A 576,716-nucleotide genomic window follows, 5' to 3' on the forward strand; every position below is an offset into this window, starting at 1 on the left:
TGCTGCCACCGGTTCAGCTCATTCCCCTCCATCACTACCACTTTTCTAGAATGGTCACATACCACCTGCCAGGTGCCAACGTACCACAGGTGGTACCCGTACCACTGGTTGAAAAGTCCTGTCCTAGATACAGGCCTGGTGCTCCATCTGTTACTTTCTTTTCATCCTCCCCCCAAATAATGATACAATGAACTGAGTCTGTCATTTGATTCTTGAGAAGATGCAATCTTCTTTTTAGTTTCAAGGTAACCTGTATAGAAGGAGTCTTTTTAGGAAATTAATGAACACTTTTCTGTCATGCTCAAACAATGAAACAGCAACCAGCTTTGATGAGCATTTTAATAAATCATTGCCTCAAGATAATCAGTTCACTTATTCCTTAATGCTACCTTGCAATATTGCAGTTTATAGAACTAGTTCCATTTCTTCAATTAGTAGTCTAAGCTTTATTACTGCAAGTCAACATTTACCGTAGAATGTAGAGTACAGGACTTTGGAGATGAGGCAGTTTGCTTGAAATAACAAAACTCTAGAAACTTCCACTGAAAGTACGTTTAGGTATGAATGCCCAAGCATAAGCAGTTTAAACTAGCAATGATGCAGGGATATGAGGGTGCAGCAAGCAGAACTGTTCAGTGAGGCTTCAGCAGCTCACAGTCCAAATTAAACATCTTGCCAATACTGCTGCTCAAGTGTACAATCTAGGAATTTATGGGCCAGAAGAAGCTCAATGCTGTGATATAGAATTGCCATCAACTCAGTGGCTCAGTGGGTTAGGACGCTGAGCTTGTTGATCAGAAGGTCGGCAGTTTGGCGGGTCGAATCCCGAGTGCCACGTAACAGAGTGAGCGCCTGTTACTCGTCCCAGCTTCTGCCAACCTAGCAGTTCGAAAGCACGTAAAAATGCAAGTAGAAAAATAGGGACCACTACGGTGGGAAGGTAACAGCGTTCCGTGCGCCTTTGGTGTCTAGTCATGCCAGCCACATGACCACGGAGATGTCCTCGGACAAGCGCTGGCTCTTCAGCTTTGAAATGGAGATGAGCACCGGCCCCTAGAGTCGGAAACGACTAGCACGCATGTGCAGGGGAACCTTTACCTTTAATACTAGACTAGCCAACATTGAGATTGCTCTTCGGCTTTGAAACGGAGATGAGCACTGGGCCCTAGAGTTGGAAACGACTAGCACGCATGTGCGGGGGAACCTTTACCTTTACCTTATAATACTTCCAGGTCACAGTAGCTGCCAAATAATGAAATTATTTAAAAAAATTGGAATACGGTACATAGGAGCTGTATTTGTATTGAACAAGTCTAATTCCGTTAGAACCTACCAGTAGTATCTCATGTAACTCTTAAGATTATTCTTCTGGGGACTTTTGAATTCAATGTAACTTTTTTTTCAAGGAAACATGAAGTGTTTTGAGCAATCTATTTGAAAACCTTTCAAAGATTTCCCAGAGCTGTTTAACTTACTTTTCTTTTTCCCCACTTTTCTTTTTATCTCAAATAACTTCCCCTCATCCTCCTTCGGGCAGATTGTGTATCTGCCAACTGACGCTAAAATTTCATGCATCTGGTAAAGTGGCTTAATTCAATCCACTGATGCTTGTTTCATATTAAGGATCCTAGGCACGCTTCCTGGAGTCCACTTCCCATTTGATTCAACGGAGTTTTTTTTTTTTTTAATTAAGCGTACTCCGCTGGAAAGCCCGGACACAAATATCTACCACCTTCAGGCCATTTTGTCATCCAAAGGTAAACGGACACCGTCGGTGCTTTCCTATTGGTTGGCGATGATGTAATGCAGCAGAACATACGGGTCTCTCTCCCCCCCCCCCCCAATTCCAGATAAGTACTTGAGAGAAGGCCGCTCCAGTGTTTAGCCAATCAAAAAAAAGAGTCCATTATGGCCTTGGGGACTGGAGTAGGGAGGACAACTAGTTCGATTGCTTTCCAAACACCGCCTCTTTCTCGTTCTCCTCCTCCCCGCCTCATTTGCAGCCCTTACCCAATCAGGGTGCAATATTGACACTCTCCTCTTCGGCTATTTGAGAAGCTCTATTAAAGGACGCGGAAGCTACGTAAGATGGACATCTTTCTTAGCCAATTGAATGACGGAAAAAATAAAGGCGGGCGGGGGGGGGTGAAAATCAGTATATGTTTTTGTAAGAGAAAGAAGTAGTAGGAAATGGGCGGGGTGAATAAGTCAATTGGCACTTGTGTGGCACCAATGAAGCTTCATTCTACAGAACCATGTAGCTTTCTAGAAGCACGTAGATGAAGGCGGGAACCTGACCTATCGACCAATTGATGTGAAGCTGAGAAAGACTTATACCCAACGGGCGTTGTTTTATAAATGGCAAATGAATTAGCCAATCGGTATTTAGAATCAGAGATTTGACAGGTGAAAGATCCAATGGAAATGTGGGCGGGGACCAGAGCGTTTGAGTGACCGTCATTGCGACCAGTAAAGGTAAACCTTTTTTTAAAAAAAAAATACCGGTTCGACTCTCACTCCCCCTCCCCCCCGGTCTCTCTGTCTCTCTCTGTCTGTCTCTCTCTCTCCGAGGCTCTGGTAAGGGAGGGGGCTCTTGTCCCCTCCTCCCACCCGGTGCATTCTGACGTTGCGCGGCAGGGAAGGAGGGAGGGCCTAGTAGCGGCCGCTGGGATACAGGCTTCCAACATGTCTGCGCTGCTGCTGACTGCGCTTGGATTGCGAGGGCAGAGGCCGACGAAAGGAGAGGCCGCCGCGTGAGGAGGAGAAAGTAGAAGAAGGCGAAGGCGTTCTGTTAAGACCTGTAGCCTGACCCGACCCGAAGCCTAAAGTGGGGGAGACTGAGGCTCTTTCCGCGGGCGGGCGCGGAGTTTCTAGGCAAGCCAAGAGGCTGCGGCGCCAGGTACAGGCCCGGGCCGGCTCTTTCGGAGGGAAAGATTGCGGGGCGGGGAGTGGGCGATGGCTGACGGGGAGAACGAGGCCTTGTCAGGCGGGAGACGTTGAAGCGCGCAGCAAAAAACGACGCAGAGTGGAAGGGAAAGAGGACGGCCTCGGCCTCCGCTGGCGTTCGCGGGCGGCGGCAACCGCGGGGGCTTCTTGTGTAAACGCGGAGAAAGCGCAGCGGCTGAATTTGTATCCGCACTGTAAGGCCAGGGGTGGGGGTGGCGGGGAAAGCGATAAAAGTGGTCCTCGGTCGGAACAACGGGATGGCAACGGGCGGGCTGTGGGGGGGGGGTTTCTGATCCTAGGCCTCTCGTGGCCGATTGCGGGGGTGGGGGCCTCCGTGCGGAAGGCGCAGTTTGGGATTGAAGGGAGCGTTTGATGGGGCCAGAAGCTGGGATGTGGGGCTTGGAGGAGCGCGATCTCGCGGTTCCCTGCCTTGGATGGGAAGGAGAGGCCTGGGCGGACGGAGGAGCTTTTTCTCCAATACAGATTAAGGCTGCGTTATTTGGATAATCGACTACAGGGTGGAATTTTATAGTTAGTCCGTTTAAAAAAAAAAGGCTCAGTAGGGTCTGGCCTCCCCGATTTGCTGATTTTGATAGGATACGCGAACGTCTGAAATGTAGATTCTCTGCAGGGGCGGTGCTGGAATTAATAATGCAGGTTGGAACGAATGTTGCCAAAAGGGACAACTCTCTCTCCGTGCTAACCCTGAAGGACATAGCCCCACATTGCTTGTAGGTTTTGGTGATGGACAGACTACTAGTGAAATCTATACCTTTTGGCGGTTGGCTGGAATTCAGATCTTGACGGCTGCTTATGTATTTGCTGACTAATTTACTTTTATTGGTATACATTACAAAGTGATGTTAAACTTTACTTCCATAGAAAACATGTATAATGTAAACTATTTTTTATAAATTTATTTGAAAATATTCCGGTCTCATAAGTGATCCTCTGTAGTTTTGTATTGCTTTCTATGCCCTCATTTTAAGGGAGTACAAATGGAAGACAATTCTGATTTCGCATAATGATTGGAAAACCGAAGATGGTGACTAGAAAGTTGAAGAATAGATTGAAATTAACTCGCAATTGCTTTAGAAAACTTCTTGATATTTCATGAGAAAGTACTAATATAAAGTTGGAGTTGTAAATTTGAAGTTATTTGTACCTTGTATTTGTTCAGTGGATGTGTAATTAGTCAAAGGATTTAGCATTGTTAAAGGGAGATGCTATTTGTAGGCTGAATTATTAGATCAATAATAATTGAGAATTTTTATTCAAGTCATATATGGAATAATGAAATTTACGAGGTATGATTTTTAGCACAAGACAGTGATATACAGAAAAAAGGTATTTGCAAAGATGACTCTTACATAGCCATGTGCACTTAGAGATGCTGTTATCCACATACATATATTAAACTAGTGAAATTAATCTGAGTACAATGTGTTCAATGTGGATTTACTACAAGACTGAGCTAAGTAAAAAAAGTGGGATTAAAAGTATTAAAATTTACAGAAATGGGTCCCCCTTGACATTCTGTTACTGTAGTTTCTTACACCAAATAATTTAGCTTATTTAAAAAGCATCACTATAGTGAAAACCAATTACTTTCTATATCATTTATGTAGAACTTGCCTCCTGTATAGTGGTAGTGTTTTGCTTTTTTGCTGAAGATCTAAACTTGAATACAGTAATAGGATTGTTTTTTTCTCTAACATAATTTCTTGAAACTTAGGTCCTTAAAAGTTAAGATTAGAATCTCTTGCCATCCATAAAATAAACATTGTGATTTATCACAGCTGATTAGACAGGAGTTTTCTGCCTCCAGTAGGCGTTTTTTTTCTATCACATTATGTTCTTTTCTGCAGCTCCTAAGATCGTGTTTTCTGCTGGTTAGAGTTGTGAGGACTGTACAGTAGGTCTCATTATAACACAGTGGAGGGAATGGAGACATTGCCTGGGGAAAATGATTAGTTTGCATGCCACAACTTATCAACCAAATTGTAAGCTGCTCTGTCCATTTATCAAGTATGAAATACACAAAGTGTTACACGACCATTTCTGCAATATCACTTTATAATGGCATCTGATTATTGTAATATGAAGCCTATCTCAAATTAGTAATATTGCCACAACAGTAGCTACATAATGTTACAAACCAAAGGTGGGGAATGATGGCCCTTTTATGATTGTGGACTTCAATTCCCAGAATTCCTGAGCCAGCCATGCTGGTTCAGGAATTCTGGGAGTTGAAGTCCACAAAGAGGTCATCATTCCCCACCTGCTATAAACTGTTGATGTGGAAATTCTGATACCTTCAAATAATCTATATACAGCAAAATTTGGATAGGGAACGAAGGTTCTTTGTTGCCCTGTACTACAAAGATGATTGGAAATGTTGAATACAAGATAGATTGATTTTGCATATGTTAAAGATAGCTTGGACAATGTTTCAATAAGTTTGGATGGTGCTGCAGGCAATATGGCAATATATACCGTTCGTAGAGTTAATATGGCCTTTTAATTAGAATTAGTCTTCTAAAATCTCATCTTCAGCAGCTTAATGTAGGTTTGGTATACTTTTAAAATCAATACAATAGAACAATATTTGGTTTTCCTATGCATTTTATTGTTGTGTACTGCAGGAAGCAGGTTTTAAGTTTATCAACTATAATAGAAATAGCATTTAGGCTTATATATTGCCTCATAGCGCTTTATAGATTTACAAGGTAGCAACTGTTTACAAGGTAGCAACATTATTTGCATATTGCCCAGTTATAATTTTCTAATAACAAATTAAATAAGAGAAATGGTAGCTCGCTAAGCTTACCTGTATTACCTTGCTGCCAGCTGTTGATCTTAGTTTCCTAATAGTGCTACAGATTTCTAGCTTTAAATGGACAGAAAAGACAATTTAAGAAACAGACGTGTAAAAATATTCTAATATTTAATGGTAGTAGAGCATTGTTGAGTTGCTCAGGTGGTCTTAATCAGCAACTTACTGGTTATGTTTATGTGTATGCTATCTTATTTTTTATTACATAAATTTCTTTATTGTTTAAAATTTATCAGTGTATAATCACAAAAGTACTGTACTTAACTGAGGACTTTGGCTATTTAAATGGCAATAGTAGTGCAATACTGCTAGAATTTATTAACAAAATAGCAATTGGGATAAATAAAGCAATCCTGTAAGTTCCTTGAAACTTTAGGAAAGAAGGATTGCAACTTATGACTCCAAGGGCTGGTCCTTACTATGAAATCCTGAATTACTGTTAGACCCTACACTAAAGGTACTTAAGCAAATAAAACATTATACAAACTCACAAGAATGTCCAAAGCATGTCAGAGGCATGTTTTTCAGTGGCTGCTTTATAACAATAGAACTTCACTTCTCTGGAGTTCTGCCAAAAACCAAATAGTAGCTTGACCATTTAAAGCAGATATGTCAAACTCACAATGTCACATGACGTTGAACAATGTATTGGAGCCTTTTCGCCATTGCCAGCAATGGGGTGGTGCGGCTTCTGGATGACGCGTCCGGCCCGCGGGACAGCAGTTTGACACCCCTGATTTAAAGCATATGAATTGTTTAATGTTTGGAACGAACTGAAATAGCCAGGAAGCCTGTTGTCTTGGCACCAGCTGAATTCTTCCTTAATATTCTCTTATTCCTTAGCTGTGGATTCTACCATATAGTCTCATTGCCCCTCCCCCATTTTTTTCCCTTTAGTATCCAATGTTAAAGGTGAAGCTATTTTTAGTTCTTTTTCTAATAAGTGGTATGGTTTATCTGAATATCCAAAAAAAGGTACTGCAAATTTTCCAGTGGACACAACTCATTATACTTTATTATGACTTAAATCATTGAAACTTAATGAAAGCAGTGACTGTATTGCATTCATACCTTGTTCCTTTGACTTGCCAGTTTTTTTAATTAGAAGTGAAATTGCAAAGTACCTTAATACCTAATGTTTCTTGCATTATTAATATAAAAAAGTACAATGCAAGAGTACAATAAGGAGGTTCAGAGTATGAATCTCTAAGGAAAAGTTGCTATATAATAAACATCAAATTTGGTTATGAGTACCTTTCACCATTAGTTTCACTAGATTTCACTAGATTCCAATAACAATAACCGGTAATCCCTGCAATTACCGGTACATGAGAACATTTCAGGTCTTGAAATCAATGTATTTGTGATCTGCTTATCTCATCTTCCAATTTTAAATTCTCTCTTCTGGAGAAACTGCACACTAATTTTTCATGGAATTGAAGATTATGGTTCTATAACAAGTTTTGTAATGAGATGTTAGAATAAATCAGTAGTAAGACCACTATATAGTGTATGCCAGAAATGACAAACTTAGTGAAAAAGTAGGATAGAAAAGTTTAGTTGGTGTGAAAGAAGAGTAAAAAAAGGAATATAATCTGATTTCCTTTCATTCAGGAAGAATCAGGCTACATACCAGTTTTTTTTCTAAATCATAAATATTTAGATAGAAAATATTTAGATAGCAGAAATGAATAGCTTTCACTAGATGTTTCATTTGCTACTCGGTTAAGGTTACCAAATAATTCAGTAATGGATACTGTTTTAAAGATTCTTGCTAACTCAGTACAGATGTTACTGCAGTAACATCTGCAGTATACTTGCAGTATACTTGCAAATATATGGAAGTATGACTATAGGAATAACTAAATCTTTGTAAGCAGCTTTTAAAATATATGGATAATTTTCCAGCATCTGAGAGTTCAGAAATAATAGCATTTTAAAAAATTGTGTATCTTTTGTAATTTTTGAGCCCAGTTGAAATGTACAATGGGAATGAAGGTAGAAATCTGCAGAAATTAAATCTCATTCTGTTCTTTGCAAAAATAACCACTTTCCTTGAGTATTGGGCTCTCTTGAACCTGGAGTATTTGTTATAGGAATTGTTGAGCCTTCCATTTACAAAGGCCCAAAATGATACTTTCTATCATTACTATTAACTAGTTTGCAGTATTAGTTTTGATGTATAATAGACATTTCTTTAGCAACTGATTTTATTGGGTGATTTCCTGAATTTCTTAATAACATACATGATATACCATATATTGTTTCACATATAATAGCTAATAGTATTTTTTCCATATGCATTTTGGGTTTTTCCCCCAGCATATTTATTTCTGCCTCACAACTCCTCAACCTTATGCAAAATGTTGATTTCATTTTTTTAAAAAAATGAATCTAATACATATTCAGAATTAAATATCAGAACCTAAGTTGCTGATTTTCTATCTACTAATAAACACTTTATATTTAAATAATTTTACACATAATATTTAATAAGCAAGAATTCTAACTTAAATTGTTAAGAACTTTTCAGAGCTGAGCGTAGTGAATTGGTTTTCAGGCCATTTTGTATAACTTTGACTTTGAGTTATAAAACTAACAAGTCTTAAGTTCATAGAATTTTTGCATTTGTTGTTATGTTCTGCCTATTAAAAAAAACATAAGTGGCCCCATTCTTGCAGCATACTAAGCAGTATTTTACTGTGTTGTGGAGAGAAACCATTCAGTTGTGATTCATTTACTACATATGGCTTAGTGCATTGTGTCAGGCCCTATGATATACAAGATATACAGTTGACCTATTTTATCAGAATGGAAAGTACTCTGACAGATTAAAAAAGTGAAGAAATCCATCTATATACAATTTAAACATGTTTCATTACAGAAAGACAGAAATGGGAATATCTGTAGAAAATATGTGTGCACAAATGGGAATTTATAGAATTGGAGATTTATAGAAATGGAGAGATGAATGTATACACTGCGGAAGATAGGTGTGCAGTGCACAGAAAGAAAATCTGAATCCAGGAGAGGCATAGAGAAATGCAGAAACAGAAGGACTAGAAGTAACAGTTTTGAAACAGAAACTTATACTTGCTCTTATATGAAAAAAAACGTAACTAAATCTAAAAATAATGAGTCTTTGTTGGAAACAATAACATGTATTTTCAGTGTATACACTATTAATAGTGATCCATTGAGTTGGATCTTTGTATACAAAAGTGTGCGTTTCCATACTCTGAAGGAAATTATTAGATACTAAAAGAAGTGAGGGTTGGTAAGGGGAATCTTGGGATGGAGTGGAGAATCATCAGAAGAAAAGAATGAGCAAGCTTCAGTTTGCTTAGTGATCATGGAATGCTTGGGATGGATAGAAATGGGATATTGTACAGAAAGGAGTTGCCCATTTCTAGAATGGTTGATACACATTCCCTTTAGAGACATTTTTATTACAGCTCTGTTGTAAAAGTTGTGTATTGTGTTTAAAAAGTAAATAGTAATAGAGCATGTGCTTTCATAGCCTCCTGTGTACAAACTTTCAAATACTGGTAATCCTTAACTTATGACTAATGGATCCTTGGAATTTCCATTGTAAGGCATTACAGTCGTATGTTGAGGCATCCGTGTGGCCGGACCTGATTTTTCAACTTTTTTGCAGTGGTCATTGTGAACATTACGGTTGTTATGCAAATCAGAGTAATCCTATGAGTGGTTTTTGCTGAAAACCAACTGAAAAGATCAGAAACTGGCAGAAATAATAATAATAATAATAATAATAATAATAATAATAATAATAATAATAATAATAATAATAATAGTAACCATGGATGCTTAAACCGGATGTAAAAGTGAACTGGTTGCCAAGTGCCCACAATGCTGTCATGTGTCCATGGGCATCTGTGCAGCTGTTGGAATTCCAGAACCAGATCATAAGTAGCTTTTGGTGGGTATATTCAAGTTCCAAGTTGCTAAACCTGAGTAATGTACTGTATTTACCTGAAAATAATGTATAAGACATTACCCTCTTCTCTGAAGAAAATACTCTTGTAATTAACATATTTACGTTTAATATAGAAACATAGAAAACTGATGGCGGAAAAAACCCATTGGTCCATTGAATCTGCCTTTAAGGTTTTGTTTGTTTTTGTTTTGTTTTTAATTTATTATTTTAATCATTTTTATTTTATTTTATTTTTATTTTATTTAATTTTTTACTTATTTTTAATTTTTGTCATGATATACATGGGTTCATCCCAAGCATATTTAAACTCAGTTACTGATGACCCATTACCTCCACTAGAAGTTGGTTCCAAGTTTTCACTATTTCTGTGAAGTAATAGTATGTAACACTATTTTTTAACTTCCCTCCTGCCAGTTTGAGGTTATGCCCCCATGTTCTTGATTTTTGTTAAATATTGTAAAGACTGCCTTCTAGAACCTTATTGACACCCTTAATATATTTGAAGGTTTCAGTCATGTATGTCCCTCTTTCCCTTCTGAGTTCCAAGTTATAGATATTCAGTTCATCTAGCCTGATATGTTTTGTCCCTCGAGGTCTCCAGAACTGGACACTGTATTCCAAATGTGCATCTGTAATGTGCATCGTTTAGGGATTAGGGCCTCCTTTTTCTTGCTGTTGATCCTCTAGCGATGCATCCCAGAATTTTGTTTGCCTTCACAGATGCCTGATCACACACTGTTTCTCATTTTGCAATCATCTGGTATGAGCACACTTAAATCCTTTTCTTTGTTGTTCTGTCTGACATTGTACCTCCATTACTGTACTCTGCCAGAGGATTCTTTTTCCCCAGATGCATGATCTTACATGTAAAAACACTGAACTGCAGTTTCCACATTTTTGATCAATTTTCCAGCAATGCCAAATCAACTCCCATCACACATTTTTGTGTAATCAGCAGAAAGACAAACCTTAGCTATCCTTCTGTTATGTCACTTACAAGCACATTGAACAAAATAGGTTCTAGGACTAAGCCTTATGGCACATCGCTTATGACTGGTCTCTGTTCAGACAGTGCCTCACTAATAATCACACTCTGGAGTCTATACCTGAGCCAACTTCCTATGCACTGAACCACCCAGTGGTTAGGCCCTAGCCTGTACAACTTTTTAATGAGCTCATTATGTGAAACTGTACCAAATGTTTTGCTAAAATCCAGATAGGCTATATCCAGAGTACCACTTTCGTTCAAAACATTTGTGACCTCGTAAAAAAAATATCAGATTAGTTTGACATGATCTGCCTTCAGTAAAGCCATGCTGCTTTGGGGTCCATGAAGTTGTGCGGTTTTAAATGTTAATCCTTTTTTCCAGGAGTGATTCCATTAACTTTACTACTACAGATGTTTAGTTCACCGGCCTATAGTTTCCAGCTTTTTTCCTTGCCCCTTTCCTGTAGATTGGTACAAAATTAGTTGTTTGCCAGTCCTGGGCAACTTCACCCATTAGGAGAGACTGGTTAAACAGATCAGTTAATGGTCCAGTGAGCCCACCTGGAAGTTCTCTCAGAACACTGGGATGAATACCATCTGGACCCATCTGCTACCTCCACCTCTAAAAACTTGGAAAAGAACCTATATGGTCCTCCAATTTGTTTTTGTTATTGGCATCTACTTTTGAGCAGAAGAATTTGATTGGATGGTTTGGTACAGCCAGGTCTCGCTTAATCTGAGAATTGTTTAAATCTTTGATTTTAGTGATTACACAGTTTTTTTTTCACCTTTTGTTGCTAATGTAACTAAAAAGGTTTTGTTCACCCCGCCCTTTTAAATAGATTTAGTCAGTTCTTCTTTCTGCACTTTTTAGTTGCACTAATAACTTATTTGACTTCCCTCTGTAGCTCCTTATATACCTCTCAATCAGCTACATTTCTGTTGTTTTCATTTTTGTATCTCTGCTGATATATCTGATATATCTCTCCTTTACTATTTATTCTATGTACATCTGCTGTAAACCAGAGTGGGTTTGTCTTTTGTTTTCACTAATGAGCCTCAGGTAGAGAGACTAGTTGTACCCAGGATGGCAGATTTTATCAGCGTACACTGAGCACTGACTCCTATCACTTTATACCACCCTTTAAATTTATGTTTTAGATAATCTCCCATTTTGGTAAAAGTTGTCCGCTTTAGGTCTATAGAACTTTAGTTGTAGTGTATGCTGTATTACTTTTAATGTTAAACCAAAGGCATTGGTGATCACTAGAACCTAATTTTTCTCCCAATTCAGCTTCTGGTAACCAATCCCTATTTTGTCAAAACTAGTTCTAGAATTTGCCTCTTGTTGGGCATTTTACTAATTGTTTTAGAGAAGCACCTTTTAATGTCTCTAACATATTCCTGCTCCTGCTTTTAAGTGCATTTGAAAGATTCCACTTAACATCTGGCATGTTGATTAAAATCTCTCCTTTCATTGCCATCTGGGTTCTCTCCTCAACCAGAATGCTATCATAATCCTTTGAATGTCCTGGGGGCCTGTATGTGACACCATTTCATGTTTTAATTATCTCAAGTTGTCTTGTGAGGGCTGCACATTATAATGTGATCTAAAAATGTTTGACTAAATAAAATAAAATTTTCTCAGAGGAAAAAGAAAACTTCCCCCAAAGAAGAGTAAATAGAAAAGGTTTAGAAACACAGAAAAAAATCATGTGTACATGTAGTCCTCGATTTATCACCATTCATTTAATGACTTTTCAAAAGTATGCCTCTTTGGAGAAAGTGAATCTGTCTCAACAGATGTCTGCTATGTCTGCTTAGGACAGAAATTTTGGTCCCAATCGTGACTGTAAATCCTTGATTTATGACTAATTGAGCTCAGAATTATAGTCATAAGTTGTTGCAGTTGTAAATTGAGCATTATGTGATTAGATTTGAAATTTCGATCATTTTTAACAATGATTGTTAAGCGAACACTGCAGTTGTTAGTTGAATGCCACTTTAAGCAAATCCATTTTCCTCAATGGATGTTTTTTTGCTGGAAATTGTGGTCATGTGACTCAGACACTAGAAACAGCAATAAAGGTGAGCTGTTGCAAGCACCCAGAATGTGATCACATGATTGCAGTAGTGTGTGTGGCCATCATAACTCTGAAAACAGGTTGTAAATAGTTCTGGGGACATCCATCATAACTTTAAATGGCCATTAAGTAATAAGTCGAGAACTAAGTGTAATACTAAAGTAGTTAAATTCAAAATTGCCAGTTTCAGCTGAAAACAATAGAGATGCCCTACTGTCCATCTGTGCAGGTGACCACTTAGTAATATGCATACATAATGTGTGCAAATGTTTACCTTAAAAATATGACTTGGCAATATACAAATTGTTAAATACTTATGATATAGTTCAATAATAATACAAATAGTTAAAATCAACAGTAATAGTTGAAGTGGTGCAATATATAAAAACCCCTTTGTTAGTATCTATATCCTAATTAGTTAAAAAAAACCTTGTAAGATAACTTCTCTTAACCACTTTCGGAAGCAACTGTGTCTTGATAGTGAGGAATTGCATGCATTCTCCCCCCCCCCCTCTGTCCTAGTTGGAAAAGGCCAATGGCATCTTGATACTTTGGCAGATAGGACTTTAAAAACTAATGCTAACACTTTAAAATGCACCTGGAAGTTTACTAGTGGCCGTCAGAAGATTTGATCACAAATGTAATGTGCTTGTGACATCTAAGTGCTAGTTAACACACACAGTCTGCAGCAAAAACAGCAAGAAACATGGAAAGGAAGGAGAAATGCACTGAGAAAAAAAAAGGAAAATGGGAATAAAAGTGGATGGAAATAGATGAGGAAAAAAGTTAAATGAATTGGGAGGAAAGAGAAAAGCCTTGTTTAAATATTACCAAGAGTTAAAATCATTTGGCAAACTCTCTCAAGCAGCTATATATTTTCAAAGGTACAAATCTAAAAGCAGAGAGAATTGCAAATTTTATTAGCATTTTATTTTCAGCAAATGATCCCACATAGACACACTAATATTTGCTAAGAGAACATAGTCTTTTTATTGAGTAAATTAGGAGCACCTAATTTCTCTAGACTAGAAAGTTTTAACTGGCATGTTTTTATTTTTTTTATTTCTGTATAGCGATACTTTCTTCCTCATGAAATCTTTTATTTTACTCTGAATCCTTACATCTCTTCCCTTTGGTCTGTATTTCTGATGGATAAGCTAACTATGTAAATTCATTATTTTAAGTCCCTGTATTACATTTACAAGTCAATTTACAGTGATACTCCTTGCTTCTTAAAATTCCATTATAAAGAATGTGCTGTCTTAATTAAAAATTCCTGGTTGTTTATCTTGGCACTATAGTGTCACATTTTGAATATCTGTTAGTGCCATTATTATGTTAGTGCCATTTTATCTTAAAATGTTAGTTTCTGCAGATCTGATGCTCCCTTCATGTCCTAGTAGTGTAACTGTGTGGAATTATCGACCTCAAGAGCTAATAAACTAGGAGCTGTTTTTATTATCATGATCAGTTAATGGTATTTGATCCTGGATGGATTGGAGACAATGTGGTAGTGAGTTTATGAGAGAATGGAAGCTGCTTGTGGACTTTCTGTGAGTTAAATACAATAATAATTGTTAACAGAGCTCTCTGAGGTTTAGCTTCATGGTTGGACTGCCTGTTAGCTTTTTTTATAGGAGATACATGGTTGATTGGTAATATATTTCTATAATTGTGATATTTTTTAATGTTATATAACAATTTTGCAAATACAGATGCAAACATTTATGAATTAGTGACCTGTTTTGCAAGGGGGAATGGGAATAATTCTTCTTGCTTAAATATATTTTATCGTTCAACCAGAGGGGACATTTTGTCTCTAAGCTTGATATTTTGTTTTATACAGTTGTTTGTTTTTCTGTTTTTGTATTGTAATTCTTTTTTTTATTCTGTATTTTAACTTTGAAAATAAATAAAAAAATATAGAACAAAGCTGGATTCTATATACGGTAATCCTGTTGATAGCGGCTTTAATATGTAGTGTTGTACTATAGCTGTAAGGGACGCGGTGGCTCAGTGGGTTAGGACGCTGAGCTTGTCGATCAGAAGGTCGGCAGTTTGGCAGGTCGAATCCCGAGTGCCGCATAACAGAGTGAGCGCCTGTTACTCGTCCCAGCTTCTGCCAACCTAGCAGTTCGAAAGCACGTAAAAATGCAAGTAGAAAAATAGGGACCACTACGGTGGGAAGGTAACAGCGTTCTGTGCGCCTTTGGCGTCTAGTCATGCCGGCCACATGACCACGGAGTTGTTCTCGGACAAGCCCTGGCTCTTCGGCTTTGAAACGGAGATGAGCACCGGCCCCTAGAGTCAGAAACGACTAGCACGTATGTGCGGGGGAACCTTTACCTTTACCTTACATAGCTGTACAAATGATAACATGAAGCAGAAAGCATCTTTAAAATTAAATTCAGGAAAAGTGTGAGAACAGGGAAATGAAGACTTATCAAGAATGCAGCTATCTTAAAGCAAACATACCTGGTTAATTTTCTGGAACTCAGCTCAATAAAATGGTGTGATTACTGTGAAGTGAGAAAGGATTATTATTTTGGATAAATCATGTCCTTAAATAAAAGGTAAAAATCTCTCAGGGTAGAAATTAAATATTTACTCATAACATTTTAGTTTTCTTCCCCCCTCCCTTTTTGGTAGGTGTATCTTTACACAATTCAATTATGGAAATATTGGCATTTAACTCAGATTAAAAAACATCTCTGAGGGAAATGGGTGATTTAGAAAATGGATGGATGGATTCTTTAAAATCCTTTTTGATTTTGTTAAAATTAAAAATGTATTCTATTTTTTATGTTAATTCCTCTAATATATTATGCACTAATTGTATAACTTTGGTTACTTCTTTACTTGTAAGTAGTACTGATCTTTCTTGAAAAAAAAATACCTCAAGCCAAACCCAAATCTTATGATAGTGTAAATATTACTGTATCATTTTCTTTGGATTAGTATGGAAGTGATTTACTTTTTTGCACATATTTGTTTTTTTATCAGTCTAACTTGAGGAACTTTCCTAGGTTTGCTAAGAGCATATAACTAAAATTTAATAAATGATAAAAGGCATTCTCCCATAGAAATGAGATTTTGCCTTCTTCTTTGAGCTGACAAAGGTTGTTTAGATGCATCCTTGTTGAGACAACTATACAGGTAATCCTTGATTTAACCACAGTTCGTTTAGTGACTGAAATTATCAGGGCACTGCAAAAAGTGACTTGTGACTGTTTTTCACACGGACAATTGTTGTGGAATCCCCATGGTCACGTGATCAAAATTCAGACGCTTGGTAACTGACTCATATTTATGATGGTTGCAGTGTCCTGAGGTCATGTGATTACCTTTTGCAACCCTTTGACCAGCAAAGTCAATGGGGAAGCCAGATTCACTTAAGTGAGTTACTAACTTAACAACTGCAGTCATTCACTTAACTGTGGCAAGAAAGGTAGTAAAATGAGGCAAAACTCAACAAGTGTCTCACTTAGCAACAGAAATTTTGGGCTCAATTGTGGTCTTAAGTCATGGACTACTTGTACAGTATTTCGCAACACTGCCATGGGAAAAAGTCTGAGAATTGTAGTAATAATTCCTTCCTATGTAATTTTTCTGTTTTGGACTAGAAATAGATGATTAACATATTGGCTGAGGTGTACAAAAAAAGCATGTATAGATTTAATTTAAGCTCTTGAAATTGTTCTCCAGCTGCTCAGAGTTAAAAGTTTGCTAATAGTGTTTTTAGAGATTGTTTTCAGGAGAACGAATTAAAAAATCTAAAGAAAGTATTATTAATATTAAAAGTAGCATGCTTATATTAAATCTCTTGTCCTGTCATAAGAATGTATAATCTGATCCATTGAGGATTGTCTGGATACCTTTTCCTGCAGGGTATTCTCGGATCTGTTTGGATCAAGGTTGCACTCAAACTGGATTAAGTGCCAGAGGACTTTAGGACTTAAATGACTATGAAATGAATGGTAACAGCCATTAACATTAATAGAGCAATCAGCGCTAGGCGTGGGAAAGCAGATTAAAAGGGCTGGAGTGATATATACAAAATATCTCAAGACATTCAGGACAGAGCTTCCATTAGCTTAGTTTTAAAATGTAATACTTGCATCTCAGCTAAGTGGGTAGAATCATAAATTTTAATATTACCGTAGTTTCCAGCGTATAAGACGACTTTTTAACCCATCTAAATCTTCTCAAAAGTTTCAGCCGGGTGCTGAAACTTTAGGGACAGGGCTGGCTGGAAAACCTGGAGCGGATCTCCCATTTAGTCTGCGCAGGGAAAGCGGGACCAATTGGAGAAGAAGCTGCACTCTGTGATTTTTTACAGGCTGGGTTCTGGGCATCTTTCCTTCTAAAGTTGAAGAGCAGCTGTAGGCAGGTGGGGAATGCAAGAGCAACTTGAAAGGCAGGTGGGGAATGCCAGAGCAGCTGCTTAGCTCTAAGGACACATTTGACTCAGGAACTGGGCGGGCTGGCTGGAAAACCTGGAGCGGATCTCCCATTTGGTCTTTTTTTAAAAAAATCCCATTTATATCCCGCCCTTCTCTGAAGACTCAGGGCGGCTTACAATTTAAAGCACAAATCAATGTGCTTAGCAATAGCCTTCATTTTATGTATATGCCTGCTTATTAGGGCTTTCGCCCCCCCCCCCAAGCGGCATTATTACAAAGTCAGCTTATTGCTCCCAACAATCTGAGTCCTCATTTTACCTACCTCGGAAGGATGGAAGGCTGACTCAACCTTGCGCCTGGTGGGATGAGAACCTGCACTAATTGCAGGCAGCTGGTGTTACTTAAGGCTCTGCGCAGGGAAAGCTTTAGAGTGAATTAGGAAAAGTGAAAAAGTGAATTAGGAAAATAGGAAATGGTTGCTGGAATTGGGTATGTGTAGTTTAACGAAGAGAAGGGTGAGGGGTGACATGATAGCAGTGATCCAATATCTCAGGGGCTGCCACAAAGAAGAGGGAGCCAAGCTATTCTCCAAAGCACCTGAAAGCAGGACAAGAAGCAATGGATGGAAACTAGTCAAGGAGAGAAGCAACCTAGAACTAAGGAGAAACTTCCTGACAGTTAGAACAATTAACCAGTGGAACAACCTGCCTCCAGAAGAGGTGAATGCTCCAACACTGGAAGTTTTTAAGAAGAGACTGGACAGCCATTTGTCTGAAATGGTATAGGGTTTCCTGCCTTAGCAGGGGGTTGGACTAGATGACCTCCAAGGTCCCTTCCAACTTATTATTATTATTATTATTATTATTATTATTATTATTATTATTATTATTATTAAGTTTAATCCACTTGCACTGTTTTATGTTTACATGTTTGATGACAAACAGCCTTATGTTTATAAGTGACAGTTTTCCTACTAAGTACCTGCATGTCATAAGCATTTGAATTAAAATTACCATATTAAAATCAAATCTGATGTTTTTTAATTTTTATTTGGTGTGCGTTGGAAGAGGGGTAGTCTTATACGGCGAGTATAGCCCAAACCCTATAATTTAACAGGAAATGTAGGGGGTCGTCTTATACGCCCAGTCGTCTTATACGCCGGAAAATACGGTATCTACTTAGATTATCTTCTTAATTTTATTAGGGATCTAAGTTCTTTCCTGTGTATGTGCGTGCCCCCCCCCCAACAAATTAAGTGCGTTCTCATTTGCATGACTAAAATGTCAAGAACCCATTTTTTTCATTCACCAACTCATAAATTAGTCATAAGTTGTTAATCCAACACATATGCAGATGAGCTTTCCCCAGGTTCAAATAGAAAGTTTTTATTCATATACTTTTAATTTTAAATTGTACTTGCCATCAGAATGCTTCTAAACTACCTGAGGTGTTATTCAACTCAAGCATTGCTGATTATAGATTTCAGCTGACCTTGGATGTGTCATGTGTTCTGCAATAAAGTTATGATGCTAGAGTAATTTCTCATCAGAGAAAAGTGGTCTTGCTTTTTTAAAAAAAATATTGCAAGAGTTCTATATTATAATTATTATATTGGCTCAAAATTTGATGAAGTGGAAATGTCAGCATCACTAATTTTCAGAATTCAGCTCAGCCTAGAAATTTTTATTGTATACATAGTGGAGTCCTTGCTGTTCTCTGAGCTTGATTGTTTGTTCACCACCCAACTAGGTAGCACCATCATTCTCTTCTATTGGAACATTGAATAGCTCTCTGTTCACTCAAAGAGCTTTATCTTAAACAGCAGCCACTTGTATCTTTGGGAAGTTCTGCATAACATCTTCATTCTAAATCCTTTTGCAGCATATTTCATTAGAGAGTTATGACAAATGTTTAATACTAAGGCTAACTGAATATTCACTTTTCTTTTGTAGTTTAAACTGATACAAGAGTTCAGAATTCTGGTATAATTTACTGAAGCCTCTTTACATTTTTAAAATATGAAAATAAATTTGATGATGATTTAAGTCTGCTTTCACCTATTATTTTCTAACTAGTAGATATCATATGATTGAAGATGAGTTCAGTAACCATCTAGTTAAAAAGTTTTAAACAGAAAAATATATTGCTAAATGTAACAGAAGTGACTTTCCTATGTCAAAGTAAGTTTGGAATTAGAAATAGATTTGCAGTTGGAAAAGTAAATGTTACTGCTCCTGTCAATTCTGTATGTATTGATATTTAGAATTCTTTAAATTTAGGAGATGGTAAACATATTTGATATTTATCATAATCATAATAGTAAAGTTGGAAGGGACCTTGGAGGTCATCTAGTCCAACCCCCTGCTCAGGCAGGAAACCCTATACCATTTCAGACAGATGGCTGTCCAGTCTCTTTTTAAAAACCTCCAGTGTTGGAGCATTCACAGCTTCTGGAGGCAGATTGTTCCACTGATTAATTGTTCTCACTGTCAGGAAATATGCTTAAATATACTTAAATGCTTTTTATACTTTCTAAGAGCTACTAGAATCCAGATCCTAGGTAACCCTGGTAACAGAAGCTAGCCAGAGTAATGCCTTACGACACTGGCCAACTTAAATGTGCAATAAAATACAGGGTAGTTCTTTCTCCCTCAAGTTTCTATTTTGGACTTTTGAGTTGGAAAAAGAGTTGGGAGTAAAAGAACAGAAGACAATCTTTCTGGCAAACTTATTTCTCTCTTTCTAATTCTACTTCAGTGTGCTTTTGTTAATTATTACAGTTGCCTATCAGTACATAGAAGCAAATGACATAAATACTGTGTACTGCTGTTCATACTAAGTATTAAAGATCTCATGGTGAGGTGCCTTCATTTCTGACCCCCCCCCACTTATATTTCTCCCCAAATACAACACAAAAACAGTGCAAAATCAAAGATCATTTAGCAAAGCTTTTCGGCTGTTAATATTTCCCAAAATGTTCAGCATGACTCCTACTTCAAAGGTTCTCCCAGGTGTCTTCTACATCCACATGAACACATAGACAACCTTCCTTGGTTTTTTTGAGGGGAGGAATAGATTTCATTACTTTCCTAATTTCTTTCATAATGCTGAAATATATGCTGATTTATTTTCCAGGAAACCTTGTAGTGAACGTAGTCTCATAGAGCTGGAAGAGACCTTGGAGGTCTCCTAGTCCAGTGCCAGGATGGACAAATGGTTGTCCACTCTTTTCTTGAAAAGCTGCAACAATGAAACACCTACAACTCTGGGAGGCAAGGCGTTCTATTGAGTACAGGTGGTCCTTGACTTACGACAATTGAGCCAAAAATTTCTGTTCCTAAGCAAGACAATTGTTAAATGAGATTTTACACATTTTACAACCTTCCTTGCCTCATTTATTAAGTGCATTACTGGAGTTGTTAAGTTAATAACATGGTTGTTAAATGAATCTGGCTTCCCCACTGAATTTACTTATCAAAAGATCTCAAAAGGGGATTACATGACCCTGGGACACTGCAATGATCACAAATATATGCCAGCTGCCAAGCATCTGAATTTTGATCACCTGACCATAGGGATGTTGCAACAATATTAAGGGTAAAAATCATCATGTCACTTTTTTCAATGCCATTGTAACTTTGAATGGTCACTGAATGGTGAGTATACTGTATACACATCTGCCTATTTCCACCCTATTGTGAATTAAAAGATTCCCCAACATGTACAAACTAAAACACTAACAGCTATTTCTGTTATAGGGACTTATTTGCCCTTTTCTCAAGGGGATGTTTGAAAATGCAGTTGTTCTTAGTGGGGAACAGTCCATCCACATAGGGACTTTTGTGCTTTCAAAACTACTATTGACATTATGCACCACTGTCTAATGCTGATTAAATCTGTCAGGTTAGGACAGAACCCATGGTTAAGGGAAGTAATCAATGCTTTTGTGAATATAAAGCAGGGGTGTAAAACTGCCGGCCCGTGGGCCAGATACGTCATGTGGAAGTCGCGCCCACCCCATTGCCGGCAATGGCAAAACCGTCCCAATACGTTGCACGGCGTCACATGACATCGCGAGTTTGACATGTCTGATATAAAGTATATCCTCTTTGCTTAAAGGAGTCAGGCTCCCTTCCCCTTGTCACAAAAGAGCTCTAATTATAAGTTACGGTAGTCTTTTTAAAAATGGTGGCCCCACAATTCTAGATGCATCTAGGTGAAATTGATTGTCTGGACTCACTTCAACTGGAATTTTGCCCAGGTTATAGTACTGAAACTGCTTTGATTACTTTGGCTGGATGACTTTCATTACAATGGGTGGGGTGAGGCTAGGATGTTGTGTCTTTTAAAATTATAATCTCCTTAATTGTTTACACAAACTAAAATATGAAATACATGTTCAATACTAAATAGTAAATTATGTGCATTTCAATACATTTAATTCCTGCTTCAATGAACCAACTTCTATAGAATTTGCAAAGAGAAGACAGGGCCAGAATTCAAGTCTTTCACATTAAGATTTAATGCTACTATCTTAATCGTACAAATGCTATCATTAATATAATAACAGAAGATGCTAACCATTAAAATTACTCCTTGCACTGATGCTCTTGGATTTCAAAGTTTATTATAGGGAACATTATCATTCTCAAACAACATTCTACTGATCTGAAACAAAAATATATTGGATTTAGTTTGTATAATCTTAACAGAAAAGTACTTGACTCACTGCCTACCTTTTTTGACTGGGAAATTTTGAACTCAAAAAAGACTGTTTAGAATTTAAAGCACTTTTTCACAAATTCAGTGTGGTATTTTGTTGTATTTTGGTTGCTAGTGCCTAAAGGTCTATTTTATACAGTTGTAAGAAATGTGCCTAGTTTTTAATATTGTTTATTTGCCAATTGCATGTGCATTTAAATCAGAATGTTTTAAATGCTCTGAATTATTTATTGATATTACACTGACAGATCCTCTGTCACCTGGAATGGATTTCATTTAGTAACTGGTGAAAGAAAAAAAAAGAGCTTTATGGGCTATATCTAGCTCACAAATAGGAAGTCAGGGTTGGAGAGAAAAACTCCTATGATATCCCTTACAATGGCATTGAAAAAGTGACATGATGATTTTTACCCTTAATATTGTTGCAACATCCCCAAGGTCATGTGATCAAAATTCAGATGCTTGGCAACTGGCATATATTTGTGAGAATTGCAGTGTCCCAGGGTCATGTAATCCCCTTTTGAGATCTTTTGATAAGTAATTCAGTGGGGAAGCCAGATTCATTTAATAACCCCTTTTGCAACTCAAAGTCCAGAATAGAAACTTGAGGGAGAAGGAACTACCTTGTATTTTACTGCACATTTAAGTTGGCCAGTGCCGTAAGGCATTACTCTGGCTAGCTTCTGTTACCTGGGTTACCTAGGATCTGGTTTCTAGTAGCTCTTAGAAAGTATAAAAAGGGAGTTGTTTAATCTGGAAGCATCACTAAGCAGAGAGCTTAGAAAAAAATTAAGCTTTTCTGGTGAGTGAATTGCAGACTGGAATACCAATCCTTAGTTTGCCCTTCCATTCTTAAAGAGGAGACTGGATTGAGATCTCTCTTCCATTCAGGCATTTTAAACAGTGAATAAATTAGAATGTAGATATAAGGTAGAAAGATGATCACCCTTATCCTCCAGATTTGGATAATGGAATAGAGAATGACACACTTTTTCTCTTTAGACAATTATGTGTCTTTGCACATTTGGATAAATTACAATTTTAGTTGTGCATTGTTTCATTTCTTGCTCAAATTGTAATGAGCCAGATCTAAATATTGAAATGGCTGACTCCATCTTGTCATTACTAAACAACTGTACTAGTGCAGCACCATAATTGAGATTCTATAGCACTATGTAGCAGTTGTATTCATGGAATCTCTGATCTTTAATTCTTTTAATCTAGAATGAAATAGATTTTATCCAGATATTCTTACATACTTTATAAATATCTTGCTCAGTAGTTCCATGTAGATATTAAACAGGGAGAGCAAGAGGCATCTCATGATCTCTCTCATTCATCTCTATCTCTGCTCTGCCCAAGCTCAATAACAAGTATAATGAAGTTTATACTATTGACTGTCCCAAAGGTTCTTTCAAAAGGCAACTGGACTTTCTTTAAAGTGAACTGAAGAAGCTTCTTGGATGAGCAGTGAAATGTCTTCAAAGAAAAAACAAAGTCCAGTTGCTTTTTGAAAAGCACCTGTGGGACAACCATGACCATGTAATTACTTCTCCGCCCTCATCGCGTCCGCAGATAATCGCCCGGCCGCCCTGTTCAGGGTGACTCGCTCCCTCCTTAATCAGGAGGTGAGGGAGGATCCCTTGCAGGGTCGCGCCGAGGAGTTTGGTCAACATCTGTCGGATAAAATCGCTCGGATTCGGACCGGTTTGGACTCCAGCTGGGCAGAGTCTGACGATCAGGACATGGGCGGTCTTGTCAATGTTATCGGGGAGGAGTTTGATTCTGTGACCCCTGATGAAGTGGACAGGATTATGGGGAGGTTGAGCTCCACCACATGTTTATTGGATCCGTGCCCTTCCTGGCTGGTTTATGCAGCTAGGGAGAGGACATGAGGCTGGTTCCAGGCGGTTATATCTGCTTCTTTGAGTGAGGGTAATTTCCCCACCGTCTTGAAGGAGGCGGTGGTGAGACCCCTCCTCAAGAAGCCTGCCTTGGACCCAGCTGTGTTGAACAACTTTCGTCCAGTCTCCAACCTTCGCTTTCTTGCGAAGGTTGAGAGTGTGGTGGCGCATCAGCTCCCTCTGGTCCTGGATGAAGCGGATTATCTGGATCCGTACCAATCGGGTTTCAGGCCCGGGTACAGCACGGAGACGGCATTGGTCGCTCTGGTGAATGATCTCTGGAGGGCCCGGGACAGGGGATATTCCTCTGTCCTAGTCCTATTAGACCTCTCGGCGGCTTTCGATACCATCGACCATGGTATCCTGCTGCGGCGTCTCAGGGGATTGGGAGTGGGAGGCACGGTTCTTCGGTGGTTCTCCTCCTATCTCCTGGGACGTTCGCAGTCGGTGTTGGCAGGGGGGCAGAGATTGGCCCCTAGGTCTCTCGTTTGTGGAGTTCCTCAGGGGTCGGTTCTCTCGCCTCTCCTGTTCAACATCTACATGAAACCGCTGGGTGAGATCATTCGTGGTTTTGGAGTTGGGTATCATCAATATGCTGATGATACCCAACTTTTTATTTTGACCCCAAACCACCCCAGTGATGCCCTCGCTGTGATGTCCCGTTGCCTGGAGGCGGTTCGGGTCTGGATGGGGAGGAACAGACTTCAACTCAACCCTGACAAGACTGAGTGGCTGTACATTCCGGCATCCCGGGACATTCAAAATGTTCCATCGCTTTTTATGGGGGGTGAGTCTTTACCCCCCGTGGATAGGGCGCGCAACTTGGGAGTCCTCCTAGATTCACGGCTTACCTTAGAAGATCATATAGTAGCCGTGACTAGGGGGGCTTTCGCTCAGGTTCGCCTGGTGCGTCAGTTGCGGCCCTATCTAGACCGGGATGCCCTGTGTACGGTCACTCATGCGCTCGTGACCTCTCGTCTTGACTATTGCAATGCTCTCTACATGGGGCTTCCCTTGAAGACCACTCGGAGGCTCCAACTGGTACAGAATGCGGCTGCGAGAGTTGTCTTGGGAGTTTCCCGGTACTCCCATGTTACACCTTTGCTCCGCGAGCTGCATTGGTTACCAGTTGTCTTCCGGGTGAGGTTCAAGGTCTTAGTGATGGTTTTTAAGTCCTTACATGGCATGGGTCCGGAATACCTCAGGGACCACCTGCTGCCGGCGTCGACTCCCCTCCGCCCTGTGCGTTCCCACAGAGAGGGCCTCCTCAGGGTGCCTCCGGTCAGAGAATGCCGGCTGGTGGCCCCCAGGGGGAGGGCCTTCTCTGTGGGCGCCCCGGCTCTGTGGAATCAACTGCCGGTTGAGCTCCGGATGGCACCGGATCTCCGCTCCTTCCGGCGCGGGTTAAAGACCCACTTATTCGAACAAGCTGGCCTGGCCTGATGGGGAGTCAATTTAGGGTTTTAATTATTTGTATATTCTTATTGTTTTATTTTGGGCATTAATTTAATTCTTTTTTAACTTTTGTATTTTTGTATTTTTATTATATGCCCTGTTCACCGCCCTGAGTCCTTCGGGAGAAGGGCGGTATAAAAATTTAATAAAACTAAACTAAAACTAAAACTAAACCTGGATGACTGAGAATCTCCATAGACAACTATACTATGACTGTTCTGAAACCAGACTGAAATGGGTCAGATGATCTACTTCTCCCAAGACCTTAAAATTTTGCAATCCAATCATCTCAAAACATTTCCCTAAAGAGGACAAAAAGAGGGGGTGCTGTGTGATGTTCACACAGTTGTTAATTGACTGGTCCATAAGTCCAGGACTAACCTGTAGATTGGGAAAATGCTGTGCAAAAAGCTTTAAAGCATTTTGACAAATATCCTATGACGTTCTATACTCTAAATAAGTAAATTGGATAGCAAGACTATTTTAGTGGACAGATTACTAGTTTATTATTTTTACATTTAATTTTTAATTAAATTTAAATTTATTCAGTTATTGGGTAGAGTATCATAAAAATGGAATGTTTATTTAAAAGTATACTCATTTGAGTGAGAAATGCTTCTAAAGTAATATTTTATAAAGACAAAATTTAAAACGATTTTGAGAGATTGAAGGAATGGTTTGGAAATAACAAAATGAAATTTCATAAACACAGAAAATTCCAAAGTACAGATAATAGGACAGCTTGGTATCGGTGAAAAAAGTCATGTGAACTGATATATGAAGTTAGACTTGAGAAGATGATGGAGGATATGATAGCACACTTCAAATAGCTGAAAAGTTGTTGTAATGAAAAGTATCAGGATCTATTTTGTGCTATTCCAGATTGCAGGACATAGAATAGATTTAAATCATAGAATGGCAGATCCTGATGAAATCTTAGGGTCAAAAAGACTTCCTAACTGTGAAAAGAGTTTTACAATGGACACAATTACCCAGAAACAACGTTGGACTCCTGTTCACTGAATGTATTTGTGTGAGGCTAAACAGGCATTTCTCATGGATGCTTTACTTTGGATTCCTTCAGTCAGTAGGGAGTTAGATGTTAATAGCTAAAATGATCTTTCCAACAGACAGATTTCTGATATTTTTTTTAGACAAACTGGAATTTCTATTTTGTTGTATATTGATTGTGTCAGAAATAGGCTTCATACTATGCTAAATATGGTTTTACTATTTTTGTAATTTTAAATTGCTCTTAAATTTTATAGACAAAATAGGGAAAAAAGCAGGAAAGAAATGTATGCATTATGCTCTATATAACAAGGCATTGTTTTGATTTATAATGCATTTTGCAAAAAATGCAGAAACTTACAGAAATTTATATTGAATATACAGTATATTTGCAGATCATCAGTTTATGAAAATATTCTGAAACTATCTTTTTAGATTAGAAAGCACCATATTTTTCAGTGTCAAGAATTGTACTTTGCCTTCAAGTAGTATCTTGGGTCCCCTATAAAAACAGGAATTTAAGTTAAATCTTTAAATTAAAATAAATGAAACCAAATTTGAGTTAGATTAATTAGATATAGGCAGTACAATTTAGAGAGAGAGAGAGAGAGAGAGATAAAATATTTAATAGTCTTGTTGAATATATTAATGTTTATTTTTTACCACATATTAAAGGGTCTATCCCGTTCTCAGTAAAATCCATAGATCTCTTACTTTCTTCCATTCAGCATCATACGGAATTAATTTCTGTCAGCCCCAGTTTCTTCAGAATGCTGATAAATCTTCAATTACCCATTCAGGGGCCAGGAGGTTGGAATAAGAGGGAAGGGTTATTTATGTGGAAAATAAAATTAAAGGAAAGAGGAATTCAGTTTTTTCTTAATAGCAAATTGTTGAGGGTGTGTATGAAGTCTTAGTCATGCTACAGAAATTAACTGGCAAATTATTAGTGTTAAGTCGTAGAGTAAAAAGCAGCTGCAGTGGATAGCGGTGTCAGTAAGCAAAAAAAGGGAGGAATAATCTGTAGTCTCAGAAAGCAGCAGTAGTACATGAGAAAATGTTTTTTGCACAGCCTGCTGATCTTATTTTCCTATTCCGTTACTTTAGTAGCATATCTTCATATAGCCAAAAATTATCAGCAGCCTATAGAGATTGGAGTATATCTGTGTTGCTTAAATCAGGATGAATACTAGATGGCAGCAAACAAGTACCAAAACTTTTTTTTATCATCTGGATTTTTGCAGCTCAGTGCTGTATCCTAATGGGTTATTCACCTGTTTTATTTTACACAGGTTGTATAAGTTAGCATTTCTGTTATGAAATACCTTTTCTCACTGGAAAGGATAGGAAATAATTCCACATCTCTTTGAAGCCTTCCTACATCTGCTTTGAGAGGGACTTTTTTTTCTTTCAGATATAATATTTATTCTGATTAATACAGTATCTAATTATAGAACATTTTCCCTGTTTGAATTCAGTAATGTTGCCACAATGAAGCATCCCTTTGGGTTATTTATTATTTGCAAATCATCTAAAGCTACTGTCCTAAATATTTTAAAGCTAGCAATATATTTTGACTTAGATCGATCCTTTAGTTCATTGAATTGTTTTAAGGGTATTTTAGCCTATCATGAGCTTAAATGGACTCCAGAAGATGGTAGAGGACAGGAAGGCCTGGAGGAATGTTGTCCATAGGGTCGCGATGGGTCGGACACGACTTCGCAGCTAACAACAACAAGCCTATCATAGAAGGGAACTGTACCACGAATAGTCTATTTTTACAGAGACAGGGACCTTCCTGTTTAAATGTATTTGAAAGTTTTGGTGTAATGTTAATAATGACTTATGGAAATTTTAACATTGTATTGTCTGAAACTATAAGGCTAGCAAAATGAAATATTTATTACATTCCTAAATTGCAAATTCATTCTGCGATATTATATTCTAATTAATATTATCTCTTCTCCTAGGAAATTCCAAGTTACAGCAAGTATTGCATTCTGCATGATTTGAAGGCTTTCAAGTTTAATCTGTTCTATGCCTGTTGGCTGAAGGAATGTAAACCATAAGTTTTTAAAACTGAACAAAAATTGGCAGAAGTACAGTTAACAGGTAAATATTTCTTGATAGTTAATTCAATGTAATAGAGTACATAACTGATCTCTAGCTGTTGGAACTTAATATATTAATAGACTATGTTTGGAACAGGCATACTCCAAAGATGTTCTGTTTTCTTACTCTCTGCAATATTTATTATGATTTTTCAGTTTCAGCATCATTTTTTATTGAAGTCCATTAGCTTCATATTTACAAAAATATAGCTAGTCCTCAATTTACAACTACAATTGGGACCAGAATTTCTGCTGCTAAGCAAGGCAGTTAAGTGAATCACACCCAATTTTATGATCTTTTTCCGATGGTGGTTAATCAAATCAATGAAGTTAAATGATTCATGGGTTGTTAAGCAAATCCAGCTTCTCTCATTGACTTCGCTTGTCTGAAGCTGGCTGGGAAGATTGCATATAGCAATCGCCTAACCTTGGGACATTGCAACTGTTGCAAATACATGCTGGTTGCCAATTACCCAAATTTTGATCATGTGACCATAGGGATGTGATGGTTTTGACTGATCACAAGTCATTGTTGTCAGTGCTGTTGTAACTTTGGTCACCAAATGAATGGCTACCTGTATAACAGCAGTTTGTAATGTCTGATAGTTAGACAGGCGGATAGACAGGGGGCCGTATCGTTACCGGGAGGGCCGTCCCCGCTATTTGCAAGCGGTGAGGCGCTCCGACCCTCTGCTTCTTCCCCGAGGTTCCGGGAGCGAGGATGTGCAGCCTCCTGAGCTCCGGCTGGTGTACCTGAATGCCAGGTCCGTGGTTAATAAAGCTCCCCTCGTTAGGGATTTAGTTGAGGGTGAGCAGGCGGACCTGGCTTGCATCACGGAGACTTGGTTGGGCCCAGAGGGTGGGGTCCCTTTGGTTGACCTCTGCCCACCAGGCTTCCGGGTGCTGCACTGGCCAAGAGCTCAAGGTAGGGGTGGGGGAGTGGCGGTTATTATTAGGGAGACCTTATGTCCGCGGGAGACCACCGTTTCTCAGATAGTCGGGTGTGAGTCTCTCTTTGTGAGATTTGGTTCGGGGGCGCAGTTGGGTTTGCTGCTGACGTACATTTCGCCTAGTCGTGCAGCGGCAGCCCTGCCCGAGCTGCTTGATATCCTCTCAGGGTTGGTGGTTGAGTTTCCCAAACTTATAGTTTTGGGAGACTTCAATCTACCATCCCTGGGAGGCTCATCTGAGCTAGCTCGGGAGTTCATGGCTTCCATGACGGCCATGGACCTGACGCAAGTAATTTCTGAACCAACTCATGAGGGAGGCCACACTCTTGACCTGATTTTTTTATCTAGACGGTGGTTGGATGATCTTGGTGGGGGCTCTCCATTTATTATGCCCCTGTCATGGACCGATCATCATCTCCTGCGGATGGTCTTCCGTTTTGCCACCCCCCGCCGTGGGGATACGGAACCAATTAGATGGTACCGCCCCAGACGCTTAATGGATCCTGATAGATTCCAAGCGGCGCTGGGGTCCCCACCTGCCTCCATTGCTCACAGCTCGGCGGATGCCTTAGTGGAAACCTGGGAAAGGGCAGCCACTGAGGCACTTGACCGGGTTGTACCCTTGCGGCCCCTGACCCGGCGCAGATCCCAGCGAGCTCCATGGTTCTCCGCGGAGCTCCGGGAGATGAAGCGTCGGAAACGGGGCCTAGAGAGCTGTTGGAGGTCGAGCCGATCCGAACCCGACCGGTTGCGGTTAAGAACCTATATTAGGTCTTATCTCGCAGCGATGAGGGTGGCGAGGTGTAATTACTTCTCTACCCTCATTGCGTCCGCAGATAATCGCCCGGCCGCCCTGTTTAGGGTGACTCGCTCGCTCCTTAATCAGGAGGTGAGGGAGGATCCCTTGCAGGGTCGTGCTGAGGAATTTAGTCAACATCTGTCGGATAAAATCGCTCGGATTCGGACCGGTTTGGACTCCAGCTGGGCAGAGTCAGGCGATCAGGACACGGACGGTCTTGTCAATGTTATCTGGGAAGAGTTTGATTCTGTGACCCCTGATGAAGTGGACAGGATTATGGGGAGGCTGAGCTCCTCCACATGTTTGTTGGATCCGTGCCCTTCCTGGCTGGTTTATGCAGCTAGGGAGAGGACACGAGGCTGGCTCCAGGCGGTTATATCTGCTTCTTTGAGTGAGGGTTATTTCCCCACCGTCTTGAAGGAGGCGGTGGTGAGACCTCTCCTCAAGAAGCCTGCCTTGGACCCAGCTGTATTGAACAACTTTCGTCCAGTCTCCAACCTTCGCTTTCTTGCGAAGGTTGTTGAGAGTGTGGTGGCGCATCAGCTCCCTCTGGTCCTGGATGAAGCGGATTATCTGGACCCCTACCAATCGGGTTTCAGGCCCGGGTACAGCACGGAGACGGCATTGGTCGCTCTGGTGAATGATCTCTGGAGGGCTCGGGACAGGGGATATTCCTCTGTCCTAGTCCTATTAGACCTCTCGGCGGCTTTCGATACCATCGACCATGGGATCTTGCTGCGGCGTCTCAGGGGATTGGGAGTGGGAGGCACGGTTCTTCGGTGGTTCTCCTCCTATCTCCTGGGACGTTCGCAGTCGGTGTTGGCAGGGGGGCAGAGATCGGCCCCTAGGTCTCTCGTTTGTGGAGTTCCTCAGGGGTCGGTTCTCTCGCCTCTCCTGTTCAACATCTACATGAAACCGCTGGGTGAGATCATTCGTGGTTTTGGAGTTGGGTATCATCAATATGCCGATGATACCCAACTTTTCTTTTCGACCCCAAACCACCCCAGTGATGCCCTCGCTGTGATGTCCCGTTGCCTGGAGGCGGTTCGGGTCTGGATGGGGAGGAACAGACTTCAGCTCAACCCTGACAAGACTGAGTGGCTGTGCATTCCGGCATCCCGGGACATTCAAAATGTTCCATCTCTTTCTATGGGGGGGTGAGCTCTTACCCCCCGTGGATAGGGCTCGCAACTTGGGAGTCCTCCTAGATTCACGGCTTACCCTAGAAGATCATGTAGTGGCCGTGACTAGGGGGGCTTTTGCCCAGGTTCGCCTGGTGCGCCAGTTGCGGCCCTATCTGCACCGGGATGCCCTGTGCACGGTCACTCATGCGCTCGTGACCTCTCGCCTTGACTACTGTAATGCTCTCTACATGGGGCTTCCCTTGAAGACCACTCGGAGGCTCCAACTGGTACAGAATGCGGCCGCGAGAGTTGTCTTGGGAGTTTCCCGGTACTCCCATGTTACACCTTTGCTCCGCGAGCTGCATTGGTTACCAGTTGTCTTCCGGGTGAGGTTCAAGGTCTTGGTTATGATCTTTAAGTCCCTACATGGCATGGGTCCGGGGTACCTCGGGGACCACCTGCTGCCGGCTTCAACTCCCCTCCGCCCTGTGCGTTCCCACAGAGAGGGCCTCCTCAGGGTGCCTCCGGTCAGGGAATGCCGACTGGCGGCCCCCAGGGGGAGAGCCTTCTCTGTGGGTGCCCCGGCTTTGTGGAACCAACTGCCGGTGGAGCTCCGGACGGCATCGGACCTCCGAACTTTCCGTCGTGGTCTGAAGACCCATTTGTTTGAATTGGCCGGTCTGGCCTGATGGGGGAGCTGGGTTTTAAATTGTTATTTTAGATCGTATTATTGTTTTTTAATTGGGCATTGATTTAATCTCTGTTTTAACTTTTGTATAGTATTGTATTTTTATTTATATGCCCTGTGAACCGCCCTGAGTCCTTCGGGAGAAGGGCGGTATATAAATTAAATAAAACGTAAACGTAAACGTAAACTATATTACCTTGTGCACCATATTCATTAACCAAGTTTTAGATATTTTTTTTGTCAATCAGGAACAATACTATCTATTATGTAACTCAGTATATGTAAGTAAGCTGATACTGTGAGGAGGGTCATTTGGGACTGATCTCTGATTTCTAAACACCATTGATTCATAGAATATTGTAGATGCCATCTAGTTTATACTATTGATTTGAAAAAAATAATGATGTTAACTATATCCTTCAGAGTTGTCTGATCTATAGATTCTTTTTAAATATGTTGGCTTTGGAGGAAAATATGTACTGTTTTCAGGAATTGTAGACAATATTTGAAAGAAGTACTGTATTTCGCAAAATGTATTGATGTGAGAGAAGCAGTTCTCTTCAGAGCATTAAAGCAGCCAAAAACCTTGTACATATTTCCAGAGGCACTTGGGGACAGCTTTTGAAGCAGCAGCATAGGCCTTATAAAAGTTGCAACTGTTTTCATTTTTGGAATATAGCTTTGTGATGCTAACATGTTTTACAAAGCACCTGTTTCCAATGCTTTGAAGAGCCTATAGTTAAGTTGTTGCAAGATATGTCTTCCTCCCCTGCCCTTTTTTTTAAACTGTACTATAAATAGGAAATTGTCTCAACTTTATATCTAGATGTTGGTCTACTAAATACTATTTTAGATTACCACGAGTACTATTTTAATCTTTATTCTTGCGTATGGATTCACATGCTTGTGTTCTGTTCGTAACTCAATTGAATGTTTTAATGCAGTTTGCCTGTTAAGATGACACTGATGACATAAACTTTCTCTATATAACTATTACTGACTATAGCTCGGAAATATGTATATGTATGTGCTACTTCATACTTCAAGTAGGAGAACAAGTAAAAGAAATATACATATTAAAACTAGTTACTAATTTACAAATTTACAGATAATGATATGCAAATGCAAGATGGGATTTGTGATTTGTACATTTTTTATTATTTCATAACAAAAAGATCATTACTACATATTTCAAGGTTTGGACTTATTTATTTTGTCCATTGGACACTCTCTAGTCAGTGAAAACAAACATTTTACATTCCTTTTGCAAAGCTAAAACTAATGTTAATTAAGAAAGCCTGGCTGAAAGGCATTTGTTTCCTTAAAGTGGAATGGGTAAGGACTGAATACAAGTCTTTGAGTGCATTCTATAAAAAAGGTTGTATTTTCAAAGTAGTCTGAAATAATTATCATAATTTGACTGTTCTGAAGACAGACTTTGCATAGCTGAACAGGTATCTTTTCCTTGTTTTGTGCTGTGTTATGATACTCAGGATCACATTTTCTTTTGCAGATATCTTTGTAAATTAGGAAACATGGGTGCATTTTTGGATAAACCAAAAACTGAGAAACACAATGCTCACGGGGCAGGAAATGGCCTGCGTTATGGCCTCAGCAGTATGCAAGGCTGGAGAGTTGAAATGGAAGATGCTCACACAGCTGTTGTAGGAATTCCTCATGGTTTGGAGGACTGGTCTTTCTTTGCTGTTTATGATGGTCACGCAGGATCTCGTGTGGCAAATTACTGCTCAAACCACTTATTAGAACATATCACTAGCAATGAAGACTTCAGGGGAACAGAACAGCCTGGCTGTGCTCTTGAACCTTCAGTAGAAAATGTTAAGAGTGGAATCAGAACTGGCTTTTTGAAAATTGATGAATATATGCGCAATTTTTCAGACCTCAGAAATGGCATGGACAGGAGTGGCTCAACAGCAGTGGGAGTTATGATTTCACCTGAGCACATTTATTTTATCAACTGTGGAGATTCACGTGCTGTTCTATATAGGAATGGACAGGTCTGTTTTTCAACACAAGATCACAAGCCTTGCAATCCAAGAGAGAAGGAGAGAATTCAGAATGCAGGCGGGAGTGTCATGATTCAGCGTGTTAATGGCTCATTAGCAGTGTCTCGTGCTCTGGGGGACTATGACTACAAATGTGTTGATGGCAAAGGTCCTACAGAACAACTTGTTTCTCCAGAACCAGAGGTTTATGAAATTGTAAGAGCTGAAGAGGATGAATTTATTGTTTTGGCTTGTGATGGAATCTGGGATGTAATAAGCAACGAGGAGCTCTGTGAATTTGTTAAATCTAGGCTTGAAGTATCAGATGATCTGGAAAAAGTGTGCAATTGGGTAGTGGATACCTGTTTACACAAGGTATGTAAACCTTTTAGACTAAAGATTATTTTGGATGTTCCTTTTACTATTAAAACTGAACAAAAATTAATTTTAAAAATAGCATAGATTTATTGATGAGGCCAGCTTCATATGATGCCGTCTTACTAAGCATTTACCTGCTATTTGTTTGGGCTTGGCAATGTATTTTATACAACCCAAATAATAGCACTTTAAAATTTTTCACAACCTACTTTATATTTACTCATAAAAGTAAATGTTTATGAAGGGAAATATTTAAAACACTCCAAAGCTAGATTCTTTTCATGAAGCAAAGGCAATATTGTTTCTTAAGGAAAAAAATGCTCTGCTTTTCAGTGTTTAAACTCTTCTCCACTCTGACCAGTATTATTAGCATTGATTTTTTCCAGGGTTTGCATTTGATAATAATGAAATGTCACATTACTATTTAAAGCACATATATATAGCCGTTATTGTAAAGCTTTAAAATTTCCAGAATTAATGATACAGAAATTTATATATGTTCAGATTGGTCATTATTTGTAAACAAATAATATCCAGCCTTCAATTTTGTAAAAATGTTAGTTTAAGTAGGATGTAGTGCAGATGTTTTATATTTTATATTTTTTAAAGCAGAACCTGATTTTCAAAATGTTAACTCAAATATTTCAAGTATCTAAAATTATTTAAATGAATTTCAGTCTTTCATATATTACAAAATTAAGACTTGAAGAATCATAAAATGTGTAAGGGCTCCTATAAATGAATCTAATCCATTTCCTGCTAGTGAGAAAATACACTAAATCACCCCAATTATTAGCTATTTAGCTTCCAGTTGAAAACTTCAATTGACGGGGAGTTTGTCACTAGAGGTAATCCTCAACTTACAACCACAATTGGGATTTTATGTTGCTAGACGATGAAGCCATTATAGCAATCACATGACCAAACCTGATTTTATGGTCATTTTTTTATTGCAGTCGTTAAACAAATCCAGCTTACCAAATTAATTTTGCTTGTTGGATGGAAACCAGCTGGGTGGGCCACAAACTGCTATCACGTGAGCCTAGGTCACTACAGCTGTTGTAAATGCAAGCCCTTAACAAGCACCTGATTTATGATCGTATAAACTCATGGATGGTGTGATTGCCATAACTTTCAAGATAGGTCATGAGGCCCTTTTTCCAAAGCTATCATAACTTTGAATTCTCATTAAACAAGTTGTAAGTCAAGGATTACCTGTCACAGTTTTCTTTGCTTAACATTTATCACTGGGAAAGTGCTATATTCAGCTGTCACCCTATTCTTTTAATTTCAACTTGTTGATTCTTGTTAACGATGTGCAAACTCCCTGGTACTGGAGGAGTCAAACTGTATATGGATAGATTTTTATGATTGTAAACTGCCCAGAGTTACAAATACATTCCAAGTTTCCTTCCTCTTGCATGTGACAGATAGACAGATACTTTGTAGATCCCTGCCATATTTTCTTCCCTTTGCAGGTTAAATCTGCCTGCTGTCTTAATAATTCTTCATAGGGCTTGGTTTCAAGATCCCTTATTCTAGCAAGTATCCCGTGAATCCACCCCAGGTTGTCCATGTCTCTTTTAAAGTGTGTTACCTCTTCTCTTTTACTATACCTATTCTTTGGAACAACATTCCCCTCTGAATTCCACATGGCCCCATTTCCTGTTCTCTCCATAGCCACTGAGCTAGGATAATATCTGTACCTGCTATTCTTGATGTAATTTAGTAATTGAGAATGTGTTTGCCATCCCAGTGTTGTTGTTTTCCTTTAAAAAAATTATTAACTGTTCTTAAACTAATATATGCTGTCCAGAATCACTGATGAGAATGTGGCCTTAAATATTGAAATTATAAATAAATATGAATTAACAAACTGGGCACAGTCCCAAGTGTAATCAGTCCAGTGCAGAGGAGATGGACACTCTTTTAGCACCTGACATCTACACACAGAACTTTTATGAATGCAGTCCCAGACTACACCAGCCTTCTACCTGTTGCATCTTATTTCATGCTGATATTCAGGTGGTGGTTGGCTAGTTCTGTAAACCCTTTTATAAGACTGCTGCCAATCCCGATCTCTACAGTCTTATATTGATGTACTGTATCTGCAACTTCCTACTCAGATGTAAACCTTTCCAGTTGTCACTGCTGAACCTCATTCTGGAGTTTGGCAAGGGCTTAGTCTTAACTAAGTATATATTAAATTATGGTTTTAGCTTATGACGTATTAGCTAGTTGCCTTCATGCAAATTTGTTAAGCATTCCTTTTCCTCTAAATCGGGTTCCCAATCAGGAATGCAAGACGATATTCCAGGGGGTGCAAAAACCTGGGTTCTCAAAATTATAGTGTATATGTATAATTCGTTGCTGTTATTTCGAACTATGTTAGGGATGTGAGAATATATCAGAAGCGTTCTAGGGGTGCGAGGTATAGCAGAGGTTAAGAGCCGCTGCTCTAAATCATTTATAAAGAGTAACACTGGACTGAGAATGGTGCTCTGTAACCCTGCTTGAACTTTTGTTAAGGCTCAACTATGAGCATTATTTCGATATGATTGTGCAGTCAGTGATAAATCCACAAGATTACAGTATCCTCTAGCTCAGGGGTCAGCAACCTGAAAAAGGAAAAGAGCCACTGGGAACCGGTTCCATCACACACACAAAAAAGTGGGAGCTGCGTGCATGCATCCATGCACGTGCATGTGCAAAAAACACTTTGCACATGCGCAAAATGTTTTTTCTTGCGCATGCACGGATGTGCACAGTTGCCATTTTTTTAAATGTATGATGGAACCGGTTGCGCGACGGTGACGGCCCGTTTACAGAGCTGCCGCCTTCGGCAGCCTGCAAACTTGCCGCGACAGCTTTCCCAGAGTGGCGCTGCTGTCCGTTTGCACGGAGGTGCGCATGCACCTCCGCTCGTTCGGAGAGGTGCGCGCGCACCTCTCGGAACGGGCAGCGGCGCCGCTTGTTGGGAAAGCTGCAGCGGTCCGTTTGCAGAGCTGCCGCCTTCGGCAGCCTGCAAATGTGCCGCGGCAGCTTTCCAAGAGCGGCGCCGTCGCACAGAGGTGCGCGCACACCTCTCCAAAGGTTTGGAGAGGTGCACGCGCACCTCCGCTCTTTTGGAGAGGTGCGCGCACACCTCTCGAAACGGGCAGCGGCGCCGCTTGTTGGGAAAGCTGCCGCGGTCCGTTCGCAGAGCTGCCGCCTTCGGCAGCCTGCAAACGTGCCACGGCAGCTTTCCCAGAGCGGCGCCGCTGCCCGTTCGCGCGGAGGTGCGCGCGCACCTCTCCAAAGGTTTGGAGAGGTGCGCACGCACCACTGCCCGTTCGAAGAGGTGCGCGACCCGTGCTCTAGCTCATATGTATCCATCTTGTCCACGGTTGATAACATTTTGTTTAATTATAGTTATATAGATTGTCACTTGCTCCTTGATTTCCTTTTGTAAAATGATGCAGCTATTCAGACCAAAGTAGAAATGGTGCTTCATGATCATTCTGTGTAGCTGAACATTGCTAGAAAATGATACATTATATGAGATGTTCTGAATTCATTTATGTGTGGGATAAATCTAAGCACTAAGTTATTTCAGAAAAATTGGGTGACCAGGTCTACCTAGTCAGTTGGACTTTTGTTCAGCCCTGCAGGTCTAACTCTCTCAAGTTCCCTGTCCTCCAGAGAAGATTTTGAAGGCATGCAGACAAGAAATGGAAATAGTTTGTCTTTATTTTATTTTTTTTATTAAAAACTGTTTAGTCAATTGAACAATTTAATGGGAGTTTACCTAATTAAATTTGGAAATTAAAAATGAATCTGACAAACAATTACAGAAAGTTTTTAAAATATTTTAACTGAATAAACATGTAGTCTAAGGTTGTGAAAAGGATAAGCATTCATATCAATTATGTATTTTTTTTTCCTCCCCAAATATAGGGAAGTCGTGATAACATGAGTATTGTTCTAGTTTGCTTTTCAAATGCTCCTAAGGTCTCAGATGAAGCAATGAAAAGAGATGCAGATTTGGATAAGCATTTGGAATCACGAGTGGAAGGTAAGAAGTTGATTTTTGTATTAGCTTTTTTCCCCTCTTAGATTATTTTCTTAGAATAATTGAGGCAGCTTGAAACATAAATGGATTTGAGCATAGGAAGGGAACAGGAAACAGAATGCCATGAAGGTGCTCCTGGATCACATGACTCAGAGCAACCTAGAGTAGAAGCTGGTGCAGCACTTTGTCTAAGAGCTTGCTGTTTGTTCAGCAGAACAAAATTTCTTATCTTGCAAAATTTTAAACTTATTTAAGTTATATTTGTTAATTCATTGCTGATGGGAATGGTTTCTTATATAATAGCAGAGAAAACTTATTTCTGAAGAGCAGGAAATGTGAATAGTTAGCTGACATACAAGAAACATTTGTTAAAATCTAATAATATCAGCTGCGGAATGTGATAAGTTATAGAAATACTGTGTATCTTCTAAACCTGAAGTCAACTTTGGAAATGTCAGTTGTTTGGGGAGAATTTTCAGGTTAATAATGATGTTTTATGATCCTAATAACTGCATGGAGATCACTTTGAAGTTTCTTGCTAATAGCCAGAAGTGGTTGGCAGTTTGGTTCTGGAATTCTCTGTGTCCATCCCCCCACTGCAGAGAGGTATTTAATTGGCCCATCCTTGGCAATTGATGGACCTGTTTAAATTCAAGAAGGAGCTTGGGGATTTTCCAGAAGCTCTGGATCAGAATTTGGTCAATTGTGGTCTAAGCTTGGGATGAGCGTATAATGAGGGCCTTGGAATTGGATTGCCCCTGTTTGAACTCTCTGATTGTGAATCCCAGAGAGCAAGCACCTTGGCTTACCAAAGAGTTGTGGGAGATCAAACAACACAAGGGACACTTAGAGACTTGTTGGCAAAAGATGAAGAGCAAGGTCACAGGTGAGAGCCTTTATTAGGACTTACCTTGTGGCAATAAGAGCAATGAAGTGAGTTTACTTCTCTGCTCTTATTGTATCTGCAGATAATCAGTTGATGATTCTTGTTATGATGACCAATATCTTCTGGGTAAGAAGGGACTGGGGGAGCCCAAGTTTGGCTGCTTTGAAGAATGTTCTTGGCATCTGTCAAATAAAGGTACTCAAGTTTGCATAGAGTTGGCTATTGGCTGGGAAGTCCTATGGAAGTGATGTTGGCATGTCTGAGCTCTACTATATGGGAAGAGTCTGAGCTGGTTACTCCTAAGGAAATGGATAGAATCATCCTGGTTGGTTAAGGGCCCCTGGAAATAGTATGTAGTTGGGTTCATGCGATTAAAGCCTCATTGCCGGAGTGGGGGCACCTTCCTTGAAGGAGGCAGTGGTCACACACTTTTTAAGAGGTCTTGGATTCAATTCTGTTAAGACAGCTTTTGCCCAATTTCCAACCTATCCTTTTAGGGAAGGTTGTTAAAAAGATAGTGGATGCACAGCTTTAGAGGCCATAAATTATCTGAAGTAGCAGAACCTTTTCCAGCTAGGCTCAGGCGAGGTTACGGCACTGAGACAGCATTGGTCATGCAAGTGGTTTGTCTCTGGAAGGCTTGGGATGGTGGCAATGCATCCTTCTTGGCCGTCCTGGATCTCTCAGCAGCATTCAATATCACTGATCTTGGTATCTTTCTGGACTGTCTGGGAATTGAAAGGGGCTTGTTTTGCAGTGCTTATCCTTCTGTGGCAGGTTCATGTTAGTGTTAGCAGTGGTAGGAGATGGCAAGCCACAGCTTGCTCCTCCTCCCTCATCTGCCCAGAGGGTCTGTCTCCGGAGGGGGATGATGACCAACCTTATCTTCCCAGGGCTGAGCAGGAGGAGATGGTTTCCTTTACCCAGGGACCAGGTATCCGACTGACGCCTCCAGTCCCAAGAGCAATGCAGTCCAGGCCCGAGGCCACCTTTACGCCCACAGCAGCCAGTCTTCGGCCCTCATAGGCGCAGGGAGTGTGGTCGCCGGAGCAGTTTCAGGCTCTGATCTCCCAGGCGGTCGCCCAGGGATTGGCATTACAATGTCAGCAAAGGTATGCACCCGAATCTGTTGCCTCAGTGACCCCGCCTTATCTCCCCCAGTTGGGAGCACCAGAATATTCTGACCCTATTTCTCCCGCCCGGTCTCCTCGCAGCGGAGTATCTTTTTCTGAGGAGTATGACCCAATGGAAATGCTGCTCTTGGAGGATGAGGATCTTACTCTGGACCCTCCTCCCTTTGTTGGTCTATTAAATCCAGCGCTCTTTAAATCTCTGCTTCATAAGGCCAGCAGTACTGCTAAGATTGGTCCTGACGAGGTTCCCCATCCTGGTTTGTGCACCAACCAAGACGTGAGGTCGGTATTTTAAGAGCATGTGGTCACTGAGCATCACATCCCCTGTCCCCCTCTCTTCCTCAACATGGTACAGAAGCAATGGGGAACACCTGGCACTTTTCCCTCTCCAGGGCAGATGGACAAGAAGCTCTTTAATGTTGACCCGGCCTTGTTGGAAGTGCTAGAGGTTCCTTCTGTGGATGAACCTCTAACTCCACTATTCTCCACGGTGTTCGGTGATATGGCTGAGACCTTGAAGGTGGAGGACAGGAGATCTGAACTTTCCTTCTGCAGGACCCACCAGGCCTCAGCATGGGCGGTGAGGGCGGCCACATCCACCTCTTTCTTTGCCAGAACCTCCCTTCTCTGGCTCTGCCAACTTCAGGCCAGAGTACCCCCGGAGGAAGTCTGAATGCACCAGGACTTAGCCAAGTTAGTGGCTGCTTCGGAGTACATGGCGGACACATCTTTACATGCCGCCGGGTTCTCTTCTAGAGCCATAGCCTCCAGTGTTACCACTTGCAGGCTCCTGTGGCTCAAACACTGGCGAGCAGATGTTAAATCCAAGTGGTGCTTGGTGGCTGCCCCTTACTGTGGTGCTCAGCTTTTTGGGGAGGCCTTGACACCTTATTTGGTGGAGAACAAGGACAAGCGTAAAGTGATGTCTCCTCTTCTTAGACGGGAAGATAGACGGCCTACTCCGTACATCTGCAGACAATTTTTCTGGTCAGTATCAGGATCAAAGTTTGCTCAGCCCTCCCGTTACTTCCCTCCCAGGTCTGACCGTCAATTCGACAGACTGGGGACCAGAGACAGACCCAGGTTGCAATTTCAAGCAAAGTGGCCCTTTTGAGGCACAGGGGGCCGTCCCTTCAGAAAGTCTAATTGACTTCAGGGTGGTCTCCCCAATTGGTGGCAGACTGACATTGTTCAAAAATGGGAGACCACCACCACAGACGCTTGGGTCCTCAACACTATCAGGAGCGGTCTGTCCCTAGAATTCATGTCCATCCCCCCAGAGTGCTTCATTCCTTCTCTGCTGTCAAAAAATGTGGTCAGGAAGGCTCTCATGTCAGAGGCTATTCAGCACCTCTTAGAAATAAGGGCCATAGAACCAGTCCCAGAAGGGGGCTTTATTCCATCCTCTTTGTCATTCCGAAGACATCTGGAGGATGGAGGGCAATACTCGATCTAAAGGGGCTGAACGCTCATCTCGCATACAAGAAGTTCAAGATGCAAACACTACAGTCCATCTTGGCCAGCAGCAGGAGGGGAGACTTCCTGATGTCCATCGACCTCACGGAAGCACCTTCACATTCCCATCCTTCCCGCCCACTGGAGGTTCCTCAGGTTTTGCTACAAGACTCACCATTTCCAGTACAGAGCCTTACTGTTCGGCCTTTCGTTGGCCCCAAGAGTGTTTACTAAGATCTTGGCGCTGACCGCGCATTTGAGGTCTGTCCCCGTACGCATCCAGTGCTATCTGGACGACATTCTCATCCAGTCCCTATTGGTCCAGGTGGCTCAATCAGACCTGGCTTTGTCTATCAAGACTCTCCAGGACCACGGGTTCTTGGTGAACTTTCAAAAGCCAGAGAGTTCCGTCAACCTGCCTTCTTCATTTGGGTGCGGTCATAGACACCGAACTATGCAGGGTCTATTTATCTAAGGAATGTCAGGACAGCATCAGAGCCCTGGTCCTTCTGGTCCAGAGGGAACTTGTAATCACCCTGGCCGTTCTTTCCCAACTGTTAGGTTTCCTGCATGTGAATAGTCCCATGGGCCAGACTACATTCCATGGACCTGCAATGGTTCTTGCTCCTGTTTCAGATCACCCTGACTACGGACACCAGCCTGTTTGGTTGTGGGGCGCATCTAGGGTCTCAGTTGGCTCAGGGCCGGTGGTCCCGGTCTGACCTACAGCACTGCATAAATTGGTTGGAGCTCAGCGCCATACATCTGGCCCTATGCCACTTCTGCAACAGGGTGGCGAGACAACATGTCCTGGTCTTCATGGACAACGTGGCGGCAAAAGCCCATATGAACTGGCAAGGGGGTACCCGATCCAGGTCCCCTATGGCCAAGGCCCAACTGTTGGGATCTTGGGCAGAGACCAACCTCTCATCACTCCAGGTCGAGCACATCTCGGGGAAGGCAAATCAGCAGGCGGACTTTCTCAGCAGGTCGACAGTGGATCATTCCGAGTGGTGCATGCATCCTGTTCTCTTCGAGGAGATAACGGAGAGGTTCAGTCGGGCAGTACTGGATCTTTTCGCTTCTCCGGCAAATTCCCAGCTTCTGATGTTTTTCTCCCGGTTCTCCACTCTGGGGGCAGAGGGATGCCCTCCGCAGCCCTTGGCCCGGGGGCTTGCTGTATGCCTTTCCGCCTCTCCCTCTGATCCCGGCAGTCATCTGCAAGTTACTTCAAGAGCGGGCAGAGGTGATACTTGTTGCACCACACTGGCCAAGACAGCCGTGGTTTGCCGACCTCATGAGTCTGTCAATCTCTCCCCCATGGAGGATTCCTCCAGATCGCGTTTCAGCCAGGGAACTCTGCATCATCCAGAACCGTAGTGGCTCCAGTTGACCACCTGGCACTTGAGCAGCGGCTCCTGACACATGAGTCTTATTTATCGGAGGTAATTACAATGATTCAGGCCTCCAGATGGCCTACAACAAACAAGATCTATGACTCCACTTGGAACAGTTTCTGTAGTTGGTGTGCAAATAACCAGTTAGATCTTTCAGCTGTTAATATCCCGAGGATCTTGAACTGTTTATTGTAGGGCTCAACAAGGGCTTGGCGCTCAATACCATCTGCCGATAAGTAGCAGCTCTCTCCACCGTATTTACATGGGGCAATTCAGAGGCATTGGCTCAACATCCTATGGTACGCTCATTTCTCAAAGGAGCAACCAACACCAAGCCTTCAGTGGTTCACTGGTATCCCTCTTGGGATTTGTCACGGGTCTTGCAGGCCCTTACCTCTCCTCCATTTGAACCCATCATGACCTGTACTCTGCGGTTCTTGACAATTAAGGTGGCCTTCTTGATAGCCGTCACGTCGGCTAGACGCATTTCTGAATTGGCAGCTCTCTCTGTCAGACAGGACATATGTGTTTTTCATGCTGACAGGGTGGTCCTTCGATTGGATCCCTCCTTTATTCCTAAGGTCAATAGCTTGTTTCATAGAGCGCAGGAAGTCATTTTGCCGAATTTTTGTCCTCATCCATCTCGTGCCTTGGAACGGCAATGGCACACTCTGGACGTCTGCAGGGCTTTACGCCACTATATTAAGCGGACAGCGTCTTTTCGCAAGTCGGAAGTCCTCTTCATTTCCTTTCAACCCTCTACTATTTGGACGGTTTCTGCCTCCTCTGCAAGTGGATCAGGGCTTGTATTGCAGGGGCATACCAATCTCATTCCATGTCAGTTCCCAGGCATATCACTGCTCAGTCCACTTGTAGTGCTGCAACTTCTGCGGCTTGGGCGACACAGGCATCCATTGAGGACATTTGTAGAGCGGCGACATGGTCCTCGCCTTCCCCTTTCGTGAGGCATTATAAACTGAATAGGTTTGCCTCTGCAGATGCCTCATTTGGCCGGAGAGTGCTGCAACAGGTAGTGCCACAGGGTGGGACACAGGCCCAGACTGATTCCCTTCCATAGGGACAGAGCAGCTTTGGTATGTCCCATTCGTGATTCTCCATCTATCATGCTGGAGAAGGGGCGTTGTCTTACTGAACGCCTTTTCTCAGCATGATGATGGAGAATCCACACCCGCCCCTTAGTGTCTGTCAGGTCCTGTGTCAGGGGTATGGGAGCCAACACGTCGGGCTGTTGTCATTTGCTTTGCCTTCGTCATGACTGGGAGGTGTCCTGGCCCAGGAGAGGCGTGGCAAGTTTGACTGACTGTCTAATTGGGCAGGAAGACAGAGTTAACCCATTCGTGGATTCTCCATTATCATGCTGAGAAAAGGCATTCAGGTAAGACAACGCCCCATTTAACATGCTGTTCAGTTTCCTTTATTGTATCATCTTCCATTGAGATCCATTGGCCAATGTATATATAGTGGTCTACTTTATCTAGTTCTTTTCCAGATATAACTTTTTTCTTTCTTTAGTGAATTTATTAAACATAACCTGACTTTTTCAGGTTTATTTTTAAGCCAAATGGTTCTCCTTCTTCATGAAGCTCTAGTATGTGTCTTTGTAGTTCTTCTGGGTCTTGTGAGAAGAGAACAAATCTGCATCTATATAAGTGATTTAAATAGGCATCATTGATTTTTATTCCATCTTTTGCCCAGCGTTGTTTGCGAAATACTTCTTCAAGACAGGCTGAGAAAAGGATAGCTTCTATGTTGGTTTCCACTTTAAGTTCATTAAGGGAAATTGTCACCTTTGTTTTTTCATATATTGATTGTAGTACGTTTATGTAAGCAGTGTCTATGCCTTGGTTCAGCAATGCATTAATTATTGCTTGCTGGAATACTGAGTCAAAACGCCTTTTCGTAGACAATGAAAGCCATGCACAAAGGCATGGTGTATTTGTTGTGCTTTTCAGTGACTTGGTGAACAACCTGGATGTGATCCATTGTGCTGTAGCCACTTCTGAGCCCTTCTTGCTTCTTTGGCTATGCATTATTTAATGTTCTCAATATTCTTTTTGCTATTATCTTGGTGAAAACCTTGTAGATGATTGAAAGAAGGCTTATTACATGATACCGTATTTTCCGGCGTATAAGACGACTTTTTAACCCATGAAAATCTTCTCAAAAGTTGGGGGGGTCGTCTTATACGCCGGGTCATCTTATACGCCGGGAAAAAAAATAAATCAGTCGAGCGTCCCCGTTCTTGCAAAGCTGGGCCACCCCGCGCAACCGAGCTATCTGCGGCGCGGCTCCGGGACACGGCTGGGCGGGAGTGTTGGGCGGCTCTCCCCACTTGAAGGCGGCACTGCCCGTCGGCCCTTGGCCCGAGGGGAGGGCCTCGCACCCGCCGGACTCACCTGTCACCAGCACCGCTCTCCCCCCTGCGGGGATGCGCTTCCGCCGGGCGGTGCTGACCGAGACAAGCCAGCAGGCAGCCGCCATGAGCGCAGCGCTGAGGGGCAGCGGCAGGACGGCCTGGCCCAGCGCCTGCAGGACGGCCAGCAGCCCCACGCGCAGCAGCAGCCGCCGGCTCAGCAACAGGTCCGAGCGCAGGAGCCGCACCGCCAGGCTGCCCAGGAAAAGCAGCCACACTGAGAGGTTGCACGCCCAGTCCAGCTCCATGAGGGGCAGGGCGGGAAGCCGGCCGGGAAGAGGGACCGGGAGCCCGGGCTGAGCACGCCTCGGCCGACAGTGAGAGGGAAGCGGCACGAGTTCTAAAAAAGAGACTGCGGGCGGAGCTGCCCCGCCCTGCGCCCAATGGGAGAAGTTCAAGGCCTAGGGGGGGAAGCAGGAGGGGCGCCGGCCGTGGCGGGGTGGCGGCTGCCCTCCGGCGCTGCCTGCCGCCCAGGAAACGCTGCACCTCGGGGGCCGGCAGAAGCGTGGGAGCAGCGGGAGGGCCGGCAAGGCCAGTCGGGCCTTCGCCTCCTCTGCGACGGACAGGGAGGGCAGGGCATGTATTTTCCGGCGTATAAGATGAAAAACCTTGAAAATCTTCTTAATAGTTTGGGGGTCGTCTTATACGCCGGGTCGTCTTATATGCCAGAAAATACGGTAGTTCTTTAAATCATCCTTCTTGTGTATAAGAATCACTTCAGCATTTTTCAATGCATCGGGTATTTTTTCTGAGGCATCTTGAGTAAAGTTTTGCTAGTATCTTGTGTAAACTGTGACCACCAGCTTTCAGCATTTCAACCATAACACAGTCATTTCCTGAAGCTTTGCCATTTTTCATTGATTTTTTGGAACTTGATACTTCCTCCTAGGATACCTGGCATTTTCTCTTTTGTGGATTTTGTTACTTTTTTAATCCATATTTTATTCATTTTCTAATTTTACAATCATGAGTACTTAATAAACAGCATATTGTCTGGGTCCATTGTTAATTCAGTGGTACATATTAACTTTCTCAGTCTAGTTCCAAGACTACACCATCCAGTGCTTTCTTGATCCTCTCTTTTTCCGGTGGTATGCATTTTTCCACACTGGGCAAATACAATTCTTGTTACTGTTATATATACAATTAAATATAGACATCTTCATCACATTTTTCTGGTATTATACATAATATTGATAGTGTCAGTTTATAGCAGACATGTCAAACACAAGGCCCGGGGGCCGGATCCGGCCCGCAAAGTGGTTTCATGCGGCCCGCAAAGCCATCCTGGAAACAGTAAAGGAATGGCCCCCATTGCCTTGGCCCTGGCCCAGAGACCCTCCTTCTGCCAGAGACCCTCAGATCTGTCCCACTCCTGCCCAGGCCCCCATAGGCACCCTTGATGCGAATGATGTAGAGCTGGCCACGCCCACCCAGTAGGCCATATGCACTCTAGCCACACCCACCCAGTAGGCCATGCCCACCTGGCCCCTTGAGGGCAACCGCAATGCTAATGCGGCCCTCAATGAAATTTTTATTGAGTTTGACACCCCTGGTTTATAATATCTTTTCTAGCCAGAACATATCTCAACTGCATTTGCATTTAAAATCCATTTGTCCAATCAGTATCCTGTTTTTCCTGCTTTTTAAATTTTTTTAATTTCCCATCAATGTTCAAAATATCTGTCGCTTATAATTTTCTCATAATAAATTATATACTGCTCAAAAAATAAAGGGAACACAAAATAAGACATCCTACTATTAAATACAGTACATTGTGTTGTTTAAGTGTTCCCTTTATTTTTTTGAGCAGCATATTTGGGTAACCAAAAGATTCCCTTATTCAAACCCTTTTAGAATTTTCATATTTCCCATCTCATAACAAAGTATAATATTCTAGTTACAAATCCTATTCTTCTAATTAAAATAATACTTTTATTTCTAACAGTTCTAACAGTTATCTATTTTCTTAGCCATATTCAAACATCTGTTTAATAGTATAATATCCCATCTAATAGGTCAAAATCTCTATTTTCTTCAATCTTACTCAAGCTTTCTTCTTTTGCCAAATAACTTTCCAAGTCAGTGCATTTCAATCATCAAGTAATTCTTCCTCTGTTTTTGTATAAATTGTTTGGAATGAGGAAGAAAATTTGATTGAAGTATTTTTGGAAGAATGCTCAATCCATTTATATTCATTAAACAGCCTCCATCCTTCTTCAGTTTTTCTTTTCATTTCTTGTTTGGCAATATTCAGCATTTCTCCTAACAGCTTTATCATCCGTTGTATCAGCTCTTCTCCCTTATCCTCAAATGTGTTCTGAGATCTTGACAAGTAAGATATCTTTCCCATTTCCAATGTTATCACTGCATCTTTTTATCACTGAATGATCTCTGGCGGGCTCGGGACGGGTTGTTCCTCTGTCCTGGTCCTATTAGACCTCTCAGCGGCTTTTGATACCATCAACCATGGTATCCTACTGCGGCATCTCAGAGGGTTGGGAGTGGGGGGCACTGTTTTACAGTGGTTCTCCTACCTTCTGGGCCGTTCGCAGTCGGTGTTGATGGGAGGGCAGAGATCCACCCCGAGGCCTCTCTCTTTGTGGAGTTCCTCAGGGGTCGGTTCTCTCTCCCCTCTTGTTCAACATCTATATGAAGCCACTTGGTGAGATCATTCGTGGTTTCGGGGTGGGGTATCATCAGTACGCTGATGATACCCAGCCTTTTCTTTCCACCCCGAACCAACCTAGTGATGCCCTCGACGTGATGTCCCATTGCCTGGAGGCGGTCCGGGTTTGGATGGGGAGGAACAGGCTTCTACTCAATTCCGCCAAGACTGAGTGGCTGTGCATACCGGCATCTCAGGAGAACCAGTTTTGTCCATTGTTAACTATGGGGGGGTGAGGTGTTACCCCCTGTTGATAGGGCTCGCAACTTGGGCATCCTCCTGGATTCACGGCTCAGTTTAGAAGACCACATAGGAGTCATGACCAGGGGGGCTTTTGCCCAGGTTCGTCTGGTGCGCCAGTTGCGGCCCTATCTGGACCGAGATGCCCTACGCACAGTCACTCATGCGCTCGTGACCTCTCGGTTAGACTACTGCAACACTCTCTACATGGGGCTGCCCTTGAGGACCACTCGGAGGCTTCAGCTGGTGCAGAATGCAGCCGCGCGAGTTGTGATGGGAGTCTCCCGATACTCCCGTGTAACGCCTCTTCTTCGTGAGCTGCATTGGCTTCCAGTTGCCCTCCGGGTGAGATTCAAGGTGCTGGTGATGACCTGTAAAGCCCTATATGGCATGGGTCCGAATTATCTTAGGGAGCACCTGCTGCCAGCATCAACTTCCCATTGTCCTGTGCACTCCCATAGAGAGGCCCTCCTTAGGGTGCCGCCGATAAGGGAGTGCCGGTGGGTGATCCCCAGAGGGAGGGCATTCTCTGTGGGTGCGCCTGCCCTTTGGAATGATTTACCTGTGGAACTCCGGACCGCCGCCGATCTGTGTTCATTTCGCCGGGACCTGAAAACCTGGCTTTTAGATTTATCAGGCCTGGACTGAAGGGGTTTTAGCTTTTTAAATATTGTTTTAATTGTTGGACTTATTTAATTTAATTTATTTTAATTTTATATTATCTTTTATATTGTATTTTATGCTGCCCTGTAAACCGCCCTGAGTCCTTCGGGAATAGGGCGGTATAGAAATCTAATTAAATAAATAAATAAAATAAAATAAATCTTCTAATTTTTCATTTGTCTGTATCTCTGTGTTAATTCCTTCCTTTAGGTCCTCCATTTTCTAATTTTCCTTTGTTTTCTGGGTTACTAGTTCCTCCTTTGTAGTCATTGTCTGAATTTGTAAGTTTAGGTTAGAAAATTGTTCTTTTATCTCATTGCATTATTTTTAGTCTCATCATGAAATAAAACTTGTCTCTTGGACTGATTTCAACATTGAAAGAATTTCTTTCTGAGATTCATTAACATTTTCTTGTTGGTATATCAAGCTGGGGGCTTCGGAGATAAGTGTTAAAGATGGTTTTTGACCATTTGAGGCTAAGTATGAAACACCCATTTTGTTTTTGTATGTAGTCTTTATAGTCCAGTAGGGTCCCAACACAGATAAGCAGCCCAAGAGTGTTTTTCCCTTTTCCCATATATCTGTACTAATTCCAAATTGATCTTGTAATTTTCTCTTATTTTCCCCCAAAGCAATTAATTTGCCGCTTTTCTTTTCCTGAGGGAGTGGGGCAAAAACTTCTCTTCCATCTCTCATCAGGGAGGATTCTTTTGCTTTGGGCAGTAGTATTAAGGTCATAAAAAGAGGATAAAGTCTCATCCAGTTCCATTCACATTGCTCAAAAATTGCTAATTAGTGCTTATCTTCGGTTGTCAGCAGCTTCTGACTGGCCACATGAATGTAGCCAGTCTTTCCCCTTTTGGAGGGCTTCCTCAGATCCAGCAGAAGGGCTGCCACCCCTCCGCGATTAAGGGTCCCCTCCTTTGTCACCTCTCCAGTGTGACTTTTGACCTTTTTTAGGGTCCCCAGCCGGGCCAAATCGAATGTGGAAGATGGAGCCTTGTCTTCCTGCACTCGTCATGCTGTGACGCCTAACTGAAAGTCCTGGATGCTGTTACTTTTGAGTGATCTTGATCTTTGTATAGCTCTGAACAGAATTTTCCAATTATTTCTAACATTTCCTGTCTTGTTCTACACACAGAGCCATCTTCATGTTTTAATACAGAAACCTTCTTTTCTATATTTATAAGCTTGCATTTTTCTCTATTAATCCCTTTGTTTTCTTCAGTTGCCATTATCACAAGCTTTATGTTAAACAGATGTGTTTCTTCTTGGCTTCATTTTCTTATGATTGTGCAAAGTTCAATGTATTCCAGTTTATTAGTAAAAGTTCTGGTATTCTTCATTGTCTGTCATTTTTTCATTAAATCAATAGTTTCATCAGAGATTTTTGACTGTACCAAGAGTTTTCCTGGCAGTGCTATAGATGTAGCAGATTCAAGGATGTTTTTGACTGTTCATTTTGGTCCGTAATGTTAATCTCTTCCAAATCTTGTAATAGAGCAAAGTGATTTGACAGATTAATCTCAAAATCGCTGTTCTCCTTTAAAAGCCTATAACTCTTTATTTTTGTTTTCTTGACGTCTTTATCATTTTCATAGGTTCTTTTTGACAGTCTATCTTCACTTTAGCTCATACCATTCGATTGGTCACTTCCAATGTGGGTTGGCATCTGTGATCGGTGTTAGTCTGCGGTATCCATTGTGACCTGTTCAATTTGAGAGAACCTTCTGGACATAAACCTGTCTAATGATTTAGCCCTCAATTTCATTTATTTATGTCATCAATGCCCTGAACATAGAATATGAGTCCTTTGGGAGAAGGGCGGTATAGAAATTTAATTTGTTGTTGTTAGTCCAACTTTCACTGCCATACATTGCAACTGGGAAGACCATAGCCTTGACTATACGCACTTTTGTTGACAGGGTGATATCTGCTTTTTAGTGTGCTGTCTAGATTTGCCATGGCTTTCCTCCCAAGGAACAAGTGTCTTTTAATTTCTTGGCTACAGTCCCCATCTGCAGTGATCTTGGAGCCCAGGAAAATAAAATCTGTCACTACCTCCATTTCTTCCCCATCTATTTGCCAGGAATTGAGAGGGCCAGATGCCATGATCTTGGTTTTCTTAATGTTTAGTTTCAACCCAAGTTTTGCACTCTCCTTCTTCACTCGCAACAAGAGGCTCTTTAGTTCCTCTTCACTTTCTGCCATTAGAGTGGTATCATCTGCATATCTTAGGTTGTTGATGTTTCTTCCGGCAATCTTAATTCCAACTTTTGATTCATTTAGCCCTGCCTTTCTCATGATGTGCTCTGCGTATAAGTTAAATAGGCAAGGCGACAGTATACAGTCTTGCCGGACTCCTTTCCCAATTTTGAACCAATCAGTGGTTCCGTGTCCAGTTCTCACTGTTGCTTCTTGGCCTGCATATAGGTTTCTCAAGAGACAAATAAGATGGTCTGGTACGCCCATCTCTTTAAGGACTTGCCACAGTTTGTTATGATCCACACAATCAAAGGCTTTAGCATAGTCAATGAAGCAGAAGTAGATGTTTTTCTGGAACTCTCTAGCTTTCTCCATGATCCAGCGTATGTTAGCAATTTGATCTCTAGTTCCTCTGCCTCTTCGAAATCCTTCTGGTAGTTCTCGATCCACATACTGCTGGAGTCTAGCTTGTAGGATTTTAAGCATAACTTTACTAGTGTGAGAAATGAGTGCAATGGTGCGATAGTTTGAACATTCTTTGGCACTGCCTTTCTTTGGAATTGGAATGTAAACTGATCTTTTCCAATCCTGTGGCCACTGTTGAGTTTTCCAAATTTGCTGGCAAATTGAGTGTAGCACTTTTACTGCATCGTCTTTTAAGATTTTGAATAGCTCAGCTGGAATACAGTCACCACCATTAGCTTTGTTGTTGCTCAACTTTTCTAAGGCCCACTTCACTTCACATTCTAGGATGTCTGGCTCAGGGTCAGTGACCACCTCATTGTGATTATCAGGGATGTTAAGCTCATTCTTGCATAGTTCTTCTGTGTAATTTTGCCACCTCTTCTTAATCTCTTCTTCCTCTGTTAGGTCCCTGCCATTTTGGTCCTTTATCATGCCCATTTTTGCATGAAACGTTCCTTTCATCTCTCCAATTTTCCTGAAAAGATCTCTAGTCCTCCCTATTCTATTGTTTTCTTCTGTTTCTTTGCATTGTTCATTTAAGAAGGCATTCTTATCTCTTCTAGCTATTCTTTGGAATTCTGCATTTAATTGGGCATATCTTTCTTTTTCTCCCTTGCCTTTCGCTTCCCTCCTTTCCTCAGCTATTTGCAAAGCTTCCTCAGACAGCCATTTTGCTTTCTTGCATTTCTTTTTCTTTGGGATGGTTTTGGTTGCTACCTGTTGTACAATGTTGCGAACCTCTGTCCATAGTTCTTCAGGCACTCTGTTTATCAGATCTAATTCCTTAAATCTATTTGTCACCTCTACTGTATATTGAACAGGGATATGATTTAATTCATACCTGACTGGCCTAGCGCTTTTCCCTACTTTCTTTAATTTAAGCCTAAACTTTGCAACAAGAAGCTCATGGTCTGAGCCACAGTCAGCTCCTGGTCTTGTTTTTACTGTCTGTATAGAGCTTCTCCATCTTTGGCTGCAGAGCATATAGTCAATCTGATTTCTGTGTTTACTGTCTGGTGATGTCCATGTGTAAAGCCGTCTCTTGGGTTGTTGGAAAAGAGTGTTTGCTATGACCAAAGTATTCTCTTGACAAAATTCTATCAGCCTGTGCCCTGCTTCATTTTGTACTCCAAGGCCAAACTTGCCTGTTATTCCGGTTATCTTTTGGCTTCCTAATTTAGCATTCCAATCCCCCATGATGATAAGAACATCATTTTTTGGTGTTAGTTCTATAAGGTGCTGTAGGGCTTCATAGAACTGATTAATTTCATCCTCTTCAGCACCGGTGGTTGGGGCATAGACTTGGACTACTGTGATATTGAATGGTTTGCCTTGGATTCGAACTGAGATCATTCTGTCATTTTGAGGATTGTATCCCAGTATTGCTTTTCCTACTCTTTTATTGACTATGAAGGCTACTCCATTTCTTCTGAGGGATTCTTGCCTGCAGTAGTATACCTGATGGTCATCTGAATTAAATTCACCCATTCCTGTCCATTTTAGTTCACTGATACCTAAGATGTCAATGTTTAGTCTTGTCATCTCTTGTTTGACCATGTCCAGATTTCCTTGATTCATGGATCTTACATTCCAGGTTCCTATGGAGAAAAAAATCTTTACAGCATGGGACTTTCCTTTCACCACCAGACACATCCACAGCTAAGCGTCCTTTCGGCTTTGGCCCAGTCGCTTCATTCTTTCTGGCGCTACTAGTACTAGCCCTCTGCTCTTCCCCAGTAGCATATTGGACGCCTTCCGACCTGAGGGGCTCATCTTCCAGCGTCATATCGTTTTGCCTTTTGGAACTGTCCATAGGGTTTTCATGGCAAAGATACTGGAGTGGGTTGCCATTTCCTTCTCCAGTGGATCACGTTTTGTCAGAACTCTCTTCTATGACCTGTCTGTCTTGTGTGGCCCTGCACGGCATAGCTCATAGTTTCATTGAATTACGCAAGCCCCTTCACCACGACAAGGCAGTAATCCATGAAGGGGAGAAATTTAATAAATAATAATAAATAATATATGTATATAACTACTGTATGTGTCTATGTGTGTATGTAATATATATGTGCATAAACACACACACATATACACACAGTTGCTGTTCATTTTTGGAGATGAATTTTTAGAGATGACATGTTTTCCTATCATGTGTTTCAGCACATATGATAGGAAAATAATTATACTGATAATTGCATACTGATAATTATTATCAGTAAGCTGACTGTACTGTTTTTAGTGACATATGAGGGCAATTTGGAAATAAGCCTCCATTTGGTTATCAATGGCAGACACTCGCAGATACAGAACATTTATTAAACACATTAGAAAACTACAACATTACATTACTTTTCGACATAATCGCCATTCAAATTGAAGTACTTGTACGTCTTACAAGGTTTGAAATTCCTTTGTAGTAGTTGTTCAGTGCCAAATCTGGGCTATGTGGGCTGATCAAAAACATCCCAACGAAACTGCTTCAAAAGTTCTTGGGTGCGTCTAGTGGTGTGGGGGTGAGCATTATCGTGAACCAACACCACACCAGAAATCAGCATGCTCCGACACTTCTTATGGATGGCTCGTCTGAGTTTTCATAATGTTTCACAGTAGACTTCTGAATTGATGGTTGAACCATACTCCATGAACTTCACACTAGCAGTACTCCTTTGGCATCTTCACATTTGGTAGGATTTTCAATGGCAGAGTTCATTTTCAATTGCTCTAGCAGACGAGTCAACTGCAACGCAACCTTCTCCTTTCACTCCTCACTGCCTGCTTAACTACTGGGCACGGCGCCATGGGACAGGCATCGCTATCCCTGCCTATTTTGCACACATGCTCAAACAGGTTTATTTCTGAATTGCCCTTGTACATGGTTGATTCTCCTAAAGTTTTAGCTGGATAAATATAATACTAGCAGTGATGTGGCTAAAAAAAATGAAAGTAATTTTGAATATTTGACACAGTGTGTGAATTAGCAGAATGTACACAGAAACTTGGAGGAATCCATCATTCTGAAACTTATTTTTTAATTTAAGAAAACATAATATGTTTTAGATTTTGTTTATAATGTTGGCCTGTAACTGTTATGACAGTATGAGTTTCCATAAAAGTTTATCTGAGGTAAACTTCTGAACGGAGTTTGCAAAAAAGATAATCCCATAATCCTAGCCAGTACCACATTCTGCCCCCATAGTATCTATAGTGATTATGTTTTCTGCATGCTGTGTTTTGAAATGTTATAGGTTACCTTCTAAAAAAAAGAATTGCTAATGCATACTGGTGGCAGGTAGAATGGTAAGTTGGTGTTATAGTAATTATTATTTTCAACTGAGGATATTTGCCTATTGATATGAGCGTTTTAATTCAGAGAGAACTAAAATTAGAACTCTGAGGGAGGTGGGCAGTTCAAAAATGTGAAAAGTATAATAATAAACAGACTTTTGCAATTATTTGTTCAGAATGAAATTTAATTTAATTTTTAATTTAAAGAAAACTATTAAAATAACATTAAAGTAACAAAACTACTGGTAAAACAGCAATTGCTTAGAATATAAACAGAATACTACAGAATAAACAGCAGGTGTAATCTTAAAAGTAACAATTTTTCTGTTTTCGCACACAAAATAATTACTGATGTATAAAATGATAAGCTAATAAGGATGCAATTATTAAAAAATATCAGATCTTTCATCTCATATATTTGTTGTCTGGGTGGGGAATATAAGATTAGTTTTTCAAATACCAAGCCAGTTGTTACATATCTGCTGGTGAACAGCATAGATTGATGTGTCATTATTAGGAAGGTTTTGGTTTACAGAAGAAGAAAAATATTAATGACAGGATATGTTTTAGTTATAGTCTGGGTTATCAAGCATATTTTAATGCTGCACTTTTCAGAGCTAATGGTGTGGTTCTTAATCACAAACTTCACATATCATTAAGTAACTCTTTTCATATTCTCTAAGCCTAAGGCAAGTGCTGAAAGAATAGGAGATGTTTAAGGAGTCAAACTTTATTTTTCTTCTGTTGAACCAGTTATTACATTGTATGTTAAAATTATTATGTTTAAAGATTTGGTCTATTTAAGTGTTTTATTTAAATGTTCTAATGTTTCAATGTTTCCCTTGCAATGTCCTTGGCATTGTCTGAGTAAATGGTCTATTGTAAACTCTGTTTTATTAGCTTGTGGAGTTTATTTTCCAAATTCTCATTCAGAAGAAAATAATGCGTGTTATCTTCATGTGTTATTTTTAGTACTGTGGCACAAAGGTTTTTTTTCCTTATAAGAGAAATTAATAAAGTTATTATGGAATTTTTTTCCCAAGGTATTATTTCTTTTTTAGTTAATTTAGTTAATTGGGAGATTCCTGGTGGCATTAGAACTGTATATATACAACTTAAACTAAGGAATTTTGCTGTTACATTTGTCTCTGAAACATGTTTTTGAAGAGAATATTACATTCATCTCCAGGCAAAAAATATTATTAATAAGTCATGCTATTAGTAAAACAACAATTTCATGTTTATACTGTATATAGAAAGATGCTGGAATTGTAAACTAGTTCATATTATAAACAATAGCTCAACCCTTTTTAGTAGATATTAACTTTTTAAAAATAGTATTTTGTGCTGCTTTTTAATTTCTGTAGACAATTTTTATTAAATTTGCAGTACAAATGCAGTGAAAAAGTAATTTAACTTTTAAGATTTTTTATTTGTAATGTAATTTTCTAGTGGTATGGAATACTACTACTCTTCCAAATGGGGAAGCATTCTCTAAAAGAAGCTTGTAGAAATATGAATTTCCAATTTAAACTCCAGAGTAATACCACATTGAAATTGCACTCACTTCTTTTATTTTCTTTGCAACATTGTCAATTTCCATAGCAAATGATGTAGGGAAAGAACTATAATTGAGATTCAAGAGAATCCATATATTGGGGTTCATCCTTATTTGAGAAATTCACAGTTGGGAAATTAAGCAAATTGGCAGCACTTGACACTCACTGAATGATTTAACAGTGTCATATCTCTTTGTTACATATTTTTTTTACTTTAAAGTTTTAATTTCATTGAATTAATGTGTTTAGTTATATCTGTTAGGAAAACATTTTATTAAAAAATGAAAAAGTAAAAAATTTGCAAGACGAAGGCCCCACTTGTTTCTTATTAGAAGTAGCCAGTGTCCTCTTTTAGGCAGAGTTCAGTGTATTTTGCAGATTCAGCCATTTAACTTGAGATGTTCGCCATACTTGCTGTTCCTACTTGCTAGAAGAGAAGTAAACTGATCTGTTATTCAGTCCTTGCACATCAATAAAATTAATAGTTGGTATGTCTAGGATGCAAAGAAGAGTGGATGGCATTTCTGGAAGAGATCCTACGAGTAATGTCCTGTGCCTCATTTCTCCCTGCTCCCCTTTCATATTCTTATTTCTCCTTCTCCCTGCTCCTGGACTCCAGGAAGTTGGCTTGGCAGCAATGTGGCTTTTAGGATAAAGAAAAAGAACAGTGAATGCAGGAAAGAAAGAGAGCAGAAGTTTTGATCCATTCTGCAAGGTTATGCCAGACTGCCCAGGTTACTTGTGTCTCCAGGATGAGAAAGGAAGCAAGAGCCATCCCTCAAATACAAATGCATATTTTATTATTTATTTATATCTACCCATCTCATATACTCAACAGTCAAGCAGCTAATAATTAAACAGAATAAAACATTGTAAAAAAAGAAGTTTTAAAACAGCAAAAAGAATTTTCTTGGCTGCTATGTTATTTTAACACAATATCAAAAAATGGGCTTACATTCTGTATGCTGTTAGGTCCCCAAGCTTTCCCCAGGGCAAAGCCAAGTTTTCCTGCCTTGCAAAAGAGGAGCAGTTGGGGCAATCTCTGGGAGAATGATGTTCCAGAGGATAGGCACCACTGTAGGAAATAGTCTCTGGGTTCCACCAGCTAGCACTGTCTCATGGACAGAATCTGGAACATGCCTCTCCTGCCAGATCTCAAAGGACAAGTAGACACCACTAGGGAGAGATGGTCCAATAGGTAATCTGGCCCATGAAGAATTTTAAAGGCAACCACCAATATCTTAAATTGCACCTGGAACCATGCCAGAAGCCATGCAGCTCATGGAGCAGAAGTCTCATATGTGCCAAGTGTGTTTGCACCCATAATTGCTCAGGTTGCTGCATTTTGCACTAGCTGAAACTTTTGAATACTTTTCAGGGGCAGCCCCATGTAGAACACATAGTAAATCAAACAGGAGGTGACTAATGCTTGCGAGAGAATGAGCAAGTCCTCCTGGTCCAAGAACAACAAAACCCCTCATAGCCAAGACTGCTACTTATTCTTTGGGCAGGAGCCCAAATTACACACAGAATCTATTTGGTATAGTGCAACCCCCATCTAGAACAAGAGATGAAGCTTCTTCAGAACCAGGGATATCCCAAAGCCTCTTGGCCTTTCTAGGGTTGTGCTGAAACCTCTTGTTCCCCATCCAGACCTCCACAGCCTCCACACACAAAATACGACCTTCATGGCAGCACTTTAACAAATCAGAGTGGAGCTATAGAGCAGAATATCATCAGCATATTCACAATAATTCCCTGAACTGATGGATGACTTCATCTAGTTGTTTCATGTAGATGTTAAAACAGAAGAGGAGAGAGCACAAAACAGCGACCCACATAATGAGCTGTGAGCTGAACCTCTCCTTTATTAACACTGATTGGAACCAACCCTGAAGAAAGGAGGTGAATCAACATAATACTATGCTATCCTTCTTAACCCCAAAGCCGATCCAGAGGGATACCATAATCCTTATTGAAAAATGCTGAGAAGTCAAGAATAGCAAGGAGGGATGTATCATCCCTGCCTTGCTCTTGCTAGACATCATCCAATAATGCAGTCAATGATGTTTTGGTCCCACCAGGCCTGAACTCCGACTGTAAAGTGTCAATATAATCCACAATTAATGCTGATGGTGACTTGTAGCTGTGTTTCAGCAAGAGTTTCTCTCCTTGTCTACTTGAAATAATACTGTGATATGAGAATGCATTCCCTTACTTCTCTGGTGAAGGTACATATAAAAATCCCACTTCTTCCACATATGCCCCAATCATTTTTATCAATAATCTAATCCTGCTTCCTGTACTTAATTGCAGTGGCTTAAATCTTTTGAGGCATCCCAGAATTCATGCCACAGTTTAGGGAGCTCTGATGTGGATGGGGAGAATGTGAGCACAAGAATGGAGGTGGCATGCAGGTGACATGAGCCCCACCCTTCGGAAAGTTCTGACTTACTTAGAAGGCTACATGTGGTTCTTTGCCACAACTTTGATCATTTTGATACAGATGAAGGCGGGGGTTTTGGGATCATAGCTTCTTTTGAACAGATCATTGTGTTCAGTATATAAATGTCAGGATGGGAACAGAAACATAGTCTGTTATGCTTATAGAAACTTCTTTGTACTATTGATGTACAAAGAGAGCAAAAAGTGGTCATACCAGTGGAGATTGGTACAAGACAGGACAGATTCTTATAAGATTCAATCACTATTTGGTGTTTTATATATTCTACAGCATTTCTAGGCTTCCTCTCACTCAACAGACTGGTGTGATATTGCAGCTCTTTGTTTTCATTCCATATTGCATTTCACTTACTTTTAATTCATGCTCATTGTAAAGCTTTTCTTAAGCATAGCCTATTCCCTTCTACTTTTCTGTCTGCCATCTCATTTTTTTAGTTTAAGTGGATGCTTGTTATCTTCTCGGTTCTGCCCTTTTTGTTTACCTTCATCTCACTTGACTAATTCCCAGTGTAATATTTCATCCTTCATGGGCAAGAAGATTAATGGCTAGAGAGCTCTGTCTTTAATTTTCCCCATAGTATGGGGTATTTGAGACTTAAACAAGCTCTTATCTAACTTAATGTCCTTCAGGAGTGTTGGACTACAACTATCTACCACTGGCACTACTAGTTAGAGATGGTGAGTGCTATAGTATAGTATACTTGAGGACATCAGGGCCTGCCATAGAAACTGTTCTCCATATGAATTGATCTTTCACACATACTATATTAGGGAGACAGTGTGCCTGTTTAGGTGTTCATTAATTTCACTTAATCATGACTCTACTTCTTACATGTAACTTATATTAGCAATTTAACTTGTAACAGTTGTTTTAATTTAAAATGAGGAATGCTGTGGAAGGAAATAATTAACTGCTTCTCAGCTTTGGATATAATTAAAAAACATATATATATTAGTGGAATCTCATTTGAATGTTTTTGAGTCCTCTCAAAAATTATCCGGAGTACCTTAGGGAACACCTGCTGCTGGCATCAACTTCCCTCTGCCCTGTGCGTTCCCACAGAGAGGGCCTCCTCAGGGTGCCACCGATCAGAGAATGTCGGCTGGTGGCCCCCAGGGGGAGGTCCTTCTCTGTGGGCGCCCCGGAGCTATGGAATCGGTTACCGGTTGAGCTCCAGATGGCGCCCGACCTTCGCTCCTTCCGCCGCGATCTAAAGACATTCTTATTTGAACAAGCCGGCCTGGCCTGATGGGGGATGGGTGGGGTTTTTTATTGTTATTTTAATATTTGTATTCACTGTTTTTAGTTGGGCATATGTTTAATTTCTTTTAACTTTTGTATTTTTGTATTTTTTATATATTTGCCCTGTCCACCGCCCTGAGTCCTCCGGGAGAAGGGCGGTATATAAATAAAATTAATAATTAATTAATAATAATTAATTCTCAAACTGCTTTTTAATTTACTATATTCAAGCATATACAGATAGTCCTCAGTTAACAATGGCAATTGGGACCAGAATTTCCATCACTAAGCAATGTGTTCGTAAAGCATAACATCTCAACACCATGTTGCTTAGTGGTGGCACTTCTGGCACTTCCTTGTTGCTATCATTAAACAAATTGCCATGAGTCATTAAGCAAGGACATTGCATAGCTACCATTTGTGACCTGCAGGCTTTCCCGTTGACTTTGCTTGAAGGAAGCTGACAAAGCTGCAAATGGAAATCATGTGACTATGGGATGCTACAACGTTGTAATCATAAGCTGGAAGCCTAGATTATATTCATGTGATACTTGGAAGTTCATTTGATCACAATACATATAGTTCTCCATATCAACTTCCCTGTTTAGCAACCATTCAAAGTTAAGACAGTGCTAAAAAGGTAACTTTACCACTGGCCCTTGACCATTGCAGCATCCTCATTCAGGTGCTTTGTAACTTGTATCTACTGTGGTTCCCCGAAAGTAAGACCCGGTCTTATATTATTTTTGCCTCCAAAAGAGGCATTAGGTCTTATTTTCGGGCGGTGTCTTATATTTTTCATGTCACCTGCCTTGCGGCGGCAGCACCAACAGCCCCATCCAGCAGGAGCCCACATGGCTGCTGGCCCACTTCAGCCACTCGCAGCACGACGCGAAGCAGGTGGGGGAGAGGGTGGAGTTCCCCCATGTGCCCCACACCCGCTTCCTTCAGGACCCCCCCCAAGCCAGGCGATTTCTTGCTCCCTTTCACTCCCTTCCTGAGCCAGACTGCCATGATAATCTAAGGAGGATGGGCGGGGTAGGCCTGGTCCCCCTCTGCCGTTTTGGAGCTGGGGGGGAGTGATGGCGAAAGGTTCTGCTGCTGAAACGGAGTTCATGGGAGTAAAAAAAGTTCACTCAGACCTTCCAACCTCTCGCAAGATCTTTTTTTCTTGCAAAGTTGGAAGGCCTGACTGAACATTTTTTAATCCCATGAACTCCATTTCCTTGCAGCAAGAGAGAAACATCCTGAGCTGGAAAGCAAGTTAGTGTTGAATTTTTTTGCTTTCAGGAGGAGAAGCGGCAGGAAACGGGACTACCATTTTGAGAACGGAGAAGGGATGTGGGGTGATGCAGGGCAGAAAGCAAGTGCTCTTCTCTGCCCTGCATCACTGCACAGAGCTGCTCTGCTTCCCATTCTCCATTCTCTCCATTGGCGGTGACAGAGGGAGGCAGCAGGGGATGCTTGTGCTGCATGGTCACAGCGCAAGCCACAGGAGAGTTGAAGGAGGTGGCTGCTGCCGCTGGACAGGCAGTCTGTGGGGTGGAAACGTGAAGTAAGCCCCTCCAGTGGCGCACAGTGGCAGCGGAGCCTTTCACCCTCACACCCCCCTGGCTCCAAAACAGTAGAGGGCGACTAGGCCTACCCCGCCCATCCTCCATACGGTAGCATGGCAGTCCAGCATGGGAGGGGAGTGAAAGGAAGCAAGGAAAGGCCTGGTGGGGGGGGCTGAAGGAAGCGGGTGCGGAGTGCATGGGGCAGCTCCACCTCCTCCTCCACCTGCTTCGCGTTGTGGCAGCAGCGGCAAAATGTACCGCGTGGCCTTCTGCCCCATTGCAGCACCAGGTGGGACGGAGTGGGCGGGGTCCTAATTAGGGCTTATTTTTGGAGTAGGGCTTATATTAGGCCCACCCCCGAAAATCAGGGCAGGTCTTTTTTTTGGGGTGGGGTTTATTTTCGAGGAAACATGGTATTTATAATTGTAGTATGCTGGAGTCACATGATCACCATTTGTAAGCTTCACAGTTGGCTTCAGCAAAGTCAATAAAGAAGCCTGTGAAATTGGAGATCATGATCACATGATGTCTTACCTAACCTCTGTGGGTGTCTTAAAGCTACAACAAAACTGATGTTAGTCTGGCATAGTTACATGTTTGATTTAGCAACTGCATCACTTAGCCACAGAATTGCCGATCCCAATTGTGGTTAAGTGAAAACTACCTGCACTTTATCAGTTTGTTTGTTTATTATACTCTACCTTCCTGCCATAAAATACTGAAGGTGCATTTTACCACTTTACAGCATTGTGTGTGTCCATATGCACACATGCATGCGCGCGCACACAAATACACGCCTCTAAATTACAACTTGAATAATTGATATATTGGTCTGGTTGGATTGAGTCTACCATAATGTGCTGTATGTAATCTTGATTTTGATAAATTAAAAATGTAAATAAAATAAATCTTTTATCTGTTGAACTAAATTGTTGATTGTTTGAAATTGTCCACCAAAACAATTCAGGTTTCATTAAACCAGGCTTGGACAGATAACATGCTCATGTTTCTGTGACTTCCTTCTGCAATCCTGGCTCCTACATTGACTGTGGACTGAGTCTTACTTCCACTAATAAAGCAGGTTAGAGGTTGGGAATCCTTCTGAACTCACAACTTATGCTTGATCAGCAGATGGAAGCTATTGCCCATTTCTAGCTATTGCATCAGGGTCTAGGACAATTTGCTGCAGCTGACTCACCTTGGATGACTTGCCCTGGACAACTTGCCATGGGACAATTCAAAGTGGGATAACTCAAGAGAGGGACAAATGAATTCTAGTAGGTCTTGTCTTGCTTTAGCTTTGAATCTTCTCAAGTTAGAAGTCCTCAAGGCTGGGATGGGCTGCAATTTTACTTGTCCCTCTCTTGAGTTATCCCTCATTGAATTGTCCTGCGGCGAGTTGTCCCATTCTAATTGCCTCTTGGCAACCCCTTCTGAAGAGGGAATGAATGGTGACGCATTCTTTAGGATAGACTACTGTGTTTCCCTGAAAGTAAGACCTACCCCAAAAATAAGCCATAGTTTTGAGACAAGGTACATGCCTAAAAATCAAGCTAGGGTAGGGGTGGGGAGATGGAGCTGCTCCACATGCCTCACACCTGCTTACTATTGCAGCCAGGCCTCCCATGAATCGACACCTGCCTCGCCTCACCGGCCCACTTCTTCTGCACCAAAGGAAATGCCTCTGCAGCTGCGAATGGAGCTCTGGCTTTCCAGAGGCCTTCTGGAAAGGCGTCTGACGGCAAAATGCAGGCCGGGGCTCCATTCTCAGCTGCAAAGGCATTTCCTTTGGCCGCAGAAGAATTGTACCAGCTGAGGGGCTGTCGGTGCCGTGAGGTGAGACCATGGAATACCCCCCCCCAAAAAAAGACCTGATGCCTCATTTGCAGGCAAAAAATTTAAATAAGACTGGATCTTATTTTAGGGGAAACTCAGTATGTACTCAACTTGAGTGTGTTTGGAAACCACCATTGGTACTGAATGTAACTGGCTATCTGAGTAGGTGAGAACTATTGTAAAAAAAATGAACATCTTATAGGCATATTTCATTGGATTCCACTAGGTTTCTATGTCTAATAGAAATTTACCTATAAAGCCCTTCAAATAGAAGCCACTTATTTCTGTTTGATCCACTAGGAAGAGGTTACTTTCAATTTCCTTTGCAGGTGAAATTAAGAGGGTGGGAGCCCAGAGGCAGTTCTTATCTGTTGTGAAGCCTTTTGCCCCTCAATCATATTGGCCCCTTGCCTGCTGTTCTAGGTTTTAGACAAGTCAAGTCAATTCATTAAAGGTTAGCAGAGTTATTCTGGTTGGCTATTGATCTGTTTTTCTTTTCTTTTTTTGTTAACATTTACAGTACTTGTTTTTAATCTAGTATTAGCCACTCAGATTTGTGACTGCAGGTCGGGTGGACATACAAATTGATTAAAATAAATATAAATAAATAAGAAATATGCATTTGGTGAAATGACTTTATTTGTGCAACTTTTCTGTCCCTGTGAGATAGGTCATTTTTTCTAATATTACTTGTATACAGAGATTCTAAGTTGTTCAGATCATTTTTGCATTGGAAAACTATTTACAAGCAGCATTATTTTATAATAACTATAGATTTCCCTACCCCCCAAAAAAGGTATTTTCAGGTATTCTCAACTTTGGAAAGAATGAAACTCCACAGTGACCCATTTAACATATGCCACATATATCAGCTGAGTGTTTTCACTATAAATTCTTTACTTAACAGCTTTATTGAAGTTATGATTATTATAAAACAATTGTAGGCTTGATTTATGTGACATGGTACACTGAGTAGCTAAATTTGACAGTGGAACTGGTTATATTACTTATATGTCACGTTTTTCATAAACTTAGTTAAAAAGAAGATAAATAGAACTAAGTAAAATTTCACTTTCTGTAGTTATCATTTTCTGTATCTTGTGTGTTAAGAAATTGAAGCCTCGATAACATGCTCAAGATTATTTGCATGAAAGTCCTATGCATTAAACCATTATAATAAAGAAGCATACATTTTATCAAGCAAGCCAGCCTGGAGACTGTTTTTTCCCGTTTAGTGGCAATGGGGAACTATTGTTTCTGATATTAATCCATTTGAGTACAGGAGCTTCTATTGTAAGACCAAGATTTATTATTTGAAGGGTATTGCCTAGGATAAACTCTTGTTCTTCTATTCTGCTTGTGGCACCTGAATTTTTTGTAGCCTGTAGTTTTTTTTTTAAATCACAAGTACACCCTCTTGAATACTAAGTAACTGAATGTAATGTTGGAGTTCATTAGGTAGTCATATGCCTAACCTTAGTCTTTGAGTGACATATCAAAAATTGCTCTCCAAAATGGAGTTCTGGCCCTGATAATAGTTAAATTTACTTTAATTTAATTTAAATTGACTTCAATTATAATAAGATTACTGCAAGTATATTTAATAAAATACTTTTCTGTTACATTGAGCACTGCAGATGCAACAACTTTAGAGAGACACTGGAGATGCTATAGACATTTGGGGAGCTGGAAGCTGTGCATTTGTGTACTACACTAGTGAACTTTCCTAGAGAAACCACTTTCATGACCCCTCAGTGCCAGTTTAGATGGATTTATTCCATTGGGCTCAAAACAATAAATTGTTTAAAGATTTCACAAGATTTAAATGTTGCAAATGCTGTGTTAGAATCAGAAGTTTTTGTCTTAGGAACTTAACAGAACCTGTAATGTTAATTTAAAAAGATTGCTTAGGTATTTCAATAAATATTCATTTGACCCTTTGGGGTTTTTTTATCTTGAAATAAACTCTAGTAATTTTAAGAGATAGGGTGTTCAAAATATACCCAGAATTATATGCAGTAACTAATAAAAAACAAATTCTGTATGCAGTTTCATGAATAAAGTTAAGCCAAAGTATTCAACAAAATAAGTTACCCATCTTTTTTTTCAAAACTATGTGTGCTGCTTTTGATTTTTTTCCCCACAGGAATTGCCCAAGTCATTCAATGTCCTGTACGTTGGATGAACTGTAACAACTTTAAGTGACTTATACTTGACAAGAAATGAGAGTTAGAATATTGAAGGAATATTTATTTCAAGAATAGAAGAATATAAAGAAAACTGAAGAAAATACAGAAGAACACAAGTCTTATTTTTCCTTTCTCCTTTCTTTCATTTTCACTTTTCTCCTGATTATAATAAATATCCAAACACTGCCCTTTGACAAAGTCTGTGGTTTTCTTAATTATGCAACTTAAAATTTGATTAAATGAAGTGGCACCTTGCCATTTTACATCAGCTATGGAGCATTAGAAATAAAATTATGGAGTATTATCTAAACCTTTTTGTGAAACATAATAATCAAAAATGTATTTCCATTAGTAAATTTGCAAAGTTGATTTCTGAACATTAGAACATATTTTATGAGTTTTTGTACAATTGTACACTTAAACCAGATGAAAGAACAAAGAAAATATTCCTTTATTTTGCCCTGAAAATAAATACTTGTTTTCAAGAACAAGCAAAAATATTTCTTTTTGGTTGTGGAAGTTTCCCTATCTGATCCACTTTTAACTTAAGGTTTATGTATTATTTTCATGCTATAAATTTAATTTAATTTTAATTTATTAATATTTCTATACCGCCCTTCTTAAAGTTTTCTTTACCTGGTTTTTAAATTGGAGGATGAGAATGACAGAGTGATTAAAGAAAACAACATTTGCTTTTGTCTTAAAAAAACAAAATTGGCTTTTTGATAAAGTTTTTTCTGGTTATCTTTGTTTCCAGTGTGTGAGGCTTTCTAAGGTTCATATAGTTGAGATGGATTGGTAATGGGATGTCATGTTACCTTTAGAAAGACCAGAAGCCTTCTGGTATGACATAAATTGGAAAAAAATCTTCAAAGCACATATACAATAAAAAAATCTCCAAAAACTTAGAAACCATTTTCTTTTTCCATTTAATATTCTTTCAACCCCTGGCCATCTAACTTAGTTATACGCAAGATTCTATTAATTTATCTTAAAAGAAGTTTGTGCAAAGGTAATAAAGATACTCTTTGGGAAGGTGGGAAGGTAGAAAGGGATCATGGAGATATAAAGGAGAATTGTAAAGTATACATCTGTTAATATAACTTGACTTTGTCCTTGTCCTTCAATTCTCTGTACTGCCCTGGACGAGAGTTCTCCTGAACATATATCCTAAATGTATGAGGGCTTGTAGATGGGAAGAGAATTCTGAGGGTCGCATTTGGTTAGTGGAAATTGCTGCCTAACTCTACTCCTTACTGGCAGAGCTGGGTACCTTAAGACAGACAGGAGGAAGGAAGGAAGGAGAAATGTTGAAGAATGTTTGAAGGGAAAAGGGAGAAGAAATTCATTATCAAAAGGACTGGAAATTGTATTATTTTATTTATTTTATTTTATTACATTTATATACTGCCCTTTCCCGAAGGACTCAGGGCGGTTTACAGGGTGATTAAAAACAAAGATACAAAAGTTAAAAACAGATTAAAAAAATTATATTCGTCCCTGCATAAGTAAAACCCCAGTTAAAATTAAAATTAAAATTAAAATTAGTTTTGTTTGTTAAGAGCAGCATTTTTATATAAAATGCACTTTTGTTTTAGATATAAAATTTGATATATCAAAAATCCAGGCATGATAGCATTTGCAAAAAAATACCTAGCCCTGAAGGTGTAGGATAAGTCATCTATTACAGGCTACTGATAAAAGCAAAAACTGGAACTTAAAAATTTAAAGACTAAGTATTTGAAAACAATTCCGTATAGCTTCTTTTTAGGATCATAGATTGGAGCAGCAGCTTTCATAGTTGAAGTAAGCGCTGCTGAACAGTAGGATTTGCTTCTGAGTAGTTGTGTATGAATATTAGTCCAATAGTAGTTTTCTGTTTGGAGACTAAATAATAAAGTTAAATCAAAATAATCAAAATGGTATCTGACTTCTATCATTTTATTTTTCAAAAACAAAATCTCAATGTACATTAAAACAATTTTTCCCCACTGCATATATTTTATTGCTACAGTTGTGAAAAATATCATGATTCCATTGTAATCAAACGTATTTCATCGTAATTGAATTTGGGTGAAGCATAAGATTTGAGAAAATCCTGACATTCATTTCAGATAATTCAGATTGTGGAAACAGGCCTTTTTCAGTCTTGAAAAATTATATGGACTTTTTTTCCTAGTGTAAACCATGAAATAGTAATATATATATTAAAAGAGGAAAGCTGGATTAGTCTATGGTAGCAAAAAAAACTAGGACTCTGATAACTTTTCTGTCTAACCAATTTTTTATTAAAAGGCTTAAGGTTTTTAATACTCTTCCTGGGGATTAGCAGAAGTTTAGCAGTCATTTTATTCTTTTTTTATTTTGAGTTGCTCTGGGATAAATTCATATCTTTATTAAATGTACCAGAAATTGGTTCCAAGTAGTATAACAAAAACAAATACTATCTCACTTTAGAGAAAATATATTGGAGTCATCTTGTGATCTCTATAGTTTGGTTCAAAATCAACATTACAGAGACTGATGCTGACATTTAAAAAAACACTCTGTTGTTTTTGCTTTTTATTTTTTAAATTTATATATATATGTGTGTGTGTATGTATATGCTGGATATTTTTATGATCAAAATGTGGGATTTATTGGACATGCTTTTTGTTTCAATAATCTAAGAATTTTCTTTTAACTAGAAATTATGGAGAAGTCGGGTGAAGAAGGAATGCCTGACCTTGCCCAAGTTATGCGCATTTTGTCTGCAGAGAATATCCCAAACTTGCCACCAGGAGGTGGTCTAGCTGGCAAGTAAGTAAAAATACACAAAACTCTTGAGTATATAGAACAGAAATAAATTTGTGGGTTTTTTGCAGGCATATATATTTATTGAGTTTAAATATTAGTATGATCATTATAACTTGCTGTAGATTTAAATGTATTCTTTCATGCCTCCGTTACTGTTTACAATTAACAAATATTTTTCTCTGATCTTTTCTCCAAGACCACCATCATTTTTCATTAGTTCTGCAGCTCAGTGAAATAATCTACTAAACTACCCAGACACCTTCAGGATAGATCTGGTCATTCAATAGAAATAACTGAAATTCTACGAATTTTATTTCAGAATGACAAATGTGTAACTACATTACTGAATGTTCTCCCTGTGATTTTGCATATAATATTGGGAACAAGATGACAAGAGCTGTTAACTTTATGTAAAGTTTTGCTGTCTGGAACTGTTCAGTTTTAACCATTTTTTCAGTTGCATCCTAAAATGTTTCAGGCTAGATAATTCTGTGAATTTGCTTTAGAGATAGTGCTAGCCTAATGATAATTTGTTTGGTCGTTCAAAGTTTCAGCAGCATCAAATGAATGGCACTTAATGCCCAGTCCCCCAAGTTATGGCCATTATAGTGCCCTGCAGTTGCATGATAAAAATTTGGGTGCTTGGCAGCCCACCTACTTAACAATTCTCCTACCTGCCTGTGTCCCTCCCTCTCTCTGCCCTTTTGGTTGCCTCAGACGGCAGGACTTGGCACCTGCAGCAGCATGGGGGCTGACATAGAAGCCCAAGGTCTTCTGTCTCAGCCAACTGCGCCTGGGCCCCTATTTCAGTCCCAGCACCACTGCCACTGAGGAGTGCTACCACAAGCCCTGCACCATGGCCAGCCCCAGTTGTGCCATATTAGAAAGCACCAATAATCCCCACTGCCCTGGTACATCTAGCTGACCATCGCCATCTTCCTCCTGCTGCTGATGCACACCCAACTCAGCCCTATGTAAGGCAGCTGCTGGCTGAACCAGGCCTTATTCCTGAGGCTGTTTCTGTCATTCTCCAAAATAGCATGTATTTTCTTCAAGTAGCGAATGCCATTCTTGTGATGCTTCAGAAGACTTCTGAGGCCTTCTGAAACTGCACAAGAAGTTCATATCCATTGTCCTCCAAATTGCATGCCTTCTTTTGTAATGCTTTGGAAGATCTCAGAAGCTTTCCGAAAGCTTTCCAAAGCATTATGAGCACAGCGTGTGCTATGTGGAGAATGATGCATTTGGCCTGTGGAAGAAGGCCTCCAACAACCAACAGCTGCCTGGCATAAGGCCAGGCCAGGTGCACCTTCTAAGCAGCAGGACAAAAATGACAAAAGTCAACTGGGCATGGCAGAGCCTGCAGATTGCAGGGTGGTGGGAGTGGCTCGTGCTTTGTGTTGGGATGACTGGCCAGAATGTCCGGCTTGAGGTGGCACTCAGTGATGGGTAGCACCAGGGCTGAAGTACCATCTTTCTGTTTCAACCCCAGAGCTGCCACTGTCACTGAAGAGTACCTCTGTACAGGATGACCAAAAGAGCAGAGATTGGAGGTGGGGGTGGAAATAGGCAGGTTGAGGGGAGTTGAAGAGGAAAGTAGTACCTTACCTTACTGAGGCTCAGAGCTAGGAGAAACCAAGCTGGAATGGCTTGGATCAGGATGGATCCTCGCCTAACAACTAGTGGGATTCGGTTAATGGTAACATTGCTAAGTAATACAATTATATGATGTCATGCTTTATGATCACAGTGCTTAGTAACAGAAATTGTGGTCCCAATTATTGTCATAACTGGAGGAGTACTTGCATTTTAATGTATTTTCATAGCGTACTTAACACTTGAAGAGTCTTTGGAGACTAAAAATATAGGAAAACACTGAAATATGATAAAGATATAAGTTAAGATTTAATTCAAAAATGCTATTCCTGCTTTAGTAATAATGTTTGACTCTGGACAGAATGGCTGGTGAATAATTTGTTTAATTTTTGCAGGGGTTTTTTTGTTTGTTCACCGTTCATGTATTATAGCTTGAATTTTTATTCACTTGGTTTGGTCAGTGCCAACTTTTTGAATGTGTTAAAATATAATCTCAACAGGACTTTCACCATTAACTGTTATTTTTATGTAAGTAGATACAAAATAGTTTAGGTTTTTTTAAAAAAATTAACAAATTGCATACTCTAAAAAAGTGGTGGCCTGAGTAAATTACCTTTACTTTGGGTGGAGTTGATGCAGTCCAGTTCTGCATTATCTCAATTTTCTAACAAAATTTTGCTAGGATGCACTTTAGTATACAGAAGACTTTGATGTAAATTGTACTTTTTTATTTAATACAAAACCTTTGCACAAGGATTGAAATCCAAGGTATTTTTCGTTTGTCCATGATGCTTGCCAGAATAACATATTGCACATTTTTTCAGTGATACAAATTTAGTAACTAATGCTTCTGCCAAAATGTCTCATTCATTTTTATTTCTTTAGTCTTCATAAACTATATAAAAGAGCTGACTATTTTCAGAATGTTATTGCCTTGGTCATATCAGATGTGAAGATTAGCGCTAAAATAAGAGTGCATAGTATCTATATACTCTTTGTAATATAGTTATTTAAGCATTAACATGAGTAAATAAGTACATCTCCAGTCTACCATCTAACATACCATTTAAGGGTATCTCTTATGCCCACATAACACCTCTACTCCACAAGCTACACTGACTCTCAATAGGCTTCTTGGTGCAATTCATTATGCTGGTTATCCTCTATGAAGCCCTACACTGCTTTGATACAGGAATGGATTATTTATGGGGCTGTCTGCTCTCAAGAATGTTTGCCCATCCCATAAGTTCTAACAAAAAAGGTACACTCCAGATCCCTTCATTGAAAAAATACCATTACATGAGACCCAGGAGGTTTGTCTTCTCGGGCGACCTCTGCTGTTTGGAGTGATCATCCCCAGGACATACGATTGCCCCCAACCTTACAGGCTTCTAGGAAGGTGGGTAAAGTCCTGGCTGTTCCTCCAGGCTTTGGGGTCAGGTTGAGCAGAGTCACAGTGGTGAGTTGTTGAAGTTTTTAATTCTATTTATTACGTTATTGTTTATTATGTTTTAATGCATTATGGCATTTTAATGTGTGATGCTTCCTTTGTCTATTGTGTGCTGCCTGGAGTCTCATAGTTTGAATTAAATAGCCATGCCTAAGTAAAGTAAAATAAAATAAAATAAAATACCAAGATCTGTAAAAGAATAGTCTGCTTCCTGCTGTGGTAACCAAGATATTGTTGGGGATCCTGCAAGGAGGGGCATGCTTGCAATAGCACTCCTGCTGTTGCTGTTCATCATCTGATACTATAGGACGTACTTCCTCTGAATTGTGGGGGTTTCATACAGTCACGGAGCCAACTTGTTTGTTAAGAAAACATTTGTTTTATGTAAATGATTCAAGGTGCTGGTAATGACCTATAAAGCCCTAAATGGCTTGGGTCCAGGATATCTGAGGGAACACCTGCTGCCAGCATCAAGTTCCCTTCGTCCAGTGCGCTCCCACAGGGAGGGTCTTCTCAGGGTGCCACCGGTAAAAGATTGCCGGCGGGTAACACCCAGGGGGAGGGCCTTCTTAGTGGGTGCACCTGCCCTCTGGAACCAGCTGCCCGTGGAGCTGAGGACTGCCCCCGACCTCTGTTCATTCCGCCGGGACCTGAAGACCTGGCTCTTTGAGCTCTCTGGCCCAGGCTGAGAATTTTAATTCTAATTTTAATTGGTTTTTTTTTTACTTTTTCAGGGACTGTTATAATCTTTTTAATTGTTTTTAATTTTTGTATTTCTTGTTTTAATTACCCTGTTAACCGCCCTGAGTCCTTCGGGAAAGGGCGGTATACAAATCCAAATAAATAAATAAATAAATTAAATAAAATTAACTTTAAAATGTTGTCTTTGTATAGGAGAAATATTATTGAAGCTGTTTATAACAGGCTGAACCCACACAGAGAGAATGAGGGGGTAAGTACTTCATCTTTGATTGCTAGATTTTCCTGATGCAGTTAAACTGTAATTTTCTTTATAGGAAATGTTTTATATTTGAGTTTACAAGTACTTCAATATGCTAATGAAATTCCTTAAAGGTAAAAGTTGGCCATAAATGCTTTGTACATCAGATATTTTAATATAAATATTGTAGCATCATTCAAACCACAAGACAGCCATATAACATTTCTTTAGGACTTTATTTCATTTTTGCAATGTATTTGTGATACATATAATATAACCCTAATGTTAAGGGCTACTTTGCTAAATAAGTATTTAATCTTCTTTGTCTTCATGCTAGATGCTGATTTATTTTTCCAATGAGAGTGGGGGGGTGAGGATAATTATTGAGGGCACATTTATTCAACTGTGAAACTCTGGTTTCTGTTTAGGAATAATGAGGGAATGCAGACAAGGCTTGATACTGTGCTTGATCTGTAAACATTAACTAGATCATTCAGTCTTGGATGATTTGTTTATCTTTCAAACCTAACTAGCCTCTGCTAAGTAGAATCAACTACAACTGTTATGACTTAAGTTCAAAATAATCCTTCTGAATGTTCTGGATAGTATAGCTATAGTCCCATCTTTAGTGAGATATAAATTATATGCTGTACCGCAAAGGTAGAGGTTTACATTAAAATTATAGCATCAGTATGGATCTAGCAGAAACCGTCTGGGCTCTATTGTTGCTTATAGTGTCTTGCAGTATTGCAGACCTTTAATCTTGAGATTCTGTATATAATTTGTTCTGAACATTTGAATTTCTTGCTTCAGGTTTGGGCCCAGTCAGTCTCCATTCATAACTCCTTTCAAAGTTCAGCAAGCTCCCCTTATATTGGTCACTTATTTAATATTTAACATTTCTAACTGATAGGGAGTTTTCTTTTGAGACATTTGATGTTTAAAGCTTCAGCAAAATAGTCTGAACCCAAAGACAACTTGGGAGTGTTACGTATTTATGTGTGATTGTGGTTGCTAGCATCAGCCTTTTCTGTAGATACTGTTTTCTAGCAGTGAGAACTTCAGGTGTGTGGATTTCCAGTGACCAGAATTCCCAGCTAGTGCCATCGTTATTGAGAATTTTGGAAATTGAAGACTACATGTTTAGAAGTTGCCAGAATTGGAGATATTGCTAAATACTCTGCTAAATCCTTACATTCAACAAAATATTATATCTAGATTTGAAATCATTTAATAAGTAGATTACTAAAGTGGTAAAACAGCATAGTGAAGTTTATATTTTTTAAAATCTTGTAAAAAGCTATTAGACTGAACAGCTTAATTAAAATGAGCCATGAGTGAAGTGTTGTTGTTGAACTCAGCAAAATTAAAATGTAAAAGGTTTTTTTAACATTCAATCAGTCATTTGTTATATAAGTGGAACAACATCCTAAGAGAATGTGTTTAGGATGTCTACTTTATGTAGAAATGTGCAAAGGCTTTTTTTCTTCTCTATAGCACACCAGAACAAATGGTAGGTTCACACATCACAATAACCTATAAATATAAGTTATTTAGTTCTATTTAGTATAACATATGAAGCCAACTATAGCATTATATGAGTCAAACCATTGTGGCTTGAGCTACGTACTTTAAATCAATCTAGTAGAATGTGTAAATCAAAACTATATGTACTGTTTCATATATCTGATACTTGAAATGCACATGAATATATAGGTTACATTAGTATATCTAGTACAGATTTTGTCTATATTAATTAGCAATGACTCATCAAGGTTATAGGTAGACTTGTTAGTGGTGCTTGAAATTGAATCTGAAACTTGTTTTCTCCCTTAAGTTTAAAAATCAGCAATAGAGATTTCTTTCTTGTAATTTAACTTCTCATCTATATGATATTATTTTGGGCTAATTTGATAGTTTCTGAATCTGCTTTTATGTGTTGTCAAACAGTAGTGGTTTGGAGAAAAGCCTTTCAAATTTTTCTGTGTTCTGTTTCTTGTAAATTGCCACAGTTGAAGAAGTAGTTCTGAACCAATAAAAATTGGAAAGAACTGCAGGTTTCTCAGTTTAATATAAAGTCTTTAAAATCTACTCTCTGTGTGCATTTTAACCTACACTTAAATAATATAGTGTCCCTATCTAAAATTGCTTTCTTGAGTATTAAAAGTTTTGCCTTTGTTGCTAAATTGACCTACAGTTTACCTTCATTTCAGTGTAGAATGAAGATTTGTATCAAATCTATAACGCAAGCATTTTATAAATATTTCTATATTACTAAATATTCCCCCACAACAGTTAATATATTTTCTCTAATAATACCAAGTCAAGTCCTCAAATTGTGTTTTATTCAGTTATTCTAATTGATACAAAATAGTACGCATATCTTAGAAATCTTGTTTTTGTTAGCTTGTTTCTATGAATTCTAATTCTCCTAAGTTGCTGCTATATATCAGTATTGTGCAACTTTGTGAAATTTTGGGGCTTATATTACAGGTGAATATTGCAATACTAAACATCACATCAGATGTAAAATACAAATTGTCCATATCCTGAAGAACAGCCTGGGACTTGGTAATTGTGGTGCCGGTATTGCATGTAAGAAGAAAACGGGTCCGCTTTAATTAGTTCAGTTTTAATGAAAGAAGATTGGCCTTCTATTTTTACTTAATTTTACATATAATGTTTTTCAGTTTATTTCATTTTTCTAACAGGGATCATAGGCTCCACCTTTATATCAAATCTGGTAATTGACTGCATCTTTCCTAGTATTACCTGGACTTTCCATGAATTGAATCTGAGACTTGTAACGGCACAGTTTTTCTAATGCTGCTTAGAATCAGTATCAAGTGGACGCTTTGAAATAAGTATTAAAAAAATTGGTACAGACATTCATGTATTGAAATACAATAAACTAGATGGCAGGAAGGAAAATAGTAGAAATAAGATCAGTTGTAACATTGCATGGTAGCATCAGTGTGGGATAACAGTAAAAGTCTTTATGAATTGAGAGTAAAATAATAACATCCTAGACATACCTTTCTAGGGAGTACTTTTCAGTTGAAAACCACCACTGAGAAAACCTGAACCTTGTCACTCATGGTACTGTTTGATTTTGTGGGGCCACCATAGCTGTGATCTCTCTTCTGGTGGGTCTTGGCTATCCTAGGCAAAAGTAGCTTCAGTCACATTAAATATGTCCATCAAATGTGCCTTCTGCAATTATACACTTATATTTTAATGTTCAAAATTTACTGGTACTTCAATACTGAGTGCTTTTGAAGTTTGGTGTTAATGGCATTATTTAGAGTCGGAATGTGAAATGATGCAGTTGACATGCTGGAGAAGGTTGGCTGCTCCAGATAGGTACTGTAAATAAGAGGATTGTGTAGGCAAGAACTGCAAACTTTCTTCCTAGTTTTTCTTATAAACTTTTTCTAGTCAGTACCTGTCAGGTATAAAAGAGTATTTCATTAAGCTTGGTAGAAACTCTAGGATGAGGCTGGGTAGCAGGAAGTTCTGTATTCCTTAGGAATACTTCTTTTTTTGCTTTTAAAATAGTCCTTGTTCTTTGTATATGATTTATGATACTTCCATTTTTATACAATAAAAACTAATGCTACAGTGTCTTGCTTGGTTAGAATCTGAGTATAACTTAAGTAAAGATGACAGAATGAATTTCAAGGAAAAAAAATCATTTATATCCCAGTACCTAAACTATCACCAGTTTCTCAGGACTGGGCAAATTTGAAGAACCTGCTTTAAAAGGAGGATATAGTAATACAGAAACGCAGCTTATTACAACACCCTTTTTACATAATTCACTTGGGATTTCTTTTATTCCTTTAAAGTTTCTTACAAGATAAATTTGCTTTCTGTTGTATGTATTAACACATATTCTTGATAATCTGCAAAAGGACCTTTGATTAGGACAAAAGTACATCGATATGCTCTTTTGCATGCAACTATATGTCTTTGGGAATTGACAAGTAGGACACGAGGGAAGCAGTCCTCTCTAACTATTTCTCCCCCCCCCCCCAATATCTGATATATAAAGACATAATGCTTTTGATTGTTTGATTTGAATAAGAAGTTGGCTAGACTGGTGGTTCTCAACCTGTGGTCTGCGGGGGGGGGGGGCATGCCATCACAGGGGGTCCGTGAAGGCTTAAGAAATGTTACGATTTAAATCTTGGTAGTGTGTGGCCATGGTCCATGGCCATAAAAGGTACTTAAACAGGGCCTATGATAAACACTGGACTAGACTCTTTGAAAAGTTATCTTAGATTACATTAGTATACCACATGACATAATTCCCTATTTTATGTGTTTTGTGAAGACTTGGTGGGTATTGGAGGTGCGGGCTAGCCCTAAATTATCTGTACCTAATTGTATTGGAGAAAGGTGAGTTAACATTGTGAGAGAAAACTCAGACCATGCTTGGAACTACTTAGGATTTTTCTTTTATTTTTCTTTTATATTTGGCTCTTGAATTTGTTTGGAGATAAGCCCATTTGCTCATGCCTTTGGTATGAGTTTGCTTAGAATATACTTAGAAAGTAGTACATAATATTTTAATCAGTATAGGTGGCAGCAATCTTTCCATTGGCAGTTTTAAGTCGATTGGCGAAAACTTAAAAGGTAATTCATTTTACTTAAGCTGTTCACAAATTGTTGTATACTTATATGTCTTAAAACATAATATATAACTTAAGTATTATAAGTATTTATATATTACCTATATATAGAACAATAAAAATATACATTATACATTAATGCCTTTATTTTGAACATCTAAATTATAAATTATGTCCAGTCATCTAATTTCATATCTATTGGTGAACTTAATATGAAAATACTTTTTTAAAATCCTAACTCTCAAACCACTTTTTTGCAAAGGAAGAATAAGTTGGCTTGAAAGTTGGCTTACTAGAAACCAGCACTTATAATTTTTAATAGTTTGTCAAATGTATTAAAGATTTTAGAAATATCCTAGTTTAACTACTGATTCTGGGGTATTCAATCTTAAATAAGGACCATGGCAAAGCTGCAGAAGGTGAATCACAGGGAAAATTGGCAGAAGCTCTCAGGCAAGTGAGAATTACTCATAGGGGAAACTACCGCCACCTTCTGGAAGATGTGCTCATTAGTTACAGGCTAGCTAAAATTCAGAGAGAAGAATGTTCTGCTGAATCAGCTACAACCTCAACTTCAGATGGATCAAATAATCAAGAGACAGACTCTAAAGCAAAATGTGAGCACCAGCTTGCTGAAACGCACAGCCCTAATGAAGATTCAGAAATGAGTGATGAATAATATGATGAAATGATACAATGCCTTCATTTTCCTCACAGTTGCTGATTGTTTAGTTCTTATAATGTCTTGCTCTCTCCATATTTGTTACGTCTTAGAAAGTTAGATTTTTAAACTTTTGTATGTACTGGCTACATGCATAAGAGGCATTCTGTGTATGTAGGGTATTCTTTCTGGGAACTTTAGCTATTATAAAATAATAGTTTTAATAGCACTGTCACTGCTTGCCTTCTGCCTACATGGAAAAGAGCACATCTGTGTTCTTAGTTTAATGGTCAAGAGATTTGATGAATTTAAATATCAGTGGTGTTGGATTAGAGTTTGATATCTAAAAGGAATGTCTCCTTGGCCATTATGCTAGGAGATCTTACTTAAAATTTTGAAGAAGCCTAAAATTGCTATATTTAGCCATCATTTATAGTTTGTTGATTATAATTCACTTTCCGTGACTGACAATGATATAGATATTGCACGTTTGTATTTGACTTGTGGATAATTCATGTCAAAGACACATTTGCCTATTTAAGTTAAGGCATGTTAATTTTAGTCATTTAAGTTGTCCTGTGTTATGCTAGACTGTAGTATGGACATTATAATTGTACCCAGTTTTCTTAATGTATTCAGGATGCACTTAATAGCACTATGTATCTAATGCCTAAAATGTACTGATAATTAGTGTTTATTAGTTATTGTTTACAATCAAATAAAAACATGTGGAATAATCTGAATGCATATTGACTTTCTTTAAGTAATCAAGGTAGTTTAATAGCCTTTATTGCTATTCTGTCCTAATATAGTAAATTCTATAAATAGAATCAATAAACAATTTTTTCCACAAGTTTAGTGAATACTTTCTGCCTTAGATTTTTTCTTATTTCCTTATATTATGTATACGCACTGAAAAATATAGAAATGATAATTACCAAAATGTGAATTGATCTTTTAATTAACTTTATGAATGTAATCCTACCTTCATTGTCATTTTTAAAATGTTCATTTGTGGTAAAACAATTTAACCCTTCTGCAGTTTATTTTAACTACCAAGCTAGCAGAAAACTCAGACAAACTTGATTGGTCATAAGGATTACAGTGCTTTAGGTTTTTTCTTTGACAATATTATCTTTTGATCCTGCCATTAAAATTACAAGCCTGGGAGAGTACAAAAATAATGATTGAGTCTCTGAAGATAGAATCTAGTATGACTTATTTGCTCATCTGTGCATGCTTTCTCTATGTAATAATTCAGAATAATATGGATGTTAGTTTTTTTAAGGTCAATATAGCACTAACAGTTTTCCTCTTCTTTTCCTGTAGGGTGCTGGCGATCTAGAAAATCCGTGGTAGCCTTACAGATCTACTAAAATGCTTTTGAATCTGAAAAAGGGGGAAAAACTTTTGATCAGTTTTCTTCAATACAAGGGAAAAATTCTGGTGAATTTCCAACACTTTGTGAAATGGGCAGAAAGAAATTATTAGGATTTTCCATCATTTGTTCATATTTGTGTTTTCTGATATTGCCACTCTTAGCATTGCCTATACTACAGTATTTTTACCAGCCTTGGGCATATTGGTTACATCAATATGGAGCCAGAGCCCTAAAAACCAAGGAATAATGCTTGGAGCACTTCACTAAATGTACATAAAGTACCATGGGATTTTAGTTGTACCCTGAAGACACTATGTTTAACAAAACTTACAATACCTGCACACCTGAGTGCAAATAATTGTAACAAGACACTTATTTCACCTTACCAAGATGGAAATCTTTTACAGCTCTGGGCTTTGGAAGTCATTCAGTTGGGCAATATGCTATAGGATGTGTATTTTTTTTTAATTTTTCCAGTTTTACCTGTATTACCAGACTGTTAGGATTTCCCTACAGTGTCCAAATTGTGATATGTTGCCTATTGCTTGCTTGAGATAAAGTGTATTTGGCAATAATATAAGGAGATTTTAGGCATCTAAACAAATACAAATTTTACGCATGTGTATAACACATCTTTAAACTCTTGCTACATCTTTTTAAACCAAACAACTTAATTTATGGTTAGTTGTAATTTGCTTTGACATCTCACTCATTGCTGCGAGTTTTTTTAAATGCTGAATATTTGCCTTTATTATAATGTAAATTGTGATTTTGTTCTAAATGTGGTTTTCTATAGTTTTTTTCCCTTTGATTTCTCAGCTTAAAAGAGAGCTCTTGTGTAATATGGGTATAATTTTTAATTGTTTGCATTATTTACAAAGTTCAAATTATCACTTTTGAGATTACTATAAATACAGCTAAAATTATCTATTTTAAATCTAAGAAAATATTAGAGATATTTTCATGGGTTCAGTGACCTTTCATTTTATAAGCAATGGGCATGGTACAGAGTGGCCGTCATGTAAGGTACTTGAAGATTCTTAGTTTAATTCTATTTTTGCAATAACCTTATTTTTTTCCTTAATTCTTTTGAGTTGTGCATGTATTGAGTCCAGTTAATGCTGAAAGTGGAGAAGAGTATTTATCTAAAAATAAATAAATAAAAGCTATTGGGGAGGGGAAATAATGAATGTATCCATCTGTACATGACTTACATGCTGTGGATGCCTTGTAAACATTTTCCTATTTGTTTAAACTGTGTTTCAAACAAGGATGTAATTGCCCTTGTGTGTAGTTTAAGCTAATGACAGTCATCAACTGGTTTTGTGTGAAATAAAATTCATGGTATTTTTCTGTAACCCTCCTCCCCCTCCCCTTACCTAGACTTGAGTGTAAATCCTTGTACACTCTTATAACCTGGTGTCTATGGCCAGGTTCCCCAAACATTTGGTTATGTTTTTATTTTGTTTTATTAAGTTTTTTTGGCTGTGGGGTGGTCTAGAAAGGATTATTGCCACAATATATTTTATTTATTCATTAGATTTTAGTCTCGTAAGTTAAAAGGTGTTTTAAATGATGATGTTAACAGGTATTTGTCCCTATTGTTTTTTTGTTTCATTTTCCTTTGGGGTTGTTAAAAGCTAGGGAACGAAGAATGCAACATGGTTTATTGTTCAGACTGTCTGCTCTGGTCTAATCCTGTACTGATAGTACCTTCCCAGTATGATATTGTGATGTTTCATACAATACAGTGAACATAACCAACTTGTTATCTTCAATAAAGGATTGCTAAAATGGTGAGAGGCCCTATTTTGTGGGAAAATAAAGAAAAAAAATATTCAGTTCTGTAATAGGAAATTCCATATTGTACGTGTATTGTGAGCATAATCTATAAGAAGTAATGAACTTGGGCCTTTATTGCAATGCTTGGGTTCAAATAGCAATCATGCATCAGTAATGTACAGGTTGATCAACAAGGTCAGTAATGTGCAAATAGATGTAGTCCACAAATTAAAATCTGTACATTTCATTGAATTGAAAACAGTGCAAAAGAATTTAATATAGATTGAATGTTCAGAAGATAACAGGGCTTTATAACACATTGATGGAATAACTCAAACTCATACTAATAACAATTCTGTGCAGTTCTCAAAAATGTGGTATTCAAATTATTGAGTTAACCATATTTCTAATAATAATAGGTCTGAAGAGTTTCTAATAGTGAAACAATGAATAGAGAACTAAATTATCATTATTTCAGTGCATTACCCTTAGAAGCGGTATGGTTGACCAGATACTATTAACTAAGCTAGATCCATTTTCATTTTCATCAACATGCAGCTTAAGATTTTGTATTGCATGTCAAAACCAGTCTTTTTATACCTATTGAATATCATAGAAACCAGAGTTTACACTGCCATATCTGAGAATGTAAACTTATTCCTTTTCCAGTTAAAATTTTCAAAAGTATAGAATAGTATAGTATAGATTGTTATACTGAAGGAAATATGGTTGTATTTATCAGTTTTCCTCTCCTTGATTCTGCTCCCATTTTTGAGGGGTCAGGTAATGCTTCAAAATATAAAGGGATATAATGCCAAGGGCTCTAAGAAGTGGGAATTGGGAACCTTCCCCCTCTCCAGTAGGAATTTTTACTAAATCTAGTCATTTCCATGAGTGGGAAGAGCCTTTCCATTCACTAAAGAAATGCTACAAATCCAAACCAGTAGATATAGACGGGTGATGCCACTACAGTAATCTATTCACTAAGATGTCCTACTTCAAATAGTCACTCTTTTGTAAGCTTTATTGCCAGAATCTTGTAGATCAAGTCAATGAGGAAATGTGTAAGATGAAGTGCAACCAAAACTATTCAGTAAAAGCAGTTACTAGAACAATAATTTGATGCTGTTTGCAATTTAATGTAGGAATTAAATCTGTCAAATATATTTATAATAGACTCATTGCCCTGAAAACCCATATGGCAACACTGTTTAAATTAATAGCTACTTTGCTATTTCCTGTAAAGTACTGGATTACTTGAAACATGTGCTACAAGAGGCTTTGACTGAAGTTTGATGCATTAGATGTATAAAGCTGGGCTTTATTTTATGGCAGTAGTCCCAGCTAACCTGTCTCTAGAGAACAAAGTTCTGCCAGCCATAGTGGGATGTGTTCGTCTTACTTGTAGACCATGGATGTCAAATTCGATCACGTCATGTGACATATCACAATGGGGTTTTTTGCCTTTGCGGAGCCGGGGTGGGCGTGGCCTGTGCTTGACTCATCTGGCCCGTGGGCCGCCAGTTTGACACCCCTGTGGTAGACTGTCAGTTCTACTGAAAGTTGATCTTAAGCTACATCTTAGCTTATTTCCAAATTAAGCCTTTCTACTTAATGCTGTTACTACCACTGCCAGCTGAATTGGTTTTAAGCTACTAGTAACATGCTACGGGGACTGGAGGAACTAATGACTCCCATCAACAGGAATCAGTGTAACAAAACAACTTGATTATGTAGTCTACTATTGTACGTATTTTATTTAAAAGTTAACAAAAAGAGCTTTAGAATATCAAATTTGGTTTTCATGCTAAATAAAGGTGTAATTCTGATGAACCTGCAGCTGTGCAAACCCACTTAAAAATTCAGATGATCTATGCAGAAAAGGTTGTGTGCAACATCTCATGGTGTGAGATTGGTGGGTTTGTTCCTCCAATACCAGTGTAAGTAGTTTCCTTTTGTTTATATTAATAAAAACCACAAAGATTTCTTTGATGAACTGTTGTAGATTTCAAATAGCCATCATTTAGTACTGGATAAAGTGAAACATTTGCCATTCTAGCTGTTAGGTTCTAGCTTACCCCTCATGTGATTTGTTTTAGATTTTGATATTGATAGAAAAAACAAATCTGATCAGATCAACAAATATTTGGGTTCTTTAATTTTAAAATTGCCATATAACTTTTATACTGAAGTCTTGTAAGAGAGATCATAGAGGGAGATTGAAACTAGATCAACAATAAGATTTTTTTATGGATTCTAAATAGATGAGATGGTGATCTGTAAATGGCAGATTTATGTAAGATTTTCACTGAATAGGATTCATTTTGGCATTGTAAAGAACTTAATCTTACCAACATTACTCTCTGGCACTATAGCTTCATCATGTTTTACAGCTGCTTTCTTGTGCTCTTTATGGTCTGTAAATATCACTTTAACATCTAGTCCAGCTTTGTCCAAGCAATCAACTTTTGGATGTGTTTGATTACAATTCCTTCCCGATCAGCCAAAACAACCATTATAATGTTGTGAACTTAGTCCAAAACATTCAGGCAATTCCAATTGGGGAAGACTGATCTTTTAAAGATCCTGTTTACATAGAAAACCATGTAACCTCCATTTGATGAAGCTGTAACATTCTTTGATGCCTGGGGTGTCTGTAAATGTGTGAATCTGGTGCATGTCAATCTGTTCATAAGTATAAACATACTGTTTGTATCATAATTGTTCTTGTTTTTTATTTGTGGTGTTGAATTTTACACTCCGAATATTGTAACAAATCAATTCTAAAAATAGAATGGAATACTCATTCCATTTAATGTTATATTTGAATCCTGCATATGGTATGTATTGTCAAAAGAACAGAAGCTCCAATATTTCTTTTAAGATTGTTGTTAGTGGCATAGATGATGACACTGCATGAATCCCAAGTGCCTACTAAACATATAGCAGGCTAGTGACTCTGAAAAATAACCTGATACTGAAATCTGTTTTTTCTGTAATACAAATGATAATACTTTCATATTCTTATTGCTAGAAACCATTATTTCTTCCTTTATCAATTCACAAAATGTCCATGAAAATGATTACTAAATTGATGAAGTTAGCTTATCAGAGCACAGATAATTAGGCAGTTGCAAACAAGATCCTTTAACTAATTCATATTCTGAGCAGCTGAAATGTCTAGAGACTTTGCAAACACTTAACTAAAACAGCACCTCATCAATAGCTCATTCCTATCCAGTAACTATACTCAAAGGTTATTCCAAGTATTTAGTCTAATGGTCAGGATTGGAAGTGAGTCATTTGCATACATAACACAAACTTCAAAAAAGAAAAAGGCAAGGGTTGTTAGATATACAATGGTGAGGGACTTCTTACCCATTTAGTTAGAAAGTAAGTATACCTGATTTATTGGGTTTGGCTAGTAGAGGACTGTATCGTAGACATCTCCACTTAGCTCTTTTTCAAGATGCTATGGATATGGAATATCTTCTGTTTCCAGATCTGTGAGTTATTTCCATAGTTCAGATGAATGGCTGGTACTGGTCTCCAGCCTTGTAGCTGGAGAACCTTGTTTTTCATAGTTTTTAATCACAGGGGTAGAACCTAAAGTTTCTGAATAGAGTTTACAATTCTTGATCTGTGGAGCTTTTTATTTGCTTTTCATCTTAAGTGTTAATCTCTGCTTTAAGCTACTATTACATTAAACACCCAAGTGGTAAGTGTCTGTTTTACCTGTGCAGCTCCATCTGGTCACTTCAAAATCTTCAGCTAAACAAATAAAGATAACAAACCAATGAAATAATTGTAGAACAAAAAACAACTGGGAACTCAATTAGATATGCTGACTTTAACTATCATAATTCCTCTTTTGGGACAGAATATGTGGAGATAGGTTGGAGAAAATAATTCTCTTGGATTTGGTGCACATCTGGTAGTAGAGCGCTGCAGTGAAATGACCAACCCTTTTGGTCTGAGGCCAAGGAGGAAGGAAGTTCTACTGAGGGGGGCAAAACTTTGAGGCAGCTAAACTCAGCCTGAGATGGCTTCAAGAAACGTTCCATCAGAAGAAGCTTGAAAGTGTGGGAATAATCCAAGTCCAAATCAACAAAAGCAGAGGAAAGCATTCTGCTGTAGCTGTTCCAGTTACAGGGGCTTGACGGGTGGCAAAATCTGGTTAAGAAGTGACACCTATTTACTAGGAAAATTCTTAATAGGAATGGTAACCAAACCTATGGTATCTAACTACAGTTAAGTTTTTCCAGTTCAGTATTAAAGAATATTCCCTAAATAGCCACTGGTTCCCTACTATAAATAGAGGTCATCTTTAACAGCAGCCACAGTTTACATTGATGACAGTCATTTAAGTATGTTGAAGAATTATTTATTATACTTGCATCCCCCATGTGTCTCAGTAGAATAGTGCTTAATGTGGTATGCTTGTTCAGTTATTTGATTTATAGAGGCACCATTTCTAACAACTCAGGATGGCTTTCAAAGAATAAGGCACAAAAACTCACTACAATAAACCACTCCATTCACCCCAAAACCCGAAAACACAAATAATGAAAAGTATGGAACTGCATTGGAAGATGTTCCAAAGAGGAAACTCATGAACTTAACAAGGTAAAGAAATCATGCAGCTTCTGGATCCAGTTCTCCTACCAGCAACAGCCAGAGGACTTTATATGTGCCCTGGAAAGCTCAGGATGGGCTGTGTATATGATACTCTGGGTCATGTGATGTGTTGCCCAGCTGCTACTTTGCGGGATATTTTTCTTCAAAGTCCCTGGCTCTGGCCCATGTTCAAACCTACCTTAAAGCATCCCCCTCTATTAACAATTGGCCCTGTTCTCTTCAGGTTTTCTAGAACTGGCCTCTTCAGGTTATCTAGAAGAGTCCCAGCCCTCTTCAGACAAGTTCTAATATTTTATGTCTGTTGGGAAGTAGAAAAAGAGTTAGTGTTCGTTCATTCATAAGAATTAAACATACATTTTATGTTGTTGCATACTTCTTCCACCATTCTATAATTTTATTTCTGGAAACTGGATGTAACTCACCAAGTCTGTTAGCTCTTTCCATTTTAGCTGCAGAATGGCCCTTTGCATTTTAAAGCAAAACAGGTGAAACTAGAGCCAGTTTCATGCTGTGGTTAAGGCATCAGGGTAGTAACCAGGAGATACAGTCCCACCTTAGGCACAAAGCCAGCTGAGTGACCTTAGGCCAGTCACTTTCTGTCAAAACTGCGGGACTTGTCCAGGCAGTCTCCAAAAATCAGATAAAAACGAATAGAAGAAAAAAAAGGAAAACACTTGTTTTATTCAGGATGCTGTTTTCTGCTTGCCAAGAAAGCATTAAAGCCTATGATCTGTACATGCAGGCTAAAATAATGCAACCCATTTTGCAATCTCTTCTACTTCTATCACGAATATAAATCAGATTTTAGTCCATCCTACTGTAGGACTTGCAGAGAAAACCAGATAGGAATCACAACCAGATGAGCTAATTCTATTTTATAGTAAAGTCTGAAAGTCAATTCTCCCCCAACCCTAGCTATTGTATCCTTTACAGCCTGAGAAATTAAGAAGGGTCTTTTCTGGGCCTTTTGCTGCACCCACTGTTTAGCTGCCAGCTATGCTTTCTCTTCTCTTAATAATTCCCTTGACAGTATCTCCTGGCCCTGTCTTCTAATGACTTTCTCATATACCATTATTATTATTAATGATGATGATGATGATAATGATAATAATAATAATAATAATAATAATAATAATAATAATAATAATAAATAAAGTTGAAAGGGACCTTGGAGGCCACCTAGTCCAACCCCCTGCTCAGGCAGGAAACCCTATACCATTTCATACAAATGGCTGTCCAGTCTCTTCTTAAAAACTTCCAGTGTTGGAGCATTCACCACTTCTGGAAGCAGGTTGTTCCACTGGTTAATTGTTCTAACTGTCAGGAAGTTTCTCCTTAATTCTAGGTTGCTTTTCTCCTTGACTATTTTCCATCTGTTGCTTCTAGTCCTGCTTTCAGGTGCTTTGGAGAATAGCTTGACTCCCTCTTCTTTGTGGCAGCCCCTGAGATATTGGAACACTGCTATTATGTCACCCCTCACCCTTCTCTTCATTAAACTACACATACCCATTCCAGCAACCGTTCCCTATATGTTTTAGCCTCCAGTCCCCCAATCATCTTTGTTGCTCTTCTGTGTACTCTTTCTAGAGTCTCAACATCTTTTTTACATCATGGAGACCAAAACTGGATGCAGTATTCCAGGTGTGGCCTTACCAAGGCATTGTAAAGTGGTATTAGTACTTCATGTGATCTTGATTCTATCCCTCTGTTAATGCAGCCTAGCACTGTGTTGGCTTTTTTGGCAGCTGCAGCACACTGCTGGCTCATATTGAAGTGATCGTCCACTTGGACTCCGAGATCCCTCTCACAGTTACTACTATTGAGCAACGTACCATCTATACTATACCTGTGCATTTGATTTTTCCTGCCTAAATGTAGAACCTTACTTTTTTCACCATTGAATTTCATTTTGTTAGATAGCGCCCAGTGTTCGAGTCTGTCCAGATCCTCCTGTATCTTAAGCCTATCTTCTGGAGTATTGGCTATTCCTGCCAGCTTGGTGTCATCTGCAAATTTGATGAGTTCCCCATCTATCCCCTCATCCAAATCGTTGATGAAGATGTTGAAGAGCACTGGGCCCAGAACAGAGCCCTGGGGCCCCCCACTACACACTTCCTTCCATGTAGATGCAGTTCCATTGAGGACCACACGCTGAGTACGGCCTGTCAGCCAGCTACGAATCCATCTGGTGGTGATGCTATCTAATCCACATTTTTCTATCTTATCAAGTAGTAGGTTGTGATCTACTTTATAAAATGCCTTACTGAAGTCCAAGTAAATTATATCTACATCATTCCTCTGGTCCACTAATTTTGTCACTTGGTCAAAGAATGCAATAAGATTTGTCTGGCATGATCTGTTTTTGACAAACCCATGTTGGCTTTTAGTGATGACTTTGTTTGCATCAAGGTGTTCGCTGATTTGTTATTTGATTATCTTTTCCAGAATCTTCCCAGGTATTGAGGTCAGGCTGATATATCTGTAATTTCCTGGATCTAATTTTTCCACTTTTTTGAAGATGAGAACTACATCAGCTCTCTTCCAGTCCTCTGGTAGTTCCCCAGTGCTCCAGGATCTTTGAAAAATATAGTTCAGTGATTCTGAGATCACGTCTGCCAGTTCCTTGAGAACCTTGGGGTGTAATCCATCTGGTCCTGGTGATTTGAACTCGTCTACGCTGGACAGATGCTCGCTTACCATTTTCTTGCCTATCTTAACTTGCGTTTCTATTCTATTTTTTATGGCACTGGTTTTGGTAGGTTGGACTGTTTTTTCCCTTTGTGTAAAGACAGATGCAAAAAATGAGTTAAATAGTTCTGCTTTCTCCCTGTTGCTTGTCACCTTGCCACTTTCCCCCACTAATGGACCAATCATTTCCTTATTTTTTTTCTTGTTTTTTATATGTTGAAAGAAGCTTTTTTTTGTTATTTTTTACTTTGGTCGCAAGCCTTAGTTCATTTTGAGCCTTAGCTTCCCTCACTTCATCTTTGCTGGGACGGGCTATTTGCTGATATTCGATCTTAGTTATTTGCCCCTCTTTCTACTTCTTATACTTGTTCTTTTTATCTTTCAATTTATCAGAGAGTTCTTTATGCAGCCATGGTGGTTTCTTTTGAGAGTTGTTATTTTTCCTCTTTGTTGGTATTGTGCTAGACTGGGCCTTTATTATCTCACTTTTCAAAATTTGCCAAGCTTCTTGAGTTGTTTTCCCCTTTAGGATTCTCATCCATGGAATTCTTCCCAAGGTCTCTCTTAAGTTTATTGAAATTAGCTCTTTTAAAGTCCAAGACTCTAGTTTGACTGTGTTCTATTGCTTGTGCTTCCAGAATGTTGAATTCCAATATTGCATGATCACTTCCCCCAAGGTTCCTGTGGCTTCGACACCTATCATTTCATCTCTGTTAGTGAGAATTAAATCCAATATGGCTAATCCCTTAGTTCCCTTCTCTACTTTTTGGGAGAGAAAGTTGTCTGCTAGGTTTGTCAGGAATCTGTTTGATCTTCCACTTGGTGCAGAGTTTGTCTCTCAGTTGATATCAGGTTAATTAAAATCCCCCAGTACTATTGTGATGTGCTTCCTACATACCTTAGTTAGCTGACTAGCAAAAAGTTCATCTATTTCCTCTGCTTGGTTGGGTGGCCTATAGTATACACCTATGGCAATGTCATTTCCCCCCCCCTTTTACATTGACCCAAATGCATTCAAGTTTACAGTTTTCATCATTGTTGTGCTCTATTTCTGTAGAGATAAAGTTATTTCTTATATAGAGAGCGACTCCACCTCCTCTTTTGTTTAGTCTGTTTCTTTTAAATAATTTAAATCCCTCTAGCTGTGTGTTTCATTTGTGGGCTTCATCCCACCATGTTTCCGTAATGGCAACAATATCATATCCGCCCTCATTTACCTGAATTTCTAGTTCACACTGCTTACTGTTCATACTCTGCGCATTGGTGTATAGACATTTGAGTCCTTTATCTGACCCTGTGTTTACTTGCTACATAACTTGTGTGGTCCCTGTTCCCCTATTTTTTTAGATTGCCAGGGACAGTGATGTCCTGTATCAATTAAATCACTGTCCCCATTGTTTAGTTCAAATATTCCTCCAGAAAAGCTGGGAATTTATTGCCAAGTAACTCAGTCCCTTTCTTGGATGGATGCAGACCATCTCTTTTGTACATTTTTTCATTGGACCAGCACAGCCATCTCCTTTACACCACTCCTTTAGCTACTTATTAAATTCTGCTATACGCTGGCCTTTTCCATTTTGCTCCTTATACACTAGTAAAACCTCTGAAAAAGCCTACAGCCTATTCTGCTAAGTTCCTGCCTAGTTTAAAGAAGAGAAGGACGAGGGATGACATGATAGCAGTATTCCAATATCTCAGGGGTTGCCATAAAAAGAGGGAGTCAAGCTATTCTCCAAAGCACCTGAAGTCAGGACAAGAAGCAACAGATAGGCTTTTGGTTTGTGCATGTGGCGCTTCCAGATGTGCAGGAAGAGTCCGCTCCCTGCTGTCCAATCTCTTTTTGGGAGGACCCTGGTAAGACCTCTGAAAAAGTGAGCTTACAACCTATTCTGCTGAGTTCCTGCCCCAAGCTCTGGAAATCATTCTGCACACAGAGTACATCCTTTTGGGAGAGATCATTAGTGCCAAGATGTACAATAGCATCCACATCACAGTCATTGCTGGCATTGTTGACTATTTTGAAAATACGCTTCTTGTCCCTACTGGCAGTGGCACCTGGAAGACACCTGACCTCTTTTGAAACCTCTGTATCCTTTCCTAAATTTACATTCCTTATAATTAAATCACCAACCAGAAGGTGGCTTCTCTTTTTGGGTACCTTTTTTTTCTTACATGACTGATGTGTAATACCTGATTTGCACTTCTCCCTGTCAAAAACAAGTTCATCTCGGACCATGGTCCCCTGCTTATTTGAGTTATCATCACAATTACCTTGACCTGTTTCATTAATGTCCCTATTAAGGTCAGCAAGAGCACTGTATCTATTATGCAGGGACACAGCGAAAGCTTTGTGTTTATAGTTCACAGCTCTCACCCTGCCAGATCCCACGGTTGTCCACGCTGTCCTTCTCCTGCAGGATCTTTGTGGTAGAGGGGGCTGATAGCGCAGAGGCTCAGTAGAGTAGGAGGGCTGAACTGAATACCTAATTTCTGCCTGAAGAGCACAGATTACAGACATTAGATAAATAATCTGTCCGTGTAGACTAGTGATTTGTGTACAGATAGGACAGTTTCCCAGTTTGAAAAGAGTGCTGCGAAAGACAGCTGCAAAACAAGTGTTGCACTGAACTAAGCCAGACATGCTGAGATGAAAGGAATCTCAGATGCACTTGCCCTGAATGTACCACCACTATTTTTGATTTTTAGTTATATGATTCACGTGCCGTTAAGCCTGTGGGCCGCTACTTTGCTCCTCCACCCACCTTCTTAACTCACAGTATTGTAGCTTTTCCCAGCAGCCTCTGGCAGTTTAAAAACAAAGAGGGTCCAATCAGCAAGGGCTTAGCTACTTTGCTCCTCCACCCACCTTTTTCTTAACTCACAGTATTGTAGCTTTTCCCAGCAGCCTCTGGCAGTTTAAAAGCAAAGAGGTTCCAATCAGCAAGGGCTTAGCTACTTTGTTCCTCCACCTACCTTCTTAACTCACAGTATTGTAGCATTTCCCAGCAGCCTCTGGGAGTTTAAAAGCAAAGAGGGTCCAATCAGCAAGGCCTTAGCTACTTTGCTCCTCCATTCACCTTCTTCTTAACTCACAGTATTGTAGCTTTCCACCTACAAAAGTGCATATGTCAAGAAAAGTCTAACCTGTAACACACTTGGAAAGTAAATGCAGCTTTACTTTCTAAATGAGTCACGGACAAATTTTCAGCCTGATTCTACAGTTGTTGAAATTCATTTTTGTCTCATTAATCTACACTCAATACCCCATAATGACAAAGTGAAAACGGGTTTAGAAAAGTCTGTAATTTTATTAAAAATTAAAAAAATGAAATATTGGCATAAGTATTCAGATCCTTTGCAACAACACTTGAAATTTAGCTCAGGTGCCTCCATTTCTTTTGATTGTTGCTGACATGTTTCTACACCTTGATTGGAGTCGACCTGTAGTAAATTAAATTGGACATGATTTGGAAAGGCACACACCTATATAGGAGGCTTCATAGCTGACAATGCATACTGTAGCAGAGCAAAAGCCATGAGGTCAAAGGAACTGCCTGCAGAGCTCAGAGACTGGATTATTGCATGGCACAAATCTGGAAAAGGCTACAATAAAATTTCTGCTGCACTGAAGGTTCCTAAGACCACAGTGGCCTCCATAATTCTCAAATGGAAGAAGTTTGGCACAACCAAGACACTTCCAACAGCTGATCACCCGGTCAAACAGCAATCATGGGGTTTAGTAAGAAAGGTGACCAAGAACCTGATCTTCACTCTGACTGAGCTCAAAGATCCTATGTGGAGTTCCAGAAGGATAACCATCACTGGAGTTGTCCACTGATCTGGGCTTTATGGCAGAGTGGCTAGACGGAAGCCTCTCCTCAGTACAAAACACATGAAAGCCCATTTGAAGTTTGCAAAAGAGCACCTGAAGGGCTTTCACTGTGATGAAGATGTTCTGGTCTGATGGAACCAAGATTGAATTGTTTGGCTTCAGTTCTAAACGTTATGTCTGGAGGAAACCGGGCACCGCTCATCACCTGCTCAATATCATCCTAAGAGTGAAGCGTGGTGGCAGCATCCTGCTGTGGGTATGTATTTCAGCAGCAGGGCCTGGGAGACTGCTCAGGGTTGAGGGAAAGCTGAATGGAGCAAAGTACAGGGATATCCTCAATGAAAACATGTTCCGCAGCACTCAGGACCTCAGACTGGGCCAAAGGTTCATTTTCCAACATGACAACGATCCCAAGCAGTTAGCCAAGACAACATAGTGGCTTAGAGACAAATGTGAATGTCCTAGAGTGGTCCAGCCAGAGCCCCAACCTGAACCCTATTGAACATCTCTGAAAATGGTGTCCACTGACAGTCACCATCCAACCTGACTGAGCCTGAGAGGATTTGTAAGGAAGAATGGCAGAAAATCCCCCAATCCAGGTGTACAAAGCTTATTGCATCATACCCAAAAAGACTTGAGGCTATAATGGCTGCCAAAGGTTCTTCAACAAAGTACTGAGTGAAGGGTCTGAATACTTATGCCAATGTGATATTTCATTTTTTTTTCTTTTTAATAAATTTATAGACATTTCTGAAATTCTGTTTTCTGTCATTATGGAGTGCTGAGTGTAGATTAATGAGAAAAAATGAATTTCAACAACCGTAGAATCAGGCTGCAGCATAACAAAATTGACAAAAGTGAAGGGGGTCTGAATACTTTCTGAAAACACTTTATATTAAACATATAAGCCCCCTAGGCAATATCTTAAGCAGGAAAAACTAGAGACTTACAACAAATTAAGTCAAGGTTGGTAATACAGTTCTGAACTTCAAATACGGACTTGCATTCACTTTTTAATATACTTCACTACAACAGAAGTTCCCACATGAAATACATTAGCATATAAGCCCCAGGCTAGGCCGCTTTCTGAATGTCTTACCAAATTAAGACATTTAGGAGTACAAGTAGTCCTCACCTTATGACCACAATTGGGAATGGAATTTCCATCAGTAAGTGATAGAGTCATACTGTAAAGTAAGACATCATTGATTACACTACTTAATAATGGCAATCCCATCAAGCAAGAATAACAGGTTCCTTAAGTAAATAACCTACCCTAATCCAAGCCATTCTGGTCCCTTCTATTCCTGAGCCTCACTAAGGTAAGGGGTTTTCTCCAACTACCCCTATTCATCCCCCCCACCCCGATCTCTGCCCTTTGGCTGTCCTGCATCATGTCTTGTGGGATGAGGTGACAAGCGGTCCCAGGGGCTACTTTAATGCCCTGGAAAGTCACAGCTACCACAGCCCTGTCTCAGCTTTAGTTGCTCTCACTACTCTGCACACTGCTGCCCCAGCTGATCTTTGCCTTCTTGCTCCTATTGCTGACCAGGCATGCCAACCCGTCTGCTGGGCTGTTGGGGGATGCTACATAAAGAAAGGAAAAAGAAAAGAAAGCCTTAAGCCACACTATGTCAGAATGCCCATTTGCATTGAGCTCCTGAGCCAGGCTGGGCACGCCGTGCTCCAAGAGATTTTTCCAACAGGGCATTTTGGCACACTGCAGCCCTGGGGCGGCTTTTGGCTTTCTTTCTCTTTTTTTTTACAGCTGAAGCCCAGCTGCAAAAAGCTAGCCACACCTCTTCAGCAGCAAGAGCAAGAAGACAGTGAAGGTCATCTGGGTCAGCAGAGTGCGGGGAGCCAAAAGGGCATAAATAAGGTAAGACAGGTGAAGGGAGAGATGAAGCTCCCCTGTGGTCATAAGTGTGCGCAGGCTGACAGGCCCTGGAATTTTGACCATGTGACTACAAAGGTGTTGCAACAACCATAACTTCAGGTATGTCCCTTTATTCAGTGTGATCGTAACTTTGAATGGGTGCTAAATGAATGGTCAGAAGTCAAGGACTACCTGTATATTATTTTCACAAAATACCATCAAGGGAATAGGTGTAGCTTCCAATCAGTCCATCTATCAGAATTACTATCGAACTAAAAACCAAACTGTATTTCAGCTTGTCAACCTGTTTGGTTAGTTTACGGTTCAGGACGTCAGTGTGAATCTAAGAAATTGTATTAAATAATCATGGATAAGTTAACTAAGGGTAAACGTGTAAGCATAACCATTGGCTATTTGGCAGCAGCTGTCTGGAATGCTAGGCAAAGCTCTTCAAGCCTTGCTACAATGATCCCTCCAATTGTAGGTGCCAGGTATCATCTCCTGCATGCAAACAATATGCTGTAAAATTGAGGTAGACATCAAAAGTCCTTGGCGCTCTTTGAGCTTAATTGTTTTCTTGCAGGCATTTCATTACCCAAACCAGCTATAATCCTTGTCACAAATGTTCAGACCAGTGGCTCTTGAATCCTGTTTTATGGAAGTCTGGCCAGGCCAGGGTGCAAAAAAGAAGACCTTTGCTGCATCACACCTACTTATTTGGGTTTCTTCTTTAGCTCCAAGAAATCTGTATGTTCAACATGAGAGCCAAAGCCCTTTGTGTCTGGTGATTTTGCTTCTGTTACTCATGACAAGTAAGTTTTAAGGGATTCGGGAAGGAATACAGTGAAGCTCAAAATCAAGAATTAAATCAAAACTCCATTTTTAACAGTTATTTTTTATATAAAGCATGGACAACTTCAAAATTATGGCTATCTTCTGTAATAATTCTTATTTGTTGATGTTATTATTCTTGTTTGGATTATGTTGGGGATTGATGACTGTTACAGCTGGAATACAACTTATTTTTGCTGTAGACATTTTATTTTTTTATATTTGTTCTTATAGATGGTGGTTTTTTTTTACTATTATAATATGCCAGGAGTCCTTAGTTGATTTCCCCATCTCTGTATTTTAGTATTTATTGCCCTGTTCACCGCCCTGAGTCCTTCGGGAGAAGGGCGGTATACAAATAAAATTATTATTATTATTATTATTATTATTATTATTATTATTATTATTATTATTATTATTATTATTATTATTACTATTATTATTATTACTATTATTATTATTATTATTATTATTATTATTTATAAATGTGATTCATAAATGAAGACTCAGAAAATCCTAATTGATACTTATATACACATACAAACACAATAACCAAAACCAGTGTAAAATATGGTTGTTTCCGTTTTTAGTGATTGTAATAATACTTCTTGCAGATTTAAATCTTAAAGGTGTAAGCCAAGTGAGCCACTCAACAAAATATAGAGCAAGTGGACAAGCTCCTGGAAGAAAACATCATTTCATAGGGAAAGAACTTGGAGGAGAAAAACGTAAAGACAAATCTTGTATACAATGGACCCACTTTGGGTAAATCAAGTACTATAGCCACAATGGAGTTAGTTGCTATTATATATCCAACAGTGTCAGTGTAATAGACATATTGCAGGCTAACCAAGTCAAGTAATATTGAAATGAAGTCAAATCTCTGCCCCAGGTATGACAGATTTCTGAATATACAAAAGTTATGATGGCCAAAGAAGTTACAACCTAGTAATCGTGATTCCTGTGTTCCCAACCAAACCTGCCTGCAAAGATTAAACATCTATTGAGTTTGATATATTAACAAGTAGGAGGCCCATATTTAACTTCTTAGTGGGATATAAGTTGTGCAGGTATGGGAAAAGAGAATTTTGGGGTAAGCAGCAGTTTTGGGAAGAAAATTCAGACATGTACCCAAGACTCAACTTAGATTTTAGGGCCTTGTAACTTATTAGAGAGTGCCTTGCCTTCCTTTCACATTTACAATCTTATAAGTCATAAAAGGAGGGTTTTGAGAAATTCTGAATTCAAATTTTCTACAAATTATACATGACTCCTGCTAGGGTATTTTTCTACCATGATCCAATCCCCATCATGTCAGATATGAGTTTCATGCAAAGACATTCTCTTTCAAAATGGACTGAGCATTCCCTCCATTTTTTTTCAATAAAATAAAAAATGTTCCAAATCTTGCAAATACATTAAATGCTGGGACTTCCCTATTATCACACAGGATATCATGTAAGAATGCTGCATTCTCATGAGATTTATCAATTTTGCCAAGTTTAGCCACTGAAAATGACTTCAAGTGACTTAAAAATGAATTGATTTTAGGTTGCTTGTGTCAAAGGTTTAGGCATTCCTGGTCAAATTCTATGTTTCAATGAATCCTGGAATGAGCAAAAGCTGAGTGTCATGGTTCCAGTAGCTGAAACCCATTAAAGAACTTCAAGGTAATAATTCTTCCTTAAAGAACATTTTATTCAGGAAACAAAGTTGCCTTGAGATGCTTGGAGTCTCCGCTGGGCAGGACCGAGGACCAGATCAGCTCTCATGTCTTTGGTCTTGCCCCCATCTGCCAGGCTTCCAAACTTTCTTTCTCTGATGGTGCAATGGCTTGCGCCCCCTCCACTGAGGCAGCAGCCTCGGCCGGGGTGCTAGTTGCAGGTGCTTCTTCCTTTTCCATGTTGAGATCTTCCCCGAGTCTTTGTCAGCCTATCCCTCAATCTAGGGAAGGTGACTGGAGCTCAGGACCCCAAGGTGGTCAAGGTAGAAAGGAGTTTTGGGTTAATGTCATGGTTCCGATAGATGAAACCCATTAAAGAACTTCAAGGCAAGAATTCTTCCTTAAAGAACATTTTATTCAGGAAACAAAGTATTGGCACTACATAGTTGAACCCAAGACTAGATTCCCTTCCCCCAGATACAAAGTAACAAATTGCAAGTCCCAACCCCACAAAGCAGTCATAAATCACATTCTCCAATTAGCCAGGAGTGTGGGCTTTTTCCCCAGCTCCTCAGCCCACCAAAAGGTTATCGGTTTGTGTCCTTGAGTTCCCACGGAGCTGCATTGTTATTATGGCTAGCTCAAGCATTCACCCCCATCCCCCCTTCAACACCTAATTTCTAAACAGAAGAAAAAGCATGTTAAAAGCTAAGTAAAAATGGCTGCAATTTCCATCATTTGTCAGAGCAGGAACATCCAATGTTACAGCGTTGACACTGAGACAACCACTACATGGTGCAAAAATACATTCTTCTGCAAATTTGAATGCATATTACTATGTGCGGTTGTTTACAGATTCAAAATATGAAAACTGAATATAGGAAGTGTGAAAGATTGAAGGGCATTTACAACATTGCAGTGTACACAGCAGCGTGCCTGTCCTCTGGAATGAAGTTCTTCAAGAGATTTGGGTGATTCCCAACTTAATAGCCTTTAGAAAGCCTCAAAGACTTGATTCTTGATTCCCCTTGCAAGCTTTATTGTTGGTCAGATTTGCCATCTTGTTCTTCATCTGTTTTTACATATTATCTTGGATAGGCTTGGTGAAAACTCAAAATTTAGTTTTTCTCTTTAAAGACTTAAAAATCAGGCGAACTTGGGATGTAGCTGTATTTACAGATTTTTTGTTCTTTTCTTTATGTGTTTAATTGTAATGCTTTTTCCTTCCCTTTGATGCTTGTTCGTGTTTATTTTATGTATGTTAGTTTGAAAATGGATTAATAAAAATATTTTTTTTAAATCCTCAGCTTCATTGAAATAAATCAACTTTGACTTTGTGCCATTTTTTTTCTCCTTCCTTTTAGATGTTTAGTCTAATTTTAATATAAGTAGTTACATTACTTAAGCTTCTTGTGTTAACCACCCAGGGTCATTTTGAATTGAGCAGCCTTATAAATTTATAAACAATTTCAGTCATCTAGTAGTTAAAAATAAAGTAGCCTTTCAAAATCAGTTTCAATTTCAATGGATTAACATGACGCACTGACAGGAAGCTTGTCTATGGAACATCTTCCCAACATCAAAGGGTTAAGGGCAAAGATCCAATGGTGAAAAAAAAAGAACACCTTTTCAGAAGCCCTGCAATTTTTTCTTTTGAAGTCCATTTAGATCTTTGTTCTCTTGCAACATTTTACCAGGCTATAAAGAAAAGACTTTTGTTCAAAGGAGCTGGAGCACTTGACACTTAATCTTAGTCAGACTTTGGACTGGTTGGTCAGGTTTATTTATAAACCAGGGACAAATGACAAGAATGTATTTCACTGATTGAAGGTATTCAACCACTTCTCAGCTGCATGAGACATCCGAGCAAGAGGAGACAGCACTGAACAAAAGGAATGGCTGAAGAAAATACAGTAATCTCTCTTGAGCTGAAAGAGAAAGAAGGCTTGGACAACAATGGCTTTCTTCAGGGTGAAGAGCTAGATCTGAAAGAAGCAGCTGAAGAAGGGTTACCAAGGGCTGGTCCTCTCATCATGGAAGCAGAAGCACAGGAAGGATTAACTCAGCAACCTTATGCAGGAATGCCCAAAGAGGTGCTCCTTCAGTACTCCAGGCAGGCACGCTACAGGATTACCAGAGAAATACTCTTCTGGTTGATCATTGCAGCTTCATTGGTGCTTGTGGCAGCTACGGTCACAATTATTGCCGTGTCCCCCAAATGCCTTGATTGGTGGCAAGCCAGCTCAATTTATCAGATCTATCCCCGGTCATTTAAAGACACTGACAAAGATGGGAACGGTGATCTCAAAGGTGGGTACATCCAACTGTTTGAGGGATGGCAGCCTTGCTGTATTATATGTTTTTAAAAGGAACTGAGTTTTAGAGCTCTTTTGTCTAACTATCTTTTCAAATTCCCAATTTGGAGGGAGAAAGAAGTTCTACAGTAAGACATTTTGCAGAAAATGCCTTTAAAACAAAGGACTAAACTTGCGCACTCAAAGCTTCCCAAAGGCTTCAGGGTGATTCCAAAGATTCCTAAGTTTATTACCAAATTGTAAGCTTTAAGATGAAAAGGGGGAAATTACTAGCACATAACGAGCGTGGTCCTTATATTTAATGCTACCGTAATTCAATATAAATGAAATCAAATTTAACTTTTGTCTGGTGCCCATCTGTTAATTTTGTGAAAAGCAACTTCCATCAGGCCATCTGAAATCTAAATATGGATCTCAGCCCAGGAAAGTTGTGCATTCCTGCTTTCTAATAAAGGTTAATTGGAAATGACTTTTGAAAAATATTCATCTTAAGATAGGCAATGAAGTAATTTTCAGATTCTCAAATGCTAGGTTGAAAACAGTACAGAAATCATACAGGTCATATGTTCACAACATGAGTCTCTCCATTACTAAACTCTCCATTTCCCAACATCCTTTACCATTGACCAAAGCCCCTGGAGGTACTAGAAGTTGTGGTTCAGTAATATCTTGAGGTTGCATATTTTGTAATATTGCATCAATCCCTTGAGCACCTGGGGCATCCCACTTCTTGTTTCAATTCATATCCAGTGAACAAATGACAGTTTATGCTATACTAACTCAATTACCTTAAAATTAATCTTACATTTTATGTAAGTGTGCTGAGGAAAATAACTCAAAGTGTGTGAGTTATGTAGGCAGAGTAAGGGAAGGCTCAAAGAATCTGAAGTAATGACACAGTATAGTATCTATTTTCATATTTCACTAGAGGGCATTAAGGAGGCGTGATATCCTTTAAGAACCTCCTTCAGCTTAGTTCTCATGGCAATGCAAGGTGGATCAGTACCACCAATGTAGAAATAGGCAGGGGTGGTTTCCTCAAGTTGTATTGACTTCCCCATCCAGTATTTCTAAGCAGTCTGAACCACTGTTACATCTTATTTTCCTACAGAATTATTCTGGGTTACTATAATTGATTTTTATAATTAAGTAGTAAGAACAATGCTAACTTCATACATGTTAGGCTGAAAGGTTACTTCTTTGTGGTTTTACGTATGAACGTAACCAAACAATTGTGACTATTTAGTATTCTATAAGGCATGACACAATCTGGGAATCTAATTTCCCCAGTCTAATTGCATCTTCTATCTACCGGTAATGATTCAATTCTTTAGAAGAGCTTTGACTTGAGATTTACAGTATTGTTTCACTTTTTTCTTGATTAGGTATCCAAGAAAAATTAGATCATATACAGTATCTTAATATAAAAACAGTCTGGATCACATCTTTTTATAAATCACCTATAAAAGACTCTGGATATGGAATAGAGGATTTTCAAGACATAGATCCTATCTTTGGAAGCATGAAGGATTTTGAAGATCTGATTGCAGCAATCCATGATAAAGGTTGGCTTTATTATTAAGAGAGAAGTACCATTTTCCATTTTTTTACGCCTAACTGTATATAAAGTTGGCTGCACTCATAATCATTAGGGACAGAGTTTGACTCAAAGGAGATTTCTTTATTATATAAACAGCTAAAGTTCAACTGAGCAATTTTTCATGTTTCCTTCATGTGAAGGGAAAAGGTAAAGATTCTCTTAGGTCAAGTTCATGTACAGGTCCATGTAATATTTTTGGCAAAAATGCAGAAGTGATGCTGTTTTTTCAGTTTTAGTCAACATTCAGGGATTTTCTCCCATTTAAATATTAACCAGGTTCAATCCTGCATAGCTTTTGCAAGATCACCCAAGACTTGATCAATGCTATAACTTATGATATAGGATTGGATGCAAAAAGCCCATATTGTGAGGAAAGGTTTCTACTGGCATAACGAGTTATTATCTGCCTCTACCATCTTTTTAAAAAATATTATTTGTAGTGCCTACATCCTGCCATTCTAAAAGTCTGTTTTCTAAACTGTTTTTAGCAGAAGGATAGAGGAATGAAAGGCCTATTGTATTGACATGTGAAACTACAAGAATTAATGATAATTAATTCTAGTTCTCCCCAGGACTAGTAACACAACAAATCTTTTTGAAAGGATGCTTACAATTCTTACTAACATTATTTACAATTTAGCCTTATTTCTAATCTCAAGTTTCTTCAGGTGTCTCAGGTGGATTAGTTCATTAAGCTCAGGAGCACTTGTAATAAGGGGTTTGTTGATCTCAGTTTACTATTGTGCATCTTTGCTTTTAAAATTAAAATACTTTACTTCTTTCTGAAACACAATGCATGTTTATATTGCTCGGCTGTTTGACATACTATTCTTTGTATCATGAATTGAAAGGTTTAAAAGTGATAATGGACCTAATACCCAATCATACCAGTGACAAGCACAAGTGGTTTCAGCTTAGTCGGAATCGGACTGGGAAATATACAGATTATTACATCTGGCATGACTGTGCTCATGTCAGTGGGATCACCACTCCTCCAAATAACTGGGTGAGTATAAAGTTTTGATAGCTGGCAATCATATAGAAAAGTAATATTTAGGTGCTGTAACAGATCTGGGGTTGGCACTGTATTGGCCTCAAATATTAGCTTCAAATACAGAACTTACAAATGGGGTATTTTTGCCCTCCATTTCAGATTTTTCAAATTCAGTTTGAACCCCTATTTGTGAAGAAAATCAGGATAATATGATTTTCAACAAAGCAACGTAAATAAAATAGTAATGAGAAACAAACCAGTTTTCTGTATATTCTAGTTAGTACTTAAAGATACCAGGCTATAAACCAAAAGGCAGCGTGTTGTAGACCCATATTAGGCATGAAGCCAGCTAAGTGACCCTGGGCCAGTTACTCTGTCTTAGCCTTAGGAAGGAGACAATGGCAAATCAGTCCTGAAAAATGTTGGCAAGAAGACCGCAGACTTGTCCAGGCAGTTGCATAGAGTCAAGATTACACTGGCACTCACACACTAAAGATCACTGAGGATGATAATGGCTTTGATTAAGTAGTTAATAAATAAGACTGTTATAATTGCAGGAAGGAAAAATTCAGGAAAAATATGCACTACAGAACCATTATGTATTGCTATATGCTGATATGCACTAATTACTAGGAAACAATATTCTCTTTTATGTCTCAACAATAAATAAACAGTCAAGGAAACAGTCTGTTTGCTCTTATTAGTTCAGCTTTGCTAATTCGATCACAGTTGAAATAAAGACATTTACACTGATTATGTCTAAAACAGACAAAGTACTTAACCGCTTTACCATATACCAAATAGAACTAACCAATGGTGAAACATTAAAGAGTTCATCTTGCTCCAAGAAATTGATTATTTAGAAAAAGTCTACAGTTTTCAGTAGAATACTTTATCATTTAATAGCCCAATCATTAAGGCAAAAAATAAGTGACTTGAATTCTACTTGTAGGCAAAGAGTGCACTGCTATGTAATATAAGTAAGCCAGATGGAATGGCTTTTCAGAAGATACATCTGCAGTGACATTTTTAGTCATTATAAGCATTGATCTACAAACTTTCCAAAGAAGAAAAATGCAGAGTTCAGCTACTTTTGAAGTAATTTACCTTTCAAAAAATGCATATAGTCACTAAGTGGTTTGCTTAGTGAAGCATTAGCGTTGCTATTTTTCTTACTTTACTTGCTCTTAATGCTTTTTGTGCCTTTCTTGTTATGTTCCTCCTATCTCTGTGCAAACCACTCAGCAGGCAACAACCCATGTCTTATGACTAATTCTTTGTGAGATGCCTCTTCATCTGTGGATATCTCAGCCCCAGTGCCTTCACATCACAGCAGTCTCCTCTCTCTGCTAGCCGTGACATCAGAAGAAAATAAATCAACCCATTGTTAAATCATTCTTTTTTGCATTCTAGAATGCTAATTTGTCAGAATGTAGTTTCACCACTTTGAGAATGGGAAATTCAGGAATGACAGTTTTGGAAAGCATTGTTCCATTTTCCTATAATATTTCCTTTTACAACATTGTTTAACGTCAGAGTATGCTGTAGCTTATAGTATCAGTAATAGAATAGAATAGAATAGAATAGAGTAGAATAGAATAGAGTAGAGTAGAGTAGAGTAGAGTAGAGTAGAGTAGAGTAGAGTAGAGTAGAGTAGAGTAGAATAGAATAGAATAGAATAGAATAGAATAGAATAGAATAGAATAGAATAGAATAGAATAGAATAGAATAGAATAGAATAGAATAGAATACTTGGAAGGGACCTTGGAGGTCTTTTAATCCAATCCCCTGCTCAGGCAGGAAACCCAATACCATTTCAGACAAATGGCTGTCCAATCTCTTTTTAAAAACTTCCAATGTTGGAGCATTCACAACTTCTGGAGGCAAGTTGTTCCACTGGTTAATTCTTCTAACTGTCAGGAAGTTTCTCCTTAGTTCTAGGTTGCTTCGCTCCTTGATTATTTTCCATCCATTTCTTCTTATTCTGCTTTCAGGTGCTTTGAAGAATAGGCTGGCCCTCCTTTTTTTTGTGGCAACCTTAGATATTGGAACACTGCTAACGTGTCACCCCTAGTTCTTCTTTTCATTAAAGTAGACATACCCAATTCTTTATATGTTTTAGCATCCAGTCCCCTAATCATAAATCTACATCATTTTTTTTGTAGATCAGTTTAGACCCACAATTGAGTCTATTTCATTTTCCTGATGTTTGCTCTGTGGTATCCATTTTGGGTATTATTGGCTTTTTAAAAATTTTTCAACATAGTCATTGATCTTGAGCCAGAAAAAGTTATCAGTACTTAACTCAGTGTGGGCCTCTTCCTCTTCTTAACATTTAAGCACATTTCACCATGCGATCTGTTTATTTATAGTTGTTACATACTAATAATTTATGTAATCCTCTTCATTAGCATGTCATAATGGGCAACATTGTAATAAAATTAAAGCAGTTATGATGTAAATGAATCAAAGAAGAGAGAAAATGGCAAATAGTGAGGAGTCATACCTGCCTCCTTCCCATGAGGAACCTTTGAAGTCAGCAAAATGGTAGGAAGCCATTGAGGTACATACATACCTCAGTTCCGTCAGGTATCTTGCATGCTCTGGGTTCTCAGAGATAGGGAGTTTGCATATGCATACCTACACAAATATGATTTTTAACAGGATGTTCTTCTAAACATGTGGACATTGGAAGTGCAGTTAGAATGTGCATAGTTCTTGGAGCAGGGGCTGCTCTTCTCTCCACCCATACAGAATAAACATGGAAGATGAACATATCATCAGAATATATGGTGCAGATTAAAGGAATCATCAGAAATCAAAACAATTGATCAGTTTGTCTAGTTGTAGATAACAAGGTTCCCCAAATGGGATGAATCAAACTTTTAAGACTAGCTTGCGAAGAGGTTATTTCTTTTGAAGAGACGCAAAAAGTGTGTTGAGAGTTCTGCAAGAATTGGGCACTCTTATGTTTAATCTTTAAGAAGGAGGAGGAAGACGTTGTGTGATAGGAATCTGTCCACTTCCCTCATTTATCTTTATGACTTAAAATTGCAAGCTTTAATTATTGACTTTTGTTAGTTTTCCCATAGAAAGCTGAATTATTTTTTTTAAAAAATTACATTTTTAATGATTTTTTAATTCATTGCCAATTTTCTCATTCACCTGGAGGAGCACATGGCAAGTGAAGTTCCTGCTGTAATTTCCTCCCAGGGGGCATAGGATCTTGTATTTCTTTGCCTTGGTGTTAAATCATGAGCCAAGGTCAATCCTGGGACTTGAGTTTGAGACTGGAGAATGATTGCTGGGTACATTTCTCAGAAGTAGATGAGGTACTCCTAGATTTTTAAAAAACAACCAATAGTTTCCAGACTAAAGCCCAATTTTCTCATTTCAAAATCCACCACTATTACACAAAGAAAAATGGCCAATACTTCACATGATGGTATTGGTCATAATGATATGATATCCTCACAGTGAAAAAAGAAAGACGCAAGCATAATTAATACACTGAAACATAAAATATATATATTCGGTTCAGATAGCTATAATAATAAAAAGCCTGAAAGTCAAGTGTCAGTTTTTAGCATTTTAGCATTGCTTATTCTGTGGTAATCTGTTCCACATACAGTAAAAACAGACTATTTTTTTTAATGAGCCAAGAACCAGCAGCATTTGATGTAGCTCTTCTGATTGCTATATAAAATTGCTGTTTGGTGTAAACATGACTATTTAAAGAAAAGCAAATCCATTCCTTATTTTTATATTTGGATACTCAAGGTTTCATGGGAATCAGATTAAACAACATGTTAAGAATATATTGTATTTCCTATGCAATCAGGTGAGCGTACTGGGAAATTCCAGTTGGCACTATGATATTGTGAGGAACCAATGTTATTTTCATCAGTTTGGAAAAGAACAGCCGGATTTAAATTTTCGTAATCCTGATGTTCAGGAAGAAATGCATGTAAGTATTGATAATATTTTTATTTTTAAGATTTTCAGATGGCTTCCAATCCAACAATACAGTTTGGAAAGACAGGGAGGAAGGCAACTGAAGACCACTCCAAAGCTTTGGTCTTCTTTCCTCAATAGGTTGTTACCATTAGCTGCTTAAGAAGCAGCTTCTTACGAAACAGTGGCTTGATCAGATTGGATGTCATGGTCCCAAATCCTCTGCTTAAATTTGCCCACAGTTTTAATGAGGCCAAGAATGGATATTGCCATAACCAAAAACCACAGTATGCAAAATTATAGTTTATTTGGGGAAAAAGGAATTATCTAGCGAAGTAAGTTGGATCTAATAGAAAAGAATATCTGAGGCTCAGGGTTGAACCATGGAGTTCTTGCTGCTCTCTGAATTAGAATCTTTGGTTGTAGATGTTTCATTATATGACTAGGTAACATTATCTGTGGCACGTTATTGGGTAATGAAATGTCTGCATGCAAACAATCAAGCTCAGCGAGCACCAAGAACTCCATAAAGTAAGAGGGATCAAAGACGTTCCCCAAAGGATCTTCTGTGACAAGTATCAAAGGTGTCAAGCAAGACCCAAAGGAGATGTAGCCTTGTTCTAGCCATTTGAGAACATTAAGAGTCGAATGAGGAGCATGTCTGATATTGTTTAGAAATTTTAATTGGATGTTTTCAAATCTGTCTTTATACAAGCACAAGATGCACAAGCACAAGTGAGCATACTATATAGGATGAAACTCAGATCTTTAGCTTTTTAGCTGCTTCAATCTACTTATTGCAAGGATGCAGTTGCTGCCATTTGACATGTATATTTGGTAATCTCAAGGGATGCTTCTTGAGCTCTTGTGTTAAACTCACTTGCCTAATTAATCCAGTAGTAGAAGATTGAAAATGAACACCTAGATACTTAAAGGTTTTAACAGGCTCAGTAAGTTTCTCATTAATTGGAGATTTAAAGCTGTTTTTTGAGAATACTACAATTAAATTGCCATTGAGATTGTCCTTTACTTAAGTGGTGGTTGTGCCATGATGGAGTTCTATTATCAGTTTAGGTTTACAGTTTAAAGGTTTCCCCTGTCCAGTCATGACTGACTCAAGGGGGTAGTGCTCATCTCTGATTCTCAGCCAAGGGAGCCTGCATTGCCTGAGAGACATTTCCATCATCATGTGTCTGGCATGAAAATCCGCAACACCGTAACCTTCCCACTGAAGCGGTATCTATTTATCTACTCACATTTGCATATTTTTGAACTGCTAGGTTGGCAGGAACTGAGGCAAGTAATGGGAGTTCACCCTGTTGTGCAGCACTCAGATCTCAAACATGGGCTGTCGGCTTTCCAGCCGACAAGCTCTGTGTCTTCAACTGCTGAGCCATCTTGCTCCCTATCAGCTTAAGGAGACAATAATCAATCAATGTGGCAGTTAGTTTCCTCCAGAGCCTTCCATGTAGCATGGAATCAAAGGCCAGCCTAAAATCAATAAAAGCAACATAAAGAACACTTTTTGATAGACTGAAATATTTCTCTGCTGGATGTTGTTAAATTATAAATTGGTCCATTGTTGAATGTTCAGTGATGAATCTAACCTGCTCAGGGACCAAGATGTTCTCTGCATGCAATGCACTAGATTCATAGCCGCATGAGTTTGGAAAAAGAAATGATTGCTTTCAAAGTGGGACAGCATGTCTCTACATACCAGTGTAGAGGAACAATGATGAGAGACAGGTATGTCTCCATCTCCTGCTTTCAATCAGCCCTGAAGCATCTGGTTAGTCATAATAATGGTGGGCTATGATGGCCTAGGTCCAATTCAGCAAGGCTATTGATTCAAACAGAGGTACTTTCTATGGGCTCTCTCTATTACAAAGAGGCTGTTTGGATGCTAATTTTCCAAATGCAGAAACTTCTTCCCTGCAACCTAAAGTAGTGTACTTTAAGAAAGCTAGTTTCACAAGTTCTTTTCTGGTGGAATAGAGTTTAAAATTAGAAGGGACCAATGAGTGAAATAAAAGCCATTTTGGCATAGTGCTTAAAGGCAATTTGGAGACTGGGAGTTCCAGTCCTGCCTTAGACATGAAGCCAGCTGGGTGACTTTAGGCCAATCACTTTCTCTAATCCCTAGGAAAAAGGCTTTTTCAAACCATGTTTGAAAATCTTGTCATGAAAACTGCACAAGCTTTTCCAGGAAGTTGCCAAGAGTCAGCACTGGCTCGAAATACAGACAAAAAGCCTGTGAAATAGATGTTCTTAAATCTCAGCTCTGCACAGTGGCCAATACAGAATGTTGTACAAAATGTGCCAAGAAGCACTGAGGCTTGTTCCCTGAATCTAAGAAAAGAACGAGAACACAAATGAAAGAAAGCTAAAAATTGCAACATTGGATATTTAGAAGACAGTAAGAAATGTTCTTGTTGTAAGCATGGCAATGTGGAAATAAGCAAACCATTAATTCTTATTTTGCTTTTTATTTAGGATATTATTCAGTTTTGGCTTGGCAAAGGAGTTGATGGATTTACCATCAGTACTGTTAAATTCCTCTTAGAAGCAACACATCTGAGAGATGAGCCGCAAGTGAATAAAAGTCTCCCACCGGTAACAGTTTTTCAGCTTTGTCTTTCCATAAGGAACAAATGCTTACATTTTCTTGCATTTGCTGGGTGCTATATAATTCTTTATCAGTTGTTAGGCTTCTGTCAATATAATACAGTGACTTGCAATATATTAAGAGTGATTGGAGTGTGTTTGGGGGATATATGTGCAAATCATAAACTAGAGGCTGGTAAATGTCTATGGAGATTCTCGGTCATCCAGGTTATGATTGACTCAAAGGTGCTTTTTCAAAAGGCAACTGGACTTTCTTAGTTTTTCCTTTTTTAAAAAAATTCCATTTATCTCCCGCCCTCCTCCGAAGACTCATCCAAGAAGCTTCATTGCTTCTGTTAGAGGATGGTGGATGATTTGTGATGACAGGAACATAGATTAATTGGTGACACAGAAACAGTCAAGATCAGCAAGAGCTGTACAATATTAGGGTGGGAAGATTTAAATAACAAATTCTACCAAGAAGGAATTTAGACAATAGAATCAGGAAAGGCTACAGATAGATTTCTAGATAAATATATGCATTGATATACGTGCATTTATTTTTTATTTGATTTTCATGGCCCTTCCAACTTATGAATACTCCGGGCACAGATGCATGTTTTTGAATATATCCTGGGAGACAAATAGCAATTGTTTCCAGTTGATAAATAAGATCATGTCTCTGTCAGGCCAAGCTTGGCTCCTGGGGAGTACGTAAAGGTTTTTACTTTGTCAGTGTTGGAAACAAATTGCTAAATAAGAACAAGCATTTTAGTCAAGTCCAGGAGGCCTCTTTTGTATTCTTATTGTTATGTGTTGGGCTCAGATGTAATACCATGTGGGTAGCTGGTGCAGCTAACGGCTCTCCAGCAACCCAGACTACAAGTCTCCAGTGCTGCTATTGGCTGTCCCTAGGTGGCAATGGTTGCTTCAAACCTATTGGCTGCCGCCTAGGGGCTAGACTATAAATTGCGGCTAGTTACAGCTCAGTTCCCAGTTCACATTCTGCAATCAATAAATCATGAGTTTGCCTGAATTCACTTGCCTTGCCTTCTTTCCTGCACCAAAGAACCTGCTACACAACACTGGTGACAAAGGTGAGATCCTGCTTTCTTTGTTTATAATTTTGAAGAGCTACAGCAAAAGCATTATTGTCTTTCAGTGGAAGGACCAACACTGAGGTTCAGCTTCGCAGATTTGTAGATTAAAAGCTAAAAATTCTAGAGAACCTTAAGATTAAAGAGTTCAGCCCAAAACTATTTGGAGGCAGAAAGTCATCTAGCTTATAAACCTAGCATCCAACTTGCATTTCTTGCACAATATAGGAGATATAAACAGGTTTGCTTCAACTCTGGGTATATTGCTGCATTTTGTAAGACATTTTTTGGTTCTTATGAAATTTCTTTCAGAATATACAGTATTCTTGGAAAATTCTCAAACTAAACTTTCACAAGCAGGGTTGTCAAGTGGGATTTTCTGAACCTACCAGAAGATACTGTTCATCTAGGAAGAGTAGTTATTGGGCAGTTTAGGGTCGTTGGTGGTCTACTACAGGAACGTCACTTCTCACACTGGGAAGAGTCCCACTTTCAAGCTATAAAAGTACAGGCAGTCCTTCACTTATGACCGCTCGTTCAGTGATGTTCAAAATTACAATTGTGATGAACAAAGGAATCTTAGAATTGGTCCGTGAAGTTGCAGCTGTTGTAGCATCCCTGCAGTCATACTATTGCGATCCAAGTGCTCAAGGCCCGGTTTGTCATTACAGCATGGCAGCATGCCCCATGGCCCTTGTGGCCTGCACATACTTAGCCTGCCAGCCCACCTGTGGCCCCATTTTCCCACCCACACTCTATGAGTCTGCTGTAAAAGACAAGTGGCCCTGATAGTGTCTATTTGGACTATCACTTTTAAAAGTGCTCATAATACAGTATAAAGCTTGTGAGCACTTCTTTGAGGCTATTACCACAGGAATAATTACAATATCCCATTGTTTTGTTAGGAAAACATCACAGCTTATGCTGAACTATATCATGACTACACCACTACTCAAGTCGGCTTGCATGATATAGTTCGGACTTTTCGGCATACCATGAATAAGTTCAGCAGTGAACCTGGTAGATACAGGTAAGCCTATTCATTTTTTATCTGTTAGCCTGAACTTATTTATCTTGTATTACTCAAAGCTGCAACATTCCCACGTGTCAAGTTTCTCCTCAGCAAACTGAACAGATAAGCAGCCACACAAGGATGCCAGAATTTCTGTTTCTTATAGAAAAAACTAAGAAACAAAACAGAATACCAGTGACTGTTGTATATCAAATATGAGTTCTATTTATACTGCAGCTGATATTCAAATTCGTCTGCCACTCTCTTGTCTGGTTTGTGTTACGGAGCAGAAACCTCCCTCTGTTGGAAGAGACAGTTTCCATCTGCTCTGTGTTTGGGCAATGGCCAGACCTGTGTCAGGCTGTTTGCTGTTGACTGTGGGAAAATCACCTTTCATACCCATGAAATAGGTTGATAATGTTAGTAGAAAAGGGCAGTGCTAGGGGAAACATTATAAGAAGGTGGGCTGGGTTGTTTGGTAATTTTGGCCTTTCGGGCATTGGAGTACATCTCCCATAAACTCTTGACTGTCACCGTGCTCACTGGAGCTGAGAAAGCAAATTCTACAGTCTCAGCAGCATTTGATATTTTAAACTATGATTTCAGCACAGCTTACATTGTAACCTAAGTGGCATACTTGCTGCCTACCCAGCAAATACATACATACATACATACATACATACATACATATAATTCTTTTGTTACCCTTTAATTCTTTGTTAGCAATCCAAAAAATTTACACAGATATGAGCTGTCACTGCTGTGACTACTGCCTGTTGATGGCCTTGGGTTAGGCTGAAACAGGAAATAAGATTTGTCCCATGTTTGGGGCCTAGCAAGGTAATCTAAATACTTAACAAACATTTATATATATATAAAATCTCAAATCCTATTCACCTATTATACCTTCTTTGAAAGGAAAACACATTTAAATGAATAAATATTCAGCCAGCTAATCATTGCATTTGAACTTAGTATCTCATTACTTATTTTTATAACATGTTTTATTACTATTTCAAGTCTCTTTCTACCTGATTTTTAAATTTTGCCAGGTCCAAAATTGTTGCTGGTATTCATTTCAGTTTCAGTTCACAGTCAATAGGAACACATATTTTAGCAGGATAACTGATTGATACCATGTTTTTCCAGTAAGAACATAGAGGCTCTATCTCTTTAGAGAATTAGCTACTGGTCCAAACTGTTTCCTTTTTGGAGTTAGTTAAGCTGAATTCTTAAGAAGCCTCCTGTGCTGATTCAGAGGTTAGAACCAAAGGCAATTAAGCTAGTGATGGTAGCTGCTTTTGGCCAGAAGCTGGAGGGAAAGGGCTGGCAGAGACAGGCATGTGGCTCATCATCTGTGACAGACATTGGTGACATGCTTTCTGTCAGGATCTTGACCCAGCATCTGCCTGGCTGACAGCAGATGCTGTCCTGTCTGCTTCCTTTGACTGTCTATGAAGATTCTCTATCATCCAGGTCATGACTGTCCCAAAGGTGCTTTTTAAAGGGCAACTGAAATTTCTTGTTTTTCCCCCCTTGAAAATATTTTGCTTCTCATCCAAGAAGTTTCTTCAGTTCTGATTGAATGGTGGAATATGGAAGGATTTATATTCTTTGCAGTCATCTGGTTGTTAGCAGCTAATGATCAGCCTTCAGAGTGCTAGTGACCAGATGACTGCAAAGAATATAAATCAGAATATAAAGAATATAAATCAGAGCAATACTCTAACCATTATAACTTTAACTCAGGGATTTTTTTTTTTACATAGAGGGTGTAACTATTTAAGTACTTTATCATGCAGATCATTTTCATAAGAATGCAAACTGTCCTTCTTTGCAGATTTATGGCTACAGAAGCAATTGAGAACAACACTGAAGATACTATGATGTATTATGGGACATCATTTATTCAAGAAGCTGATTTTCCTGTTAATTTCTACCTCAAGAACATGGAATCAGTTTCAGGAAATGATATTTCTGAAAGCATAGCTTTGTGGATGAAGAATATGCCACAAGGAAAATGGCCAAATTGGATGGTAAGTTTTTGGTTTGGAGGACTTTTGAAATTTTTAGTTTGCAGTATAATCTTTTATGTCTTTCTAACCAAGCAACTGTAATATTTATTCATACTAAGGATGCATAATCCTTTCTAAAAAGAGGACATAGGGGAAAAGTGCCAAAGCAAAACTAAAGTTTTATTTATGTACTAATCAAATGTATTTGACTGCCCATTTCACAGAAAGTTTCTTTAAATCAAAATAAATATGCCTAAATTACAGTATATGAAGTATGCATATATTTGTTTATATGTGCACACCAGATATATTTTCCCATGTACTGTATTACATGTTTCCCTGTTAATGCCTCTATCACATTAAAGCTAACCAACAATTCAGCAAGAATTTTGGGGAGATGCCGAGAATTGCACCCAACAATTTTTGGGGGTCATATATTGTATATTTTATATACAATATTGTATATTGTATAAAGCAATCGTTCTTTGCTTGTTTTCTATGTTGTGCCTTTGTGTAATGTAATGAGACAGTTTAGCATGTAGTTTGTAGCTTTGATAATTCAGTGTGACCTGACTCTGCTTGATAATTTGGGGACAGTTTATGTCCTGCCATCTATAGAGCAAAAGCCCTTTCAGTGGAAAGCAATACAAAGAAATAAGTTGTCACAGATTTATTGTTTGTATAATTTTGGGATCTCTATGTGGTGAATGAGGGAGAAGAGTCTCCCTTAATTTTATTCCTTAAACAGTTGTGTAGAAGAGGGTGATATGATAGACAATAACTGGCCCAAACCTCAGTAAGGTCTCATAGCTGAGAGGGATCTAGGACAACTCAGCACGGCCAACTTGCCACGGAACAACCAGCTGCAGGACAAGATTTACCCTAATGTCAAAGAGACCCTGGGATAGAATCATTAAAGAAAGGATGAAAAAGGAGGGACAGAATGAAATGTGAATGGCAAAAAAATAAAATAACGTTTTAATTATTTTAAATACTCAAAATGAATTGTTGAATTGTCCCACAGCGCGTTGGTGAGTTGGCCACAGCAAGCAGTCCCATTCTGAGCTAAGAATTCCTCTGTCAGAGCAACACTTTAACCTTTATATCAGTACACGAGGAATTTTTTTCATAGAGGATGTAACTACTTAAATATTTTATGGTGCAGATCATTTTTATCAGAATGCAAACTTCCTTGGAAATCAGAAAATTCAAATATCAACTGCAAACTAAGATAAGAGTGAGCACGATACAGTCTACTTCAGTTTTATTGAGTTCGTTCCTTCTGGAAATATTTTACCCAAAACATATATTGTAAGGCAATATTGTCTGCTTTCTTAAAAATATAATTATGAAATTGTGCTTGAAAGGCACAATATGTATGATTTTATTATATATTAATTACAACAACAACAACAATAATAATAATAGTAGTAGTAGTAGTAGTTTTAAAACAGTTATATCCGGTGTAATGGTAGAGAAAGAGAAAAAAGGTGACATGGATCTGCTAATGATTGTACTTATGGTTTAGCACAGGGGTCCACAACCCCCAACCCTTGGTCCACTACTGGGCCATGGCCTACTCACAACTGGGCTGTGCAAGTCGACCTGTGCAACTTCAGTTGTGTACGTGCATATGCGATAACCTGCTGCTCACACGGCCTGGTTCCTCTCTCCTTCCCTCCGCTGGGCTGCCAAGCCACAAAAGTTGGGGACCACTGGTTTAGCATGTCCTAGCCAATTTTAGCCCATCAAATGATAATGAATTCTAAACCTGCTGCATGAATAAGTTATATAATTTGAATTTCCACAAATAATACAGGATTGTACCCTAGGAATGAAATAATGGGTTATTTAATTTTAGGTTGGAGATTCCAACACTGCTAGAATATCCTCTCGGATTGGAAAAGAATATATAAATGTCATAAATATGCTTCTTTTAACTCTTCCTGGAACACCTGTAAGTTATTATGGTGAAGAAATAGGGATGGAAGATGCAACTTCAGGAACTGTGAGTTAAAAATTCTACTTTTTAGTCTCTTGAGGGGTTTGTTACAGAGGAGGTAAAATCTAGTAATGAAAAAGGCTTTTCCTCAATCTTTTGCCCTTCAGCTGTTCAGGACTCTTTCCCCCATGATCAACAGCTAACATGGCTGGCGATTTTAGGATTTGTCTTAAACATTGAGGCCACTGCCCCATCTGCCATAATTACTCCCCATGTCACCACTGAAATGCCCACACTTTCCCCTATTCACCAATTCCCTCTCCCCACTCCAAGCTGAAGGAATTTATGTAACCCAACACTAGCAAATAGGATATAAAAGCTGCCAACCACGTTCTGTAAATCATTTAGCACCCAGGCCTGAGCAGTGCCTCCATCTCACATCATCCACACTACCAAACCCCACTTCATTCTATTCCAGCCCCCACCCCCCTTCCCCCCTGCATCCTGGTCTCATCTGAATCTCACATCTAATAGGCCTGGCAGGCAAAACCCTTCCCCATGTCAGTTCCCAAGATTGATACACAAGACTAGCCTTGTTCAATCTCGTCAATCCCACTGCAAAACGTCAGCCTTGCCAGTACAGAACTTCTCACTCTGGTTGCCAGCAACCACAATGGAATCCACACACATCAATCTTGAGAACACAGCTCTGGATCCCAGGGAGAAGAGAAAGGAAAGCTGCTGTTCTACATGTTCTCCTACAAAACTGCCAACTTGTTCCTCTCCCACTGCTGCCATTCACTGGAATTCTCAGTCTTAAATTTCTATCAAGGACTCTTGCTCCTAGCATGCTGAAATCAATGCCACCTTGTTGGGCCAAAATGCTTACACAAAACGGAACCGCTGCTCTTCAAACATTCTCCTCACTTAACCACTATGACTCCAGGAACTGGCTAGATGCCGCTCATTAGATAAGCCAGAAACAGCTTCTGTAGACATTTGCATAGATTAATACCAATCTCAGCCTTGGAATGGATGGTGAAGTATGTGAAACTTAAAAGGTTTTTTTTACAGTTAATTTCAAAATCTTGATATATTGTTCTATAAAATTTAAAGCACTCCACAGGAAATATTTTTTGAAGTCCATCTGGCCCTTAAATTTTGCCTTTAACTTTCCAAAATCAACATTCTAGTCTACCTTTTATCGTTTTCCAAAAATTGTTTTTCTTTTTAATCCTTACATTTGCATAAAACTTCTTTCACCAAGAGAAAGAAAGAAACTTTCCCGGCGTGATGATACTTATCCTTCAACTTAGCCTTCAACTTATCCTTCAGAAGATTCTACACATCCAAAAATCAGTTACAAGCAATTTTCTAAAGTAGTTAAGAGAAGACGTAGATGAACCCAGTGTCCATTTGAAGGTGCTGAACCTTGGTTTAGGAAGGATGATTTTTGCCTGATGATCATCTATTATTTTATGATCTCTTTATGGGTGGACTCGGACAGCAAACTTGTGGGTGATTCTAGGACTCTCCCTGATCCAAAGAAAAGTTCCAAGAAGCCAATCTATTAACCAGCTCCTTTTATTGTCAAGGTTGTCATCTTATTTCTGTCATTACTTCCCCATAATAGTTTTCATAACAGCAGTAAATCATGGATGAATCCTGTCTAATTACAGACTTAACATTTATATCAACAACTAAGGACAACATCAGAAGTAATTTGGCTGGCACGACCTGGGGGAACTGGTACAAGTTTTCCATTCCTCTGGAATAAGTAACTAAATTTCCACTGCCATATTTCTCTCATCTGTCCAAAGAGGATGTTGCTTCCACCAAAATACATCTCCCTCCCCAAAATGTATCACTCCTTCGGGAGATAGGGCGGCATACAAGTCTCATTATAAAAATAAATAAATAAATAAATAAATAAATAAATAAATAAATAAATAAATAAATAAATAAATAAATAAATAAATAATAACTTGTCATAATTTGTATAAGGCCAGCTGTATAGATGTGCCACTCAAGCAGGGACTCTCCCTCTTAACTCCCTTAACACTTTGTCAACTACATGTCTGTTCTGTTCCAGCCTACTACTGGCCCTGCAGAAATGTCAGGGACAACCCCTTTTCAATAGTCAATAGGCTGAAAGTAAGCCAACCAAATTTACTTACATAAATGAAACGAAACAGATCCAAAACAGAGCAAAACAAATACTAACCACGACTAAGTCAGAAGCTGTTCAAACGGTTGCCTTCAGCAACCAGCACCTCCCACACATTCCCCTCTTAAACACAGTTTCAAGGCATGGCTTCTCTTTGCCTCCTCCCAAGGTGCCTTATTGCCCTCCTTTGTTCACTCCTGCTTGTCTGCCTCCTGCTTCGAGCGTCCTTGAACAATGCCAGCTGTGAATCATCTCCGTCCAAGCTTTCAGGCTCACACAGCTGGGTCTGAGGAGGAACAAGACGGGAGGGGCCTGGCTGAGAGCTCTGCGATGCCTCAGAACTTTCCTCTGCAGGCTCTCCAATCCCCTCCTCCTCCTCCTCCTCAGGATTGTCCGATTCAGCTGCCGTACCCACAGGCTGACACTGAATCACAACAACGTCCTCAATGAAAGCAAACACGAATCTTCAACAGGAATGTGTGACAAAACAGAGGTTGCTTTATTCAGCTCCAATGCACATAAAGTGAAAACAAAGTCAGCATTGGTAGCACATCACTCCCAACGCTTACATAGTCGCCAGGTACAGGGCTCTGCCCTCAATCCATAGACCAACATCCGCCCACAATTCCATATAATCCCTCCTCCCCCCTACAGCTGTTTGCTGCTGTCTCCAGATGCCAACCCCACGCTCGTTCGTCAGCCTGTCTCCCCTCTATCCAGTGGCCCTCCCCCAACCAGGTAAATAGACCATGCAACCCCCACCCTTATTCCTAAACGTCCAGCCCCACTGTGCCCAGCTGCACAAGGGACACCGCAGCATAAACTGCCCTCCGCAAACCCGAAGAAGTCTGTTCCTGGGCTCTGCTGGCTGGCAGACATCCCGGCAGGGAGCTCCAAATGCTTTACTGACCCCCCCAAGGTCCCTACGCATAACCAGTTGGCAACGGAGCCACCGGGATGCTCTAGTCGCCGCGTAGCCCCCTTCAACGCCTCCTAGATCAGCTGTTCGGTGGCAGACCCGGCAGGAAGGCCCGTTTGTGCAGCCATGCCTACCAGCATTTCCGGAAGCAGCTGGCAGATGGCTGAAGAAGCAGGAAACAGCTGGCAGTCGGCCGAAGAAGGGAAGGCCGGCGGGAAGGCCGGCGGCGTCCATGGGGAAGGGAGAAGGACGCAGCTGCTCGGCGGTAGGCCCCACAGGGAGATTGGCAGTAGCAGGGGTGCAGGCTGGAACTGGGGAAGAGGGACCAGCGTGAGAGACTGCCTCCCCCACTGAATGTCGGGCCCACGGGGCTCGACACACTTCCTCACACCTTCAGTTTCCTAACCATTGTGCTATAGACAACTAAGAGGCATCTGAACCTTGATACATTACTGGCTCCCTACTAGGAAATCTCAACCCTAATTGTCCTGGTTGGCACAATACAACTCAATCTCTAGAGGCATGGAGGCCACTGTAGGAACCAAGGTCAAAATGTGACAGCCATAGATTTTCTAATATTTTTCTTTAACATACCTATTTGGGCAAAACAATGTGTCCTAGATCAGGAGTCCCCAACCTGTGGGCAGCAACCCACTATCAGGCTGCAGCCTATTGGCCACTGGGCCATGTGAGTGGCTGGCCGGTCCATGCATGTACAGTCATGCTTGCGTGTTTCCACGAGTGTCATGGGCACTTGCGGCCCCACTTGTGCATTGATCCCACTCACGTGAGCGCTCATGGCCCCACTCATACGAGCAAAATGTGTTTGTGCATGCACATGTGTGCGAGCATGTGTTTACCCCTCCCACGAAACATCCCTTCTTTCCCCCCTCCCCTCCGCTCCAGCCTGCCAACCCCGAAAAGTTGGGGAACTCTGTCCTAAATGGCTCCAAATAGTATTCCTCTTTGAGCTTTTACAGTGCAGATGATGGTAGCCTTTGCTGCTGGCTCTCTTACCCAACCCGTCTTATATTGTTTTAATGTATTTTATTAATATTTATGTAACCTCTTTTGATATATGACTATACAGTAAGTAAGATATAAATGTACATAATGGATAAATGCACATTCAATTTAGTACTGAATAGTTCCTCCTCTTTTTAGGCACTTTTTCTAGAAAAAGCACCAATGCAATGGGATGATAGCCTTCATGCTGGCTTTAGTGAGGGCGACTCAACATGGATAGCAGTAAATCCTGACTATCGAAATGTAAATGTGAAAGTGAGTATCAAATCTGAACTTCTACGTATACCCATCCCAACATGCCCCCAAAGTAGTTTTGGCTCAACTATCTCAGAACACTCCAAATGGTACAGTATGGAATGCTTTGTTATGGTATTGAGTGCCTCCAGCAGAACACTTGTCTCTACAGCAGGGGTGTCAAACTGCTGGCCCACGGGCCGGATATGCCATGTGGAAGCCGAGCCCACCCCATTGCTGGCAATGGCAAAACTGTCCCAATATGTTGTGCGACGTCACGTGACGTCGCAGGTTTGACATGTCTGCTCTAGAGTATCCAATAAACTCTGCAGAAATATTGCATTGGTCCCAAAGGGTGCAATAATGGTGTGCTTTTATGCATTTATTTTACTCAACTTTATCTGTAGCATGAAGACAGGCAATAAATAAGTAGGAAACTCTAAATAGTATCTATACTACCTGGTTTTGGTAGAATTAAAGAATATAAAAAAGCTTAGTAAGCCAAACATTTGTGTCATTAAAAACTGAAATATCCTCTGATGTCTGAAATACAGTACAGTATAGTTAAAAAAAACTTTAGGGGAGAATTAATAGAAGATAAACTGGGGAGGATTTTTTAAATTAATGGATTATCCAACTATAGCAGACATGTCAAACACAAGGCCCGGGGGCCAGATCCGGCCTGCGAAGTGGTTTCATGCGGCCCGCGATGCCATCCTGGAAACAGTGAGGGAACGGCCCCCACTGCATTGGCCCTGGCCCAGAGACCCTCCTCCTGCCAGAGACCCTCAAATCTGTCCCACTCAAACGATGTAGAGCTGGCCACGCCCACCCAGTAGGCCATACGCACTCTAGCCATGCCCACCCAGTAGGCCACGCCCATCTGGCCCTCTGAGGGCAACTGCAATGCTGATGCGGCCCTCAATGAAATTGAGTTTGACACCCCTGAACTGTAGGATGTCTTACAGTGGTACAAAAAACAGTGTGTGTTACACACACACACACACACACACAATTTATTGTTACAGCCAAAGCCCAACACAGTGTGTGTTCCAAAGTAATTTATAATCTAAAGTAGAAAACACAGTAGAAAGTTTGCTAAAATACAGCATAAGGATATACAGGTAGTCCTCAAATTAGGACCACAATTGAGCCCAGAATTTATGTTGTTAAGTGAGAAATTTGTTAAGTGAGTTTTGCCCTGTTTTATGACTTTTCTTGCCACATTTGTTAAGTGAATCACTGCAGTTGTTAAATTAGTAACACAGCTGTTAAGTGGACCTGGCTTTCCATTGACTTTGCTTGTCTGAAAATCACAAAAGGGGATCACATGATCCCGGGACATTGTAACTGTCATAAATCTGAACCAGTTATCAAGCATGACTGTAAATCACGTGACCATGATGCAGCAATGAACATAAGTGTGAAAAATGGTCACAAGTCACTTTTAACTTCAGTCACTAAATGAACTGTTGTAAATTGAGGACTACCTATAGTCAAGTTACACTGTATGTTTGATTATAGAACCCTACCAAGACCCTACCCAGTGAAGTTTATGTAACAACAAATGAATAAGGTTTCAGCATTTAATAAATTGCTAAATAATGATTTTCCTTTATTACAGATTCAACAAAATCACCCAAATTCCACACTCAACTTGTACCGACAACTCAATTCTCTTCGGTCCAGTGAGCTTCCCATTCACAGGGGATGGACATGTTACATATGGAATGATACCAATGTCTTTGTTTATGTAAGAGAACTTGATGGGTTGGATCAAGTGTTTATGATGGTTCTAAATTTTGGAGTGGGAACCGTAACAAATCTGCAATCTTTGGTTCCTGGCATTCCTTCAGAAGCAAGTATAAAGCTAAGCACTATTTTTAGTAATACTGGGAAAGTTGTAAACATGAAAAAAATTGAAACGCAAAAAGGTGAAGGACTTATATTGGAATATAGGGCAAGCAAACCATTCCATGGGATGGACAACTTCAAAGAGAAGTGCTTCATTGCAGAAAAGGCATGCTACTCCAGTGTCTTTAATTTACTTTACACGTACTGTTAAGTGTTATTATTTAATCCAAATCCATTAGTTCATGATCACATGTTATTTCTTTACAAAAGATATGCCAGCTTATTCATAGATTTCTATAGGCTTGATCTAATTCTAATGGGAGAGTTAGAATTACCTAAAAAGTGTGAAAATTAACTCTCTAGTAGTTACCATGTACTGTTTACTGCAGACTTAGTTTAAGTGGTTGCTTGTAAAATTACATTCCTATTAGTTGTAAACCCTTGGAAACATTCTAGGTGGCTTTTATAGGTCCCCCAATTTTTCCATTCTGTGAAATTGTGTGTTTCTATTAAATATGTACCATATATTTTGTTTCTTATCTAATGAGGGGATAAAGATATGATGGTAACTTTAAACTTTAAAATAATAAATTCTCATATAATATTCATCCCACCTTGGATTCTATAATATACTAGATAAACCTGACCTTCAGGGCAATCTGCTAATTTGGGCTGGTCCAGACTGCAAGTGTTAGGATTCTTGAAGAATAAAGGGCACTGTCAGCTTCTTTCCAGGTTCATTTCATGGTGTGTATTTGATCTTCAAATCAAAGAGTAATAAGATCAAGGAGTTTTTATTTCTTCTCTCTGAGAACCCTATTTTGATACAGATAATAGTTCCTTGCATTTCACTCAACCGCAGAGAAATGGCTTTTTCAGTTGTTTGCCATAGGTTTTCAAATAACTTTCCTAAAAAGAACTTAGCCTTCACTGGCTGTTTTTCGGTAAATGATGAAAATAATTTTATTCAAGCATTGTTTTAAATTGATCAGTTTTAACTAATGTTTTTAGTATTTTCTGCTTTCTGCTTATTGCTTATGAGCCATCTGTATATATTTCAATATAGGAAAGGAAGACAAATTCAAACAATGATTTTATTGAGGCTAACAAAACCGTCGGAACCTGGAGAAGTGTCTTGCTTTTTCTTCAGGAAAACACAGGATAAATTTAGTTTCAAAATAAAAGTTCTAGAAAAATCCCATGGGCAAGTAATTCTGAATATTTAGCCAAATCATTTTCCTCTCCTTTGCGTAAAGGACAAAAATTCCAGCCTGGCTTCACTCCCGCTTGTCAAGTCCAAGCTCAATATATAGAAATGCTAGCTGAGTTGCAACCTAAAACAATTAAAAATGGTTAGTAAAGAACACAGCACTCGTAACTTTTTGCACACTTTAGAGCTGTATTTTCAGCAGCTCTTTCCATCCCAATTGATGGGCTTGAAGTGCTGTTCGTACTCCTGTAACACTGGGATAATCATGGGGGTTTGTCTGCAGTCTGAAGAGTAATCAGAGTTCTTCCTACCGAATTCTCTTTAGAAAATGGCAGCTACTGTAATGGGCTTTTCACTGATATCAGGAAAGCTTTCTGTGAATTGAGCATTACTGTGAAGTGTAACACAGCTTGTGACCAGAACAACAGCAGCAACGCTGAAGCTGGTGTCACAAAAGGCTTTCAAAATTGCTTTGCTTCTTTCTATCATAGCTGTAGGTAAAAAGTTCACATCTGCACTTTAAAAATATTTAAACACAACAAGAAAGAAAGATGCATTATTTACATAAGCTGTGTTTTTGCATACTGAAATCTATAAAAGACTGCAAGTTACAGTTTGGACACAATTTCTCATCTCCTTGAGAATCCCCAGCATGATTTCCCTTGCTCTTCTAGACATTCCATCAACCACCTCAATAGATTTTTCAAGAAACAAAGAAGACTGCTGTTGGGGAGAAATCAACATAGACCACTGCAGTATCTTTTCAACAGCATAATTTTTCTACTAAATATAAAGCTTTTATAGGCAGATTTTATAGACACATTCTGGATTTTGCACTATATAAGGTGCAAAGTACAATCCTGATATACTTGTAGAGAAGCCCTCATAAACTGTTACTACCAGCCAGATAGTGGGAAGATCTTCCTGGGTCACTATAACAAGATCCAAGAGGCTGAATTCCATCCAACATCTCAAAGTCAAAATGATTTAACCAATTCACAGTTTTGTGAGAAGGAAAATGAATGAGTCTAATCTGTGTGCATTTCTCCTCCTCCATCCCAGCTACCCCATCCCTTTTCCTGGCAATGATTAGTGCTATTGGTGATAATTTGATGTGTACAACACTGGATGGGGAATAACATTTTTCAAAAAAATGTTTATTTCATACGTATTTCATGTATTTCACTAGGTGGGTTGTGATAAGATAAATTTTTATATAGGTGAATCCTAGAATCCTTTCTCCATGACTAGAACGAGTTCCTGTTTATAAAAAATGAGCTACACATCCTAAAAGGGGGGGGGGGAATTATGATTTAGTAGGTGGAAAGGCTTGTATATACAGGAGAAGATATCTCAGAGGACCAACAATTATCTTCACAGGTTATAATATTAATTTGTGACTCTATCCATTGTAACGGATATCCCTACCTGTTTTAAAGAATCCTCATATGTTGGAGAACAATGGTTGCCTCCTGGTTGAACATCTAAGATAATATTAGGCTTCTGAGTTCCTGAAACCAAAATATATCAAATGCAATCTACATTAAAGGGAGAGGAAAGATGCTATTCTGAAACATAAATAACCATGCACACTGGTAACACTGAAAGAAAAGTATTTTGATATATGTTTATGGAGATTCTCATTCATCCAGATCATGATTTGTCAAAAGGCAACCAAACTTTCTTTCTTTTTCTTTTTGAAAATGTTTAGCTTCTTATCCTTCTTTAGAACTGAAGAAGCTTCTTGGATTAAAAGCAAAACGTTTTCAAAGAAAAAAACCAAGAAAGTCCAGTTGCCTTTTGAAAAGCACCTCCGGGTATTTTTCTCACTGACTGGTGGTATGAAGGAAATAATTTACTAGTATTCTCTACCTATTTATTCCAATTCAGGAGAGTGTTTCAGATATGTTTTGAGGCCAAAAATGTGATTCCAAGGATAAGGTTTCTCAATAACTAATACAGGTAGTCCTTTGAATGTTCATTTATTAACCATTCAAAATTATGATGGCGCTGAACAAAGGGACTTATGACCCCTGATTGAAGCTGAGGCTGCTACACTGTTCCTACAGTCACATGAACAAAATCCAGGTGCTTGCAGTCCACCCGCCCTCATGACCAGAGGGACATTGCAGCAGTCCCTCTACCCATCTTGGCCTCCATACCACCCCACTGGGTCCCACACCCACCTCCCTACTCCCCATCATGGCTTAGTGCACTCATCTTGTCTATAGATCTCCTTTGAGAAGCAGCTACTCCACTATGTGGCCTTCCTACATAGATGCTGAGTGATACCATCTGGGAAGCAGACATAAAAGAGCCTTGGTGGAGCAGTGGGCTAATGCCTCCTTAAGTAACACCAGCTGCCTGCAATTAGTGCAGGTTCGAGTCCCACCAGGCTCAAGGTTGACTCAGCCTTCCATCCTTCCGAGGTAGGTAAAATGAGGACCCAGATTGTTGGGGGCAATAAGCTGACTTTGTAATAATGCCGCTTGGGGTGTGTGTGAAAGCCCTAATAAGCAGGCATATACATAGAATGAAGGCTACTGCTAAGCTTGTAAGCCGCCCTGAGTCTTCGGAGAAGGGCGGGATATAAATGGAATTAAAATAAAAAAAAATAAAAAAAATAATTTGGGGAGTGGCTACAATGAATTGTGGCCGCTCCAAAATGGTGCCTGCTTCTGGGATGGTGCCATGTAACCTCCATACTGTATAGGGAGGCCGAGGGGCAGATGGGCTGGATCTCTTTCCTGAACATTATCGCAGAGGTAAAAAAATGGATAAAATGACAAAGATTGAACTGACCCCAAAAAATCCAAGGAGGACTTTCAGAACTACTGGTCCCCCAAATTGTAGGATGCATGGAAAACCCCTTTTATACTTGTTCCCCTATCTCAATATCTCACAATCATTTTTGTATAATTGAAATTATTGTGCTATGTATTTTCACCTTGGAAAGAATGTGATTGGTGTTTACTTCTGAATAGAAATATGTTCCTGTTATTGTCCATATGATTTTTTTATATTACTTTTCAATAATTGTCAAGCGCTTCATATATGGAAACATATCATTTATAATTGATAATCATGAGCATAGTTTGCTTATACTAATGGTTAGTATATGCTGGCTAGAAATTCTCCCCTCTTTTTAAACAGATGCACACAGACAATATTCTTGATGAATCATTTGAAGTTAGATATCAGTTGAAGGATTAATTGAGGAAATAGTTCTATATTTATCTATCTATATCTATTTTTCAACTATGAATTAAAATTACATATCAATCACGGAAAAACAATGGAATGCTAAGTATATTTGCAAACTACATGAATGTTTAAATGGGATATCTGCTTTAATACTGAAATTCTGTTTCAATATTAAGACAAATATTTAAAATTAATCAATAATTTGATTAATTTATCTATTTCTGTGTTAATAATTTCCTCTATTATGCAGATTAATTTCTGGATGTTACAACTACTACATTTTATGTAAATGTTAATTTATTGCATGTAACACATACTATCTTTTCCAATATAATCAATAAATGTCAACATATCAGGGTATGTATATATACATCAATCCCTGTTCCAAAAGGAAGAAATATGCTGAAAAGTCCAATCTAAAAACAAGAGTCACTTAAACAAAACTATAATTTGTCTAATTTAGCATCATGACCCTAATTTGATAAATCATATTTCACTGAAGAAAAAAAAGAGCATGAATATATGTAGTCATTCCTTGCTCCATCCTGTGAAAGGTTTGCTAAAATTTATCTAGTTTCTTAACCCAAATTATCTACTAGGAGGCCAACGCATTTTTTCCCCTTTCTCCAATTCTTGAAAGAAGGGAACAATGTTGCAGTTTTGCTCTTGCTCCTAAATTGGACTTGTAGTTTGACGGAAAACATACATATCATGACTACTTTCATTTGCTTCTTTCTGGTGGATTGGGCAGACGTGTGCAATTGCTTTATTAACCATATCCCAATGTGATCTAGAAATTATTAGTGCTACCTTTATAATCTGAATTGTTGGTTTCAGCATGATCTTGTAGAGCTTTTCTGAGTTTATTGATGTATCTTAACAATCCTGCCATGGGAACTCGTTGATCCTTTTCAGAAGCTGTGATAAAAAGAGAAGGATAATTCTAAAAAGAAAAAAAATGTCTGAGTTAGCAGGATGAAATTATTGATACCAATCTGTGCAGGCATTAATTTTTAACTTGGTGGAAGTTGCTTTACCATGTCAGCAGGAAAGAAGTATTAAACAGAGTTAATTAATCTATCTAGACCAGGGGTGTCAAACTCAATTTCATTGAGGGCCGCATCAGCATTGCGCTTGCCCTCAGGGGGCTGGGTGGGCGTGGCCTACTGGGTGGGCATGGCTAGAGTGCATATGGCCTACTGGGTGGGCATGGCCAGCTCTACATCGTTCGGATCAAGGGTGCCTATGGGGGCCTGGGCAGGAGTGGGACAGATCTGAGGGTCTCTGGCAGAAGGAGGGTCTCTGGGCCAGGGCCAAGGCAACGGGGGCCGTTCCCTCACTGTTTCCAGGATGGCTTCGCGGGCCGCATGAAACCACTTCGTGGGCCAAATCCGGCCCCCGGGCCTTGTGTTTGACATGTCTGATCTAGACTGTAGCTATAGCTGACAATTATGGGAAGATCTTATCTCTGACTTGATAAACAGCTCCCACTTGTCTTCCACTGAAAGTTCTCCATAAACTTTTTATCTGAGACTAGAAAGAAATTAAAATAAAACTTTGGGTCTGATTTTAGCTCTGTCCTAGCTGCTACTCTTTTCTTCATTTGGAAATAGATAACCAAGCAAGTCAGTTATCAGAGGGTAAAGCCAGACAGTGTTAAGCTTATGGTGCAGCCATACCTATTTACAATTGATATGGGAAAGTTACCTGTTTGCTCAGAGTTATACAGCCCTCTTAAATCCCCTTCTATCAGTTTTGCCTGCATTGTCATTGCTATCCCTGTTGATTAGACTGTAGTTTGACCGCAGCAGCATTGTAGTCCATTGTATTTTGGCTACAGTGATCTAGATAGCGTTACCAAACCAGATATCCTGTACCTTGTACATTTCATTTCTTTTTTATGACTGATAAGCTTTCCATTTGTCTCTGTTAAATTTTACTGTCATTTTTATTTATCAATTAATTTCTGCTTGTCTCTCAGATTTCTCTAGACTATTTTGAATTTTGTTTATATTTTCCAGGGCATTAGGTATTCCATCTTTAGGTATTCTGCCTAATTCTGTATCATTGGCAAACTTGAGTACCTTTCCTCTTCATGTAAACAATTAATCAAAATACTGAACAGTGGAGGATCCATAACTGATTTTTTTTCTTAATCACCGACATTGGCTTCTTCTCTCCTCCATTCCCTCCTCTCCACTACTGAAAGTGTTTGTAATTGTGCTTTTGGTATCTTCTCCTTTAAGAATTCCCACCCTTTCTGACTTCCTTTTCCCATTAGTTACTCTTGCCACTGAATCCTACTTATTATTGCTTATTGAAATCTGTTTTTTTAGAAATACAAGTTATGTGCTTCATTACGCTTAATTTTAGTTTCTCTTCATTTTGAGTGATTTCATTAAATTGTCTGAACAATTCTCTAAAGTTAACATTTTGGTTATGTACAATGCAATATTTAACCAGCACAAAATGCAATAGTACCTGTGGCTTAATATTTTGGTATGGACAATAACTTTTAATATATTCTTTGCAAGCCTCATCTCCCACTGGATCTCCCCATTCTTCTTGTTCCTCAATAGTTAAGGGGAGATAAGGGTCCAGCATTGTATTCAAAATATCCAGAAAAGGTGCCTATGAACAAAATAAAAACATTTTTTCTTATACAAGTTTAACACGAGTGAAGCAGATACCAGAGATAAGCCTGGTATTTTCTAATATATTTAATTTGTGAGAAGTTAAAGATAGAACTTTGAGATATTAGCAGTTAGATACAAGAAAAAAGGCAACTTCTTTAATCATACATAAAGACTAGAGTAATAATCAGCTAAGCCAAAGTGTTTTTAACCACGAGTAAAACATCTGCATAATATGCTAAGCTATAAGTTATAGTTCCAGAACATAGTATATACACATTACCTAATAAACGAAAATCAAACAAGCAGTATTTGTTTATTGCAGGCATACAAATTTACTTTTATTCCTCACTTGCTGTAATGTTCAATTATCCTGACCCATGAACTGATTCAACTACAGGTGATTCTGCCTGTCCTAGACCAGCATTACTTCACTTCTTTTATCAGCTTAATCTCTTAGTATTGTATCTCACACTCTAATTCTTTATTTCCTCAAATTTGAAGGAGCTATTTTCTCCTTGAAAATCTGGTTAAGCTCAATACTGCCAATTCTAGATGTTGAGGGCACTTGTACAACTTCCTTCACTGTTTCTGCTAATGATTTGTCTTCCCATTACTTCCATGCTCAGTTTGCTCCTTATCATTGCCAAATTGCTTAGGGCTTAACAGAAAGAAACAAGAGGAGGGAAAACAGCAGGGGCAGATGGTTTAGCAGGCCACCATTTCATAATGGCAAGAGTCTCAGTAGGTGGTGGAGAATGTCAAACCAGTCAATGTCAAATGTCAAGCTGGTCCTTTTTCTGGATATAACCATGAAAGAAATGGGGAATTGTAATAGATTATATAGAAAGTATTAGCTTCAGAAGAAAGCTGATGCAATCCATCTTGTTATCTACTGAGCCAAACATCCATAGGACACTACTGGAAGGCAAAACTAAACTTTGTTGTTGTTTTTTTACACTGTGTGTGTATGTGTGTGCATGTGTGTGTGTGGGGAGAGAGAGAGGAGAGAGAGAGAGAGAGAGAGAGAGAGAGAGAGAGAGAGAGAGAGAGAAGAGAGAGAGAGAGAGAAGAAGAAGAAGAAGAAGAAGAAGAAGAAGAAGAAGAAGAAGAAGAAGAAGAAGAAGAAGAAGAAGAAAAAGGAGAAGTTTAATAACTCTTGATGTGACAGGCAATGATTCTCAGGATTAGACAGGTTAATTATGTCAACAAGCAACCACTGCTCAGCTTCAAGGCCATGAAGTTCAGAAGAGAAAATCCACTGAGGCAGAAAGAAAAATTAATGGTTTGAAATTACTGTGGGTAAAAGAAGGAACAACAGCTTCACACTAATAGACAATAATTAATTTTATGATGTTTTGATTCTAGTAAACAACATTTTTATCAAACTGAGTCACACTATGGCTGATGTACTTTAACCTGATCTGAAGATGGCAGACTAATTAAAATATATCATATCAGGGAATGTGATTTACAGCCAAAGCCTGCAACTTTGTAACAGCATCACTTTAAGTACTTCCGTTTGTTTGAATTGGTATAGGGCAGGGCTAGGCAACCTTGGCTCTTTTATGACTCATGGACTTCAACTCCCAGATTTCCTGAGCCAGCCAAGCTGTGCAAGCGATTGGACTAGAAAGACCTCCAAGGTCTCTTCCAACTCTGTTATTCTGTTAATTTGCTTCAGAGAGTGCCCAGAAACTTTAACAACAAGAGCTGGCAATGGCCAAGAGCAGGAAAGTTGAAGAAAGAGATAGAGGGGCTAATTCTGACTGCACAAGGCCAAGTCTTAAGGACAATTGCATACAGAGCCAGAATTGAGAAGACATCAACAGACAACTGCCTATGCAAAGAAGTTGAAGAAACAGTGGAAACCTGGTTAGCTGCTGCAAGATCACACAGACTGACTACAAGCAGTGGCATGACAAAGTAGCAACAATGGTGCATCGGAAGATCTGCAAGAAATATCATTTGCCTGCAAGGAAGAACTGCTGGGATCATAAAACAGAGAAAGTCGTAGAAAATGAAGAAGCTAAATTGTTCTGGGACTTTAGAATTTAAATAGTCAGGCACCTGCCACATAAAACCCCAGGCTTAACAATTGTTGATAAGAAAGACAAAAAAAGCCTGGATAGTGGATGTGGCAGTAACTGGAGACAGTAGAATAGAAGCGAAAGAACTGGAGAAGATCACAAAATACAAAGACCTGGAAACAGAAATAGAATGACTATGGCAGAAGCAAGCAAAGGTAGTCCCAATAGTAATAGATGCCTTGGGTACAATCCCAAAACAACTGGAGTATCACTTGAACACTGTCAAGCATTGACAAATTCACCATCTGTTAATTGCAAAAAGCAGCTAATGAGAAGGAAGGACTCACTGGAGAAGAGCCTAATGCTGGGAAAGATTGAGGGCAATAGAAGAAGGGGACGACAGAGAATGAGGTGGCTGGATGGAGTCACTGAAGCAGTAGGCGTGAGCCTAGATGGACTCCAGAAGATGGTAGAGGACAGGAAGGCCTGGAGGAACATTGTCCATAGGGTCGTGATGGGTCGGACATGACTTCGCAACTAACAACAACAACATCCTGTTCAGAGTAATACATCCATACAGACAATATCTGTAATATCATCAAACCTGTACATCTGCCTATCCCAGGTCCTTGAAAAGGACTCGATACGTAGATAAAAATGCCAAACCGTCTGAACATCTGGCTGAATGTGCGATGAACCTTAATAATAATAATAATTGCAGCAACCAGATTGGAAAAGAGTGGACCACTATATTACAATGGATATTTTGATACAATATTATGTCTATAATGAAAAATCTGCAGATTTTTAATTACTTTTCAGATACAATTTAAGCTATTAATTTTAATTTTAAACAGCACTAGACACATGTACTTGGGTGTTCCCGCCCCTTGGTACGGCTTATCTATCACTTAAAATAGTAGAAGAGACATTTTTACAGGTATTCCTGATGTCAGAGATTGTTCTGTTATCACTATGATTTATACTTTATTGTATTTATTTATACTTCAATAGTTTATTGAAAAAAATCTTTGAATATTAACCTGGAAAAAAAGCACTCTAGTAGACTTAAATCAAATATTAGTTATCTTACCTGTAAAACCACAGCTCTGATAAGATTAGGTGCAATATTGCAGATGGCCCCTGCGAGAACTCCTCCAGCACTTGTGCTCATTAAGGCTGTTTGCATAGGCTGAGAATATCCAAGTTCATGTAATAACTTGATGCAGGCCTGGAGGTCTTGGATACCATTATGTTTTTTCATCATACAGCCATCTTTATGCCATCTCAAGCCTAATTCTCCTCCACCCCTGACAATTAAAACAAGAGTAACAACAACAAAAAATCTGAGGCATTTTATTCTCATCCTAATATCCAAGAATATTAAATACATATATGATTTGATCAGAAATGCCTGTTTTAGGTGTTAATATTTTTTTTAAAAAACATTAAGCTAAAAGAATAATAATCAGGCTGGCTTGCACTCTTTTGTTTCCGCAAATGGAGGACAACACAGCAACTGTTTTTGATTTTCTCTTGGATTAAGAAATTATATCCCTTGGTATCAGTACCAAAAAAGCCATGGATCTTGCAATTCTCAACATATTGCTGATGGTGGAGAACACACGCTCTTGCAAACAAAGTCATCACACTGCTCCTTTTTGTGATAAACAACATTACAGAAAGAAGTATGAAATAATAAGCAAGTAGAATATTCTTTATTGAACAGAATATTTTTTACTGGCCAAGTGTGATTGAACACAGAAGGAATTTATCTCTGATGCATAAGCTCTCAGTGTACATACAAACAATAAAGTGATAAGCACAGATCATAAATCATAAGATATAAACAACGTGATCAATCATAAGGAGAAGATAATAGGAAAGATAAGAAGATGAGAAAGATGAGAAAATGAGAAAGATAATAGCAATAGAGCCCTACTACAGGGATAAATATCTTCAGGTATGGTGTTTAGCAGAGTTCTGACATGGGGGTAAAAACTAAATTTGTGTCTAGTTGTTTTGGCATGCGGCTCCGGAGCCGCGGGTTGCAGACCTGTGCCCTAGAGCAACATCCTGAAGGAAGAAATTGAAATAGTTTATGTCCAGGATGTGAAGGGTTTTTTTGATATTTTCTCAGCCTCTTTTTGGTTCATGCAGTATACAGGTCTTCAATGGATGGCAGGCTGGTTGCAACTGTTTAAGTAATGCACAAACTCAAGAGAACATGAAAAACATGAAGAACTATTAGATATTAAGTAGAACCAGAAATGTAAATGTGCCCGGTGGAATTTTATACAGCTTTTCCCCTTTGCTCAGTGCAAATTCTCATGCTTATTGGGTCTTCTATACATAACTTTGTGACTGCAATATTAACAGATCGTGTTTTGGGATTTCTCCAAGCTGGATTCAAAGGTGCTGATATATTTTTGGTGATATGCATGATCAGTTATAAAATAGAGTAAACCACCAATAACATATGGATAAAAGTGTTTAAAGGAGTGAATACATTCAATATTTTAAAAGCACATACATAATTTTATTTAAAAAAAACTATTTAAATTTCAAAGTACAGTTTTAGGGCAAGGCATAGATATTCTTGTTTTTAATACATTAAAATTATTACATTCTAGTATTTCTTTTAAATTGGATTAAGGATTAGGCATTCTGAAATATTCTAAGCATGCTAATATGAAAATGTTTTGTTAAAACATTATGTAGTTTTTAAATTTTAAAATACATGTGGATAACATTTGGTTTGGAATTATTTTCCTTCAGTTGAACTATTTAGAATCAAGTAAAATAGCTGAAAGTTTACTACATGATACTAACCACTGGGACAGTATAATTTTTTTCAGTAAAAAGTAGAGAAGGTAAAAATAGAATTTACTTGTTATACTTGTTATTTAAATAGTATGTAAAGGATAGCAAATATATCCTTTATAATTTCTGTGCTTAGCTGAATATAAATTATTGCTGCGAATGTACAACATAATAATATAATTTAACATACAATATAATAGAAATTAAAGACATGCTAAGAATTGAATGACAGATATAAAAAAACTTTTAAACATGGTACTAAACCATAGAACTAAACTGTGTTCTGATGAAGTTAGAATTCATACAAAGAATATTACATTATTAGCAAATAGTATACCTGAAATTATCAGCAACAATGTACACTACAAATAACTGGCAAAAACATTTATGGAAAAAAATGTGAATGGAGTAAAAAGTGTTGTGGCTGAAGGAGAAAGCACAAAGATATTAACAGTGAAATATTAACGAGCAAATCAGTTTTATAATATTACAGACTTACCTAACATGACAAAAAGCTAATATCCAGCCATCCTTGATTAACATTAGATTCTCTGCTTTAAATGTCATGTTCAAATCTATTCCATAAGCTCCATAGACATGAACCAAAAGTGGCATCTTGTGCAGCTGTGTAGAATTGTTTTTATAAAAAACTGTAATTGGCACCCAAGTTTCATCCTGCGAATGAGGAGCATATTTAGACATTTGCAAATTATAAAATCAAAAGAAAATTTCAACTGATATATTTGACATATTTCATTTACCCTAGCATTCTTTGACATTTTGTACAAAACTCTCAGAAAATAAAAAGAAACTTGGGATTGCTACAGGATTTGTTTACCAATATAGAATATAAACCTCTTTAAGTGCAACTCGTGAGAAGTTTATAAAACATGAAAGGAGCACATTCCTCCTGCACCTTCTGCATTGTGATCTGAACGGCGTTACATTCTTCACACTAAACGTAACAGCAAAAATAAAAAACGTAAATGTCTGCTAGGAAGTCTCTACTATATGACTGAAAAATATAACAGACTGCACCATTATTTTTCTTATTTCATAAAAACTCATGGAGAGATTCAGTGGGAAATTATTATCATACAGATTAAGATTTGTATATGTTAACCCTTGCTTTATTTGGGGGAATTTTTCTCCTGACAGCACAGAAAACAAGGCCGTTTCATTTCAAGTAAGGGTTATTGGGAAAAAGCAGAACAACTTTGCCTTCATGTCTCTTAAATTGTAGGTCTTACAAAAGAAACATTAACATTTCAGACAACAGAGAAATAGCAATAGCTCTACTGATTAGGGCATCTAGTAGGGATATTTTCTAAAAAAAATTCCTTCCAAATCCTGTTTACAAGAGGCTAAGAAGACAAGAGCTTACCTTGCTCTTAGCTTCTAGACGTACAGTTTTACAATATGCTGTAATTGGTACTTCTTGCTCAGTAAATTCAATAAGGCTCTTTTCCATCAATGAATATGCAAAACGAACTGGAGGCTGAAGAGGAGACATGAGCCAAAAATAGCAAGTGTTGGCACTAGAGTCAGAATTAGGTTCCAATTCTAGTGAACAGGCCCAAGCAGGTAGCTAGAAAACAATAGAAATTATGAATATTTCCCTAATCTTTGGATTTTTGTTGTTGTTGAACTACATGCTATAGTTTCCAGCCCGATAACAGAACGTCTTACTGGCCAAGAGGTGCTTCACTTGCCCCAGAAAAAAAGTTGGGTTGATGGCAGAACTCCACTATAACAAGGGCAGCAATTCAATGATTTTTCCCTAAAAGCTGCTTAATGACATTCAAATAAACCATGCAAATGGAATTAAAAATACAAGTCTGAAATAATCAGAGGTGACAAAATATTAGGCAATGTCACTAAAATCTGATATTTGGGCACCAAAAATGTATTTAAAATGCACGATTCATCTCTTGCAAGATTTCTCCTTGCACTCTTCTGGGTTATCATAAAGTTTTAAAAAATCTTTCTTCCTGCCCTTCTGTCTGCTCGTTCACTCTATCCAACTTGAAACCCAGCCAAGTCAGTGTCTGTTATTGCACTGAGGCCTTGCATTGGCTTTGGGGTGCTCAGCCACTTACAATCCTTGCCTCTGACTCTGTTCCCAGCGTTAGCCATTGTGAAGAACAAAATTATTTTTTTGGCACAGCTATATTCGGAAACTCAGGGCTATTATGTTTTAAGACTTAACACTCCTAGAAATGAAAGGAATCAAGATTCATTCTCTGAGAGCAGCAGGGTCTCTTACCCACTGCTTACTTTCTTTTAAGAAGTTCTGGTTACTGGGTTGATAAAGGCTTTTGGAAATTGAGGCAGTCAGAGTCAAAAAGCTTTACACAGAAAAACTGCACTCTGTGTAATTGATTAAAACCTGAAGAGGATCAATCTAAAAAGACTAAAAAAAAACCTTATAAAATGGGCACTATATTTAACTTGACTGCTACAATTAGCAAAGTAGAGAGTGTATAAGTTTACCATCTTATTGCAATCATGCTAAGTGAAATTTAAAATATTTGCAGATAATTGAATAGTAAGGCAGGAGTTAACCTGTGTTTTCAAAAGAGCCCTTTGATGTTTAAAGTTACAGAAAACCTGGCTAGGTAAGATGATGCTCTAGAGTCTAGACAAAGAAATACAATGAATTTTAATTGATCCAGGTGTTAGCAAAATGCTTTGTTAATTAAAATGTTTTTTTCATGATTTGTCTATAATTGTATGCAAAATGTCTACAATTTATTGAGTAAAATTTTTATAAATCGAAGCCCACCAATGTTTTATCATGTTTAATGTATGTATAATATACAATTATTTATTTTGTTTTTGCTGTAAAATTTGATGAGTATTGGGTAAGATTAATTTCTCAAAATGATAATTGAGAAATAGGTCTGTTAACTAAGACTGTCAATTGTCAAAGTTGCAAGCCACAATTTGCTTGCTCTGTGTCGGCAAGTAGGAATGAACTAACATAAAATATGCTGTGGATTTGATAAGGATATGGACATGGTTTTTATGCCATCACTACATCAGATTCTATGGAACTAGGGAAGCTGATGGTATAGTGCCATTTTGCACAGTAGCTATTCTTTAGGACTGGTGCTGAGGAAATGTGATATTTTTTGCTCAAGTAGCAAAATATTCTGACAAAAGATAACTGCAGAAACTGTAGATAATTTAGCCGTACTTATAACGATCCTCAAAGCATGCTTGGAATCTTCACTGCTACTCAACAATCATGATGTTGATAGTCTAATGGTAGTTGGGTACATGATCCAAGCCAGGGAAAAGCATGAAGAAAATAATAACCATATTAATGGCACAAATATCCTCATCCTACTATGTCTACCCCCCATCCAAAACACCAATAGGTTAGTTCCCAAAGTATCCTGTGGTGAAGGTTATGACAGTTCTAATTTCAGAAGTTAGATACTTAATGTTTAAAAATGCAATGTGGGATAACTGCCTTACTCTATGAATCAGCGCCCTCTAATTAGCAGCATATGTAAAGGACACAATTTATTTTTATTAAAATCCTTCTTCTCTGAAAACGTTTGGATAAGTACTATTTATCTTACCCTGAAGTTAACAAAAGAATTCATTTTGAAAATTATTACTATTAAAAGTAATACATGTAGTAATTTAAATATTTACCTTAACATTTTCAACTGTATTTGTTACAAGAGAAATAATATCCAAATAGAGCTCACCACCGAGTTTCAGAAAGATAATGCAGTGATCTCTGAACATATCTAAGTCGATTAATTTGGCATTTTCATGTACTATGTAAATGGGCTTCCAATTCTCCAAACTAGATGAACCAACTGGAGCTTTCATCAGCTGTAAAACAAAGAAGAGTCTGCATACATATATGAAAAAATGAAAATTTCCAACATTTAAGCATTTTCAATCAAATTTCAATTTTCCTGTAAGAAAATGCTTCCATAAGCATTCAATAACTTGAATAATTAGTTTATTACCAGCTTGGATAGTTTAGGATATTCTGGAGAAGGAGCTACCTTAGCTTAGAAAATAAGGAAATAAGATAAGTAATTTTCATATTTTTGCTCTCTTTTATACCATCTTCTTAGTAGGTGTATGTCTATGCTTGGTAAATTTTGAGGAATAAAATAACCAGCACAGTAATACATATTTTTCAAAGTTGGCTTAAGTACCAGTCAGCAATAAAAAAAATATCCAGCTAAGCAATGCTATATTTCTTTTCCATAGTTTTTTGGTATTTTCAAAAGCTCCTGCACATCTCAGCAGGAAAGATAATAAAAAGATGAAATGGAGGTCATATGGATATGAGCATTATGGAGAGAAATGATAGAACTTTTGTTTTAGAAACAAGCTATACAGTAAAAACAAATGTAATGGTTACTTTGATAGATTTACCCAAACCATATATATCTCAAAGTTTCTGTTTTTTATGAAGAATTTAAATAAAATGATCTTACAAATGCAATGCGATAATTGGGTGCATTTTAAAAGCATATATAGGAAACATGAATATTATATGCAAGGTTTGACTATGAAACCAACCACAGGGGTTTTTTCCCTCCTCGGAAATTAAAAGAAAGGAGCCAATGTGGTGTGGTGATTGTTGTTGGACTAGGAATGGTTATACATAGATTCCGTTAGACATGGAAGCTAGATGAGTGTCTCTGGGCCAGTCTTAGATAACTGTAAAACATCTATCTAACCTGCACTGGATCAGCAATGAACTGATTTGAGCTGAAAATAAATTATTAAAATATATAATTATCTGGGCCAAGCTTTCTAGTTCCCATACCTTGTACACCACAGGGTTTCCATATGTAGTAAGAATATATAGATCATTGTTTCGATGCTCAACATGATAAATGATATTTTTGGTTCGTTTTTGCACAAGAACAGGAGATTTAAAAGGGCGATGACAATCTACCAACCATACTTCAGAGGTGGTCTTGCTATTACTATTTATAGTAATAAAATGTTTATCCTTTGTGCGGTAGAGATCCACAAAGTACCTTCAAACAAACAACACAGAGACAATAAAATAAAATAACATGTTATGATGTCATAATTCTTTGGGTGGCTTATGCCCGGGCCACAAATATTCAATTAAAATACAACAAAACACTTCCTTGCTTAAGATAATACATGAACTTCAGCCTGTTTTGAGATGTTGCCCTTCAACAAAGGGCAACACAAGTAACTTCAACTAGTGAGAGGTCCTTGGTGTTCTCTGAGTTATTTTTTCTTGCATGTTTCAATATGCAAACTAAGTAACATAATCAATGCTGATAATGTTATCTGGTTTGGGTAATGAAATACTTGCAGGAAAACAACCAAGCTCAGTGAGCACCAAGAACCCCTCATATTTAACCCTGAGCTACAAATATTCTCCTTTATCAGGCAATGTCTATGGAGATTCTCAGTCATCCAGGTCATAGTTATCCCAGATGCTTTTTCACGAGGCAACTGGAATTTCTTGTTTTTCTTTGAAGACGTTTCGCGCTTCGTGAAACGTCTTCAAAGAAAAACAAGGAAGTCCAGTTGCCTCGTGAAAAAGCATCTTTGGGATCCTTGTTTTGGAGCAGCTCAAAATTTAGTAAGAACCAAGGTTTGCCTTCATGCATGAGGCAGGATGCACAATTGTTTAAGTGTTCCTCAAGAAGGATGAAAGCAAATTGTGGAGAAGGGATGCTTTAAAGAATTCTGTAATAGGGCACAGCCAGATAGCGTATAGAACTGCTAGCACTCCTAATCTTAAGAATTACAGTGGTTGTACTGAAATGATTTAATCTGAGGGAAGGAAGGATCTGAAATGCCCCTTTCTGCCCTCTAATCATGTTTTTAATCCTGATAAACGTAAGCTACAGGGTTTTTTTTTGTATTTAACAGGGAAAAATGAGGCATCGTTTTTAAAAATAGCCTGATTCTATTTCAAGTCCCAATTAATGAACTAACCTTTTAAAAATCTATTGCTTTGGAATTACCTCACATTGTGTTTAAACCATAGTTTGCTTAATTATGATTTGTTCACTAAGACAGAGTTGGCTGGATTCCTATCTCAATAAGCCACAAACAGCTAATTATATTACTACATAACACTGGGAACCAGGCACCTAAGCTGGCACAGAAAAGAAGCTAGGCTACTTCATACGCTCAGCCACTTGAACAAATTGACCCGAAGATTATTTAGCTAGAAATGGGTTTCAGACTAATCCATCATACCAGTTTTATTATTTAAATACATGAATATGTTTTTGTTATTATATTATTGTTGTTGTTATATTATTATAAAACTTTTATTCATTAAACATGAACCTGTCAACTGAACGTTCAAATTGACTGGCACTAATGGTTGACATGGGTTGCTGCCAGCATCCTAGGTATCAACCAGGTATCTCCTTAAAACAGGGGTGTCAAACTTGCAACGTCATGTGACGTGTCGTGATATATTGCGACTTTTTTTGCCATTGCCGGCAATGGGGTGGGCGCGGTTTTGCTATGATGCATTTGGCTCGCGGGCCGGCAGTTTGAAACCCCTGCCTTAAAATGTAAGATGTTCCGAGTAGCACAGTTTTTTGTAGCTTTGCTGGAGTTATTGCTGGAAGCTGAAATTGCTTGATGTATTTTGCAAAGTTTTTGGACATAGTTCCCAGTGCTACGATGACAATGGGTATCACCGTTACACATTTCACCCATAATCAGGCAGTTTCGATGACCAGGTCGTGGTATTTTGTAATTCTTTCCATTTCTTTTTTGACTCTGGCATCTCCTGGTACAGCGATATCAATCAACTGTACGTTTCGGTTCTCTACGACTACGATATCTGGCGTGTTGTGTTCCAAATGGCGATCTGTCTGTATTCGGAAGTCCCACAAGATCTTTACCCTCTCATTCTCGACAACTTTTTCTACCCTATGTTCCCATGACTTTTCGGACACAGGCAAGTCGTATTTTTACACAGTGGCCAGTGGATTAGTTTAGCAACTCGGTCATGTCTAGCTTTGTAATCAGTTTGCGTGTTTTTGCTGCACTCACATATTAAATGTGAAACAGTTTCAACTTTGTCATTGTAAAGTCAGCAATTTGGATTGCTGGGTAGATTTTTGTATGTTCGCTTTCATGGCATTTGTTTGTAGTGCTTGTTCTTAAGCAGCCAGTATTAAGCCTTCCGTTTCTTTCTTGATGGTTCCCATCTTAAGTCATGCCCATGTCAAGTTGTTATCACATTTTCCTTCAATGTTGTTTTTATTATTGTTATTATATTATGTATGCTTTATATACCTGAATTTCAACACATTCTTACCAAGCAAATCCAACTGATACACTCAACTATATTAGCATCAGTCCACAATGCTTTTTAAATGGAGCATGTGGCAGCAATGTAACCTAGATTTTTCTATTGTTGCACTAATGAATTTGCCACAAAAGACAAAATGGGCAATAGCTTTGGGATAAACCAAATAATTCCCTTCTGCTCTCCTGACTGTTACTTCAAAGCAAAATATGACCATTATAGTTAGGGAATAGATCAAGGATTTCTGACTACATTAACAAATAAATTTTTCCTGTTCTCTTTGCAATATTGGTGCTGTTTCACAACTATTCCGTATGTGAATAATGTATTATAAAGGTGTAAGTCAGGGAATTTTCCCTTCAGTGAGAAATTTTTGTATTCACTGAGTTGCTGCATAAAACTTTTCTAGTCAGTTTTCTTTTGACTATTATCAAAAAATAGCAGGTTTTTTTTTTCAAATTTCATACAGAATTATACATGGAGAAAGCAGTTAACTATATCTGACTTACCTTGCATCACTTTCTGTATACACCAGTCCAGAATGCTTTTTATTAAAATCAGACAAGTATACAGTATGACACTGAAGATTCTTTTGGATGGTATAGAACAGAATGTCATGTGTAGCCCATTCTAGACAAAAAAGAAAGTTTACTTTTTGCTAACATAAGATATGATTAGGAACCATAAGGCTATTGTATTTAATAAATCCAATATAAAATAATAAATTGGAAATGAACGTGTGAAAAATTACATGCATGCACAATTCTAGAGTTAACCACTGATTAAGATTAAATTTAAGATGAAAAACAATAAGATTAATGCAGTTTTTTTAAAAAAAATCCTGCAGAATCAGTGTGCAGTACCACTGTGCAGGATGCATTTCTTTCTGGACTGCAACTGTCAGTCTTTCTATTTCTTCTAGTGCCCCAACAACAGTATTTTACCACTGTGAAAATAAAAAAAAGATGCCCAATATCTAGCACATTCATTGCAGCTTAGAGTTGTATGAATTCCATTATTCTGATGGCCTATTAACATCTGTGATATCTCTAGTACTAACTGCCACAAAGCTTTCCCCCACATTTAAGCGTTACAATAATTGTTACTGCTTGTAGTTTTTGCATATGATTTCTCTTTAAAATGTCCTTCCTAATATGTATATATGTTTCAGTTTAGGACAACATATTCAATATTTAATGAAGTGGACTGAAATCCAAATAATAAGACAATTTGAATGTTGGATTAGGATTAGGAAGATCAAGATTTAAGTTTTCACTCAGCCATGGAAATTCAGTAGATGAAATTATGCCAGTTACTACATTTCTGTCCAACCCAATTCACAGGTTTGTTATTAATAGCACAAAACTGGAGAGTATTATATACAGTTCCTTGAATTCCCGACAGGCAGAATACAAAAAAGCACAAAAAATTCCAAAGTGTGTGTGAACGTATGTGAAAGGTATGTTTTATTATATTTACACTAGAAGTTTACTCTGCTTGAACACCCTTCTGTACTGGCCTTTTGGTATTTTTTACAGGAATACTTAATACCTTAGCAAATAGAAATGCCAATATCCTTTGAAAAATGCCATTTTAACCAACTTTAATTTGTTTCCATTGTTTGGAAGAAGAAAATTTCAGCTGCTCTTAATTTCAACACAAAACCAAAGTGTGAGTTTTATTATGGGGAATGAGTCATTAAAGGTAAAGGTAAAGGTTCCCCCGCACATGCGTGCTAGTCGTTTCCGACTCTAGGGGCCGGTGCTCATCTCCGTTTCATAGCCGAAGAGCCAGCGCTTGTCCGAGGACGTCTCCGTGGTCATGTGGCCGGTATGACTAGATGCCAAAGGCGCACGGAACGCTGTTACCTTCCCACCGTAGTGGTCCCTATTTTTCTACTTGCAAGTTCACGTGCTTTCGAACTGCTAGGTTGGCAGAAGCTGGGACGAGTAACAGGCGCTCACTCTGCTACGCGGCACTCGGGATTCGACCCGCCAAACTGCCGACCATCTGATCTACAAGCTCAGCGTCCTAACCCACTGAGCCACCGCGTCCCGTGAAATAGGGGGCTGTTTGGTATAGGATTATACATATTCAGATTTAGAAATATCTGCAGAATCTGAGTTTCATGAGAATAAGGAAATGAGCTTTGTGACACAAGCTCCTGCTCTTACGTATTCTGAAATCAAAGATACATGTATAAAAAGTGTGGAACTTGCACTGGGATACTGTACTTTTTTCCCCATTTGCCCTATCTTATACTCCACTCCGTCCCAACTTCAGGGTATTTGGCAAATCTAAAAATTATGAAACCACATCCAAGTTGATTTCATATATTGTAACAGTCATCATTAATTTGTTGCGAAGTATGAAAATTAGAGACTTACACATATGCAAGGAACCAGGTTTATGAAGGCTGCATTAGTCTAGCACAGGGGGTAGGTAACCTTGGTTCTTTTATGACTCATGGACTTCAACTCCCAGAATTCCTGAGCCAGCCGGCTCAGGAATTCTGGAAGTTGAAGTCCACGAGTCATAAAAGAACCAAGGTTGCCTACTCCTGGTCTAGCATAACAGATTTATTCTAGGGTTATGCAAATCACTTGACAAGATTATAATACAAAGGCTACTCCAAGAAGTTTAGGCAATAACTACCTCTGAAAGACTTGATTCAGCACTTCCACATGACTTCCAGGTTATTTACCCATGTGCCTAAGATACTTTCACCAGGATGCCCATTTCCTTTTTACTAAATGCTTACCAAAACTAAATGCATTTGGGATAATACATTCCACTTTTGATATTGGATGTAGTTTCACAATAATACAAGCACATTCTTCAGAGCTTGCACTTTTAATTCCAGTAGCCATATATCCATGATCTGGGGAAATTCGGATTTGCTGAATAAAAGAATTTTCAAAAGGTAGAGCTTCTGTGCTAAGTAATGCTTCGTAGTTCTCTTCATCTACAATATATAAAACAGTAATGTTAAAATGGGAGAATTAATGCAAAGAAACATCTGTTGTTTTGATATACAGCTGAATTTGTTTATAAAGTTTTGGGATTAATCTTGTATATAGAGGCCTTGATTGTGCTAAAGTTAATCAAATTCAGTGGTATGAATTTGTGACTAATTTAATTGTCACTGCTTTAATGGATGTCGACTGATTGATTGAGTGCCAAGAAGGTATTGATTTTTAGGAACCACATCAATTTTTTCAAATTAATCAACTGATTGATGGATAGATGGACCTTAATTACAGTGAAACCGGCAAGACTGTGGGCATATACTTTTTATTTCAAAAATTGTACCTTAAATTTTGTGCAAAAAATGAAAACAAAGAAACTAAGTTTGAATGTATTTTACTCCCTAATCACATCCAAATATATTGGCAAAGTTATGGAAGAGATATGGCACCACTTTTTAAAAATATAACACAAAATCAATAGGTTATTTTAAGTACATTTTGTCCCATGTTCTTTATTTTTTTAAAAAAATAAAATGACCACATATGTATGTGTATATATATGGTATATGCTTCTATGACTGGCTGGCTAAGGAATTCTGGGAGTTGAAGTGCACACATCTTAAAAGTTGCAAAATATTGTTCTATAATGTTTTAAAGGGATCTCCTATAGTTTATTGCTAAATAAAATTACAAACCTAAAAGACAGAATTCCAAGGACATTTATGTTTACTTTTAAAAAACTACTTTGAGTGAAATTTACCCCTTAAAAACATTCCTTTGCAAATGGAGTTTGATTCCTTAATCGAATTGGTTTAAGTGTCCAGCTGTCCTCTCTGAGATTCACAAAGGCTCAAGTTACTTACATAAATTCTGAATGAAACATAATTTTAAAATAAAATAACTAATGCCCAAATGCAAGTTCTTACATCTTGTACTATGAGACCTAAGACACGTGGCCTCCTGCTCAAGCTTTTCTCTGACTGGTTATGATTCTAACCGATTTTGCTAAGAACATATAACCCTAACCCTAACATATACTTTTTCCTGCCTAGTGTAACACACTGTTTTAATAAGACCTCATTGAAAGTTTACTTTAATTTATTAAAGTTACATATGTAGAGACTAAAAAAATTAAATTTAGTAATATAATAATCGTACCTACTTCTCCTAGCTTTGAACGAAATATGCAGCCATTTTCTTCAAAGTAAATATAGTCTCCAAACTTTATCTGTTTAACATTAACATAAAGATGGATCCATTACAAAGAATGTAGAATTATGTCATTATCTGTAACTACGTTTTGTCAGATTCCTGTACAATAAACTGAGCTTTTTTGAGATCCATGGAATTAAAAGAAAAATATGCTCCTTCATATTCCTCATGTAATATAAAAACTATAAAATTTAGCACTTCTCTCCAAGCTGTCTTCCAGATGTACTAGGACTACAAGTCTCAGAATCCTCATTTACTGCTAGGTAAGTATTCTGGGAGATGTAGTATTAGAGTCATAGAATCATAGGGCTGGAAGGGACCTTAGAAGTCTTCTAGTCCAACCACCTGCCCATGGGAGATCTTATATCATCCCTGACAATTGGTTGTCCAATACTTTCTTGAAAACGTCCAGTGAGGTGATGTTCTGGGGTGTGTGTGTGTGTGTGTGTGTGTGTGTGTGTGTGTGTGTAAGCTGTTCCATTAATTGTGTGTGTGTGTGTAAGCTGTTCTATTAATTGTTCTCACTGTCACTAAGTTTCTCCTTAGTTTCAGGTTGGATGCCTCTTTAATAAGCTTCCACTCATTGCTTCTTATCCTGCCCTCAGGAGTTTTGGAAAATAAATTGATCCCCACCTCTCTGTGGCAGCCCCTCATGTACCGCATGACAGCTATCATGTCACCCCTAATTACTCTCTTTGTTAGGCTACATACACATAGTTCCCTTAACCTTTCTTCATATGATTTGAAGAAAGCTGCTGTAAAGATATAGTAACTCAAAGAAAGTCTTTGTTTATACCACTGATTCTCAACCATGACCACTTTGAGATGGGTGGACCTCAACTCCTAGAATTACCCCATCAGCATTCTGGAAGTTGAAGTCTATCCATCTCAAAGAGGCCAAAGTTTGGACATACTGGTTTATACCATTCAGAACACTTGATTTTTATTCCACTATCATCACATTTCAATCAATAGCCTTTTAATCTCTCTCAATTCAGTGATAATTTTTATGGTAATACAGGTAGTCCCCAACTGACTGCAATTGGCACAGGAAATTCCATCATTAGCCTTTTCATCTGTCTTCATTCAGTAATATTTTTTATGGTAATACAGGTAGTCCCCAACTGACTGCAATTGGCACAGGAAATTCCATCACTAAATGATGTGATCCTAAAGTTAAATGTTATGTGATGGAGCCATCATATCATATGCCTGCGGTTGTTAAGTGTAACATCACATGAACGCAAGTGGCGACCTCCATTGACTTGTTTGTTGGAAGCTGGTTGTCTAGTTCGCAAATGGTGATCTCATCACTGTAGGACACTGTGACTGTCATAAATGTGCAATGGTTGATCAAGTCATACGATTACTGGGACACTGCAATGGCCACAACTTTGAAGACTGCAGGCTACTGTAATTTCAACTGACCATTGAATGAATGGTTGGTAAGCAACTAGAGTTGCAGAGTGTTAATCAAATCCACTCTATTGTCTATTATCCTAGGCGCCCTGACTTAAGGCATACACAGATGTACACAGGCATCACCTCACTTTGTACCCATTGAAACATATATAACATGACCATTATTTGTTTGATTTGTATCCAACTATCAAATGTATTTCATTTGCTTCTCTTATCCCTGCCAGTGGATGAACTTGACACTGGAATATAGTATTTCTCCCATCTAAAACATTTATTTTACTGTAGGAACTAATACATATATCTAGCTGCTACTAATACATTTACGCTTAAACACTTCTCAGCTCTTAGAGAGTGAGATAAAGTCCAGGACCATTTATATATACTATTTTGATTAAGCTAAGCTTGATTCCTAACAATATCATGGACACAGTTATGTGACTTCCTTGGCAAAAATATGAAAGCTGTTTGCCATTGCCTTCTTCTGGAGTTCGTTTTTAATTATCAGCTATGCAACAAACCCAGTGTTTCAAGGTATGGGTACATCTTACTCTGGTTAATTTTCCAAGATCATCCAAATTGTTTCCAAATATTTCTATATTCTTGGTATAATTAACTCTGAGATTCCTTCATATATAAATATAATGCAAGCTTCCATATTATTTATTAGATTTATAACTTGTTCACTCAGAAGCTCTAGGTCAGGGGTGTCAAACTCAATTTCATTGAGGGCCGCATCAGCACTGCGGTTGCCCTCAGGGGGCCGGGTGGGTGTGGCCAGGGTGGGCATGGCTAGAGTGTGTATGACCTACTGGGTGGGCGTGGCCAGCTCTACATCGTTCGCCTCAAGGGTGCCTCTGGGGGCCTGGGCAGGAGTGGGACAGATCTGAGGGTCTCTGGCAGGAGGAGGGTCTCTGGGCCAGGGCCAAGGTAGTGGGGGCCGTTCCCTCACTGTTTCCAGGATGGCTTCGCGGGCCACATGAAACCACTTCACGGGCCGAATCCGGCCCCCGGGCCTTGTGTTTGACATGTCTGCTCTAGGTCCTTCCTCCCATTTTTCCGTACAAGAATTATCATACATAAAGATTGTGTTGAGAGCACAAAACTGGCTCACAGTCAACCAATAAGTATCACATTTGCTCTTCATACAGTATATTCAGAACTTGGCTGAAACAAATGGAATACAAATGTACAGCATAATCATGAAATGTCTTAAAAACCAAACAGGCAAAAAAAATTACCTCCTAATGAAATGCAAGCCATTAAACTTCAATAAATATAAGTGGATATTCAAACTCTAGGATAATCATGATGGACACATCACAAAATTGTTTTATTTTGATGAAAAAAAACTTTGTCACATTGGTTTTAAATCCTGGTTTGAAGAAATGTATTAAATCTCAATTTCATTTTTCCAATGCACTTGGTAAAAAGATCAATGCAAATTATTCTCCTTCAGTCTCTCAATGTGTAGAATTGGGTTAATAATAATATGTTATAGATTTTTGGTAAGGATAATATAGATGTAATGCACATAAATAACATTGAAGGTTTAAAGAAGCTAGGTAAATGCAGACACTAACAAGACAAGCATTATCATAGGGACATCTCTTTAAACTGTCTTCAAAATATTATTTGAATCAGTAACATAAACAAATTAGCAACTTTTATAATACTTACCATCAGGCTATTTAATCCTAATGAATGACTGTCATAGTGTTTTTCCAATTTTTGTTTAATTCTCTCTCTCAAATCTGTGTAGTTTGCTGAACAAACTCTCCAGTTCTTTTGCTCTGATTTCAGAAGATCCTAGTAAAAGATATAAAATGCTAAATGTTAAAAAGCAGGATTTATTTTACGGTACAAAATCTGAAATTATACGCCAACTAAGACATCCTTTAATTTTGTATATCCTGTTCCAGAAAATTTAGTTAATAATCAAATAGGTTGGAAAGCTATAGGAATATTTTTTAAATTGAATGGGTCTTCTTTTATCAGTAAGATGACAACTTCCTTTCAATTGCAAACGGCAGATTTGGAGAGGTGTTCTACCCTTTCCTAATTCTGAAAGAATTAATCATTCTCTTCCTATGATCTCAATGCTGTCCAGAGCTACTACTGAGTGCTATTGATAATGTAAGAATGTGAATATGAATTGTATTAGCAAAATCAATGTTTATTTTGTTCCTAAAATTAAAGACTTTCTCCATTTTTCCACACAATCACACAATATGAGAGCTAAATATGAACAGTACTCAATTTGTTTCCTCATGGCAAGGAACTCTGTCCATTAAAAATGATATGGAACCTTTGATCTATGGACAATTTATAATATTTTAATACTGGTATACAAATTTAAGGACCAATCAATTGGGTTGAAATATTCTAAAGTAAACTTAATGTGTATGATAACATCATTTGCACATGCTACAATAGTAATGCATGTTATAATCTGCAAAGAGCTTTATCTATTCTTCTATTCTTCTGATACACTGCCAAATGGTAAGACTTAATCTATCTTCATTAAACAACATAATAAATTCTAAATTAAAAATGTAAAGAAATTATGGCAAAAAGTTATATAAACTACTGTATAGCTGAAAAGATCTCAGCAATGTTAAGCAATTGTTTAGTAATAGCAATGCTACTGTATTTTATTTATTTGTCTGTATCCCACTGTTATTATTGTTACAAATAATTTAAGGTGGCGAATATTTCCAATACACATTCATCCTCCTAGTTCCTATTGTCAGTCTTCCTGATCTAATATAACATTTAAATTGGATTAGTCCCACTTAGTTCCATGCTTTTTATTTCTATAAACTCCATAGAAGATGGAAACTTTATAGAGATTCCTTTTGATATTCCCCCAGTTCTTACTTCAACATTTTCATTCTATCAACACAAAATGTTGCTATTTGAATTAAATTTCTGACTACATAATTTAGAAATTCTTTGGCAGAAATGGAAAATATCTTTATTCTATTGAACTGTAGTCTGTCATTGAATTTCCAGTGAATAAACAGTTTTTTAAACAGAGCTGGAATAGCAGAACCTAATTTTTAAATTATTTGTTAAATTTGTGTGTTGTCCATCTCATTGTCCAATTACAACTGAATACAGAACAGAAGCCCAAAAAGTAAGTATCATGCCCTTATAAGCATATTTGAAAATTTATTTTTTGCCTTAATAACTTTAGTGAGTCACTAACACAAGGAAAAAGGCAGTCTTTTATTGTGTAAGGGCCAAGATATTTATTGGCCTGAATGATTTATTCAAATAACTCACCTTGCAGGAAAAAAACCTCCATGACTGAATGCTTCCCTGGGAATAAGGAACAATGCCTACATTTCTAAAACATGTTGTAAGGAAAAATATTTGTTGCTTTGTTTGACTATAAAATCTTACAGATGAAGTGGAGGAATATTTAAAGCAGTTCATGAGGTGACCAATACTGCCTTCCAAAAAAGAAGGAAAATATTTAATGCCTGAATACATGATGACGAAATATTCATCTTGCTCGATTCTTCATTCTTATTTTGAGAACTGTTAGAGTCCAAAGTAATAGCAAATCCATGTAAACTAGTCGCAGCCAGTAGATGTTTACTTTTAAATGTATAGTCTTCAATTCTATTGGTTCAGACCTGGAAGAGAAAAAAGAAATTATAAAATTTAACGGAAGAGAAATTATAAACAAACCTGAGACTTTTTAGCCTTACTGGTTTCTAAAAACAGTACTCACATAAAAATAACACTTTAAGAATACTTAATATTGTCAAAAGATGTTGCTATACCTTCAAATCACTGTTTATTCCCGGTGACTGCCTGGACAAGTCCCTACAGTTTTCTTGGCAAAAGTTTGGAGTGGGCTGCCATTGCGTCCTTTCTAGGGCTGAGATAATAACCAGCTCAAGGTCACACAGCTATTTATTTATTTTATTTAATTGAATTTCTATACCGCCTTTCTCCCGAAGGACTCAGGGCGGTGTACAGGGCAATAAAAGCATTACATACAAAAGTTAAAAGTAAGATTAAATTAATAAAGCCCTAACAATAAATAATTAAAAATACCCCAAACCTTTAAACCAGGCCGGCCTGTTCAAATAAATAGGTTTTCAGATCACGGCGGAAAGAGCAAAGGTCGGGAGCCATCCGGAGCTCAACCGGTAATTGATTCCAAAGGGCTGGCGCGCCCACAGAGAATGCTTTGAGCTTAAGGTGGGACTAAACTCAGACTCCTGAATTCTAGTCTCTAACCACTACACCAAATTGGCTCCTCATTTCCATTTGTCAAAAGATAGGTCACAATGTCACAACCAAAAATCCCAATATAATTTTATTGAATCTCCTTAAGGGTGGCAGAAGACTGTACCAAGAACTTAAGGAGTAAATGCCAAGAGCCTTATTTGCAGAACAACCAAGTAACAACACAGGTTCAAGGAATTAACTGGCCCAATGTTTCCAATACTGTAATGTCACAATGGTACAAGTGAAAAGGAATGCTGCAGGTCATCAACGGCTAGATTGATTCTTTATATCAACTATTTAACTTTATATATTTGTTATAATAATATTTGTTCTACAATACTCACAACTCAGATACTCATTTGTCTATCTTTAATCTGATTATTAAAATGTCCACAACATTTCCAGCTTTTGATTCTTGTTTCTTGTCTATCTAACTGAGGTCTGCAGTTCACTTTTATAAACTCTTGCTATCTATCCCTGACTGTTTAGATCCTTCTCTGTACTAGAACAGGAACCAATTTTGGCTAAGGTCCAGTTAAAACTAAATGGCAATCATGGTATCCCTAAGGCAGGGGTCTTCAAACTTTGCTCTTTGATGAACTGTGAACTTCAACTCCCAGAATTCCTCAACCAGCGTGCCTAGCTAAAGAATTCTGGGAATTGAAGTCCACAAGTCATAAAAGGGCCAAGTTTGAAGACACCTGCCCCAAGGTAAGAGGCACTGACTGGGGGCTAGGAATATAAAAACAACAATGTGCTTTTGAAAGCCCTTACCTTTTTAAATGTTTATGAAGAATTTAGCTGTCCTGTCCCAGGCCTGACATACGCACACACACTAAGGCCGTGGTGGCAAACCTATGGCACGTGTGCCACAGGTGGCACTCAGAGCCCTCTCTGTGGGCACGCGCACCGTCGTCCCAGTCCTAGGCCTTCAGCTGGGTTTTATAAAACCTTTTCGCTTTACGCCTCCGCTGCCATGTGCAAAAAAAAAGGTTCAATCAATCAATCAATTCCAACTTCTTGCAGGACAAAAAAAATCTCTCAAAGTTGGAATTGATTGATCAAACTTTTTAGTCCCACCCAGTCTGCCGTTACCACCGCAGCCACGCCCACCCAATGGGCCACACCAACCCAATGGGCCATGCCCACCCGGCGCCCAATGAAACATAAGTGGGTTTTGGGTTGTAGTTTGGGCACTTGATCTCTAAAAGGTTCACCATCACTGCACTAAGGAGTACAGTGCAAGGCTTTATTTGGTTGAGCAATTATAGCAGTGGCAGGCTGGGCATGTAGTATTAACACACACTCACAGTCTTCAATAGTACCAAATCCCTTAAAAATTTACAGACAAGATCCCAGTAAGCAAAGTGCTGAGTAGCAGGCAAAAGCCTGTCAGGACAGAGTACAGAAATTATAGAAACATTGTAGGTCATCAGTTATCTGGGGTCAAAAACACAGAATACAGTAGTTCAGGGCACAATAGACAGAGATTCTGGTAAATGGAGTGGTTATTTCCAACAAAGGATTACTTTCCAGTGGTGACTCTAAAATAGATCCCCAGCAGATGCAACTAGTCACTGGTGAAAATGCTCATCACTCTGTTCTTCTCTTCACTCAACCCTACATATCTTAGTACTGGGAGGAGGTCCTAGATCAGACTCCTCATCTTCTGCTGTCTCTGACTGCTCCATAGGCTTGTTTGCTTAACCTTTGCGAGATTAGTCTGTCTCTTGAAGAAAGGCTATACTACATGGCCATGGGATTATATTATAGAAACTATTTTTTTTTAAAAAAACCCTTTTAATTGCCAGAAATATAGCACAGAGTGTTACACACCAGGATTAGGAGAACGACATCAAGTGAGGCACTGTCTAGAACAGGGCTCTTCAAACTTGGCCCTTTTATGACTTGTGGACTTCAACTCCCAGAATTCCTCAGTCAGCATTCTGGGAGTTGAAGTCCACAAGTCATAAAAGGGCCAAGTTTGAAGAGCCCTGCTCTAGAAGTATAACGGTATGTGGGAATGACCTTGGAAGACAGGAGGAAGAGCCACAACCATGACAACAATCTCATAAATCCAAAAGAGGAGGGGTGGTGAAAACACCTTAGAAGGGACACCCTCTTTTTCAGGAGAGTAAAAGTGAGAGACGGGAGGTCTGTATTTCAGACTTGCAAGATTCTGTTAATGTAACCTTACAATAAAGATAGAGGTAGTACTTCTAGATCTGGTTCTTGTTACTTGCAAGGCTGATAGGAAAGATAATAATAATAATAATAATAATAATAATAATAATAATAATAATAATAATAATAATAATAATAATAATAATTTTAATTGGGGGCTTTTACTTTTTCAGGGACTGTTGTAATTTTTTTAATCGTTTTTAACTTTTGTGTTTCTTGTTTTAATTACCCTGTAAACCGCCCTGAGTCCTTCGGGAAAGGGCGGTATACAAATCTAATTAAATAAATAAATAAATAAATAAATAAATAATAAAGTCATAGAAAATGATAAAGTTAAACTGCTCTGGGACTTCAGAATTCAAACAGATAAGCACCTGCAACATAACATCTCGGACCTAACAGTTGTCGATAAGAAAGACAAAAAAATCTGGATAGTGGATGTGGCAGTGCCTGGAGACATCAGAATAGACGAGAAAGAACTGGAGAAGATAACAAAATACAAAGACCTACAAACAGAAATAGAAAGACTGTGGCAAAGGCAAGCAAGGGTAGTACCAATAGTAACAGGTACCTTGGGTGCAATCCCAAAACAACTGGAGCACCACTTGAACACCATCGGCATTGACAAATTTGCCATTAGTCAATTGCAAAAAGCGGCCCTACTAGGAACTACTTTCATCCTGCGACGATATCTGTAATACCATCAAACATCCACATCTGCCTATCCCAGGTCCTTGGTGAGGACTCAATAGGTAGACAAAAATGCCAAATCCAGTCTGAACATCTGCCTGACTGTGCAATGATTAATAATAATAACAACAATAACAACAACAATAATAATAGGAAATACCTGTCTTCATCCCAATCAAAAGATGGGCCAAGGTGTGAGAAGAGGTCTAAGACATCCACTTTCTCTATGATTCTCCCACTGCTAAAATGTGAATGCCCCTGAAATTTAACTAGCACTGATCACACAGGGTATGTCTGCAGTAGCCAGCAGGTGGCCAATAGTAGCAGTGTAGGACCTCACTTCAAGACTTACCTTGATTTGTGGCACACTGACCACTCAGCACACTTGTGACAACAATTCACTTCTGAAATAGAACATGGACTGTTGGGTAGACCCTGCTTCTGCATTGGGCTGGGGATGGGCTGAGGATGTCATACTTTAATGTAATGTTATGCATTAATGTTCTCGACCAATGTTACTGGAACATCTTCAGCTGTGAAAAGGATATGTAGATAAATATACTAAGTCAATCAGAGTGAATCAATGTAAAGATTCGTGTGTGTGTATATTTATATATCTGTATTGTTTATTTTTTATTTGACTTATTTGCTACCCATCTCATCCAGAAGTAATTCTGGGCAGCTTATTAAAAGCCAATACAACACTGAAGCAATAAATACTTATAATAATAGCAATAATTTACAATTAAAAAGATGGGGAGGAAGGGAGTAGAATGCAAACGGGGAAGATGTGGGGTCTTGTCTTAATCCATCAGCCATCTCCAGCGTGATGCACCCCCATTGGGGCCACAGGCCAACTGGCTTTTAGGGAAATTCAGACGGGTGGGTGCAAATCTCAGGGGCACATAATATTACAAAGGGCAATAGCCACAGCAGAAAAGGCTCCTCTCCTGGATGCTACCAGCTGAAATTCCTTGACTGATGGGGTATGTAGCATGCCCTGTAAACTGGGATGACTGGGGCGAGCCAATCCATTGAGTGTGACGGTTGCTCAGATAGCCTGGCCCATACCATGAAGGAGTTTAAAAGTGATAACCAACATCTTGAATTCCAATTCAGAAGCAAACCAGCTGTCAGTGCAGCTCGCAAAACAGCAGTGCAATATATGCCACCCTAGGGACCCCAAAAACTGCCTGCACAACCACATTCTGTACCAGTTGGGCTATGAGAGAATGACTGGACCAAAATCACACAGCCAGCCTTTAAGGCAGGACTAAAACTCACCATCTCCTGGTTTCTAGGCAAACCCGTCAACCACTGCACAAAACTGGTTGCGAAGGGGGTTACATGTGTGTACAAATTTGGTACATGTGTGTACAAATAAATAAATACTGATCCAACAAATTGCAAAAAATGCCTTTCCATTCTATAAAATCAATAATATATTGGATTCGAGGATTTAGCAAGAGCCTCAAGGAAAAAAAGGCATTTCGTAAGATAGCAGGGTATAACCCAGCTAACAACCTAGTATTGTATGCTTACTCAAAGTTAAGCCTTGAGGAATTTAGTGGACTCTAATACGCATACCTTTCCAGAGCAGTTCATTGTGCAGTACAGCACTTTAAAACCGCATAGGCTCAACCTTTTGCCCTTACAATTGAAATTATCATTTTGTACTTTTCTCATAACATTTTAATTCGTAGATACGGGAGAAAGCCAGCCTTTTGGCTTGATTTCTCGCTTCAAACTCTTTTAAAGCAAAGCAGCAGTTCTCTCTAGTCACTGGAATATATTAATCAAATCAATAGGAATATTACGACCAACTTTTTACCTTTTAATCACTCTGTAAGGAGGAACTTAACAACCCAGAATGAAACATGAATCTCAGGGAACACGACAGCAACTTCGATCATAGACAAGCAGCAACAGAAAAGGCGAACGACGATGACCTCTTAAACCGGCGACTGAAACCTTCATCTGCTTATACCCCGCTATGGTAGGAACGCAATGCTTGCCCACAACCAAGATGGCAGAATGCAGCGGTTTTCCGGAGTCCTCGCTTTGCCCTTTATCAACATGGCGATTTCCTGTGCCCGCAAATAAAATACGAAATGTCCATTTTGGTCTAGGGCACTGCAACGCCGCTCCTGATTCGCGATCATGGTCTGAATTGTGTGTTTGTTTGCTTTTTAACGTTCTGTTAAAAAAAAACAGTTCTGTTAAAAATCGGGCAATACTTTCCGCTACGATGGCAATAAAAGAGATGTGCAGCAAGAAATAATCCTTTGCTGACTGCATTCTTTCACGTAGCCGTGCTGCCAAACGTCCTTCCTTGCCCGCATCAAAGATGATTCCGTCCTCTTCTCACGCTCCTAGTTGCTAAATGGGAGGTTTTAGCAACTCTTGCTGTATAAGGTTCGGGCAAAAGCTTCCCATCCCTGACGACTGTTTCTTGTGCCTCGGTCGCTACTTTCTATGGAGGCGGCCGGTCCCTGAGAAAGTTTAGGGTTATTCTTTCGGGACTCCCTCCCCCCCCCACAACTTCATCTCTCACGTTTAGTTTTTGGAGCGCTCGCTTAAGTTTGAGTTTAGAGCAGAGGAAGAAAGGAGAAGTGGCATTAGCATGGATGCAGAACCCTTCCCGATCTCTTCTCCTACTTCAGCTGACAGGGCTCAGGCGGAAAACGAAGAGGGAGACGCCGGGAAAAGGAGCAAGCAGGCAGCCGCCAAAGCCCGCTGGACGCTTCTCAGACAGGTACGAAAAGTCAACGGCCAGAGCCGCTTGTTTGCCCCCGGGAACCCCGTCGCATCACCTGCCATCTCTCTAGCATGCAGACGGGCAGTGATTTCGCTTCGCTTCGTTTGAATAAGTTATTGCTGCCTCTGTTTGAGTGATGAGGTGGTAAAGCTGATCTCAAATGACGCCCGCGTTATTCTTTTTATATTTGATAAGCCCCGAGGAAAATGGATCTGACTGACAGATGAACTGGACCAACTCAGCTTCAGGACTGAATGGCGATTCTGTGTCAGGGGATTTCCTGCTCTGAAACTTGCTATCACACCCTATTAGTTTCTAGAATAAAAAGGCTTACCTTGGCAGTTTGGAATAATAATAATAATAATAATAATAATAATAATAATAATAATAATAATAATAATAATAATAATGATGATGATGATGATGATGATGATGATGATGATGATGATGATGATGATGATGATAGAATGACTGTGGCAAAAGAAAGCAAAGGTTGTACCAATAATAATAGGCACCTTGGGTGCATTTCCAAAACATGTGGAGTACCGCTTGAACACCATCAGCATTGACAAAATCACCATCAGTCAATTGCAAAAGGCAACTTTACTAGGAACAGCTTACATCCTGTGACAATACCTGTAACATCTGTCTATTTTAGGTCCTAGGGAAAGACTTGATATATGTATAAAAATACCAAATCCAGTCTAAACATCTGTCTTTGTGACAGCCATATATATTTATATGTATGTGTGTATGTATGTATAAAATAGTACAATATATAATAGTGTTTTGTGCTATTATGTGCAAACAATGGAAAGGTATGTTTGTGTACTTGTTTCATGAAGCAAATACTGGTCAGTGTAATAGCTGACTCTTATCCTGTAGTTTATTTGCTTAGAATTTTTCATCCTGTTTTTATTCCTTTTATAAGTATTTCAAGGGCAAATATATCTAACAACAATTCTGTATAGTGGGTTGGGCTAAGAGAAAATGACTAGCCAAAGTCACACAGATGGTTTCTTCCTTCTTGCCAGATGTTGCTCCCTGTTGCAAGGCATGCTATAATATATGGAACAGCACTCATAGAATGTTGTATGAAATATAAATTGTAAATAGCTCTAGAGGAGATTGGACAACTGTTTGTCTGAAATGGTTTAGGGCAGTGATGGTGAACCTTTTAGAGACCGAGTGCCCAAACTGGAACCCAAAACCCACTTATGTATCATTGGGTGCCGGGTGGGTGTGGCCCATTGGGTGGGTGTGGCTGCGGTGTTAACAGAAGACTGGGTGGGACTAAAAAGTTCAATCGGTCAATTCTAACTTTGCAAGACCTTTTTTATTCCCCCGTGAGAAGTTGAAATTGATTGATTGACTGAATTTTTTTTTATTTTGCGCATGGTGGCGGAGGCCTAAAGCAAAAAGGTTTTATAAAACCCAGCTGAAGGCCTAGGACTGGGGCGATGGTGCGTGTGCCCACAGAGAGGGCTCTGCGTGCCACCTGTGGCACGTGTGCCATAGGTTCGCCACCACGGGTTTAGGGTTTCCTGCTTGAGCAGGGGGTTGGACTAGAAGACCCCCAAGGTCCCATCTAACTCTTTTATTCTGTTATATACTGTATGTTTCACAGATCATGAAAGACATCCTCTAACAAAACAAGCATCAGATTGCTCCTCAAAATAAATGTCAAATGATACAGATTCTGGAAAATCCAATTCTTCTCTCTTCAACACATTTTCAAACGAATGTTAACTGATTTTTTTACAGTATGTTTTCAAGTTTATTAAAACATGGACAATGTTTATCCTGTTGCAGCTTCCTTAGTTTGAGACATGATGTTTTTCATTAAAGGTTTTGAAGCAAAAGCCCTTGGAGAATGCCGGCTTTCAGCAAATATCAGTAAGACGATTTGCTTCATTTGGTCTCTTCTCAATAACCGAGGACAGTAACATGACAGAAGATGACTCAAAGTCTTGGGTTCAGTACAAAAGTATCTATTATCCTGACTATATTATATCATTAAGGTAAATATTATTCCAGTTCTGCAAATATTTTCTGTGCCTGCATGTTGTTTAGTTTTCCTTTTTAAAGTTTTTTGTTCTTAATGACAAAACTGAATTATTTCAACCAAGGCTGGATTCAAAACTCTATCATCAGTTAAAGTTTTAAGTTGAATTGGACTTTGTTTAATTTCATATACGCTGTCTATTTCTAGGGTAAATTATCTGTTGCCCTATCAGTTTGGAGTCCTTTCGTAGCTACAAGTGAAATAAATTCAACCTACTTGATTGCTTTTTACTCTTATCTAAGGCTAACCAAGTGCTGGCCATTAATTGAGAAGATTCCTGTGCATAGGCTTTTAGCAATAAATCAATAAACCTTCACATGTGATTGTACCTGACAATAAGGTAACCTACTGTATCTGACTACTTGCTCTTTATAAGCTTCTTGTAATTTTTTTGGTCTTTTAAATAATGTCACAGTATTGTTCTTAACTGTTGATAAACTTCATTTAGTGTTGCAAAATTGTCAGGAAAGTAGGATAAAAATGTAAGTTTATATTTAAAAATATAAAGATAAAAGTAGTTTTACATAGTGAATTGGAACAGAAAAGTTGCAGAGGCTAAAGCAAAGCAGCCATTAGGTTATTATTACATAATATTAATTATTCATTAATGTAAATGCATAATATAAATCCAAAGGAGTGGCCTAATTCTGTAATTTTACAGAGTCCTATCTTCATAGTCAGGTTGTCCTCCAACACTTTACATTCTAGCAGAGCAAGAAGCTAAGGGAAACTGAAGATGGTGTCAATGATGGAGGAAATATGGCGTTGTAGCAATAAAAATGTATTCTACTCAGTGAAGAAAGAAGGGAAGGAGAGGAAGTGGAGAAGAGGGAGCAGAAGAAGAGGGAGAAGGAGGATGGGAGAAGGGAAAAGATGCAGAAAAGAAAAGAAAAAGAAAAAAGAAGAGGGAAAAAAGGCTGAGCAGCAGCATTTGGAGGAGTGGGAAACTGCAAGAGTAGCTGAGTACCAGGCAGCTGAGCTGTATATCCAGAGACTGGATGAGTTTGCAATCCAACAGACAACAACGGCAAAGTGTGAGTATAGCCCAGGACAGTGGAGCATTGGTGTGGGTGAACTGGCAGTGGAGCAGCAATGGAGATGGTAAACTGCTAGCCTGGCAGAGGCCCTTAGAGACCTTTTGATACTATGAATAAAAACACCCCATTTATTTTATGGTTGTAGAAAATAGACTTATAAAACCTTTCCTTAAGGACAGATAAGAACATGGACTTAAATTATTGTATCCCAATGTCTCATTTCAGATTAAGCCAAGAGCCCAAAAGAGTTGCCTTAAATCATGAGATGGACGACAAATACATTTCATAAATAAAATTTTAAATTTGGATAGTTTTGTCAATAGAACCTGGGGAACAATTTCTGGAAGAGTTTCTACTGTAAAAATGTGAACATTGAGTTTCCATAAATGTTTAAGACTCTAACACCCCAGGTTGGCTATGGCAGAAATTGAAAAGAAATATTAGCAAAATTTGAACTTGGACTTTATAGAGACTCTGCATGGTGAAATAACTTTCCTATCAAAAGTAGTCCTGCAGAACAGAATAGCCTTTAATTTATTAATTGCTGCCCAAAGGGAATTTTGTGCCTTGTTACTTGAAAAATGTTGTTTTATGTGGATAAAGGTGAGAAAATGGAGCAAAATGCTCAGGTTTTAAAGTATGCAATAATGATCTTTTTTCATGTATCTTTTGATGCAACCAAATGTAATTTTTGGACTTTTTTCATGTTTAACATCACGCTTTCTAATGCTGGATGCTTTGAGAAAAACAGTTTTACAATTTTGTAATGTAACTTTTAAAATATTATCTCCTTTAATTTTAATAATTGTGGACTATATTCATGGTACATCTTTAAGTTGCATTGCTTGAAAGGTAAAACAAATGTTGGGGATTTTGGTGATATACAATCCACTGAGGTAAGAAATAGAATTACAATATTGAAATAGACATCATCATCATCATCATTATCATCATAATTGGGAAGGAGTCACTATGTGGACAAAAGTGCCAAATTAGACTCAATAAGAACTAAGATCACTGCAGATGGGGACTGTAGCCAAGAAATTAAAAGACGCTTGCTCCTGGGGAGGAAAGCCATGTCAAATCTAGACAGCACACTAAAAAGCAGAGACATCACCCTGTCAACAAAAGTGCGTATAGTCAAGGCTATGGTCTTCCCAGTTGCAATGTATGGCAGTGAAAGTTGGACCATAAGAAAGGCTGAACGCCAAAGAATTGAGGCCTTTGAACTGTGGTGCTGGAGAAGACTCCTGCGAGTCCCTTGGACCGCAAGGCGATCAAACCGGTCAGTCCTAGAGGAGATCAATCCTGACTGCTCTTTAGAAGGCCAGATCCTGAAGCTAAAACTCAAGTACTTTGGCCACCTAATGAGAAGGAAGGACTCACTGGAGAAGAGCCTAATGCTGGGAAAGATCGAGGGCAATAGAAGAAGGGGACGACAGAGAATGAGGTGGCTGGATGGAGTCACTGAAGCAGTAGGCGTGAGCTTAAATGGACTCCAGAAGATGGTAGAGGACAGGAAGGCCTGGAGGAATGTTGTCCATAGGGTCGCGATGGGTCGGACATGACTTCGCAGCTAACAACAACAACAACAACAAGAACTAAAAGCCTTGGCTAGGAAGATCACAAAAACAATGACAATGTACACCAGACAGTTGAAGAGGAAAAAAGGGCATTGGAAGAATATCTGAAGGGCAGTGAAGAAGATGCACTGAATATAAAAAGGTAAAAGTTTCCAGTCATGTGCAGCTCTAGGGGGCAGCACTCATCTCTGATTTACAGCTGAAGAGTCAATATTGTCTGCAGATGCTTCTGTGGACATGTGGCCAGCATGACTATACCCTGAATGTGCACAGGACACTGTTACCTTCCCACCAAAGTGATACCTATTTATCTACTTGCATTTACCTGCTTTCGAACTGCTAAGTTGGCAGGAGCTGGGGAAGGTAATGGAAGCTCATTCCATCACACAGTCCTTAGGCCTCAAATTGCCAACTTTCCATTCAACAAGCCCAGCTTAACCATTTGGCCACCATGCTGAAGCTAGTATACCAATGAAGGCTTACAGAGTACTGAAGAGATGTGGCATGGCAAATTATTACATGGCAAGTACATAAAAATAAAATAGCAGGCAGAGCAGGTAGCAAGGTATGTCAATGGCTAAAAGCAGGAAAGTTGAAGAAAGGCACAGAGGGACTAATTTTGATGGCATAAGACCAAGCCTTAAGAACAAATCCAGAATCAAGAAGACAGCTACAAATGCTATTTGCATAGCAAATGCGAAGAAGGTGGATGCAAGGATTAAAATAATTAAAATTAATATAACATCTATTGAATTAGTTTGCCTATAGTACAGAAGAACTAGTTATCAATATGAGAAAGCCAAAAAAAAATCATATTCAATACCAAAGTGGAGGATCAGATTGGAGGCCAAAATAAAGAAATAACAATAGCACTTAGACTTATATACCAATTTACAATGCTTTACAGCCCTCTCTAAGCAGTTTACAGAGTCAGCATGTTGCTCCCAACAATCTGGGTCCTCATTTTAGTGACTTTGGAAGGATGGAAGGCTTGAGACGGTGAGAATCGAACTGCTGGCAATCAGAAGAATTAACCTGCAATACTGCATTCTAACCACTGCACCACCACGGCTCCTTAAATTAAGATTAGATGCAAGTAATTTAAAGAATATAGAAAATGAATGAATGAATGAATGAGTGAATGGATGAAAGAGCAACAATGGAAAAATGTAAGGATCAAGAAAAACCTAATAAAAATATTGGCTTAGCACCAGAAAAGTTGAAGAAACTTTGTAAATCATAAAGCAACAAATAACAGCACTAGTTAATTGAATGCTTATGAGGCATGAATGATCAAATGTAAGCAAAATCAGATATTTCAATCAGACTAAAGACAATTCTATCAAGGTAGAAAATGGAAGTAGAAATTCTGAAAATGGAAAACTAGACAAAAGGAAGCAATATAGTTTTGGAAAGATATATGAGAAACTCAAAAAGAGTATAAAAATGCCGGACAGATAAAACAATTTGAAGATGGCGTTTGGTAAAAACCAAATGGAAGAATTAACAATAATAGCAGAAATAGTTGAAAATTGAGTGAAGATTTAAAAATAGCATGGCTTTTGGCACAAATATCTGAGTTGCTTATATCCAATTATAGTTGAACAGTTTAATGAAGTATTGCATTAAGGAGACATGAGCGATTGATTAATTACTGGCAAAAGACCCAGTGAAAGGGATAACACCAGGAAACTATAGGCTGATAATTAACATTTAATTTACAATTAATGTTAGTACTGGAAAGCAAGGTTATTTTTTGATAAAAGTTTGGATGAAATTAAATTATAATTTAATTACAATTATAAAGCCCTTTAAATGAAAAACTGTATTATATTCTGGAAAGATTATTTCACTTAATTTGTGTGCATATAGATTTACCCAATCAGTAAAGTTAGTCTCATCAATCATATTGATTCATAAAGAGACTGCACCAGTATTAATTAATTGTAATTGTAATGCAACTAATCAAATTAAAGTAATTATTTGTATAAGTCTGTATAGAGGGCTTGTAACCCCACTCCTCTTTATGTCTTTGTTTCCTGGTTTCCAATACCAGACGTACTGTGCAAGGACAGATTATTTATCTAGGGCACAGGTCTGCAACCCGCGGCTCCGGAGCCGCATGCGGCTCTTTCAGCCGTCTCCTGCGGCTCCCAGTCCTCTGCCATGTGCAGTCCAAAAAAAAAAAGGACTAAAAAAGTTCAACCAATCAATTCAAATATGCAGGGTAGGTGCATATCTCACCTTGGCTCCACTCTTCAGTCAAACCCTGTTCTGCGCATGCGCGCATGTACGCGCATTCGCACACACTTTTTGCGGCTCCCAGTTTTTCCTTTTGTGAGGGAACTGGTTCCGAGTGGCTCTTTCACTGTTTCAGGTTGCTGACCCCTGATCTAGGGTCTGTAATCTGTGCTCTTCAGGCAGAAATTAGGTGTTTAGATCAGTCCTTCTACTCTACTGAGCCTCCACGCTATCAGCCCCCTCTACCGCAAAGATCCTGCAGGAGAAGGGCAGTGTGGACAACCGTAGGATCTGGCAGGGTGAGAGCTGTGAACCATAAACACAAAGCTTTTGCTGTGTCCCTGCATAAGAGATACAGTGCCCTTGCTGACCTTAATAGGGACATTAAGGAAACAGGTCAAGATAGTTGTGATGATAACTCAAGTAAGCAGGGGACCATGGTCCGAGATGAACTTGTTTTTGACAGGGAGAAGTGCGAATCAGGTATTACACATCAGTCATGCAAGAAAAGAAAGGTACCCAAAAAGAGAAGCCACCTTCTGGTTGGTGATTCGATTTAGGAAAGGATACAGAGATTTCAAAAGAGGTCAGGTGTCTTCCAGGTGCTGCTGCCAGTAGGGACAAGAAGCGTATTTTCAAAATAGTCAACAATGCCAGCAATGACTGTGATGTGATGTGTACATCTTGGCACTAACGATCTGTCCCAAAAGGATGTACTTTGTGTGCAGAATGATTTCCAGAGCTTGGGGCAGGAACTCAGCAGAATAGGCTGTAGGCTCACTTTTTCAGAGGTTTTACCAGTGTATAAGGAGCAAAATGGAAAAGGCCAGCGTATAGCAGAATTTAATATGTGGCTAAAAGTGGTGTAAAGGAGAAGGCTTTGGTTATATTAGTCACGATGTCTGTAGCTGGTCCAATGAAAAAATGTACAAAAGAGATGGTCTGCATCCATCCAGGAAAGGGACTGAGTTACTTGGCAATAAATACACAACTTTTCTGGAGGAACATTTAAACTAATTACCCTGATATCAACTGAGAGACAAACTCTGCACCAAGTGGAAGATCAAACAGATTCCTGACAAACCTAGCAGACAACTTTCTCTCCCAAAACGTAGAGAAGGGAACTAGGGGATTAGCCATATTGGATTTAATTCTCACTAACAGAGATGAAGTGATAGAAGGTGTCGAAGCCACAGGAACCCTGGGGGGAAGTGATCATGCAATTTTGGAATTCAACATTCTGGAAGCACAAGCAATAGAACACAGCCAAACTAGAGTCTTGGACTTTAAAAGAGAAAATTTCAATAAACATAGAGAGAGCTTGGGAAGGATTCCATGGATGAGAATCCTAAAGGGGAAAACAACTCAAGAAGCTTGGGAAATTTTGAAAAGTGAGATAATAAAGGCCCAGTCTAGCACAATACCAACAAACAGGAAAAATAACAGCTCTCAAAAGAAACCACCATGGCTGCATAAAGAACTCTCTATTAAATTGAAAGATAAAAAGGACAAGTATAGAAAGTGGAAAGATTGGCACATAACTAAGTCAGAATATCAGCAAATAGCCCGTGCCTGCAAAGATGAAGTGAGGGAAGCTAAGGCTCAAAATGAACTAAGGCTTGCTACCAAAGTAAAAAATAACAAAAAAAGCTTCTTTCAACATATAAAAAACAAGAAAAAAGTTAAGGAAATGATAAGTCCATTAGTGGGGGAAAATGGCAAGAAGGTGACAAGCAACAGGGAGAAAGCAGAACTATTTAACTCATTTTTTGCATCTGTCTTTACACACAGGGAAAAAACAGTCCAACCTACCAAAACCAGTGCCATAAAAAACAGAATAGAAGTTAAGATAGGCAAGAAAATGGTGAGTGAGCACCTGTCCAGCGTAGACGAGTTCAAATCACCAGGACCAGATGGATTACACCCCAAAGTTCTCAAGGAACTGGCAGACGTGATCTCAGAACCACTGAACTATATTTTTCAAAGATCCTGGAGCACTGGGGAACTACCAAAGGACTGGAAGAGAGCTGTAGACGTAGTTCCCATCTTCAAAAAAGGGGAAAAAAGAGATCCAGGAAACTACAGACATATCAGCCTGACCTCAATAAAAGAGCCTTGGTGGAGCAGTGGGCTAATGCCTCCTTAAGTAACACCAGCTGCCTGCAATTAGTGCAGGTTCGCATCCCACCAGGCTCAAGGTTGACTCAGCCTTCCATCCTTCCGAGGTAGGTAAAATGAGGACCCAGATTGTTGGGGGCAATAAGCTGACTTTGTAATAATGCCGCTTGGGGTGTGTGTGAAAGCCCTAATAAGCAGGCATATACATAGAATGAAGGCTACTGCTAAGCTTGTAAGCCGCCCTGAGTCTTCGGAGAAGGGCGAGATATAAATGGAATTAAAATAAAATAAAAAAAATACCTGGGAAGATTCTGGAAAAGATAATCAAACAACAAATCAGCGAACACCTTGATGCAAACAAAGTCGTCACTAAAAGTCAACATGGGTTTGTCAAAAACAGATCATGCCAGACAAATCTTATTACATTCTTTGACCAAGTGTCAAAATTAGTGGACTAGAGGAATGCTGTAGATATAATTTACATTATATCTGGACAGATTCGAACACTGGGCGCTATCTAACAAAATGAAATTCAATTGTGAAAAAGTAAGGTTCTATATTTTGGCAGGAAAAATGAACTGCACAGGTATAGTATAGGTGGTACCTTGCTCAATAGTAGTAACTGTAAGAGAGATCTCAGAGTCCTAGTGAACAATCACTTAAATATGAGCCAGCAGTGTGCTGCAGCTGCCAAAAAAGCCAACACAGTGCTAGGCTGCATTAACAGAGGGATAGAATCAAGATCACATGAAGTACTAATACCACTTTACAATGCCTTGGTAAGGCCATACCTGGAATACTGCATCCAGTTTTGGTCACCACGATGTAAAAATGATGTTGAGACTCTAGAAAGGGTACAGAGAAGGGCAACAAAGATGATTGGGGGACTGGAGGCTAAAACATATAGGGAACAGTTGCTGGAATTGGGTATGTGTAGTTTAATGAAGAGAAGGGCGAGGGGTGACATGATAAGCAGTGTTACAATATCTCAGGGGTTGCCACAAAGAAGAGGGAGTCAAGCTATTCTCCAAAGCACCTGAAAGCAGGACAAGAAGCAATGGATGGAAACTAGTCAAGGAGAGAAGCAACCTAGAACTAAGGAGAAACCTCCTGACAGTTAGAACAATTAACCAGTGGAACAACCTGCCTCCAGAAGCGGTGAATGCTCCAACACTGGAAGTTTTTAAGAAGAGACTGGACAGCCATTTGCCTGAAATGGTATAGGGTTTCCTGCCTGAGCAGGGGGTTGGACTAGATGACCTCCAAGGTCCCTTCCAACTTTCTTCTTCTTCTTCTTCTTCTTCTTCTTCTTCTTCTTCTTCTTCTTCTTCTTCTTCTTCTTCTTCTTCTTCTTCTTCTTCTTCTTATTATTATTATTATTATTATTATTATTATTATTATTATTATTATTATTTAGTAATAAAACAATTTCTGCTTCAATGCCATTGAGTTTTTCTCCTTCATTATAAATTCAGAAGCTAGTTAAACAGGAAACAGCAGTTCTCAGGTTAGACAGAACCAGTGTTGGGATTCAGCCAGTTCGCACCAGATCGGCAGAAGCAGTAGCTAATTTTTTGTTGTCCAGGCCCAGAATGGATTTCTGGAAGCAGCATCCACATAGAGGACTGGTTGTTCACATATTTGAATCCCACCACTGGACAGAACTGTACTGTAAATACTGAGCATGTCTCTCGACCCAATCTCAAATTTGGGAAGAGAATTGGGATAGAAAAAGGCAGGAGGAAAAAGCATAACATTTAAAACCTGTAAATCTACGTCGGGATTACTGTATTTTTCTGCATACAAGTAGCCTCTAATCTGTCCCTTTTAGAAGACAGTAATTTACCTAGGTGGGTTATGTCTGTGAGCACTGAAGCAAGCAAGTTTTTGGATACAGGGTTGAGTGCCCAGAGTGGAAATGTATTGTCATGCCTGGCCCTGGGACAATGTGCCTCTTCACTTTAAGGATCCTCCTGTCTGTACTGATCAAGTTTGGGTGATGTCTTCAATCTTTAACCTCTACAGAGAGTTCAAGAAATGTGTTTTTCATCTGCCTTTATTGAGTCATTCAGGTAACTGTACTGTATTTTGTCAAAAAGAATTCAGATAGTAGTAATTAAGGCAGTCCCCTATCCCCTAGCACTTTCAGGGCTATGTAGTCTTTTGGCATTACCAATTCTTACTGTACATTTGCTCCTAGTTTTGCTTCTGTAATTACAGTGAGGACTTACTCTACCAATGTGTTTTTTAAGGGATTCTATCTGTAAACAAAGCTTTTCTGATCACATGGATTTGGAACACTCACAGAATTCTTACAGGCTCATACAGCATTAGGTTCAGTGGGTACATTTCTTTTTCATATTTTAAATATTATATATTTTACATTCTTATCTTGCATAATGTCTACTACAATGAAAGTAGGAGAAAGAGACCTGAGATTTAAACCCTGGGCTTGACATATAGAGTCAGATTCCTGTGTTATAAACTAGTTGATTTTCTTCACAAATGTGGCTTCTTCTAATACCAATAAAACTTTTATTTATTATGGTGAATGTATTGAAGAGTCATGAATTAGACTTTGCCTGTAGTGAAGTGTGGCAACAAGTCTGGCTATTTCTACTCCCAAGGCTATAGGAGGAAACCTTGTGTTACAACACCAGGATTTAAACAGTAGTTAAACTCTTGGAATTCTGCTGACCATAGGCCAATCACCATTTTTCTAGTGTCACAAAAAAGTTGTAACTCAAAAAAGTTGTAACTCAGAGGAACTAGTTAATTCAGACACTGAATCAACTAATGTAGCAAGTGGGGAAGATTTTACTGTAGCAGATAGTTCCTACATCTTCCTCAGCCAGGACTGAGCAAACACAAACAAGTAAAGTGAAGCAAGACAAAATTTTAAATAATTTTAAATAAAATTTAAATTTTAAATAAAAAAATCACACATTGACATGTATTTCCTGTCTATTTATTCCTCCTTAAATGCTTTTTCCAAGATGGCGGACGTGCGGGCGGCCGTGTGAGGTTGAGCTCTGCAGGTCCGAGAAGATAGGCGTCCTAGGAGCCCCTCAGGGCTTTTTCCTTTATGCCCTGGGTTGGGGGAAGGGTGGCAGCGATGAATTTGCCATTGGTTAGGTTTTATCAGCTTGACCGGCATTTCGGCATTTCGCTGGGCTGCCGGCTTGTTATCTTCTCAGCTGCTCGGCTGCTCAGCTGGTTGTCGGGAGTTTCCGGCTATGTCGGGCGGTCTCGGCTTCTTCGGCGGCGGCATTTGGAGTTCCCGGCGGCTGGCGGCGGCGGTGCTACGGCGGCGGCGACGGAGCTGTTTATGAGTTACGAGCTGTTTGGCCCGCCTTTCTATTGTTTTCTTTTCGACCGGCCTGCCTCTGCTTTCTACCTGCTTTTTGCCTGCATCGACGACGACGCTTTGGGTCATCCTAATGGCGACGGCGATGGCGGCGGCGGTGGCGTTGTTCCCGGGCCGTTTTCGGGCCACTTTACCATCGACTATTGTGGTCTGGCCTGCATTTATCGAACCGTTTGTCCTGCTGCCACCTGGGCCTTTTTGGCCCGTTTTTCATCGGCGGTGGCGGTGGCTCTCCCCGGATTGTCTGCGGCCTTGGCGGCGTTACGGTGGCTACGGTGATGGCGGCGGCAGTGTCCATAGCGGCCCAGCGGCAGCGGCTTCGGTGATTCAGCGATGGCGTTATGGCCGGTTCGCCGGCCCCCCGGTTGGTTCTGCATATCCCAGATGGGTTGGCACCCCCACTGTTTCTGATGGCCCTGAAGGTTCCTGGGCTAGCCGGTGGATTCCGGTGGAGCCCAGTGGAGCCTTGTGGACTTGGATCATTTCGAAGGATTTTGGAAGACCGGTGGGGAATTTAATGGACCTGGGGGATCCAATCTTTGTTGACCACAGTCTGGAAGGCCCTAATAATTATGGAACTGAGGGCCTATGGACTGGTGGTCAGTTACAACCTCTAGGAATTACGGGACAACGGGGGACTTGGCTGTTATTAGAATTGACTATGATGGCTTGTTCTGTTTTCACAATCAACTGCGCATTGCCCCTTACACCCCAAAGGACAGAGAACTCTGGGTATTGCCATTGTGAGAGGATGGCCGAATTTACATCTGCTGCCCCTAGAGGTGAGAGCTCTATGGGGCAGGCCATACCCAGTGTGGTTGCTCCAGACTTCCATCCCCCCGAGAATTGGCTCTGTGGCCGTAGTGAGAGGACGGTGGCAGGCCTGCCCGGGGGGTTTATCCAGCTGAGTGGCAGCGGCTGGACGGAGGCCTGGGACTCCCTTTCCAAATAGATCCTCCTCATGGACTATTATCTATGGACTGCCTGCGATCCGGACTGCTATTTATGCCTTCCTTTAAATATTCTTCCACGGACTTGTGCGCCCTCAGGGGTGCTCCCCCCTCCTGGGTGCGACCCGCCTTGCCAGCCAATCATAACCTCGAGGAAGGGCCCATTTATTGGGACCCTGAGAGTTGGCTGGGCACGGGTAGGGGCCTTCGACGTAGACCTAATAAGAGGCCCCTGATTATTTTTCTTTCAAAATTTTTTAGGGGGTTAGGGAGGCGGGAGGGTTCTTTTGGTTGTTTGGATAAGGGGGGCTATCCAACCACCGCTGTTCTGGCTAGGGCCGATGGAGATCGCAGGGGGGAGGAGCGGGGGTCGGTCACCTCCGGGGCTCCAGGGCTGGTCGTGGGGCTACCTATTCCCACGACATCAGGGAATGGCAGCAGATGTAGGAGCAGAGGGCCGTATCGATCTCAGGGAAGGCCTCTCCGCTGCTTACAAGCGGTGGGGCACTCCGACCCTCTGGCTCTACCCCAAGGGCCCGGGAGTGAGGGTGTGCAGCCCCCTGAGCTCCGGCTGGTGTATTTGAACGCCAGGTCCGTCTCTAATAAGGCTCCTCTCGTTCGTGATCTGGTCGAGGGTGAGCAGGCGGACCTGGCTTGCATCACGGAGACTTGGTTGGGCCCAGAGGGCGGGATTCCTCTGGTTGACCTTTGCCCACCAGGTTTCCGGGTGCTGCACCGGCCTCGGGCTCAGGGTAGGGGTGGGGGTGTGGCTGTTGTTATGAGGGAGACCTTGTGTCCGCGGGAGGCCACTGTTCCTCAGATAGTCGGGTGTGAGTCTCTCTTTCTGAGATGCGGCCCTGGTGCGCAGTTGGGCCTGCTGCTGGTGTACCTTTCGCCTAGTCACGCAGCAGCAGCCCTGCCTGAGCTGCTCGATGTCCTCTCTGGGCTGGTGGTTGAGTTCCCGAAACTTATAGTTTTGGGGGACTTCAATCTACCATCGCTGGGAGGTTCATCTGAGTTGGCTCGGGAGTTCATGGCTTCCATGACGGCCATGGACCTGATGCAAGTAATTTCGGGACCGACTCATGAGGGAGGCCACACCCTTGACCTAGTTTTCTTATCTGGACGGTGGTTAGATGATCTTGGTGGGGGCTCTCCAATTATTATGCCCCTGTCATGGACCGATCATCATCTCCTGCGGCTGGTCTTCCGTTTTGCCACCCCCCGCCATGGGTGTTTGGAACCAATTAAATGGTACCGCCCCAGACGCTTAATGGATCCCCAGAGGTTCCAGGCAGCGCTGGGGTCCCCACCTGCCTCCCTTGCTCACAGCTCGGCAGATGCCTTAGTGGAAGCCTGGGAAAGGACGGCCACTGAGGCTCTTGACCGAGTTGTACCCCTGCGGCCCCTGACCCGGTGCAGATCCCGTCGAGCTCCATGGTTCTCTGCGGAGCTTCGGGAGATGAAGCGTCGGAGACGGGGCCTAGAGAGCGGTTGGAGGTCCAGCCGATTCGAATCCGACTGATTGCGACTAAGAGCCTACATTAGGTCTTATCTCGCTGCGATAAGGGAGGCGAGGTCTAACCACTTCGCCACCCTTATCGCGTCCGCAGATAATCGCCCAGCCGCCCTGTTTAGGGTGACTCGCTCCCTCCTAAATCAGGAGGTGAGGGAGGATCCCTTGCAGGGTCGTGCTGAGGAGTTTAACCAACATCTGTCGGACAAAATCGCTCGGATTCGGACCGGTCTGGACTCTGACTGGGCAGAGTCTGACGATCAGGACACTGGCGATCTTGTCGATATCACCTGGGAGGAGTTTGATTCTGTGACTCCGGAGGAAGTGGACAGGATCATGGGGAGACTGAGCACCACCACGTGTTTATTGGACCCGTGCCCTTCCTGGCTGGTTTATGCAGCCCGGGAGAGGACACGCAGCTGGTTCCAGGCAGTTATATCGGCTTCTTTGAGTGAGGGTAGCTTCCCCGCCGTCTTGAAAGAGGCGGTGGTGAGGCCTCTCCTCAAGAAGCCTGCCTTGGACCCAGCTGTATTAAACAACTTTCGTCCTGTCTCCAACCTTCGCTTCCTTGCGAAGGTTGTTGAGAGTGTGGTGGCGCATCAGCTCCCTCTGGTCCTGGATGAAGCGGATTATCTAGACCCGTACCAATCGGGTTTCAGGCCCGGGCACAGCACGGAGACGGCATTGGTCGCGCTGGTGAATGATCTCTGGAGGGCTCGGGACAGGGGATATTCCTCTGTTCTAGTCCTATTAGACCTCTCGGCGGCTTTCGATACCATCGACCATGGTATCTTGCTGCGGCGTCTCAGGGGATTGGGAGTGGGAGGCACAGTTTTACAGTGGTTCTCCTCCTATCTCCGGGGACGTTCGCAGTCGGTGTTGGCAGGAGGGCAGAGGTCGACCGCGAGGTCTCTCATTTGTGGAGTTCCTCAGGGGTCGGTCCTCTCGCCTCTCCTGTTCAACATCTACATGAAACCGCTGGGTGAGATCATTCGTGGCTTTGGAGTTGGGTATCATCAGTACGCTGATGATACCCAACTTTTCCTTTCGACCCCAAACCACCCCAGTGATGCCCTCAACGTGATGTCCCGGTGCCTGGAGGCGGTTCGGGTCTGGATGGGGAGGAACAGACTCCAACTCAACCCCGACAAGACTGAGTGGCTGTGCATACCTTCATCCCGGGTTTATTCGGATGTTCCACCTCTGGCTATGGGGGGTGAATTATTACCCCCCGTAGATAGGGCTCGCAACTTGGGAGTCCTCCTAGATTCACGGCTCACTTTGGAAGACCATATAGGAGCTGTGACTAGGGGGGCCTTCGCCCAGGTTCGCCTGGTGCGCCAGTTGCGGCCCTATCTTAGCCGGGATGATTTGTGCACGGTCACTCATGCGCTCGTGTCCTCTCGTCTGGACTACTGCAACGCTCTCTACATGGGGCTGCCCTTGAGGACCACCCGGAAGCTCCAACTGGTACAGAATGCAGCCGCGAGAGTTGTGTTAGGAGTCTCCCGATACTCCCACGTTACACCGCTGCTCCGTGAGCTGCATTGGTTGCCAGTTGTCTTCCGGGTGAGATTCAAGGTACTGGTAACAGTGTTTAAAGCCCTTCATGGCATAGGGCCGGAGTACCTTAGGGAACATCTGCTGCCGGCATCAAGCTCCCTGCGCCCTGTGCGTTCCCACAGAGAGGGCCTTCTCATGGTGCCACCGATCAGAGAATGTCGATTGGTGGCCCCCAGGGGGAGATCCTTCTCTGTGGGCGCTCCGGAGCTGTGGAATCAGCTACCGGTAGAGCTCCGCATGGCGCCCGATCTTCGCTCCTTTCGCCGCGACCTCAAGACGTTTCTGTTTGTACAAGCCGGCCTAGCCTGATGGGGATTGGTGGGTTTTTTTAATTTTTTGCTTTAATTTTAAATTGTTGTTTTAGAATTTTATTCCAACTGTTTTAATATGGGCAATTATTTAATCTTGTTTTAACGTTTGTATGTAGTATTTTATTCTGCCCTGTGAACCGCCCTGAGTCCTCAGGGAGAAGGGCGGTATACAAATATTATTAAATTAAATTAAATTAAATTATTTAAACAGCAGAAGCTATCTAAGATCTCTCTCTCTTCTTTCCCTATATTTCAAAAATTGGACTCATATTCATAGGCCTTAGCAGAGCTCTACTTTTTTTCCAAGAAAATTGTGATGTATGCAATGTCTACATTCATATTATAGAGAATATGGCTATTTTATAAAAGATGCACAGCTAAAAACATCTCCTTCCAGAACACCAGCTAAATGGGTAAATTGAAGTAAGTCTAAACTATCAAAAAATGAGGTCATAGAAACTATGTTTTCACAAAGTTTTCACAGATTTTCACAATTACTTTTTACACCCTTATAATTTGTTCTTGATACTGACCTTTAAGAAGCTTTTCTCATTTTCCTGTTTTACTTTTTTCATTGCTGTGCTACTTATGTGCTACTTTGCTAATAGGTATCTTAGGTATCTTATCTAATCTCATATTTTTTCCTTGTTATTCTATCCTTGAATTTCCCTTCTAGATTTTCCATTGTAATTCTAATGGGTTGTCAGCATTACAGGATCTTTTCTCCACCTCTGAAGAGATTCTTAAGAGGTTAAGTTTCTCAGACCTTGGTTAAGATTGACCTTCACCTGCCTATAAGCATGCATTGTTTGAATTTCTTCCTGTTTATACTTTTAAAGTTTGTTAAGTCCTTGTAATTCAATAAGTATTGTGAATAGTTTTGTCTAGCACTGTCCTTAATTGCTGTTAATAGCTCAGACTTGTGACCACTAAAGCCTACCAAGATGTACTCTCTGGCATTGTTTGTATAATTTCCTCCTTTGTTTGCACTGTCCTATTGTCTTTATGTGCAAAGAATATATTTAAACTTGAATAAAATGCTATAAAGGGGACAAGAGTATAACAAGACAAGAAAAATATGCCTGTGGTGTGCTTCTCCCAATTATAGAATTTTAAAATAAAGTTCCATTTCCTTTTGTCCTTGCTGCTAATTTCCTTAAGACAAGGATCCCACAGGGTCAGAAATGAGGCATTTAGACATGAAGTGGATCGCAAACATTTGATGTGATGTCATTTAGTCATTCCTGTTACATTATAGACCAAAACAGAAATAGAACTTGCACCACTGAAAACTTAATCAGTTATAAAGTAGGTTGTGTCCCCCCCCCCAAACCTTTTGAAACTTCTGTTTGTTGAAACTATTCATGGTTGTTCTTATCTGTGTCTAAGTGCACTGATCCTCTCCTATTCACTATCAACAATCATTAGCAGTCCCTACAATTTTACTTAGCATCCTCATTAAATTTACTAATAGTCCTAGGAACTGACTGGTTCAGTTTATCAATGCACATATTCATTGGGACTGAAGAATCTAATCTTTGATTCTATGGCATGCAACACTTACATTTTGTTTGACCTCATGCTTACCCTGCTCATCACCCTGCAGCACTCACTTCTTACCACAGTGTTGGCCAAATAAATGGATTTTGAAATATGCCTTTGGGAAGAGTTTTTCTTGGTTTTTAAGGCTACTTCTCTATTGTACTCAAAAAGAACAGGACCCATATTTGTGGGATTATATGATTTGTGACTTTCTGGTGTAAGTAAGTTTCTGAATAGAGGACTAGACCAGTTACTAACCTAGTGACTTAATGACTAGACCAGTTTGATCTAGTGGTTAAGTCACTAGGTTAGAAAGTGGGAGAGTGTGAATTCTAGTCTTGCCTTAGCCATGAAAGCCAGTTGGGTGACCTTTTACCAGTCATTCTCTCAGCCCAACTCAGCCCAAGAGTTATGGGGAAGATAGGAGGAGGAAAGTATGTTGGATATGTTTGCCACTTTGAATTATTTGCAAAAAGTAATAAAAGCGGGATAAAAATAAAATGAATGGCTACAGAGTTATTGCTTAGAGTTAAGTCTGACTGGACTCCATAGAATGAATTTAATGAAATCCATGCTAAGTTTTCATAGATGCAAACTGACCTATTTGAAACACAAGCTGCTTATAGTGCTGTGTCAACAGTTCAGTTAAAAACTGTTCCGTGCGTTAACCAACTGCTTTCATGTGGCTTATGTCCAAATCTGATTATTCAGTCGATATACAGAACTAACCTGGGTTTAATTATTAGACTAATACAATTTTTAGAGTTTGAAATTTAATTTAATTTAATTTTAATTTATTGAGATTTCTATACCGCCCTTCTCCCAAAGGGACTCAGGGCGGTTCACAGGGCATAAATATAAATGACAATACAAAAATTAAAAGACAATTAAATCAATGCCCAAGTTAAAACAAGAATAATAAAACAAGCCTATAAAAAACCCATGTACCCCCATCAGGCCAGACCCGCTAGTTCAAATAAATGGGTCTTCAACCCGCGACGGAAGGATTGGAGGTCTGATGCCATCCGGAGCTCAACCGGCAGTTGGTTCCATAATGCCGGAGCACCTACAGAGAAGGCCCTCCCCCTGGGGGCCACCAGTTGACATTCCTTGACAGGAGGCACCCTGAGGAGGCCCTCTGTGTGGGCGCGCACAGGGCGGAGGGGAGTCGACGCCGGCAGCAGGTGGTCCTCGAGGTATCGCGGACCCATGCCATGTAGGGACTTAAAGATCATAACCAAAACCTTGAACCTTACCCGGAAGACAACTGGTAACCAATGCAGCTCACGGAGCAAAGGTGTAACATGGGAGTACCGGGAAACTCCCAAGACAACTCTTGCGGCCGCATTCTGTACCAGTTGGAGCCTCCGAGTAGTCTTCAAGGGAAGCCCCATGTAGAGAGCATTACAGTAGTCTAGGCGAGAGGTCACGAGCGCATGAGTGACCGTACATAAGGCCTCCCGGTCCAGATAGGGCCACAACTGGCGCACCAGGTGAACCTGGGCAAAAGCCCCCCTAGTCACGGCCACTATATGATCCTCCAAAGTGAGTCGTGAATCTAGGAGGACTCCCAAGTTGCGAGCCCTATCCACAGGGGGTAAAAGCTCACCCCCCATAGAAAGAGATGGAACATCCCAGGTGTCCCGGGAAGCCGGAATGTACAGCCACTCAGTCTTGTCAGGGTTGAGTTGAAGTCTGTTCTTCCCCATCCAGACCCGAACCGCCTCCAGGCAACGGGACATCACAGCGAGGGCATCACTGGGGTGGTTTGGGGTCGAAATAAAAAGTTGGGTATCATCAGCATATTGATGATACCCAACTCCAAAACCACGAATGATCTCACCCAGCGGTTTCATATAGATGTTGAACAGGAGAGGCGAGAGGACCGACCCCTGAGGAACTCCACAAGCGAGAGTCCTAGGGGTCGACCTCTGCCCCCCTGCCAACACCGACTGCGAGCGTCCCAGGAGATAGGAGGAGAACCACTGAAAAACCGTGCCTCCCACTCCCAGTCCCCTGAGACGCCGCAGCAGGATACCATGGTCGATGGTATCGAAAGCCGCCGAGAGGTTTGAGTTGTGAGATAAGAACAGCAAAAAGCTAAACATATCAACGACAACTGAGGGAATGCAGAAGAGGGAGGGAAAGAATGGCCCTGGGAATATCAGGAAGTGGGTGAGCCACTTGGATTTGCCACATTGGCAAAGCAGAAAAGGGAGGAAAGGTATAATGATGGTTTATGGATGTGGCATGCTTAGAACTGCTTGGGAAGGAGGGGAAATGCATAGCAGCTTTGCCTTCTCATCCATAAACACCATTTGGGGATTTTGCTTTGGTTGAAACAACAATCCAATTTTGTTTCAGCTAAATCATGGCCCAGCTGGACTGGATCAGCAGAACTTTTGCAATACTATTATTGTTTCAGTTTTGAAACAAAACACATTTTCCACTTCATGCACTTTTGTAACTGATTCATATGCCACTTTTAAACAAATTACATAAAGATTTTAAAACGGGATGTGATTTTTCTTGGCAAAAAGTTGATAGATATCCAAAAGCAGAGAAATCTTTTATGTGTCACTTTACTCACACTAACAAGGCAAGAATGCATTTTCCAGAATGCAGAGGGTCAGATAAGTACATTTATTGCGACAAGATTGTGAAGCCAATATGAAAGAAATCCAGTGACTACTATTTATCCTATGTGAGTACTGTTTGTAACAATATTTTTTCAAATATCTTGTACCTCTTTTTCCTTCTACTTTGCTCAAAGGACTGGAAGCAAATCTCTTTTGGACAGTTTTGTTTCCCTGTGTTCCTAGTTTTGGTAAAAGTCTATTCTAGTATTTTTGACTATATAAAAACTATCTATAGAAAATATAGTATACTTTGTACTGTCTATTAAAACAATGTTCTTCTTATACAAAGTTTTAATTGTTCGTAATTACACAATTATGAATTGTTTAATAATGAATAAATAGGAGATGGTATACAGTACTACCACTTTCCAGTGTTTAAGGCATGACGCAACAGGTAGTCCTTGCTTAACAATCCCAAACAGGGCTGACAACTCTATCTCTAAGCAAAATGGCTGTTAAACAAGACATCATGTGACCACAATAGATTTACAAACTCACCTCTGCTGCAGGTCTCTCATTTGTGGAGTTCCTCAGGGGTCGGTTCTCTCACCTCTCCTGTTCAACATCTACATGAAGCCGCTGGGCGAGATCATTCGTGGTTTTGGGGTGGGGTATCACCAGTATGCTGATGATACCCAACTTTTTCTTTCCACCCCGAACCAACCCAGTGATGCCCTCTCCGTGATGTCCCAGTGCCTGGAGGCGGTTCAGGTCTGGATGGGGAGAAACAGGCTTCGTCTCAATCCTGCCAAGACTGAGTGGCTGTGCATATCGGCTTCCCGGGACACCTGGGATGTTCCATATCTTTCTATGGGGGGTGAGCTTTTACCCCCTGTGGATAGGGCTGTGCATATCGGCGTCTCGGGTTAACCATGTTATTCCACCTCTAATGATGGGGGGTGAGGTGTTACCCCCCATTGATAGGGCTCGCAACTTGGGTGTCCTCCTGGATTCACGGCTCAATTTTGAAGATCACATAGGAGCCGTGACCAGGGGGGCTTTTGCACAGGTTCGCCTGGTGCGCCAGTTGCGTCCCTATCTGGACCGAGACGCCCTACGCACAGTCACTCATGCGCTTGTGACCTCCCGTTTGGACTACTGTAACGCTCTCTACATGGGGCTGCCCTTGAAGACCACTCGGAGGCTTCAACTGGTGCAGAATGCGGCCGCGCGAGTTGTAATGGGGGTTTCCCGATACTCCCATGTAACACCTCTACTCCGCGAGCTGCATTGGCTTCCGGTTGCCCTCTGGGTGAAATTCAAGGTGCTGGTTATCACCTATAAAGCCCTACATGGCCTGGGTCCGGGATATTTGAGGGAACACCTGCTGCCGGCATCAAACACCCTTCGCCCAGTGCGCTCCCACAGGGAGGGTCTGCTCAGGGTTCCGCCGGTGAGAGATTGCCGGCGGGTGACACCCAGGGATAGGGCCTTCTCAGTGGGAGCGCCTGCCCTCTGGAACCAGCTGCCGGTGGAGCTGAGGACTGCCCCCGACCTCCGATCATTCCGCCGGGGCCTGAAGACCTGGCTCTTTCAGCTCTCGGGCCCAGACTGAGGAGGAATTTTTAATTTGGGGTTCTTTTTAACTGACTACAGGGTTAATTTAATACTTTTTAATTTGTTCTTAATTTTTGTATTGTGGATTTTTAATTCCCTGTAAACCGCCCTGAGTCCTCAGGGAATAGGGCGGTATATAAATATAACTAAATAAAATAAATAAATAGTCATTAAATGAAACCACAACTTGCCATTTTACCTCCAGTTTTCTATTGATTCTACTTAGCGGAAGTCTGAAGTACAGAAATGGTGATCATGTGACCTTGGGATGCTGTGACTGTTTAAATGTCTGCCAGTTGCGAAGTACCTGAATTTTGATCAGTTGACTGCACGGATACAGCAATGGTTGAAAGTGCAGGGAGCAGTCATAAAGTTACTTTTTTAACACGATCATAACCTTGAACAATTGCTAAACAGAGCAGTCCTTAAGTGAGGACTACCTGTACAGGAAAGGAAGCAGTAAGAGAGACAATAACTTCAATATAAAATCCAAAATATCAATCAGTGGAAGAAGCAGTACTAGAGTTACTATGTAAAGGCAATGAAAGCCAAAGAAAAATACCAAGACGAATTATAGAGAATTATAGGAATTCTCTGAAACTTCACTGTGGATACTAGCCTGGCCTCACAGAAAGTAGAAAAACTCTTCTGGTCTGAACTGATTCATGTGGGAGCAGGCAGTCTTTTAAGTACTATAGTTTCAAGCCATTTATGACTTTAAAAAACATAATCAGCACCTTGAATTGTATGTTACATATTCTATTTTTGGAACCAGTTTTAAGGGAAATGAAAACTATGCATAATTAAATGTGTACTTTGCATTTCAGGAAAACTGATACTCAAAGAACAATCAAAACAAGGACTGTGGTAGGGTGATAGTGGCGATGGGGAAGGAAGACAACCATGGAACTTAATGTGATTGCACAAATAATTTAAGCAGTTTAATTAATTGAAATCTTTTTAAAGCAGCAGTCCTGCTGTGATGCCTCATTGTGGTGGTGGTGGTGGTGGGTATTCTGGAAGGGATTAGTGAAACATATTAGACCTATATATCTAAGAATATATTCTCAGCAAGATCAACCAAAGCATGAAGGTTATCCCAACTGCCAGTTAAAGAAACCAGGCATTTATTTTGGGAAGCAGCAATATAAGAAGATGCTGGAGACAAAATGTCACAGTGGCAATGGAAAAGGCATCAATTAATAGTGCCCATGAGAAGGCAACGGTAAACCACTTTTTATTTATATAAAAAACCACATAGATAAAAATCAGTCTAGTTTTCTCACTAGGGCACAAATAATATTATGTGAAGACCTACGTCTCTGAGAGAAAGGTGGAAGGAAAGAGGAGAAGAGGATGACCAGAAGCAGATGTTTCACTTATAGTGGTGATGGGTAAACCAATGGAACACTTGAAAGACCAGTTTAGGGACAAATCCATCTGGAGAAAATCCAGAACTGAATATATGTAGCTCAAGTTTGAGCATCGGAATCGTTTGTGTTCTGCTTGATTAGGATATTGTTTTCTGCTAGATTGATTGTCTAATGTGAATCTCTGCTTATCTGGATATTGTTTGCTGGTGAGGAACAGTTCTGGTCTTTTTATTTCCTTCTTAGCTTTTTTCATTGTCTCTTTTGAATGACATGTAAATGTGGCTTATCTCCATGAGTTTATTGTTGGCTGATTTGTCTGAATGCAAAACTCAGGAATTCGCTAGTATTTTTAGGTTTCGGTTGCTTTAGGATACTCAGTTTCCCAATTGAAACTATGGCTGAATCTATCTATGTATTGTGAGATTAAAGAGTTTTCATCTGTCTGATAGTTTCTATTCATGGATGACCTCTGCTAATTTTCTGCCTGTCTGTCCTACATTGTGGCTGTTACAGTCTGTACACTGCATGTTGTAGAACACTCCTGTTTTTTGTTCTTGTGTTAATTGGTTTTTTTTGTTTACTTAGGATATTTTCAATTGTTGAAGGAAAAATCTTCAACAGGGTCCAGTTCAAGCCGGGAATAAACAACATGGAGACTGCTTTAGAAAGAAGGCTGTAGTTTATTGAAGAGGAGAGCCAGACAGAAAGATGGCTCTGGGGAAAAAAGTGACCACATGTAGCAGGGAGGGGTTTTTATACCTTCTGGGGCTCTTGAGGTTGTTTCCTGTTCCTGTTTGAGGCTTTGTATTTCCTGTGTCATGTACTTTGACCTGAGTGTGAGTGTGCCTTTCTGGTATTCTGATGGTGGTGGGTTAATCCTGTTATGTTTCCTGTCCTTAGAATTTGGGTGGGATATGTAGATTTTAAGGGTCTTTGTCTTCCTAATTTCTTCAGTTTCTAGCTGGAAGGCTCCAACCTTCCTGAATGGATCATTACATCTGCATTTCTAAAAGCTGGTTTCTGCTGAGTTGTCTGGCTGGGGTGGTGATGGTGGTAAGGTTTCTGCCTTTTTAAAGATCTTCTCCATTATTTCTTTCTGGAAATATACTCCGCCTTTTTATTTTTATTTTTTTGTAATATATGTTATTGATTTTTAAAAAACATAAATCACAATAATTGGTGAACAGTGTGTTGTCTGGGTTACATTTGTAAAATAATCCCCCTCCTTCCTTTTTGTAGGTATTTTGCTTCTTAGGGATCTTTTCCAGGAATTTAAATGTAGAATAGAAAAGAGAAGATTGAATTCCTCACCCAGTTTCAAGCACGCTGTTCACAGTTGTGCTGGTTAGTGCTTTTGGACTTCGGTTGCTAGTAGCTTGGGCTGGTCGATGCAATATGGCAAGCCTTTCTCCTGTCGGGTTAGAAGGCTTTCCCCAAGTCGAACGGAACGGCTGCCACTGTTCCAGAGTCTCTGGAGCACCCTTCTTTCTTCTTGCTTCTCCAGGGCGACTTAGACCCATTTAGGGTCCCCAGGCAGGGCGTAATTAGCCGCAGGGGTGCAGAGAATGCACAAGCCTGCGACCGGTCACTACTGCGCAAAAGCGGAAGTCTCTATTCTGCCTTTTTAATATTTCCCAAAATATTTCTTTCTCTGGATTCTTCTCACAGAATCTTAAGGAGATTAAGACTTAAGTATTTTATATACTGTGTAGGTTTTGAATTCTTAACATCTAACAATATATAGGACAATGAACATTGACTACATTTTACTGTTCATTTGAAAATATACATCTGAGTGAACAGTTCCAGCTTCCCATGTATATTATTTATGGAAACAGCTCAATTTTACGTAGTTCTTATTTGTTGAGGCACATCTGTATTCCAGAAAGAGATTGAAGGTTTGATCACATTCACTTTGCATTATAGATATAGTTGCTATGGTGACTTGTATTAATAACGGTGTATTGCTGATCTTGTACCGAGAAAGGTAAGAAGTCAAGAATCTATTTGTCACTGAGTGAGAGATTTTGCATGTGCAACCATTTCTAATGAAAACATTAGAAATGGTTCAGTTGGAATAATAGTTACAGTTTTCTTTTGTATTCTGAAGTCTTAATATGGTTGTGCCTTATAATAACAAAAAGAACCAATATGAATCAGCAGCTGTGGTACACAAAGCACAAATGGATGAGGAAAAGTAAATTGATTCAGAGACAGAACTTGTTAAAGATTGTATGATAAAGTGGGCTCAGAATTTTCAAGAAGTCATTACAATGGATACTTGCGAAAAGATTTGGGTGAGAAATGTAAAATTTACGCAAGCTCAAAATTTAAGAGAGAACTTTTATAAAATGTTTTATAGGTGGCATTTAGATCCTAAAAAACTAGCAAGTATGTATCCGAACTGCCAGCCTAAATGTTGGAGGTGTGGTGGTGAAGATGCAACGTATTTTCATATATGGTGGACCTGTAAAAAGGTTAAAGCATTTTGGATTAAAATTTGGTGGAATATGCAGAAGATATTTAAGAAAAGGATAAAGTTTTGTCCGCAATTGTTTTTACTGGGCATTACTACTGACACTACTGTTGTGGACACTAAGTTGATGTTGAATTTAATTACGGCAGCAAGACTTTTAGTAGGGCAATATTGGAAGAAGGAAGAACTGCCGACTATAGAAGAATGGACTTTAAAAGTTTCCAACCTGGCGGAAATGGCAAAGATCTCAGCGTATTTGAAAGACCATTCGCAACAGAGATATATTGTGGAGTGGAAAAAATGGATTGATTACATCCAGAATAAATATGGGACTAAAAAGTTTCATTTAGCATTTGAATAAGTATTGATGTGATATTTATATTGCTTGTAGTTATTTTATAAGAGTTAAAGTGCGATAGGTTTAATAGTTTATTGTTGTTTGCATATGGTGGATTATGATTGTCTCTATTTTTATACCTTGTATTTAGCTCTGGGAAGTCGGGGAGGGGGGAGGGGGAGGGAGGGAGGTGTTGGGGAGGGTTGGGAAGAGGGGAGGGGGTTGGGAGGGGTTTTGTTTTGTTAAAAATAAAATGTACTGTAAAACTTTTCAATAAAAAAAAATGGATGAGGAAAAGTGCAAGGAAAGAGGAAATGAGAGAAGAAGGGGCCCAGAACAGAAAGGAGGGGGGGAAAAACTTGGATGAAGAAATGAGAACACCAGTATATTGCCTATTAAAATGGCTCATTTTATCTTCAGGTTCTCCCCTTTCACAAAGGGAAATTTCTCCTTACATTTCAGTGGTGAATGAGTTACAATTTGATCACAGAGTAATAGGGTATGGACTTTTTCCTTTTCTCCCTCTAGTGGTAAGACTTAAAAAAATTGTGATGGCTTTACCTGTGACATTGTCCTTTTTTGCACTGATAACGGTTATTTTTTTTTTCTTAGATGCAACAGAAGATTATTAAATGTTGAAGATGTTCTGACAAGTTTTGACAACACAGGAAATGTTTGTAAGTAAAGACTTTGGTTCTTGATTATGGTTGTTTCATTAATAAAATCTAGCATATATCTCAGTAGAAAAATCTGTGCCAAGGTATTTTTTCAACGTGAATAACCCAGAAGAAAAACCTGAACTAAAATCAGACAAAGGGAAAGTAACTTAAGTGCTAGTAAGAAATAAGGTATTGTGTGGAAGCCAGGCACTATAACAGGACTATAAAACCAAATTAAATATAAACCTATACAATTCTATACATGTAAAAATCTGTATGTCTTAAACAAAATATGGTAAAATTAATGTTTAGCACAACTTATTTAAAAGTGAACACAAAGACGGTTTATAGTAAACTGAATGTTTTATCATTCTTTTTTTTAAGAATATAGCAATAGCAAGCACCAGATGTAACAAATAATTTAATAAATGCTTATATTGAAATAGCTATGACTTTAATTGCATTTGAAACATTTTTCTTCCTTGTGGGAGGATCTTAGTTGAAATATCTGCTTCACACGGAGCCTTGAAAACTGATTATAATATCACATATCTATATATTGCAATGGATTGGAAGAAAAGCTTTGGGAAACAGGAGGGAGACGTGCAGCCTAGACAATGATCTGTTAAACAAAATCCGGGTTGAAAAGAGGAATGGGGTTGGAGTAGGTATCTTAGATTCCTAAGGGCTTTTCAACCTTTTCACAGACTGTACCACCTTTAGGACATGACAATATTTGAGTACCACCAGTGGCTTAGCAAGGTGTCAAAAACTTAATGACCAAAAAAAAGGAAAACCGTGATAAAGTACACCCACTTACCACACTTTTAATAGGAAACTTATGCCTGCTTCTCTGCCATTAATCTTTGCAGTCGTGGCTGGAGAGTGCTTACTGACAGAATTAAGTCAGATTCCAGCTGAAGACAATTCCTTTCCTTAGCTTTTATACATGTTAATGAAGAAAATGCCTTCTCGCGTAAGTATGTGGAACCAAATGGTAGTAAGGCTGCAATAGCTTTCCCACCCCCACTTCCGGGTATACAGTTTTGCAACATGGCTCCAGAACTCGGTCAGTGTTTTTTTCATTAAAAAGTTCCTCCCAATTGTGGTTTGATGTCAATTCCAGAAGTGCTTCTTGCTCTGGAGAGGAAAGGTCAGAGTTCATAATGTTGTCCATGATGAAGGGTGATGCAACCCAGCAAATTCTAGTATCACATCCTCTTGACACAAATGGAAACTAGAACGCAAACTCTGTGTGCAATTTAGAATTTAATTCAATAAAGTCTGACACATTGGGAAATGATGCAATATTTCCTTTTTTTTTTACTTGTCTTATCCACAGAGAGATTTTTTTTGTGGAAGGCACAAACTTTGTCTTCCATAGCAAACACGTTATGACCGTGGCCCTGCAGCGACTAATTAAGTTCATTTAGCTCTTTAAATATGTCAGCCAATAGGCAAGGCAGGATACCCAGAAGATATTTTCAAACTTTTCTGCTAGGGGTGATGAAACATTTGTCAGGAATAGCTGCATTTCATCTTGAATAATCTCGATAGTGTTTTACCTCTTGACAACTAACGTGCTTCTGTATGAAAGAGAAGAGTGTTGTGCTCAGAATCCAAATCCTTGCATAATTGCCAGAATAAATGTCCATTCAATGATGAAATTTATTATTTTTGTAGCATCCTCCAAAGTCTCATGTAACACTGGTCTCATCCATTTAGAGGCAAGTGCATGTCTATGCAAGATGCAATGATTTGAAACAATGGAACTGTTTCTTGTCTTAGCTCATGCTATCACCCCTGAAGCTCTTCCTGTAATAGCTGCTGCGCCGTCAGAACAAATTCCTATACACCAAGTCCATAATATTCCATATTCACTGAAAAATTTGTCGATTATTGTGAATATTTCTTCCTCAGTCGTTCTGCCAGGTAGTAGGCGGCAAAATAATACGTGTTCCACTATATCGTCCGGATCAGGAACTACACACAAAGACAATTAATTGTGCTTCACCAGCGATGTCAGTGCTTTCACCCAATTGAAATGCAATTTTTTTCTGCTGCTGTGATCTTTTCCACCACTTGTTGAATAACATCTGTGGCCATATCTTGTATTTATCTTTGGACGGTGTTATCAGAACATGGAATATTACAAATGGCATCAGCCATTTTTCCATCAAAGAGAAGTGAAGCAATTGCAATGGCAGAGGGAACCACGGCTTCTTCCACGATTGTGTGAGGCTTATTTCGTTTAGCTGCTATCAAGGACAATTCATAAGATGCTTCCAGACATTTTTTTGAGATAGTTGTGGACTTCACGAAAGCAGCACGGTGTTTTATAAATTCATCTCTCTTCACAAAAAATGCTACTGGCTTTTCAATGTGCTCTTTATGTTTTGTTGTAAAATGTCTCTGGAGCAAAGAAGGCTTCATGGAATGCTTGGATAATACTTCACTGCAGATAACACAAACAGGAAGGTGCTGATCGTTCTCTTCCAGGAAATAAAATACAAACTTCAAATAATCTTCACTGTATTTTCGATTTGGTGCCAATTTTAATTTCTTCGGTGGTGGTTCCTTTGTTGAATCATTTTTCTTTTGCACTGATGAACATATGATGAATTTCTCCATATTTATTAATATGCACCACTTCCTTGATGGTCAGGTGGCTGCTCGGCTGTTCTTCTTCTCTCTCTCTCTCATCCTCTGAAAACAGGCCGCTCGCCCTTCCAACGAAAACACACTGCTGTGTTGTCCTCTGAATCGAAACAGTAGAAAGGAAAATGAAATGGAGATTGCTTCAGAGCAGCTCCCATCATATCTCACCTTGGCTCTCGCTGCCTGAGAACAGATGCTCCACATTTGAGAAGCTTTTCAGATAGATTTACTGTATTTGGTCACTTATTCTGAAAATATCTGCACTTTGGGCTTTGACAATACAGATATCTTCAATTACCATCCACATTTGGAACTGGTTACTTGTTCATTATTAAGGCAGTAGCTAAGAGATTCCACTGCTGTGCTTAGGACCTCTGCTCAGCTTTACAGACCTGCAAAGATTCTAAATGCAAGGATAGGTTGCCCAGTTATTTTTTCCATCAGTTGTTAACTCTGAACAGTTGCTAAATGAGGCAGTCACTAAATGATGACTACTTTTATCAGTAATTTATATTTAATCCATTTTCTAGTAATGATTACCTTACCACAGAAATATTCACATGTCTAAAAATTTAACTGTTGTGCAACCAACTTCCACATGCAAGGTGTTCAGTGAGCTGCCTACCAGTCAGAGCTCATTTTTCAATTAAAGCAATGCTGCTTCAGACCTTTTACTGATGTGGCTGCCTAGCTACATAGAAGCATCTGCTCCCACCCACAAAACTGCACTAAAGAATTTTACGTATTTTATTTAAGTTGAGAGCGCCTTTCTAAGTACTTTTCAGAAAGCAATGGATATCCTTCTTCAAAACCACCTGATTTACATAGAGATCATCCATACCCCTCCCCTCCTTGCTTTTGTCAGAGAAAAGAAGTCCTAAAGAGGATCAATTCTCACAGACAGGCCAGCTGCAACTCTCTTAAATTAATGTTACAACATTTGTTGTTGCTGAACTTCAATACTACAGCTCGCTTACTTACCCTTTGCCCGAAAACACACCGCTCCCTAAACAGGCTGCTCGCTAACTCACCCTTTGCCCGAAAACATGCCACTCACTAAACAGGCTGCTCACTAACTCACCCTTTGCCCAAAACCACGCCGCTTGCCCACATGCCCTTCCCCCGAAAACACGCCGCTCACTAAATAGGCCACTCGCTAACTCACCCTTCCCCCCAAAACACGCCGTTCACTAAACAGGCCACTTGCTCGCCCTTCTCCTGAAAACATCACCACTCGCTCACTCACCTTTCCTCTGAAAACAGGCCACTCTCGCTCTCTCTCCTCACTGCTTTGGTAAGAAAAGCTTCTTCTCTTCTTGGTCTGCCCCTTTTATACTTCTCTTCTCTCCACCCTCCTCCGCCTTTTCTCTTCCGGGTGTGCCAGAAGCTCCAATTACCACGTCGCCATGTGCACAGATCCTGGGGCTTCTGCCAAGCTCTGCAGCTCCAGCTGATCTCCTCCAGGTCTGAGCAGCACCGCTTTAGCTGGTTCCCTCCCCTAGCTACACTTGGCTAGGGGTTGCGTACCAACTGCCAGGTGTTAAAGTACCACTGGTGGTACGCATACCACTGGTTGAAAAGCCCTGTCTTAGAATGTGCCCTCCCTATATCTGGAAAGTAAAGACAGGGGACAAGGGAAATGTTTTCAGAGTTTCAAGATACTGTTATTGTAATCTTACAATAAAGGTAGTGTTAGTAATCATAGTTTTGTTTTTTTGTCTGGACTACCATATATATATATATATATAATGGTAAGAGCTGTAAGTATATTGCTATGAACAGAACATATTTTAGAAGAATGGAAAGTCTTTTATCTATGTAATAAAAATAAGTCCTTTACATTCATAGACTGTTATTAGCTATTTATCTTCCAAGTTAAAAAGACCATTTGGTCTTTGTTTTCAAAAATGTTTTGCAGTATCATTACAGAAAGACACTCAGTGGTTGACAATGCTGGTGAATTGTCATTAGCCACTACTACTTCTGTTTAAAACTCCTTTTCCCTGGAATTAAGTGTGTGTGTGTGTGTGTGTGTGTGTGTGTGTGTGTGTGTGTGTGTGTATAAAAAGTCGGATATGCTCAATAGTTGACGTTATCTTGCCTCTTATATTTTTCTTCCAAGAGTTTGTAGAGTGAATGTCACCCAGCATCCTATACAGGGTCAGATATTTACAAGTTGTTTACCAAAAATATTTGAAAGGGAGAGAAGTTATTTTTGTCATATAGGCATGAATATATAGCCCCAATCCCTTTCTCAGTTAGAAGTAGAAACACTGAGTGCTTTTTTTTTAAAAAAAGGTAGAATTCCTAGAGGAATGAGAAGATATGTATTGGGCTAGGACAGGGGTCAGCAACCTGAAACAGTGAAAGAGCCACTCGGAACCGGTTACCTCACAAAAGGAAAAACTGGGAGCCGCAAAAAATGTGTGCACATGCGCATACATGCGTGCATGTGCAGAACAGGGTTTGACTGAAGAGTGGAGCCAAGGCGAGATATGCACCTACCCTGCATATTTGAATTGATTGGTTGAACTTTTTTAGTCCCACTTTTTTTTTTTGGACTGCACATGGCAGAGGACTGGGAGCCACAAGAGACGGCTGAAAGAGCCGCATGCGGCTCCGGAGCCGCGGGTTGCAGACCTGTGGGCTAGGAACAGGAGTAAACTAGGACCATTCTTCTTTATTCATTAAAATGGACTATTCAGGAAAAAGGGATTTTCAGATGAATTGAAGCAGGAAGAAGTATTTATTAATAAAGGAGAATATTTGTAGCTCAAGGTTGACATGAGATTCTTGGTGCTCTCTGAGCTTGCTTGTTTTCTTGAAGACTTTTTATTACCCAAACATCATCAGTGCTAGTAAGGAGAGCAGTTTGCTGTCAGAATATACTGTCAAACTGCACTCCTTACTAGCACTGATGATGCTACCTAATTTGGTTAATGAAACATCTGCAAGAAAACAAGAAAGCTCAGAGAGCAGCAAGGACCTCTCATGTCAACCCTGAGCTACAAATGTTTTCCTTTATATTCTTCCTTTATATTCTGAATGTAAGCTAGCTAGTACTCCTTACTAGCACTGATGATGTTACCTAGTTTGGGTAATGAAAAGTCTTCAAGAAAACAAGCACCAAGGACCTTCAGAACAACTATTTAAAAGTCTTATACTTTTACAGAACTAATTCGATATTTAGCTAGAATCTGTACCAGGATTTTTAAATTTCTTTCTGTCCTCTGCATTCCTAGAAGACTGGGTACAATGTCAGCTTTTGTTACCTATTACTCCTTCCCCTCCCATTTGCTCCACAACAACCCTGTGACGTGGGTTGGGTTGAGAAAAAATGACTAGTCACCCAGCTAGCTTTCATGCCTAAGGCGGCTCTCATAAAGTTAAAAGGGGGTTTTGCATTTGGTTTGTTTTATATTTCTTTTTTAAAGGTAAAGTTTGGTTTTGTTTCTCTCTTGTGAGGTTGATCTGTTTCCCAAGGAAGGATCAAAAACTAAAGTCACATGGCTCCATGGCATATGGCCAAAAGGTTATATTATAGAAACTATCTCATTTTTAAGATCATTTAAACACTGGTAAGATAGTTCAGGTCATGAAAACACTTTCACACACATTGGGTTTAGAAGGATGCCAGATGATAGACTTCCTAGAAGATAAGTGGTATGAGCAGGAATTGTAAAGACACTGTCCCCAAATGTAGGAATGTGGGGCCATGATGTGAAAACCCAGAGATATTCTTTCAGACTTGTAACTTTTTGCCTTACAGATTCATGCAACTACAATTTGCCACAAGGAATGTGAAGCAATGCAGATACAGAGGTTCAACATAGCACATACAATGCATATTTTACATACATATGACCTTCACATTGTAATGATCAAAGTATGTGTTTTTGATTCATAGATATGCTTTCTGCACATGTATACATTATGATACATGACCTGCATTGATGTGAGTGGGGCATAATTTTGTCTAGGTTCTATGAGTTCAGAGTATCTACTGAGCAATATATATGGAGAGGGTTTAATTGAAGTCTAAGATTTAATATATTATTTTTTAAAGTAAATGTTTATTTTGTGTAGAATTTTATAGCCTCTGCAATATAACATAATGTTCAAGTTGTATACAGGTAGCCCTAGATTTAGCACCACAATTGGGACTGGAATTTCTGTTGCTAAGTGAGGCAGTTTTTATGTGAGTTGGATTCAACTCTTTTTGCTGTGGTCATTAAGGGAATCACCACAGTCATGAAGTTGTTGTGGAAAAACCCAATGAAAGAAACAGAAGACAGCAACACAAAACAATAATTCTTACTTTAAGATTCAGTGGTTTATTTTGCTAATAATTTGGAACATAGCAAACATAATAATACAACATCACTTACATTATTAACCCATTGCAATGAGGTCCAATGACATAGCAGTTCCAATGAAGACAGCTACAGGCCAATGGCAAATCAATCAGGTCCAATCCCAACTCTTTATACCCTTTCCTGTCCTAAGAGTTTAGACAGATGGTCAGCAATCTTACACTTTGTGCTGACTTTCTGCTGACTTCCTTCTGACCCTCTGCTGAACATAACTTTCCACATACTCGTGTACAATGGAACCCACATCCATCAGCTACTTTCAGTTCCCTATATCTTGCTGTTCCAAATATATTTAAAACAAGCAAGCTTAGCAAAATCATATTAAGTAAAGTACAGTTGCAAACTGCAAAATTAAGCATAGCACAGACTTTGGTTCAATACTTTTTCCATGAGGCCTGATTTAGTTCACCTGGGCCTAAACCTTTCATAGAACAATAGCCAATATTTTCGTTTTCCACAAAGTGAATCATATAGTTGTTAAGCAAATCGGGCTTTCTCCTTTGACTTTACTTGTCAGAAGCTGGGAAAGTCACAAATGGCAATTACATGACTCTGGGACACTGCAGTTTACATGGTTACATGCCTAAATTTTCATCATGTGACTCTGGAGATGGTGTGACTGTCATAAATGTGAGGTCTGATTGTATATCACCTTTTTCAGTGCTGATATAACTGAATGGTCACTAAACAAATTGTTGAAAGTTGAGAATTCCCTGCATTTAAAAAAACAAAATAACCCCAAGTTGTATAATATATTAATAGATACAGCATTTGAGGTACAGGTTGTCTTCAACTTATAACCACAGTTGGGACCAGAATTTTTGTTCCTTTAGTGAGTTGTGCCCAAGTCACTTTTTTCAGTACTGTTGTAAGTTGAATAGTTGCTAATTGAATGGCTGTAGGTCAAGGACTAGCTGCAAATTGATTTTACAGATTTATAACCTGTTCCAATCCCAACAGAATCTTGTGGGGTATACTAAAGTAGGATGCAAAAGCCAGAAAAATGAAATGCAGCTCATAACTGACAGACTTACTGGATCTTCATATCACCTCACAAGTATAAATAAATAAATAAATTTGCTTCATTTTTTCAGTCTGATTTAGAACTAAATATAATAACAAATAATTCCAATTTATTCATCAAATTAAATATTTTGACATAGCAGTTTGCATCCATTTGGCTTTCTAGGCCCATTTATTCAGATATTTCTTTTGACACATAATTAGCTTCCTTAAGTATCATTATTACATTAGAGAATCTACATATGTATAATACCAATTATCTCTGAGATCAAGATTAACAATGACTGCAAGCAAAGTAACACTGAATCTCAGTTAATGTAGAAAATATAATTATCAAGAAAGGTTTTACTTCTCTTTCAATCTATTCATTTCTGATATTGTTTATTATAGAAAGAGTATGCCATTCAGAGAGCCAATTGCCCTTGTCACAATACAATCCTATTAAGAGTTAGGTTTCCTTCAAGTTATTTCAGTATAGAGCGATATACAATATGTTAGAGGATTTGACTGTTGGAATATCCTGAAATATTCATTCAACTCTTATTCCCTGTTTTTTTGTTATTGGTGTATCACTGCATATTTTTGGTATTGCTTTCAGATATTCCAACCCAATTATCTTTTCCTCAGTAGTTCTCTATGCAGTTTCCCATCTGTTGAACTTAGGAAGAAACTTTAACACCCAGTACTTATTGCAGTTCCTCTTTCAGTAGATGTCATTGTCCTTTTTCAGAAAATATGCTTAACTGGATCATAGGAGAAGAATCTGTGGTACAATCTTTGAAACCCAACTATTTGACCTAGCCAAGTAATCCAAACAAGTTTAACTTTAACACCTCAAAGTCTGGGGGTTTGTTGGGACTAAATTAAATTTACCTGAAGTTTAAGCCCACACTCCCACTTTACAGTCTGTTTCTGTTGCTTCCCTCTGGGAGGAGGTTTTGAAGTATTTCTAGCAGGACTACCCAATTCTGTGATAGCTTTGTTCCCTATGCCATCTGTCTGGTAAACTCACAAGATTCGTTTTTCTCACTATGCACATGTTTAGATAACCCAAACTAGAATAAAGTTATTATTCTATTCTATTCTATTCTATTCTATTCTATTCTATTCTATTCTATTCTGTTCTGTTCTGTTCTGTTCTGTTCTGTTCTGTTCTGTTCTGTTCTGTTCTGTTCTGTTCTGTTCTGTTCTATTCAAATTGTGTCCACAATAGAGTCAAAATCTCTAGGCATTCCATTTCTGGTGCATGTTTTGTCCCACTCTTGGAAACCATAAGGAAGGAACAAACAGAAAATGCAGGGATAAGTACGACTCCTTCAAACTTGTCCGTGATAGCCTGGCTTTGATTACAGTATCCTACTTTTTCTTTCTTGGGGTAGGGGAAGGGGCGAATAAGAGGCAGAACATTTGGAGGATCAGCCTTGTTGGTATCAAATTTGAGGATGGCTCCTGGTCAATTCTCTCATTTCAAATCACGTGCTGCTGGGACAGAAAAACAAGTAGACTAGCGAAGGGGATCGCTAGGTTCTCTTGAACTCACCTACCTCATAATAAGAAAGATTCATCTTCTTTAACTAGTGACAGAAAGCTATTCTTTTTAAATGCTTTTGATTTACTAAAGAGAACCCTCTTTTGTATTGCAAACCTGACATTATAAAACAATACAAGATGTTTAAAAGGTAAAGAGTCTGGGATATTATATGTAAAAGTCTTACTTTGATTTATGAGTCTTTACAGTTACAGAAAGTTCTGAAGAATAAAATGGAACATATTGATATGTAGAAGTACTGGAAATATTATTAATATTATATTTACAGGAAATGTTACTGTGTTTTTTAAACCCGCATACAAATTAAAAAAAACCCTTTTCTAGATAAATAAGGCTAGGAAAAAACTAATACTCTGCTTCCATTAATAGTAAGGTGAAACCATTCTTAAATATAGCCAATTTCATTTAAAATATGTCTTTTTTATAATCAACATTGGGTTATACTTCATTGTGCATTGACACTTTAAGTACAGGGGAAAAAATCAATTTTACAAACTAACTTTTGACCTCAGATAACAGAATCAACATGATTGTTAATAACATAGCAAAAAGCTTGGTACAATTCAGTTTCAACTTGTCAGGTTTCATCCTCTCTGAGTGCCTCAGGCTTTATAATACAGTTTGCCTAGAGTGTGCTTAGTAAATCTGTTATTGAAATAATACTGTTAGGTAGAAAAAGTTAATTCACAGATTGGCAAAAGAAAGGAGGACTATGAGAAGTTTTTGTGCGTCTGCCTTTAAGTCAGTCTCAATTCCTAGCAACTGCCTAGACAAGTCCCTGCAATTTCCTTGGCAATATTTTTAGAAGTACTTGCCACTGCATTCTTAGAGCTAAAAGATAGTGATTAGCCTGAAGCAGGGGTGTCAAACTCGCAACATCACGTGACATGTCACGACGTATCACAACTTTTTTGCCATTGCTGGCAATGGGGTGGGCGTGATTTCACTATGATGCCTCTGGCCTGCGAGCCGGCAGTTTGACAACCCTGGCCTAAAGTCATCCAGCTACCCACAACTCCAGTTTCTAGACTATTAGAAGGCCACTTAACTACTACACTAAATTTGCTCTCTCTATGTGATTTATATATTGCAAAAACACTAATATCAAGATTAATTAAGAGAACCCTACTCAAGCATGCTGTATAGCTAGCTAATAGCATTTCAGATTGGCAAACAGTGAATGCAGAGGTTGAAAAACTGGTAGTGTTATTGATTATTTTGTGCATCTGTATATTTGTGTGTGTATTGGGACCAAACTTTCTATCACGAAGCCATGTGGTTGTAAACCGCAATATCATACGACTACATTGCTTACCAATGGCAAACCCATCTGTCCCTGTTGCCACTGTTAAGTGGAGGATTGTGGATCTTTATGCAAGGATCTCCTTACAACTTTAGGCTGGCTTCTATCTAGCAAATCCAGTGGGGAAGCTGACAGAACGTTGCAAGTCCCAGGCAGTTCTCAAGCAGGCTAATGGACAGTTAAGTTGTGGCAAGTATAGACAGGGTGAAGGTGGCTGCTGCCAGGTGTAAGAGGATGCACCAGTGGCTACTATGGTGCCGCATGAACTGGTGCTGGGTGCAAAAAGTTATGCTGGTGGCTGTCAGCATATGCTACAGAGTGTGGGCTGGAGGTCTGCAGGTGGGTGGGTGCTCCAGAGAAGAAAAAGTGGTAGGAAGCAGGACTGAATTACAGGAACAATTAACAACCTTCCCTGCCAGCCTTCCCATTGATTTTGCTTGTGGGAAGCCAGCAGGAGGTCAGAATAGGTGATCACACAAGAGCAGGACACTGCAACTGTTGTAAGTGTGAGCTGGTTGCCAAGCTCCTGGATCATGATAATGTGAACACAGGGTGCTGGGATGGCCAGAACCTCAAGGACCAGTCATAAGTGCTGAACATCTTTGTAACTTTGTAATAGTTGTTGAATGTATGGTCATTAACTGAGGACTATCTGTAGCACACATTCTCCCTGAGAGTGAGACTTGCATTTGAAAAGCTCTTCAAAATTGGGTGCTGAAAAATCTGAACAAGTATGCATGGAGAAATATTTGATTGCACACATAAAAAATTTGGAATCTTGCTCTACTGTTTACCCTTATAGAAGCAATATTATTAATATTAGAATATCTGATATATTAATTCTTAAACCACAAAATCCAAATCATTTTAATCATAAATGTTGGTTTCTTTCATTTTTCAGCTAGTTTAATGTAGATTAATATAAAATTTGTATCCATATATCTTATCTTGGGCAGCTTACTAGCTAAATAGTCTAACTTCTAAAGCAGCTCAGTAGTAAACTAGCTCATTAGCTCAAAATAAGATGCTGCCACTAGCTGGCAGCATTATATTAAATTTGAATAAACTACTTTCAAGTTTAAGTTTTATGTTTTAATCTGTATATTTGTATGTGTACTCCTCATGAAAGAAACCAAAGCATGAGACATGGCTTATCTTTACATTATTTGACTATATTTATTTTTTATTGAAATGATTTTATCCTACTTATACTATTGTTTATTTATATTATTTTTAATATTTATTTTGTTCTTTAATAAATATGCAAAGATTTGCCCTAAAATGTGATCTGCTCTGCACAAGTCCTAAAACTAAAAAGAACCCAATAAAATAAAGGAGTCAAAAACATTATGCTTGCTCATTTATTTATGTAGAAAAATGTTCCAAAATTACATATTGGATATGTGGCACAAGTATGTTTGATTATAAGATTACCAGTTCATTTACAGTAAGGGGAAATTAGAGTCAATCTAACTCTTTCAATCAGTGGGAAACAACAGGGGTGTGTGTTGGTGTATGTGAATAAATGAGGTCCTCCCTATATAAAGAACAGTAATTCTGGATATTTACTATCAATTTATGCAGAAATATCGAAAGTTCAAAGAGGTTCATGAACTTTTGACTACCATTGTATATGTAATGCATTTGTTGCATGGAGGGCTGGTTTTTCCACAGTAGGCCTTTCAATTGTAAGTATAATAGAGAGTTGGCTGGGATGAACCTCATGCTTGACAAGCTTTGCTTTAGTACTGTTACCACCTGTATAGTTTAAAATGAGTCTGGCATTGTGTTGCCAGCTGCATTTTTGCATCTTTTAAAAAATGTATGGCTTCAGTGCTACGCTAAGGGCAATTTGAAATGTTCACATGCTTAAATGCATTAATATATGCAAATTACCAAGGCTATTTATGGCTAATATAACAAATCTTTGTGGATGCTTTCTGGGAGTGGTGGACAACCATTGCTATGCTGATGATATACTTAAGGTAGTTCTAGCTGATCATGAAGGGACGCGGTGGCTCAGTGGGTTAGGACGCTGAGCTTGTCGATCGGAAGGTCGGCAGTTTGGCGGGTCGAATCCCGAGTGCCGCGTAACAGAGTGAGCGCCTGTTACTCGTCCCAGCTTCTGCCAACCTAGCAGTTCGAAAGCACGTAAAAATGCAAGTAGAAAAATAGGGACCACTACGGCGGGAAGGTAACAGCGTTCCGTGCGCCCTTGGCGTCTAGTCATGCCGGCCACATGACCACGGAGACGTCCTCGGACAAGCGCTGGCTCTTCGGCTTTGAAACGGAGATGAGCACCGGCCCCTAGAGTCGGAAACGACTAGCACGCATGTGCGGGGGAACCTTTACCTTTACCTTAGCTGATCATGATTCAAGTGTCCATATGGCCCCAAAATTTGCAAAGTTATGTGGCTTACTCCCAGAAGACAATTCAAAATTGTTGAGTGCATTAATATAGCTGGAGTAACTGTTTCCCTGGGGAAGAATAAAAAAAATCTGTATTCTTTCTTATGAGTGGCAGAGGCTGCCATAACGATAACAGTAAATGTTTGTATTACTGAATAATTTGGATGCAAAATTAAAAAAGTAAGTTCGGATGCAGAGGATTATTTCTCTCTGTGTTTTATATCTTAGTTTAGTTAATATTAATGTATTGAGGAATATTTTATGCAAAGAAAACAATTCAAAATTTTTATGAATGTTTGTGCCTAGTATTGTCGATAAATTGCTTCAGAATGGATTTACAATAGTCTTGCTGATTAAGCCAATTTAATTATCTCATGCTGCATATCATGGGGTTGAAGCTAAGAAAGAAATTTCCTAAGAAGGAAATTCTCAGTTTATAGCAGCAATGAAACATGTATTGCCTCATTTTCTAGGTCTTATCTGCTGTACCAATCCGTTGTTCTTAGGATACCAGTTAGTAATTGAATCTAGTATTCTGCAAACACAAAGCATTGAGCTAGGATTGGACCTTGTAACTGCAGCTCCTTCTAAATAAGGAGTGGCGAACTATGGCCCTTTTATGACTTGTGGACTTCAACTCCCATGCTGGCTCAGGAATTCTGGGAGTTAAAGTCCACAAGTCATAAAGGGGCCATAGTTCCCCATCTCTGCTCTAAATGTTTCTTGGAAAGGGGTACATGATGCAAATCTGTTTCTACAATAAAATGTCATTCAGTTTATTTATTTTGTTAGTAGATATTTCTGACTCCATTGATTGATTATGTGCCATCACATTGTGGCTGACTCAGATTTTCTCCATGCCGATCTGTCCATGGTCCTTCAGGTCTTCCAGTTGGGCACTCATTGCGACTGTAACTGAGTCCATTCAGCTTGCTTCTTTCTGTTAGTCCTCTTCTTCTCTGTCCTTCCACCAATGCCAGCATCAGAGCTTTCTTCAAGGAAATAGGTTTTTGCATAATATGTTTGCAGTAGGATAATTTTGCTTGCTCAATTCTGGATTGATCTGTTTAATAATCTGTTTTTTTCTTGATTGTCCATGGTATTTTCAGGACTCTTCTTCAAACTTCAAAGGGGTGAATTCTTTTCCTATTCTGCTTCTGCAAAGTCCAACTTTTGCTACTGGCTCCAATATCCTAGAAATTTAGCAGCAAAGATGAACATGGATTGGTTTGGTCAGGGGAGGGGGAAGGAGAGAAGTGAAATGTTACTTCTGTCTTTACAATTAAGGTGATATAATATAGCTGTCTAAAGAGGTCTCCTGTAATGACATTAAGCCCAATGATAAGTTGTACTGTTGTAAATATATGAAAAGGAATTCTTTATTTTTTAATTATGCTTTTTAGCAACAGATCTGTGGAAAACAATGAGCATGTATAAAAATGAAGCACTTACACTGTGAAACATATTTAATAAATATTTTTCTTCCAAAACATACAACCTTGGATGCCCTAATTAGCACGTTCATACTGTTAAACATTATTTTTTAGATTTATATCCCGCCTTTTCCTTCAGGAAAATGGTAATCAATTTCTCACTCAGTAAGCAAACAGTGATAAGTGAAATATAAATTCTGCCAAGTGGGAGAAGTATTGAACATTTGATACACATCATTTTAAGATGAACAATCTTTGAATCAATTCAATTAATAAAAACTGTCTTTCCAGGAAAACATTATTGTCCTAAAATAAAGTCAGCGGCAGGGGGCAGTACAATTACAGAACTCTTCATATTTATATTTCAGTGAGGAAGAGTTTAAATAGCCAAGCAATTAAAGACCTTTTGGTGTTCAACATTCAGGAGGTAGAAATGCACTTAAATGTGCATGCGTTTCTGATTGCTAAAACAGAAAATTGAGCATATTGTTGAATATATAATCTTATGAATGTATATACATTTTTCTGCCCCCAAATTATAAATGTCTTATATTTGTTCACATACTAATTTGCAAATGAGTATTTACTAAAATGATACATTATGAATTTGATTTTCTTTGATTGTGAATGGCTAGCTTGCCTGAATATCATGAACATTTTTTTACATTTTAAAATGTAATAAAGAATAATATACTGTGAAATTGCTTTGATAAATTTGAGAGATTTTCTTCTAACAATAATACATTTTAGATATATTATCTATATCATTGTGGTACTATTATTTATAACATAATAGTTATTACGACAATATCTGTTCATTGAATTGCTTCCCTTAGCAGAATGGGGATATTTTCTTTACCATCTATTTGCCAAAACTGATCAAGATCATTTAGGAACCCTTCAGAATATCTTTTCAAGGACTGTGGGTTACTATAAAGAAAAGGAGAAATATATATCTACATATTTAGTGCATTAAAATTATGATTTAGATTTTTAAATTCTGACTTTATTGTGGACAATAAAATTCTGCTCACATTCCTTTAAAATATTTTCCTCCAAAATTTATTTGTTGTGTTTTATGTTGCTTTCGTCTTTATATTATGTCTCATATCCAAGTGTTTTTAGTCATGTTCAAGAACTCTGTAAAGTTTTGGATCTGGAGCAGTTTCCCAGTTCTCTTGAAAACATAGTCATAAATTATAGGTTGAATATCTCAGAATTTCTTATTCTGCTTTTCAAGTATGAAATCATATTCATCCAATTAAAACATAGGAAGTTATTCTTAGCAAAAAATTGTTTGAGGTAGATTGTAAATGTGTATGTGAACAAATGCCAGAGATTCATAATTTTAAGAAGATCATAGAACATAGAACACCAGAATTGGAAGGGACCTTGGAGATCTTCTAGTCCAGCCCACTGCTCAAGCAGAACCTTTATTGTTCCAGACAAGTGGCTATCCAGGCTTTTCTTAAAAGTCTCCATTGTTGGAGCACTCTCAACTTTTGAAGGGAAGCCATTCCACTGGTTGATTGTTCTCACTGTCAGAAAATTTCTCCTTAGTTCTAGTTGTATAGAATAGTTGCATAAAAGAACATTCATATAAATTTCTAAATGGAAATTAGGAATGTTACATTCAATAAAGAACCAGTTTGGTGAAGGGGTTAAAAACAGACAAATAGAAACAAAGAAACTATGAGTTTTAGCCCTGCTTTAGATACAGACAGACAGACAGACACACACACACACAAACACACACACACACACAAACACAAACACACACACACACACACACACAGAGAGAGAGAGAGAGAGAGAGAGAGAGAGAGAGCAAAATCTACCATTTAGTAGTTGTATGATTCCTTTAAAAAACATCATTGTATACTTAAACATTAGCAACCTTGTTCATATAGAGAGAAGTATATCAGTAGGATAGCATTCAGTTAGAGATCTTTCTGGCCTGCCTGCCTGGTATCAGGCTTCTGCATATGTTTCACAGGTAGAAAGGAAAAATGGGTTGTGGAGTAAGTATTTCTAAGTCCGTTCATTTCCCATCATAACTGAGAATTGTTGCAATTTTCTGCCAGTCTGATAGGTGCTGTAGTACATTTTCCTGTGGAGTAGAGAATCTGATTTTCCCATCCTTGCCATATTGTAATGGAATGTCACAATATATTTATCAATTAATCCACTAGCAGCTCTGTCTCCTATGAAGCTTTTCCAAATTTATGCTTTAACCACTGATGCAGAAAAGGAGGCAGTTGACCAATTTTATGGTCAAGCTTGGGTCTGAAATTGACAGAACATGTAAACAAAATATGTGTGCCGCTTACCTTTGGAGCCCGTTCTGATGAGCCTCTTAATAGCAGGAGAAAAATGCCTAAAGGTAAATGGTGCACAGCAGATCTGGAGGAACTTTGGGGGTAATTGTGCTGTTCTCCAAGGCTTGTGCACCTTGAAGGCATTGAGGTGGCATTTCTGAAGGGCAGCACTGGTGCAATAGTTGATGTAAGAGGCCTGCTGTGGTGGCAGCTGAATGAGACTCCTGAAGACTCTAGGTCTCTACTTGAGGCCCTGGTCTGGTGCTGCACCTGAGAGCCACTGTGCAGGGTGGTCTGGATCAGGAGGAAGATTGGTGGGTGTGGGACGTTGGGCAGCATTTATCAGTGGCCACAGTGATGCTAGGACTGACATAGAGGCCTGGGCAGTGGCAGCTGGTTGAGACTTCTGAAAACTCAAGCTTCTACTTCGGGCCAGATCCAGCACTTCCTCTAATGCGTGCCCCACTGTAGGGTGTGAAAGGAAAAATGTATTTAATACCTATTTTATAAGTGATTTAATTAATTAAGCATATTTTCGATTTGAACTTGCTAACTAGCACTTGGCTTTTGCTTGCTGTTGACTTTCCATAAGAAAAGATGGCAGTTTGTGGTCGGCACAAACTCTTAAGAAAAATGGAACATTGAACAAGAACGTAGGAGAAAAGGGGAACTGAGCCCTATGTAAGGGTGCAACTTTTGCAATGACATGCATAGGAATGGTAGTGAGGACAGTTGTGGTTAGAACAAGGTCAGGAAAGAAGAGGGAAGTAGCCCAGTAAGCAGGACAACAATAGAAGAATAAGGACCTAACCTAATGGTCAGTTCCAGGAATAGGGAGGTGACCCGAAGGAGGGTTCTGAAAAATATGATGATGTGTTTAATAAGAAAAGGGAACTGGGATGGCTACTGGGTGGCACCAAAATGCTGGAGGTGGGCACAGTGTTAAGGTATAAAGCCTACTTCAAAGATTTGGGTGTTGCCTCCAGTCATTAAATACTTAATGACTGCTAGTCCATTTGGTCCTTATTGCAATAAGTTGTAGAAATATAAGTATTGAATTTGTGTGTTAAATTGAAATAAACCTCTGGATCCTAAAATGAGAATTTTGTTGTGTGTTGTCTCTTGTTTCTCTTTAACAAGTTTTACCCCTGACAAGGGCTAGGTTAGGGCAGCTATGGAGTTGCTGAGTGATAGGGACACATGGTGACTCGATTTATGACTATAACATACAACCTAAATTCTGGGCTCAATTGTGGCCATAAGTCAAGCACTTTACTATTGGAGTTTCTTTCATCAAGTCATATGATTGAAGGTTAAACTTACTTCTTTCAAACATGCTCTGAACATTATTATTAATATACAATAATACTGTTGTCTGCAATAATATTTTCAGTAAATACAGTGGTAATTCATAAGATTCTTTTTTCTCTTTTTCCTGCTTTGGCTTTAACTTTGGCTTTCCGTTCCCTGACTTTTTCTTGAATGATGAGAGAGTTCTGAAAGTTGAAATGTATATTTTAAGTATAATACTCTTCAAAGTGAAATGTGACGTGAAACTGACTTGCTCATTTTTAACAAATTACTCTTTAAGAAATGATTTGGCATCTTAAATTAGACCTATTAGAAGATTGTAAAAATCTTTTAACAATGAATTTCACGTTACATTTAACTAACATGTGAGACTGGTTTTGAACACTCTGTTGAGAAGAATTCTTATTTCTTCTACATGGTTCATTATGCCAATGTACATCTATTTTCATATAGAAGTACACAGTTTGTATGTAAGGGGGCTAGACGTCACAAAATTAACATACTAAGTTAATAGTAATTTTGTCTTTTTCTAAATTTAGCTTATATATTTCTTTGATGTCTGTTTCCTTCTTTCATTTCTATGTTTTGTATGAATTTTATAAAACGGCGTATATATTCATGTAATTGAGTTCAGAACTGGATTATTTCTTTAACTGGCAAATATTTCTAATTAGTTTGGAGAACTTTGATGGCTGATACTGCAGTATTAGAGAGACTTGAAATGTTAGTTTGTTAGTTTTCCTTGATGGACCAAAATGTAATTGTATATATGTGAAGCTTGCATTGAAAAATGTTTCCAATTTCAAAAATTGCATCAGAAAAATTCCCTGCTAGAAGCAAAGTCTTACCATACTCTTCAGTCATTATTTAAAAGTTGCTTCTGGTTCAAAGTTTATTGATGAACCTACTTGTGCTAGTAGTAGCTTCCTGAAGAAATAAATTATTGTATATTGATACTGTAAGTCTGCCAGTATACTGCAACCATGCAATGTAAATCTTATTTAGATTTTTCCCACTCTCTTATAAAGTTCTAGGCAGGGCTTAGTACATATGTAACTGATAAAAGTACTACATTGCTGTACAGCAAGGTTGCAATATGCCTGTTTAATTTCAAAAGGTGGTGCTCTAATTTAATTACATTACATTTAATTATATTAACCATAAGAGGGTTAATGTACAAATTAAACAAGGGGGGGCATATTTAAACCCTAGGGCATACAAGGAATATACATAGGTTAAGCCATTCATAAGATATTTCACCTAAATTCTCAATTATTTTGATGGTACGTGCTTAAAATAGGATAAAAACCAATTTTAATAATTTGAATTTGACAAAATAATTGCATGTTCATGTATGTTATCTTAGATGAATTTTGCAAAACTATTATGTAACTTTAGTATCTTCAGAGCTTAGTTATAATTTGAAACAACACTTACATCTTTTTTCAAATATAAATCATTATACATTGTTGGCCTTAAAGGAGAGAGGAGAAAATAGGCTTGCATGTCACTTAGATCTCACCTTGGCCATTTCCTTTAAGGGTTGTAGTTCAAAGGTTACCAGGATTCTACTTAAAAACACAATATAGTATGGCATCAGTATAAACTAAATCCACACAGTTTCAAAATAAATACTGATGGCATTTTAGTATTACAACAGTTTGCTTGTGTACGAAACAATGATTATATACAATCTTTTTTTAACATGCACCATAACAGCAGATATCTGTGCTATGTTAACAAATGCATTTGAGATCTTCCAGAAAGGTGTATATATAGTATGTATGTGTGTGTACGTACACACACACACACACACACATACATACTGTACACACACACACACTATATATATATATATATATATATATATATATATATATATATATATATATATATATATATATATGGATCTTTGGCTATTCGGGTTTTTCCCCGCGTAGAACTAAAGGTGTAGGTGCGACGTTTCGACGGAATCCCATCCGTCATCATCAGGCTCGTGGCTTCTGCTTCCTTCTTCTGGGAGAAGCATGTGGCTGTTTGTTCCTCTTTTTTAAACTGCCAGAGGGGTGTGTTCTGTGGGTGGAGGTGTGCTCTGATTGGGTGGGGGAGTAAGTGTGTTCTGATTGGGTAGGGGTGTGTTTTGAGTGGATGGGCTGGTCTCAGCTGCCAGCCTTAGACCTGAGCTGGTGAGTTGTGCTGCTTTTGTTCGGCTTCATGTTTGTGGTGGTGCCATGTTTTTATAGTGGGTGTCAGTTTGCTTATTGTGTGGTTTGGAGGGGTTTAAAGTGGCTGATGTTGCAGCTGTAGTTAGGTTTCTGTTTTGTGGTTGTGCCTCGTTATCATTGTGGGTTCGGATTTGCTTTTTGAATGGTTGTGTGGTGGTGATGTCATGTGGTGTTATCAGGACTTTGGGTCTATCATTCTTGGTGGTTGGGACTCATCTGTCAATCAAGGCGGGTTTCCAAATGGTTGGTAGGCGAGAGGTATCATCTCGTTTGTTTATTCTGTGGGGGCGTTTTACTATCTCAATGGCTTCTCTGATTATTCTGTTGTTAAAATGTTCAATTTTGGCGATAGTTTTGGTTTTTTAAAAATCAATTTCATGTCCCGTGGCTTCAAAGTGTTGGACCAGGGATGAAGTTTGTTCTCCTTTTCTGAGTGAGTTTTTGTGCTCTTCAGTCGTGCACTTATTCTTCTGTTGGTCTGTCCGATGTATGTGGTGGGGCAGGTGGTGCATGGGATTTCATATACTCCTTGGTTTTCTAAGCCAATTATGTCCTTGGGGTTTCTTAGGATGGTGGATATTTTTCTGTCTGTGTAGAATACTGTTTTGATGTTGTGTTTTTGGAGGACCTTGCTGATTCTGTCTGTGGTCCCTTTTAAGTATGGGAGGAGGGCTTTGCCATTTTCTTGTTCTCTGTCTTGGGTTTTTGTGGGTGTCTCTCTTCGGATTAAGTTGGTAATCGTGTTTCTTTGGAATCCATTGGCTGTTAGTACATTAGTGAGAGTGTGTAGTTCGGTTTTTTGGTGTTGTTTGTCAGCTAGGTGTTTTGTTCTGGAGATGAGTGTCTTGGCTACGGAGTTGATCTGTGCTGAGTGGTGGTGTGAGAGTGCGTTCAGATAGCGGTTTGTGCGTGTTTTTTTATGGTAGATAGTGTGTCCTAGGGAGCCGTTGGATTTCTTGTAGACTAAGACATCAAGGAAGGGAAGTTGATTGTTAGCTTCTGTTTCCATGGTGAATTGTATTTTGGGGTGTAGGCTATTGAGGTGTGTGAGGAAGTCATCCAGTTTTTCTTTGCCGTGTGGCCAGATTACGAAGGTGTCATCTACGTATCTGAGCCAGAGTTTGGGTTTGTGGTTGGATTTTTCTAGAGCGAGGGTTTCAAAGTGTTCCATGTAGAGGTTTGCGGTGACAGGTGAAAGGGGTGATCCCATGGGTGCTCCTTCCATTTGTTTGTATCTTTGTCCATTGTAGATGAAGTATGTGTTAGATAGGCAGTGGTTGGTCAGATCTAGGATGTGTTTTGGGGGGTTGTATTTATTTAGGATAGCTGTCAAGGCTTCTTTGATTGGCACTTGGGTGAAGAGGGATACGACATCAAAGCTCACAAGTAGGTCACAGGGCTGTAAGTTTAGTTTACTTATGATCTCTATGAATTGGAATGAATCTTGTACGTGTGAGGTGATGGAATTTGCGTAAGGCTGTAGTTGTTTGGCAAGAAATTTGGCTAGATTTTGTAGAGGTGAGCCTATGGAGCTGACTATGGGTCTGAGTGGGGTTCCTTCTTTGTGTATCTTGGGCAGACCATAGAGCTTAGGACATCTGGATGATTTTTCTCTGGGAATGATTGTTTACTGGATCTCTTCACTGATGGGGGTGGCTTTTATTTTGGATTTTGTGGTTTTTTCCAGGTAGGTGGTGGGATCTGTCTTGAGGAGTTTGTATGTGGAGTCTTGGAGTAGGTTGGATAATTTGGTATGGTAGTCAGATGAGTTCATTACCACCGTGGCGTTGCCTTTGTCTGCTGGCAGAATGATTATGCTGGTGTCATTTTTTAGGTTAAGTAGTGCTGTCTGTTCCTCTTTGGGTAAGTTGCTTTTGGGTGGTTTGCTGGTGCAGAGGATGTTGGTCACTTCGAGTCTGATTTTGTTGGCGTCATCAGGGTTAATTTTGGTCAGGCTGGATTCGACTCCGCATATAATGGTTTCCGTGGGAATGTGTTTGGGAGCGACTGCAAAATTAAATCCTTTAGACAGGACGTTGGTTTCGGCTTTGGTGAGAATCCTATCTGAGATGTTGTGCACAGTTTGTTTCATGTGTTGCTGTGAGAGAGGAGGGGTTTGTTTCTGGTGTTCCTTTAGTCTTCGGAGTTTATTGGTGTGTGTGTCTGTTTTGTAAGCAGTCTCTGTTTCAGCTCTCCAGACAGCGATTTGTTTGAATTTGTCCCAAAGTGTGGGGTGGATCTTGTTGCTGAGTTTGAGGTGAAGTGTGAGGAGGTCTCTGTTGATTCGGTCCAGGAGGAATCTTTTTGTGTGGAGTTCATTTCTGATTAGGGCCAGTTCAGTTCTTATCAGGATGCGTTTGATGGCTGCAGAGTTGGAGTGGAATTTCAATTGGAAGGATGTGGGATGTGGATGTTGTGTTATATATATATATATATATATATATATATATATATATATATATATATATATATATATATATATAACATAAAATAATAGCTTTTACAATATGTAATCATACAGGGTTGCTGAATAATACTTGCACTAGTAGAGAGAATATTTTGATGTATTAGTGAAAAACATGGTGCTGAGCCTGAGGTTTTATAGGCTTTATAAAGTATCCTTTAACCCTGACATGACGCTTGAATGATCCTTCACATTTTCTAAGTGAACATGCCTGAGTAAGCAAGGCTGTGGTTTCACATAACAGGCAGATACATTTTTTAGATCCTCCACTCGTTATATTGTGTGAGGGTCATTCATGTGCCCCATTTGTGAAACTGGGTCAAAACAAAGACTTGAGGGTCACTTCTTCAAGTGCTAAACAATTACCATACTCTAATAGGCCTTGATAGTTGATTTTGTACTATGTTGATGTTTATGGGTTGTACTATAAATTCTACATAGTACATATGTAGAATTAAGATAAGACACTGTTTGAACCAATTTCTAATCCTGCATCTACAATGTCAGGATTATTAACATCTGCTAAATGTTCTGTGTTACAAACCTGGAGTGAAGTACTTTTATTTGTATTATTGTATTATTATTATAGCTCAGTGTGAATACTATAAGTTCTAGAGATATTACAGAAATGAAATATTTAAAGTAAATGTATGTATATGTGACTTATGCTAAACCATCAGACTTGATAATGTGCCTTAATCATACTGAATTTATAAAATATTAAAATTGTAGTTTATTAATATCTTATACTCATTTTTTGTAATTTAAGAATTTAAAAGTCAAAATAGACCCCCAGTGAAGAGCATGATCATCTAAAGCAGTGTTTTTTTAAAGTGTGGTCCTAGTACCCTTCGGGGTACCCCAAGACCTGTTAGATTCTTCAACATCAACATTATTTGCCAGACATTGTGGTAGAAAGTACACCTGAAGAAGCAGTGGAGGGGAAACTTGGCAGCACAAAGCTTCTGCAGATAGAAGATAGAACAATAAGTTTGGAAGGGACCTTGGAGGTCTTCTAGTCCAACCCCCTGCCCATGGCAGAAGATCCTATACTATTCCAGACTTTTTTGGGCTTGATGGGATGGATATACATGATCAAAGAATAACAGAGTAACAGAACAGAATAATGGAGTTGGTAGGGATGCCGAAGGGTCTCTAGTCCAACCTCCACCCAAGAAGGAGACCCTATAATCATTTCAGACAAGTGACTGTCCAATCTCTTCATAAAAACTTCCAGTGATAGAGCACCCACAACTTCTAGAAGCAAGCTGTTTTACTGATTAATTGTTCTCACTATCAAGAAGTCTCTCCTTAGTTCTATGTTGCTACTCTCATTGATTAGTTTCCATCCACTGCTTCTTGTTCTGTCTTCAGGTGATTGAAGGATAGGTTGACTCCCCTCTTCTGTGTGGCAACTTCTCAAATGTTGAAACACTCTTACCATGGCACCTCCAGTCTTTCTTTTCACTAGACTAGACATATCTAATTCCTGCAACCTTTCTTCATATGTTTTAGCCTCCAGCCCCCAATCATTTTTGTTGCTCTTCTCTGCACTCTTTCCGGAGTCTCAACATCTTTTTTATATTGTGGTAACCAAAACTGGATGCAATATTCAAAGTGTGGTCTTACCAAGGCATTATAAAGTGGTATTAACTTCATGTGAACTTGATTCTGTCCCTCTGTTAATTCAGCCCAGGACTGCATTAGGGTCTTTTTGCAGCTGGAGCACACTGCTGGCTCATATTTAAGTGACTGTCCATTAGGACTCCAAGATTCCTCTGACATTTACTGCTATTTACCTTAGGGAACACCTGCTGCCGGCATCAACTTCCCTTCGCCCTGTGCGTTCCCACAGAGAGGGCCTCCTCAGGGTGCCACCGATCAGAGAATGTCGATTGGTGGCCCCCAGGGGGAGATCCTTCTCTGTGGGCGCCCCGGAGCTATGGAATCAGTTACCGATTGAGCTCCGATGGCGCCCGATCTTTGCTCCTTCCGTCGTGATGGCGCCTGATCTTTGCTCCTTCCGTCGCGATCTAAAGACATTCTTATTTGAACAAGCCGGCCTGGCCTGATGGGGGATGGGTGGGGTTTTTACTGTTATTTTAATATTTGTATTTACTGTTTTTAGTGGGCATATATTTAATCCTTTTTTAACTTTTTTAACTCTGTATTTTTTATGCTTGCCCTGTTCACCGCCCTGAGTCCTTCGGGAGAAGGGCGGTATATAAATAAAATTATTATTATTATTATTATTATTATTATTATTATTATTATTATTATTATTATTATTATTATTATTATTATTATTATTAAGCTAAGTTCCACCTATTCTATACCTGTGCATTTGATTTTTCTTTCATATGTGTAAAACCTTACTTTTCTCACCGCTGAATTTCATTTTGTTTGATAGGGCCCAGTGTTGAAGTCTGTCAAGATCTTTTTGGATCTTGAGCCTATCTTCTGGAGTGTTGGCTATTCCTGCCAGCTTGGTGTTATCTACAAATTTGATAAGTTCCTCCTCTAACCCCTCATCTAAATCATTTTGAACATGTTGAAGAGTATTGCGCCTAAAACAAAACCTTGTGGTACCCCACTTCTTACTTCCCTCCATGTAGTTGTAATTCCATTAAGGACTACATATTGAGTGTAGTTTGTCAGCCAGTTACTGATCAAGTGGAGATAATGTCTATCCACATTTTTCTAATTTAGCAAAAAGTAGGTTATATTTTACTTTGTCAAATGCCTTACTGAAGTCCAAGTGTCAAGCTATGAACCCTACTGCCTTAGGACCGCCACATGCTTCTAGCTTGCCAACAGAGCTGGGAGGGGAACGGGGTAGAAACCTGGACTCACAGGTGTTTTTATCATCATGAGAAAGCTGGAGCTGTGGAAGAGTTGTTTTGTCGAACCAGTTTCTTCTCATAACAATTATTGGGAGATGTATTGGACAATGCAACCTGAACTGTCAGGGAGGAGAGGAGGAGACTCATTCTTTTAATTACTTGCTTCCCACCTTTTCTTCAGAGCTAGCTTTCACTTTAATCCTACCGTAATGATTCTGCTCAATAAAGATTACATTAGAGGACTTAATGGCTCTGGTGTTTTTCTTAATTGGGCTTTTAGCCTGAGGTTGACACCAAGTATACTATGTCCAAGGCTTTTTGCTGGTTCACTAATGTAATCATTTTGTAAAAGACTGAAATAAGATTTGCTTGGCATGAACTGTTTTTGACAAATCCATGTTGGGTCTTCTTGTAACTTTGCTTGCTTCCAGGTGTTTGCTGATGTGTTGCTTGATTACCATTCCCAGGATCTTTCCAGGTATTGATGTCAGGCTGATTGGTCTGTGGTCTCCTGGATCTGTTTCCCCCCATTTTTTGAAGATGGGAATCATGTCAGCTGTTTTTCAGTCCTCTGGAATTTCCCCGGTGCTCCAAGATCTTTGAAAGATATGGTTCAGTTGTTCGGAGATCATGTCTGCTAGCTCCTTCAGAACTCTGGGATGTAATCCATCTGGTCCTGGTGATTTGAATTTGTCTAGAGTGGCCAGGTGTTGTCTTACCATCTTCTTGCCTATTTTAACTTGTATTTCTAGTCTGTCTTTTATGGTTTTATTTTTGGTAGGTTGGGCTATTTTTTTCTTTTGTGTGAAAATGTATGCAAAAATGAAATTAAGGAGCACTGCTTTCTCCTTGCTGCCTGTGACGTCCTTGCCAACTTCTTCCATTAGTAGGACTGGTTTTTTTCCTTGACTTTTTCCTTGGTTTTTACATTTTGAAAGGAATTTTTTAATTATTATTTTCGACATTTGTAGCAATTTTTAGTTCATTACTTCACCTTTGCAGATTCAGGCTATATATAGTTATTTGCCCCTCTTTACGTGTCTTTTTTGTCTTTCAGTTTATCAGAGAGTTCTTTATGCAATCATACTGATTTCCTCTTCGATTTGTTATTTTTCTTTTTCAGTGCTATTGTTTTGGACTGGATTTTTATAATCATATTTTTCAGAGTTTCCCAGGTTTTTTGAGTTGTTTTCCCCTTCAAGATTTTCATCCATGGAATCTTTCCCAAGCTCTCTCTAAGTTTGTTGAAATCTGATCTTTTAAAGTGTAAGTTACTAGTTTGATTTTGTTCTATTGCTTGTGTCTGCATTATATTGAATTCTAATATAACATGGTCACTCTCCCCAAAGTTCCTACAACTTCAACCCCCTCTATCATTTCTTCTATGTTCTTAAGAATTTTTGTCCAGTATGGCTGACCCTCTAGTTCCCTCCTCTAACTTTTGACAAAATTGTCAGCTAGGCTATTTAGGAACCTGTTTGATCTCCCACTTGAGTTTGTCTCCTGATCGATGTCAGGTTAGTTAAAGTCCCCCCTTACTAATGTGGTGTGTTTCCTGTACACATTAGTTGACTACCCAAAAGTTTTATCTATTTCTTCTGCTTGGTTGGGTGGCCTGTAGTATGGCCTACATCATTCTTTTTTCTTTTTATATTAACCCACATGCACTCAAAGAGGCTTTCATCCTTGATTTTAGGCATTTCTGTAGAGATGTAGTGATTTCTTACATATAATGCAACTCCACCTCTTCTTTTATTGGGTCTGTTTCTTGAACAGTTTATATTTTTCCATCAGAAAGATAAGAAAGACAAAAAAGTCTGGATAGTGGACATGGCAGTGCCTGGAGACAGCAGAAGAGAAGAGAAAAAACTGGAGAAGATAACAAAATACAAAGGCCTACAAAGAGAAATAGAATGACTATGGCAAAGGCAAGCAAGGGTAGTACCAATAGTAATAGACTCCTTGGTTGCAATCCCAAAACAACTGGAGCACCACTTGAACACCATTGGCCTTGAAAAATTTGCCATCAGTCAATTGCAAAAGTCGGCCTTACTAGGAACAGCTTCCATCCTGTGACAATATCTGTAACACCATCAAACATCCAGATCTGCCTATCCCAGGACCTTGGTAAGAACTCAATAGGTAGACAAAAATGCCAAATCCAGTCTGAACATCTGGCTGACTGTGTGAACAACAACAACAACAACAATACTACTACTACTAATAATAATAATTGGAAGGGAGATCTTTTAGTCCAACCCCCTGCTGAGGCAGGAAACTCTATACTATTTCAGACAAAATGGTTGTCCAGTCTCTTCTTAAAAACTTCCAGTGTTGGCGCATTCACAAGTTCTGGAGGCAGGTTATTCCACTAATTAATTGTTCTACCCATCAGGAAATTTCTCCTTAGTTCTAGGTTGCTTCTCTCTTTGATTAGTTTCCATCCATGGCTTCTTGTCCTGCCTTCAGGTGCTTTGGAGAATAGCTTGACTCCCTCTTCTTTGTGGCAACCCCTGAGATATTGGAACACTGCTATCAAGTCACCCCCTGCTCAGGCAGGAAAGCATATACCATTTCATTTCAGACAAATGGGTGTCCAGTCTCTTCTTAAAAACTTCCATTGTTAGAGCATTCACAGCTTCTGGAGGCAGGTTCTTCCACTGATTAATTGTTCTAACTGTCAGAAAATTTCTCCTTAGTTCTAGGTTGCTTCTCTCTGATTAGTTTCCATCCATTGCTTCTTGTCCTGCCTTCAGGTGTTTTGGAGAATAGCTTGACTCCCTCTTCTTTGTGGCAACCCCTGAGATATTGGAACACTGTTATCATGTCACCCCTCTTCCTTCTCTTCATTAAACTACACATATCCAATTCCAGCAACCATTCTTTATATGTTTTAGTTAGCCTCCAGTCCCCTGATCATCTTTTTTGCTCTTCTCTGTACTCTTTCTAGAGTCTCAATATCTTTTTTACATTGTGGTGACCAAAACTGGATGCAGTATTCAAAGTGTTACCTTACCAAAGCATTATAAAGTGGTGTTAACACTTCACCTGATCTTGATTCTATCCCACTGTTAATGCAGCCTAGCACTGTGTTGGCTTTTTTGGCAGCTGCAGCACACTACTGGCTCATATTTAAGTGATTGTCCACTAGGCCTTTGAGATCCATCTCACAGTTACTACTATTGAGTGAAGTACTATATCTATGCATTTGGTTTTTCTTACCTAAATGTAGAACCTTAATTTTTTCACCATTGAATTTCATTTTGTTAGATAGCACCCAATGTTCAGGTTAGTCAAGATCCTTCTGAATTTTAAGCCTCTCTTGAGAGTGTTGGCTATTGCTGCCAGCTTGGTGTCATCTGCAAATTTGATGAGTTCCCCATCTATCCCCTCATCCAAATCATTGATGAAGATGTTATAGACTTCCTCTGTTCTGCTCTCCTTCCTGCTCTCTAGTGCAGGGACTGGCAAATCTTAAGTCATCCTACTTCTGATGGATTCAGCTGTTTAGGTGGTGTTTGTAAATGATCAGCCTCATGTGGTGCCTGGCATTGTCCTTCCTGAAGCTAAATTCCAGAGGCTCATTTGGAACAGTTTCATCAGCTTCAGACTCAGAATCTGAGCCTAGAAATCCGGGCCATGGCAGGTGTCCTGACAGCAACTGAGAGTGGGCAACTAAATTTCATTTTTGATGTGTGCCGTTGTGCTCACAGTAAAAAAATGACAATAAAGATAAAGATTATCTTATATATAACACAACACAGCAACAGTATAATAATGAAATTAAAAAACTATAGAGAAATAAACTGTTGTTGCCTAGCGCTAAGAAAGTAAAAGAGAAGGCTCTGGATATTTTTTTTTATCTCCAGATAATTATTCTTTATCCAAGGTGGTGGTGCTGCTGCTGCAACAAACTATTTTGATTTTGAAATAGCTTCTAGTTTTACTCAGATTCTCAGGGCTCAAAGCCAGGACATGGCATTTGATCATGGTCTCAGAACCTGTGTTAAATATAACAGAAGAGAGTTTTTTTCATATACTGAGTGACTGACACTTGACTCAGTAATGATCTAGGAGACTGCAATAACATACTGGAATAATAAGATTAAAAGTACACAGATCCAATTGGTACCTGACATACTGTATATTTGTACAGCCTTTACAAAGATAGTGTATACAGCAACAATCTGTTTTTATTTAAATTTGCAATGTGTGTGTCATTTAATTCTGAAAAAGTACTACAGTAATTAGCTTATAAATAACACAGATATGAAATAGTAATTATAACAAAAGAAAAATAACAAAATCCCAAACCCAGTAACAGCAATAAAACATTACATAACATTGCCCAAAATCTGACCTAAAATGAACTGGTAAGCTTCTGGGATTGATAATAGAACTAAATATAGGTCTTTCATTTCATTCCTTGGCTCAACTGTTCAGCATTAGTTATTAATAGTTAATCAGTGAGTTATTGATCACTGAAAGGCTTGGTCAGGCCTTGTATATATATCACTATAAAAATTGATGTGATGGTTCAACCACTAACAATTCTCTTGTGGATAGACATACAATTTATTATAGACATACTTCAACTGTTGTATCAGTTCTTTCATACACATAGACAAACTTTGGTTTAAACCTTTCAGAACATAAAGTTAGCAAAATATATACATACTATTTTAGAACCTGAGGTATTACATAAAGTTTCATTATAAAAACATTTTATTGTTAGGTGCACTCTTCTTTGAACCTTAAATCATGAGATTATTATACAGCAGGTATTTTTCACAGAACTGCCTTGGCTTTCTTTCCATTAAATCACCAGGGCACAATAAGCATTGATTACCTATGAAAAGTCATTTTATAAATTCAGCCTTTTAGTAGGAGTCACAGAGAAGAGTGATTTAAAAACCTTGCAGTCTATTTGCATGCATTTCTGAAAAAAATAGGCTTAATTTTCACTTGAAAAAAATTGGTTTTTTGCTAGGTTTGTAGTATGAAGGACAAATATGTTGGAATTATTAATGAATCACATTTTTCTCACAAAGTATGGGACTTAGTGTTGCCAGAATGTAGTTTATTATTGTCTCCTGATTATTATATCAGTATATTATAAACTGTAGGGGAAAACAATATTTCATGATTACACACACACACACACACACACATAATTTTTAAGAATTTTTTTTCATTTCTTGGATTTTAGAAAACCTTTCTTGGTTTGTTTATTATTTAGAAACCCTTTCTTGGTTATCTATCTATCTATCTATCTATCTATCTATCTATCTATCTATCTATCTATCTATCTATCACATGTTAAAACAACAGAGGGACTGTATTATATGATAGTATGTTTCTTCTTGATCTCTTAAGTTTAGCTGTGTTAATTATTCCTTTTCTGTTTCTGAAATATGGCAAAGGTATACAGAAAAATATTCTCTGATCAAGCACTGTAATTGGGGTATCAGTTTCCTCTTGCCATATTTTGTACCATAAACTCTTTTCTATTGCTCCCTTAATTTTGTATCATTTAATATTCAACTATAGATTTCAGAACTCAGTTTTTAAAAGATGATGACCTATTCTCTTCATTTTACTCTGAATAAAGCATGGGTTAGAGATCTCTTTTCCTATACTAGAAAGTAAAAATGTGGGGAAAGCTACCCTTATAACACTGAGTAAATAATGCATCATCATTTAGCTAATGGCTCCCTTTAGTGAGTAGAAGAGATAGCAAGAAATGCAGCTTCAGACTAAACCAATGACTATATGTTTGGCTGCTAGGTGTTAATGCACATTCATTCTTCAGCTCATTCATCCCTACTGCTCCCATCCTTTGATTTAATTAAATATAATTGGTTACATGCTCTTGTCAGGCCCCTGAGGTGTTTTTTATTGCTTACTCTTATTGATAATGCTTCAATTCAAAGTACAAAACACAGGATAAATAAGAGCTTTTTACCCTATGCTGAATTTGCAGGTGGATTATTCCTCTCAAATAGTGTTAGTTTACTGTTAAAAGGAAATGACTACTGTAGTGAAATAAACTCATTGGGTGGCAAATGTTAGTCCATCTGGAAGCAAAGAATTAAGTAGGGCAAATTACCCAAGATTAGAAGAAGCAATGGAAGTTGTATTGCCAAATTGATAAATGATTGCAACCAATGCATTGACACTGGAAAAGGTTCAGTGGCAACTGACCTGGATTTCAAAACCTAGTTATAAAATTCCTTTTAGGATTCCTTATTTAAAGCATGTCTCTTGTTTTTAACATACAGTCATATTAATAATAAACGTAGTATAGGATAATTAAAAACTTTTTTTAATAAAACAACAACACTGTTTGATTTAAATACCTTAGATATCAAATCTGAAACTAGCTTTAACAAAAACATTTCTCTCTATTTATGATATTCGTTGTTTTATGTTGATAGTTCCTGCAAGCAAGGATTTCATTCAGCCAGCCTGTTCATCCAAAATCCCAATTCTGCTTTTAGCACCTATCATTTTAATAGCATTGTCCTCATTTTTACTTATTCCTTAAGGTGAATGTCCACTTAAGCTTTCATTGTTATATATAGACTTTCATTGCAACTAAGCATCTCTCTTCCTATTGTTTCATATTATGTTATGCCTGCTGTGTCCATGAAGTGTATGAAGTGTGTGTGTATGTGTGTGGGGGGGAATAGCCTCAACACAAGATTATTGGCTGCACCTTATATAGCCTGGCATAGTACAGGGCAATGATCCGATTATCAGGCAATCCGCCTGCTGTCCAATAAACTTTGAAGATTGCCTGCTGGGTATCTCTCTGAGGTTGTTAAAGAGTCTAAGACTCACTGTGTCATAAATTGTTATTATAATCCTTCCTACCAATGATTGTGCAGACAGAACACCACTCACAGAGCAATATTAGTAATCTCAAGCTAGTATTCCCCTTATGGGAGCCTGTTCAAAAACAGGATATATATATATATATACACATGCACCCTTATGGTATCACCATATAATTCTTTACAGTTTTCATAAATATTGAAAAAAACTTAATCCACATTTCAACTTGCAGTGCATTCAATATTCTGTGCTAAATTCAATAAATATAAAGAAGGTGATCCTAATTTTTATTTGCTAATATTAATTGGGAAGGGGAATGGCTGCCTGATACTCTGGATTTCTGTGTTGTTTTTCTGCAAAGCTGAATTCCACCAGGACAATTCTTCAATGTCCTCTTCTTCTAACACATTCTTATTTTATTGGACCAGACAGCCTTCTTGCAGAAAAATCACACAGAGCTTATTTTTTAAAGAATGTTTGAAAACTTTGATTAAACAATTCATTTTTATACCGGTATTCAAGTATACTATAATCAGCATATACACCCTGATTTACAGTCATTATTTACTTTCACTTACTGAGCAGACTAATACAACTGGACGTGCCTATCCTTGAATTTCCAGAATTCCCTGGCCTACTTTGTGTTATCTCTCTGTGAGACCTTGGCATATTTAATTCTCCCTGAAGAATTACTCTGTTTGTTTGTTTATTACTATCCATCTTCTTATTGTGACTTTTGGTAGTTAACAACAATTAAAAAATATGTTCAAACAACAACATGATAGTTACACAATTGGCAGCTGGCATAAAACTATAAGCAAAAGTTCAAATTTAGTATCAACATAACCATCTCATGGGCTCTGCCCTATATTCTGATCCCCATGCCAGTGACATATCTATATCTTTAAGGCCTTGTTTGGTCATTACATCTAACGTCCAAGACCCTGCGGTATGAAAAGTTGCATTTTTTCCTCTCTGCTCATGAGTGTAAATTACAACCTTCTAATCTTTTTGTTATTGATTCCCACCTTTACCTAGACTTTGACGGCTTTCCTGGGAACTGCTACTTACTTTCATCAGGGGATTCCTGAATATTTTATCCTTCCTAGACTTCTGTACAATGTCTTTAGATGTTGCTTCCAACTCTTAGTGGGAGCATAGTGGGGAGGTAGTAGGATGAGGAAGCAGAATTAGCTTTTATCTCTGTCTGCTGTTACATCTTAGTGGCAATCTAACTTCAAAATATCTTTCATTTTGTGAGGGATGGGGAGTGCCAGCTAGTTGATCCAATTGCTAAAGGGATTCCTTCTTGTCTATGCAGTCACAGCAACAACCTTTTTGGTTGAGAAATCCCTGAATCTGGTTCTTGAGTACTCCTGACAAGTTCATACCTTCTTCAAATCAGTGTACAGAATTCCTTTCTCCTTAAAGACTCACCCAGTAAGATATTCTTCCTTGCTTCTGGGAATATTCCACATTCTCTCTTCCTGGATCCAAGTAGTATGTTTTTCAGTTCCGAACTTTTTGCTTTTCTGACCTGACCTTTCTGATATACCTTCTTGATAACCCCGATTTAATCATTTTTGTTAATGGTTCCAGTCACTGGGATCAAACTGGAAATTTATGAGCTGGCTATTTTGTATGTTCTCACTGTGCTGTATTCTAATGTTTTCCTTTGCCTGAGATGAGCTCTGCTGAAGCCACAGAACTTGTGATTTTTGCTTGTACCCGTGAACTAGTAGACTGTGACTATCTACATGGATGCTAAATATGCTTAATGTTTGTCATTCCTTTGGCACTGTCTGGTATGAAAGGCAGCTGCTTACTTCAACTAGAACCTCAATCTCTCATTTTCCATTTGCTTTGTTGTGCCTTACTTCAGGTTTTTCCATGAAGTGCAAATACCATCACTTTCATTCACATTAATAATTCCATAAACTCAGTTTCACATGCAAATGGTGTCTTTTTCTTTAATTTATTAATTCATGTCTTTACTAATTACTTCTCTTCCATTCCAAGTTGCTCATGATCATTATCAGATGATGGCATAGATTTGGCCTTCATTGCCCATTATGGATTTAGTCAATCAAGGTTTTTATATAATATCTTTTAGTAAGTTAGAGAATGTGCAAACTAAGCTACCAGCCTTTGGCATCTCTATGCCAAATTCACCATCCCTTGCTGATGGTAAGGACAGTACTGGTCAACTTGGGTACTTTTTGATCAGTATACCGGAAATGCAATCAAAGCCCAACTTTACCCCAAGGATGTACAGTTTGTGCAAATTAGCTTCTCTAGGGTTGAAACTAGGTTCTCTAGTTGCAAACCAACTTAAGTAAATCTACACTTAAATATTATCAAGAACTACCATTGGAATAGTTTTCTACCTAGCAATGAGCAGTTGTAACTTGCAAGAAAGGCAGTATCTTTGGCAAACTTCAACATTTTATACAATATTTTATACAATTATATATAAAATATTTTATATATAATTTGTAAATAAAGATATGAGTATATTAAAGTATTTCCTTCATTCCTAGCTATGCGTAAGTAGCAATTTCACTAACCAAAGAGCTTTTATAAAAAAAAAATTACCTGCCTTGTAAGTATTGTCTTTGAAATAGCTCGGTTTTGTTAGAGTAATTTTACATCCTATTAGTCTTTTATGAACAGGTTAAGGTAACATTTGATATTTTAATTTGTTGAGGTATTGTGTTAATGAGTGCAGTTTTAGATCTAAAGCTATGGCTTATATTTATAATACAATAATTTATATTATCACAATTACTTTCCAGCAAGGTAGATGCAATGCCACAGATAATGAAATGTCATAATGTCATCCAAGATTAGACTTTGTTGGGTTCGGTTATTTTTTATTAAATACTTCAGTTTTACTATAGTATATAATATTGATAGAGTTCTTTAATAATTATATGAGATTTAACTAAACAAGTTACATTTTTAAAAATGCAGTATTTAGAGTTTATTGATGTGATTCAATTGATTCAAAATTAGAAAATAAGAAAGGACCAGAATATATATATATTTTCTATCAAAAGAAATGGTGGAAAGTGCTAATCTGTTAGAAATATACCAATTAATGGCTGGGCCCAAAATCATAAGTGGATGGCACATATCAATTGGCTATATTTCATGTTGCATGAAATATAGATATCTAAAAAGTTACAAATGAAAAATGGCAGATGCATTGATTTATTAGCAGACATATATTTTCTTTCGGTCATGTGTCTGTGAGGCATATTGTTTTGTTTTTATTATTATTAGTTTTTTATGTTTACAGTTCGTAAGTGCTTAATAAACAACATGTTGTCTGGGTCTTAGCTTAATAATATATATTAAAATCTTAATCTCTACCCCGTTTTTCCAATCACTGGTAAAATATATCTCATATTTGAAAATATTCTGTACCTTCTTTTTCTTTAATCTTCAATGTAAGTCTGTCCATTTCTGTACATTCCAGTATTTTCTTAATTATGTCATCTTCAGATGGTGTTTCTTCATTTTTCCAATGATGCGCAAAAACAATTCTTGCTGCTGTTAATACATGTACCGTGTTTTCCTGAACATAAGCCCCTCCCCTAAACTAAGACCTACCCTGAATTTTTGGGGGGGCTAATATAACCCCTACCCAAAAATAAGCCCTTGTTAGGATCCTGCCCACTCCGTCCCACCTTGCTGCCACAATGGGGCAGGGGGCAGCGCGGCACATAGCACCGCTGCCACCACAAAAAGGCAAGCAGGTGGAGAAGGGGTGGAGCTGCCCTTTGCACCCTGCGCCCGCTTACTGGTACTTCAGGGCCCCCCATCAGGTCATTCTTTGATTGGCAACCTTTCACTCCCCTCCCGAGCAGACTACAATGCTATGGCAGATGGGATGGGTGGGGTAGGCACGGTCCCCCTCCGCTGTTTCAGAGCCAGGGGTGAATGTTGGTGAACGACTCCGCTGCTGCTATATGCTGCTGGAGGGGCTTTCTTTAAGCTTTGCCCCACAGATCACCTGCCCGGGCGCAGCCGCCTCCTCCTTGACTTCTGCTAACTCTCCCGGCCGCCTGCCTCTGCCAGCCCTTTGTCTCCTGTCTCGCAGAGAATGGAGAACACAGCGGCTCTATGCAGGGATACAGAGCAGAGAACAGCACTTGCTTGCTGCAATGCATTGCCCCGTGTCTCCCTTCTCCTTTCTGGAAACGGCATCCCTGTTTCCTGTCACTTCTCCTCCTGGCACAGCTCCTTCCTGTTCCAGAAAACATTTCTTTGCTAACCTGCTTTCCCGCTCTGGCACATTTCTCTTCTGCTGCAGGGAAATGGAGATTGTGTGATTAAAAAATAGTTTAGTCAGACCTTCCAACTTCTCGCGACTGATAGGTCTCTATCTAATAATCAAATAGACCCAACATGTAATATGTATAAATGGATTATGGATTTATTTTGTTGTGATTGTAGATCTCTTCCTACTCATCTTCATAATAGTATTTTTATTCATGTGATTTGCAGCCAAATAGCAGTAAATATTTCTTTTCATGTATATATAATACTTTATGTAGAAGGCATTAGTATTTTATATAGAAATCAGATTAGAGATTATTCCATTACATGACAAAACTTCTTGTATTTTTATTCCACTGGGAGTCTGTTCAGGTAGTTCAAGTGGAATCATGTGAACTTATACTTGAAGAATGAAAATGTTGTCCACCTTATGGTAATTTACCTCTTTTGATCAGTTTTATCCACATGACTCCAGCAATCCATTTTTCTCTGGATTCAGAACCTCTTCTTTCTCATCAGTAATGGAAGTACAGGAGGTAAATCAATGCCTGCACTATCTTGTATACTTGTGTAGCAGAGATTGATAAAGCATGATGTAGGCTGAAAAAATACTGTTGTTAAACCCACAGTATACAGGGTTTTTTCCATATCTTTTTCCATATGCAAGACACATTGAAATGATTTAAAGTGAAATATTTTATTAAATTGGAAAGTTTTCTTTCATCTTTTGATTTACTAATATATGCATGTAATAAATAACTTGGCAACATTAAGGACAGTATTCATAATATGGTTAAAATATAAAAAGGCAATAAAAGCAATGTAAGCTTGGAAAGCTTTCATCATATGGTACTGAAAAAAAAATAACTTTACAACAAGTGTCTCTATTTGTGATCTTTGCAGGGTACCTCATTCACATGATTGTCATTTCATTTAGTTTGTGTTGTCCTCTGCCTGATCTGTTGCTTTTCTTTTCTATTTTGCAGAGTGGACAGATTGGAGAGTAAGGGATTACAAGATACTAAACAGGTACACAATGGGCAATACTCATTGAAATAAATGCAGTGGCATTTGTAGTCCTGAGTGTTCTCAGGGCTGTGATTCACTCTGTAAACAGCCTCTGTATTCCCCATTTGTTGCTTACTGTCTTGTAATCGCTTCCTTTTCAATCTCTCCATTCTATAAGAGGGAGAAGGAAAAAGCAGGTCAGATAGAGAAATTGTCCATAGAAAATAGTTTCCCTCCTTTTTTTCTTTCTTCACAGAGCAGAAAGATTGGAGAGGAAAGGATTACAAGATAGAAGTGGAACGATTGAAGAGGAAGGGATTGCAAGCATGCTCAGGACTGTTAGCACTACTACATTACTTTCAATGAATCTTCCCCATTGTGTGCCTGCTTATTCTCTTTTTCTCTAAGGAATTTAAATACAAACATTAATTCACTTCTTGCTAGTTACCCCAGCACTAGGGTAATTTCACCAGCACACTCTGGGGCTCTAGCCCACTGTGAATACCGAGCTAGCCCTCCAGCAACAGGCGGAGGAGGGCAGGGGCGGGGAGAGGCATGTTGTCATGCCTCTGTCAGAGCTTGAATCTGCAGAGGAAAATGAGCTGGAATGGGACCCTATTGGAGGCCGAGGGAGAGGTGTCTGTGGCTTCAGAGGAGTGTGGGGAAAAGCAGGCCGAGGCAGGCCAGGGCCCTTCAGGATTGGGACAGGATGAACATGAGAAACAGAGTTCAGGCAATGAGCAAGGGCCACCCCCACCTGATCCTAGAGCACGGAGAGTGGAGAGAAGGAGGGAACAATGCTGGCAGTCTCAACTACTCAGGAGGAGAGTGTCCCACCCCTCTCCACAAGGCACACCTGGAGACTGAGATTTAAGGAGACCTGTGGGGAGGGGCATTTGTTGGGAATAAACGCTGATTCCTTGGAGTTTTGTGTGTTGTTGCTGATCTCTTGTTCTGTGACTTCTGCTTGGAAACCTGGAAACTCTGACTATTGGACCGACTGACAACATTGCTTGAATGTTTAAAGACCTCGGACTGTATTTTGGCTTCTCTTTTGAAACTGCTCAGGCAAGCTTGTATTCACATGGACTCCTTAGGTTTATGATGTATGTGTCATTCCTTGTTATCTCTGTGGCCTTGAGTACATTCCTCTTCTAATCAGACTGTATGTGAAACTACTTGCAGCCAGAGTTGGCTGAAGGGGTGTGTGTCTTCTTTTGTTGGAGGCTTGCCAGAAACGTGGAAGCATTTGGGGAAAATTTGGAGCAATTAAAAGAGCTGTTTGAATTGCCAGCTCACTGCATTGCCTCTGTGCTGTGCCCTGGGTCATCACACATGTGATGCAGACCTGTCACATCTGTTTTTCCTTGCAGTTGGAAAGCAGGTCACTGCTGGTCATCTCCTTGGCCCACTTGCAGAACTTGCCCTTTGCCCATGCAAAGAGCCTGTTCCCCTCGCGCACCTGACACACCTTGGCCCTACCTCGGGCCGCTGCCACCAGCAGCTCGCGCAGGTCCATTAGGCTGCCACTGCCACCCAAAGCGGCAGGCCCACCCAGCACAAAGGAGGCAAAGCGGCCTGCTAGGAAGCTCAAGTAGAGGTGGTAGAGCATGCCCAGCAAGCAAAAGGACACCCCGAGCGGAGAAAGCCAAGGCCATGGCCACCCAGTCCCAGCCAGGATTGTGTGCCTCCCCCCATCTCTGTTGGGCCTGGGCAGCCATGGCACCAGCGGGGATCTGGCTTTCCCTGCTCAGGGTGGCCTTTTGCCTGCTGGCCCTGGGCGTGCTCTACCACCTTTATTCAGGGCTTCCTAGCTGACCTCTTTGCCTACTTCATGCTGGGTGGGCCTGCAGCTCTGGGAAGCAGCCTAAAGATTTGCATGTGTCTGGTGGCTGCAGCTGAGGTGCATGAGGGGAATGCGCTCCACCCATGGGCCAAAGGCAAGACCTGCGAGGCGGCTGAGGAGATGACCAGTGGTGACGTGCTCTCCAGCCAAGAAGAGATGGGATGGAGTAGGCATGCCCAGTGGTCCGCATTATGTTTTCCCTGACTCTGCGTGTTGCCGGTGCCTGATATTTATAAAATCAAACATTGAAGGATCCGAACTTGCCTCCTTTCCTGGCACAGGTGGGATGGGCCAACCCAAGTGAGATGAGATGGTCCCTCAAATAGCCTGGACCCATGCCATATTACAGGTAGTCTTCAACTTACGACCACAATCTAACAAGGCAGTTGTTAAGTAAGTTTTCCCCATGAATCATGTGGTTGTTAATAAAATCTGGCTTCCCCCATTGACTTTGCTTGTTGGAAGCCGGCTGGGAAGGTTACAAATGATGATTACATGACCCTGGGACAGTGCAATAGTCATAAATGCATGCCAGTTGCCAAGCAGCTGGATTTTAACCAGATGGGGATGATGCAATTGTCGTAAGTGTGAAAACTGGCCATAAGTCACTTTTTCAGTGCCATTGTAACTGTAAATGGTCATTGAATGAATGGTTGGGTGTGGTTGTGGACTAACTATATACTGTTATACAAAGTAAGAGATGTTTTATGCTATTTCTCAAAAACTATTCTAATTTGCAATCATTTTGATTTTAAAATATTTCTTGTCAATAGAATAAATATTTCTATTAAATATATTTAATAGAAAAATATATATGATATTTATTAAAATATTTAAATCTGTTTTAATAGAACAAAGTATATAGAATGAGTTCTTGCAAAGCAAAATAATTTCAAGAGACATGGTAGAAATAATACGGTATTTCAATTTTTTGTTATAGTGGCTAAAAGACAGTATCTGTGAGCAAGGTTTTACTGGCTTATATGTTACTATTCCTACAAGATTTGTAGGAATCTGAAGTAAATCCACCTGATTTCCATTGCTGCTGCCACTTTGTCTCCTCTATGGGATTACTAAACTCAGTATCCTAAACTTACTTTAATCCATATGGTAGTTCTCCTATTTCTAACTGTAGTAATAACTTATAAATTTTTTAAATTGTTCCTTTTGTTGTCCTAAATTATGGAATATTATATTCTTAAAATTTGTGTAAGTGCACATTGCTGAAATTTAATATTTCTATCGCCCAAAAGAGACTGAAGTTGATACCAGAAAAGCTTATCACCTGTTTGTTGCTATATATGATCTTTATTGAGAGGTTTACCATTGATATAAAGTCTTTTAGTCTGTAGAGATTATATACTTTCAAAGATTTCATTTTAAGCAAATCATAATCATTATATGAAAGGAGTTCAAAGAGAATGTCCCTTATCAAAACAGGGTATTTATTCTTTCAAATTTGAAGGCTTGCTTTAATAAATGGGTCCGGATTACCTACGGGAACACCTACTGCCGGCGTCAACTTCCCTCCATCCTATACACTCCCACAGAGAGGGCCTCCTCAGGGTACCACCGGTCAGAGAATGTCGACTGGTGACCCCCAGGGGGAGAGCGTTCTCGGTGGGCGCACCAGTCCTTTGGAACCGCTTACCGGCTGAACTACGGATGTCCCCCGACCTTTGCTCCTCCCGGCGTGATATAAAAACTTATCTATTCGAACAAGCCGGCCTGGTCTGATGGGTTTGGGGTTTTAACATTGTTTTTAACTAACTTACTACATTGGGCACAATCATTTAACTTTAAATCTTGTATCCTGTATTCTTATTTTTATTGCCCTGTACACTGCCCTGAGTCCTTTGGGAGAAGGGCGGTATATAAATCAAATAAATAAATAAATAAATAAATAAATAAATAAATAAATAAATAAATAAATAAATAAATTTTTAATCTGTTTTATTCTAGAAAAATGTTTTGGATGAAAATGCCACTGATTTATAAATTTGTCTAATATCATTTCACTTTGAATCCATTGTTTGGAAGGATCTTCCATAGTAAATAGAATTATATATATGAGTCATGGGGCAAGGCAGAGAACCCAAAATGATAAGGAAATTTAAAACAGAATGGATAACAAAATGTAAATTAAGTGTTTTGGAAAATCCAGATCAAAGTCCAAACCTAAACCTATAGAAATACTATAGCATGACCTGAACTGAGTAGCTGTGATGACTCCTGCAAACGCTTGCCCACATACCTCTCTAGATGTCAGCTCGTGGGAGGATAAACCAGTTCTTGGCACATCAGGACCTGAGTTGATTGATGGCTTTGAGCAACCGCCTGTGAGGGATTTGGCTGAGGCTTCAGCCGATCAGTGAGGAGGAGGAGGAGGAAGTGCCTTCTCCACCTGATCCAAGAACATGTAGGACAGAGAAAAGACAGGAGCAGAGAAAGTCATCCAGACTACTCGGAAGGAGAAAGCCTCGCCCTTCTTAATGGGCTGCACTGGAAGCTGGTTATTTAGCACAGCAGACAGATGGAGGAGGTGCTGGGAACAACATGTTTGTTTCCTAGCTGTGTGCTTTCTGGTCATTGTGATTCGTGCTTCGCTTTGGATTGACATCCTGCCTTGGCTTGGATTATGCCTTGGAAACTCTAGACTTTTCGTGTATTCTCTTGTGTTGTGGATTTAAATTTGTCTGGTGGATTTATTTTGATTGAGAAATTTTCAAGTGCCGTGTGGACTCTGGTCAGTGCTCTGTGGACTAGTATTGGTCTGCTCATGGCTGGATTTAACTGGGACAGTTCTGGGTTTTTTGGTGAAGGGAATTATTAGGGAATATTAATAAACTCACTAAACCACCGTTATGTGTGTGTGAGGGTGAGCAGGACAGTACAGTGGCTCAAATTTTACTGACTTGAAGTAGTTAGCTATGGAAAAATATAGCAATGTGAAAAATTAATAATCAGTGTGAAAACCTAATAAGTATATGCTTGGTTGCAATTGTTACAGCTAAAAGTAGTACAATTAGTTACTGAATATAAGAGAAGCTTTTTTTGACCTGTGGATGAATTCATTTATGGAATAGATGAAAGTAGCACCAAATTGAGTTGTTGATTTATTCAAACTCTCTCCTTATATCATTGTCCCATATGAGTCTTTTGCTAAAATTCAGCGGCAAAGATACATAAAATTAATAGCATTTAAAAGGGGGCAGTTTTTCACAAAATATACATACTGAATATTTCAGTGAGTGTCCATGAAAAATAAATTATTAAATAATTAAATTTGTAGATTCATTTGAGTAAACAAGATAGAATATTAAAATATGAATCAAAGACAGAATTGAATAGATTATAATTTATTTTTCATCAGAACCTTGTAATAAATTTAAATTGAGAAAGTTTCCTAGGAATTTTTTTTAAAAAAAAACAGTCTCCATGCTGTTTAAAACTGTGGAGCTTAAATTATTAGAGCTAGAACCATTAGAGCTTAAACAATGCAATTATTACATAATTATTACTAGAACAAGATAGTATTATCTGACTTTTTCTAGTTTAAAGAAAAATCAAAGCACCAAACCAATATGTTAAAATGAGATAAGTAATAGATATTGCTGTTATGCCTACAAAACTAAGTTCTTACATTTTACCTCACCACTATAATTTTAAATAAGGAAAGGAAAGGTTCAACACAGTTTGAAAAATGAAAAAATGCCATTAATAATTGGGAGCCAAATAAAACACAGTTATCTGAACAATAGAATATAATCATCCAAGTTATAGAATTTTGAGGAATTCATAGCAAAAAGTGATAAACGGGTTTTAGCATTAAGAGAAATGATAACAATTTGTCAGATTTTTTTAAAAAAAACGCACCTCCTGGTACATTCAAAATAATTATTCTGGCTTTATAGTAAATAAATGAGTTAAATAACTGTTTTAATAAATAATTGTTTTATTTACTTTTAAATAGACAATACCAAAGAAATGAAATATTTACAAATCTTTTGCTTTGTTAAAAACCTTATTTTACACAGAATTTCAAAATGTATGCATCATTCAAACACATTTTATTTAACCTAATCTTTTCCATGGTCCTTGAATGATGAAAAATACCTATGTATCTTCTTTCTTCCTGGTGAGAGCAATATATCAATGCTTTTTCCTCTACAATAATCTTTAAAGGTTGCATCCCAGAATAAGAAATGTTTGTGTGTTATTATCCTAGTTTTTCTTTGATTCTGGACTATATTTGTCTGTTTGGTTATGCTTCACCCTCTGTTTAAAAATGACCTTCCCAAAATTAGCAAATTTAAAACTGTGTTTAGCTGAGTTGTCTAGCAAATCGTTCTAGGCTAGAGGGAGAAAAAAGACTTATAATGGCTTTTAAAGAAACCATTGAGAGCCGTGATAAGCTGGTGTGATGGTGGTGTACTCAATTGGCATGAATACCTTAGTTTTAGATGGGTCAGCTTTAGGGGTCAAGTTGTGAAGAGAAAAGGCATCACACACACTTCATCAACACTGTGGAATGAGAGGCCAGTGCATTTACTGAGCAATAGATTTCCAGTGAGCATATAAACTAATTGGTGGATGAACATGCCCCAGGAGCAATGATTTTAAGGTCATGGCAGGCTCAGTGAATTGTGCTGACTTACACTTGTGCCTCACTGATAGCTGATCTTACCAATGAGCAGTTTAGAGGCATTCAAGCCTGAATGTTCTTCCATGCGCCTTGAATGGCATGTCAGTGGTCACTGTTTCTGACATCTTTTATATTTGTCCAGTCAGCTCTAAATCTTTAGCTTGGGCTCTAGCATATTCAGAAAAGAAAAGAGTGAAGCAATTATTTTCAGTCATTGAGTTCTGAAGTTCTTTGTGTTAATTATTCCAAATAGAGCCAGTTCATCAACAAACTAGAAACGTTAAAATGAAGAAAAGGGGAAATTGAATGTATACATGTTAATAATAAATAGTATTCTAATTGTAGGTTTGCTTTCCTCTTATTTAAATTTCATGCTAAAAGGAACCTCGGTTTTGAGGATGATTTAAATATACTGTAAAGCTATGTAGAAATAGATTACTTAGCATTCTGTCTGCCCTATGCTTTACATAACTATCCATTGCACTTGTATATGCAGACTTAACACAGATTCTTTTGTATTGAAGATGTTTATATAGATCAGAAATATACTGAACCCATGCCCTCTCATTATTAAGATATTTTGGGGTATATCAGGTTTCAACTGGATATATAAAAGTGTATATATTTATATACACTATGTTGCTTAATCCAGATCATTTCATCTGGAAGTATTAAGTGTTACTATCACAGAACCTGGCAATCAAGATAAAATCTTTTTGGGATGAGTTGTACTCCAAAAGAATATCTTTGTAAATTGGAAATGCTTCTTGACCCCCACATATCTCTGTGCTCAGAGATAACTAAAATTATATTGAAAATTGTGAGGAAATGTCCAGAAATTTGTGAATATTTTCCACTAAAAGTAGACCAGGATATTGTTGCACTTCATAAATTATTTTCTTATTATTTGTTTTGTGTAATACCAGCAACTGATTTAACAAATGATAAGTTCATTATTTTACTAGAAGAAAATTAAACATCTAATTTAAACCAGTGGATCTTGACTCTTAGTGACCATAAAGACAGTTCATCTCATATGAATCATCAGTCATTTTATTTTGTCTATTCATCCATCATTTTGTTAAAATGCAGGAATGGTTTATCATTTCAACAATATAAAACCATATTTTTGCCATTGTTACTGGAGTGAACATCTGCTTCCAGCGTCTTTATATAGCTGCTATATGATAAAGGTATTTGCTTGCTTTAGCTGGGCAGCTGGGATGACCTTCATGTTTTGAGTAACTCCCCTGGGTGTATCTACTCTTGAGATTTACTCTGAACATTCTTCACTCATGCCTCCTAGGAACACCTCCCTGCCATGATAAGGCAGCAAAGCAGGATCTTAAGGAGGCAATGGATCCTAATGGTTATTGTTGTTGTTAGCTGCGAAGTCGTGTCCGACCCATCGCGACCCTATGGACAACATTCCTCCAGGCCTTCCTGTCCTCTACCATCTTCTGGAGTCCATTTAAGCTCACGCCTACTGCTTCAGTGACTCCATCCAGCCACCTCATTCTCTGTCGTCCCCTTCTTCTATTGCCCTCGATCTTTCCCAGCATTAGGCTCTTCTCCAGTGAGTCCTTCCTTCTCATTAGGTGGCCAAAGTATTTGAGTTTTAGCTTCAGGATCTGGCCTTCTAAAGAGCAGTCAGGATTGATCTCCTCTAGGACTGACCAGTTTGATCGCCTTGCAGTCCAAGGGACTCGCAGGAGTCTTCTCCAGCACCATAGTTCAAAGGCCTCAATTCTTTGGCGCTCAGCCTTTCTTATGGTCCAACTTTCACTGCCATACATTGCAACTGGGAAGACCATAGCCTTGACTATACGCACTTTTGTTGACAGGGTGATGTCTCTGCTTTTTAGTGTGCTGTCTAGATTTGCCATGGCTTTCCTCCCCAGGAGCAAGCGTCTTTTAATTTCTTGGCTACAGTCCCCATCTGCAGTGATCTTGGAGCCCAGGAAAATAAAATCTGTCACTACCTCCATTTCTTCCCCATCTATTTGCCAGGAATTGAGAGGGCCAGATGCCATGATCTTGGTTTTCTTAATGTTAAGTTTCAACCCAGGTTTTGCACTCTCCTTCTTCACCCGCAACAAGAGGCTCTTTAGTTCTTCTTCACTTTCTGCCATTAGAGTGGTATCATCTGCGTATCTTAGGTTGTTGATATTTCTTCCGGCAATCTTAATTCCAACTTTTGATTCATCTAGCCCTGCCTTTCTCATGATGTGCTCTGCATATAAGTTAAATAGGCAGGGCGACAGTATACAGCCTTGCCGGACTCCTTTCCCAATTTTGAACCAATCAGTGGTTCCATGTCCAGTTATCACTGTTGCTTCTTGACCCGCATATAGGTTTCTCAAGAGACAAATAAGATGGTCTGGTACTCCCATCTCTTTAAGAACTTGCCACAGTTTGTTATGATCCACACAATCAAAGGCTTTAGCATAGTCAATGAAGCAGAAGTAGATGTTTTTCTGGAACTCCCTAGCTTTCTCCATGATCCAGCGTATGTTGGCAATTTGATCTCTAGTTCCTCTGCCTCTTCGAAATCCTGCCTGTACTTCTGGTAGTTCTCGATCCACATACTGCTGAAGTCTAGCTTGTAGGATTTTAAGCATGACTTTACTAGCATGAGAAATGAGTGCAATGGTGCGATAGTTTGAACATTCTTTGGCACTGCCTTTCTTTGGAATTGGGAATGGTTATTATAGTATTTTAAATGGTTATTTGGGGGCAAAAAATAAGAATAAAACAGTGATTGATCAAGCTTGTTTTAATCCTGAATTTCCCATTGCATTCAAACCTATGACTATCACTCAGTTTATATCAGTTTTCAGATAGTTCTAACTTTATTTTTCCAAACAAGTAATGATTAACATAAAATAGTTTAAAAAACACAATTATTTGTCTGAACATTGAATGTTCTTGAATTCATGGCCAGACAGAAGATGATGGACATCTGAGATTCACTATTGCTCATTTTTGCCATGCAGAAATAAGATTTTGTATAGTCTTTGAACCTAACTATTTGATTAAAATTCTAATAAGAACATAATCACTCTTTTTAAAAAAATAACATGTAACCACAGAAAATAAGATAAATTTATGGTTAGCATTTACTTCTGTTCTACATACAAGGGCACTATATAGAGGTTAAGGATTCTTTTGGAAGGAAGTATTTTCCTCTATATGTTGTGTCATGGAAATTGTGATTGTGTATAGAGTGTATGAAGATTACTTATGATTTGTCAGATCCATCATGGGTTGGGTATGATTTTTACTGTGGGGTTAAGTGTTCAAAATAGCTGAGCTTTTTGAAAGATAGTTCTTGACTTTCAGTTAATATTCTCAAGATATAAGTGTAAATTACTTCTTTATACTACAGTGTTAAAAGTTTCTCTATCCACTTGGTGCTGTGACTAACACACCTTATACAATTTATCATCCCATCTTCTAATTCTATCAAAGCAGCACATAGACCGCTAATCCATCAGAAATCCCTGTCTTTATCAGATACTCATGAATGCTTATGCTCTAGGGCACAAAGATCATTTTATTTTTATAGACTGCAGGCTATTGGGAGGAAAATGCTTTTTCTATTTTCAGATATTCTCCTGGTTTCATAGAAGTTGCATCACTCTTTTTTTCTTCTGTGTTTCCTTTTATGGAAAACAAAAACATTCTTTTTTTCAAAAAAGAGGGCTATGTCCTTGCAGTTGTGTATTCTGGTATTTTTTCAGTGTAATCTCTACCTGTCTCTTCCCCTTTTGTGCTTTATGTAGAAGCAATGTAGTTAAATTTCATTAATAGATAATACAAGAAAATGTATTTCCCTAACTTTTCCTTTTTATATTAATTTTATTAAAATTTATAATTTAAAAATTAAGAAATATAAACTAAAAACACAATAAAAAGGAAAAATAGTGCAGAAGATAAGATAGGGTAAGATAAGATAAGATAAGATAAGATAAGATAAGATAAGATAAGATAAGATAAGATAAGATAAGATAAGATAAGATAACCTTTATTGTCATTTTTTTTACTGTGGGCACAATGGCACACATCAAAAATGAAAGCTAAAAGCTAAAAATAAAATCAGTGATATTTCTTTAGAGATTCCCCTTAATCCATAGAGAAGTATTTTTATAGTCTATCTTTAGGGATCCCAAAAGAAAATCGAGTTCAGTCTTTTAAATCTAACTCTTGCCTTCCTTTTGTGCCAATCATGTTTCTTGCAAAACTGACATTTGGATACACTCCCTGGACTCAAATAACGAGTATAGGAAGAAAGGAAGATACATTTGAGAATTTAAAGATACTAAGACCATCTGGGCCTGGTGATTTGAAGTCGTCTAGGCTGGACAGGTGCTCACTTACCATTTTCTTGCCTATCTTAACTTGTGTTTTTATTCTGTTTTTTATGGCACTATTTTTGATAGGTTGGTCTGTTTTTTCCCTTTGTGTAAAGACAGATGCAAAAAACGAGTTAGAGAGTTCTGCTTTCTCCCTGTTGCTTGTCACCTTCTTGCCACTTTCACCCACTAATGGACCAATCATTTCCTTCACTTTTTTTCTGGTTTTTTACATGTTGAAAGAAGCTTTTTTTGTTATTTTTGACTTTGGTCACAAGCATTAGTTCATTTTGAGCCTTAGCTTTCCTCACTTTGTCTTTGCAGGCTCGGGCTATTTGCTGATATTCTGACTTGGTTATGTGCCCCTCTTTCCACTTTCTATACTTGTCCTTTTTATCTTTCAATTTGTCAGAGTTCTTTATGCAGCCATGCTGGTTTCTTTTGAGAGCTGTTATTTTTCCTCTTTGTTGGTATTGTGTCAGACTGGGCTTTTATTATCTCACTTTTCAAAATTTCCCAAGCTTCTTGAGTTGTTTTCCGCTTGAGGATTCTCATCCATGGAATCCTGCCCAAGCTCTCTCTAAGTTTATTGAAATTAGCTCTCTTAAAGTCCAAGACTCTAGTTTGACTGTATTCTATTGTTTGTGCTTCCATAATGTTGAATTCCAATATTGCATGATCACTTCCTCCCAAGGTTCCTGTGGCTTCAACACCTTCTATCATTTCATCTCTGTTAGTGAGAATTAGATCCAAAATGGCTAATCCCCTAGTTCTCTTCTCTACTTTTTGGGTGACAAAGTTGTCTGCTAGGTTTGTCAGGAATCTGTTTGATCTTCCACTTGGTGCAGAGTTTGTCTCCCAGTTGATGTCAGGGTAGTTAAAGTCCCCCATTACTATTGTGATGTGCTTCCTACATACCTTAGTTAGCTGACTAGCAAAAAGTTCATCTATTTCCTCTGTTTGGTTGGGTGGACTATAGTATACACCTATGGCAATGTCATTTTTTCTTCCTTTTATATTGACCCAAATGCATTCAAGTTTACAGTTTTCATCATTGTTGTGCTCTATTTCTGTAGAGATGTAGTTATGTCTTATATAGAGAGCAACTCCACCTCCTCTTTTATTTGGACTGTTTCTTTTGAATAATTTAAATCCCTCTAGCTGTGTGTTCCTTTTGTGGGTTTCATCCCACCATGTTTCCGTAATGGCGACAATATCATATCTGCCCTCATTAACCTGAATTTCTAGTTCACCGTTTATTGCTCATACTCTGTGCATTGGTGTATAGACATTTGAGTCCTTTATGACTGACCCTGTGTTTACTTTCTACATGACCTGTGTGGTACCTGAGTTCCCCTATTGTCTTACCACCTATTTGGTTAGTGCACTTTGTGTGGCACTCGCTATTAGAAGCTTGATTTTGCTTGACAGCAAGGTTGATATTCTTGTCCACACACACATCTACAGTATGTTACATGCACTGATAGCCCTATAGTTTTTATATTGCTGGGGATAGGGATGTTCTGTATCAATTAACTCACTGTCCCCGCTGTTTAGTTTAAATATTCCTCCAGAAAGTCTTAATTTATAGCCGAGCTTTCTGCAGTGTCTTTCTGCAGTGTCTTCTGAACAGAGGTAACATCAAAGCTTAGCACTTGCTCGTCAGGATAGGGCACAGCTTTCCTAGCAGGAGTGCTATTTGATGCCTCAAATCTTCCAAAAAATGTATTCAATTTGTTTAGGAAGTCTGTGTCATCCTTGCATCTCAATGGAGTCACCCTGTAATCCGTAATGGCCTGGATCCCTTGCCACATTCGCCTGGTGTTTGTTGGGTCCTGAAATAAGTTCTGAATTTTCTGCCAATGGGCTTGCTTTGCAGCTTTTATGGCACTTTTCAGATTTGCTCTGGCTGTTCTAAGTGCCAGCATGTCACCAGATTTAAAAGCCACATTCCGTGCTTTCAGCATCTTGTGGACCTCATAAGTCAGCCACGGTTTTTCATTCGCCCTCACAACAATGGTTTTCAGGACACAGACATTTACTATGCACTTTTGGATATATGCAGACACTCTGGTGGCATACTCCTCAACATTTGTATGTTGGTTATCAGTAGTTGCTTCCTTAAACATGCCCCAATCTGTGCACTCAAAGCAGTCTTATAATGCTTCTATAGCTCCCTCCTTCCAAACCCTCACCTGCTTTACCTTAGGTTTCACTCTGACTAATAAAGGTTTATATGCTGGAAAAAGCAGCACTGAGAGATGGTCAAAAGAGCCCAGATGAGGGTGGGGGATAGCTTTGAAAGCCTTCTTGATGTTGGAATAAGCAAGATCCAGTGTATTGTCCCCTCTGGTTGCAAAGTCCACATATTGATGGAAATGTGGCAGGGTAGCTTTCAAATCCACTTGGTTAAAGTCACCCACTGCAATAAATGCGCCCTCTTGGTGAGTAGTTTGTAAGTCACTGATGATATGACAGAGAGCCTTCAGGGCCTCTTCTCTGTTCACATCAGGGGGGATATACACAGCTGTGATAATGGTAACAGAGAATTCTCTAGGCAGATAGAAGGGTCTGCAATTGATGGTCAGAAGCTCCACATCTGGGGAGCACAGACTTAAAACCACCTTGGCATTATTATACCATCTGTCATTTAAATAAAAACAGACACCTCCTTCCTGGGATTTGCCAGTAAGAGTAAAACTCCTGTCCAGCCGAAATGTTGAAAATCCCATCAAGCTAACAGCACTATCTGGGACAGAGAGCTTTAACCAAGTTTCTGTTGCAATGATGACACAGCAATTTCTCACCTCCCGGTTAGTTGTTAAATCCAGCCTCAAGTAATCCATTTTTGGTTCCAAGGAGTGAGCATTTGCAAAAAAAAATATCAATGGAAGAGACACTCTGTAAGGTCTAGCTTTTAGCCTAGATGTTACGGACACACCTCCTCCTTTTTTTTTCTTCGAAGATGGTCAGCAACTGAGGGAAACCTCCCAGCTGCAATGGCTGCTCCTCCCCTCTGCCCCTGTGGCCCAAAACACTGCCTTCACTGCTCAAAACACTGAGCACGCTGCTGTTCCCACCTCCAGCAATTTCCTTTCTTCCTCCCCGCTCCTCCAGACATTGCAGCTGATCTCTCACCCTCTGTGTCAGCAGCCAGCATCTCCACCATTGATTTTATTCTCCAAAGTAATCTGAGGCCATGTAGACTCTCCCGAACAGTTTTCTCCACCGGTCCTTTCATGCTGAATTTCTTCATCTCCAGTATGGACTGACGTTCGTATGAAAGTTTAGCAGCCCAACTCTGCTTAGTTGTCCCTATTTTCAAAAAGTGGTTCAGTCTGGATCGTTCATTTCCCTCCCTAACCCCCACACTTTTGAGAGCTGAAGCAGCCACAGCCAAGCAAGGCGCCACTATGTTAAGTTGGTTGTTAAGTGTGAAAATAATATATGAAAAAATAGAAATGAAAAAAATAGGAAGAAAACCAGAAAAGAAGGGGGGGGAAGAAGAAAAAGAAACTCAGTGCTGTAAAACTTACTGATCCAAAGGTTCCTAATAGCTGAAAAACAATTAACAAGCAATATCCAAAAGTGATTAAAAAGTATGCAAACCCAATGTCTTAAAGTCACTAATGTGGACTGAGCAAAATTGTCTATTCCTTTATCTTACAGAGATTTAAGCCTGCTGGTGATTGCTCTTAAGTGGCCTCCTCATGAGTAACAACTCTGTGAAGCACTTGTGAACAATCTCAAGTCCTCTCCTTATTTGGAGAAGAACTATGAAGAACTGGTCTGTTCGCCAGCTCATCATTCTGCCAAAGTTGTTTCTTGTTCTTGACATGCTGAAGAGACGCCTACTGAACTGACCTGGATTGATGCATTCCTCCTAGGAAGTGGAGCTTCTGGTCTAAAGTTGTTGGCTCTTCTCAGTTCGCCATTTCTTAGCCAGACGTCAGATAGAAAACTTCTGCGTATTTCCCTGTCTTTGCTAATGCTTTTTTCAGTGTATTTTTACGGTATTGGTATCAGTTGTGTATAAGAGGTCTGAGCACATATTAATGCTTCCTTCAGGAATAAAAGTTGCATAATCTTTGTTGGAAATTAAAAGGTCTCTCATCTGCCCTCCCTTCCTAGCATCTCGCTGATTCCATCAAAGAACAAGAATTCTCTCAGATAAGGAAGACGCCAGATCCCCTCATAATAAATCCACACATATGGAGGATTCCACATATTTGAGGGCAAGGGTGATCTTCCTTTCTGGATTTTACATGTACCTCAGAGCCAAAGCCCAGAGTAGGAGTACCTCAATCTGCACAGGAAGGACACACTAAAAACAGCATGTACACAAACCATACCCTTAAGATAAAACCAAGTCTCTGGACCCAAATTTATCTGTAGTCTACCCCTCAAAACAAATCTCTGTTCTTGGGAATAAATGGATCTCCTTTCTCACAGGTCTGGATTTTTTTTATTTGTTCTTGTCACTCTGGTTCGTGGAATTCCCAAATTCTTCTTCTAACAATTTAATCACAACTACTTCTCTGGGCATCTTGTATTGTGTCAGGTTCAACTGTTAAGTTAACAGATCAAAGAATATATTGGATATCATGTCTTGCTATAAAAGTTGTCAGAAAAATACATCTGATTGTGAATTTCTTTGCTGCTTTTACAGTAATTACATTACTGCCTTGTTTATAAGTTTAGAAGACTTGGTGTATCATATTTTTTTCCAAACCCAGTTATTGAAATTTATTTATATATATCTCATTCAACCATTTTGCCATTATATGTTTATTTTGTTCTTCTAAGATTAGTTCAGTGTAGTTTATATGAATTACACAATAATTGTATTATTGTGGAAGCCTCCTTAAAGAAGCAATTCTATGAGTTAATCCTTGACTTATGACTGCAATTGGAACAGAATTTTCATTGCTAAATAATGCAGCTCTTAAGTAAGTCACATCTTTCTGCCAAGTTTTTTGTCATTAAACAAACTGCATTGTTAAGTAAATCCAGCTTCCTTATTGACTACATTTATCAGAACCCCGGGAAGATCTCTGCAACACTTGAATTATTATTAATTTTTTTGAAACCATAACTGTTTTGTCAATCACAAAGAAAACAATACAATAGGCATGAAGTAACTGAATTGCCAATTGCCAAGTGTCCAAATTTTCAGCAGGAAATGCTGCAAGGGTTGTAAGTGTGAGGACTGTTCATAAATCACTTTTTTCAGTGCCATCATGACTTCACACAATCATTAAACAAATAGCTGTAAGTCAAGGATTATCTATAACATTTTATACTGGAACAAATCCTACTGAATTCCATAAGAATTTCTTCTCTATAAATCTCATAAAATATCAGAAGTCACATGATTCTAAGTATGTGCATGTTAAAGTAAGCTTCATCACCTGCATATTAGAACTGAAGTAAAATGATGGTGTAATTGCACGGATGTACTGTATTTTATAAGAATTGCATACTTTGAAGGCAAAGTGATAAACACAGAAAATGTAATTAATTTTATATTAATTTGTTAAGTGTTGTGTGCCAGTAAATATATAGGTAAGAATTTTTTTCTTTAGAATGAATGAGCACTTCAAGGAGTACTTGTGAAAGAATTCTAGTCCCATAGGAATGAAGATACTGCACAATATATATGATTCTTCCACAGACAGCATATTTCTGAGAGCCAATATATGTATTTACTGCTCCAAGGGCATCTAGACAATACAACTACTTCACTGTAGATCTTATTTTAAACTACATCATTATAATTCAAGTTGTTGATTCTAAAGAATAGAAAAGATTGATTTATATTTTGAAGTCCTATGAAAAAAATTTATGGACAATATTTTCAGTTAGTTCATGCCTATTGTATTGTTTTCTTTGTGATTGACAAAACAGTTATGGTTTCAAAAAAATTAATAATAATTCAAGGTATTCTAACAGTTCTGTAGCTGAATATTTCAGGAAGTGTTTGCATAATTGGAGTATTTTGCAGTGTTTCCACTGTGGGAGATAAGGTAGCATAAACATTAGAATAAGTCCCTTCAGTCCAAATATCCATTTGAGATATTTATTTATTTATTTATTTATTTATTTATTTATTTATTTATTTATTTATTTATTATATTTTTATACCGCCCTTCTCCTGAAGGACTCAGGGCGGTGTACAGGGTTTTTTCCTTGATGAATTAAGCTGATGATTTTGTTTCCTTTCATTGTATACTTAACTTGATCATCTAGTATCAGTCAGCTCAGCAAACCAAAGGAACACTCAATTTCTTTATTAATTGTAAAATTCTCTGATAATGTCCCAGTATGCTGCTTGATAAGAAACCGATGCTCAACATTTCCAGGATCCAATTATTGAATAAGAGCATTCAAGTAATTTATTTGAAAAAAAGAGAGAAGGAAAATGGGGTGAATGTAAACTGTACATGATCCTTCTACTGCATATTTAATATTTTCAAAATAGAATTGGAATTAAGAACATGTATGCCATGTAGCATAACATTTTCTTGTCTCCCTGTCTCCCTTTCTAATTAACTAAATACAAAAAGAAAAGAGAATAAAAAAGAAAAATAATAGATTAGGTAAAAAGGGGGAGAAATTAAAAAATGAGAATATACAAAAAGTGTATTTATAGACATTTGTATATCATGCAGACATACATATTTATGCTATTTTTCATCATAGCCATCCCTGGATAGTATTAACCAGACTGTATTAATCTGCAAACCACTGAATAGTTGGAACCACGTCTGTGTTTCTAATGCTGAACAAAATATTTTTTATTCTAAATTAATTTTTCCCATGTGATTGAATATTAAATTTCAAGGTTGAATTAATACATATAATTGCTTTTTATTGAAATGGAACAATATATTTGAATAAAGAGTTAATTTCATTGCATCACCAACAATGTAAATGCAGTGAAATTATTTCTAGAAATATTTTTATTTATTGATAAAAAAGGTATAATTTTTTAAAAATGAAATTTTGGATTCTTTTTTAACCTCTCATTTTTGTTATCTAAGTAAAACATACAAACAAAAGCACATACACATGATTTTAAGAAAAAATAATAAGAAGAAATCAATCATTTAAAAAAAATTAAAAAGGGCATTCTGGTACCCCCCTCTCATTCTCTCCCCCCTCTTTTCCCACCAGCCACTTGGATACTTACGGAATAAAAATATTTAGTTACTCCATTGTGTGAAGAAAGGGAAATTATCATTTTTCATTTCTTGTTTTCCATAATCCAGGCATGTCCAAAGTCTGGCCTGCGGGCCATTTGTAGCCCGGGGGGCGGTTTAATACAGCCCTCTAACAGCCCTCCCTGTTTGTGTATGTGTGTGTCGGACCTGCGGGGAACGGCTGGTAGGGAGGCTGGTAGGGAGGTGGCAGTCTGGTATTTCCCCCCCTCTCATTTGTATGTGTGTGTGTGTGTGTGTGTTGGACCCGCGGGGAACGGCTGGTAGGGAGGCAGCAGTCTGGCATTTTTCCCCCTCTCGTTTTTGTGTGTGTGTGTGTGTGTGTGTGTGTGTGTGTCGGACCTGTGGGGAACGGCTGGTAGAGGTGGTGGCAGTCTGGTGTCTGCATCTCTCTGTGGGCCCGACACACACACACACACACAGGAGATAAACAACGCCGGACCACCGCCTCCCTAACAAACCTCTCCTGCGTGTGGAGAAATTTATTTTATTTATTTATTTTATTATATTTGTATACCGCCTTTCTCCCGAAGGACTCAGGGCGGTGAACAGGGCATATATAAAAATACAGAATACAAAAATTAAAAAGAATTAAATAGTAGCCCAGCTAAAACAATCAATAATAATATAAAAATCCCCATTAAAACCCCAACACATCCCCCATCAGGCCAGGCCGGCTTGTTCAAATAGATGGGTCTTCAGACCGCGTCGGAAGGAGCGAAGGTCAGGTGCCGTCTGGAGCTCGACCGGCAACTGATTCCATAAAGCCAGAGCGCCCACAGAGAAGGCCCTCCCCCTGGGGGCCACCAGCTGACATTCTCTGACCGGAGGCACCCTGAGGAGGCCCTCTCTGTGGGAACGCACAGGGCGGAGGGAAGTTGACGCCGGCAGCAGGTGATCCCCGAGGTACTCCGGACCCATGCCATGTAGGGCCTTAAAGACCATTACCAGAACCTTGAATCTCACCCGGAAGACAACTGGTAACCAATGCAGCTCGCGGAGCAAAGGTGTAACATGCCCATTCCCTCTGCTGAGCCATCCCAGTTGCTTCCATTGCGGAAGGCAATCATTTGGAACGAAGACACGAGATTCGGCATTTCTCTGCCCGCACTGATCTCGCCCTCCTTACAGTCTCCCTCTCTTTGTTTCAGCTTGCTTTCTGCATTTGGGATGAAGACTCGAGAGAGGGAGACTGTAAGGAGCGCGAGATCAGCGTGGGCTGAGAAACGCCGAATCTCGAGTCTTTGTCCCAAATGCAGAAAGTGCTGATCTTGCGCTCCTTACAATCTCCCTCTCTCGAGTCTCCAGTCTTTGTCCCAAATGCAGAAAGCAAGCTGAAACAAAGAGAGGGAGACTGTAAGGAGGGCGAGATCAGCACGGGCTGAGAAATGCCGAATCTCGAGTCTTCATCCCAAATACTTGCCTTCTGCAACGCAAGCAACTGGAATGGCTCAGCAGAGGGAATGGGTGTTTTTCCCCACGCACTGATCAGCGAGCGCAGAGAAACGCGGATTCCCTGTGCGCCCTTGCAAGATATGGAGGTGCTCCAGGGAAGCAACTGGGATGGCTCAGCAGAGGGAATGGGCATTTCTCTGCATGCGCTGATCAGCGGGCACGGAGAAACGCCAAACCTCGAGTCTTCATCCCAAATGTAGAAAGCAAACTGAAAGAAAGAGATGGAGATTGTAAAAAGCGCGAGATCAGCGCGGGCTGAGAAATGCCAATCTCGTGTTCAGATTGTTGGGGGCAATCTCGCTCCAGCATCTCGGTGAGCACACTGGGCCGCCCCGCTCCTTGGGGCTCGCTGCTGCCATGGGGGCCGGCTCGGGGATTTGTTTCTGCAGGTTAAATCGGAACCAAGCAGCAAGTGAAAAAGTTAGCAGCAGTAGCGGGAGTGGTTTTAATTGCCAAGCGTCCCCATGGAAGTCAATGGAGGCGCCGCGGCTGGCCTTTTGAGTTGGTGAGTGAATGAGAGCGAGAGAGAAACGTTTATTGAGCAGTGTGAGTGAATGAGAGCATGAAAGAGGCTTTTTGGAGCAAGAGTGAGGGAATGAGAGAGCGAGAGAGAAGCTTTTGCAGACAAAACATGAGTGAATGAGACCGAGAGAGAAACTTTTCCAAGCAAAGGTGAGTGAATGAGAGCGGAGGGGGCAGGGCGCCTGTATGTCTCCCCTTAGGCTCCACTGTTCTGTCAAGCCTCTTGTTTTGCAGATAAAATACATTGTGAAAACTCAGCTGTCAGTTGATCTTAATGTTATAAAATGAAAAGTATGCCATTTGCAATTAACTTGGCATAAAATAATTCATTTGCATTTAATTGTAATTGTTCAAAGAATGTTCGGAAAAATGTTCGGCCCTCCAGCATGTTCACTTCATCCAATCTGGCCCTCTTTGAAAAAAGTTTGGACACCCCTGAATCCATTGCTTCCTATCTAAGTATAGTAGGAATTTTTTTGGAGGTTGGGGACTGGCCTTCAGCATTTGGGAAAAAAGGGTCAAAGTAGATGAGAGGTTGGAAGAAAATACACAAGGAATTTGTTGTTTATAAAATGGATGTTAGATCTATTCTAACATTTACATTATAGCGGTATGTGTTTCCCACATCTAAAGAATAGGAAGTTTAAATCTGGCAGTGCATTCAGAGGGAGTGCACAAAAGAGACACAGTTGCTGTTTGCAGTTACAAGACTGAGTGTTGCCCATTCCTGAAATATAGAAGTATAATAATCAAGTTTTGGACTAATCTCTGCCCTGAGCTGAGGGGGAATGATTTCAGGAGGATAAGAAAGAAAAGCAAGCAAATAAAACCCCAAAAGGGTATTTTGCCTTTCCTGAAATCATCTTTGGATGTCTAAGGAATTTAGATTAGATTGTCACAGATATTGTCTCCAACAGCTTTGCTAATTGTCATGCAGAAAGAATCTGAGCCATAAAGCTTTGTCTGTAATAAACATGAATTCTTAAAAATATAATTAATTAATTGCTTTAATTGCTTTACTTGAACATTGGGTGCTATCTAACAAAATGAAATTTAATGGTGAAAAAAGTAAGGTTCTACATTTAGACAAGAAAAACCAAATGTACAGGTATAATATAGGTGGTACCTTGCTGAATAGTAGCAACTGTGAGAGGGATCTTGGAGTCCTACAGTAGTAGACAATCACTTAAATATGAGCCAGCAGTGTGCTGCAGCTGCCAAAAAAGCCAACACAGTGCTAGGCTGCATTAACAGAGGGATAGAATCAAGATCACGTGAAATATTAATACCACTTTACAATGCCTTGGTAAAGCCATACTTGGAATACTGCATCCAGTTTTGGTCACCACGATGTAAAAAAGATGTTGAGACTCTAGAAAGAGTACAGAGAAGAGCAGCAAAAATGATCAGGAGACTGGAGGCAAAAACATATAAGGAACGGTTGCTGGAATTGGGTATGTCTAGTTTAATGAAGGGAAGGATGAGGGGTGACATGATAGCAATGTTCCAATATCTCAGGGGCTGCCACAAAGAAGAGGGAGTCAAGCTATTCTCCAAAGCACCTGAAGGCAGGACAAGAAGCAACAGATGGAAACTAATGAACGAGAGAAGCAACCTAGAACCAAGGAGAAATTTTCTGACAGTTAGAACAATTAATCAGTGGAACAACCCGTCTCCAGAAGCTGTGAATGCTCCAACACTGGAAGTTTTTAAGAAGAGACTGGACAGCCATTTGTCTGAAATAAAATGGTATTGTTGTGACCCCGGCCCCGGAGGGTGCTTTATCGTCGCATGCTGACTCGGAGCATGATATGGAGGAGTAGGAAACTGATACGAGCAATGTGCCAGAGGGGCCGACTCCCTTGGTGAGTCAGCAAGAGCTGACTGTGGCTGATGTGCCTATGGACCCCAGCCAAACAGAGGAGGAAACAGAACAGCAAGCAGAGGCTGGCAGCAGTGAGGAGGAGCTCCTATTGGATGCACAAGAAAGACGTAGGATACATCGTCAACAGCAGCAGCTACTAATGCAACACCCCAAGAGACGTGGCCGGGAGACGTAGGGCCACACCCTACAGAGTATAAAAGGGGTGTGGCTGCACAGGAGAAGTGTGGTGAACAATTTGTTGGTGTTTTGAGACGTGTCTGTCTGCATCTGGGCTTGGGAGCTGCTGGCCGACTGCCAAAGACTTTTGGAGCATTGCCCGGTAAATTACAGAGGTGTTGTGTGATAAACACTGGGAAAGAGTTGGCTGTGAGGGGACCAGCTTCTGTGTGTTCAGCCTGTGTTTGGCTTCTGCTGGGCTTTTGAGCCTCTTTAAGGCTACTCATTGGGAGGGGACAGAACAAGTATTAGGTTTCCTGCCTGAGCAGGGCGTTGGACTAGATGACATCCAAGGTCCCTTCCAACTTTATTATTATTATTGTTGTTGTTATTATTGTTGTTGTTTTTGTTGTTGTCATTGTCGTTATTGTTATTATTATTAATTTTATTTAGCTGTCCATCCCAAACAAGTGACTCTGGACAGCTTACAAGTCTAAAACTGTAAAACAGCTGAAACAATTTAAAAAATAAAACAGTACAAACATCCATAAAATAAATGCATAGAGCAGCTAAGATAGTTAACTAACTAACAATAAAGCTGAGAAATGGGAATCTTAACATTCTGAGCTCAGTCCAGGGTACATAGCCATGTTTTTAGAAGCTTGTGAAAGACTAACATTGTTGGTGCCATTCTAATATATTTGTGTGTGTGTGTGTGTGTGTGTGTGTGTGTGTGTATACACAAGTATATCTGCCAAATAAGGATTGTTCTTCATACCTTTGATGAAGTGGGTTGTAAACTATATGATAAAAGCACCTCTAGATTTTCCAAATAATTAAGAGAATGAAACATGGGGAAAATATTTGAAGGAAAGCCACTTGTTTATACTCTGTTAGTATTATAAAATATCATATTTTTACACTTGTCTGGGTATTTTGTTACTACAGTCTAGTTATAGATATGTGAAATTTGACAGATATCCATTAATAAATCTACAGGTATGACATACAGTATATTTCTGTGCTATACAAGATATAGAGATATAGGTATATAATTTTTAAAATGACTGAAGCAAGCAACAAACTCTTGAGAAAGTGGATGGATGCATACTCAACTTACCTCAAAATAGTATATTTATTTATTTATTTATTTATTTATTTATTTATTTAATTTATATATGGCCATAACAGCCCATAGAGTGGTTGAGCAGGCAAATGATATCACATAGATAATGCACATTGCATACTATGCATCATTTATACCATGACATAACATCATTTAACATACATTTTATCATTTACTTGATGATGCCATGATGTATAGCATCATTATGGCTTTTACTGAATGTCTGTGTACTTTGGGATAGGTAATAAAGTTAATTACCTGGAGATCCAAGAAAGAAAGAAACTAGCACTTTAATACATATTTAATATTTGGAATGGCATGAGACATTGTGTTAGACGTTATACAGGACCATGGATTGACAATTTGAAAAAAGCTGTGTCTTTAAGCAGTTATAAATCATGATAGCCAGATGGAATCTCAGTGCTTATTTGTATGTGTTGCTCTCTCTGTTAAAATACATCCCATAAAGATAGATAATTATGTAGGTCAGTGGTGGCGAACCTATGGCACGAGTGCCAGAGGTGGCACTCAGAGCCCTGTCTGTGGGCACGCACACCATCACCCCAGCCCCACCTCCCTCCACAGCCCCTGCCTCCCCCTGCCTCCCCCGCCTCACCAGCAACCTCCCTGGAGGAGAGTCACCCCCGGGTGCAGCCCGCATAGAGTAGCGCAGCCAAGCACATGGCAGCTGGGCAGCAGATGATGCTGCGTGGCATGGGCAGAGGGTGTGGCCACCATGGCACTGCAGGGCCGCCTGGGTGATTGGTGGGCTGTGGATGGCCCTGGGGGCAGGTGGAGTGAGGGCGGAGCAGGGCAGGGGTGGGTGGGTGGGGGCGGGGTGGTTTTGGGGCACTCAGTCTCTAAAAGGTTTGCCATCACTGATGTAGGTTATCCTGTCTTTTTGCCTATAGATTCTTTAAGGTAATTAAGATAACTGCATGGGTATCTATTTTTAACATTTGTACTGTTTTGGGTTTAGGTTTATTTGTTAGCCATTAAAATGTATTTTACTAGCAGTTTCATGTCAACAGATAATATTATTTGTCATTTAAAAGCTTTAGCTATTGATGCTACTCATGAATTTGTTTTTAAAAAACCGGAAGTCTTGTTCACAAATTGCCTTACGTATCCCCCTATGGTTATAAATGTTTTAGTTTTGTTTCATATTGATAACTTTCATTCATTAATAGAATACACACACACACAGACACATACATAAACTATAATCAGAGTGGTTCATAGCAATAATTCTCTTTAACCATTCATTATATTAATAACAATCTTTTACAACTTAGATTTTTTGCATAGGTAATTAAAAAAAAGCTATAATGCTTTTCATTTCACTTTATGCAACTATTTCATTTCATTTCTGTATTAATGAACTAAAACTATGTGTAAGCAAGAACAATCAGGTCTAGAATTCATTATACAAATTTGAGAGTTATAGTTATGGTAGTTACAGTTCTATATACTGACATGTCATTTGGTTTGTGATACCCTGCTGTGGAAGGATGCTACAGCTGCTGTTTGTAGATGCCTTTTTGTAGTTAATCACAGTATTATATGCTAAACAATACACTGACTTAATTCATATTATATATTATTTATAAATTGTCTGATTTATTTGCCATACAAATATATGCTCCTGAGATGATATCTTCTGGCAACTTCAACATATACTGTACATTTATTAGTCTATTATATATTCACAAAGGTAATATTTTTTCTTATTCTTGGAAATATTATTTAGTTAGGTTATTTACTTTAGCTTACTAGTCATATTATATATGGATACACAAATTATATCAAATCTAATAAATATTGGTCATACACATTGTTCTTCTACCAATGTTCAGATTAATTGAGCCCAAATGAAATACATTTTTTTTAAAGTTCAAGTCAACTATCTTGTTTAAAATTGCCCACAGGTTTTGTAAATAATGTTAGTAATCTGAACATAACAATGCACATTGTCCGATTATTACTCTATGTGATATAGATTCAGTATTCCAGTTTTGACAGCCCATTACTGAAAATAATGAATAGCTACTTTTAAAAAATCAAGTTGAAAGCCTGGTAATGGAATATAGCTAGTGGCATAATTTTAAGGGTTCAGTTTGATTTGATGACATTTCTGTCCTAGGCTTTATAAGATAAACATATTTTGTTCAGTTTCTTTCATAGTCAGGACTTGCAGTTGTTGTTTCTAAAGCTTTCATTTTTAGTACATGAAGTTAATACTTATTTTCTAATCTGATTTGATGAAATTGCCATATACTAAAGACAAGAATTTCAGATCACAGTTAATTCACTTCCACAGGACAATCTATGATCATTTTATTTTTGCTTCCTAACATTTTATTTCATTAGACATTAATATAACTATCCACATCAACACACTAATTTTTGAGCTACATCATCAGTATTAAAAAAATTAGCTGAAGCTCTGCCTGCAAACTATATAGTTAACTGGCAATTTTGAAATAGCTACACAGGCTAGTGGAAATAAATACTATATTTATAATGGTTATAAATATATACTATACATCGACAAGTCCTTGGTTCCCTGAATAGAATTTTTCAGAAATGTGATTATTTCCAATATTGGATGTCCAAGCATATCCAATATTTTGCACTACCCATTTGAGGTTTCACATATAGAATGTTTGTCCATTGTTAAACAGCAGAATTTTTTTTTTCTACAGTTATGGGTCATAATACATTTCAACAAATATTGAAAGTAAATTTGTGTTTTAGCCTTAAAATCAGTCTATGCTCGGTTAAAGTCTCTCTTCTCCCCGCCCTGGAAATCTGGAATGTCCAAAATTCAGAAGCTTGTTGTCAATTTTGGTCACCAATAAGAGTCAACCTTATTTTCAACATGTTTTTTAAGGAGAAACCTCTCAAATCAACTGAACTCAATAGGAAAAAGCTGTTTTTACAAAGTTTTGACAGCAATGTTTGCTGCAGTCTGAGTGATGCCTTTGGAGTACAATTCTTTTTTTTTTCCTCCAGAACAGTTGCTTTACATTGACTTCAGAATGAATGAATGCCTCTATTCATGCATCTGTCTGTAGATTTGTGTCCTGTTTTGAAATTGCTTTTCAATAATTTTCTTAAGCATGCACATTTCTAGTCATAGTACAAAGCACTGTCATTATGGGCATGTAACACTCTCTTCCTAAAGATCAAATACTGTACCAATACTACTTGAAAGTTCAGTAAGCAGGAATAGTAGCGAGAAAAACTGTTGTCACTTTGCCCTACAGCAAGCTTAGTTGGTATCAGTCTATTACATAAGGATATTGCTTGACTGGGCTCTTGTAGCTGATAGAATAATAGCAGAGCTTTAGTTCCAGGAGATGAGTTATTTTGTGAGAAAGTTGAACAAAATATTTCTTTCTCTCTAATTCACAGTGAGTGATAGATGTACAGACAGATAGGTGAAGTTTTACAGAACCACTTGCAGATGAAATTTTGTTGTTCAATCATTCAGTTAAATTGACTTTTCATGACCATATCATTTTGCAGAATGTGTACGCATTCAATTTTGCAACTACTAAGATTGTTGGCCAAGCAGGAACAAAAATAGCCAGAGAAAGGATTGAAGATTGGAAAATGGGCCCCTTGTCAGTCAATAGGATTTACCACTTACAGGAACTTTGGAGCTGAGGGTATAAAAGATATAACAATCAATGACTTAATAGCCAGCCATTAACATCCCAATTAGCAAATAAAAACCACATACAACCAGGCACTACATAAATAGTATGCACAGAACAGCCCAGTGCACACATTCTGGAAAGAGAGAAGTTCCCTGAAGATGAGCTCCAGCATGAGTCCAAAAGCTTGGAAGAATAAACCTCTGGTCCTGGGGACGAATTCAGATTGTATCTTGTCTTTCTATTTGTGTCCAAATTAATTAAGCTTCATCTTCATTGTTAGTATTTCCAGTGAGTTATCTGATTTTACTTCATCAGCAATTGAATGATTTACTTTTTGTGTGATCGAAAGCATTCTCAACAATTTCCTCCATTATTACAATTCAAAGATGTCATGACCAGCTCACACTCAGAAGATGAAGAAGATCATCAGCCTGAGGGGACTCACCTGGAAGAATTGCCTAGCAACCAGATAAGATAGTTATCATTGGCCTCAGAAGACAAAGGCAGAGCAAACACCTCCCCCAATGCAAGGGCCTGCCGTGAATAGGGGAGGGCTGAACAAAGGCATTCAGCAAGACTATTGGCCAGAAAGAACCTTGCCCCCTTCCGGTTTTGCCTCAAAGTGAGACGAGATGGAGGAAGGCAGAGCTCTGCCTTCTGCGCCCAATTTTGTCCTACTGGGGGCCCTGAAAAGGGCCTAAAGTCACCCCAAAGAGGTGATGAAGAAGGAGAGGTGCCTTGTCAATCACGGAGAGATGGATGTCTCTCCATTCTATCTAAGGAAAGCCCTCTAAACCGGCAGGGGAAAGACCGGCCACACCTCTGTGGCTGGCCATTAGCTGCTGACAACTGAAGAACAAAAGCTTTAATTAGCACATCATAAACAGCATGTTTGGACTGGGTGAGAATATTGATCCTTTCTTTACTATCTTACAACTGAATTTCCTGGGAAAGGCTCTCAACAAGCTTAAAACCTCCGGATATGAACGGAAGTGGCATTTTAAATTTTTATGGGTGACAGAAATACACAATACTGAAGTGAAACTAATACAAAGCTACAGTTTTGATAAATGTGAGAACTGAGATACTTGCTAAGATTTTGTCTTTGGAAAAAAACCCTATTGAGGTGAAATATAAGATATATAAGAAATCAGCGCTTTGTTTTAAGAATGGAAAATGGACTTTGAATGATGTCAAGTGGTGGATTTGAATATAGCACTATAAGTAGCTCCTTGGCTGCTTGGTAACTTTCAGCTCAAGGGAGAACAGCTGGCAATAAAGGTAAATATTTTGGCATATTTATTATCCTGCCCTTCATGGACTATAAATACCTACTGAGCTTGGACTTTTTATCTCAAGAACTTGTGGGAGAGAAAGAAAATTTGACTTTTGAATACATCTGGCTTCAGGGAGGTTGAACATTTTGAACGCAGGGAACATTGTGGATTACAACCTTGCCTGACTGATAATTTTCAAGATACTTGAGACAAAGGATTACTATAAAATATTGCTATTAGGACTGGATTATAAGGCTATATATAAAGATCAGAAAACTAGAGGAAATTTTGTTCCACTCTTACTGAGACTGGGGATACTACAGGATTTCTAGGAATGATGCCTCAAGAAAAAAGAAATACATTTCAAAAGGAAATACTCTCTATGCTGCAGCAAATTCATCAAACAATTCTTGCACACAAAGAGGACATAAAAAGAAACCATAATGAGACTACAAATAACCTTGTCCTAGATCAGGGGTCGGCAACCTTAAAAAGGAAAAGAGCCACTCAGAACCGGTTCCATCACACAAACAAAAAATTGGGAGCCGCAAAAAGTGCGCATGTGTGCGTCCACTCACGCGCATGCGCAAAAAACATTTTGCGCATGCGCAAAATGGGAGGCACCTGCGTGGCGACGGGTCTCCCCTTTGGAGAGGTGTGCGCCGTCCCGTCCGGAGACCTGATGCATTCGTCAAACATTGACGAACGCGGCAACTGTGCAAACGGGATGGCGGCGGTTTGGAGAGTGCGCGCGCACCTCTCCAAGCTGTCCCGTCCGGAGACCTGCCGCATTCGTCAAACATTGATGAACATGGCAGCTGTGCAAACGGGATGGTGGCGGTTTGGAGAGTGCGCGCGCACTCTCCAAACCGCCACCATCCCGTTTGCACAGCTGCCGTGTTCGTCAATGTTTGACGAACGCGGCAGGTCTCCGGACGGGACGGCGGCGGCTTGGAGAGGTGCACGCGCACCTCCACCTTTCGGAAAGGTGCGCGTGCACCTCTCGGAACGGGCGGTGCCACTCTCCATTTGGAGAGATGCGCGTGCACCACTGCCCGTTTGAAGAGGTGCACGTGCACCGGGCAGCTGGGAGCCGCAGGAGAGGGCTCAAAGAGCCGCATGCGGCTCTGGAGCCGCGGGTTGCCGACCCGTGTCCTAGATGATATAAAGGACCAAATCTCCAAATTGAACCTACAACTGGAAAGCTCCCAGAAAACAACTACAAAGTATCAACAAATAAACCAGAAATCAGAGGGTGAGGCAGAAGAAATGGACCTAGAGATGGAGGACATAGGAGAAGGGAAATATGGATTGCTATACAGAAATAAAATACTGCAAGACCTACCTATAGCAATGAAAATACAAAAGACCCTTTACTCGTTTCTCCAAAATACACCTGATGACAAGGAAGAAGATTCTAGAAAATGAAACATAGAGCGGGCAGGAGAAATGTCTAGGGAATGTGGATGGATGAGTTCCTCCCCAAAAATACTCTACCCAAATTGTCTTTCTCATGCCAAGCAGCTTTCACAAAAATAGAAAGAAAATTCTTGGGCGATTTAATTGTCTTGGCCTGGAAAGCTGCTTGGCAAAGAAAGAAAGCGAGAGTTAGATTTAAAAAACAGAGGATTTGATCTATCAGAGGGGGCACTACCTGTTTAATATACCTGTTTGAATATGATTAAAAATGAATGACCATTAGATATAACTAGATTTTTATAATGGAAGATATGATTTAGAATTAAAATAGCATTTTTCTTCTTCTTTTGATATGGGAAATTTGAAAATAAGAGGAGGATTGGTATGAATAAATTTTTTAGCTACATAAATGTAATTAATATTGAGAAAATCGTAACTGACAAAGATACTTTATATATTGATGGGAGATCAAACTTTAATAAGAGCACAAAAAATAGGATATTGAATTATGAATTGATATTATTGTTATTTCTATAATATTAGTAAAATAAGATGAAGATCTCTATATCTAATTTTGTATACATCAATAGTACTAAGAGTTGTAATTGTGTAATAAGGGAAAAAGGGAAAAATATGGGGAAGAAAGGAAGATCTGAATGTATTGAATGCAGTACTGAATAGATTTACATTGAAGAAGTTAATGTTAAATATGTGAACCCAGCCAACATGTTGTTAAATAAGCTCTAAAGATTGCAATTTTAAAAAATTAATAAAAGCTATAATAATAAAATAAATAAATAAAAAACTTGCCCCATCAAAGAAGCAAATCCAGGTCATACCCCATATATAAGGGGAGCCGTATGCCCCACAGATCTGTTGGCGACAACTCTCTACTTATCTCATCATTGTATTTTTCAATTCCTTAGGCTTCTTCTTGTATATTCAAGTCATTGCATCTCTGTTTGAAAACTTTTTTTTTAGTAAACATATACTAAATTGTGTGTCTGTGGACCAGGAAAGGACAAAAGATATCAATTTTTCTCTAGCTATTCTGATGTCCTTTGCTAATCATATGCTACAACTTGGAAGCCCATGGCCTCAACAAAATCTAATGGCTATCAATGTGATATATGTGCTTTTTAATACTTCGTCTAAGTCACTATAGTCCTCTTTATTTCATTTGTATACTGACCGCACAATGAACTTCAGATAATGAAGTCTTTGCTGCCTAAACTTCTCCATTATTTCCATTGGGCTGGTATTGCCTATTGACTTTTTTTCTCTTCTTTTTTCCTAATACTGAGCAACAAATGAGCTTTTTCATTTTCTTCTTTCACTTTCAACAAAGTTTCCTGAAGTCTTATTTATTTCTGATTATCAAAGTGGTATCATCTGAGGTTGGGTTTTTTATTGCTTCTAGTTTAGCATTTCTCATAACATTTTCTTTATATAAGTTAAATAAACAAGATGACAATATAAATCCTATATTAAGTTCATAGTCATTATCTAAGGAAACAGGAATTGGGAAATTCCTATATTAAATTTATTAAAGAATAATAATTAAATAAGGCTCTTTTAATTCACTCATATAGATTTCCCCCTTCATATGTTTCTGTAAAAAAAATAATCATTGAATATATTTCTACGTGGACCTAGCAAAAATACAAGTATATTTTATGTTAGCAAGCCTTGATAGAAAAGTGCTTGAAGTTCAAAGGGCATTTGTCTCCTTTCTTGCAGATTCATTTAAGTACTAATCTTGCTTTACTTTTAACTGGGACAGAGAATCATACAAATGACTTGAGATAAAATGAAAATAATGGATCTAGCTTGGTACTGAAGGTGGTAGTTACACTGCATACACATCAACAGGCATTGAGCATTATTCTAAGCTAATGTAAGTCTGATGGATCAGCTTTCGCTTTTAGTCTAAAGGACCATTAAGCACTGGAAGCTGGGTCAAACTGATACAGTAAGGTAAATATACTCCAATGGCTGGCAACAGTCGTTAAGCAGTAATTCAGTGTGTAAGACTAATATGGCTTAAAATCTTTGAGATGAGGACAGATGAGAGATATATGTTTTGTTTAGAAAATGTTTTGATTTGTAGAACATAATTAAATGAAAAACAAAACCAACTATCAAAGCAGTAATGCTGGATTCTGCTATATATTTTCATTAAGTTCCCAAATATTGAATCACTGTAAAGTGGATCCCATAAAATGTAAATAATTGGCTTTAGCAGAATTATACATAATCAAGTGATATCATACATCATCTCACCAGAAATTAAATATTATGAATACTAAGGTTATTTAATAGCCTTAAGAGTACAAAAGTATAATAGGAAAATAAAAAGTCATACTATGAAGTCAACATTGAAAACTACAGCATCATATAAGCTTTGAAGTGGTTTTCTAGGTATTGCCTTGATACTCTCATGCAATGAATTTTTATCTTTTTGTTGTTCTTTATATGTACCTACTCATTCAATACATCCAGAATTGTAGAGATATTTACATGGCCCTTGGTAGAGAGCTCTTCAAACATTCTAATGCAGATCCTGTGTGCAGTAGTTTCTTCATTTATTCCAATAGAATGATGATTTCCATCTACTCTGCTCTTTTGCTGGTACTGAACTAGTCTTTCAAAAGAAATGAATTAAAAAACCCTTGTAAGTTCTTTATTACATACATAATAAACCCAAGTACCTTGTAACTACTTTGCAAATTCTGCCTGTTCTGTCATTAAAAAAAGCATTGCTTCTAAGATGTATATAATTTTTCCAAGTAAGAAAAAGGCAATTTCCTTTGCTTTTAACCTGATTCAAATGGGTCACCTCTGAATGTACAGTCATGGACGAAATTGTTGGCACCCCAGAAATTTTTCCAGAAAATCAAGTATTTCTCACAGAAAAGTATTGCAGGAACACATGTTTTGCTATACACAGGTTTATTCCCTTTGTGTGTATTGGAACACAACAAGAAAAGGAAGGGAGGAAAAAAGCAAATTGGACATAATGTCAAACAAAACTCCAAAAATGGGCTGGACAAAATTATTGGCACGCTTTCAAAATTGTGGGTAAACAAGATTGTTTCAAGCATGTGATGCTCCTTTAAACTCACCTGGGGCAAGTAATAGGTGTGGGCAATATAAAAATCACACCTGAAAGCAGATAAAAAGGAGAGAAGTTCACTTAGTCTTTGCAGTGTGTGTCTGTGTGTGCCACGCTAAGCATGGACAACAGAAAGAGGAGAAGAGAACTGTCTGAGGACTTGAGAACCAAAATTGTGGACAAATATCAACAATCTCAAGGTTACAATTCCATCTCCAGAGATCTAGATTTGCCTTTGTCCACAGTGTGCAACATTATCAAGAAGTTTGCAACCCATGGCACTGTAGCGAATCTCCCTGATCGTGGACAGAAGAGAAAAAATTGATGAAAGGTTGCAACGCAGGATAGTCTGGATGGTGGATAAGCAGCCCCAAACAAGTTCCAAAGGAATGCAAGCTGTCCTGCAGGCTCAGGGAGCATCAGTGTCAGCGTGAACTATCCGTCGACATTTAAATGAAATGAAACGCTATGGCAGGAGACCCAGGAGGACCCCACTGCTGACACAGAGACATAAAAAAGCAAGATTACAGTTTGCCAAAATGTACTTGAGTAAGCCAAAATCCTTCTGGGAAAACGTCTTGTGGACAGATGAGACCAAGATAGAGCTTTTTGGTAAAGCACATCATTCTACTGTTTACCGAAAATGAAATGAGGCCTACAAAGAAAAGAACACAGTACCTACAGTGAAATATGGTGGAGGTTCAATGATGTTTTGGGGTTGTTTTGCTGCCTCTGGCACTGGGTGCCTTGAATGTGTGCAAGGCATCATGAAATCTGAGGATTACCAAAGGATTTTGGGTCACACTGTAGAGCCCAGTGTCAGAAAGCTGGGTTTGCGTCCGAGATCTTGGGTCTTCCAGCAGGACAATGACCCCAAACATACGTCAAAAAGCACCCAGAAATGGATGGCAAGAAAGCGCTGGAGAGTTCTGAAGTGGCCAGCAATGAGTCCAGATCTGAATCCCATTGAACACCTGTGGAGAGATCTTAACATTGCTGTTGGGAAAAGGCGCCCTTCCAATAAGAGAGACCTGGAGCAGTTTGCAAAGGAAGAGTGGTCCAAAATTCTGGGTGAGAGGTGTAAGAAGCTTATTGATGGTTATAGGAAGCGACTGATTTCAGTTATTTTTTCCAAAGGGTGTGCAACCAAATATTAAGTTAAGGGTGCCAATAATTTTGTCCGGCCCATTTTTGGAGTTTTGTTTGACATTATGTCCAATTTGCTTTTTTTCCTCCCTTTTTTTGTTGTGTTCCAATACACACAAAGGGAATAAACCTGTGTATAGCAAAACATGTGTTCCTGCAATACTTTTCTGTGAGAAATACTTGATTTTCTGAAAAAATTTCTGGGGTGCCAACAATTTCAGCCATGACTGTATATGTTAATAATTAAAATGAAATAACTATCAATATGTTTTTGAATGAATGAAAATTTCTGAGAGAGAATATGTACACTTTGGGACTAAGTACTCATCTTGGACAAAACAACATTAAGGGTGTGTTAAGGGATAGAGAAATGGCAAAGAAATTGGTCTTAGCTCTGATGTTGGAGAACTTTGCTTTTTGGTGACTTCAATTTTCATGTACTGAGGTTTGGCTCTGGCAAGGATCAGGAATTAATGACTTCTATGGCAACCACGGTTATCTTTGATTCAACTCAGCTAGGCAGTCATACTTTAGATCTCATGTTTGCCTCAGAGTACATGGGATATAGAAACTGGAAGAATATGAATTCTAATTATGCTTTAGGCATGAAGCTAGACAGGCAATCTTCAGCCAGTGTTTCTCTCATAGCCCTTTGTTGTTGCTAGCTGCGAAGTCGTGTCCGACCCATCGCGACCCTATGGACAATGTTCCTCCAGGCCTTCCTGTCCTCTATCATCTTCTGGAGTCCATTTAAGCTCACGCCTACTGCTTCAGTGACTCCATCCAGCCACCTCATTCTCTGTCATCCCCTTCTTCTATTGCCCTCAATCTTCCCAGCATTAGGCTCTTCTCCAGTGAGTCCTTCCTTCTCATTAGGTGGCCAAAGTATTTGAATTTCAGCTTCAGGATCTGGCCTTCTAAAGAGCAGTCAGGGTTGATCTCCTCTAGGACTGACCGGTTTGATCGCCTTGCAGTCCAAGGGACTCGCAGGAGTCTTCTCCAGCACCATAATTCAAATGTTTCAATTCTTTGGCGCTCAGCCTTTCTTATGGTCCAATCTTCACAACCATACATTGCAACTGGGAAGACCATAGCCTTGACTATACGCACTTTTCTTGGCAGGGTGATGTCTCTGCTTTTTAGTGTGCTGTCTAGATTTGCCATGGCTTTCCTCCCCAGAAGGAAGCGTCTTTTAATTTCTTGGCTGCAGTCCCCGTCTGTGGTGATCTTGGAGCCCAGGAAAATAAAATCTGTCACTACCTCTATTTCTTCCCCATCTATTTGACAGGAATTGAGAGGGCCAGATGCCATGATCTTGGTTTTGTTAATGAAGGGTAGCCACTATGTAAAGGACTCCTAACTTTTCTCAATAGCCCAAGGCATTCTTACTGTAGGAAGCCATGATACCACTACCCCCATTTAGCTATAAGAAAAGAAAACCCAGAAACAAGAAGCACCTCTGAAATACAAAAAGACAAGCTGTGTCTTCTCAGCAATAGAAAAACCACCCAAATCAAATACCACAAGTACTTGAGAAAGAGATATATTGTAGCAGGATGTCTATTGCAAGAGGATGCCATCTATCTAGCCAGCCCCATTCATAAAGGAACAAGCTCTATCGGATAGCCCATTCAAAACAAAGCGCTACTGGTAAAAGGTTTTGAAAACTGAACAGATTAAACAGGAAAATAAGTGTAATGTATTGGCCTTTTGTATATGTTGTAAGTGTTTGCACATGTTGCACTACTTGCTAATTGCTTGCATTCAATTGCTAAGTGCTAGTTCACATGTATGTTGTAACAGTTGCTAGCCAGCCCAGACTGGTTGTCTCCAGCTGGCTAAGTAGGTCTTTGGGCGGGAAATCTATGCTTCAAACCTATTGGTCGCCACCTATCGGCCAACCGTATAAATAGCTGTGCAGCAGCTCCCTTGTTGCTTCTGTTCTGTTTGACCTTCAATAAAGCATGTTGCTGTTTTGAACCTTCCATCTCGCCCAATGCCTGCAAAGAACCGGCTACACAACACTGGTGATGAAGGTGGGATGTGCTGCTTCATCGTAAGAGCCTGAAGTCACTAATGAGTGAGACTGACCGGTTTGATCGCCTTGCAGTCCAAGGGACTCACAGGAGTCTTTTCCAGCACCACAGTTCAAAGGCCTCAATTCTTTGGCACTCAGCCTTTTTTATGGTCCAACTTTCACTGCCATACATTGCAACTGGGAAGATCATAGCTTTGACTATACGCACTTTAGTTGCCAGGGTGATATCTCTGCTTTTTAGTGTGCTGTCTAAATTTGCCATGGCATTCTTCCCGAGGAGCAAGCGTCTTGATATCGGTGGGGGTGCCACGACTGTTACGCCCCTGTCATGGACCGATCATCACCTCCTGCGGCTAGACTTCCCCTTTGCTTCCCCCCGCCGTGTGTTCTGTACCAGCCTGCTACCGGCCTTACAGAAAGGCAACCCCTGTACAAACGGCAGAGGCTGGAAAACGTCTGAGGCTGGAAAATGTCTGCCAAGTTTAATACACAAACAAACAACAGAACATGAAACAAGAAACCGGAACTTTGATCCTCAAACGGAGCGGTTGCTTTCAGCAACCAGCCCTTCCCCAAACACTCCCTTTATTAGAGTTCAGGGCGTGGCCTCCCTGTGCCTCCTCCCGAGAAGTCCCACAGCCTTTCTCTGCTTGCTCCTGCTTGACTGCCTCCTGCGTCGGGCGTCCTTGAACAGGGCCAGCTGTGGGTCATCATCATCTGCACTGTCGGGCTCGCGCAGCTGAGTCTCCACCAAGTAAGAGGGGCCCGGCTGGGGGCTCTGCGAAGCCTCCAAGCCATCATCAGCAAGTTCGTCTTCAACACCCTCCTCCTCCCCCTCGTCTGAGTCATCCGAGTCATCCGACCCGGCTGCCGGACCCACAGGCTGACCCTGAATCACAACACCGTGGGTGCACGGTGCCAACCAGATGGTACCGCCCTAGGCGCCTAATGGACCCTGATAGGTTCCAGGCAGCGCTTGGGGACGCACATGCACTCCCTGCTCACAGCTCGGCGGATGCCTTAGTGGAAGCCTGGGAAAAGGCAGCCACGGAGGCTCTGGACCGAGTTGTACCCTTGCGGCCTCTGACCCGGCGCAGATCCCAGCGAGCCCCATGGTTCACTGCGGAGCTCCGGGAGATGAAGCGTCGGAGACGGGGCCTAGAGAGCCGTTGGAGATCCAGTCGATCCGAATCCGACCGATTGCGATTAAGAATCCTCACCAGGTCTTATCTCGCTGTGATAAGGGTGGCAAAATCCAACTACTTTTCCACCCTCATCGCGTCCGCAGATAATCACCCGGCTGCCTTGTTCAGGGTGACTCGCTCCCTACTGAACCAAGAGGTGAGGGAGGAACCCTTGCAGGGTCGAGCCGAGGAATTCGGTCAATATCTGCTGGATAAAATTGCTCGGATTCGAACCGGCCTGGACTCCAACTGGGCTGAGCTGGAAGAACAAGGCATGGACAGTCTTGTCGACGTCATCTGGGAGGAATTTGATCCTGTGACTCCTAAGGAAGTGGACAGGATTATGAGGAGGTTGAGCTCCTCCACATGCTTACTGGACCCGTGCCCTTCCTGGCTGGCTTATGCAGCTCGAGAGGGGACACGAGGCTGGTTCCTGGCGGTCATCTCCGCTTCTCTGAGTGAGGGTCACTTCCCCACCGCCTTGAAGGAGGCGGTGGTGAGACCTCTCCTCAAGAAGCCCACCTTGGACCCATCCTCATTGAATAACTTTCGTCCAGTCTCCAATCTTCGCTTCCTTGCGAAGGTTGTTGAGAGCGTGGTGGCGCACCAACTTCCTCAGATCCTGGATGAAGCGGTTTATCTAGACCCGTACCAATCGGGCTTCAGGCCGGGCTACAGCACGGAGACGGCATTGGTCGCTCTGATAAATGATCTCTGGAGAGCCCGGGACAGGGGCCATTCCTCTGTCCTAGTCTTATTAGACCTCTCAGCGGCTTTCGATACCATCGACCATGGTATCTTGCTGCGACGCTTCAGGGCGACTGGGAGTGGGAGGCACGGTTCTGCGTTGGTTCTCCTCCTTTCTCCAGGGTCGCTCGCAGTCGGTGCTGGCAGGGGGACAGAGGTCGACCCCGAGGCCTCTCGCTTGCGGAGTCCCTCAGGGGTCGGTCCTCTCGCCTCTCCTGTTCAACATCTACATGAAACCGCTGGGCGAGATCATTCGCAGCTATGGAGTAGGGTACCATCAGTATGCTGATGACACCCAGCTTTTCATCTCAACTCCAAACAACATCAGTGATGCCCTCGACGTGATGTCCCGCTGCCTGAAAGCGGTCCGGGAATGGATGGGGAGGAACAGGCTTCAACTGAACCCGGACAAGACTGAATGGCTGTACGTACCGGCAAGCCAGGATACTCAGAACATCCCATCCCTTAACATCGGGGACAAGTTACTACCCCCTGTTGATAGGGCCCGCAACCTGGGTGTCCTCCTAGACTCGCAGCTCTCCCTGGAAGATCACATAGGAGCTGTGACCAAGGGGGCCTTCTCCCGGGTTCGACTAGTTCGCCAATTATGGCCTTATCTGGACCTGGATGCCTTACGTACAGTCACCCATGCCCTTGTGACCTCTCGCCTAGACTACTGTAACGCTCTCTACATGGGGCTGCCCTTGAGATCCACTCGGAAGCTTCAACTGGTGCAAAGTGCAGCGGCACGGACACTCTTGGGAGCCTCCCGATACTCCCATATCACACCTCTCCTCCGTGCGCTGCACTGGCTTCCAGTTGCCTTCCGTGTGAAGTTCAAGGTGCTAACAATGACATACAAAGCCCTACATGGCATGGGTCCGGACTACCTACGGGAGCACCTTCTGCCAATGTCAGCACCCCACCGTCCTGTGCGCTCCCACAGAGAGGGCCTCCTCAGGGTGCCACCGCTCAAGGAATGTCGGCTGGTGGCCCCCAGGGGGAGGGCATTCTCAGTGGGTGCGCCAGCCCTCTGGAACAGCTTGCCAACCGAAATCCGGATGGCCCCCGACCTCCACACCTTCCGGCGCGACTTAAAAACTTACCTGTTCCAGCAGTCCGGCCTGGCCTGATAGCTCTAATTGGGGTCCCAGTTTGTTTTTACTATTGTTTTTTCACTATTGTTCAATCTGTATACCTACCTTATTCTGTACACCGCCCCGAGTCCCTCGGGAGAAGGGTGGTTTATAAAAACAAACAAATAAATAAATAAATAAATAAATAAATAAATAAATAAATAAATAAATAAATCTGTGGTGATCTTGGAGCCCAGGAAAATAAAATCTGTCACTACCTCCATTTCTTCCCCATCTATTTGCCAGGAATTGAGAGGGCTGGATGCCATGATCTTGGTCTTCTTAATGTTAAGTTTCAACCCAAGTTTTGCACTTTCCTTCTTCACCCGCAACAAGAGGCTCTTTAGTTCTTCTTCACTTTCTGCCATTAGAGTGGTATCATCTGCATATCTTAGGTTGTTGATATTTCTTCCGGCAATCTTAATTCCAATTTTTGATTCATCTAGCCCTGCCTTTCTCATGATGTTCTCTGCATATAAGTTAAATAGCCAGGGCAACAGTATACAGCTTTGCCGGACTCCTTTCCCAATTTTGAACCAATCAGTGGTCCCGTGTCCAGTTATCACTGTTGCTTGGCCCACATATAGGTTTCTCAAGAGACAAATAAGATGGTCTGGTACACCCATCTCTTTAAGAACTAGCCACAGTTTGTTATGATCCACACAATCAAAGGCTTTAGCATAGTCAGTGAAGCAGAAGTAGATGCTTTTCTGGAACTCTCTAGCTTTCTCCATGATCCAGCGTATGTTGGCAATTTGATCTCTAGTTCCTCTGCCTCTTCGAAATCCTGCCTGTACTTCTGGTAGTTCTCAATCCACATACTGCTGAAGTCTAGCTTGTGGGATTTTAAGCATAACTTTACTAGCATGAGAAATGAGTGCAATGGTGCGATAGTTTGAACATTCTTTGGCACTGCCTTTCTTTGGAATTGGAATGGAAACTGATCTTTTCCAATCCTGTGGCCACTGTTGAGTTTTCCAAATTTGCTGGCAAATTGAGTGTAGCACTTTTACTGCATCGTCTTTTAAGATTTTGAATAGCTCAGCTGGAATACTGTCACCTCCACTAGCTTTGTTGTTGCTCAGGTTTTCTAAGGCCCACTTCACTTCACATTCTAGGATGTCTGGCTCAAGGTCAGTGACCACCTCATTGTGATTATCAGGGACGTTAAGCTCATTCTTGTATAGTTCTTCTGTGTAATTTTGCCACCTCTTCTTAATCTCTTCTGCCTTTGTTAGGTCCCTGCCATTTTGGTCCTTTATCATGCCCATCTTTGCATGAAACGTTCCCTTCATCTCTCCAATTTTCTTTAAAAGATCTCTGGTCCTCCCTATTCTATTGTTTTCTTCTATTTCTTTGCACTGTTCATTTAAGAAGGCATTCTTATGTCTTCTAGCTATTCTCTAGAATTCTGCATTCAACTGGGCGTATCTTTCTTTTTCTCCCTTGCCTTTCGCTTCCCTCCTTTCCTCAGCTATTTGCAAAGCTTCCTCAAACAGCCATTTTGCTTTCTTGCATTTCTTTTTCTTTGGGATGGTTTTGGTTGCTACCTGTTGTACAATGTTGCAAACCTCTGTCCATAGTTCTTCAGGCACTTTGTCTATCAGATCTAATTCCTTAAATCTATTTGTCACCTCTACTGTAAATTCAACAGAGATATGATTTAATTCATACCTGATTGGCCTAGTGCTTTTCCCTACTTTCTTCAGTTTAAGCCTAAACTTTGCAATGAGAAGCTCATGGTCTGAGCCACAGTCAGCTCCTGGTCTTGTTTTTACTGACTGTATAGAGGTTCTCCATCTTTGGCTGCAGAACACTATGTGTTGACCGTCTGGTGATGTCCATGTGTAGAGCCGTCTGGAAAAGAGTGTTTGCTATGACCATCATATTCTCTTGACAAAATTCTATCAGCCTGTGCCCTGCTTCATTTTGTACTCCAAGGCCAAACTTGCCTGTTACTATGGTTATCTTTTGGCTTTAGCATGCCAATCCCCCATGATGATAAGGACATCATTTTTGGTGTTAGTTCTATAAGGTGCTGTAGGGCTTTATAGAACCAGTCAATTTCATCCTCTTCCACACTGGTGGTTGGGGCATAGACGTGGACTACTGTGATATTGAATGGTTTGCCTTGGATTCGGACTGAGATCATTCTGTCATTTTGAGGATTGTAACCCCGTATTGCTTTTCCTACTCTTTTATTGACTATGAAGGCTACTCCATTTCTTCTGAGGGATTCTTGCCCACAGTAGTATACCTGATGGTCATCTGAATTAAATTCACCCATTCCTGCCCATTGTAGTTCGCTGATACCTAAGATGTCAATGTTTAGTCTTGTCATCTCTTGTTTGATCACGTCCAGCTTTCCTTGATTCATGGATCTTACATTCCAGGTTCCTATGGAGAAAAAAATCTTTACTGCATCGGACTTTCCTTTCACCACCAGACACATCCACAGCTGAGCATCCTTTTGGCTTTGGCCCAGTCGCTTCATTCTTTCTGGCGCTACTAGTACTAGCCCTCTGCTCTTCCCCAGTAGCATATTGGACGCCTTCCGACCTGAGGGGCTCATCTTCCAGCGTCATATCATTTTGCCTTTTGGTACTGTCCATAGGGTTTTCATGGCAAAGATACTGGAGTGGGTTGCCATTTCCTTCTCCAGTGGATCACGTTTTGTCAGAACTCTCTGCTATGACCTTTCCATCTTGGGTGGCCCTGCACAGGATAGCTCATAGCTTCATTGAATTACGCAAGCCCCTTCACCACAACAAGGCAGTAATCCATAGCCCTAGGAAGCCTTAGAAAGTAAACAATGGCAAAGCACTTTAAAAATCCTATCAAGAAAGTTGCAAGAACTGAGATGCTTGAAAAATACTTGAAAATACTTAATACTTGAAAAAAATACATCATGTCCTCTAGCAGTTTTAATCACAATTGGAAGAGGACATGATCTGACCATTTAAAAAAAAAACACTTGTGGCATGTCAAATTTAGAAGGTTTGCCCTTGATGCCTAATGGATCCTGTTGACTTTTAGAAGATGTTTCCCAGCTTTTTCATGGGCAGCTCAATTCATTACCAGGTGGGTCACTGATTTTGGGAGTTGAATCAGGTGCTGGGCTCTTGCTGCTGAGTAGCCTCTATTGGGGTACAGTTCCCAGTTAAACCAATGCACCATATATTGAGACCTGCTGGGAAATGAAGTACCAGAAATGCTGCTTTGAGCATTAATAGAGAAAAGTGAACTTGATCAAAGACAGATATGTGCCCATGTTCAGGCCTACTCTATGATAATATATCAATGTAGGCTACTCCTCCTTTTTTGTATTGGCAGTTTATTCCAGCAATCTCTTTTAAGGTTACTGATTTCTCAAAGCTGTCGAGATGATGGTGGTGAACCAGGTACACATTCCCCCAGAACAATGATTTTTTAAATTGTGGTCCCCTAAGACCCTCCCAAGGGTCTACAAAATTAAATTATTTGCCAGCCTATGTAAAAAAGAAATTTAAATCCCATCAAACAGTGGTAATAGCTGTGAATGCATCAATTTTAACTTTGAACACAGTAAATACCAATACAAGCAAATAACTCTTTGGGGTCCTCTATATCACTGGACAACAAAGATTTTGCTTCCCAAATTCTTTTGAATTCTTCTTACAGATTTTTGACTGCTAATCACAAAAATAAGTTGTCATTTTACCAATGATGTACGGTTTTACAAAATCTTCTCTTTTTACACAATGGCAATGAACACCTTTCAGTACCTGTTGGCTATGCTGCACACATGAAAGAAGCATATGAGAATATGGAATTGTTATTTCAAGGTTATCAATGGTGGATTAAAGAGAGAATAAAAAAATAAGAATAAAAATTATTAAAGAGAGAATAAGAAAATGCACTAACAAGTACATTCCTTGCTGAAAATGAACCACATTGAATGCTGCAAAGGTAAATTGTATTGCATTACTTTTTAATTTTTTGAGGCTGTGGATATTCTTACAGATTAGAGTTTACTTGAATTTAGAGAACATCCAGTTTTGTGTTCCAGCAGGACCGGACGCAGGAAGACAGGGCTCTGCCTTCTGCACCCGTTTGGGGGCCCTAAAAAAGGCCTAAAGTCACCCTGAAGAGGCGATGAAGAGGAGGGGTGCCTTGTTGATCATGGAGAGATGGCGGTCTTTCTGTTTGATCCAAGGAAAGCCTTCCAAACTGGCAGGGGAAAGACCAGCTATATTCCTGTGGCTGGCAATTAGCTGCTGACAACTGAAAAAGAAAAAAAACACCAATTAACACATCATAAACAGCATTTTTGGAACTAGGTGAGAATACTGATCCTTCCTTTACTATTTTACAACTGAATTTCCTGGGAAAGGCTCCCAAGAAGCTAAAAACTTCTGAATGTGAACGGAAGCAGCGTTTTAATTTTATGGGGGACAGAAGCATACACTATTGAAGTGGAAGTAACATAAAGCTAGAGTTTTGATAAATTTGAAAACTGAGATAACCGTTAAAATTTTCTCTTTGGAAAAAAAAATTGAGGTGAAATATAAGAAATCAATCCTTTGTCTTAAGAGTGGAAAATAGACTTTGAATGGCATCTAGTGGTGGATTTGTGTACAGCACTACAATGTGCTTCCTGGCTGATTGATGACTAGTTTGGGAGAACAGCTGGCAATAAAGGAAAATATTTTGGCATATTTATCACCCTGACCATCTTGGATTATAAATACCTACTGAACTTGGACTTTTAACTCAAGAGTTAGTGGGAGAGAAAGAAAAAAATGACCTTGGACTACTCCTGAATGAGAGAGACTTTTGAGCTGTTTTACAGGAGGTTGAACATTTTGAATACTTTGAACATTGTGGATTACAACCTTGCCTGACTGACAATTTTTGGATACTTGAGACAAAGAATCACTATAAAATATTGCTTTCAGGACTGGATCTATATTCTGGAATCTATTGGATTATAAAAGCTATATATAAAGATCAGAAAACTAGAGGAAATTTTGATCTACTATTACTGAAACTTTTGATATTAGAGTTTTTCCAGGAATGATGCCTCAAGAAAAAAAACCCCACTTTTCAGAAGGAAATATACTCTAAGCTACAACTTATTCACCAAACAATTGTTGCATACAAAGAGGACATAAAAGAAATCACAATGAGACTAAAAACATGGTCCTATGGGACTAGCAACAGGTCTGGGTGTGGCTAAGAAAGGCACAGAGGGAGCAAGATCCAGCTGTCGTTCAGAGAGTTCCTTTCTTTCATTCACGCACTCATACACACTCTTTCCCTTTGTTCTGTCTCTGGGCTTTAAAGTCTAACTATTTTTCCTGGTACTCATCTCCTTTCAAGCAGCATCAAGTTCAAAAGACTCAAAACTCCCTTTATTACCTTTTTGATCGGGCAGGGTCTGGGGAACCCCCTCACAGGCAAAAGAAGCCTGCTGCCAGCTAGGTGAAAGCTTACCCAGACCTGGTCTGTCAATCAGGTTAGCTGGGAGTCCCTTCATGGCTGCCAAATTGTAGGAAGAAAAAGAAAATCAGAGCACACTCTTCCAGTTGGGAGAATAAACAAAACAAAACAAAAAAAACATCATCGCAGTTTAAAAGGATCGAAGCCAGCTGCTTGAAAGGAGGCTTTAATTCAGAAGTGAAGTAATTCACCAACAATTTTGGGACAGCTGACACCAGATCTGGTAAGCAAATGGATTTTTGTACAGTTTTTTCTTTGTAATTGAAATGTAATTGAGATGTATTGTGCAATAGATTAAGCTTTGTGTCTTTGCTATTTTAATAGTCATGGGTTAATTCTTATTGTGTCCTAAAGGCAGTGGTGGAATTCAAATATGTGAACAACTGGTTCTCTGTGTGGATGCCACTTCCCAAAGTCCATTCTGGGCTTGAGCAACAAAAAATTAGCTACCGGTTCTGCCATAGTGGTGCGAACTGGCTGAATTCCACCACTGCCTAAACGTCATATCCTGTTATTGGATTTGGGTGGGAAATGTAAATTTTAAGTACTCTTATTGTTGTGTAGCCAGTTCTTTGCAGGCATTGGGTGAGACAGGAGGTTCAAAACAGCAACATGCTTTATTGAAGGTCAAACAGAACCGAAGCAACAAGGGAGCTGCTGTGCAGCTATTTATACGGTTGGCTGATAGGCGGCGACCAATAGGTTTGAAGCATAAGACCTACTTAGCCAGCTGGAGACAACCAGTCTGGGCCAGCTAGCAACCGTTACAACATACACGTGAACTAGCACTTTGTAATTGAATGCAAGCAATTAGCAAGTAGTGCAACATGAGCAAACATTTACAACATATACAAAAGGCCAATTCATTACACCCCTTCCCCCTGGATGGAACACACAATCATTTAGTTACAAAATATTGAAGATATTTGGGGGGTCTTTGGGCTCGTTCAGAGCGTCGAGGGGTTGCCGGAATCTCCCGGTCTATCAGTTTGTCTGCTGTGCTTGATAGACCAGGCTGTGTGGAGTCAAAACAACTCGAGTCCCTTTGGATGGCCTGTCCCAGTCGGCCTAGCCCAAAGTCTAACAGTGCCGCTAAATCAGCATGGCTGCTGCTGGGTCTTGGGTGACTGCCCAGCCCCTGCGGTCCGGTTGGGGGAAGCACTTTAATGGCCCCATTCCTGTCTCTGTCACGCAAAATGTCTTAGAGTATCCGAACTGCTCTGCTGAAGTGTGAGGTTGTAGACTCCAGGTCTGCTCCCCTTGGGAGTCCTGAGCCGACGACTGCTCCGTTACTCGCCGGCACAACTGATTGAAATGTCGGTGAATGACTCACCCATCTTCCAGGACCACCCCATAGGAGAGTGGTCCTGACACTTTAACAATTTTCGCTGCCCTTGCCCGTAGTTCTGAGTCCAAACCTGGTCCCCCACCTGTAAATGCCTAGGTGCCTTCAGACGTGCCATGTTGGAGGCTACTCTATCGGGGTGTAGTCTGTCCAATTTTGTTATTAGTCTCTTTCCCCAACGCAGCTCTGTGGGGCTCTTGCCTGTAGCCGTACAAGGTATTGTATGCTGGCATAACAAGAAGTCGGCCAGCCTGTGGCGCCAGTCCCTGGTAGTAATGCGTTTAAGGTACTCTTTGGTTGTGTGAACCATCCGTTCTGCTTGCCCGTTTGACGATGAGAAAAAAGGAGCTGACGTGGCATGCCTAATGAGATTGGCCCTGAGAAAGGCCTGGAACTCTGACGCAGTGAACTGGACTCCATTGTTGGAGACTACGATGTCCAGAAGCCCATGCATTACAAACAGTGACCGCAACACCTGGATGATCCTTGCAGTAGTCATATTGGGCATTGGAACCACCTCCAACCATTTAGAGTGGCTATCGACCACTATTAAAAACAACTGTCCCTGAAAGAGCCTGGCAAATCGATGTGGATCCTTGACCACGGTGTGTGTGTTTCCTCCCATTGGTGGACAGGGGCCTGTGGCATCTCCGGTCTGGACTGTTGACATGTGTGACGCTCATGTACTTGGGCCTCAATAGCTTTATGTAGCCCTGGCCACCAGAGGTAGCTCCTCACCAGTGCCTTCATCCAGATGATGCCTGGATGGCCCTCGTGCAAAGAATGGAGAACTGAATTGGGGACTACGACCCTGCTACCCCAAAGGATGCACCCCTTGTGAGCTGAAAGTTCGTTTTTCCGACTGAAAAAACTCTGGAACTCGCCCCCCCTGCTATTTTCCAGCCATCCTGTGTGAATCTAAGCCAACAGGCGACTTAGGATTTTGTCAGCTGCCGTTTCTGCAGCGACATCTCCCGCATGTAAAGTCTGGCAAGTCTTGAATTGCTAAAATGCGTGCAGCTGGAGCCGGATCGGGCTCCACGTGTGGCAAGGGCAATCTGCTAAGGCCATCTGCATGGCCCATTTCTTTACTGGGTTTGTGAACCAGCCTGTAGTCATAGGCCGAGAGAAAGATAGACCACCTCAACATTTGTGGTGACAGAATTTGAGGAGTCTGCTTGTCCATTGTGAATAAGCCTAGCAAGGGCTTGTGGTCAGTAAAGACCGTGAACTGCCTCCCATATAAGTAGTCATGGAACTTCTTAACCCCAGCCACGATAGCCAAGGCCTCTTTGTCAATTTGCGCATAATTGCACTCCGCTGAGGACAAGGTCCTTGAGTAATAAGGTGATGGGTGACTGTCTCCCATCCACTGACAAGTGACTCAGCACAGCTCCAACCCTGTATGGGGACGAATCACACGCAATGCAAACTGGCAGCTTTTCTTTAAAGTGCATGAGCACTGAGTTTGAGGACAACAACACCTTTACTACCTGAAAACTCCTTTCATGGAACTTGATGCACTCATGGGGAATTTTTATCTAAGAGCCGGTGTAGCGGCTCTGCCATTGGGGCCTTGTTGGGGAGGAATGAATGATAAAAATTCAGGAGGCCCAAGAAGGCTTGAAGCTCTCCCTTGCATCTAGGGCTTGGTGCCAGCTGAATCACTATCAGCTTTGACTCTGCAGGATGGATGCCCTTGGCATCGATTCTAAACCTAAGAAATTCTGTGGATGGAACCCCAATCTTACATTTGTCTTTCCTTAATCTAGGTACTGTGGCGCAGAACCACTGAAGGACGGCTCTAAGCCACTCAGCTAGAATTTCTGTGGACTCCCCGGTGATGAGTACATCATCGAAGTAGGAGCAGACTCCTGGAATGCCCTTAAGCGTGTGCTCCATGACCCCCTGAAAAATCCCTGGGGGTGACACCCTGAATTGAAGGCGCTTTACCTTGAAGGCCCCCCTGTGCGTAACAATCATTTTTGCAGCTGCTGTGGCCTCGTCCACTGGCAGCTGTTGGTAGGCCTGTGCTAAGTCTAATTTAGTGAACACACAGCCTCCTTGAAACGATGCCAGAATATGGCTGACGAGGTATGTGTGCTGCTGTAGTGCCCGGTTAATTGTACACTTGTAGTCAGCACATATTCGTACCTCTCTTTTGGCCTTGAGTGGCGTTACAATGGGGTTCTCCCACTCCCCACTGTCTACAGGCTCTAAAAATCCTTGACTAACAAGCTTGTCCAGCTCTGCATTATTTTTATGCTTTAATGCAAATGGCACATGGTGGGGCTTAACCCGAATTGGCGCGACCGGGGGATTAAGTTTAAAACCTATCGGAGGGTCCTTGTACTCTCCCATACTTGGACCGAAAACATCTGTGAGTTCCTTGCAGACAGAAGGCAAATCTGTTGTTTGAGTCCGGTGAATGCCGGTGACCTGAATGCCCAATGCATCGAACCAATTGAGCCCTATGAAGCTCCTTTGTTGACCATCTACCACAATAACATCTAGTGGGCCTGAAAACCCTTTGAACTTCACTGCAAGTGTGGCTTCGCCCTTGACCGCCACTCTGGATTTCTGGAAGTCAGTAAGTAGGATATTAGATGGTTGTAGCTTGACCCATCTGTTACTACGGCTGCAAATGTGCCGAAAAGTTCTGATGGAGATGATGACACAGTGGAGCCTGTGTCCAGTTCCATTTACATGAAACACCTTGAAGTTTGACCTACAGTCGCAACTTCTGTTTAAGAGGTTGGTGGACACCTGTGCAAAAAATGCTCCAGCAGCTGGAACAGAACCCCATTTGGTGTTGCCCCGGGGCCCCGGTACCTCTCCTGAAAGTCTCGTCTGGCTGGTGGTCCCTCTGGCAACCCTGACAGACAGTGGCAATGTAGCCTGGTTTTCCACACGCCTGACATGTGGCTGTCCTGAAACAGCAATCTGCGCATTGATGGCAGCCTCCACAGCCCAAACACCTCAGGAACAGAACTGCCTTGTCAGCCGGCCTCGTTCCTCTTTCGTGGTGCCACTGATTCTTGTTGACTTCGTGATAGGTATCGGTGTCTTTCACTCTTTTGGCATCCTTGTGGACGGTTTCTGTAGATGGCATGCTTTTGGAGGGCCGCAATGCCTTCACGGCCCCTCCGGCAGCTTTGTCTGCCATAACCTCTTTTAAGGCCTCTTGAAGTGAGAGAGTCTCCTTTGCAAAGAGTTTTTGTTGGAGCTCTCTGTTCCTGAGTCCACAAGCGGTCTCTTAGTCTCTCCTCTAGGTCGGAGAATTTGCAGAGTCACGAAGCTTGATAAAGCGCTGCGATGAATTCTGTTGCTAACTCGCCAGGTTGTTGTTCGTTTTGTTCTAAGGCGTGCCTCCACACTATCACTGAAAGCTTTGGTTCAAAATGGTTGTGCAGCTTCTTTTTTAGGTCTGCATACGTGATGGTTTCCAATGGCTCCGGGGTTACCAAGTTCTCTGCAATATTTAAGGTGGCCGGGCCACACATGCAGAGGAGGGTCGCGGCCTTCAGCCCATCTTCGCTGACTTGATTTGCTCACAGGTAGTTCTCTACCCGGAAATGTAGGATGACCATCTCTCTGGGTGCGTCATATCGAATTCTTCAAGCTTTCTGACCTTCGCCATGGTGAGAAGTCTTTGCAGCTCATGTCTCGTGTTGCTTCGTGCTGCTGGCTTCTTTGTAGGCCCTGGGACTGATCCTCGGGGCGGGGTGGTTTCTAGCGTGTATTGGTAGGCAGACAGAGGTGGGAGGAACACTGTTGCCTACCAGGATCTGTGCTGGTCTCACCACCTAGTGACTTCAGGCTCTTACGATGAAGCAGCACTTCCCACCTTCATCACCAGTGTTGTGTAGCTGGTTCTTTGCAGGCATTGGGCGAGACGGGAGGTTCAAAACAGCAACATGCTTTATTGAAGGTCAAACAGAACAGAAGCAACAAGGGAGCTGCTGCGTAGCTATTTATATGGTTGGCTGATAGGTGGCGACCAATAGGTTTGAAGCATAGATTTCCTGCACAAAGACCTACTTAGCCAGCTGGAAACAACCAGTCTGGGCTGGCTAGCAACTGTTACAACATACATGTGAACTAGCACTTAGCAATTGAATGCAAGCAATTAGCAAGTAGTGCAACATGTGCAAACACTTACAACATATACAAAAGGCCAATACATTACACTTATTTTCCTGTTTAATCTGTTCAGTTTTCAAAACCTTTTACCAGTAGCGCTTTGTTTTGAATGGGCTATCCGATAGAGCTTGTTCCTTTATGAATGGGGCTGGCTAGATAGATGGCATCCTCTTGCAATAGACATCCTGCTACAATATATCTCTTTCTCAAGTACTTGTGGTATTTGATTTGGGTGGTTTTTCTATTGCTGAGAAGACACAGCTTGTCTTTTTGTATTTCAGAGGTGCTTCTTGTTTCTGGGTTTTCTTTTCTTATAGCTAAATGGGGGTAGTGGTATCATGGCTTCCTAAAGTAAGAATGCCTTGGGCTATTGAGAAAAGTTAGGAGTCCTTTACATAGTGGCTACCCTTCATTAACAAAACCAAGATAATGGCATCTGGCCCTCTCAATTCCTGTCAAATAGATGGGGAAGAAATGGAGGTAGTGACAGATTTTATTTTCCTGGGCTCCAAGATCACCACAGACAGGGACTGCAGCCAAGAAATTAAAAGACGTTTGCTCCTGGGGAGGAAAGCCATGGCAAATATAGACAGCACACTAAAAAGCAGAGACATCACCCTGCCAACAAAAGTGCGTATAGTCAAGGCTATGGTCTTCCCAGTTGCAATGTATGGCTGTGAAGATTGGACCATAAGAAAGGCTGAGCACCAAAGAATTGAAACCTTTGAACTATGGTGCTGGAGAAGACTCCTGCGAGTCCCTTGGACTGCAAGGCGATCAAACCGGTCAGTCCCAGAGGAGATCAACCCTGACTGCTCTTTAGAAGGCCAGATCCTGAAGTTGAAATTCAAATACTTTGGCCACCTAATGAGAAGGAAGGACTCACTGGAGAAGAACCTAATGCTGGGAAAGGTTGAAGGCAAGAGAAGAATGGGACGACAGAGAATGAGGTGGCTGGATGGAGTCACTGAAGCAGTAGGCATGAGCCTAAATGGACTCCAGAAGATGGTAGGGGACAGGAAGGCCTGGAGGAACGTTGTCCTTGGGGTCGCGATGGGTCGGACACGACTTTGCAATTAACAACAACAACAAACTCTTCATATTTCCTTTTCAGTCATTTTGCCTGGGCAGAGGTTTTTTTCCTCTTCAGCCTCAAGTCAGTAGGAAGTATTTGTAATACAGACAATGAATTAAATTTTGAGTCTTAAGTCTATAAGATTCCTTTGGTTGAAATGCTCCTTCAAATTAAGTCTTCCTAGACTGTTTAAAGATCAATGCCAACAGTTTAAATTTGATCCCAAAATGAATGCAGTCAATATAATAGGTAACTGATGTTTTGTGTTTCAAGTGTCCAATTCCAGTAGACCAATTAACAAACTATTAGTAAAGATGTCCCCATGACCAGAACATTTTAATATGTTTGTGTGCATACAACTAGGACATATGAAACTGAAGCTACTCCATCTTTTCTGGAAAGCATAGCAGTTATCAAACCAATCCAAGCTCATAAAAGTCATTAATCACCAATGGTCTTGAACATACATTGAAATTCCTAATTCAGGAAACTGATTTTTAGGAGGATGGCTACCATTTATGAGGTGAATTGTAAAGTTTTATCTAGATCATTTGTGTGTTTTGGGGAGGGGGGATGGAGGACATGGGGTTGTAATAACAAATATTATTTACAATAATATTTCTAAAGGAGTATTGAATAAAGGACAATCTTTTAATACCCTTAGATAAGAACCCGGTAAGATTGAAGTTTTATATTCTTTATAATGAATACTGGGACTAACTTCCACATTAGTGTGCATAAAATTAGGCTTCAATAGGCAAAGTCCATTGTATCCATATTTTAACTACTGTGTTAAATAGTTGAAACCCATATATCTTTATTAATGTGTGCTTTTCTCCATAAATTGTGAGATGGGGGTTAGGAATGAAGTTCTAATTGCTTTTATTTTAGAATTTTACCTTGGTTTGCTGCCATTTCAGCAACAGAATGATGGTCTTGTTCTTCCTCTGAATATATATTTTGTCTCTAGAGAATTAGAGCTGAATTAATTTTCAAAGACATCCCAAAGAGGTTCTCAGAACATTCAATTTATTATATGGTGGCTGGGGAATTCTGGGAACTGAAGTCCACAGTTCTTAAAGTGGCCACAGTTGAGAAACACTGCTCCAGAGGATATGATAACAGTTCTTCTTCCTCTTCCACACATACCTGAACACATCTCAAGTTCCAGATATAACACAAAAGGCTCATCACTCAGGCTTTCCTGAAAGTTCTCAATGGTTTTTCTCTGTAAAGTTCATTGTAGACCTTTAACTGTTTTATTACTATAACTAGAGTTATTTTGAAGAGGGTATGCAAAGAGAAGTGTGATCTGCCCTGAGGCACAAAATCTGATAGTAGTGTGCTGAACTTGTGATTGCATAGTTGAATAGCATATGCTCCATCTCTGTACGGAGTTTTCTTGGGCTTATTTTCAAGTACAAGAATGCTTTGGAAGAGCACTGATATGGCTGTCACTCATTTCACACCTGTCTCCAGCCATCATATATTGGCAGTGTTTCTGTTTCCGAATAAAGTTAAATAATATTAGGTGCAAGCACTCATGCAAGCAAAAAGCTTATTTTGAAATAGCTATCACATATATATTGTTGTGGGAGTTTTGGATTATACAGGTAGTCCTCAAATTACAACCATAATTGAGCCCAAAATTTATGTTGTTAAGTGAGAAATTTGTTGAGTGGGTTTTGCCCCATTTTACAACTTTCCTTGCCACATTTGTTAAGTGAATCACTGCAGTTGTTAAATTAGTAACATGGTTGTTAAATGAATCTGGTTTCCCCATTGACTTTACTTGTCAGAAGGTTGCAAAAGATGATCACATGACCCCAGGACACTGCAAATGTCATAACTGTGAGTCAGTTGTCAAGCATCTGAATGTAAATCACGTGGCCCTGGCGATGCTACAATGCTCATAAGTGTGAAAAATGGTCACTTTTTTCAGGGCCTTTGTAACTTTGAATGGTCAGTAAACAAACTGTTGTAAGTTGAGGACTACCTGTATCAATATTTTCTCAGCAGCATTTTTTGAACTATTGAGGGGAGGGGAGACAGAAATACCCAGGACTAGGGAACTGCAATCCGTTAATCTTTCAAGAATGGATCCACTGTCTCCTTGTTCTTCATATTTACCTTGGCAAATGTCAGTATACCTGCTCCATAAAGGTGGAAGCTTTGCCCTGACTGCCAGAGAGGTTTTGAGCTTGGATGTGAGGGATCAAAGTCAAATTGCCAAATTATTTCTTTTATAGTCTCTGGTATTTGCAAAGTATTCATGGGTAAAATGAAAAGAGAGTGATCATAATTAAATTTGATCCATTGAAATCATGACTAACATCCCGCTGACACTAATGGTACCATTCTAATGAAGATTACCTCTGGATCTAACCCTATTAAATTGCTCCGAGCCTTTGTGATGGAGAGGGAAATAATTCTGTTGTAACAGAGTTGTTCTTATTCAGGGGAAGCTTTTTTTAATAGGGTATTGGATCTTTCACTTTTTGTTTGTAAAAATGGAGAGCTTTTTTAAAAAAAAATCAAAATAATAGTAAAGATGTTTATCTGACTTGTCTAACTAGAGATTTTAGTACTGCTTTATTTTATTTGCTCTTTGTTTCTATATTTTGTTCTTGATATGCTGCTTTGCTGTAATTTAGAGAAATGAAACATGCAATCTGATGTAGGTGACTATCGAATTCAAGTCTTCTGTTTCATAGCATAATTTTATTTAGTTTGATAGTAGGAGTGCTGCTTGACTTTAGCTAAATGGGCTTCTGTTATGAAATTCTTTAAGGTTAGACAACTACTTTACCTTGGCTTACCAATATACTAAAGCCCTGGAAATCTGCACTTGGTTTTAGCATCCTTTCTTTGCAATCTTTACCCTGATAAAGAGATTCTCTTCTGTAGAAAAAAAGCAGTATGCAGTTAAATTCAATCAGAAGTATCATAATAAAATGCAGTAGGGATAGGAGCCATGAAGTAAGAGCATTTTTCAGTATGCCACTGAAGAGTTTATCAAAGTAAGCTTTTTTGCTTCTTTATTTCCTTCACTAAGAAAGATTAACAGAATACAGAATAACAGAGTTGGAAGGACCTTGGAGATCTTCTAGTTCAGGGATGTCAAACTCAATTTCATTGAGGGCTGCATCAGCATTATGGTTGCCCTCAAAGGGCCAGCAGTTGAGTCACGTGAAGGGGTGGTGGTCAGTCTTTTCCCAGCAGGCGGGTCACATGATGGGATGATATTCAGGTGGCTGGTCGGCCCTTCTTCTCTGTCTCTCCTCTGCGGGGCTCTTCTTCCACAGCTTCTGCTCCTTCATTGATTCCTCTGCTTTCCTCCCTTTCACTCAAACTCTCACTTTCAGACTTGCTCCACAGAAACCTCTCCTATTCTGTCCCCTTCTCTCCCTCAGGCTTGCCCCACTGATATCTCTCCTCCCTGTCGCCTTCTCTTCCTCCCCCCCCATTCCTCCTCCTTCCTGCCAAAACCCCTCCTTTTATATCCTCTCCTCCCTCATGCATTCATTCACTGCCCGGCTGGCTTTTTCACGCAGCACTCATCAGCTGGAGCTGCATGCCCTGATCCTGGGGTCCATGCCAAGCCCTGGCAGCCCTGCAGCTCCAGCTGACTCTTCTGCTGAAGACTTCGTGCGGTTGCCGGCCACGCCTGAGGCCACCGGAAGCCCGAATCAGCTGGAGTTGTGTGCGGAGATGCCAGGGCCTCAGCAGACCCCCAGCAACACTGCAGCTGCAGCTGACTCTTCACCAGGCCTCTTTGGCACTGCTGCCACTTCAGCTCACACGCGCACACACACACACACACACACACACACACACACACACACCGGTACATACTCAATCACCTCCTCCTACTAGACTGCTTGTGGGAAAGATATAAGTATATCATGGGCTGTATCTGGCCCATGGGTCTTGAGTTTGACATGTCTGTTCTAGTTCAACTCCCAGCTCAAGCAGGAAACCCTATACCATTTTGGACAAATGGATGTCCAATCTCTTCTTAAGAATGTCCAATGTTGGAGCATCCACAACTTCTGGAAGCAAGTCGTTCCACTTATTAAATGTTCTAATGGTCAGGAAATTTCTCCTTAGTTCTAGGTTGCTTCTCTCCTTGATTAGTTTCCATCCATTGCTTTTGGTCTTGCCTTCAGGTGCTTTGGAGAATAGGTTGACCACCTCTTCTTTGTGACAACCCCTTAGATATTAGAACACTACCATTATGTCACCCTTAGTTTTTCTTTTCATTATACTAGATATAACCATTTCCTGCAACTGTTCTTAATATGGTTTAGCCTCCAGTCCCCTGATCATTTTTGTTGTTCTTTTCTGTACTCTTTCTAGAGTCTCAACAGCTTTTTTACATCATGTTGACCAAAACTGTATGCAGAATTCCAAGTGTAGCCTTAACAAGGGATTATAGAGTGGTATTAACACTTCACGTGATCTTGATTCTATCTCTCTGTTAATGCAGCCTAACACTGTGTTGGCTTTTTTGGCAGCTGCAGCACACTGCTGGCTCATATTTAAGTGATTGTCCAAAGGACACCAAAATCCCTCTCACAGTTATTGCTATTGAGCCAGGTCCCACCTATTCTATACCTGTGTACAGGTAGTCCTCAACTTACAACAGTTCATTTAGTGACTGTTCAAAGTTCCAAGAGCACTGAAAAATGTGGCTTATGGCTGTTTTTCATAGTTACAACCTTTGTTGCATCCCCATGATCATGTGATTGAAATGCAGATGCTTGGCTACTGGTTCATATTTATGACCTTTGCTGTGTTCTGTGATTATTTGATCACCTTTTACAACCTTCTGACAAGCAAAGTCAATGGGGAAGCCAGATTCACTTAACAACCAGGTTACTAACTTATCAACTGCAGTGATTCACTTAACAAATGTGGCAAGGAAAGTAGTAAAATGGGGCAACATTGACTTAACAAATGTCTCACTTAACAGAACGTTTGGGCTCAATTGTGGTTGTAAGTCGAGGACTATCTGTATTTGGTTTTTCTTGTCTAAATGTTAAACTTTACTTTTCTCACCATTGAATTTCATTTTGTTAAATAGGGCCCAATGTTCAAATCTGTCAAGATCCCTCTGTATCTTGACCCTATCTTCTGGATTGTGGGCTATTCCTACCAGTTTGGTGTCATCTTCAAATTTGATGAGTTCCCCTTCTATCATCCCTTCATCTAAATCATTGATGAAAACATTGAAAAATACTGGGTCTAAGACACAGTCTTGGGGTACCCCACTGCATGCTTCCCTCTATGTGATCCTTGGGGGCAAAATAGTATAATTCACATGAAGCTTTTCTGTCACTCCAGAAAAGAAAGATAAAGCATATTTGCAATTTTTGTTGTTGGTTATGTGAAATAAACAAATTCACATAGCCAATCATTTTATTTTAATTTCATAAAAACTTAAATTACTTGCAAGAAAGTGATAGGAAATTTACTTATGTGTATGTACGCGCGCGCGCGTGCACACACACACACACATACTGGTAGTACTCAACTTACAGCCATTTCTTTGGGGACTGTTCGAAGTTACAACAGCACTGAAAAAAGTGACTTATGACTGTTTTTTATACTTATGACCATTGTAGCATCCCCATGGTCATGTGATAAAATTTTGGACACTTGGCAACTAGATGTATTTATGATGGTTGCAGTGCTCCTGGGTCTTTTGCAACCTTCTGACAAGCAAAGTTAATGAAGAAGCCAGATTCACTTTATAACTTAACTGCAGTGATTCCCTCAACAACTGTGCCAATAAAAGTGGTAAAATGGGGCAAAACCCATTTAACAATGTCTTGCTTAGCAAGAGAAATGTGGGGCTCAATTGTGGTCATAAGTCGAGGACAACCTATGTGTGTGTGTGTGTGTGTGTGTGTGTGTGTGTGTTTATATGTATGTATGAGTTTTATGTGTGCATTATAAAAAGTAATAAAAAGTTTACACAAACACAAACACAATTTTTAAATAAGAACATTAAAAACCAATACAAACTAATGTAAAGTAAGAGAAATAAATCAAAGAGTAAGTTAAAATTGCAAGAAAAAACACAATGGAAAAATAGAAAAGAAAAAAATACAATTATAAATTAACTTCTTACTCTGGTTGCAACACTCTTATTTCTGTAATCTATCTAATAATCAGAACCATAAATCGTAAGTTTATTTTTTCTGTTTCATGCAAAAAGCCTATAATGGGTTTTTAGTTAGCTGTAAACATACTGTAGATATTGTCATTTTTTGTTCAAAGATATCAGGAATTTTACTTCCAAATACTTGTATTAAGAATTTCAGTCTACCATCATTTGGAAGTATTTAAAATGAAAGCATACAATATTTCACTGAGCTTAAATGAAATCAAAAACTATTACAGTATTCTATATTATTTTTTAGTTTAATAGTTTATGTTTTCCTTTCAATTATGTCTTCTTGGAAGAAAATAATTTCTAGTCATAAAATTTTCCAAATAGCAAAGTTAAGAGATGAAACTGTACTAGCAAATGGGGAAATCTTCGCTGTTCTGCAACATTGCATTTATTGAACTGGATTAGCAGAGTTCACGGCCTGTTATCTTTTTTTTCCTAGACCAACCTTCCTATTTATCTTTGAAGTTGAAGTTGAAACTTGTTTTACAAGACATGAAAAAGCTTTTAAACTAATGTATTTGACAAAAATGGCAACAAATGTGGGGACACCTGCTGTTAAGAAAAGTGCCTGCACATTCAGCATACTTGTGTCCCCATTAGAGGGAACTGCTGAGTAAAATGATAGCCAGTACTGTTCCAATACTATAGGTGGCAGCAGTTTCTACAATTTAAAAACATAACAATGAAATGATTTGTGGGTATGAGAATAAAACTGTCATGAGTTAAGTAATGGGATCTTTATTTCATAAAGTGTTCTTCTTTGAAATATGATACCTGAGAAATAACATTAGGTTTTCTAGTTTTCCTTTTAAGATTTAAGTAGCTTATCTTTCTTTTAAGCTCTATTTATACTTTCAATCTTGTCCTCAACCATATTTCAAAGGAACAATAATTTTATGGTGTCACATTATGAAGTGCCTGTAATATAATAGAAAAGACCCTATGACATGCTAGTTTAAATTTATATAATAGTCTATAGTTAGTTCTGAATACAGCTACCTGTGTGGCAAAATATTGAGCAAGTTTTAGTCAAGACTTTCAGTTGTCATTTATAGAGCCTGCTCTGACTGCATTTTGAAAACTTAGCTTGGATCTGGAGCTACTGTTTTATATGAAATGCTGATCAACTTCTTTCATATCAGCTTGCTTAAAATGCACCACCTTTTCCTGCAAAAGAGGCTCAAACTTCATTTATTACATTTATAGAAGATAATTGTTTTGCTTAACTAACAGAAGTATACACACAAACATGTATGTGTGTGTGTGTTATAAATTGCCGTATTTATAACATGCAAATAGTGTTTCATCTATATATCCAGGAAATTGCTAGAAAGGAATTGACACAATAAAGTACTGTGTAAAAAGTATTACAGGTAGTCCTTGAGTTATGAACAGTTTAGTTACTGTTGGAAGTTACAATGTACTTCCCTGAGGGTACTTACAATCCGATTCTGATGTTCCCAGGCCAACACCTCCCCTACCCCCCACAGTCATGTTACTGCATGTTGGGTGCTCAGCAACCTGACTGCATTTATGCTTGCTTGTAGCATCCCTAGGTCATGTGACCATGTTTGAAGATGGCTTTGCCGAAAGCTTTACTTCAGATTTTCAGCAGTAAAAAAAATCAGCTCATAGCAAAACATTGGTTTGCTTAGCAACTGCAGCATTTACTTAATAAAAGTTGTAAAATCACGTCACTCATGTGGGTGACTCGATTTACAACCATCCCAACATGACTATGATGATGAGCAGGTAGGTTACATTACAGCTGTAGGTTAATGATTATCTATAAGGAGCAGATAAGAAATTGGGTCAATTGCTGTGTTACGTCCTGAACAAGATTCTGAATCAAATTGAACAATACATTTCAGAGTAATAACTTGTAAGGCTGGAAGTTGGTATATTGCGACATTTGCAAGTTTCTAGGCATATGAGCAAAACCACAGCTACCAAATTAAAGCAAAAATAAGCCATAACAGTGTCACTACAAATTACAAAAATGTGCGTGGTGTACTATAGCAGAAACGTGTTCCCTTTTGAAATTCAGACTACTGTAAGTTAACTCTGCATACAGTATTTCTAGTAAAGTTTCAAAGGACACTTGGAAGTGTAAAAAGACAGAGTCATCTTTAGCTAGATTACAGGATCTGATACTGCAAAAAATATGTTCACTGCTGGATACTGCAAAGAGGTAAAGTTTTCTGTATCTGTGCGGCCCAGTTCTGGTAAACTTATTTTTGTTTAGGTACATATTCAGAATATTCATGGTTATACTCACAAAATCTCTTTCCCCTTCAGTTCTTCCCATTGCCCATACTCCAGGGTCCTTTAAGATATATAATCTACAAATTTTAACTGTAATTTACAGTTATAATATTCATTTGTGTAAATATTTTCAGAGATAAGATCTCCTTACCACTTTTTAGGCTACCTTTGCTGTAGCCTGATTATCTCTGTTTTAAAGAAAATGTCATGGCAAACTCTGTTATCCATTCTTAGTTTTTTGGAATGTAATTCTCCTGATGTGTAAAGAAGATGAGCGACCACCAAAGTACATAATGACATCTACTGTAGTTTTTGTTGATTCATATGAAAGCAGCCCAAAATAACAAATGTTGGTATGCTGTCATGATATTACTGTCAACAAAAGCTGATGAAAGTCCTTGAGTGAACCCAATTTGCTTGAGAAAGTCTCTCCAAAACTGTAAATTGAACTCCCCTATCTGATATAATCCTCTTTGGGGCACCATGGAGCATGAATGCATCGGCTGAACGAGCTAATGCAATGGTGGAACAATATATCAGATGCTACATCAACTACCGACAGACTAACTGGGCTGACCTCTTACCTTGTGCTGAAGTGGCTTACAATAATACTGTACACAGCAGTACTGGACTTACTCCATTTAAAATAGCCACTGGCCGAGAGTTCGTTCCTATACGTGAATATGCCCAAGAACCACCTGCCTCACAAACATTAGATCAGTGGGTGACATCATGGCAGACTGTTTGAACTAATGTAAAAAAAGCTCTAATGCAAGCTGCAAAAACTTACAAGGAACAAGCTGATAAGACTGTTTTGGGTGGGGGGGGGAAAGTCTTTCAACTAAATATTTAAGACTCAAATTACCTAGTAAGAAATTGGGACCAAATTTTTTTCCTATAGTTAGAATTATAAATCATGTGACAATTTTGTTAAAACTTCCTTGCTTACTGGAGAAAATTCACCCGATTTTCCATGGCAATTTACTAAAACCTCTTAGAACAGGTGTGTCAAACTGCTGGCGAGCAGGCCGGAGGCGTCGTCAGGAAACTGCGCCCACCCCTTTGCTGGCAGTGGGGGGAAAAACTCCGATACATCATGCGACATCATGTGACATTGCAAGTTTGACATGTCTGTCTTAGAGAGTCGTCATTGAGACCAATCCCTAAGAAAGCACCTGCTCCTCTTTTGGTTGAGGGGAAAACTCATTATGAAATTTAGCAAATCCTTGACTCTAGGTTATACAAAGGGAAATTACAGTACCTAGTGCAGTGGAAGCGATATTCTTTGTCAAAGGCCACTTGAGCAAAAAGTATAGACATCAAAGCACACCGGTTGATAAAAAAGTTTTATGATAAACATCCTCAAAAACCTCGGGGAAATTCCCAATTTCACCTTTTTTTTTCTATAGGAATGGTTTTCTTTTTAGGGACGTCTGACTGTCAATTCTGCAACGAACCTGGCTGAAGCCATTTTGCTTGTTTTGGGTTGCCACAAGAATGGGGGAGGGATGGAGAGTTTTATGCTAGTCTAAACAATTCTCTGTCCCATGGGAACCAAGGTCATTTCTGTTTTTAGATTGGGGATTGAGCCTTATGTTAGAAAGCCCGCCAAACTATTCTATTGGGAAACATAGTTAATTGCATAGTTTCTGTGGTGGGAAGTTTAACTTTGTAATAATGTAAGTTTTTGGAGGGAACTTTAGTGTTGGTTTCACTTTTGACCATGCTGATTCTTTGTAGCCAATAAACATGTTCTTAGAGCAAAACTCAAGCCAAAACTCAGAGTTCTGTTTTAGTTGGTCTCATCTATCGGAACCATGACATTTACACTAAGAAAACTAAATGACGGCTGCCAATTCTTATTTAAGAGGTTTGAACAGAGACTGCCAAGTGCCAAGAGATTTTTTTTTAAGAAAAGAAATAGAGATAATATATTTGAATACTTTCAAAAGCTATGCAGAATAAAAGGCATTAATAGCCAGTATTGAAATCAAATAAAGAAACAGTTATTTTAATCTTCTAAGGGAAAGGATGTCATAGTTAAGTTGTTGTCATCAAAAAGGTCCGGTCCTGTCTTCCCATGAATTTACACTCTAGATACAGGCTGCCTTGGGAACAATGGCAATAATTTGTATTTGCCAAAGAAAAACTAGGCTTCTCATAAGACCAATATTACTTTGACTCATGGATACTAGTTTTCATAACATTTTGTTTTCTGTTTAGATTTTGCCACTGAATAAAGAGTGCCCTCTTAATAATCAGGGGAATTCAGATTACTGAATGAAGATTCTGAGAATACAAAAAGCAAAAGATTTACTGAGTAAAAATATTCAATAATGCCCTGTTAATTGTGTTTAGTTATAAAAAGAAAAAAATCTTTCTTTTGTCCATCATTGGTTCTGTGCAGCATGTGACAGAGCTGCTCACCTTTTGTGAAATATATTATTTGACAAATTCCATTATACCTAATTATAAAATAGGCTGAGTACCATGAATTTTACTGTAAAGTCCTATAATTATATAAAATTAATGTTTATATTGCTAATTCTGTACCTCAATATAATCCACAATTATTCTATGAAACAATTGTAGCTTTATGTAAGCTTGCTCTTATTGTTTTAGCTAATGTCTTGTTTTTTAAAAAAATAATTTAAAAATGAAATGTAATAATTTTATAAAAATGATTTCATCCTAGAGCAATTGTATCAGACATGCTGTGTCATTTCCAGCATCTCTTATTCCCCATTATTTTTATCTGTCATTATGAAGTTTTGACCTACAGTTAATAAACAGAGATTTAGTTTATTAATCATCAGTAATAACTGCAAAAAACAAATGCTACTTCTATGGCAAACAGCCAGTGGAATAACCATTGCTAGGAAGACCTTTGCTAACACCTTGAAACACTGTATGGGCCTAAGTAATATTAAGTTCCCAAACATATTATTTGGAGCTGAACTCAGATCCACTGAATAAAACACAAGGCCCGCAGGCCACATCTGGCCCACCATGTTATTTGTGGCCTGTAGGGCCACCCTGGAGACAGCAAGGGGCCACCTCTTCTGCCACACCCCCATCCCCTGGGCTCACACACAGGAGTTGATGAGCCGTGGGGCCTGGCATCCTGGGTGAAAGGGAAGTACTCAGAACATGGCTCCAATGTTGTAGATCGGGGCCACACCCACCACCAGTGCCTCCATGGCCCTCCTGGCCTCGCAGCCCATGAGTGCTTCCCTTTCAACCGGGATGCCAGGTCCCACTCCTAATCACCTCCTGTGCATGTACTGGCCATGCCCATCCAGTCACCCACGCCTACCTGGCCATGTCCCTCAGCCTGCCCAGGATAACCATGATGCTGATGCGGCCCTCAATGCATTGAGTTTGACTCCCCTGATATAGGGCATCCTTGAGATACACATGTATTCTAGCTCTCATTAAATTCTCTCTTCTTTTCTTACAATACTTTCCTATTTTTTTAAGAATAATTCACCTAGCTGGAGAAATCTAATCTTTAGGTACTATTATTAATGAGCATTATATGGAAGTTGTCATTTGTTGTGCCATCCTAGCTTTAGAATACTGCTCCTTTTAACAGCCATTGTTATCTGCCTGATGGCTCCAGATGAAGACCTGGCTTATTTGGGATTTAGTAACCCCACATTCTGACCATGCTTTTATCCTTTGAATGGCTTTTTGTTAGTATTAACTTTTTCAATTTTGTGTGTTTGGAATTACATGTTTCAAGATGAATGTATTAATTATCTGACTTGATTATATTGCTTTACTTGTTTTTATGGATTGTTGGCAGATTTGGCACCCTTTGCATTCCATCAATTAATTAATGTCAATTATCAGGACCCTGAAGCAACTCTGGCTTGGGACCAAAGCCAGATTTGGAGAGTAGAAGCCATTATGAATCTTGAGGTGGGGAGGATGCTGTTCCAGAACTGTGCCTACATTATTCTGATAGGCAGGGTCCACTTACAAGTTGACCCATTTGCAAGATGGAGCAGTATTTTTTAAAACACTTGTTTTACCCTTTTCTCTTGATGCTGTGCTTTTTTCCTCTGTCCCACTAAAATTATTGTGAAGATAGGAAACAACAGTGGCAGTTTGAAGCTGGCATTACTTTTGGATCTTGATTCTGTATACTCAAAGAAGAATTCAAGAGCTTTGAAACTAACAAATACATATTTGTTACCATCCTTTCATAAATGGAACTAAATAAAAAACAATACCTACAAGGCATTGTATTATCTTGCTATGGACATTACCTCACGGCCCCCACAGCCAGGCCACTCACCGCTCAGCCACCTCCCCCTGCCTGTTCAATGACCCAGCTGCCTGCCTGCCTCTTTCATTTCACTCTTCTCCCAAGCCAGAATGCCTTTCTATGGAGGATGAGTGGGGGAGGCTCGGTCCTCATATCTGTTATCCCTCCACCGTTTTGGAGCCAGGGAGGCATGACAGCAAAAGGCCTCTGCCACCGCTGCACAACAGCCATATCCGTTGCTGGAGGGGCTTTCTTCGGTCCCAGCCACCCCCGCTTCACCCCGTAGATATTCCCAGCGGCAACTGCTGCCTCCTCCACTTGCCTCACGCTGCCTGTTCCTCATTTTGGAGCTGGGGGAGTGATGGCGAAAGGCCTCCGCCATCACTACACAACAGCTGCATCCACCGCTGGAGGGGCTTTCTTTGGTCCCCTTCGCGGCTCTGCCCACATAGCCACGGAAGAGTTATACGAGGGCTGGTGGCTGGAATCACAGCAGTTGCCACCAGGCAGGTGATCTGAGGGGTGAAGTGAGGGTGGCTGGGACCAAGGAAAGCCCCTCCAATGGCAGACATGGCTATTGTGCAGCCTCCCTGGCTCTGAAACAGCAGAGAGGAACCGGGTAAGGTGACCAAGCCTCCTCTGCCCATCCTCCGTAGCATGACAATCCAGCTTGGGGGGATAAAAGGGAAGAGGCAGGTGGGTAGTCAGGTCTTTGAATGGGAGGGGGGAGGCCCAGAGGTGCGTGGATACAGGGCGCATGGGGAAGCTTCACACCCTCCGCCACCTGCCTCGCCTCACCTCATGGTGGAGACACCAGCGCATTGCACAGCCTGCCCCATTGTTGCAGCAAGCAACCAGATGATGGGATGGAGTGTGCAGGCTCTTAACTAGGGCTTATTTTGGGGGTACGGCTTATATTAGGTGCACACCAAAAATCAGGCTGGGGTTTATTTTCTGAGTGGATCTTATTTTCAGGGAAACACAGTATTATGTTACTGAAGAGCAGAAACACAGGAGAAACATTTTTTAAGGGGAAGGCATGAAGAATGAAAATTGATTGAAGACTTCTCTTGTTTTAAGTTAACTGCTTACTGTATTGCTTATTTTTCCTGTACAAATTGACAGTAACCTGAGCATACAGGCTCTTTAGAACATGAGGACAATAATATACATTCCTAGCAATTTTCCCTGATTTTTTTCCTACCCCCATCAAGAAAGCAGTGCAAATGTCTCTAGACAGTATGCTTGTTGTCTCTTGGAATCATGATCTATGCTATCACTATTGATTTCTAAGGTTAGTGTGCTCACTGGAGGCACTGATCCTGTACAACTCATGCCAGCAGAAGAGGCAGGCTGTGAGTCCTCCTCAGCCCGATTATTCCAGCTAGCAGGGTCCAGGAGGAGGGCCTTCTCTGCTGTTGCTCCTGCCCTCTTGCCCCACAGAGTGAAACTGGCCCCAATCCTCCTATCTTTTCATAAGGGCCTAAAGACATGGCTTTGCCAGTTGGCTTCGGGCCCCAGTGGAGAAACAATGCAATGGAGGTGGTTGATTGAGTAATAACAGATCTCCTCTCCCCCCTCCCCCCTTCCCTGTGTGTCTTTGGCTTTAATGTTTGTTTTTAACTTTTTATATTTTAGCTTAGATGTAACTGTAAGCTGTCCAGAGTTACCTTATGGTAAGATGGGCAGCCAATAAAATAAATAAGTACTGTAAGTAAGTAAGTAAGTAAGTAAGTAAGTAAGTAAGTAAGTAAGTACATATGTACATACGTACATTACATGCATACATACCATATGGTAATGTGACGTGATGTGACATGATATGATATGATGGAAATTTATTGATTTTTGTATTGGGGTTTTATCTTTGTAAGCCACCTGAAGTCATTCTGAATGAGTTGGGTGGCTTTCAAAATAAAATAAAATAAAATAAAATAATAAAATAAAATAATAAAATAATAAAATAAAATAAATAATAAAATAAATAAAATAAAATAAAATATAAAATAAAATAATAAAATAAATAAAATAAAAAACAAAAAACAAAAAATAGAATAATAAAATAATAAAATAAAATAAATATAAAATAAATACTGTGTCCATGGGTTTCAGCAAACAAAGAAGAGGAAAATTGAGTAATCTTCAGGTCTCTACAATCCCACCTATCCCTCCTTTGGGAGATGGGTCACTCTCACAAGTTATAGACGAAATAAACTTTATTTTTAAAAGTGGGAAAGTAAAAATTCTTACTTAAAATAGGTGGGCCTACAAAACATTTCTTGTTGGAGAGTTAAAGATATAGACCATTTAAAATTATAAGTAGTATCTTAAAAGAAACTTCTGTAGAAAAATATATAGGAAAATTCAGATGATGGGAGTATGTGCTCCTAGTTTAGTTAGCCTTCTGTTATATAAAGTGCTCTTGTTGCACAGAACATTTATGACTGAAGATGTATAGCCAACATAATTAACAAAACCACTAAAACATTATCTAACAAATACAGGAAACAAATTAGGTACAGTTCTTAACTAACATTTTACTATTTCTCTAGAAAATAGATAACCTTTGTAATCTCTGGTTACCTGAAAAACCCTGCATTCTGTAAATTCTAGCTTAAATCTAAAATTCAGGGAAGAGGATAAATCCCACTGGTTTCCAACATCTCATCCAACAACCTAAAATTGATTTCATCGTGTTATGAATATTCTGTGTAGTATTTTTCCAATTTAATGTCCATGCTGAACAGCAGGGATCTTCAAACTTGGTCCTTTTATGACTTGTGGACTTCAACTCCCAGAATTCATCAGCCATGCATGCTGGCTTAGGAATTCTGGGAGCTGAAGTCCACAAGTCATAAAAGGGCCAGGTTTGAAGACCCCTGCTGAAGACTGATTCAATGAAACTTAAAACCTAGTTTGTTGTGTCAGCATTGACAGGGGGTGGTTGGGCAGGTGGACAGGCAACTAGATCTATGTGTAAAATCATTCTGCTGTGCCTAAGTTTAAGATACCATCAACAAGGAAGTCATCAAACATATCCCCAAAGAATTTAAAAATCTGGTATCTTTAAAGTAATGTTTGCATTAGCTTGAATCCATCCTTGTAAAGATGCATAGAAACAAATACTTGTTGTTAGTTGCAAAATTGTGTCTCACCCATCGCAACCCCATGGACAACATTCCTCCAGGCCTTCCTGTCCTCTACCATCTTCTGGAGTCCATTTAAGCTCACACCTACTGCTTCAGTGACTCCATCCAGCCACCTCATTCTCTGTTGTCCCATTCTTCTATTGCCCTCAACCTTTCCCAGCATTAGGCTCTTCTCCCAGTGAGTCCTTCTCATTAGGTGGCCAAAGTGTTTGAGTTTCAACTTCATGATCTGGCCTTCTGTAGAGCAGTCAGGGTTGATCACCTCTAGGACTGACTGGTTTGAACGCCTTGCAGTCCAAGGAACTCACAGAAGTCTTCACCAGCACCATAGTTCAAAGGCCTCAATTCTTTGGCACTCAGCCTTTCTTATGGTCCAACATTCACAGCCATACACTGCAACTGGAAAAACCATGGCCTTGACTATTTGCACTTTTGTTGGCAGGTTGATGTCTCTGCTTTTTAGTATGCTGTCTAGATTTGCCATAGCTTTCCTCCCCAGGAGCAAGCATCTTTTAATTTCTTGGCTGCAATCCCCATCTGCAATGATCTTGGAGCCCAGGAAAATAAAATCTGTCACCTGCATTTCTTCCCCATCTATTTGTCAGGAATTGAGAAGCCTGGATGCCATGATTTGGTTTTCTTAATGTTGAGTTTCAAGCCCACTTTTGCACTCTCTGTCTTCACCTGCATCAAGAGGCTCTTTAGTTCCTCTTCATTTTCTGCCATTAGAGTGGTATCATCTGCATATCTTAGGTTGTTGATATTTCTTCCGGCAATCTTAATTCCAACTTTTGATTCATCTAGCCCTGCCTTTCTCATGATGTGCTCTGCATATACTGTAAGTTAAATAGGCAGGGCGACAGTATACAACCTTGCCGGACTCCTTTCCCAATTTTGAACCAATCAGTGGTTCCGTGTCCAGTTCTCACTGTTGCTTCCTGACCCGCATATAGGTTTCTCAAGAGACCAGATGGTCTGGTACTCCCATCTCTTTAAGAACTTGCCACAGTTTGTTGTGATCCACACAATCAAAGGCTTTAGCATAGTCAATGAAGCAGAAGTAGATGTTTTTCTGGAACACCCTAGCTTTCTCCATGATCCAGCATATGTTGGCAATTTGATCTCTAGTTCCTCTGCCTCTTCGCAATCCTGTACTTCTGGTAGTTCTCAATCCACATACTGCTGGAGTTTAGCTTGTAGGATATTAAGCATAACTTTACTAGCATGTGAAATGAGTGTAATGGTGCGATAGTACGAACATTCTTTGGCACTGCCTTTCTTTGGAATTGGAATGTAAACTAACCTTTTCCAATCCTGTGGCCACTGTTGAGTTTTCCAAATTTGCTGGCAAAATGAGTGTAGCACTTTTACTGCACCGTCTTTTAAAATTTTGAATAGCTCAGCTGGAATACTGTCACCTCCACTAGCTTTGTTGTTGCTCAGATTTCCTAAGGCCCATTTCACTTCACATTCTAGGATGTCTGGCTCGGGGTCAGTGACCACTCAATTGTGGTTATCTGGAATGTCAATCTCGTTCTTGTATAGTTCTTCTGTGTAGTATTGCCACCTCTTCTTAATCTCTTCTGCCTCTGTTAGTTCCCTGCCATTTTGGTCCTTTATCATGCCCATTTTTGCATGAAACATTCCCTTCATATCTCCAATCTTCTTGAAGAGATCTCTAGTCCTCCCTATTCTATTGTTTTCTTCTATTTCTTTGCACTGTTCATTTAAGAAGGCATTCTTATCTGTTCTAGCTATTCTCTGGAATTCTGCATTAAATTGGGTTTATCTTTCTCTTTCTCCCTTGCCTTTCATTTCCCTTCTTTCCTCAGATAGCCATTTTGCTTTCTTTTCCATAATTCTTCAGGCACTCTGTCTATCAGATCTAATTCCTTAAATCTATTTGTCACCTCTAGTGTGTATTCAACAGGGATATGATTTAGTTCATATCTGAGTGGCCTAGTGTTTTTCCCTACTTTCTTCAATTTAAGCTTAAATTTTGCAACGAGGAGCTCATGATCTGAGCCACAGTCAGCTCCTGGTCTTGTTTTTACTGACTGTATAGAGCTTCTCCATCTTTGGCTGCAGAGCACATAGTCAATCTGATTTCTGTGTTGGCTGTCTGGTGATGTCCATGTGTAGAGCCGTCTCTTGGGTTGTTGGAAAAGAATGTTTGCTATGATCATCATATTCTCTTGAGAAAATTCTATCAGCCTGTGCCCTGCTTCATTTTGTACTCCAAGGCCAACTTACCTGTTATTCCGGTTATCTTTTGGCTTCCTACTTTAGCATTCCAATCTTCCATGATGATAAAGACATCATTTTTGGGTGTTAGTTCTATAAGGTGCTGTAGAGCTTCATAGAACTGGTCAATTTCATCCTCTTCAGCACCAGTGGTTGGGGCATAGACTTGGACTACTGTGATATTGAATGGTTTGCTTTGGATTCACAGTGAGATCATTCTGTCATTTTGGGGATTGTATCTCAGTATTGTTTTTCCTACTCTTTTATTGAGTATGAAGGCTACTCCATTTCTTCTGAGGGATTCTTGCCTACAGTAGTATACGTGATGGTCATCTGAATTAAATTCACCCATTCCTGTCCATTTTAGTTTGCTGATTCCTAAGATATCGATGTTCAGTCTTGTCATCTCTTGTTTGACCACGTCCAGCTTGCCTTGATTCATGGATCTTACATTCCAGATTCCTATGGAGAATAAATCTTTACAGCATCGGACTTTCCTTTTACCACCAGTTGCATCCACAGCTGAGCGTCCTTTTGGCTTTGACCCAGTTGCTTTATTCTTTCTGGCTCTATTATCCCTCTGCTCTTCCCCAGTAGCATATGGGACACCTTCTGACCTGAGGGGCTCATCTTCTAGCGTCATATCTTTTTGCCTTTTGGTACTGTCCATGAGGTTTTCATGGCAAAGATACTGAAGTGGGTTGCCATTTCCTTCTCCAGTGGATCACATTTTGTCAGAACTCTCTGCTATGACCTGTCCATCTTGGGTGGCCCTGCACAGCATAGTTCATAGCTTCATTGAGTTATGCAAGCCCCTTCGCCGCGACAAGGCAGTAATCCATAAAGGGGAAAGAAACACTACAGGTCATTGACTGAATGACTAAAGTTCTCCTAACTGCGACCGATGATGGCAACAGAGCAGGAATGTGACTTGATAATTCATGAAAAAAGTGGGAGATTTTATTTAATGGTAACTTTGTGTTGTTGAATAAAATTTCATTTGTACTAATTAAGCCATCCAAAACTTGTTGTTCCCTAACCCATGAACTGCAATTAATATCAGTTTGCTCATGTTACCATTTTTCAATAAAAGTTTTCAGTGGTGGTAATGGGACGTAAGTAGATAAAGGAAGACTAGTACTAGTTACCTGGATTATTATTGCTGAGGCAAAATGAGAGTGAATGTAACCCAAAGAGTTTAACTGGTGAACTGAACAAGCAAATAATTAAAATAATTCCCATGCACTTTTATATGAAAGTTCAATTAGAAGTAGTATAACTTGAATTGTGAAGAGTATTTCTATAGATTGTAACAATATTAAATGCTTTTGAATTATAAAGGAAAATTAAACATTTTTAGCCTAAAAGATTTGGGTAATAGTCAAGATTCCTAAATTATTTAGTCATTTGGTTTCATGTTAAGCACAAAATAACAGCTTTTCAAACATTTCATATGCAGCTCAAACTACATGTGTTTTAACACTGCCAAGTAAAAAGAACTGTGTTACATTACAGTGCACATTGTGTGTTTGGAAATACCAATCATTTTATATCAATTTTGAGCTATTTTTCTGTCACTTCATATTCCGTTTCAGAGAGGCATACAAAAACTCTCACTCAGAATAACTCTCTTAGGGCTTACTCATGGATGTCACCAGCCATGAACAAGAAGTGTAGTGCACAACAACGGAAGGTTATAAGAATGTTAACTTTTAGTGACATATGTATGTATTACTGTTCTTTGTATTGTATTGACTAGAAAATTTTTAAAAAAATACAAATTGGTTCCAGTTTAAAAAAAAGATTTAAGAAGCAAAATAACAAATGCATTATTTCTTGGATATTTTATTATTATTGCTGAATTATAGGTACTATAATTGTCAAAGTTAGCAAAATGTATATGTGTCCATAGTTGCTTTACCTTTATTCTTTACTATTGGCTGTCATGCCTGACAATCATTCTCTGTGCTAGATTAATTTTGACCATGATCACTTAGATGCTTTATAATGAGCAAATATGGAGACATGACCTACTACTGAAAACCAATCTTACCTGGAACTCCAGTAGCATCTATGGTTGACAAATATCCTGTTTTCAATGTTTTAGTTCCTTAGAAAGAGCAGCATTATGCCAGTTGACAAGTGGAGCCTATTCTTTTCATTTTAAAATTATGCCTCATCTAAACAGTTGATGCTGTGGAATGGTGAGAGAAGATCTTTCAGCAGGATCAGAAGGAGAAATTGAAGAAGTGCCTTTCTTTTCAATAAAGAACCGAGACGCCCTACGTACAGTCACTCATGCGCTTGTGACCTCCCGGATGGACTACTGCAATGCTCTCTATATGGGGCTGCCCTTGAGGACCACTCGGAGGCTTCAGCTGGTGCAGAATGCGGCCACGTGAGTTGTGATGGGGGTCTCCTGATACTCCCATGTAACGCCTCTTCTCTGCAAGCTGTATTGGCTTCCAGTTGCCCTCCGAGTGAGATTCAAGGTGCTGGTGATGACCTATAAAGCCCTAAATGTCATGGGTCTGGATTATCTTAGGGAGTACCTGCTGCCAGCATCCACTTCCCATCATCCTGTGCGCTCCCACAGGGAAGGCCTCCTCAGGGTCCCGCTGGTCAGGGAGTGCCGGCGGGCGATCCCCAGGGGAAGAGTGTTCTCGGTGGGCGCGCCTGCCCTATGGAATCAGCTGCCTGTGGAACTCCGAATCGCCCCTGACCTTCGCTCGTTTCGCCGGGACCTAAAAACTTGGCTATTTGACTTTGCTGGCCTGGACTGAGGGGTTTTAAGGTTTTAAATTTTAAATTTTAAACTGTTTTGGGGCTATTAATTTAATTTTATTTTAATTTGTACATTGCACTGTTTTAATTTGCCCTGTAAACCGCCCTGAGTCCTTCAGGAAAAGGGCGGTATATAAATCGAAACAAATACATAAAATAAATAAATAAATATTAACAAACACTGGGAAAAATGCTTTCAGTTGTAGTGTGGTGCCAAGAGTTTAATGACAACCTTAAAAATGTGAAAATATGAAATGTGAAAGTAGAAATATAGTGGTGATATTTGATGGTAGTGAAGAAATACAGTATGGTGGTGATTAGAAATAGGATATAATTGGGATTTAGGACTACAAGCAACACTAGGGAATATTGTGCAATAGCTAGTGATCTTGCAGACTTCTCCAAATCTGAATCTTTAGAATGCCTGATTTTGTTGCAATTACAGTCATCCCAATGATGTCTTATTTCTAATCACCGCCATATTTCTTCACCACCATCAGATATCACAATTATATTTCTTCTCTCCCATTACCACCATTGCAAAATATTTTACTTCTGATGAGGAAACTTGGGATGTCTCTATAGTTCTTTCTCATAGGCATCTTTCAAACTCTACCAGGTACTCACAAGCAAGAACTCTCATTAGTCAGATTTACTGCAAGGAAAAATGGATTATATTACAAATTTTTGAAGAGTGGATTTAGCTATGAGTACATTAAAGTGGGACTTCCTTGATGCCTTTGATACTCTTTCTAACAGCTTCTTGACTCAAGAGCAGTTACTACCCAGTTATAAAACATAAAAGGAATATCCATCTGTTCTTATTATTATATTATATTATATTATATTATATTATATTATATTATATTATATTATATTATATTATATTATATTATATTATATTATTATATTTATTATATTATATTATATTATATTATATTATATTATATTATATTATATTATATTATATTATATTATATTATATTATATTATATTATATTATATTATATTATATTATATTATATTATATTATATTATATTATATTATATTATATTATATTATATTATATTATATTATATTATATTATATTATATTATTATATTTTGGAAATATTCAGTCCTGTTCTCAGCTCAGAAAATTTCACTGCAGCATCAATCTTTTTCTTTGGGACTGCCATAGGGAAAAGTAATTAGATGAACCTGGTTCAAATTCTCTACTACATTCACAATATGAATCTCAAGGTCACTTCCAGAAATATCTTTGCTGATAACTGAAGGACAATCGTTGTCCCACTCGCCCAAAGTTTTCTGTAGTTATTTTTTGGTACTGTCTTGTTGACCTACCATTATGATAACCAATGTTCTTAACTCATCCCCACAAACAATAAATGGTTCATTATGTCAGCATATCAGTTGGATTTTATAATTATTAAAAATAGAACTGGTACTTTAGCATTAATGTAAAAATCAAACAGAAATGGGCCCATTAAATAGGTTTGTTTAGTATCTTTCTCTCTAGCCAAGTGATCATAATGCAGTTTCATCAAAACCCATTAAGGTCCATCTTCTTAAGCCTTTTCTGTTGAATTGAAAGCTGATGTGATATCAGTAAATGCCATGTAAAGGTATTTCTGTATCAGCTGCTATAAGTATGATACAACAATCAGTTGTGTTATGTTTCTTGTAGAAGTTCACTTGTATGCTCCAGATTGAAGAGTTAAATCCAGTCCAGGCTTACTGGGCAATAATTTAAGTGGTCTTGCTTGTCAACAGTCTTTCACTTTAGTACTGTAATACTTTGTTTTCAGCTGAAGGGAATGACACATATATTTCAGAGAAAAATCTTGGAGAATGGGAGACTACCATATACTTCCCAGAGGCTTTTCCAAGATTATGTATCAATCAATTGCTTGCACTCCGAATATGAATGTGCAGAGCAACTTGGAAGAATATCTCATTCAGGGGATTGCCCAGGAGAGTTACCATAGTTTGCTAAAAAGTAGCTAGTCTTGAAAAGTAATCTAAATAAATGCACAGATGAAATTGGAATACTTAAAACTACAGGTGTTTGTTTTTATATGGAGTAACAGAGCTATAGAGAATGTAAAAAAATAAGCTGGTTTTTCCCCCCAGGTATCTTGTAGAAACTTCAGTATATTCAAAATATTTATTTTTTTCATCTTGTCTTGGAGTGTTTTAAAACAGATCAGATTAGTTAAATGAGCCAGAAATTATTTGCATATCAGGCAGCATTTCATAGATAATTAGCAAGAACCGGTCATTTTGAATAGGGTAGAATGTGTCATTTAGTAGCAGATAAAATTTGTCACAGCTAATAATCTTGAAAAAGTATAATGTGATTATTGCTGAGGGTTGAAAAGATACAATGGTTAAAAAGTAAAATATGTTTTTGTTGTTGTTGTTAGCTGCGAAGTCGTGTCCAACCCATCGCGAACCTATGGACAATGTTCCTCCAGGCCTTCCTGTCCTCTACCATCTTCTGGAGTCCATTTAAGCTCACGCCTACTGCTTCAGTGACTCCATCCAGCCACCTCAATCTCTGTCGTCCCGTTCTTCTCTTGCCCTCAATCCCAGCATTAGGCTCTTCTCCCAGTAAGTCCTTCCTTCTCATTAAGTGGCCAAAGTATTTGAGTTTTAGCTTCAGGATCTGGCCTTCTAAAGAGCAGTCAGGGTTGATCTCCTCTAGGACTGACCAGTTTGATCGCCTTGCAGTCCAAGGGACTCGCAGGAGTCTTCTCCAGCACCAAAGTTCAAAGGCCTCGATTCTTTGGCGCTCAGCTTTTTTTATGGTCCAACTTTCACTGCCATACATTGCAACTGGGAAGACCAGTTATGGCCTTGACTGTACACACTTTTGTTGACAGTGTGATGTCTCTGCTTTTTAGTGTGCTGTCTAGATTTGTCATGGCTTTCCTCCCGAGGAGCAAGCGTCTTTTAATTTCTTGGCTACAGTCCCCATCTGCAGTGATATTGGAGCCCAGGAAAATAAAATCTGTCACTACCTCCATTTCTTCCCCATCTATTTGCCAGGAACTGAGAGGGCCAGATGCCATGATCTTGGTTTTCTTAATGTTAAGTTTTAACCCAACTTTTGCACTCTCCTTCTTCACCCGCAACAAGAGGCTCTTTAGTTCTTCACTTTCTGTCACAGTTTGTTATGATCCACACAATCAAAGGTTTTAGCATAGTCAATGAAGCAGAAGTAGATGTTTTTTATTAATGTTATACAAATATGCATATGTATAGTCTAGGCCCTAGGTCTAGGTCTCCGTCCGGGATGGCAGTGGTTTGGAGAGGTGTGCGCACACTCTCCAAACCGCCGCCATCCCGTTTGCACAGCTGCCGTGTTCGTCAATGTTTGACGAACGCGGCAGGTCTCCGGATGGGATGGCGGCGGCTTGGGAGAGGTGCGCGCGCACTCTCCAAACCTCTACCATCCTGTTTGCACAGCTGCCGTGTTCGTCAATGTTTGACGAACGCGGCAGGTCTCCGGACGGGATGGTGGCGGTTTGAAGAGGTGCGTGCGCACCTCCGCCCTTCGGAAAGGTGCGCACGCTCCTCTCGGAACGGGCAGTGCCACTTTCCATTTGGAGAGGTGCACGCACACCACTGCCCGTTCGAAGAGGTGCGCACGCACCGGGCGGCTGGGAGCCGCAGGAGACGGCTCAAAGAGCTGCATGCGGCTCCGGAGCCGCGGGTTGCCGACCCGTGGTCTAGGGCAGTGCAACATTTTGGATCTGATCTCCAAATGGAGCTCTGGACTGCCTGGGAGCATGAATGTAACATCCATTTTCCTCAAAGTGTCTAGGATCACAACTCTTCCCTGCAGTTGGCACACAATCCTAGGAAAAAGGATAACTGTTTTAATTTATTTGCAGGTTATATTTACACTTTCCAATGCTGCATAGGCCTCATAGATGTTGAGCTATGAAAAGTCAAAGTGAACATAATGGACTGTTGGAATAAAGAGATTCCAGTGTTCGAGGGAAGTTTCTTTCTGTAATGACATTCCACATAAAGTAAATTATTGCAATATACTCATTTACACATATAATAATAATAATATGCTGTACTATTGTATAAAAGATGTACACTATTCTAAGTAGAATCAAGGAAACATTAAAAGTAAATGCCGATTAAAAGAACTGTTGGTTTACATCTGAGAATTTGGAAATAGATAGGTAGCATGGTATAATTACTACTTCAGAATCACTATCTATTTGTCAGAACCTTTAATAATTCCATTAAAATGTTTGACTTTGTACATACTTCAAAGATGGTGTCATCAATCTTAACTGTAAGATCTTCACTATATTTTCAAGACTTATTGTGCAAAGAATTAATGGACCCAGAATTGACTTCAGGACTCAAAACAAGGAAAAAGTAGTATCAGAGCATTTCAGTCTCTCGAGGCCTCTATTGTAGACCTCAAAAAGATCATCTTGGAGAAACACAATTTTCACATTATTATTGAGCAAGAAATTGCTGAATTTGCATACATCGGAAGATTTCAGGCAATCTTAAGTTTCAACAAGTGAAATGGATTTTAGACACATTGCAATTGATAATTGATAAGGTACTTGTAATCTGTCTCATATGCAACCAGAATCTGTATAACCAGCCTGTCTTCCTCTCACACATTTTAAATACTGCATCAATGTAGCCACTCTATGCATCTTCTGAAGTGAGCTGCAGCTCATGAAAGCTTATGCCTGTTAATAAAATGTGTTAGTTGGAAAAAGTGCTGCCAAACTCCTGTAGCGAACAAGGGGCTTTTTAAATAAAATATTACGTAGTTCTACAGTCTTCATGTTTATAAGCTGCTAGGAATTTGAGAAAATCTCTTGCTGCCCTGCCTTTGCCCTTCATTTTCCTCCACTTCTCAAAATTGACAACTTAATATTTTGTATCTTGACTGCTCTCAAGCATACAGAACTGATTGATTTCTGCTTTAAATCCTTCCTCCTTTAAGATGGAAGTGAGAATTGCCTATTTCAAATATTGGAGAAATGTAGGATATTAGCATAGCTATAATTGAACAGGAGCATATTTTTCATCCTCCAAACAAAGGAAGCGATAAAGACTGTAGTTTCCTGCCTTTGCAGTATGAAGTTAGAATTTACAGTACATCTCACAACAGTAAGGGAAATATACACTTATTTCTTATATTAAAGGTATTACAGTTGTGCAGAGACTATACCCATAGAGGAATACAAATAAATGTTCTACTTTATTGTTCTGACATTCTTTTATGGGGTCTCACTGACACAGACAGTATTCTCCTTAGTCAGTACCATTGCTTTTACTCATTATTAAAGTTGATATAAAGAGGGTTAACGCAGATGACTCAGGTCAGTATTATTTGTACTCATTGTGATGATTTACAATTCATTTAGAATTACACTAACAAAAAAGTTCTCCTTAAGTTCTCTATATGGTTTTAAACAGAAATGATATCCTTTCAATCTTGTGTTTGGCAGAGTAGTCACCAAGAAAAAAATTAAATTTAAGTGGCTGCTAGAACTGGGTAATGAATTCTGAGTGTAAGAACCAGATAGAATTGCTTATAATTCAGCACAACTAAATCTTTTCACTTCTTCCCGACTCAGAAACAAACTAAGATGTTTAGCAGATTCTGCTAAAGAAAAGTTCCCTGAAGATGGATTCCAGCACGAGTCCAAAAGCTCAGAAGAAACTCTGGTCCTGGTGACCAAACCAGATTGGTTCTTTTGTTCTCATTAAAAAGTGGGTTCTTTTGTTTAATCTATACTGTGCTGGAAGTATTTTCTTATTGTTATGATAAGAAAAATACATTTTTTCCTTTATCTTGTTTGATATTTTCATCTGTACCATAATATCTTCTCTTACCTCATGTCAACCTCTATCTATAGTTTATACTGCAATGCTATGTATGGAATCATTATAAAATAGTACAAAATAATCCTTAAGGTTCCAAAATAAATGATACATGAAACTTCTTGGAACACATGTGTCCTTACCTGTCTGATTAGACTGTATTTATTTGATGGATGGAGCTTAGCTGGGTATGACATATCCAGATGAAATGTATTGAGTAAGTGTGCATGTTGGCGGCTAACATGAGTGGAAAAATGTCTTTGAACTTGTCACCATGAAGAGAATAAAGTTGTAGCTATAATATTTTGCAAGCCTGTAAATAGAGTTTATGATGAGATAAATAAAATACAGTAACCATTTGTTAAATTAATTTGGACTGTTATACGTGATCTTGAATTATAGAGCTCATTATTTTTTAAACATCATTGTTTACCACTTAGGGTTGTTGTGAGTCAGGCAGCTTATAAATTTAAAGAATTATATATGTTTGTAATCTACAGTTAGACTCACTGTCTAAGACTGGGGAAATGTAATAATTCAAATCCTAATCAAGGTCCTAAGAATTAGATGCTGTGGAAGAATATAGGAAGGTCTAAACAGGATGGTTTTTTGTAATTTGATAAATCACAGATCTGATAAATTCAATATTTCCAGATTATTATGGTTTGTCACACAGTTAGCCAGATGTTTAGACTGGATTTAGATTTTTCCCAAGGACCTGGGATAGAGATTGGTGGTGTTGAATGTATGGTTGTAGCATGTAAACTGTTCCAAGTAAAGTTGCCTTTTGTAATTGACTGGTGGTGATTTTGTCAACGCCAATGGTGATGAAGTAGTGTTACAGATGTATTTTATTATTATTTAGTTTTTCTGTAATAACTTTTTTCTGTAACTACTATGCATATCTTATGACATAGCTTCTATTAACCAATCTATGAAGATCATCTACTATAGTCTCCAAATATAATCTTCTTTGAAAATGGAATGGTACTACAGGAAGATTGACCATGCAAAGAAAAAAAGGAAGTAAAACAAATTCAGTTGGGTAAGGGAAAGCAATTCTTTGAAATTCACATTCCAACAGACATACACACACACAAATGAAAGTGAAAATATGTATTGTATATAACAGTTAGGATGCTCTTAAAGAAAGATATCACCTTTCAACTCTGCCTCTTTCCTGAACCCTAGCATGACAGATTGAACTTTTGGGACAAATTTGTAGTTTGGAATGTAGCACTGGAAAGATCTCAGTTTGAAAAATAAAAACAAAAACTCAAGATGGCCACCTTATGTAGCCCTTTGGTAATAACCATCATTTTATTTCCTTTTCAATTTTGACAATCTGTTAGTCAATTGTGCGTAACAACAATATGCAGTTGTTTTGTATGCACAAATTGCACATGAAAATGTGGGGAGGGAGGGGCAAGGCAAGAACTAGAGGTAAGTTAAATTTATCTAATATTTAGCTAAAGGAATTAGCTACAATTAGTCACTTGAATTTAATGAATGGATTAAAATATTGGGTTTTTGCCTTCTATTACATTAAACATTATAATTCAGCAACAACATTTGCTTTAACAGTTTAGCACAACATTTATATTAAAGAAATTATCTTAAGTGTCAAGCTATTTTTCAAGCAACTGAAAGGTTTCATGTAGATTGTGTCGTTATTTATATGTATAGGAGAAAATTGCAATGTGTAAGTAATTTGAAACATTTCAGCCATATAAATACTAGTACTCTAGAAACTGAATGGGTAAAAATATAATATTGCAGAACAGAGCCACATATATATTATATGAACTGAAGTCTTTTTCAAAACATTTACATTAACTTGACAGGTGTTTATGAATAGCAAAAATTAATTTTCCTCACTTCTGTCATCAGGTAGAGAAATGGATTTTAGCATTGAGGACTGTCAGTATTTCCTGAGTACTAGCATAGCTCCTGTCAGTGTCATAGAATTTCACCAGGTGGCCTGCTAAGAGTCAGCTTAATGTGATTTCAAATGATAGGGTAGGGAAGGTAGAGGATATTAAAATACAGTAGTATCATACATGTGATTTAAAAGCAAGTTAATTGCATGGGCTTGTTAATAAACAAAGATAATTTCATGCTGTAATATCTATTCTATATGGTATCAATAGTCAATATGATCGCACTCCCTATTTAGCTCTCCTCGAAATTTAAAGTTACATACCTTCTGAATTCACTCAAACAGGCAATTATTCATAAATATTTTTAACTAAATGGTTTTTACAATTTGTTATTACGTAAGTATTGTTTTTAATCTTCCAAACTATTAGTTCTATTGAACCGACAAGATTATACCAGTCAAGAAGGTTATCAGTGATTTTCCTTATGTAAACTAAGGGACTTCATATCTTAACTGATATGAGGTAATGATTAGAAAAATAAAAAAGAGTAGAATCTAGCCCAGGGGTCTTCAAACTTGGCCCTTTTATAACTTGTGGACCTCAACTCCCAGAATTCCTCATCCAGGCATGCTGGCTGAGGAATTCTGGGAGTTGAAGTCCACAAGTCATAAAAGGGCCAAGTTTGAAGACCCCTGCTGAGGAGTGATTCAATTTAATGTCCATGCTGAAGAGCAGGGATCTTCAGGCTTGGCCCTTTTATGACTTGTGGACTTCAACTCCCAGAATTCCTCAGCCAGGCATGCTGGCTGAGGAATTCTGGGAGTTAAAGTCCACAAGTCATAAAAGGGCCAAGCTTGAAGACCTCTAATCTAGCCAGTAGTTTTTGATACTATGTTTAAACTACTGTATTTGGAAATTAATAGTATGTACTTGGAAGTTGAAGAACCTATATTTGGGTCCTCCAATGTAAAGATTATTTCTTCTGGAAAAATTTTCTACTTGTTTTTTATTAATAATGCCACTAAAATTCAGAATGGATTCTCTCACATTCTAATAGATTCACATTTTCTGAATATATTTCTGAATATAAAACAAACCAAATCTTTGTTTCAAAAAACTTTAATATTTTTGAGAATGGTTAAAAATTCATTGAATATTCTGCCCATGCACATACTGAACAATGAAGCACCCAAATATTTTTTTGTATATTTTGAGATGTGTTATGCACAAGTGATAATCAGAAGGCTTCAAGCATGAAACACATGTAAATAATGGAGAAATTAGAAAACAGACGCTACTATATCATCTGGCTTCCTCTATAACAGGGGTGTCAAACTGCAGGCCCACGGGCTGGACGTGTCACACAGAAGCTGCACCCACCCCATTGCCAGCAATGGCAAAGCAGTCCTGATGCATCGCGTGACATCACATGATGTCGCGAGTTGACATGTCTGCTCTGTAACATCTTCATGAAACCACTGGGTAAGATCATCCTCCAGTTTGGGATACAGTATTATCAGTACGATGATATCCAGCTTTACATCTTTACAGATGGGACAGAACAACCTTGACTCAATCCTAACAGCCGGAGTGGTTGTGACTATTTGGACTTGGGGATGTCACCAACTTTAATCTTGGATGGAGCTGCACTTCTCCATTCAAGATTGGCATGCAACTTGGGGATTCTTCTGGAGTCACAGCTACTGCCTTAACAGTGGGCAGCAGCTGTGGCCAGGAGGGCCTTTGCACACATTTATCTTGTGCACCAGTTGTGCCCTTTCATCAATCAAGATGCCCTTTAGACAGTCACCCAGGTCCTGGTCACCTCACAATGGGATTATTGCAATACATTCTACATTTGGCTGCTCTTGAAGACCACCTAGAAACTACTGCTATTTCAAAGACAGTGGCACAAGCAGTAATAGGTGCTTTTCTGTGTGCCCATTAGTCACTACTGCTGTGCAAGCTGCATTGGCTGCCAGTTGGTTTCTAAATGGAACTTAAGGTACTGATTATTATCTATAAAATCCTATATGACATACGGCCTAGATATCTGAGTCCATATGTCTCCAACTGTTTCTGCCTGCCCAGAACTTTCTAGTAGAATAGGTGCACTCCAAATCCCTTCATTAAATATTGCCATCTTGTCCAGAAATAAGAATGGCACCCTCTCATTTTGGAAAGCTTTGAAAACCTAGATTTGGTCTCAGGCCTGTGGTTGATTTTTATTATTTGTTCAATGGTTCCTATTTTGTTTTGTTGATTTTGTTGTCTATTAGATTATTTTAGTCTGGGTTTTCTGTTTTACTTAATGTTTTAGCTGTTTTTATTCTTTTTTTCTAATTTTTTATGCTGCCCAGAATCCACTTGAGTTGGACTGCCAATAAATTTTAATTAATTAGTATTGATATTTTGATTGTCTTAAAAGTCTTCCTCATGGCCATATTAATGTGCTTTCTTCCAGCTGTAAGGCAGGATAAAGATATGGCAAAGATAAAGGTTATAACTGGTGCTATCCACATACATTTGATAGTAGAAGTTAAATAAAATATTTAATAGATTTTCCTGCCAGCAGAAAATACAGCCACTGATTGCTCTGCCTATGGGTGGTCCAGACCTGGGGAAAGAGGTGAATTTTGACAGATGATGAGTTATAATAAATCATCCTGCATTAGATGGGTTATAATAAATCATCTGACTTTGTTTTCTAATGTTTGTTTACATTTTATGGGCATTTCATTAGCTACCTGAGCAGAAAAATAAATAAATAAATTGTTGTAGGATTAGTTATTAGTATTTTATGTTTAACTTAGATACATGGCCATAGACAACAGTTTTCGGTGTGTGGCATTTGAGGAAGGAACAATAGTTCACAAATCCAGAGAAAAGTAGCTTTCCACATAAATTGTCTTGCTACCCTTTAATATTTATTTACATTGGTCAACATTTCCAAGACTTTGATCAAGCTAGCCTCATTCTGCCATGACCATTTCCATCACCACAAGAACTTGATCTTTTTTTCACATTTTATGAAATCAATAAATTTTATCCCTAAAGAATCCAGCATGCCTTCGATTCCAGACCTGACATTTGCTAATGCTATTGCTGATGACCTGCCATTGCAGATTTTCAAAGCTGCAGTCTGTATTTGACAACACTCATAATATGAATCAATATTCAGCATTCAGTGAGTGAGTAAGGGAGTCATTTTAATGCTCCAAAAGGCTGAATTGCTCCTGGGCAGCTGTCACAAATGGGTAGTTATTAATAGTTCTCTCTTTTCACTTAGCATAGGCAGTAGGGGTCAGACATGAAATGATTTAATCAGGTTATGATATCCATGACAATGAACACTTAAAATGTAATCAGAAAATTTAGGAAGAATTGTCCCTAGGCTGCTGTAATTATTCTTTCCTTCTATTGAGATTGTTACAGAATGACCATACTTTTTAAGTACACTTACAGCTTAACCTTTTCAGAATTTATTTAATGGAAGCCTTCTTTTAGCAAGGAAAATTATTTGTTCTTCCTAAGGATGATTCCCATTGTATTATTTTGAAAAAAAGGTAGAGTTATTTTTCAAAAAGGCATTACTCTTTTTGTTTGGAAATGTTATTACAATCTACTTACTGCACCAAGTTCTAGAAATATTGAAAAAAATGTGGGTTGATATAGCTCAGGCCTCATACATTTTTGTCCTACATAATTAAGATCTACAAAAGGTCTACAAAATTAAGGTCTACAAAAAGATTACTGTACTTATTGCTGATCCTGATAATTTATCATGAGTGGATATTCATATTTCCTTAGATACATATTTCTATTCAATATGGACAATTTTCTTTTTACATTAATGAGAGCTTTATTATAGCTTTAATCTGCAAAAAACCCATGAAGGAAACTTTGAGAAAAAGATTTGTCTCCACTGAGACAAAAAATATACTTTTAAAATATATTTATATCATAGCTTTTTTAGTGATTTCCAGTGTTTCTAGTCATGATGCAAGGTCTTAGTATTACCTTTCAATATTTGTTTGTTGGTTGGTTGGTTTGGTTAGTTAGTTAATTAGTTAATATTTTGGTGTAAGATAGGTTTTGCTGAGAGAGAGTGAGTAGCCTAAAGTCAAACAGCTTGCTTTCATGGCTAAGGTGGGAGAAGTGGTGGTCCACTACTTTCTAGCCTTGTGCCTTCACCACTAGACCAAACTGACTAAAAATATCTATAAAATCAAACTTTATAATGTCTACTCTGAAGTAATCCTATACAGTTAAGTTGAAAGTATTCTGCTAGCATATGCTTGTGATCACCATCTTATTACTGAATAGACATGTTAATTGTTGTTTCATGGTCAGGGACACAAAAATTGATTTCTCTAAAAATTTGAGATGAAAATGTTATATTATTTAAAGAAAAAAATCTTTATTGGGCAGATAAATACATGAGATATGAATTAGGGAAATAAACATCAGTCAACCCTGTTGGTTCTAACTGTAATCTTTCATAACTGTATTTGTTTTCTATTGAAATTGTTGTTGTTAGCTGCGAAGTCGTGTCCGGCCCATCGCGACCCTATGGACAACGTTCCTCCAGGCCTTCCTGTCCTCTACCATCTTCTGGAGTCCATTTAAGCTCACACCTACTGCTTCAGTGACTCCATCCAGCCACCTCATTCTCTGTCGTCCCTTTCTTCTCTTGCCCTCAATCTTTCCCAGCATTAGGCTCTTCTCCAGTGAGTCCTTCCTTCTCATTAGGTGGCCAAAGTATTTGAGTTTTAGCTTTAGAATCTGGCCTTCTAAAGAGCAGTCAGGGTTGATCTCCTCTAGGACTGACCAGTTTGATCGCCTTGCAGTCCAAGGGACTCGCAGGAGTCTTCTCCAGCACCACAGTTCAAAGGCCTCAATTCACTATACGCACTTTTGTTGACAGGGTGATATCTCTGCTTTTTAGTGTGCTGTCTAGATTTGTCATGGCTTTCCTCCCGAGGAGCAAGCGTCTTTTAATTTCTTGGCTACAGTCCCCATCTGCAGTGATCATGGAGCCCAGGAAAATAAAATCTGCCACTAATGGCAGATCCATTTCTTCCCCATCTATTTGCCAGGAATTGAGGTGGCTGGATGCCATGATCTTGGTTTTTTTAATGTTAAGTTTCAACCCAAGTTTTGCACTCTCCTTCTTCACCTGCAACAAGAGGCTCTTTAGTTCCTCTTCACTTTCTGCCATTAGAGTGGTATCATCACTGCCCTGAGTCCTTCGGGAAAAGGGCGGTATACAAATTAAATTAAATAAAAAATAAATAAATCATCTGCATATCTTAGGTTGTTGATATTTCTTCCGGCAATCTTAATTCCAACTTTTGATTCATCTAGCCCTGCCTTTCTCATGATGTGCTCTGCATATAAGTTAAATAGGCAGGGCAACAGTATACAGCCTTGCCGGACTCCTTTCCCAATTTTGAACCAATCAGTGGTTCCATGTCCAGTTCTCACTGTTGCTTCTTGGCCCGCATATAGGTTTCTCAAGAGACAAATAAGATGGTCTGGTACGCCCATCTCTTTAAGAACTTGCCATAGTTTATTATGATCCACACAATCAAAGGCTTTAGCATAGTCAATGAAGCAGAAGTAGAGGTTTTTCTGGAACTCTCTAGCTTTCTCCATGATCCAGCGTATTTTGGCAATTTGATCTCTAGTTTCTCTGCCTCTTCAGAATCTTGCCTGTACTTCTGGTAGTTCTCGATCTACATACTGCTGGAGTCTAGCTTGTAGGATTTTAAGCATAACTTCTATTTCTTTGCACTGTTCATTTAAGAAGGCATTCTTATCTCTTCTAGCTATTCTCTAGAATTGTGCATTCAATTGGGAATATCTTTCTTTTTCTCCCTTGCCTTTCGCTTCCCTCCTATCCTCAGCTATTTGCAAAGCTTCCTCAAACAGCCATTTTGCTTTCTTGCATTTCTTTTTCTTTGGGATGGTTTTGGTTGCTACCTGTTGTACAATGTTGCGAACCTCTGTCCATAGTTCTTCAGGCACTCTGTCTATCAGATCTAATTCCTTAAATCTATTTGTCACCTCTACTGTATATTCAACAGGGATATGATTTAATTCATACCTGAGTGGCCTAGTGCTTTTCCCTACTTTCTTCAGTTTAAGCCTAAACTTTGCAAGGAGAAGCTCATGGTCTGAGCCACAGTCAGCTCCTGGTCTTGTTTTTACTGTCTGTATAGAGCTTCTCCATCTTTGGCTGCAGAGCATATAGTCAATCTGATTTCTGTGTTGACCGTCTGGTGATGTTCATGTGTAGAGCCGTCTCTTGGGTTGTTGGAAAAGAGTGTTTGCTATGACCATCGTATTCTCTTGACAAAATTCTATCAGTCTGTGCCCTGCTTCATTTTGTACTCCAAGGCCAAACTTACCTGTTATTCCGGTTATCATTTGGCTTCCTACTTTAGCATTCCAATCCCCCAAGATGATAAGGACATCATTTTTTGGTGTTAGTTCTATAAGGTGCTATAGGGCTTCATAGAACCGGTCAATTTCATCCTCTTCAGCACCAGTGGTTGGGGCATAGACTTGGACTACTGTGATATTGAATGGTTTGCCTTGGATTCGAACTGAGATCATTCTGTCACTTTGAGGATTGTATCACAGTATTGCTTTTCCTACTCTTTTATTGACTATGAAGGCTACTCCATTTCTTCTGAGGGATTCTTGCCCGCAGTAGTATACCTGATGGTCATCTGAATTAAATTCACCCATTCCTGTCCATTTTAGTTCGCTGATACCTAAGATGTCGATGTTCAGTCTTGTCATCTCTTGTTTGACCACGTCCAGCTTTCCTTGATTCATAGATCTTACATTCCAGGTTCCTATGGAGAAAAAATCTTTACAGCATCGGATTTTTCTTTCATCACCAGACACATCCACAGCTGAGCGTCCTTTTGGCTTTGGCCCAGTCGCTTCATTCTTTCTGGCGCTAATAGTACTAGCCCTCTGCTCTTCCCCAGTAGCATATTGGACACCTTCCGACCTGAGGGGCTCATCTTCCAGCGTCATATCGTATTGCTTTTTGGTACTGTCCATAGGGTTTTCATGGCAAAGATACTGGAGTGGGTTGCCATTTCCTTCTCCAGTGGAACACGTTTTGTCAGAACTCTCTGCTATGACCTTTCCATCTTGGGTGGCCCTGCATGGCATAGCTCATAGCTTCATTGAATTATGCAAGCCCCTTCGCCACGACAAGGCAGTAATCCATGAAGGGGTTCTATTGAAATAGTTGGAAGAAAAAATATATATAACTGCTTGGTGCTTCCGATGTTTGTCAATGACCTTTGAGGGGTGAAAAACAGCTCCTATGGAACATAGAAAATACCAGACCAGTGTTTCTCAACCTTGGCAATTATAAGATGGGTAGACTTCAACTCCCAGAGTTTCTCAGTATGCTGGCTTAGCAATTTTGAGAATTGAAGTCCATCCATCCTAAAGTTGTCATAATTGAGAAATACTGCTTTAGACAAATATTGCAGTTCTGAACTGCCATATTGAAATATTGCTACATAGTCTCTGATATCTTCAGCAAATGGTAGGCAGTACATTCAAGAGCCTGTAATTGACTAGCAGTTGAGATGTAACAATGAATAGACTGATTATCTAGAAGATTATGTAGTTTAACAGCATAATATCCCGTCTTCATTCTTTCCCTGGTAACTTTGGGGCTGTGACAAGCTCTACACCCTACTACTGATTGCTGAAATCCACCCTTCTTGAAAATTGATTCATTGCATATTGTCTTCCAAGTTCATTTGGGGAAACTTACGAATTATTTTATTTTATGAGGAAAAATGACTACCAAGTAAAACAGAAAGACAGGAAAAAATTGTTGCTGTTCATTGCTTTCATAGTCCATCAAACTGTATGAAATCATCAAAAATAATAATCAAAACTGAAAACAATGTTAAATCACCAGTGATGAAAGTGTAGCATTTCAGAATTAACAATCTTTTCTATTAATTAAAAAAGCATTTTGTGCCAATACCTTTTTAAAAAAATTATATTTGATTTGGGTACTAAAGAGAAAGGAATCAGATAAATGACCTGGATTTTGCAATTATTCTGTCCTTATGCTTCTGAATGACCATAAAACTGACATTTTGGGGAGCTTTTGTAATAAATGAAGACCATTCTTGCACTGGCACAATGTGGCAAAGTATATTATCTTAGTTATGGTATGACTATTTTAAACTCTTTTTAAATATACTCTTCATTTTGTAAGGATTTGCGGTTTGCTTCTTAGAATTGTTACAATTGAAGTGGCTCATGAATTGGAGTAAAAAATAATGTCAAGGACAAGAATCCTACCACCACCAAGAAGGTTCTTTCATGTTTATATATCCAAGCTTATCACGCGTTAAAAAAAAAGGTTTATTTCTGTTTTTCTGAGAATAACCTTTTTGAGGGGTTATAATGAAATGAACCCAGACGGAAGGCTTTGCTTGGGTTTCAGTCATTTGCTATGGAAGTGGCACCTCAATATTAAAAAAAGAGAATGGGGAGAGCTTGACTGAAGTCATTTTAAATGAAATAGAAATGAAGAAGGAACAATTGCTTTTATTCATGTTGTAAACTTGTATTTAATATTACAATCCTCTGCCTATATATTCTCTTCCTATCAAATTAGATTTATATGCTACCTTTTATTCATGAGTTCAAAGCAGCCTATATATTTCTCGGATCACATTACGGCTGCAGCAATTAAAGGTTTTATAATTGGAACAGAACAATTTAATTGTGAGGTCTGAATTTATTTTTTCAAGAACACGTATAACTCCTATAGCTGTGGAAGATGGAGTAAGAAAGCTAGGTTCTGTTATCCAGATATATTTTAGGTTTAAAAGTAAAATCTGCATTTTGAATTGTACTTGGAAACAACAGCATGGGTATAATGCTTTGTTATATGAACAGATAAATAGTCCCTTGTCAAAGCTGTGCATCCTTCATTTATTCTAATCAAAATGTATTGATACTTCTCAGTGGCAGCACCAATTTAAAAGAAGTGTGCAACGTTCTTGTACCCAGAGGCTTCACTTAAAAATATATAGCCCCAAGGCTGTAAGAGCACATGGCTGGTAAAAACATAACATCATCATAAAGGTTGGGCCTCAATCAATCAGTCAAAATATTTGGTTTTTGTTTTAGGGTATTGTTTTGTTTTAGGGTATGAGGAGACTACAAAGGCAAAATTATTTCTTTGCCGTTCAAATTTGTCTTGAATCACAGTCACAACATAGAAAAAAACTATTTAGTAAGGTTTTATGGGTTAATAATTGCCTTAAGTTCAATTTTTACCCCCTCATCTTAGAGAGAGGGAGGGAGAGAGAAAGAGAGAAAAAAAGAGAGTTATTATTTAATTATTACTATTATTCAGTTATCTTCATCTACTTTTGGAGTGGGCTGATGTCAGCCTTGAAGGGCTAATATCAGTCCAGACCACCTCAAGAAACAGAAGAATGTTTTTTGTGGGGGGTAATAGAATCTGAAAAGCTTGACACAGCCTCCCTTTGCTGCTTCTGATTCAAAAAAGAAGGCAAAGTAATTCTGAGTATCCTTTTCACCCCTTTTTCCTTCCCAGGGCTAAATTGATGGTTACCAAATCATGCTTGCACCTCTTCTTCAGTGTTGGCTCTGTATTCATCTATCTCTGTGAGTGTGTAGGGTGCTGCAAATGGAGGAGGGTATTAACATTGAGAAGTAACAAAAATATATGTCATCCATGATTCTTGGGCAGATTTTGCCAGAAAAGCATAATTGGAATAACACTGTACATGTCCTTAATGCAATCCATTAGAAATCAGTGAACTTTAAATTTATCATGTCAATTTTTCTGACCAATTTCTATGGAATTTTATTTTGAACAAATCTGTTATAAAGTGATAAGGGGGCAGCTAGTGTTACCAAGTGAGTTTCATAATTTTGCATTGTGAGATTTAACTATGGATAAGAATTTGCCAAAGATCAATTTCATTTGGAGTATAAAGCGGCTCATTACATTTTTCTGTATAAGCATGAACTATTCCATGGTGGAGTAAATCAACACTAGTAGGTATTCTGTAAATAATACTACTGAGAGTATCAGAAATTTTGGGATCGAAGAAATAATCAATTAAGCAAAATTACAACATATAATATTTTTTTAAAGATAGTGTTGCCAGTGAATTACAATGCACTGGAGTTAGAGGTCACTGGAATGACAGGAAATAATTTTTCCCAGCAATCAGGTACAAGAATATATACTTGATGGCAGCTTCAAGAGTAGGGTAGTGATACATCGTGATTTAAAAGAGTCCATAATGGTTTATTTTGAATTTAGTGCTACAAGAAAGCCTGCATTTGTATGGAAAGCACAGGAAGGAGCAGATTTGACTCCAATATGCATTTTCCACAAGACAGTACATTAAAATACCTGTTACACTAACACTGACAGGCATGAAAAGAAAAAATAGGTCTTTTTGCTGATGATGATCAATTGTAGCATTGTTGACAGACAGTCACAGTGCTCACTTTCTATTTCTCAAGTGCATTTTAACTTCAATCATTAGTATATATTGCATGTATGTTGCTGCCCCTGTGCCCACACATAGAAGTGTCTATTTTCGTGTTTTACAGTAATCTATGGTTTGTGAGTTAATACAGTTGGAGATAGCTTAATAAATGTATGTCTGTGTGCAGCATGTTATATAAATGTCTTTGAGTAGAAATTCATTTCATTCGCTGGTATCACAGTGGTTTACGTTCTATTTGGTTACAGCTTAGATAATGCATCATCAGTACTTATTAATAGTGGAATTTTATCCTAACATTCAGAGTATTTTCCCTCTTAAAATGCCTTATAAGATAAATGTTGGCAGATCCTTGGATTGAAAGTTTTAAAGTGGTCTGAGATAAAATTGTGTTTCTCCTGATGGTGATAGTCAGGAACAACAGATTTAGAAGGTACTCACTGCCAGTGAAACTCAAAGGCAGCCTTCAGACCTACCTAGAAAAAATAGCTTTAAATAATCAAGGGAGGGGTAGAGACCTTGCTGAACAGAAGATGAGAGTCTTGAAAGATTGGAAAGCAGAAGTGCTTTTCTTCAAGAGAACAAGAAGAAGAGTTATAATAGCTGCTGATGTCATACTACAGGAATAGAAGTGAATGTGCTGGCCACAGTGTCAGGCTTGTAGAGTGTACTAGAAGCATGGATCAGGGATGTGACAGAACTGCTGCAATAATAATAATAATAATAATAATAATAATAATAATAATAATAATAATAATAATAATAATAATAATAATAATAATAATAATTTGGAAGGGACCTTGGAGGTCATCTAGTCCAACCCCCTGCTAAGGCAGGAAACCCTATACCATTTTAGGCAAATGGCTGTCCAATCTCTTCTTAAAAACCTCCAGTGTTGGAGCATTCACCACCTCTGGAGGCAAGGTTGTTTCACTGGTTAATTGTTCTAACTGTCAGGAAGTTTCTCCTTAGTTCTAGGTTGCTTCTCTCCTTGTCTTATCTAATGCTCTCCAAATGCAAATATTTGAGACTATTAAGACTATTTATACCCATCTCACCATGGGCTTTGAAGCTCTAAAGAGCAAATTCAACCTGAGATCCTTAGTGCTGTTTTAATTCATTTTCATAGTCCATGAGATAGGATTGAACAAAAAATAAAAGAATATTATAGGTGTTGGCATGATATATTTGATTTTTTTAAAAAATCTGTATTTTAAAGGCGAAGGACTGCTGACAGAAATTGAATTGCACCGCTCAACAATTAAAAATAATGTGTGAAATATGGTAAACTTAATAAAACATGATTTCAAACTGAATCAGAATTGATTGAGAATAGGTTTGAGGACAAATCTGAAAAGAAACCAGCCACAATCAAGCAAAATAATCTACTAAAACCCACAAGTAAGATTTCCTATTTGCACTCTAGGAAGAAGTGAGATAATAAGGATGAGTTTGTCCAATTGAGTCAAGGATGGTGTTAGCATATTGTGGAAATATCTAAACCCACTAAGAAAGTTCCAAATTTTGGTCAATCAATCTTCTAACAAAAAGAATTGGAGGTACAAAATAATTGAAACAAGTACAAAGGCATTAGAAGATCAGCTGTTTTAGACCTTCTGTATCTATGAAACATCTTCCAAAGTGACATGTGATAATTTTAATGGAAGATTTCAATTAGTCTGACATGTTGGGAATCAAACTCTGCCAAGACTTAGAGTCCAATGAACTCCTTTCTTGCTGATCATTTTATTTGCTAGAAGATGGAAGAAAGAACTTGGGTGAGATGGGAGAGAGAGAAACTAGTTGAAGTGAGTTGAAGATAGAGGATGACCAGGACTCAAATGGATGAGGAGTGATGAGTGCACTGTTTGAAGACCAGGTTAGTTGACTATGACTTGATGGTACCTATGCATAATTAAAACCTAGAAATGATTAATCAGGAAAATGATCTTGGAACTATAGTAGATTGTTGAACAAAAATATCAGCCTAGTGTGTAGCTCCTATAAAAAAATTCCATAGAAATCATTTGAAAGGAAATTGAAAATAAATCACCAATATGATAATCTAATATAAAAACAAGATGAAAGTATGCTGGAAATATGGAGTACAGTTCTTGGCAATAAAATTTAGAGAAGAATTATGAAAGAGATAAAAAAGGACTATCAGAAAGATTTGTCATTGGAGCTTCTCTGTGAAGAAAGTTACAGCATGAAGTTATTTTTCTTGGAGCAAAAGCAATAAATGGGAGCCATGATGGAAATATAGAAAAGTATTCATCTTATAGAAAATGTTGAATTTATCCATTAAAACTAAATGCATGTTATTCAGGACTGATAAATGGAAATATTTATTGAAAATATTATTTAAGTCTGAAATCATTACCATCATCAGATCCCTAACCCACCCTTATATTTTTCTTTGCTAAAGGAACATTGTAAACATGGTGCTTTCCATCTTGTCCCAACATATTTTAGTCTTTATTTGTGGACTTAATTTGACATGCTTCATCATTCAGTCAATGTGGTCATGTGACCATTGAGCTGCGATCAGCTCAAATCCTACTAGCCATTTTAGGCTGGCATGAGCATATCCTATCCACAGTGGTTCCTGACTTCCAGAGCCATTTTTCTTTTGATAATGAAAAAAAACTGTTTTTTTTCCCAAGTGGGTTCGCCCTCTGTATTTGCCTGTCCCATAGCAATCCAGTTTGGAAACCTGACTTTAAAGGTGAGATCAGTTTAACAGTTAACAAGGAATTGTGTGCGGGGCGGAGGTGGGGGGAATAGGCTGCGTAAGACAGAATGAGGAAGCATGAGTCAGGTTTCCATCTAAAAGTGCATCCCTACCAATACAGCTAAGGTATTTACTGGAAGACACTGCAAATTCATTTACATACAAATATCCACTTTATAAAGACCTAAGATAAGATTAACCATCATATTTTTGGAAATAATTACTCCTAGTAACTCTCTTTTAAAAAATCTCATTAAATCCTGAATGATGAATTATCCTGTTTAAATTATAACATTTTTTGTTGAAATGAAAAGATACACCATAATCATGAGCACAATTGCTACAAAAAATGTAGATGCCTTCTTTGTGTGATTAATTTATGATGAAACAGGGATGAGATTCTGTTTCTTTTGAACAGATGTTTAAATAAGATGTTTATCGAAAAGATATACAGATTGGACTGCTTTCAAATAACTCATGTAAAATGTTTGTGAAAAATTAGTATCTGACTCCTTGCTAACGTGGAAATATTTCTTAATGCAGCAAGTACAGGCAATACTCTTAGCAAAACTATAAATATGCACACAATTGTAATTTGTGTTAATGTGTACCAGTCCTTTTTAGAAGACTAGAAATAGTTTTTATATATATGAGATGATCAGGAATAGTTCCAGTTATTTTATTCAAAAGTGTACAGTATTCAATAAATTTAGTAAACATCTCTACAACTTTCTCAAGCACCTAGTTGAACATTAATAAATAGCTTTTACTTCAAAAACTTTCATATAAAGCCATAGTATTACTTTTCTTAGAAGAAAAATGTTATCCCCTCATGCAAGTTTAAATTAGCCCATTTTAAATGCCTTTAATGTTGCAATACATATTATTTTGTCATAATGCACCAATCTAAGTACTAACTAAAATTGTGCAGTGTTGTTATAATGTAGGCTTGTGCATATTGTACATCATAAATCAATTATGACACTATTACATTACAAACTTGAAACTGTATCTCATTCATTCGGCTTCCCAATTTATAATAATCTTTTTCTTTCCTTACCTGTCTTGTCAATTAGAATTAAGGTGTAACCAATTGTAGTGTGAATTGTAAAGATCTAGCAGACCTGATATCCATGACTGAACAATGAGATACTGGATTTTCATAGAAGGAGTAGACAGCAAGCAAGTAGAGGCAGGTAGTCATGCAGCTGTGAGGTCTTTTGTCTTTTTCAAGGGAGTTATTAATAGCTATGACAATAGCTATTAAAGAAGGATTGAAATACACTTCAGCAAAGATGGTTAAATTTGGAAATTGGGCATCCTTCCAAGGATAAGACCAAGCAGTATTGCTTAGGAGTCCTAGATATATGAGGATAAACAAAATTAATACAATCATAAATTATTTAGTTGTGTGATGGAAAATGATAGAATATAAAGCTATCCCACTTTGTTCTAAATCTGCTAACTTCTGAAGGATATTTTTTCTCTCCCTCTGCCCACCCGATGTAAATAAATATCACAGTCTCTGAGCACTTAAGTTAAATTGTGCATAGGCAGGGATATTGGAGCTGGCACTGTACCATAACTCCAACTGTGTATAACATTGTAAGGAAAACTATAGTAAGCAAAAATATGCAATAAAATATACAATATCAAGACTGAAGAACTTCACAAATTGAAATGCCTGCATGGCTGCAATGTTAGAAGAGAGATGAATTTCCAGGGTATCTTTGCACTGCTAAGTTTTGTTTGTTTTATATCTGACAATATCAGGTACTATTTAGACACTTATAGTTTGGGGGCAGAAGATAGTAGAATGCAAGTGTGTACAGCCGCTTAATAATGTTTTATTCTTTTTGGAACAAATTTGTTGCACCAAATGTCAGAAGAGTCATTTTGTTCATGTCAGTTATTTGAAAATAATGGAAAGATGCCAAAGTGAAAAGCCCAGTAATTCATGCACTGGTGTAATGGAGCAAATGAAATTCAGAGCTCTTGTACAGGTCCAATTTCAGCACCAAATGCTTACCTGTCAGTCAGCAAAATTGTCCCTGAATAAAAATGAACCCATCTGAGAGAGAAAGGGTTTTTAATATACATCACATTCTTTGAATCTGTCGCAAGGCAGAAGAGCTTGCGAGAAGCAGAAAATGCTGAACAGGAAATCTTAAGGAACAGTGAGTTGGCACTCAACCATGTATCATTCACTGGAAAACTCTTGCATTTGTGTCCATTCTTTTTCTCTCTTTCTCTGCTCTTGCACCTGTTTGGTATCTTTTATCTTCCTGGATGGACAGGTGATTTTCCTCAGGCTATGATAGATTTGACCAGTCAGTGATTTGAAGGGAAAGCTTTAGACAGGTAGCTATTGACTTCTGGTTGCAGCTGCGGCTTGTATCTGTGGAAGAACTGGTGACAAGTGTTACATCGTGAGAGGCTGAATATCTTTGCAAAATACATTTTTTGTGGCCCAAGGCAACTGATTTCTCTGTGGAGGGTTTCATTAGAATTGATTCCCACTGCTGGGAGAGCAACTATCTGTAATGAGCAGATACTGAAAAGCAAAACATAGTATATACAAGGCTGTAATAAAATTTTAAAAACACATATCTAGAGGTATCTGAACTAGAAAGTCATCATATTTGGAATTGGGAAGGATATCAACACCAATAAATTATAGATTCTGTGATGATTTTACAATAGCTGTTTACCTGTTATTTTTCTCAACTATGCCTGATTATTTGTATATGTTTCTGTTTAGCAGATGTATATATGTAATCAATACCTGTCTATTTATCTCCCCCCAAATGGCATAGATAGCTTCTAGACTATTTATTTCCATTACTTGTCTCTTCACAGAACACAGTAGAAGAACTGCATGTTTTTTTTTAAAATGCTTAAAAGAGCTCCATGAGTTGGTGACTAACAGTGCTAAGCAGGGGACAGTTTTTACCCAGTATTGAACACAATAAAACATAAACGGTTGGATACTCCAGTTCCCTTATGGAATGGGAAAAGCAAGAGTAGATTTGTTTTATTTATTAAGTTTATTTGTCACCCATCTCAACCATAAGATGACTCTGGGTGGATTCTTATACTGAAGCAATAGCAACAGTTTGTGGTAAAATTAAGGCTCCTTTGAATGTTTGTGAATGTATCTGTGTGAATTGTATTATAACACTAGTAAAACTCATGTCTGTTTGATGCTTTGTAACCTTACATTGAGCAAATTGTTGCATCGTAGACCAAAGCTTTGTCAACAAAAGTATCTGAAATGGGCTAACCTACAGAATGCGAGGACCCATTATTCTCAAGGGAAATTTAGAATTTTTTTCTGCTTCAGGATTCCTGCGCTGCTGCTATTCATAGCACTGTTGCTGTGGTAGGCTGTGATCATGTGATTCTCATTTTCAATTTGTCCCAACAGCTTCCCTCAAGTCAATTTGGAAGCCTGATGGAGAAATGTCTTTCCTTCTTTCCTCTAGCAAAGTCTCACCCACCTGCACACTCTCTGCCAGACCCTCCCTTGCTCCAGTCCCTCCTCCATCTGGCAGTGGTCATTTACCTGCCTGTTGGCTTTGGACTTGCAACTTCCTCCCTGGAATGCTTGCAGGGACAAGCTCAGTGGAGAACCGTGTGTGTGTGTGTGTGTGTGTGTGTGTGTGTGTGTACTCTCTATCTGTCTCTGGGCACTTGTACTCTGCCAGCCACTTGTGTACTCCCTCCCTCCCTCACCTGGCAGCAACCAATTTCCTGCCTGCTAGTAAGGAAGGTGTAATGTATTGGGCTTTGTCTTACTTAAGAATATCATGTGGGGTTAATTGCTGGAAGGTTGCTTAAGCAGGGAAGCTGGCTAACGGCTCCCAGCTTCTCAGACAACCCGTCTCCAGCGCCGCCATTGGCTGCCTCTTGGGCGGCAATAGGTTGCTTTAAACCTATTGGCCGCCACCTAGAGGCCAGGGTATAAATTGTTGCATTCACAGTCCTGTTTCTCAGTTCAGTTCCTGCAACCAAATAAAGAATGATTCTTGCTGAACTCACTCGCCTCGTCTCGTTAATCAAGCAACAAACCCAGTATATAACACTGGTGACGAAGGTGGGATCCTGCTTCTCCAACAGAGCTGAGAGTCACTAGGGAAAAGGCCGAATACGCCTGGCGGGAAAAACAATCCCCCCTTACTGTCGGTCTAGCACAGCCACACTAGCAACCACGCGCCCAGAGGACCAGTCCCTGGGTATATGGAGGAGCAGGATAAGAAGTCGACGAGCCCTAGCTGTGAAGACCAGCAAAAATGGCAAAGGCCGGAAAGCTGGAAGAATTTGATATAGCTTACCCGGAAAGATGGTCTTCGTATCTATCCAGGGTCGAGAACTATCTACACACAAATCAAGTTGCTGAGGACAGCCTAAAGGTCGCTACACTCCTGTGTGTGTGCGGCCCAGCCACGTTTGACATCGTGGAGAACTTGTTTGCGCCAACGCCATTGGTGTCCGTAATGTTCATGGACTTGAAGAAACGGCTTGGCAACCATTTCCAGCCCAAGCTGTCAGTAATCGCTTGGCGCCATGCATTCGAGCAGAGGGTTCAGCAACCAGGTGAAACAGCGTCTGAATTCATTGCAGCCTTGAGGTAGGCCACACGCCTGTGCAAGTTCTCCGACGTAGAGGAGAGGCTTCGAGACCGGCTTGTCTGTGGTCTCCAGAATCAAGAGTTACAGTAAAAATTCTTCGCCAAAGAGACTCTGTCGTTCCCAGACATGCTGAAAGAGATCATGGTGGATGAAGCCCCCGGCAGGGCCATATGAGCCATGCGGCCTGCCTAAACAGCAGAGCACGAGGAAGCCGTCCACCATGAGGACGCCGAACATGAGGAAGACCCAGAAGACAACATAGAAGTTGACAAGCTACAAAGACACAATGTCCAACAGTGTCACAGTGACAAGCAACAACGGGCGACTTACAAGGGAGATCCCTTCCTTAGGTGCCCAGGATGTGACGGCCACCACCAATGTATGGACTGTAGGTTCTGGACAGCCACGTGCCGGGCCTGCAGGAAGACTGGCCACATCGCGTCCATCTGCAGAGGTCACCAGAGGGACCGGCAATCGAATCGCCAGTCAGACATTCAGATTAGGAAAGGTACCGGGGCCCCGGGACAGTATAGCATAGAGTTTTGCTCCAGCCGCAGAAGCATTTGCCGCACAGGAGCTCACCGCCCTATTAAGCCAAAGTTTAGACTCCAGGTGGAACTGCAAGGGGTCCCTTGCAAGATGGAGCTGGACACGTGCTCAGCCGTATCCATTATTTCACTTGAGACATTTAATTTAGTCTGCAATCGCAGCAAGAGATGGGCCAAGCTGAGGCCATCTGACATTATACTAACCGACTTCCAGAATGCCAGAGTCGCAGTCAAGGGTGAGGCCACACTGGCCATCAATTTTAAGGGGTTTTCTGGGCACCTGGACGTTGTCGTAGTAGGGGGTCAGCGAATGAGCCTGATCGGGCTCGACTGGTTTGATGCACTAGGCATCCAAGTAACCGGAATCAACCGGACACAAGTCGCGAGTCTAGCGACAGTATGCAAGGAATTTGCAGATGTGTTTGACTCAGGTCTGGGGACATACACCGGCCTGCCAATAACATTCAAACTAGATCCTACTGTAGTGCCAGTCAGGATTAAACCTCGTAGAGTGCCATTTGCTCTTAAACACAAGATAGATGCTGAGTTAGATAAACTCGTAGAACAGGGAGTACTGCAGCCAGTAGATGGGGTTGAATGGGAGACCCCAATCGTAATGCCACTAAAAGCCAATGGGGAGGTCCAAATCTGTGCTGATTACAAATGCACAATTAATCGTGCACTCAAACAGCATGCATACCTGGTACTAGTAGTAAGCCACATCCTGGCATCCTTGCAAGGTGGTACAATTTTTGCAAAATTAGATTTGGCTCAGGCCTACCAACAGCTTCCTGTTGATGAGGCCACAGCCGCAGCACAGACAATTGTAACCCACAGGGGAGCATTTAAAGTAAAACACCTGCAATTTGGGGTCAACGTAGCCCCTGGCATTTTTCAAGGCATTATGGAGCAAACGTTCAAGGGCATTCTGGGGGTTTGCCCCTATTTCGATGACGTGGTCATCGCCGGTGAGTCCATGGAGGAGCTGGCAAGGAGGCTTAGAGCTGTCCTCCAAAGGCTGTGCGAAGCAGGCTTAAGCTTAAGAAGAATAAGTGTAGTATCGGAGTCTCTTCAACTGAGTTCTTGGGTTTCCGTATCGATGCTGATGGCATCCACCCTGCTGAGTCAAAAGTAAAAGCCATTCAGATGACACCCAGCCCCAAAACGAAGGGAGAGCTTCAGGCATTCCTAGGCCTTCTAAATTTTTACCATGCATTCCTTCCCAGCAAGGCCACAGTGGCAGAGCCATTATACCAGCTCTTGCACAAAAATACTGCATGGAAATGGACTAGTGTTCACGAAAGAAGCTTTCAGGCATTGAAGGCTCTACTGTCCGTCAGTTCTACGATCACTCACTTTAAGGAATCGATGCCGGTATGCCTTGCATGTGACGCATCCCCATACGGGGTAGGGGCTGTCCTAAGTCACTTGGAGAGTGATGGGACTCAAGTCCCAATTGCTTTTTATCCTAGGACACTCTCCTCCGCTGAGCATAATTACGCACAAATTGACAAGGAGGCATTGGCTATACTGTAGTAGCTGGAGTAAAAAAAATTCCATGACTACTTATATGGCAGGGACTTCATGGTCTTCACAGACCATAAACCGCTATTGGGGTTATTCACAACAGACAGACAGACAGTCAGCCTCCAGGACTCCTTGCCTACACTCACTGACAGCATCTCAGATTCAGCCACCTAATCTTTAGCAGAAGTATGTGATAAAGACTAAACAACAGAAAGAAAATATGAAAGAACTGACAAGAAATAAGCCAACAGAAGATCCAATGCTGAGGAGTAAGTTGGCTGGTTTATTGACCTCATTCGCTGGAAACAGACATGGATCTTGGGCAAGCCTGAAAGAAAAGGAAGTCAACCATCTGCTTGCCTTGCTAACTTTCCTGTCACTAGTGTTTTCTAGTTATTTCTTTAGCAGTCTCATTTGAAATTTGTAACCTAGTGCTTCATAGATGAATATGAAGGAAACCTTTCTGCAAAGTAAGCTTATGGATGAAAGTTGATGTTAAATGTGACAGTACTCTCCGTTTCTTTCTTTTGATATCCTAGTGCAGAAAGTATTTGGACAAATTGCTCCAGTCACTCACTCTAAGCCTAATTTTATCTCACTTGGTTATTGTTATGGAAGCTAAGAGAAGGAGGGAACTGCTGGACACTGCCTTGAACTCTTGAGTGCAAGATGAGATATAAATCTAATAAACTAGTGCAAGCATATTACTGTTACTAATAATGTGATTAATAAACAGACAGTAAGATAACACTGAAATTTCCCAATGGCAAATGTATAGTGTTAAAAGTAGCTATTTGGTTAAATTGCACTATATTGCCTATATTCATTAAAGATCTAAAAATATAATTTTTTTTGGGGGGGGGAATGCACAAAGCCTTCAAGAACAGAGGGTGTGAAAGAGAAGTTGGGGAAGATCCCTCAACTCTGCAATACTGGATTTATTTTAAAACTCTGGCTCTAAAATGGCTATTTGTTGTCTTTTGGGTCTGGAAATAGTCATACATACATATATATATATATATATATATATATATATATATATATATATATATATATTTATTTTTATTTATTTAGTTATATTTATATACCGCCCTATTCCCTGAGGACTCAGGGCGGTTTACAGGGAATTAAAAATCCAAGATACAAAAATTAAGAACAAATTAAAAAGTATTAAATTAACCCTGTAGTCAGCTAAAAAGAACCCCAAATTAAAAATTCCTCCTCAGTCTGGGCCCGAGAGCTCAAAGAGCCAGGTCTTCAGGCCCCGGCGGAATGATCGGAGGTCGGGGGCAGTCCTCAGCTCCACCGGCAGCTGGTTCCAGAGGGCAGGCGCTACCACTGAGAAGGCCCTATCCCTGGGTGTCACCCGCCGGCAATCTCTCACCGGCGGAACCCTGAGCAGACCCTCCCTGTGGGAGCGCACTGGGCGAAGGGCGTTTGATGCCGGCAGCAGGTGTTCCCTCAAATATCCCGGACCCAGGCCATGTAGGGCTTTATAGGTGATAACCAGCACCTTGAATTTCACCCGGAGGGCAACCGGAAGCCAATGCAGCTCGCGGAGTAGAGGTGTTACATGGGAGTATCGGGAAACCCCCATTACAACTCGCGCGGCCGCATTCTGCACCAGTTGAAGCCTCCGAGTGGTCTTCAAGGGCAGCCCCATGTAGAGAGCGTTACAGTAGTCCAAACGGGAGGTCACAAGCGCATGAGTGACTGTGCGTAGGGCGTCTCGGTCCAGATAGGGACGCAACTGGCGCACCAGGCGAACCTGTGCAAAAGCCCCCCTGGTCACGGCTCCTATGTGATCTTCAAAATTGAGCCGTGAATCCAGGAGGACGCCCAAGTTGCGAGCCCTATCAACGGGGGGTAACACCTCACCCCCCATCATTAGAGGTGGAATAACATGGTTAACCCGAGACGCCGATATGCACAGCCACTCAGTCTTGGCAGGATTGAGACGAAGCCTGTTTCTCCCCATCCAGACCTGAACCGCCTCCAGGCACTGGGACATCACGGAGAGGGCATCACTGGGTTGGTTCGGGGTGGAAAGAAAAAGTTGGGTATCATCAGCATACTGGTGATACCCCACCCCAAAACCACGAATGATCTCGCCCAGCGGCTTCATGTAGATGTTGAACAGGAGAGGTGAGAGAACCGACCCCTGAGGAACTCCACAAATGAGAGACCTCGGGGCGGATCTCTGCCCTCCTGTCAACACCGACTGCGAGCGGCCCCGGAGGTAGGAGGAGAACCACCATAGAACGGTGCCTCCCACTCCCAACCCCCTGAGACGCCGCAGCAGGATACCATGGTCGATGGTATCAAAAGCCGCTGAGAGATCTAATAGGACCAGGACAGAGGAGCAACCCCTGTCCCTAGCCCTCCAGAGATCATTCACCAGTGTGACCAATGCCGTCTCCGTGCTGTGTCCGGGCCTGAAGCCCGATTGGTACGGGTCCAGATAATCAGTTTCCTCCAGGAACAGAGGGAGCTGATGCGCCACCACACTCTCAACAACCTTCGCCAGAAAGCGAAGGTTGGAGACTGGACGATAGTTGTTTAAAACAGCCGGGTCCAAAGCAGGCTTCTTGAGGAGGGGTCTCACCACCGCCTCCTTCAGGGCGGCAGGGAAGACACCCTCCTTCAAAGAAGCAGTTATTACTGCATGGAACCAGCCTCGTGTTCCCTCCCGAGCCGCATAAGCTAGCCAGGAGGGGCACGGATCCAACAAACAGGTGGTGGAGCTCAGTCTCCCCATGATCCTGTCCACATCATCAGGGGAAACAGGGTTGAACTCAGTCCAGATAACATGCTCAAGACCGCCTGATTCCTCCACATCAGACTCTGCCCAGTCAGAGTCCAGGCCGGTCCGGATCCGAGCGATTTTGTCCGCCAGATGATGACTAAACTCCTCGGCTCGTCCCTGCAAGGGATCCTCTCTCACCTCCTGGTTAAGGAGGGAGCGAGTCACCCTAAACAGGGCGGCCGGGTGATTATCTGCGGATGCGACAAGGGCGGCAAAGTAGTTAGACTTCGCCGTCCTTATCGCCGCAAGATAAGACCTTATAAAGGTTCTTAACTGCAATCGGTCGGATTCGGATCGGCTGGATCTCCAACCGCTCTCTAGACCTCGTCTCCGACGCTTCATCTCCCGGAGCTCCACAGAGAACCATGGGGCCCAACGGGATCTGCGCCGAGTCAGAGGTCGCATGGGTACAATGCAGTCGAGTGCCCTGGTGGCAGCCGTTTCCCAGGCCTCCACCAGAGCATCGACTGAGCTGTGGGTAAGGGTGATAGGTATCGGCCCAAGCGCCCTCTGGAACCGGTCCGGGTCCATTAGGCGCCTGGGGCGGAACCACCTGGTCGGTTCCGCCGCCCAGCGGCGGGGGATGGCATGACGGAAAACCAGCCTCAGGAGGTAATGATCTGACCATGACAGAGGGGAGATGGATGGAGAACCCCCTCCCAGATCATCCAACCACTGTCCAGACAGGAACACCAGGTCGAGAGTATGATCCCCCTCGTGAGTAGGGCCCTCAATAACCTGGGTCAGGCCCATGGCTGTCATGGAAGCCATGAACTCCCGAGCTAACTCCGACGACCCCCCCAGTGATGGCAGGTTGAAGTCACCCAGGACTATAAGCCTGGGGAACTCCACCGCCAACCCTGAGAGGGTGTCGAGCAGCTCAGGCAGGGCTGTTGCCACACAGCTGGGCACCAGGTATGTGAGCAACAAGCCCAACTGAACCCGAGGACCACATCTCAAGAGGAGGGATTCACTCCCGGCCATCTGGACAATGGTGGCCTCCCGAGGACACAAGGTCTCCCGAATAACCACTGCCACCCCACCACCCCTGCCCTGAGCCCGTGGCTGGTGCAGCACCCGGAAACCTGGTGGGCATAACTCGGTGAGAGGCACCCCTCCCTCCGAACCCAACCAAGTTTCCGTGATGCACGCTAGATCCGCACATTCCTCCTTGATCAGATCCCGGATGAGGGGAGCTTTGTTAACTACGGATCTAGCGTTAAAATAGACCAACCTGAGCTCAGGGGCCTGATCACCCTCATCCCCGGGTAAGAGGGTGCTAACCGGAGGGTCGGAGCGCGCCACCGCTCGGAGATAGCGGGGGCGCGATCCCAGATGTTGATATGGCCCTCCGCGCAAACACCTGCTGCCATTCCCTATCGCCGTGGGGATTTGAAGCCCCACCCCCACATTCCCAGAACCAGCAGCCACCTCCCCAGACCCCGTCCCGTCAGGACCTCTAACAGGACCAGACTGAGTGCCGGTTAAAGATTCCCTCCCTACCCCCCCCACCCTCCCCCTCCCTAGCTTCTTAAAATAACCGGCTAAAAATTTTATCAGGGGCCTCTTAGCATGTCTTAACTCGAGGCCCCTATCTAAGCCCCTATCTAATCAATCTATATTTTATGATTTTTGTAAGCTGTGAAAATGGTATTTTTCCCCAAATTGTCACTTATTATCATTCATTTAGGGCCAGTAACATAGAAACCTGTTTTGGTGACAATGTCAAAAGAATAGGGACAATTTGATGTTTTCTTTTGATGCTGTTTGTTGATATCTAGACCACTGCAGCTTGATTGCCTAACATTAAACCTAAAATAACAGTGCAATCATAACAGTATCATCATGAATGTTGTTACAATAGAAACAACATTTACACTGCTTCAAAATAGTAATTATCAAACTTTTTGTCATGAAGTGCTTATTTGCTGGCATTGATCTGTCCGGGTCAGTTGTTAGCTCTCCTCATCTGAGGTGTGTATTGATTGTATAATCAGTAGATAGAGGCTGCAGGCAGATGAAATTCAGTGCTGGCCAAATTATTGGCTGCTTGCCTGTTGACCTGGACTCTGCTGGTTGCATCTTAGATAGTTGTGGGATTAGTACTCATTTTAGTGACCCTATGTGCACAGAGAATTCTGTATCATTAGCAACGATAAATGTCATCCTATTTTGTTGCAGATATGGTTGAGTCTGTCTGTAGATGACTGAAAAATCTTACAGATGTCAATATGAGATAGGTTCCAAAAGAGCAAAAAGCTTCCATTTATATTCTTTTTCTGTGCTTCTCACATTTTAGGGATTTATAATTTGGAAAATTATATACTACAAATGATATTCCAGTGTTCTTGCAAACATATCATATTTACTGTACTTGATATTTATTTGTGGATATATTTATAGTAACATTTGTGTTCTCTTTTCCATCCTGAAAGGGGCATCCTTAGGGCCACCAATATGTGATGCTATTGTTCCAAAGTTTCCGGATTCCTTTAATGCAGCTTAGAGAGGCAGGGGGCTGTGGTTTAATTTTTTATGACTAAATCACAACAAGCTGTTGTTAGTTTTTGAAGGGAAGCAGGGACCAGGGGCCTGAAAGCTACAGTAGAAGCTTGTCATTAAGTATTATGAGATTGATGAAATGATGAAATCAGAAAGTTTTCAACCAAAATTTATTTATTATTTATTTATTTCTACCCCACCTTTATTATTTTTACAGAAAAACATAAGGTGGCAAACATATCCAACATATCTTTTTCTTCCTATTTTCCCCACAACGTAACAGTGATATAGAGAAAATTAAAGAATTCTCTTTTTTTGCATCATATGTTTTTATGAAATGCCACTTCATGTATATGAAATAATAGTAACAGAAAGTGTTTATGGATGTTCTTACTGTGCCTTTTAAGCCACTGAGAGGGAGGGGAGGGGAGGGGTAGTAAGTAAGTAAGTAAGTAAGTAAGGAAGGAAGGAAGGAAGGAAATGTTAATAATTGGGTTAATCTGTATTTTAAGCTTTGAGTCACCCTTGGTCACAACATCAAGTGTACAATAACTTTTTAAACCTAAATATTAAGGTTTATTCAAATATTTATAAATTAACTTAATTGCTCTCTACACAGGTATCTGTGGGGTAAGTGGGGGGTAAGTAACAAAATGGGTATCATGATATCACAAAAAATGCTGTGAGTTTCATACTTGAATCAGATATGGAAAAACAAATAGGGTTTTCTACTGTGAAAAACTCTGCAGTTTCATAATTATTCTGCCATTGTGGCTAGCTACAGATACTATGGCCTTCTGATATATCAGTATGTCTTCTTTGGGTTTCTCTTTTCATACCTAAAGACAAGCAGCAATCATTAACATTTAATTTTATTAAAATTCAATGAGATTTTTGTATTTGTCATATCTGGGGGAAAATGAGAAGAAACTTAGTTAATCAGGTTTACATTTTGAAAGGTTTTTCCAATAACGCATAAATCAAAAAGCTATTTATCTGATGTAAACTTAACCGTCTGTCTTCTTGTAAGTGGGATATTTCTTTCTCCATAATCTTCTTTCACCTTTCCAGCATGTAATATTTATATGTACTTGTAACAGTTAAACTGCTTTTAATGGGTGAATTTTCATTTAAAGGTAAGAAAGATGTTCTCTACTTCAAGCAGCAGGTGTATTTTTAATCTTTAATGGGTCACCTTCCCAAATGCAAGCAGGCAAGCTGTTATTGATCAAAGAGGTTTTGTTGGGCAGCTTTCAGGTTATTGAGTGACAAACTTTATTGAATTTGACTTAACAGAAGTCAGACGACAGCTGAAGCATAAGAGCTTGCACTACCATCAGAGTCATTTGACGACAGCCAGGGAGCAAGACTCAGCCATGGATACTGAGCTCTTTGCTGGCCCTTGGAGATTAACTGAGCAGCCTTCCTACCAATTCCCAAGGCTGTCAACAGAGCCAATTAGATTTTCAACCAGTAGACAAGAAGGGTGGCGCTTGGGGACCTTTTTGCTTTAGGTCGAAGGCTTTTCAGACTGCGATGAGATGACATTGATGATGACACGTTGAGCATTGGTTGGTTTTAAGACAAGTTAAATTAGCAGTCTTGAAATGATTCCAACTGTCTCCTGACTTCTCACTGTTGCCATATTCAGTGGATCCTGTCAGGAGCAGGTTGATGACTTAATAGTCTTTCTTGAATGGATTTGAGCACTTTGGCTGTGTGTTTATATGTAGTTGTCATGCTTAAAATATTCATATGAAGGTTTGAAATATTTATTTGAAGGAGCCTTCCACAGAGTTCAGCAGCAAGAAACTCTGTGAATCTGCCTTATCTCCTCCTCCCCCCATCTTCTTGCTGCTTTCAAGAAATATTTCTTTAAGAACAAATATCTATTAATTCTATTAAGTGACCTTTTTGAAATACCCACCAAAAGAATTGCACACTTAGGAGGTTGCTATGAATCTAGCATTTCATTTCTAGATCCTGGTGCTAAAACTTTCTGATGCCTCTTAAGCAAATGTTAAAGTAGTGTGGCATTTATATCTATTTAATAAGAGTGTGCGTCACAGTAGCTCTGAGGATGGCTTTGAGTTAAGAAGGGCTGTTTGTGCCTTGTACTGTTGTATAAACCAAGAAGAATTAGAAAGATGTTACCAAGTGCTAAGTGAATGAAAGCGAAGTGCAAATGTATCTAATGTTAATGCTACAATTTTTTTTAAAAAAATAGTTCTACTGGCAAAGCAGAAAATGTTCAATATATTTTTCGCAGGGTTGCACTAATTTTTGAATATTTACCAAAGTAGAAATGAGGTGCTACAAATTAAACAAACATGGTTTTTCTCCTCCCTATAGTCCATGTTTTTTTAAAAATGTGTTCTTGGTGGTGGTGGTGGTTTTAGAAATTCAGGTTTCTGTAAGATAGGTCTATCATATAACTTTCTTCCACTGTGAAAGGTATTTTAAATATTTCTATGTTTGCAGCTTTTTTGATGGGATTTAAAGAACCCTACTTACGTATACAGTTTAATATATTTCAGAGTGTCCAATGTACACTTATGGTGACAGGAGAAAACAGGGAGGCATCAGCTTTGGACAGCAAAACCAAAAAATCTGCTTTCATTCAGATTGAAGACCATGATCTTCAGCCAGCATGTCCTTTGCAGGTTCAACTTCAACACATTAAGGCACTGGGCTAGGGAAGGTTGACTTAGTAAATATCCAGAAATTAGAATGAGTGAATGGAGTGAGAAAGAAAATAATTAAAGAAAAGATAAAGACCTGCAATGGAATACAGATCACAGAACTGTTACAACAGGACCATTAGTTCAAATATATTATGTAAAGGCAGGAACAAACCTCACTATCAACATCTGACAAGACTGTTGAGCTAAAAGCAATTAACTCTGAAGAGGGATGTGTAGGTCAAGAAACTGAAACAGGAGAAATAACAATGTCAAGAATGCCAAATAATCACACCTATTTGAAGTGGTAAAAAATGTTAGATTCTAAACAGCAAGTGGCTGGGAAAATGCCAAGAAAACAATTATAATGCACATACTTGGATCAGATGTCATTACCCACCTTCAATCAGTTTTACAACAGCAACATAGAGCAACACAACAAGCAATCAGCATTCTCTATTTTATGAATAAATCAGGAATTCTTTAGTTATTAATAAACTCAATTTTAGTATGCAATTTTTAATTATAAAACAAACCAACATATACTTGCAGGTTGAATTTTGCTGCATACGAGTAGGATAATGGAAGAAGAGACATTCCTATGGGCAAGAAAGTATAATTAAATAGAACTTTAGTGACATTTGTTAAAAAATGATTGGAAAATGCCAAACAATGAGATTTAACTCTCATCTTTAGATAATAAAATGTGTTAGTACCAATTTATAAATCAGCAGAGTAAATTGGTTACCATTCTTTCTGGCTGGATCTTTGATCTTTAAGTAAAAGGACCACCTATGAAGTTTTAGATATCCTGCATTAGTGGTGTTTCTAGTGTTCTAGAACACTGACTTGCTAGTTCTATAAGATACATATTATGCACACTTTCAGCAGTATTCAAATCTTGACTGTTGTGTGGTATTCAGATAAAAAAGAAGGAACAGCCATGCTCTTCAAATGATGAATCAAACCTATAGCAGTAAATTAAATTGCTTTTAAATGTTGGGATAATAGCAGGATTGCTTCCATAGGGGTGATCCTTTGTGTACTTGTCAGCATGACATGAGATGCCTGGAACCAAGTGGAGAAATTCCTTCCTATGAAAGCATTGGGTAGTTTGTAGAGTAACAATAATCATGTAAGGACAAATGTCATAACTAAATTTATATATCACACTACGGCATAATATATTTAAGGGTAATTCAGCCATTATTGTCTAAAGCCATTGTTTAGAGCTTAAAATACTTTGTGAATCTACCCAGTTTGGTTTATTCAGTAAACCATGGTTAAAGAAATTATGATGTGATATGATGCATAAACTCAGATGCTGTGTCAGTAATTTCCTAATTGTCAAAGATTTTCATGTTACCCTTACAATTAGGAAAAATATGCTGCTTCTATTCTGGCAGAGAAATCTGAGAAGAGTTTATTTGTCTATTCCACTTGATAATTGCAGTCTTGCTTCTTTACTTTTACTTGTACATGTTAGTCTAATGTTCTTAGAGTAGGAATTTGGTGCTATGAATATTTTATAAAGAAGGTAACACAATAACTAGCAGAAAATTATTCTGAACCTGTTGGGAATGACATGTCAGAATAGTAAATATATATTTTTACCATACAACGGTATAAGAAGGTGAAATATATTAAATTCATGTGCTAACTATGGAGCAGTAAAGGTAAAGGTAATGGTTCCCCCGCACATGCGTGCTAAGTCGTTTCCGACTCTAGGGGCCGGTGCTCATCTCCGTTTCAAAGCCGAAGAGCCAGCGCTTGTCTGAGGACGTCTCCGTGGTCATGTGGCCGGCATGACTAGACGCCAAAGGCGCACGGAACGCTGTTACCTTCCCACTGTAGTGGTCCCTATTTTTCTACTTGCATTTTTATGTGCTTTCAAACTGCTAGGTTGGCAGAAGCTGGGACGAGTAACAGGCGCTCACTCTGTTATGCGGCACTCGGGATTCGACCCCCCAAACTGCCAACCATCTGATCGACAAGCTCAGCGTCCTAACCCGCTGAGCCATTCCTAAAATACAACAATATTTTACATGCTTTGGAAATAACTTGCAAGTAGATGTCAGGGAGAAAGGACTGTGGCAGAAAACAAGCAATTAGGGACTTCAGTATTTGATTACACTGTCTTTAACTTCACATTCATTGAGACTGATTAACTGAGTTAACATTTAGGTAGAGGATGCTTCAGCCTTGCTCTTTTCATCCACATTGTAACAAAAACAAATCTTGATCTTTTAAAAAAAGGAGGGTGTTATTACATAATACTCTGAAATACTTCATATATAGTACAGGGGAAATGTTGGGAATATTTTAAAATTTAAAATTGGATTTACTTTCTTGTTGAATTTATTTCTCATTTAATTAATTGAAGATTCACATTTTATTTCTTGTTATGTTTATCATTAGCAAAGCTCCTGGTTTTTTTTCCTATTCTATAACTTTACATATCCTCTGGATTATCATTATTTTAAAAAAAGAAAAACCTGGGTTGGTGCACTGTCTCAGAATTTTTCCTTAAAATTTTTAAAAATTTTGATTAATTTATTTCATTAAACTAACTGATTAAAATCATGTATTCTTATACTAACCAACCCATGCTAAGAGCTCTGTAAGATGTGTCCACAGGAGGATCAAAGATAAATAAAAATAGCATCACATAAATGGAAAGCAAGTTCTGACTCTTTTATAGTAACTTCACAGTTGTGCACAAAGGGAACAGAGTTTGCATTACTATGGTGTGATGCTGCTTTTATTATTTTTAATGAAAGCATTGCATCCTCTGCAGCAATCATATTTGACATGGGAGTGAGGCTCTGCAGATGAATGATATCAATAAAGGATTCTCATCACCAGAGTTTTGTCAAAGTGAGCCTTGTCAAAAACAAGACAGAATAAATGTAGAAATTTATTTAGTTTAGTTAGTTCAGAGAGAAGCAGACAAGAAAATAACTTGAGACATATTTAAAAAGTTGTGACTTTTTTTTTTTAAAAAGAGCCACTTGTCTACTTTCTTCTTAATTTGTTTCATTATTTTTTTTCCAGTTGTCATAACAATAACTGCAATTTGGAGTACTACTTTTTGAATAGAAAGGTGGGCACAAGATTCCAAAGCCAACAATAAAATAGCACATCTCAGGTCTTAGATGTAGAATTTTTATCTTTCCCTTTCCCTGTTGCGCATTCTAAAATGTTTGCTGTTTGAAACAATTGCTGTGTATGGCACTTTTGATGAACAGCATGTTTTATTTATTCCTGTTATTTTCCTCTCCAATTTTCATTTTCTCATTTTGCATAGGTGCAATTGGGAGTAAGAGAGGGAGCAAATTACTCAGTAAATATATAGCTAATATGGGCTGTATATTCTCTTCACTTGAATCATCAACACTGTTTTTATTCACTCCACTCCACTCTAAAAATTCTATCAAGTTTTCCATCTTCAATAAGACCTTTCAGAACTATCTTCATGTAAGCTGCTACCATTTACTAATAAAACATTCACTTTCATTATCTGCCTGAACAGAGTGCAGTGTGATAAGAGGCAGCTTTTATAAGAATAAATAGAAATCAAAGTTTATACGTCCTCCAAGAGTCATAATTTTCATCACAACTAATGCATTGTATTTGTGGCCACATAATCCTGTTCACCAAAATCTGTAATAGGAGAATAATGCTTTATTTTAAATTCTGGAATTGGGAAAAATGTAGCACAGACAATAAATAACAAATGTGTTTTGATACAGGTTTATATATTTCTTGTATATGTAGAACAATGTAAACAAGGAAACAATAGCGAAGAAATATCTTCATGAGCTTTAGTAGTCGGGATGTTGAACTAATTAAAAAGAGTATAAGACACAAACATTACTTATTGCACATTCTTAAATAAGTACTTATTGAGATAGAGACACTTAGCAAAAACATTGGGTATAAACTGGAAGATTTTCAAACAATGTATTTTTATGGTTGGGTAAAGGTGAATCGTAGTTGAGTTGCATCTGAGCGATGTAATCTCTTCAGTCATGCAGGGAAGATCCAATAACATAATCAGCTAAAGATAACAGATTAGCTTTAATCTAAAATGTCATCTTTCAGTTATATATTACATTTATAAAATGAGATATAATTCACTCCTTCATTAAAAATGTATGTGTTTTAAAAACTGTATGTCAGATGTGGAAGTTGGTGGCTTCATTCCTGTTTTCTCCTTCTTGTATGATATCTGAATAGGGTGCTTTATAAATCTAAGATGAAGGGGATGTAACTGGTGCTGGATGGGTGACTAATTAAAGGTTCACCATAATGCATTCTACACCTTCATTGTTGAAGAATAACATCTTTAAAATAAGAACAATATATGGCAAAATAAAAAAGTCAAAGGATAGAAAATCTACTGTCTTCTACAATTCCTACCTACTAGCTAGATTGCTGAGATTTATGGTTCATCTACTTTGGTTAATGGTGGAAACAGTAAAGTTCTACATTTAGGCAAGAAAAAAGAAAAATGCAAAGGCATAGTATAGGTGATACCTGGCTCAATAGTAGTAATTGTGAGAGGAATCTTGGAGTCCTAGTGGACAATCACTTAAATATAATCCAGCAGTGTGCTGCAGCTGCCAAAAAAAGCCAACACAGTGCCAGGCTGCATTAACAGAGGGATATAATCAAGATCATGTGAAGTATTAATACCACTCTATAATGCCGTGGTAAGACCACACTTGGAATACTGCATGCAGTTTTGGTTGCCATGATGTAAAAATGATATTGAGATTCTAGAAAGACTGTAGAGAAGAGCAACAAAGATGATTAGGGGACTGGAGACTAAAACATATAAAGAACGGTTGCTGGAATTGGGTATGTCTAGTTTAATGAAAAGAAGGATTAGGGGTGACATGATAGTAGTATTTCAATATCTCAGGGGTTGCCACAATATCTCCAAAGCACCTAAAGGCAGGACAAGAAGCAATGGATGGAAACTAATCAAAGAGAGAACTAACCTAGAAATAAGGACAAATTACCCCTTCATGGATTACTGCCTTGTCATGGCGAAGGGGCTTGCGTAATTCAATGAAGGCATGAGCTATGCCGTGCAGGGCCACCCAAGATGGACAGGTCATAGCAGAGAGTTCTGACAAAACATGATCCACTGGAGAAGGAAATGGCAAACCACTCCAGTATCTTTGCCATGGAAACCCTATGGACAGTACCAAAAGGCAAAATGATATGATGCTGGAAGATGAGCCCCTCAGGTCAGAAGGTGTCCAATATGCTACTGAGGAAGAGTAGAGGGCTAGTACTAGTAGCGCCAGAAAGAATAAAGCGACTGGGCCAAAGCCGAAAGGACGCTCAGCTGTGGATGTATCTGATTTTATCTCCATAGGAACCTGGAATGTAAGATCCATGAATCAAGGCAAGCTGGATGTGGTCAAACAAGAGATGACAAGACTGAACATCGACATCTTAGGAATCAGCAAACTAAAATGGACCGGAATGGGTGAATTTAATTCAGATGACCATCAGGTATACTACTGCGGACAAGAATCCCTCAGAAGAAATGGAGTAGTCTTCATAGTCAATAAAAGAGTAGGAAAAGCAATACTGTGACACAATCCCCAAAATGACAGAATGATCTCAGTTCGAATCCAAGGAAAATCATTCAATATCACAGTAGTCCAAGTCTATGCCCCACCCACCGGTGCTGAAGAGGATGAAAATGACAGGTTCTATGAAGCCCTACAGCACCTTATAGAACTAACACCAAAAAAATGATGTCCTTATCATCATGGGGGATTGGAATGCTAAAGTAGGAAGCCAAAAAATAACCGGAATAACAGGCAAGTTTGGCCTTGGAGTACAAAATGAAGCAGGGCACAGGCTGATAGAATTTTGTCAAGAGAATACAATGGTCATAGCAAACACTCTTTTCCAACAACCCAAGAGTCAGCTCTACACATGGACATCACCAGACGGTCAACACAAAAATCAGATTGACTATGTTCTCTGCAGCCAAAGATGGATAAGCTCTATACAGTCAGTAAAAACAAGACCAGGAGCTGACTGTGGCTCAGAACATGAGCTTCTCGTTGCAAACTTTAGGCTTAAACTGAAGTAGGGAATAGCACTAGGCCACTCAGGTATGAATTAAATCATATCCCTGTTGAATATACAGTAGATGTGACAAATAGATTTAAGGAATTAGATCTGATAGACAGAGTGCCTGAAGAACTATGGACAGAGGTTAGCAACACTGTAGAAAAAGTAGCAACTAAAACCATCCCAAAGAAAAAGAAATGCAAGAAAGCAAAATGGCTGTCTGAGGAAGCTCTGCAAATAGCTGAGGAAAGGAGGGAAGCGAAAGGCAAGGGAGAAAAAGAAAGATACGCCCAATTGAATGCATAATTCCAGAAAATAGCTAGAAGAGATAAGAATGCCTTCTTAAATGAACAGTGCAAAGAAATAGAAGAAAACAATAGAATAGGGAGGACCAGAGATCTCTTCAAGAAAATTGGATAGATGAAGGGAACGTTTCATGCAAAAATGGGCATGATAAAGGACCAAAATGGCAGGGACCTAACGGAGGCAGAAGAGATTAAGAAGAGGTGGCAAAATTACACAGAAGAACTACACAAGAATGAGATTAACATCCCTGATAACCACGATTAGGTGGTCACTGACTTTGAGCCAGGCATCCTAGAATGTGAAGTGAAGTGGGCCTTAGAAAAACTGAGCAACAACAAAGCTAGTGGAGGTGACAGTATTCCAGCTGAGCTATTCAAAATCTTAAAAGATGATGCAGTAAAAGTGCTACACTCAATTTGCCAGCAAATTTGGAAAACTCAACAGTGGCCACAGGATTGGAAAAGATCAGTTTACGTTCCAATTCCAAAGAAAGGCAGTGCCAAAGAATGTTCAAACTATCGCACCATTGCACTCATTTCACATGCTAGTAAAGTTATGCTTAAAATCCTACAAGCTAGACTCCAGCAGTATGTGGACTGAGAACTACCAGAAGTACAGGCAGGATTTTGAAGAGGCAGAGGTACTAGAGATCAAATTGCCAACATACGCTGGATCACGGAGAGTTCCAGAAAAACATCTACTTCTGCTTCATTGACTATGCTAAAGCCTTTGATAGTGTGGATCATAACAAACTGTGACAAGCTCTTAAAGAGATGGGAGTACCAGACCATCTTATTTGTCTCTTGAGAAACCTATATGCGGGTCAAGAAGCAACAGTGAGAACTGGACATGGAACCACTGATTGGTTCAAAATTGGGAAAGGTGTCCAGCAAGGCTGTATACTGTCACCCTGCCTATTTAACTTATATGCAGAGCACATCATGAGAAAGGCAGGGCTAGATGAATCAAAAGTTGGAATTAAGATTGCCAGAAGAAATATTAACAACCTAAGATATGCAGATGATACCACTCTAATGGCAGAAAGTGAAGAAGGACTAAAGAGCCTCTTGTTGCGGGTGAAAAAGGAGAGTGCAAAAGTTGGGTTGAAACTTAACATTAAGAAAACCAAGATCATGGCATCTGGCCTTCTCAATTCCTGGCACATAGATGGGGGGAAAATGGAGGTAGTGACAGATTTTATTTTCCTGGGCTCCAAGATCACTGCAGATGGGGACTGTAGCCCAGAAGTTAAAAGATGTTTGCTCCTGCGGAGGAAAGTAATGGCAAATCTAGACAGCACACTAAAAAGCAGAGACATCACCCTGCCAACAAAAGTGTGTATAGTCAAGGCTATGGTCTTCCCAGTTGCAATGTATGGCCGTGAAAGTTGGACCATAAAAAAGGCTGAACGCCAAAGAATTGAGGCGTTTGAACTATGGTGCTGGGGAAGACTCCTGCAAGTCCCTTGGACTGCAAGGCAATCAAATCGGTCAGTCCTAGAGGAGGTCAACCCTGATTGCTCTTTAGAAGACCAGATCCTGAAGTTGAAACTCAAATACGTTGGCCACCTAATGAGAAGGAAGGACTCACTGGAGAAGAGCCTAATGCTGGGAAAGATTGAGGGCAAGAGAAGAAGGGGATGACAGAGAATGAGGTGGCTGGATGAAGTCACTGAAGCAGTAGGTGTGAGCTTAAATGGACTACAGAAGATGGTAGAGGACAGAAAGGCCTGGAGGAACATTGTCCATGGGGTTGCGATGGGTCGGACATGACTTCGCAGCTAACAACAAGAAGGACAAATTTCATGACCATTAGAACATTTAATGTGGAATGACTTGCTTCCAGAAGTTGTGGATGCTCCAAAACTAGAAGTTTTTAAGATTGGACAGGGGGATCAAAAATATCAAGATAGCAGTCATGACTAACCAATCAAATTCCTACTATTTTGGTACATTGTCAATATACTTACATGTAAGGAGGCAGTTGACATCTTGACCATTTTGACACCCTCCCCAATCCAGACACCACTGCCCTTGATAAGTATAAATATTTCAGTTCAAACTATAAGACTGCAAATTAGTTACTATGCTGTTATTCTATAGTACATTGTTTTGCGAATATATCTTAATGGTTACATGTTTACAAAACATACTAAGGAAATGACCTTGCAATTTATTTAGAATGTAACTTTACTTTGTAGATTATTCAGTGTTGATGTCCTTGCATCTTAAATCATGAACTGAAGAAGGTTAATTTTTTTATATTTCTGGATTGTAGTTTACTTAAATCATGTGTCTTTCAAATGTAGCTGAAATTGGTTATATTAGAAAAAAGAACAAGAAAGTTTATTTCTTGCAAATATTTTATTGTAGATTGAGTATTTTAGAAACACTGGTGTTTCTGACCTCTTTGTAGTGCCTTGGCAATACCATCTTATATATTGAGTGTGCAGATAAGATATCAGTGCCATTCCAGTGATCAGCTAACACTTCTGTATTGAACTGATATTACTGATAGTAATGCAATATGATAAGAAGGCAAAACTGCAAATCATGATAAGGTCATGTTATAGTAGTGAGAGAAAATGCCATTTCTACTTCTTTTTTCACATCCCATTACTTCATATAATTCTGATGAGTTCCATTTTATAAAGTGTAATTGCAGGAAAAATCCAGCTTCTTACAAATGCACATGTGATCCCTCAAGGACCTGCTTTGGCTTCAAGTGGTACAATTCATTCAGCAGAAGCAATTCAGACAAAAGAAAAGGAGAAATTGCATTATATGCAAAGGAAATGTATGCATACATTGAGATCGAGGAATTTTGAGGATCAGTTACAAATATTTAGATAAGAACACAAGGGAAGGGAAGTTACAAGATATTAACACAACATATGAGGTTGAAGATTTGAATAATGCCTTCCTGGACCATATTACAATATTTTCACAGAGTAGAGACATAATAATGGGAGGCTTCAATTACCTGCACATTGCTTTGAAAACTAAGATTGCAATTGAGTTTTAATTTCCTTGAAAATCAAGAACTTCAGCAATATATTATCACTTTTTTCCAATGTTCCTGCCACTACTGTTTCCTCAACTAAGTATTCCTTGTTCATTAATGTTAAGTCAAGACAGTTGATTTTCTCATGCCTTCCTTTATCTCAAGGAAAAAGTTATCAGCAAGACAAGTGAGGAATTTCCTAGAAGGACTATGCTTGACAGAATTGCTGTACACACATCTTGATAATTAAAGTCTCCTATCACTATAACTGCATGCCTATTGGAAAAATCCACAATTTATTTTTGGAAGGATGGTCCTCTTCTCCTTAACCGGGATTCCAACAGCAATATCACTATGTTTGTTCCTCTACTTTACTTAAACTAAGATGCCAAATTTATTCATCTCAATTTTTGAGCAAAAATTGATACTTTAAACATAAAGTGCAACTCCTTCCTTTCTACTGCTTCTATTCTTTTTAAACAAATAATTGCTTTCAATTGCTGTACCACCACCATGGAAATCATTTTACCCGTTCTCCATTATATCTATTAGATCTGTTTCTTGTGTACTGCTCTGCAACATTACTTTTAAACCTGTATAAGAAAATAACATTTCACTGTGGTTTCCATTTAACTGACATATTCTCCCCTCACCTGCTAGATAATTTAAATATGAATAAGCCCTCAACGTCCATAGTAGGTGGAAGCAGCACTTTTCTGATCATGGCTGATTTCAAAAAGGCAAAGAAAAGACCAAGAAAAGTCAAAGAAACAAAATAAAAAATAAAACAATCATCCTGGAAGGAGGCAATAGCAAATCAATTTTCTGTTACTGTGAAGTAAACTATATGGATATGTCCATGTAATCACCAGGGGCTGAACTTGAGTTGTTAAAACTATTAAAGTTAGTAATGTGCTAACATTACTGTGCTTTATTATTTGAAAAGAGTTGATGGGATGTTTAGGTGGAAAAATACCACACATAACAGAATTGTCATTGTTACTGTGCATGAATGAGGCTCAGTTTTTAACAATAGTTCTGCCTCTTCTATCACAGAGCAGAGCCAATAATTATTTTGGGAGCATATTATGTACAATTAAAATGAAATGTTCAAGAAATGCACTAAGAGTAAATTTGACATGACATGAAGTGCAACATAAAGTTGTTTAATGAAACATAATTGCACCAATTACATTTAAAATATTTATTTACTTGCCAAGAAAGAAACAAGGTTTTTTAAATGCTTGATTATCTAAACTGACACCCTAAAACTATTCTACTTGATCTTACCGAAAAAAAAAGATTCATAATAAGTTAACACAGTAGAAGTTAAAAAAAGAAGCTACAGGTTTTTAATTTAACTTCTAGCTAAATGAAACATGACATTTCTTGGGCTTTGCTATTTATATGTGTAGCACCCATTTTTAAATCCCACATTTTAAGCATTGTGAGTTATGTCAAGCTATTTGTTCAAGATTTATCTTGGCTAGTAAAGTGCACTTGAAATTCAGAAGCAAATATTTCTTGTTTCTTTAAATTCAAATGGAAAAGTAACCAACAACACTGAACACTGAAATACTGAAGGAGGAAATAATTGCCAATGTTCTCTGTTGACACAGTCATTGAAGACTTTCCCCCCCAGAATTTCTTTTTTAAGCCTTGGTAGTGTCCATGGATAGGCCTACTCAAGCTTCATCGAGCTTTGGGTTGAAAAAGAGCATGAGATAAAAAATAAAGACTTGGTAGTAGAGCTGGTCTAAACCTAATTATCAGACCATCTTTTAAATCTTCCAGAAGATTAAGACTGAAGAAGCATTGAATGGAGGTGGGGAAAATAGAGAATTGTTCCCAAGAGATTTAAAAGGAGATGTTGATGATTTGCAACGTGTCCTAGTCTATCCCTCCCTCTCACATCATTTTTATTTATTTGTATCCTACCTTTATTATTTGTACAAATAACTTAGGGCTGTAAACCTATCCAACACACGTTCTTCCTCCTCTTTTCCCCGCAAAAACAACCCTGTGAGGTGGGTTGGGCTGAGAGAGAGAGTGACCAGTCCAAAGTCACCAGACTGGCTAAGGCGGGACTTAAACCCACAGTCTCTATCCTGGTGCCTTAACTACTAATCTAAACTGGCTCTCTCCTCCTCCTCCTCCTCCTCCTCCTCCTCCTCCTCCTCCTCCTTCTTCTTTTCTCTCCTCTCTCTCTCTCTCTCTCTCTCTCTCTCTCTCTCTCATTCTCTCTCTCTCTCTCCTACATATCTTTTTCTAATTTTCTTCTTCTCTGCAGTTTTTAGCTATTTATAATCTCAACTGAAAGTAGCTTTGCAAAAGTCTAAATTCTTCTCCTTAAATAGGATGTATGATTAGTGGTGGGCAGGCCGACTTTGTTGTATAATAAAAATGTCCATTTCATATAAAGTGAAATTAACTGAATAGGAGATAACAGTTAAGCAATACCAATTAAGAAAAATAACAAGAATAGTCACATGAAACAAAAGCAGTATCTTGAAAGCTGAAAAGAGAATAGTGGTTCTCCATTCTCCATACCAGAGTGCTCAATTTTAATAGTATTAAAAATTATAAAATATACATTTCTGCAGAAGAGCAATTGCCAATCATGATACCAAATTTGGCAGCATAAATTTTCATGTATGTAGCCAAAATGAGCCCAAAATTTTAGACCTGATCATCTTCTCTCTGTAACATTACTATCATGTAACTAGATAAACAAAGGTCAGTCTATAACGGTTAACATAAAGTCCACAGAGATACAATGCAGACTATATACATTAGTTTAAAAATGTATTATAAATTAGTTCCTAAAGTCTTTAGTTGAAATTCAGTAAACAGAATAAATATTCTGAGGTAAATAAACTATTTACCTGAGCAAAAGAATCACCATGCTTATAAATGACATTTAGCATTAGTTAATATTCTTTTTTATTTTAGAAATTCCTATTAATGTTAGTAGAAATCTTAGAAAATGTATATATTTTCATGCTTATAGTTTTGGAAAAAAACATAGACAGATTTTCTCCCTTGAAGACAGGTTGAGATGTTGTTTGGTACCATATTCAGTTTTATTCTTATTAATTACACCATCTTAAAAAGAAGCTGTCACAGATAAATCCACAGAAAAGTGTCAGAAATTTTCCTATGATGTAATTAAATTCACTTTTTTATAGTTTTATATTTCTGTTTTTGGTCTAAGATAACAGCAAATGCGTATATCACATTCAGAAGAACCTGTTGTTTTTATTTATTTACTGAAGGGATAAATAAAAATTGTAAGATACCGCAATAATTATTTATAGTTCTTTATAAAATGTAATTATGTATAGTCCAGTTTTACAAAATGCTAAAGATATGTCTTTGACATAATTATATGCTATAAATGTTTTTCCTTTGCATTATAGCATGATTCCATCTACACCATAATTTTCCCTCTCATGTAAATAGTTTCTTTTTGCTACTTTCTTCTTTCATGCACAGTGTGAAGCTGGAGTTACACTATTAACTTCTTTGAAAACACCCTTCAGTTATACAGTAAATTCTGCATATAGTAGTGTCTATTCAGGATGTAGCAAAAATATGCCAGTCTTGAGTTTCAGTTTGAATCCTGCAGCCTGACCACTACAAAACATTTTACATTCTGAATTACAGTCCAAACATTTGCAATAGACCTATATCCAAATGCACCCAATATCTCCAGTGTCCTCTCAGCAAAATGAAATTGCTCTTTGAATTTCTCACTGCTCTGGAAAAGAGGTGTCATGCTATAAGAATAGTCCAGTATGATTTCAAACATATACTCGGACTTACAATTTGATCCTGAACTCTTTGTGTCCTACTTCATTCCCTCCTATTCTAGGTACAATGTAGAAATTATGCTGTTACTTTCACTAAAGTGGGACATATCATTTTGAAACCTTCCTAAGATTATATTTCCTATGAGCATTGAATTGGGAACATCGTAATACAGAAAATTATGTTTCTTATAAGAAATATCATGTGAGCTACAAATAGGTATGGATTAATCTCATAAACATATATGTACTGCTTGTTGTCATCCAATTACCTTCTGCAAGAGACAACAATACTATTGGAGTATACTCATTTTTAAATGCCATTTGTTAACAAAGATTTGTTCAGTAATGGACATTAATATTGAACCATTTACAGGGAGTCCTTGACTTAGGACTGCAATTAGGACTGGATTTCCTATTGTAAGTTATTATGCTCAGAAATAAAGGCAGTGTTTTCTGCAGGATATGATACCATCATTATTTCTTCTCATAATCCAACAAGATTCTTCTTCTATCATTTTCCACAACATTTTTATGGCCTTTTACACTTAAATGCTGACAAAATTGCTATATTGTCTTAATTAGGCAATAATACTACTGAGCTGACTCTTTTCTAAGTTTTTAACAGAAAATTGTCACTTAACATAATATATTTAACCTATATGTCCTATCCCGGCATATATGTAAGTATGAAAATTGGAACAAATAATCTAAACCAAGTAGCCCAGTTGGCTCAGAAATCAGATAGTAGAATCTGGAATAGAAATACAGCTACTATGTTCTTTAATGCATCAATATTCACAGGATATGTACAGTTGGTCTGGCCAATTTGACTTCAGAAAGGATCTGTATGATAGTTGATGGTATATAAAAATGGACAGTTTACTATTATTCTTTTCTTTAATGCTATCTGCCCAAACTGTGTAAGATCCAAAGTGGCTACAAATTGAAGATCTCATGCTCTGCTCATACACTTCTGTTGTTTTTCCACAAGAGAATTGTGTTTGTCACACTAGATCAGAACACTGGTCTGTCAAGCTGATTTCTTGCCTGTAGCATTGGCCAACACCTGATGCTGTGGAAAAAAAACAACCTTTATCATAGGCAGACAATTGTGCAATGCTACATATGGGGAATATCTTCTTTAACTTTGCAGCACATTGTCCCTAGGCAAGAGGTTTGATCTCTTGTTGTAGCATGAAGGACTACAAATGTTATTAGCACATGGGCTCTAATTTAAAGCTTAAAAGCTGGAGACAAACGTCTTTTGATCTTTTGAATTGTACACATACAGGCTTAGATGTAGAATAATCCATTTTGGTCAAGCTGCAGTTATTGATTCTTAACATCTCTAGATCTTTATAACAACTAATGTTGGTTTAGTCTGTTTGCATCCACTATAAATAAATTATATGCAGAAAACCATAAATCTAATTGCTTATTTTCTTTGTTTTATATTTTAATTATATTTAATACTATAAAGAGAAAGGTCAATAGAAAAACTTCTCTTCTTCAGATTCTCATTTTTGTTACTGATGTTTAAAAATAATGCTTTCCTAAATACCATGATGAATGAGAGTGCTTATTTTTTAAGTCTGCTTGAATTAAATATTTTTTAAATAAGTAAAATTCATGCTTGTGTTTATATCACAGTTGCTTTTAGATACCCGGGAGAAAAACATCAGCCTATGAGCTAATTGTAGACTAGGTTTTTTTCAACAATTTAAAGATTTTTTTAAAAAAAAAACATGAAAAATCCTTTAGTTAGTGCAAGCTACAGAATGTATGCCCAAGAGGCTCTTGGCCATTCTTTACTGTCAGAGATTATACTGAGCCTACACAAGTCTGGATCTGGGAAGTTCTCTTTTTTAAAAAAATACTCTAAATTAAAACTCCTCAAAGCAAATTTTTGACCAAAATGCCTTCTACTCCAATTAACAGCAGTCTGGATTCCTTCATCAAGCATTTATTCCAACTTGGTCTTGCAATGTCTTCTCTCTCATTATTATGACTAAATGACTTGTTAACCATTACTGGGTTCAGTTAGAAGCATAGCAGCCTCCATGATTTTATCCTTTGGTTTCCCACACCATGACATTTGCAAATATCCAATGTGGTTTCCCCATCCACCTTTATTAAATACTACTGGTTAGATGCCAGTGTCTTTTTTTGAAAGAGAAAGAAAAAAGCATTGGAATTTTACAACCACTTGAATTCAAGCCCACTGTTGGCTAGGCAAGTTCATTGCATGCTTTTGGGATGGTCATATATTATAATTTCTTCAAGTCTGTCAAATATATATAATTTTTTATTGTAAGCCCACGAGTCACAGTCTGTGAGATGGGCAACCATATAATATGATAAGTAAGTATTCTCTCAGTTCGTTGAATCATGCATAATTGGAAGAATGGGGAGACTATTTTGAAGGCGGGGTGCTATAGGAGAAGACTGACAGAACCAGGGGGAAGCATTAAGAAAGGCATCAGTTTAGAATTATTAAGTAGCCACAAGTGAACTAAGTTCAACCCCCTTTGAATGCTATTGACCCTTATCTAACTCTAACCAAATGCTGATCATTAGTTGAGAAGATTCCTCTGCCTAGGCCAGGGGTTGGCAACCTTAAACAGTAAAAGAGCCACTTGGACCCATTTCCCAGAGAAAAGAAAACACTGGGAGCCACAAAACTCGCACGTGCGTGCAAGGGGGGGAGCTTGATTGAACAGTTTAATTAAAAAGAAATAGAGGCCAATGTGCATGAGTTCTCTCTCTCTCTCTCCCTCCCTCTCTCCCTCTCTTTCTCTCCCTCCCGCTCTCCCTCTCCCCCCCTCCGATCTTCTGCTCATCTGGCAAGCTTGCTTCACGCTGTTCTCCAACAGGCTGACACACATTCTTTATTGGGCTGGCTCTCCTGCCCTTGGTCCAGTCCCCTTCCCCCACTCTGTGTGTGTGTGTGTGTGTGTGTGTGTGTGTGTGTGTGTGTGTGTGTGAGAGAGAGAGAGAGAGAGAGAGAGAGAGAGAGAGAGAGAGAGAGAGAGAGAGGGAAGCACAAGTGCCTCTCTTTGTCTCTGTCTCTCTCTCTGCAAATGGCGGAGGACAACTGGGAGCTGCAGGAGAAGGCTGAAAGAGCCACGGGTTGCTGACCTGTGGCCTAGGCTTTTAGTAATAAATCAGTTAATATGAATCTTCATGTGTGGACCTTGTTTTTCATGCCTGGATGTCCCCAGCTCAGCAGGGTTGAGTATAGGTTCATTTGGAAGCAATGACAATAGCAGTATCAGGACTTTAGGCTTTATTCCAGGGCAATATAAATAAACAACATAATAGGACATAAGAAAGAGATTAAGGAATATTCAAGGACATGAGAATACAATAAGACAAAGAAAGACTGCCCCTTTGGCCAGTCAGGGGACTCCAGATGATGGCAGGCAGCCCTTCAGAGCCAGCAAGTGTGAAGCACCCTCCTGGTTAGGTTTGGATAGAACAGATAGGAGTTTCTAGTTAGTTTACATAGGCGCTGAAACACTGTTACTGATACCTTTTTCAATGGTCTCATTTCACTAGAATTTTCCAAGATAAGTCTATTTTATCTAGGAATGTTTTGTCTAGTCCTGACAAGAATGTAACCATCCACATTAAGGAGTAATTGACAATGAACCAGGTCAAAGTTAGGTTTCCAAGGTTTTTGTTTTGATTTTGATTTTATTGATGAGAGAGAATCATCCTATTCTACACAAGTATCCCACCAAGGACAATGCAAAATAAAATATACCATTTAGTGACTAAAATGCTTGTTTAATTGTGTACTGCATATTCAACCATTGTATAGAAATAAAAAATTCTACGTATGCTGCACCTAAGGAAAAGAAGTTCACAACACTATCCAATATCTCCTCACCAATTTACTGGTAAAACATTTAGGACTATACTCAAAATGATTTCACATGAGACTCCCATTAGTATTTTGTTACAGTTGGGGCATGTTTAAGTTAAACCTTCTACAACATTTAGACAAAGATTTCTGGAATTAAAAACAACAACAACACAGAAGCAATTATTTATTTATAGAATATGCACAGCTGCCCATCTCAGCTATACATATTCTATATGACTTTAGGCAGATCACAGTAACGAAAAATAAAAACACAGAATATTATGAACACTTTTAATGTAACCAAGGAAAGAAAAGAAGAAAGAAGGGAGGGAAGGAGGGAGGGAGGGGAAGAGAGAGAGAGAGGGAAAGATAGGAAGGAAGGAAGGAAGGAAGGAAGGAAGGAAGGAAGGAAGGAAGGAAGGAAGGAAGGAAGGAAGGAAGGAAGGAAAAAAAATCTCCAGTCAAAATCATATGCAAGTCAGGCTCCATTAATAAGATGGTTCCAATGTCCAAGGTAGAAGCCATGCTTTCTAGGCTTTCTGAATGGCTAACACTAGAGGGCTCTGCCCATCTCATGGGAGAATGTTCTTTCATTGGACACATGCCATGGCAAATAAGGCATGGGTCCTGCTAAGATGGCATGTTTCATAGAAGAGACCTAGAATATGTCTACCATGTCAGAAGTGATGGGACAGACACAGGTGAGACAAATGGTACTTCAGTCAATCTGGTCCTGTACCAAACAGAGCTTTATAAGCAGTCACACCCTTATATTGAGTGTAGAAGCATACTGGGAGCCAATACAGCTTGTAAAGTAGTGGTGTTTTTCTAACTGAAAAATGTCTTCCCCTTGCTTCCTCCTAGGTTTTTGTTTTTTCTTGGCCTCCTATCCACTGTTTACAGTGTATCAATTTCTGAATTGATCACAATATTCTCAAGGGGAGGGCAAGTGCAAACGTAATATTGTATGGTACAGATGCCCAGTGAAATTGAAGAATAAATCCCTGTAGAATACATTTATGGTTATGTTTCAGCTTTCATAATGTGGATAACATGAACAAAGAATCAGTCATAATTGTTTGTAAGGAATTTCCTAGAACACATATGCTGCAAACATTAACAATCACTCAAAAATGCTACAGTTCTGCCTGTTGATGGATATGCTTTTTAAAGGAAAAGAATGAAGTGTTTTGTGCTTTACTATAGATTAGTAGCAAAAGGGTCAAAGTAAATCATTTTTATCTACACACAAAGATTGGGTACAGTGCTTCTGTTCTTGTGCATAATAAAATTCTGTAAGAGATCTGTTTAGGTTTCAGTAAGTGATATAGTTTGCCAGATTTATACAATACCTGAGGTTTACAACAGTAGTGCTCTTCTGCTGTAGTGAATGCCCAGGATGTCTAAGTGTCTTGTGCTCTCAGCATTCGGCAATGCCTTCTTGACCATTGGACCATTGATCAGTCTTCTATGCTCAATGACCACTGGCTTTGAAGACAGGTGCCGCCAAAGGTGCCCATAGAAAACTAAGCAATTTTACACATTAACACTCATAGTTACTACAACAGTGTACTTCCAGTGCCCCCTTGTGCTAGACTCTGCGCTTCCAGAATCTGCAGAGTCCCCTCCATGTCTACAGATGAACTGTGAGTCATCTTTGAACCCAAAGGACTACCATATACCATAGTAATAAAACTTTTTATCTGTAAATGTTTGGATAGTGGAAAGAAACAGTACTTCATCTGTGGTTTTTACCTCCCTCTTTCTATGAATAAAATATTGAATATATTTTTTCCTTACCAAAATAAACTTTTACTATGATATTGTTCAATATTTTGGTATTTTTTTCTTTTAGTGGAAAGTTGTAGATCAGACATGTCAAACACAAGGCCCGGGGGCCAGATCCGGCCCATGAAGTGGTTTCATGTGGCCCGCGAAGCCATCCTGGAAACAGTGAGGGAACGGCCCCCACTGCCTTGGCCCTGGCCCAGAGACCCTCCTTCCGCCAGAGACCCTCAGATCTGTCCCACTCCTGCCCAGGCCCCCATAGGCACCCTTGATGCGAACGATGTAGAGCTGGCCATGCCCACCCAGTAGGTCATACGCACTCTAGCCACGGCCACCCAGTAGGCCACGCCCACCCTGGCCATACCCACCCGGCCCCCTGAGGGCAACCGCAATTCTGATGCGGCCCTCAATGAAATTGAGTTTGACACCCCTGTTGTAGATATTTCAGTGCACATAAATAAAATGTATTATAAATTTCTATCATCTCTACATCTTTCAGGTGATATTGGATCATTATCAATTTGTAGAACATGATAATTCAATCTGCCATTTATGTCCATTTTCGTTGATCAAGTGACACCATTTGATATAAACTAAGCCTTATTTTGCTATATACCTATGACATACTTACACTGAGTTACAGTGACTTAAAAGGCCACCTACTTTTAAAATTCCAACTTAAATTTAGTTTTGTTTTATTTATAACTATGGTCCTATATATGTAGGAGGACATGTGTTCTATATTTATTTCATGGGGTAGTCAAACATCCTATTATACTTGGTCAACAAAGTGCAGAATGTGATAAAACCATAGATTACTAAAGGAAGTAAAGAGTTAATGATCACTATGTTGTAGCAAAAGGAGCCAGAAAGCTAAGAGAACTTGAAGAGGTAGCAGTTAATAGTTGAAAAAGGTAAAAAAATAGATAAGGATATAAACACTATACAGAGAAAAGAAGAGATAAGACATATAGATTCATCTTCTGATAATGTTTAATCTAAGCATGGTGTTTTGTGGTTGCATTTTTTAAAGAGATTGAACTTATATCCTATATGATCTGGTGACAGAATATTGTAGTTAAAAATAAAAAAAAGTTGCATTTATCATCAGCTGACTCTTAACCCTAACCCTAACCTTAACCGTAACTTCTTACTACTCTTTTTTGAGGCTAGAATCAACTCATTCACCCTTAACCTTTTCAGTCTTCCCCCTTTTCTTGACCTATTTACCCCTCTTTCATGTATTTCGTTTGCAATTCAGTTCTCATTCATTCTCTATTTAACAAACCATCCCAATGTACTTCTTTTGTATTAGTCACCGAGTTTTGTATTCAATGCATATGCATTTAGCACTGCCTCTTGATACTATTTTATCGTGTTTAATGACTTTTGAAGTAATCTATTCACACTACTTCAACTTACTTTTTTGACTTATCTAACTCATGCTTCCATATAACAAAGCGGACAAAAGCATGCTCTTATACACAGCCATTTTCCATTCTTTTGACAAACATGTTTCACAAAATACCAGTACCACATACTTCCACTATTTGCACATCTTGAAACCTCTCTATTTACTTCCAATCTTTACTAAACATTGTACCAAAGAATACCCATTTCCTGTTTTGCTGTTGTTTTTACCATTTATTTATAATTTGCAATCATCCACTCAATTTTCTTTGCCACCTTGATGTTTGATGTAGGGTTTTTTCAGATCCATAATCTTTGTTGCATTGTACAGATATAACATTTACTGCTGCTCATTGTGGTTCTCAGCTAACAACACAGCATTTTGAAGTGCATGTATATTGATGTTCCACCTCTGACATCACCAGAAGCATTTCTTAAATACGGAGTAGTTGAATTGTGTTCATATGGGAAACATACATTCAATTTATATATCAATATATATCTTTCAGTCATTCTACTTTCATTCTAGACTCACATCTTTTCTTCCATGTCTTTCATCTTTTTAAAAACATTTTGTCTTATTACTATCAAATTATGATTTATTCCATATTTAGAATTCACCCTTGTGTCCTTCACTAATTCTCTCGATTTGTTTATCAGAAATAATCAGATCATTCATGTTTTCCATTTGTATGCAGAAATAGGCTTGACCCTTGTGTTTGAAAATGAGCAGACCTTTTCTAAACTGATACTGACTAGTCATCATTCTCATTTTTTCTTAGGTCATTGAATAGTTATTTTTTCTGTACTCTTTTGTCTTATTACTGTGTTTATGTCCCCTAACAATAATTTTTTCTGCTGGATTATATTCATTTAGAATATCTGCTAAAATTCATTACTGGCTCTTCCCTTATTACCATTCAGTGGACTGTGGATTCCTACATTCCTACGCCCCTTTAACAGCCTAGATAATTTAGTTTTTACATTCTTAAACACCAGTTAGTTTCCCATTGCAATAAAAGGTGCTGTTTACTACATATAAAGTTCTTCATAACATAAGGCCTACCTTTTTTGAGGGATCAGCTGTTTCTGATAGCTTTTGCCTATTCCATCCATGTTCCAAGTACCACCAATCAGACAGTGTCATCTGATGAGACCAATCTTTACTGCAGCATCTGCCCTCTAGAGTAGGCTTACCAAAATATTCAAATGGCCTCTATCTATAGTGACCACGTTGTCATGAGAAAAATAAAGGATTAACCTGAAAAAGTGGCAAATCTAAAAAAGGTCCATAAGAATAAAAAAAATATTGTTTATCTTTGTAACTTTGCTTTACAAAGGAAAATTCAAAAGCAGAACCAAGAAAACCTTGGCCATTATTGTGTATTCTAATAAAAACATCTAAAATCAAAAAGTACATGTCTATTTATTTTAAAGTCAATTTCCATATTTTTCACATGAATGTGAAAGATTATACGTTAAGTAGCACCATTTGTATGGTAAAAGTTTAATGTCCAAAATAAAGGACTAAAGTGAATTTTTGAAAAATAAAATTATCAAAAAGACAGCTTTCTAAAATAAAGGGATATGGTCACTGTTTGTTCAAATGGTCCTTAGGTTTAGATTTTCCCAAAGCTTTGGGGCTTAGGTGGGTGGTAATTTACATCTATGTTGGTTTTATGTTCTTTTGCTATGCCTGGACAACATTTTGCTTTCTTCTTTACTGTATTTTTATTTTCTATTTTAGTGTTGTATCCTTCTCAGAACCGGACAGTCTTATAAATTTGATATATAATTAAATTCAATTTGTAATCTATTTATAGGTATCTATTGCTTTAATGTTGATTTTTTTTATATATTTTAATATATATGCTATTGTTGTTTTAAGAAAGCTATTAGAACAAGGACAGAGAAATTGGATCTTCATAGATAGGCTGAAAGAATGTGCTTATAAGGAAAGCATAGAACTCATTTATCAAAAAGAACGCTGTCCAGGATTTAACAAAAAGAAAATACCAGGAATTCTATAAAAAACCTGGGCTCAATAGAATGCAAAAACATGAAAAGCAAAAGGCTTGAAATTTTAAACCGCAGACAAAAAGCTCCAGCATTTCAGTCCTGGTTGCTTTTAACAAATAAGGTGTGGGAAGTATACCAAGAAGAATGTGCTAGCCTATTCTGGTGAAATTTAGCATTGTGCATGCATTATCAGCAATATTCACAGTTGGTTCGTAGCATTCTTGTCTGTCAATAAACATGTCTTTGTACAGGATGATAATTGCTCTGCCTGCATTTTCTTTGGCACCCACCAATCATTGCTAAACCATTAGTAAATAACTTTTTTTTTGTTTGTGTGCCAGCTGTTCCAAAAATATTGGTTGACTTTGGCAGGCCAGTTTGCTTCACACTTTCGACATGCTTTTGCTTCCTGAAAAGTGCTTTTCCACCAGCCCTGTGCTCCCTTTGTTGACAGTTTTGTATTTGAAAGAGGACATTTTTCTTTCATTTGAAAAGTAAAACAGACATACCTGGATGTGAGAGATCCCAGTAACTGGGTTTCAGGCTGGTGCCAAATTTATTAAATCATCATCATTGTCATCAATTCTCAGGATAGTTTCCTATTTTCTCTCCTGCCATCCCCTTCTCTGGCAAATGTAAAACTGACTTTTAAAGGGTTAGAGAATAATGGATCAGGTAAGGTCAGTTCTAGCAGTAGCTATTACAGCTATTATATTCTCTTTTCATGGGAGGGTGCTCAATAAAATGAGATTGTCACACTCCTTTTGGGTGTGGGTGTGTGTGTGCATGAGAGAGAGAAAGAGAGAGAGAGAGGGAAGGAGGGAGGCAGAGAGGGAGAGAGGGACGGAGAGAGAAAAGACAGCGACAGACAGTTAAAAGCCTCTTCATGTAAGGATGTTATTTCATAAAGACACCAGCACTGGATTATCGCCTTCACTTTAAACTTCTGCCAGCTTGTACAAAGAGATAAAACAAAATAGCCGCAATCCCAGGGGTGGAGAAGTGGTGGCCATATCTGCCTATGTCCACAAGCTTTCATTTTGATTAGTCACATGTGAGGAAAATTCACTTAGGCTGAGAGGTAAATTTAATACCAGTTATGCCCATGCTGTTTATATCACAACCATTTTCACATGATGCCACTTAATTCCCTAAGAAACGGGAAGGTAAATCGGTGGCTGGCTAGCTAAGGTGTCATAATGCATTAGGACCAGGGCTCACTGCAGGGGATAATGGTTCTGATTACTGTTGACTCATGTCTCCACCAACTGCCTCATGTAAAATAAGTGACATTTAAAAGACATCAAAACGTGCATGCACTATACTAGACCTTCTACCTGAACACCAGGTCCCTTTATCACCCTAAGTAATACAAAATGATAATTCAACATGCCGTGGTTGATCTGCACTAAGCTTTTAACTTCCTGTCTTGTGTTTTTAGAGAAAAAAACTGTAAAAATGCTTCTGGGAACTTCTCCAACATGTTATCATTAATTTCTTTTTCTTTTTCTTCTGCTTTTCTACTGTAATTTTGCCCTTGGATATCAGACTGTTCGTCTTTTGAAAGGATTAAGACAGAATCAAGTTGGTTTGTGGCATACAACAAGAGGCAGCCTGGTCTCTGAAGGCCCGTTTATGTCTATTTTTATAAAGAGAATCAAATTCCAGTTTACAGTAGGCATATGCCTCAGTTGACATCTGTTTCAAAGCCTTGGATGCTTTGCTTGCATAACAGGCATCAGTAAATGGCCTTGTTTTAAGTCTGTTCACTCAGTTGTATTTGGGTTGTTCAGCTGGGGATTTGACTTGCAGCTGATCCCCTACCGCTCATAACAGATAAAAAAAGGAGGAAGACAAACGCCTGGGAAGCTCAGGCTATTTATTAATGCAGATTTTAACATTCTCAATGAACTACTTAAACTGTTAGACTTTCACCAATTTCTTATTTGACCAGCCAGAAGATTAGGCAGTGCTTCAAGGTAACAAAATTAATGTTCAGAAAAAAATGGTTTATTTATTTAAATTTTTTGAATAGTTTCAATCACAGAAAAGTGTATTGATCATTTAATACAAGTGCACAGGCAATCATTTTTTTGAGTTGGAAAGGAAACAGTAGAATTCTGCCACATTTTCCAACGTACATAACTCACATATTGTGATACCTATCTAGATATATAAATCTATTTATTTATGGGAAAAAGTTGTTTCTGTGTTGCATTAAAAGTATTCACAGATTTTGACTATGTGAGAAAAATGTTTATCATTGCACATTTTCTTTGATATATATTTTTATTTTAGAGAATTCTATTCTTTACAGCTATTTTTCATACTGGGTAGGTTTTTTCCTCACCCAGCTCAAATAAGACTTTGCCTTCAACAATGATGTTACTTAGGTTTATGGCTTGATGGTCATATAATTTTTTTATGGTTTGCCTATTTGATTTTAAGTAGTAATAATAATAGTACTGCAGCCACTGATTGCTGCTCAAAAGGCAGTGTAAAATCCCTCCTGAAATAAATGTTCTGTCTACTGATCACATTACTCTATGCATTTCCTTTACCTACCCAGTCATGTGAAGCATGGACAGGGAAATGCAGATTGCAATTGAATAAAGACACACATAACTTGAACTAGATATTAAAGAGGGTGATAAGTGATCTGAAAGTGATCTGCTGCTTTCAGATAAAGAGCTATATTTTTATAACACATACTGAAGTTTTTTTTCCAGTACATAAGAGCCCTGGCAATACATTAATTTTTGAAGAAACTCTAGGCTGGATTTGTCATCTTCGTGACTTAACGAATTCCTTGATCTACATCTGGATTAGTAGGAAGCCACAAGAGATTCTTTTGGATGCAAAATTGGGATGAAGTAAATTAGTTCATTTTATGTCTGACAAACTCTGTATTAGCAGACTCCTGTGCACCCTGAGGCTCCTTTTCATTTTGCTGTCCTGCTTCCTCCAAATTGTTACATATGGTTCTCTAATAGTTTACTGATTTTTTTAAGTGGATTTACTTATCAGGTTTTTCCAGTAGTAGCAACAATAGTAGTAGGAAATGTATATCTCCCATTTACTCTTATCCAGTACTCCTACTTTCTTTTTCTCTTTAATTTTTATATATGGTAAAAATTTCATTGAAGAGAGGTTTTAGATGACAGGGCTGTAATTTTAAACCCAATAGAAGAGGTGTAAGCAATTTGAGCTTAGCTGAAGCATAATCTTAGGTTGTCAAGAAGAAACCCATTCTCTCTATGCTAATCAATCAATGTATTAAGCAACCAATCATCTCTTCAGCTTAGCATATATCCTAAGGTTTGATATATCTATTAACTGCCCATCATGTAGCTGGTCTCTGGATGATGAGATTCTCCTATCTTGGCATTTTGGAGGCAGACAACTGAGCTATCACAGCCTCAGAGAAAAACCAAAGGAGAGATTTCATTCGTTTTCTAGAAAGCAGACAATCCTAGAATATAGTGCAGAGAAAACAAAGTAAATTACCTTTTTTTCAACAGCATGAAGTGTGTGCGTATGTGTAAATTGTATGTATTTTGTTGATACTTTTTCTGAAATAAGAAATTTTATTGTTTGTTGTGATTGAATCTCCAGCAAAAAACCCCGATGTGTAACAATGTTGTTAGCTGTTCATTGCAAGAGATGCTGCAGAAACAAGTGACAGGATTAATAAAAAATAATGATATTTTCCCTGCTATTATAGAGGAATCAATGCACTGGCAGTACATGAATTTTACTGAAGCCCCACAGAAAGATACATTTAATCTAAAAAAACTGAGCTTGGTTTTCAGAGTATTGCACTCATTTTACATATCTCGGAACATATGTATACCTATCATGTCATTCAAGATTTACAGCACAGAACTCTTTCCGTTAGCAAAGAATGCTGCATGTGGCCTGGTATGACTAAAGCTGGTAACCTCGTATACTCTTTGTTTATTCTACTAAAAATCTTAGGTGGAAGCCTTTTTTTCTATTTAGAAGCAAATAATTCAAATCTCATTTAGAAAAATATATTTAAATCAGCATATTATCTTATCTGCTAATATTTAAGGTATCAGAATATAGATGTATGATATTATGGGAATCTATACTAAAGAAGGAATACTGTAATTCTCTCTGTTGCCATTAGAGTTCATAAGGTGTATTTCTAGGAGACTGTGAAGTAATTACAAAACTTAATTCCCTAAAATATATTATGCATCATCCCCAGGAAAATAATTTGGAAATTCAGGCCTCACATAGAGTCTTCTAGCATTTGGAGCATTGGAGTCTTACATAGAGTCTTCTAGCATTAGATCTGTAAGTAGCATAACTGAAATTCATCCAGTCAGTTAGTTGGTTTAGTTTACAAAACATGTGACTTTTATAAGTTAATATTAATTTTGAAACATAATGTTGCTTTGTTATTTCCAATGTTTAAAATTAAAATCGTGATATAGCACAAATTATATGATAGATTGACTTCTACAGGTCTAGTAGACTGAACAACTAACAGTGCAACTCTGACTTAAATCTCATGATTCACAGTGAGGGTTTCTTCCAATATAGACTGTAAATGATTGTAGCCCAAATAGTGAAATTGATCTGGCAAATGAGAAGCCTTCCATAATTTCATGCTTCTCCCCTCCCTCTCCCAAATGTGTTTGTGCTAAAATTTGACTGGAAGGGAACAGTCATGTCTTTAGGCAGAACTACATATTTATGTTAAATATATCCCTTGGCCTCACTTTGAATTTGAAATTCCAAAAGAAAGTTGAAGTAGTAGGTATGAGTGAACTGAGGATCAGAACTACTGAACAAGGGAAGAGGTTTCTGCTCCATTCTGTGTTCCTAACAAAAATCTCCCTCTTGACAATAATGACAACGTTACCTTCCCATTGGAGAAAGAGGATTTTCTTTGGACAGCCACTCTGCAGTATTTTGTCCTTCTACCCAACTGACTAGAGAACTTTGTGTTTCAAAAAAAATAATAAATAAAGCAGAAACATAAAACACATGTATGTGCAGTATATGCTTTAGATTTTAAGCTCACTATTCCTGATACAATGAATGGATCTATTCTAATCACTGTTGTAGTCATTTTGGCTAGCCATTTATAATGAAAAAGGTGTAAAAATACAGTTTTTATGGATGATACATGAGATCAATTTTATGTATTAGACCAAATTATGAATTTAGGCTGGAAAAACAACTGTTCACATTTCTGCTTGGTGACTTTGGTAAACAAACTGTATTTAACAATGTCTGACTAGACTATTGTCTCATGTCCACCCCATTAAGTGAGAACCTGAGAAAGTACTGTATGTCACTGTAACAATAAAAGGAATACAAGCAAAAAACAGTACTGAAATGCACATACGATTTTTGTCTCCCCTAGTTTTTAGTTCCCATGTTAATTCTCTTCTATGCTCCAAAACCAGAAATAAGTTACAGACTAAAGAAAAATCATATTTAGTTTGCAATTTGCAGGAATGTTTGGTTACTCTCTCCCAGAGGCAAGCAAATAAGCCACATCTTCTCTTTATTTATTTACTATTAAATTTATTTCCTTCCCATCTCAGCATGGGGCTACTCTGGGCAGCTTATATGTGAATGGATAAATACAAAAATTACCCATCTTTTGCAGTCATAATGATTTTGTCATTCAGCTATGAATGTCATTGGATGGCTGTCTTTCAGTGCAGTCAACTGCATGGGATATTTTAAAGATAAATAATGCAAATTAAGCAAACAAACATCTCTTATAATCCAACTCCAAGGAAATAGTCAGTACACTTGGAGATTGCTTCCCTTCAAGAATGGGCTGGATGAAGGATGACAATGATGAGAATAAATTGATGTTAAGTGCACACAAGATGGAGGTGATATTGATAAATAAGAAACTCGATTTGGGGATTTAAACCAATTTGGTATGAGGTTGCCCTCTGCTTGAAAGAGCAGGGTTGCAGCCTAGAAGCATTCTTTGATCTTCAGCTGCCACTGGATTTGAGGTGATGGCTGTGATAGAGAGCACCTTTGCACAATTATGCCTGATGTATCAACCGTAATACTGCCTGAGCTGTTCAGATTTGGCCATGGTTATCTACCCTTCAATTGCCTCATACTTTAGGTATAGTAATATGCTGTACATATGGCTATATCATCACATCTGGAAGTTATACATAGTGAAAGAGGCCGTAGCTACACTACTAACTGGTGAATGGCACAAGGATCATATTACTTACAAGGCACAATTTCAGTTATTGTAATGGACCTTTAAAGCAAGGATGTGCAAAATTCCATGTCTGCATAATAGGATAATCACTTCCAGAAAATGACAAAACTACATCAGAACTCCAGATCGGCATGTTCTAAGACAAAAACAATCAGGAATAGCAGAAGAAATTCATGTAGCTATCAAAAAAAGGAGGAAAGTTCTGAAAAAAAACCCCTATATGAGATATATGTAAATGTAGAGAGAACGGTACAGAGGGTGACATGAAGGACTGGGACTAGGAAATAACGCAGTTATGTTCAGAATTCATGAGAAAGAAAAGAATCTGGATTTTAGATGCTCAGTACATTTCTGCTGACAAGACCTTTTGCATCATGAAATGTCTGTGGAGATTCTCAGTCATCCAGGTCATAGTTTTCTCAAAAGTTCTTTTTCAAAAAGCAACTGGACTGTGTGGTTCCCCCCCCCACATCTGATGAAGTTTCTTGAATGAGAACCGAAATGTTTTGTTCTTTTTCCTCAAGGAAAAAACAGTCCAGTTGTCTTTTGAAAAAGCACTTTGGAGACATCATGAAATGTGTTTTCTCTAGAGGCATGGATCATAGATATGACAGAGGAATAATTATAATTCAAGTCCATCAATAATTACTCCTTTCTATTTTTTGCATGTACAATTGATATAAAAACTGCTATATCCATAACACCATAAACTTTGAAACTTTTGGAAGAAAAGACAAGAGATGTTATTGTCAATGATCTTTGAAGTCCAGGTTTATGCCTACTAAAGTAGGAAGGAGAGCATCAATGTAGGAAACAGATAAATATTTTGAGAATGTAGCTCTTATCTAAATTGAACAGAATAGAAAGCAGTCTTTGCATCTGCTCCGCGAGCTGCATTGGCTTCCAGTTGTCTTCCGGGTGAGATTCAAGGTGTTAGTAATGACCTACAAAGCCCTACATGGCATGGGTCCGGAATACCTTGGGGAGCACCTGCGGCCGGCGTCAACTTCCCTCCGCCCAGTACGCTCCCACAGAGAGGGCCTCCTCAGGGTGCCACCAGTCAAAGAATGCCGACTGGTGGCCCCCAGGGGGAGGGCGTTCTCTGTGGGCACGCCGGATTTATGGAACCATCTTCCGGTCGAGCTCTGGATGGCACCTGATCTCCGCTCCTTCCGGCGCAATCTTAAAACCTACCTCTTTGAACAAGCTGGCCTGGCCTGATGGGATGGGGTCAGGTTTTATAAATTGATCTTAACCTTTTAATCTGTATTAATTTATTACGGGCATTGCTGTTTAATTACTTTTTAATTTTTGTACCTTGTTTTTTACTATGTATTGCCCTGTTCACCGCCCTGAGTCCTTCGGGAGAAGGGCGGTATACAAATTAAATTAATAAATAAATAAATAATAAATAAATAAATCATGTTAAAGAAAAATATAGTCACATACAGTGTTATTTGTGACTGATAAAATACAGTTAAAATATTACACGGCCCAGAATTTATTAATAAAATTGTTTATTATAAACATATTTGCTTAATTGAAAGCACCAAAAATATTTCTTGGAAATACTTTAAAAATATTTGTTCTGCATAGAATTGAATATACAGGTATAGACTTCATGACTGCATGCTTAAATGGAAAAACTTTCACTGCAGCTATGTTGCTGGCTTAAGTAATGTGTTCTCCTTTAAATAAAATATTATAGGGGAGGGAAAACTTCAAATGATAGCTAATTTTAAATTCAGGTATACTACTGTTCTAGCTAGGCAGATTGCTACTTGACCGTGTTAAGATGCTTCCTTATTCCTTATTATTGGATCTGGGGAAAAAAGGAGGATTAAGAATTATCTTATTTCTCTGTTAATGTGCAATTCATCTAAAAGCTCAGCTTAGAAAGATCTTAGAATGCTGTGTAAAAGCAAAATAATAATCTCGGAATTTTAATAGAAGTGTACAGTACCACAATTCTCCATGAAATTTATGGTGATAGACAATAGAAGAAATCAACGTCTCTAAATTTTAATTCATAGGGTTTCTGTTTTCTTTTTGTACTAAAAAAAAATTCAGGCAATTCTTTTCCTTTAAAAATTTACCAGCTCAAATTTTCAATGAAAATGAATTACAAATATATTGGGAATTATAAGTCAGATAATCACAATAGTTAATTGGAATATAGTGTATAAATGATCACTAGTTTCCCTATTATGCTTTTCAGTGTACCTCTACATTGGTAGCCTGCCTCTATGGTACTTAGAAGAGAGGGCAAAGAACATAAACTAACAGACAAGTTTTTAATGGCTATATTTGCATTTTTAGATTTTTATTGCAGATTGTTACACACACACACACACACACACACACACACACACACACGTCTTCAGACTAATCTGTGAAAAGTATTTAAAGAGAAATTGCCAGCATATCCAAAACCTTATTTTAATGCATTTTTCAAATATGTCAGACACATCTTAGTTAAAATTAAACCAAGGATTGGTTTTGAGCGAATAGCCCTATATGCTTACAGATGCTGTGGATGGCTGCATCTAAGCTGCTTATTATATTGATGGATTTTGCTGCTCTGCAGCAAATGAAAACAGGCAGCTGCTTCCTCCATCAAAGCAAAAAGCAGCTTCAGTTTTTATTAAACGAGTGTTCATTTCTTCTATTGCCAAAATTCTTCCACAAAACAAAAGAGCAGTTTTAGCACATTATTGCTTAACTAGACATGAACAACTGACAGCAAGTGATAAGCCTGTCTGCTTTTCACAACTGGTAATCATTTTTTGGAATAGATGTTTTAATATAGTTGAATATAAAATTTTGTAATTTACATCTACAATGGTACGTAAATTTATAGATCCAGCTTTTTGCTGAAGAGTAAAATCTATAATCACAAAAAGCTTGTTCCAGCGTTGTTTAATTTTTAATGATTATTTGAAAGCTGGCTAAAGAAAATGAAATAATTCATTCAGTTGACACACAAAAAGCAAAAACAACCTTACAAGTAGCTTCCGTGATTTGGCATCCCTGCCATATAGTTCAGATTTCAGAATATCTACATTTTTTTTACTTAGCACTGCATTTCTTTTGGACCTCCACAGCCTCCCTAAATTAATGCTGCAAAAGAAATTTGCAGATTGAAAAACATTCTTTTTGTCCTATTTTTGCATGAGTAATAAAGTATTCAAAGTCATATTGGCCAAACTGAAGATTAGCCCCCCCCTCTGTGTGTGTGTGTGTAATTTCAGTTTTAGACTGAGGAATGGAAAGGGGGCTGTATAAATTATGACAAAAATGTGGAAACATGTACATAATTCTGTATAATTGCCTTCTTTGCTTTTTCTTATTATATTTGCAAGTATTCTTATTGTTAAGTGGAAATTCTCTCATTGATCTTATTATAAGTTTCTTTTCCACTATGATCGGGGGAGGGGGGGAACTATGTGTTTTGTCAAACTAGTACATTGATTAGACAGTTTCCCTGATCTGCATTCCAAAGCTAATTTGAGTATAAATTATCAATTTTATTGCATACAATTAAGAAGCCATAGCTAGAATTAGTTCTCAATCTACAACACCTAGGATTTCTGCCTTTAATATATGCTGGTCCTAAGGTTTGAATCGTCAGTATTTCTTCCTTCAGCTGAAATGGTTGGCTACGTGTTCCCAGTCTTCCAAACTGCTGACAGATATAGAACTCTTTGTGAATGTGTGACCAGTTTGGTGGTGTGGTTTATAGAAGAAATGAGAAAAGGAATTACTAAAGAAGATAGGGTGTGAACATTCTTGGGTGCTTTCCAGGATCTTGCTGTGTTGGAATAGCTCTTACTGTGCATTAAATATTCCAGATTATGCCTTCTGCACTGGGAGCCCAAAACAGGTTTCACCTCAAATGCATCCTCCCTACCCACTGAAGGTAGAGTTGCAAGGGTGTATGTGGAGTGTTATAGGATCAAAAGAGAATAGTTGAATACAAGATATATGTTCAATGTAGGTATTGTAAATACAACTTTACCCATTTGGAAATAGCTGTAAAGAAATATATACTGCTCAATAAAGGAAACACAAGATAAGACATCCTACTATTAAATACAGTACATTGTGTTGTTTAAGTGTTCCCTTTATTTTTTTGAGCAGCATATATATATTCAAAATGCCTTGACAAATTCTTAACGCATATATATATATATATATATATGTTCTCTGAGGTTTTCGCGGGTGCCTGTATGTGGATCCTTGGTTTTTCGGGTTTCTCCCCGCGTAGAACTAAAGGTGTAGGCGCAACGTTTCGACGAAATCCCATCCGTCATCATCAGGCTTGTGGTTTCTGCTTCCTTCTTCTGGGAGAAGTATGTGGCTGTTTGTTTTTCTTTTTTAAACTGCCAGAGGGGGTGTGTTCTGTGAGTGGAAGTGTGCTGATTGGGTGGGGATTATGTGTGTTCTGATTGGGTGGGAGTGTGTTTTGAATGGTGGGGGTGTTCTGATTGGGTGGTGGTGTGTTTTGAGTGGATGGGCTGGTCTCAGCTGCCAGCCTTAGACCTGAGCTGGTGAGTTGTGCTGTTTTTGTTTGCCTTCAGCCACTTTAAACCCCTCCAAACCACATAATAAGCAAACTGACACCCACTATAAAAACATGGCACCACCACAAACACGAAGGCAAACAAAAACAGCACAACTCACCAGCTCAGGTCTAAGGCTGGCAGCTGAGACCAGCCCATCCACTCAAAACACACCACCACCCAATCAGAACACCCCCACCATTCAAAACACACTCCCACCCAATCAGAACACACATAATCCCCACCCAATCAGCACACTTCCACTCACAGAACACACCCCCTCTGGCAGTTTAAAAAAGAAAAACAAACAGCCACATACTTCTCCCAGAAGAAGGAAGCAGAAACCACAAGCCTGATGATGACGGATGGGATTTCGTCGAAACGTTGCGCCTACACCTTTAGTTCTACGCGGGGAGAAACCCGAAAAACCAAGGATCCACATACAGGCACCCGCGAAAACCTCAGAGAACAAATATCTTACCTCTACGGGGAGGAAATCTACCAGCTAACCAAGACCTACGAAAAACTCGAAGTACGAAGAGCTTCCATTCTGTGTGACCTCACATTCCTACGCAACTGCCGAGATCAAAATTTAATCCCCACATCCTTCCTATTGAAATTCCACTCCAACTCTGCAGCCATCAAACGCATCCTGATGAGAACTGAACTGGCCCTAATCAGAAACGAACTCCACACAAAAAGATTCCTCCTGGACCGAATCAACAGAGACCTCCTCACACTTCACCTCAAACTCAGCAACAAGATCCACCCCACACTTTGGGACAAATTCAAACAAATTGCTGTCTGGAGAGCTGAAACAGAGACTGCCTACAAAACAGACACACACACCAATAAACTCCAAAGACTAAAGGAACGCCAGAAACAAACCCCTCCTCTCCCACAGCAACACATGAAACAAACTGTGCACAACATCTCAGATAGGATTCTCACCAAAGCCGAAACCAACGTCCTGTCTAAAGGATTTAATTTTGCAGTCGCTCCCAAACACATTCCCACGGAAACCATTATATGCGGAGTCGAATCCAGCCTGACCAAAATCAACCCTGATGACGCCAACAAAATCAGACTCGAAGTTACCAACATCCTCTGCACCAGCAAACCACCCAAAAGCAACTTACCCAAAGAGGAACAGACAGCACTACTTAACCTAAAAAAAGACACCAGCATAATCATTCTGCCAGCAGACAAAGGCAACGCCACGGTGGTAATGAACTCATCTGACTACCATACCAAATTATCCAACCTACTCCGAGACTCCACATACAAACTCATCAAGACAGACCCCACCACCTACCTGGAAAAAACCACAAAATCCAAAATAAAAGCCACCCCCATCAGTGAAGAGATCCAGAAAACAATCATTCCCAGAGAAAAATCATCCAGATGTCCCAAGCTCTATGGTCTGCCCAAGATACACAAAGAAGGAACCCCTCTCAGACCCATAGTCAGCTCCATAGGCTCACCTCTACAAAATCTAGCCAAATTTCTTGCCAAACAACTACAGCCTTACGCAAATTCCATCACCTCACACGTACAAGATTCATTCCAATTCATAGAGATCATAAGTAAACTAAAGTTACAGCCCTGTGACCTACTTGTTAGCTTCGATGTCGTATCCCTCTTCACCCAAGTGCCAATCAAAGAAGCCTTGACAGCTATCCTAAATAAATACAACCCCCCAAAACACATCCTAGATCTGACCAACCACTGCCTATCTAACACATACTTCATCTACAATGGACAAAGATACAAACAAATGGAAGGAGCACCCATGGGATCACCCCTTTCACCTGTCATCGCAAACCTCTACATGGAACACTTTGAAACCCTCGCTCTAGAAAAATCCAACCACAAACCCAAACTCTGGCTCAGATACGTAGATGACACCTTCGTAATCTGGCCACATGGCAAAGAAAAACTGGATGACTTCCTCACACACCTCAATAGCCTACACCCCAAAATACAATTCACCATGGAAACAGAAGCTAACAACCAACTTCCCTTCCTTGATGTTTTAGTCTACAAGAAATCCGACGGCTCCCTAGGACACACTATCTACCATAAAAAAACGCACACAAACCGCTATCTGAATGCACTCTCACACCACCACCCAGCACAGATCAACTCCGTAGCCAAGACACTCATCTCCAGAACAAAACAACTAGCTGACAAACAACACCTAAAAACCGAACTACACAACCTCACTAATGTACTAACAGCCAATGGATTCCAAAGAAACATGATTACCAACTTAATCCGAAGAGAGACACCCACAAAAACCCAAGACAGAGAACAAGAAAAAGGCAAAGCCCTCCTCCCATACTTAAAAGGGACCACAGACAGAATCAGCAAAGTCCTCCAAAAACACAACATCAAAACAGCATTCTACACAGACAGAAAAGTATCCACCATCCTAAGAAACCCCAAGGACATAATTGGGTTAGAAAACCAAGGAGTATATGAAATCCCATGCACCACCTGCCCCACCACATACATCGGACAGACCAACAGAAGAATAAGTGCACGCATTGAAGAGCACAAAAACTCACTCAGAAAGGGAGAACAAACTTCATCCCTGGTCCAACACTTTGAAGCCACGGGACATGAAATTGATTTTAAAAAAACCAAAACTATCGCCAAAATTGAACATTTTAACAACAGAATAATCAGAGAAGCCATTGAGATAGAAAAACGCCCCCACAGCATGAACAAACGAGATGATACCTCTCGCCTACCATCTATTTGGAAACCTGCCTTGATTGACAGACGAGTCCCAACCACCAAGAATGATACCAGACCCAAACTCATGATAACATCACATGACATCACCACCACACAACTATTCAAAAAGCAAATCCGAACCCACAATGATAAAGAGGCACAACCACAAAACAGAAACCTAACTACAGCTGCAACATCAGCCACTTTAAACCCCTCCAAACCACATAATAAGCAAACTGACACCCACTATAAAAACATGGCACCACCACAAACACGAAGGCAAACAAAAACAGCACAACTCACCAGCTCAGGGCTAAGGCTGGCAGCTGAGACCAGCCCATCCACTCAAAACACACCACCACCCAATCAGAACACCCCCACCATTCAAAACACACTCCCACCCAATCAGAACACACATAATCCCCACCCAATCAGCACACTTCCACTCACAGAACACACCCCCTCTGGCAGTTTAAAAAAGAAAAACAAACAGCCACATACTTCTCCCAGAAGAAGGAAGCAGAAACCACAAGCCTGATGATGACGGATGGGATTTCGTCGAAACGTTGCGCCTACACCTTTAGTTCTACGCGGGGAGAAACCCGAAAAACCAAGGATCCATATATATATATATATATATATATATATAAAGGTAAAGGTAAAGGTTCCCCCGCACATGCGTGCTAGTCGTTTCCGACTCTAGGGGCCGGTGCTCATCTCCGTTTCAAAGCCGAAGAGCCAGCGCTTGTCCGAGGACGTCTCCGTGGTCATGTGGCCGGCATGACTAGACGCCAAAGGCGCACGGAACTCTGTTACCTTCCCACCGGAGTGGTCCCTATTTTTCTACTTGCATTTTTACGTGCTTTCGAACTGCTAGGTTAGCAGAAGCTGGGACGAGTAACAGGCGCTCACTCTGTTACGCGGCACTCGGGATTCGACCCGCCAAACTGCCGACCTTCTGATCGACAAGCTGAGCCACCGCGTCCCTGATATATATATATATATATATATATATATATATATATATATATATATATATATGTATGTATGTATGTATGTATGTATGTATGTATGTATATATATATATATATATATATATATATATATATATATATATATATATATATATATATATATATATATGCATCTTTGGTTATTCGGGTTTTTCCCCGCGTAGAACTAAAGGTGTAGGGGCGACGTTTCGACGGAATCCCATCCGTCATCATCAGGCTGGTGGCTTCTGCTTCCTTCTTCTGGGAGAAGCATGTGGCTGTTTGTTCCTCTTTTTTAAACTGCCAGAGGGGGTGTGTTCTGTGGGTGGTGTGCTCTGATTGGGTGGGGGAGTAAGTGTGTTCTGATTGGGTGGGTGTTTTGAATGGTGGGTGTGTTCTGATTGGGTGGGGGTGTGTTTTGAGTGGATGGGCTGGTCTCAGCTGCCAGCCTTAGACCTGAGCTGGTGAGTTGTGCTGCTTTTGTTCGGCTTCGTGTTTGTGGTGGTGCCATGTTTTTATAGTGGGTGTCAGTTTGCTTATTGTGTGGTTTGGAGGGGTTTAAAGTGGCTGATGTTGCAGCTGTAGTTAGGTTTCTGTTTTGTGGTTGTGCCTCGTTATCATTGTGGGTTCGGATTTGCTTTTTGAATGGTTGTGTGGTGGTGATGTCATGTGGTGTTATCATGAGTTTGGGTCTATCATTCTTGGTGGTTGGGACTGATAGATGATTACCTTGCTAGGCCCCAAACATGGGACAAATCTTTATTTCCTGTTTCAGCCTATCTTGAAGGCCATCGAACAGGCAGTAGTCACACCGGTGACAGCTCATATATTTATGTAAATTACTAACAAAGAATTAAGGGAGACTGATATGCATTTCAAACTTATTAGTTTTCATCAGTCAGCCATACCCTTCTGAGATTCGAACCTGGGCTGATTGCACATTAGGCAGTTGTTTTTACCTCTTGAGCCACAGGATCTCTCTCTCTCTATATGTGTGTGTGTGTATATATGTATGTATGTATATATGTTTTCTGAGGTTTTCGTGGGTGTTTGTATGTAGATCTTTGGTCATTCGGGTTTTTCCCCACGTAAAATTGGACGTATCAGGGCAACGTTTCGACGAAATCTCATCTGTCATCCTCAGGCTGGTCACTTCAGCTTCCTTCTCCCAGAAGAAGGAAGCTGAAGTGACTAGCCTGAGGATGACGGATGAGATTTCGTCGAAACGTTGCCCTGATACCTCCAATTTTACGTGGGAAAAAGCCCGAATGACCAAAGATCTATATCTATATCTATATCTATGTCTATGTCTATGTCTATGTCTATGTCTATATCTATCTATCTATCTATCTATCTATCTATCTATCTATCTATCTATCTACACACAAATGTTATCAAACTGAAATGAACTGAAAAAGGGAGTGTTTAAGGTGAAATGGAGTATTAACCAACTCCACAAAAAAGCATGTTGGATCTAGGTGGTAGGTTGAGAGATGTATGCTTTTAATCAGAAGTAAGTCTTGTTGGCTCCCTGAATCCCATTTAAAGGGGATTCCCTTCTTGAGAAAATGAATGAAAGAGCTCATCAGATCAACCAAATTAGGAACAAGTTGCAATAAAAATTTGTCAACTCTAGAAATTGCCTTCCATCCTTACTACCGCATGTATATGTGTATTTAACCACATGACAGGATGAAGTTCACCTTAGTTAGATACATTTGAAGTCTTTCCAAAGAAATGTATTAGCAAAATACTTCATTGCAGAGATTAAAGTCTTAAAGCCCATTTCTATAATTTAGCTTAAAAACTGTAGCAAAGTTAGCATTGAAGAACTGTCCACCATTTGTTCATTGTGGTAGGCAGGATTCTTAGGGTAAATAAAGAAATCTTTTAAATAAACAATCAAAAATTCATCTAAAAACCCCCATGAAAGATAATAGCAACCTTAACTGCAGAATACAAAATTCATATAGATTTCCTTTAATGAATTTTAATGCAGAGAATTAGGGGTTAGAGTACAGAATGTTTAGAACTGAGATAGAAACTTTCCAACTCTCTATTATTAGTGAGTTCATTAAGCCAGGATCTCATTGATGATCCCCTTTCTGCCAGAATGTTTGCATGACACACAGAGTCAATTTATTTGATATACCTGTAATGGAATCTTCCATTAACTGATTCATTGTATTCTTTCCCTCACTCAGCATATTCTCTTAAAATATGATGACATTGATGAGAACATGAAAAATGAGGGATTGAATATCAGTCTGGATAGTGTTACTATATATTCATACTTCCTTTAATAACTATCAGGTATTAAATATGAATTTGTTAAATATGCAAGTCCATTCTACATGTGAATCAGATTGTATATCTCCAGAGACCAAATCTGATAAACATGCATTTCCTGCAGCCATTTCAAAAGTTAAGAACTAAGGGGAAATTTTATTATCATAATTATGTTGATTATAGATGACAGTTTGTTATATTAATCCTTTCTAATCCAGTATATTGCTGTATACTTGTATGGCACTGATTGTAAGATGCTTAGAATCAAATTATTTCAGTGACTTAAAAGTGGAAGGAAGAGAAGTGAGAGCAGAAGAAAACTTCAGATGGTCAAAGCAGCTGTTTTAGATATAAATAAACTTAAATAAAACAGAATGGGCCACTGTAAATTACATTACATGCTATTCAGGGCATGAAATCATGACACTAAAATGTCATTCTAACTGTGATCAGCTACAATACAACCCAATAAATGTTCTGCCTAAAACTAATGGATATCTCTTGAATATTGAGTTTATGTAAGCTAATGTGCTTCTTACCTATGCAGTGGCAAAAGACAGGGGACTGAGACAAACATGTTATTGTCCCATATTAATTTAACTCAATATAAGAATGGCAGGAGTGAAAAAGATGACAGCTGAAAGAGGAGGCTAAACCACTAATAATTTGAGATATTTGGACAAAATAACTTCCTAATCAAAGACAAGAATACTTAGAATAGCTCATTGTGAACATAAAAAAGTGAAAAATCTTGGGTAATATAAATATTTAGAAGATCATAGTAGTATCAAACAGAAAGCTTAGTGCAGTTACAGCCGATGGCAAAATATAAATGGCAAATAGTTTTATTTCTTGGAAGTTTTGTTCCTTGGACACAAGATGGATAGTGTGTGGGAAAGGTAAAGGAGATTAACGTTAGAGAGGAATGCAATGACAAATTTAGACAAGATAATGAAGGATAAGATTGTTTCAAGAAAGATCAATAGGCAGCAAGAAGAACTGGACCAAATAAAAATTAACATATTGAGATGACTGGCCAATGGAAACCCACATATCTTAAATATGCAATGTAGATGGATAATAAAGTAGAAAAATAACTGTTATTGGCCAACTGAGATAAATAGAAAAAGAGAAAGCCAATTGATAATGTAGATGAGTAGGATCAATGAATAGCTACAGATTATTATTAGAGACAGGTCAAGATGATACCAATGCACAGAGTATTACACCAATGCACAGAGTATGAGTAATAAACAGGGTGAACTAGAAATTCAGGTTACTGAGGGCAGATATGATATTGTTGCCATTACAGAAACATGGTGGGATGAAACCCACAAATGGAACACACAGCTAGAGGGATTTAAATTATTCAAAAGAAACAGACCAAATAAAAGAGGTGGACTTGCTCTCTATATAAGAAATAACTACATCTTTACAGAAATAGAGCACAACAATGATGAAAACTGTAAACTTGAATGCATTTGGGTCAATATAAAAGGGAGAAAAATTGCCATTGCCATAGGTGTATACTATAGGCCACCCAACCAAACAATGGAAATAGATGAACTTTTTGCTAGTCAGCTACCTAAGGTATGTAGGAAGCACATCACAATAGTAATGAGGGACTTTAACTACCCTGACATCAACTGGAAGATCAAACAGATTCCTGACAAACCTAGCAGACAACTTTGTCACCCAAAAAGTAGAGAAGGGAACTAGGGGATTAGCCATTTTGGATCTAATTCTCACTAACAGAGATGAAGTGATATAAGTTGTTGAAGCCACAGGAACATTGGGAGGAAGTGATCATGCAATATTGGAATTCAACATTATGGGAGCACAAGCAATAGAATACAGTCAAGCTAGAGTCTTGGACTTTAAGAGAGCTAATTTCAATAAACTTAGAGAGAGCTTGGGAAGGATTCCATGGATGAGAATCCTCAAGGGGAAAACAACTCAAGAAGCTTGGGAAATTTTAAAAACTGAGATAATAAAAGCCCAGTCTAGCATAATACCAACAAAGAGGAAAAATAACAGCTCTCAAAAGGAACCAGCATGGCTGCATAAAGAACTCTCTGATAAATTGAAAGATAAAAAGGACAAGTATAGAAAGTGGAAAGAGGGGCACATAACTAAGTCAGAATATCAGCAAATAGCCCAAGCCTGCAAAGATGAAGTGAGGAAAGCTAAGGCTCAAAATGAACTAATGCTTCCAAAGTCAACAATAACAAAAAAGCTTCTTTCAACATGTAAAAAACAAGAAAAAAGTGAAGGAAATGATTGGTTCATTAGTGGGTGAAAGTGGCAAGAAGGTGACAAGCAAGAGGGAGAAAGCAGAACTCTTTAACTCGTTTTTTGCATCTGTCTTTACACAGAGGGAAAAAACAGAGCAACCTATCAAAAATAGTGCCATAAAAAACAGAATAGAAACACAGGTTAAGACAGGCAAGAAAATGGTAAGTGAGCACCTGTCCAGCCTAGACAAGTTCAAATCACCAGGACCAGATGGATTACACCCCAAGGTTCTCAAGGAACTGGTGGATGTGGTCTCAGAACCACTGAACTATCTTTTTCGAAGATCCTGGGGAACTACCAGAGGATTGGAAAAGAGCTGATGTAGTTCCCATCTTCAAAAAAGGAAAAAATTAGATCCAGGAAATTACAGACCTATCAGCCTGACCTCAATAACTGGGAAGATTCTGGAAAAGATAATTAAACAACGAATCAGCGAGCATCTAGAGGCAAACAAAATCATTACTAAAAGTCAACATGGGTTTGTCAAAAACAGATCATGCAAGACAAATCTTATTGCATTCTTTGACCAAGTGACAAAATTAGTGGACCAGAGGAATGTTGTGGATATAATTTACTTGGACTTCAGTAAGGCATTTGATAAAGTAGATCACAACCTACTACTTGATAAGATAGAAACATGCGGGTTAGACAGCACCACCACCAGATGGATTTGTAGCTGGCTGACCGGCCGTACTCAGCATGTGGTCCTCAATGGAACCGCATCTACATGGAAGGAAGTGTATAGTGGGGTGCCCCAGGGTTCTGTTCTGGGCCCAGTGGTGTTTAACATCTTCATCAACGATTTGGACAAAGGGATAGATGGGCAACTCATCAAATTTGCAGACGACACCAAGCTGGCAGGAATAGCCAACACTCCAGAAGACAGGCTTAAGATACAGGAGGATCTGGACAGACTCGAACACTGGGCGCTATCTAACAAAATGAAATTCAATGAAAAAAGTAAGGTTCTACATTTAGTCATTAAAAACCAAATGTACAGACTCTGGAACACGAGTAACTGCACATGGCGGCAGCAGAGGAAGAGACAGGAGGACTGCTGGAAAGGTGAGTGGATTGGTCAGATGGGGCATGCGGGTGTGGTGGTGGTGTTTCTGAGCATCCTATGGAGTCTTGGGTGCTGCCAGACCCTCTCCTTCTTTTCCCCCTTCTCTCTCTCTCTCTCTCTCTCTCTCTCTCTCTCTCTGTGTGTGTGTGTGTGTGTGTGTGTTTGTGTGTCAGACCCGTGAACAGCTGGTAGGGAGGCGGCAGTCCAGCATTTTCCCCCCTCTCGTTTGTGTGTGTGTGCGTGTGTGTGTCAGACCCACGGAGAATGGCTAGTACGGAGGCGGCAGTCCAGCATCATTCCCCCCTCTTGTCTTGTTTGTGTGTGTAGGACCCACGGGGAATGGCAGGTAGGGAGGCGGCAGTCCGGCGTTCCCCCCCTCATTTGTGTCTCTGTGTGTGTGTGTGTGTGTGTGTGACCTGCAAGGAATGGCTGGTAGGGAGGTGGTGGTCTGGCGTTTCCCCCCCTCCTGTGTGTGAGTCGGGCCCACGGGGCTCAACACACACAGAAACGCAAATACCGGACTGCCGCCGCCTCTACCAGCTGTTCTGCTTGGGTCTGACACACAGACACAGGAGGGAGGTAAACTACGCCAGACAGCCACCTCCCTAGCAGACCTCCTCTGCAGGATGTGCTGCCAGGAAGCCAGGCTGCCCGATGAGCAGACCGTGGCCCAATGGCTGAGGCTGGGCCAGCTCCGGGATGCCACCAAAATTTTGTTTACTTTGCCTGGACATACCGCTGCTCCTGCTGCCACAGCCACCAAAGATGGACATTGTGGTGGATCCCCGCTGGCGGGGGTTTCCCATATTCTGCGATCCCTTGGCAGTCAGACATAATAGCGTGCAAGCACAGCACTACCAGTCCCATCTGCTGCCTCCTTGTGAAGTAAACTGGACAGGGAGTCGAGAAGTGCCCGCCCGCTGCCACCAAGGGAGGCCGCACCTGCCATTGGCTTCTCCTGCAGCAGATGCTGGGCTAGACAAGCCAGGATGGATGGAAGTGGGGGCAGGGAAAGTTGCTGGCTGTGCCATGCAGTTCCCACTTGGCCCGGGAGTTTGTGCGGGACTGGCGGAGCTGGGAGCCGAGGCGCAAGAGATATGTAAGCTGATGCCGGCTGGCAAGTGTGGTGCACGGTCTGGGACGAAGGGCTCTTTTTGTGTCCACGCCTTTCCTTGGCTGAGCTTCACAGGCTGAAGCTTCTCCTCAGAGTCCTCGCCCTCCCAGCCCAGAAGGCAGAGTGACGAGTCCGGTCTCCCGTCAAGTCCCAGGTCTAATCAGCTTCCCCCAGCTTACACCCGCCTGAAGGGGTGGGGAGGGATGTCTGGCCTAACAGTTTGACCGCGCACAGCTTTCCCTGGAAAGGCCAGCCCTGGAGCTGGCGAGCTTCGCCGTCCTAGCATGGAAAGTAGCTGGCGTAGGGCGAAGTGGGGGGAGGGGGTTGCTCGGAAGCATTGAAGCACCAGAACCTAGGCATGGAGCTTGTTTTTAGGGTGTGGTGGGGAGCTTTTTTGTTGGAAAAGTTGGAAGGGGAGGGGATGATTAAGGAAAGGAAGGGCTTGCCGTCTTTGGCGGCTGTGGCAGCAGGAGCAGCAACAGGAAGGCGGCGGCGGCTGTTGGGGCGGCCTAGTGCCCTCACTGTGCCCAGCAGGCAGTATTTGGCAAGCGGGCGTGGGTGATGTGCCGGCAACTCCCGCCCCTCCAAGTACCAGGAGGTGCTGCCCAGACACACCGCTGCTCCTACCACCACAGCCGCCAAAGACGGCAAGCCCTTCCTTTCCTTAATCATCCCCTTGGCGGTGCTGCCTGGACGCACCACTGTTCCTGCTGCCAAAGATGGCAAGCGCAGCGGTTCCCAATCTTTGCTTTTTCACTCTTCAATTAAGTTTTCTGTTGTGTGCATGCACGAGCACGCGCATGCACACGTGCTTTTTATTGCTCCCATTTTTTTGCTTTTGTGAAAGAACCGGTTCCGAGTGGCTCTTTGTCCCATTCATGTTGGCGACCCCTGCTCTGGAAAAGAGTACAGAGAAGAGCAACAAAGAAGATTAGGGGACTGGAGGCTAAAACATATAAGGAACGGCTGCTGGAATTGGGTATGTCTAGTTTAATGAAGAGAAGGACTAGGGGTGACATGATAGCAGTGTTCCAATACTGTATCTCAGGGGCTGCCACAAAGAAGAGGGAGTCAAGCTATTCTCCAAAGCGCCCAAAGGCAGGACAAAAAGCAACGGATGGAAACTAACCAAGGAGAGAAGCAACCTAGAACTAAGGAGAAACTTCCTGACAGTTAGAACAATTAACCAGTGGAACAACCTGCCTCCAGAAGCGGTGAATGCTCCAACACTGGAAGTTTTTAAAAAGAGACTGGACAGCCATTTGTCTGAAATGTTATAGGGTTTCCTGCCTGAGCAAGTGGTTGGACTAGATGACCTCCAAGGTCCCTTCCAACTTTACTATTATGATTATGATTATATTATTTGTCCATGAAATCACAGAATGATTTGATACCTAAGCAACTAGGTTTAGTGAATTTATTTTTAATAGATAAACATAACCCACATTTCTACTTCCTCCCTTTCAAGTGATATTACTATGATACACCACATTACCTACAACCTGCAGTACTTTACTGAATCACCTCAAATTTTTAAGCCCATAATTTGGTGGAGTACCTGATTTCAGTTTTGTATCCAGAGGTTCAGATGGCAGCTTTAGCCAAAATATCTCCTTGTTAAGTTCAAGCAACTCATCTTCCATTACTAATAAGATCTAATATGGTCATGGTAACACGCACCTTATGTACATCTAGAAGGAAATAACTGCAATGAACTCTTTTAGATCCAGAACCCAAAACAGGGTGAACAGTGGTTGGCACTCACTTTTGCCACACACAAATATTGTATGTAGTTTTGGATCATTTTCCTCAATAAATCAATGAACAAATGTCTCATTTGTTTAACTGAGTTCTCTTTGTCTAGTTGGGGAACTTACGTGGAAAACAGATTGTGTTTTAGATCATATTTAGCCAGAAAGGTTGAAAATTCAAAAGGATTTACATGCTGTTAAGGACCATTCTAACATTGCTGCCCTCCTTTACATCCCAACAGTAACAGAAATCCAATTTATATGAAGACAAGAGAGAGGGCCATTTCTGCTATTGCACCTCAGCTTACAATCTTTTGTCCTGGAGGCCAGTTTGGCATTCTCTGAACTGTGTTTAAAAATATGATATAGGCCTTTTATTTCTGGCTGCTGGTTGTTTCAATTGGTGTGTAAGGAAACACTTCACAGTCCAGGTAGTGTAGTAATTCAAGGAGGCATTGCAGCAGAGAAGGGCTTATCAGAGGATTAGAGAAGGAGACAAAATGGAGAACTGTGAGAGTACTATGTCTAAAACCATTATGTAATAAAATCTTTTCAGTTATAATTTACTTTAAGAAAGGACACAATAGTTATAATAGACCAATTAGCAATGGCCCCTTCCTTTTCCTGAATGAGCTATTAAGCATTCCCTGAAATATCAATTCCTTTTTGAAATAAATCTTAACTTTATAAGACATGAACATAAATAATGTATTGTTTGTTATCTTTGCAAATTTATTTTATAGTCAACATTTCTCCCAGTATCATTTTTTCTTCAGTGTTCTGATTGGAAGTGTGATTATTTTTATATCCATGTGAAGTTTTTACAATACATCTAGCTATGACAGTTGCATTTAGAAATAGAAATGTGATTTTATTAATGAGAGGAAATATCAAATGCACAGGAAAGGTATACACAAATTTGTGTGTTACAGAAAGCTTTTCACATATAAAGAAATCTAAATAAGAAACATAAATGGAAAATGGAAGTTTATTGCAATGTCTGATATGTTTACAATTTTTCTTAAATTTCAGTGAAACTGTGTAGACTTGTTAATATAATATGAAAAAGTCATGGCTGTGGTGTTAATTAATCAACCAACCTTAATCTTGAGCATGTAAACAAATGCTTAGACCCAACATCATGTTTGCTGAAATCAAATGGAATATTAGAGAACAATGCAAAAGAGGAGAATGGCGGTTATAATGAATATTGCTTGATCCGTCTTACAAACTTTCCTGCAAATTTCTTTTCGTAAGGCTTGCCTCCCTCTTGATTTCAGAGGCAAGTGGGGATGGGGTTAAAAAAATAATCAAAATTACCTGGGATGCACTTTTGCAAGGGAAAATAGATTAGGAAAAAATAAAGCCCCTTCTCAATGGCTGTTTGTTGGGCAATTGCTCCTTATCCCCTGCAGTTATAAGAGGTTTCTGATTAAGAGCCCAATGTTTCTCACGTACCTAGTTCATTTCTTAGTAGCTATTAGCATTATTCATATAGTGTCATCTGTGTGCAGGCATTTTATAAAGAATGAGAGGGCCTGTTCTCTTTTGAAGTGGATTACAGTACAGAAAATGACAGTAGGGAGACCACAGAAGAAGGAGGAAATAAAGGCAGGAATAAACAGAAGAATATGAGATTATTGCAGCTGCATACTCCAATTTAATGGCAGTAGAATCAACTGAGTGAGTATGACAACCACACAGGCTTCTGTCAAAGCACATTGACTTGATCTACATTCATCTGGATTAGAACCACTGGGTACAATTTGGACAATGTTGGGTATTTTAAAACATCTTTTATTTGAATAAGAAATGGAAGGTTTATTAGTCCTCCCCCGGATTTCAATGAAAGCTTATAATACTTTACACAAACTGTGTCTGCATTCATTGTTTGAGATGAATGAGATCATTTCTCATTTGAATAGGTTCTTGATATAAAGATATAGTCCAACCCTTCATATTACAAAATCTAGGTCAGTTCAACAGAGTAGAAGTCAAAGTGCAAACTCCTCCACATGAATTGTTAAGCTTATCCCTATTTTGAAAGCCATCAAAGAGGATTACTTACCTGTTCAAGCAAGAGAAGCTTTTCCTTTTACTCAAATTAACAAAGATAGTCTTGCTGCTTCTTTAATGCTTTACTGGGTAACATTCTGCACTTCCATATTTGAAACCTGTTTATAAGGGACCCCTGACCACTGTTATTTTTACCTGCCAGCTTTTGGAATTAATACTGACATAGCACCTTGTAGTCCTGGAGAATAATGGAAAGAAGCAGTATACATAGCTTGTACCTGACTTAATTGGGTGGGATTTAAAGGATCCTGTCCATGATCTTCCTGCTAATGTTATTAGCAACAGCTACTAATGTGGCTTGAGTACTAACCTGAATTGTATCAGGGGCAGCAAATGTAGGCATTTCTCCCTCTGCTGGTATTTTTTGACAGCACAATAGCTTCTTGATGCACTATTGTCATTGTGTACTTGCTGCCTTTCTGCACAATACACTAACCATGTAATATTGCCAAGGTGGGAGAAACGGGCAACATTTGCAAAACTGCTTGTGTTAATATTAAATTAATTAACTTGCATGTTGGTCATTAAATAATTTAACATATATGTCTTACAAAGAAGTGGAAGATGTTTTTAAGGCAAGTCTGTCACTTCAGGCACTTTATATTTAGCACTAATAAAGAGACAAAAGGAGAATGAGGAACAAGGCTAAGAAGAGACAATATTGATCTCAAGCTTAGTTTCATTGACCAAGGTTAGGAGGAAGTAGAACAGCCTTTTGAAGGAGACAGGGAAGGTGTCCCAGAAGGCTGTATAAACACTCTGCGCAGCTTTTTTTTTAGATTCCAGAGACACTTCTACTAATATTTTGTTTTCCCTTCAAATCTGCTGCTATTTTGATCGTATTTTTATAGGTAGCCTAATTAACTCTACTCAGTAAACTGCCCAAGAATCATCGAAAGCCCAGTCTGATGTTCTTCAACAGTCCCGAGAGGAAAAAGGAAGTGTGTAAACCATGAATTAAAAAGTCTATCATTAAAAGGGGGGGCTGTAAAATGCAAGTAAAGGGTAATGTATGTTACTAAGATCAGTGGATGACATGTACTTGATGTACAATGAGAATAATCCATGTACTTGATGTACAATGAGAATAATCCAAAATTTGTAGTACAAGGTGCAATATGCAATATGTTTCACCAAGGTAAAATTTAGCTTAATTGAAAAGGGATAAATGCAGGCACTTAAGACTTTTCTTGAAAACATGATAGAAATGTATGAATAATAAATGGTAATAAATGGACTTTTTATGCCATGTGTTTGATTTGACATAAATGTTGATTTAAATATATTCACTTTGAAATGAGTGCCATATGGTTCTAAATCAGCCAATTACTTAAGTGGGATTTAACTGTAAAAGTTAAAGTGTAATCCACAAAATATTTTTTGAAATACAAGAGACCAGCTTTTCTACTGTTGCAAGCTTGACTGATCTAATGAGATATGATACCTTTGAAGCTCTGCAATTTGCAGTAGTTTGGTTTGATTTTGATGCACAACTGTTTTTCGCATATTTCAGTATTTAAATAATATCTGTGTTAGAGAATATAACAATGATCAAACGTTGTCATGCCATGACACTGGAAGAAGATGGAGAGGAGAAACTCCCAGGAAATGTGTGAAAGAGAAATAAAGAGGTATTTTTCATGTGTCTTTTTCTTCCTCTCCCTCCTAAGTTTGAATTTTAGAAGTTTGTAGAGGAAACCTTTCCAGTCAGTACTACAGCAATCGCATCCTGCATGCTCTTCCAGGAAACACAAAGAAACTGAGTTAAAGTCAGAAAACATGGGATTTCTACAGAGCCAAACTAATAAGGCAATGATTAGCTCTCTTAGCATTTTGGAACTGAGACTTGCCCACCTTGGTGTCTTAGAGGGTTGCATAGCCAGGTACTGATGCTGAATGGCAATTGACTAGTGGCCTTGTGGGAGGACCAAGCTACATCCCTGCAGCAGACCCAAGTTATACCAAAGGAGACACTAGCAATCTTGTCTTTTACACGTTGCACTGGAGTCTATGGACACTAAAGCAACTGGTGATGACCTATAAAACCCTAAATAGCTTGGGTCCAGGATATTTGAGGGAACACCTGCTGCCGGCATCAAGCTCCCTTTGTCCTGTGTGCTCCCACAGGGAGGGTCTCCTCAGGGTACCGCCGGTAAAAGATTGCCGGCGGACAATACCCAGGGGGAGGGCCTTCTCTGTGGGTGTACCGGCCCTTTGGAACCAGCTGTAGAGCTTAGGACTGCCCCTGACCTTCGTTCATTCCGCCGGGACCTGAAGACCTGGCTCTTCGAGCTTTCTGGCCTAGACTGAGAGTATTAACTGGGGTTTTAATTGTATTTTTAATTGTAATTGGGTTTTTATTTCAAGGTTAGTGTAATTATTTTAATTGTTTTTAATTTTTGTAACTTGTTGCATTATTTTAAAAAAACCTTGTGAACTGCCCTGAGTCCTACGGGAGAAGGGCGGTATATAAGTTTAATAAAATAAAATAAAATAAAATAAAATAAATAAAATAAAATAAAATAAAATAAAATAAATAAATAAATAAATTTGAGTATAAACCATATTTATTATTCATCAGTGATAACTCATGTGTTTCATCTTTCCCTTCCAAAGCTTCAGTTGGAGGTGATTTCTGGATCTAAGATCTGAATTCAGTTTGGATTTTGGTGGAATGCTTTGTGGGGCTGGGTTTACTGGCAGTGTTGCTGTTTACTCTCTCCCAAATGGGAAACATGGGACTGGGGATGGGGGATAAGGGCTTATACTAGTTTATCATAGCCCCTCTGTCATGCCAACCCTCCCCAGATCAATCGGGAAATCAATCCCATAACACTCCCATTGTCATGGTGCCTGGACGTTTCTGCCTGGTACTCAGTGCTCTATGTTCGGGTGACTAACTACCTTCTCACTATCCAATAACACCCACCTCACCTCTTTGCCTAGGGTTTTGGAGTTATAAATTTATGTATTTTTTTAAAGTTATCTTTCATTTTCAAGGTTATATTAGAACATTTCTATTATTCTACTTAGTGCATTTTTTATTTTGTAGATGTACTGTAGTTGTCTATTTCCATCGATTCTTTCTCCTTGATTTATGTGCAAATATGAATTAGGAAATCCTAAAAATGATTAAACAATTATACATGTGGACTATATAAAAATAATATACTGTATACAGAACTGTATAATTATAATGCTCTGGTAAAGAAGGATGGATGGTATGATATCAAAATACTTTTTCTTGGTCTTTTCTTGATATAAGGTAGTGCATTCTTCAGTAAAACTCTTCTATAATAGTGAATTATTCGTATCTCAATCCATTATATACCTACATGCTGATAGTATAAAGTGGGGGGAAGTCTCGAGTGAAATAAAATATAAAATTTTAAAAATCATTTTAGTAAAAACAGAATTCAGGATTAAAATAGAGCAACACTCAGTAACAACACTAAGAATTAACAAAATTGCCCATCCTGGCTGTTATTAAAAGAAATATTGATACTTGATGTGAGAGCCAGTTGCATGATGGAAGCCACATCCCCTTTTAACATGCAATACATATACATAGTACATGGTGAAAATGGGTGGGGCTTTGATCATGACATAATAGTCATCATCTTGATTTTTTTTCATCCCTTCCATCAAGCCATCCTACTTGAGGTGGGGAATGTTCTTTGACCTTTTGTGTTCTGAACTATGTTTAAAAATCCAATATAAGATCAACTTATGGAGATATAAAAATATGTCTTAAAATATTACTTTGTTCTTGTTTTTTTTGTAGGTATCTGGCCTTCTGAAGAAATACTAGCTTACTACTGCCTCAAGCACCATGAAATTTTCAGGTATGAAACCAGGACATAAATTACCAACTTCAATCCATTACTATTTTATTTGCATAGCAAAATTTGCTATGATTTAAATCCTAAGACTCAGTTTCTAAAAAAAAATTAAGGTGAAACTGTGCTGCTATTGCAAAGAATTGGGAGCTGCCTTTGGGTACTAATATTGCATAGCAAGCTTTCTGCTATATCTCAAAGACTTTTGATTTCCACTCAAGGCATTTTTTTTCGCTTTGATTTTTGGGAAACAAAACTGAGGCATCAATCGATTGATAGTGATTGTGAAGTTTGGTAGAAAAATAAAGACATTATTTACTCTGACCTTTATTTTGAAAGTCAGCAAAATGTTCTTTAGGAAGGTAGGTTGTATTTTTAAAGCAAAAATCTGGCATCAGAGATCTCTGTTGTTCTCTCTTCTTTCTGTTTCACAAAATTGATTCCTTGTCTCATTGACTCCTCTGCTCTCTATCTTTCTAGGAATGCTGGTATAATACAGAAAAAGTAATAGGCTAGATATCTTAGTTTTGATTGACTTAAGAATTAGCAATGGTGGAATCTCTGAAAAATCTGTTTTTTAGACAGTGAGTTTATTCTCTGGGAGACTTGAAGCAAAATGGCTATTTCTAGTGGTCAGCCTTGGCATCCACCAATAACACTGTCATCACAGTTTGAAAACTATATGACCAGTTCATATAATCAGTGGACACTGATGAACCAGCAAATAAAAAGGTTATTTTTGTAATGGCTAATATATGGATGATCCACTCTGTTTTTTTACTGCTGTCTTAAAAAGTAATGAACATTTCAATTTTTCCCAAACTACAGATATTTAATTAACATCGTTTTATTGGTATACTGTTGGCTATTGAGCTTAATGTCAAACAAAGAGTAAATTGAAAGAGTCTGAATTCAGATAGGATATCTATGTTTGCCATAAGGACCCAATGTCATGGTTCTGATAGATGAAACCCATCAAAAGAACTTCAAGGTAACAGATGTGCTTTCCTAATCTGTTTAAGTGGCTTACTGTATGTAGTGTTTTTATGTTTTTTTCAATACCTGAAAGGAGAAAGATTCTCATTAGTAGGCACACAGAGATGATGAGAGAAAGCCTAATTTTTTAAAAAATAAAACTGAATCAGAAGAACTCAATAAATCATTATTGTAAATGTTATTTCATGGGGGGAGCTATATATAGACATTTTTAGCATTTGATTTTTTTTATACTTCATAATAGCTAGAAATAATCTCTTTCTGATTATAGGGAAATGAGTATATATCATTTGCATTTAGAGTTAACAAGAAATGAACAACTAACATTATGTGAATAAGTAAGCGTGGTTAAACCTTGGACTCATTGTTCTATCACACAACTTCTTCTGCCTCTTCTGTGGGACCATACAGAGATCCGCAGCTTTCATTTGCATTGTCAAGTATTCAGTGAGTAGTATTGCATAGATTACAATTCAGTTAATCTTAATTATGAAGAAATCCAGACCCTGAAGAAATCCAGATATCTATTTTGCCTTCAGAATTTTGCACCATCACAGCTCTGACAATGTAGCATACATCAGAAGCACTTTTACATGTTTCATATGGCATAGGGCTTGGTGTCAGGCTCCAAAACCCAAGACAGACATGTAGCGATTCTTCCAAACAGTTTTATTGTTTCACACCTATTGCCAAATATTGCCAAATTGAAGCAGAGTACTACCGTCATGAAGCATAAACTCTCAAAACTATTAAAACTATTAAGGAGGGACTATCTTCATCCTCTGAGTCTCACACAAAACATCTGAACTGAGTTGTCTCTTATTTCTCTGGAATGCATCCCCTCCCTCCTGGGAATCTAACCCACTACATTCCATCACATCTGGTTACTTGAGGGACTGCCTATCTCCCATAATATCCGCCCAACCAATTTGATCTGGCCGGGTTGGTGTATTCCTGGTTCCTTCAGTTAATTAATTTGGTTAATTGATCTTGGGAAATGGTTAGTATGAGAAGGGCCTTTTTCTTTAAAAAACCGAGGAAGCTTAACGGGAAATGGCAGTAATTATACAGAACTCTTCTTTGTGTTTTTTGTTTTGCCAGAATAAGAAACAACTGAGTTTTTAAAACATTATTCCAAATTACTACTTGTGGGGAAAATGGTGTCATGTCAGTCTGGAACAAGGATACAATTTATAAAGAATTCTGCAATGGCAAATGATACCTTGCCAAACTCAGACCCTACAAAGAAATTGTGCTCTTAGTAAAATCCCTTATTCTCTTTACTCCATCCAGTTTTTGAGGTTTCCATTGCATTTCTGAATATATTGGTACCAAACACTCTCATGTACCTTCCTGACCTTTAGAATTCTATGAATATATTATCTTCTGCAGATGTCAGAGCTAACAGGCACGAGAATCCCTTTTTCTGTTCATAATGAAGAGTCCTACATAATATACAATTAGGATATCAGTCCATACAAAGGCTGTATCCATGTACTATAAACATGATGGACAGGGATACTGAGAAATTCTGTGGCAATTGCAGATGTTGGCAGTGGGCCTTTTCCCCTTTCTCCTTTTCTATTGAATAGTCAAAAAAGAAACTGTTTTCTTTTGGCTTCCTTGGTGAGCTTAAATTTCCTTGAGTGTTAAGTCTTCCTCACTTTCTTTTAGCAGATATAATTTACTAGCTAATATATCTCGTTAGTGATTAAATCCATCTTCCATTTTCCATACAAATCCATATTAACTCTGCTCAGTCAAGAACTCCCTATACATTCTCAGCATTATGACCCCATGGTTTTCTCATCAAAATGGTGGGTTATTTCACTTCCAGTACCTTATTTTTTAGAAGTCCTCACTCTTTGTGTGTTTCATTTGATCTGAGAATTTCCTTCCGTGGGATCTGCCTAATACTTGTTGAAATTAGCACTCCTAAAGTCAGTATTTGTACACTGATTTTTTTTCTGAAGTAACTTGAATCCCAAAGTTAAATGACCACTTCTTCCAAAGTCCCCACTGCTTCTACCTCTTCAGTAAGCTTTTTCCTACTAGTTAGAATCAAGTATAGTTTTCAGTTCTAATTGTTATGGGAAATGTAACAGTCAGCAAGATCATATAGAAACTTGGGGACCTTGCAGGCTTGCATGAGTTAGTTTTTCAGCGGATGACCAAGTGGTTGAAAGTTACTGTAAAGAACAGTAAAGTTCCATTACTGTTATCTCTCTTTTCTCTGAAAGTTCTGTAACATGATCTAGTAGGGCATTATCCAAATTATATAACTGATTAATAGTCTATAGAACATTCCTACAACAGTACCTTTTTGTTTCCTTTCATAACAATCAATGTAAAAATCAAAGTGATAACATCATAGAATGTAAAAGATGAAGTAATATAATAGATGCAGACAGGATATGACTGGAGAAGAAAGGGGCATAAACCTATGACATAAAGGTCAGAATAGTGAAAGCATTGTTCTTTACAGGGGTAATACCTATAAAAAGTAAATACCAAAAAAGAGTAAAACAAATAGTCAAATTCCTTTAATTATGTATTTGTTGTTTGTTACCATTGTTACTAAGAGTATGATGGGTTTTTAATCAGTCCTGGAGCAAACAAAAGCAGAGTGTTCTTTGAGTCATTATGCAAAAACTCACAAACTTGGAACATGTGATGCATAGACTCACACAACAAGTCATACAACCCGCCTTGCCTACCCTACAAGGTTCCATTCAAAAAAGGTGCCGGAACTCCGTTCTGAGCATTCTATGAGAAAAAAAGCCCTGCATAGACAAAAAAAAGATTATTATATTTGAGTAAAATAGGAGAAGGGTATTCAGGTGTATGGAGATATCCTTTGGGAAGAAATGTAAAAACTATTAAATTAATGTCAATTTAGCCTTGTGAAAGAAGAGGGAGTGAGAAAGAAACTCAAGATAATTCCACCATAATACTGTTTGGTATACGAAGGGGCAGAAGAAAACTCATGTTTTCAAGATTATGTTATTGTATTCTCCAACAGTAAAGCAGAATTCAAAAGTTTTTGTGAATTCTGTTTTCTGACCTCATCTGTCTTGAAGGGCTGACAGAGGGGAAGACAATGGATGTAGAAGTATGGGATCACAAAGATTATGGCTATATCCTTGGAAAAACATCAAGTAACTAATAGGGACAGATTAAAAATTGAAATTGCTGGCATCAGGACTTTAACCAATTCAGCATGTGACAGTTCCTTTCCAGTTCTCTTTTCCATATGTACAGTTTTTCCTGTGACTCAACATTTGAGCTATTATTTTATTTTTTCACATTGCCACCTTCCAATCTATTCCAAGTTTACTTACTTGACCCTATTGAGTTTTCTAAGACCTGATGCTGCTAACTCATATCAGTTTTTTCTAATCTATATTATTTTTAAAGTGTCAAGAACACAAATTGACCATTTCTTATGTTTTATTTTTTCTATTGCTCTTATACACACATAATGTTATTGTGTGATTATATGAAAGTGGTTTACTGAAGATTTTTTTTAAAAAATTCCATTTATATCCCGCCCTTCTCCGAAGACTCAGGGCGGCTTACAAACTTAGCAGTAGCCTTCATTCTATGTATATGCCTGCTTATTAGGGCTTTCACACAAACCCCAAGCAGCATTATTACAAAGTCAGCTTAATTGCCCCCAACAATCTGGGTCCTCATTTTACCTACCTCGGAAGGATGGAAGGCTGAGTCAACCTTGAGCCTGGTGGGATGCGAACCTGCACTAATTGCAGGCAGCTAGTGTTACTTAAGGAGGCATTAGCCCACTGCTCCACCAAGGCTGTTAAGAAACTGATATAAAATCTCAGGACCAATAGATGGAGGTTGTCTCTTACAATGAAGGGAGATACTTATTTAACTTCTCCAAGCCATTTATTAAGTGATGGAATTTCCCTAAATTCATAGGTAAGTGAACCCACTCTCAAAATTCTTACTGGAAGCTAGGACAGTCAACATTCCACTTTGCCTAATACAAAAATACAAGAAATATTTTTTTTTCTTGACGCCATTTATGCCTGTTCCAAAGGAAATGGAGAGTGCAGATTTTATCTCCAACTACTGTAGATTCACACAGGAAACAGTCCATCAGAGGGTTTCACAGATTGCACCCTTAAGTTCCAACATCACCATCAGAACAAATTCAGAGCCATTATTAAGTCCAATACCCCAATCAAACACTGAATGTTCCATTGGGCTATAGACTGGGTATCATTCCTTTGTAATTGTCATATGTAAAGAGGACCTTATGCATTCATACATCACTCTTAGACATAGCTCCATAAGTCCAGTTAAGTTCAGTTGTAGAAAATAACTTTTTACTGTTTTTGACAAAATCCTTCATTTTTATATCAGTTTTTAAGCTGTTCATCAAAATACTGACACTAGCAATAATTGAACCGAGGCAGAAACCTGCAGATGAATGTCTGCACAATATCGTTATCTGCTGTGTTTACACATGAGAGCTAGTTGGATATCTAGACCACATAAAAGTTTCCTTTCTGCTGTCCTGGGACACATTTGAACTGAAGAAATCAGTGTGAAAACTGATTTGGGTGGCATAGATGTCAAAAGCAGGATATCCATCAATTCAAACTTCAATGTGCATTTTTAATGTTGATGAGATGTTACTAAGATGCATTGTTCATATCAAGGCCAGTCTGGCTTTTCAATGCTCACACAAAGGTGGATGCTGCCATCTTCCTACTGTAAGTCTACCTACTAGAAGAAAAAAGGGGGAAAAAAGAAATTGGCATAGATTGAACATATGACAGGTCCTCAACTTCCACTGAGTACATCAGCTTTGTTTTGAATGATTAAAGAGTCCTAGGTGTGAAGAGTGAAAAGTGGAATAGCAGCATTAGCATTTCTTTGTAGAAAATTTCCCCAGGAAAAGATTAGATCTATGGGCTTTTGCACATGCAATTTATCAGACACTACAATTTTGAGAAAAACTTCTCTGCAGATGCTACATTTACAAGAAAGATATGCTGAGAACTTGAAAATGCTGTTTCATCCAAACATGCATGTCACTCTGATACATCTCAAACTCCAAAGAAATCCAGGGGAAGAAACAGATGCTTTGTGTTACTTTCAAAATACATTCCACTAAGGTCATTTAATTTTTTCTGGCTGAATGCATGACAAAGTTCTGACTTTATTAATATGCATGTGTAGAGTTGTGTCTTGTTTCCCCCCCCCCTGCTTTTCCAGTATTGATCACAAAAACATAGGAAGCTTCCTTATACTGAACTAAATTATTAATCCATCTAACCCATATTATCTCCAGAGACTGACAGCGGCTGTTTAGGTGTTTAGGCAGGATTTTTTTTCAGTCTTACCTGGAGATGATAGGGATTAATAGATGGGCTTTCTAAACCCTATGAACCCCTCTGGGTATGTTTGTATAGGGACACTCTACTTCTTGGAAACCCTTTTGGCTTTGTCTAATCCAAAGGGAAGATGTACAATAAAAAACTAGAAGGCAGTTAAGACTTGGAAAACAGAAAAATCATTGTAAGAATACCCTATTTTATGAATATCACTAGAAATATATTTAATTATCATGACTACTAGCACCAGACTGCATAGAAACGGTATTTTACCATAATTATGGATAGTAAGTTGTTTTATATTAAGAGGTTAAAAAAACAAAAACACACTTTCGAATCGGTATTCCATGTGTACATGTTCAAGCCCATCATGAGCAAATGCCTGATATTGCACTACGTTTTCAGCTGTGCCACAGACATACTTATTTTTGAAAAATCTTACTTATGAGCAACATGATTCTTGCCAAGTGATTTTACTGGCAACGTGGCTGTTCTAACAGACCTTTTAAAACAATCTTTTGTAATCTATTTCCAATTAAAAAGGCACGAGCTACCTTTTCACCTGTTTGCTGTTGTTATTTTTTAACTTAAGTTCATTCTAAATGTCTGTTACAATTGCTAACTATTTCATTCTACAGTTCTCCAGAGGCAGAGGGAGGTAGAAAAGGAGAGGAGGGGGGAGGAGGAAAGAAAGAGAGAGAAAGAGAAAGAGAAATAATATTAATTCCTCCATTTACTTGTCTAACTGTTTTTGAAGGAATGAATGTGAATTAACAATGTTATCCTTTCCTAACAATTATCTTTCGCTACTCTAGCTAGTTTAGTTCTAAAAGACAGAGCCATTGACAAGGGAGAAAGAAAGAACCTTCTCGGATTTTTTCAGCTCAGCGGTGGTAATGTTGCACTGAACACTAATGAGGGAACCCCCACTGGTTTGCCTGCTTTGTGACTTTTCTATTTCATAATTATTTTTAAAACGCAAAACGACATGAGGTAGCCCAGTCATGCCTCTGCTACTTCCTGCTACCTCGGTGTTCACTACAGATGGCAATTTGTTCTTGTAACATATATGTCTCTCTGACCATTTTCATCTAATTTGTATGGGTTCTACCATTTCCTTTCTCTCTTTCAGGGGCCTTGCTGTGTGTGAGCTGGGGGGTGGCATGACATGCTTGGCTGGGCTTATGGTAGGTCTTTTCTCAATCCCATTTCTATTCAGAGGGGGGAACAAAAGGGAAAAATGTTCCAGTGCCTCCAACGACTGGGTCAGAGAACTGTCAACAGAATCAGCTGCAGTCAAGCTGCAGAATCTTCAGAGAGCTTCTAGACTGACTGGCTTTCGTATTATATCGATTTTATGGTTGCCTCGACGAGGAGAAACATTTTACCTCAGTGTAGTCAATATCTCTTGTTGTGACATTCCAGGCCACATACACACCGTCTTTCAGAGCCATAGCTAGCGCTCCACCGCCCCCCCTTTCAGATTATACTTCACCATTTGCTAAGATACAGGAATAGCCTGGCGAATCACAGTTGGAGCACCATGATATAGCTGCTAATGTTTTGCCTGCATTATTACACCAACAAACATGATCCAGAGCTCTCGGTAATTAGATTCTTTTGAATTAGATTGGCCATTCAGAAGCGTCATTCACCATTCTCTAGGTTCTGAGTCATGTATTCAGGAGATATTATGTAGCAGTGCAGTGCATTAGACAAGTTTTTATGTCTCTACAAATAAAAGCATATTGTTACACTGATTGGCATTTGACAAACCTGTCGTTCTTACACAATGTGTCGAGGTTACAGCCCAATGTGCGAGCATGTCAAAGCTCACAAAAAAATTACCCTTACAAAGCCATCTGCCTGCAATGCAAAGTTATATGAAGGGCATCAGGCAGTCAGACAGAAGCAAGCTGAAAGGCAGAGTGACAGCCTCGGATGATGGCTCTACTAGATAAACAGAAGCCCGCAAATGAAAGCCTCTCAGAATACCATCATCCGCTGTCACAATGCAATTACGGAACTGAATGATAGCAAGATAGAGGCTCCCGCAAATGGAATGATAAAAGTATTGACTGATTTGATTGAATGATTAAAATAATGCAGACATAAAATGAAAAAAGATTGAAGACTGTTACAGGGAAATAGGTGAGGAAGCATGATACTGAAGGCTTGTCACTCCTGTCTTCACTTCCACACAGACAAGCATATTTGCTCATTGTTTGCTGTGCTCTTTCTCTCTCTCCCTCCCCCCTCCCCTTTCCAGGTTGCTATTTCTGCAGATGTCAAAGAAGTTCTGTTAACTGATGGAAATGAAAAGGCTATCAAAAGTATCCTTATTCAGTTAGAAAACTGGTGTGTTGGATTGGTTCCATTTTGTTGGGTTCATGCTCAGTATAAAAATAGAACAAGGAGTTATATAACAATATGCATTATTTATATTGTGTGTGTGCATTTGTGTGGATGTGTGGATATACATATATATAAATTCATATTATATAAAACACACATCCACATCCTGAATAATTACTTATTTCAAACAATTATATGTGATTTTTGAGTGGTGGAAAAGTTAATTATATAATTATATAGTGTTTCTAAACCTATATTCACTTATTCCATTTTATTCTTATTTCAATTTAGAGAGGAAAGGACAAATGTTAATAAATATTAAGATCAATATTTGTCAATTTTCAGTGATTTCATTCCAACAACACTGAAAATAGAATATTAATTACAGCTGATATTGCAGTTTTTAAAAATCAACCTGCTATAAAAAAAATTCTGTTTCTTTTATTTGGCTATTTTACTCTGAGATTGCTTTCAGATATTATAGTATGTAAATATGTCTTTTTTGCATATTTATCTTATTTCAACAGTTGGGTTGTATTTAATCATGTATACATAGTATCACTCCTTGCAACCTGTCCCTAACTTCATGCAAGATGGATCTGCATTAATGACCATTGTCCAATATTTCTCTTGAACCAAGATTTTCAAATATTCCTATCCATTCCATACATTTATATTATTTTCAAATATAAATTCATTTTATATTTAATCCTATTAGTATATATGCAGGTAAACAATTTACACTTTAATGTGACTGCAAATTATTCCCCCTGAGTTAACTAAGTGTCTACAATAGCGCAAAAGCTGAATCCCATAGTGAATATTAATGGCTGTCAGAAATTGAGAAGGAACTGCAGAAGGTATCTGTTTGCTTTGGTTCTTGATGATAATGACATTTGCATGTTAAGGACCTTCCTTTGGCAGGTGATATTCTAATGTCAAAGTTACAAAGAAATCTTTGTTAGTGCTATCAAATATCTTCTTTCTCAAGTCTATTCAAGCTTTAGAGGGACATTTTTAAGAAGGAAAAATGTTGATGAAATGCTCATTTAATGCTAATTCAGGACACTGGCTAGCAGAGTAAAAGGACACATTTGTTCTTTTTGTGGGCTCTCAAGGTAGTTATAACTGTTTCAATTAGTTGGAGAATTCAGAGGTATAAGCAGACCTAACTAGAAACACAGCCCATCTTTAAAAAAAATGATATACAAGAGCTTTAAAATAAAGGGAATGCAGAGTCTTTTAATATTTACCCATAATATAAAATCTAATTATATGTAATATAGCACAATGGTCAAGTATCATACTCTGCTTTACATTACGTCTTTAAACACACATACACATACACACATGGTAAATATCTTTACAAATGAATAGATGGGAGACAATGTGGCAAAAGTAACTTCTTTCAAATAGAATCTGAAGCAGTTTTATTTAGCAATAAGGCAAATAGATCCCAGTAATTGACTTCTGTGTAACTATGTAAGGGTTGGTGCTGTTGGACATTAAATATTGGATCCCCTTTTAGATGACTATACAGTTATCCATCAAAATCTGCTGTAAAAATTTACTGACTCGATCCATAATACTACCTAAATGTTTTAGCAAATTAATTTAGCATTAGGCTTAGATTTTACTTTTACTTTTATTGGGTTATACTTTGGGGTGATCTGATGCTTGTATCTGGCACTAAGATTCACTCTTAAATAATTTTATGTAACTTAAGTAATTTAAGACAGATTTCCTAGTTGAGTCTTTTTAAAATGAAATAAATGTAGCAGTATAACGGAACAGAATACATGGGGTGATGAAGCATTATTTCCTTAAAATGAAACTCAAGTGGATGTATTTCCAGTAAAATAGTTTTGGAAATATATCCTATTCATCCTTTCAGTACTATTTCCATGATGGGTGACCAATAAATTGTCTACAATGTCCCCAAATAAATAATCCTGCATCTTTCAATTCTAAATTAAGTGTTTAGTTTTGTATCCTATTAAGAAGCAGTTAAATTAAAATGCTGTTCTTGTTTAAAAATAGAGTTTACTTTTGTTCTTTAAACTTTTTTGTAACTCCAAATTATATGTCAGTCTTTCTTTTTATGACCCTGTAATCTCTGACACTATCATATAAAAAAATACCATTCTAAAAGTTAAAATGGTGTAATCATTGAAGAGGGAGAATCGCAGTAAGAAGCCAGAAAATCACTGAGCAAGCCTGCTAATTATTCTTAATAGGCAAGATGAACACATTCAGCAACAAATGACTGCATCAGAGAAATGTCATTGAAAATTGACTTGGAATAGTGCTTTGGGTCTGAGCATCCATTTTTATATTATTGTCATTAGCCTTCTTATTATTTTTGCTCTTATTAGTGTTATTCACAGGGGATATCAAGGGCTTTTATTTTTGTGAAATTTTACATGTGGGAGAGGGAGGATTTGATATTTGTTTTCCTTCCAAGTCACAAAGTTGCATATTCACATCCCATTAGTCATTGATGGTTTTACTGTCAGTTCATTTGTGTGAGCAGTAATTTCATTTGCTATTGGGTTGTGAAACCACGTGCTCTCTAAATACAAAATCAATATCGATTGATATATGAACAAAAAAACCCACCCCTTGGCATTTGTATTAACTATTTCAGGTTTTAAGCCCTTTTGGTTCATATCATATTTTACTCCAAATATTCCTGAGCAATGCTGTCTGACATACTGTAAATATATTTCACTTATTCTACCTCTGTTCATAGATGGTACCTAAGTCATCTGAATCTTTTAAACTACAATGCAAACAAATGAAACTGCACTTCAGAAAAACATTATTTGGAATCTTTAATAAGAAAAATAAGAAATTTGTATGGATATATTTTGGAGAGGTTTATTGTTTGAGATAAAATATTCAAAGAAAGAAACTATGTCAAAATGAAACTTAGGAATCAATCTAAACATAAGATTTATATCTTTTAAATGTGAATAAAAGTTGTTCTGATTGTGAAGATTCTATGCTACATAGTGCAGTTAAAAAAAAGTTGGGCGAACTTTCACATTCATAGAACACATGAATATTTCTTTTAAAAATATTTAACACATTCCTTAAGGTCATCTGCTGTCTATGTTATTTACTCTCCTGTGCTTATATACATTTTTGCCCATGAAATTGAGAAAGAAAGGATAAGTTTAGGGTGCAATTAAATTATTCCATAATACAAATGTAGCTATTAAATATAGCTATGGGATTTTGTATAGAATTTTGACTAATCTAAAAAAAAGTCTAGGTTGAAGCTGTGTGTGCTGAGAATATGGATTTTTGCAGTAATGCAAGTTACTTATAGTTCACTAACAGTGAGGTTTGTGTTTGGTAACAGTGGGTTGTTTGTATATGTGTAACCTGGTACAGGGCTGAATTCCTAAGGCAACTTATACCTAAATCAATATTATTGGAATTAAAATTATTGAAAGGTGTTACAAAAACTAAATTTGACAGCTTTATTAGCCTATATTCAATTAACAGGTGTGTGTGTGTGTGTGTGTGTGTGTGTTAATTTACAATATTTAAATGATACTTTAAAGATTTATACATACATAGATGCTATCAAGGCAAGGTTAGAGAACTGAGCGCTGGTCTTATATTTTGTGATACAACACCCATAATCTCTCACCATGGAGCACCTGGGAACAGTAATCCAAAATATCTGAGGGCACCAGGTTAGCCACTGTCACACTAGATTATCAAGAAAGATTTTTACACATATCTATTTAGAATAGGAATGGTGCAGCATGTTTGAACTTCATTTAAAACCTGTTTCTCCACACTAATCCTGATTCCTATGTCTGATTCTAGCTTTTTAATTTTTGTTAAGGTAATTATATTAGTGACAGGATAAATAATCATTTATGCAACCTAGGCAAAAGGAAGATGATTAAGGCATTTCTGAATGGCACTCATTCACGTTGGAGGTTTATCAATCTATTCAGTGGAATGCACATTATTATGCATTTATTTAATTATTTATCAAATCTCGACCACCTGCCCAGGAACAAGCAAACAAGGGCAGAGAGAGAGCCAGGGAGGCACCCGTAGAACAGGAGAGCACGAGGGGAAGGTCCCCTTCCCGGAGGTGTATGCTGACCTTGCTGAGGTGTTTAGTGAGCGTGAATGTGATGCACTACCTCCTCACTGGCCAACCGATTGTGCAATCGACATCTTGCCAGGGGCCAAATTGCCGAAGCCCCGGGTGTATGCCATGATGCCTAAGGAGATGAAGGAACTGAGACAATATATTGATAAGAACTTGGCAAGGGGTTTCATCCAACTGGCAAAATCACGGATTGCAGCTCCAGTGCTCTTTAAGAAGAAGAAGGGTGGATCCCTACACCTGTGTGTAGACTTTCGCAGCATCAACGGGGTTTGCGTCGAGAACATGTACCCACTACCTTTGATGAAGGACCTATTGGCCAATCTGGCCAAGGGGAAGGTGTTTACAAAACTCAACCTTAGGGAAGCGTATTACAGGGTCCGGATCAAAAAAGGAGATGAGTGGAAGATGACATTCAACTGTCCGCTAGGCAGCTACCACTTTCAAGTCATGCCATTCGGTTTGCAGGGAGCCCCTGTGGTGTTCATGCAATTCTTTAATGAGGTTTTGCAAAAACACCTCTATCGCAGGGTGCTTGTGTATTTGGACGACATCCTGATCTACTCCTCCAACATGGCAGACCACGTTCGACTACTATGACAGGTGTTGGAAAAACTGCTGAGGGCCCAACTGTATGTGAAGCTGTCCAAGTGTGAGTTCTACCAAATCCGGTTGGATTACCTAGGGTACCAAATATCGGGGGAGGGGGTGGAGATGGACCCAAGTAAAGTCAGGGCTGTGCTGGAGGGACAGGCCCCAAGAACCTGCCATCAGCTGCAAAGGCTTCTTGGGGTTTGCCAATTTTTACTGGCAGTTCATCCCCTCCTTTGCTGCTGTCGCCTTACCTCTAACGGACCTGCTCCATACCCGACAAGCAGCAGCCAAGCCATGCCCCGGTCAACCTCTGGTGTGGTCGTTGGCCTGCCAAAAGGCATTTGAGGACCTGAAGGCCCTCTTTGCTAAGGAGCTGATTCTACTGCATCCGAACCCTGACTTGCCGTTCATTGTCCAAGACGATGATGTCGCGGTGGGAGCAGTGTTACTCCAGAGGAACAATGCCAAGGGACATTACAGCCCTGTGCCTACACCTCCCATAAACTAACAGATACAAAGCGAGCGTGGGGGATATGGGAGAAGGAGGCGTTTGCCATACGGTGGGCATTGGCGATGTGGTGACATTTCTTAGAGGGCACAAAGGAACTGTTTGAGGTGTGGATGGATCACAAAAATCTGGAGGCTTTGCAGACACCACGGCGCCTGTCCCCAAAACACATACGGTGGGCGCAATACTTTCAGTGCTTTTGCTTTCAGTTACTATATGTACCGGGGGGAAAAACTTTCTGGCAGACACACTGTCATGCATGCCCCAATATAAGAGCAAGTGGGAGGAAGTGGTACAAGCCATTATGCCTCCCTTCAGGCAAGTGGTGGCGCAAGTGGTTGCACGCCACCTGGCCAGCGACCTTGTCCAGGAACTGCAGAAGGCCACCCAGGATGATCCCTGGCTGCGGGACCACCAAGCCCTGCTAATAAAAAGGGATGGACTGGCTTGGAAGGGCGATAAATTATATGTCCCATAAGCAGTGAGTATAAGGGCATTACAAAGATGCCATGATGTAAAGCAGGCAGGATTCCTCAAGACCCTGCAACTAGCGAGATCCCAATTCTGGTGGCCCCAAATGAAGGCGGATATTGAAGCCTATGTACGGAGCTGCAAAGCCTCGTACCAGGAGGCCACCAGGGCTGATGCAGAAAGTGACGTATCCAACCCGACCATGGGAGGAGATAGCGATGGACTTTGTCGTGGAACTACCGGAGAGCCATGCTTACACAGTGATCGGGATGGTAGTCGACCTTTTCTCCAAGCAGGCCCATTTTGTACCATGTAAAGGGGTTACCGTCTGCACGGAAACTTGCTACGATGTTCAGCGTGCAGGTATACCACCTGCACAGGTTGCCCCAGTGGATAATCTCGGATCGGGGCATGAAATTTACAGCCCGCTTCTGGTGTGAGTTCATCTGTTCCATCAGGTTGTTTTAGGGACTCAGCTCGGCGAACCACCCCAGTACCAATGGGACAGCAGAAAGGGCCAACGCGATGGTGGAGCGATATCTACGGTGCTACATCTCCTATCAGTAAAACGACTGGGCTGACGTGCTACCATTCACAGAAGTGGCATACAATAATGCAGTGCACAGCAGTACCGGTTTTACCCCCTTCCAGGTGGTACATGGTCTGGACTTTGTTCTGATCCCCGAGTGTTCACAGCAGGACCCCTCCCTATCAACCCCAGGACTGGATAGCCCACATTAGTGGGATTTGGGGGAACATGAAGAGGGCCTTAGTACGAGCAGAAGAGGCTACAAAGGTGCTGGCAGACAAGGAAAGGACACCCCAAAAGCCTTTTCGGGTGGGGGACATGGTATATTTATCAACCAAGTACCTCCGCTTGCGGGTGCCATGCAAAAAGCTGGGACCGAAATACCTAGGGCCATTCCAGATCACACAGATCATCAACCTGGTAACCATACTGCTACAGCTACCCCGGTTCCTGGGGAAGATACATCCAGTCTTCCATTCCAGCGTGCTGAAATCAGTAGAGGGGACCCCCTTGAGGCCCGTAACAAAAGTCCCGGGGCCCGTTACGGGGGCCCGTTACGAGGTGCAGGAGATACTGGACTCCTGGCTCCGGCGGGGCTGGTTGCAGTACCTGGTGCAGTGGAAGGGATACCCTGTCACAGAGGCCTCATGGGTGGATTAAGCAGACGTTCAGGCTCCTCGACTGGTGAGGAGGTTCCACCGATAGTATCCCAGGAAGCTGGGAGGGGGGGTTAGCTAAACCATCCACCACAGTGGGTGATTAATCACATGTGTCTCCTTATTTCCCAGGTGGAACCCTGGTACAGGGGCCGCCTGTCAAGCCCCGGGGCTTGCCACTTCAGGGAGGGGAAAGGGAGACAGCCAAGGGAGCCCGCGGTAGGACGGCAAGCTGCTGACATCATCGCCTGATGACCAGGGAATCCACCGATCCCAGGGAATCCCCCCAAGCTGACTGCTGAGCAGCTGAGGCTCCTGGCACCGCGCTATCTCTCTCTCTTGCTGCCGGGTGGCGTACTGACTGCTCTGTCTCCATCCGCCAAACACCTGAGGCTCCTGGCTTCATGCTGAACTGCTGGTGATGAATGCCGACGGGCCGGAGAGTCCCTGGGTCCTGCTTGCTGATCAGATGGAGCCCTGTTGGCCACATACCTTTGGAGCAACGCTCAGGGAAGTGGAGGGAGTGGTCTGCACCAATGGACAGGACTTGCATGGCCAGCTGGAGGTGGGAGGCGGAGGCCAGCAATGCTGGTTTTAGGGACGGGTGCCGGATGCTGGCTGGTTGGATGGGGGGGTGGAGCTAAGGGGATTGCCTGTATGTAAGGCGCTGGGAGCAAGTCACTCCCAGGGCTGACTTTATTTGCTGTTATTTGCCATCAATAAACACTGGTGAGAATGTTCCTGCCTAGCCAGCTACCTTGTTGACCATCATTTGTCATCTGTGGGACCATCTGTTAAGTCTAGGGTATTATGTGGCAGGTGCTTCTTTGAATGCCAGTAGTATTTATTAGGCAAATGATATTTATTGCAAGTATTCCAGTATATCATTATTGCTACTTTGTCATGTGATTGTTTGTAGTCAGTCTGTGACAGCTACTGTAAGTAGGTGGTTCTCTGTTTCTTCAGCTTTTTTGCAGAGGTGGCAATTGCTGTTTTCTCAATTCTGGTTTTTTATGTTGGGTCATTCTTCTTATTGCTATTATGTTTGAATAAATAATGCTATCCTGCTTTTATTCCATCTAGGAACTACACAGATCTAACCAAGTTGCTGGTTTTTGTGCTTTCAGTCTAGAACAAGGTTTCCCAAACGGGGTGCTCGCACCCCCTGAGGTTGCAAGACAATATTCCAGGGGATGCAAAAACTTGGGCTTTCAAAATTATAGTGTATATGCATAATTCGTTGCCATTATTTTGAACTTTTGTAAGGGTGCGAGAATATGTCAGAAGCGTTCTAGGGTTGTGGGGTATAGAAAAGTTTGGGAGCCGCTGGTCTAGAACCTACCTATAGACAAACTGGAATGCATGTGTACACTGTAATCATTATTCCCCTATTCCAAATTGTTCAGCATACTTTACAACTAAAGAGAAGCAAAAGCCCCTAGACCTAAGGACAAGTGCTCACATAATTGTAGATGTTAGGTCAAAGAATGCTTAGATGCATGTTAATGGGACATGTATTTGCAAAAACTACATTCTAGAAAAGGTATATCAGAAAATTAAAATTAAGAAGAGCCTGGACAACCATCAGAAATGGCATAGAGTTTCCTGCCTGAGCAGAGCGTTGGACTAGAAGACCTCCAAGGTCCCTTCCAACTCTATTATTATTATTGTTGTTGTTTTTGTTGTTGTTGTTATTGTTGTTATTGTTGTTACGCTTTGTGTGGATTTAAAAAACCTGCAGAAATTTATCTGAAATTATTTTAAATCAGCAGATTCATCTATTTTACTTTAAACAACATCTCTGATACAGCTAGTTAATCAATTAATCAAAAAATAGTACTGAAGTAAATCAATTAAGTAAAGCTAAGCAAGACTTCCTTAAGAATTCTTTATTTATATACATGAGTGAAGTGGGGCACAGTGGACATATACGTACAATGAATTACAATTTTCAAGAGCCCTATTGTGTCGCTTACTATGAAAAAAAGATACTTGATTGGAAATATTTACAGATAATTCTTAACCTATGTTATAGACGTATGTGATATCATCAAAAGAAATAAAAAAGCTGGAGTGTTCAGAGCTAAAGCTATCTCAAGCAGGTAAGGTATTTCATATTCTTCATGCCTATTATTTTATATTACTACTCTTAAAGTGAAATGAAGTGCTAGCTTGCTTGAAAACTTGCTTGATTCTCATTCAAAATCAGATTTATCAAGCAAAAATTATAAATCAATTGTGCAATATATATAATGACTACCTATGCATATCTATGTGCATCTGTATAATTTTTTAAAAAGTTCTGAAAATTGAACTTACAAAAACATTTGCTTTACTTCATATATGTTTTGCAAGGTGTGAATTATGTCAGCTGTAGGTAAAAACATTTTTATACAGTATGAGAAACTATTATCATTTAGGACAGAATTATGAACTTTGTTTATATATTAATATTTTAAGCTACCTTATGTATCTATTCACAAACAGGATACAAATTATGTTTGAATTTGAAAAAGAATTTTTCACTGTTTAACTGTACCCCATGAAGAAACAAGCATAGCTCAGGGATTGCTTAACCCATGCATGGCATCCCAAAGTCAATCTCAAACATTTCAAGATAAACCTGAAAAAATCTATCCGTAATCTGGAAAGCTACTGCCAATTCCTATAGACATTATTTTTTAGTCAGATCAATGATATAAAGCAGTTTCCTTGGTTTTTATTTGCCTACCTCTAAGTGCTTCCACAAGGATACTGGCTAACATGATCCCGGCCTCTAGGCCATTGTTCTGATCCAGATGTCCCTATGTTCTTAATGCTATTTATTACCTATGCCTTGATGAAATTAAACGATGGATAATAGCTTCCTAAATGTAACCATGTAGTTATTAAGAAACATTAGCTCAGTTCATTTCAGGCAGATTTGTATCTGTTTGCAGATAATGTTGAACAAAGTGGAAAGCGGTTAACAAGCAAACAATTTTCAGATAATGATTCACTATGTACTCCATTTCTGTAGTGTCATTCCATGTTCTCATTTCTCAAGGTTCTCTTGCTGATCTGTTTTTTCCCTGTATATGGTTTTTTTTAAAAAAATACTTGGTAATAAGAATATTGAATTCAAAGCTTCAAAGATTATTTTTGAATAACACATGTGCTTATATTGAACATAGAATAATAAAAAGATGATGGGTTGGCTTAAGGTTGATTCATAGTTATGAATCACTAAAAAGAGTAGTATTTAAATTAGTGGATTTCAATAATTCTGTTCTAAATTTGATAATCCACTGCAGTTGAATCCTTTTTTATAGATATCTGCCTAATATTTCACTTTCAAACCAGAGGCTCTAAAGATTGAAGAAAAATTGAAAAAAAAACACATATCTGCATTCACATTGCAGAGTCATTGCCACTTGTAACCAATATTTATTAAAATTTTGGTGCTATGTCAATAATTTGATATTTTGAGATTTGTATGGTCACTTATTTATTCATTTATTCTTGCCATTCTTGCCAAATATGAAATGTGTATATGTTTCTGTGCTTAGAATATACAGTGTGAGATTATATATGCTTTAAATACACACACACAAAAACACACACACACACACATTCAAATTTCATTTCCAAGAAGATCTCAGCTTTCAGTTCATTGTGAATAAGCCTCTTTTTAGATATTTTTATGCACCCATATATTCTGTAGGTTTCAAATTGCCACGCAGTATATGAAGGACCATTTCTTGTCAAGATTTCCAACCTGGTCTTTTAGATATCAATCAAAACACATTTTGAACAATGTCCTCATTTACATTTATCTAATGTTTAAGGTCATTTGTGATCATTTGAGTGTATTTTAGCATATAGAATCAGTGAATAACATATTTCAACTCCATGCTGTGAAGAAAGATTGTGTTTTTACAAGGCATAATGTTGTTTACTGGGTGTTAATAATCACTAATTAATAAACATATCTAGATTTCTGAAATGTTGCATTTTCTGCTTTAGAAAATGTCAGTGTTTAACACACTGAGTACAATAGCATTTTTTGCTTTTATGCATGAAATAATTTCGTTACAGAAAAATACATGATGTTGCATTTCAATATAGGTCATACTAGTTATTTTTATGAACTATACATTCACAGTTAAAACTTTTCATATAAATAGAATTTTTGTAGCCTACTGTATTCTTCAAGATTTCCTGATGTTCCTTATTTCTTTTCCACTGATTTCTTTTTCTATTGCTTCAATCTATAAGTTGCTGTGAATTTTGCTAAAATTAATAGACTTCATCTGCAACCAATAGTTTAAACATGATTTTTGGAGCGCTGAATAATCCTAGTCTACAAATTCCGTAATCAAAGTTATATAATTTGATAAAAGTTGCTATAAGACCTAGGCTTTAACTATATTTTGAATTATTGCTGTACACAATAGTATATCAGAGGCATGATACACCTCTGTTCAAGAGGCATGAATGGAGGGTTTTTTTGGGGTGGGGGAATAGGTTTACCTTCTAAGAGTAGAAGCTCTGGCAGATTTCCAGTAAATTACTGTTTTCATTGGTATCCTTTATTTGCCTTTCCTTCAATGAGGAACAGAGTATGAGAAGTGTGAGGCCAGTCTGATTGATTTTGGATGCGGAGCAAATTAAGAAGATAGATTGACCACCATTTTTTTGATACATTAAAAACACAATAAATTGGAATAGGATGAGAAAAATAGCATAGTGATCAGAAGATACCACAAACTGCCACAAGTTCCATATTTGTAGAAAGACAGGGTTAATGAAAATCTTTTGTCAGTAGTTTGATACTTAATTGAATTTTATCTGTTGAGTTTGATTTCAGTTTTCTTAAAATGTTAGTGTCAACACTGCAACGAACTGAACTGAAGCTATTTTCACTTCCTTTTTGGTTGCCACATATTTAGAAAGAAAGGAGGGGGAAGTGTAGTTTTAAGTTAGCCATAACAATTCTCATGTATGGGAACCAAGGTCATTACTGATACCATTTTGGCGGGCTGGAGATCTGGGAGGAGTGCCCACATTTACTAACAATTGGTGAATGTGATTTATGACTTCTAATTGGGGTGGGAATTGCAACTTGTAACTTTGTAACCAAGGGGGAGGGGAATTTAGTCTTGGGTTCACCTTTGTATGTGCTGTTATTTTGTAGCCAAATAAAAATGTTCTTTGAGGAAGAATTCCTTGCCTTGAAGTTCTTTTAATTGGTCTCATCTACCAGAACCATGACAGTTAGTTCTTCTTCCTAATTTCATGTCATCACTTTACTCCCTTTCCTAAATTATAGTTTTCCTAAGCTATTTCCCAACCAGGATAGTACATTATCATAGGTAGTAATGGTTAATTGCTTTTCTAAAACTCATCTATAAAACTTAAGAATACTCATTAACTTAGTGCACATTTTGATTATGGCTCTCTTATTTATTTAGAAATAAAAGATTTCCTATTCTAAATCTAAAATAAATAAATAAATCTGTAGCAGTTTTAATACATAATGGCCATACATTTGTCTTCATTGATGAAAATATGGAACCACTTGCCTCCAGAAGTAATAATAATAATAATAAAGTTGGAAGGGACCTTGGAGGTCATCTAGTCCAACCCCCTGCTCAGGTAGCAAACCCTATACCATTTCGGACAAATGGCTGTCCAGTCTCTTCTTAAAAATTTCCAGTGTTGGAGCATTCACAGCTTCTGGAGGCAGGTTGTTCCACTGGTTGTGAATGCTCCAACACTGGAAATTTTTAAGAAGAGATTGGAGAACCATTTGTGTGAAATGGTACAGAGTTTCCTGCCTAAGCAGGGGGTTGGACTAGAAGACCTCCAAAGTCCCCTCCAACTCTGTTATTCTCTTCTCTTCTCTTCTCTTCTCTTCTCTTCTCTTCTCTTCTCTTCTCTTCTCTTCTCTTCTCCTCTCCTCTCCTCTCCTCTCCTCTCCTCTTCTCTTCTCTTCATAGCTAGCCCAAACACAATACTCTAAGCATCTGAAGATTTTTCCTCTAGCCCTGGCCATGAGACAGGTGCTAATAGCAGTTTCACAAGAAATAGTAAACTATCTTTGTAAACAAAGCTGCATATGATTACAACTGTACAGCTCAACTATTTATTTGGGGAAAATATTTTAGTTTTATTAGTGAAATATTTAAGATCTCTTGATGATGCTAACATCAAGATTTTCAATAACGATGTGTCTGATTTCTAAGCCATTTTGGAAGAACAAGCAATACCTTCATGACAAATAAGATATTATTTTCTGTCTGTAATTGTATCAAAATTAAAAATAAGGGAAGGTTCTTAAAAACAGATACAAGCTTGGTATGCAAAAGATCTGAGGATCAATTCCTATAATCCTTTTGCCTAGAACCTGGCAAATCTGTTATCTAAAATACTGATAAATCCCAGTTGGATAGTGGACAGAATTAATTCCAAAGACATACATCTGGTCTTTGTGCTTATGTTTGTTCTCAAGATTCTCAAAGATGAGAATCTTTGTCTGAGCATTGTATCCATCAATATAAAAGATTGTTTTGGCAGACATTAGAATTATAATATTGATTATTTATCTCTAGCAATCATATTTTATTTACAATTCATATATTGCTTTGTGTAAACTGAGCAAGGTGATAGTGTATGATGTTAATATGTGCATGACTGAGAGAATAAAACTGTAATTTTACAATTATTCAGTTATTCAAGAATTGAATTAAATTGAATTAAATTACTCTGATTCCATTTGAGTTTATTAAATTATAACAAACAATTACTATATAGAGATAAAATATCACATTGTTTTCTGATCTTTGCTTCTTAATTACCAAGCTAAACATCTGAATTTTCTAACCTTTAGCAGAGCCAGAGGAATACCAAAATTAGAAGTAGAGCGATCTGGGCAAGAAAAATGGTATTAATGAAATTTGAGCTTAGTGGTAGGAGAGGGCTGACAACAGACATAGCAACATTTTCCTGTGTATCTTATTCTCAATTTAGCTGCCCATTCAACTGCACAGGAAAAAAAACTCTATTTAGAGGCTGCCAACTGATAATTCTCTCTCCTCCTTTTCCTGCCCCCCAAATCCCTGGATTAACAGTACATGATAGTCTGGGGAAAATGGCAGCAACTTATTCTCTGAAAGTCACTGGAAAGCTATGTCCTAGGCTGGGAGGAGAAAAAAGGAGTATTTATCATATGGTAGCCACCAAGAAAATTGCATACAGTATAACTGATATTAAGTTTGATCACAGATTGAAATGTAATTTCCTCTCCAAAGCATAATGTTGCATTATCTTCATCTGAAACAATAGAAAGAGGGGCATCTGCTTTGACCATTCACCACATCTTCACAGGCGTCCTAAGTATTTATTGGGAGAACAATTCTCAATTGCAGCACCTAGTCTTTCTAGAGTTCTCCTGAATGAGACTTCTGTGGTACCATTCATTCATTCATTCATTCATTCATTCATTCATTCATTCATTCCTGGCAACTGTCTAGATAAATCCCTGCAATTTTCTTGGCAAGATTTTTTTAGAAGTGGTTTGCCATTGCGTCCTTCCTAGGCCTGAGAGAGTGACTGGCCCAAAGTCACCCATTTGGCTCAGTGCCTAAGGCAGGACTAGAGCTTATGCTTTACCATAATTATAAATCAATAGTAGCTTTATTGTTTTAATGGTTTTATTTTTCTATCTTATCTAGGAACAGGAATGTTAATAATAGTGGCATTTTAAAATAATATGCATAAATATGTTATATTTCATAGTGTAATAAATATTAAACTGTAAAGCAGAGACATCACCCTGCCAACAAAAGTGTGTATAGTCAAGGCCATGGTTTTCCCAGTTGCAAATGGGTGTGAAGCCTTCTTGAAACTATTGAAAGGACTGTATTGTAGCCTGGTGATAGATGATGTTGTATCTTTCCCCCTTTGTTGAAAGAGGGCTGTTCAATTTTGATACAGATGGCCACTTTGACCCCTCTTCAAACCAGTGGTCCTCTCTGTCCAAAATGTGGACTTCAAAGAAAAACTAGAAAGTCCAGTTGCTTTGTGAAAAAGCAACTTTGGGACAACTATGACCTGGATGACTGAGAATCTCCACAGACATTCACAAATGATAATTACCATGCACTGTGGTTTGAATTATACTACTTGGAGAAAATAAGATTTCAAGATAATAAGCCATTCCTTTCTGCCCTTTAACCTGTCATAGTTATAGTAAAGTGTCCTTGTTTGGTTTATTTAAATCCATGATTGGATTCCATTAAAAAAATTGGAAAAGGTGGCATTATTTGTCCATCTACCTTAATATGGAAGAATTTATAGAGCTGGCCAAAACATGTGTGAAATTATGGAGAGTTGCTTCCATTCAATATAGATTACACGGAATCAAATATACAGGAGGGATCAATTATCCTACTTTGTATAAAGAAGTTTCCTAAGTTGCACTGCTTTCTGCTTTGAAGGCAGCGATTTTCTTATCTTCAGCAGAGATCACCTGCTTCATCCCTTTAATTTCCATATCCTTAACTCAAATTGAAACTGAGAACCTTTTGCATGTCCTGTACTAAAGAGCTATGATTTACTGCCCTTTACATAAGGAAAATGAACATGGGATTATTAAAAGGGTATTTGGAAAGTTTTCAAAGACATAGTCGTGTATCTGCAACTATAGCTTCTAGAACAGAAGTAGTAACATGTGCTATTTCTCACTTTCTCACATTCAAATGCATCTTAAGCATCTTGAACTGACTAAAACAAAATAACTATCCTGAGCTTGCTCCAGAAAATCTATTCTTTTATGTATCCTCTGAAAAAGAGTTTTTGATACTTTCCCAATTAAAATGCTAAGGGAAAATATCAGAAGGTGGCAGACGTAAGCATGTGTTACTTCTTCCTACCCCCTTCAAAAGCTAATTCCATTATTCAGACCTAAAAATTAAATATCTCTTCTGGTTTAAAAATTACATAATTGAAAATGAATCAGAGATATTTCTTCAAAATTTGGGGAGGGGCATATAATGTATTTTGAGCCAGTTACCTAGCTTTTATGAATTTTGTGTGTGCGTGCGTGCGTACTGGAATAGCCAAAAAAAATAACAATTTGTTCGGTTATTTTAGAGTAAGATTCTTTTGAAATTAAAAAAAACTAGTGAAATGTATAATGCAAGAATAAGGTTAAGAATCCAGAAGCCTTCAAAGTGCAGTGGTTAATGCTGGACAATTACTGAGTCATCTTCATTATATGTAGGACAGATAGACACAAATAAAAAGGATTTTTATTTAGTTCTTATTTGTCTTCATGGATTGCCTTTCAATGGAATGACAGACTAGTGATGGCCTTTAAAGTTAGCAACTCAACCACTAGCTGTTATTGCAGCTTCAGGGTTTTTTTTTAAATCAAATGAAAACTAGCAACCCCACCAACTTACCTTTACCTAATTTTCACTGTTGTAACCTAAGTTTCCACGGAAACAGGGTTGAAAAAGCCGCCAGTAGCCAGCAGGCAGTCAGCAGCTGAGAGTGAGAACTCTCCTTTGTCACTTTCCACTAGTGGATGCCTGCTGAGCCCTGAAAGTGCCAGTTTGCAAAGCCACCTAGGTTTCAAAAATGTGTGCCCGCTTTATAGTTTAAATGGGTGTGAATATATGGGTCTATATATGCATGTTTGTATGTACTTGGGGTTTTGCGGTGATTAAATTAACCTACTGTTTTCCCCCTTTGGAATGGCACAAATACATTCCAGGAGGGTAAATTAGTGAGTGAGTTCTGCATTATTATTTTGTTAGTCTGATATTCTACACATGGTATTCTTCCCCCATGATGTTGTACATCAACAATGATTTTTTTCAAGGATTCTAATTCAATAATCTTCTATGTACAAAAGATATATTGTGGAACAATAAAACAATCTTTCACAAAGAAAATATTATGTATAAACCATAAATATGAATCATATAAACAACTGCTGCAGATGATCTTAATCAGAAATGGTTGTCATTAGTGAGTAAAATGTCCTAAAATGGAAATATGTATCAGACTGAATATATCATTTCCCCTTTCTAGCTTTTCTTAGCTTTTGTAGCAATGATTGCAAAGGAAACATGTTTTTATACAAATCACACAAAAAGCCACAACATAATAAATTTTGTAATAAAAGCACTTTTAAACAATATGTATATACTGTAAATTTTATTTTTAATGAAATAACCTCTCATTCCAATTATTCATAATTTTATTTCGGAAATGAAATTTAAAACTTTTTATATTCTAGCTGTTAGAATTAAACATGAGCTAGTCAAGAGCAAACCTTAATAGTATAATGTTGGCATATTTTCAAGAATGCTTATTCTCTGTCCTTCCTAAAAAGCTAAAGGAATCTGGCTTTATCAATAAGAAAGTCAGTGAACACTTATCACAACCAGCAGAGAGACAAGAAAGCAATATTTTGGTTTGTAAATGTATACTGCAATTCAATAAGCAATACTGCAATTTACTGTATACCAATTTAATTAGTAAGGGGCAAATCTGTAGACTTCCTGTATATATCGCTTTACTTACAGGAATTCTTTAACCAGCTGTTCGTATAAAGCTATATTTATTGTGGATGTCACTAATTTATACGTTCATATGCACTCTTTATGATCATGTTATGTGCTTTAAATAATCAATTCTTTTGATTCTGGGTCAACATATTAAATGCACCTTTTTTAGAAATGTAAAAGAGAAAACACGTAAGTCCAGTTTTAAAAATCTTTTCTGTCTTTCTAGCATTTTACGATGGGATAATGAGACGGATGTCTCTCAACTGGAAGGACATTTTGACATTGTTATGTGTGCTGACTGGTAAGTACATAAAAATCATAAAATTCATGTGAGAAAAAAAAAAGCTTTGCTGAAGTAATTGTACTGTTCTGCTTGCTGATGGCTAAGCAAAGTCAACAAATGAAGCACAAAGCCATCTTAACCTCAACAAATTAATATTCATCTCCATGTGACAGTTCTAAGGTAGTCTTCTATCACACAGTAACTTCTACCACATTATTTCCCAAAGATTGATTTTGAGAAGCATTTCCATTTTCTGGAATTGCCTCTGTTTCATGCTTGATGTATCAGTAAATGGACGACTTAGGCAAATTGCAAATAATTATGGCTCAGTGAGGAACAGTCTGGAGAAAAGGGAGTTTATCAACACAAACAGCTCAATTAGCTTACTTCTTTGGAAAGATCCGACTATTGATATAAGAGGATATACATTCTGTGTTCCCATTAAATCTTTGGGAATTTTCTCTCCATTTTTTAAAGCTGCCGAAGAAAATAACAACAGCCATTTCCTTAGTTATATTCAGGTATTAAAATTAGTAAATCAATTGCAATAAAAAGAAATCAGAGAAAAAGCATATTAAGCATTGGTTCATTGACAAGTTACAAATGTTTTGTTATGTGTCTAAGTAAATTTGGCTGTTGATATAAAAAATGTTCATTTCTGGTGGCTTATCTAATTGTATAAAGTCCACAATGATTTAATTTCAAGTATGTTTTGAAAATACATATTAACAGGAATATTATTTCACATAAATACATAATTCAATTTTGTGTGGCTTCTTGGATGCTGGTCTGAGACAGTCCATGAGATTTTGGCTACTGACTTCTGTGAAGCAATTGGCATGCATGATTAGAAGAATAAAGACACATTTTTAATGCAAATCTTCTTTATAAATATATTCTAAGTGACTGTAGAAACTGAATAGTTTAAAGAAGAAACTAACTATTGTGTCCTTTAAAACAGTGAATTAAATTCATGAGCTATAGACATGATTTTGAAAATGCTTTTTTAAATAAAATATTTCTAGTTCTGTGTAATCCTTTTCTTTCTCCTTTATTTTCTCCTTTTATGACTAATCAATGAATGAAACAGGCTTTCTTTTCCCAATGCATAGCCTTTCAGCAAAACTTCTTTGTTCCCAAAAAGGACAGACATGGGTTTCTAACTAATCGCTGATAATGTGCCTCAGAGATGCATCATCTGATTAAAATAAGGAGCTAAACAACACCATATGATTTCAGCAAGTAATTTAGTAAATGCCTTCCTCACCAAATATTAGAATGGATACTCTGGGTTTCATTGCACAGATGAAGTTAATGCTGGACAGGATTAGATCAGATTAAGTATGAAAGTCAGATCAGATTCTGGCGGACGTGAGCAGGAGGGCAGCAGTCTTCTCAGAGGCTTAGACAAGGCTTGCATAGGGATGTTCTACAGATTATGTGGGTGAAGCAAGGTTTGCCAAGAGATTTTGACTTAAATTTGTTCTTCACAGAAATATCAAAACAACCTGACTATTGTATCTCATTTATGCCTAATACCTATGCTGTCATCCTATTTACTTGGTAGAGAATATCAGAAAGAACAAGATTTAACTTAACTTTTTAAAAACTATGTATTACTAGGTTGACATAATTTTTTTTCTATTGGGAATTTCATTAAAAAAAATTGGTAATAATTATAGCTATGTATGGAATGTGTGTGAATAATAATAATAATAATAATAATAATAATAATAATAATAATAATAATAATAATAAGTTGGAAAGGACCTTGGAGGTCATCTAGTCCAACCCCCTGCTCAGGCAGGAAACCCTATACCATTTTGGACAAATGGCTGTCCAGTCTCTTTTTAATAACCTCCAGTGTTGGAGCATTCACAGCTTCTGGAGGCAGGTTGTTCCACTGGTTAATTATTCTGTCAGGAAATTTCTCCTTAGTTCTAGGTTGCTTCTCTCCTTGATTAGTTTCCATCCATTGCTTCTTGTCCTGCCTTTGGGCGCTTTGGAGAGTAGCTTGAGTCCCTCCTCTTTGTGGCAGCCCCTGAGATATGGGAACACTGCTATCATGTCCCCCCCTTGTCCTTCTCTTCATTAAACTAGACATACCCAATTCCAGCAGCCGTTCCTTATACGTTTTAGTCTCCAGTCCCCTAATCATCTTTGTTGCTCTTCTCTGTACTCTTTCTAGAGTCTCAACATCTTTTTCACATTGTGGTGACCAAAACTGGATGCAGTATTCCAAGTGTGGCTTTACCAAGGCATTGTAAAGTGGTATTAATACTTCACGTGATCTTGATTCTATCCCTGTTAATGCAGCCTAGCACTGTGTTGGCTTTTTTGGCAGCTGCAGCACACTGCTGGCTCATACTTAAGTGATTGTCCACTAAGACTCCGAGATCCCTCTCACAGTTGCTACTATTGAGCAAGGTACCCCCATACTATACCTGTACATTTGGTTTTTCTTGCCTAAATGGAGAATCTTACTTTTTTCACCATTGAATTTCATTTTGTTAAATACGCCCAGTGTTCAAGTCTGTCCAGATCCTCCTGTATCTTAAGCCTGTCTTCTGGAGTGTTGGCTATTCCTGCCAGTGTGGTGTTGTCTGCAAATTTGATGAGTTCCCCATTTATCCCTTTGTCCAAATCGTTGATGAAGATGTTGAAGAGCACTGGGCTCAGAACAGAGCCCTGGGACACCCCACTACACACTTCCCTCCATGTAGATGCGGTTCTATTGAGGACCACACGCTGAGTACAGCCGGTCAGCCAGCTACGAATCCATTTGGTGGTGATTCTGTGTAAACCACATTTTTCTATCTTATCAAGTAGTAGGTTGTGATCTACTTTATCAAATGCCTTACTGAAGTCCAGGTAAATTATATCCGCAGCATTCCTCTGATCCACTAATTTTGTCATTTGGTCAAAGAATGCAATAAGATTTGTCTGGTATGATCTGTTTTTGACAAACCCATGTTGGCTTTTAGTAATGACTTTGTTTGCCTCTAGGTGCTTGCTGATTCATTGTTTGATTAACTTTTCCAGAATCTTCCCAGGTATTGAGGTCAGGCTGATAGGTCTGTAGTTTCCTGGATCTAATTTTTTTTTGCTTTTTTGAAGATGGGAACTACATCAGCTCTTTTCCAATCCTCTGGTAGTTCCCCAGTGCTCCAGGATCTTTGAACAATATAGTTCAGTGGTTCTGAGACCACATCCGCCAGTTCCTTGAGAACCTTGGGGTGTAATCCATCTGGTCCCGGTGGTTTGAACTCGTCTAGGCTAGACAGATGCTCCCTTATCATTTTCTTGCCTATCTTAACTTGTGTTTATATTCTGTTTTTTATGGCACTATTTTTGATAGGTTGGTCTGTTTTTTCCCTTTGTGTAAAGACAGATGCAAAAAAACGAGTTAGAGAGTTCTGCTTTCTCCCTGTTGCTTGTCACCTTCTTGCCACTTTCACCCACTAATGGACCAATCATTTCCTTCACTTTTTTCTTGTTTTTTATATGTTGAAAGAAGCTTTTTTTGTTATTGTTGACTTTGGTCGCAAGCCTTAGTTCATTTTGAGCCTTAGCTTTCCTCACTTCATCTTTGCAGGCACGGGCTATTTGCTGATATTCTGACTTAGTTATGTGCCCCTCTTTCCACTTTCTATATTTGTCCTTTTTATCTTTCAATTTTGCTGGTTTCTTTTGAGAGCTGTTATTTTTCCTCTTCGTTGGTATTGTGCTAGACTGGGCTTTTATTATCTCACTTTTCAAAATTTCCCAAGCTTCTTGAGTTGTTTTCCCCTTGAAGATTCTCATCCATGGAATCCTTCCCAAGCCCTCTTATTGAAATTAGCTCTCTTAAAGTCCAAGACTCTAGTTTGACTGTATTCTATTGCTTGTCCTTCCATAATGTTGAATTCCAATATTGCATGATCACTTCCTCCCAATGTTCCTGTGGCTTCAACACCTTATATCACTTCATCTCTGTTAGTGAGAATTAGATCCAAAATGGCTAATCCCCTAGTTCCCTTCTCTAACTTTTGGGTGACAAAGTTGTCAGGTAGGTTTGTCAGTAATCTGTTTGATCTTCCACTTGGTGCAGAGTTTATCTCTCAGTTGATGTCAGGGTAGTTAAAGTCCCCCATTACTATTGTGATGTGCTTCTTACATACCTTAGGTAGCTGACTAGCAAAAAGTTCATCTATTTCCTCTGTTTGGTTGGTTGGCCTATAGTATACACCTATGGCAATGTCATTTCCCCCCCTTTTATATTGACCCAAATGAATTCAAGTTTACAGTTTTCATTATTGTTGTGCTCTATTTCTGTAGAGATGTACTTATTCCTTATATAGAAGGCAACTCCACCTCCTCTTTTATTTGGTCTGTTTCTTTTAAATAACTTAAATCCCTCTAGCTGTGTGTTCCATTTGTGGGTTTCATCCCACCATGTTTCCGTAATGGCAACAATGTCATATCTGCCCTCATTAACCTGAATTTCTAGTTCACCCTGTTTGCTGTTCATACTCTGTGCATTGGTGTATAGACATTTGAGTCCTTTATGTCTGACCTTGTGTTTACTTTCTACATAACCTGTGTGGTGCCTGCGTTCCCCTATTGTCTTACCACCTATTTGGTTAGTGCACTTTGTGTGGCAGTCACTAATAGAAGCTTGATTTTGCTTGACAGCAAGGTTGATATTCTTGTCCACACACACATCTATGTTACATGCATTGATAGCCCTATAATTTTTAGATTGGCAGGGACAGGGATATTCTATATCAATTAACTCAGTGTCCCCGCTGTTTAGTTTAAATATTCCTCCAGAAAATCTGTGAATTTATAGCCGAGTAACTCAGTCCCTTTCTTTGAAGGATGCAAACCATCTCTTTTGTAAATTTTTTCATTGGACCAGCTACAGACATCGTGACTAATATATCCAAAGCCTTCCCCTTTACACCACTCCTTTAGCCACATATTGAATTGTGTTATACGCTGGCCTTTTCCATTTTGCTCCTTATACACTGGTAAAACCTCTGAAAAAGTAAGCCTACAGTCTATTCTGCTAAGTTCCTGCCCCAAGCTCTGGAAATCATTCTGCACAGAGAGTACATCTTTTTGGGACAGATTGTTAGTGCCAAGATGTACAATAGCCTCCACTTCACAGTCCTTGCTGGCATTCTTGATTATTTTAGAAATATGCTTCTTGTCCCTACTGTCAGTAGCACCTGGAAGACACCTGACCTCTTTTGAAACCTCTGTGTCCTTTCCTAAATTTACATCCCTTATAATTGAATCACCAACCAGAAGGTGGATTCTCTGTTTGGATGCCTTTCTGTTCTTGCATGATTGGTGTGTAATACCAGATTCACACTTCTCCCTGTCGAAAACAAGTTTTTCATCTTGGACCACGATACCCTGCTTATTTGAGTTATTATCACAGATACCTTTACCTGTCTCCTTAATGTCCCTATTAAGGATAGAAAGGGCACTGTATCTGTTGTGCAGGGACACAGTGAAAGCTTTGTGTTTATGGTTCACAGATCTCACCCTGCCAGATCCCACAGTTGTCTACACTGCCCTTCTCCTGCAGGATCTTTGTGGCAGAGGGGGCTGATAGCACGGAGGCTCAGTAGAGTCGAAGGGCTGAACTGGACACCTATTTTCTGCCTGAAGAGCACAGATTACAGACCCTAGATCACAGGTCTGCAACCTGCGGCTCTGGAGCCGCATGCGGCTCTTTCAGCCATCTCCTGCGGCTCCCAGTCTTCTGCTATGTGTAGTCCAAAAAAAAAAAAGTGGGACTAAAAAAGTTCAACCAATCAATTCAAATATGCTGGGTAGGTGTATATCTCGCCTGGGCTCCACTCTTCAGTCAAACCCTGTTCTGCGCATGTGCGCATGTACACGCATGTGCACACATTTTTGGGGGCTCTCAGTTTTTCCTTTTGTGAGGGAACCGGTTCTGAGTGGCTCTTTCACTGTTTCAGTTTGCTGACCCCTGCCCTAGATAAATAATCTGTCCTTGTTGTAGACTAGTGATTTGTTTACAGATAGAACAGTTTCCAAGTTTGAAAAGGGTATTGCGAAAGACAGCTGAAAAACAAGATTAAATAACTTGCAACTAGCTAATCCCTAGTTAGGAAATTTTGTGAGTACTGAATAAAGAATATTCAGAAAAAAATAAAAAATATTAGAGAAAACTATTTCACAGTATTATATACTTACAACACAAAATAAGATAAAAGGAATCCAGCACTAATTTTTAGGCAGGTTTCTGTGTACAGTTTAAAGTATGTAAGATGGGAAATGGTTTCTTCAGCAATTATATAAAGAATGGTAACTGTAAGTAAAAGATCCATGTTAACTGTTTTATACCATTCATTTATCAAGTTGTAGCCACAACAATCCCGTACCAAATTTCAAACTATCCTGTGAATTTATCTGATACTTTCAGTTATGACTTGACTTACCTGAAGCTGCCAGAACAACTAATCTTTGCCACTGCAGATGAAATGCCCAGAAATTGGGAAAGCATTGACTAGAAGTACATAGGTTCCTCATCTTTTTTTCTCTCTGAGTTATTAAATCAGCTGCATTTTTGTACTTCTTAATGGGCTATTGAAATTTGATGTATCTATGGGCAAAGCTAGATGATCACTAGATCATTCAGCTAGAGAAAAGAAGAATTGGGGATACATGATAACACAATTCCAGTATTTGAGAGGCTGCCACAAGGAGGAGGGGATCAATTTATTTTCCAAAGTACCAGAAGGCAAGACAAGAAATAACGGATGGAAACTAATTAAAGAGAAAAGTAACCTGGAATTAAGGAGAAACTTCCTAACAGTGAGGTCAATTAACCAGTGGAACAGCTTGCCTTCAGACGTTGTGGGTGCTTCATCGCTTGAGGTTTTTAAGAAGAGACTGGACAGCCACTTATCTGAAATGGTATAGGATCTCTTCTTGAGCAGGGGGCTGGACTAGAAGACCTCCAAGGTCTCTCCCAGCTCTATTCTGATGAATTAATCACAGTGGCATTTTTCTGCATCAAAACTATTTAAAAAGTGACTACACTAGTTATGAATTTAACATGTATAGATAGCCAAATGTTGAGGTATTTGGTGCAGGGTTTTTCTTTTTAAAGAAAAATGTTAGTTCAATATATTATGCCATATAAACAATGGAGTAATTGTTGTAATCTGAGAATGAAATGGAAACTGTTTTTGTTGCTTTGATTAATGTAAAGGAGAAGGGTTTTTTTAAATGGAGTTTCTGCTAGAAAACAAAATAAATAAAAACAGTGGTATTCTTCCTCAGAAAGTACAGAGCTAATGGGATGGCAAGAAATAAGTACAGATGTCATGGGTTTGGGGAAGCAGAGAGTATCACCTGAATTTTAATAGAGGAAGTATCTCTACTTCTTCAATTTTTATATGAATGGCAAGTATGCATTTATTTCAGGCATCAGTCCATCCATTTACAGATAGTTCTAGTTTCAAGACTGATTCATGTGAATTCCATTTCTGATTTTCTCTGATAGCTCTCACTGCAGTTAGCACTAACTGCATATTGTTATAAAATGCATGATAGCTACCAAGAACATGCATGGGGTTGCAGAATTTTATAATAATATTTTATTGTTCATTTTGATCACGATTTTGCATTTGTTTTCATTTTACATAATGTTCTGATGGTGTGGAAATAAGGTCTCCATTTCTCCCCATAATGAATGTGCCTGACAGCTTTTTTGTTTACTGAAGTTATGCAGAACTGCTAATGATGATGAAGAGCGAACTACTCAGATTTGTATCAGAAGCATCATGAATGGTAGCACTTAGCTATCATATTACATGTATAATACTGAAACTTATTAAATGTAAACAGATATCAGTGCTTCACAAATGCTAGTAATAATTCACAAACAAAATATAAAATATGTAGGTTTCAACATAGAAACCTCCATATAATTATATGCCTCCATATAATTCGTTTTTCTGGGATCTCTTTCACCTAAATGAGCTTCTGCATATGCTTAAACCAAGTCACTTCAGCCATTCTAACTACACTTCTTACTGAAATGGCATAGAGAACAATAGAAGTTACAATTTTGATATTCAGCTAAATTTCAGTTGGTGAGTCTCCTGGGCCAGTGAAAATCACACCACCTTAGGGATATACAAGTTGATGCAAAATCAATTGGTTTTCCTCCCAGTTGAAAGAATAGAGAACTACTCTTTCAGTTGGGAGTAAAACCAATTGATATGTCGCTCTCCTTTTTTCACATTTTGCAGAAAAATTTAACATACCTGTTAGGTTTACCAGATCTGAGGAGCCTGGGAGTGGCATGCCAGAGGTCATATTCCTACAAGTGATATCAGAATAAAAAAAAGGGAAACACAACTAAACTAATTCATAATTAAATGTAATTAAATTAAAGCAATGTATCCCATTAATGTAAGCAATAGCAACATGCATTGTATCATTGCAACATTATAAAGTTACAGAGCTGAATTCTTTGCAGCTCTTGCTGGAATTACCATGGAATCAAATTAGTGCCTCTGACATATTGATGAGGGGAATAAAATGAATTTTTGTTACACTGCTTGGATAAAAGGTAGTGGAATCTTGTTTAAAAGAAGGTTAAAATAGATTTATAAAAAGTTTTAATTATAACAAGAATGAGAGTCATTTCCATGGTAATGCTCAATATACAAAAAAAGAATGCTTAAACATAAATATATAAATAAGCATATAAGATATAATAGACATATATGAGTTATTCTATCAATTAAGTATCCTTGTTCTCTTTTTAATTATTCTGCAAGCCCCCTGTGGTATTTGGCTAAATAAATTTCACAGTGCCATGTTTATTTTTATTTCTGCCTTCTAGCAACTTGTTTAGTTTTAGACAGGTTTTTAATTTTATTTAATATTTCAGCTAAAAAGACTTGAGAATTAAAAAAATGATTGTACAGAATATATACTGTACAGTACATATTTTTGGAAATAATCTTTCTATAAAATGCAGAGGACATCCTGTTTTAATATTAATTTCTCCTACAGAAATAGAATGGGATTTATTCATTGTATATTATATTAATTCTGATTGTATAACCCAACTATTTATCTTAAAAGTATTTCAGTTAAAAGCATGTCTTGGTAATCCTTTGGTCTTTAGTTTCAGACAAAAATGGTTACAAGTTTCAGAATTTGTTTAGAAACCATGAACTGAGAAGAATTTAGATTCAGTTTTTCTTCATAGCAGTGTATAAATATATGTAATTAGCCTTATACTTATCTGCATTAGAATCATTAGAAATGAAACCCCTTTTTAATCTGAATACTGTTCCCTTTTCAATGTCAGCCTGTTTCTGGACCAGTACAGAGCTAGCCTAGTGGATGCAATAAAGAGATTACTTCATCACAGTGTAAGTATGTTTCTATTTTCTCCTGAACATGGGCTTCAGAATAATTAGTCTGTGCACAGTGATTGAGAGAGTAATGGAATGGCAGGATTAACGTCATGTAATACTTTAATACTTATTATGTCCAACTTCAATTGAGTCTTCTAATCTATCAGATTCCTTCCTAATCATAAACTAGAAAACTTCTTATACTTGGCCTTCTGATAAGGAACACAGTGGGAAGTAAAATAAATGAAACCGCTTCAAAGATACTGGGAGATTATTTTTATCAAAGCATTTCTTGAGTATTTCCCTTTGATAACAATGTCTTCATATTAAAGTAAAATTCTGATATTGAAAATTTTTATGTTAGCTTCTGTCGTGTGTAATCCCTTCAATAGTAACCTTTGTAATTATGTATTTATTTGTTACAAAGTGCTATTTTTACTGCAGCTTATACTAAATGAATTGTATAATACAGTAATTTTGTAGGAAGTAAATAAATAATTCTGATATGTTGAAATTTTATTTTATATCAAAACAAACCCCTTAATAACTTCATGACCATATAGATGCAGAAGTTAAAATCTTAACCTGATCTAAAGATGGTTGGAAACAGATTCTGACTGTATGAAACACTTAGCAAATAAATGGATATGAAATATATAATCCAGTCTATGCTTAAAAGACGTTCTTCTGGCTATTGCCAGAATAAAAACAGCCTAACCTTGTCAAAGCCATATTTGTGAAGTGAGATGAATAACAATAAATTAAAAACATCTTTTTATGAAGCAAGGCATTGCCAATGTCAACCACCAGGTCTAGTATATTATTGTTGTAGTTGTTTGTTGTACAACAACTAAATAATAATAATAATAGTTTTTTTTAAAAAAAAGACTCTCCCAGCTTCTTATTCTTGACCTTCAACAGCTAGGTTGAACAGGAATCCAGAATATATAGAAACGTTAAAAGTCCAAATGCTAAAGGACTGCTTTGTTCAGTGAGAGTAAATTCTGAGCACATTTTCTGTAATTCAATAGACAAGAAAATACTCATTCGAGTATTTTCTTGTCTATTGTTCTAATTGAACTTTATTTATATCCTTATCTGGAGATGATGATGATTGCTGTCTGAACTACCAGAAGAATATATGGGTAGTTCTTGGTTAATGACTGCCTCTCTCAGTGACTATTCAAACTTATGATAATGCTGAAAAAATAGATTTATGAACCTAAAGCTATAATAGCATACCCAGTGCTTTTTTTGTAAAAGAAAAAGGTGCCGGAACTCACACATGTCATACAACCCGCCTTGCCTACCATACAAGGTTCCATCCAAAAAAGGTGCCGGAACTCCGTTCTGAGCGTTCTATGACAAAAAAAGCCCTGAGCATACCTATGGTTATAGGTTCGTGATTTGGGTACTTAGCAACCAGTGCACATTTACAGTGGTTGCAGCATCCCACAGTGATGTGATTGCCATTTACAACTTTCACAGCTAGCTTCCAACAAACAAAATCATTGGGGAAGCCTGCAGTAAGTCGCAAGCTTTAGTTACATGACATTGGGCTCAATGACTGCATTTAATGACCTCAATAGAAGTGACAGAAGTTGGAAAATTCTTTTCTTTTCTTTTAGGGAACTGCCTGTTAATCGCTTTTCAATTGTTTCTTCTGTTTCAAAAGAGCAGAGCCAAATTTTCAAATAAAAATAGGAAGTAAGGAATAAATAGTCAAAAGCTTTTAGTCCACAAGTTTTTTTTAAAGGAATAAAGTTCTAGTTGAAGTCCAATTCATTTTTTTTTCAATGTTTCTTTTTTAAACATCCCTGGAGGTTCAATTGCTGCTGATTCTGAAAGGAGGGTTGAAATCCCCCCTCCCTCTCTGCAGGGAAGAAGGTACTTAGCAGCTTATTTAGGTGAAAAAAGGAAGATTGGAGTATAAGAGAGGTTGATCTTACCTGGTCTCTTCCACGCTGCTTTAAAGTTGCCTGGTAGTAAGTGTGTCTTCGGCTGTCTGCAGCCTAATGACTGGCCGTATTGCTATGGCCAGTCTTTCGTTCGCCAGTTCGAAGGGAATGCAGGCACTAATGGGGGAGTTGTGCACACACACACACACCCGGTTTTTCTGCAAAAGCCCCTTCTTGCTGGTTGCCCTTCCAGGGTGACTCTTCAGCCCTTTTAGGACCCCCCCCAGCGATGCGAAACTGGATGTGGAAGACGAGAGCCATCCTCCAGACGTCCATAACGGCAGCATTGGCAAACCGGAAGCAAACATGGTCACATGTTTCACTTAATGACAATGCTACTTAGTGACAAGGTTGGTGGTCTGAATTGAAGATTTAAACTTCAATCTCCCACTGAACTTAGAAATAATTATTTCTGACTCAAAAAATAGTATTGTTTTCTGAACAGCTCATTATAGTGCAAGTCCTTGGCAGATGCATATAGAGCTGATAGAGTAATTTTGACATATTTGTATTGCAGAGTTTTACATTTGACAGGTCACTGAGAACTCCCTTCAAGTAGAAATTCTTGATCTCCTGAGCAGTATATCCTAAACCTTTTTGCTACCATCCATCCTTGTAGAAAATCCAGGTCCTATAATCTGTGCACTGAGAATTCGTCTGTGACATCTCAGGCTAGCCAAACGATTCTCCCTATTGTTTGACAAAAGGCTATTCATTTCACAGAGGGCATAAAAACAGTGATTTTATTAACATTTAGTTCTGAGCATTAGTGAGATATCTGCCTGTCCTCAACTTGTGTTTTTCTACTATATCCGAGAATGAGCCAAAATGTATTACATATACAATATTACAGTGTAATTTTATGTTTAATTCAGTTGCAGTTTTCTCTAGAACACCTAAATATTTTCATTTTCTAGAATTATTCTTTATAGAACTATATCTTCCTCAGTAATCACTCCTGAAAAATTAATACTGCATTTGTGTTTTCCCAAAATGAATTTCATTTTGCCACTGTAACCTTCTGTTCATTTTTATATGATTTTTTATGCCACTTTCCCTAAGTGAACAGTTCAGTGCTTGCTATGCCCTTGCTTCAGGGACAATATGCTGATAGCACAGGATTTATATTAGATCCTCCATTTCCAGAGCAATCTCCAGGAAGATAGGAATGCCACCATCCCTTTGCATATGTCTCTAAATGTCCAGTTTTATAGGATTCTCCTAGGATTTTAGCAATAAATAAGACCCAAATAATTTTGTAATACAAGCAATAATGGTGATCAAAATTCAAAAACTGTGCAATTTATGCAGCCATACCAGAATGATTAATCACATTAAACTTGGAAATCCAATGCAAATAGAATAGTCAAAGTTTGATTAGCTGGAAGAGTAGGTTTATATTGAACTGAGCAAAAATCTTGTTAGAAGGCAGTGTTTTTCAAACCAGCTACCTTCAGATAAAAATTTTCAGAATAATTTTATCTCTCACAAAAAAATGGGCTCTGCAAAAGGCCTGGATGAATGGCACAGAGTGTATTTAGCTAAATGAAAGCACTTTCCAAGTAAATTATTTGAGAGTTTGTTTTAGAATGCAGCAACAATCTTTGGTGGCTTTTATGCAGTACTAACCTAGCAAGATTTATTTATTTAGAGATGATATAATTTTTAGGAGCTAAGATTTTGCCATGTAAGTGAGGTATAGTATTTAAAATTATACTTTAAAAATTTTTGTATTAAGAAAAGTCCATGGCATACAGCACAGGAACCTATAACATTCCATATAAAGTGGTTGTATGTAACACCCTATTGAAGATATAAATCTTCTCCCATAATTGCACAATGCTTAATTATGTATTCTGTTCATTCTTTTTGCATTAATTTGCTTTTTACCAGTTTAAAAGTCATGGGGCTGGCTGGTCTTTTGGTAGAATAGAATAGAATAGAATAGAATAGAATAGAATAGAATAGAATAGAATAGAATAGAATAGAATAGAATAGAATAGAATAAAACTTTTCTTGGGTTTAGAAAATCTACTTCACTTTGACAAGGAACTGAGTATCTTTTTATTCTACGTCGGAGAATTAAGATTTGGAGCCATAATTGTTAAAGTGCCCTATTTTATTTTTATGAAACCTCTGTATCTTTCTGAGGTTCAGCCATATTTATTCATGTGAACACCTAGAGTCTGCATGGGGTACATGCAAGTTAGCAAACCAGGGAGAGGAGATGCTTATTTCTTGTTATTGATTCAAAAGCTTAATATGCCCTATTTCTTTGCTTTCTTAGCAGAAATCAGTTGGCAACCCCAAACTTGATGTTTCACAATTTGTTGCCAAGTTTCAGTGATACAATCCTGGGGGTCCTGGGACTTGTAAAACTGATTTGAGAGCTGCTTGGAGCATATGGTCTATATCAGGGGTCAGCAACCTCAAACAGTGAAAGAGCCACTCGGAACCGGTTCCCTCACAAAAGGAAAAACTGGGAGCCGCAAAAAATATGTGCGCATGCGCACATGCGCAGAACAGGGTTTGACTGAAGAGTAGAGCCAAGGCGAGATATGAACCTACCCTGCATATTTGAATTGATTGGTTGAACTTTTTTAGTCCCACTTTTTTTTTTTGGACTGCACATGGCAGAGGACCAGGAGCCGCAGGAGACGGCTGAAAGAGCCGCATGCGGCTCCGGAGTCACAGGTTGCAGACCTGTGGTCTATATGAACCCAGTGAAAACAATGTGCATCCTTCTGTTGACTTATAATTCCTGCCTTTGAATTCAGTGACGATTTTTTAAAAAGCTTTTTGAGGGGGTTTTCTTACTGCATTATGAATCTATTATTTCTCCATAATGGAACACTTCATAGCAAAATGCATCAATAGGGCGACTTGCATTTTCTTGGTGCATTAAAGAGCACGGCTAAATACAAGTTGAACCCTTTATCAATATTATTACGAAAAACTATATTGAAGCTTTTTTTCCCCCATGAGGCCACTGGACTTTCTTCTTTTTCTTTGAAGACATTTCACTTCTCACCCAAGAAGCTTCTTCAGCTCTTACTGGATAAGAAACGAAACGTCTTCAAAGTAAAACAAGGAAGTCCAGTTGCCTCATGAAAAACAAAAGCACCGTTGGTACAACCATGACCTGGATGTCTGAGAATCTCCATAGATATATTGAAGCAGTAGAAACAGATATAGAATGGTTAAATTTATTGGATTAAATCCCAAATTTATGCCAAGAGAAGGATGCTCTGATCATGGGTTTTTCTACATTCTCTATTCCTTTCCAGTTCTGATAAAACTGTCAGAAATATTCGGGGTCCACAGCTCCTCTGTTCCTCATCCAAGATATTTTTTGTAATTCCCACAAACACTAGGAATATTTTCTGGTAGCTGTAATGGAAGGAGAAGTGTAGAAAATTCAATGTGAAACACGTCCCATTTATACAGTTTTACATGCAACACCATTTGTTACCTCAATTGTAACAAAAATTAAATATGACTATGGATCAATTTTCTTTACAGCTTATAGTGTTTCTCTTTAGCAACTTGATTTAATAGAATAATTGGAGAAAATTCTGTGGAAAAGATGAAATAAATTTGGTAACAGTCAAGTGTAATTATTCATGTTTGGTGAAATTTACTTTCTAGCATATTTTTCAAGATTTTCCTGTTCCTATTTTTTATACCATTGTTCATTTTAATAATGTGTTAACAATTTTATCAATGTTATGTTACAATTTAAATAAAAACAAATAAATGTTCTTAATGTTTTAGGGGAAAGCTCTGGTATTTGCTCCACTTAGAGGAGATACTCTAAACCAGTTCTGCAGTCTAGCTGAAAAGGCTGGTTTTTCTATCCAAAGACATGAAAATTATGATGAACACATCTCAAACTTCCATTCCAAGGTTAGTTTTCTGTTCATGGTAGATAACACTTTAATCCACATTGCATTTTGAAGAGATCATGGTTCTTTTGGCAGGTAACCTAAATATTTGATTAAAGTACTCATAGGTATGCTGCTTCTAAATAGCTATTTTTTTGTATCTGATTATTTTGTGTGGAAGAGCCATCCTTTATCTTTGCATATCTAGAAGACCTTTACAGAGGCTTGGCTTCACTATTTCCTCAGAATTAATCTGTTCATTCATAGGGATCTAATTCAAAACATTCAGGTGTTTAATTTTGTTCATCTCATGCGTATCTATTAAAAACAACTGTATATATTTGAGCCTGAAGCTTATGGCAATTAATTTAACTGATTATTATTATTATTATTATTATTATTATTATTATTATTATTATTATTATTATTATGATTATTAATTTTATTTATATACCGCCCTTCTCCCAGAGGACTCAGGACTCAAAAAATGTGAAATTAATTAGGAGGTGAATGTCTAATTGTGTCATATCATATTTTAAATTCACATTTGATTTATCGGTGGGTCAAATGGTAGCTTCAGATGGAATGATCTGACACAGAATGTTCAGGTTACGAGGCTATCTGTGTCTGATCTCTATATTACAATAGTCAACCAAAAGCACTTATCTAAATATGATTTTAAGCTTGTTTTCTTAAAGTGATTGTTCTCATTGTCCTCTTTTATTACATTTAGTGTAATAAAAGTATAGTGTTATGTTGCACTGGAGACTTCATACTTCATAAACTTTAAACTTCTTAAATAACTGCTTCAACTCCTGGACCAGGATGGTGATGTTCATTATACTAAAAGGAGAAACAGGAATCAGATATTTTGATTCTCAGCTCTGGAACATTATACATCCAGATAATTTCAAAGGGGCATTTTCAGTAGTGTTTATATTACCTCTAAAGCAGAATCCTACACATAATTGTTTGAAAAATTCTCCTTCCCCTTAAACAATTCAGAGAAATCTTCTATCAGAAATTTTCTGTCAAGGACTATATAGTAAAGAATGTTGAAAGTCCATTTGTATCACATGGGTGTGCTCAAAAGCTAAGCAATTTCAGACCTTAATTTTAGTCCAAGTTTTTTCACTGTACTCTTTGAATTTTAATATTATTGAATGTGGTAGCGTACATGGATTCTTTAGTCTAAAGAAACCTACGGATAAATATGAGTGATCAGCAGCAATTACAAAACACCCTAAACTGTAAATTGAACAACCACATTTTAGCCTAGCAATTGTAGATTAGCTAATAGTTCAGCATGTCATGCAAGGCCAGAAGTGTTGGTAAATTAAGTGAACCAAGTTAGACCTGGATAATCATACCACGTAGTGCTATAACTTGGATACACAAAGAAACTGACTGACCATAATTTTAGAAGAGACAGAAGGTGAAAAAATACCCTTCATTTATGAAATGTATTTTCCAGAAGATATATAGTAACTGCTAACTTATACAGAGCTAAGGGAGAATTTAATAAAACCCGTCAATGGCTATTAAGCATAATAGTTAAAAAGAAATCCAGGTTTAAAAAAATATACCAGTTGTGAGTAGATGTTACCTAAGAGACCATTGTTTAATCCAACAAATTTTTATCATGTCACAATCAGGTATCGTCCAGATTAAACAATATATATAGCAGTGAGGAAACTTGAGTCCACCTCTTATTAAACTTTCTTTCTAAACAAGAATTGGAGCTACAAGGATTATATTTCACCATCCTTTTGCTGCACCTCTTTGTCCCATAAATCTCAGTAATTGGGGAGAGGGAATCTGTATTAGGTAATTGGGGACCATATATGGTGCATCCTTATGAATTAGGAGAAAAGTGACTGGGAACCAATGGGACAGAAAATAGAATAGCCAACAGTGAATGAACTAAGGGCAAAAGCCAAACAAAAAGGCATTCTTTACTTGTATTTGTGTAAACACATACATTTTGTCCTCCATAGCAGGAGTCCCCAACCCCCAGTCCCTGGACTGGCACCGGGCTGTGGTTTGCCAGCAACCGGGCCATGCAAACAAGCTAAGCCCCATCCGTAGGATGCAGGCAGCACACAAAAATGCACCCCTTCCAATCTGCGGAAAAAACTTTCTCCACAGAACCAATCCCTGGTGCCCAAAAGGTTGGGAGTTGCTACTCCATAGGATACAATTTTATATATATGGACTCTGGCTGCTGATTTTCAATGTCAAGTAATAAGACTGTCCTCATCCATGACCTAACAGACCTGACCTGGCATGTATAAAGAAGACTCAAGTTGGAGCAGAGGGGAAGTTCCCTCCTCAGAAATGTGCCTGCCTGGATTTCAAGTGTAGCACTGTCCTGAGTCCAGAGCAAGAGTGGTGCGATAGCAACTGACACCCGTAAGGATATGATGGCTTTCAGGGGCAGCCATCCTTGCGTGATCTTCTAGAGTCCATTGTCTGGCTGGCAACCGAGTCCCAAGGCCTCGAATTCTTGATGACTTCAACTTCTTCCAGGTGGCATTGAGTCTGAGACAGCTCAGAAGTTCATGATCACCATAACAACTATAGACCGGATCCAAATCATCAAGAACATGACACATTAGAAGTTTATTTATTTATTAATCAAATTTGTAGAACTTCCCATCTGACAAAACATGACTCTAAACAGCATACAACAATTGAACAACAACAAGGCATGTGACTTGAATGCTACCTGGAATAAGGCATGTGATGAAGACTTTATCTGAGAGGATAAATATTAAGAATAAAAAATAGAAACATAAAAGGAGAAATAAGTGTAAAGCACGTAAAAATGCAAGTAGACAAATGCAAGTAGACAAATAGGGACCACTACGGTGGGAAGGTAACAGCGCTCCGTGCGCCTTTGGCATCTAGTCATGCCGGCCACATGACCACAGACACGTCCTTGGACAAGCGCTGGCTCTTTGGCTTTGAAACAGAGATGAGCACTGGCCCCTAGAGTTGGAAACGACTAGCACGCATGTGCGGGGGAACCTTTACCTTACCTTTAGGCTTACAGATTTGGGCCACAAAAATCCAATTAAACATTTCTGTGTCTCTTTGCCGCCATTTGTTGTCCATCCAGATTTTTATATTCCAGATCTGAAAACCCTAATGAATGAACAGAATAGTTTTAAATATCTGTGCCTGAATTAAAAACATTGGAAGTGTCTAATTTAAATACCACATCAGAGTAACAAACTGAAATAGTATAGGAATACATCTCTTTTTCCTTCTCTTTTACTCATATACAAGACAATGCCCTTTCTCTCTAGTATCTTTAGTGTACTGTGTCTCCCTTCAGCTTAGTGCTGTACTGTGCTGTGCATATATTCCAGCCTTGACCAAAAGCATCAGTTAATGCACTGTATAAATACTAAACCATAGAATTAGTGTTAATAAGCAATCATTATTTACTAAGCTTGAAAGATATGACCTTCTTGGTCTTCTTTTAGGGAGAGAAAATCCTTGGAAAATTGAGATAATTCCTAGATAATTCCTAGGGTGAACAGATTCTTTAAAAATGTTTTGGGCATCATCCCCCCAAGTCATACTGAAAAACTATTGAGCTGCAGAGAATAGATCAGTCTTTTTCAAGCTTGGCAACTTTAAGATGCGTGGATTTCAACTCCAGAATTTCCCAGCCAGCCTTGGGAGTTGATGTTCATGCATCTTAAAGTTATTAAACTTAAAAACATTGATATAGACACACAAATAACCTGTATACAAAGCTGGAAATATTACATATTTGAGAGAATAACTGAACCGTGGCCAGACAGATACCTCCCCTTCAATAAATCTGCAATTTTCCAGAGGATTGCAGAGCAATGCATAACTTTCTTGTCCATATATTCTACTTTTTACTCATAGAGTAAGTAAGCACACTAGTTACATTTATATTCCCTCTATGGAGGCTTGGACTTTCTCTAGCACACTTAATTAGTATAATAATTAGCGGGTCAGCAAAATACTGTGGTCGTAGTATTCTTAAATTTCAGTAAGGGGTTTGACAAGGTAGACCACAGCCTACTTCTTGATAAGCTAGAAAAATGTGGGATAGACAGTATCACCACCATGGATGGATGCTGACAAACCATACCAGTGTCCTCAACAGAACTGCATCCACATGGAGGGAAGTATGTGTTGGGGTACCTCAAGGTTTTGTTTTAGGCTCAGTACTCTTTATTATCTTCAGAAATTATCTAGATGAGAAAATAGAAGGGGAACTCATCAAATGTGCAGATGACACTAAGCTGGTTGATTGAAAGGTAGGTTATAATAAGTTTCCTTAGTTCTCTCTTTACTTCCTCATTGTATGGCCCAACATCCCAGAGGCACAGCAGTTCACATTCCCCTTTTCTTCTTCTTCCAGGTCTAAGGAATATGGAAGTACAGAGTTCAGTTTCCTATTTAAGAGGCAAATTCTTCACTGCTGCTTTACTTAGACTTGGAAGATCAAGAAAATTAGTACAGGATATCACCATAGCTCTGTCATGTTAAGCTTCACATGAGTTCCTTTTCTTTTTTCAGTGTTAAACAGCCCCTAAGGCAAAGGGAAGACAGGGAGCTGGCACACAGCCTGTCCTAGCAATGGGCAATTATTTCTTTCTGCTTTACTATGTGTTCAGGTGCTGGCTAAGTGCTGCTCTGTGTTAAAGGCTCAAGAGGTTGTTTTTTTTAAAAAAAATTGAATTAAGTCTGTTAGAAGAATTTTTCAACCTCTTCTCCCCTTTTTAAATCATACTCTAAACCATAGAATCAGTAATCAAAAGCAGCTGTACAATATTTCACATTGGGGACACTATGTGGGATGCTTAGTAAGAAAACAATTTCCTCAGGCACTTTCTGGCCTTAATGCTATTCTTCATTTGCCTCTGATCAACTCCATGTTTAAAGAACATGACAAAATAATTGCGTTCCAACTATGTTAAATTTTCCCTTGGATAGTGCATAGAAGGGTGGATGGAATCGTATTGTAAAAATACTTTTGGGGAATTACACAAGAAACTAGAACAGGAATGCATTGTGAATTAGGAAGAAAATAGCCACTTGGGCACCAACCATCCTCTTTGGTGCAGAACAAAATAGAAGGCAGTAGGGTGGTGTTTGGTATCAAATTGCTGATAGAAATATTGTTGCATTTCTAGGACAGCAAAAATAGAAGACAGGTGTTCACTTGGTAGCATGTGTCATATGACTAATAATGGGCTGCATTTAATTTGGTGGATCACACACTGAGCTATACCAATTCCCAGTTCCTCCTACAGTACGAGAGGCTCTGAAGAACTGTATCAATCTCAGATGTATTCATTGTTCAGAGCAAGCAAATTCAGTGTCAGCACAGGTATTCTGAAACAGTGGCACCAGAGAATTGTATGACTCTGGCTTCCATGAACATTCCTGCTAGCTTCCACCCATCTCCTTAGTGCCCCATGCAACATATCTCTCAAACACCCAGCATTGTTCCTTGCTGATAATTAAGCAGGTGATACAAAGGGGGACACCTGCTATTTATGGTAGAGAAAACCATTGAAAATACCTAGTCAGGAGAAGCATCCTCTCCAGAGCTCAGATGACTCGATTAAACCCTAATCACAAATAGCTGGATTAGCCACCAGCCCCACCCCACTCCAGGGTAGGAGAGTGGGCTTAAGCCATCCAATGCCATTCACATGCATGGTCCTTTTGTTTTTTTGAGAATCTGAAATGCTACCCTTTGAGGAAAAAGTACAGGAAAATTCGTGGGCATATATAAATCATAAACCTTATGTTCAGAGATTAATGAATTATGTGTAAACTTATTTACTTTATTAATCAAATTTATATTATCTGTTGTATGAGTCTTGTTTTTTATTCTTCCAGGGTGGCTGAAATGGCAAAAAGGATTAATAACTTAAAAAGAATTAAAATCAGAACATGGGGCCTGCACAATTTTCTCTACCCCTCCAACCCCCCCAAAAAAACCCCTTTGGGTATGTGTTTAAATGTCATTTGGAAAAGTTGCTAGGGGTAGATTCTTCAGTAAATAGTTCCTTCATAACAGAATATTGAGTAAACAAGAAAAATGTCTCTTAACTGTCCTCCATTACTGATAAATGCTACTACAGTGATTTTTCACCTATTTATTTTGAATTGAATTGAAATTCAGTGAATTTCATGCATTTTCCTTCCACATAAAGGATATAGAGTTGCCTTGTGAGTCACTGTGCAGTATACAGTGATTGATTGTTGTAATGATGTATATTTTGGTCAGTAAATTGTGTATAGTTTGAAAGAGCTTGAAACAAAAAAAAAGCCACTCCTTTTGGATTAAGATAGAGCAATGCAAACAATTACACAGTAAATAACAATAGCATTCAGCAGTTGAGGCAGTACAGCATTGTGCAAGAAGGGAAGACGGTTCAGGCAAAGATGTATTGGCTGAAAATAGAGATACTGCAAACTTTATACGCTCCTATGATTGGATATCAAACTGTTTTACCCAAGCTCAGTTATAAATATTCCCCATCCTTCTGGCTCAATAGTTAGTTTTCTCCTAAACTGATGATGGCTGATATACCTACTTTTTGGAATTTTCTTCTTTATTCTTCCAAGGAAATAAAAAAGACAAGGGGGCTTTCCAATTGCTGAGTTGACTATAACCTTCGTTTTTTTATTGCTGGATTTGTATGAAAAGTTTGGTGGTTAAGTAGGATCATGCCTTCTGGTTGCATATCCAAGCCTCATCTTTCCCTCGGACCTGTTTTCTCCCAAATGAAGGAGAGGCATTTTCCTTTTGGCTCCATGTTATCCTCTTATCCCTACTGTTTTGGAATAGAGCGTAACCAGCTGGAGAACTGTAAGAAGCCTGATAATGCAGCTATTTTCTGCTGTCCCGTCTTAATCTTGTTACACAAATGGTTGTGAAGAGATTCATGAATTTTAATTTTGCCCTCTGCATTAGTGCTTCATGCCACTCATCCACAGCTGCCTTCTATGGCAAGTTATTCACCCCTCCTCTTAGAAGAGGGGGAAAAATTAGTTACAATCTTGACAGTAGTGCAAGTAACAACAATATAAAAAAAATCCACAGATTTAGGCAACCACCCATGAAGCTGATTAACAGGCAGTGATCAGGAGGAACAGCTTTGCCTCTTAAACTTTTCACCTCTCATTGTTAGCTGTGAAATTTTATTTCCGTTTCAAAAAACAAGCCTGTAATCAAAACTGGGCCTATACTTTCTGCTTGTGCTTTTGTTAAAAACTATACACACATCCTTTCCCCAGGTTGGGTTTCACAGCGCATCACTCTCACACTAACTTCTGTAATATTTTCTTAATAATTAATACATAAAAAAATAAGGAGATGAAGGTTATGCTCCTTTGCCAAATATACATTGTAAACTGGGTATGAAAGATCCAATATTGCCCTTCTCCTGAAATAATTAACAAAAATATAAAGCTGAAGGTAGCATAGATTCATGTTATAACAGGGACAAAGCAAAGTCAGGATGATTTTCTAAACAAAAGCAAAGGCTGAGGCTGAGGCTGTGGTAGGAGAGCAGAATGTGATGTCAAAAGAATAGTTATATTGCCTTTCTGCTTATCTATTTGAAATACCACATTACGAATGGCTAGTGCTTATAATGTGTCTGGTGTGCGGTTAATAATTGTGGCTACTGTAAAGGGTAAACAGTATGAATTCCGCTCCCGTTGCTGCTGTTCACCCTGTGGGTCTGAGTGTGTTACATCCAATTAGGAGGGAAAGCATAATGCTACCAAGAGTGGCCATATAATTTATTTCAGTTCTCCTAGGCCTCTCTTGCTCTCCTCCCTCTTCTTGCCTCCAAAATTGAAAAATTGTTTTATTCACAATTTGCTTTTAGTTGTTCGTGCAATTCAAAGGGTGGGCTTACGAGGTTTTTCCCCCCCTATTTCATAAAATTACAATAATTAATTGGGCTCAGAAGTGCAACCATGATGTGCGCAATAACACTCTACATAATATTCTGGACTGAAGCATATGCACTGTTTACAAATGCTTCTGTGTGTGCATATACGAGTTCAATAATGTTATGTTTCCAATGCACTTACGATTGGATAACAGGTTGCAGTAATACATGCCTTTGTGGCATTTATTTGTTTAACATCCCCCAGCTAATCTGGAATAGTGAAGCCGGGTCTGGGTTGTGTTTAAACTCTGCAATGGAGCCTTTGGGCTGGCCACCAGAGGTCACTAGAGAATTCAGGTTAAAAGAGACGGGCTGGTGGGGGGGACAGACCAGATCTGCTGCATTCCTAAAGAACATTTCTTTTTCCTTATGGACTTACAAGATATTATTTCTGGATGTAGGTTAGTGAAGCTGCTGACCCAAGACACATCAGGGTAGAGAAGATTATGAGCAATAGGAATGGTCATTTGAAGTTTACTCTTCAAGGAAATGAAGTTTCCTTTCTAAAAAACAGACTTTAAGATGCAACTGGGGAAAACTTTGAACTGGAAATTATTTTGTACACTTTTTTTTTAAAAAAAGGAAGCATTTCTTCATTATTATTATCATCATCATCATCATCAACAACTACACTTATAACAATGGAGTATTTTTGGTTCTTCAAGAGATCATTTGGAATGTGTCCCATGAAAATTCATGCCACACCACCCACCAAAAAAAAAATCAGTTTTTTGTTGCCCAGGCCCAGAATGGACTTCCAGAAGCGGCATCCACACACAGAGAAACAGTTGTTCACATATTTGAATCCCACCACTGCTTTAAGGGACAATATTTTGGTATTTGCAATGCCATTTTAATCAAAGTACATCACCCACTAAGAATAACATTACCTGAACAATAAGTTGGCTGTTTAAATATTTAAATTAATGAGCCATTTTATTCACATAGAGCTCCTTGTTCTAATATTAGAGAACCAAATTGTCATGGTTAACATGGCTGAGAATTTGGAGAGATTAATAATTGTTGTTGGGTAAATTGTACTACTCATAAATGGAAAATTAATTCTCAGAATTAAACAATAGGACATTGGTAAATTCCTGTTTATATAATGGCTGAAAAGAAATGCCAGAAGCTCTTTCAAATATATAATATTCTAGTATACATATGTACACTAGAGTATTACATATTAAATATTATATATTAAAGAAAAAGGAGACAACTTCATATTCTTTGCCTCTCATCTTTCAGTTTAGTGTTGCCTCTGTAAACACACACAAGGAAATTGTTTCAGCGATGTCTTTTTAAATGTTAAGATGACTTGATTTTCATCTGGATAGCTTCCTGAATTCAGTAGTTTGTGCCTATAGAAAATATATGCCAAATTCAACTACTTGGTAAGTAAGTTTTCACTGGAGAGCTGCTTAAATGAATACTTGTTTTAAGAATACATGTTACACTGCCCTGAGTTATAGAGTTCACATAATCTTTGTTCTTGTTGCTAAGAATATGCTGCGCTATTCTGTGTTCAAAGAGAGGCAAGTTTGAATTACTATGCAAAACTACTTAAGTTTGTTAGCTGTTGATGATCTCAGTGTTTTATCAATCATAAATACAAAGCTTTATTCTTTAGGAGGCAGTTTAGCTTTCATTTACTTGTATATTTCAGACGAACCATATTTACCCCACTGCGTGATATTTTCTCACTAGCAATTTTAATTACCGTTATAAAAAATGAAAATAAAAATTATGTCTGTTTATTTTCTCATTTGATAACCACTCATCCAACAAATAAAACAAACGTACCAACAAAGATTATATTTTTATGATTAAAACAAATTGACTGTTGCTTTGTTTCTTTATTTGCAGCTGAAAAAAGAAGAAAAAGATATTTATGATCCAAATCTCCACTACCCATTTTTTCTTGTTTTAACCAAAGAAGGATAGAATATGGGAAGTCAATATTTTTATTACAAAATAGAATGTACTTACGTAATAATTTCATGGGAAAGGTAAACTCTTAGCAATGTAGAGCAGATCACTCTAGAACTATGGGTCCATTGTATTAAAAAGAGAGCTGAAAGTTTCAACAGCTCTATTTTCCTTCCTTTGTGGCTGTCATTTCGCAGAAGATTTCTTTATTGTGACAAAAATGGTTTTATTTTTCTGTTGCATCTGGAAAAAATGTGTTTGACCAACTGCAAAATGCTAAAGGATTTATTGTTCAAGTAAGTGAAAAAAACAGATACTGGTATCTGTCCAACATTTGAGACCATGTCATACGGTATTCTACGAAGATTTCATCTTATTTTACCATTATCCCTTAGGCTATTTTTTAAAATTACTTTTGGGGTTTTCTTTTCAGAGTGAAATTTTTCAAAGTCAGTTTATCTGATTTTTTTTACAACAGGATTTGGGATTTTGGAGTTTTATTGTTGAGTTTTTATTTGGGGGGGTTGTCCTCTCAGTAGATGTATTAGAAATTATTGCTTCAAACTAAAGCTTCATAAACTGACCATTTGTCCTCTGGACACAATGCGTTGGCCAGCCCTCTGCTCCTCCTCTCCAATTATGTGTGATTAGTCTCAGTGTGTTGTGTCAAGAAGGGGGAGTGTGCTGAGTACTTATTATCTGTTTAGGTACAAGAAGAGTGCTCTGACTATGAATGAAAAGTGAGTGTTTATCAGTCCTGAAATCTAACTGCAACTGTTCCCTATACTTGCTATTAAAAAATAGATCCTTGTTGGAGAAATGTTGGGTGCTGTAGCAATTGTGGTCTTTCCTTTGCTCCCTCACACTCCTCCAAAATATTGCCTAACATTGGCCATAGCCCACATCATTTCATTAACATTTTTGTCCCAGAAGCAATACATACCTTTCAAAGCCTAAGACAAAAGTATTTGGATTTGTTTTCTTGCTGGTTTAAAAAAAGACTTTTTGGCATTCTAAGAAGTTTATCATCTCATTTTTTAAAAACTGTTTTTAGAAGTATCTGGGGAAAAATTCAAATGGTGTTATACTTCATTCTGTGCTTGATTGCAAGGTATATGAAAATAAAATAATTACCCCTGAATTGTTGCTTCTCTTCTATGGTTTAATAAGTTGCACACAAACTCCCATGCCCTTCCATCTTTCCCTCAAATGCATTTCTTTACCACCAGTTTACATGTCCTTGTATTCCACACTTTTTTTATGCTCCATTAGAACACCTATATGGATGGCAGAAGGCATAGGTCAAATTGCAGTTAGATCATACATTTCTTTCTCACAAAAACCTGAATTGCAATGCCAAGTGATGGGCTAACATCACAATAACAGCAATTTATTCCTCTTTTGATAAAACAGCAGTCTATTCTCAGTGTTGGATAAAGACCAGGGGCAATGCAAACCAGCCATTTATCCTAGTATTTCAGTAGTAGATCTCCTTTTATGGATTTTATGGATTTCACATTGAGACACTTACTGCATGGAATTTCTGCTTAGAAATGGCAAGAATTTAGAGATTAATGGGTTTATCATCATGGTGTATCTCATAGATACGCATGCTATATATATATATATATATATATATATATATATATATATATATAGTAAAAATTTAGTGTAGAAAAGGCACTAACAGCACCCATATGTATGAACCTTCACATTTCATTACAAAAATATTCAAGAATATGACAAATAGATATATTTGCTAACTTTTATATAATGACCCTGGAAATTATTGTTTCACTCTTTTTCCCCCTCTGAGTAGATAACAAGTATATCAAAATGAACAACTAATTATTATTGTTTGTTTCTTTCCCCCATCTGTCATGTCAGTACAAGCTAGTGTCTCAAATGCAGGCTATTATCCCGTAAGGGTTTAATTGAAGGGGTCTTAAGAACACGATCCTACAAACATTTATGCATTGAGGCTGAATGGTGAAACTAAATTACTCATGCATATAATTGATGAAAGGACCAGAGGCCCTAGATTGTAGCATTGGCTGCTAAATATCATTGTTTAAAATTCTCTGGGTTTCCCCCCCACCCCTTATTTTCTGGAAAAAAATTAAGTTGCTTTGTGGTGGGATAGTACTTCTAAAATTATCATCATCTCTACATTGCTTTAATGAAGCACACATTCCAGTTCTTTGAATGTTGCTTCTGCTTCTCTAAATATTGTTATAAAATTAAAGGCCTGTTTCAAATTTAAAAAATATTAAAGATTATTAACCGTGATTGTAAATATAAATTGACTTGAACAAAATTTAAGAAACCTTCAGTTAAACACACTCAATGTGATGGGTATGTATGCTGGATTTTGTATGAATGGAAGTTAAAACTTAATAAGTCCCTTAAAGCAGTGGTGGGATTCAAATATGGGAACAGCTGTTTCTCTGTGTGTGGATGCGGCTTCTGGAAGTCCATTCTAGGCCTGGGAAACAAAAATTAGCTACAGGTTCTGGTGCAAACTGGCTGAATCCCACCAGTGCCTTAAAGTTAAAAAAAACACTGCAGATATCAGTCATCAACAATCAATGGAAACAATACATTGGTGAAACTTTGCTTATGGGCTTGTAAGCTGCTCCTGAAGGGGCTTTTTTATACTGAATGATAGTTTCTGAGCCTCCTATTGATAGAAGTGCAGGAGGCAAATTCTGTTTTCAGTAACAACATAATGGGCATATGATAGACATATTTAAGTTTTTTTTAAAAAAAATAATTTTCTAAAACATGGTTTCTAAAAGTTTGCAAAGTGATCTTTCCAAGATCAAAGATGAGGAGACTGCAATTTTTTCAAAGAAGGAGAGAGATTAGTAAAAGAGGCATTAAAGATTATGCTGGGCTGTGTTATAAATGTTACATGCAGTAGTAAGGTTTGTTTTGTTTTCTATTGCCACGCACATACTGTGATAAAATAAGAATGATTGTTTTCCTTTAATTTCAGAATATTTGACTTGTACTCTGCACATTTAGTATTCCTTTGATATTTTTTTTTCTTTGCAAGGTTACATAAATTAAATGGGTATTCTGCCCCAATTGGTGCACTAAAGACAATATGTCACATCTTCAGCCAAAGAATCTGCATAATCTAAGGCAATACTTGTGCAGAGACTAATGGAGGGCAAGGTCAAGTTCCAGTGAAATCAATTCAGATCAAGGCAGGGGAGAAGGAAGCAGACAAAAGGCAAGGCAAGATGAGGTTGGTTGGAGAAAAAGAAGAGCCAGTAGGGCAAGATAGGATCAAAAGCACGAAATGGCAGAAAGTCTCTGGTTATTCATCCCTAGGGACTGAATGCAACATGCTCTTACAAGTGTGAGTGCTTGTAACATTCTCACCCTTGTCAATCAAGAGTTTAGGAAAGAAATATGAACATTCTCCAGCAGTATTGTTCCATCCCCTCAGCTGAGGAAAGTATTTCCCCTTCCAAAAAAGAAATCACATATGCAAATGAGCCATGCCTTACGCTCTTGTATAAATGCCATTTTCACCAAAAACAACAGCAACAACAAAAACCCCTAGATGTATCTCTGTGTAATTCCATTATCTCCCAACCCCTGGAGTTGATCCAGAAATATTTATTTTTACCCACCTTTATTATTTTTATAAATGATACAAAGGTAATGAACATACAGTACTGAGTAGTTCCGCCTCCTATTTTCCCCACAACAACCCTATGAGGTGAATTGATCTGAGTGAATCTGATTCATCCAAGGTCACCCAGCCAGCTTTCCTACCTCAGGCAGAATTAGAACTCAGAGACCTCCTGGTGTCTAGACTGGTGCCTTAAGCACTAGGCCCAACTGGCTCTGACTGATCCTATGGTTGGTTTCCCATTGCTTCTACAAAGTTACAGAGCAAGAATGAGTGCACTACCTCCATCGTGCTCACACCAAAAGTCATCCAAAAGTGAACAAATGCCATTTCAATCCCATACCCAGGTAAAATTGTATTTAAAATTGTACTTAAATACAATTTTTAAGTTGTATTTAAAAAATAGGCTTACTAAAAGCAGACAGTTATTTGGATATGCAGAGTCATTCCATAAAGCATTATCTTTGATGGGCTGGGGGGGGGAGGGATATGGGGAAAATCCAGGTTATTACAGAAACATGTGAATTACCGGAGAGCCATAAATTAGTGATTACAGAAAAGCATATTTTGTTCTATTCCAAAATTAATACAATACACAGATAGTATTTTTCTTAGTGCAACAGAATGTGCACAAATTTGTGGGCAAGATATAATAAAAAGCCAGAATATCTCCCATAAAGATTTAATTAGTTTAATATCAATGTTTTTTTTAACTTTTGGCCCCTCTTATTTTCTCTGCCATATGCAACATTCTCACTCCTCAAAAGTAATTATCAAATTGTTTTTATTTATTTCATTTCTATAGTTGCCTATCTCAGTCAAGTGACTGCACAGACTGTTGCTCTGCCATTACATTCCAAATCATTTTGTCCAATGGTAGGGCCAGCTTTGTGGAAAACATCTCCTCCTATAAGGTATTGCACAATCACACAAAGTAAACCCAAGGATGTTTTTTCCTTGCACGCACACCCAGATGCATAAGATCTGCTACACAACACAATCCCACTGTGACATTTTGTGAGCTCTTTGCACACACAGTTTTTTGGAAACAATTCAGCGTGTTATATCTGCCAAAAATCCAAATACCTCATTAGTCTGTTGAAGCAACAATGACAAAGATATCTTTGGCACCTTAGTACCTATATGATTTATTGGAGCTGTGCTTTCATAAGCTGCAGCCCATATTAACAAAAGCATGAAGTAACCTGGAAATTGTGCAGATAAGAGTTTGCTGAGGGAGACACAGCTTATCTACAAAAGCTCATGCCTCATAAAGAACCAACAAGCTGGTATCAAGATTGGTTTAAATTATTTTAATGTGTATCCCATCTCTCTGTCCAGATAGAAGGCAGGACTATTGATGGTCATCAAGTCTGCTTCTCTGCTCAGTACTTTTATTTTGCAAATACTTTCAACATATTTCATCCAACCTTCACTTCAACATTCCCAGGAATAAACAGCCCTCTGCCTTCCCACATCTACTCTCTGTCAGTAAGAAATTTTTTACTATTTCTCCTGTTGGTTTCCCATTGCTTCTAGACTTGCATTTTGTCATCAGCAAATGACTGCATCATTTTCTACGCTACAAATGTACAATGCCTCCATGTATTCTTCTCTTCACCAGATTAAATATACCTCAAATTCCCATACTTATGTAGTTTTTTTTCCTTTCTACAGATATCTCAGATAAGCATGGCTGTCAGGCAGGCCAGTGATGAAGTAGGTGCATCTGATAGTCCAACCTTTAAAAAAAACCAAAAAACCAAAACCTGTTCTCTGTGTTGACTGAACATGATCTCTTTTTAAAGATGCTTCTCATTAACACTCCTGGCTTGTCATATATTATTTTACCCCCAAATTCAACAACTGCCAAGTTTTCAAAAAATCTCTAATGTTTGAGGTATTTTTCCAGGAATGAAACCTTCCATATTTTTTTAAAGGAGGAGGGTAAAAAAGCTTCTGGTGCTAAAATTTAATTCAACAAAATTGTTTTTATCAGAAACAAACTGCAGTAGTGTGAGACAGCAATTGTGTTGGAACTTTTTTAAAAAAATCCCCAAAGATGCTAACCAAACTAAGTGTTCTGCCCATGGTCTTTGTGTTCTCTGACTTAGTAAATGGCTCTTAGCCTTCTCTCCCTCATGGACCATCTGCATTTCATGCAGTTTTTAAATGATTAAACAGATCATGCTGTGACTTCCAAAATGTCAACAAGTCCATAAATCTGGAAAACAGGAATGTAATAAAATAAGTAATAGGAGATTCAGGAGTTAATAGAGGCTTTAATATGGGAGTGTATACAGTAGCTACATATTGGAAACAGTGCAAGTGAAGATGGCTTAGTATTGCAAACTGAGAAAGAAAATTGTTTTTAATTAGCACCTTCCTAAGAACTGCTGATTAATACTGTTTGGTTTGGTGAAAAGCTTTCAGCTGAGTAATTTGTACAGCCATTACAACAGTTTTGTTAGAGAAGGGACTCCTGTTGTTAAACACAAACAGCAGATGATAATGGTGGAAGATGAGTTTGTCATGTAACAATTCACCTTATTGGTGAAAAAAAAGCTTTACATAAAATCTAATACAGTAGTAGGTATCAGCAGAAATCGCATATAGTATACATTGGAAAGAAATGTTATATGGTTTATAAAATTATATACATCTTTTAAAGGCATTGGGCATTTAAGCTGGTTGGTAAGTAGGCTTGTTGTTAATATTGTTCTCCTTGGAAATCTGTGCTGGTTATTTAGCCTGTAAAATTATGTTCCATGTGTGAATAAAGTGCTGCATTTAAACCTAAGATAATCTTCCAGGATGTGCATTTTTTCCTGAGAGGTGTTATTACTTATTTTTGGCTACCTTGGTGGATAGAAGCTTTTTTATCCATTGGAGAATTACTAGTCAAAATCTTTACTCCCAACTTGTCTAATAAGGTAACGTGCAGATTTCATTTCCATCCAATTAGATGTTAGGTACAATATACAGTAAACAGGAGAACTTAAAAAAGAAAGAAATGTGATTAACAATGGAGGAATATGTATATTAAATTGTTATGCTATCCAAGGAATTGCTTGCCTGGGGGTGCCATAATAGAGCATGAGAGGGTTTCTCCCTCCCTCTCCCCCTCCCTCCCCCCCCCCGCCCTTTTCAACAGGCCTTTGGGGTAATAACAAGGGTTGAGGCTCACGACAGTGCCAAATAAGCTTTAGACAGCATAATAGTCTGCAAAGAAAAGCCACAGAGCACTAATGCGAAAGAAGAGCTGTCCACCACATGCAGCAAAAATCACCAAAGGTCATTTTATGGTAGCAATTGTGACACAAAATTGGTGGTCATGCTACATGTCTAATACTCAGCGCAGCTTTATAAATGATGGGCCCCTAGCGATGGCTGTCATTAAGTGCTTTCATCATAATAAACTTTAAACTGTTGGCTTTATGAATCACCAGCCAGTTTCAGCTGTTCGGTGGATGGCGCTTGCAGGGCCTTAAGTGTGACAAGACCTATTAGGAACTGCAACCATGCTTCAAGCACACTTGGCTTTCCCACTCCTGGGGTGATTGCAGCCTATTAAAAGGCATCTGGGAAGATTTTCCTGTAGCAATCTCTGATCAAGAGCTTTTTTGGGCTTTGACCTGCATTTCCTTCAAGACTTTCTCCAAGGAGTTTCATAAGAGCAAAAACTCCAGAGGATTTATAGCCACTTCTGATTAATACCTTTTCAGGGTGTTTTTCTCTCCTCCTTTTGCAATGCTCCCACTGCTACATGGAGAAAAGCTTTCATTGTTCCTAAGGTGCTTATTTGTGACCTTTTCTCGGCTTTTCTTACTCCTTCTAACACGTTCTCAGCAAATCTTTGGTTTGTAACCAAGACAGTTGTTGAATTGTTACAGCTTTAGAGAGAAAATGTCTTTTCAGATATGCATATATGAAGGTACATGTGTGCACAAACAAACATATACACAGAGCTAATATTAGCAATCTTAGATCTATAGTGGAAGCTTTTAATTCAGGATACTTTCCTATTATTCTTAGTGGCAATTCAAGATTAAATTTTACCTACAGCTTATTCACATGACTTTTTTCCCATGTGAATCTGTCATATATTGATAGAATATTCACCAATCCAATTCTAGCATGGTGTTTTGTTTTGTTTTTAACTACCATCAGCAAAACCTCTTCAAATTCTGTCTCCTGAGGTTTGCTTTTTTTTATTATTATTATTCAAGTGCCTGGCATTGCACCTGGAAATGTAATTCTCTAAAGTAGTGCTTCTCAACCTTAGCAAATTTAAGATATTTGGACTTTAACTCCTGGGATTCCTCAGCCAGACACACATTTTAAAATTGCCAAGACTGAGAAATACTGCTATAAAGCCTAGAATAGGCAAGAATCATGCCTCTTTGAGCGATGTTTCTTCCCTGTTTGAAGACTTGATCCTTGATCCTTCTCAGCAGAACAGAGAAGATAGAGATGGTAAAGAAACAACAATTGGTGCCCAATTACCACTATGGACTAATCTAACAAATTCTTTACATGAATGGTAATCCTTTGAATTCAATTTTAAACAGAAGTCAAACTTTATCAAAACACATAATTGCCCAATTGCCACCATGGAATAATCTAATAAATCATCCAAAACATCCACTTAGATGAAAGGTCTACCCCAGAAGTCCAGAAACACTTGCTATGTTGAATGGCAACTGATAGCTGAATTTGTACATTGTATTATAAAATCCAGAGTTTAAAGACCAACCCAATTTTCTGGCAGACTACCCTGGCTTTCTTCCATTTATGTCATGGGTGTCCAAACTTTTGGCTTGCTTGGACAGCACTGAGTGAAGAGGAATTGTCTTGGAGCACATGTAAAATACATACAGTAGTCCTTGACTTAAAACTTCAATTGAGCCCAACATTTCTGTTGCTAAGTGAGACTTTTGTTAAGTAAGTTTTGCCCATTTTGCAACTTTTCTTGCTACAGTTGTTAAGTGTATCACTGCAGGTGGTAAGTTAGTATGGTTGTTAAGTGAATCTGGCTTCCACATTGATTTTGCTTGTCAGAAGGTTGCAAAGGGGAAATCACATGACACTGGGACACGGCAACCGTCATAAATATGAGTCAGTTGCCAAGCCTCTGAATTTTGATCGCGTGACCATGGGGATGCTGAAATGGTCGTGTGAAAAATGGTCATAAGTCCTTTTTAATGCTGCTGTAACATCAAACAGTTACTAAATGAACAGTTGTTAGTCAAGGACTACCTGTAGTTAATGTATATAGGTCGCAATATACTGTTAAAAGCTTGCAATCTTTTGGGGCTGCATTACTAGCTGTCCCTGGGCTGTGAGTTGGACACTCCTACTTTTTGTATTGTTTCATACTTTTACATTTTAATAATATATGGTTTGTAGACCACTTTGGGAAGACTTCATTGTCAAAGGTCACAGAAATCCTCATGTGTATGCCAAACTCACGAGAATGACACAAAAGATATGGCCAAGAGGAGTTGAATGCTGTGGTGCATTTCACAATGGCAAGGCACCATTTTCTAAAAATAAAGGTTCTAATTCACTATTATGAACTGCAAAAAACTGATAACGTTGTTTTCCATTACATTTTTAAATTCCTGTTTAAAGCCATTCAGCCAGTCTTGTGGCAACCCAGACAATTTGTTAATTATATATCTCAAGAAGATGACCTTGATCTCTCCTGATGTTATTGCCCATGAATTTCACAATTAACAACCCCAAGTACTGATATTACAAGATAATGATCTCATTCTATCTATCGCCAGCATTCATCGGTTTCAAAAACAGCCACATGTACTTTCATCAAACTCTTTGGCATCTTTTTGCCTTAGCTAAAACAGAATAACAGAATTGGAAAGGAGGTCTTGGAGGTCATCTAGTCCAGCCCCCTGCTCATGCACAAAGCCCTATATACCATTTCAGACAAATGGCTGTCCATTCTCTTCTTAAAAACTTCCAGTGTTGGAGCATCCTCAACTTCATGAGGCAAGTCGTTCCACTGATTAATTGTTCTAGCCGTCAGGAAATTTCTCCTTAGTTCTAGGTTGGTTCTCTCTTTGATTTGTTCTCTAGTGCTTCATTCTTCTTCTCCCAAAAAAATGACACATCATTCAACTATCCAACACTCTGACACCAACACAAGATGGAGAAATCAGAGCCACATGATACTTTTTCTCTTTCTTCAGCAATTTAAAAGCTCCCATAAAACTTATATAATTTCAACCAGAATCACATAGTTTATAAAAAAGACATGCATACAGATCAGTTGATTATGAATATGCAGCTTTTCAAAAAAGCTGACATATTTTCAGATCTTTTAAGCTAGCAATATTAGTTCCTTTCTGTTCATTGTTGTGTAGCAGTTCTAGCCTTTTTTAAGCCCCTCCCCGCCAGCCAACGGATGGGGAATACACACTTCTTCCCTAGCACAAATTCCTTTTTCCCTTTCCAGCTGGTTCAGGTGCTAGTGTTGTAATGTTAAAAGCTTTAAGTGTGTAAAAACCTGCCTAATACTCCTATTAGTGACTCTTCTAATCCATTCAGTGTAATAGCAGAAGTTTTAGATGAATGTCTCAGAGGTAGACCATTAAAATAAATTGCCCAACCTTGGGGAGATTAGAATTAGTCTCCAACCTGAAGCACCTTGGGGCAGCTGGGTGTGGAGCCAACTTTTGAAAGCCAAAAATCCTATCAAAAGCAGCATTGGTCTTCCCAGTTGTATGCACTAAGGAAGATACAATAGCAGTAATCATTCATTTGACTTCTAACTGTAGATTTGTTTTCTCTAGGAAGCAAACATGCAAAAGTAGAGGGGAGAAAGGAGAGAATTAATCATGGCAGTAGGATTCCTGATTTGAAATTCATTTCATTTTGAAGCACAACAAGGCAGGAGGAGTGAGCCCAAGTAAATAGTAAACAAAGTGCATCAAAGTCAGAGAAAGCAATAAGGAGCATTTTAATTAACCATAATAATGCATAGGATATTCACAACATAGCACCTTTTCATGTTCAAAGAACTCTGTAAACTAACTAATTAATGCCGGCAACGGTCTTATGAGATACCGGTAAGTAATTATGGCCTTCATTCCTTTCTTTTCTTCTTCCTTTTTGTGAAACAATGAGGTACAAAGATAAATGCCATGGCCAAGGCCACTGGAGTAGATGACAATACTGAAAATATGGTACAAATCTTTCGCAAACCTTATTAAATAAAAATAAAGGACTAGATCAATAGATTTGCCCTATGTTTAGCAAGGGACATTTGACATATATCTTTGTACATATTCAGCTGCTTTCAAGAAAACTAGATCATTTGTCTGTTTAACTTGGTGTCAAAACTAGATCAATTGTCTGTTCAGCCTCTTTCTACAATCATGGTCTTTTCTATTACCTGCTATCTGAATGTTAGACGGGAACAAGGACATGAAGGTATAGTATGTCTGTCTGCATGCAGAACCTTGGTTTTGTTCCCGACTCATGGCTAGCTTCCTACTTTCCACATGGTTTCCCATATGTGGTGTCTGACTGCCCTCAAACTTATTTAACATTGTTATCCACAAGCAAACCTGCACTAGATGTCATTGCTGCACAGACAGAGACCATAGGTTGCTAATATTTCAGGGACTTGAGATTGGGATTCCTCACCTGAAGGCAGGACAAGAAGCAATAGGTGGAAACTAATCAAGGAAAGAAGCAACCTAGAACTAAGGAGAAGTTTCTTGACAGAACAGTTAATCGGTGGAAAAACTTGCCTCTAGAAGTTGTGGGTACTCCAACACTGAAGGTTTTTCAGAAGAGACTGGATAACCATTTGTCTCAAATAATAGGATTTCTGGCTTGAGCAGGGGGTTGGACCAGAAGACCTCCAGGGTCCCTTCCAACTCTGTTATTCTATTAATTATTTGGATTGGGATATGTCTTTTCAGGCTACCAGTTTCTCATTGTTTATCTATGGTTTGATAGATACAAAACGAATGAGGTTTTTCATAAGCATGAGGATAAATCTTATCAGCTTAGAATTGCTTCAGTTAAATTTCCTGTGAAAGGCACATGTGTAGAAGCAACTGAAAAGCTGGCACTCTTAAAAACTCAGTCCTCAGGTCTTGTGTGTACACCCCAGACAGGACACATACAGGTATATCAGCTTCTCTAGATGTTTATCAGTTCTTATCCAATGCCCTGCTAATTGCATGCACACTCTGGTACTTGAAGTCCACTGCAGTTGGGGCCAACAGTTGTTACATTGGTTGAGTTGCCAATTCTTTGAGCTAGACAAGAATAAAAAGAAATGTCTCATCTGCTTTCTCTTAGTAATTTCAATGGCCTATAAACATTCCAATTGTGATCAGTAAAGCTGTGTTTTTCTTCATCTATTCCTAACTTTACAGGAATTGAGACTTATTGTTTTCCCCATTCCAGTTTTGACTCCTTCAATCTTCTGCTTCCCCCCCCCCCCACACACACACACTCAGGGCAAGTTTTCCTCTCACCACAGAACCTGGCAGGCAATGTACCAACAGGGATAACAGCTCAGGTTTCCCCAGGGGAAGATTTAGCCCTCCTGCAGGCAGCCTTTTTTCCATCTCATCAACCTTTAATAGTGTTCTTTGTTTTTACCCCATGGGAGGAAAATAATCCCCACATCCTTTCCACACCTGGGCTGGGAACAGCAAACTTCCACCTCCAATCTGACACCTTGAAAAAGGACCAATTTGCTGACATATTTTCCCCCTGCAAGGCCTAAAGCCTATGTGAATGGGCCTAAAGCCAGTAGCCTTAATTAGTTTGCAAGTTATCAGGCACAAAGCCCACCTGTTGAAGAATGCAAAACAAATGTGCTCCTTGGTGAACTGAACACAAGCTTTACTGACAGTTGTCAGTCACATACAGAAGACACATTTGATAGACATCTGGAGTTGACAGGATGCTACTGAAGTGGTAGAATACTGGACTTAGTCCAAAATGTTGGAACCAGTTCAGAGGAGGGAATTTATAAAGTGAAAACTATTATGGTCTATGAACCATAGTATCTGTTGAGCAGAATGAAAGATACCATTTGGATCTTGTTTATAGTTCAACTGAAGCCCATCCCCTTGCAAAATGATAATTATGTCCACATATAGAAATTTTAGAGGAATTCACAATATTTGTTGAGGATACTATATAAGAAGAGCTGGCTTATCAGATAAATAAGTTCCCAGTCCATGTTTTTTCTACCATTAAAAGAAGGTAATCAGTTCATTATCACCTATACTGCGCTGCCTCTTGTCTTCTCCTTACCCCCAAACCTTTCCCAGGATATCACAGAGCTGTTTATCTTCTAGTATAAGCTCAGTCTCAAGCTAAACAAAATGACCTTTCTGTTGATGCTTTAGGACACAGGTGTCAAACTCGCCGTGTCACATGACGTGTCATGATGTATCGCAACTTTTTTTTGCATTGCCGGAGCTGGGGTGGGCACAGCCTCCATATGATGCAACCAGCTCATGGGAAACAGAGCAATTTTCACTCAGAAACTTGATTGAAGTGCATCTGCTAGACCAGACATGTCAAACTCTCGACATCATGTGATGTCACATGACGTATCAGAGCTTTTTTGGGTGGGCGCAGTTTCCTCGTGACACGTCTGGCCCGCCGGCTGGCAGTTTGACACCCCTGGGCTAGACTGACACTACTTGAGACCATCATTATTGTGGCAAAAAAGACCATGATTGGGATCTACCCCAAACCTTTTTCAAAAGACAATTTGAAAAAGGCCAGTGCTACTAATGTTGCTCAATCGTTTCAAAAGTCATAAAAATGGAAATACTATCCATTTGATAATGAAACTAACATACAATAATTCAGTGGCTGATCTACAGGATTAAAATGCTTGTGGGAAGTTCTTTTAGGCACAACACCAGCTGCCTGCAATTAGTGCAGGTTCGCATCCCACCAGGCTCAAGGTTGACTCAGCCTTCCATCCTTCCGAGGTAGGTAAAATGAGGACCCAGACTGTTGGGGGCAATAAACTGACTTTGTAATAATGCCGCTTGGGGGGGGCATAAGCAGGCATATACATAGAATGAAGGCTATTGCTAAGCACATTGGTTTGTGCTTAAATTGTAAGCCACCCTGAGTCTTCGGAGAAGGGCAGGATATAAATGGGATTTTATATATATATATATATATATATATATATATATATATATATATATATATATATATATATATGTGTGTGTGTGTGTGTGTGTGTGTGTGTGTGTGTGTGTGTGTGTGTGTGTGTCTGTGAGAGCTGGACCTTAAGGAAGGTTGAGCATCAAAGAGTTGATGCTTTCAAATTGTGGTATTGGAGAAGATTTTTGATATTCCCTTGAACTGCAAGGAGATCAAATAACTCCAGCCCTAAAGGAAATCAACCTTGACTATTCTTTGGAAGGATAGACACTGAAGCTGAAGCTCAAATACTTTGGCCACCTAATGAAAACAGAGGACTCATTGGGAAAAAAACCCCCTGATGCTGGGAAAGATTGAAGGCAAAAGGAGAAGGGGACAGAAGAGGATGAGATGGTTAAATACTATCATCGATGCAATGAATTTTGGCCAAACTCTGGGAGGCAGTGGAATACAGGGGTGCTGGTATCCTATGGTCCATGGAATAATGAAGAATCAGACATGACTGAACAACAAAATCCTACCTTAAACTGCTTTATGAATAATTTAATTCTGTACCTATCAGCAAAGATCTAAATCTGGATTCAAAACCCTCAGCTTTTTTCTCCTAATTGCAACCACAAGGATTCTTTGTCAGAAACCATGACCTTAATGCAGTATATACTGTATGTCATCTAACAGATCAGTACCAATGTCTTAACAAGTTTCCATAGTCTCTGAATACTTTACACAAGACAAAGAAGTTTAGGCTACAAATGTTTTCCTGTTACTTTCCACAATGATCTCTCTTGTGATTTAAGATAACATGAGTTTTGCAACAAGCCCTGTCTTCTGATGGATAGTGTACAGTTATCACTGGTTAACTCTGACACATTATTCTACTTCAGTGCTAGTTCCTCAGCAACAATGTAAGACATTCTATTGACCAGCTTTACATAGTTATTAAAAAAGCAAATGTTGTGAGCCCTTTCCAACTTGGGTTCCAATCCCAAACACAAATGGGATTTACCTTTGAATAATAAACAATGAAATTGCTTCTAAATTTTCCTGACATTTTGGGCACTACATAGCATCTCTCAGTCAACAATAAGGATGATTACAAGCATAACCAATGTTCACATTATCATTATTAAATCCCATTTACTGCTATGGAAATTAAATCCAAATCAATAGTGGGATTTTTTTTAATTGAAAAGTTTTTCAATACATTTTATCTTTAACAAAACAACCCCTCCCCACCCACCCCCTTCCCAACCCAACCCAACCCTCCCCCCCTCCCCTTCCCCCCTCCCTGACTTCCCAGAGCTAAATACAAGGTATAAAAGTAAAAACAATCATAAACTAACATATGCTAACAACAATGAGCTGTTAAGTCTACTGCACTTTAGCTCTTGTAAAATGACTACAAGCAATATAAATATCACATCACTACTTATTCAAATGCTAAATGAAACTTTTTAGTCCCATATTTATTCTGGATATAACCAATCCATTTTTTCCACTCCACAATATATCTCTGTTGCGAATGGTCCTTCAAATACGCCGAAATCTTTGCCATTTCCGCCAGGTTGGAAACTTTTAAAGTCCATTCTTCTATAGTCGGCAGTTCTTCCTTCTTCCAATATTGCCCTACTAAAAGTCTTGCTGCCGTAATTAAATTCAACATCAATTTAATGTCCACAACAGTAATATCAGTAATAATACCCAGTAAGAACAATTACGGAGAAAACTTTATCCTTCTCTTAAATATCTTCTGCATATTCCACCAAATTTTGATCCAAAGAGCTTTAACCTTTTTACAGGTCCACCATATATGAAAATACGTTGCATCTTCACCACCACACCTCCAACATTTAGGCTGGTAGTTCGGATACATACTTGCTAATTTTTTGGGATCTAAATGCCATCTATAAAACATTTTATAAAAATTCTCTCTTAAATTTTGGGCTTGCGTAAATTTTACATTTCTCACCCAAATCTTTTCCCAAGTATCCATTGTAATAACCTTGAATATTCTGAGCCCACTTTATCATACAATCTTTAACAATAGTGGGATTTTGCAGGCATCAGAATTTGCTTTCTTTACTACAGCAGCAAACTCCATAATATGAGGAAACCTGCTAATGTGAAACATTTTTCACATATTTTTTTTTAAAAAGAAAGAATTCTCCTTATTTAAAGAACGGTTTAAAGGGTTTAAATTGGCAGCAGACTGTTAGTTTATTACAAATGCTGTACATTACATTTGAAATGGGAATTACCTATGGTGAGCTTGGAAACTTTTTAATGCACTTGTGTGCTATCTGTCTAGAAGAAACAATTGCAGTGACAGGCTATCCTTCATAATCCCCCTCTTCAAACTTGTGCTCACAAAAGACTTTAAATAGTGAAGATGTTGTGTGGGAGGAGAAACATTTTCCAAACAAGTAATTTCTCCAGTCCCAGCCCAGGTAACAAAGGGCCCTCTGGAATTTTCTGTAGGCCTTACCAGAGCTGGCCTCTGGGCCTTAAGGCCACCTGCTGCTTAAGCCATCGGTCAATAGATTAACTGCAGCTATTACTGAGTGCTTAGAAAAAGCAGGTTATGTGGCAGAGCAAACAAAATCAACCTGCATTTAACACATGTTAATTCAAAAATTTAATAAATGAGAGTGGGTTGCTGAAGGGGAAGGAATGTTGAGAAGAGCAAAGAAAAAAGAAACAGGAATGTTGTCCTTATGCTACACTTTTAGGAACAAACAGTAGATTGTAGACAAATTATCTTCATGGCACTGAGGCAAAATAATTTTGTGCCTCTTTCTTCTCTTGCCTTCACAATAATTCTTTTGCACTTTCAAGATTCCCTCCTTCATTTTTGGTTTTATCTACAATTGTTCCTTGAATGCAGAAATGTTGAACTGCGTTCAACTGAGAGATCATGTGAATAGAAAATCACTGTAAACTGCTTTCACAAATTATTACGAGCACACATATAAACCTAAGGCTGAAAATTGTTCTTATTATTTGACCAGACAAAAGGAGTTTTGTCTAGCATTTTTTTAAAAAAGAAAAACATCTCTTCTAACCTACTATGGTTGGAAGAATTTTTTAAAAAATTCCATCGATGTGATTGAGGACATGGATTTACCACAATATCTCCCCTACTGATTTCTCTTAAGGAAAGATCCTGAGCTTCTTTAAGGATATTATCAGGTTGGACACAAAAAATAGGCAGATATTACACACACTGCAATTCTGTTGGGCCAGGAGCAGAAACACACACCTCTATTCCCACAAATCAAAGAAACAACTGGGAGCAAATCAATTAGGAGCCCTGACAATTATGTGCTATCTTCAACAAGCACAGGAGAAGAATTATAGGAGAAGCTATTGCCTTCATGTCTGGCTTGTAGACTTTGGAGAAGCATCTCATTGGTCATGAGTGGAGCGGGGAAAGAAACAGGTTACATTCTGTAGAGATTTTCTTAAACAATTTCAGGACAAAAGAACAGTTCTGTGCATTACAACTGAAAAAAAAGTATTCTTGCATAAACACATTTTTTATCACCAACATCCATCTCCATCTCTCTCTCTCTCTCTCTCTCTCTCTCTCTCTCTCTCTCTCTCTCTCTCTCTCTCTCTCTCTCTCTCTCTCTTCCAAATATATCCAAGAATGGCAAATTTATATACCAGTTTAATTTGAAATCTTTTTCAATTTTAATATTGAATGCATAAATAGAAACCAAAGGGGAAAAGATATAAGTTTATAGATTGTCAGCCTAGAATGAATACAGAAAACTCAGTCTTCACAAATTTGTAAAAAGGTAATAAAGATGAGCTATAAGGCAAGAAATTCTAGGCTTAGCAGCCCTGGCATTTTATTCACCCACAATTACTTCAGCTTTGGGAGAATATATATCTTCTGAGCAATTGTACAATTCCTTTCTCTAATTACTTACGTGTGCAGAGAGAAAGACAGAGATTCCTGTCTCAGAATAACACTTGATACATTGGGCTTGTAGATTGTGACCCACAAATATTAACATTATATTATTTTAAAAGAAGACTCTATTATAATACATATATTCCCTTAGTTATTTTTTAAAGATTCCTTGTAAGGCAATTATTTTGAGCATATTATACAGTACATCTACACATATACATGGCCTGTTTTCAAGCTTTTTATGATGTTTTAAACCAGAATTCTTGAATCTAAGTATCTGAAAGGTTATTTGTTCCTATATGAAGCTGTGTACTTATTGACATTTTCAGAAGAGGCCCACTTCTACCTTCTAGGTTTACTTAAGATTGTTAGATAACACACATGACAGCCTGGGTTGTGGACCCTACAACTTGGAACTGTCCTCTTCCCTTTCTTTCTTCTGATGGAATATCTTTATTTTCAAACTTTTCAAGAGGATGAAAGTCTTTATTTTTGCCTCCAAGACATTTGTTGTCATTTTATTGAGGCATGTCTTTTCATATACACACACAGACCACACACTCATCATGTCTTTGGGCTAATCAGCAAAACATAGTTTCCCAATTCAAGGTCTTTTTCTGACAGAATTGAAAGAATTGCAAGCAACTGGAATATGACTTAAAAAGTTAACCACTGGGGGCTGCTGATTTGGCTTAAAATACACAAAAATTCTGAAATTCAAATTAAATATTTAGATGGTCATTTCTAAATTATGTGATGAACCAGATTTACAAGAGCAAGCATTGAATACCACATTAAGATTTTGTTTCAACTTCCATTAACAAAATTATCTTTCACATAAACGTGTAAGAATCAAAGGAACAGCAATATTGATTTCTTTAATATTTATTATTGGGGCCAAATATGACACAGGCTTTTGTCACAACAAGCAAGTGGCTATGAGGTGATAAAAGCCATTATGTGTTACCTAGGAAATGTCCATGGGTGAAGACATTGAGAAAATTCAACATGTATAAGTCAACTTGTCTATTGTCAGATCCTCATCAAGTGCCAACATGAAACCAGATTGGCACTTGCCTACCTTGGGATGGAGCAGCATTCCAGGGGTATGGCTGAGTAGATCAGTTTCCTAATTCTACATAATATTCTACACAAACACACACACACACACACACACACACACACACACACACAGAATTAATATTGTTTCAATAGGGTATATGCATATAAAATAGGGTGTATGTATATAAAAATATTTCATTATGTAGTTTCTTTGTTGTTGTTAGATGATAGATGTAGATTGGCACAGAAGATAGAAACTGAAATAAATGTGTGTTACGAGTAATCTACATCACTATAGTACACTTCACAAAGACATTGCCAAGCCATTTTGCTGGGCTCCCCTATGGTTTTTGACACAGTAGGGCAGCATTTAGCTTTATATAAACACAGATAAGATAAATGGCTTATTGTCACGCAGTAGGCATTGCTACTCTATCAGCCACCCTCATGAAGCCTGAGCTGATAGCTGCAGCAAGATACTTTAATGCCACTGATACTTCCCATTTCTTCTCCCCCCCCCTCTTTTTTAGAAAAAGCATTTACTCTGGACTCACAAGATGGGTCGAAGCAACCATGCTGGTACCTTTATTTCTTACCTTTTATCTAGGATCTGCACAGAGAAGATGGTGCTGGCTAAGAAGCTGTCTTGTCTGTTCTTCCTGCCTGATTAAGCTAAAATAATGAAGAGTTAAAATTGTGTTAGGATGATGGTGATGGTGCTACAATGTGTGAATTGTATTTAACATAAAAACAGAAATAGTATTTATAGTTCCAAACTTTTCATCCCTCATTGGGATTCCTGTTCTGTTGAAAAAAAAAATCATTAAAGAAGCAGCTGAGAAATTTACCTCTATATCTGGGAAAAGTCTAGCTATTTTTTACCCATTAGACAATTCTTAAAATAATAGAGACCAGTTTGGTGTAGTGGTTAAGGCATCAGGTTAGAAACCAGGAGACTGTGAGTTCTAGTCTCGCCTTAAACACAAAGCCAGTTGAGTGACCTTGGGCCAGTCACTTTCTCTTAGCCTTAGGAAGGAGACAAAGGCAAATCAGTTCTGAAAAACTGAAAACTGCAGGGACTTGTTCCAGTAGTCTCCAAAAATCAGACATTATTGAAAAAAAAAGAAGAAGCAAGTAACAGCATTGTTTCTAGGATATAACCTTGCTAAACTAGTCTTCAATTATTTCTCATTGTTTTTCAGCTGTTAGCGCTCCCAGTTTGGTCAGAATATTAGTTTATTTACATCTCCAGTTGGGTGTAAATAACCTTCTGTAATGTCTGGAAGTGAGAAGTGAGAGTCTGAAATCCTTGCGAGACTGTGCTGATCTCTACTACAATGAGAATGTGGTTGTAGATCAGGGCCCCAAATCCTTCTGGTGCATCCATTAAAGCCATTTTCTAAAGCCTGGCAATTGTTTGTATTGTCAAAATATAGTGGGTCCTACTTTCACATCAACGGATTTAACACGTATTTTAATTTCTAAGATTAAAGACTGTAGGTGAAAAATACCTCTCTTTTGTATAAATAAATCAAGTAATAGAAGCAGACTGAGATAATCTCATCTCCTCTATGTAGAAAACAGACATAGATGCATCAATCATTTGGAACTTCCAGTTGGTAGAGATGTGCTTCACCCTTTCCTTATCATGTCTATCCCTCTCATCGGCTTCCAGAATATGGAATATATTTTAAGCTATTGATGAAGATGGATGAATTTCTCCCTGGTTTTAATATTTAATATCTACTTCTTAGAGCTGTTATTATTTTACTAATCAATATCAATATATTTGTTCTATTTTGAGAAAAAGCAGTAACTGAATAAGAATGAGATTGCAGGAAAACTGTGATTTCCAAGTCTCCCAACTTATATTGATCAAGGTGGGAAGTGGATGGACCTTCTTCTTCTCCTAACAGTGTCTCATTGTTATTTTGTTGTTGTTCTACCTTTCTCCCTTCTCTCATGTGGAAATAATTAGAACATTTTACTATGATACACTTCAGATTCCTTATCCAAGTATAATGGGTGAATGAGGTTGAGAATGGTTAAATCTAGCCTCTCTGCTATCATCACCCAGAAAAAAACTCCACTTTGAGACCTTTCCCTAGAGGGAAAACTGTAAGTAATAATTCTAAACTCTGCAAGTAATAATTCTAAACTCTGGTGTATTTAAGGTGCCTGAAATTTAAGGTGCCTGAAATTTCTCTGCACTCATGGCCAGCTGTATGAAGGTTTCTTCCATCATAGCTTCCTTTAAGAGTTTTAATTCTTTTTCAAGTATACTGGGGAATGGCTAGAAAGATAAAATGAAGTTACATTCATCAGTGTTGAAGTGATTCTATAAAAAAGTTGTGTATATTTTTTCTGTTGATATGAGGCTGCAATTGTGTGCATATTTACATGGGAGGAAGCTTCACTGAAGACAATGCAAATGATCCGAGTTTAAATGATCATCTGTAAAATTTTCTTTTATCCTGTCATTTTATTAAAGCTTTCGTCTAATGTGATGTTTTCCCCCCTCTTATTTGCATATAATTTCTTTTTTACCCACACAGAATCATCTGAGTCTTGATGATACCTAATATAACCAAGCACTTTGGATTTAAAGGGGACTAACTTCCAAGAATGTATTATTATTGTCTGAATAGTTTTGAAAGAAAAGAAATAGTATAGACATCCTTCTCTCTTCATTAAACGAATTACTTCATCAAACCACACAATAATATTTTATAATTTGGACATATCGCTCGATTGAGGTCTTTTTCACTTTTTCCTTTTTCTCCGATATTATATAAAACCCTTCCTATGATTGCTGTCTAGCAACGCAGACTTCTAAGATGTTTGTCCCATTGTTTGCACTGAACTATCTCTTTTTTATTATTCATATTCCCCTAAAGAACTTAAGTTGTCTTGAAACACAAGCTACTTTTTGTCACGTGCTAAAACTCATTTTGGGGTCTGGCTACATTTATGTGTTATATAGCAATGCAAAGACTGCAGATGATGTAATGCTGGAGTACGCTTGTGATCCCTTTCAAGCGAACCAGAATTTTAAGTTTAAGAGTTTAAGTTTCACAGCTTGAAAGAGCTGGAGCAGTTGTTTCAAGGGAGCAGATAGCAGCCGTCTCCAATCTGAGGTTTTGCAAATGTGTTTGAAAATGAGATGGGCAACACACATATCTAACAAATAAATAAATAAAACCCTCCAAATGGATCCCTCAACACCTCAAAACACTAGTTAGCTCATCTAGGGGAAAAAGAGAGAGGAAAAAACACCTCCCCTGTATCTTACTTTCAAACTCTAGAGCTTCCAGATCAGTCGGGAAATTGCCACAGAAGAAAATACTAATTCCCCAAGCTCTATTACTATAATCAAATTTGGATTCCACCTCTATCAAGTTGTCACCCTGAATATGCTTTTAGGAATAAAGGAAAAGGTCCTGAGATACTTAACCACAGATTTTCCATCTCTCATCTGTTTTGCTCCCTCTCTACACTAACAGTAAAAAACACTAAACATTTCCATCATATCATTTGCTCAAAACTCTCTGTCTTCATAGTGTTACATTTTCTTAAAACAAACTTATTTTCTAATCTAAACTATGCCTTGCAATCATTATACTGGTAGGTCAAAGAACATAACAAATAAGTCGTACACTGCCTCTCTTTGCCTCAGTGAACTCCATTTTTTTACACATAATCATGCAAACTTCATACAGTGCACTTAAATGCAGCCTTTTTTCTGTTTAAAATATTGTGTCTCTGTGGTCTTTCACAAATGATGTATTTCCAGGATAATGATAGAAATGTTCTGCTGCTTTAAGGGATCCAATGGCCTTCCTAACTGTTTTGCAGTGTAGATTCAGAATATACCTGGGGGTGGGGGGGAGGAAGAAAAGTGAGATGGGGCAGGGAAGAAAGGATATATATATATACATATATATACATATACATATATATATATATATATATATATATATATATATATATATATATATATATATATATATATTGGTGATAAAATATAAAATATGTTTATGTAGGACAGAGAAACAGAGAGGGATGGATAGATGGTTGTTGGTGATAAAATGCGTTTATGTAGGAGAGAGAAGAAAGAAAGAAAGAAAGAAAGAAAGAAAGAAAGAAAGAAAGAAGAAAGAAAGAAAGAAAGAAAGAAAGAAAGAAAGAAAGAAAGAAAGAAAGAAAGAAAGAAAGAAAGAAAGAAAGAAAGAAAGAAAGAAAGAAAGAAAGAAAACCCAGTTGATGACTGTCTTTCTCTCTAAGCCTTTTCAATCACGGGTTAGCAGTTGAAATAATCCTCACCTACTGGGCGTCCAGTAGAGCTGATCTACCTTTTCTGCAGGGCGGTTCATCTCCAGTCAAGCCTGATTAATCTGGTGCAAACCCTGAATGAGCACAAATATCACACGAAGAGCTACACCTGTTTATCGAGCTCGTTGCTTTCCCTTCCCTGATTCCGCGCTGAAAAGGAGCGTTAATTAAAACAGTAAACAAACGCGCCTCTATTCTAAGTCAGAGCTGCAGGCAGAGAAGAGATAACTTAGACTCTCGAGAAAGGGGATTTTCGGTTAATTTATGGAATCGAGGATAGTCACTCTTGGGGCAAAGAGGCTTGACTTGGGAAGGAACTGCAGCAGACGGTCTGTGTCTAAACATTTCTGTTTCACAAAATGTCTTCATTTTCAATACCTCGTCCCAGCTGGAATTCTTAATCAGCTCGCCTTGCCTTATTATAGAAGGAAATGGCTTCGTTTGTCAGCGGCGCCTCCCTCCTTGCCCAAACGATGTTTAAGCGCCGGGGAAGGTTGCAGGCGGACGTCGCATTCCCCTGGAGCGGTTTCTGTATCGTGGGCGCAACCAGGAGGAAAATCGCTTATCCTTGAGCGCCTATTCAAGGATCGGCGGTTTTTCTGGCTCTGCATGGTGAAATTCTCTCCCTGGCCCTATATACGAATCGTATTTATTACAGTTCTAAACTGTTAGCAGAGCGATGTGCATAAAGAAAGGGAGGGTCTTAACATGATTTAAGCTGCCATCTTGATTTTTTGACCCCCCCATAAGCATCTACATGAAGTAAATAAGCGCGGCATCACTAGCTGTATTTTAGCTACCATTTTGTGTGCGCTTGTCCTCTCCATTTGTGATTTTAGAGGCCTCTGCAAAGCCTAGAAAACTAGGGTATCTTCTAGTTACATTATCCTTGGGTTAGTGCATTGCACAAACACAGGGAGAGAGTGATCTCTAAGAGGATCCAGTGAGCTTCACAGTGGAGTGAAGATTGGGTTCATGTAAGAAATTGACATGTCCAGTAATTAGGTAAAGGTAAAGGTAAAGGTTCCCCCGCACATGCGTGCTAGTCGTTTCCGACTCTAGGGGCCGGTGCTCATCTCCGTTTCAAAGCCGAAGAGCCAGCGCTTGTCCGAGGACGTCTCCGTGGTCATGTGGCCGGCATGACTAGACGCCAAAGGCGCACGGAACGCTGTTACCTTCCCACCGGAGTGGTCCCTATTTTTCTACTTGCATTTTTACGTGCTTTCGAACTGCTAGGTTGGCAGAAGCTGGGACGAGTAACAGGCGCTCACTCTGCTACGCGGCACCCGGGATTCGACCCGCCAAACTGCCGACCTTCTGATCGACAAGCTCAGCGTCCTAACCCACTGAGCCACCGCGTCCCTTTGTCCAGTAATTACCACATGGCTATTTTGCAGTTTATGGCCTTGTTGTTTCTAGGGAAATGTTGATCCTAGGAGACAATAAATCTTAATCTGTATTCACTTCATTCAAAATATTACAAGTCATTTTTGTAGGCAGAATTTTTGAGCACCATAGCTCAAAGGCCTCAATTCTTTGGCACTCGGCCTTTCTTATGGTCCAACTTTCACAGCCATACATTGCAACTGGGAAGACCATAGCCTTGACTATATGCACGTTTGTTGACAGGGTGATGTCTCTGCTTTTTAGTGTGCTGTCTAGATTTGTCATGGCTTTCCTCCCGAGGAACAAGCATCTTTTAACTTCTTGGCTACAGTCTCCATCTGCAGTGATCTTGGAGCCCAGGAAAATAAAATCTGTCACTACCTCCATTTCTTCCCCATCTATTTGCCAGGAATTGAGATGGCCGTATGCTATGATCTTAGTTTTCTTAATGTTTAGTTTCAACCCAACTTTTGCACTCTCCTTCTTTACCCGCAACAAGAGGCTCTTTAGTTCTTCTTCACTTTCTGCCATTAGAGTGGTATCATCTGCATATCTTAGGTTGTTGATATTTCTTCCGGCAATCTTAATTCCAACTTTTGATTCATCTAGCCCTGCCTTTCTTATTATGTGCTCTGCATATAAGTTAAATGCCGGTGGGTTATTCCCAGGCGAATGCCGGCGGGTTATTCCCAGGGGAAGGGCGTTCTCTGTGGGCGCGCCAGCCCTTTGGAACCAGCTTCCCACGGAGCTTAGGACCGCCCCCGACCTTCGCTCATTTCGTAGGGACTTGAAAACTTGGTTTTTTGAGTTGTCTGGCCCAGACTGAGGGGTTTTAATTATTTAATTAATGGGGTTTTAGTTAAGTTCAGGGATTAATTTAATCTTAGTTTTAATTGTTTTTAATTGTATATGATGTATTTTAACTTTTAATTTTCCCTGTAAACCGCCCTGAGTCCTACGGGAATAGGGCGGTATATAAATTTAAATATAAATAAATAAATAAATAAATATAAATATAAAATAGGCAGGGCAACAGTATACAGCCTTGCTGGACTCCTTTCCTAATTTTGAACCAATCAGTGGTTCCGTGTCCAGTTCTCACTGTTGCTTCTTGGCCCACATGTAGGTTTCTCAAGAGACAAATAAGATGGCCTGGTAGGCCCATCTCTTTAAGAACTTGCCACAGTTTGTTATGATCCACACAATCAAAGGCTTTAGCATACTCAATGAAGCAGAAGTAGATGTTTTTCTGGAACTCTCTAGCTTTCTCCATGATCCAGCGTATGTTGGCAATTTGATCTCTAGTTCCTCTGCCTCTTCAAAATCCTGCCTGTACTTCTGGTAGTTCTCAATCCACATACTGCTGGAGTCTAGCTTGTAGGATTTTAAGCATAACTTTATTAGCATGAGAAATGAATGCAATGGTGCGATAGTTTGAACATTCTTTGGCACTGCCTTTCTTTGGAATTGGAATGTAAACTGATCTTTTCCAATCCTGTGGCCACTGTTGAGTTTTCCAAATTTGCTGGGAAATTGAGTGTAGCACTTTTACTGCATCATCTTTTAAGATTTTGAATAGCTCAGCTAGCATACTGTCACCTCCACTAGCTTTGTTGTTGCTCAGCTTTTCTAAGGCCCACTTCACTTCACATTCTAGGATGTCTGGCTCGAAGTCAGTTACCAAATTTAAAAAACACTGCTCAAATGCAACAAAAGCAATTAAAAACTGCTTCCAATGGAAGTCTTAAACTGCACCTGTGGGCAGCTACCCCACGTCTTTCATTCTGTCATTCTTTCATGAAATGGAAAATACCATGGGAGATTATAAATGCTTGCAAAGAGAAGATGCTACAGCACTGTATATGGGTTGCATGTAAAATTCCAGAAATGAAACAAAGTGATGGAAGAATAGAAACTTTGCAGTTATGTAACTCCTTGAAGACTAATAGGTTTACTATCAGACAAAACGAGGAGGAGGAGGAGGAGTTGCAGGAGAAAGATGCAGTAGGTGGAAAAATCATGAACAGTAGAAGAGACAGCTTTGGGATTATTTTCAGGCTTTTGATATGATTTTTTCCCCAGTATTGGGAAAGGGAAACAAGAGTCTTATGCATCTACGATACTTACCTACAGCAAATACAGCTAAATGTAATACAAAACTGACTACTGGTGGTATCTTTTATTACTTATCTAGGGCTGGGATTGGTGGCACCAAAAAAGTGAAAATGGCACTGAAGACCATGCAATTGAAACCCAGTCATTTGAATTCATTTTGCCTATAAGAAGAGCGGGGCTTTGATCACAAAGTTGCAGCTACCATCTTCACTCTTTTGATTCCACCTGCCTCTAGCTGACCAGCAGATTAATATGCTTAACTCAGTTTTCCTGAGACTCTACCTTGATTCAGGGGAACTGATCCTAATGTTCAACATTTCCATTTGTTTCAGAAGGTCAAGAGTTTAGTTTAAGCTCTAGGAGCACAGAGCGATTGACAAGATAGAACCGGGGAGGGCTATTGCTTTGCAGTGCACATTTACAAACTTTGACCCTTCAAAGTTGCAATTATCTGCTCAGAGAAAGTAAGAAGGGATGGACTCTGCCCTGGCTTAGCCAATGTCATATAGAGGAGGATCCTTAAATTGCAGCATTTTCATAACTTTCCTGGGGGAAAAACCCAGTATTGTGACATCTTAAAAAAGTAATTATTAATTTAGTGAGAAAATAGTTTTTTTGGTTTTTTTTGAATGGCCTTGCTTTGATGGAATGGAGACTCAGATCTGTAACACCAGATTTAATTTTTTTTTAATTTTAAAAAGCCCTCTGCACAAATACAATTTTAACAAGAACTTCAGCTGAATGTATACATTATTCTGGGATGTGTAGATTATATCCCTTGGAAGGAGGTGGAAATCATAACAATTAAATTGCTGAAAGATCCTTATTAGTCGATATCTACTGTTTGACATCCCTTCATGGATTACTGCCTTGTCATAGTGAAGGGGCTTGCGTAACTCAATGAAGCTTTGAGCTATGCTGTGCAGGGCCACCCAAGATGGACAAGTCATAGCAGAGACTTCTGACAAAATTGATCCACTGGAGAAGGAAATGGCAACCCACTCCAGTATCTTTGCCATGAAAACCCTATGGACAGTACCAAAAGGCAAAAAGATATGACGCTGGAAGATAAGTCCCTCAGGTCAGAAGTTGTCCAATATGCTACTGGGGAACAGCAGAGGGCTAGTACTAGTAGTGCCAGAAAGAATGAAGCGACTGGGCCAAAGCCGAAAGGACGCTCAGCTGTGGATGTGTCTGGTGGTGAAAGGAAAGTCCGATGCTGTAAAGATCTATTTTCCATAGGAACATGGAATGTAAGATCCATGAATCAAGGCAAGCTGGATGTGGTCAAACAAGAGATGACAAGACTGAAGATCAACATCTTAGGAATCAGTGAACTAAAATGGACAGGAATGGGTGAATTTAACTCTGAGGACCAGGCAAGAATCCCTCAGAAGAAATGGAGTAGCCTTCATAGTCAATAAAAGAATAGGAAAAGCAATACTGGGATACAATCCCCCAAATGACAGAATGATCTCAGTGCGAATCTAAGGCAAACCATTCAGTATCACAGTAGTCCAAGTCTATGCCCCAACCACTGGTGCTGAAGAGAATGAAATTGACTGGTTCTATGAAGCCCTACAGCACCTTATAGAATCAACACCAAAAAATGATGTCCTTATCATCATGGGGAATTGGAATGCTAAAGTAGGAAGCCAAAAGATAACTGGAATAAGAGGCAAGTTTGACCTTGGAGTACAAAATGAAGCAGGGCACAGGCTGATAGAATTTTGTCAAGAAAATACGATGGTCATAGCAAACAACACTTTTCCAACAACCCAGGAGATGGCTCTACACATGGACATCACCAGAAATCAGAATGACTATGTGCTCTGCTCTGGTCAGTAAAAACAAGACCAGGATCTGACTGTGGATCAGATCATGAGCTTCTTGTTGCAAAATTTAGGCTTAAATTGAAGAAAGTAGGGGAAAACACTAGGCCACTCAGGTATGAACTAAATCATATCCCTGGTGAATATACAGTAGAGGTGATAAATAGTTTTAAGGAATTAGATCTGATAGACAAAGTGCCTGAAGAACTATGGACACAGGTTTGCAACTTTGTACAAGAGGTAGCAACTAAAATCATCCCAAAGAAAAAGAAATGCAAGAAAGCAACATGGCTGTCTGAGGAAGAAGAACTATACAAGAATGACCTTAGCGTCCCACGATGGGGTGTCACTTACCTCAAACCAGACATCCTAGAATGTGAAGTGAAATGGGCCTTAGGAAATCTGAGCAACAATAAAGCTAGTGGAAGTAACAGTATTCCAGCTGAGCTATTCACAATCTTAAAAGACAATGCAGTAAAAGTGCTACACTCAATTTGCCAGCAAATTTGGAAAACTCAACAGTGGCCACAGGATTGTAAAAGGTCAGTTTACATTCCAATTCCAAAGAAAGGCAATGCCAAAGAATGTTCAAACTATCGCACCATCACACTCATTTCACATGCTACTAGAGCTATGCTTAAAATCCTACAAGCTAGACTCCAGCAGTACGTGGATCGATAACATCCAGAAGTATAGGGAGGATTTCGAAGAGGCAGAGAAACTAGAGATCAAATTGCCAACATGGAGATCAAATTGCTGGATCATGGAGAAAGCTAGGGAGTTCCAGAAAAACATCTATTTCTGCTTCATTGACTATGCTAAAGCCTTTGATTGTGTGGATCACAACAAATTGTGGCAAGTTCTTAAAGAGGTGGGCATACCAGACCATCTTATTTGTCTCTTGAGAAACCTATATGTGGGCCAAGAAGCAACAGTGAGAACTGGACACAGGACCACTGATTGGTTCAAAATTGGGAAAGGAGTCCGGCAAGGCTGTATACTGTCACCCTGTCTATTTAATGTATATGCAGAGCACATCATGAGAAAGGCAGGGCTAGATGAATCAAAAGTTGGAATTAAGATTGCCGGAAGAAATATCAACAACCTAAGATATGCAGATGATAGCACTCTAATGGCAGAAAGTGAAAAGGAACTAAAGAGCCTCTTGCTGCGGGTAAAGAAGGAGAGTGCAAAAATTGGTTTGAAACTAAACATTAATAAAACCAAGATCATAGCATCTGGATTTCTCAATTCCTGGCAAATAGATGGAGAAGAAATGGATGTAGTGACAGATTTTATTTTCCTGGGCTCCAAGATCACCGCAGATGGGGACTGTAGCCAAGAAATTAAAAGACACTTGCTCCTGGGGAAGGAAGCTATGGCAGATCTAGACAGCTAAAAAACAAAGACATCACCCTGCCAACAAAAGTGGCTTTAGTCAAGGCTACGATCTTCCCAGTTACAATGTATGGCTGTGAAAGTTGGACCATAAGAAAGGCTGAGTGCCAAAGAATTGAGGCCTTTGAACTATGGTGCTGGTGAAGACTCCTGCGAGTCCCCTGGACTGCAAGGCGCTCAAACTGGTCAGTCCTAGAGGAGATCAACCCTGACTGCTCTTTAGAAGGCCAGATCCTGAAGTTGAAACTCAAATACTTTGGCCACCTAATGAGAAGGAAGGACTCACTGGAGAAGAGCCTAATGCTGGGAAAGATTGAGGGCAAGAGAAGAAGGGGATGACAGAGAATGAGGTGACTGGATGGAGTCACTGAAGCAGTAGGTGTGAGCTTAAATGGACTCCAGAAGATGGTAGAGGAAGGAAGACCTGGAGGAACGTTGTCCATGGGGTTGTGATGGGTCAGACACGATTTCACAACTAACAACAAAGTGTTTGACAACTTCATAAACATGTGTGTTTCTGATGACATTAAACATATTTGGTATTTGGTTATTTTTGTATTATGTAGCATTTTAAAGAGTTCTGTGGAAAAAACTGGATTTTCTAAATTGGCCAGAATCTAATGGAGTGGGAGCTCAGAACAAATTTAATAAATTGGATTGAAGTGAACTGGGAGGAAAAAATTATTCTGCAGAGATCTTTGAAGTCAGATGCTACTGCAATTCCTAAGTATTAATTTGTCTGCCAGGAATATTGCTATTTGGGAAATCCTGGGACAAATTAGGAACATTATTCAAATTCTGTCTGCTCTTACACAAAATCCCGGATGAAGGAATAGGGTTTTTTCTAAAAATTAATGAAAATATTCCTCCTCCTAACAGAGAACCAAGGTGATATAGGGGACAGGACACACTGGGGTACTTCAAAACACAAATATATGTTATTTTATCTTTCAACACATAATACTGTATTTAAGCTCTGATCATTGAAAAATGTTGTGATGTGATATTTTATTTACCTATTATTTCATTTCAATAAAAAGATGGTAGGGCATGAACAAATCAATTCAATTCTCAGTCTGAATTTCTCTATCTATAAAATTATAATCCAGTTCTTAATCAGTTTTATCCTTGGACTCTTGAATAACAGAATAACAGTTAGAAGAGACCTTGGAGGTCTTCTAGTCCAATCCCCTGCATAAGTAGGAGACTCTATAATATTCTGGACAAATGGCTGTCCAATTTCTTCTTAAAACCTCCAGTGATGGAGCACCCATAATTTCTGAAGGCAACTTGTTCCACTGTTCTCACTGTTAGGAAATCTCTGTTTAGTTCTAAGCTGCTTCCCTCTTTAATTTGTTTCCATCCATTGCTTCATGTCCTGCCTTCTGGTGCTTTGGAAAATAGGTTGACTCCCAATTCCTGCAACCGTTCTTCATATATTTTACCCTCCAGCTCCCTAATCATCTTTGTTGCTCTTCTCTGCACTCTTTCCAGAGTCTCAATATCTTTTTTATATTGTGGCAACCAAAACTGGATGCAATATGCCAAGTGTGGTCTTACCAAGGCATTGTAAAGTGATACTAAGACTTCATGTGATCTTGAGTCTCCCCCCCCCCGCTCTCTCTCTGTTAATGCAGCCTAGGATTGCATTGGCTTTTTTGGTGGCTAGAGTGCACTGCTGGCTCATATTTAAGTAATTGTCCACTAGGACTCCAAGATCCCTCTTGCAGTTATGCTATTAAACACGGTTTCATGTATTCTATACCTGTGCATTTGGTTTTTCTTGCCTAAGTGTAAAATCTCACTTTTCTCATCATTAAATTTCATTTTGTTAGATAGAGCACAGTGTTCAAATCTGTCTAGATCCTTCTGGAGCTTGAGCCTATCTTCTGGGGTATTGGCCATTTCTGGCAGCTTGGTCTCGTCTGTAAATTTGATGAGTTCCCTACTATTCCTTCATCTAGATTGTTTATAATTTATTTTATTTTATTTTATTTTATTTTAATTCCATTTATATCCCGCCCTTCTCCGAAGACTCAGGGCGGCTTACAAGCTTAGCAGTAGCCTTCATTCTATGTATATGCCTGCTTATTAGGGCTTTCACACAAACCCCAAGCGGCATTATTACAAAGTCAGCTTAATTGCCCCCAACAATCTGGGTCCTCATTTTACCTACCTCGGAAGGATGGAAGGCTGAGTCAACCTTGAGCCTGGTGGGATGTGAACCTGCACTAATTGCAGGCAGCTGGTGTTACTTAAGGAGGCATTAGCCCACTGCTCCACCAAGGCTTTATAAATAACAGCATATGCTCTAAGTTTGAAATATTCTGTTATATAGGCTATTAGAAATTAAGTCTAGTGCAAAGTATGAAAAGTTTAAATTGTTGGCCTAGAAGATGGCTTGAATAGCTGTGATTGAGCACAATGTCATTCCTTCATCTTCTCCAAGATTGTTTTGCAACTCACATTTCTGTTGAGACTCTTTAACTTAGGTAATTAACGTATTAAGTGGATGTTTTATTTTTATTTCAGTCTGAGATAGAGAATTCTTCCATTTGCAAAATCTCAAATTGTAGTTTTCATAAAATTATAGACAGTCTCAAGGAAGTAAAACAAATTCCCTCTCTAAATCTTTGTCACTTCATCTTCCTTGAGAGAAAGAGGAATGTCTGGTACATATTTCAATTCATCCTGCTCAGCTTGTGGCATATCCAGTAATCATGTTGACAAATTAATGGTAGAGAATTAGTTGTACATTAAAGACTGAAATTGTATCATGTGGTACATTGTCATAAAGAGATATAAAACAATAGGAAAATAAATGTAAATGAATTCAGACAGGTGACATGTAAAACACTAAGAGTGACATCTGTAGACTTAACAAGTCTTTGCTTTATTACCCATAAATTACCCATAAAGTGAGAATTAAATATAAGACTTGGAAAAAGAAGAGGCATAGGCATCTTCTTTTCAACTCTAGAAATTACCTGAAGCAAACACTTTTCCAAGAACAAGCATAATCTAATAGTTATTAAGAGAACTCGATTCTATTCCTTGCTAGAGTGATAAAAACTGACTTTTGTACTTTCCAGCTGAAATAACGTTTGTTAGTTAGACTAAAATAGGAAACATGCCAATCCCCTCTCTACAAAGATGCTAATGTAAATTGCACCAAATTAGGTGAATGGCTTTTCTCTTTCCCCAAAAGTCCAGTGTAGAATGCACAGGAATTCCCTTGAAGCCATTGAGGTCTCTTGGCAGTGAGACTGGCAGCCTTATGCTATTATGTACCCCTGAAGAAGTATAGAGAAACAAGGGTTTTTCTCCCCTAATTTTTGAATCTTTTTCAAAGCTTATCTTTTCACTTATCTTTGTCTTGCATTTTTAAACCTGATCTCAAATTTTCACTGTTATATACTCTCTTCCTTCTCCAGTATAGAAGAACCCACCTTGCTACCTTAAAAATATAAATTGCAACATTCTGATGAGTTACATCTAGGGGTATTGAAGTTTCGGGCAGAATCACTGGCTGTAGTTTTGGAAAGCTGGATAACTGCCAGAAGTTTCGTGAAGAACAAATATAGACCCGATATTCAAAAAGGGAAAGTCTTGCCCAGGCATGTCAAACTCGCAACGTCACGTGACATCACGTGATGTATCGTGACTTTTCCCCCCATTGTCGGCAATGGGGTGGGTGCGGTTTTGGCATGATATATCTGGCCCACAGGGCGGCAGTTTAACATGCCTGGTCTAGCCTATATTCAATATAGCACTAGAATGGTGTCAACGCTGTGATAATGGACGTCATCGCTGTGACAACTGAGAACCAGCAGCCATTTTTGCTTTTGCTTTTAATGTGCCTTTCTATTCTTTTAGAGTTCAGATGTAGAAGGGGGTGGGGTGGGGTAAATGCCTGAGGGTTTAGCTAGCCATAACAATGTAGAAGTGTGGGAACTCAAGGATGTGTTCTGATAAGGTTTTGGCGGGCTGAGGGGCCGGAGAGAAAAGTCCACGTTTTGTGCTAATTGGGGAATGTGATTTATGACAGCTTTTGTGGGGTGGGAATTGCATGTTACTTTGTATCTGGGAGGAGGGAATCTCATTCTTGGGTTCAACTATGTAAATGCCGATACTTTGTTTCCTAAATAAAATGTTCTTTAAGGAAAAATTATTGCCTTGAAGTTCTTTTACTGGTTTCATCTATTGGAACCCTGACAAATGGAACATAAACAGATTTTTGATAAGAACTTGGATGTGTTAAAATAGGTGGTATACCAAGATTGGTGGTGTATTTCCCTTTTCAAATAGGAGCTAGATGGCAATTTGTTAGTTATGGGTTAGAAAATATTTGCATTGAGCAAGGGGTTCAATTGGATGTGTATGTATGTATGTATGTATGTATGTATGTATGTATGTATGTATGTATTATTACATTAAATGGCTTTTATGCCATTTAAATAATTTTGATTTGTAAGTGGTCCACAGCACAAATACAATAATACAATACAAGCATGAACATGAAAAATTTATAAACCAAATACAATATTCATATAACAACAAAAGCAACTGTTTTATATCACATCCGGTAATCACAATTTAATCAATATTAACATTTGGGCTCCCAATTACCTCACATCATTATTTATTTATTTATTTAATTTGTAGAATTACCCATCTCATGGGTAAGTGACAGTGTAGAACAAAAATTTCCCAATACACTTTGAAACAGCCATATTTTTGTTAGCTTTCTAAAAATCAAGAGTGAAGATTTAGATTATATTTAATGAATCACAGAACTAGAAGGACCTTGGAGGTCTAGTCCAACCCCCTTCTCCAGGAACCAGAAAGGAATGATAATGACAGAATGAATGAGAATTATTGGTAGATCTGTGGGTCTCAGTTTTAATGTCACCACACCCTGTAGCCCCACTAAGTTTCCTCCTAGACTTAAATATTTTAAAAGCTCTGAAATAGTGATAGAATATGGTACGAGATTTTGAATGGGTGTTGCTGAAGTGTCTTGAATCAGTTTGATTATAGTTGAACCTTGGCAATTGCGTACATGCTGACAACCAGTGCTTTTTTTGTAAAAGAAAAAGGTGCCGGAAGTCGCACATGTCATACAACCCGCTTTGCCTACCCTACAAGGTTCCATCCAAAAAAGGTGCCGGAACTCCGTTCTGAGTGTTCTATGAGAAAAAAAGCCCTGCTGACAACCAATAAGATTTATTAACAAGGGGATATACAATCTTCTCACAATCCCTAAGTACAGCCTTGCAGAAGGATTTCTCCAAACTGAATTTCAGGAAGAGGAATAAGGGAGGCAGGGCATGAGGTGAGTTTTATAAGGTGCAAATTCATGTAATAGCATCAAAATGTCTTCTAGTTCCACTCAGAGAGGAAAAGATCTGAAGAATGACAGTTCTAATAGCATAAACATGTAAAGAAAGACATCATCCCAAAATCTTTCCCCAAGGCTTATTAGGGGAAAAAAAACCTCTTGTGGGATTTTAAAAACTAATTAATCATTTGTGTGGATTGAATCCATTTCGTTAGCTGCATTGTAAATTAATTCACAGATAGTATTATATTAGTGATATGCAGCACTTCAGACTTGAAGGCAAAAAGGTGCTTCGAGATATGTTTACACATAGACATGCCACCTGTCTTTACCTCCTTAATATTTTCTGGGATTACCTTGCAGCTGCCGAGAGCAGATTCACAATCCCAGAAAAAGGCACAGCTACTTTAGGTAGTTAACATCAAGTGCTATAATCAAGTGCCCCCTTCAAATCTGAAACATCTTATAGTCCTAGAACATGAATATTATCACCTCTATATTCCTTTAATGGAAAGAGCAAAATTCAACATTGTAAACCATGGGAACCGAAGGAATTGAAATTATTGTTTAGTTACAGAATTACTAGAAGTTGCAGACATTGGTAATTATATTCTTGACAGTGGCCATCCAGAAATATTATGGGTGTGTTTGATATGACATAGGCATTCATGCATCGATGAGCTAATTAATTCATTTTAAATGTTAAAAATCAAAATACAGAAAGTACAGTTGAAATTCTTGATGAATTATAACTCCTTTGTTTCACATTGAAAACTGTCCTTGAAACGATTGCTTTCAAAGAAACCCGAAATTCGCTGTCCCTGAGGTTAAAATTCTATATTTCATTAAAAACATTTAAAGTAATATAAAATGAGGACATGTCCTGTATATCCTTCAATGGACTGTTCTGGAGGAAAAACATACCCACCCCCACCTCCACCTTGCAGTCTTCCATAAACGTTCCGTATGTACTGGAACCAGGTCTCAAAATTCCCACCCAGCAGTGGAATTTTAACTGCAGTAGATCTAGATGACTCCAGGTCATTGCTACGGGAAATCTATCAACAGGTGGATTACTGTGTTAGGTACAAAAATCTGAAAAATATTAGCCTCCCCAACAATTGGCAGATTGAAAACTCTTTCTGAAAGTGTAAGACAGACTCTTTTGGCCGGGCTCCCTCACTACTCTCTCCTTGCAGGTACGTGAGGTAGCCCTCTTGGGCATTGATGGAGATCAGCTTCAACAACTCAAGAAGCTTGGGAAATTTTGAAAAGTGAGATAATAAAGGCCCAGTCTAGCACAATACCAACAAAGAAGAAAAATAACAGCTTTCAAAAGAAACCAGCATGGCTGCATAAAGAACTCTCTGATAAACTGAAAGATAAAAAGGACAAGTATAAGAAGTGGAAAGAGGGGCACATAACTAAGGCAGAATATCAGCAAACAGCCCGTGCCTGCAAAGATGAAGTGAGGGAAGCTAAGGCTCAAAATGAACTAAGGCTTGCAACCAAAGTCAAAAATAACAAAAAAAAAGCTTCTTTCAACATATAAGAAACAAGAAAAAAGCTAAGGAAATGATTGGTCCATTACTGGGGGAAAGTGGCAAGAAGGTGACAAGCAACAGGGAGAAAGCAGAACTATTTAACTCATTTTTTGCATCTGTCTTTACACAAAGGGAAAAAACAGTCCAACCTACCAAAACCAGTGCCATAAAAAACAGAATAGAAACACAAGTTAAGATAGGCAAGAAAATGGTAAGTGAGCACCTGTCCAGCCTAGACGAGTTCAAATCACCAGGACCAGATGGATTACACCCCAAGGTTCTCAAGGAACTGGCAGACATGATCTCAGAACCACTGAACTATATTTTTCAAAGATCCTGGAGCACTGGGGAACTACCAGAGGACTGGAAGAGAGCTGATGTAGTTCCCATCTTCAAAAAAGGGAAAAAAATAGATCCAGGAAACTACAGACCTATCAGCCTGACCTCAATATCTGGGAAGATTCTGGAAAAGATAATCAAACAACAAATCAGCGAACACCTTGATGCGAACAAAGTTATCACTAAAAGCCAACATGGGTTTGTCAAAAACAGATCGTCCCAGACAAACCTTATTGCATTCTTTGACCAAGTGACAAAACTAGTGGACCAGAGGAATGCTGTAGATATAATTTACTTGGATTTCAGTAAGGCATTTGATAAAGTAGATCACAACCTACTACTTGATAAGATAGAAAAATGTGGGTTAGATAGCATCACCACCAGATGGATTCGTAGCTGGCTGACAGGCCGTACTCAGCGTGTGGTCCTCAATGAAACTGCATCTACATGGAAGGAAGTGTGTAGTGGGGTGCCCCAGGGCTCTGTTCTGGGCCCAGTGCTCTTCAACATCTTCATCAACGATTTGGATGAGGGGATAGATGGGGAACTCATCAAATTTGCAGATGACACCAAGCTGGCAGGAATAGCCAATACTCCAGAAGATAGGCTTAAGATACAGGAGGATCTGGACAGAGTCGAACACTGGGCACTATCTAACAAAATGAAATTCAATTGTGAAAAAAGTAAGGTTCTGCATTTAGGCAGGAAAAATCAAATGCACAGGTATAGTATAGGTGGTACCTTGATCGATAGTAGTAACTGTGAGAGGGATCTCGGAGTCCTAGTGGACAATCACTTAAATATGAGCCAGCAGTGTGCTGCAGCTGCCAAAAAAGCCAACACAGTGCTAGGCTGCATTAACAGAGGGATAGAATCAAGATCACGTGAAGTACTAATACCACTTTACAATGCCTTGGTAAGGCCACACCTGGAATACTGCATCCAGTTTTGGTCACCACGATGTAAAAAAGATGTCGAGACTCTAGAAAGAGTACAAAGAAGAGCAACAAAGATGATTGGGGGACTGGAGACTAAAACATATAGGGAACGGTTGCTGGAATTGGGTATGTGTAGTTTAATGAAGAGAAGGGTGAGGGGTGACATGATAGCAGTGTTCCAATATCTCAGGGGCTGCCACAAAGAAGAGGGAGCCAAGCTATTCTCCAAAGCACCTGAAAGCAGGACAAGAAGCAATGGATGGAAACTAGTCAAGGAGAGAAGCAACCTAGAACTAAGGAGAAACTTCCTGACAGTTAGAACAACTGACCAGTGGAACAACCTGCCTCCAGAAGTGGTGAATGCTCCAACACTGGAAGTTTTTAAGAAGAGACTGGACAGCCATTTGTCTGAAATGGTATAGGGTTTCCTGCCTTAGCAGGGGGTTGGACTAGATGACCTCCAAGGTCCCTTCCAACTTCTTCTTCTTCTTCTTCTTCTTCTTCTTCTTCTTCTTCTTCTTCTTCTTCTTCTTCTTCTTCTTCTTCTTCTTCTTCTTCTTATTATTATTATTATTATTATTATTATTATTATTATTATTATTAATTATTATTATTATTATTATTATTATTATTATTATTATTATTATTATTATTATTATTATTATTATTATTATTATTATTATTATTATTATTATTATCCCTTGTCAACTGTAAGGAGGCTAAGGTATAATAGGAAGTATATTGTCTCTAGGATCAGAAATAGTGTATTTCTTCATTTAATTGCTCGAAACATGAATAGGAGAAAGCCTTCATGTCTTATTGGTAGATTTCCTGTAGCCATCCCACCCGCACTCCCCCTCCCCCAGTTAGTCAGTGTGAGAAAGATGAAACTGGACTAAATGGGCCTTTTTGATTATATTCAGGGCTCTTCTCATAATCCTTCAGGAACTGGTAGTACTGTATTAGCTTCCTACTTCTTCATGTCTCCCCTTTGCCTCCAAAGGCAAAAAGTCTTCAATAGCCCTGAGAAAAGAAAGAGACACCTTGCTTTGAAAAATTACGTCAGGCCCAGGGCTAGCTTTATAAAGTTCTACCATAATGCTAAAGTAGTTAACAAAGGGATAAACAAAAATTAACATCATCATTTTGAAGTTTGGGTAGAATGGTTGTATGGAATGGCTAAGCATTCATACACAATACCTTAGAGAGGTCCCTCTAAATAGTTTCTCAAATTGGATTTTAAGACAGCATGTTGAAGAGGGAGGATTTTGTGTTATCCAGCTCAAATCACAGAGATTGCTTCCAGACCTTTGACTTTCTAAGAGACTGCACACTATTGGGCAAGCTAATTATAAGGAATCAGTTTCCTGGTATGAAGGAATGTGCTACCTGCAACAAAAGATGCATGAGCAGTCAGGAACCCAAGAGGGGCTTGGGGGAAGCCTCCTTGAATGCCAAAGCAAACTGGAGCCCCAGCCTCAGCCCCAGGTTGATACCCACAGACTTGGCCCCTGCTGGGAGACTAATCACTTGGCCATTCTCACTGCTCTTGTCCAATCACTCCCTGAATAGTAAAACCTCACCATATAGAGTATGAATCGGGAGGAGGGGGTAGCTGGGAGGGAGGAAATAAAAGTGGGTACAGACTTTTTTTTTCTCTTGCAACAATACCGAAGGGAGCTTTTGAGAGAGGACAAGGAATGGACAAAGACCCAGCGGAAATAGGAGTAACTTTTAGAGGCCGTTGGAGCCCTTGTTAATAAGAGACCCATAATGGTAGCATTGGCCTCTCCTTTGTATTACAGAGCCATTGTTTGTGCTTTTTTTAAAAAAAAAGTCATAAAATGGAGCTTTTTCTTCTTGTTATTTTTATCTGGAATATACATCTGAATATATCTCTGAATATATCTTTCTGAATTGGACCAAGCAGTCCTCCTTATCTGTTTGGTAATTTTTTTTTAAAGAGGTGTGTGCAGGGATAGGGGTAATCATTTTGGCTTTACAGTAACTACTTAATTTTGCCACCCTTTCCTTTTTGAAGAATGGGAAAGCATCCTGAGCCAGACAGATGTCAGCTCTCTGTTTTAAAATGTAGCTTTGTTTACCCAACAGAATGGAATTCATTACAATGCAAAAAATGGCTCACTTTTGTGACTTTTCTTTTATTCAGAAGTACTGACAATATCAAGAAGCTCATCTGAAGGTCACAGGTTTATGTATCTATTCTCTTAAAGGGTTTTTAGAAAATTCATACGGAGAATGCAAATAGTCACAATACATGCAAACCTACTCTTCATTGTTTACTCTAACCTTGTCCTTATTATTAGATAGTGCAGAGAAGAAAGCATTAAAAGCTATTATAAGCAGCATTTCCCCCCCCCCCTTAGCAGAAGAGTAAATTTTATTTTCAATCATTAAAGGTCACTTTCTCCTCCTTTTCAGGTTATATTTATTACTTCTATATTCTAAGTCCAGATTAAGCTGTGGCAAGATTTTTTTTTCCAACTTTGAAAGTAACGATTTTTTTCATTACACTTATTTATTATATTTATTTGATTTCTATAGCTGACCATCTCAAAAGTGACTCTGAGCAGCGTAGACCATAAAACAATGATCAGTTTTGCATTGATGATGAGTATCAGAAGCGTGATAGGGTTAGGAAAAAGTGTTGACTGTTTTATTGTTTGTTTTTGAAAACCAAAATATGTTCCGTCTCTATAATTTAACATTAGCAAAATTTAGAAATTATATAAGATTCACAGTGAGTAGATTTTACTTTAAAAGTCCATTTCAGCTACTGATCTGCAGCTACTGTTTAATTGTTACTTAATTCCACTAATTTTGTGCCTTTTGTGAAAAGAACTTTTCTTAGCTGGATCTTGTTGCTCCGTTCCATGCTAATTGCAACATGCATTATATAAATGGTTTTATAAAGAAAACTATACCGTAAACCTGGAAAGTTGCATGTTTCTATTTGCTCAGACTTGATGTACTTATTTTAAGAGGGTCATTGCAAGGAAAGCTGTATAGACCATAAGAATGTCCCACATAATAAGCTTAAACAGAACCTTTTGTTAAGCCTACTATTCTCAGGGCTGAAATTAGGCTTTTTCCCCCTCACTGCAAACTGAAGTGGTTCATTACTGCAGCTTCCTTCTCTAGGCCTTAGCCCAGCCATCCCTGGTACTCAAGCCTGTAACTTCCTTAAAAAGGAAGAAGGAAAACATGCCACACAAAGGTCTTGTTAGCACTTCCTATGCGAAATTAGCAGCTTTCTAAAAGGTACAACTCCAATTACCTCACATAGTGGGGAACGCACACAAACCTAACAAAGAGTCCAGTCTTGCAAGTGACATTCTGTCTTTCTAGAGTTACTTCCCTAATTAGGAGTGAAGACGCTCTATTCTAGCGAGTGCATCTATTTACAGTGGTGTGCACAATGCTTTAACTTGAGCGTCCCCCCTGAAAGGCCAGTGTTAAAAAACACAAGTGCTCTTTTGGCAAAGCTGTCTGTGGAGAAGCGCCACATTCCTAACGGTTACACCCTCTAAAAACAAAACAAACCCCCACAAAAAAACTAGAGAAAGAGAGAAAAAGAAAGGCAAGGGAGGGGAAATGTAGCTCCTTCTCCTTACCCCCCATCCCCCATATTGTTCACACTTCAAGATTCATTTTGGACAATAACGCTTCTGCCCAGTGAGCTCTGGGAATTACAGTGGACAATAGGGAGGCATTCTGAAGAGTGTCTAATGATGGGGGAGAAAAAGAAAAATATTTATTGCTTTTGACAGTTTCACAAGGGGCAAAAATCCTTGTCGTGGTTTAAAGTTTCCACAGCTGTTGGGGGAAAGGGTGTCTCTTATGGACTAAAACATTTTGTTGAGGAGGCCCAGCACCAATGCCAAGCTGTGAAATTAAAGATTAAGTTCATTAAGATAAGGGAATTGTGCCACCATTGTTTTTGATACAGGTGTAGCTAAGGAAGAGAATGTCTCCCTGTAGGAGGAAAGACACCCTGTCTCAGGACCTATACTTATAACAACAACAGCCCTGGAGAACAATTTTTGTTAAAGCAAATGTGTCCATTTATCCCCCAAAACTAACAATATATGTTTGTATCTGCATTTGTTCAATCTCCAGTTCATCTCTCCCTATGTTACCTTCTGCTGTTGTTCTCAGTTGGCATATTCTTGGATAGTTAGATCCTTTTCTTGCTTTTCTCGTATCCTTAGAAAACTCTGTGAAGTATCATGTACACTGAGCTGTATAAATAATAAATAGATGCCGTTCAAGGCAGAAGACAGACACATGTGTGCATATGTGCAACATTTTGCCACATGTTTTGATCCTGATACTGTAATATGTCTCTTTTCTACCTTGTCCTACATTTAAAAAAAATATTGGTAAGCCATACTTTTTAGTGTAACTGAACTGCAATTATTAACATTTGTTCCCTGTGAGCTTTGAAATCAGAACAATGTAGTTTGATAAATGGGAAGATTGTTCATTGGTTCTATTCTCCATAATGCTTGCAGTATGTGACCTTTTATTATAAAGATAGTAAACTAGAAAGAGAAAGCAATAACCTAGTAAAAAGTTGAAGTAATAAACTAGAAAGAGAAAGAAAGGAAAGCAAGCCAGCGGGATAACTCTGGGCCAGTTATTCTCTCTCAGCCAAATTCATCTCTCAGGATTGTTGTGGAGAAAATAGGACCAGAAAAGTATATTAGCTATGGTCTCTGCCTTGAATTATTCGTAAAAACAATAAAAGTGGGATAAAAATGAGTAAATAAAATCATAGCACTCCAATTATACTGGTGCTGTTTACCATAACTACTGTATGGGGTCCAAATCTGAGTGCAAGTGTAAAATATGCATCCAAGCTAATCCATACCTAAGAAATAATATATAAATTTGAATATAAAACAAGCCCACTAAACCCTCTAATATTCCCATTGGAATAAACATGTTCAGCAAGGTGATGTTGAATAAAGACTTATATTAGATTATGAGAGTACTGTGAAGTTTAAGATTCTTTTAAAATTTACTGTTAATTTATAAAGTTGATGAAGAGACATTCACAGTATAACTGAAGGGTTTTCCAATGCAGGCATGTAAACTTTTGTTTATTTTGGAATAATTTGTATTACTGTACATCATGGATGCATAATTGAAAGAGGGTCTTTCTTTTGCATGGCTGTACTCAATAACTTAGTGTTTTCCTTGTGTTCCAGAACATAAATCCTATCACTCTGTTCCCCAAATCCAAAGTTGCAGAAGGCTTATGCGATTTCCCTTTTTAAATAATTGACCAGTTTGGAAATCTCAGGAAAAAAATGCAGGCTGTTCTACAACTGCACTGATTTTGCAGCACTCTATACTTTTGATATAATTAAATGGCTGTGTTTCTTCATTTTTTGTGCCAGGGACCCATTTGAAAGTTTGCTGAAACCTACAGATCTCAGGAAAATGTATTTAAATACATAAAAATATAGATATAGATTGTATTACAAAAGAAAGAAATTACTACCATGTGTTGAAATAGTTATTAAAATAATAAGAAAACAAATAAGTAACGGTCATATATGTGCTTCTTTATCCATTAAATCAATAACAAGACAATATCCTGTTTTTTACAATTTAGTAATATTAGATAGTCAGATTTGTTAAAATTAACAAAATTTTTAAGAGTCCAGAGGCCATACATTACTTTGTTGCCTAGATGCATTATTGAAAGAAAAGCTAAAACTTTAGTTAGTTTAGTGAAAATATATTTTTTCCATCCAAGTTCAACTTGCCAAAAATCTATCAGCCAGTCCTCAAGATGTCCGTGCACACCATATTAAGACTCCCTGCTTTAGTGAGTACCTTACCTGAATTAGAACATTTCTACTCTCTTTTTCAATCTTTAATGCATGTGATAAACCTCAAAGGACAGAATTTCTTTTCTCTTTCATTTAACTGCAGGGCTCTCTTGTTCCAGTATTCTGTGTCTGTATTTTGGAGCCACACCTGTTTTGAATAAACATTTCATTGACTTCCATTGTCCCATAGCGCAATTTTAATATATTTGTCTCGACTGAGGTTTAATTCGGCTTGGTAGACATCAGTCAAAAAATGCCCATTGACTTTGACTGCCAGTTGATCTGTCTCTCCTTCTTCCACCCCAACCCCGCAACCTCCCAATTCATTTCTCTTAAACCAAATGCTTTAAGAGAAAAGGTGGATCAGCTTCAGGATGTGGTGAACAAGAGATTTGCCAACTGGCAGGAAAAAAATCTGCTGTATTAAAGAGTTTTTTGTTTAGACACAAAATGATTCTCTCCCCCCCCCTCCGCCCAATCCCTCAAACTGGTTTTTGTAACAAACAAGAAACAGAGTTGATGTCTTTGCAAAAGGGAACCGATGCAGTGACTTGTAACCCTTACCAGTCAGATTTTTCAAAGGTAGGCTCAACACTCTCTTTTTCATGTGTGAATAATGGATTCTGTTTTACTGAATAAAGAAATCTTGATGTAGTGTCGCTAAGCCAAAGCAGATATCTGTTTAGAACCAATTTCAGAAATTATTTTAAATATTCCACGCTTTATGGAGTTTTTTTATTCTACTGAGAAAAAAAGTTATGATTTTAAAATTTGCTTGTAAAAGTTTGTTTCTTTTCTATGTTATTAGCATTTCACATTCACTAGATCAACAGTATCTTCTTTAATATGTTACGGTTAAACTGAATTATTCTTATTTTAACACTTGCGAAAAGTTTTAATAACTAAAATCAATTATCGTGGAAAGTGTGTATCTGTACTTTTTAATTTTTATGGAAAAATACATGCAGTCAAACTAATAGCAAACCAAACGCTATCAAAAATTAACATTAATGAAAATTTGCATCGTAAGTACAAGAAAAATCATTATACCACCCTTATTTACCTTTTTTAGAAGAACCTTCACTCATAGAGAAGTTCAAATATTTATTATGATTACAGAATAATTTTTTCAGAAAGGAGAGATTGCCTTATTAAATTGTTGTATGAAATGACAGTGAAGGTGCTACTTCCAACATATCAGTTTTTATTTACATGAAAATAGGAAATATGTATTTTCAAAGATATTAGGGCCATGTTAATATTTGAGATGCTCTTTAAGATAATTAAAACTGTGGAAAAATGAACTGTGATACAAACTTATTTATCACCTGTAGCAAAAGCTTCTTATAGGGAAAAAATGTGGCTTGGTTACATGAATATGAATTTATACAAACTATATTTAGGGGAAAAAAGCCATTTTGAACTATCCTATATACACAAAGAAAATGTATTTTCTAAGGTATTAAATGGTGTGGATGATGTCATTGTTTGACATTGTAGAAATCTGACACAATGCAATTCGTTATATGAAAATTTAAAATAGTCTTTCTAAAACAAATGGGGCTTTCTTCCAAAGATGTGTGGATAGAATTGCAATCTTAAAAGTAAACTAGGCACAATAAGTTCACCTATATTTTAATTAGTTGCCCTAAACATATAATAAAAGAGTGAATTTCAATGGGTGCATATATTTGCAGTTAAGAGGACAATATTTACATGTAGAGAGAATCTTACACCAAGTAATTTTATAAATATTTATGCATTTTATTTTGGAAATACCCTTATATTGAAAAAACACAGTTGTAAAATCTTGTATCACCTAGGTCTTTAGAATCACAATCAATATATAGTTTCAGAAATATTGGGAATTAATCAAATTGTTTGAGGCTATAACATTTTAATTATACTTAACTTTAGCTGTTTAAATAAAGAGAATTATTTTCCTGTCTTGTCATATTATCTCTTGACAAATAATGTATTTTTTATTTACAATTTACAAGGACACAGTTTTTCAATATACTATAGTTGTGGAGAAATATATCGAACTTATTTAAGTTACTTTATGCATATTTAACTGGAAGACAAAAAAATCACAAGGTTCAATAGAGCTTATTCATAATTTTGGCTTTTTTGTGAGGGGAGGGATCTTTGCTATGGTATATTTTAAAATGTCATTACTATGCAAATGTCATTAAATTTTGATTGTAATGATATTGCTGAATCTTTTCCAAACATTGCAGTGTACTGTAATTACTTTCTTAAATATAAAACATCATTGGGAAATACTTTCATTAAAGAGATGAGCTGCAAATCTGATGAACAAGCACAAAATGCAACATATTAAACTAAACCACATTTCCAATTTCTGGGCAAATAATATGAAAAAATATACCTAGAAAATTCTACTTTGCTGCATTTTTCTGCTGCTGTTGGTTGCTTTAGATTTCTTCTGCTCAAGTTCTAAGGATTAGCAATCAGACTACAATATTAAGTATATCTGGCCAGCTTAATCTAAAAGTCATTATATGTATTTTAATAGCAAAAACATTGCACAACTGCAATATTTCAAGATATGCTTCTTTTGCTTAATTGCATGATTAGCAAACTTACTTGGACAATATTGCTGTTCACAATATACATATTGTGAACAGCAAAACAAATATTCAGGACATTTACTTTTGCATTATTTAATCTGATTCCTCAGTTTGCTTCTTATTTTAAAAGTATAGCTAAGAGTGGAGTCATTGAAGCAGTAGGCGTGAACTTAAATGGACTCCAGAAGATGGTAGAGGACAGGAAGGCCTGGAGGAACATTGTCCATGGGGTCGTGATGGGTCGGACATGACTTCGCAGCTAACAACAACAACATAGCTAAGAGTAAATGATCTTGCTATGTATTTCATTTTCTGACTCAAAAGTTCTGAGTGAATCCATGAAATACATATGCACTGCATATTGGTTTACACTCTTCATTTAACAAAAGAAAATAGATGAATTTGCTTTATCATAAATCTATAAAGGATTTTTAGGGAGCATGCAAATTGCCACTGCTAGGTGGTTTGATGTCATGACCCACTTAAAACATTTCAACGTTCTAACTTCAAAAGGTACATTTTGTGTTGAACTGACAAGTTGCAACATGTTACCTTCTGTCAGAAAATTCTGCAGTTGTAAACAGTAGCACATCCAGGCATGGACATCTGGAATGAGGGTGATGTCAGAATCATGCCAAGGGGCATGGCTGTGATACTGCATCTGCCATTTTACAAACCACCATCTTGTCCCCCTCCTCTCTATGGCCACCTACAACTAGGGCCAGTTCTCTGGTTCACGCCCTGGGGCTGCAGATTTCAGCTAGTTCCCATTTTATTCTTGTGCTTTCCCATAAACAATATATACTACTCCTGAGTAAAGTTCTGTTAAGGTTATTACAGCCAGAGTCTAAAGATGAATAATGATAATAATGATAATGATAATGATGATGATAATAATAATAATAATAATAATAATAATAATAATAATAATAATAATAATAATAATAATAATAATAAGCCAGACTTAACAACTGTCGATAAGAAAGACAAAAAAGTCTGGATAGTGAATGTGGCAGTGCCTGGAGACAGCAGAATAGACGAGAAAGAACTGGAGAAGATAACAAAATATAAAGACCTACAAATAGAAATAGAAAGACTGTGGCAAAGGCAAGCAAGGATAGTACCAATAGTAATAGGCACCTTGGGTGCAATCCCAAAACAACTGGAGCACCACTTGAACACCATTGGCACTGACACATTCGCCATTAGTCAATTGCAAAAGGCGGCCTTACTAGGAACTGCTTCCATTCTGCGACAATATCTTTAATACCATCAAACATCCACATCTGCCTGTCCCAGGTCCTTGGTAAGGACTCGATAGGTAGACAAAAATGCCAAATCCAGTCTGAACATCTGGCTGACTGTGCAATGATCAATAATAATAATAATAATAATAATAATAATAATAATAATAATAATAATAATAATAATAATAATTAGTAGTAGTAGTGTTGGAAGGGAACTTGGAGGTCATCTAGTCCAACCCCCTGACTACATTTGTAGTTTAAAAGATGATACAAGTTAGTATTATGTACTATGTTTTTTTTTTATTATAAAGACATTGCTTAGAACTGTTCTATGTCAACACATCAACTGTGATGCCCTCATATTGGCTGCTTCCCTTCCTTTGTTCCCATTCACCAGCCAATATGTGGAAAGGAGAATGTACAAGTAATGTTATTTCATGAAGTATTCATGAATTAAGCTAGAAGAGAGAGAAAGAGAACTCTATATAGGAACGTCTGTCACAGGTGCAATGTGCAGACAAGATTTATGATTTACTAAATGTTTGGGATCCCTCACAGTTCTAGAAGCTGTCAGTCAAGATGGTTATTAAGCCCACGATGGGTCTACGTTCTATGTTACAGCATTTAAAACCATTCTAAATGTACAAAAACCAGGCTTCCTAAATTGGAACTCGTGCTTTGCCATTTCCCAAAGACTCTCATAATTTTGAAGGTTTTTTCAAAAACCTTCCCTTCCTGTTTATTAGAAACATAAGGTTTTTTTTTTTTACTTTTGTCCCATAGTAGATGAGATTGTATGTTGATAAATAATGGAAGAAATGTGGTAGATTTAAGTTGTGACTCTAAGTTGTATTAGAATGAAAACACACAAATTGTGTAATTTGCCAGAATACACATAGACACACACAAAAACTTTTTAGAGATGAGATTGCTGAGGTTTTTATACAATTTATGGTAACCCTAAAATGCATGCTGAATATTCTACATCTTATAAATACATCAAATAAAGTGTACTCATCACATAATTTGTAGAAATATTAATTTTCTTCAGATTTAGCAGAAATATTGCTTTGTGAGTATCCTAATAATAATTTCTACAAAACAGGCATTGTGTATGTATCTACTTTAACTAGTCTACCTCTTTTTAGTGTACTTCTCCTATATCACATCTCCATGATTCTTTACAATTTAAGATATACAGTATGTTAAGATAGATGGCAAATGCATCATATTCAGTTCTGAAACAAGAGAACTATTAGGCATTTACAGGGTAAAATGGTTGTTATGTGGCTTAGGTTATTGCAAGCATGTGATGAGAAAGTTTTGCAAATTGTTAACGTGAGTGATCATCTCCTCTTTGAAGTATTAAAATAGCTGTGTCACCTGGAATCCTCATACAGTTTTTTTCAAGCATGACACAGCTGTGATACAGCCACACAGTGTTTCCAAAAGACACAGCTACTTTAACACATCAGGGATAGAAACTTTTCTCATACTAACACAGTTAATGAAGTGGCCTTTTCTAAACTTAGTGCAGGGCGACAGTTTGGGTAATAAAGAATCTCCATCATCTATCGCCTTCCTTTATTCTTGGAAGATTTAAACCCTGAAGGATAAAGGACTTATTCCTACCCCATTGTTTTCAATATATGGAAGGAAATGGAGCATACGTTTTTGGAATCTCTTTTCTTGCATATAATTCTTTATGATTTTTAAGCAGATAATGAGGGGCTATGTTGAAAATAATTTCAAATGAATGAAGTATAGAACAAAGACTAACCTAGATCAAATCACGCATCCATCTCTACCTCAACACATAAAAAGTTATGACGTGCTGAAAGAGACCAGTTGTCCATCTTGTTCAGCATAGTTCAGCAGGCAGCAATTCTCCAATACATCAGACAGATCCCTTCCCCTGTGTATTCATTTATTCACTCACTCTCCATCCATCCATCCATCCATCCATCCATCCATCCTTTTAGCATGGAACATTGTATTGAACAGTTCTTCCACATTTTCTAGGTCGATCCTGGAATGCTAAGAAAAATATTTTGCTGTATGGCTGGATTATGGAGATGATTGAATTATCCCACGACAGCAGTCACTCTATGTGGTTTTATAGGGAGCTGCCAGGTGACAAGTCTTTAGCCCACTTTATCCCACTGATATGGATGGGAGAAAATTAGTAACCTTTATTTGCAGCTTATACCATTTATTTCTGGACTTGGTCTTAGGTGCATAGAATATATATTCATGTAAACAAACAAACAAACAAACAAACAAATAAGCCACCCAGAGCCACCTTATAGGAGAGATGGGCAACATAAAAATTTAATAAATAAATAAAAAATCTCAGCTTTTAACAATAGAATAATTATAGCCATAATTGAAATTCTCAGTATGGATTTGACATTTTGTGATGTTTAATGAAATACTTATGTATAACATGTGCTTACTGAGTTGTCTTATATGATCTCTGAATTTTAAGCCATTGAAAACAGTCAGAAACAAGTCCTTACTTTGTGACATCTTCTTTGCTGTGCTAAGTGCTGGCTTATTTATATGAGTTCTGAAAATTTGCTGTTGAGCAAGGAGCCATTTATTAGTTAAAGAAAAGTCATTTGGAAAAGTAGATTTAAAGGACACATATACACCCACCCACAGAAAGGAAGAACAGAAATAGAATATAGACAAGTCCCTCTAAAGTCCTTAGTTTGGGCACCAAGTTAAGACACAAAAGCACTTGCAACAACATTGTTGGAAGAGAGAATAAAAGAGACCCTGTACAATCATTAAGGCAATTAAGGAAAGATTAAGGTTGTGTGTTGCTGAAAGACCCATTAATCAATAGGCCAGAAATCACAGCATGTTGCAAAACATAAGTCTCCAGAAAAGGAAGTGGGGGAGAACAAAACTAGCCCCCATTCAGAATTCCTCATGAGAAGTGGTGGACTATGTTTAAATCAGCTGTGATCACCTGTCTTTGTGATATATGGATACAGAAATACCCTTCATTCGAACAGATCATAGTTATTACAATTAATACAAATGAAATGTTTGGAATATATTTTGCTATATGTAATATGTGTATTCAATGTAATAGCCTTATGTAACAACTGTGTGGAAATAATCTGATTTCCCCTATGAACTAATTGAAAGAATGTGGCAACAAGAGTGAAACCGAAATTCATTCTACATAGAGTAGATCCATTGATAGCAAAACGACTTATCTTAATTGGGATTTCTTGAAGACCGACTGTTTTGTTTCTATTCTACTCCAAATAGAATTAAGTTTGAATTTCAGAAACCTAGAATCTTGAATCACTTTAGCAAGATACTTATAGGATTGCTATATTAATATATCTAATAATCCCTCTCCACCCAAATATTAATCGACTAACACAGAACTGAGAAAAGATAATACTATACAGTTTCCTAACAATATCAGTAATTGTTATTTAATTTAACTCTCAGAAGATACGCTAGATCACATCCTGTAAATATTTGAAATAGTCAGTAGAAATAGTCATCAGAGAAAGATCAAAGAACCAAAAGTAAGATTTTACCAGTTTATTGAGCAGTATGCATTTTATGTCACTTTGCTTCAAATTCTCTCAATATGATAAGAGAAAGCAAAGTTGAGGTAGAAATCTATTTTTTTGCAAATTTGAAAAAGTATGTTATAAGCCTTGGATCCTGATGGCATCTATCTAACAGTTCTTTAAAAATTCCAAGATGAAATTGCTAAAATATATAAAGTTGGTTACTAAGAAAGTAGCCAACATGACACCAATTTTTAAAAGGGACCTGGAGAGATCCAATAAAATATTGGTTGGCCATCTTAATGTCTCTTTTCACAAATTGGTAGAAATAATAAACCTAGAAAAAAAATGTGCCCATAGACGAACAGGCCTTGCTGGAAAAAAATCAACATGAATCCCACTGAGGTAAATCCTCCTACCTCAGAGTTATTTAGAATGTGAACACATGTGTCTGGATGGAGGTGACCCTGGTCAACACTGTATGTTTGGATTTTTGAAAAGTCTCATCAAAGATTCCTGACTCAATTTATTGGCCACAGAATAAACATCTTGTCCTTCTATGAACTGATTTTTAAAAGAAAGTTCTGTACATGTTGTTATATAACTGTATCCTTTTCTGGTTGGTAATTGTACTGTAGTAATCACTATCATAAAGAATGAAGATGACTGTTAAGTTAGCTTTATAAGAGGACTGTAAATCTTTGGAAGGTGGGTCTGTTAAGAGCTGCTGCTCTTCAAAACTCAATATTATTCCCAGGTTGGAGAATAATGCCTCCCACCATCAGTGCAAGAGAACATTGGTGGGAGCAGGATACACCTCCATTTACTGCTTGTGAGTACCTAGAAGCATCCTGCTGGCCATTGTGAGAAACAAAGTGATAGACTAAGAGAAGCTCTGACTGGACATAGTAAGATTTACTCTTAGATTATGATGTGTTTTTCTATTATTTGCTCTCTTATGCCACATTTCTGCACTTTCCTGAATGATCTGTGGAGCAGGTTTGCAGAAATGCAAGTAGAGAATTATAATCTGGATTAAAACATTCTCCCAGCAGAGTAACAATAATTAGAAACAATCTATAAGCATTTCTCAATTTAGTAGATCATGAACTTAAAGTCCGTTCAACACATTTTTAATATATTTAATATATTTAAATGTCTTGCCCAGGAAGTAAAAGCACCATAGGACTGGTCATTGAGGCTTATTTCTTTAAACTAATGGATTAAAAACATTTTAAAATACAGAAAGCAAAAAACTTCTTAAAAGATATATTCCATCCTATTAGATACATAAAGAAATCTTTTTTAGTATTACTTGACTCATAATCTAAGGTTACACTCCTGAAGCTATCTAAAGATTGGCTGAAGTGCTACTGAATGCACTTCAAGTATTCTGCAAGGAAAGAAAGATAACTGAATGGTCTAAAAACTTATTTAGTTAATATCTCTGAAAGCACATTCTGTTCAAAGAACAGATAAGATGCCACCTTCACCACCTCCATCATCACCATTGTTATCTAACAAGTTTCTTTTTTGTATGTTCAAAACAGTCTATATGCTGCAATTCTGTTTTTCTTCAAATAACCCTAGTACATGGGTGGATGCTATTATTCTTGCATTGCTGACAATGTTGGAAGGATGAGATTGAGAGGTTCTCATGTTATTTTTCATCACTTTCCAAAACAGGCTAAGAAATAATGAAAATCCTAAATAATAGGGAACTTGAAGCTCTCCAGATGGTGCTCCATCTCCCAGCACTTCACTAAATGGGGCCAGTGGTGAAGATTGCAGAGAGTTATCATTCATTTGTATTGGTACAGATACTGTAGAGAGGTTATGGGATGAGTGAAATTGGCACCAAGACCCTCACCATTATTAAATATTGCACCATCCAGTAAAGTGAAAGAAGCTGTCCTATTTGCTCTCCATCAATGACTTGTCTGAATAAAAAGATCCCCTACTGTTTGTGAAATGAGTTCAGGCAAAGTTGTAGTGGTCTTCTTAGGAAAGAAAGTTTCTGAGAGTGGAAGTTGTTGTAAAGGCTGCTTCTTTAGAAACAACTGTAATTGCTGCTGCTGCTGAATACCTTAGTTTTTCCAGTTAAATACCACAGACTGGGTTCTGCAGTATTGCCACATAGTTTATTTTGCTTCTTGTTAAGTTTTTAACAATGAAGCCATCTTTCCTACATTTTATGACATTTCTTTGTCTTTAAGGTACCAAGGACTTTTTGCTGCCTTTGCAACAAAAGACCATCCCTACAAAAACCCTTAAGACTACAAATTCATCATGATGAGTAAGAGATGCTCATAGATATTTGGCCAACAGGAAAGAGACTAGATGTGGTCTTTGATGTTCTGCAGGAATAGTATGTACCTAGTGGTTGGGGAGGTGGCAATTCTTTTATCTGTAGCTTCACTACTTTTTATTTCTTCATGTAATAGGAGAACTATTTCTTCAGATAATCCTTCTATTTGAAGCAACACATGGAGGAGACAGCTACAAATAGCTATGTCTGATCATTGAATCCTGTCTCTTGAACCAAAGACAGTATCTCTTAAAGACTGTACTAGATGGTAGTGAATTCTGGCTCCTGCTCATTAGGTAAGCAGTTTGTTTTTTGAATTCTGGGAGCAGAATGGAGATGAAATGGAGATTCTAATGATGTAATAATAGCTACCTTTTATATAGCAGGTGCTAGAGAAAAAGAATAGCCCATCTGCTTTGGGTGACTGCAGGATGACAATCCACAATTTCTGGCATCTGCAGTAGGACCTTCCAAAGATAATTGTTGTATCTACCATTCCTGTGGCTTCTTCAGCTTCTATGAGTCTCAAACAGTATTGGAAATCTGCTTCCCAAAGTAATAGGTTCTTCTGCCAAAGTTCTTGCTTGAGCACATCTGGGAAGGTCACAGATGAATCAATCAGTTTCAATACAAAAGTGACATCATTTGAACAAGTATACATGTCTTCTATGTTTCTAGGCTACAGATTACTATTAATAACAGCAGTAATATGTATACTATTTACAATATTAAGAGGTTTTCAGTTCATTCTATTAAATCTGACAGGATGGGCAAGTTGCAGTTCCAATCTATTAAACAGTGTCATCTGTTAATAACAGAGTCAGTCAAAAAGGACTCAAATGTCTTTACACCAATGCTCAGAGTATGAGCAATAAACAGGGAGAATTAGAAATTCAAGTAAATGAAGGCAGATATGATATTATTGGCATTATGGAAACTTGGTGGGATGAAACCCACAAATGGAACATACAGCTAGAGGGATTTAAATTATTTAAAAGAAACAGACCAAATAAAAGAAGAGGTGGAATTGCACTATATATAAGAAATAACTACATCTCTACAGAAATAGAGAACGACAATGATGAATATATTTGGGTCAATATAAAAGGGGAAAAATGACACTGCCATAGGTGTATACTATAGGCCACCCAAAGAAATAGAGAAAATATATGAACTTTTTGCTAGTCAGTTAACTAAAGTATGTAGGAAGAACATCACAATAGTAATTGGGGACTTTAACTACTCTGACATCAACTGGGAGATAAACTCTGCACCAAGTGGAAGATCAAACAGGTTCCCAACAAATGTGGCAAAAAACTTTGTCACCCAAAAAGTAGAAAAGGGAACTAGGGAAGTGAGATTATAAAAGCCCAGTCTAGCACAATACCAATGAAGAAGAAAAATAACAGCTCTTAAAAAAACAGGCATGTCTGCATAAAGAACTCTCAGATAAATTGGAAGACAAAAAGGACAGTATAAAAAAGTGGAAAGAGGGGCACATAACTACGGCAGAAGATCAGCAAATAGTTCAAGCCTGCAAAGATGAAGTGAGGAAAGCTAAGGCTCAAAATGAATTAGGGCTTGCAACAAAAGTCAAAAATAACAACAACAACAACAAAAAACTTCTTTCAACATGTAAAAAACAAGAAAAATGTCAAGGAAATGATTGGTCCATTAGTGGGAGAAAGTGCCAGGAAGGTGACAAGCAACAAGGAAAAAGTAGAACTGCTTGATTCATTTTTTGTATCTGTCTTTACACACAGGGCAGAAACAGTCCAACCTATCAAAAACAGTACCGTAAAAAACAGATTAGAAACACAAGTTAAAATAGGCAAGAAAATGGTAAGTGAACACCTGTCCACCCTAAATGAGTTCAAATCACCAGATGGATTACCCTGAAAGCAGGACAAGAAGCAATGGATGGAAACTAATCAAGGAAAGAAGCATTCTAGAACTAAGAAGGAAATTCCTAACAGAACAATTAATCAGTGGAACAACTTGCCTCCCAAAGCTGTGAACACTCCAACACTGGAAGTTTTTAAGAAGAGATTGGACAACCATTTGTCTGAAATGGTATAGGATTTCCTGCCTAAGCAGGAGGTTGGACTAGAAGACCTCCAAGGTCCCTTCCAACTCTGCTATTCTATTCTATTCTATTTTATTCTATTCTATTCTATTCTATTCTATTCTATTCTATTCTATTCTATTCTATTCTATTCTATTCTATTCTATTCTATTCTATTCTATTCTATTCTATTCTATTCTATTCTATTCTATATCTTGTGGAACCAGAAGACATTCTTCTCTATTGGAGAACCTGCCTAAGGAACATCCTCCCTGTTTTAAATTTGGAGGACCCCAATCCTCTTGATCTTTGTCTCCAGGTACTAGATCCAGGAAGTTAGACAAGTCCAGTATATTCATGTTTGTTTTGTGAAATTGTTCTGCGCACATCAACTTTTTCCTCTTTATTGGATTTCTTTTCAATTTTGGTTATTGGACTCTTTTATATTAAATATGGGGGAGATATTATTTTGTTCATTATTTATTGCCCAGAGTTATGTAGTGAAAAATGGATTATATCCATGTTTTAATAAATAAATATGACTATTCAGCACATATTTCCTAAGGATCTTACAAAAAAAGTACAGTTTTAAAACACAAAATTGTATTTCTGAGTATTTCCTATCTGGCAGCTGACTTATGATTTCAGCATACATAGAGTAATTTAAGCCACAAGTTGTTTCAAAAGCCTTGGTGAATAGAAAGATTACTTCCAAAAGAGTTCTAATACATTTACAAAATCAGCTGTTTGGTTACTCATTGCCATTATATAACCAAGCAACCCACAAAACTTATCTTGTACCAGTAATTCCCATGGCAAGGAGAGGGAGAATAAGTATACATACAGTATATGATATTTGTTCATTAGATTTATAGTCTTCCATTAATACAGTTGTTCAAGATGACATAGACAGTTCTCTGTCCTGCTATTTTTCCCTCACAACAATAATTCTGTGAAGTGCATGGCAAAGGGTGAACAGTAAACTAAGTTTCCTTGTTTGCAAAATAATACCAGCCACTACACTGCGCTGCTAAAGCATTCAAAGCAGAGCACACTGTGCTAAGAGATGATGAAGTGTAAAAATATATATTCTTGTCCTCTTTTATGATTCCATTTGATGAATCTCCAGGCTATAAAAATATAGTTTGCTTATTATATTAACTTGAACTTTATACAACTGCAATTAATTTCACAGGGTTTTTTTTAATATTGTTATCCTTCCCTATAGTTATAGGCCTCTTACACTTGTGCTTATGTTTGTCTCCTGATCAAAGTTTTGAAATGCTGAATGAAAAGGATTGTTGAAAAGCAATTTCAGTCATTTCTTTACAGCCTTGCCTTAGTTGCTAAATTGTTCGATCTATGCAAATAGAGACACAAGATTTTGCTTGAATCCTGTCTTTCTAAATAGAACTACTGGATCTTAGCTGCCAGCACCACCACCACCACCCCAAAAAAATCAGGATGACCCCAGGATGGCAGCAAAAAGGCATCTAGTCTCTAGCCACCCCAGGGCTCTCCCAATCCATAAGAGTATTTTTGGTGGTGGTGCCAGGATAGAAGAGGGGACAGCAAACTCAGTCCTGTTTCTCTATCATATTTTTCTTTTGTCCTTTTGTATGTTGGAGGATATTTTTTCAATCTGAATATTAATATCTGAGTGTTAATATAGGATATTCTTTATTGTGCGTATACTAAAATTACACCTCTCTGACCTTCAACTGGGCACTCCAAGGGGAAGTGAGACTAGTTATTAATGCATATTGCTGCTATATCTTTGAAGAACTAATTGAAGTCACTCAAAACCAGCTGTTCATCTATATATTTACCCAGTCGTACTCTTGTAAGAAAAACATTGGGGTTATGAATAAGATGGTGTAATTGAGAGTCATCAGCTTTGCAAAATGCCTTCTGGCTCCTGATTTTGGGGAAAAACGGTAGGAGGAAGGGGTCTTAATATGCTAATGAAGAAAAAGAACCAAGTGGGAGGGCAAGCTGCACATGTTAAAACCTGCACCTGAAATAATTGGAAATGGGCTTAAAGTGGAGGCGTGTAACCTGATTGATTTGCCAGCTCCAGGGTATGTTGCTTCATTTTCAGTGTTGAGGTCACTAGGCAATCCCTCGTGTACAGATGTAGTTGGAGAAGGAGCAGTCATCACTAGAAGGATAAAGCTAACAACTGAAGGGCTTGTAGAGAGGACTGGAAAACAGAGATGGAACAATATGTTGGGGGTTCCTTTGGCTTTATTATTTTTCCACAAGTCAGAAAACATTTTATATCTCAGTCAAGACACATGAGATGGATGTTGAATCCACAGAAGTTTGTGCAGGTTTTTAAAGGGGATGGTGAGAATCCTAAATGAAGAAATGCCTTCTAAGCAAGCACAAGTGTACTGCTAAAATAAACTGCTAAGACACTGCAGTATTTTTAATAGTTTTCACCAAATGTAGGAGAGACAATTTCTCCTAATTTTTCCAGAAAGGGACATTCTCTAATAATTTCCCAAGGGCTGGAATGCCTCCCTTTGCAGTAACAATAGCAGCACTACTGGAAAATCTCAAATATCAAGAGTTCCATCATGACCATAGTTCTTTGCCATAATTCAAGAAAAACCAATGTTGAGCTAAATTTGCCTGATGAGATGTTTGACAAAATCTACTGTTGAGATAGCTCAGACATGTCACATAACTTATTAGCAAATCAGTTGCTGGTATATGCATTTGTCCATGTGTTGTCTTCTTCTCCTTCCTCTAGCCAGTGACAAAGCACAAATATTTTCCATTTCAGATAATGGGTAGTAAAATCCTTTGGAGTTCAAGTCAAGGAACAGATAGTTATAATGTGGACTCTACTTTTCATTGGAAAGTGGAACCTGTATTGTAATAAGGTTTCCAGTCACTTTTTCTCCCCACATTCTGCAGAATATGGTTTTCCAGTGACATTCATTGTGTGGTTACATGAATAACATTGGTTACAAATTAGTGATTTGGTCAGCCAGTCAGCAAATGACAGTAAACTTAAAATTGGCAGGCCATTTATGACATACCAACTTTCACTTAGGTGATGCACTTTAGAAATATGTTTTGAAGCTTACCAGTATTGTATTTTAATGATAGATAGATAGATAGATAGATGATAGATAGATGATAGATAGATAGATAGATAGATAGATAGATAGATAGATAGATAGATAGATAGATAGATAGATAGATAGATAGATAGGATATGTATTAATGATAGTCTAAGAAATTCAGATGAAAAATATTAACAATTGATGAACATATGACTTCCATCAACATTTGTTTGTACATTGTCAATAACAACTAAACCAAAAATAAATTTACCTTCCTTCTTATTTTCCCCCTTTCTAGGGCTTACATAGGCACTTTTTCATTTGCACAAAGCTGTAACCCTGTATTCATCAACTTCAGCAATTTTAAGCTGTGTGGACATAGGAAGTAGCAGGCTGACTGGGGAATTTTGGGTGTTGAAGAATGCACAGCCTAATATTGCAAAAGGTGAGAAAGGCTGCTGTTACTCATACTAAAAACATTCCACAAGATCCTAACCACCTACTTTCCAGTGCCACTTGTAAAAACTGCACAGCTCATCAGAGCCATAGGAGATTAGAATATATGTGCTAGTTGTCAACTGGAAGTACACAACTAGCATATTACTCTGTGGGATCTCTTGGAACTGCACATCGACTTGCTCAGTTTCAAAAATTATTTTGAAAGATACTTTTTTTTCCTAACAAACCTTACAGATTGTCAGTCTTGTCTATAGAATGGATAAAGAAGCTATGGAATTAAGCATCATTTCTTTACCTGTTGCCCTGTTTCATCTTTCTGTCATCTTTACAATTTGTACAGAACTAAGAGGTAAACAATTATCAGATTATTACAGAGTACACTAATTTACATTACTTAATACAGAGAAATATTATTAACATGAGTTATTTGCTATGTATGCCCTTAGATTTTCACTGGTTTTACTATTTCCTCCTCTTTTTTGAGAAGATTAGGGAAGTAAATGCAAGATATATGCATACAGTATAACACCTATATGTTTGTGAGAGTTTTCTTACAACCTTCTAAACTGTGATTAGTTCTTGTTTTCTGTTGTCTTGTATCCTTAAAATTCTTCTTTTCTGCCGAGTTCCTTCTGTCTATAAGTCTTAGTACAATAGCTTGTCTAAGTCAACTGCCCCTTCATTTTTCCTATAAACCTGTTTGACCACTTTCTTTCTCTGGAAGCATGAATTAGTACATTTGTGGTCATTCCACATCTGTACAACATTGTCGGCTCATAGCTTGTGGGAGGTTCAATGGGTGTGGCCTCCCTGATGGCACCACATGGTAGAGAGGTAAAAAGGACCCTTTAGCCCAATGCATTTATATATATATATATATATATATATATATATATATATATATATATATATATATATATATATATATATATATATATATCTCCTAATAAATCAAACCACATTATTATGTAAACTTGTTTGGCGTTCGTCTGAGATTGGTGGAATATGGGACCAATATCAGAGGATCAGGTCTTTATGAAGTAAGGGGAAAAATTACAGTAATTAACATTCAAAGATAGAATTACTTGCTCCGTTTACATTTATCTCACAATTTACGATGCATACTCTCTTCCTAGACTTCAGTAATTTGGAAAGCATTACCATTCTTTAAACTTTCCTGTCAAGAAATTATAATTTCAAAAAGGAAGGTTGATATTTACAGTACTTTCCTGTTCTTCCTTTGTGCCAATTTTGTGGAGAGAAAAATCCATTCTCAGCCAATATTGAGTTGTATTAAAGGAAATAATGGGAAATTCTGAAGGTCATCAATATTAAAACATGGTGTAGCATGACTGCATGGCTTGTCTTCCTGCATCTTCTCTGTATGGAGTACATTTCAGAATTACCAGAGTTCCAAGATGTTTGAGCTGGTGGCTGTTGGATCTCTCAGTAATACACAACTACATCTCCTCTCCTCTCTCCTTCCCTCTCTCCCTCTCCCTGCTTCTTCCTTTCTGCTTTTTCTACAACCAGTGCTTTAGATTGCATTAGCCGTAAACAAAGATGTATTTGCAGGGCAATCGGTTTGAGTTTATTGTTTATGTAAATCTCTCTGAATGTGACATAGCCAGATAGCTCCCTATGTTGGGCTGATCCACGTTTTAGGCCTGCAGCCAAAAGTATTTTATCTTTTTACTTCATTATAGTGATCTTCCAATTAGCTGTGGTCTGTAATACCCTGATTTTGGTGGCAGTGGTTTGGGGAGGATTGTTTGATAGTTCTGCTCGAGAGGCAAAACGAGGGGGCCTTATTATAGAAAGTGCAGAGGTTGTGCAGTAGCTGAGTTCTGTTGCAAAGTTTGCCGATAAGGGAGAACTGGCCCTTGAGCATCCATTCTATTCTGTATATTAACACTTCTAATCTGCACTGCTGATAAAACTGCAAGCCATTTGCCTTTGGAGGAATTAGTTCTGCCTCACTTGTGTAACCAGGCGATGGTGATTAACCTTTAAACTGTCCAATATTCTCAGCAGACTCCTGCTCCAGATTAGAAACTATTTAGTTATGACCAACTAAATTAACAACATTCCCGCCTCTGAAGAATAAGATTTGGAAGGTATGCATTTTAAGGTGGAATTGCATTTGAAAACAGTGAGACCTACTTATTTGTTGCTGATTTGAAGGTTGCCTAGGAATAGTCTGCTCTATTTTTTTAAGAAAAAAAAGGAAAGGGGAAAAATTGGAGGCCCATCTCTGGATTTTTACATGGATTGTTTTGCAATCATTAGTTACAAAATTGCAAATATGTCATTAAAAGCTACCTTTTCATGTTTGATTACAGTTGCTTTGTATAGTTCTGAAAATATGTGTGTATTTTATTGAGGGCAAACAGATGACTTTTTTAAAAAATTAGGTATTTTATTACAATAAATCATCACTGTGTGCTCAGGGTCAGAATCACACCTGAGGAAGCTACTTCCGTCAGTCTAAACAGGATTTACTACTTTGTGAACCTGCTTAAAATGAAGGTGTAAATTAAAAATTGGACCATAAATCAATTAATGGATTAAACAGCTAGCAAATGGCAAATGCAGGGGAGGGTGAGGGTTTTAAAAAGATATTTGGAACTGTCTATTAATTCCTTAGAAATATTTTGGCAATAGACAACTAGAAAGGAAAATTTTCAATATTTCCTTGGCTTTTAACAAAAAGCTACAGATTTTTGAAATTTAAGTTTGTTTTAATCTATACTATAGGAAGCTTTATTGAAAAGCAATGGGTTGCTTAGTTAGTTAGCAGCCTACTAAGACAAAGCTGAATAAATTCCAGATTATTGAATGACAAATATCGCTGTTCAAAAATGTACTTTTGTTGGGCTTGGGGTTTGCTTGTTTTCTTTTGTTAAGACTGCAGTCGGAAACCTGGTTATATCAAGATCAATGGATTTAATTCCAAGGAAAAGTCTCTAAAACCAAAGTGTCAGTTGCCTCATTTTTGAGATGGCTTGAAAAAATTCTGCAACATAACATGACAAAGAACGTGCAATAGGGAAAAAGAAATAATATTGAAGGGAGAGGCTAACTTTTGTTTACGGAAAACTGGCTCTTCCTAATTTTTCTTAGGGTGAAGCAAAATGATACAATAGATGCCTCAAATGTCCATAGCAACCTATTGTGTCCAATAGACTTCAGCTGCTGGGTAACTTTGCACTGTGCTATTGTATCTCCACATTTCGTTAAAATGTAAAACTTACGAGCTGAAATGTACCCTTCAACTCACATGGCATAGAGACAAAAGCAAGGGCATTTATGCAATAAATTGTATAGTGCCTGTCCGACATGCATGAAATGACCGTATTGTTCTCCCTTGCTAGAGAACAAAACCAAAATCCCTGTTAGCAATGTTTTTCTGTTTTACCAGTTTTTATATTAGCTGCCTCCTTAAAAATTGCTAATCTAGATACTACATTAGCAGGATGTCAGTCAAACTGCAATCCACAGTGAAGCCTTCTTCACATACCAATTTAAATCATTCATGGTCCTTTCTTTGGCATTATTCAAAAGATCATAATAATTTTCTTGTGCCCACAGCACAAAAAAATCAATTATTTCCCTACAAAGACTTGAAAGTACTTAGCGAGTGCTGCAAGAAAAGCTGAGGGTTATATCAAATTGAAATTGCACTCATTACACACAACACAATTAGTTGCCACTAGTCTGGCCGGTCCTTTAATTCTGAATGGCATATCTTTATTATTACAGAAACAAGCATGCAAATGGCATTGTTCAGGATTTGCAGAAATCAATAGGATATAGTGCTGTGTGTTTGGTGGCCACTGTCACTCAATCGGCTGTGGATTTGAGATAATGTGTGTATTTGAATTAATGAAGGGAATGTGAGACATCATAAGTGACACCCAAATAAAAGAAATGGGTACATGATATTTGTAATTATTCTACTTGTGTTTTTGTTGTAAATACTTGTGCTTTTTGTTTTTTAATCAAAGGATTAATTGCATTTTAATAAGGCATTATGATTTTCAGAGCTTTAGTTAATTAAAACTTGTAGTATATAATTATGAAGTGATGCTGAGATTTTTTTAAAGATCACCCATATGTTTTGAATGTGTATATTCTCCTTCTTCTCATTGTGCAGTTACCATACAATTCCCTTTGCATTTGTTTATATAAATGGTGTTTAAATATTTGAGAGATTATGGGTTCATATCTGGGGGAGATTTTGATAAGTGACAAATACAGTACAAATGTTAATGATCTTAGAGTTGGTTTGTATGTTACATTTCCTTCTGACTTTTGTGAATAAAAGGATCACCAGCTTATTTTGGGTGGGTGAAGATTATATATATATATATATATATATATATATATATATATATATATATATATATATATGTGTGTGTGTGTGTGTGTGTGTGTGTGTGTGTGTGTGTGTGTGTGTGCGCGCGCACACACACACACACACATATATATATGTATGAATGCTCTAACACTGGAAGTTTTTCAGAAGAGACTGGACAGCCATTTGTTTGAAATGGTATAGGGTTTCTTGCCTGAGCATGGGGTTGGACTAGATGACCTCCAAGGTCCCTTCCAACTTTATTATATATATATATATATATATATATATATATAATACCAGAGACTCAGGAGTCATTTGGATAACTATTGTGAATTCATGGTAAAAGAAAAGCCAAAAGTGACTCCATAGCAAGGTGTTGATTACAGAAATTGTGAAGTTCCATTGGCCCTGAAGAATTACCTTGCTCATAACAGGCTGAATACTGGCAAGCATTTCTTCCATGTATGAAAGGAAGTCTAATGCCCTTTGGAGCACACACAACTTTTGGGAGGGGAGGCTTAAAATTCAGATTCAGGACTTAGGCAAGAATGTTATTTCTTGTTCCTGTAATCATCATTGTGCATGCTTGTGTTTTATAGGCATGTGTACGCAAACACACAAGTGCACCATCTTTTGAAATACTATTCCTAGTACAATGTTATAGTTGGTGAAATAATTTAATATTTAATATTTTTTCAACTTCATATAATTTACATTGTCCCTTACCATGGCTACACTGGCTGAGAATGATGGGAATTAAGCCCAATCAAGTCTTGGGATATGTTAGTCCAATACAAATCAGTAGAGTAGTCCAATTTTACATGGGGAAAAAACCCGAATGACCAAAGATAATCTATAAAAGCCAGTTCAACAAACTATTTCTTCAATTTGACAGACATTTCTTTGTTTGGTTTTGCACAGACCTCATGAGATTAAAATTTACTGTAATTCCCACATTCTCCTGAAGCTCTTAAACTGTAGCTATATAAACTCAGGTATTTGGCACTGTAAAACCACCTGCGGTTAAGCATTGGTAAGATTTGGCTTCTTTGCAACTATTACTACCATCTTTGATACAACCCTCTTCTTGAACCTTTTGAAGCAAGGCCATTTGAAGATAGGGGGAAACATTCCTAAAAAGACCTGTAAAAATCTCTGAAGTTTACTGTTTATTTAAGTCTATCTAAAAATGTTCTGTAAGTAGAATTTGCTGGTTTTTGCCTTCCTCCTTTTGCCAGCTGATTTACAATCTAATATTATTAAGTCAGTCACAGCTTTAATATTTTAACTGTTAAACCCAGAGCTTGAGAGGTGATGCATTCAAAGCTTGCTAAAATATTTGCTCAGCAGCACAATTGTATGTGATGGAAAATAAACTCCCTCGGAACATCTCACCCTATCAGCCATGGCCTGTAGCAGGCAAAGAATGAGGGAAGGTCAGTCAATTATGTGTGGTAATCACTGTAAGCATATTATCTGAGACACAGATGTCTTCCCTGACCCCACACGACATAGCTATTAACCCCACAGCAGTATAAAAATGGGGGGGGAGGTGCTGGTCCCTTAGGTGAACCAAACCTTTTCAGTCTGGACATGTCCAGCAGATCAGAAAAAGTTGCAAGACATGAAGACTGTTTTTCAAGGGACTATCCAACAACCTGACCTTTTTGCCTGGTTGTTGGTGAGGCGCTGTCTCCTCTTTGGGGACATTTCTATAGGCCTAGTCATGTGAGATAAAGAGTTGCGTCATCTGAAAATGAGACTGACAAATTGACTTGTAAGATATCACTGTGCATAATAGCTATGGAATGTCACTTTCCATTTGGTTGGAAAAGGGGAATAAAAAGATAAAATAGGAAGCAGCTGTTTGTGAATTCCTCCTGCATATATTTTAAATTTGTCCTTCTATTCCTGTTGGTAAAGGATAATGCTAAATTATCTGATGCAAGGAAGGAACAGGCAAAGCCTTTTTTCACAACAGAAAATCCTTGTTTCTTTGTTAACATCCTCTACTATTGATTTGAACTTACAAATTAATTCACAAAGTTGAAGAATTAAATGCACAAGCTTCTACACAAAATTCTGATGAGCTATTTTTTTTAACAAAAAATGCTTTACAAAACTTGTTCTATTTTAGTGAAAGTCACACCTACATGCATAATATGCCTTTGCCTTTTCAGATAAGAAGCACTTGGAAAAGGAAGTAAATGTTTAAAAGACACTAAGGCTTTAGACCTTATGGACTTAGAGCATCATTCAAGGGGGCCAGGATTTTTCACATATTTATGCCTCTGAGAGTCAAAAGAGGTTTCTTCCTTAAGAAAAAAAATCCCAATATTAGGAACCCCCTCTTTCAGTGGTGGGATTCAAATAATTTAACAACCAATTCTCTGCCCTAACGACCATTTTAAGTATAAAAAACAATATACCAAAATATAGTTTATTATTTCATGCATTTAAGAACAATAAAAGAGGTACACAAACCTTGATTATAAGAAAGAGTTTTAAAATATTAATGAAAAAATATTAAATAATGCCTGACAAAAAACAATTTAATGCATGAAATCACAGATCCTTTAAAAGCTTTCCCGCTCATCATTACTGTAGTTGCGCTCTGTATAGTTAAGACAGGAAAAAGTTCCAGAGCCACAACCCCAGCTAAACTTGGTGGCCTCACTCCCTTTCTCTTATGCACCAATCGGGAAACTAGAGAGATGAAATGTCTATTCCTGAAATTACCTTTGAGAAGCACCGCTTAGTTTTCACCTGAGTGACGTGATCAAAGGTGCCACGTCTCTGTTTGGTTTCCATCGCTCCTCTCTTGGACTTTTAGGGAGGATTTCTGCCCCCCCCACTTGGAAGGAAGTTGAATGAAAACCAGACGTGTTCCGGAAAACACAGATTTATTTTTTCTAAATCTGCTCCCTCCCAAAAACAAGTAATTCAAATGTATATGTAAAAAAGAGAGAAGAGACACATCATGTATTGGCTAATCCCAGTGGATCCCTGACATGTCTCTAACCCAGCATGTAATTATGCCAATCCTGAAGTTGACATACCTTTAATCGCTCCCATGGTTTTATATTAAAAAAAATGTGAGGAAGACAGTTTACAAATGCCATCCTTCTTTCCTTCCAGCCAACCAGTCTGCGAGAGCCAGGCAAAGTAATTACTTTCTTGGGGTCTCTAACAAAGATCTCTACAATTCAGTTAGAATTGATCAGCAAATAATAAATAGGCATTTACCCTATTTAAAATTTAAGGTTATTTTATTCTGTCTAGTATCCAGAATCCAGTGACTATGATTAATGTTGTATAAAGCAGCCATTTTTACCAAAATATACTGCCTAGCACTCCTTCTCAATGACAAGAATTATCAGACAAAACCATATATTTCTGTTCAAAAATGTGTGCAGGCATATTCTTCAAAGTGGTCATTCTTAAGCATAGTCAGTCATACGGTACATGAACAGACTATTTAGACTTTTTCTCATTGATAGTTAATATAGGAACATGCATGAATCTCCATTGTTTGATTATCTGAGGGACTGCCTCTTCCAAATTACTTCTACTGTCACATCAGGTCTAGCAGGAGAGGCATGTTGTAGGTGCAGTCTGCTAAGGTGTTCCATTTCACCTTTTGTTGTACGCTGCCTAGAGTCACCTTGTATGTGATTGAATTGATTGGTTAAATAAATAATTTACTAGCCATGAAGGTAAATGCCTTTCCTCCATCAAGAAAGAGACTGAATTTGACCATTAAGTTAATTGAAGATTGCTTCAATCTTTTCTGCCCTCAGTAAACAGATACTGTTGTAGTCAGATAGATATTTCCTTCATTCAGTAGGATTCCAAGACTGGTCTTAAAATGGACATTGAAAACATTTTTTCTGTGCTTGAAGTAGCATTCAACCATTCAAATATTGTTACTACTGTGTTTCAACTTGTAATCTCTGATTATTTTCCAAATATTTCTGTAATGGTCTAATTCACCCATTATATCAAACCATAAATCATAGTTTATAGACCACAAAGACCAGCTTCATGGAACACTCCAAAGCAAGTAAGTTTTAATGTGATATGCAACCACACCACTGTAATTGTAATTTTAGTTATTATGTCTTCCTATTGTTTTAACTCGTTTAATGTATATAAATTTTCAAATCCTCTTATATGAATGTTTACTAACTGATCAAGTATACCTGTCTCTAGGAAGTCATAAATAAAAAGCTGCCTCCAAGAAGTGACCCTTATGATTAGTGGGGGCACCATTCCACTAATAAACAACTGTAGATACCAAGAATGTGGATTGTGAGACAGTACATGTGCAAAAGCACATTAACAACCCCCCCCAAAAATCCAGAAATGTCAAAATGTTTACTCTAGACACCAAGCTGTGATAACAAATTTTCTAAGTGCAGATATGTGATAATGAGACTGAGACTGTGAATAATAATTGGTCTTCTTTATAGCATTGTTACTTAATGACAGTAACTGGAAATGATGATTCCATCACTGTGGTTTTAAAAACAACATCATGTGACCACGGTTTCAACTATAGTTGCAGCAGTTCCAGTTGCCATTGTGTCACACACAAAGAACCAGGAACACTCACTGAGTTCAGAGCACTGGAGAGTTTATTATTGCTACCTGTGCACAAGAATTTTATCAACTAACAATGAAAGTTAAATTGGTGCTAGATAAAGGTCAACAAAATTCACTCTCTTGTGGGAGTGCAAAGATTCCAAACTGATGACATGTTTAACACTGCCTTCAAGGTCAGTCTGTTCATTTCTTATATACTTTTAAGCAAATTGTACACAGTTGACATTATGTGATCATTTTCTGACATCTTGCTGGCTTCCCCATTGACTTTGCTTGTCAAAATCCAGCAGTGAAGATCACATATGGTGATAACATGAACACAAGATGTGCAACTGTTGTAATTATCAGCCAATTTCCAAACACCCAAAAAGTTATATATGATAATGGGGACACTGCAACAGCCACAACTACAAGGACCAGATGTAAGACTCCTTGTTCAACACCATTGTATTCAAAGTTTAAAAATGGTTGTTAAACAAGAACTACCTGTATCATCCTTTTTGTTAAATAGTAGCATTCCACAATGTTCAATCTAGACTCTTTTTTTCAGCTTTTTGGGGATATTTCACAGCTAAATCATTTTATATCAAATGTTTTCTAGCACTTTCTAGGAATAATATAAAGTTAAATATGTTGTGGGCATTCCATATAAAAGTATCTGTTTGAATATATGATTCACTTTAACCTTCTCTTTCAAACAGCAAAGTGTGTAAGGGTTGTGTGTTTATTTGTATCTCTGTGTGTAGGCTTTTATGTAGGGAGGCATCTCTTAAATGTGAATAGCAGAAGCATGCAGAACCTGTTTATTCACTGAGAAACAAATTTCTCTAGACAAATAAATGTTTCAGCTGGCCACCTTGTCTCCAAGAAAAGAAAATGGGATAAGCAGTCATTCTGAGAATAAACAAAATAAATGCTAGAAAGCACAGAGTGTGAATAAATGCTGGTATATTTCCACAGACTTCAGAAAAATTAGCTGTTGTTTATTTTTAAGTATCAGCTGGGTTTATCATTCTAGTCAATCTTACTGATATCTTATAAGTATTACTAACAAAATCTGTTTGCTGCACTTTGAACACTGTTTCATCGTAAATTATTGAAGTTTAATTGATGATTGACCAGGCTATAGCTCATATGATCAGATGAAAGGATGCAGATGCTGAAATTGAATTTCCTGCTGTCGTCTCTTCCCCACTTCCCCACTGTTATTTAAAAATGATGTACACTATTGAGTTGAGTTAGACACATCCTTAGAGTAGGCCCACTAAAATTAATGAGACAAAATAGTTCACATTAATTTGTCCCATTCAATTCTATAATTAAGCTTGGATCAAAACATTTTAATTATTCAGTTTATTATCAAAATTGATTGTCAAATGTTGTTAATGTTTGTCTTTGTACATTTAGATATTCCGTGGACATGATTCTCTTAATTCAGAAATCAGAAATAATAAATAACTGCAGTTATTTTGAATATTTTGTTTTAATTCTGACACTTTCAAATTTTACAGGAACCATTCTTCTTTTTCCATGCAGTGTTTCATTCCCATACAGCACGTCTGATTTTCTGAAAGCATTTCTAATATATTTTTGTTATGTCCTTTCTCTAAAAAGGTGTCAAACATGGTATTCCATCTCTTCCATTTGTCCAGATAACTACTCTTTCAAGTAAAACTGAATATCTTCTCTCTAAAGTTAGTAAACTTCATTCTCTCTTCCTCCTTTTCCCTCACCATTGCCACATTGTTACCCCTCTCAGAGTAAATATATGCAACCAGCTCTATTGCTGTTGCTTCAGTTGAATGTCTACCCAGTACATGCTTATGTCCATAGTTGGTCAACTCAAGGCAGCAAACATACCTAATGCTCCTGCCTTCTATTTTGATCACAACAAACCTGTGAGGTAAGTTGGGCTGAGAGAGAGTAACTGGCCCAAACTTACCCAACTGGCTTTCATGTTTAGAACTCATAGTGTCCTGATTTCTAGTCCCCCATTTTTTAAAATCCCATTTATATCCTGCCCTTCTCCGAAGACTCAGGGCGGCTTACAATTTAAGCACAAACCAATGTGCTTAGCAATAGCCTTCATTCTATGTATATGCCTGCTTATTAGGGCTTTCGCCCCCCCCCAGCAGCATTATTACAAAGTCAGCTTATTGCCCCCAACAATCTGGGTCCTCATTTTACCTACCTCGGAAGGATGGAAGGCTGAGTCAACCTTGAGCCTGGTGGGATGCGAACCTGCACTAATTGCAGGCAGCTGGTGTTACTTAAGGAGGCATTAGCCCACTGCTCCACCAAGGCTAAACATTACACCACACTAGCTCTCTGGTTATGATGGATGATGTTGGTTATGAATACTGGTGTCAATTGTACTGTAGCCCAAACTGTCGATTTTGTATTCTGTTCCCATTTTCATCTTATGATTAGAGTGGCCAGAATTCTACTGTCAATTATATAGAAATGATTTCTAAGGTTAGATCATGTTACAAAATATCTTCTGAATAAAAAGTATATCTCCCATATCAGCAATCCCCAGGCTTTGTGGCTTGGTGGCCCAGATGTGTGTGGGGAAAGGGGCTGCGTGAGTGGCAGGCTGGCCCGTGTGCGCATACATAGCCCTTGCAGGAGTGGTGGGCTGGCACGCAAATGCATTGCTTGACTTGCATGAGTGGCAAGCCAGCACACACACACACAATTGCCTGCCAGCCTGCTGCACATATGTGCAATTGCCTGCTGGCGTGCTACGCATGTGTGCGATTGGTCACCAGTTCGCTGCTTGTGTAAGTTGAGCTGCGCATGCACATGCACTCTGATCAACTGCTCACATGGCCAAATTCTGAATAGGCCATGGCCTGGTAGTAGGCTACAGCCCAGGGCTTGGGGACCCCTGTCCTATATAGCCATTTTAACTGTTATTGTTATTTATTTATTAGAGACAGTTAACTGTTGTTAACTGTCCCTAATAAAATGTATACAAATAAGTTAATGGTCAAGTTAATGGTAATTCTGTGAGCTAAATGTACCATGCACACACTTCCATTCCAACATTTTTGTGTGTGTGTGTGTGTGTGTGTGTGTGTGTGTGTGTACAAAAAAAGGATTAATCTACAAATCTTGATAAATTAGCAGAAAAGATAAGCTCTAATTTCTTTCTTTCTTTCTGTCAGGTGCAAAGACCCACACATTAAGTTCCAATTACGTAAACTGATTTATTGCTCATGCCTATGCACAAGAATCTAGTCAACTAATAGTTAGCACTATTTTGGTGCTAGATAAGGATTAAGGGAATTCAAGAGGGGCTGGACTTAGTCCACTTGTGGCAACATAGAGACTCTAGGCTGATTCCTCTTTTGATGCTGCCCCAGGTTCTGCCACTCCTTTTCCTACAATTTCCCAGCTACTTGGTCAAAATTACCCTTGCTGAAAATCCATTCTTGAACATGAGGATGGATAAAAATGTAGGCGTGATGTAAGGAGGAAAGGGTCTCCTCTATATTCATTTAAAAGGAATGCTGTTTCTGTACTTTCAATGGCTCAGAAAAAATGCATCTTTGCTAGGGTTCACTGAGAGAAGTGAAGAGTCTTTAACCTCCCTCTGAGACATCCTTATCAATATTATTTTTCCCACTTCTGTGAGTGGCAGGGACACAGCGGGGAGAAAGCAAGGAAACTTGCTGTTTCTGCTGCCCAATTGATTAGGAACAGCTGGCAACCGGAACACTGGACTCCTGTGTGTTCTGGCTGAGAGCCATAGGCAGGTTATGAGTCATTCATTGCCCATAGATGAATTAAATGACAATGTTCACATCAAATGATTATGGCAGCTCATTAGGACATTTTAGGTCTACTTGATGCTCTTTCCTTCTGTTGCTCTTCCTGGTGTGGGAGAGCAAGATCCCTAACTTGCTAACTCAAAGATCCCTAACTCCCTAAATCCAATAGACATTTTTATTGACTTTCTGGATTAAACTTTGGAAGTTGCTTCAGCTTGCAAAATGAACAGGTATACCTGTACTTCTCCTCCCTAAAGAACAGATTCAATTCACTGTGCCAGTGGCCCCTATTTCAGGATATCTGCTGGTACCTGACCATCCATATTCTTCAAAGTTGCACTGCTTCTTTTCCTAAATGTTAAATCTCAGCTCCTATCACCTTCTTTTCGAGCAACCCATTTTTCTCCTTCTCAGTTTCGCCCCCAAATAGATGCTCTTCCTCTATGATGTCCTTCAAAGTGGTTGCACTTCCTACTCTCCCACCTTCTGCTTTATTTGTCTCATTAATCAGGTAAACTTTTTAAAATGGTATTCTCATTGAAGAATGTATACTTTACCCTCTTTACTATTTTCTTCAAGAATGCATTTAACTAAAAATGGTAAATAAGATATTTGTTTGTAATTGTGCTGGCTGCATGCTGCTCATTCCATTTTTACAAGAGTAGTGTTGTGAGCATCTAACATGGGAACAAAAGTATGATTTTAATATAACAAAAAGGGGGTGTTTTTGTTTATTCCCTGCTGATCTGTAATCAAATGCACTAAGTATATGTGTGTTTGTTTGGTCTTAAACCTCCTGCAACGTCTACTGCAGTTTAAATTGTGAATCACGCATAAAGCAGTCGTCTTTTTTTTCCTGTGTAAATATAGTTCTACTGTGACTATATAATCCATTTTAAATGAAGCAAGTTCCAATGCATGCTTTGCTTTTGAAGAAGAGCAAGTCAGTTTGTAGTATGACTAATATGAACAAAAACAAAAGCAGTACTGGCAAAATAAATTGTAATATTTGTCTACTAAGTAATATGTATTTTAAAAGTATTCAAAATAGTGATAATATTCACATATTGCTTAAAATTGCAACTACAAAGTGGCAAAGAAAACCACCTTCAATGCCAGCTTTTTACAAAACTGAAACACTTTTGAATTCCAAGTCTGATAGAGATTGTGTCAGGAAAATATAAGGACAGTAGTAATGCCTAGAATTGCAATGCAGATAAGAATAAAAAGACTTAATGTTTAAAACAAATACCCCTAACTTCTCAAAAGGTGTCCTTACAGTAAAGTCCTATATAGTTGATAGAGGATTTGGGAAAATTGAAATGACAACATTTTAAAGAACTAATATTGTGTGTTATGCAGTTTTTTCCCCTGAATTCCCATTTTTAATTCTGACATCAAACACCAGCTCCTGAATATGCTTTCCAGACAGAAGGTAATTTAGATCAACATTTCTCAACCTTGGCAACTTTAAAATGGGTGGACTTCAACTCCCAGAATTGTCTTATCTCATGACAAGACAACACAACCAGAATTTGGGTAAATTTAGTGGGGGACTCATTTATTTTTGGTTTTTATTTTATTTTTATAAGATAAAAGTGCTTAAAGTATTTATTTATTTTTTTATTTTAATTCCATTTATATCCCGCCCTTCTCCAAAGACTCAGGGCGGCTTACAATCTTAGCAGTAGCCTTCATTCTATGTATTTGCCTGCTTATTAGGGCTTTCACACACACCCCAAGCGGCATTATTACAAAGTCAGCTTAATTGCCCCCAACAATCTGGGTCCTCATTTTACCTACCTCGGAAGGATGGAAGGCTGAGTCAACCTTGAGCCTGGTGGGATGCGAACCTGCACTAATTGCAGGCAGCTGGTGTTACTTAAGGAGGCATTAGCCCACTGCTCCACCAAGACCTCATTTTAGATACAGTCATATGGCATTGGTTTCTTTTGTGTGTGTGAAGGGTTGTTGTTGTTGGTGAGACTTCTAATGCCAATATCTGGTTTCTTTGCTTGAAAATCAGCTGAAACTTTGAAGAGTTGTTGCTGAATCATATGGAAGAGATGGATGGGCTAGTTGCTTGCTTGATTGGCAGAAGTCTATATTTTATGATTCCATAATTGAGAAAGGCCAATCTGTCCCTAAACATACAGTACAAATCAAATCGAGGCCACCTATACAAATCCTGGTCATTTGTGACCTAGATTTCCAAGTAGAGATTCCTCTTTCTGAACATAGAGGTAAATGATAGTGCAGCTCATAAAATAAAATAGCACTGGCAGTTGCAAAATGGTGGTATTACTGTCTTTATTAGCACCACCATGTTATAGTTGATGGAGAAGATGCTAGGTATTTTTAGTGCCTTGACACTTTGCAAAGCTGACGAAGAATTAGTCTTGGATTTATAATTAGGCATTTATAGTATCTTTGGAAACTCTAGGACCCCAGAGTTATTAAGAATCCTTGTGCCATTCTAAAAGCTTTTAGATCTTTGTAGGGATACTGTTAGCTTTTTATATAGATATCTGTGGGGCCATTATTGACCATGACCTAGAATGGTACCCAAATTACTGGCAAATTATTAGCCAAGTGAATCAGGAACAGGTTGGAGAAATCATACCTGCTGAACTATGGAAAGATATTAACCCTTCTGGTTAAAAAGCTCTCCCAAACCCATTTGTACAATTACATCTGAATAATATAACTCAGAAAAATCAGATTGCAGAAAGATAAGCATTTTCATGATAAAGCTTTAAATTTAAAATATAGATAATTTTCTTCTTCAGATTGTTAGAAGACAGTAGCGGCAAAACATTTCCAGTTTTTTCCAATTACACTAAATGAGCTTATCCAGAAGTTGAATACTTTATTCTTTGTGCTCTCTGAATTTGGCTGTTTGCTTGCAAACATTTCAATACTGCAGTTAGCTAGCTGAGTAACACAACATCTGCAAACCGGCAACAAGCTCAGAGAGCAATGAAGGGTTAGGGTTAGTTAATTACAGATAGTTTCTTCTATTGGAATTATTCTTTTGTCCTGTCCTCCCTAAGCCACATTCTACCATCTTACTCTCCTATGCACAGCTTTGCAAATTTGCACATTCCCTTTAGGTGCTTTGCCAGTTACTTTCCAGCATTATAATTTAAACGAAGTGATTTGTTTTTCTGCTTGAGAGATTAGAGACTTCGGGGTAGTGACAGATTCTGGCAGCCATAAGAAGAGATTATTTCCGGTTTGGCTAATGATATAATCAACTATGGTTGCAAAGTCTTGCTTTTCATTTTAAATGACATTTCCCACAAGCTACCCATGTTGTATTTAGAAGTGGCACTTAGGATGATGTGTTCTGTAATCTCCTACTCATGTCTGACACTCTACCAAGAGTTTCTTAATTCCGCTCCTGCCCCAGCACACAATGCCATTGAAACTGAAGATAGAAGGGAATGAATCAGACAATGAGTAACATAATGATTTTATCATGGATATTTTTTAAGATGCAGCTCTTAGGACAGTTGTAGAGCAAAAGATCCTCATTTAGTTACTGAGTCATGTTGTACCTGCAGAAGTCCCCAGGCTGTTCCCCAATTAAAAGGATCAGGTACCAAGTGACATGAAAAACCTCTTGACCTGGAATAATGCAGCTTCCAGTGTTCCAAAGCCACGTTTGTAGAATTTCCTAATCAACCCTCGGGGTATTTGGCACGCCCCTTCTGAAAATACTGGTTGTTACTGATGTTCCAAAATAAAGCTCTTGTGAATGAGAGATCTGTACTGTTCATTTTCTCAAGCAGAAACTGGCTGTGCAAGTAGCATGATCAAAATAGTTTTCCCTTCTTGGCTACTAGAAGAATGTGAATAAATACTTATTTACATAAATTCCACCTACCTGCCACTATGTATCCATGTAACCGAGGGTTTTTTTTATTATTATTAACTCTCTAAGAACACAATAGCCATACACTGAAGATCCTCAGCAAGAGCTCACACTGCCCATGTAAGTGTATTTTTTTTAAAAAAGAGAACTAAGCTCCTACCTCTCAAATTACATTCATAAAGCATTATTCAAATACATGTAAGACCGACTATTAAAGAAAGCACAATGACTGTCTACAATCTACCATTTTTTTCCACTTTGACTTTGAAAATATAATCGGTACTTACGTAAATTGTAAATACTACAGAATCATGCTAAAGGAATCGTTCTGAAGTGAAAGTGCTAATATGCTAAGCAAAATAAGCTCTTTCTAGTCTTAATTTGGGTTGATTATCAGAGAAGGTAACATTTCCAGAGGGTCAGGTAGACAAACATAAACAAACACAAACAGCATTTAAATGCCAATTGCATTTTGGACCAAAAGGAACATTCTGAATTCAGAAGTAGAAGGGATAATTTTTTGTTGCCCATGAGGTTGTAGTTTTGGATAGATGCCACACTTTGCACATGACAATTGTAATGATAATGTATACAATAGCATTCTAGATCCTTTTTGCATACTGGTCTGCCAACTTAACCAAATAAATAAACACGTCAACTTCAGCATTGTGCTAGCATTTGTTCCATGCATGACTAAATGAACAGACTTGCCTATTCTAGCATTCTTTTACTCCATTTGGTTTTTTGACATTTTTGACATTTTGCAGTTTTAATTTTTCTTTAGGGACTAAAGTTGTCCACAGAAGACAGCCACAAACAGAGGATGGAAACTCCACACATTTGGGGGGGGGGGTATGCTACCCATGCAATACATATTTTTAAAAAGGGGATTTGTGCAGTTGTGACCATTATTTTGACATTTTTGACACACACATACACACACGCAAACACAAATATACACAAAACACATGCTACAGAATTGTGTTGGAATTGCTCCATTTATAATCAAATGAGCTGACTTGCCTATTGGAGCATTTCTTTACTTCTCATGGACTGTAGCATACAGCTTTAACTCTTCTATTGGCTCTTGGAGATAAGGCTATTGGGAGTGGGTTATATTAAAAAAAATCGAAATGACAGCCACATGATAGAAGCCCACCCCTTTTTTAGTGTGTCACCCATGCAACAGAAGTTAAAAAGGGGCATTTCAATTGTGCAGTGCAGCTACTATTTTGACATTTGCCACTTACATATGCATTCAATCATGGTGCACCTGTTTGGACACCATTGTTCAGAACTATGTTGGCCAGATGACATAATAACAAGGATATTGTATTGCTTCTTATTACTTTCCAGAATATCTGCTTGTTTCAGTGAACAAACCTATCTACTAAAATATTTTGATTTTTTCCCCCAAAAGCAGAAGTCTATATTCTAGAACATTCAGTATACTTAGGTAAATAAATATGTCTGACTTCTATATTGTTTCCTATAGCATTCTGTACAGAAATCCCTTTCCCAAACATTATGTGTTTATAGAATTTTGCATCCCCAAGTGCCAGTTGTAAACGCATTGCATATTCACACACTCATCTGAAAAAGTATCATTATAAAGTAATCATGCAATCAATCACCCCTCTCAGAACAATCACAGGATGGGTGGAGACTTGTCATATGAGAAGAAAATGTCTCATTTGCATTTTACCTTTTTAGACTATGCCACAGATTTTAGTTTAGTAGCACACTGTCCTGAATACCAAATGTTCATCTTTCTAAAGATTTCATTTAGAAACAATTGGGCTGTTTTTTGGAGAATGTGGAGTTTACGTGAATATGAAAATTAACTGAGTTCTTTTCAACTGAATCAAGTGCCATGTGAGCTCCCATTTTAGGCAAAGCATCATCTATATTTGCCAGGATGTGAAGATAACTGACCTTGTTGATTATTTTCCACTGGTCCCCCAGTTTGGGAACACTGTTTAGATGTTGCAAATATAAATGATTGCAATGAATTTATTGTTTTTTGTCTTATGACATCAAAGGCCATGGCCAAAACCCCACCCTGTAGCAATGTATTCTGCCAATTATATATGAGTATTTAAGCAATTTATGTAAGCCCATCCTATATTTTGGTCCATAAAGGTCCCTAAATGGCCTCTTGAGAGTGAGCTTAACTCTTGGTGACTTCATGAATATATCTGAAATTTCCTTGGCAAAAAAATGGAAGTTTTGCTTTCTTTCAGGAAGTTTTTGTCTTCCACACCATCCTAACATTCTCTGTTAGTCTCCCATTCAGTTACCAACACGTATCAACCAGATGCCAGATGCGTTCATGAGTCATGATCTTCCCAAAGTCTTTTGGTGAAGTTCAATTTGGAATGACCTCATTGTTGTTTATTTATATTTATATCAGCTGCACAATTTAGTTCAGTTTATGTCATGTCCAATGTGTAAATAACAGGAGAAACTGTCTCTTGGAGTGAACCCATCCGTGCTTATCTTGAACTAGAAACTGCATCTCCTTGGTTATTTTTGATGCAAAGTCAGCATTGTGTTGATGGTTCTTTAAGCCTCTGTCTCATGCAGTCTAATCACGAGATGTAGATTACTGCTTAGGTTGTAGTGAAAGTGACGAACCAGATCTAGATTAAAATGGCATTATGTCAGTTTGCAGGTTGTCAGAGCATCACTTGAAGTGGCTCCATGATGAAGGGAGAATGACAATTCCTTCCTGTATTAATTATCCATAGCCTTGCAAGAATTCCAAGACATCACAGCATTCTGATTTCAGGAGAGTTTAGATGTAGAAATGCAACAAATGCCAAGTCACCAAATGAATTTAAGTTTCTAGTTAATTTTTCATAGTCCTCCTACTTTTCCACAGATTCTGTCCAAGATACACAGTGGCCATTTCTCTATTTGTTTTCCTGCCCACAGAGAGGCTGCCCTGTTTATCAATTATTAAAACTGTTTCTCGGTATCTGCAATATGCAGTATGCAAGTATTGAAATATTTGCTCAGAGATCAAAGGCATGCAACAACTGTTTTTCAGCCTACAATATCATACTTGTTTTCTATTTTTAAGTTATTATTTTTCACAAGTTCCAACCATGACTTAAATGAGCTATTGCTTAACTGTCTCATACTGAGTTGCTTTCCTACCAGATATATGGACAGTATTTCTTGTGATTCAATCCAGGGTTGATTATGAACTTAGATAATATTGACCTGCATGTTTAAACAACCAAATCTCATATATTTAAATGTTGCCTACTCTCTCCTTTCCTACATACATAAATATATTCATCTCACAATATTTCTTTTCGGAGTAAGGAACATTATTTAGAATGCAGAAAAGGCAAAAGAGATAATACACCAAGTAAACTACAGTAAAGTGAATAGATATTATAAGAAAAAGAAAAGGAAACATAAGATAAACCACTTTATACCAATAGCACTCACTATGGTGGTGCAGTGTTTAGAATGCAGTATTGCAGGCAAACTCTGCCCACAGCCACAAATTCAATTCTGACCAGTTCTAGGTTGACTCAGCCTTCCATTCTTCTGAGGACCCAAATTGTTGGGGCAATATACTGACATTGTAAACTGCTTAGAGAGTGCTATAAAATTTAATTTTAATTTAATTTAATAACATTTATATACCGCCCTTCTCCCTGAGGACTCAGGGCGGTTCACAGGGCAGAATAAAATAACCAATACAAACATTAAAAACAGATTAAACAATTGCCCTAGTTAAAAACAATATAATACAACGCTAAAAACCCCCAGAACAATTAAAAAACAAAAAATAAAACAACCCCAACACTCCCCCTCAGGCTAGGCCGGCTTGTACAAACAAAAATGTCTTGAGATCGCGGCGAAAGGAGCGAAGATCGGGCGCCATCCGGAGCTCTACCGGTAGCTGATTCCACAGCTCCGGAGCGCCCACAGAGAAGGATCTCCCCCTGGGGGCCACCAATCGACATTCTCTGATCGGTGGCACCCTGAGGAGGCCCTCTCTGTGGGAACGCACAGGGCGCAGGGAGCTTGATGCCGGCAGCAGATGTTCCCTAAGGTACTCCGGCCCCATGCCATGGAGTGCTTTGAATACCGTTACCAGTACCTTGAATCTCACCCGGAAGACAACTGGCAACCAATGCAGCTCACGGAGCAGAGGTGTAACGTGGGAGTATCGGGAGACTCCCAACACCACTCTCGCGGCTGCATTCTGTACCAGTTGGAGCTTCCGAGTGGTCCTCAAGGGCAGCCCCATGTAGAGAGCGTTGCAGTAGTCCAGACGAGAGGACACGAGCGCATGAGTGACCGTGCACAGATCATCCCGGCTAAGATAGGGCCGCAACTGACGCACCAGGCGAACCTGTGCAAAGGCCCCCCTAGTCACGGCTCCTATATGATCTTCCAAGGTGAGCCGTGAATCTAGGAGGACCCCCAAGTTGCGAGCCCTATCTACGGGGGGTAATAATTCACCCCCCATAGTTAGAGATGGAATATCCGAATAAACCCGGGATGAAGATATGCAAAGCCACTCAGTCTTGTCGGGGTTGAGCTGGAGTCTGTTCCTCCCCATCCAGACCCGAACCGCCTCCAGGCAACGGGACATCACGTCGAGGGCATCACTGGGGTGGTTTGGGGTCGAAAAGAAAAGTTGGGTATCATCAGCGTACTGATGATACCCAACTCCAAAGCCACGAATGATCTCACCCAGCGGCTTCATATGAAACAGTATATAAGTGTGAGTGCTATTGCTATTCTCCACAACTTTCTACCTGTGAAAACCATTCTTCCTCCCAGGGCTTCTATTTAATAAACTAGCAACAAAGCACTTGAGTTCTTTTTTTGTTCTTTTCATCCAGTTCCAGAACAATATTATATCCATCAAAATTGTGCTGCATTTTCTTTGCCTCCTAATATGAACTCTTGAATGTTTGATGTGATCAGGAAGATATGCTTGAATTCAGTTCTTTATTTGCTGACATCTAATAGACAAAATCTCACCAGACTAAAGCTATACCTTTCTAACTTAATAGATATATCCTGAGAAATCTTAGGGATAGTTACCCTGAATTTTTTCCTCCCTCCCCCATCCAGTTCAGAACCAAGAAATCTCTTATTTAGGGCCCCTTTCTGGAATGTCCTGCCTCTTCCCTAGAAAGCAATGGCACTATTGCTGAAATTCTCCTTCCCCACCCACCGCACACACTCCTTTTCCAGCTGCACATTCTGACACATCTGCATTATTTAAAGTATCTTTTTCTCTGAGTAGAAGCTGTACAATAGTTTCCTTTACTTTATCTTCATTTTCTTGCAGCAATCATTATCTTACATTCATTATTCTCCATCCATAGTCTCTTTCACTTCATCATTCCATCAAGCATCTTTTTTATACTTCCTGTTAGGATAACTTCAATCACTTCTATGAGAGTCAGTAACATAATTCTTCTTTTCTTTATTCCATCCATAATCTTTTTCTTTATTTCCATTTTCCATTCCTTAATCTACATTCTAATACTTTTTACATGGAACCCATATATTTTTCTTCCTGCAGTTGTTCTACTTGTTATGTATTGAATATATATATAAAGTTTTGTTAATCCCTGCTAAAGTGAAACTACAGTAACTTAACTCCAACTGCTTGTGAAGCTAAAATGAAATTAACCTTTAGGTGACCCTGACTGTTAACTCCATGTTGGAGGGAAACTTTGAACATTCATATGTGGGTGGTTTTTTCAAATATTGTGATTGGTTAAGGCCCTGTGGGTTCAGAATATAAATTACAAGCAATTTCCTGCAGTTCTCCAGTTCTAGTTTGAGTCAATAAATATTGTTGTATCTATGCTGGTCTGCTCCTTGCCTACTGACGCCCACTACACAATACTACTTTCACTCCAGGTTTTTTTCCAGGTTCTTTTATTATTTTATGACATTTTCTTTCAAGATCTAATCTTAACAGTATCAAAGTCTGTCCATCTCATCACCCTTGTAACATTTATTAATTTTCTGATTCTTTCATCAAAAGTATAAAATTAGTCATGCTTCTGGATTTATATTCTTTTGCCATATGTTATGCCACATGACTGGACTTATGCTTAAACCACTTATTTAATACAAAGATATCCTTGTATAATCATATGTACCTTAACCAATATTGTTATTCATTGGTTTGGAGCCTCAGTCACTTTTATATTTTACTTTTTTTCTGACCTGCATTCTTTCAACATATTTGTTTTTCTCCACAATCATTTGTGGGATTTTCATTATCAACATTCACTACTGCATAATATATTTCTTCCACCCACCTGTTTCTACTACTTTCATATACACATTAACTATTAAGGTAATACAGTTTCATATTTTCTGACCTATGCTTTAGAATACCTTCATCCAAATCTATAATATTCTTCCCCATCCTCAACCAGACCTATAATATATTGATTCTCCTTTTCTTTTTTCTTTATTATTAATTCTTTATTATTAATTGACAGTCCCAGTCCCAAACCTCCATATGCCATAGTTATCACCAAATAGACACAAAGATGAAATCTTCACAGAGCATCTTGTAAGCTGATATACTATTATCTACATCTGTCCAATTGGGAAGGATATGCATTCTACTGAAATACATTCAGAATTCTGCCCTCTCTGCTCTTTGGAAGAAATGCAGATATCTCCTTTACAAGGAATGGTTTTATTTTCATGTTTTACTTTTGCCACTCCTTTTGTTGTGCAAGTATTCTAAACAGAATATACACGGAAACAGATAAAATAGATGAATATGCATAATGATGTCATTTTGATGGCTTTGAAAAGAGTGCTGTATTCTGCAGATCATATTCTTAAAATGAATTTTGATCATATGTTTGTACAAAAATTTAAATACTATAAATCCTTAAATGAACAGCTCATTTTAACCCTAATTGGTTCCTAGCTTGGTAAGTTAATTATCATTATGTTCACTTTTTCCATTTTTCCTCCTTCCAGAGGACACTGATTTCCCACTCTTAATTTAAAATGTTTTTATATTCTATGAAAATGAATAAATATAATTGGTGGGAAAGGACAAAAGATTTTTATTACACTTACTCTATTTAATGGGCCTTATTTCGATCTCTCTGGGTAGATCTGCAGCCTTAGAGAAGTCATTATTAATGTAATTCCTTTTCTATAGGACATTCTGGTATAATACAATCTGAGGCAAGCACAGAATAGAAACTCAACATTGTTATGGAAAGTCAAGTATTATAGAGATATTTCAAAGTACAGTATTCCTATTGAAACGTAAATCTCCCTGAATGCAGTTGGCCTTGTATCCCAGAACTGTAGCTTTAAGAAATCTTCTGGAAACTTAAAAAGTATGTTTCAGTATCTATTTTGTCATCAGGCCCACCACATGTTTACAGGTTGTATTAAATTATATTAATTTTATTACATACAGAGTCTAAATTTGGGGGATAATTTACAGGATTGCAGGCTTTAATCAGTGGCTTAATAACTGAGACCTTAAGAAGGATCCAATATTGAGATGTAAGAAATATCCAGATTTATTTAAATGAAATTAAATAATCAATTAAAGGGGACTTATTAAAGAATTACCTGATAGCCCTAAGTCTGGGGGTATCCTATCTGGAAATTAACTGTAACAATGCTTGTATGTGACACATTGTACTACTATTATATACTATATGTACTACTTCAGTTGAAGAAACCACCCTTCGTAAAGCATAGTTACCTAAGCAACAAAAACATATAAGTACAAGAATCACCAACTTTTAATCTAAAATAGGTATCTAGATTTGTCATATCTTTCAGCTCCATATGAAACACTGTTAGTTTTGTAAATGAAGTTCCTGACATTAGAAAAAGGCTTTCAAGGTGTGTCATAAAGCTATTTCAGATAGTTATGTTCTGAAAGCTTATATGACTTGCAGTTAATTAACTACTGGCTATGCATTTCCGCTGAGGAAGTAATAATAATAATAATAATAATAATAATAATAATAATAATAATAATAATAATAATAATAATAATAAGAAGAAGAAGAAGAAGAAGAAGAAGAAGAAGAAGAAGAAGAAGGAGAAGGAGAAGGAGAAGGAGAAGGAGAAGGAGAAGGAGAAGGAGAAGGAGAAGGAGAAGGAGAAGGAGAAGGAGAAGGAGAAGAAGTTGGAAGGGACCTTGGAGGTCATCTAGTCATCTAGTCCAACCCCCTATACCATCTCAGACAAATGGCTGTCCAGTCTCTTCTTAAAAACTTCCAGTGTTGGAGCATTCACCACTTCTGGAGGCAGGTTGTTCCACTGGTTAATTGTTCTAACTGTCAGGAAGTTTCTCCTTAGTTCTAAGTTGCTTCTCTCCTTAACTAGTTTCCATCCATTGCTGGAAACAAGTCAAGGAGAGAAGCAACTTAGAACTAAGGAGAAACTTCCCGACAACAAGTAGATGACAACAATACCTGGCAATCAGGAATATCCTAATACAGTTAAAATTACTTTCCAACATTTTGTTTTGGTTTCCCATCATCTACTTGGATCATCTAGAAGCAGGAACAAACTTAATCCTCAGTGGCTAGAGACTACAGCAGGGGTGTCAAACTCGCAACATCACATGACATGTTGTGACATATTGCAATTTTTTTCCCATTACCGGCAATGGGGTGGGTGCAGTTTTGCCATGACACATTTTTATTTTTTTTATTTTAATTCCATTTATATCCCGCCCTTCTCCGAAGACTCAGGGCGGCTTACAAGCTTAGCAGTAGCCTTCATTCTATGTATATGCCTGCTTATTAGGGCTTTCACACACACCCCAAGAGGCATTATTACAAAGTCAGCTTAATTGCCCCCAACAATCTGGGTCCTCATTTTAACTACCTCGGAAGGATGGAAGGCTGAGTCAACCTTGAGCCTGGTGGGATGCGAACCTGCACTAATTTCAGGCAGCTGGTGTTACTTAAGGAGGCATTAGCCCACTGCTCCACCAAGGCACATCTGGCCTACAGGCTGGCAGTTTGACACCCCTGGCCTACAGCATCATTATAAATTGCATAGATTTAATAAATGACTAAAGGAAGAGAGAAATCAAACACTTGCATGGCCTCACTGGGCACATAAAGGAAAGTTGCCATTCCTTCCTTTGTGACGTTGCTTCAGTAAAGGCAAAATCTGTAACAATTCTTTTTGAATATTTCACATCAGTATTGGAAAGCTGATGACGCATTATAGGAAGAAATTAAATAAATAAAAATATGTCCCCTAGACTTGTGTCTGGTCCAGGTTGCTCATTGCTTTAGGTGACCTTTGCTGGTTTTATCCCTGTGGCCAAAATCTGAACTTCAACCCAGCAAGTGAAGATGAGTGTATGTCCTTCTTCAGTATTTCTGGCCAATGTTCATTTGCTGAATAATGGAATGCAGAATTAAGCAAGCAAACTGGGAGGAGGATCAGTGGGTCTATGGGAGTTTGTTTCAACATATCTATTAATTTTGGCTTTTGATCTGTTCATTGTATCAAACATTCAACATGTCATCAAAAGCCACACATTTTATAGCACAGAAAATCACATTTGAGTTATGCTTGCTTATACTGTTAGGAATTGTTGTGGTTAGGTCTTTGGATTGGTATGCGGTACTGACTCAAGAAGTGACTAAGTAGGACAATGGCTTGTAGGCATCTCTTGGGCAAAAAAAAAATTAATGCAGGGAGTTCAACCATTTGCTTGCCATTGGCTCTCCCCAACCAGGAAAATCAACATATTCCAACAGGCTCATATTAAATAAGCATCAATATTTGTTGGGCCTGGCCTGAGTTCTGGTTCATTACATTCTATATTGTAATGTTAAAATAAAATGGGATGTCCTATCTTCTCGAGACCTTCTACAAGTCCTTCTTTCAGAAGAATCAAAGACATCAGTCGATAGCTTTCATGTTAACAAATTTGGAAGCCTGTCCTATGCGAGGCTTCTCAGTTTATGCATTTTCTGAATACTTTATGTAATTATTTTCTGCTCAAAATGACTCTTCTAAAAAAAGGTATAGCTACTTTACGTTCTCAGAATATGTCAAATATCTTTTCAATTACTGCTAATATACTATGCAATTAACATTATTTGGAATAGTAAGTTTAGTTTAACATAGAAATTCCAGTTCTTTCTGTAGCAGTAACCATTGAGTCTTTTTTTGCATTTTCATAAAATTTGCTTCAAACTCTCTCAGTGCAGGACATTCAGAACTGGAACATTTATTTAATTTAATTTGTATACCGCCCTTCTCCCGAAGGACTCAGGGCAGTGTACAGGGCAATAAATTCCAAAAATACAGAATACAAAAATTAAAAACAGATTAAACCATTGTGCCTGAATAGAATAAATTACTTAAAAACAGTAATTAAAACCCCAAACCCATCAGACCAGGCCGGCTTGCTCAAATAAATAAGTTTTTAGATCATGTCGGAAGGAGCGAAGGTCAGGAGCCGTCCGGAGCTCAACCGGTAAACGGTTCCAGAGGTCAGGCACGCCCACAGAGAACGCCCTCCCCCTGGGGGCCACCAGCCAGCATTCTCTGACTGGTGGCACCCTGAGGAGGCCCTCTCTGTGGGAGCGCACTGGGCGGAGGGACGTTGATGCCGGCTGCAGGTGCTCCCTTAGGTACTCTGGACCCATGCCATGTAGGGCTTTATAGGTCATTACCAGCACCTTGAGTCTCACCCCGAAGGCAACTAGAAGCCAATGCAGCTCACGGAGCAGAGGTGTAACATGGGAGTATCGGAAGAACCCCAACACAACTCGCGCAGCTGCATTCTGCACCAGTTGGAGCCTCCGAGTGGTCCTCAAGGGCAGCCCCATGTAGAGAGCGTTGCAGTAGTCTAACCGAGAGGTCACGAGCGCATGAGTGACTGTACGCAAGGCATCCCGGTCTAGATAGGGCCGCAACTGGTGCACCAGGTGAACCTGGGCGAAGGCCCCCCTAGTCACAGTTACTATATGATCTTCCAAGGAAAGCTTTGAATCTAGGAGGACTCCCAAGTTGCGAGCCCTATCTACGGGGGGTAATGACTCACCCCCCCATAGTAAGAGATGGAATGATCTGAATTTCCCAAGATGCCTGCACGCACAGTCTTGTCAGGGTTGAGCCGAAGCCTGTTCCTCCCCATCCAGACCCGGACCGCCTCCAGGCAACGGGACATCATGTCGAGGGCATCACTGGGGTGGTTTGGGGTCAAAATGAAAAGCTGAGTATCATCAGCATACTGATGATACCCAACTCCAAAACCACGAATGATCTCACCCAGAGGCTTCATATAGATGTTGAACAGGAGAGGCGAGAGGACCAACCCCTGAGGAACTCCGCAAATGAGAGGCCTCGAGGTCGACCTCTGTCCCCCTGCCAACACCGACTGCGAATGTCCCAGGAGGTAAGAGGAGAACCACTGAAGGACCGTGCCTCCCACTCCCAATCCCCTGAGACGCCGCAGCAAGATACCATGGTTGATGGTATCAAAAGCCGCTGAGAGGTCTAATAGGACTAGGACAGAGGAACAACCCCTGTCCCGAGCCCTCCAGAGATCATTCACCAAAGCAACCAATGCCGTCTCCGTGCTGTGCCTGGGCCTGGGCCTGAAACCCAATTGGTACGGGTCCAGATAGTCAGCTTCCTCCAGGAACAAAGGGAGCTGATGCGCCACCACGCTCTCAACAACCTTCGCAAGAAAGCGAAGGTTGGAGACCGGACGGAAGTTGTTTAATACAGCTGGGTCCAAGGCAGGCTTCTTGAAGAGGGGTCTCACCACCGCCTCCTTCAAGGCGGCGGGGAAACTACCCTCCCTCAAAGAAGCAGTTATCACCGCCTGGAGCCAGCCTCGTGTCCCATCCCGAGCCACATAAACCAGCCAGGAGGGGCACGGGTCCAATAAAAACGTGGTGGAGCTCAGCTTCCCCATGATCCTGTCCACATCATCCAGAATCACAGGATCGAACTCCTCCCAGATAACATCAACAAGACCACCCATGTCCTGATCGTCAGACTCTGCCCAGTCAGAGTCCAAACCGGTCCGAATCCGAGCGATTTTGTCAGACAGATGTTGGCTAAACTCCTCGGCACGACCCTGCAAGGGCTCCTCCCTCACCTCCTGATTAAGGAGGGAGCGGGTCACCCTAAACAGGGCGGCTGGGTGGTTATCTGCAGACGTGCTGAGGGTAGCAAAGTAGTTAGACCTTGCCATCCTCATCGCCACAAGACCTTGTAAAGGACCTTAGTCGCGATCGGTCAGATTCAGACCGGCTGGATCTCCAACAGCTCTCTAGGCCCCGTCTCCGACGCTTCATCTCCCGGAGCTCCACGGAGAACCATGGAGCCCACTGGGATCTGCACCGGATCAGGGGCCGCAAGGGTACAACTCGGTCAAGTGCCTCCATGGCTGCCTTGGTACACAGCTGCCCAGCTTCTACTTAAAGACTTAAAGACAATGAGATAGGTCCTTCTATTTCTCTAAGCCATTGGTTTCATTGCCAAACTGTTATAACGATCAATGTCTTTTATATTGTTCAGTTTTAAAATTTGTATCCCATTGTTGCGCTACACATTCAAGATGTATGTAGAACATACCTTCCTTCCAGTTTTTCTATAGTAGATTGGGCTGAGAAAGAGTGAGTGGCCCCTAGCCACTCAGTGAGCTTCTATGGCTAAGGGTAGATTGAACTTGGATTTTTTTTGATCCTTAACTACTATTCCAACTTGTTTTAACAGCTTAATTAGATTTTATTCTTTCTCGGGGCTACTGGAGAACAAAGTTTTGCCCCCTCTTCCATTCCTTCTCCCGGTGAACTGTATTCAGCTTATTCAGAATATTCTAATTTGGTTTTCCATATAGCTGACCAAAAAAACAAAAAGAACAAATTCCTCATAATCATAAATATTTTGCTAATAATTTTAAAAAGCTATTTAAATTCAAATCCATCATTCATACTGGCAGTCTGTTGAGTGCAACTGGTAATATGCTGATGTTGCTGTTAAAATGCACTCTTGATCAGATGTATTTTACCCAGGGCTGCCAAGAGAATACCTGGGACCTAGAGTAGGTACAATATAGTGAGCATTTGCACTGTTCCCTGCATGGACTCTTGCCTGCATGGGCATTGATGAGAAATGTAGCGGAGATATTATAGGAGATGGTAATATGCAAAAGAGTTATTGTCAGAGATACTGCTCTGTAGAAATTTGGAATAACTCACTTTAATACATGCATACTGCCTTTAGTGTAAAAATTGTCTGGACTTCCTTAGGCCATAGTATGCTATGATTTGGACTGCATTGGCTGAAATAATAGGGTGTGGTAAAAGGGTAGAAATGAAAATCCTTCTCTATTAATTTTCTGCTTCTGCAGTTCTCACTGATGATAATGGGAATGCATTTAATGAAAATCCAACTAATCTACTTGCTATAAAAGTGCAGAGATAAAATCCAAAACAGGCAAAGGGGGTTACAATATTTATCAAGTGAAATTGCTCCATAATTTATTTCTATAAGTAGCACAATAACACTTGAGATTATATTGTCTCATCTCTTGATACACTGAAGGGAAATTTTGTTGGGAAATTTCTCTGTTATCTGAGAATTACTGAACAGATAGCAGCTTTCAACAGAATGTCAAAACCAGCTTGTCTAAATAAATGTAGTGTTGAAATAACATATGGGGGGAAAATACTGTGTTAAATACTCTCACCTTAGGACACATTTTAAAGCCACCTGGATGAAATGGAGAAAAATAATCTTTTATCACAATAGACACTCAGTACACAAGAGCTGTAACAATATGAACAGCAGTGACCACTGCAGCCACAAAGACAGCCTAAACATATGGATAAGCAATGTAGGGATCACCATCTATCCTCGAATAGGTGTAAAGGAAAACAAAGCAAAGCAAACATAGAGTAATAATGTCTGTCTTATAGTTAAAAAGACTATGGAGGATTGGCAGTCTAAGATAAAAATAAAGTAAAAGTAAAGAACTGAGTTGTGATCGGCTTCTGGTGATACATGGGCACATTCGTACAATTTTCTGAGCAATCCTGTGGAAATAACTTCCCACTCCTAAATCAGATTTAGGAGCTGAATTGGGGCATAATACACCATCATGGTAAAACTTACTTTTTACACTAAAATTTATAGCATTCGTGTCAGCTCCATTGTTTGATATATAGATAGTCCTCAACTTACAGCCACAACTGAGACCAGAGTTTTCCATTGTAATTTTAATTTTTTAATTTTTTAAATTTTAATTCCATTTATATCCTGCCCTTCTCCAAAGACTCAGGGCGGCTTACAAGCTTAGCAGTAGCCTTCATTCTATGTATATGCCTGCTTATTAGGGCTTTCACACACACCCCAAGCGGCATTATTACAAAGTCAGCTTAATTGCCCCCAACAATCTGGGTCCTCATTTTACCTACCTCGGAAGGATGGAAGGCTGAGTCAACCTTGAGCCTGGTGGGACGCGAACCTGCACTAATTTCAGGCAGCTGGTGTTACTTAAGGAGGCATTAGCCCACTGCTCCACCAAGGCTAATTGTAAGTCATTGCAGTCATAAACTGATTTGGATCTGATATTATGACAATTTTCACAGCAGTTATTAGGTGAATCACCATGGTTGTAAACAAATCACACAATCATTGAGTGAATCCAGCTTTCTCAATGGGCTTTTGCTGTTTTTTGCTGGAAATCAGCGAAAATGGTTGCAAATCATGCTAATGTGGAGAAAGATGCATGCCACATCCACTGCCCAGACTTTATTTTTGGTCTTTCTTACTGACAGTTGTTAACTCTGGGGTGTTATATGGTAGGTGTCTGCCTGTTTGAATTCTAATGTCCCAGAGCACTTTAGCTTCTTTATTTTCTGTTACCTGGTTTATTTTGTGGTTCTATCAGTTCCTTCTTGGAGGCTACTTGTATTCCTTGCAAATCTTCCAAGGCACCATTATTGCCTTTTTGTCATGCTGTTTTTTGTATTCATCCAGTGATTCTTCTTGAAACAGCTAACCAGTTGGTCCACTGTTTCTTCAGCTTCTTTACAGAGGTGGCATTTGTTGTCTATTGCTCTCTTCTCAAGTCTGGCTTTGTATGCATTTGTTCTTAAAGCCTGATCTTGTGCAGCCAGAATTAACCCCTCTGTGTCTTTCTTCAATTTTCCTGCTCTTAGCAATTGCAAGGTTTTAATGTTGTCTGTTCTGCCTTCTATGGTACTGGCCATGTAAGACTTTGTCTTGGCATGTCTCTTTTCTTCCTAATTTGGTCTTTCTTATAGGTCAATTTGGTACTCAGCAAGTACTTCACGGTATACTAATTTCAGTGCATCTTCTTCACTGCTTTCAGATAGTCTTCCAATGCTGTGTTTTTCTTCTTCAACAGCCTCATTTGTACTTGCAATATTCCATGTCCAATATTCCATGTCCAATATTCCTCCTTGGTGAAGGGAAGGGGAGCATTTGTCACCTCACTTATATTTGGGGTGCCACCTGTTAACTTTCTCATATGTGGCCTAAATGAGATTTCCTAGATGAGGTTACAGATTCTGCTCTTCAGGTTCTGCTCTAACTGACAAAGGTAATTCCTTATTGAATGTTTATGTTGATCTCTATTTGGCTTGCAAAACAAGTCATATATATTCTCCTCACCATCACAATATTCACACCAAATATTTTAAAAATACAAACGGTATCATTGATTTTGAGAAACTATCTCCTACACTTGAACTTCTGGCAACTGTTTTGCTCATTGCATTTTAACAAAAAAATCAGGGAACTGAAATGATACAGCATCAAGTCACAGAATATTTTATTCAAAGGACATTCATGCATTTTATGCTTCTGCTCATAAACTCTCCACCAGCATAAAATAGGTAAGTGATTCTTGTCCCCCTCCTGCACGGAAGAACACAGCATGCTGAGTGTGTTGTAGGAAAAACAGTGTATCTCTAGCTGAGCAGCACAAACATGCTGAAAAGCAACTGTATTCTTTGCTAATTTACAGCTTTAATGTCAATTAATATATAATCATGAGGTTGAAGAGTGAAAAGCAGACGGAAACCAATCTAAATTTTTAGTCAAGGCTATCTATTTTAACACAGATAGACACAGGATAAAAGAATATTTCCTCTCTTTTTATTTAACTGGATGCATTTGTTTGTTTTCGCTGTAATATATATTATTGGTTGCTTGCACTGTATTACAAACTGCTGTTTTTATGAACACAAAGTGTGACCTAGAAGACCTAGAAGGAAAGACTATTATTTTAAAGGCTAGATGAGATATCTGTATCCCAGCAGAAATACTTGCTATGCAACTCCTCACTTTCCCTCATAACTGGACAATCAAACACTAAAAAAATTAACATGGTATTATGAGGATTCTAATGGTTCTGAATATAGCCATAAACTGCAGTTATAATTCGAAATGCAGTGGCTAGGGAAAAAGAAAGGCCACCACCTAGTTGCTCTTGGGTGATCTCTTCCAGTCTGCAAGATAGGCCTTATCTACTCTTGGCACTGGAGAAATGAAATGGAATGAACTACAGTGCAATTTCACTTATCCAAATAGCCTACGGGACACCAATCCATTTTAGGCTTTGGGATAAACAGGGTTACTATTTGCATAAAGATACATCAGTTTGGCACTACTATACAACACGATTAGGATATTTTTGGATTATCGTGTTTATGTTATATATTTATTCATAAAGTATAGAGATTTCTTTCCCACATGTAGGATGTAAAGCAAGAATAGCATTGACTATGCATATCTCAGAATATGACAATCAAACATAAAAACAACAGGAAATATGCACAACTGAGTAAATCAGTTAAAACAATAAATTTCTATAATATTATTTAAATGTTTGATGAAAAAGAATATTCACCAGCTATGAAAGCTAATAATATTGTACAACATTTATGACAGGGCTAATATTTCAACCAGGGAGTTACTGTTCTATCATCTTGTATGGTAGGGTTTACATTATATATAGTAACGATACATCCAAATAGACCAAAGTCATAACTGCAACAAATTTTTCTTCCCTTATATATGTTTATTCCATTTTTATTTAGAATTATTTTTACCCCTTTCTTTCTGTTTCTATTAATTTCTACCACCTCTCTATTTTTCTAAGTGGTACTCTATTACACACAGTTCTGTTTACTTTAGATTAAATTACCATTTAATAAACTTAACTACGGCCATCCAACAGCTGATGATCAACACATAACCAAAAAGGAAATTTCTTTACCTGTATTGAACATATCAATAAGCAACTAATAAAAATTCTGAAACTAGTACCAGAAGGAATGGATAAACCTATGTAAACTATTAACTTCTAAAAATATATTCTCCAGATAAAAATATTAAGTTGAATATGGTGTTTTCTAAAATTACAAGTGAAAAAGACTACTATTTCAAACTAATTTGCAAGAGATGATCCTTTGTTTCTACAACTCATAGAGGTCTCCTTATACTATTAATGAAGTGCCTCATGAAGACTTAGCAGGAAAAGGCATTTCTGACCTAGGTATATTACTTCTGTTGGCCTTTCCTTCCATCCTAAGGAAATCACTTAACAGCTTTACACTTTTTTTTTATGTTGAAAAGGCCATTGTCACAATGCATTTTGGTACTTAATTTCCAGAAATCATGGCTGCTTGCAAAATATCATCTTGTTTTATATGACACAGCATAAGAGAAAGTGGCACAGTGTGGAGCAGGCAGGAAGTTAATTGTTCTTCTAGAACTGCATGGGGTCAGAAGGCATTTAATTAGTTTATCATAAGAAAGCATTTCAGATTTATGCCAGGAACTTTGAAATTCTTACTTGCCATTGTAAAAGATCTAAAATCAAAGGAAAACCAAAATATTTGCTAAAGGAAAGAAAGTATGGATCTTTATTTTGCTATGGACTACACATTTCATATATTTATAACACATATATATCATATTTTGTGTACATCTGTTGAAAAATAGAGGCTGAAATTTTAATTAAACAAGTTAACCTATAGATCAACATTCCTGATTCTGATGCCTCCTACAATTCTCACCCAATATGCTCAATAGAACACTCACTCTAGATTCTGTTGTCCAAGTTGAGAAAATCTACTATATTTTATGAAGTGGTAGAATGAGTGGATAGCACCACGGTTGCTATTACTTTGAGGTGCAAGTGGCAGATTCCATTTTTAAATGATCCAGAATAGAGGGTTCTTTTAGTCAGAGAATGGCTATTTCAGGTGACAGTTGCTGGAGAGAGAACAGAGGGTAATGTTATTCCAGCAGGTTTCTCTTAGGTTAATGAAAATCATTGTCCTACTGGAATAATAGAAGCAGGGCTTTTTTGTCATAGAACGCCCAGAACGGAGTTCCAGCACCTTTTTTGGATGGAATCTTGTAGGGTAGGCAAGGCAGGTTGTATGACATGTGTGAGTTCCGGTACCTTTTTCTTTTACAAAAAAGCACTGAATAGAAGTAAGACTCAGTTGTCATTTTGATCAACTTCCTATTGTATATTGAAAGGAAATAGTGCCAGTATACCCTTTACCTTAACCTCTTCCTCTCACCTTTCTCATGTTTACAGCAATCTAGCTTTTTCAACAGTAGTAAACTGTCAAAAAGGAGATCTGGTGATGCAGTGGTTAGAATGCACTATTGCAGGCAAACTCTGCCCACAGTCTGGAGTTCAATCCTGACGCTTTCCATCTTTCCAAGGTCAATAAAATGAGGACCCAGATTGTTGGAGTCAATATGCAAATACTTTGTAAACCACTCAGAGAGTGCTGTAAAGCACTATGGGGCAGCATAAAAGTCTAAGTGCTATTTCTAAACAAATGAAGATTTTGAAAAATCTTCAGTTGTGGAGTGATTTGCATGGGAGAAAGCTGTCATTTTAACCCAGACTCTATGTCAATGAGAGCTAGATGCAGTGCTATCCTCTCTCTATAGCAGGGGTCTTCAAACTTGGCCCTTTTATGACTTGTGGACTTCAACAGGCAAGCTGGCTGAGGAATTCTGGGAGTTGAAGTCCACAAAAGGGCCATGTTTGAAGACCCCTGCTCTATAGTGTTGAAACTATATGCAACTCAGCTAGAGCTTTTTAGTTGCATGCAAATGTTTGACTCTTATTCATCCATCACTCAGAATCTGAACAGCTGTCATTTTTGTTTTTCACATAGTCTGTGTAGAGCAGCCTTCAAGTAATATTTTGGAAGTCCTGAATGTTTTCAGTTCTGTTATGCTCTGCTCAGGACTAATATATTCTGTCAGAAGAAATTCATATTGATCACTGATTTTTTTTCCCAGTTAGAAGCCCAGTTATCCTAGTATCTGCTTGTCTTTTTTGCAGGCACCAAAAGAAGACATTTACTAAACATAACTTCCCTGCTGTTGTACAGAATCTGTGCCCTAATAAGCAAGCTTGCAGTTTATGCAACTTTTATACAACTCCTCAGCCACATAACTTCTTTATAGTGGTATTGCTTTGTTTATTGTGTGTAAATTCCATAAGACATTTCCCCCTTGTGGCTGCTATTAAGAAAATCAAAAGAATTTTTCAGGATGAGACCAAAGGCTGTATCTATTCCAGGATTCTTGATCATGATCAATAAACACTCAGGCTTTTTATGTTCTGGGATTCGTTGTCCAAGTTGAGAAAAGCTGCGATAGATTATGAGGTGACGGAATGAGTGGCAGCTTAGGATGCTTATGGAAAACTCTGCAGCAGGTTATGAAGCTATTGTTCTATAACCAAGTTGCTTTTGGTAATTATTGAGAATCAAAGAAAAAGAGAGAAATAAATATGAGTCTAGAAAAATTAAAAATTGGAATTAAAATTACTGGAAGAAATATCAGCTACCTCTGATACATTAATTATAGCATGGTGATGGCCAGGAACAAGAAAAAATTAGGAACCTCCAATTGCAGTTCAAAGAGGAGGAGCAAAAGCCACTCTGTTAAAAAAACAACAACAACACAACACAAAGAAACTTATGCAGTGCCAACCCAATGCAAATAGACATAAAGCACTGAAGTAGTAACAAATCCTGGCCTTTCTTTGATAAATAGCTCATGACTCTATTGTCCAACAGAATATTTTGGCACAATTTTAAAAACCATTCAATTGAGATATATTTATAGTAACACCAACAACAATATAGAATAAAAATGCTCCATTATTCAGAAATATAAGAGAACCTAACTGCTTCCTCCTCTGTGCTGTATTCACTTGCCCATACTGCCTTCTACTATTCACAAGAATTTTAGAGTGCCTTACTAGGAAAAAAGATTATAGCAGGTCAAACTAAATTGCCCCAGACATGGTAGATTGATGAGTTAAAGAAGAATCAAAAAGTAGATTTTCCTTTTACCCTTTGGCCTCAAAATTATCCATTACTGAAGAAAGGGAACAGGGGCTCAACTCATATAAGACCCCAGTATGTCAGTTCTGAAATCAGTTTTGAAAGCATTTCTATTTATGTTACCCCTTTTCTATTTAATTATAAAAATTGTGGATGAATTATAGAGATATTTTGTTCTTCATTCAAAATAAGATCTCATCTTCATAGTCTAGCTTGCAATTGACTTATACAATATGGAATGTTTACTCGTCCCCATATTACTCCTAGGATGAATATAGAAATTGCATATAGGTGTATCTATATGTGATCAAAATCCTATATAATCCAGTCTAATCACTTTGAAAGATGGTTCAAAGAAATAGGTTTTAGTATCTATTTAAGGGGTTAACTAAAGAAAACATAAGGATGCAAAGGACTCTGGTCTCAAGCATATTGAACTAAGATGACATAAAATGTAACTTTTTAAAAAAGAAATAGAATGACTTCCAGACATGCTATCAATTAAACACTCATCTTAGGCTTTTGGGGTATAAAATCGCAAATTTCATAGCAAAATTCAATAGTATAACAAATAATTTGCCATTATTTAAAGAAAAGGATAATGAGAAGATGACTATCTATTCAGACGGAGTGTAGCCAGCTGGATTTATTTATAGTAATATTATTTGGTAGCAAGGAATGAACCGTGATTGAATGTAAAAAAGTATATTTTTGATGAGTTAAAGAGATTAAGTAAAATCAGGCAGATTTTGACAGAGAATGGTGTGTAAATGAGAGGCGTTATCAAGAGGAATCTGGCAGCTCCATTTTTGTTATGGTGAAAAATATCAGTATTATTTACTAAGAAGATTAGGCCTGAATTGGAAGAGAGGCTGGTTGTTGTATGGAGATTGAGATAAGATAAAGGATTTTACCTTCTCTGCACAAGCCAAATGCAATCCATATAGGACTGTTATCTTCAGCTCAGGCCTAGCAGAAGTATATTAAGATGTACATTATAATTACCAGTGGCAGGAGTAGATTTCATAAAGACTGTTTCAAAACCCTATAACAAAATTTTGCTTTTTAATTATATTGCTTCAGGAAGAACATTAGGTAATTGTAACAGGAAAAAATACACCTAATATTTCAAAAAGATTCATAGGGAAATCTCACCTAATGCGAGAAAGCTTTTGCTTGATTTGTATTTGTTTTGCAATTCAGCTTTGTTTTGGCAATAGAACTGCAGACAATTGAGATTGCTAAATGCTTGCTTCATTTCCCCCCTTCTATCCATAATGCAAGATTAGCAAGGATTGAGGGGAAAGTAGGGGGTAAATCCTTTTTCCATGACATAATTAATTAGTTCCAAAAAACCCGAGCAGCATGCTCATAAATCACTCATATACACCAAGGATGGATTTGATTCCCTCATGTCCTATAGTGGTAAATAGTTAGGACATCATTCTTAGATACTACAGAAATATTGAAAGGCAAAATTCAAAAGTGTACCTGAGTGAATACTTAAACTGATAACTATCCATTGACTTCCTGGACTATATAAACAATCTAACTGTTAAAACATCTACTCTCAGTAAATGTACTTAGAAATTGCTACTGAAACTACACCATTTATATTGAAATATAAGACTTTCAGTATGATTATACCATTTTGTGATGCATCAATATTCTGAAAATTGACATCTACCTCTTCACCACAACTTGGCTGTTCACTCTGCATCTTCTCAGATGTTCTGACATTATTCTTCTTCTGAATGCTTATAGTGTTTCATATTTAATTTTCCCAAGTTTAAATACAAACATAAATAATATTCCTACATTAACTGATTGCATTGTCCTTTCTCACTAGAAAATTTAAACTGACCTGCAGAAGGATGTTTATATTCTATTCCTTGAAGAAATGTTAAATGAACTTAAGACAACATTGCTGATCAGAAAATAATGTTTGTGACTCTGAAATTGTTTTCCTAAACTAGACTTTCATACTGTTTTATCATTCAGATGAGTTAGATCTGTCAAAATTCCTAGGCTTTAGCTAAACTGGCTGGGGATTCTGGAAATAACAGTCCCAGCATGTCTAAAACCTATCTTGGTGGGAGAAAGTGCTTTTAAAGTATATGGGTATAAAATGCATATATACGCAACAATTATTTGAGAAGACTTGCTGAGTTTATTCTCATAAAATCCATGCCACGATCAAAACAATCAACTCCCCTCCTTTTACTCAGCTGCTGCTTAAAGAAAAAAAAACAAAGCTACCACTGCTATGGAAGAGTTACTGTACTTTGGAGATTTGGACTCTAATATATATATGAAAAATGCAAACATAGCCACAATAAAGAAAGTTGCTGATATTTAATGTTTTGAAGCTTCTCTGTTATTTAAATTGGGAAAGGTAGACAGAGGTGGGATTCAGCCGCTTTGCACCAGTTCGGCAGAACCGGTACCTATTTTTTTTTTTAGTTCGGTGAACTGGTTGATCCATGGCAGAAACCACCCCCCGCCCCTCATTGTGCAAATTGAGAACATTAATAATTATGAGGTTTACCTAACCTACAAAGGTACTTTTTCCTATTTTCTGGCAACCGTGAGGCAGGATGTTGTGTCTGTAAATAGTTACAAACATGGAAAATAGCTGATTGCAAGAAGCAGGGTTTGAAGCGGGAGTTTCAGGTGCAATCATTGGTTAAAAGTAACAAGAAGCGGGAAAATAACGTCTAGCGATTGGTTACAGTTCAAACTGATTTACTATAAAAGCTTGAAACATTTGACAGTTGTCAGTTGACTTATGTGTATTCAATAAACTCGTTCTTTGTGAAATCACTCTGAGTCCGCGTCTATCAGAACTAAACAATTGGCGACGAAGGTGGGATAGACGGAAGACCAGAGAAGATTCGCCGAAACAGCTGCGCAAAGGTGGCAAATTCGAAAAGTGTCACAGTCAACCAAGCGGCCGCGGCGGAATAAAGAAAAATTCTCCGAATGGCGCAAATCGGGTCATTGAAGGAATTCGACCCTAACTTCCCAGAGGACTGGGAAGAATACATCGGACAGGTCGAAGGGTTCCTACTTGTGAACGGAATTACGGACGACCGGAAAAAGGCGGCAGCGTTATTGACAATTTGCGGCACACCAGTATATCGGATCGCTGTAGGACTATGTCAACCACAGCCGGTCTCAAGTGTGCCGTATGCTGACCTGTTAGCCAAACTAAAGATACATTTCAAGCCGAGGAGATCCGAACTCTTTTTGTAGAACTCGTATTTTTGAAAAAAGAAACCAGAGACCGGGAGAATCAATTCAAAAATTCATTGCTGCCGTCAGGGAAGCCGCAGTACGATGCAAATATGATAATTTGGAAATACGAATTTGAGACAGAGTAGTACTGGGCTTGCGAGACGAGCAGCTGCAAAATAGAATAATAGCCAAACCCACCGGCGATTTGCAAGAAGTGCTTGATGAACTTTTAACATATGAATCCACCGGGTATCGCGACTCCCCCCGTAGTAGCATGGCCGTGCCAGCCGAGATCAACCAAGAGGGCTTTGTGGACTGCAGGGAGGTGGACCAACAATGGGAAGAAGACATCGCCGAAGTGTCCAGACGATTCGGAAAAATGGCGCCAAAACCATCCCGAAGTGAGGGGCCTGAATCAAACCGCCGTCACCAACCCGCAACACCGCAACGACAACCGCTAGGGGCCCAACGACCATGGAGAGACTCCACAACGAGACCGCGCGACAATGACAACAGGTGCGGCAGTTGTGGGGGCAACCATCCCCGCAACTCTTGCCGATTCCGTACCGCCAGATGTAGAGCGTGCGGGAAGACCGGCCACATCCAGGCCATCTGCAGGAGTCGTGCACGCGACAACCGCCTTCATGAAGTCGATGTGTGGCCCGAAGGTAAGGTAACCCCTTTTTATAGTGGCAAAGAGTCCCCTAGACTGAGGGTTAAAATTCCAAACCGCGGGGAGGTGGCGCGCGTCAATCGCAGTAGGAAGGAAAAAAATAGCAATTTTCCAGAAGGAAAATTAAAAATCATAGTCCAATTGCAAGGGGTTCCTTGCAGAATGGAAATAGACTCAGGGGCTTCAGTGTCAATAATATCCAGTGAAACCCTTGAAAGGATTGAACAAATAAGTGGAAGGAAAATTCCACTTAGTTCAACAAAAATGCAATTAACCGATTTCCAAAAAACCCCTATAAAAATAAAAGGAAAGATTACCCTTAGTGTTAAATTTAAGGGGTTTAAGGGGTTTTTAGATTTAATAGTCACTGAGGGACAAAGGACTAGTCTAATTGGCCTTAACTGGTTCCCGGCCCTGGGCATTTGGATCGGGGGAATAAATTCAGTTATTAAAAATAAGACCCTCGAATCAGTCTGCAATGAATTTGCAGACGTATTCGATGGGTCTTTAGGTAAATACAAAGGGCCCCCAATTAAATTTAATCTAGACCCTTCAGTTAAACCTATCAGGCTTAAGGCCCGTAGGGTGCCTTTTGCCCTGAAGCAAAAAATCGAGGCCGAGCTCGACAAGCTTGTAGGCCAAGGCGTCTTAGAACCAGTCGAGGGTGGTTTGTGGGAAACGCCGATCGTCACACCCCTCAAACCTAACAGGGATGTGAGGATCTGCGCTGACTACAAAGCCACCCTGAACATTGGAATGAAAAAACATGCTTACCCGGTCCCGACGGTGAAGCAGGTCCTCGCCACGATTCAGGACGGCGCCATGTTTGCCAAGCTAGACTTGGCGCATGCGTACTTACAATTGACTGTTTCTGAAGAGGCTGCCGAAGCGCAGACGATTGTTACCCACAAGGGGGCGTTCCGAGTCCACAGACTGCAATTTGGTATTGCAGCAGCTCCAGGCATCTTTCAAGAAGTGATGGAGAGGACCTTAAAGGGCATACCTGGTGTATGCCCTTACTTTGATGATGTCTTGATAGCTGGAAAAAATGAAGAAATATTAGTAGAGCGGCTAGAACAGGTATTGGAAAAATTTAGGAGGGCTGGATTAAAATTAAAAAAGGAAAAATGTTGCATTGGGGTTAAGTCCACTGATTTCTTGGGGTTCAGGATAGACAAAAATGGAATTCATCCTACCCCTGATAAAATCAAAGCAATTAAATTGGCTCCTGAACCAAGAAACAAGGCTGAACTACAAGCCTTCCTTGGCTTAGTAAACTTCTACCATACATTTGTGCCACACAAAGCTGCCATCGCAGAACCCCTCCATAGACTTTTAGATAAAAAGACCCCTTGGCAGTGGCTGAATAAACATAGAGTTAGTTTCCAAACTTTAAAGGACATTCTTTCCAGCCAATCAACAGTAACCCATTTTATTGAAAATAAACCAATTTATTTAGCTTGTGATGCTTCACCTTATGGAGTGGGGGCTGTTATCAGCCACTTAGACAACCAAGGTATACAAAGACCAATCGCATATTATTCCAGGACGCTAACCAAAGCAGAGCGGAATTATGCTCAGATAGACAGGGAAGCATTAGCAATCGTGGCAGGAGTAAAAAAGTTCCATGATTACCTTTATGGTAGGAACTTTACCATCCTTACTGACCACAAACCCCTATTGGGACTGTTTACCACGGATAAACAGACACCCCAAATCATGTCACCCAGAATGCTGAGGTGGTCCATTTTCCTCTCAGCATATTCATTTTCTCTCCAATACAGACCGGGCAAGGACATGGGACATGCTGACGCCCTTAGCAGACTGCCATTAAATATCACCGAGGAAGACCCTGCCCCTGTGGGACAAATAATGTCCCTACTGGACATTCCCGAATGGCCTTTAACCGCTAAAGATATAGCTGCGGCAACAAATAATGACCATACCCTGAAAAGAATCATGGCCTGGGTCCTGAGCGGGTGGCCAAATACCAACCCTGATGCCAAGTACATTCCTTATTTTAGAAGGAAAGATGAACTGTCAGTTCATTTGGGATGCATACTGTGGGGAAACCATGTGGTCATTCCAGAAATCCACAGACCCTCAATTTTATTAGAATTACATGAGGGGCACCCAGGAATCGTACGTATGAAGGCATTGGCTAGGAGCCACTTGTGGTGGCCAGGATTAGACAAAGACATTGAAGAATGCGTTTCTAATTGCTATTTGTGCCAATGTTCTAGGCCTGAGCAGCAACACACACGTACGCATAAGTGGGAGTTAGCCAAGAATCCTTGGTCCAGGATTCATATTGATTTTGCTGGACCGTTTCAAGGGTTAACCTTCCTGGTAGTAGTGGATAGCTTCTCTAGATGGTTAGAGGTGGTACCTGTCAGTTCTTTAACCTCAGCTAAAACAATACAAGTATTAAGGGGCCTCTTTGCCACTCACGGGTTACCTGATGTAATTGTGTCAGATAATGGGCCCCAATTCACCTCTGTTGAATTCCAGGATTTCCTCAGGGCCAACTCGATTAAACACAAGACATCAGCACCCTTCCACCCGTCCACCAACGGCTTGGCTGAACGAAATGTGAGGACCACTAAAGACGCATTAAAGAGAATCATCCGAGGCGACTGGCACCAGGATAACATGAAAACCCATCTCCTGAGACTGGGCAAAAGATAATTTCTCAAGTCCACCCCTCTGATGGGCGCATCTGCTCCCTCAAGTGGCGCTCCGCAAAGTCGGTCAAAGTATCTCTATGGCTTCCACCTTCACTTTTTCTGTTTCCAGTCTTGCCCTCCTTCAGTGGTAGCAGGGCCTGTGGGGCAATGGCAGCTGTATGGGGCCTCCATATTTCAGTGAAGGCGACTGAGCTGGACCCCATGGAAGTGGAAGAGGGTGAACTATTGCTTCAGATTGGAGCCCTGGCTAGCCCTCACCTCTGCTACAGCATCAGCAGAGGAACTAGCCATGCTGGTGGCGTGCTTGCTGAAGCAGCTGCTGGTGGTAATGGAGCTGGAGAAATGTGCCAGGTGGGGGTGGAGCTGTCATGAGGCAAAGTCAGTGGGGGAAGGGGGATTGGACCCACACACCCTGCTTCCTGGTATCCTGCCACATCTTCTCATGCAGCCCCACTGGTGCTATGCACAATGCCACACCCCTGTGATGCGGCAGCATGTCAAAATCGGCCGCATCATCAGTGGGGCTGGTTTCTGGGGCGAGTGCCCTACTGGTATGGCTAGTTCCTTTACTGATGCCATAGCAGAGGCAAGGGGACAGCAGGGGCTCCAGTACGAAGCAACAGCTCACCCTCTTCCACTTCTGTGGGCTCTGGCTTGGTCGCCTTCACCAAAATACTGAGGTTCTGTAGAGCTACCATCGCCCCATAGGCCCCACTAGCGCCAAAGGAAGGCAATACCAGAACCTGGAAAAGTGAAGGCGGAAGTCATAGAGATACATTGACTGGCTGTGCAGAGCACCACTCAAGGGTACGGCTGTGCCCATCAGAGGAGCGGACTGTGGAGGCGACTTGAGAAATTATCTTTCACCCGGCCCCGGGACATGGGTTTTCATGTTATCCCAACTCACAGTTGCTGGAAAATAGGAAAAAGTACTTTTGTAGGTTAGGTGAGTGAACCTGATAATTATAAATGTTCTCAATTCACACAATATATTCAACCATAAGCTGAGCAAATAGAATTTCCAGCAACAGGTTAAACTACAGTATATTTACACATCCAGAAAGCAAAGCTATTATTTTTGCAGTCTGTTAGTCCTACACATAGCTTAATATGTGTATGTATTTAATTAACTTAATTAAGCATATTACATCAACATAGCAATCATTTGCAATCACATGACATTCACCCCCCATCTTGTGTCTTTGGTAGCAACCAGAGAACCGGTTGTTAAATTATTTGAATCTCACCACTAGAGATAGATAATGGTCTCTGTAGCTAGCTGTACTAAGGTGACCACATATTTAAAATAGCCCACATATGCATATCCCCCAAGTAAAGGGGAAGAAAGGAATGCAGATTACTGACCATATGTCAGTATACAATAGGTACATTACAGGTGATGGGATATAGCAACAGTTAAATAGGTTTACAACTAGTCAAGACTTAGATGTGGCAATTTCTGATGATTTTTTGACAGTGTGACCGCCTTAATAACAGCTGCCATGGAATGAAGACTTCAAATTAATGTTTAGCATACATTTCAATTTCACTTGGACTAGGGGTTCACAAATTTGGACTGACAGAATAATAATAGAGCAAGGAGAAAATATCAGTTGGACAGTTGGACATTATCAGTTGATAAAGGCCAGCTGTTGATTCTTTGGTTTCAATATCTGAGAGAACAGAGGTGAGAAAAGACCCATGGTCCAAACTGATGGCTGAAATAACAGAAAGTTGTTTAGGGAAATGAAGCCTTAGGTAATCAGCAGAGTTCTACAACTGTTTTTAAAAAGAGATTCAATTGGATAGCCCTTCAGGAAAGAGATCCAGAAACTAAATCCCTCTGGAAACCAAAGGCAAATATGGTGTACTTGCCATATTATGTACTATGTACTCTGCTTACATAGTACATCAATTCCTAAAGCTGGTTAACAAATGCAGGTTGCTATGTTAATTACCTCTATTTAATTATTCATTTACATGTAAAGGCAATTGAATCAATTAGTTTGTCCTTGCTCCTCTTTATTTTGTCTAGCATGGCCCCATATACCCTCAAAGGTCAGTGGGGTCCTCAGACACCCAAACCAAAACTTGCCATGTATGTTTGATTCAAAATATTTCTCAAGAATAAGAAAACTATGTTTTATTTTGGTGCCTGGGCTAAAACAATTCAACAAAAGATTTATTTGTCTTTTTTTGCAATGAGCATTTTCTATAGTGAGTTGTTTTAATAGTACCGCCCCTATTTGATGGTGATAAAGACAAGTAATTGATCTTGTTTTTTATGGGAGTCTGCTAACCTGTTTAAATCATGGTGTTATATTGTCAATGTTTTTAAAACAGTTTGGCTGTAACAAAAATAATGTCCACCTTGACTTTCTATCACATTATATGCAGCACATAATTATTCTGAAATGTACAAATTACATGAAAATAATAATAAGGTGGTCAGCTTCTGACAGTGGATTATTTATTAAAATTTAGTTTTTCTGAGAATTTTTTTAATCTAAATTACAGGTTTCAAGTGTTTTCAGTTAAAAAAAATCATTTCATGTGGCATTTACCAGAACATCTTATATTCAGAAGGGATAGTCCACATATCAAAATCTGATTAAAGGCTGGCATATCTTCTGTTATTTTTAAAAGAGGATTATATTTTTTATTTATGCTTATGATACCCAAGTATTAAATACACATACTATTAAAATTTGTCATGTTCAATTAAGTTTAAAAATTGTTCTAAAATCAATCGGCTTTAATAATATCCTTATTTTAGTGAACTTCATAGTTATTAGTCCAGTTATTTTTTCATATCTTAGTGTTTTTCATTCCACATCAATTAGCAATTCAGATTTCCATATGATTGAAATCTCATGCTTTGTGATTTTCATAAATCTCATTTAGAATATTTATTATATTCAATTCATCTCCCAACTTCATTTTCAGCAATATAGTTGTTAAGACTACATAAATATAAAATAAGCTCAAAACATTTGATATTATTCAACCCAAAGTGAAAATATGGATGCAAATATTTTGATTCAATTATAATATTAAGTTCTCATCATTCACACATCATGTATGGAATAATATTGACTGAAGCTCTTTGAAGATGTCACTGCTGTGATCATTTCACTTTTGGAAAAATGCATGCAAGGAGCAGAATAACTTCATTGTACAACAGGAGGATGAAGGGAAAAGAGCCTAATTGTGCTGAACAGTGCAACATCTATTATCTTCATATGGAAAAAAAGAAAAGCAAGAAAGGAACACGAGGGCAAATAATTCATCTCAGATGTTTTTTAAAAGGTTAATTGACTAATAGACAAATTGGATTAAATATTAACATGTGGATTAGTTTCATTGCTGTGCAATATTAGATGGTTTAAACTAAGTAATGATTTTTGGCCAAAAGGAGATAGACGTGGAAGAAAAAGGATTATAATGAAATTATCGGCTGAAAGAGAAAGAACAGTGGGAGATATAAAATACCAGCATAACAAATCTTAAAATAAATAACTCTTTTGCCACAGGAGTTGACAGTTCACTGATAAAACAATAGTTTTTATTAATAGACATAGATACAAATGTCTGTTTGACTAGCAATTATTGAAACAAAAAAAATTGGGTGCATGAACTGTAAGACATGGTAAAAATTAAGCAAATGGATTATACTTCATTCATTGTTAATTTTTCAGCAAATGCAACCTAATGAATAATAAACAGAAATGAATGAAAATTCATCCATTATTCCAAATTGTTTTATTTTTGGCTATTCCAAGGTGGGGGAGATGGAGGAACTGATTACCAGTGTGTAGCTTTTATTTCTCTCCAGAATCATGAGCATTTATGAGAATCTTGTGGGGAAAAGATGGTTGTACAAGGTAGCTGGGGACTTTATGTCTGAGTTCACAGCCACTTCAGCCAATCACATATAGAAACCAAGATTTATGTCAGGGGGAAAATATGACAACTCCAGTCATCCCTCTCTCCAGTCTCATACTATCTTACAGTTGTATGGGCCTGCTGAATTTTTTTGTGTGCATGTGTGTTTATATTCATTTTTATTTTTCCATTTCTTCCACAAACAAATCAACAAATATACTGCAATACATAGATACATACATGTAAGTTTGGGTGCTGCTTGTCCATTTCCCCCTTCACTGTATCCACCCTCCTTCTCTCTCTTTCCTCTTCTCTACTTTTTTCTCCCTTTCTCCTTTCTTTCCTACTTCCCTCTTCTTCCTCTCCTCTCCTCTTTCCCTCACCACTCTCCTCCCTTTTCTCCCTACTTCTCCTCCTCTTTCCCTCCAACCTTCCTACTTCCTTCCCCCTCCTCTACTCTCTTCCCTCTCTCCTCTCCTTTCTTCCCTCCCATTCCTCTTCTGATACAATTCAGGGGTAATGTCCGAGCAGCTCCTCTCCTTAGATTTTCAATATCTATATTAGGTATGATAACATTAATTTTCTATTATATCAATATTTCTATAAATCTGACCTTCTCGGTATATACTTCTATAAATTTTTATACTACCTCCGGTTATGCAATACTGTGTCGCCTGGGTCTCTCTCCTTATCTCCTCATTTCTCTTCCATCTAAATTAGTGTTAGCCGTCTTTTAAGCATATTCTCTTTTTCACCCACTCGTAAAATTTTCCCCAAATTTCATAATACTCTGACTCTGCCTTATCTTTAATTATCATTGTTAATCTATTCATTTCCGCACATTCCATTATTTTCCTGATCACCTCTTCTTCTGGAGGAACTTTCAGTGCCTTCCAGTTTTGTGCAAACACAATCCTAGCTGCAGTGGTTATATGAATAATCAAATATGTGTTCTCTTTACTATATTTCTCTGGTAAAATACCCAACAGGAATATTTCTGGTCTTAGTTCTATATGTTGTTGTATCATCTTTTCTATCCATGATCTGATTATGTTCCAATAGGTTTTAGCTTCTGCACACATCCATCACATATGATAGAAAGATTTGATGGCAATTTGATTGATGGCAATTTGATTTGATGGCATTTCCAACATTTCATAGATCTGTCCTTAAACATTTTAGCTAGTCTTTCTGGAGACATATGCCATCTGTAGAACATCCTGTACATATTTTCTTTATACGCTGTCGCCATTGTCAGTTTGTAGTTTCTTTCCCATAATTGCTGCCATCTATCTAATTCAATCATATATCCAAAATTTCTTGACTATTTTATCATTGACTCCTTGCTTCTCCTCTAATTCCTATATAGTAAGTAGCTATACATTTTTTAAATCCATTTTTCTTCAGTTCCCGTAAGTATTTCATCTAACTCTGTTCTCCCCAAATTAAAACCATCTATTTTCACATCTTTTTCATATCTAGATTGTATTTGCGTTCTCATGTACCAATCCATCTTTATTCCTTGTTCCTCTAATTGTTGTTTGGTTTTCAGCTTCCCCATGTCTGTTAGTAGGTCTTTATATCTTATAATGTTTCTCATGTTAAACATATTGAGCTGTATTAACGCTTCCATCATTGAGAGCCAATCTGGAATCCTCAAGTAATGCTTCCTCTTTATTTTCTCCCAAACTGTCAATAAAGAATTCCTGATATGATGTCTCTGGAAATAGCTGTGTATTCTATTTTTTCCATACCATATGAACGAATGCCATCCCAACTGTAAGTCATGTCCCTCTAATGTCAATAATCTAGTATTCCTCAGTAAAATCCATTCTCTCATCCATGACATTGCTGCAGCCTGGTAGTATAATTCCCAATTAGGTAAGCTAAACCCACCTCTGAGTCTTGCATCCTATAACATTTTAGATTAATCCTTGCCTTTTTCCCTTGCCAAATATTTTTCAAAATTATTTTATTTAGCCCCTCAAAATATTTCTTTTCTAATCTTATTGGTATTGTTGAAAACAAAAACAACAATCGTGGTAATATATTCATTTTGATTATTGCAATCCTACCTATTAATGATAGTTGTACCTTTTTCCATTTATCCAAATCTACTTCGATTTGTCTTTTCAACTTATAATAGTTATCTTCTTTAATTGTTATACATCTTGCTGTCAGGTGAATCCCCAGATATTTTACCTTCTTTACAATCTGTTTCTCTAACTTTCCCATCAATTCTTTTTTGTTTTTGTTTTTCAGTAATATTTTTCACTAACATTTTTGTTTTGTCTTTATTAAACTTCAAACCTGCTATCTCACCATATTTTTCTATTTGTTCTATTAATACAGGTCCTGTCTCTAGTGGCTCCTCCAAGATAAATACTAAATCATCTGCAAAAGCTTGTAGCTTATATTCTTCTCTCTTAACTTTCATACCTTTTATATCCTTATTCTGTTTTATAGTTTTATTTAGTATCTCTAGTGTTAATACAAACAATAATGGGGATAAAGGGCATCCCTGCCTTGTTCCTTTCATAATATTAATCTTTTCAGTCATATCTCCATTAATCATTATTTTGGCTATTTGCTTATTGTAGATTGCTTTAATTACATTTATAAATTTCTCCCCCAAATCCATAATCTGTAGTTGTCTTATCATGAATTGCCAATTCACATTATCGAATGCTTTCTGCGCATCTAAAAACATCAATGCCATCTGTTTTTCGGGATTTGTTTCATAGTATTCTAATGTGTTTAATATAATTTGCATATTGTCTCTAATCTGTCTTTTGGGCAGGAACCCATTTTGATCCAAATGTATAAATTTGTTTAGGAACTTTTTAAGTCTTTCGGCCATGATTGATGCAAATATTTTATAGTCCACATTCAGCAAGGAAATCGGTCTATAGTTCTTTATTTTCTGTATTTCCGTTTCTTCCTTTGGTATCAGGGTAATAAGTGCTTCCAACCATGAATCTGGTATCTTAGCTTCAGAGAGGAGTTCATTATAGAGTTCCAGCATTACATTGCCTAACAATTTCTGCAATGTTCTATATAGTTCTGCTGGTAGCCCATATGGTCCTGGTGTTTTGCCATTCTTTTGTTTCTTAATTGCTTCTGTTAATTCCATCATGGTTATTTTCTATTCTAGTAGCTTTTTAAATTTCTCTGGTACTTTAGGTATCTCTGTTTTTTCCAAGAATTGTTTTATCCTTTCATCTGAAACTGCTTGTTGCTTATATAAATTCCCATAATATACAAGTTACACTCTTTGTTCATTTCAGAATCTCCGTGCCTTAGTCCAAAAGAAGAGAAAATCAAAAATATGATCTCCAAAGTGAAAAACAATCCATCATTCTGCAAACTAAAAAACAGACTCTGTAAATTTCTTATCAGTGAGTCCAGCAGCTGTCATTCAAGGTCACTTACTCTCCCTTATTTTTTCTTAAGCTTCAAGGGTATTCTCAGCTGAGATACTTGATTCATTGCCTTCTTTTGCCTTCCATTGTTGTCCACCACTGCAGTTCCAGAAGAGAAGCAGTTTAAAAGTCCGCTCCCCCCTCCACTTCTCCACGGCTTCAAATTCTTCTTATTCCCCCCCCAATTTCCAGCATTTAAGGTTTCTCAATCATCTCACCCAAGCAGTCCTCCAAACTTACTTTCAAGATCTTCCAAGTGGCCGCCCTGGCTTGTGACGGCTCACAATGGCTGTCTGACAGCTGCTGGTCCAGGAAGCTTCCTTTGGCTCTCCAGGAGGTTGCGATCCCTCTTGTGCTACCAAACTGTGCCTCCCTTCTTCACTGTCCCTACAGGATGGCTCTGATCTGTCTGAAACTCAGACAGACCCCCCAAAACAGCTGAAAAGCGACAATGCTTCGGGAGCTCCCAAAGGATGTGTTGTCCCGCCGCTGCTGATTTTTATTGACATCTCAATGGTTTTATGTAAGCTCTTCACCAAAGAGATTGACTAAATTAGGAACAGGTAGTCCAGTCTAACAGTGGTTCTGCTCATGTTTGAAATGCTCTGTAGAAATTGTCCTGGGAGATTTCTGTTCAACATCTGAACAAAAGTGTTTTGCAGTTCTGCCAGATTTCATGTTATTGAGATCACTGGAGATTTAAATGATGCTGATACCACAGAACTAGCTCTTTTCATCAGTCCAACTGAGGTAAGATGCCTAATCAATTTATTGCCATGATGCAATACTGAACGAGGAAGATGAATGAACTGAAGGGGAATCGAAAGGGGGGGAAAATAGCATCTGAAACTTTATATTTTGTTCATCGGTTAACATTTTCATTTTTTTCTGTAAAAGGTTGCAGTCCCTTCATTAGCATTAGTTAATTATTCTAATGATGGGAATAGTTCTCTCCCATTAAAAGTACAAATGTCTTATGCGGCATGGAGTGGTACTAAATGAAACTCTCTAGTAATGCCATTGATGGAGTTCAAGCTACAGAAATTTTTAATTCCTTTCTGACAATTCATAAGCATATAACCAGTAAAGTTCAGTTGGTATAAAATATTGCAGTGACAGTACTGACAGAAATTAGGTACTATTGGCACTAAATCTCATTCATCCCTGAGTGCATAATCAAAGTTCTGCACCATAAAAATCCCTTCTCACTTTTAGTCTAGACTCTAGACGTATCACTACATTCCAGTATGTTCCTATCTACACCCAATAATCATCCTTAGAAATCATGCTCCAAGTTCCCATTTATATTGAGATTTAGTGCACGACTGCTGTGGGGCATTTTTATTCTTCCAGGCCTTTTTATCTCTTATTTTATCTTAATGCTGCTTTCCTGGAAAGGCTACTGAAAGTTGCCAGTGATAAACGGTTGAATTTGGTCGGAAAGCTCTTGTTTAAATAGTAAAACTACCTTGAAATTTCTGAAGCATTGTGGAAAATTTTAAATTGCACCTTCTCAGACTCTGAATGCTGCCAAAATTCAAGGATACACTTGGGTAGGGTGTACAGTGTAGACGAATCCACACAGGGGACTTAAAAGAGAACCTCTACCAGCACTGATTTTGTTTCATTTGTGTGTGGGGGGGTTCTTTCTCCTGTCTTTCTGTAGTCAAAGCTTTCTTCCTCCAACTGCATTTTCAGAGACTTTTCTCTGATATCTTGAGACTTTGTCAGATAATCACCAAGCTTCTTGTTATTAACTCTTCATCAGATGATATCTTCCCCTCTGCTTCAGAGATATCAGTCTTTAATCATCTGAGAGAGTGTATTTTGCCCCTAGCACTGTGAAATTCCCAACACACTGGTGCAGCTAAAGCCAGCCCTTTCTTTGGTTGGGTGCGACAGATTGTTTCAAATCCTTAACGCTGTGCCTTAGAATTAATTCTTGTTTATCATAGTTTCCTCGCTGTTACTTGAAGCACCATCCGTTTTAATGCCACTTGAACAAGCACAGAGTTTGATGTCAGAGTGGTCTGACCCTTTAATGTATGACCAAGGTTATATAAACTGAATTCTGAAATAAATGTCTGCATTCTAATAGGCTTGCAATATTACCCCACACGACGTATTCTTCTGATGATCTATATGAGCTGGACATAAATAGAAGTACTGTACATGTATATGGTAAGGGAGAGAAAGGAAAAGAAAGCAAGAAAAAGGCAGCATAACCTGGGCAGTTACAAACCTCAGGACTATTTGTGTGTAGAATGCTAAGCTTGGTTAGTGTTGTTTAAGTTGGTTTAGCATACTGTGAGAATTCAGCCTGGGTTCAAGATAGTGCATGTATGTATGTGTATGAATGTGTGTACAGTATATATGCAGGTACACACACACACACACACACACACACACACACACACACATATATATATATATGTTAAGAATTTGTCAAGGCTTTTTGAATGCACCTTGCTAATTAACTCTTTCTTTCCTGCTTTGGCCTGACTCAAGGCTTATCCACAGGATATAGTATAATAATAATAATAATAATAATAATAATAATAATAATAATAATAATAATAATAAGAAGAAGAAGAAGAAGAAGAAGAAGAAGAAGAAGTTGGAAGGGACCTTGGAGGTCATCTAGTCCAACCCCCTGCTCAGGCAGGAAACCTTATACCATTTCAGGCAAATGGCTGTCCAGTCTCTTCTTAAAAACCTCCAGTGTTGGAGCATTCACCACCTCTGGAGGCAGGTTGTTCCACTGGTTAATTGTTCTAACTGTCAGGAAGTTTCTCCTTAGTTCTAGGTTGCTTCTCTCCTTGACTAGTTTCCATCCATTGCTTCTTGTCCTGCTTTCAGGTGCTTTGGAGAATAGCTTGGCTCCCTCTTCTTTGTGGCAGCCCCTGAGATATTGGAACACTGCTGTCATGTCACCCCTCACTCTTCTCTTCGTTAAACTACACATACCCAATTCTAGCAACCGTTCCCTATATGTTTTAATGGTGTGGAAATGACGTCAGGAGAGGCTGTACATACAGAAGGACCTTAGACTAGAACACTGGGCACTATCTAACAAAATGAAATTCAATGGTGAGAAAAGTAAAGTTCTACATTTAGGCAAGAAAAACCAAATAGACAGGTATAGAATAGGTGATACCTCACTCAATAGTAGTAACTGTGATAGGGATCTTGGAGTCCTCTACATAGAAGGAAGTAAGCAGTGGAGTACCACAAGGTTCTGTCTTAGAGCCAGTACTCTTTAATATCTTCATAAATGACTTAGAGGAGGGGAATAGAAGGGGATCTCATCAAATTTGCAGATGACACTAAGCTGGCAGGAATAGTCAACACCCCAGAAGATAAGCTCAGGATCCAAAAAGATCTTGACAAGACTTGAATAGTGGGCCCTATTCAACAAAATGAAATTTAATGTTGAGAAAAGCAAGGTTTTACATTTAGGCAGGAAAAACCAAAGGTACAACTACAGAATAAGCAAAACCTAGCTCAAAAACAGTAACTGTGAGAGGAACCTTGGAGTCCTAGTGGACGATCACTTAAACATGAGCCAGCAGTGTGCAATAGCAGCCAAAAAAGCTAATAATTTAATTTAATTTAATTTTAATTTTATTAGATTTATATACCGCCCTTTCCCGAAGGACTCAGGGCGGTTTACAGGGTATTTAAAATCAGCAATACAAAATGCAAACGTTAAAAAACAATTTAAAAAGACTAAATTATCCCTTAAAATAAAAACCCCGGTTAAAAATTCTCAGCCTGGGCCGGAGAGCTCAAAGAGCCAGGTCTTCAGGTCCTGGTGGAATGAACAAAGGTCAGGGGCAGTCCTAAGCTCCACAGGCAGCTAGTTCCAGAGGGCAGGCGCACCCACAGAGAAGGCCCTCCCCCTGGGTGTTATCCGCCGGCAGTCTTTTACCGCCAGCACCCTGAGGAGATCCTCCCTGTGTGAGCGCACTGGACGAAGGGAACTTGATGCTGGCAGCAGGTGTTCCCTCAAATATCCTGGACCCAAGCCATTTAGGGCTTTATAGGTCATCACCAGCACCTTGAATCTCACCCGGAGGGCAACCGGAAGCCAATGCAGCTCGCGGAGTAGAGGTGTTACATGGGAGTATCGGGAAGCCCCCATCACAACTCGTGCGGCCGCATTCTGCACCAGTTGAAGCCTCCGAGTGGTCCTCAAGGAGGCTTGTAGAGCGTTGCAGTAGTCTAAACGGGAGGTCACGTTTATACAATTGTAGGTTGTATAAACAAAGGCCTAGAATCGAAAACACATGAAACATCAGTACTGCTTTATAAAGTCTGAGTAAGGCCACGCCTGGAATACTGCACCCAGTTTTGATCACCACATTACAGAAAAGATGTTGAGACTTTGGAAAACATGCAAAGAAGAACAACTAAGATGGTTAAAGGCCTAGAGACTAAAACATATGAAGAACGGTTGCGAGATTTGGGTTTGGCTAGTCTAGAAAAAAGAAGGACTGGGGGGAGGGGACATGATTGCAGTATTCCAGTATTTGAGAGGTTGCCACAAAGAGGAAGGTGTCAACTTATTTTCCAAAGCACCAGAAAGCAAGACAAGAAACAATGGATGGAAACTAATTAAAGAGAAAAGTAACTTGGAATTAAGGAGAAACTTCCTAACAGTGAGGATAATTAACCAGTGGAGCAATTTGTCATCAGAAGTTGTGGCTGGTTTTTAAGAAGAGACTGGACATTCACTTGTCTGAAATGGTAGGGTCTCCTGCTTGAGCAGGGGGTTGGACTAGAAGATGCCAAGGTCCCTTCAATTCTGATTGAATCACTTAAATATGAATGTGCTGCAGCTGTCAAAACAGCTCACAGAGTCCTAGGCTGCATTAACAGAGGAATAGAATCAAGATCACATGAAAGGTTAACATCACTTTATAATGCCTTGGTAAGACCACACGTGGAATATTGCATCCAATTTTGGTCACCACAATATAAAAAAGATGTTGAGATTCTAGAAAAAGTGCAGAGAAGAGCAACAAAGATGATTAGGGGACTGGAGGCTAAAACTTACAAAGAACAGTTGAAGGAATTGGCTGTGTCTAGTTTAATGAAAAGAAGGACTAGGGGTGACATGTTAGCAGTGATGAACAATTTAAGATGGAGTCAGCCTATTATCCACAGTACCTGAAGGCAGAACAAGAAGCAACTGGGATGGAAACTAATCAAGGAGAGAAGCAACCTAGAACTAAGGAGAAAATTCCTGACAGTGAGAACTTGCCTGCAGAACTTGTGGGTACTCCATCACTGGAAGTTTTTAAGAAGAGAATGGATAGCCATTTGTCTGAAATGGTATAGGGCAGGGGTAGGCAACCTCTGCTCTTTTATGACTCATGGACTTCAACTCCCAGAATTTCTGAGCCAGCCAAGCTGGCTCAGGAATTCTGGGAGTTGAAGTCCATGAGTCATAAAAGAGCCGAGGTTGCCTACCCCTGGTATAGGGTCTCCTGCTTGAGCTGGAGTTGCCTACCCCTGGTATAGGGTCTCCTGTCCCTCCCAACTCTGTTATTCTGTTAAACGTCTCAGAAAGGACCCTATCATTACATCCAGGTTAAAAATATTATGTGGACACAATTTTTATATTTTTCATGGGTAAGTAAATAAAACAAAAATCCTTTATTAAAAAATAATTGTAGCCCCTCATATGAAAATACTTATTAATGATAAACAAGTTTAATGATAACCGAAACCACATATTACACATTCATTCAGGACCCATTAATTCTTGTCCCTATGTTTTATTGCTTTACCATATACACCTCCAGTACTGAATGATTTGCTAAACATTTAATTTATTCATATATGTTTTACTTCCATCCACAGATCTTCTTACAAGAGCAATCTACCTTTGGATTTGTGAAAAATAGTCCATAATTAAGTATAATTTTTATTTTATTCCTCTATATCAACATATGCATTTTTCACATTCTTATGTTTCACATATTCATATGTTTCTCAATAATCTGCTGAAAACCAAAAATCTGGTCTGCATGGTTCCCAAATTTGCCTATTATCTTCTCTTACACCCTTATATCAGGCATGTCAAACTCACAATGTCACATGACATCGTGCAACGTATTGCGACTTTTCCCCATTGCCAGCAATGGGTTGGGCGCGGTTTTGGAGTGACGCATCCGGTCCATGGGCTGGCAGTTTGACATGCCTGCCTTATACCCTTTCACTCTGCCAAACACTTTCCTAAGCATACTTAACAGATTAATTCTCCTGTAGTCTCTCACATTCATTCTTGTGGTGTTTTTTTCTTGTACAAAGGAATAATATCAACATCCTTCCAGTTGCAGGCACAGCTACAGACTTCACAAACAGATAAATAAGTCACAAGCAAAATACATTTTTATAGGTTTCTAGTGATGCTGTCACTCTTAGAGCAACCTTATTATCTAGAAGCATTTTTCTCAACATTTATAAATTCCTTTTCGTCACTGCTTTTTCATGGACACTAACATTTGTATCGTTTATTTAAATTCTACTTTGACATGACATGTCATATCCATAAGAATAAAATTCTTCCAATATTCTCTCATGTCAGTTTCACTCAGATCATCCCATCACTTTCATGTTTAATTTTGTTCTTTTTAGACCTAGCCCTCTTCATCTATTTCCAAAACAATTTTTGATTTCATCGAAATCATTCTGCATTTTCTCTGCTTTGCTTAAACTTAAATTGTTCTTTCACTTCTTTCCTTCCCCCCTCCCGATATGTGAACATAGCCCGAAGGATCTTTGTAGATAAAAGAAATACTGAGGGTGACAGAGATGATCGCCAAATTGTTTATCCTCTAACTTTATTTTTTTATATTTATATATCAAATACCTGCCCATCGCAAAAGTAGTGACTCTGGGTGGAACAGAACAAAAATATAAAACAAATCACAAAAATCACTATTAAAAAATTATAAAACATACAGTTTTATAATTAGCAAGATCTCACTAGTCCCCTGAGATGCCTAGGCCTGATGACAAAGCCAGGTCTTTAGGGACTTCCAGAAAGTAAGTAGGGATGGAGTTGACTTCACTTCGAGGAGGGAGGGAGAATGTTCCATTAGGTATCATTAGCCGCCAAGGATAATTCCCGAACAGACAGAACCTGCAGTCCTCTGGAGGACTTATCTTTTGTCCACTCTTTTTATATACTCTGCTTCTGTTCTCTCTCTATAAAGCTACATATCTGGTTTGCAAAATTTGAGACCATCCAAACAGGCTTTTCTGTCATTGAATAGTTATCCAATTTTTCCAATCCAGATCTGATAAGCATACTTTTGTGGTTGTGTAGAAACCCAGAGTTATGATCTAATCTGAATCAGTACATAGTCCTAGTTTGTTACAGGTAGTCCTTGACTTAGTCGTTTTGTTTTGCTGTTCAAAATTATGATGGCACTGAATGAATCAGGTGACAACCAGTCAATCTCAGAGTTTTGGCCACCTAAGCATTCCCATGGTCACATGATAATTATATGGGTGTTGGCAACCCATTTACACTTACCATTGGCTGCCAAGTGCCCTATAATCAGCTGATCACCATTTGCAATTTTCCATGCTGACTTCCACAGAAATTCAAAGGGGAAGCTGGCAGGAAAAATTTCAATTTGTTGGAGTAAATCTTCCCCATCTGCACACTCTCCCCCAGCTCCTCTGTGCTTCGCCCTCCCACACCAGACCTGTCACACACCCTCCTTGACCCTCTCCCACACCCACACCCATTCCCTTCCACACCCAGCAGCAGTTACTTGCCTGCCTGCAGGCCTAGTATTTTCAGCTTACTGATTGCTTCCCTCCTGACTTCGGTCTTAGGAAGCCAGCAGGAAGTTGCCTTGCCTAACAGCCATGGTATTCAGTTAACAACAACAACCAGGACTGCAGTGATTGCTGTTTCTAAGCAATACAGTCACATACATTGCCATTGAAAGTTGAGGACTACCTTTATATACTAGAGCTGACCTTAAATATATGATAAGTGCAATTCACATCAGAAATATAAGCATAAACCTACAGCAGTCTCCAGATTCAGTCCCCAGCACCGTTGGTCAAAAGAATTGAATGACTGTGTTTAACATTCCTCTCTCCTTGAGACTCAGGAAAGTTATTGACAATAAATCAGAATCTAAGCAATCTTTATATGACAGGGTTTTTTGTGAGAAGTATAGTTATATTCACTTCATATCAAACTTCTGCTGGAGGCTGGATTGGAACCACTTAGATAAGCTCAGAAGAAAATCCATGGCGTGCGAATAACTAACATTTATTGAAGAAAGATGAAAGCTGCTGAAGTACCAAAAGAATTTCAGCAAGTGGTTAATCACAGACTTGCCTTATTTATAAAGACAAGAATAAAACCTACTTACATTTAGTTTTTCATTCTGCTTTACCTTATGGTGAACTTTCAGTCAGGCTGGTTTGTTTCCATCTTCCTTTGTTTTTACATCAGTTGGACATGCTTTATCGGGTTTCACATTTAACAGTATGTTAGTACAATGTGTAAATCCAATCTCTGTCTGTAGAGTGTTTTGCAATGATTGTTATATAGAAGTAACTTGATTGTAAGATAGTGTGTTTTCAAGCTTTTAAAGAAAAAAAATACTTTCACAATACTTTGAACCTTTACAGTATTTATTTTATTTTTATTTTTTTATTTTAATTCCATTTATATCCCGCCCTTCTCTGAAGACTCAGGGCGGCTTACAAGCTTAGCAGTAGCCTTCATTCTATGTATATGCCTGCTTATTAGGGTTTTCACACAGACCCCAAGCGGCATTATTACAAAGTCAGCTTAATTGCCCCCAACAATCTGGGTCCTCATTTTACCTACCTCGGAAGGATGGAAGGCTGAGTCAACCTTGAGCCTGGTGGGATGCGAACCTGTATGTTTTTTTTTAAAGCAAGGACTGTGTATGTTGTTGCAATATAAGAGAAGTAAATGTGCAGTGGACAGTACATAAGTTAATGTACATACTGCTTTAGCTTCAGTAAGGAACACGCGAGACAGCTGGCTCAAGTAACAACCGTTTAATCTAATGTGGAACCGGGCGCTGACAGGCTTTCTGCGCCGACATTTATACTCCAGCTGGCACGCTGGTAACCAATCAGAAACTTGCCGGTTTCCCGCGGATTGGTGAGGTCCAATCCGCAGCGGCTGGCTTAGGCAGCCGGAGCTGTTACATTAGCCGTGCCTGCGCTGTCTCCGCGGTTTGACAGCTGAGAGCTGTCAAACTGCTGCGGCTGCGCATAAGCTTCGGCAGCTTTGACAGCTGTCAAAGCTGCCGTATTTTCAGGCCGGGTTTTAATTAATTAATTAATTAATTAATTAATTAATTTTATTTGTATACCGCTCTTCTCCCGAAGGACTCAGGGCAGTGAACAGGGCAATACATGTTAAAAAAACAGAATACAAAAATTAAAAAAAGATTAAACATAACCTCATAACCATCTTTCTAAAGTACATACCTCATAACCATCTTTCTAAAGTACATAACCATAACCATAACATACATAGCACATACAGTAGGTTAGTGTACAGTTGAAGTATCTTTGTGAAATAGAAGATAAAATTGCAGATGCTGATTTGTTCTTCCTTATCAGAAAACATACCAATCCCTTTAATATGCCTTGTTTATGCTCTGTATTGATTTGCAGGATGCAAATTATCTTTCTAACTTAACCATGAATTTTAAGTTTCAGAAAGAGAAGACATGTTCCCATTGTAAATGCCTTTATTAATAATATAACATCAGCATGCCAATAAACTCTTTTTGAAAAATAAAGAGTATGGATCTCATGTAAAGTAGTTACTTCTACAAATATTCTTTGTTGTTGTTAGCTGTGAAGTCATGTCCGACCCATTGTGACCCTATGGACAACGTTCCTCCAGGCCTTCCTGTCCTCTACCATCTTCTGGAGTCCATTTAAGCTCACGCCTACTGCTTCAGTGACTCCATCTAGCCACCTCATTCTCTGTCGTCCCCTTCTTCGCTTGCCCTCAACCTTTCCCAGCATTAGGCTCTTCTCCAGTGAGTCCTTCCTTCTCATTAGGTGGCCAAAGTATTTGAGTTTTAGCTTCAGGATCTGGCCTTCTAAAGAGCAGTCAGGGTTGATCTCCTCTAGGACTGACCGGTTTGATCGCCTTGCAGTCCAAGGGACTCGCAGGAGTCTTCTCCAGCACCAAACCTCAATTCTTTGGCGCTCAGCCTTTTTCATGGTCCAACTTGCACTGCCATACATTGCAACTGGGAAGACCATAGCCTTGACTATACACATTTTTGTTGACAGGGTGATGTCTCTGCTTTTTAGTGTGCTGTCTAGATTTGGCATGGCTTTCCTTCCTAGGAGCAAGCGTCTTTTAATTTCTTGGCTACAGTCCCCATTTGCAGTGATCTTGGAGCCCAGGAAAATAAAATCTGTCACTACCTCCATTTCTTCCCCATCTATTTCCCAGGAATTGAGAGGGCTGGATGCCATGATCTTGGTTTTCTTAATATTACGTTTCAACCCAACTTTTTCACTCTCCTTCTTTACCCGCAACAAGAGGCTCTTTAGTTCTTCTTCACTTTCTGCCATTAAAGTGGTATCATCTGCATATCTTAGGTTGTTGATATTTCTTCCGGCAATCTTAATTCCAACTTTTGATTCATCTAGCCCTGCCTTTCTCATGATGTGCTCTGCATATATTTTTATTTTTTTATTTTTTATTTTAATTCCATTTATATCCCGCCCTTCTCCGAAGACTCAGGGCGGCTTACAAGCTTAGCAGTAGCCTTCATTCTATGTATATGCCTGCTTATTAGGGCTTTCACACACCCCCTAAGCGGCATTATTACAAAGTCAGCTTAATTGCCCCCAACAATCTGGGTCCTCATTTTACCTACCTCGGAAGGATGGAAGGCTGAGTCAACCTTGAGCCTGGTGGGACTCGAACCTGCACTAATTGCAGGCAGCTGGTGTTACTTAAGGAGGCATTAGCCCACTGCTCCACCAAGGCTCTATAAATTAAATAAGTTAAATAGGCAGGGTGACAGTACACAGCCTTGCTGGACTCCTTTCCCAATTTTGAACCAATCAGTGGTTCCGTGTCCAGTTCTCACTGTTGCTTTTTGGCCCACATATAGGTTTCTCAAGAGACAAATAAGATGGTCTGGTATGCCCATATCTTTAAGAACTTGCCACAGTTTGTTATGATCCACACAATCAAAGGATTTAGCATAGTCAATGAAGCAGAAGTAGATGTTTTTCTCAAGAAAAACATCTACTGGAGAAGACTCCTGCGAGTCCCTTGGACTGCAAGGCAATCAAACGGGTCAGTCCTAGAGGAGATCAACCCTGACAGCTCTTTAGAAGGCCAGATCCTGAAGTTGAAACTCAAATACTTTGGCCACCTAATGAGAAGGAAGGTGTCAAGTTTCCAAAGTATGGGCTAACATCGAATGTTATTGCTTGACAGAAGGACTCACTGGAGAAGAGCCTAATGCTGGGAAAGATTGAGGGCAAGAGAAGAAGGGGACGACAGAGAATGAGGTGGCTGGATGGAGCCACTGAAGCAGTAAGCGTGAGCTTAAATGGACTCGAGAAGATGGTAGAGGACAGGAAGGCCTGGAGGAACATTGTCCATGGGGTCATGATGGGTCGGACATGACTTCCCAGCTAACAACAACAAATATATGCATTTTATGTAAACCTGTCTATGAGGATTTTTTTCATTCTTTTCTTCTTCCTATTATGTTCAAAGAGAATTTTGTAACAAAATATGCTAACATAAACATTACCAGTACAGTATTATAGAAATAAACATTTACCTTTATCTTTGTGTTTATTAAAGTTTGGAAAGGAAGAAGGAGTCTCCCAAGTCATAGTTGCTAGTGCACTGGAGTTTGATATGAAGATGTGACACCTCATCTTAAATTTCTTATTCATATTTACTGAGTTGACAGGAATATCATAACGTGTGCCTGATAAGGTTTGCTGTCTTCTTCAAATTGACTAATCACACATGAAATCTTCGCAAGAGATAACTAGGCTGCAGTAGAACCAAAATGACATTGCATCAACTCAATTTCATAACCTGTAGACACCAGTGCCCATCACCCTCTTCAGGTTGCTAACATCCCTGATCTTTAAGTGGTATTTTAAGTCTTGGAGGTCCACATTTAACTCTGTATCTGTCAGGACAGGGTAAATCAGAAAAAACATTTGAAAACATTTGTAGAGAATCCTGACTTGTTCTTCATTAGCATTTTGTCACTCAAAAAAATAATTGAATTTAGGCAGATCAGTCACGTAAATTGATTAGCTACATAGAAGCTTGGCTGATTTTGTCCCCTAAAGATCGATAATTAAGGGATAATTTAGAATAAACTACCTAATATGTGGAAAGGGGAGGGGGAAGAAAATGGCCTCATGCTTGAATTCTTAGAGTAGGGTTCACATCATTTTATAGTCCTTCTATTGGTTTGTTGAGATAATTGATTTCTGTGTAGTTTAAAGATGGGGGTTTAGGTGAAGAAATATATGATGGGAACTATAAAACTCAATTAATTTAATTACAGCTCCTTCTTAACTGACATGATTCTTTCCTACTACAGTTTTAATTGTGAAATAGGGCAGGGTTATGTCCTTCACCTAACTTATGTGCTAATCCGTAACACTGTTAGAAGGAGTTTTTGATTAATCAAAGTCATGATTTGCAGCCAGGGAAATTATCTAGGGATGATATTTCATGTTCATTCACTAATGATAACCAGAATTTTGACATGGAATCTAAAAGGTATAAATATTAAAAAGCATAAAAAGAAGAGAGAGGATGGAGGCAGGGAGAGGAAGGAAGGAAGGAAGGAAGGAAGGAAGGAAGGAAGGAAGGAAGGAAGGAAGGAAGGAAGGAAGGAAGGAAGGAAGGAAGGAAGATCTTTTGTGTGCCTGGGAAACTAAGATATGATGAAAATGGCCTGATCTTCTGGAGTAGACTTGATGAATACTGTAATCTGGACAAATGAAGGTTAGGGCTTCATTAAAAGAGCCTTGGTGGAGCAGTGGGCTAATGCCTCCTTAAGTAACACGAGCTGCAGGTTCGCATCCCACCAGGCTCAAGGTTGACTCAGCCTTCCAACCTTCCGAGGTAGGTAAAATGAGGACCCAGATTTTTGGGGGCAATAAGCTGACTTTGTAATAATGCCGCTTGGGGGAGGGCAAAAGCCCTAATAAGCAGGTATATACATAGAATAAAGCACATTGATTTGTGTTTTAGATTGTAAGCCGCCCTGAGTGTCTTCGGAGAAGGGCGGGATTATATATAGGTAATCTAATAGTTAACATATGACACATATCTCTCCCCTTGCAGAAAGCTAACAAAGCGAGAGAGAACCTGTGGCTCAAGAAGTAAAAACACTGCCTAACATGCAAGCAGCCCAGGTTCGAATCTCAGAAGGGTATGACTGACTGATGAAGACTAATGAGTCCGAAATGCATATCAGCCTCCCTGAATTCTTTGTTAGTAATTTACACAAATATATGAACTGTCCGGTGTGACTACAGCCTGTTCGATGGCCTTTGAGATAAGGCTGAAAACAGGAAATAAAGATTTGCCCCATGTTTGGGGCCTAGCAAGGTAATCTAAGAGTTAACATATCACACACACACACGCACACACACACACACACACATATATAAATCTGAATGTTGTTAGTGAAAGAAACAGATTAATTTAGGGGGACATTGTGTTATATTCTGAGTGAGCATGATTCAAACAAAAAAGCTTAATGGATTGGTGGGAACAGGATAACGAGACTACAGAAAAAAATAATGGGTCTATTTGGAGATCCAAGAATGAATGAGAATAGTGGCTGCTCTGCATCAGTTTAGGAAAAGTCTATTCATTATAAACATATGATTAACTCAAATATATTCATATGCCCGTAACTGAAAAGGAAGAATATAAATCTTAAAAATGATTGATTCAATTGTTTCTGGTGAAAGATTGAGAGAATTAGTGCAGGATACAAAGGTGCTGAAAAGTTCTCAATGTTAAACAGACTATCGATGGTGCCAAGAATGGTTTAACAGAAAGTAAGGAGGATACCCTTGGCATATATGCAAGCTCCATTACCATGGCAACAAAGGGTAAAGCATTTTTTAAAAAGTCCAGAATATACTGATAACATTTGGAAGTGGCTCAGATAGATGCCTTCATAATTCATTGAACTATATAAGAATGAGAAGTAGGCAGGGCTTTTTTTGTCATAGAACGCACAGAACTGAAGAACTGGTTCCTTCTAAGCTGCCAGCGTGAGTCCAGGTATTGCCTCCAGAGTGATTTTGTGGTCCCCAGCAGCCTGATCCAGGCTCCGGAGGCCTGGAAAAGGCCTCTGCCACCCGGATCTATGGCTGCAAAGCGATTTCAGCCCCCACCCCCCAACGGTCGGTCTGGGCTCTGGAGGCCTTTTCCAAACCTCTGAAGCACGGATCTATGGGCATGGAGTGATTTTGTGGCACCCCAGCGGCCCGATCTGGGCTCTGGAGACTTGGAAAAGGCCTCCAAATCCTGGGTTGGACTGCTGGGGGGGCCGCAAAATCACTCCTTAAATGGCTTCTTCTCAACCCCCCCCTTTTGACTGGAGCTGGAGCTGTGTGAGAGTTCTGGCACCTTTCCCCCCCCCCCAAAAAAAAAGCACTGGAAGTAGGTATGACAAGAGTTTGCAAGTTTCTGCTATAATCAGTCTTAAACTTTCCACAGAGTTGATTTCTTGGTCTGGTTTACTTAGTGAGTTGACAAATGAATGTTGAGAAAATATGGACATGAAAATAAGGGAAAGAAATGAGAGTAAAAATAGAATGTATAAAAATGCAAGTTCTGTATGAAGAAGTATTACAGAACAGAATGAATGAAAAATGAATCTAAAGAAAGAGGAATGCATAAACTGTGCACAACAGAGTGAAAAGAATTATGTTGCCGGGTACTACTGAAGTGAATGGAGCAATGCTAAAACCTGCATAAAAAAGATATTTAGTGAAATGTTAAAATAAAATGAAAATGAATGACAAAAATGCATGTATGAGACTGAACGGTACAAAACTAGAATGAAAGAGAAACTACCATAAGATAGACAGATAGACAGACAAACAGAATACAGTCAAAGAGAGAACAAGATTTAAAAGAAGCACAAGAAAATGTATAATTGTTTTGATGGAAATATGTAATAAGTTGAGAACTGGGTGAATAGGGCTAAATAAAAAAGTAAAAGGAATTACAAATAAAAATGATGAAATGATTTTCAATGAAATCAACATGACAGATTAGCAGAAGCAGTACTTTAGAGATTTGTCTGGGAATGATAATGATATGTTCAATATTGAGATGGAAGTGTGTGATGTCCGGTTCTTTACTGAATTTATCAATATACAGTATGTTTAAGGAGTGCTTATGGTAATTTTAGATAAATATGGTTGGGGACATGAATTAGTACTTTTAAATGCAAATGAAGTAGAAATGTCGGATGAGAACCAAATTGATTTGTAGTGAATGTTCAACAACATGATGCAAGAAAGAGTATGGATCTGAAAATTAATGTATCAAATGTCAAGGAAAATGGACTGAACAATTACAAAGTTATACATAAATGGTGAAAAATTATATCAAATAGATAGGAATGCTAAAAGATAGTGGATATTAAGTTGTCTCTTGCAAAAAATAAATGTTTATCAAAATAAGGAAAATAGTTATATAAAAGATTTCTCCATTAAGAGAAACATAAATGCAAATTGAAAAGTTGGGAATAGGATTTCTTAGAATTCTAAACAGAAGTGTGTACGATAAAGCACTAAAATAAAGTGTCAAAAATAATGGGTCACCAGTTTGAAAGAAGCTCAGTAAGGTGATTTGGTCATATAGAGAGAATGCATGAAGACTGAATTACAAAACAAATATGTCAAAGCAAGAACATCCGATGTTAGCAGATGCTCTAATAAAGACTTTTAAGGTAAACAATGCCTCAGAGTTCTTTGAAGAGTTCGTCCATCGGAAGCTTGACAAAATACATGAATGAAGAGTGAATATGTTGAAAGGAAGGGAAGATCAACATAGTTTGACTAGATGGAATTAATGAAATTTTTAAAATGTTTAATGCAGAAGTTCCAAAAATGTGGTTTGTGGAATTCTGGGGGTTTTCGTAATAATACTAAGATGTACTAATACTAAGTTGTGAGTGCTCCATCACTGGAGGTTTTTAAGAAGACACTGATAGCCATTTGTCTGAAATGGTATAGGATTTTCTGCTTGAGCAGGGGTTGGACTAGAAGACCTTCCAACTCTGTTATTCTGTTATTCCTTTAGTGGCCTTCTGACAAACAAAGTCATTGCTGAGAAAATGGCCTGGCCCACAGGACTGTCTTCCATTCCTGTCATATCACAGCCACAGGTGTTTCATAGTAAAAACATATGTAATATGTTACTTGTCTTCATTTTCTCACAAACGTATACTACAGTTTTCCAGGGGCTAAATGACACATGATGTCATTTCTCTGACACTTAATGGAATATATACTTGTTTATTCTTGTGTTTTCTAATTTTTTCTAAGGTAATATGTTTAGGACACAATCTGTCTTTAAAGACTAAAAGCTAATATATGAATTAGGGAATGGACACGGTGAAAGCAAGGATGGTTTGCAAGGACAGAAATAGAGAGGTGTAATGAATAGTGTTTGTGGGAATTGGCTTTACTATCTTCCTGTTCTTTTCCTATGTTATATCCATTATTTTTTATTCCTCTTTGCCACATTCTATAATGTTGTTTATTCCAAAATTGAATAGTGCAGACATGTCAAACTTGCAACATCACACGACATCGTGCAACATATCAGAGCTTTTTCGCCATTGCCAACAATGGGGTGGGCGTGGCTTCCTGATGATGCATCCGGCCATGGGCCGGCAGTTTGACACCCCTGGAATAGTGTGATGGTTATATATGTATCTCTGTGTTTATAAGTCTGTATTCCACTTCCATCCAATATGTGTCATTGTGCATGACATTCTAAAATTCTTGTACTTTCATCATACCTTTCTGCCAAGACTGGTACTCAGTGGTACTCAAATAAAAGTTGTGAACAATAATAAAGAGATTCATATGGACTTTCAGACAACTTGGTTTCAAGTCACTTAATGCTTTATTGATCATAGCAAGTAATTTGAAGCATACATAACAGAATAAGCCAGTGATGTTAGGAGATCAACGTAGTCACACTTTCCTTGTCATCGGTCCCAGTCAATAATATGATTACACCATAGTGTAAAACCTTTTCTCAAAAGGTTTTAAATGTAGCTTGATCCAAATCATACTGCATTCTGCAGTATTTTGCTCCACTAAGAACTCTGGTTCCATGTTCCATGCTGATTTGTGATTATAGGATTTAAAGTTAAACATGTCTGTAATGTAAGGAAGGCAGATGAAGTACCATCTAATGCACATTAAAGGGTTGTATTCTCAACCACAAATATCAGTGGCGTAGCATGGGTTGTCAGCACCCGGGGCAAGGCAAGTAATTTGCACCCCCCCTCCACAGTGGGCAGCGACCCGGCGGCTCGGATCGGATTCACACAGCCAGCACTGCAGTGAGAGAGAGTGAGTGAGCCAGGCAGGGGCAGAGAGCTGCGAGTGCGAGCGCGCCCCCCCAGATGTTGCGCCCGGTGTGCCCGGCCCCCCCTGCACCCCCCACGCTACGCCACTGACAAATATGAATATGGTTCAGGATAAATTGTCTCACTTTTCATCTGTTTAGAACCAGTACAGTATAATAGTGAAGAACCAAGTTCAAGACCCCACTAAATCACTGGTTTCACTAGGAGAGTTTATGTGAGTCAGTTCTCTCAGCCCAGTCTTGTTGTGGTAGTAAACTTAGAAAAGACACTCCATCTCATGTAAACCACCTTTCAGTTTTAGGAGAAAAGGCAGGATATAAATGAAGTTCTATCATTCAATCTATCTATCAATATTGTCTATACCCCATAGTTTACATAAGAAGCAACCAAACAAGAGCCATGGTGGTGCGGTGGTTAGAATGCAGTACTGCATGCTAATTCTGCTGACCGCCGACTGCCAGCAGTTTGACAGTTCAATTCTCACTGGCTCAAGGTTCATTCAGCCTTGCATCCTTCCAAGGTCCCAGATTGTTGGGAGGCAATATGCTGATATTATAAACTGACCAGAGACTGCTGTAAAGCACTATGGGGCAGGATATAAATCTAAGTGCTATTACTATTTCTATTGCTCTTACACATATGATTGGGATGGTTTGGGGGAGCAGGTGTGCATTTTTGATGACTGCACTATAAAGTTACAGCGAAATAGAAGGAGCTGTTGATTCAGATTAACTGTAGATTTTGAACACTTTCCAAACTATAATGTTCTTTCTTTCTTTCTTTCTTTCTTTCTTTCTTTCTTTCTTTCTTTCTTTCTTTCTTTCTTTCTTTCTTTCTTTCCTTTCTTTCTTTCTTTCTTTCTTTCTTTCTTTCTTTCTTTCTTTCTTTCTTTCTTTCTTTCTTCTCAGTCCTCAATTAATTTGATATTTCATATTTGCTCTACTCTCCATTTTCAGAAACAACTGGCATTTAATCTGCAGTATTTGAATGACTCCTCCCTCTTATGTCACTAATTTGAATAAAACTTTGTAAGTGGTTTAGTAAATGGAAACATCACTGAAATCAGACTACAGAGTTTCACTTATACATCTATGTGTCATAAATGATAATTTACTGGGAATTTGCTGAAATGTTCATTGGTTTATAATCCTCCAGGGAGTGCTACAAATCCATGCTATGTTTGTGAGCTCTCAGTATTATTTTTCAAGCCATGATTTCACTGATATCCATGCAAAAATTCATGTTGAGTTCTTCGGGGAGTCTGCCTACCAAGACTTGCATAGCACTGGCATAAAAACTCAAATAAAGTACTTGGCATTCATTGCCACTGAGAGATCACTGGCAGTGTAGCAGTTCATGCTGCTCAGCTTTATATAGATGGGAAAGAATCAGGTAGGACGTCAGGAATCTTCACAAACCGTGAATGAAGGTGTAATCTACCCCCTGTTGCTAAACCCCATCATCTGTTAGTCTGAGAAAACTTTCTTTTTAACTTGGAAGTTATAGACACTGTGGCATTCTATGTCCTCTTCTCCTTGTCCTGAGTAAGATTAATACACTTGCAGAGTGCAGATTTGTCACCTTTCTGGATGAGGTCCCACACAAACAAATGTATATGTGCTAAGAGGGGTTAAAAACTCAGGAAGAGACATGCAGTTCCTTTTTAGGACCTAATGAGAATGAAAATCACTGGAACTGATGAGAATCTGGTTTAGATCCCCTTTAGTCAAAAAGCTCCCAGGGAGACTCTGGACCAGCTTATCCTCCCAAACAGCATTAAGTAGGTGGTGAGATTATATTGAAAGGAGAATGAAATGAAGAGAGGGACGTAAACTTGGAGATGGAATCTTGCCCATTGCATTAAGTCCCTTGAAGAAAAGGTGAATAAATATGAATTATTTTTTTCAGAGAAAAGGGGGAATTTCTTTCCCAACTCATATATCCATTGCTCTCTTTGATAGTTTTAACCCAGAGCTGGAGAAGCTATGCATGAGCATACATTAATTTGATCGGTTCTTTCAGATGTGCAGTTGAATTGCTTGCGTCTATAATATTTATCAACCCTGATTGTCTGTGGCTTTCTAGGACCTTAGGCAGAGATTTAATCCCTTTTCAATGGAGATGGCAGAGAATTAAATGGAACCTAAAAGCAAGGCAAGTACATGAGTAACATTCCCTGATTTTTCAGGATTTTAGATGCAGTGCGTTTTAAAGAGTACTTGAGGGAAATGCACAAAGCCTACTTGTTTCTCAGACTCTACTGCCAAACTAGCCAAGATTGTTCACTGTTGTTCATGCTGTGACATTCTCTCACATTTTGTCATATAACATCTGCCCAACATATGCCTTGGTGGAAGATCCTCAAGCTGCATTGCAGAAGACTCTTCTTTCTGCTTTTCACAGTCAGGCTGTAGAAAAATCCTTTCATGTTCAGTTTTTTTCTTCTTCTGACCACTACAGCAAAATGCTGCTTAGAACCAGTAAGTTTCTAAATGGTTTGGCACCATATTATATTCTGCTTCACCTGTTACAGAAACTAGCAGCACCTAGCCAAACATTAGTTGATCTTGTAAAAGCTAAACAGAGTCAGGCCTAGTCAGTGCTTTTTTTGGTAAAAGAAAAAGGTGCCGGAACTCACACATGTCATACAACCCGCCTTGCCTACCCTACAAGGTTCCATCCAAAAAAGGTGCCGGAACTCCATTCTGAGCGTTCTATGAGAAAAATAGCCCTGGGCCTAGTTAATATTTAGGTGGTGAAGCAACAGGAAATCCCTGGGCTGCAGACTAGTTGGGGGAAAAAAATCCTGGAAGAGAGCCCTGCAAACTCTTTCCATACAATTGCCAAAGAAACAATAGTAACATCTTCATGTAGCCTTTGGGAGACTTGCTCAACTTGGAGTGACTTTACCTCTATAGACCGGCCTAGCATTCCCCAAAGACATTTTCCCACCAGTCCTGCCATTTCAAAACACACCTAGTAGAAACCTTTCAGTAGCTGAATCTTGGCTGTGAAATTGTCTTGGGAATCCATTTGATCTCTCCAATGAAGTCTTTTTCCTGCCAAAGACATTCTTATGTAATGAAATAGTGGACGGTAGCAGTCTAATCTGCCATCTACACACGTTATGTTATGTTATGTTATGTTATGTTATGTTATGTTATGTTATGTTATGTTATGTTGTGTTGTGTTGTGTTGTGTTGTGTTGTGTTGTGTTGTGTTGTGGTGTGGTGTGTTGTGTTGTGTTATATATGTTATGTTATATACATTATATGTTATTCTGTGCTGTGCTGTACTATGCTATGTTATGTTGCTATTATAATATTATTATTATATATTCCTTCTGTTATTGCTAGTTTTTTTAAAATGTTGTTATCTTGCTTGTTCATGACGTTTGAACCTCTGCCTGGGTTTAAAAGTATCATTTCAGAAACAATAAATGGTTGGAAAATTGTTCCAACGCTCATCCCTTTGCAGTCCCAGATTCTGAATGGGCTGCTGTCAGAAGTTAGCACATTCTGCAAAATTAGGAGCATCACTTGGGGAATTGAATTAAAACTTTGGATAGAATCAATAAAAGAGAAACTCTGTTATGGGATGTATTTTTTCAAAATGTGTTCTATCCAGGACTTAGACCAGAAATAAGAAAGATCAGATTCAAATCACATATGACTGCTCCCTCCCTCCCTCTCTCATTTTAAACACTTAATTCTTTACAGTGATTTACAGATTAATATGTGTTACATTTTAGTTCTATACATGTCTTCTCATATGGCCTATTAAGTCTGATTGATTATGTGCCCTAAAGGATACTTTTGAATCTTAGTGACCAAATAAATAGATTTTCCCAGGATCATTTGTCCCCAATGTCATTGTTCAAGTCTTCCAAAAATGATGCCACTGCAGCTGTAATTGACTCCATGCACTTTGATGCTATTTATCCACTTCTTCTGTTTCCTTCTACTTTCCTAACATTACGGACTTTTCAAGGCAGCTTGTTCTTTACCTGCTGTGTCTAAAATATGAAAACTTGAATCTGATCATTTGTCCATTAGACTAAGCTCACTTGGAAATGTTTCATATTTTTAAGGGGCATCCACAAGGGGAATCAATAAAGTCAATAAAGTTGGCACTGTGTGATCAAAGCCTCACCTTTTAAAAAAAACACGTTTTGCCCACATAAAAAAGGGGGGACTGGCCTGTGATCAAATTGCCTTCTTGACTTTTTTGTAAGTTTCCTCCCCTTCTGGATGCTCCTAAATAACACCTTGTTGCAAACTGCTGAAAGCTACATCATATACAGATCTCACTACAGTAGACTAGTGAGGAACTTTAGTGCAACCTAAAGACCAAAGAAATGAAAGTGGGGAATAATAGTTGCTATTTTTTTCATTATAAACAACTGCATAGAATATGTATCACACAAGGAGTGTCTCATCTTCTTTATTGCACAATAGCTGCTTTAATCTGACAGCTGCTCAGTGATAAAAGACCTATTGTTGGAATGTTACATGTTATTAAAAACTTAGAAATATTCATGTCTGCAAGGAAGAGGAGTAGCTGGCTGCTTTGTAAAGTATCAGAAAAAAAACATTGATATAAGAAAAAAGTATAAGTCTACCTTTAGTGTCCCAAAGGTCTTTTTTCAACCATGACCTGGATGACTTCATAGACATCCACCTTTAGTGGACTTTAGATACAATGGAGAACACTTTTATCTGATTTAGTTCAGTGGTGAGATTCAAATATGTGAACAACCAGTTTTCTGTGTGGATGCGCTCGTGACCTCTCGTTTGGACTACTGCAACGCTCTCTACATGGGGCTGCCCTTGAAGACCACTCGGAGGCTCCAACTGGTACAGAATGCAGCCGCGAGAGTTGTGTTGGGAGTTTCCCGATACTCCCATGTTACACCTCTGCTCTGCGAGCTGCATTGGCTTCCGGTTGTCTTCCGGGTGAGATTCAAGGTGCTGGTAATGACCTACAAAGCCCTACATGGCATGGGTCCGGAATACCTTAGGGAGCACCTGAGGCCGGCATCAACTTCCCTCCGCCCAGTACGCTCCCACAGAGAGGGCCTCCTCAGGGTGCCACTGGTCAAAGAATGTCGACTGGTGGCCCCCAGGGGGAGGGCGCTCTCTGTGAGCACGCCAGATTTATGGAACCATCTTCCGGTTGAGCTCCAGATGGCGCCCAACCTCCGCTCCTTCCGGCACGATCTAAAGACTTATCTCTTCAAACAAGCTGGCCTGGCCTGATGGGATGGGGTTGGGTTTTACTACTTTTAATGTGTTTTAACCTATTGTAAGAGTTGTGGGCACTATGTTTAATCTCTTTTAATTTTTGTATTCTGTCTTTTAACATGTACTGCCCTGTTCACCGCCCTGAGTCCTCCGGGAGAAGGGTGGTATACAAATAGAATTTATTATTATTATTTATTATTATTATTATTATTATTATTATTATTATTATTATTATTATTATTATTATTATTATTATTATTCTGGGCCTGGGCAACAAAAAATTAGCTACTGGTTCTGTTGAAGTGGTGCGAACCAGCTGAATCACACCACTGATTTAGGTCATTACCATATGCAGTCCAAGCGGAGATCAATATGTCCTCTCAAAATATATATGTTTCTGTGCATACCTCATGCTTCAGTTTAGGTGAGAGAGGAAAATTGCTAGAAAGATATGGGCATACTTCATGACTGATATATGTGAGAGAAAAGAGAAAGTATTGGAAGGTTGAGTGGGCCAAGTGACCAATATTTTGGCATAACAATAGGCTGAGTTGCAGAACCAAAGCTGAGAAGGTACTACCGATAGGAAGACTGGACGGATGGAGGCACACTGGAATAGAATCTTCTAAGTCAAAGCAGAAAGGCTGGGAAGATTGGAAGGGTGGTGATACACTTAGTGCAGCAGCTGAGGGGGAATAAGGAAGGAAGGCATTGGGATGATCAGTTGCATAGGTGGGCCATCTGTGTATGCATTGGGGTAATGGCAAATTCTTTCCTTCACTTTGTCTTTTCACCAAGGCTTCCTGAAGCTTGGTGCTAGTGATGATACTACCTAGAAGGTCACTGGTGGGCTGCTTTACAATCCCTGGGCTCTCCTGGCTTCTAATCGCAGTTCTGGGCATTCCTGGCTTTTTGTCTTTCTTTTCTTTGTATAGTCCAATGCGTAAAAGAATAGACACCTTTCAGGAAATGGTGGAATAGACTTTGTTCTAGTCTGGCCTTATCCATGAAAGCGAGCTGGGTGAACTTGGGCCAGTCACTCTCTCTCAGCTCAACTCACCTTACAAGATTTTTATTGTGGGGAAAATAGGAGGGGGAATGTGTTGCATATGTTTGCTGCCTTGAGTTATTTGTAAAAATAATAAAAGTGGGAAATAAATAAATAAAAATCAGAAAGTTGTTTTATGCATTTATCCTCTTGAAGATTTGTAATCTGTAATTTAACATTAATACATCTCCTTTATCATTCTGAAACGCTACAGTAATATTAATGCTTGAAAAAGATCCACAAGATGTGCAAGTTAATATGAACCTTATAAAATGAACTGCAACATTAGCTGAGAGACAAGTACCTGTATCTGACAATACTTGATTGATATTAAGGATATATCTCGAGATACATTGGAACCAGCTGTTTGAAAAGGCCTTTGGTGAGTCCAGACTGAATTTAATAATGTTCTAAAAAATATAAGTTCCCATGATTTTATTAGATTATAATTTGATATCACTGTCCAGTAGTTATTAGAAATTGATTTGTCTTTCAGTCTATCAAACTATGTATATCAAGGCACCTAACAGGAGCTGGGTTTTCAAATCTTTGGTTTTGACATTCTCAAGATATTAAAGGCATGATGGCACTAAAGACTGAATATAAATTGTTCTTACATGTATGTATATTGTTATGTATTAGGCTTAAAGAGCACCTTTAAGCAGTTACAGAACAGATACCACCAGGTGGAGCTGAACCGAAACTGTTGTGGCTGGTGTCAGTTTTCGGCAGGAAACTGAGGTTCAAACTGATTGGTTGGTAGCGTACCTGGCCAGGTATATAAAGGGTACAGGTACCCCTATTTCCCCAGTACAATTACTTCCCCACAATAAAGATCTGCCATGCTGTACTCATCGTCTCGGCATCCTTCCTGCTTCCCAGAACCCAATACACAATAGTGGCAACGAAGGTGGGATCCTGCTTCACCATAAGAGCTGAAAGTCACTAGGGGACGGCAATGCTTGCTGGAGGAAAGAGGCATCTTTCCCCCCCCCAACGACTGACTAGCCACCACGCTAGCAGCCACATGGGTAGAGCAGGATTCACAGAAGCCGGACACAGAGATGACACAGATCGGTCAGCTCCGAGAATTCGACATCTGTCACCCCGAACAGTGGGACTCTCACCTGGGACAGGTCGAAAATTTACTCCGGGCGAACCGGATCACAGAAGATGGCCTGAAACTGGCAACCCTGCTCTGCATAAGCGGGCCCGCCAGTTACAACTTGGCCATAAGCCTGTGCTCGCCAATGCTGATTGGAACTGTCTCATTCCAAGACCTCACCCAGAAACTGGATGGGCATTTCAAACCACGAATATTTAAGCTGGCCTGGCGGTTCCAGTTCGTCCAGAGGGTCCAACTTCTGGGTGAATCGGCGTTGGAAATCATCGCAGCCTTGCGACAGGCCGCCCACCTCTGCAAGTTCACCAATCTGGATGAGAGGCTACGCGACCGGTTCGTGTTCGGCCTACACGACAAGCGCCTGCAACAGAAGTTGTTCTCTAGGCCCAACTTGACCCTCCAAGATACTCAGGATGAGATCTTGGCCCACAAGGCGGCCGGTGGTGCAGTACAAGTGGTCCAGACCCCCCAACCCAGCAGCCCAGGAGGATCCATCCACCTTGAAAACACTGCATATGGTGGAAGCGGAGAAGCGGTGGAAGAAACCGGCATTGATCAGGTTCACCGGAGACCGAAGCAACGTGAGAGGCGACACGGAAGCCAGGAGAAACAGCGGAAAACAGCCCCCTTCCCAAAGTGCGCAGGCTGCGGCGGAGACCACGCGAGGGCCATCTGCAAGTTCCGGTCAGCCAAGTGTCAGGCCTGCGGCAAAACAGGTCACATTGCAGAGGTCTGTCATAGCCGTTCCCGAGATGGCCTCCACAAGCTACAGCCGGAGGATGCATCGTGGAAAGGTACTGGGGCCCAGAAACCTAACCACATAGGATTTTTCGAAAGCCAGAGGGCCATCTGTAGAACTGGGGCCCACCGGCCACTTAAACCCAAGCTTAAATTGGACATCCACCTTCAGGGCATTCCCTGCAAGATGGAGCTTGACTCCGGCTCTGCAGTATCAGTAATATCTTATAAGACTTTAAAATTCGTGCGTGGCTGGAGCAAGCGGTGGGTCAAATTGAGGCCCTCCAACATTATCTTAACTGATTTCCAAAACGCCCCAGTAAGGATCAAGGGGGAGGCCAACCTTTCAGTGAGGTTTAAGAGTTTCCATGGGCACTTGGACATCATTGTGGTCGAGGGCCGGAGAACTAGTCTAGTCGGGTTAGACTGGTTTGAGGCCCTAGGCATAGTGATATCGGGCATCCACAGGACCCAGGGAAGCAGCATCGAATCTGTCTGCAATGGGTTTGCGGACATATTCGATAAACTAGGCAAGTACACCTGGGCCCCCATTTCCTTTAAACTGAACCCCAGCGTCCTACCTGTTAGAATCAAACCCCGGAGAGTCCCCTTTGTTCTCAAACACAAGATAGAGAGAGAGCTAGACAAATTAGTCGAGCAGGGTGACCTACAGCCGGTAGAGCGGCGAGACTGGGAGACCCCCATAGTCACCCCCCTTAAGTCTAATGGGGAAGTAAGAATCTGCACCGACTATAAATGCATGCTGAATCGGGCCCTTAACCAGCACGCTTATCCGGTTCCAACGGTCGGCCACATTCTCGCTTCCCTCCAAGGCAGTGCCATCTTTGCGAAGCTGGATCTCACGCAGGCGTACCAGCAGCTGCCGGTTACCAGGGAGATGGCAGATGCTCAAACAATAGTAACATACAAGGGAGCCTTCAGAGTTAACTGCCTGCAATTCAGTGTCAGTGTGGCTCCAGGAATTTTCCAGGAGGTAATGGAGTGGACTCTTAAGGGCATTCAAGGGGTATGCCCTTATTTCCATTATGTCCTTATTGCAGGGGACACAGAAGAGGTCCTGGCAGATAGACTGAGGGCAGTTTTAGGTAGATTTTGCTCTGCAGGTCTCAAACTAAAAAGAGACAAATGCAGCATTAGGGTTGCAGCCACAGAATTATCGGGGTTTAAAATAGATGCCAGTGGAATTCACCCTGCAGAATCCAAGGTAAGGGCAATCAAGATGGCCCCCACTCCCAAGAACAAGGCTGAATTGCAAGCCTTCCTGGGGCTGCTAAATTTTTACCATTCCTTCCTTCCCCACAAAGCAGCAATAGCTGAGCCTTTGCACAGGCTCCTAGATAAGAAGGCTGCATGGAGCTGGACCAGTGCCCACGAAAAAAGTTTTCAAACCCTAAAAAGCCTACTGCCCAATAAATCCACAGTCACCCACTTCATTGAACAAAAGCCCATCTGTACTGCTTATGATGCTTCACCTTATGGAATGGGTGCAGTACTGAGCCATCTAGAAGGGAACAGGGAACAGGTGCCCATCACATACTACTCCAGAACATTGTCAGGGGCAGAAAGGAATTACGCCCAGATAGACAAGGAAGCTCTGGCAATAGTGGCAGGGGTCAAAAAATTCCATGACTATCTCTATGGGAGGGAATTCACAATATTCACCGACCATAAACCCTTATTAGGATTGTTCACCACAGACAAACAAACCCCTCAAATTCTCTCCCCAAGGATGCTCAGGTGGTCCATATTCTTATCAGCGTATAACTTCAAACTGGTGCACAAACCAGGGAAAGAAATGGGCCATGCAGATGGGTTAAGTAGGCTACCCCTGGCAAACACTGAACCCGACCCAGCACCGGCAGCGCAGATACTGGCCATCCAAGAGCTACATGAATGCCCTCTCCATGCAAGGGATATAGCGACTGAGACAGCGTCAGATAGAATCCTGAGCAAAGTCCAGTCTTGGGTATTTACAGGGTGGCAGGATAAGAGCCCAGGCCAGGAATTCCAGGCTTACTTCATAAGGAGATAGGAATTGTCTGCCCATAAGGGATGCCTGTTGTGGGGTAGTAGGGTCATAATTCCAGAGACACTGAGAGATAGAGTCCTAAAATCTCTACACGAGGGGCACCCAGGCATAGTCTGAATGAAGGCATTAGCTAGGAGTTACCTGTGGTGGCCAGGGTTAGACAACGCAATAGAAGAACAGGTGCACGGCTGCTACACCTATCAAAGGTGCAGGCCGGAAATGCCCCAAGAACCAGTCCACAAATGGGAGGCGACTCACACACCCTGGTCCAGGGTTCACATAGATTACACTGGTCCTTTCAAAGGACAGCTTTTCTTAGTAGTGGTAGATAGCAATTCCAAATGGTTGGAGGTAGTGCCAGTCCCCAATATGACCACAGTCAAAACAATCCAAGTGCTCAGGAGGCTTTTTGCCACACATGGCCTGCCTGACATCTTGGTATCGGATAATGGGGCTCAATTTACTGCTGCTGAATTCCAGGCATTCATGAAAGCGAACTTGATTAGGCGCATCACATCTGCACCCTTCCACCCGCCGTCGAATGGACAAGCAGAGCGCATGGTGCGAATGACCAAAGACGCTCTCAAACGCATCATCGTCAGTGACTGGCATCACAGGTTGGCACAATTCTTGCTATCTCAACACATGACACCTTGCACAGCCACGGGGAAGAGTCCGGCGGAACTTCATTGGGGCAGACGCCTCATCACCAAACTGGACAGACTGCACCGCAACAGAGTGGCTGCTGACACAGACCAACCAAAGACCCCAGGGAATTACACCCTGGTGACTTGGTTTGGGCCAGGAACTACAGTCCGGGACACTTGTGGATTCAGGGGGTGGTGGTTGACAAAACCGAGCCCCTATCCTACATAGTAGGGGTGGAGGGGGGTTGTCAGATCAGACGGCACATAGATCAGGTCAGGAAACAGGTTCCTGAACGGTCACAGAGCAACCAACCGGTGGACTGCCCATTACCGACCTCAAATCCTCCCTACCAACAAACAGTAGGACCGGAGCCTGAGGAGGACATCACCAACCCAGAACTGTTTCCAGAGAGCCCTGTCCGGCCGGAACAACAACAGGCTCAGGACCACCGCAACAACCCTGCCACAGGGTCTGACTCTGGGATGGGTCAACCTGAAATGCCCAGCAGGGACTCAACCACTGACCCGGCTGCCCAGGACAGGGAAGAACCCCTAAGATGCTCTTCACCAACTCATAGGCCACCCACGTATCTCGCCAACTATGTGCGTAAATGAGGGGAGGGTGAAGGGCATGGTATCCTGATGTGTCGTCACGTTATTAAGTGTTGTTGTATATATTGTATGGTAACTATTGTTCGTTCTTAAAGAAGGAAAGGGTGTTATGTATTAGGCTTAAAGAGCACCTATAAGCAGTTACAGAACAGATACCACCAGGTGGCACTGAACTGAAACTGTTGTGGCCGGTGTCAGTTTTCGGCAGGAAACTGAGGTTCAAACTGATTGGTTGGTAGCATACCCAGCCAGGTATATAAAGGGTACAGGTACCCCTATTCCCGCAGTACAGTTACTTCCCCACAATAAAGAACTGCCATGCTGTACTCATCATCTCGGCGTCCTTCCTGCTTCCCAGAACACAATACACAATATATATGACATGGTTATTCTTACTAATTGCATGATGTCATTACCAAAGTTTCATACAACTATATGGTTTATGTTCTGGTTATACTATTATTGGAACATCTAATTTGTTGCCTTTTTGATCATTACTATCTATGGGTTACTGGAAGATTTTTTTAATAATTTATACAGACTCTATAAAATGTTTGCATTTAATTTTTTCTTGAAATATATCACAATATGTTGTATTTAATATGTCCAAATGGATGGATGCAGTTTCAAGTAGATATAACTCAGTGATTCTTACTAAGTTTTTGGGGTAAGATTGGTTTTACAAAATGAACATTACATTGAAATGAATATTTTAAGAGGGATTGCAGTATTAACTTCTTTTAGATATTTTATGCAGATAGTGTATATAAATTAATGAGGAAAAATCCATCCGGATAAAACCCCTAGAATATTTTTGTTTACATTATGGCTACATTTGGATGATGGCAGTTTCAACCTATCAGAATTCCAACTATATAACTGGGGTTTTAATTTTTTTGTTAATAGGGAAGATGAAAATTTTTAGCATTAATTTCCTCTTTGAGTCCATTTGGAGGAGGGAGTGTTCAGCTATACTAAGCATGGATCTTCATTTCCAGTTTTGAAAGATACCAGGCATATTTGATTATTATTTGGTGATTAGTTACATTTTGATCCCAAATCACTTGAGAAATTGACATTATGGAATAACCCAAATTTGAAATTAGTACAGAAGATGTTTTAAATGAGGGACCTGATAATTTAAATCAGTTGATTCCTGACAGTCGTTGTGAAGATTTTTAGAGATGGCATCTTGACTGACCTATAATATACACTTGGTAATATACATATTCAGCTGAATCATACATTAATTAAACAGTATGGCCCAAAGCGATCTAGCAGCCTACTTCCAATTTTAGCTTTTATAAGGAATGTAGTACTTCAACAGAAACTAACAGTTCATCATTAAAAAGTGAAGAGAAAATTAGTATTAGTTATGTATGTGGATTACAGAATGAAGAATTAGAATATTCGATTTTGGAAAATCAATGAGTGCAGGTATTAAAACATATGAAACATAATTTAAACATTAAATTCATCAGAAAACATGTGTTTATTGGACCCCTCAAAGAATATTTAAAAAGGAATGGACATCAGATTTTTATTTATTTATTTTTGGGTGGTGTAGAAAATGTGAAATTTCTTTAACTCATGTGGTTTGGTCATTCTATTACAACCTCATTCTGGTTTCAAATCACTATACTGCATAGTGCATGTTAATATAATTTTAAGAAAAAAAGTTTAGTTAAGGATCTTAACATGATGTTGAACAACATTTCTAAAACTCTGCCCTCTGATGAAGAACTTTAGTTCCATTAATTCCAGGATATGGCAAAGATGGTAATTCCATATAGTTAGAAATAAATGTAATCTCATTGATTTTAAGGAATTGATCCAGAATATGAGTTTGTAATATAAATTTGCAATCCTAAAAATGTAAAAGTGAAACAATATGATGATACGATGGTCTAGATAATAAGTTTAATAAACTGAATTAAATACAATTAATTATAGTGTGCATATGGATTTTTTCTGTTAATTCAGGTTTTTCCTCTTTTGTCAGGTTTGTTTTATTTTAATCACTATATTACATTTATGAGATTTGTTTCTATCCTTTTCTTTATAGGCATTTTTTAATTTCACCATTTAACAAAATAATTGGGAAGGCATGATCAGTGACAAATGAACTTCACCCTTGATTAGTGTTACAATGTAATGGCCCTGCTGGCACAATGTCCAATTCTGTTTCATGACAGGCAGCATCTGGAACACCTGGAGCTGGTTTGTACATGGCAAAATAGTCAGAATGGAGTGGCAAAATGACACTACGTCTTGCCTACTACAAGAACTGAACTCCTATAATGCACTCAGTGACAACAGAACCAGAAACATACAGCTGGGAGAACCTGGCACTCTTTCCTTGTTTAAATCATTCTTTTAAGTAACACAAGTTGAACAGGTGCTGGTGCTCTTTCAGAAGCGTTCTTGAGATCTGGTGCTATTTCAAGAAGAATGCAAAATCTTGTGTTTATAATGCATTTGTACAAGACAAGCATTTTGGAAACTGCCATTCAGGCATTGGATGTGTTCGCAACAGCTCAATATGGTCAAAAGATCTGGACAGTTTCTTCTTCAGGCTGCATCAGCAACACATCATAGGGGAAGTTAGATTATATCAAAATTGTGTTGGGAAAAGAAGGGAAACATTGCGTGAAAGCTGGAACAGCTAAAAATGACTTTCAACTGCTGAGGTGCTGGCTGAGAGAGGATAAAAGCTTCATCATGAAGACATCATGGCTCAAAAAACTAATTATATAGGCATATTTATGCCAGGATACCTGAAGATGATTTCCATGTATTGTGAATGCATCATGCAGTTTTGTCTACATCAATGTATAATGTATTGACTGAAATAAAATCATCAAATTGTATTTCACTATTTCAGATGTTAGGAAATGCAAAAGATTAAGCCTGAGATGTAACCTAAGTAAACCAAAGTAGGACAAAACCAAAATAATCTATTGGATGATATTTCTCTTCCAAATTGCCCCCTTGTTGGAAGTATCTTTGATCAATAAAAAGAACTGGAGAATATGTTGTGAGTGGCTTGGCTTTGCTGGGTCACAACATGGACAACCCTGGAAGAAAGCCTTAATTGTTCTAGAATGAATTTGCATTACTTATGATCAATAGGAAGAGACTCCGCAAAGATTTTGCTAAATGAGCACTTGCAGGCTTCAGTGGTATGGGACTGATTAGGGCATTTTATATTCCATCTTTGTTTATTTGGTAAAAAGCATACTTGGATAGCTCACCATTTTATGGCAGCCTCGCTTTGCATTTTTTTCAGTCTGCTAATTAGACCATTTTAACTAATTTGTTTGCATTTTGCATGAGCAAGTTAGGCTTTTGGATTGACTAACATAATTGCAGCCAGTTTCTGCCAAACACAAATTACTCTTTCTAGTGTGAGCTAGAGAGAAAAGTAAATATTTAATAGACATCAATACCCTTGTAGCATTTTTAGAGTGCAGCTTTTTTTTCTTCCCTATGGAAAGTTTAAATAATTTCTGTGGTGTTTGATTGCACTTTAATGTTCAGAAATTATTTTTTAATCTTTTTTAAAATAATAATGAATTGGGCATTTTAGCAATTCCATGCAGGTTTTGCTTCTGTATTATTTACAGTTTAAAAATACTGAAATGCTTTAAGATTGGGTTATTCCACATTTAATGTTAATGAGTACAACTTTTTAAACTGAGTGCTATTTCTCTGAAATTGGTTCCATAGATTTCTTTGCTACATTTATATAATAATATGGGACCGAGACGTTTGTCTTAAACACATACACAAAGAGCTTCCTTTATGTAAATTTGGACAGCTAAGTTTAAAACATTTAATAATTATATAATCTTTAAAACCAATCCAATCTCATAATCCTGCCAATGTAATTTGTGCAAAGAATTCCTCACACACTATTCCTATCCCTTTAAACTCAGTAAATACAAATTCACAGCCCAGTTTACAGAATTAACTAGTAATTTAGTAATAGCAATGGAGATATTTAGACAATTCTCAGGCTTTTGCATAAAATTTGGATTAACCCTAAACTACCAGTATTTGCTGAAGATTTTTCAGAAGACAATATGTTGTTGCTGTTGTTGTTGCTTTTATTAATTTCGCCTCACACCAATACAGAATCTTTTTGGCTATTATCCCATTAAAAGTTGCAATTTAGCAGTTCTTTTAGGAGGACCTGACAGCCTCAGCCAAACGTTTGAAGTAGCCTGAATATATCTCCAGTAATCTGTTCTAATAACTGAATAATCATCAGAGATGTTGCATTACAAATATACCGACAAGCTTATTAGAAGGGCAAATTGGAAAAACTGGAATTAAAATGAGTGCTTCCTTTCACTCCTCAGAGGAGAGATTGATTAGACATATAATAGAGTACTGTGCTTTGGGAGAGAGTCAACAGCATTTTTGTTGCAAAAACATGATTTGCAAATTGCATATAGAATAGATTTTAGGATAGTATAAATCACACAAAGCAATTAGTTGATACAATTTATAATTACAGCATTTGACAGGTTCTATGGAAAACACATATCTCTAAGATAAAATCAAATGACTTTCTAAATAATGTTACTGCCATTTGAGTGGGAAGAATTCTTGGTGAATAATACTATTCAGTGTCATCCTCTGCATGTTTATTCAGAAAGAAAGCTAGCCTCAATCAAGAACTGTACATAGGTATGTTGAATCCAGCTTCTGGATGTTTATGCATAAATGATTTTTGTATGTTTTGGAATCTGATTTTCCCATAAATATTTCCTTCCTGTCTCCATCTTTTGATCTGAGACATCAGTCCCATGTTTTCTGGCTTCATTACAGCTTTATCCAGTGAGGCTGAAATGATAAAATATCAACAGCAAGACATTGCACTAATCCTATATAAATCATCAACACCTTTGAAGTTTACACCATCTGCCATGCCAGGATTTATTTATTCCTCACATGGGGTAAGACTTCAGATGTCATTAATTCACTCAAAATTATTAATTAAATAAGGTGATTTCAAGTAAGTACTGTGAAGTGAACACAGTGCACAATGTCATCAATACCACATGTTAGGAATGTGAAGTCACAGACTCAACAGGCCTCCCACAATCAAAGTGGCCCCACAGCTTCTATAACTAATGGACTATTTGCACTCTATCAGTAGCAACCTTCTCCTACCTGGTCAGAAGGACACAGTTACAAAATGGAGTTCCCAGGCTCTGCTCTCTGACCCTTAATTATTCATGATGAGTTCAGGAATTCACTTCAAGGGACGACATGTTTTAACAGCTCTGAATAAATGGAGGCTCTCTTATATTGGTTTTAATCCAGAATTATTTTCACAAAATGGGTGGTTATTCAAATTATTTAAATAAATAAATGTCAGCAAAAGTTTCAACTCTGAAGTTCTGCTGTCTTCATCTGGAGAATTTTGTAACATCTTATGGTGCAACCCCTGGAGCTTCTTGCTTACAGTTGGTTGACAGCTTTTGGAAAGAAATTATGGACCTGTGACAACCCAAAAAAGGGCAATCAAAACAGATAGGTCTAAAGTACTTTCATTTTGAGAAAAATATAATCTTTGGGTTGCTTTAGGGTTGTTGTTGTTTTTTTTACTTGGGTGGGAGTAGAGGATGAATACTTATATGAAATTTCCTTATATGAAATTCAATTGTGAAAAAAGTAAGGTTCTACATTTAGGCAGGAAAAATCAGATGCACAGGTATAGTATAGGTGGTACCTTGCTCAATAGTAGTAACTGAGAGAGATCTCGGAGTCCTAGTGGACAATCACTTAAATATGAGCCAGCAGTGTGCTGCAGCTGTAAAAAAGCCAACACAGTGCTAGGCTGCATTAACAGAGGGATAGAATCAAGATCATATGAAGTACTAATACCACTTTACAATGCCTTGGTAAGGCCACACCTGGAATACTGCATACAGTTTTGGTCACCACAATGTAAAAAAGATGTTGAGACTCTAGAAAGAGTACAGAGAAGAGCAACAAAGATGATTAGGGGACTGGAAGCTAAAACATATAGGGAATGGTTGCTGGAATTGGGTATGTGTAGTTTAACGAAGAGAAGGGTGAGGGGTGACATGATAGCAGTGTTCCAATATCTCAGGGGCTGCCACAAAGAAGAGGGAGCCAAGCTATTCTCCAAAGCACCTGAAAGCAGGACAAGAAGCAATGGATGGAAACTAGTCAAGGAGAGAAGCAACCTAGAACTAAGGAGAAACTTCCTGACAGTTAGAACAATTAACCAGTGGAACAACCTGCCTCCAGAAGTGGTAAATGCTCCAACACTGGAAGTTTTTAAGAAGAG

The 576,716-nt window shown here is 38.7% G+C and overlaps 4 protein-coding genes across 6 annotated transcripts; 3 read left to right on the plus strand and 1 right to left on the minus strand.

Moving 5' to 3' along the window:
- The first annotated feature begins 2,591 nt into the window (after positions 1 to 2,591).
- Positions 2,592 to 81,349, plus strand: PPM1B (protein phosphatase, Mg2+/Mn2+ dependent 1B). 3 transcript variants are annotated; one of them, XM_083374293.1, is made up of 7 exons: positions 2,592 to 2,899; positions 28,281 to 28,422; positions 33,496 to 34,363; positions 38,303 to 38,420; positions 68,782 to 68,893; positions 72,831 to 72,888; positions 77,908 to 78,908. In XM_083374293.1, exons 3-7 carry the CDS (start codon positions 33,518 to 33,520, stop codon positions 78,187 to 78,189), a joined length of 1,416 nt encoding a protein of 471 aa, XP_083230419.1. In that variant the 5' UTR covers positions 2,592 to 2,899; positions 28,281 to 28,422; positions 33,496 to 33,517; the 3' UTR covers positions 78,190 to 78,908. The 3 variants fall into 3 exon arrangements, with proteins under 3 accessions (XP_083230419.1, XP_083230421.1, XP_083230420.1); XM_083374294.1 differs by lacking the exon at positions 77,908 to 78,908 and adding an exon at positions 79,501 to 81,349 and having other exon boundaries at positions 2,593 to 2,899; XM_083374295.1 differs by lacking the exons at positions 68,782 to 68,893; positions 72,831 to 72,888; positions 77,908 to 78,908 and adding an exon at positions 66,052 to 66,245.
- Positions 81,350 to 98,663: 17,314 nt separating this feature from the next.
- SLC3A1 (solute carrier family 3 member 1) lies at positions 98,664 to 121,151 on the plus strand. The gene is made up of 10 exons (XM_083348559.1): positions 98,664 to 99,172; positions 100,563 to 100,742; positions 101,629 to 101,783; positions 105,613 to 105,738; positions 108,219 to 108,338; positions 110,332 to 110,456; positions 112,279 to 112,474; positions 114,315 to 114,461; positions 118,646 to 118,762; positions 120,366 to 121,151. The coding sequence occupies exons 1-10, from the start codon at positions 98,758 to 98,760 to the stop codon at positions 120,804 to 120,806; spliced, it is 2,022 nt and encodes a 673-aa protein (XP_083204685.1). The 5' UTR covers positions 98,664 to 98,757; the 3' UTR covers positions 120,807 to 121,151.
- A 524-nt stretch (positions 121,152 to 121,675) lies between these two features.
- PREPL (prolyl endopeptidase like) lies at positions 121,676 to 154,515 on the minus strand. The gene is made up of 15 exons (XM_083362898.1): positions 154,355 to 154,515; positions 148,690 to 149,045; positions 147,082 to 147,210; positions 143,929 to 143,998; positions 142,563 to 142,766; positions 140,311 to 140,431; positions 137,303 to 137,519; positions 136,162 to 136,347; positions 133,880 to 134,083; positions 132,995 to 133,170; positions 130,766 to 130,982; positions 127,491 to 127,640; positions 125,820 to 125,952; positions 123,234 to 123,316; positions 121,676 to 121,929 (listed from the first exon to the last, which is right to left on the minus strand). Exons 2-15 carry the CDS (start codon positions 148,897 to 148,899, stop codon positions 121,873 to 121,875), a joined length of 2,157 nt encoding a protein of 718 aa, XP_083219024.1. The 5' UTR covers positions 148,900 to 149,045; positions 154,355 to 154,515; the 3' UTR covers positions 121,676 to 121,872.
- Positions 154,516 to 155,061: 546 nt separating this feature from the next.
- On the plus strand, positions 155,062 to 432,276 carry CAMKMT (calmodulin-lysine N-methyltransferase). Its single transcript, XM_083361603.1, has 11 exons — positions 155,062 to 155,278; positions 157,130 to 157,302; positions 182,569 to 182,633; positions 379,487 to 379,547; positions 387,036 to 387,090; positions 388,173 to 388,236; positions 397,190 to 397,256; positions 405,940 to 406,014; positions 415,349 to 415,412; positions 421,130 to 421,261; positions 431,073 to 432,276. The coding sequence occupies exons 1-11, from the start codon at positions 155,147 to 155,149 to the stop codon at positions 431,148 to 431,150; spliced, it is 966 nt and encodes a 321-aa protein (XP_083217729.1). The 5' UTR covers positions 155,062 to 155,146; the 3' UTR covers positions 431,151 to 432,276.
- The last annotated feature ends 144,440 nt before the right edge of the window (positions 432,277 to 576,716 follow it).

The sequence above is a fragment of the Vipera ursinii genome (assembly GCF_947247035.1).
Source record: "Vipera ursinii genome assembly, chromosome: 1".
NCBI lineage: Eukaryota > Metazoa > Chordata > Lepidosauria > Squamata > Viperidae > Vipera > Vipera ursinii.

Bases quoted from the DNA above. Each gene is read 5' to 3' on its own strand.
- PPM1B (XM_083374293.1), top strand. From the start codon at position 33,518: ATGGGTGCATTTTTGGATAAACCAAAAACTGAGAAACACAATGCTCAC. The intron at 34,364-38,302 runs GTATGTAAACCT...CCCCAAATATAG, and splicing joins TGGATACCTGTTTACACAAG to GGAAGTCGTGATAACATGAG. The intron at 72,889-77,907 runs GTAAGTACTTCA...ATCTTAAATAAG, and splicing joins CACACAGAGAGAATGAGGGG to GACCATGGCAAAGCTGCAGA.
- SLC3A1 (XM_083348559.1), top strand. From the start codon at position 98,758: ATGGCTGAAGAAAATACAGTAATCTCTCTTGAGCTGAAAGAGAAAGAA. The intron at 110,457-112,278 runs GTAAGCCTATTC...CCTTCTTTGCAG, and splicing joins AGTGAACCTGGTAGATACAG to ATTTATGGCTACAGAAGCAA. The intron at 118,763-120,365 runs GTGAGTATCAAA...CCTTTATTACAG, and splicing joins ATCGAAATGTAAATGTGAAA to ATTCAACAAAATCACCCAAA.
- PREPL (XM_083362898.1), bottom strand. From the start codon at position 148,899: ATGTATTCAGGCATTAAATATTTTCCTTCTTTTTTGGAAGGCAGTATT. The intron at 147,211-148,689 runs GTGAGTTATTTG...ATCTTTTACTAG, and splicing joins GGAGGTTTTTTTCCTGCAAG to GATCTTCTGAAATCAGAGCA. The intron at 140,432-142,562 runs GTAAGCATTTAG...TTTTTTGTCTAG, and splicing joins CCCAAATGCATTTAGTTTTG to AATGGGCTACACATGACATT.
- CAMKMT (XM_083361603.1), top strand. From the start codon at position 155,147: ATGGATGCAGAACCCTTCCCGATCTCTTCTCCTACTTCAGCTGACAGG. The intron at 182,634-379,486 runs GTAAGTAAAGAC...TTTTTTTTGTAG, and splicing joins TGACAACACAGGAAATGTTT to GTATCTGGCCTTCTGAAGAA. The intron at 397,257-405,939 runs GTAAGGTATTTC...CTGTCTTTCTAG, and splicing joins GCTAAAGCTATCTCAAGCAG to CATTTTACGATGGGATAATG.